Below are 471,519 nucleotides of genomic sequence, written 5' to 3' on the forward strand. Positions count from 1 at the left end.
TAAGTCTTAGCAACAAAGAGAAAATCCTGAAAGCAGCCCGGGAAAAGAAGTCTGTAACATACAAGGGTAAAAACATTAGATTGGTAGCGGACTTATCCACAGAGACCTGGCAGGCCAGAAAGAACTGGCATGATATTTTCAGAGCACTAAACGAGAAAAACATGCAACCAAGAATACTATATCCAGCTAGGCTATCACTGAAAATAGAAGGAGAGATAAAAAGCCCTCAGGACAAACAAAAACTGAAAGAATTTGCAAACACCAAACCAGCTCTACAGGAAATATTGAAAGGGGTCCTCTAAGCAAACAGAGACCCTAAAAGTAGTAGATCAGAAAGAAACAGAGACAATATACAGTAACAGTCACCTTATAAGCAATACAATGGCATTGAATTCATATCTCTCAATAGTTACCCTGAATGTTAATGGGCTAAATGCCCCAATCATAAGAACAGGGTATCAGAATGGATAAAAAAAACAAAACCCATCAATATACTGCCTACAAGAAACCCATTTTAGACCCAAATACACCTGCAGATTTAAAGTGAGGGGGTGGAAAACAATTTACCATGCAAATGGACAACAAAAGAAAGCTGGGGTGGCAATTCTTATATCAGATCAATTAGATTTTAAGCCAAAGACTATAATAAGAGATGAGGAAGGACACTATATCATACTCAAAGGGTCTGTCCAACAAGAAGACCTAACAATTTTAAATATCTATGCCCCTAACATGGGAGCAGCCAACTATATAAACCAATTAATAACAAAATCAGAGAAATACATTGACAATAATACAATAATAGTAGGGGACTTTAACACTTCCCTCATTGAAATGGAAAGATCATCTAAGCAAAAGATCAACAAGGAAATAAAGGCCTTAAATGACACACTGGACCAGATGGACATCACAGATATATTCAGAACATTCCAACCCAAAGCAACAGAATATACATTTTCTCTAGTGCACATGGAACATTCTCCAGAATAGACCACATCCTGGGTCATAAATCAGGTATCAAAAGATTGGGATCATTCCCTGCATGTTTTCAGACCACAGTACTCTGAAGCTAGAACTCAATCACAACAGGAAGTTTGGAAAGAACCCAAATACATGGAGACTAAACAGCATCCTTCTAAGAAATGAATGGGTCAACCAGGAAATTAAAGAAGAATTGAAAAAATTCATGGAAACAAATGATAATGAAAACACAACAGTTCCAAATTTGTGGGACACAACAAAGGCAGTCCTGAGAGGAAAATATATAGCAGTATAAACCTTTCTCAAGAAACAAGAAAGATCTCAAATACACAACCTAACCCTACACCTAAAGGAGCTGGAGAAAGAACAACAAAGAAAGCCTAAACCCAACAGGAGAAGAGAAATCATAAAGATCAGAGAAGAAATCAATGAAATAGAAACTAAAAAAACAAGAGAACAAATCAACAAAACTAGGGGCTGGTTCTTTGAAAGAATTAATAAGATTGACAAACCCCTGGACAGACTTATCAAAAAGAAAATAGAAAGGACTCAAATAAATAAAATCATGAATGAAAGGAGAGAGATCACAACCAACACCAAAGAAATACAAACAATTATAAGAACAAACTATGAGCAACTCTACACCAACAAATTTGACAATCTGGAAGTAATGGATACATTTCTAGAGACATATAAACTACCACAACTGAACCAGGAAGAAATAAAAAACCTGAACAGACCCAACCAGTAAGGAGATGGAAACAGTCATCAAAAATCTCCAAACAAACAAAAGTCCAGGGCCAGACACTTCCCAGGGGAATTCTACCAAACATTTAAAGCAGAATTAATTCCTATTCTCCCGAAACTGTTCCAAAAAATAGAAATGGAAGGAAAACTCATTTTATGAGGCCAGCATCACCTTGATCCCAAAGCCAGACAAGGATCCCATCAAAAAAGAGAATTACAGACCAATATCCTTGATGGACACAGATGCAAAAATTCTCACCAAAATACTGGCCAATAGGATCCAACAGCACAATAAAAGGATTATTCACCATGACCAAGTGGGATTTATTCCAGGGCTGCAAGGTTGGTTCAACATCCACAAATCAATCAATGTGATACAATACTTTAATAAAAGAAAGAACAAGAACCATATGATACTCTCAATAGATGCTGAAAAAGCATTTGACAAAGTGCAGCATCCCTTCTTGATTAAAACTCTTCAAGGTGTAGGGATAGAGGGCACATACCTCAATATCATCAAAGCCATCTATGAAAAACCCACTGCAAATATCATTCTCAATGGAGAAAAACTGAAAGCTTTTCTGCTAAGGTCAGGAACATGGCAAGGATGTCCGTTATCACCACTGCTGTTCAACATAGTACTAGAAGTCCTAGCCTCAGCAATCAGACAACAAAAAGAAATTAAAGACATCCAAATCAGTAAAGAAGAAGTCAAACTCTCACTCTTTGCAGATGATATGATACTTTACGTGGAAAATCCAAGCGACTCCACTCCAAATCTGCTAGAACTTGTACAGGAATTCAGTCAAGTGTCAGGATATAAAATCAATGCACAGAAATCAGCTTCATTTCTATACATACCAACAACAAGACAGAAGAAAGAGAAATTAAGGAATCAATCCCATTTACAACTACACCCCAAACCATAAGACACCTAGGAAAAACCTAACCAAACAGGCAAAGAATCTATACTCAGAAAACTATAAAGTACTCATGAAAGAAATTGAGGAAGACATGAAGAAATGGAAAAATGTTCCATGCTCATGAATTGGAAGAACAAATTTTGTGAAAATGTCTATGCTAGCTAAAGAAATCTACACCTTTAATGCAATCCCTATCAAAATCCCATCCATTCTTTTTCAAAGGAATAGAACAAACAATCCTAAAATTTATATGGAACCAGAAAAGACCTCGAATAGCCAAAGGAATATTGAAAAAGGAAGCCAAAGTTGGTGGCATCACAATTCCAGACTTCAAGCTCTATTACAAAGCTGACATCATCAAGACAGTATGGTACTGGCACAAAAACAGACACATAGACCAATGGAACAGAATAGAGAGCCCAGAAATAGACCCTCAACTCTATGGTCAACTAATTTTCGACAAAGCAGGAAGGAATGTCCAATGGAAAAAAGACAGTCTCTTCAACAAATGGTGCTAGGAAAATTGGACAGCCACATGCAGAAAAAGGAAATTGGACTATTTCCTTACACCACACACAAAAATAGACTCAAAATGGATGAAGGACCTCAATGTGAGAAAGTAATCCATCAATATCCTTGAAGAGAACACAGGCAGCAACCTCTTTTACCTCAACTGCAGCAACTTCTTCCTAGGAACATCGCCAAAGGCAAGGGAAGCAAGGGCAAAAATGAACTATTGGGATTTCATCAAGATCAAAAGCTTTTGCACAGCAAAGGAAACAGTGAACAAAACCAAAAGACAACTAACAGAATGGGAGAAGATATTTGCAAACAACATATCAGATAAAGGGGTAGTATCCAAAATCTATAAAGAGATTAGCAAACTCAACACCCAAAGAACAAATAATCCAATCAAGAAATGGGCAGAGGACATGAACAGACATTTCTGCAAAGAAGACATCCAGATGGCCAACAGACACATGAAAAAATGTTCCACATCACTTGGCATCAGGGAAATACAAATCAAAACCACAATGAGATACCACCTCACACCAGTCAGAATGGCTAAAATTAACAAGTCAGGAAATGACAGATGCTGGCGAGGATGCGGAGAAAGGGGAACCCTCCTACACTGTTGGTGGGAATGCAAGCTGGTGCAGCCACTCTGGAAAACAGCATGGAGGTTCCTCAAAATGTTGAAAATAGAACTGCTCTATGACCCAGCAATTGCACTACTGGGTATTTACCCTAAAGATACAAACGTAGTGATCCAAAGGGGCACGTGCACCCGAATGTTTATAGCAGCAATGTCCACAATAGCCATACTTGGAAAGAACCTAAATGTCCATCAACAGATGAATCGATAAAGAATATGTGGTATATATATACAATGGAATACTATGCAACTATCAAAAGAAATAAAATCTTGCCATTTGGGAGGATGTGGATGGAACTAGAGGGTATTATGCTTAGCAAAATAAGTCAGTCGGAGAAAGACAACTATCATATGATCTCCCTGATATGAGGAAGTGGAGATGCAATGTGGGGGGCTTGGGGGGTAGGAAAAGCAAAAATGAAAGAAGATGGGATTGGGAGGGAGACAAACCATAAAAGAATCAATCTCAAAAAATAGGCTGAGGGTTGCTGGGGGGAAGGGGGATGGGGGAGGGTGGTGAGGTTATGGACATTGGGGAGGGTATGTGCTATGATGAGTGCTGTGAAGTGTAAACCTGGCGATTCACAGACCTGTATCCCTGGGGATAAAAATATGTTATATGTTTATTAAAAATCAATTAACTAATTAATTAATTTTTAAAATGAAAGGGCACAGAGTAGCTAAACAGATAAAAACTGAAACAAACAAAAAAACAAGACCCAATTATATGCTCCCTACAAGAGACTCACTTCATTTTGAAGGGCACACATGGGCTCAAAGTGAAGGGATGGAAAAAGATATTCCATGCAAATGGAAACCAGAAGTGAACAGGGTTAGCTATACTCATGTCAAACAAAATACTTTTTATCTTTTTTTTTTAAAGATTTTATTTATTTATTTGACAGATCATAAGCAGGCAGAGAGACAGGCAGAGTGAGAGGAGGAAGCAGGCTTCCTGCTGAGCAGAGAGCCTGATGTGGGCCTTGATCCCAGGACCCTGAGATCATGACCTGAGCCGAAGGCAGAGGCTTTAACCCACTGAGCCACTCAGGCGCCTCAAGCAAATTACATTTTAAATCAAAAACTGTAAGGAGAGAAAAAGGAGGACACTATACCATAAAAAGCACCAATTTATTAAGAAGTGATAACAACTGTATATATATATATATATATATATATATATATATATATACATATACCCAACATACACCTAAATATTTTAAGCAATATATTAAGCATATACTAAAAGGTCTGAAGGGAGAAATAGACAGCAATGCAATTATAATGGGGAACTTCAATGCCCCACTTACAACTGTGGATGGGTGATCCAGACAGAAAATCAATAGGCACACATTGAACTTGAACTATACTTTGGATCAAATGGACCCAACAGACATATACAGAATATCCTATCCAACAAAAACAGAATATGCATTTTTCTTAAGTGTACATAGAACATCCTCCGGGATAGACAATATGCTTGAAATCCACACCATTTACCTTTTCTGACCACAATGATATGAAACTAGAAGTCAATTATAGGAGGAAACTGGAGCTATTCACTAATATGTGGAAACTGAATAACTCACATCTGATCAATGGAATAAAGAAGAAATCAAAAGGGAAATAAAAAGAAATAAGAAGCATCAACATGGGAAAGAAGTAAAATTTTATTTGCAAATGACATAATATTATATATAGAAAGGTCTAACAACTCCACCAAAAGTTATTAGAACTAACAAATTCTGTGAAGTTTTAAGATACAAAGGTGACATATGCAAATTAGTTGTGTTTCTATACACTAACAGTGCACTATCTAAAACAAAGAAAACAATCACTTTTACAACGGCATCAAAAACAAAACAAAACTACTTAGGAATAAGTGTAACCAGGGAACAAAAGATCTAAACCCAGAAAAGAAATTGATGATAAAACTGAAGAAGATATAAAATGTTCTATGTTCCTAGATCAGAAAAATTAATACGTTAAACTGTCCATATTACCCAAAGTGATCTACAAATTCAATACAATCCCTACCAGAATTGAAATTGCATTTTCACAATAATAAAAAGAAATCCTAAAGTTGTATGGAAGTACAAAAGACTCCAAATAGCCAGAGCAATCCTGAAAATGAACAAAGCCAGGGGTATCACACTTCAAGGTTTCAAACTATATTACAAAGCTACAGTGATCAAAACAGTGTGGTACTGGCATAAAAACAGACATATAGACAGACAAATGGGTTAGAACTGAGAGTCCAGAAACAAACCGACACATATATGTTGAACTAATATTTGAGAAGGGAGCCAATAATTTACTATGGGGAAATAATAATTGGGGAAATAATTGTGTTGGGAAACTGGATATTCACATATAAGAGTATAGAATTGAACCCCTATCTTATATCACACACAAAAATTGACATGACATAGATTAAGGACTTAAACATAAGACTTAAATAAAAAATTGACATGACATGGATTAAGGACTTAAACACAAGACTTAAATCAATGAGCTCCGTGGAGAAAACATAGGAGAAAAAACTCCTTGGCACTGCTTAGCAATGATTTTTTTTTTAATGTAACACCAAAAATACAAACAACAAAAGCAAATATCAAGAAGTGGGATTCTATCAAACTAGTCTCTACACAACAAAGGAAACAATCAATAAAAAGGAGAGGCAAACCTGTAATGTTTGCAAAGCATCTCTCTGATAAGGAGTTAATATACAAAATATATAAGCAATTCATTCAACTTAATAACAAAAATAAAATAATTTAATTAAAAAATAAGCAAGAGAAGGAACAATATTATTAAAATGTCCATACTTTCCAAAGCAATCTACAGATTTATTGCACTCTCTATCAAAATACCTACAGCACTTTTAATAGAACTAGAACAAACAATACTAAAATTTGTATGGAACCACTAAAGACCCCCAAAAGCCACAACAATCTTGAGAAAGTATGGCAAAGCTGGAGGTATCACAATCCCAGATTTCAAGCTATACTACAAAGCTGTGATAATCAAAGTGTTATGGTATTGGCACAAAAACAGACACATAGTATCAATGAAACAGCATAGGGAGCCCAGAAATAAATCCATTCCTATATGTTAAATTAATCTGTGACAAAGCAAGAACATATGATGGAGAAAAAATACTCTATTCAACAAATGGTGCTGGAAAAACTGGTCAGCTAGTAAAGAATGAAACTGGACCACTTTTTTTTTTTTTTTTTTTTACAGAATATAAATACAGAAATAAATACAGAAATAAACTTGAAATGGGTTAAAGACCTAAATGTGAGATCTGAAACTGTAAAACCCCTAGAAGTGAACATAAGCAATAATTTCTTTGACCTTGGTCTTAGCAGCACTTTTTTTTTTTTTTAAAGATGTATCTCTTCAGGCAAGTAAAACAAAAGCAAAAATAGACTATTAGGATTACACCAAAATAAAAAGTTTTTTCATAGCAAAGGAAGCCATCAACAAAATGAAAAGGCAACCTACTGAATGGGATAAGATGATTTCAAATGATATATCTGATAAAGGATTAATATCCAAAATATATTAAGAACCTATGCTACTCAAAACTAAAAGAATAAATAATCTGATTAAAATTGGGTAGAGGACCAGAATAGGCACTGCTCGAAAGAAAACACTACAGATGGCCAATGGACACATGACAAGATGCTCAAAATCACTAATTGTCAGGGAAAAGCAAATAAAAATCACAATGAGGTATCACCTTACACCTGTCAGAATAGCTAGAATAAAAAAGATAATTAAAAAAAAAACCAACAAGTGTTGGTGAAGATGAGGAGGAAAAGGAACCCTTGTGCATGCAAACTGGTGCAGCCGCTGTGGAAAATAGTATGGAGGTTACTAAAAAAATTGAAATAAGAATTATCTCATGACCCAGTAGCCACAGTACTGAGTATTTACCCAAAGAAAATAAAAATTAATTCAAAAAAATGTATTCACCCAATGTTTACAGCAGCATTGTTTACAAAAGCCAAGATATGGAAACAACTTAAGCATCTATCTATAGATAAGTGGACAAAGAAGATGTTGTGGCGCACATATACAATGAAATATTCCTTAGCCACAAAAAAAATAAGATTTGGCCATTTGAAACAACATGGATAAGTCTAAAAGGTACAAAGCTAAGTGAAATGAGTCAGAGTAAGGCAAATATGGCATGATCTTACATGTGGAATCTAAAAAACTGCACTCATAGAAACAAAGAGGAGAATGGTTGTTGCCAGAGGCTAGGGTTGGAAAATGATGAGATTTTGGTCAAAGGATACAAGCTTCTAGTTATAAGATGAATAATTTGCAGGGATTTAACACACAGTATGGTGAGACTATAGTTAGCATAGCTAACTATAAGACTATGATTAACAATATTGTATTGTATACTTTATAAAGTTGCTAAGAGACTAGCTCTTAAATGTCTCACTGTAACAGTTAGCAACAACAATAGCAATAAAATGGCAATTATGTGAAGTGAAAGATGTATTAACTAACCTTATTGTGGTGATCATTTTACAATACATATGTATATCAAATCATCACACTATACATCTTAAATTTATACAATGTTTTATGTCAATCATATCTTCATTAAGTTGGAAAGAAAATGAACTGGCACCATATCAATTTAAATGACTAAAGGAAGAAAGGTCACTAAAACTTATTGACACACAAAACTCTGTAGAAAACGTTAATGCAGGGTGCCTGGCTCAGTGGGTTTGGCAGCTGCTTTTGGCTCAGGTCATGATCCTGGAGTCCCAGGATAGAGTCTCCCATCAGGCTCTCTGCTCAGCAGGGAGTCTGCTTCTCCCTCTGACCTCCCTCTCATGTTCTCGCTCACTCTCTCTCACATAAATAAATAAAATCTTAAAAAAATAAATAAAACAATGCAGACCAGATGAAAAGTGAGGAAAAACATTCTGCCATGAATTTGAAAACAAAAGCTTAGTAAGTAAGGTAACCACTTCTTTAAAGGAAAACCAAAAAGCAGAAACAAAGTTAGGAAGGTACAAAGGTAAAGTTAGTTTTGAAGTTGTGGCTACAAGAACTTAGGAAAAAGTAGAAATAAAAAACAAAACCATCACAGAAATGTAAAGAACAAGAACAAGGGAAAACAGACATATGGTTTAGGGACATAAAAGTTAGAAATAACAAAAGTGATCTAAAGGATTAGAGAAGATGGTAAATATTGAAATGAGGCAGAAAAAAATTAGAGTCCCTGAAGGATAAAGGTATGACTCAAGAAAATCTTGGTGAAGTAAAATATTTGAATCTATATAATGAAAGGAAACACCATGACCCAGAGGAAATTAACCTAGAATGGTCAATACTGAAATAATCATTTTATGAAAGTATGGGACTTACTGATAAAGAATGAATCCTTCAGACATCTAATCAAAATGGTTCAGTTATATATATATATATACAATGTTTTATGTCAATCATGTCACTCCTGCTGGACTTCTCCCTCTGAGGGAGGTGCCTCCCCCCACCCACCTGTGAGCCTCCTGAGGGAGTGACTGTCCTCAGCCTCCAGTATCTGCATTCTCAGCACTGAGCACAGGCCTGGCACACAGTAGGTGCTCACAGACTGTGTGCTGGAAGGATGTTAAATAACAACAAGGTCCGGCAAGGCGCTAAATCTCTCTAGAGACTAAGTTTCCTCATCCAGGAAGTGGAAGTAACTATGCCTTCTGCTTAAGGTTGTTGTGAGGAGGACACACAGTCATGGCGATAAAGAGCAGTGACAACAACAAAGGAAATATATATATATATATATATATATATATATATATATATTTCTCAAGTAAATTTAACTTTACTCAGATTTCTCAAGTAGATTTAACTTTAGAAGATAGTGGAACAAACCTTACAAGATCCTCAAATAATGTGTGACCCAATAATTTTCTAACTAGCCAAACTGTTCTTTAAGATTAAAGGCTAGAATGAACTGTTTTGAACATGAAAGAATTCACAGAATATTTTTCTATCTACTCTCCTCCAGGTAACTATTAGTGAATGCATAAAAACATCATTTGAAGATAATATGATTGTATAAAAAATACTATCAATTGAAAGCCTATCACATAAAAGAACATTCAGTAAAGTAGTGGAAAATAGAATTAATATAGAGAAAGCAGCAATTTTTATTATATAAGAAACAATTATGAAAAAATAGAACAAATGATTCCAGGTATTATTTTAATACCTAAGGATAACACATCAAGAAATATAAAACTTAGATTTAGAAAACTTCAGAAGGATATAAAAGAACTGAAGTATTGGGAAGACATACCAAGGTTTTGATAGAAAAATTAAAAAATCAAAAAGTTATCAATTCTTCATAAATTATAAAGTAATCCAATGTAAATTTCTTCAAATCTTCATGATATAAATTTAAAGTGATCCAATAAGAGTCATCTGGGTGGCTCAGTGGGTTAAGCCTCTGCCTTCAGCTCAGGTCATGATCTCAGGGTCCTGGGATTGAGCCCTGCATCCTGCTCTGCTCAGCAGGGAGCCTGCTTTCCTCTCTCTCTCTCTGCCTGCCTCTCTGCCTACTTGTGATCCTTCTCTCTCTGTCAAATAAATAAATAAAATCTTTAATAAAAAATAAAGTGACCCAACAAGATTACCAAGTGTTTTCAAACTAGAAAAACTGATTATAATGTTTATGTAGAAAAAATATACAAACAGGAATATTCAGAAAAACTGACAAAAGGAGCAATACTGGTAGGGCTATATTTCCTGGTAGAAAAACACTTTATGTCTCAACAACTCAACAAAGAATGTGCTTATCACTAACCAAACAACTAGACATAAATGATACTAAAATCTAGTTATTACAAAGGGCTATCTCTAAACAGGAGAGTAAAAATGGATTACTTAACAAATGGTCCTAGAACAACAGGTTGCTTTCTGGAAAAAATAAAATTGGATCTATTTGTACATTATATACTATGATAAATCTTAAATGCATCAAGAGTTTACACATAAAAAAAGCCTTCAAATTCCAGATGAAAATTCTTTTTTCAATGGGAAGTCTTTTCTAAGTAGGAATCAAAATCCAGAATTTACAATAAAAAGAAGAGTAAATTTGGAAATACAAAAAGAAAAAAAATTCTTCATGACAAAACCCCACATGGTAAATCAAAAGACAAACTGCAAACTTGGAAAAATTCTGCTGTCCATATCACAAGCAAAGGGTTAATTTCACTATTATACAGAAAACTCCTAGAGCTCAACAAAAGACTGATAATCCAAAATAAAAGAAGGCAAAAAATATGAATATAGCTCATAATTAACAAAATACAAATAGTTTAAAAACATAAAAAAGTAGTGGGGCGCCTGGGTGGCTCAGTGGGTTAAGCTGCTGCCTTCGGCTCAGGTCATGATCTCAAGAGTCCTGGGATCGAGTTCCGCATCGGGCTCTCTGCTCAGCAGAGAGCCTGCTTCCCTCTCTCTCTCTCTGGCTGCCTCTCCGTCTACTTGTGATTTCTCTCTGTCAAATTAATAAATAAAAATTTAAAAAACCATAAAAAAGTAGTAACCTCTGAATATTAGAGACATGTATGTGAAAACTACACTGGTGTCATTTCTTCTGCCATACTGGCAAAGTTTTGTGTTTTATAACGTAATCTGTTAGCAACAGGAAACAAGCACTCTTATTCATTGCTCATAGGGATGTAAATAAAGGTAACTTCCCATGAAGGGCAATTTGACATTTGTCAAAATTACAAATGTACATTTCACTTTTGAACCAGTAACTTTATTTCTCATAGATAAATTCTTACACCTGTGAAATGATAGATGTACAAATCTATACATGATAGATGTACAATGTGAAATGATAGATAGATGTGAAATGATAGATGTACAAATCTATACAGGGTATATTTATTAAGTAACTTGTGGTGCATTAATACAATGGAATATTTTTCATTTGTTAAAAACAAGAAAGTGCTCTATATACTGACTTAGAATTTTTTTTTTAAAGATTTTATTTATTTATTTGACAGACAGAGATCACAAGTAGGCAGAAAGGCGGGTAGAAAGGGAGAGAGGAGGAAGCAGGCTCTCCGCAGAGCGGACAGCCTGATGCGGGGCTCGATCCCAGGACCCTGGGATCATGACCTGAGCCGAAGGCAGAGGCTTTAACCCACTGAGCCACCCAGGCGCCCCTGACTTAGAAAATTTTTAAAGACATAGTGTCAAATGAAAAAGTAAGGTACAGGAAATTATAATATGTTGCCATTTATGTAAATTGAGAATATGAATATATAAAATCATTATATAAAACAGTTGTTACTGGGAAGGAAACAGTTGGGACCTGGGAAGATGGAGATAATCTTCACTGAATATCTTTTTAAACTTTGTAATTTTTTGATCATGTGAATTATCTACCATATATTTAAAAGTCTGAATTAAAAAGCAGCATTGATATAAAATTCTTTTTAAAAAATCCACAGCATGGTTTTATTCAATCTGAAATCATTCAGAAATAGCAAAATTTTCACTAAAGTAGAAAGCAAAATCAAAGACCATAGCTTCATCTCTTGTGAAAACTTATCTCTGTCATGTCAACCCTCAACCCTCTTTCCCATACTAAACCATTCTTTCTTAGCTCTTTTACACCTAAGCTGAAAGCAGCCTCTTTGGCCAAACCATGGGAAGTACCAAGAATGCAGCTAGGATGGCACAAAGTCTCAACTGGAGCTAAGAATCAATGAGGAAATATTTAGTTGTCTAGAAATACACGTGCTGTGAATTTTCAATGAAAGGTTGGTACAAAAGGAGGATTGTTTAGTTGGTTTTGTTGGTTCCTCCCTTCCTTCCTTCTTATTGTATACATTTTACTTCCTTTTCTTGTCTTAATCCATTAGCTAGGAATTCCAGTACAATGTTGAGCAGGAGTAATGAGAGAGGACATCCATGGCTTGTTTCTGACCTTAGGGGGGAAACTTCTAGTTTCTCATAATTAAGTATGATGTTAGTTGAAAGTTTTTTGTAGATGTTCTTTATCAAGTTAATGAAGTTCCACTGTAGTTCCCACTGAATTTCTAGTTTGCTGAAGTTTGTGTGTGTGTGTGTGTATTTGTGTGTTAACCATGAATGGGTGTTGGATGTTGTAAAATGATTTTGTTCATCTATTAATATGGTCATACGATTTTTATTCTGATTGATACGATATGTTCATTAATTGATTTTTTTAAAGGTTTTATTTATTTATTTGACAGACAGATCACAAGTAGGCAGAGAGGCAGGCAGAGACGGGGCGGGGAAGCAGGCTCCCCGCTGAGCAGAGAGCCTGATGCAGGGCTCCATCCCAGAACCCTGAGATCATGACCTGAGCCAAAGGAAGCGGCTTAACCCACTGAGCCACCCAGGCATCCCTCATAAATTGATTTTTGAATGTTCACATGCCTTGCAGACCTGGGATAAATTCCACTTGGTCATGGTATGTAAGATAAACAATTCTAAAAAAAAAAAGGAATTTATTATTGATGAAATAAAAAGGTCTGTCTTTTTTTCATTCAAAATGTAGCTATATATCCCATTCTTTCCTCCCACAATCAGAGTTGAGAACACGTTTTCAAAATGAAGTGTATCTAATTGATTTATTCTTCTGAATTTTAAAATTCAGACTATGTTATTGACATCCTTTAAGTTGCATGGTGTTACTTATAATAATTGTAACTGCAGTTTATTTTCACATGGAGTGACATTTTATACTATCTTTTATTCTGCACCTGTTTTAAATATTTCTGGAACAGGTTCAAATCATTAAGATGAATGTGGTAATTAAGGGTCTACTAAAGATGAATCATCATCCATATATGCTACATGAATTTTGATCACTCTGATATGCCACTGCTGTTAAAAACAATTCATTCTCATTTCATCAAGTATTTTGTAGACTTTTATTTTCTTCTAGTCCTCATATTAGAAAGGTTTTTTTCCTCTAAATACCACAAGACATTATCCATGTGAGATGAGGTTTTTGCATGATAATAGTCACACCTGCAATCTTTAGTATCACAGAAAATGGTAACAGATCAGTTTCTTAGCTACAAAAATGACAGTTAAAAACCTCTTTCAGCAAAGCAGGACTCTTCTGTTACCACTTGATTTGTTTCAGTTGTTTGTGCTCCTCAGTCTACCCTGTTTTTCAGAATCATTTTCATTTTCTCCAATACTTATTATCTTAGTATTATGAACATACTGGAGATGGTCATAGTGCAACCTCTGTTTTTGATCTCTTCTGCAGAGAAATTCTCCTGAGAGAACTCTCTGGGATAACTGGATTTTTCTATGTCTGGCTCAAGCTTTATTGGAGTTATGTTGGTGTATAACATCAAACTATACCCAAGTAGAAGCTCTGTACCTTAATTTATCTTCCATTTATCTAACTTGCCAGTTAAAATGGTACTCTACATTCCTTCTACAAAATATAACAATGCCCAGAGCAAGCTGAATGTGGATAGCTGAAGATTGTCATGTTCTGCTCCTTCTTGGACAGTCGAATACTTATATTAATTCAGGGAGTTTGTCCCCATACTTTATTTATGTCCCCATACTTTATTTATTTATTTATGTGATTCAGATAATCACAAGAACATAATTTTAATTAATTATTCCTAAGTTGACAGGAGTGAAAACAAACTGATGTCTCCATGATAACTAAACTGAATACACACTGGAAAGACTTAGTTACAAAGACCAGTTAAAAATCTTGTCAGGGGGATACCTGGGTGGCTCAGTTGGTTAAGCAGCTGCCTTCGGCTCAGGTCATGATCCCAGCGTCCTGGGATGGAGTCCCACATCGGGCTCCTTGCTCAGCGGGGAGCGTGCTTCTCCCTCTGCCTCTGCCTGCCATTCTGCCTGCCTGCGCTCGCTGTCTCCCCCTCTCTCTCTGATAAATAAATAAAAAAATCTTAAAAAAAAAAAATCTTGTCAGGTTAAGTACTGTCAAGACAGGAGTAAAAACATTAGAAAATAATTAAAATGATTTCATATTCAGATTATTCTGAATTTCTGAGATTTCTCTTCATATCAAAAAATGGAAATTGGAAATCCTAGACTGCATTTGGAGTATGATTCATGCAGGACATCACACAAAACTCCAGTCATTGGAGTGCCAGGTGGTGGATTTAGAGTTACAGAAGTTTGGGCTCTACATGATAAAGCTGGAAAATAAATGTATATATATTTTAAATTCAGGCAAAATGTTTATAGTATGTACATAATGCTTTTTGATGATTCACTCTTAACACCAACTGGTTTTGATTAATTGACCAATTACAAATGTTGACATGACAGGTAAGATTTCCACTGGACTTGAACTTGAATGGTTGTCTTTTTAATCCTTCCAATCTGGGCCTAACTTTGTTGAAATATGTAAAACTGTGTTTTTGGAATCAATGTCTTGTTAAGATTCAGGCAAACTGATTAGAAAGATTTAAGAGATATATGCAATAAGGGGCAGTATGGCATAGGAGTGGGAGCAAATTGAGAAAACTGTGGGTGTAGAAGTCATGTTCTTCCTATTTCCTCTGGCGGAAATCCATGACTCAAGTCACAAGTTAACACCTCTCCTCTTTCCTCCATGGTTTCCTTTAATAAGGGACAAAGACTTTCATGTTAATATTAAGGATATTCCAAATGAAAGTACTTGACACAGCTCCAGGTGTTTTTATTTTACTATGAATGAAGTTTTAGGCTTTGTATAAATGACTGACAGTGGTGGGGTCCTGGAAGATAATGTGGGTAAGAAACAGGAAGAAAAGCACAAACACCAGGCGGGAACAGGGTGGGATAGAGTGTACCTTCTTAATCCAGTATTAGAGCAAAGAAAATTTCTTCGACTACGTGGATTATGCTATTATTTTCAAAACTGTCCATGTAATCAATTGCGTATTGTTGATCTGAGCAACTAATATCTCATTCATGCTGTAATATCTACCCATTTCATGCTGACCTGCTATCACACGGACATTTCAGTCTAACTATGTATGAGTTATTCATCATGCCATTTTATTTTAATTCATTTTGGTTATAGCAAATGGAGCCAACATGACATTCATCTTCATTTGTAACCTACCTAGCATGATTGGAAAGTAAGTCTGTGAGACTTAAATGGATACAGTATAACTGGAACACTACCAAGTTGCAGGGTTTGATTTTACCCTGATGTCACAAATCCTTTTCCTTCTTCTTCAGTTTCTGGGAAAAATATGCCTTTTATTTAATGAAGTAAGAAATTCTGAGAGCAACAAAGCAGTATAGGTGCCATATAGTAGTCATCATTTGAGACAGTCCTATATTATAAAATTGATCCTTTCACTTAAAATTGATGGGACCTATGTAAACCTGTGTGTTTCTAGGAGTAATACTCTTAATTAAGAAATTTTATTTATTTATTCGACAGAGAGAGTGAGAGAGCACAGTAGGCAGAGCGGCAGAGGGAGAGGGAAAAACAGGCTCCCCACTGAGCAGGAGGCCTGATGTGGGGCTGCATCCCAGGACCCTGGGATCATGACCTGAGCTGAAGGCAGTTGCTTACCCACCTGAGCCTCCCAGGCACCCAGAGCAATAATCTTTTAAAATGAAATTCGAATTGCTGTAAACGCTTCTTTTTTGTATTCCATTTGCTTTCAGTTATAGAGATACTTGAAAAGTTATCTCTTAACCTTGCAAAATGGGAAATTACTTATCAGTCTACAACCAAGTTGGGCAAAGGAGTTATGAAAGAAAGAAGGCATAATCATTCAAAGTAAAAGAATATTGCTTCTTGTGGTGTCTAACAGAGCTATCCTATTACTAGAGGAAGAAAGAAGGCCACTAGAGCAACAGGGGCCCAATTACAAATAAGGGAAATATAATTACATTGATCTTTAATTTAGTGTCAAATATTTAAGATGGAAGCTTTAAGCACGCAGTTATTCTTCTATTTACTCCAGCGAATGATAAATCTTACAAAGTTGATAGTAAAAATATCAGATTTTGTCTATTTGGCTTCTAGGATAAAAGTGGTCTTGTTAAAATATATTGGCAATTTAAAATTTTATTATCAGTGGTGGTAGAATTAAAGAAAGCTTACCGTGTTTTTGTTTGACTTTAAATCTGATGAAATATTTGTCTGGGAAAAAATATACCTGATTTTGTGTGTGTGTGTGTGTGTGTGTGTGTGTCCATGCATTTATGTGTTATTATCTCAAAGGCTTTCTTCCTTTTCCATTCATCTCTTCACAACCCAAACTAACCTTCTCTCACAGTTTATATACCACAGTCTGGCAAGGAATACAACCCTCTGAAAGTTGTTTACAGTTAGCATAAAAAGAAAAAAAGAAAGCAACAACTATAATTTAGTATCAGTGTATCTGATTCCACTGATTTGACAGATAATGTGTCCTACTTATGGGAATTACAAAAGCAAATGGTAATTACTGTCATTTCCCTTGCATTCTATGTCTTTTTAAAGATTTATTTATTTACCTACCTATAATTTGTAGGTATTTGTTACCTACAAAAACAAAATTTTCTGAGCTTATGACGTCTATGTTCTAGCGAGTCCCTGGATCCTAAGAGAGTCAAAAGGAGAGAACTGGTGCTGGACTCATCCTCATGTAGAAAACTACAGATTTGTATGGTAGAACATAACATGAATAAAGGGCTGGAATACATTTTTGGATGAAAAGAACTAATAACATTAAAATGTGAACCTTCTAAATGTTAATATAAAAATGAAAGTCATTTTTTAAATTAGAATTCCCAACAATTTTTTTAATCTGATGAAGTGTTTTAAACTTTTTCTGAAGGAATAAATGCCTAAGATAAGGTAAGATATTTTCAAAAAGAGGACTAGAGAAGGAGAACTTGCCTTACTAGATGAGAACATGCTGTAATTCACTGTATTTATATCAATATGGCATTGGCATCAGAACAGACCAGTGGAAAAGAATAAAAAATGTGAAAATAAATCCTGGTGAGGAGGATAATTTAACATATGGCTGAGGTGGTATTTTAACTTATTGGGAAAATTATGGGTTTTGCACCATATGGTGCTACTGCAACTGGTTACCCATCACGAAATAAATAAGATTGTACCAGTACCTCACACCATATAAACAAATTTTAACATGGTCAACTAGACAAATTTTGGATGGATTAGAAATTAAATTTGACAAAAACATAATAAGAAACTCTAGAAGAACATGGGTATAAACTGGGGTGGGGAGGAGGAGAGAGCTTTTATTTTTAAAAAATTGAATAGCAAAAACAGTATATTTGGAAAATATATTAGCATGCAGTACACAGAAGACTAATATCTATAGTACACGAAGAGTTCTTACAAATGTATGATAAGCTAATCCAAGAGAATATGCAAAAGCTAAAACTAGGAAAATATAGAAAACCAAATAACAGATTTGAACCCCTCATAGGCAGGCAAAAGTAAATTAAATTTACACCTGGGTATCCCTTAGACTAGCCAAAATTAAAAAGAAAGAAAACACCACTATCTGCCCAGGAATGGGGAGATGAGTGTATTTTCAGATTTTACTAACAAAAATGGAAATTGCATCCTTTTTGGAAAGCAATGTAGTACTGTCTGTTAAAAGAAACAAATGCATAGTTGACTTTGATCTAGCAGTCTCTCTTTTAGGAATCTAGCCAGTAGAAATAATAGCACCCATGAAGATTGTATACAGAATATTGGTTGTAACATAATTCATAGTGGCAAAGAACTGGAAACAAAGCGAATGCCCATGATAGCACATTTATACCATGGACTAGTTTGTAGCCATTAAAAAGACTGTATAGAACCATACTAGGAAACTTGGAAGGCCTTCCATGAGGTATTGTTGAGTGAGAAAAGCAAGGTGCTGATGATGTTGCACAATATCTAAGTTTTGAAATATAAGTAAGATTCCCCACACTATAAATATACATGTATTTTATGAATAGTTACAATTTTATAATCTAAGAGTCTCTCACCTGGGTTACCTAGGTGGTGATGGTGGCAGTGATGCTGTGGGTAGGCAGAGGAAAAAAAAAAAAAAAAAGAAAGGTATTATATTAGTTTTTTTGTTGTTGTGTAACAAGTTAACAAAAATTTAGAAGCTTAAAACAATAATACACCTATTTTCTCATAGTTTTTAATGGTGTAGGAGTCAGACCTGCTCAGCTGAAACCTCTGCTAAACATCTACTAAGGTGCTATTAAGGCGTTTAATAGGATGGTATTCCCTTTTGAAGCTCGTGATGCATTTCCAAGCTCACACTGCTACTGTTGGTGGTATTCACTTCCTTGGGACTCTACAGCTGAGGGCCTGATCTTCTCACAGGTTGTTGGCTCCAGGCCACTCTAATGTCCTAGAGCCCACCTGCAATTTCTTGTCACATGTCTCTTTCCATAGGTTGTTCACAACATGGCTGCTTGTTTCAGCAGGATAGTCTTTTGATAAATCAGCTAAGTGGAGTCTTACAAAAAGGAATGTAACTAGAAGAGTGACTTCCCATCCCATCACCTTTTCTATACTCTGTTGATTAGGAGAAAGGTTCCCACCCACACCTGAGGGCAGGAGATGAATAAAAGGATAGGGATCACCAGAGGGGGTCAAAATTAGAGCCGAACAATGAAAAGAAGTAGTATTTTAAAAAGACCCAAAGCTAATAGAAAACAGAAACTATTAATATGCCCTATAAAATTATACATGTGTATTAAATAATTTTGAAAAATAAAGACATTAAAAAAAGTTAATGACTGCCATGTCTCAGATCATTAGTATTATGCATTCCCTTGGGTTCTTCACAGAACATTAATATGATATGTGGTACCATATTACTTCTTTGGGTTCTTCATGAAGAATGTGCCCAGTTGTTTTCCTCCACGTTTCATCCATTCTAACATGCCCTCAATATTCAGCAGCCCACTATTTTGTGTTCCACAATGAAAGAAAATAGAATGCTGGTTAAACTAGGCTTTCCTAGCACCATCAATTAGGAATGTATGCCAATTTAAAAGATTTGACTATCTTAGGTTTGATGAAAATTCCTTGGAGGCATTTTGTCCTTGGGAAAGCTCTCTTTAGCTTCATGCTGGAGGCCCTTAGAGCTCAATGGATTACCTTTGACTTTGCTTGTCGATAGCCACACTGCTTGTCTCACATCCTTCTATTTTATTGAAATGTAAATTAGGAATAATTGAATAATTAGATTTAGGCCAGGCAAGGATCAGTAAGATACTGTGTAAGTGCAAATTCCTCTGAAGTCATTCAATGATTCTAGGCCACTAGGATTCTATTTCTAGGCAACTATTGCAAACTCTCTATATTATTCTTTCTTTTCTTTTTTCTTTCTTTCTTTCTTTCTTTTTTTTTGTAGGAAGAAGTACTGTTAAGGTGAAAATAGTATAAGAAAAAAATTGAATTAATTTTTAATCATCAACTGCAAATGTCTGGAAAATCTTTTAGCTTAGCATGGCAAATTGATGTAATTATAGTATTGTGTATGAACAATGTTTTTCCTTAGATAAAATGAATGCTAATCAAACTTGAAAAGTAACTTAAATGAACTATCTCTTAAAGCAATTTCAAATACACTGAGAGTACCTTGATTTGCCAGAAAGAGATTATAATTTTTACAATGAAGGCAATTTGCTCTTCAGCCATTTCTTTATTCCAAGTCTCCTGTATATTAGAAAACATTTTTCTTATGGGATCTACAGGTTGCTGCTAAATTTGTACCTGATATCTATAGCATCCTCCAAAATGACTTCTCTCTTGCTTTTTCCATATCAGTACAAGGATTAACATAACAAGCTCTAAAATTAGTTTAATATATTTAAGAAGTCTTTGAAATGATTAGAATTTTCAAAAGGAACAGCCTAAATTGCTACCTTTAAAAAAATTACAGAGTATTATATTTATATTCTTAGGCTTTAAAAAACTTCAAGTGTCCTTTGCTTCCATTAAATATTTTGTAGATCTCAAAGCTTTCTTTAACCTTCTTCTGAAGTTGAATGTCATAGTTCTTTTCTAGTTTTCATCAATAAAGAGCTTTAGCTAGAATGCAAGGAATTTATTTACATTTCCTTTTTCATAGTGACCTGAAGCTATCTGCTGTTGAAGTTCCCTTTTTGCTTCCAAAATCAGTGACAGCATATCAAATACAGCTTCAAGCTGGAGTCTAATTTTCAGACACCTTACATATCTCCCATATGCAGATACCCTACAGATTTCAAAGGCAATGGTGAGCAGGAGGTGAGCAGGATGAGCTCCCCCATTCCTGCTTTATCTGTATTACCACCTGCCATTGTAAGAGGTAACTTTTCTTTCTTTCTGCCTTTATCTCTGATCTCAGTCATTGCTTGAATTTTATCCTTGTAAGTCTTCCTAATTCCCAGTCTCCCCTTTTGTTTTTCTCACTCGTAAGTCACATTAGATGCCAACATTACAGCACATGTTACTATACATGAGGAAGGATATGTTTATTAGTAAAATAAATGCTTGGGTTTCTTTAGTGCGAGAAATATGTGATGGCTTGACTTTCTAGCCCTGGGCCCTTCAAAAATATATTCTGGGTTTATGATATGGTGGTATGATATGAGGTATTAACAAGTTAAAAGCAAAGTAAACTGGTTTTACATTTTCATGTTTTTCTGTTATTCAGTGTTCCCACATGAAAACTGCAAGGCTTAGACTCTCCAAGAACTGGTGACATGGCCCTGTATCCAGCTAGCCAGCCAACTATTATCCAAACCAGCGTAAATTGGGGTCATCTAAATTCCCCCTAAATCTAAATTCTTCCTAAAACAAAGAGATCTCTTTTTATGGTTGTGGTCCTGCATTTAGGCAGGTGCCTCAAACACAATCTCACCCATTAAAAGTCCAGAAGGAGATAACAGATATTTGGAAGATATAGTAGAAGAGAGTCAAGCTAGCTACCTAATTCCCCAATCTCTGTACTTGTATCAAGTCAGAACACCAGAACATGTAGCCCCAAAGACCTACTTCAACTTGCCTTCATTCCATAGTATTTCTAAGGCTTTGTCTTAGCTCCAGTTGCAATAATACCATAGTCTGAATGGCTTAAACAACAAAAGTTTATTTTTCACAGTATGATTGGGTTCTGGGGAGGACCCTCTTCTTGTCTAGCTGATAGGTGCCTTCCGCGGTGGAGAGAGGAAGCTCTGATACCTCTTCTCTTAAGTGCACTAATTCCATCATGGAGGTTCTACCCTCAGGACCTCATGTAAAGCTAATTACCTCCCAGAGACCCCATCTCCTAATACCATCACATTGAGGGTTAGTGCTTCAACATATGAATTTGGGGGAAACTTAAACATTCAGTCCATAAGACTTAAAGGGTTTTTGTTTTTTTGTTTTTTTAACTTCCAAACAGAACATGCTGACACTGGATAGATACCGTAGGTGAAAGTTACCACCCTTTGTTACTTACTGCCCCAAATGAGATAAAGTTGTCACACAGGGCTGTATTCAAGGACAGGGTAATAGCAAGCTGGAACTGTAGGAGGCAAGTTAAGATGACAAGAGGGGTGAGATGAGCTAGGTTTTGTAGACTCCCTATGGATTGACTAATATGAATAATTTGCAGGCTCTGGAATAGGGAGTCTGCCCGTAGACATTTGGTACCCAGCCCTGATGCAATTATGGCTAACGCACAGTGGCCCAGAGTGTGAGAGTGAAGGAGCAGGAGGCTGGCTGAGGACAAAGCAAAAGCTGGCGCCGTGCACCCGCCCCCCTTCACCTGCTCCCCTTCATATGTGTAGCATTCCTCAGGCACCCCTGACTGCCATAAAACCATAAATAGTTAACTTGCAGAGATCACAGTCCTGCAAGGTAGGAGTCTCCCTTGGTTTGCAAATGTCCTTGAGATTTACAACAAAGAAGTTACCTTATCAATAGCCCTAAGGTCACCCTCCCCTCCATGAAAAACCGAAGGAGGCAGAGGTAGAAGGAAAAGTAAATAAAGTTAAATTTCTTCTAAACCTAAATCTCATTAACAAGGATGCTTGATAGCAGGAATGTAACATTCCACCAGGAGACTCCCAATTGTCTTTACTTGATAGTAACCAGGCCTTCAATATCCTGATAGTGCTTTTTTCACATGCGTGGGCTAACCGGCCAGTTCTGCTTCTGTAAGATTGCTTTGTCTGCTTTCGCGCGCGGGGTGTGTGTGTGTGTGTGTGTGTGTGTGCGCGCGCGTGTGTCCCCTGACCCAATCCACTGACGCCACGTATGCCTGTTCAAACTGTCAATCAGCTCAGCCCCACCCGAAACTTGTTTGTATCTGTCTATAAAAATCCTGCACCGACCCAGCTCCGGACCTCTCGGCGCAGAGGTCCAGGTTCGAACCTGCAATAAACGACCCTTGCTGATTGGCTTTGACTCACGTCTCTGGTGGTCTTTTAAGGTGGGGGTAATACTCTATTGGCATTTCAAGAGTCTGATGAGGGAAGTAGCTGTGCATATGGACTCAATCAGCTGTTGAAGAAAGGGAACTGACCAGCATCTAGATAGGGCCTTAAAACTGGTCAAGACAGCATAAAAAATTATATTATGCATAATTGCCAGGAGCATAATTTCATATTATTCTCTCAGTTTTCACGAGTAGTTGGTATGAGAGCTAGTTATAAAAGAAAGGTTTCATTATCTTTCAAGTATTATTGAAAATAATATTCATTGGTATCCATGATACCAATAGGACTCATCTCATAAATTCCTCTTAGCATTTAGTGTTATTGACAGACATTTCCCAATGCATTGGTATGTGAGCATCTCATTATTAGGTAACAAATTCTGTGGTTTCTGTTTCTTCTTTTGAATACAGACTTTTTCAGTAAAGAGCTATAGTTCTGAACAAAGGCTTTACTTATGCCTTGAGCATGCCCTGTGGCATTGCTCTGTGGGTGATATTTAGCAGGTATTTATCTTTTGAATTTCAATGTTAAATGGGAATAAAACTTGTCTTTTCATCTATTGGTTTTCTGTAAAGTTAAAGTGAGATGACTTGATAGAAGGAGTTTGCAACAATGTTTTATTAAGTAATCATGTAATTCAAATAACCCTTGCTGAAGCCTGTAGGCATAAATGAAGTTGTTTGCTTTTAACATCCAAATAGAGGGCTTTTTAGCCTGCTCAGGCAAGACCCACCCTTAACCCCCAAGACTCTTCATATGTATTAACTTACCTTCTGAAGATATCTCACAGGTATTCAGGGACCCCTGTGTTCTCTCACTAATATTTTTTCTATGCCCTAGAAGTCAGGTTGCTAGCGACAACCCTGAGCCCCAGGGCTTAACTCTAGTTCGTGGAAGAACAGGTAAAATGCAGTTTTTGATTTAATTTGGTGTTGTTTTATATCTGTCTCCTAGACCTGAAACAAGACTCCTTGAGATTTCTTGTGCTTGGATTCCCACATCGGCTTTCCTAGAGAAGTTCACTAGGTTTGTCTACTCCCAAACTTGTCTTTCCATATGATGTCTATACCAGTCCATTAGGTCAGGCAGAAAGATGGTCACTCTGCTGTGACCTCCATCTTTAATTCTTTCTCTTACTAGATTCCCTGCTCAGGGCATGCACATGCCTACATATTCATATCTTCACCTCCTTCTTCTTCCCAGACCCCAGAAATTTTGATGGATGGCAATTCATAGATAATACCAGAGTTGTAGTCCAATATCTGCAAACAGCAGGTCAGTGTGGATTCAAGAACATCTTGGTATAATAATAATGATTTTGTTGAGTACCATTCCGTATAAATTAAGTCACATCCTTTCTGGTGGTCATTTTCTAACTGTGCTCTACACCCACAGACTCTCTGTTGTTCCTAAAATACTTTCTTCCACTGACTTGCTGTTTGGGAGTCCATTTCTGAATATATCTTTGGATTTGTCTATACTCTATTGTTTCTGGTCCAAGTTTTCTTATCATTTTGGACCCATCCTTACATCTAGGCTTCCAGAGTTCTTAATTTCTGGGCTAGCCTTGCTTCTATCAAATCTAGCTCAGTCTTTTAAGATCCCTACCCCACCTCCCCAGGTCGATCAATGACTTTGCTTTCTACTCATCAGGGCATGGAAAATGGGTGGCTTGGATGTATGATAGTATGAATTGATTTCTAAAAATAATATCTAGTTATTCCTATCATTTCTGTGTAGTCCCTATTTAAAGAGCATTTATTTATTCTTACATTGTGGATTACTGCTAGTCTTGTAAGGACTAGATACAGGATAGTTTAATTTTATTCATTTGGGAAACTATCTCTGTATACTTTTCCTTCTTGTGTTTAGCTGCTCTCTGACCTAATGAGATAGAACAGTGGTACTCAGTCTTGGCTACATGTTTTAAATCATCTTGAAAAAAAAAAATTTTTTTTAAGATTTTATTTATTTATTTGACAGAGAGAGAGAGAGAGAGATCACAAGCAAGGGAAAGAGAGGAAGGGAGGCAGGCTCCCTGCTGAGCAGAGAGCCTGATGTGGGGCTCAGTCCCAGGACCCTGGGATCATGACCTGAGCCGAAGGCAGAGGCTTTAACCCACTAAGCAACCCAGGTGCCCCTTGAATTTTTTTTCAATGCCTCATTTGAGACCAATTAAATCAGAATCACTACAGATGGACCTAAAACACAGGTGTTTTAAAAAAATTCTCTCTATGCTGTGAAGTGTGTAAACCTGGTGATTCACAGACCTGTACCCCTGGGGCTAATAATACATTATATGTTTATACAAAAATAAAAATAAAATCTTTCTAAGGTGTTTCTAATATTCAGTTAGGATTGGGAACCAAGACGAGTAGAAGAAGATTTCAATGCAATCACTTGCTTTCTAATTTTAAAGAGCAGTTCTATCTCATACTGAGTATTTTCTTTCCCACCCTTCATCAATTCTCTTTTTAAAAGTATTTAAAACATACTCACCCCTCAATTCTTGTCTAAGATAGAACTTTTACATATCTGGGAATGGGTTAACCATTATATCATATTTAATAGTTTATAAATTGAACCACTAGATTTTCAAATATCATCCTCCGAAGTCTTGAAAATATACAATTCTTTCCTGAGGCTATTTCCATTATTCAGTGCATGCATTACAAATTAGCAAACCAAAAGAACATGCATGAACTGTAATTCACATCTTGTAAATTTCAGACTAAATCACAAACCTCATTTTTCTTCAGAATGTACTGCTATACTTTTCTTGTCTACCATCTTGAACTTATTTAAGTAGAATTAAATACTTTCAAATCCTGTAGAATATTACAAATATTGGAAAAACCTACAAATATTTTTGTTGTATTTACATTAAATCAAAATTTTAAAATTCTTATTGGAGATCTAAAAGCACCAGAACATACTGAAAGGGAGGGAAAAATAATGGATTTTCTTTTTTGGAAAGATTTTACTTATTTATTTGATATAGAGAGAATGAAAACATAAATAGGAAGGAGAAGCAGGCTCCCTGCTGAGCAGCAAGAACAACACAGGGCTCGATCCCAGGACCTGAGATCATGACCTGAGCCAAAGGCAGCTGCTTAACTGACTGAGCCACCTAGGTACCCAACAATGGATTATCTGTAAAATGATAATCAAATATTGAAAGAAAAATTATATTAAATGGTTGGAAATACTTGATGGGTTTAGAAAATAACAATATAATTTTATTTTATTTATTTTTTAAAAAGATTTTTATTTATTTATAAGAAAGAGAGAGCATAAGCAGGGAAGAGTGGCAGGCAAAGGGAGAATTTCCCTGCAGAGCAAGGAGACTGATGTGGGACTTGACCTCAAGACCCTGAGTTGATGACCTGAGCTGAAGGCAGACACTTAACTGAGTGAGCCACCCATGTGTCCCCAAAATAACATTATCATTTAAAAAAAAAAAATGGATGTTTCCTCCTGATATTTCCCCTTAGGAGTAAGTGTTTGTAGGTTGGTAAGTAAAAAAAAAAAAAAGATTGGAGTCTGTGGCTTTTGTGTTTCCAAAAGAGTACACTGTGGAGATTACATTAGGTGCTCTCTGAAGCAAAAACATCTGATAAAGAGAGATGGTTCTTTTACTCTCGAAACAAGATTAAGGGTGGAAGTTTCCAGTGGAGAGAGCCAAATGTTTTCCCAGACCTGAAGGAGCTGGCGGTTTTGGGTCACAGAGAGGGGGATTTATACTCCTGCTCCTGAGACAGAATCTTCAATTAATTTTCAGACCTAAGAGTTTTGGGATGTGGCAAAACTTCAGAGAGGGAATGACTGCTTGATGCATCCAGGCGGAAAGAACAGAGAGAGCCTTGGTAGAGATGATTCCTGGCCCCTAAGTGCTACAGACTGAATGTTTCTACTCTGCCTCTTCTCAATTCACTGTTGATACTTAATCCACAAAACCAGATGGGAAGGTGGGGCCTTTGAGCACTACTTAAATCATAAGGGTGGAACCCTTATGAATGGGGCTAGTGCCTTCATAAAAGAGCCCCAGAGATACCCCCTGTATGTGGTCCTCTCCAACTTATGGGGACCCAGTGAAAGGTCAGCAACCTACAATCTGGAAGGGGATCTTTACAGAACTTGACCATCCTGGAACTCTGATCTCAGACTTTCAGGTTCCAGAGCTGTGAGAAATAATTTTCTGTACTTTATAAGCCACCCAGTCTAGGATATTTTTGTTATAGCAGCCCTGAAGTACAAAACCACTAAGGTTAATATGGAAGCAGTGGAGAGAACTGCTGTACCTGTACCCAAGCAGGAATGAAGATTGCCTAAGAGCGTCATGTATGGGCTGATGATTGGATGAGATGATGGACGTCCTAGGAAACTTCTACAGAATCCTATCAGTTGAGGTCCAAATATGTTCTGCCCTAAGCTCAGGCAGTGTGTAAACACCCAGGATTTAGAGCCCCAGGAAAATAAATATTGGGTGCTCAAATTAGCTAAGATTAACATTTCTCATCCTGATGAGATAGATGTTCAAAATAGAAATTGAGTTTCAGGCAAGTAAAAAAGTTATAGTTTTGTATGTATGTCTGTGAAATTGAATTTTTCAGGAATGTGAAAAAGGTGAGTGTTTATTACCATTTACATTCTTTTAATTTTAATTATTAAAAATGAATTTACATTCATTTTTAAATCCTTGGTCTATGTATTCTGCTATCGGGGATAACAATGGAAGATAACTTTGCCACAAGAGAAGGGTACAATCTTACAATATTCTTGACAGAGTAATCCCCTACGTATAGCTTAATAAATTTATGGATGCTGTGATCAAAATAAAAAAATGTTGTGAAAAAATTGATTTCAATTAGAATTTTAAAACAATAAACAAGGACTGAATAACTATTTGAAAAATCATAAAAATAAAATAATTAAAATTAATGTTAATACAAAAATGCATTAATAGTTATATTTCCAGAGATTCAAATAGACTCACTTAATTACTATTACTATTGAATAAAGAAATACATTAAAAAATTACATTTTATGGGACCCTGCACTTGTCTTAATTGCTACTCAAAATACTAACAAATCTTCTCTGAGGGCTCAGTGACATGAAACTCTCCTCATGTGTGATAACTCTAATACATTCTGAACGAAAATTTGATAAAAGGAGCAAAAGTATTTCTCTCAAGTTTATTTATAGTGATGTAAAATCATAATATCAATGTTCCACAAAAGATATTTCCCAATGTCAAAATCTTCTCTGAAGATTTTTTTTCATGCACGATCCCGTAGCCACTCGGTGTGTGGCTCTGACAAAGTCTGCAGCATTTCCCTCTGTTGCTATGGTTTGCTCATGACTCTGCCTCTCTGGTCACTGGGGAGCATAACTAGCTCCACATTTCTCTGCTTGTTTGGGTCACACAGTGTCTTCTCAGAGCTTATTCTTTTTTTTTTTTTTTTTAAGCTTCTATTTATTTATTTGACAGAGAGAGAGAGAGAGAGGAAGAGAGAGTGAGCACACATAAGCAAGGGGAGTGGCAGGCAGAGGGAGCAGCAGACTCCAGGGTGAGAGCAAGGAGCCGATGTGGGACTAGGTGGGATCACAACCTCAGCAGAAGGCAGAAGCTTAATCAACTGAGCCACCCAGGTGTCCCTTCTCAGAGCTTATTTATTCTCATTTTCTGAAGCATCTATAATACTTTCTGAACATGCTGAGACTTTTGAACTTCACATATCAGCGGTATTTCCCCTCAATTTTTGAGAATTATCAGAGTGCTGTGATTTTTCTACTTGGCCAAGTAATTATGTTAATAAAGTGAACCAATTACTACCCATTTTTATTATAGTGGATAAAAATGTTTTTAGAAGGCAAATAGGGAAAACACAATGGCAGAAATTATGAATGTGGAAATTAGTTTAGCTTTAGGTTAAACCTATTATAGTATCTTTTTTTTCCCCCAGAGAAATCAATGGCAACTTAATCACTGACTGGTGCTGGACCAAGGCATGGAGGAATGTGGGAGTCCTTGCCTTAAATAATTCCCCCTTGTTATGGATAATTTCAGTGGCACCCATAATTTTAACATGGTGTCAGAACAGGGGTTTTCTTTCTCTAAGGTTTATCTTCTCTTTGTAGGGCATTCATTTATTTAACAAACACAGTCCAGGCCTGTGCTTTGTGCCAGGGACACAGAGAGAAAAGTCCCTCCTACTGAAACTCACAGTCTGTTAGTAGATATTTTTTTAGTTGCATCCTGTTAATGAGTCACGTTCCTGGAAATAGCCATGTTTACTGAAAATACACGAAAGAGAAATATAATACATACCATCTTTTAAAGTAGTAAACCTATTGCCAATAGGTTTAGCTTTCAATTCAATTGAATTGAAAAAGCTTTCAATTCTTTCTATCCTTATTAAATTCTCATTTACATCTACTCATTTTTTAAATAAATGATCATTTTATTATGATTCTTACTGTAAATTCTTTGGCCCCATCACTTTTTGACTACCATTGTATTATTTTCCTAATTCATCAAACTTTTTCACCACCTCTACTTTCATTTCGAACTAGTAAGATATTTCACTCTTCATTTTTTTCTTTTCTAATTCCTTCTCTTGGTTACACTTGTTTTTGTTTTTCCAGAATGTCTCACAAATAAAAAGGTTAAGTATAATAACACAATATCCATGACTTTAAGACATTGAGCAGAGAGCACCAAAGAAATGAGAAATTGGGTAAGATGGATAGGAAATACTGAAGTTCCTCTGATGTTAAAATTGGAGCTCGGTTAAGGTTCTATCAAGGATATATAAACCTGGTTGAAAAGAAAAATGCCAAACTTCAGACATGTGTATTAAAATTTGATAAGTGTATGCTAGATGTGAGTACAAGGTCCTATGAGCACATGAAGGGGTAACATGTAATCCAGATGGGTTGTGGAGGTTTCTGGAAGCAAGTGACCCTTGAGACAATTTATGACAAACGAAGAGGAGTAAATAGGTGATGAAGATGAATAAAACCATTCTCACAAAGGGAAAAGCTGACAAAAGGTATGTATGAAATGGGAGTGGGTGGGTGGCTCAGTGGGTTAAGCCTCTGCCTTTGGCTTGGGTCAAGATCCCAGGGTCCTGGGATCCAACCTTGCCTCAGGCTCTCTGCTCAGTGAGGGGCCTGCTTCCCCCTCCCCCTCTGCCTGCTTCTCTGCCCATTTGTGATCTCTCTCTTTTGTCAAATAAATAAATTAAAAAAAATTTTTTAAAGGTATGAAATATGAAAGGATCCTGCTGCCACTCAAAGGGAGAATTACACAGTATGGGTTGTTGGGGTCTCCACAGAGATCATCTGAGCTGGGTAAACTGAATAGGCCACACACTGAGTATAGGAAATTCCCAAAACTACTCTCTTTTCTGATGTCACCTGCAACTTTGAGAGTCCCCAAGACTATCCTCAGGTTCCATAAGTCACTAGGAGGACTCACAGAACTCAGCAAAACCATTATACTCATAGTGATAGTTCATTACAGCACAGGTTATAGGTGAAAATGAAACAAGGGGAGACGTGCAGAGGGGAGGATCCAGAAGGGTTCTAGGCAGACACTCGCAGATATTCCCTTCCCATGGGAATTTTAGGGACAGCACTAACTTTTCCCAGCAACAATGTGTGACAACACTTACAGAGTATTGTCAAGAAGGAAAGTTTATTTGGTGCCCAGAGTTTTTACTTGGTCACATAAATAGGTTTGATCACCGAAACGGCTGATCTCCGTCTCTAGCTCCTCCAGAGGTCAAACTGACACCCTGTGGCTCAAGGCTCCTCAACCGTAAGTGACAAGCACAAACTCTCTGACATGGTCCATTGTTCCCAAGAAAACACAGAAATACTCTTATTAAGCAAGCATTCCAAAGGCATGACCTGAGAAGTTAGCTGTCAGGACCTGAGGGCAAAGGCTAATTTCTCTTTGGGCAAGGTTAATACTTTGTTTTATTATTTTTTAAAGATTTTATATATTTGTTTGAGAGAGAGTGAGAGAGAGTGTGCATATGTGCCTGGGTGTGTGGGCTAAGGGCAGAGGGAAAGGGAGAGGGGCAAGCCAACTCTGCATGCTGGGCAGGGAGCTGGACGTGGGGCTCGATCTCATGACCCTGAGATCATGACCTGAGCTGAAACCACGAGTCAGCTGCTTAACTGACTGAGCCACCCAGGCACCGCATGGGGCAAGGTTAATACTTTACTGCACATCAGAAAAATCTGAAATTCCAGCCATATTTCCTTCAGAAGATGTCATATATCAGATATCACTCAATGGACCATGGGTCAGCTCCTGACTCAAAAGCATTCATTGAGGTCCAGCGGATTTCAGCCTTGGCTGCACATTGGGCTTGCTTAGGGGCACTTAATATTGCTGACTTCAGTCTACATCCCCCGGCCCCAGAGATTCTGATTCACTTTGTCTGGGCCAGAGCCAGGATTGCTATGTTTTTAAAGTTCTCCTGGTAATTCTAATTTATGGGAACCACTATATGAAATAACTGAAAGAATTCTGCCTATAAGATACTCACAAGCATGATGCTTTCTAGCATAACTGGCAGTGGATGTACACAAAGATGCAGCTTCGGGAGAAGAAGCATAAGTAGAGAAGCTGAGTCAAGAGAATGGTTTTCAACTGGAATTGCTGAGGTACCCAGAGAGACAGGCCAGTTCTCATGAGGACTTACTCTACTACTGCTAAGTTCGTTTCTTCTATGTAACTTATCCTTGGAGTGGACACCTATCATCAGAGGTAACTTGTCTTTGTGCTGTGCAATCAGAATGAATTTACTTAATACTCTGGCTGCTGCCTCTCATCTTTTGGGCAGGTTAGTAATCTTTTGAGTCCCAGCTACCTCACCGATAAAAAGGAGATAATAGTAGGTACCCCGTAAGTTGTCCTAGGATTAAATGATGAAAACCTCATCCTAGCCACAGTGCCAAATTGTTTAGTTTAACACATAACTTAATACATAAATGAACTCATTTAATTTTTATAACATCCCTGTGAAACAAGTGACATTATAATTTTCATTTGATGGCTGATAAATTAGAATTTATTAAAGTTAAATAATGTGTTCGTGGCTTTTTCATTAATAATGCTACTGGCTCATACTTTTTTGCATCCCTTACTGCTCTTGGAGCACAAGGGGAATTGATCCTGTCATTTTAGAGCGAACAGAATTGATACCCAGGGATGTCAAATGATTTGAAGTTAATCATTAAAAAGGGAGTAGAACCTCAGTCTATTGGCTTTTCTTCAGGAGGCTTTCATTGGACCTTATGTCTACAGAAACGGAAAAAGAAATTTAAAAATTTCACACAGCTTCAAATTTTTTGTTACAGCCACCTCATTATAGGAAATAGTGAAAATGACATGAATCTGAACTCAATTACAAGTAAATTTTTCAGGAAAATAGAGTATTCTAGTTAATCAAATGTTCTGGTTAACCAAGCCTTTCTATACATACCATATAGGATTTATCTATTTCAAAAACCCCCTCAATATTAAAACTCTACAGGACATACTCTACTTTATGTTTGCTAATTCATGAAACAGGTTATTGCTACGGTCTGGAATCAGAATACCGTCTCCTCAGGTATAACTGCATAGATAAACTAGATTATTTTAAATATTATGTATTAAAGTAGTACTTTCATAAAGTTTTCACATAATAATATTGCAAAAATGAAAAATTCAGTTAATCATTCAGGAAACTGGAGAATGAATATTTGTAGTTTCTAGGGTTGTTCCTTTAGATACTTTTACATAAATTATGTACTCTTTCACAAATGAAATTGGTTTTATATTCATTTTACAGATAAAGAAAATACACCTCAGACGAATGAAGTCAGAGGTTCCTAAACTTTTTCAGTTTACAGTATGCTTTGTGTCTTAGTAAGTTTTCATGACATTACTCTGCCAAAAGACACACCTTTATTAAGTTGTTGGTCCAAACTTAGGTTCTAACAGCTTAGTTCCCATTTGAAAATAAAATATACATAAATCAAAACCAAAATTAATATTTTTACTTCATTCTTAAATACCCATAAATACTAGCAGGATGTGTGTGCCTGATGGGCCCTGAACAACTTTCCAAACTGCACAGATTGCCCATTACCACTTTCATTTCCTGTTTTATGTTGACTTTCAAGTGATACTTGCTTTTTATTACACCATTTGCTGAAAACCCAGCTTTGCAAAGATACGACATCATTGAAAGAAACGTAGCATGATCCAATGTTGATAATGTAAGCTAGCTTGAGCTAGTAGTTTGCACTCTGTTGAAAAGATGTCAAGTATCATTATGTCTCCCTTGAAAAGGTAAACTATCCTATGGTGCCTTGGGAATTGTCTCATCACACTAGACTTCAGTAATTTCTGAAGTGTTGAAATTAGAACTTGAACCTATGGCATGTTTATACATTCAAAATATCTCAGTAACTGATAATATTTGATCTTTTATTGACCAAGGCTGTAGTTTAAGGCCAGGGAATAAAATTACATAATTTTCAGAGTCTACAAGCTTTATGGTTCTGGAGTCCACTGCTATTTCAAGCAAAATGGAAAATGAATTGAAATTTAAGTTTGCTGACTGTTGGTACTGATTGAAAAGACTAGACTGATGAAAAGTATAACAAAGGAATACTGTGCCTTGGGATTACTTTCTTTATGTCAAATCTTTCTTTTGGCATACATATTTGAGACACATTTTGGGGGGGAAGGTGTTTCTTCTCTTTGATGTCACTTCAATCTAGTGCTATTTTGAAGCTTATTTTTCCTAGTTTCTGCCCACTTCTCAACTCTCTCCCCCACACCCGCATTGTAAGTGGTGAATAGTTTGGAATTCTGAGTAGCTTAGGTGTTGGGCAATTCTGTGTTATATAGCACCTCAAAATGGCAGTACATGGAATTGGCAGTGGCTGACTCATTTACTTGTGCACTTCAAGGACAGAGGTCAGGAAATTGGAGGTCCAGGGAAAGACAAAGGAAACTGGGCATTATAAGGGTAGAGCCACATTTACTGCTTAAATGTTATATGTGCCCTGGATGGAAGAGTGAGGAAAAGAGGGACAGAAGCAGCAAAGATCATCTCTAAAGGCTCTGATAATCTCACCTTTTTGTTTCTAGTCAAGAGACTTTACTTGGAAATCTTTGCAAAGAGATTTATATCTTCAGATGACAAGTAAGGGGTCAAAAAACCAAAACTCTTGACATTATCTGCACTGAGCTTGCATTTTCTTTCCTTACCTCTTATATCTAAAATACTTTAAAACAAGTTTTATATATTTTATTCTCTTAGTGTTTGTAGTATTAATAGCTTAGACTGTTAAATAAGAGTGTAAGTTTGGCTTCTATCATCTTGTTTTTAAGATACTTCGTTTTACTTTCACTTTTTAATTTCTTTTTCCTCTTTTTTTAAGTAAGAATTTTATGACTTTCTTATAATTTAGTTTTATCTTACAATATTGAATTTTTGAGCTATTGGTTTTGTCTTAACATTTTTTAACATGAGGACAATTTTTAAAAGTGGTTTGAAGTTCACAGGAAAATTCCTGTACAGAAGACAGGCAGACAGCCCAGGGGCAGAAGGCATGATCTGAGGATCTCCTGGGATGCATTGGAGAGACCTTTTACCTTCTAGAAGCACATCTGAGAGAAGTGGCATTGCCTCTCAGGGGACAAAGGAGTGGATGGGTGCCATTCCCTCCTCTAGCCCTCAGTATGGGCATATAGACACCTGCTGACGGTTCCTAAGCTGGACACTGGCTCGTTACTGTGCTTTACACCATGCGTCCAGTTTGGTGCAACTGCTCTTCTGGGTCAAGCCTGCATCAATCACAGTGCCAAAAGTATCTCTCCCAGAAGACAGGCACAGGTCCCTGTCCCACAAGGTCACTAAAATTTGGAGTTTTAAGACTCAGCCAGCCTGACTGGTATAGAGCCCAAAGTGCACTGCTTTGTTCCAGGCAGGCAAGCAACCTGGACACTGTGTGAAGGCAGTGATCTAAAGGATGCCTGGGATGAGGGGAACTGTTCGCTCTTCTGGGAGGGTTTCCCTGACAGCAGCCAGGATAAACTCCCCTCTCTGGGGATGAAGGGGAGGACTGGTCCAATTTCCCTTCCCTGCCCCTCAGCATCAACTAACTTCAGTAAAGAGCAAGTGCCACCACTGGTGGCCTATACTGCTTATACCAAGCCCTGCCACCCTGCACTCTGCTGGTATTGCTTTTCTTGAACAAGTGTGCCTGAGAACCAGAGCCGCAGGCCCTCCTCACAAAAGATCAGTGTAAAGCTCCACTTGCACCACATCTACTGACCATAAAGTTCTGCAAAGTTTCAGCTCTAGTGGAAACAGCATCGCATCTCTTTTAACATGTAGGCCAGAGCACACCTAACTCTGGCCAAGGCCCAAACATCCCCCACTGCAGGCAAGGAGAAACTCTGCAGAGGACTGACCTGAGGGATAGAGCAGCCAGAACACAGTAGAGTATATGCAGCATACACCAGAGATATTTCCTGAAGCCCTGAGGGTATATGACATTTACCTCATATAGCTATTACTCTCAGGAGCAGGGAACATAACCCACTTTCCTAACACACAGAAGAAGAGACAGACAAAAAGCCAAGATGGAGGAATTCATTTCAAAAGACAGAACAAGAAAAGGTCATGGCCAGGGATCTAATTGAAACAGATAAAAGTAATATGCCTGACCCACATCATATATCATCAGAAAATGCGAATTAAAATGACACACCATTACACACCTATTAGAATGTCCAGAATCCAGAACACTGACAACAACAAACTCTGCTGACGATGTGGAAAAACAGGAGCTCTCATATATTGCTTTTGAGAAGGCAAAATGGTACAGACACTTTGGAAGACAGTTTGGTGGTTTCTTACAAAATTAAACATACTTTTACCATATGATCCAGCAATCCCACTCTTTGGTACTTATCCAAGGGTGTTGAAAAATTATGTTCACACAAAAACTATACATGGATGTTTATAACAACTTTATTCATAATTGCTAAAACTTGGAAGCAACTAAGATGTCCTGCAGTAAGTGAATTGGTTGAATAACTATGATACGTACAGACACTGGGATTTTGTTCAGTTCTCCAAAAACTGAGCTATAACGCCATGAAAACACATGGAACACAACCTTACATGCACGTTACTAAGTGCAGGAAACCAGTCTGAAAAGTTTGCGTGCTATATGAATGCAACTATATAATAGTCTAGAAAAAGCAAAACTGTGGAGATAATAAAAAGATCAGTGGTTGCCAGGTGTTGAGCGAGTGAAAAGGTAGAGCACGGAGGATTTCTAGGACAGTGAAAATAGTATGATTCTCTAATGTTGGATGCATGTCGTTATACATTTGTCAAATCTACAGAATGTACAGCACTATGAGCAAATCCTAATGTAAATTAGGGGCTCTCGGTGATAATGATATTCAGTGTAGATCAAATGTAACAAACATACCACTCTGGTAGGGGTTGTAGATAAAAGGGAAGGCTATCCATGTGTGGGAGCAAGTGCTATATAGGAAATTTCTGTATCTTCCCCGCAAGTCTGCTGTGAATATAAAGCTGCTCTAAAAAAAGTTAAAAAAAACTTGGTTTTTGAAAACCTACAATTTCTCCCATTGATTCTTTTTTCCTTAACGTCCCCCTGTGCTCTCCATATTCTTGAGTTGAGCAAATGATTACTACTGTCATTTTAAGTGGTTCTTCATAGGAAATGCTTTTTTTTTCTTTTCTCTGAATATAACTGTCTTCTTTGATAATTATAATAACTGACAGCATGTTTAAAATAAAAATCATTCAGTTAGTATTCTGGGAAATTTTCAGGAATTAGCAAATTTCCTCTTGAAATTTCTTGGGTAATATCTCAAATTTGCTATTGCTAGTTTAGTAATGGCTTGAAAAGCTGATAACACTGAAATAATGACACTAGTTATCCAAACACCGCTACACGTGAGATACCTATTTTAATGCATTGGCACCAGAGGTTAACCAAAAGTATTCCGAATTTAAAAATTAAGATAAAATTTGCTTATATTTTATGATATTCAAATATGAATTTTACATTTTTATTCTGTAGTATTCTTTTAAGTTCTCCTCCAGAATTTATAGGCACTTTATGTGTAGTTCTGGTCAAGTATTCATTAGGAAAAATGTATAAAATACTTTATTTATGAAAACCGTATTTTTAGGAAAAATATGTAAATTTATTTTAGAAAATAAAATTTATAAAACTATTTATAAAACTGGTTTACCCTTCTTTATCCTTTTTTTTTTTTTTTTAGAAACTGTTTATTTTCCATCAACCTTATTTCCATTTTGTTTGCATTTGTGGAAGAGCAGCATAAGACCGCTCAGTGGTTATTCTTACCCATTCAGTGGGCTGAGCAGTGGGAGCTGCAGACCTGTCTTCAGTGACCAGTTGGGCCCTCCACTTCCCTTCCTCAGTACAGAACTGCTGAGTAGGCACAGAGGGCGTCTGCACACCTTCAGACTAGTCTGCAACTTCAGGTGGAGTAGCAGTGAACTCAGGAGTAGAATTCAACTCAGTCGGTTCACCCTGAAATTCCTCCTTGGTCACAGCCTTCTCATTAGAGGCCTGCCCTTTCTTTTCAATCTCTTTAGGATCTCTGTAGAGCTAGAGATCAGGGATGACCTCCCATGGGTGATCACGGGAAATGGTGCCACACGTGGGCAGAAATTCCCTGGCCAGCGTCCACCACATCAGGCCCACTGACTGACCCCCTTCTTGTTGCGAGGGATGGCAATGTCCACATAGTGCAGAGCAGAGTCTGCATTACACAGAGCGATGGTAGGCAGGTTAATATAAGATGCCTCTGTAAGAGCCTGGTGGTCAGCCCTGGGATCAGTAACCACCAAAGTCTCAGCGTTCAGACGGCTGCCTGGATCTGGTTAGTGAAGTTTCCAAGAGTGAAGTGGCTGGCAATCAAGTTGTTGAAGTAGCAGCAGCAAACTTCAGCACAGCTTGCTGGCCCGTATTCTTGGCTGATATGACACTGACATTAGCTGGGTTTTCAATGGCAACAATGGTACAAGCTGCCAGCGGAAGCTTCTCCTGGTTCTCTTCAGATTTATGATGTAGATGCCATCACTCTTCCTTTTGTAGATGTACTGTTCAATTTGGAAGTCAAGGTTGGTGCCACCTAAGTGGGTTCCTGCTGCAAGGAATCAGAGGACATCTTCTTCCTTTATTTGCAGGACATACGGGGCTCCAGACATTGTGAAAGTTTTCCTTTAAATTACAATGGAAATGCGAAACAACACCTTATGGACCCTTCCCTGGGTAACATGGAAAGGGAAAACTGGTTTACTTTCAACTCAATGAATATTAGTGTTTTCAAATATTTCGGAATGACATGGGGATGTAGATATCACTCTATAAAATTATAGAGATTTAAATTTCTGCAGTTTTACTTTTTAATTAATAATTATTTTTTTTTTTTTTAAATTTTTTTTTTTAAGATTTTATTTATTAATTTGACAGAGAGAAATCACAAGTAGACGGAGAGGCAGCCAGAGAGAGAGAGAGGGAAGCAGGCTCCCCGCTGAGCAGAGAGCCCGATGCGGGACTCGATCCCAGGACCCTGAGATCATGACCTGAGCCGAAGGCAGTGGCTTAACCCACTGAGCCACCCAGGCGCCCATTAATAATTATTTTTTAAAAAAGACTTTACTTATTTATTTGACAGAGAGAGACACAGCAAGAGAGGGAACACAAGCAAGGGGAGTGGGAGAAGGAGAAGCAGGCTTCCTGCTGAGCAGGAAGCCTGATGCACGGCTTGATCCCTGGATCCTGGGATGATAACCTGAGCCAAAGGCAGATGCTTTTTAACAACTGAGCCACCCAGGCACCCTGAATTTTTAAATTTATTTTTTATTTTTTAAAGAGATTTTATTTATTTACTTGAGAGAGACAGAGAGAGCGATCACATGGGAGCAGGGAGAGGAGCAGAGGGAGAAGTAGACAGCTGCCCTGAGCAAGGAGCCCCCTGTGGGCCTTAATTCCAAGATTTGGAGATCTTGACCTGAGCCAAAGGCAGATGCTTAACCAATTGAGCCACCCAGGTGCCTCTAAATTATTGCAATTTAAAATATTAATGTTCTGTCTCTTTCTTGGTATAGAATTTACATTTTTGGATAATGTTTTCTGTTAATCTGAGTTTTGTCTTTAAAAATGGATTTAGCTGAAGGCTGCATCTTGTTGAACAAAATAAACCTTCAACGACTTGCTTAATACAGAAAAAAATTAAGCTTATATTTTGATACTCTTGCAGTCTGCATTTTACTTGAGTACCTTACCTGTAACTGTTCACAAACTTCAACTCACCCCTCTTATTCTACCTTTATCTAGTTACCAGTGTGGTCATAGCTAATAAATTTTCATGGAATGAATATCAGCCAACTCAATCATAAATTCTTAAACAAATACTGACAGGAAAGATAAAAGAACTTCTAGAAGCAAGAAATGAAGCTTCAGCTCTCAGCTTACAGCTATGGATGTGGTTAATCTTAAGTCCCATCCAAGCTGCCTTTCAAATTAATATCAAAGACAAGTAGACAGTATATTTTAGCTTCCCCATCATGTTCTCTGTCAATCTCTCCCTATCTCTTTTTCTTTTTAGTATAACACCATGTCAACATCCTGGATGCTCAATAGGGCTTTTGGGTTATCTTATATTCTTTACCAATTTCTTGATGAAATTGGCTCCAACTTCTAATCCAGTGTTCTTTTTCATGACTTCAGTTTTATGAAATGAGTTACTACTGGCTAGAGTTCTAGATGTTATTTTATCCTCTTTGTCTATTATACTACTTGTCTTCTGCCTCTATTAATTCTTTTCCTATACCATGTTGTCCAAATATTCCATCTCTCAATTACCACCATTGCCCAATTTTATTCTGCTTCCAAATCATCATCAACATGGTCTTTAGAACATTTTTATTGCATATATAGGACAAAAAAGAGTTTCTATCACAGGACAGCATACCATTTAAAATAAGATTGTAGATATTTTTATCTGTTAGATTTTCCTCCATGACAAATCACCTCAAAACTTTAAGGTAACATCATTTTATGATTGCTCCTGAGTCTGTGGGTTGGCCATGTAGTTCTACAACCATCTGTGGGTTGGGTGTTCTAGAATGGCCTTTCCCATCTATTGGGCAGTTGATGTTGGCTCTTGGCTATGGTAACGGGGATGATTAGACCAGGCATCTTTTATCATCCAGCAGACTAGCCTTGGCTTTTAACATGAGAGCAGCAACAGAATTCTGAAGAGTAACAAGAGATAAGCCTTTAATAAACAAGCACTTTTCAAATTTCTGCTTGTGTCAGGTTTGCCATTGACCAAAGCAACACACATGACCAAGCCCAGAATCAGTGTGGAAGGGGAATACTCAAGTGCAAAGAGACAGGAAGAAGATTTTTTTTTTTTAATATTTTATTTATTTGACAGACAGAGATCACAAGTAGGTGGAGAGGCAGGCAGAGAGAGAGGAGGAAGCAGGCTCCCTGCCGAGCAGAGAGCCCGATGCGGGACTCGATCCCAGGACCCTGAGATCATGACCTGGGCCGAAGGCAGAGGCTTAACCCACTGAGCCACCCAGGCACCCAGGAAGAAGATTATTAAGCCAATTTCTAAACAACCTATGGAATATTGTTTAACTTCTGTATCTTCTTTCAATTAGTCAACTTTCTTCATAGGGCACATGTATCCCATTGAATTGCTGGGCTAACCTCTCTTCCTGTGACCTCTTCTCTTTCCACCCTGTCTCAGTAATGGTCTCTTAGTTATGACTGTAACGCCCAGCCATTAAGAAACGCCTGCTGAAATGCTGATGTTGTAGAACAGAGATAAGCCACTGCCACTGTGTGGTATCTGAATTCTTTACTTTCATAGTCCTAGACCATAATGAAGTGGTTGATTTAAGCTGCTAAGTTTTGGTTTTTCTTTTTTTTATTGTTATGTAGTAATAGTAAGTATAATACACATGTTAAGAGCAGAGTGAATGTTTAACACAATCTGTGCTATGGGAGTTTAGAGGAGGAAGCAGTCACCAAAAGTTTGGGTAGGGTGGTACTCCCCTTCCTGGTCCCTCTCCCCCACGTTAAAGACAGAGTTTGACAGGCAATACAGGACATGGACAATGAAAAAGGAAGAGCATGAAAACAAAGTTAGTGGCAAAGATCATTGTTCTTTTTTCTTTAAAATTCTTTTCTTAGAATAATCACAATTAAAAATAAACCAGCTTACAAAGCACTAGAAAAAAGAATGAAAGCTGAATGGAAAAGAAATAAACTAAACTCCCATCTTAATTTCTGGGCTACACTTCTGGGCATTTAAAGATGAAGCTATTGTGGTTGTTTGTGCATAGTACTTAATGGTCTTTAGGGAGACCAATAAACTGAGAAACAGACTGTAATAATTTTGAATCAGTGATCCACCAGGATAACTTAGTTACTTAAATTTCATATTTCTTTAAAATTCTGAAACAAGGGCATTCCAAAATGTTCTCTTAAAAGAACATGAAAGTTTCATGGGAGAGCAAAGCAATTTGGTGAAAAGAGACTTATCTTTATGCCTTAACATTTTTGGAAAACTCTCCAAACTGCTATAACAACCAAAGATAAAAGCAAAAGAGAATATCTGGCCTTTATTTTGTGATAGGATTTTTTGAGAGGCACCACGTGTGGACATCGTAGGGAAAGATATTGATGGTTGAGTCTTCTTCCTTGAGGTCCTTACAATGTCAGGAGATGATTATACTGTAAGGGACGTTTGTACATTACTCGAAATAAGCTAAAACCCAGAGTATCTATTTACATATACAGGACTATATTCTTTATTTTAGAAGGGGTTGCTGAAACAGCTTCCGTCCTCTCCTTCCTGTATTTTTTCGTCTCTTCTCTTCCCTTGCACCTCTCTGGACCTTCCCAGGACCCTTCAGTTCTCACACTGTGTCTGGGCTGATCAGTTCCTCTCTTCCCCTGCCATGTCTATCAGCACTGGTTTCTCTGAGTTTCCTTCAAGCTATCCATTGAACCTACTGATGGCTCCTTCACATGCGTCCAAACCTACGTTTCCTTAGTGAGGCATGGTGACCACATAGGTGTAATTTTCCAAGATAGTAGTATACAAACAATTTCATTATCTTCATGTATGCAAATTTTTCACAAATCTCAAGATTCTGATATTCAGTTACATCTCTCAGAACTTATGTAATTCTAAGAGGGACACCAAATCTCCTAGATCATGTATTTAGATTCCTTGTATGAAAAATTCTTATCCTCCATCCCTCATTTGCCTATTCTTCTCCTCCTCCTCCTTGTTGTTGTTATTTAATTAGCTTTCTGGTTATTCTGCAGCTTTCATTGAGGCCTTGGCATTTGCTTTACTTTCTTTGTTTTTGCTCCAAATCTGGCATTTTCTCATCCATCCATCCATCCATCCATCCATCCATCCATCCTGTTTATTATTTATGTGAATAGCTCATAGTATATGATAGCCTCATAGTTACTTGTGGTTCTCAAATTTGATACCTTTATTTCTTTTCAATTTAGTTACCTGGCATGTAGTGTACATTATGCTAAAGAAATAACAAAACTTAAAATTCAAATCAACTGTTAAAAAGTATCACTAGACTTTGGTAACAGATGAAATTATCTATTATTAATAGTTCAAATGTCACTGTCCCTTGCTCTCCCATTACCTTTAGGACCTTACAAGCATTCATCAGGTTAAGATTTCCGCCTTCTGAAGATGGTGGGGTGGTGTCTCATATGTACCGCAGAAAAATATGGTCAGGGTTTTGTCAACCCTGGTTTTTTTCTGTCACTCTGTGAGCTTCTCAATCCCCTTTGCCTGAAGGGCTGTCAGTGCTCTACTGGCAGGTACCTTCAGTGAAAACACCCATGTCCAAGCCAAGTCTTCACTTTCTTTGAACTTCCATAGCTGCCAAATCCAAAGTGGAAAAGAATGCAGCTGACTTGATTAGACTTTTGTCTTAGAGACTTAAGTAACATTCCTTACGTGTTGTCAGTAAGAAGATTAAATGTTTAAGAAGGTGAATGTTTAGCAAGATATGCATTCTTATACATAACTATACAAGAAGTGATTCTATTAAAAAAAAAACCCTTTTTAAAAAGAAATTAATTTTGGAAATCTGTTTGGGGTCCACTTAATATCTGGTTTAATTATGACTAAAAAAAAGTCATGCCATATAGAAACCAAATCTTAGATTTGTTAAAATGAATTTGAGGAATGCCTTAATAGAACTTTAGTTTGCAACTAGGATTGTTCTTAAAATATATTGAAAGAAGGAAGCCAGCTGCTAACACAAAGGAATACTACTCAGTAGTCACTGTGTAGGAGTTGTTATGAGGGCTAGAAAGGAGACAGTACAGATATTCAACAATTGCTTAAATCTTTACCAAGAAAAACTTTGGGGAAATATGCCATACTTAAACTCTATCTAGAGATGATTCACATTTTAGTTTTAGAGAGTTATAAGCTGACGGTATTCTCTGCATAATTTGGTAACCTAGGAATGAATAAATTATTTGGGTCAGATTTAATGTGCATAAGTATTGAAAGTAAATGAAAAATTAATTTAAGACCAGGTTGTTTAAGAAATATAAGCTCACTTTGGAAACAAATCATAGCATAACCTTTGAAAAGAGTAACCCCACCTTACTGTTTTCACAGATATTTTTATTTGTAAGCTGAGAAGACTCTATGGTTACACTATACTTATAGATTCAAAGTTGCTTTGATACTTTTTCTTAAAGATTTTATTGATTTATTTATTTAGAGGGCACACACATGCAGAGGATGGAACAGAAGGAGAGAGAGGGAGAGACTCTCAAGCAGACTCTGCATTGAGAATGGCACCTGATACAAAGCTCCACCTTACAATCCTGAAATCATGACCTGAGCCAAAATCAAGAGTTGGATGTTTAACTGACTAAGCCACCCAGGCGTCCCAAGTTTAATTTTTAATAAACATAAAAATGAACAACAGAAGGGACAGGAGAAGGGTAGTTTGGGGTAGAGAAAGCAGTTCTCATGCAGTTTTAAGGTAGTTTCATTTGAAGTTACACGAACACCTGGGAGCATTCAGGGAAATACTCAAATCTGCAGATGCCACTAGATTTTCTGAGTGAAGACTCACCTACCTATTCAGTTCTCAAAAAACTATTGGATACTTAACATGTTGTAAGCATTGTATTAGATAACAGAGATGAAAGGATGAAGGAGATGCAGCCCCTGTCTCAAAGGGCACAATCCAAATGGTGGAGACAAATTAGGTAAATATATAACCCCATCTAATAGACCATCTAAGAGATGTACAAAAATGAATTAGTCAGTCTATATAATTATATATCTTTTTAGTATAAGATGCTGCTTGGCAGAAACTCTAAAGGAGTTTTCAAACCCAATACAGATTCTCTCCCACGAGTCTGACTCATCAGGAGGGATTATTCTGTCCTGTGTTAAGTGAAACCACATCATGCTATCTTGGAGCCCAAATTCCTTGAGTACATAGTTGGTAAAACAGTACAGCAATGGGCATTGTGTTTGATCTCTGCCAACCCCTCCCATTTTCCTGGTCTGGCTATACTGCTCCTCTGTTCACATTCCTGAGATAAGTCTGTCTACCTTCTGATCTTTTACTAATGAAAGGAACTTTAACTATAATAGGATTCAAGTGCACACTTGTCCAGTTTAATCCCTAGGTTTGATCCCAAGTTCCACCAGCAGGTGGTAGGGAAGTCAAACAGAGTTAACCTGTTTATAATTGTTTTGGACAGAGACAGCAAAGCACAGTAATCATTGTGATAATTCTGGGTAAATAACAATTTCTATGTTTATAACACCTGTAGATATTGATCTCACTTACTTTACTTGACTTGTTAAATCTGTGTGTTTTTTGAACCACATTTTTAATTTCCTAGAATTTTAAGCATCAGCATTATTATTATTGTTAAAAAACTGTTTGTCAATGTGTACATGATTTGCTTTATTTAAAGCTTATCAAAACTAAATATGGTCTTTATATCCAAGAAGACTATAACTTAAAGGATTGAAAGCATAATTCATATGTGCTAATATTAATATCCAGGAAGATTTTCTTTCTAGAATAAAAAAATCTGAGAATATTAGTTATCCATTTTCTATTTCATTTCTTATTCTGCAAATGAACTAAAAGGGACAGAGATTTATTGACTATTGTAATCTCCACATCTTTGGAGACATTCAATTGCTTTTGGCATCCATCACCCCTGGATCCCTGAGGTCCTTTAGCAACCTCTGTGACACGGAATCGAATGAACAAACATCAAACACCTATTTTTTTTTCCTGCTCTTTTTCCAAATAATTTTAAACAAGTCCCTGCATGTACAAGTTTAAAAGTGAAGAAAACAAAGGTTAATTAGAAGTAGAACATCAAGCTAATTTTCCTTAACTGGGAAACTTTCTGCATGTGTATGGGCCTGTAACTACATTTTTTATTTTATTTTTTAAAGATTTATTATTATTATTATTTATTTGTCAGAGAGAGAGAGTACACACAAACAGGCAGAGGCAGGGAGAGAAGCAGGCTCCCTGCCAAGCAAGAAGCCCAATGCGGGACTTCATCCCAGGACCCCGGGATCATGACCTGAGCCAAAGGCAGCGGCTTAACCAACTGAGCCACCCAGGCGTCCCATGTAACTACATTTTTTTAAAAAAGATTTATTTATTTATTTGAGAGAGAGCCAGTGAAAGAGAGCACGAGTGGGGGTATTGTGGGGAGGTAGGGTTGAGGGGAGAGACATTGGGTTCCCTGTTCTGCTTCTCCCTCGCCCTCTGTCTTTGCGCCTACTTGGGCTTGCTCTCTGTCTAATAAATAAATTAAATTAAAAAAATAAAATTTAATGTTAGGAAATAAAGTTAGCTTATCTTTACCTATTTCAATCAATATATTTGATAGAATATTTGGCATTAGGCACGTAGTGTTAACTTGAAATCTGAAAAAATATTTCCTTTCTGAACTCTGATGATGTGTCATCATAAATTATGTTGTTAAAAAATCATTTGATGGAAGATAGAGATGGCTTTTGTATCTTCTCAAATCCCCACATAGGAATAACCTGGCAACTAGAGAGCAAAACAAAAGTGTTCATGGACAATATTCATAATAAAATTAGGTGGCATGATGGTCTCTTGAATTCCAAAAGTACAAGTAGGTGTAAACCACCAAGAGTAACAACACAAAGATACTGTCTTATGTTCAGGAGAAAGCAGAGGGAAACAATGGTGAGTCTGAAGGACCTGAGAACAGGAGATCTTAAAATAACCAACTAATATCCACTTGAAAATATGGTGGGGGCAATCTGAGAACCGCAGCTGATAATGGGAATTGGTTTTATCCATTGTCAGAAGTGCTGGGGGGACACCTGGGTGGCTCAGTCAGTTACCTGTTTGCCTTCAGCTTAGGTCATGATTCTAGGGTCCTGAGATCAAATCCTACATCTGGTCTTTGCTTGGTGGGGAGCCTACTTCTCCCTCTGCCTGCCACTCCCCTCTGTCTCTTTGACAAATAAATAAATAAAATCTTAAAAAAAAAAAAAAAAAGAGAGAGAGAGAGAGAGAGAGTGTGCTGGGACCCTCACAGTAAGGCTCAAAAGTGTTCGAGAAGTCTAGGGCCTTTGAACTCTTAAAATTGACTGTCTAGAATTTCCTTTCAGCACAAGATCCCACACCAAGGAGAAACTGTTTAGAGTGGATTAAAAACTGGCATACAGAGAGGAGACCAAAGGGCAATGTTTAGACAAGACTGAGCGAGGAGAAAGAGTCAGGAAATCTCAGCAAGTTGCCTTATTATTTAACAGTATACAGACAACATTACATAGAGCTCTAAAATTAAAAGAAAAGCTGAATTATAAAAATTTATGAAAATCAATTTTACATAAACTATCCAGAAACTATTGAGGTTAAGTCCCCAAAAGTTGTTATAGAAATAAAAAAGAATAAAAGGAATATCATTTTTACAGATAATATAAGCCTGCTAAGAAGACATGTCCTTAAAGGAGGTGGAAGTCATAACCTACTAATTAAAAATAAGTTAATATACATTAAGAAAATGATATAAGTTATGAAAAACAATATAAATAAGACTTAGAATTCTAAGAAAGTGGTAGAATGTAAGAAAGAATTGGAAATTGAAGAAAAATCATTTTAGAAATGACGATTAAATTGAAGGACTACAAGACTAAATAAACATAACAAATAGTGCTATAAAAGAACTATAAGACAAAAAGAGAAAAATTGTTTAAATCAAAATAAATTTAAAATGAAAAATTTGAGAGAAAGTGAGAGATATTGAAGATAGAAAAAGAAAGTCTAATATAGGAATAATAGCAGTCTGTTAAGAAGAAAAATAAAAGCAAGAGAAGAATAAATAACAGAAAATGAAATTTAAGAAAAGTTTCCTAAAATTACAAAATATATATCTGAAAGTAAATTTTAAAAAGAGCTTAACAGTATGTGAGAATATTGATCCAAATGACTGCCACTAAGACATACTCTAGCGAAATTACTAAAAAAAGAGGAAATCCTATATTTTCTAACTAATTGAGCATTAGAGGCCTAGAAATTATGTATTTTTGTTTGATTGATAAAACTTACATTTGATTAAATAGAAGTATGTAAAAGTGTGAATGTGACAGACTTGTTCCTGAAATTGAATCCAAAAAAGGAATATTTCATTTATCTATTGCACAACAAAACTTAGTGGCTAAAATCATCAACTACATCTATTTTGCTCAAGGATCTGCAATTTGGGCCTTCATTGGGTTGGCTCACTTTTATTCTACTTAGTCTCATGTGATACAGCTCAAAGGCAAAGGAGTTGGAATCACTGAAGATTTACTTATTCAATCATATGTCTGGCAGTTGATGCTGGCTGATTGCTCAAACAAATATAAATTTTTTCATGTGGACTGGACTTCCTTACAACACGGTAGCTGGGTTCCAAGAGTAGCATTCCAAAAGGGAGAGATCCAGGTGGAAGCCCATTGCCATTATGATCTAGTCTTGGGTGTCATTTAGCATCATTTCTACTACATTTCTATTTACAGAGGCACTCACAAAGGGAGTTCACCCAAGTTCAGAGGAGGAACTAACTTTCCATCTTTCGATGGGGGAATATCAAAGTGCTGGATACTTTTGTGTTCCTAACAAATATTGTTGAGCTTTGTTTTAGAATGCAGTAAAGTTACTTGAAAACAGTTTAATTCTGTCAAATCTTACTTTTAAGATATGTTGAGTTCTCAGTCTAAGGCTATTCATTCTCCAATAATGAGGGAAGATCTTTTTGTAACCTCTACCTAATGTCCTGTGAAGCATGAAGTCTTCCATTCTGGCTGGTGGGAGCCAGCGATATTTCTGGTCCTGTGTGAATTCTGGGCAGAGGCACAGCTAATCCTCTTGGTAATTCTTTTCTTGCCCTCACCTAGTTTCCTTACATTAATGGTTGGTTAGTACTCAGTAAATGCTTGACAGGGACCCTCTGCTGTTTTCTGGAGTTGTTTCTCTGCACAACTCTATGGAGTTCTGCCCTTCAAGCTGCCTTGGTTACCTAGGAGTCTGAGTTCTGTCTTCTCAAGTCAGGGAGTCAACTGGGCTTTTCCTGGATCCCCCTCTTATGCTGCAGCCTGGGAACCCTCTCAAAGCAGTAAGCTGGAGCAACAGTGTAGGGAATACCTCATTTGTTCCCCAACTCTTGTCATCCGTACCCTGAGCCCTCATTGCCTAACATTCTGTGCCCTGAAGACCAGTATTTCAGATGTTTTGCCCATTTTTTGGATATTTTAGGCAAAGGGGTAAGTTATATTCCTGTCTCCATCTTGACTGGAAATGGAAGTTCTGCTTGGCTGCCTTTGAGTTATGCCTTAGTTTATCTGTGCCTCCTGCAAAGACTTTTACATCCATAAATATTTAGAGAATGTTCTCAAAGCACAGTAAATACCTGTGTGCCTACTTAATGTTTCCCTGATATTAAACCATTCATGCTTTGAGTGTTTTTCACTGATCTTGTCAAATCACTAAATTGACCCTCTCATTTTTTATTTCTGTCCCAATCTTTAAAGAATGTTATATTATTTTTCTACTGCTTCTGTAATAAATTATCACAAACTTTGCAGCTTGAAACAACCCAAATTTATTCTCTTGCAGTCTGTAGGCCAAAGGTCTGGTCCCAGAGAGGCTTGGCTGTTTCCTTTGCTTCAAGTTGCACAAGGCTGAAATTAAAGTCAGCAGGCCTGTGTTCCCACCTGGAGGCTCTGGGGTTGGAATCTGTTCCCAGGCTTATTTGCATTGTTGGTAGAATTCAGTTCCACGCTGTGGTAGGACTGAGGTCCCTATTTCCTTCTGATTGTCGGCTGAAAGCTGGCCTCATCTGGAGGCCTCCTTCTAGTCCTTGCTCATAGCCCCTGCATCTCAGAACAAGTGATGATGCCTTGAATTCTTCTCGTGCTGTGATGATTCTGTTCTGTCTTTTCCTGCCACAATTTTCTGACACGGTCTTTTGCCTTCCTATTCTAATTTTAAGGTTTGGGCCAATTTGGACATTCTAGGAAAATCTCCCTATTTTAAGGTTCATAATCTTAATAATATCTTCAAAGTTCCCTTTGCCATGTAACACAATATATTCATACGTTCTAGGGAGTAAGGTGTGGATATCTTAGAGGATGGACACTATTCTGCTACCACAGAAATAAGTTGTAATTGTTTTTATTATAGGTTCTATTTCTCTGACGTTTTTGAAAGAAGTCACTGCATATTTTTGGATCTTTATTTCCCTTGGGGGCCTTTTTGCTTTCTGAGGACTTGGGTCTTTTCCTTTGCCAGATTCTTAAGCTTCATTCACGCTTTCTAATCAGGCGATAACTAAACATCTTCTCCTTTACACATCCTCTCTTTAAGAGCAACTAGACCGGAGTCCATCTCCTTTTTCCATTTATATACTTTCAGTCTGATCTCCAAAATCTCATCCTTTTCTCCTAGGTCAATCTCTTGCTTGCTTCTTGCCTTTCTTCATTGTTCTTTTATTATTATCCTTCTGTATAAACATATTTTTTTTGTACAGCTAATTCAATCTATTCTTTTTTGAGCAAGTAAGATCTCTAGAGACAGATTGTTCTAGGAACAACGGTTCTTTTAAGTTGCCTACATAGCTGTTGTATTTCCAATAATTTTGCTGATATATATATATATATATACACACATATATTTTTTCAACTGAAGAAGATGGCATATTTCCTATATAATGTCTCATAGTTATGGATTATAAAGTTAATAAATTAGATCCCATTTAAAACTATTATTGTGTGTGTGTGTGTGTGTGTGTTGACTTCTAGTCTGTTGACAACCTCAATGAACAAGAGAATTTAGCCTGGGTAGCTTGGTTGGTTAAGCATCTGCCTTCAGGTCAGGTCATGATCCCAGGGTCCTAGGATTGAGCACCATGTCCAGCTCTCTGCTCAGTGGAGAGCCTGCTTCTGCCTCTGCCTGCTGCTCCTCCTGTTTCTGAGCACACACACACACACACTCTCTCTCTCTCTCTCAATCTTTCTCTGACAAATAAATAAGTAAAATATTTTTTTTTAAAAAAAGGATATAGCCTTTCACCTGTGGGTAAAGCTACTATAAGCTGCTGGGACATTACAGTGTCAGAATCCCACTTAACTCTTTCTAAACTCTTAAACTTTAGAGCCACCTAACCTGGTCACACCAGAAACCTCAACATTGAAGTGCTATTTTGGTCTTCCTATGATAGTCCATCCTTGTTCCTATTTCTCAAGGTTTCTTGTGTTTTATTCTATTGATGAATTAGCAAATATTTATTATTGTATTATCTTTCTGAATCCAGAGCTAACTGAGGCATAGACTAGGGAGCAGACAGAAGTGAAGATATCAGCTTCATAACAGGTGAAAACTGGATTGAAGATTGTAGTGTAGATGTACTGTCATAATGAGTTTCTTAACACATCACTCCTGACTTAACCATTCAGGAAGTGATGGATCTAGACAACAGTAACTTAGCACGATGGGTTTCCTATAGGGCTGAGAGCATCCCAGCGTGTTTTCTCTCTATTGAGAATTGGTAGAATTGGTAGAGATTTGGTAGAATTCTTATTGGTCGGAAGGTTTAAAGGAGGAAAACTGAACATGCTAAGTCAAGCAAACTCATTTCTTTCCCCAGATGCATTAATTAGTTACATCATTCCTCTTTTTATGGGGAGAAGGAGTGAGTGATGAGGGAGTTGAGAGACTCAGGAAAATATTAGATGAGAGGAATAAGGTTTCCCCCTCTCCTCACCAATTTATAGGGGTGTGTTTATCATATTCCACCCCCCAACCATATAAGTCAGTGAAAGTTGATATAATGTCTTGTGTAGTTAACTATTAGGTTGAATTTGCTCCTGTTTGTCTAAAGATGTCCCACTGGATCTCTTCGCAGGTGAGTGCTGTCCTTTGCGTTTATAGACTATTATGTTCTTAGAGACAAGGCCTCTGGGTTCAGAGATGGAGAACAATGTGTGTGAAAGGGGTAATGTGCCTTAACAAATGTTAAGGAACAAATGTTCCTTCTCTGACTCATTTTCTGATTCCCTCTTTCTTTTTCTCATTGGGTCAGGCATAAAATCTCTACTACCCTGCCCAGGGGCATAATTTATCTAAAATACCTCCATTGGGCTGTGATTATTTAATTGGACTCACTTGATTTGGCCTGTTCTATTTTTGCCTGTATTTTGCACAAAGAAAAGTGGGAACTACCTGACTTTTGTCAGCATCATCATCATTTCATAACAAAAACCAAAACTGAAATAATCTAAAACTACAGTACCTCTCAATTTTGACTCATGGAACCTGATGGTTTCAATTTTGACACATGGAACCTGATGGTGTAAAGAAAAGCATCGTATATACAGATATCCCTCACTATTCAGATCTCATTATCCAAACATCTGCTCTATATTCCTGCAAAATTGTACCCATACTTCATTCTTTGAGCTGAAAGCCTGCTATGATGAATATATTTGTGCACCAGCAAAATCATTTTAATTGGACAGGACTCAGGGAGAGAAGATGTAAAACATGCTACATCTATCTAGCTGTTCTCCCAACAAGATCTTAACATGTGAACTTGTGTTGTCCCACGCGTTTGCACTATTGCTAGTAACTTTATTACTTTTTCCCCTGTGAGTTCAGCCTTTACAGTCATTGCTGCTGTAAAGTGCCTGTAAGTACAACTAACGTGGGGTTTAAATTAGATACCAAGTGTTAATTTTATTTGAAGTCAGATGGATGGTTCGTTAGCATTTGAAATACTCCAATCAGTGGTACACTCAGACAAGCAGTTAGTTAGCATTTGAAAGAATCTAATTAGGAGACCATTTTCCTGAGACACCTGCTTCTAGGACTCTCGCTATCTAGATCTTGATCACTACGAGTAGGTGTCCTAATTATAACTTATGCAACATTGAGATGAGTTTTCATTGGTGAAATGAGAATGTTTAAGATATATGGGCTGGTTTAAAATATTGCATAGGTACCTGTGACTTACATCAAGAGAGACAGAATTTCCCAATCCCATCTTGTTTCATTTATTCTCAGAATTTCCCATGAACCAGGCAGCCTAGACTAGTGGTTCTTGATTAGGGGGCAAGTTTGCGATTTGGCAATGTCAACATTTTTGGTCTTCTCAACTGGGAAAAGGGGCTGCTACTGACATCTAGTGGGTAGATGCCAGGGATGTTGCTGAAAATTCCACAATGCACAGAAACTTCCCACCCCTTACCTCCTCCCCCTCAACAAAGAATTATTGGCCCAAAATATTAGTAATGTCAACATTAGAAATCATAGCTTACATTCTTCAGAGTGCTGCCCTAGGTCTATCTATTTCTTTCTTTGGGTATCTATTAACTGAGGAGTCTGTCTTTTGCTTCTAGCTAGAAATTTAGTTGACACCTGCTACTAAAATATTGATGCAATTCCCTCCAGTAAACATTTCATGGAAGGTGCTAGTTGGAGTTCCTGTGAGGTCAGAGAACTGGAACTTAACTATTTCTGTGCCTGCTTGGTAATATGTGTTTGATTGTGTTGTAGGATTTAGTCTGAGACTTACTCTCATTGTAATAGAACACCTGATGTGTTAAGAGATCCTCAGAACATAGACCTGCAGTTTTTACCTCCCTCTCAGCATTAATACTAATTATATTTATCAAAATAGCCTAATAATTGTGCATACCTAATTTTGCTTAGGTTAGTTCCCAAAGGACAAGATATCGCTTCAACCTTCTGTGACCTTTACTACCCAGGATCTTGAGGAGCCTTTTTTTTTTTTTTTTAAGTTAACATGTAATGTATTATTTGCCCCAGGGATACAGGTCTGTGAATCATCAGGCTTACACACTTCACAACTTTGAGGAGATTTTAACATGCTTAAATATTTGTGCATACACTGAGTAGTTCCTATTGAGCTTCTTTTTTGTACCAGACATTGTTATAGTTCCTATGGATGTAATGGTAAGCAAAATAGACATAGTAATTGCTTTCCTGTGGATTATATTAGAAATATGTCTGAGTTCCAATTGGGAACATAGTGAAATTAGCCTTTTGCTAATAGGCAAGTTATTTCCAAAGCAAAATGGAAGAGTGAGGATCCCATGCTATTGTCAATTTTTCCAACATAAATTCTACTCCCAGAACAAAGTTTTCCCTAAATTTTGGTGAAAACCTTTGGTTATAAAATATCTGAGTGGGAGACAAGCCATGAGAGATTCTGGACTCTGGGAACCAAACTGAGGGTGACAGAAGAGAGGGAGGTGAAGGAATACGGTAACTGGGTAAAGAGTATTAAGGAGGGCACATGTGATTGTGAGCACTGTTTGTCTTATGCAACTAATGAATCATTGAACACTACATCAAAAACTAATGATGTGCTATATGCTGGCTAATTGAACATAATAATAAAAAAATTTAAAAATATCTGAGCTAATGACTCATAAGTTAGAGAATCTATAGGTAAAAGAGCTGGAAATCATTGGTACATGAGATAGAAAATGCAACAAAATATTTAATAAAGTCTCTTGATTCTCCTCTTGCTTCAATTTCACTTCTACAAACCACCATTATAGTGTTTTCAAAGTCCATCACATTAATGCGCACTTCTGTCTCCCCCCCTATATTTTGAACTGTTTCAAGGTGGGAATGGCCCACTTCCAGTACTTAGAGGGAGTTATGTTTAAAAGGTGAATGAATAAACTGATATCATCACTTATTCCTACATCCAGAAAAGGTACATATCATTTGTACTTATGATTTCTACAGATTGTCTAACATTCAGAAGAAATGGATGAGTGTTAGTTGTAGAAATTTCAAATGGAGAAAACAAATAGGCAATATAATGGTTGACCTTGAGAAAGACTAGCTGATTGTTGGGCAAGAGGACTTGCAGGTGTCATTTATTATCTTGATAAGTATGTAATCCTAAATCTGGTATAGTTAACTCTGAGAGTGGATGTGCTAGCCACTGCTGCGATGAATTTCCATTAACCAGACTCATGAGACTAGTGTATTGCATACATAGTTAATAGTTATAGCATACAATATTGTTAGTGTAACAATATTCACAAAAGTATTGGCATGATCAGAGTATTGACCATAGGCACATCCATTTGGAATCAGAATCAGAGGAGTGAAAGTTAGATGCAAATTTTTTTTAGTCTGATGTATCCATCTTCCTTAAAGGGAGTCATGGGACTGTAGTACTATAAATGTAATTGGTTAGAATGCTTTCTTCCTTGGATGAAGCTTGGCTGGGCACCCCAGTTTCTGCTCTTCCAATTTTCGTTTTTAAGAATTTCATTTCAGAACACTCCTGCTTTTCCATATTCTCTACCAATTTATGATGGAAACTTTCTTTGTTTAAGGATTATTATATTCACTCAGATTGAATTTTATCTTTTTTGCCAGGAATCTCTGCATTCATGCATTATTTATTGACTCTAAATCTCAGTGGAGATTGTCACACTGTAGCTTCTATGAATTATGACATAAACCATAATATCCTCCCTTTTTCTCTCCCTTCTTCATGTCTGCCTTCCTTCATCACCTCCTCCCTCCTCCCTTCCTTCTTTTCTTCATTTCCCTCCTCTTTCTCTTATTTTTGTATTTTTCTTCATGTTTCTCTTCTTATTTATTTATTTATTTTAAAGATTTTATTTATTTATTTGACAGAGATCACAAGTGGGCAGAGGCAGGCAGAGAGAGTGGAGGAAGCAGGCTCCCTGCCGAGCAGAGAGCTGGATGCGGGGCTCGATCTTAGGACCCTGAGATCAAGACCTGAGCCGAAGGCAGAGGCTTAACTGACTGAGCCACCCAGGTGCCCCCATTTTTCTCTTTTTAAAAATAAAGTCTAATCTTGCTAAATTAAAAAAAATTATAATTGTGACTGAAGATCATTTAAATTTACTATATTAAATTGTAACTTAACTTTCGATGAATACTGTTGAAAATTTAAATAATGTTATGAACAAAGAATTAAGTTCTAATCTTCCTCTGGTAGGTTTTATAATCTTTACTAGATATTTAGATATAACCACTTAGAAAGGATGCAATCCTTTCTAAAACCTAGACAACAGATAATATCATAAAAGGATCCCATGGTTGTTCATTTTTAGGGACTCTGCTGTGATATTTAAATTCATTTCATAAAAGAAAACTAGACAGAAATAAGTGTTTCGGGGAAGGTCAGGTTTCTAGCACTTGAAAGGCTTTCTAAACATTTAGAATGAAAAAAGTAAGAGAAAGAATTTATGGGAAATTAAAACTCCAGGAAGATTTTTTACCTGTGAGAGAAAAATCAATAGACAAGAATTGATTTGAAGTGTGGTACAGTTCAAAGGTAGAGGTCACTGACCCACTTCTCTAGAAGTAAAGGTGGTTCCTTAAAGAACTGGGTGAAATGTTCATCCCTGCTATATTTTTCTCAGAGCTTTCTTTCCCTTGTTTTATGCTGTAGTAAACACAGGATAAGGAAGAAATGAATTCAAACTTACTTACTTGCAAATAAACATATTCTACAAAGCCTTGCGTAAGAATACTAAATAGCAAAGCAACCCTACCATTTTTCATCCTTCAAATTTCAAACTAATTCTACCAAAACCAGATTCTGTTAAAACACAGTCACTGTTTGGTAAAAAATAAAAATAAATAAATAAAATAAATTCTTTCACTATGCTTAGCATTCATTTGACTTTATGTGACTCAGATATTATTCTAAGTCACATCAAGATGTTTTCTCATGCTAAATGTCTTTTTTAGTTGTGTGGTGTATTGAATAAACACCACTTGCCTATTTAATGTTTTTAATTCACACAAAGAACCAAATCTAGTGCTTATGTAATAAATATATTAGACATTCAATTTAAAAAAGTCTTTATGATTTGGAAATTCCCAACTGAATTCTAGACAAATTTAAAGCCTCAAGCCATGGAGAGGGGCAAGTCAGAAGGCTTTGTCTAAACCTGACATGCCATTTATTTGCTTTTTCCTTAGTTTTGTATATAGATGGCAAGTTAACTATGCACTTGCCTTATCTTCTTAAAATTTCTTTTTGAGCATTAATTTAGTACACAGAAAAGTTGATACTCTGATTACAATCACATGCAGTATCTTTAGAATTTAGAGTTATTTGGGGTTCTTGGGTTGTTATTTGGTACAGTCAATTGAGTGTCTTTGCTCAGGTCATGATCTGAGGGTCCTGAATAGAGCCCCATGTCGGGCTCCCTGCAGGGAACCTTCTTCTCCCTCTCCCCCATGCTCATGTTCTCTCTCTTGCTATCTTGCTCTCTCTCAAATAAATAAAATCTATTAAAAAAAAGGAATTTAGGGGCACCTGAGTGGCTCAGTGGGTTAAGCCTCTGCCTTCGGCTTGGGTTATGATCTCAAGGTCCTGGGATCCAGCCCCGCATCAGGCTCTCTCTGTTCAGTGTGGAGCCTGCTTCCCTCCTCTCTCTGTCTCTGCCTCTCTGCCTACTTGTGATCTCTCTCTCTCTGTCAGATAAGTGGATGAAATCTTTAAAAAAAAAAAAAGGAATTTAGAGTTATTTTTATAATAGTGAAAAATTTAGGATAGCTTTAGCTTAAATTACAGAGATAATTTCACATTTTTAAAAAGATTTTATTTATTTATTTGACAGAGAGAGATCACAAGTAGGCAGAGAGGCAGGTAGAGAGAGAGGGGGAAGCAGGCTCCCCATTGAGCGGAGAGCCTGAATGTGGAGCACGATCCCAGGCCCCTGAGACCATGACCTGAGCTGAAGGCAGAGGCTTAACCCTCTGGGCCACCCAGGTGCTCCAATTTCACATTTTTTAATAGATAGACTGGGAAGATAGATGGTTTGTTTTGTTCCTGATAAAAGAGTAAAGGACTTGGAGCAGTTTTGCGCTGGTGTACATATACTCAAGACTGATTTAAATTGGAAGGACATTTATCTGAAGTTACAAAAGTCAGCCAGTCAGAGTCACTGCCCTGAAGAGCAAGAGCATAGCTCACCCCGTCCTTAGGATAAGGTCAAAACTCCTTTAAATGAAATATAAGACCTCATATGACTTGGTCCTTGCTTACAGTTCTCAATACCTCAGTAATGCTGACCTGCTTTCTCAACTACATGCTTTCACATCATTGTTCTCTTCACCTAGAACACTCTGTCTTTTTAAAATTTTCACTGAACTAATTTCCATGTATCAGCTTAAGTACCTCTTTCTTTGTGAAAAGCTGGACTCCCCCAACCTTCATCCTGGCCAACTTGGTCAGGTGCCTTAGTAATATTTTCTTTTCTTTTCTTTTTTCTTTTCCTCCCTCCCTCCCTTTGTCTGTCTGCCTTCCTTCCTTCCTTCCTTCCTTCCTTCCTTCCTTCCTTTCTTTCTTTCTTTTTGGCTGGGTACAGTATACTTTACTGATGGGACATGACAACGTAGGACTCCCGAAGACCCTCCCATTTTTCAGGAGGTCTGGGGTGGAAATGGTGGAGGTTAGGAGATTCTGTGTTTTGGGGATAAGTTGGAGCAGGCACTCCCCAGCAGCTGAGGGCTTCTCTCTTCCTCTTGCTCTCACTGGGATTGGTGGTCTAAGGGGCTCTTACTCCTTGGAGGCCATGTGGACCATTAGGCCCACCATCCAGTTGCTGTAGCCAAATTCATTGTCATACAAGGAAATGAGCTTGACAAAGTGGTCACTGAGAGCAATGCCAGACCTGGCATTGAAGGTGGGAGAGTGGGTGTCACTGTTAACATTGCAGGAGACAACTTGGTCCTCAGTATACCCCAGGATGTATTTGAGGGGGTCCTTTTTGTCTGCTTCACCACCTTCTTCATGTCATTGTATTTGGAAGCTTTGTACAGGTCAGATCCTGTGTGTGTGGCAGGTCAGATCCATTACAGACATGTTGCAGGTGGAGACATGGAAGGCGATGCCAGTGAGCTTCCCATTCAGCTCAGGGATGACCTTGCCTACAGCCTTGGCAGTGCCAAGAAGAAGTAGGGATAATGTTCTGGGCAGCTCCTTGACTGTCATGCCACAGCTTCCCACAACTCTGTCCATGTTCTTCTGGGTGGCAGTGATGGCATGGACAGGGGTTCTGAGTCCTTCCATGATGCCAAAGTTGTCATGGATGACCATGGCCAGAGGATCCAAGCAGTTGGTGGTACAGGAGGAATTGCTGACAGTCTTGAGGGAGCTGTCATACTTCTCATGGTTTATATGTATCAGGAACATGGGGGCATCAGCAGAAGGAGCAGAGATGATGACCCTCTTGGCCCCAACCTTCAGATGAGCCCCAGCCTTCTCCATGGTGGTGAAGACTTCAGTGGACTCTATAACATATTCAGCACCAGCATTATCCCCCGTTTGATGTTCATGGGATCTTGCTCCTAGAAGACGGAGATGAACTTTCCATTGTTGACAAGTTTCCTGTTCTCATCCTTGACTATTCTATGGAATTTGCCATGGGTGGAATCATACAGGACCATGTAGCTGAGGTCAATGAAAGGGTCATTGATGGTGACAAGATCTACTTTGCCAGAGTTAAAAGCAGTCCTGGTAACCAGGTGACCAATATGGCCAAACCTATTCACTCTGACCTTCCCATTGTGTCTTGGGGATGCAGCTGTCACAGCACCAGAAGATGCAGCTGTCTGTCGAAAGGGAGGAGCAGAGAAGCAATATTTTGTTCTTTATGCTCCAGTAGCACTTTGTTCCTACCTCTGTGATAATATTTTATTTTATTTTTTAAGGTTTTATTTATTTATTTATTTATTTATTTATTTGACAGACAGAGATCACAGGTAGGCTGACAGTCAGGCAGAGAGAGAGAGGGAAGCAGGCTCCCTGCTGAGCAGAGAGCCCAATACAGGGCTCAATCTCAGGACCCTGGGATCATGACTTGACCTGAAGGCAGAGGCTTTAACCCACTGAGCCACCCAGGCGCCCCGTGTGATAATATTTTATATACTAAATTGTAATTGACAGTTTACTTGTTCATACTTATAACTAGACTCAGGATAGGAGAGGGCAAATACTACATCCGTCTTAACAGTTGTAGTTCAATACTTGACACAAAGCATGCATCTGATAGACTTTTATTGAATGGATCAATGCATAAATAAGTAAATGTTAATGTGAACCAGTGGTTTTCAAATAGGGATGATTGACTTTGCCTACCAGTGAATATCTGGCAGTATCTGGAGACATTTTGATTGATAAGATTTGGGATGAGTGGTGTTAGGAGACCTAGTGGGTATAAGCCAGAGATGCTGCTAAAAATTGTATAGTGCAGGAGGGTTGGTGCCCCCATAACCAAGGGTTATGTGATTCAAAATATCAATAGTGTCAAGACTGAGAAACTCTGGTGTAAATAACACTGTATTTATTTGTAACAGATTATACTTTCCCCTAAATTATCTTTAGGGGAAAGTAGTGGGAAAAAATGAGTAGCAAAATGTAAATAACTGGGATATTTGGAAGCAGTTCAAAGTGAGGTCCAAGGATAGTGGTTCAGAGCCAAGGTCATGGAGAGCAACGGAAGCCAGTCTTCTGGTGTTACTGGTGTGTAGTGTGTGGTGGATGAGTAAAGGAGGTCAAAATGCTCACGTTTAGATGTGCTCCCCAGTGTATGTATAATTCTCTTCTTATTCCCTCCAGTTATTGCTCTTTTGTGTTACCTTAAGTTCTTTCTACTTTCCATAAAATAACTGCCACTCAGTTGTGGAGTTTATAAAATATATATTGTCTTTAAACATTCTAGATTTTTATACTGAGGAGGAAAACTGAAAGTGAATAGATCATAATTTGTGGGAGAAAGATGCACAGAGAACCTGAAGTGATTTCAACAGAGGGCTAAAGAAAACATTGTCTTTCTGCCTGTCTTCTTAGAAACAGGGACACATTATTTCATACAATCTGTATAGCATCTTTCTTTGATCATGTTTTATTTATTGTTAAGCATAGTTAGACCATTGTTTCTATATATATCTGAAATATATTTAAATTTAAATCAAACTGGCCTTCAAAATCATATACAGTATAAAAAATGGAACCAATTAAGAAATAAGAAAATGTTTGGAGTATTAGGTAAGGACAAATGATATTTAACTGGATCTGTAATTTATGGTCTATCATTCTGATTAATAACCAGATGTACTGTATCTATGGAAACAAAGAGAAAAATGATTTCTGCTTCCAACAAGTGTACAAAGATGAGAAATATTGTGCTTCTTTGAATAATCAGCACAGATGTTGCTCTCCTTGTTAACCTTGTGTTATTATCTATTTTACCATGACAAAAGCTAAGTCATGTGGGTGGAAATCAAAAGGTGTAAGATTAAGAAAATGGATGAATGTTGCCTTAAAGAAAGTTATATGTTATCAACTAATATGGAATTCTGAATTGCTTTTTGAATTAGGAAATAAAAATGTTCAAACTTAAATGGTTTCTAAGTGAATTCTGCAATTTGACTCATGTATATGACCACTATATCTAAGCTTTATAGGCAAATTTTAATGGAAAATTTCTAAGATTAAGAACATTGAAAAATAAAAATTAACCAGGGGCACCTAGGTGGCTCAGTTGGTTAAGCATCTGACTCTTGATTTTGGCTCAAGTCATGATAGTCATGATCATAGGGTCGTGAGATCAAGTCCTGTGTTGGGCTCTGTGCTTGGTGTAGAGCCTACTTAAGATTCTCTTTCTGTCTCTTTCTCTGCCTCTCCTCCTCCCCCTTTGCTCTCTTGCCCTCTCCCTCTCTCTTAAAAAAAAAAAAGAATAAAAGTTAACCCAACAGGGAAGAGACTCCTAAACCACATTTCATAAACATAACACACGATTAATTTTTTTAAATTAAATTAAAAAATTTTTTTTACATTTCTTTTCAGTGTAACAGAATTCATTGTTTATGCACCACACCCAGTGCTCCATGCAATATGTGCCCTCCATAAAACCCACCACCAGGCTCCCCAACCTCCCACCCCTCCTCCCTTTCAAAACCCTCAGATTGTTTTTCAGAGTCCATAGTCTCTCACGGTTCATCTCCCCCTCCAATTTCCCTCAACTCCCTTCTCTCCATCTCCCCATGTTATTCGTTATGTTCCACAAATAAGTGAAACCATATGATAATTGACTCTCTCTGCCTGATTTATTTCACTCAGCATAATCTCTTCCAGTCCCATCCATGTTGATACAAAAGTTGGGTATTCATCCTTTCTGATGGAGGCAAAATACTCCAAAGTGTATATGGACCACATCTTCCTTATCCATTCGTCTGTTGAAGGGCATCTTGGTTCTTTCCACTTTTGGTGACTGTGGCCATTGCTGCTATGAGCATTGGGGTACATATGGCTCTTCTTTTCACTACGTCTGTATCTTTGGGGTAAATACCCCGTAATGCAATTGCAGGGTCATAGTGAAGCTCTACTTTTAATTTCTTAAGGAATCTCCACACTGTTCTCCAAATTGGCTGTACCAACTTGCATTTTCACCAACAGTGTAAGAAGGCTCCCCTTTCTCCACATCCTCTCCAACACATGTTGTTTCCTGTCTTGCTAATTTTGGCCATTCTAACTGGTGTAAAGTGGTATCTCAATGTGGTTTTAATTTGAATCTCCCTGATGGCTAGTGATGATGAACACTTTTTCATGTGTCTGATAGCCATTTGTATGTCTTCATTGGAGAAGTGTCTGTTCATGACTTCTGCCCATTTTTTGACATGGTTATCTTTTTTGTGTGTGTTGAGTTTAAGAAGTTCTTTATAGATTCTGGATATCAACCTTTTGTCTGTACTGTCATTTGCAAATATCTTCTCCCATTCCGTGGGTTGCCTCTTTGTTTTCTTGACTATTTCCTTTGCTGTGCAGAAGCTTTTGATCTTGATGAAGTCCCAAAAGTTCATTTTCACTTTTGTTTCCTTTGCCTTTGGAGACATATCTTGAAAGAAGTTGCTGTGGCTCATAGAGAAGAGGTTACTGCCTATGTTCTCGGCTATGAATCTGATGGATTGCTGTCTCACATTGAGGTCTTTTATCCATTTTGAGTTTATCTTTGTGTACGGTGTAAGAGAATGGTTGTGTTTCTTTCTTCTATGTATAGCTGCCCAATTTTCCCAGCACCATTTATTGAAGAGACTGTCTTTTTTCCACTGTATATTTTTGCCTGCTTTGTCGAAGATTATTTGACTAGAGTTGAGGGTCCGTATCTGGGCTCTCTACTCTGTTCCACTACACCATTAATTTTAAATGGGATGTCCTATTGGCCATGTTGATATGAATCTGGTTTTCATCAGGATAACTTATTGCTATGTAGCTTGACGAGATTTCTTGGAAGATATCATTACTTCCCAGGTGATTTTCACCAGATATTAAGGATTAAATGGGTTATATATAAGAGTTAGATCTGAAATGCAATTCCTATCACCGTCATATCCACCTCTTAAGTTAAAAGATTGTTGTATTATCTGTTTAAGTTTAAAAGTTTAGAATTTATTTTCTATAGTTTTTCAAAAAATTAAGTTGAATAGACCTCCCATCTATTTGATTTTGTTTTAAGTATTTTGTATTTTTATAGAACTAACTAAAAGGGCAAAGCCTTTCTCATTTCACCATTCCAAGTAGATTGAATCTGTTCTGTTTGTATAGTTAATGATTGGGCTAAGCTCTCCTCCTTGGCTCAAGAGGGTTTAAGAAACGTGTTCTCCTGGGTGAAAAGAGATGAGAACCAATACTTGGTGCAGCTAGACAGGTGGCTCAACCGGCTCCCTGCTAAAAGGTGGGCTGATACTACAACCACCAACAGGATACTGGCACAAGACTCCCATCCCTCTAGCTGGGCAGGGAGGTGCTGAGGGATGAGTTCACTCTGGAGAAGTCTGACTCCACCCTGGCACACCCTATTGATGTCCTTTTAGATGGTAAGCACTGCATAGCCACCTAACACATCAGTGGCTTAAGAAGAGTAAAAGCTACCGTTTTCCTCTCTAATACACATTTTTTTCACACACAACTCACAATATCCCAGCTAAGAGAGTATTCTTAATTTCTTTTTAAAGACAAGGAAGCAATTTGCCCAAAGTCAAACAGATCATCAGTGGTGAAGCTACAATTCAAATGAAGTCTCTCCAAATCTAACACTGCTGTATTCTCTTTGGCAACTCCTTCTGGCTCCTTGCAAGTTCTCTGAAGTTGCCTTTCTAACTAAAAGAGAAAGTAGCAACAATCAACTTTCCATTCTGGATCACTTAACATCTTTGTTTTCTAATCAGGCAATCACATGTTAAAGGATTTAATGGTACTCAAGAATCTCTTACTTGGAATCTTAATCCAATTCTATTGTTAACGTTGAATCCTAAGCTTTAGATAATTTCAATTTTGGCTTTTTCTGTAGACAAAAATCATCACCATAATCTGTTATCTTATATACGCATTTTGTGGAACACTTCATGGGTGATTTTTAAATGCCTGCTCTGAAACATTGCATGATGAAGGCAAATACCACCACTGATTGGGAACATAGCAGAGCAGGAATACATTACTAGTTTTTGATGTCATTAATGTCAAATTAAAATTGCAAGTTAAATAGGCAAAGAAGACTTTTCCTCAAGACTATGGTAATAAGGAAAAGAGTTTGAATTCAACTTCAATGAAACAGAAGGCTTGAGAATTTGTAAGAACTGGGATGGGGGCAGAAATCATATACCCACTGTATCTGTTAACTGGCCTAATCCAACGAAAAAGTAAACTTTCTCATATCTTCAAGACAGGAGGAAGTTTTACAACTTGGAGCAAGGCATCCCTTAAAGTTAGTTTCCAATTTTTCCACAGAGACTGGGAGACAGGAATGCTATCTTCCCTGACGAACACATCTGCATTATTACAAGCTATTCCTCTGCCAAGATGGCATCCTCTCATTTCTTTTGTCCATGTATTCAACTCATTCTTGATCATTCCTCAGTGTTCCAGACCCCTGCAAACTTTCCTATTTCTGTAGTACTTTCAATGTTATTTGAAAATTTCACTTTTACTATGTTATTATTTGGTGCTGCATCTGTCCCCTTTGTTAGACATGAGTTCTTTGGAGGCAGGAACTATATATTAATGACCAACTATATCTTACGTGGTAAAAAGCATGTAGCAGGCACTCAGTAGCTTTTCTCTAAATGATATAGACTAATTTTCATATCATTTTTAAGAGAATACTCACATTTTCATGCCAACTGACATAACTTTGAAGATTCCTGCCTAGTTCTTTGTTTTATATTTTTGATTTTTAAAAAGTCCATCTAACTAGACAATTGGATCCTTGCCACTAGGAAAGCCTGCAGATTAAAATCTTGGGGTGTGAACTTTGGGTTTGAGTGGTAGGAACAATCGGGTAATTTGCTTTATTTACTATTAGGCTAAACAACTTAAAACTATTACATAAAAAACCTATTTGCTTTGATACATCATTCAATATTTCCTCATTGTCATTTCTGGTTTTACCTGGAGCAATTGAAGAGCTTGCTTTAAAATTATAGTTAGAAAATTTTAAGTACTGAGGGTTAGGATGTCAACATACATTTTTGAGTAACACAATTTAATCCATGAGGGATTTGGGGAGATATAGTGAAGCAATAAAATCATATTGCTTATAGTCAGCCATTAATGAAATAAAGTGCTGATGGCATCAGTAGGAATAAAAAGGTTTGCCAGACATTTCCTCATTACTTGCTCTTCTCATGGAATTAATGCCCAAAGTCATCTTTTTTTATCTTAATTATACATTTATATCAATTTATTATAAAAATTTATATGAAAGTAATTAAAAACTCTTTCCAAATTTTAAAAAATTTCATTTGAATTCCACAGAGTTAACATTACAGTGTTATATTACTTTCAGGTATACAATATAGTGATTCAACAATTCTATGTATTACTCAGGGATTGTCATGAAAAGTGTATTCATAATCCCCTTTATCTTTTCCACCCATCCCCCAACCACCCTCCCTCTGGTAACCACTGGTTTGTTCTTTATAGTTAAGCATCTGTTTTTTTGTTTGCTTCTTTATCTTGGTTCATTTGTTTTGTTTTTTAAATTCCACATGAGTGAAATCATATCATATTTGTCTTTCTCTATTTCACTTAGCTTGATACCCTTTAAATTTATCCATGTTGCTGTAAACAGCAAGATTTTTTTTTTTTTATGGCTGAGCAATAGTCCAATGAATATATACCACTTCTTTTCATCTATTGATAGAAATCTGGATTACTCCCATAAGTTGGCTGTTGTAAATAATGTTGCTATAGCTATAAGAGTACATATATCTTTTCGAATTAATGTTTCATATTCTTCGGTAAGTACTTAGTAGTGTGACTACTGGATCATGTGGAAATTCTATTTTTAAATTTTGAGGAACCTCCCTATTTTCCACAATGTCTGTACCAGTTTGCATTCCCACCAACAGAGCATGAGGATTCCTTTCTCTCCACATCCTCACCAACACTTGTTTCTTGTGTTTTTTACTTTAGCCATTCTGACTGATGTGAGGTGATATCTCATCATGGTTTTGATTTGCATTTCTTTGATGATGAGTGATTTTTTTAATTGCTGATGTAATTGAAATGTTCAAGTCCCCTACTATTAGTGTATTACTATCAGTTACTTCTGTTGTGTTGCTAATAGCTCCTTCATATATTTGGATGCAGGTTAAGTGTCTAAATATTTACAACTGTTATATATTCTTGTTGGATTGTTCTCTCTCTCTCTCTTTTTCTTAAGATTTTATTTATTTATTTGGCAGACAGAGATCACAAGTAGGTAGAGAGGCAGGCAGAGAGAGAAGGGAAAGCAGGCTCCCTGCTGAGCAGAGAGCCCAATGCAGGACTCGATCCCAGGACCCCGGGATCATGACCTGAGCTGAAGGCAGAGGCCTCAACCCACGGAGCCACCCAGGCACCCCTGGATTGTTCTCTTTATGACTATGTAGTATGCTTCTTTGTCTCATTATAGTCTTTGTTTTAAAGTTTATTTCGTCTGATATAAGTATTTCTATTCCAGCTTTCTTTTCACTTCTGTTTACATTATAAATGTTTTTCCATCCTTTCACTTTCAGTCTGCATGTGTCATTAGGTTGGAATCTTTTAGAGACAGTATATAGATAGGTCTTGTTTTTTTATTTTTATGTCATCCCATGTCTTTTGGTTGGAGCATTTAGTCCAATTACATTCAAAGTAATTATTGATAGGTATGTATTTATTGCCATTTTGTTACTTATCTTGTGATTGTTTTTGAGTTCTTCTTTATTCCTTGCTTCTCTTGCTCTCATCCCTCATAGTTTGCTGGCTTTCTTTAGTGATATACTTGGATTCCTTTTGTTTATTTTTTGCATCTCAATTACCTGTTTTCTGATTTGTGGTTACCACTGGTTTACATACAACATCTTGTGCATACAACAGTCTATATTAATTGATGGTTAGGGCTAAAGTTTGCATCCATTACTTATTCCTCTCCCCATATTTTACATCCTTTTGTAAATACCTTGACTGATTTTTGTAGATATACTTAATGTTACTGTTTTTGTGCTTTTTACTTTTTTTACTCCCAATTATGGTCTTTCCTTTCCACTCAGAGTCCCTTTTAACATTTCTTATAGGGCTGGTTTAGTGGTCATGAATTTCTGTAACTTTTGTTTGTTTGGGGACACTCTATTTCACTTTTTATTCTGAATGATAGTTTTACTGGATAGAGTATTCTTGGTTGCAGGTTATTTTTCTTTCAGCACTTTGAATATATCATGCCAGTGCATTCTGGTTTCTGCTAAAAAATCAGCTAATAGCCTTATGGGGTTTCCCTTGTATGTATTTTCTCTTACTGCTTTTACAATTCTCAATCACTACTTCTTGCCATTTGAATTACTATTTGTCTTGGTATGGACCTCCTTGGGTTGATTTTATTGGGTGCTCTCTGTGCCTTCTAGATCTAGATTTCCGTGTACATCCCAAGATTCAGGAGATTTTCAGCTATTTTTTTTTCAATAAATGTTCTGCCCACTTTTCTCTCTCCTCCACTTCTGGGATCCTTATAATGCAAATGTAAGTATGCTTGATGGTGTTGCTGAAGTTCCCTTGTTCCTTTAATCTATTTTCATTTATTGTTTTTTTTCTCTCTCCTGTTCAGCTTGATTATTTTCCATTATTTTCTCTTCCAGGTTGCTAATCCATTCTTCTGCTTCTTTTAGTCTATAATTTATTTCCTCTGTGTATTACTAACTTCAGTTATTGAGTTATTCAGCTTGATTAATTATTTTTTATATTTTATGTCTCTTTGTTAAGGGTCTCAGTGAAGTCTTTCATAGTTCTCTTGCTGTGATTTTGTCCTGTTATTTCAGTTGGGACATATTCCTCTACCTCCTCATTTTGTCTCTCTGTGAATGTTTATATAAGTTAAGAAACTCAGGTATGTCTCCTTCTCTTAAAAGCTCTGGCCTTATGAGGAAGAAGTTCTGTAGTGCCCTGCACAGTGCAATGTTACCTGTTCACCAGAGATTGGTGTTTCATGAGTATGTCCTATATGTGTTGTATGTGCCCTACTGTTGTGGTTCAGGTGTTTTTGCCTTCAGACCAGTTGTCTGAAATGGCTCTCTTTGTTTCTTGTGGGCAGGGTTTTGTCCCTGTGCTGTTACTGGGCCAGTATGGTACTGCCTTGGGCTTGAGTTGAGTCAGACCAGGCATTTGCCATAGATGCAGTAGCACCAAACTTCAGGTGCTTTCCTGGTGTTGTCCTTTGAGAAGCTTTCATTGGTGGGCAAGACCCACAGTCAGACTAGATGTCTGTCCCAACCCACTGCTGGGTCTGCAATCAGACTGGAATGTGTGGTTATCTTCCCTTCTCCCTGGGTCAAGAGTCACTTTGGAGTGATGTTGGCCCCTGTTGACACTGCCAGGCTTGTGGCACTGTTTTGGAAGAGCTTCAGCCAAGGACATATCAAGGGGGCTGTAGGAGTCTGTAGGAAACACACAGCAAGACATATTGTGCCAGCAAGGTTCACAGGAGGGGACCTGCAGCCACCTGAGAAAATCCTAGGTGAGGGCTGCTGGATTGGAGGGAGTAGGTCCCTAGAAGAATGTATGGTTGGAGGCACACAATTAGGAAGCTAAGTAGAGAGTGTAGGTACTGCACTGGTTTCTGCAGGTGTCTGGGTATGTTGGCTGGGAAGCAGAGACAAGAAATAGCACCTGACATCTCTTTTGTTCTTGGAGAAATCTCCCAAGTAATTCTGTCCCTCCAGCACATGCTCTGAGATTAGTAAATACATCTCCTTCCCATATACCCCAAATATTTTTCAAATTGCTGCTTCTATGCTTTATCTCAGTAGGGCTATTTGTTATGCTGCCTCCTTAAGGGCAGGGACTTGATTTTCTCTCACTCTCCTAGCTGTCCCAGAACTGAGTCTGCTGATTTGTTAAAGTTTTAGGTGTTAATACCCACTGATTACAAAAACTAACCAACTTAGGCCTTTCTGGTTTTTAAAGCCAAATGTTATGGGGATTCATCTTCCCCATGCCTAGGATACCTGGTTTAGGGGGTTGTTTCTTTCTTTTCTTTGTGCCCACCATGTCCTTCCTTTCTGTAGATAGTTGTATGTGTCAGTTTGGCTTTAGATGATGTCTCCGCCCTTCCTACCCTCTCCAGTGTGGCTCTTCTCTACATTTAGCTGTGGAGAGTTTGTTCTGCCTGTTTTGGAGTCATTTTTCCTAGATTGTTTACACTGATGTGGAGATTATCTAGTGGTAACAGTGGGACAAGGTGAGCTTAGGATCTTTCTACTCTGTCATCTTCCCAAGAAGTCTCTCATCTCAACTTTTTTGAATATACCATATGCTTGTATCCAGGTATGAAAGGAAACAGTCATCCTTTTCTTCTCACATTTGCTCTCCTTTCAGACTTAGGCCAGAATGACATTCTAAGTAACTATCTACACTGACAGTCCTTACCTGACCTCCATGCTACTACTAACTATGTCACTTAAGGGACAATTAAAAATGTTTGTGATCCTTTGCAGAGGCATTTTCATTAGCTAAGTTACTGACTAATTTTTAGAAGTTTGTCTCCTTACTTCACTAAGATTTTTTTTTTTTTTCACTAAGCTCTCCTGGAGGGCAGTAACTCAATCCTATAGCAATGTGCCTAACTCATTTACTGAAAATTCACTAGGTGTCTGGCACTATTCTAAGGGAATTCTATCTCATTTTACAGATGAGCCAATGAAAAAGCATTTATTAAATCCATAGTAGGATGCTTATTTTAATATACATTAGGTTCCCTGTTTCCCCCTTATATGCCAATCAAGTTAGGATTAAGTGTCCATGATCTCACAAAACAGTTTTCAGGTTATTTAGTTCATTCAAAGTAAACAAACAAATAAATAAAAATATTAAAATTAAAAAATTCCCTTTTTGTGATTAACTTTTAGGAAAAGGAAAGTGAATTAATTCCATTGCCTAGAATTTGATCTTAGTAATTGTACTTTGAGGTCTGAACAGAATTTTATGTTTCATTTTGTTTTTTATTATATACAACATTACAAAGTAGTACTTTGTTGATGCAAAAAATGGTAATAGGAGAGTTAAAGACACTGATCATATTTCCTTCAACTCTTCCTCCAGTCCTAAAATAACCCATGTTAACATGCCACTGTCTACACTTCCTTTCTGAGCTCACAATAAAAATAAATACAAATATATAATGTATAATATATATACAAATATATAATGTATATATTGTATTTGTATATATAATGTAAAATATATACAAATATATAATGTATATATAAAAATATATACATTTGCATAATTTGCTGTTTTCCCTGAAAAGAAATATCATTTCTTTAATTATATACATAAAGATCTAATTTATTTTTAAAATTGCAGCATAATTTCTATTGTATAAATGCACAGATCAAGTGTTCCTTTATTGATGAGCATTAAGATTGTTTACAACCCCCCTGGTTTCTTTGTTGTAAATAATAAGCTTATGAAAAGTAAGCCTGCTGGTCAAAGTTCATGTATATTTTAAAATAGATCTTGTCAGATTCCAATATGCAAACTACACTCATTTAAACCTGTAAATGTAGACTTTTCTTTTTGAAATCAGACAGTATTGTCTTTTTGATATGTTGGAAGTGTTTAAGTCTCCTATAATCAGAATAAAATCATAAGAAGCTCAGATAAGCTTGACAGATATACAGACTATAAAAGAGGATCCTTAAACTTGCTTTCTCTTTTATTCCAAAGAACGGGCAGGGGTTCAGAAGAAAATCGATCCAGGTTATGCTTTGTTATGAGGTATTCATGACTTAGGTTAGCTTATGACCTTAGGCTCCTTCTAGATGGTTCAGAAAATTAGGCAAAAAAAAAAAAAAAAAGTTTTTTTCTTTTTTATGGTCTCTGTGCAAGATACTTTTATTTTAATTAAATTATTCCTCATTCTTATTTACTGAGAAGGTGAACATCAAACTCTCTAGCAATTCTGTAGATTGTTGAGTGTAATTTTGAGACTATCTTACACAATGGACCTGTTGTCATATTCAGACAATCCCTATCATAACGTTTGACCCCTTCAAGTCTTGTCTTAGTTATTCCACAAAATGACAGTACGCCAGACAATATGACTATTTATCTTTTACTGATTCTAAGTACTTCCATGTCAAAGATAATACATGAGACATTTGGCTGTCCAAGCTCTACATTTGGGGAAGAGAGTCTCTTAATTTAACCAGACTCTATGTTAACTGACAAATCTGCACATTCAGGATGGGACAGAAAGTTTATTTTAATTAATTCTTAATTTTGTAACAACATAAATAACAGAACTCTTATTGCAGAATGGTGACACACAGAACTGAAGCTGAAACTCAGCTTCACCTTGTAGGAGTTGGTAGACTTGGCCAAGTTATTTGTTTCCCCCAAGATTTAGTTTATTCATGTATAAAATTTGGCTATAATACCAATCTTTCAGAGTGATATGAAAAATAAATCAGGTTGCAAAAAAAAGAAAAGATAAACTATATCAAAATTAAAAACTTTAAACTTCATAGTCTATAGTGGGACAAAATAACCCATGGATGGGAGAAAATGTTGCAAATAATATACCTGATAGAAGATTAATAACCAGAATATATACAGAACACTTACAACACAACAATAAGACAGAAAACTCAATTAAAAATGAGAAAAGTACTTGAATAGAGAATTTTTCAAAGATATACAAATTACCAATAGACAGATGAAAAGATGCTCAACAGCACTAATCACTACTGAAATTCAAACCCAAACCACAAAACAACTGATGTCGTCTCATACTCATTAGGATGGCTAGTATAAGAAAAAAAATCCATAGAATAAAAGATGTTGGTAAGAATATGGAAAAATTGGAATCCTTGTGTCTGATTGTGGGAATGTAAAATAGTGTATCTGTTATGAAAAAAAAAGTATGATAGTTCCTCAAAAAATGTAAATTAGAACTCTCATTGGATTCAGTAATTACACTGCTGTGTATATATCCAAAAGCAGGATCCTGAAGAGATAATTTGTACACTCATACTTATAGTAGCATTATTTGTAGTTGCCAAAAGGCAAAAATAAGTATCCATCAATGGATGAATAGATAAATAAATAAAATTTGGGACACACACACACATACACACACACACACACAGGAATATTATTCAGCTTTAAAAAAGAAGGAAATTTTGACCCGTGCTACAATGTGGATGAATCTTAAGGATATTTCACTGAGTGAAATTAGTTGGTCACAAAAAGACAAATACTCTTATCATTCCACTTTATGAGTTATCTAGAGTAGTCAAATTCATACAAAAAGTAGAAAGGTGACTGTCAAGGGCTTGGGGAAAGGGAAAGGAAGAAGTTCTTGTTTAATAGGTATAGAGATTCAGTTTTGTTAAATGAAAAGAATTCTGTAGATGGATGGTGGTAATGGCAGCTTAGGAACATGAATGTACTTAATGCCACTGAACTGTACACATAACAATATTTAAGATAGCAAATTTTATATTATGTACATTTTACCACAATTTAAGAAAAGACTTTGTAAAAAGTATTTTACCACAATTTTTAAAAAATGAATAATGTATGTTCAGAAACTGGTATGGTTTCTAGTTACAGTAGGTGATCAGTAAATAGCTATTACTAACAACAGTGTTTATCTCACTGGGTTTCTACTTTTTTCTGGCTTCTTTTATCTGTAATTTATAAAAGACTTTCAAACATACAGAAAAGGTGAAATAGCATAATAGGCACCTGTATATCCTTAACCAGGATTCAATGAAGTTAAATGGGAATGTGTTCCACTTACTTAAATAATACTATGCTAAGTCTGTTTTACGAGAAACTTTTTTGAAACACATTTTTAAAAAATTTTATTTATTTATCTGGCAGAGAGGTTGGGGGGAAGGGAACTCAAGCAAGGGGAGTGGAAGAAGGAGAGGGAGAAGCAGGTTTCCTGCTGACACAGAGCCCAATGTGGCTTGACCCCAGGACCCTGGGATCATGACCTGAGCCAAAGGCATAGGCTTAACAACTAAGCCACCCAGATGCTCCTAGAAACATCTCATAAGAAGTGTTCTTAAGTAGTTCAGTGTAAGTATTACAGAATTGGTGTGTCTTTCACTAAACGAAATTAACATTGTGCTGAATGCAAATTTCAATTATCTTATTAGAATCATCTCATAAGATGTGTTCTTAAGCACTTCATTATATGTTTTACAGATGTATATATCTTCTCCTCACTCTAATAATACTATGTATGCATATTTGTATATATGTTTTTGTATCTATTTGATTTATATATTATTAGAATTTATATATAAAAATACTTTTATATATTTTATATAATTTTATACATATTTATACACATTACATATATAATTTTTATATAACTTTATATGCAAAATATATTTTTACTGAACCATTAAAATAACTTGCAGAAATCATCACACTTAACTAAATATTCTAGCATGCATTTCTTAAAAATAAGAACAAACTTCCACATAATTACAATACCATTATAACTAAGAAAATAAATAACTATACCCTAATATCATATATTATTTACTTATATACAAATATCTTTTTTTTTTAAGATTTTATTTGCTTATTTGACAGAGAGAGAGAGATCACAAGTAGGCAGAGAAGCAGACAGAGAGAGAGGGGGAAGCAGGCTCCCTGCTGAGCAGAGAGCCCGATGCGGAGCTTGATCCCAGGACCCTGAGATCGTGACCTGAGCCAAAGAGCAGAGGCTTAACCCACTGAGCCACCCAGGTGCCCTGACTTATATACAAATATCTTAAGGGGTCTCCAAAGTATCTTTCATAGATGATTTTCAAACCAGGATATACTTAAGACTGAAGGACTGTGTTTGGTTGTTATGTCTCTAGAGTCTATTCCTAGTTTAGTCACAACTCTCCATGTTTGTTTTTCCCCAAGACATTGGTTTTTTGAAGAGAAAGCACTGCTTTGAGAAATATCATATATTTTGGATTTAAAAGTAAAGAAGACTTCCTTATGACACAATTCAGTAAGTTTTCCTATGTCCTCTATTTCTATAAAGCTGGAAGTTAGGTCTAAAGTCTTGAGGAGATTCAGATGAGATTTTTTAAAAATAACTTTATTGGGATATCTTTGACATATATAGATTTTATATTTAAGGTGTACAGTTTTATGTTTTGGTATATGTATACACTGTGGAAAGATCATCACAATCAAACTAAACAATATTCATCACCTCTACATAGTTACTATTGTGTGTGTATATGTGTGTGTGTTGAGAAAATTTAAGATCTACCCTCTTAGTAAATTTCAAGTATAGATGAAGCATTTTTGGCAGGAATACCTCACCAGTGTTGACTTTATATTAGTTCCCACAAGGCACATAAGACAGGTTGCCCTTCCAAGAGTTTGCTTAGGAAGCCCTGTGTTGTAAAGGCTGTCATGTAATTGCCAAGCAAACTACGGAATAATGGGTGGGCTGAGCCTGCTCCTGACCAGCCTTACCCCAGGAGGCTTTAACATTTTTTGATCTTTGATTAAATCAGTATTTCATTGAGAATTTAAAAATGGCCATGAGTTAGACTTCCTCCAAAAAGGCAAGTTAGATATTTAAAATCTTTTTTTTTTTTTTTTAATTATCAGTTTTCAGAGTGAAGACTGGATGTAGTTGTCTCCTCCAGTGGTGACATATAAGATTTGTTATTCACTTCTAAAATACCATATGGACTGTATCAATGTTTAGCAATGATTTTATAATGAAGTAAACAATTTCTTAGCAGGTCCTGGGCTAGTATTTTGCTATATTTATCTAAATAATTATCATATGGTTTCACTTATTTGTGGAGCATAACAAAAAGCATAGAGGACATGGGGAGTTAGAGAGAATGGGGTTGGGGTAAATTGGAAGGGGAGGTGAATCATGAGAGACTATGGACTCTGAAAAACAATCTGAGGGGTTTGAAGTGGCGGGGGTGGGTGGGAGGTCGGGGTACCAGGTGGTGAGTATTATAGAGGGCACAGATTGCATGGAGCACTGGGTGTGGTGAAAAAATAATTATACTGTTATGCTGAAAATAAATAAATGAAAAAAAAATTGGGTTACAGTCATTAGGCTTTAAGGTAACAAACCTTCAACGCTGATGAGAAGGAGGCCGGCTGTTTAAATTAAAAGAGGTTTAAACAACCTTCTTCTCTCACCTTTCTCCCTTACCAGATCCCTCCAGAGCTGCATTACTCAAGTGTTCTCTTTGGCCAAGAGAAGAGGAAAGATTATTGGGTGAATCTCTCTCTCACTCTCTTTAGGGGAAGCTCTTTCTTCCCATTTCTTCCATCTTACCTGTTTGTACAAAAAGGCCTTCTTAAAAGCACCTAAATACGCCCGGGAAGACATCTTGCAGACTTACATTCTTTCAACAATAAAGAGTTACCGAGCAGTTGCTGAAAGTCAGGCACAGTGTCAGTTCCTGAATCCATGGACAGATAAAAATAATTGTCTCTGCCTTTTAGGAGCTTATGGTGCATTCTGTAATTATCTTTCCGATAGAAGTCAGATCATGCCTCAGGTATAAGAGAAATGGTGATCTGTGAATGATCATGAGGTCTTACAAAGATGACAATTAGCTTTTCTTAGGAAGTGAACATAGAAAAAGGTCAATTTTAAAAAGGACATTTTCTGGATAATGAGATAAGGTTGAGCTGTTGCTAGGTTGTGGATTTAGATTCCGCTGGCATAAGGGAACTGATTTTCTTCCCAATAATTTGCTTTTACACTGGAGACCTGCAAATTGCTCAAGCTTTGTTGCTACTCTCAGAAATCAATTTTACTGCTGGAATTTAAAACATTTTCTATGATAATATTATTTTAAAAAATATATATTTAAGATATATATTGCATATATGTATTTTTAAAATATTAGTTTTTAAATGTAAGTTTATTGTATAACTCAGTAGTTAGCACATTCTCTTGCTGTAATGTAATACAGAAGTATCACTGCATATTACCTTTGATCCACTAATAAGCAGTTCTCACATTTTACTAGGATTTTCATTTTAACAATGACATAGAGAGAGATTATCCTTCTTATAACTCATGACATTTTCCTTCACAATTCCACATTCACTTTAGATGAAGAAATTGAAATAATAAAAGGCTAAATGAGTCTCCAATATCCCAAAGTTCATAGATGATTATATACCATTTTCTTGAGCTTTTCTTTGTCTCGTTATATCATCTCTTCTACAATTTGATTTGTTGTATAATAATAGTGATATTTGCACTTTTGTTTTCCATTCTCTCCCACTTGGTAAGACTTCCATGGTTTAAATTTTAAAGAAAGACACACAAAATACATGATCCTAAAATTGTGAATTACAAAGTAAAAGTTTCATCCATATTTTTAGCTCTTGCCATTTTCTTTGTAATCAGGAAGAACTGAATGAATGACTTGTGGGCAGCCATTAAATAAAATCCCTGGTCCACTGTCTCAATTTTTATGTAAGTATTTCAACATTACTATTTACTTAAAATGAATAAGTGATCACTTTTATAGCAATTAACACGTGCCAGCTCTCGTTCTAACAATCTTATTAGTACTAGTGTTATAATGTTCTCATCAACTCATTGATGTGAGTATTCTCATTTTATAGATAAATGAAAGCAAAGAGAACTTAAGTAACTTACCCAGTGTTCTACAGTCAGTAAGAGGCTGAGCCTGTGTGCTTTTATCTTTTGCTATTTCCCCACACAGCTTCACATGTCTAATACATGGCTGTCTACACCCTTAAACTCTCCACCATCTGGCCTAACTCAGAAATGAACTTAATAGAGAGTTATGTACTAATGACAGTTTGAAAGATATGCATTGTTCTAATTATTTTATTGCTCTGATTATTATTTTTATTCTTATCATATTCCAAACAATAAGAAAATTAATATTGAATCTTGACTCTCTTTAAAATGACCTTCATTACTGTGTTTGATAACATGGCCCTTACCGATGGGTGCTATAAGAAACAGCCTCATAAACCCATTACTGTATTTAGCATACAAATGCTACTAGAGACATTCTCTACTATATTTCTTAGTCCTGCATTGAAAATCTGCAGTGAATAATTTCTTTTAAAATTTAGCGAAAGGAAATGGACTTGCTTCCACTGAAAAATTATCCCCCTTTCAATGGTAATTTACAATTGTCCATATTTCCCTTTTCATTCACTTTGGTTACCTGGAATAGCATATGTATCTTAGTCAAGGATGTATCGTAGAGTCAAATACTAGCTCAATATTAAAAATTTTAAAACAAATTCTTACAATCTCCTTTTTCCTATTTTGTATTTTGTACATCTCTCCTCTCCTATTTCAGTTCATACTTTCTGTGCTCCAAATTTTATTGACATTTTATCAACGTTTTATGTAAGCAAGTTCAAATCTCTCATGGAATAAGACAGATATAATCTTCTATCCTCCAAGCCCCAAGGATACAAAGATATAAAGGGCATGATCTCTGATCTCATGAAGCTCAAAAACAGTTGGGAATGTAGCACATACACAGAAACAGATTAGTAATGAGATTGAATTCACTGTAAGTTCCAAGTAGGTAGTATAGATCTAAAATATAATACTATCTGAGTTTTGAATGAGCTCTGGGGAAGCTGGGAAAAGCAGGAAGAAATAGAAACAACGTCGGCCATTGAAGAAGGCCTAGAACTTCAATAAGAGTAGTATGGGAAGGGAATAAGACTTTTTTAGGAAAGGCAAGTTTCCTGAAACAAGATATAGAAAGGGGGGGCGCCTGGGTGGCTCAGTGGGTTAAAGCCTCTGCCTTTGGCTCAGGTCATGATCTCACGGTCGGAGATGGAGCCCCACATTGGGCTCTCTGCTCAGCGGGGAGCCTGCTTCCCCCCTCTCTCTCTGCCTGCCTCTGTGCCTACTTGTGATCTCTGACTGTCAAATGAATAAATAAAATCTTAAAAAAAAAAGATATAGAAAGGGAAATCTGGTTTATTCAAATGACGATGAACATATAAACATGGCAGAAGATTGTTAGCTGCCTGCTCCAAACTCATTCTCCTACTCCATCTCAATTGATGACCCTTAATTTTATACCAGAGCAACTATATAACCAGATAAAAACTCTTTTCTATCTCCACTTTGAAACCTGTTTCATCTAAGTAATAAGTTGTTGGCAGTGAAATGCAAGCAGATGTGTTGTGTCACTGCATAGGACTTTTGGAAAGTCTCAAAGAGAGGGAGTATGCCTTTCCTACTGCCTGGAAGGTCAAAGGACAGTTGGAGCTCAAGCGAGAATCTTAGACCCTGAGGATTAAGACCACATTCAGGAGTAGAGAGCTGGAAGTAGCCTGGGTCCCTGATGCCTTCCTGCAGCTGCCAGAAAGCCCGAGACTGACCATCCCCAGATTCTTTTATCTGAGACACTAAAGCCTGGTGAGTTTAAAGAGTTATTTTCCAGGTTCCTCTGACTTACAGCTAAAAGCAGTTCCTCTTGAATGAAACTGTCTGGCCCAAGTAGAGAATTCATATAAAGCATAGTGAAAAACCATGGGTCAGAGCTGATGTCCAGCAAACAAATATAGGCTCAATTTTATTATTAAATGAAATAAATTTGATTGTATATGAACTCTCAAGCAAAAGTTTCTAAGCTGTAATATTTAGTTAACTTGTATGAACTAATTTTCCGAGTGAAATTACATTTTATACCAGTGACAAATATGGAAATATATACCTAGTCTGTGTTTACTGTTACTATTAAAACACTTTCTGAAAGTACAGAAGGCACACTTAGAATAATCGCCAAATGTATTCAGTTTTGGGCACCTGGGTGGCTCAGTGAGTTTGGTGGTCTACTGTTGATTTTGGCTCAGGTCATGATTTCAGGGTCCTGGGATTGAGGTCTGTGTCAGGCTCTGAGCTCAGTGGGGAGTCGGCTTGAGGATTCTCTCCTCCCTCTCCTTTACCCCTCCACCTGCTTGTGTGAGTGCTCTCTCTCTCTCTCTTTCTCTCAAATAAATAAATACATCTTTTTAAAGAAATATATTCAGTATTAGTATCAGCTAAAGAAATCAGTAATATGAGTTCAATAAAAAACATTTTCTTTAAGTTAATAAATATAACTTCAGTTTAGTAACTCACTATTAAATGATAGAGTAAAAATAGTATTAAATCCTGGGACACCTGGGTGGCTCAGTTGGTTAAACATCTGACTTGGGCTCAGGTCATGATACCAGGGTCTTAGGACTGAGCCCTGAGTTGGGCTCCCTGCTCAACAGGGAGTCTACTTCTCCCTCTCCCACTGCCCCTTGACCCTGCTTGTGTTTTTTCTCTCTCAAATAAATAAATAAAATCTTTTAAAAAATAGCATTACATCTTAAATTGAAAATCTAACTAAAAATAATTATATACTGCTGTACTCAAAGTTGTTTACAAAAGATAAGCATTACAAAAATTTGTTATATATAAGGTACTGAAAATTAATAAGAAAAATTAAGTTTTCTTTCAAACCAAGAATGTAAACCACACTTAGATAAATATTATTTTTTTCATTTTCCAACTTTGCAAGCTGAGATTTATAATTAGTGTCTTAAAACATTTTTTTCTGGTTTCTGCATGCTTCAAACTGGTGTAAATTAAAGAATCGTTCTATTTGCTTAAGAATTCTATTAAAACAATTTTTACTGTGAAATGCAGAAGATGAGAAAATACACGCTTTTGAAATCTCCCAATTTGGTGTGTCCCATGTTTAAATGAGTAAAGATTTTATTTTTCACAACTATTTGACCCTCACTTTGAAAGGCAAGTGTGTCACCTTCCAGGTTTCTTATGTAGGCACCACAGAAGTATATGGATAGTACTCCTGCTGTAAAATTCCTTCCCCTTCTGGAAAATTACCGTAGAGCATCAGATCACCAGCTGGCAGAGATAACAGGAGCAAATACGTATTAGGTGCCAAGAAAATGATATTTCTTAATCATCTGATTGGATGATACCAATTGGAAAACCAAATCTTTTGTAGTAACCAAGTAAATTTCTTACTGATTTCCTTATTTATTTATTTATTTAGAGAGGGAGAGAGCAAGTGCGCTTGTGCTAATAAGCAGAGGAGGGCCAGGGGGCGAGGGAGAGAGAAAATCTCAAGCACTGCAAAGCTGGAACTCAGGCACAGTCACACTATCCTGAGATCATGACCTGAGCCAAAATCAAGAGTTACATGCTTACCCAATTGAACCATTCAGGCACCCTCTCATTTCCTAACCCTTGACTTCTCATGGTAATGTTGCAGCAAATTATTATGAAATGGCATCAGTGAGAGTGATTCAGAATATCATGTAGCTAAATTTGGTTATGGCAGAAAAGAATGTTTCTGCATTTAAGAGAATAACTAATTACTAATTAATTAATAATGCTAGACTCTTCTGGGGCTTCTAGCACTTCAAATTATTCATTCCAAACTATGATTATGTAAGAAGCAGAATTTATAAGGTTATTACGGATTATCTCTAAATTACAAAGCAAAAATAAATGCTGAGTCAAATCTAGGTAATCACAAAAATAAATACAAAAATTTGATTGCTTGAACTTGTTATGCAAAGGTCAAGTTTATAAAATATATTTACATAGCAGTGTTGCTATTTAGAAAAGATGAAAAGCAAAGTCTTAACTGGTAGCTGATCTCAGATTGTTAGAAAGGAAAGATCTGGCACATGTACTACAAATCACTAATATCAGTTTCCCAGATTCATAAACGTTTCTGTTCAGATATAAACTTCAGAACTAAAACTGAAGCAAACTTGAACATAAAAGCATAAAGTTGAACAAAAAGACTATGGACTCTGAAAAACAGTCTGAGGGGTTTGAAGTGGCGGGGGGGTGGGAGGTTGGGGTACCAGGTGGTGGGTATTAGAGAGGGCACAAATTGCATGGAGCACTGGGTGTGGTGAAAAAATAATGAATACTGTTATGCTGAAAATAAATAAATTTAATTAAAAAAAATCAAAATGGCTGCACGAATGCTTGAGGGAAGCTTGATTTTAAAGTAACTTTTTTCTCTCTTCTGCAAACTTCCCCTCATCCCTTCTTAACCTTTTGTTTCAGGAACCTGGGACACCCTAAGGAAATGAGGATAGAGGTTGGCAGCACATACTCAATTCCTGACAAAACTGGCTAGATCCTGTATTTCCCTGTAACTTCCTTCCCACCCCCAGCCCCTTCCTTATGAGCTTACAATTTTTGAAGACCATAGCGATCCTGGATATTATATGTAAACAATGAATCATGGAACATTACATCAAAAACTAATGATGCATCATATGGTGACTAACATAACATAATAAAAAAAAATACCTATTTTCAGGATAAAGCCTTAACACTTATTCAGTTCCATACTAGAACTCATGTTTTATCCAGTTCCATACTAGAAATCATATCTTGAGGAACTGGAAAGAAATATTTAAAATTTAAGGCCCACAATTAACCTCTTCTTTCTTATATCGTAGCATTTACACATAGCATATGACATATATATAGTACATAGCATATATTATGATACAAAATAATATACACTTAGAAGTAAAATGAAATCTTTTCTGTTCTTTCTCCCTCCCTTATTTCTTATCTTGCTTCCTTTTCTTTCTTTTTAGTCTTAAGGTGCTTAGAAATATGATGACTAGGAAGTTTCCCATTTTACATGAAATGTAACTTCAAAAATTATATTATTAGTAGGTGTAGGAACAAAGCTGTGGCAGACATATCACTGTGGGAAGTGGATTGATTTAAAACAGGAAAAATTTAACAAAAAGTTCTGACCAAGATTTGTCATGGTTCAATAAAGGGAAAATAGAAGAGTAGAATATGAAGGAAAGCTTGGGGCTGGGAGACAAAGAACGACTTGTCTGAAAACGTTAAACTTAGCAGACACTATAAAATATTTTTCCAAAGTGCTCACATTCACCTTACATTCTCCCCAGCAGTGTCTGAGAATTCTAGTTGCTTCATATCTTTGCCAACATTTTCCATTATCAGTAGTTGTAATTTTAACTAAGCTGGTTGTTTTATGGTTTTGAAAACCGTAATAAGATTACATCTCTTCCTTCTTTTATTTTTTGATAATTTTTTATATTTTATAAACATATATTTTTATCCCCAGGGGTACAGGTCTATGAATCACCAGGTTTACACACTTCACAGCACTCACCAAAGCACATACCCTCCCCAATGTCCATAATCCCACCCCCTTCTCCCAAACCCCCTCCCCCCAGCAACCCTCAGTTTGTTTTGTGAGATTAAGAGTCACTTATGGCTTGTCTCCCTCCCAATCCCACATCTCTTCCTTCTTAAAGATCCCCCCAAAGACTTCTAGTATCATCTGAAGTAAAATCCATGGCCGACAGACCACTGCATGGTCTAGCTCAGCCTATCTCTGATTTCATTTTATATCACAATCTTCCCTATTCTCTAGGTTCTAACTCTGTAGTCGTTGTTTCTGTCTTTTGAAAATTACACACTTTCTCACTTTAGAAATTTTTTACTAGTTTTTTATCTCAGATCTTTACTTATTCACTTAATTGAGATTTCAATTCTAACAATGTTTTTGTAAAACGGTGATAATTTAGGTAGAAATAAGGAGACCAGACATAATTTGAAAGCTCACCTTGATTGGGGCTAAGTACCAAAGTTTGGGAACAGTGAGACTTTTAAAATCACTATTTTGTTTTCCCTCTGGATTTAGGCTTAGGCTTTGCTGTCAGCAAAAATCACTAAGAATGTGTTGCCTAAGCAAGGAGGAGAGAAAACTCTCTTCGATAGCCTTTCAGAGTCACTGGGGTCAAAGAAGTGTTGATATTGACTCAAGTCCAATTTCTGATCTGCAGAAATTTCTTTTCCAAATCAGACTTAGGAGGAAGAGTGCCTTTTTCTTTGTGGAAGATGCCCAGTTTGAGCACTAACAGTTTAAATACTGTACATTGTGATTTACTGAGAAATGAAAAGCACATTTATCATTTTTGGGAATCCTTTCACTTAAACATAGTTTTTATAAATCATTCTTGTCATGCACTATCAAGAAAAAATTGGCTGTTTTACTATTTATTTTGTAGTATTATAACATTCTAATTGATTATACATTTGTTGACAGGAAAAGATGAACATATCTGGTACTTTTTATTTCTTATAACAATTATGGTTTTGCATGGATTTAAGACATTTATGACTGCAGTATTGTTTCTCATGTTAGAAGTATAATAATTAATGATGATTACAAAAGCTTTAACGTTTGTTATTTTGTATTCTTATGAATTAGTAAAGAGTTAAATAGAAAAATAGGGTGGCAGTCCAGATAAACATCAAATAGCATATTAGGTAGAAAAATTTGAAAAGATCAATATATTCTTTTTGAGGCAACAAATATTAATAAAATCTAAATAATAAAACAATAATATATATTAGATTATATCATAATTATAATATTTTTAGATTCATTTGATGAACTTGTTTTATGAAAAAAAAGTTGTTAAACTGTTCCATGTTTCTTTGAACATTCTTCACATCTGGAGAGAATAGATTAATAGAAAGATGCCCACATTGTCCTTTTGAAATTTACAAGGAAGAAAAATCCTACAAAATTGTATAAACACCTATGATAAATGATTTTCAACTCAAACATAAAAAAGAACATAAAAATATAATGAAGAGTGTTACAGAAAAATAAGGTATCCAAGGCACATTTTATACTCACTAATCAAACTTCAAAACAACAGATTTTTTAACACCAATTCTAAAAAGAAAAGCTCCTAATGTTTTGTGGCTATGGCAGTTTAGAGTTTCAATCGAAATCTTGGTGAAGTCATTTCTACAGACTGCTAGGCATTTTCAGTACTTGTTAATGAGGACTTTTTAAGATTAGTTTAAGCTATGGATATTAGTATAAAATTCTCAGTAGGAAAGGTGCCACCAGAAAACTGTTTCCAGAATTATATTCTTCAATGCACTGAAGAGTTTAGCCTTTTATTAAGTGAACCAGTTAAAGTAAGAATTTATGTCTAGTGACTGCAGAATAATCTAGAGATGACAGTGCTACGAAATTATTATTCTCAGACAATACTACAAAACTTAGAAAGATAATGACTAGAATTTTTAATAATCTGAAGTAATCAATGTTTTTGATAAAATTTTGTTTATTATTATACACCAGATGTTCTTTCCATGATGGTGATATGTGGCTTTGAGTGAATACTAATTCTAATGCTCAACTCAGTGAAAATGCATATTTACTGTACCACCAGTATCTATTTATTCATTAGTATATGCATGTACTATTAATCCCAGAAGTTTAAATACAAGGCTAAGTATATTAAGTACCTAGTAAATTAAGTATATTACAAAATGAACAGAGAAATGGAGATTGAAAAAGGCTGAGGTAAAGATGGTATAAATAATATTTTTAAATGTCAGCTTGCTAATTATCATCATTTCCTGAAATCATTAGACAATACTTTAAGAAATAAAATTAGGGCAATGCATTCATCATAAATGAGAGTTAATATAAATCCATTTTATAAATAGTCTTTATAATCTTAAATTTTTCAAAGACCTAATTAGATTGTCATTGTCTTTCTAGCTGTGATACTGAAGAGCACTTTCTGATGGGAGAAGTGTCAGCTTCCTCTATTTCTTGCTGTTTGCTTGTGCTTATATTATTATTACATCGTCTTTAATCTTTATTACAGGAAGGCTTTTAAGCTACTTGTGCATTTTCTGAGGATAAATTTAATTAACACTCTGTAGAATAATCTACAAATCAATTTAACTACTTGCAAGTTAACTGAGAAGAGTCACAATACCCTGGCTGCTTGAGGCTCTTTTTTCTCTTAACATTGAACAGCCAAAATTACCTTTCAGACCTCAGCCCAGAACACTGCCATGTTTTCTTTTGGCTGAGATCTTTGGTGGGAAATTTAATATGGTTTAAATAGATATTTCTTCTCAAGGTTCTTCTTGGCTTCATATTTGTAGCTATAATCTCAACTAATTTTAATGCAGTGAGTTCTGATTTCTTTTATTTAACAGGAATAACAACTTTATAGTTGGAAAGGATTTTAGAGCTCATGTATATCAATCCTCTTATTTTTATTGTTACTTTCCTTCCAATAAGTTAACTTCCCCCCTCTTCAACTTATTAATGCTTCTGTCTTCCATTTGTAGACGGCTTTATTTTTAAGTCAAAACAATGCTATAGTCAAAGAATACTAACTTAAAAAGATTCCTGGTAACTAATAATGACATACCAAACATTTTCTGAGAATATATTTTGGCAAAGATTTTCTCAGTGCAAAATATATGCATCCTCAAAACAGGTTCTTAAATGATGAAGAAAGGGTTAAATGACTTTTAAGACAATTTTTTCCCCCCATGACACTATAACATAGAAGACATGATTTTAAAGAACTGGATAATTGTCATGAAAAAAGTTCATTCACATATATCAGAATTTACTAGTTATGTCAAGTACCATCCCCTAAAATAAATTAGAAATAATTTATTTTATTGTAGTTCTTGAAATTTTGATTCTATTATCTTACTTTGATTTTCAAACACTCCAAACATCTTGACAAAAACATTCAACAGCAATATGTTTGAATGATGTAAGGAACTCAGGTAGCATGAAGATTTGTTTTCTGTGAATTTAAGAGAAGCTTCACAGAAAACTTCCTTCAGGAAGGTTCTGTTGATTGTCTGGGGTACCTTACGTCAACTGAAAGCTCTGAAGTCAGGGAAATGATTACTGTGAGTGGTACTGAAATTAAATTTGCCATATGAGTCACTGCCCAGTTGTGATGTCAGGTAACAGATTATTCTTGTCCACATCTCTTCACTTTACATGAGTGTTATGAACCAGATAGCATTGACAAGGCTTTAAAAATTTAATACTTCAAGTGTTTCTCTTTTTATACTATTGAAAAGATATCTTGAAATCTTAACAGGGTATTATGAGATTATGCATGTATTTTACAAGGAGTGTCTTTCAAACTTTGTGATGAATTATGGCTAATGCAATACTGACTTTATTTCACCAAATTATATTCTGAAAAAAACAGATGTTTCATGGGCCTCAAAGGAGCACAAAGAAGAAAATTCTAATGTAGCTATCCAACATTAAAAGATGATGCCTTGGAAAGTAATAATAATAATGGCATAATAGAAATAATTATAGTATCAAAAATTTTTGAGAGCTTATTATCTGTTGGGTATTGTGCAGAGTGAAGCCCATGTATTGTTCCCCTGGTATACCTCTGAGTTGAGTTAGGTAGTAATATTACCCCTATCGTACCGAGGAAGATTCTGAAACTCTGCGGATAGTTAACTTGACACAGTTCACATGAGTGGAAGTGATGGAATAGGAATTCATATCTAGGTCCATTGATTCTAGAGCCCACGCTCTTAACCACCTTACTAGATACATGATCCATGGAGACGTTCAAACCTAGTTCAGAAGATGATTTGGCAAGAATATGCAAGAAAGGCTTCCAAAATCAGCTGGATGGTTGAACCAAGTGAATTAAAACTTTCAAACCCCGAGAATCTGTGATTCTATGTTTATATCAGTAAGAGATGTATTTTTATGCACCTTTAGACTTCAGAAGGAGAATCGTGACTAGAGTTTCATCAAAGATGGATTTAAAATCAGTTTTAATTTAAAACACTAAAAAGGAATATGAAATAGTTTAGAAAATTTGGTTCCAAAACAAATGTTCTCTTCATATTGTGGGTTAAATTTAGTCAAAGAAAATGGTGCAGCCTCTTTGAGAGATGCCTTGCTTCAGGCCCTTGTATCTCATCTAAATATCGAAATCCCTCCTCCACTGATCTGCCTGCCTGAGACTTGTTTCAATCTGCCGTCTATCCCTGTTCTTGCCAGTCATCACACAAAGCCCCAGATTTCCTGGCAACTGCATCTTCAATGAAATCCCAATATCCTTGACCGCTGGAATGGTCCCTTTATCTTCCTGCTCTTATGGAAACTGGCCTCCCGCATGAGGTCATTCCTTCCCTGCAGCCTTCTCAGGTCGTGGCTGCTTTTTATTCCATAGCTTTTTTACAGCTAGACGTAAAGATGCAGGCAGATATTCTCTTGTCCCTCACTGCTGCTTTTGGATAATTCATTTTCTATCCTCTCCTCAACCCCGAATTCCTTGCCAAATTTCCCACTACTTCTCGTTATTGCTATTATCAACTAAATCAGGGACATCCTCAACCCCCATTTCTCTATGATTGTAGCTCCTGGCTCACCATCACTTTCTCTAACATTGTGCTAGTATTTGTAAAGATGAAGCCTTTCAATAATCGGCCTCCAATTATTCTCTTCCACAATGATCTATCTTCCACTCTACCTCAGTCTCCCACAGCCGTTGGCAAAGACACTTCTTCCTCTTACTTTGCTCTGCAATTTCTTTCCCTTTCCCCACCATCTCCAGCTACAACTGTTACTTATCAATTATAATAGACTGTATAATTTATAATATTATATTTGTTTTATTTTTATTTTTTTAAGATTTTATTTATCTATTTGACATACAGAGATCACAAGTAGGCAGAGAGGCAGACAGAGAGAGGGGGTAGCAGGTTCCCTGCCCAGTGAAAAGCCCGATGTGGGGCTTGATCCCAGGACCCTGGGATCATGACCTGAGCTGAAGGCAAAGGCCTTAACTCACTGAGCCACCCAGGTGCCTCTTATGTCTGTTTTTAAATTGTTTGTTTCCCCCAGGTAGAATATACATTCCTCAAGGTCAGAGATCTTTTTTTCCTATTTGTTTATTTGTTATAGAAGGTATCAGTTAGTTACTTTTCAAAACTGTTTCATTCTTCTGCGAGCACAGAGATGTCCTATATTTCCCAGCTACCCTTGCTGTTTGGTGTATCCTCGTGACTTCTTTCTGCCAGTGGAATGTGCATGAAGTGAAGTGCACCATTTTGAGGCCTGGCCTCCATGACCTCTCTCTTCCCCCTTCTGCTGTATGGTCACCGAGGATACAACAATTGGCTTATGCTCTTTGTAGGATAATGGAGCCACAAGACAGAAACAACCTGGGTTCCTGAATCAACTCCTGAGAGCTGCTTACCAAACATACTCATTAATCTCTTACCTGACACAGAAGTAGAATTCTGTTGTGTTACGCCTTTAAAATTGCTTAGCAAGATCTTAAATCATATAAAGATGTATCTTAAGCCCTTGAATTGTGGCTGGAACATGATACCTGCTCATTAACAGATATATTTTTCCTTTTTTTCTTCAATATGATATAACTAAAGACTTCAAAATCACTAGCACCTGCTTAACCAGTATTTCAGACTAGTAATAGATTAAGGCTAACAGAAAATATGTCCTGGTTTGAATTTCCCTGAATTCTTATGATCTATGCCAAAAAAAAGTAGTTGCTCAGAGCATGTTTTCTCTGGAGAACAGGGTCCTACTGTAGCTATAAAAACAGAATAGAAAGGCCAAAGAAATACTCTGTGAATTGATCTATTCCAGATTTAAAATTGCAAATTAGTTTGTTATTTATTTCCTGATGTTTAAAACCTTTGTTTACAACTCAGGAGATGTGGGACAAACTGAACTGGATATTTATCATTCCCACATTTCTTTATTTATAGAAAGAGTTCTATAGTAGGCTGGACGAGTAAAGTCCTTATTTTAATATTTTTAATATTTTAATACTTATCACTATTTTGGATATTTGAGGTCACAAATATACTTTTTTCTTGAAATCTTTCAACATTTACCAAACATTTATCAAAAATGTTTATATTTCGGGGCAGCTGAGTGGCTCAGGGGGGTAAGCATCTGTCTTCAGCTCAGGTCATGCATATAGGGGCCTGGGATCAAGCCCCCCATCAAAGCAAACAGTCTGCTTCCTCTTCCTTTGACATTTCCCCCACTTGAGCTTTCTGACTTTCTATCAAATAAATAAACAAAATCTTTAAAAAAATGTTTGCTTTTTTTCATAGATGGATTAAGAAAGTCTGATGACTTTGAATGATTATGAATGTATGTACAAATGAAAAATTCCCCTGGAAAAGCTAAGTAAAATATAAAGATAATACCTAAATTCAGAACAATTAGGCTTTCTGCTTGATTTCATGTGTATATCAATTTTCCTTAACCAAATGTTACTATTTGCACAAATGAAATTATGTAACACAGACAGCTCAAACTACTTAATGATTCTGTATATAGGTAGCATGAACACACATACAAACATGACAAGAAACACTCACTATCTCACTGAAAGAACCCTAATAACTTGGTAAAGGAAGGGAAATACTATATGCTAGGAATACTATTGTTTCTTCTCTTTTCTGTATTGTATGTCTGTTTAAATTGGAACAGAATTCTTCAGTTTTGCCCTGAGTGATTTGCTGCAATAATAAAATCTAGACTAAAAAAGGTATTTGTTTTTCAATTTACGTAGACAATTTGATCACATTTAGAGACATTTGCCAGAGATCTGCAAATTATATTTTGATTTCCTAATTCACTCTTTTATTCTGCCACATACTATACATTTTACATGTTGTGATTATATTACCATTATAACATGGTATTGTAATTATATTACTATTAATTCCTGATTTATGTGTAACCCATGACTTTTCAATATCCTTTTCAATGTTTCAAAGTTAACTTTGTGTCTTTTTGGATTTTTAGTAATATTTGTAATTCTGAAGAGGCAAAAACTGAACTAACAGAGACATAGTTCTGGCTTACAAATTAAAGTACAAGATTATCCTTTGAAAAGCTTCAATAAGAATTGATTGTGTCTGGTGTTTGTTATATTTTTTTAAAGACTTTTTTGAAAAGGCTATTCAAATATACTTCTAACACTTATTGAAATACTTTTTCCATAAGAATAGCTTTTTCAAAGTATTCTGAAACCTTGATGATTTAAAGATTCAATGCTTCTATAATCCAAAGCATACTATATCTGAGAACTTCAAAGTAGTTTATAAATATTAATTTCTTTTGTAATGTACTCTAGAATACAGGTATCTTCACCCATATTATAAGCTGTAAAATTGAGTTAAAATCTTAAACACATCTCTTCTTCCTGTTAGCCCTGTAAATTGTGATTTTAGGATATGTTTAGTTGGATATCCACATGGAACATTCTTCCAGGAGTGGTCTGCAAACACTTAGAGAATGTGTACTGGTCAGTTTTTCCATCATAGAGTTGCTGTTTGACCTTAGTGTGACCTGACGGAACCCAGAACCACAAATGAAATCTGGTCCCAAGTGGGGAAAATATATTAGTGTTGCATGATCAAGGGAAATACCGAAAAGGTCTAACCTACCCCAGATGGATGTTTAGTCACTGGGAGAAAGAACATCATCCACATAAGAAGGTGGAAATTCTTAATTTCAGGGAAATAATCTAGCACCCTTATTAAAAAATATTCCCTAAAAGTTCAAGAAGCAGCAGCATCTGCCTCCTTGGTCTGTATGTGTGTTTGAATAAACTTCCAAGTGTATCTTTGACCTCAGCAGTTTATTGAGAGCAGTTGGCAGGCACAGATTTGGGCCCACATTCCCCTAATCTGCCTTCCAAATTTCCTTTGCATTTTGCTTAGTTGTATCCTGTGTTTCCACTTGGTATTTCAGCATTTGTCACTGATCCTATTTTAAAAATCAAGCTTGCCGTTGTTTTGGCTCAGGTAGTTTAAAAACAAAAGTTAAAAAGCAAAGAACTATTCAGGAGGTCTTGGGAAAGAAGGCAATGCCAGCTGTTTCCTGTTAATAAGAGTTGAATTTGGAATATAGGCTTCTCCAGCTCTGGTCTTGACCTCTGTCCACTACTCCTCTCCTGGTGTTTGAGCAAATATACATCAACTGACTTAAGATGAGAATAAAAGCAAATTCTCTTTCTAAATTTCAGGGAAGTTCTTTGGGAAAAACACAAAGGAAAGAAAGATGTTTATTTTACTTCAACTTGTGATAGTAACAAAATGGTACAGCAGCTTGGTCCTCGGAGAAACCATGGCAATTGTTTTAAAGCACACCATTCCCATTTCTACATTCCTCTCCTAGTTCCTACTTCCCTGACTCTCAGTGCTGCAATAAACACTGTCATTTAACTTTCTTGAAGATCCCTCTTCTTCAAATCTTACTTGTCCTATGTACTAACCTCTCAGAGAACTAGAACTAGTCATGTGAAGGTGTTGAAGAATAACTAACGAGTGTATTCGCTTTTAAATTTAATTGTCATTTAAATGCCTTTATCCCAATTACAGAAATTTCTGGTTTTGTGACAGGACATTTCTGAAGGTTTTTTGGGTCTGACTGGGCCTTCTGGTAGCTGCCAAAGCACATTACATAGGCAAGAGTTTAATCTATTTACATGCTAATCAATGTAGGCTTTTATCCCCCTCTCCTCCCCCACAATGTTTCTCTCTGTAATTTCCCATGTAATCTGACTAGGATGTCAAATGTCAGTATGGTATGGATTATGCATTTTAATTAGCATTTACTGGGTACTGTTGGTTAAATAGGCCTGATGGATAAAAAACAGTTTACGTGAAAAAATTCTGATGTTCTTAATTAGTTCTTGTCTGGAGTCCTTTCAGTAAGCAGATGTCCTATGCTTATCATTAAAGGCAGGAAGGCATAAGATCTAGGGTTAAATCATATCAACTTCAGTCAGTTTCCTGCAGCTTTACTTTTCTCCTCTTTTTTTAGAGAGACTAATTTGCTTTTGTTGTTGTTGTCACAACAACAAAATAAATAGAGAACCAACAATAAACATCTTTCCTTCCTTTGTGTTTTTCCCAAAGAACTTCCCTGAAATTTGGAAAGAGAATTTGCTTTCATTCTCATCTTGTCAGTTGATGTATATTTGCTCAAACACCAGGAGAGGAGTAGTGGACAGAGATCAAGACCAGAGCTGAAGAAGCCTATATTCCAAATTCAAGTCTTACTACATGTGAGTTCATCTACAGAAGAAGCCCCAGATACTGTTAGTTGAAGTCAGTTATCTGGTAAGGATAGAATCATAAAAATCATTTGAAAGTAACTGTATTGGTGAAATTTCATCTTGTGGGTAAAAGCATGAAATGGATAAAATATTCAATACTTCTACTACTCCTTCAGTAGCAGTTCTGTGAAATTACCCATCTTTCCTGCTCAGTAGTGGGCTTCCTTAATAACATTATCAATTAAATTACATAGTATTTCCTCATTTATAGTTAAGAAAACTTTTCATTTTGGTCATGGACACTCCTTTCTTCTCCACACTTGTTCCTGTGGTATTGGTTTGGCAAGGAGGGAAAGGAAAAAGATTTTTCCTGCTCCTTCTCTATACTCCAGCTGTATCAGGGGTTTTGCTTTCCAGGTGCTCAACACTTTGAGATAAGAGAGGACTATTAGTTCTTGCTTTAGCAGCAAGGGGTGACAGTTTGGACACTGCTTTCTTGTTGGAAGGATGGAGCCAAAGGACCAGTTCAAATGCTTTTCCTCAGCCACAGGAAGGACGAGGGGAGGAATGGCTGTTTTCTACCAACTGGGTAGTGCTCCAGAATATCACTCCCTATTTGCTTCCAGTTCTCTTATATTTCTCTATAGTTAAAGTCACCAAACCAATTTAACCTCTGGTACTCACTAATTACTTTATGTAATGACACGAACAATGGTCATAAACGGGTCTTGGAACAAAAAGAGAACCAACTCCTGGTAAGAACATATACCAGAGTGTAGGGAGAGAAGTAGAGACTCCTGGAAGGAGGACTGCCAGCTGTGAGCTGTCACTGTGACATGGACGTTAGTATGTTTTACAAAGGAATAGAGAGTTCTTATGAATCTGACAAGTCTATTATTGGAAGTGAGTTACAGAGTTTTCACGGTAAACTATGATATTTGAGCTATAAAACAATTTTATGAACCTAAGGTTGAAAGACCTGACCCAAACTTTCCAGCTAATTAGTCATACTTAGGACATGCAATCCTGTCTGATTTCATTTGTAGGGATCTTCCGACTATACTATTTGTATCCAAATATTGTATTTCAGTCACGAAAATAGAAACTATACTACATGTTTCAAGGGGAATGGATATATTAGAGAGAACTAGTTACATTAGTCATGGACGAGTCCCCACAGCGTACAGGAAAGAGTGAAACCACTCAGAAGATACCAGCTGCAGGAAGCTGCTGCCACTCCCGGGGCTCAGTGTGTTACTGGAGCCCATGAGGTAAGGGCTGATCCCAGAGCAGGGACTGCTCGGCAGACATTGTGGCTGCAGAGGGTGGGGTTTTCTGGTAACAGGAAGAAATATCTGTTCTCTCACTTCAATCTGTGCCTCTGTTTTCCCCCCATGAACTTATATATATCTTACAATTCGAAATTTGTACCCTTTGGTACGTTCTTCTACCCGTGCCTTTCCTCTCTTTCTAATTCTTGCTTTTGAGGAATAGATATGGAGTCATCCTAATAGTACTATTTAAGGAATTATGTAGCTATGGACTAGGAAAAAACATAGCATGCCTAATAACTTAGCTCAAAAGGAGCATATTTGAAGAGTAAAAAGAAGCATCTCCTAGTAAGATGGGTACTTAATTATTATAAAAATAATAAACATTACATTATCCACAATAGCCAAGACATGGAAACAATTTAATTCTCAATGGATGAATGGATAATGTGTGCCTGTGTGTGTGTGTATAAATATATAAATATATATTCACAATGTGTGTGTATGAATGGATAATGTGGTGTATAAGCCTACATATACATACATAAGCACATACATATATATGGTATATATAAATATACATGTATTTATACACACACACATACAATGGAGTGTTATGCAACTTTAAAAGGAAGAAAATCCCTCCATTTGTGGCAACATGGATGGACCCTGAAGTTACTATACTAAGTGAAGTAAGTCAGACAGAGAAAGACAAATATGATATGGTATCACTTATATGTGGAATCTAAAAGAGCCGAAGAGACTAGAGTAGTGGTTGACAGGGGTTGAGGAGTGAGGGAAATAATGAGATGTTTGCTGAAGGTTATGAACTTCCAGCTGTAAAATATATATGAGTTCTGGTGGAAAAACCAATATGACACAAATAGCAAATGATAAAATTAAACATAGCCATTATATCACTTATTCCTATCTTCATCATACCTTTCACTGTAGTGACACCTCTTTATCCTTTCCCATGACAGTAAAAGAAGAGAGACAAGAAGAGCCATAAAGAGGAGAAGAGGGGGTGGGGATCATCAGAGATACAAAATGTGGAAAGAATCAGAAGAATCAATAACGGCAATTATAAATCAAAATGTTGAGACAATTGCTATGTATTCAGGATTTTAATGGACATTCTCCCCATTTAAGTAAAGGGAAGGAGGAGGGATTAGGAAGGTAAATAGGAAAGATTATATCAAATTCTCTTCCTACTGCATTATTTTCCCTTAGGCTGATTTTGATTTCTCGCCACCAGAACAGGTACCACAGATGTTTAATCCTCTGAGTTGGTTGTATGTCCCTAATCTCATATTTTTATTATTATTATTAACTTTTTCCTTATGACTTAAGTGGATCTAGACACGAGGGTTTAAATGTAGACAGCAGAAGGAAGCATAAACAAAAAAGAGAATCATCTGTTTTCTTATAGACGAGAATATACCTAAAACTTGCCCCTAAACAGGGGAGAGAAACCAGACAACTGTGTAACTGTGTTTTGCTTCAATTCTCTTTCTCTCTCTCACACTTTTTTTTTTTTTTTTCCTACCAGTACCTGTCAGGGCTAGGTGCTGCTCTGAGTAATTTACTGTGATTTAATTTTGTCAATGTCTATTCATCCCCTAGCCCTGGTCTCTAATTGTGGTCAGATAATTGTTTGTCACCTTTTACCCCATTTGGAAAAGTTTATACATTGAAAGCAGTGACTGATTTTTAATAAAGTTAGGGTTCTTTTTATTTTCTGCTTTTCATGGTTAAAAGACATTCATTGAGAATCACAGAAAGTACCATGTAAGTAATTTATATCAAAGGCACCCAATGTCATGACAGAATCCAGGATGTGCTGGGAGACTGGCAGGTTGGGAAGGAAAGACAGAGAGGAAGAGTTGGCAGGACCCATGTGTATCATCCTCTCAGTTTAGAAGCACATATGGTGCTTCATAATGCTCTGCTCAATTGCTATATAGTTTTAGTCTATATCCTATTAAAAATAAACTCTATTAAGAAGAGCGTTTTGGAAAAGTCATGAATCTCATATTATAATTCACAGAATTTTTCAGGAGTGTTTTGAGTTTAATATAGCTGACCCTGAAAGATAAATCGAGACATCTACTTTTTTAATGAAAAAATTAACTTACTTCTAAAAGGTGTTTCTACTCTTTAAAAATTACTAATGAAAAGTTACAAATTACATGTGTTTGATTGAAGTAAAATTTCTTTTTAATATTGGGAACAATAGAAAACAAAACAAAATATAACAAATATCCCCCACCCTGGTCCAACCCTCTTGGGTTGGTATCATCTGTAATGTGGTCATGCCCTCTTCCGCTTGCAGCTTGATGTATAAAGGTGTAAGTTCTAATTCTAAATCTTGAGGAGAAAGCACAGGCCCTGACCTTCAGAATCTTGTAATCTGACTTCTATGGTGAGATATATCTACAAGAGCAAGTTATAGTGATTCACTACAATGTTTAGTGATACATCAGGGACTAATCTTACAGTTAGTGTGACATTGGGAATGAATCATAAAAATTCTATTTAGATTTCAGGATGATTTTTGGAAAAGGTAGACAAATTAAAGGGCTCTAGACTTCATTTCCTATAATCTCATCAATATATTAATACCTGAGCTATGTACACTCTCAACATTTTATATATAGTTTTGCTACAAAACATGATTGAAATGGCCTGCAAAATTTACACCATCAGTAAAAGGGGGCCACCCTGTCTCCTGATGTCTATCCTCCCTAATACCCACTGCTTCTTGCATCTTAACTTAAGAGAAAGAGAGCGGCTGCCTTGAACAGACTCACTCAGAGCACACTCACAGAAACAGACTCCTACGAAGGGCAAAGGGAAAAAGAGATATGGAAGCAATGCATATCAGTGATAATTCTCTCAAATGTACTCACCCTCTGATTTCTTTTATCATTGTAAGTTCTGGCTTCTGGATCTGGAGACACATGCTTATTTTCATTAACATGATTTCCCCTAAAAGATAAATATATGACTTTGGCAGAGAATTCAAAACAAATGTGAAAATTGAGAAACATCCAAGTTATTATCTTGACAATTGGCTTTTATACATTAGTTAGACATCCTCAAGAACCAACGACTTATCATCCATTGACGTAAATCCATGGTGTGGAAAGTCTAAAGATAATGCCATGAAACCAAGAGGTTTCTATTCCCAAAATAGGTATTAGTATTATATCGCCTAGTAGAATGATGTAACATGCTACATAGAATAAAATTAAGATTCACAAAAATTTTAAATACTAAAAATTCAAATAACAAAATAGTTAATCAAGACATTTAGAATTTATGTGTAATTTAGTTCATTCTGTTTGAGCAAAATGACAGAATAAAACTCTGACAAATCAAATATTCTAGTTAATAGATAGTAACAATGTACACATTATCTTAGCAGTCTTTTGATGATGTCATCACCATAAGCAAACAAGTTACAAAATTAGAAAAAACTGGAATATAATAAATAAACTACTTTTAGTTCTTCTTTTCTAACTCCAGAGTTGTGTCAATGTTATTATTTGGAACATAAATTAGTTTCATTCAGCAACTAACTAGCATGGCCCTTGGTAAACATGTATTAAAGAACAAATATGTGGAAACACATGCTAATATGATTGTGGCTGACAAAGTAAATGGCTAACATTTCATAATACACATAACATTTATATTGACCTTACAAAAAAGTTTAATTCATACAGAATGTTGGATATTTTCATACATTTCCAATGCTTTTTTTCCCCCTTAACCCCAAATTTACTTGGTAAATCTACTTGGTTCAGAAGATTTGGTATTTTCTTTAGTGTTACACACAAAGATATATCTGTCAAATAAAAGACCAAAAGGTACCTATTTTTTGGTTAAATAGAGCATAGTTTTTTTTTTTTTAATCACAGAATAGATGTTAACATATTTTGAAATATTTAAGGTTGGGTTTTTACTTAAACTACATCTTTTTCCTGAAATTACAGTGGTTTAGATGTTATAAGATGATAAACCAATTTTTTTCTTTTTTATAAAGATATAATGTAGTATTAGCCCTAGAGGTACAGGTCTGTGAATCGCCAGGTTTACACACTTCACAGCATATCACATATCACATATCACCATATCACATATCCTCCCCAATGTCCATAACCCCACCACCCTCTCCCTAACTCCCTTCCCCACGGTCACCCACAGTTTGTTTTGTGACAGTAAGAGTCTCTTATGGTTTGTCTCCCTCCTGATCCCATCTTGTTTCATTTATTCTTTTCCTATGCCCCAAACCCCCAAGTTGCATCTCCACTTCCTCATATCAGGGAGAATGATAAGCTAATTTTAAAAAGCACGCTCAATTTAAAAATAATTGACTAAAAGCAATATATTTTATAATTACATAAAATTAAACTAAGTTATTTTTAGCAAATGTTTCTAAATTCCTAACATAAAACTCTCAAATTGATTTTAATTTTTTTGGTGTCTGGTCTTGTAATTGATAGATTTATTAGTTGGAAAAGGAATTTTAATATCTAGACATAGCCTTAAGCCAGTCATTTCCTGCTCTAGTCACATAAAGATTCATTTCCAATTGCGATGTGGGATTCTAAAACTCAATTAATATTTCCTTTTCTAACATATGCAGGTAATTAAATCAGAAGCAGATTTGCCTATCAATATTCATGATGAAGTAAAAAAAAAAACACACTGCAATTTTCTTCTGTGTTCATTGCATTAATACTACATTATCAGTTAAATTAATTAAATAGGTACAAATGTAGATCTGACAGTGAGCCTGGAACAGTTTTAAAAAGAATTTATATGTGTAATAGTTTTTCATAAACATTCACAGGAACAGTGTAGGTTGGAAGGGCCGCTTTTCTTATACTTTTTCAACAGTGTAATGATCACCCCCATTTATCAAATGTGTCTTTCAGCCAAGGACCCTGGTGACTAAGTTTCATGCATTATCTCTCTGGAACTTCATGACAACCCAGTGAAGTAAGTTCTATGATTAGTGATACTTTATGGCTGAGGAATCTAGAAATATTAAGTAGCTTCCCCAAGGTGACTGAGTTGTTAAGTGGTGAGGCTGGGCATAGATCCAGGCTTATCTTTACCTCTTTTGTCTTCTTATGTTCAGAAGAAGACACTGAAATAGAGAAAGCTCATGTTTAAATCACTAGCAAGGAGTAGAGCCAGAATCTGAACCAGTTACTGTGAATACAAACCTAGCACTCATTCTACTGTACCACCATGCTCTGCCAATTTCGTGTTGTCTTTATAAAACCAGTTTGTCCATTGAAATCTTGGGACGTTAGCAATGATTTCAGGAGGTCTAGATTAGAGGCTGTTATATACATTTTGAACTGTATTTATCCTCTTAGATATAAATATATCTTATTTCTGTGACTTCTACAATCATAGTCAATTGGCCTTCTTTCTGTGCTCCTTCCTTTTTCTTTTTATCAATTAGATGATTGCTATAATTTTATCAGGGGTTTTGGGTAATGGTAATAAGGAAAACAACTGAATTTTCTTGCATGGACTAAGCATAAATATATAATTAGGTAATGAATATTCAGTATTTTATGAAGCTTATGGGAGGAAAGAGGTCTTATGCATATATATTAATATAATATTCCAAGTATGTAGTCATGTATTTTTTGTTGATGTGAATTGATATATATATGCACATTCATTGTATGTATTGAAATTATTAAATGGTAAAGAATCCTATACTTGGACAAAATCTGTGCACATGTAAAAATATGTGAAACTGCAAAATGACATTCCATTATTTTTGAATATGAAGAATATGATCTTTTTAATTTTAAAAATATACCTATTAAATTTTAAAAATAGAGAATGTAGTTAACTGAAAGACTCTTTTTAAAAAAATTATGCATTAGTGTGGCCAACTTGATAATTTGGCAAGGTTTTGAAGTAAGAGAAATTAGTCCTTTGTAAAATAAACTTCCTTTTCTGAATCCTTCATCTCCTTCATGTACCAAAGCCCTCATGCTCTCTTCTCTTTGGCTTTTTAAGAAACGATTTGATGTCAGTGATTTATGTCTTTGTGGAACTTTAGGTCAAGGTCTTACTTCTCCAAGAGTTATTTGCATGTTAATATTCTAAAGTAATGCCACAATAAAAGCTTTCTTCTCAACATAACTTTAAGGATCATCTAGAATGTGGGGTGACATATTTGGAGGAAAGGACATGACTTATTGAACACAGTCAAGGGACCTTCCACTCCACATCTACATAAAATTGATGATGAAACCAAGAGATCATTTGACAGATGTTTTCACATGTGTTTATTAAAAATGCATCTTATTGTCACTAAATGTCCATTGTATTGAAACTATAGTTACGCTATTCATGTTACACTATGATAAACTTGACACTTTAGGTCAGTGTATTCAATAATGTGTGTATAATGTGTTTGATAATGGAGAAACATAATGTTTTTATTTTTCCTAGCTAATAAATAATGAATTAAATATTCTCATAGATAGCCTTATGTTAAGTGGAAAAATTGTTTTTATTTTATTGCTTTGAAAGCTAGCAGAATTATGCCAAAAAATGCTTCTTTTGGGGTAGAACCTCTCAGAACTTTGTCATGAAACTCTTGGAGTGCTCCCCTAAACTCACTGTTCTGGGGACTCAAAATAAAACCAACACAAGCCTATTGTTTAGTCTAACAGTTTGCAGGGGGAGAGAGAAAAATCTTGAAAACTCCCAAATAACTGTGATGGTTCTGGAGCTTCTTCTGCTTGTGTTCTGTTATGAGATGTATTTTATACATTTTAAATTTGATCCAGATAACTCAGTAATTCACCATGAGTAAAACAGACTGCTTTTGTGGGACCTACCTCTGTTCAGTGATCTTGCCAATGAGATCCTATAAAAAGGGTGAGGATACTCTGGCCTTTTCTAATACTGTAGATGATTTCAACATTACCTTAAGTATAGGATTAGAGTAGAGATGACTGGAGATATGAATGTTGGGTCTAGCCATGACTCACTATTATTGTAGGCTTAAATCTTAGCTTATATAATGTTGATGTTTGATTTTACTGAATTACTTTTTACTAGTTAAAAGTAGTTTTATAAAATTCAATCCCAAATAAACTTGATTCATCCAGCTTTAACAAACTTTGTAGAGCAGAGCAGAGAACTATTAGGCCTAAAATACTCTTGGAGGATATTTAGATTATAAAATTTCTATTCACACTTTTTGAAATTTATCTCTTATTTGGATCATTATTAGAGTAATTTTGAATTAAAAGCAAAACACTTTGGGGTGTCTGGGTGATTCAGTTTATTGAATGTCCGACTTGATTTCAGCTCAGATCATGATCTCAAGGTTATGTGATCCGCCTAGATCATGCTCTGCACTCAGTGGGGAGTCTGCTTGAGACTCTCTCTCCCTCCGCCCCCAATGGCTCATGTGCTCTCTATCTAAAATAAATAAATAAATATTTTTAAAAAGCTAAAAAATAAAAGCAAAACGTCTCAAAGGACCAAAATATCTGAAGATATTTTCATTTTATTGCATGAAGTAAGTGAGAATAGTGATGTTGTTTAGTTAAAAAGGTGAAAAATACTGGGAAAGGAAAAAATTAATGATTAACTGATTAATCATTAATGATTCATGAAATTAATGATTCATGAAAAACAAACTGAATGCCAGTATCTTTTCACACATTGTATCTCTTATTCTTCACAATATCTATAGGAGATGTGGTTATTCACACACTTATTTAACAAATTTGGTGGACCACTTATTTTATTCCAAGCACTATTCTAGGTGCTGTGGATATATCAGTAAGCAGGAGAGACATGGTCCCTGTTTTCATGGGGTTTACATTTGGGAAGGAGCAACATACCATATACAGATAAGTACAGGGTGATATGATTAGAAGTGTCACTTTAATTAGACTGGTGTTTTCGGTTGGATGGACAGACCAAGGATCCTGGCAGCAGCACACATTGAAGATATGAAGAGAAGGTGCTGGAGGAGGGAATAGGAATCTCAAATGTCCTAAGACAGGAAAGAACTTTGTATGTTTAAGGAATAAATAAAAGCATATTGTGGCTGGAACAAAATCAGTGACAGAGTATGTCAGGGGAACAGTATTCCAGAGGGCACTTTTAATATATAAATCAGAGCCCATTATTCTTGTTCAAAATCCTCCAAGAGCTTCTCGTTACACACAGAATAAAATCCCCAAACTTGTCAGGGGGTTTCCGAGTATCTGCACAGATATGACTCCTGCCATCTATAATAATCTATAGCAATCCTCTGGTTTACTTCCCACCAGTAACACATCTCCTTGGTTATTGGCCAGTATGCTAAGCAGCTCCAACCTCCGGATGCTTTTATTTGCTGTTTCCAGTGCTTGGAACTCTCTTTCTATAGATATGTGCATTGCTTCTCCATTTTTTAAAAATTCATTTTATTTTCATTCTCTGTGCAAATGTTACAATTTTAGAGAAGCCTTCTTGGAATATCGATGTCAAATCTGATCTCCTCCTGTCCTTTTCTTTTCCTTTAACCTGTGTTCTTCTAGTTGCTATGGCTGCATTAAAAATTATACCAAAACATATTTCCTAAAACAAAAGACATTCATTATCTCTCATCATTTCTGTGGGTCAGGAATTTGAGAGTGGTTCAGTTGGGCATTTCTGGCTTGGGGTCTTTTATGAAGTTGCAGTCAGACAGTGGGCTGTGATAGGGCTCATCTCTCAGCCTTCATTCACATATCTGGCACCTGGTCTGCAAAGACTCAAACAGTTGGGGACTAGAAAAACTAGGATTCCTCAATCACCATTTTCTTTCTCTATAGGGTCTCTCCAGCATGACCTCTTCCTGGTAGTAAGAATTCTTACATGTGGCTCAAGGATCCAAAGGCAAATGTCTTAAGAGAGACAGAGTCAGGCAGAAGCCATCTCACTATTTATGATCTAGCCTTGGAAAGTCAGGTAATGTTACTTCTGCTTCATTCTACTGGGATTGAGGCAGTTGCAAAAGTTTACATAGCTTCAAGGGAGAAGGGGAGATATAGGCATTGCCTCTTGAAGGAGAAATGCTGATATAACATTATAAGAACATGTAGGATGGTACATATATCAATAATATAAATATTATCCAATGTTAGGAAAATAACATTTTTCACATTGCTTGATTTTTTCTCCAGAGCAGTTTCTACTCTGATTATTGCCTATCTCCCTCACTAGAATATAAGCCCTATAAAGGTAGTATGCTTGTTTGTCTTCTTTGCTGCTGGTCAATCTTCTCTACTATCCAAATCAAAGATTAGCATAGAGTAAGCACTCAACATTTTCTGTTCTTACATGAATAAACATTTCCTGAATCAATCATATATAAAGCAATGGAAGTATAATGAAATCCAGCATTTTAGAGATCGAAGAAAATTTTATAATATTCTATAAATGGTCCCAGAAATGTAATAGGGTAATAGAACAGACTAAAATTATCTTATAAGTGAGTTAGTTTTCACAATGTGTGTCTAAATAGAAAAAGAAAAAAATGCTTCTGTTATAATATTTTGGGAAAACTATGACTCTTTTTATGATATTATATTTACTAAGTTCTCAGTGGTACAAATTATACCTGATGAGGAGTAGCAAGTTTAGGTTGTAATCTGTTCTCATGTACAGATTATGACTTTGCAGATAACATATCAATCTTCTAGTCACAGCTACACAAATGCAGTCATTTAGCTCTTAATAATATTAATGAAAATGAGCTATATGGTAGAGGTAACATCGCTGCCTGTTTTTGACAGCTTACTTCACCATTTTCAATGGGCCCAGAGTTCTGATTTTTTAAAGAGGGATTTTGGACACAGAGAAGGAAACTACTGCTTGGATATTTACTGAAGCCAAGAAATATTCATTTGAAATTCATTCTCCATAACACTAAGTGTCATGGTTTGTGACACAAACATGGGAATGAGCCTTAAAGTTGTCCTCCTAATAATAGGCCTCAAGGAGGGGTCATTGCATCAACAGACAAAATGGGTGATTTTTCATGTGAATTGAAAACAACCTAAATGCTCACAAAGAACTGTTGAGAAATTAATTACATATCACCAGCTGATATACAAGCCTTTAAAAAGATGCTGCAAGAGAAAAAAACACAATTTTTTATAGCTAACAGGAATACTTTACTACAACTCCAAGATAACTAACAAAAAAAGTAGAATGTAAAATTTAACAAGTCATCTAGATAAAACATATTATAAAAATGCCAATAGTTTTCCTATAAACAGTTATGATTAGAAGACCCGATGGTAAAATATGGAAGCATAATACCAAAAAATACAAAATACATAGGACTGGTGACAAGATATGAAGGAGGGACTAAATTGAACAACAATGCAGTAAAGAATTTAAGGAGCATGGCCCAAACCAGCTGCTGCAACATCTAGGCACATCCACAGAATGGGTCTGCAAATTTTAAGTAACAAACTTGTTACTGGTGACAAAAGTACAGAAAACCGTGACTTCTGTTTTCACCACTAGAACTCACCAGAGGATCATCTGTTCTTCGTCTGTCACAGAAAAAAAAGTGTGTCACCCAAGGACAGAGCCAAAGCTGTGAAGGCAAATTTTTCCGTCACTTCTGTGGGAATCCGTGGAAGGACAGGATTTTAAGTCCTAGCAAGAACAGCAAACTTGAGGCTGTTTTGCTCTGGGTAACACCCTTGGCTTAGAAAACTCTCCCCAGATCTGGATCCAGGAAGACAAGTACCAAGGTACTGAACACCAAGGTACTGGACTGGACTCACCAAGGTACTGGACACCAAATGACCCCTGGAATTCTCCAGAAACAAGCAGTGACTGATGCCAACCCCCTCTCCAGGGGATCTGAAATCGGCCTTTGAAGAGAGGTGTTCCAGTGAGACTGGCTAGGCTTCCTTGGTTGGCCTGGGTTCCTCAAGCTCTCTTGAGACCGTGGGAAGATTTGATAACCAAAGGGCATCTCTGGGACCAGTGTCTGGTTGGTATTCCTTAGATCTTCCTTAAATAAAGTTGTTACATTCACCTCTGAAATCCTGGAAGACACTTCAGGGATGGCCTCCCAAGACAGGGAGGAGCCTCAGAGGCCACAGTTAGGAAAAGATTCCTCCCAGACTTCTGGCTGGCCTTGGCCTGCCCTGTGCACCTGGGTGTCACCGGCTCCCTCCCCCAGTCACCCTTTTATGGTTCTGGGAACACTGCCCGGGGCAGCCAGCCCTTGAAGGTTGCAAAGACCACATCCCAAAGTCCTCAGAAGTTGAGGCCAATGGCCAAATAGGGATAGAATTTAATTTCTCTGACGATGCCAATTGCAAAAGGCTACCCCTACTAAGGAAGCTGGGAGACCTGGCCTCCAACCTTCTTTGCAGAGACCAGAGACGAAGCAGGAAAATGCCCCCGAGGAGGTGCACGAGGGTCCTTTTTCCTCTCCCCGGAGGTCTTACAACCTGGGAGACCCAAAGTTTCACCCATTTGTAGGTGGTGGAGAGGTTCGGCCCCAGAACGCCCCTGGAACTGTGCGGGCCCGCTGCGGCCGAGGCCGCACCTGCTTTCAGACTCTGACTGACACACCTGTGGTGCGGACTGTGGTGCTGGTGCCGGCGGGGGACGGCACCGTGATCTGTTCTGCCGCAGGGGTTCCCACCAGCAGTCCGACGGAGAGTCCATGACCTCGCCCGCTGACCCAGTGCCTTCGTCTCTGAGGCTGGGACCAGAGTCGACCTTGGACCACAGGGAAGAGCACAGACACTGCTACTGCTTAAGTACCAGAGCAGAGGTTGATTATCTGAAGCAGTTTGGAACTTTACGGGGTTTGGAATTTACGGAGATGGCCTTGGGGAATTTGTCCTTATACCTTAAGTTCTACCTGCTGCTAAGAGGGAGAAGTGCCCCCGGCGGCTGACACCGGCGGTGCACACAACGCAGACATCACTTCCTTCGGGAGCCCACCCGCGGCCAAAAGCTTGATTCCTCCTCTCAAATGGCAGGGTCATAGGGAAGTTCTATTTTTAATTTCTTTCTTTTTTTTGGGGGGGGGAGGTGAACCGTGAGAGACTGTGGACTCTGAAAAACAATCTGAGGGTTTTGAAGGGGCGGGGAATGGGAGGTTGGGGTACCAGGTGGTTGGTATTATAGAGGGCACGGATTGCATGGAGCACTAGGTGTGGTTCAAAAATAATGAATACTGTTATGGTGAAAATAAAAAATAAAAAAAAAAAAAAAAAAAAAAAAAAAAAAAGCTTGATTCCTTTGGAGCTCCGGGTGTTCCAGTGCTAGGTTACTCCCTGTGTCCTCAAGCCAGGAGGTCTGTGGTGACCGTGGTGCCCATCATGACGTGCTGCAGCGCAACGGGAAGGACCTGGACACAGCAGCGGGAGCATACAAAAGGAGACGCTGTTGGTGAAGGACAGCAGCGAGGAGCTCTACGCAAAGCACCTGGAGATGGGGAAGATCATGAGTGGGTTTGAGGGGATGGTGTACCAGGGCATGGTGGAGGCTCAGAAGCAGAACTTGTCGAAGCCTGAATCCAGAAGGTTCTGAAAGAAAAAGGCCAACTTGTTGCAGACCTTAACTACATGGAAAAATGTTTTTCTGACCTCTTCAAGTGGTCAATAAAAAAAAAAAAACAAAACAAAATCATTGAAGGCTACATGAATGAAGAACAGCTGAAGTATGTTGAGGATAACACAAGTAAGAATTGAAAAGCAAGGCTGGAGAACCTAGTGCTGAAGGCCCACGTGGAAGACAAACTCAAGCCGCCAAATGAGGAGATCACCTAGGTCAGGACAAGGCCCCGCCAGAGGCTATGGCCATCCACATGAGCTTGAGGAAGGAACAGATGTACATCCAGTTGCTGGAGAAGACCACTGAGCAGAAGACTGAAGTAAATGATGAACTCATCAGAATCCGTGATCTTATTTCCCAGATGGAAAAGATCTGACATGGAAATTCTGACCAATGTCTGTCTCCCTTGTCTATCGAAAGATCTCATGTTCTTTCTTGACTCAGATCTCATGTTCTTTCTTGACTCTTCAACTTGTTTTTAAACTCGATTGCTTTTAAAAAGAAGACTGAATAGTTTTCCTTTAGTCAATGAAGAGGAGGGGAGGAGAAGGGAGAGGGAGAGAATAATTGTTTAAGAGTAGAGGCTTTGGAATTACACAAATCTAGGTTTAAATCCTGATGCTGTCATGTACTAGCTGGTAGGCTTAAACTCTTTGAGTTCTATTTCCTTATCTATAAAATGGTTACAATGATTGAAATATTGATGTGAGATTGACAGACAACAGATGCCTGAAAAAAAGCACTTGAAAATAATATCTATTAAATGTAATTTAAAATGCATCAAAATATTATTAGTAAAACCGTGGGACTTACATAATAGACAGATGGAGCAATAAGATGGCACAGATGGTTCAGGGACAAACACTAGTATATATAAAAATATATTGTTTGATAAAAGCCACAATGCAAATCAATGAGGGCAGAAGAAAACTTCAATAAATGGTTCTAAGTTGTGAGTGAAATCTTTGGAAAGAATAGCTGAATGTGTACTTTTCACATAAATAAGTAAATTCCATGAAGTTAGAGCACTAAATAAACAAAATGAAACTGTATCAGTTAGAATAAAATCAAAGTCAGTAAGTATTGGATATGTCTTGATATAGGGAAAAAACTTCAAAGGCAAAAGAGCAATAGCAGAACCACGAAGAGATGGACTGATCTGACTACATGGAAAATTAGGTCTGGGGTGCCTGGGTGGCTCAGTTGATGGAGCATCCAACTCTTGATCTTGGGGCTGTGAGTTTGAGTCCTATGGTGGGTGTAGGGAGTACTTAAAAAAAATTTTTTTTTAATCTTAAAAAAATAGTTAAGCCTAAATGACACCAAAAATGGTAATTAAAAATTTGTATCATTTATGATAGGACAAAGATTAGTATAAATATCTAAAGAACATTTACAAATCAATAATAAAAATTGTAAACCCTATTAGAGAAAAACGAACAAAAGGTGGAGCAAGTTATTTATTAAGTGTTACAAAGACCCCCCCCCCAAATTAATACAAGAAATATCAACAACAAACTTTTTGCTTATCATTTTGGTAAATAATTTTAAAGAGAAACCTATAATATACATTATTAGCTAGTGTCCCCTGAGATTGGAACACTTACATATTGAAGAAAGGGCATACACTGGAGTAAATGTTAAGAAAATTATACTAGATTTATAATCCTTGACACAATAGTTCTCCTATACAAATTTATTTATAAGAACTGGAAATGCAGGCAATCATTACTGTGCAAAAATATATTTATTAGAGGATTATTCATCATAAAGGAAAATTGGAAAAAATTACAGATGGATAAATGATGGTAAAATCAAATGATAGTATACTATGAGTAGTTCGATGAACAGTTTTGAAAAAAGTTAAGGGAATGGGAAAATGTTCATAGTAAAATTTTAAAGGGATAAAGGAGTATGCAATTTTGTAAACCTCTATATGATAATCTAATCTTTAGTGGTTGTTTTTTCTCGGGGGTTATGGGTAACTTCCACTTTTTACTGTGCATTGTTCAGTATTATTTCAAATTCTTTACGATAACTATATGTATTTTAATATTCAGGAAATGTGCCAAGTGCTGTTCCTCAGATTATATTAAGGAACTAAAACTATAAAATGTATATGCAGATTGTCTCAACTACATAAGTAAAAGTATTTATTTTTAAATCATTTAAAATTTTTCTTAAAAATTTTCAAGATTTTATTGATTTGACATAGAGAGAGATGGAGAGGGAACCAAGCAAGGTGAGAGGGAGAGGGAGAAGCAGGCTCCCCACTGAGCAGAGAGCCCAATGTGGGGCTCTATCCCAGGACCCTGGGATCATGACCTGAGCCAAAAGCAGATGCTTAACAACTGAGCCACCCAGGCACCCCATTTTAAAAATCTTTTTAAAAAGCCTGAAAAGAAGGAGTTTTATGTCTACTTGGCAAGCAGTGGACCCTGAGAAAGTTCATGGGCAGGGCACTGTGTGATCACAGCAGCAGTTAAGATGAATCCCCTAGGAGGGTGGTAACAGCTGGTGGGGAAAGGTAACTCAGATCAGGCTGTGGTAGATACAAGGACAAGAAGGGGTTGATCCTGAGTTATTATTAGGAGCAGAACTGAAAGTACTTGGAGACTCAGAGTGGAACATGAAGGACAAGTAGGAGCCAAGAACTTAAAAAATATCTTGAATTTAAAAAATACAATTATTGTAAAAAAATTGAAATAATAAAGGAAAATACACAAAGTAAAATAAAAATAAAAGTGCCAGTTTACAGAAACATGGAAATTTGGAGGAAAAGCTGGTTTGAAATAGTTAAGTTAATTTTTAAGCCTATGTGGAGTTTGTGGCTAGTAAGAAGATATTAAAGATGTATTTAAATATCTCCCTTAGTTTTTATTATGTAATATATAAACAGTAAAATAAAAAACCAAACAGGAGAGAAAGGTACACATTAATACCAAATCTCCTGCTGAATTTCCTACAACTACTCGAAGTCTTACTCTTTACTAGTAACCATTTTCAATTATTTTCATTTTTATTTCCTCTGGTGATCAATTCCATATCTGCCCAAACCTCAATATCTTAATTTATCCACATCAAACATAACTTGATCAATGTCTCCACACTCTGAAAGATGAGGAAATTGTTCCCTGGTCCTAATTTTGTTAAGTTAAATTATTATTTTGGGTTTCTTTTGGTAACAATAGTAACAAATTACACTCTTGTAAGAAATTTATACTTAAACTTTTATATCTTGATCGATCAACTTCAAACAGTATCACTAAATTACCCACAATATAAATGGAGAATATCAGTGATTATAAACTTCCTTCTACCTCTCATCCTCCTGTTTTTCTCTCAATAAGTGGCAGCTATACAATCATTTTTATTAAAGTTCAGAATATTTGTATTTTTTTCTGTAACTGTAATAAAATAACTAATATTTTGTCTAGTGGTTGAATTCTAAAAACTGAAAACTGATACACAACACCTGACAATGTAATTATGTAAATACTATTGACATAGAGCATACTGCATATTTGGGGACCTGCTTGAGAAAGAAATCCAATTATTTTTTTCTTTGCTTTTTAAACACCTTTATTGAGGTATAATTTATACACCATACAATTCATCCCTTTTAAGCATACAATTCCAAGATTTTTAGCTAATTTAACGAGTGGTACAATCTTCACCATAATCCAGCTGTAGAACATTTCATCACTCCAATAAAATACCTCATGTCCATTTACAGTTAATTCCCTTTCCTACCCGTCTGCGGCCCCGGGGTAGCCACTAATCTACTTTCTGACTCTACAAAATTGCCTCTTCTGGTTTCTTCCACTTAGAAAAACGGTTTGAATATTCATATGTTGAAGCATTTGTCAGTATTTCATTCCTTGATAGGGTTCCATTGTTTTGATTTACATCCTGTTAGTCATTCATTGGTTGATAGGCATTTGGATTGTTTCTACTTCTTGGCTATTATAAATAATTCTGATATGGCCATTTGTGTGCAGATTTTTGTGTGGATTTGTGTTTTTTTATTTCTCTTGGGTAGATACCTAGGAAATTTAATTCTATATTTTCCTAACCAGTCTACTCAAAGAAAAATGTTCCAGTTATCAGGAACATCTGGAGTTTATTTTTCTTACATGTCATCCATTACTTTAAACCATTCCATATTTTAGTTTGTTTACAATCTAACCATGGCTTTTATGTTCATTTTTTCCCCTCTAGAGATTTAAAACAATTTTTAAATTAAATATTTCATAAATATTAAAAGGTATAAAGGTATTACCTTTTTATTTATACCCTTTTAAAGAAATAAAACACTTTTAGGGTCCCTGGGTGGCTCAGTCAGTTAGGCATCTGCCTTCAGCTCAGGTCAGGTCAATTAAGCATCTGCCTTCCGCTCAGGTCATGATCTCAGGGTTCTGGGATTGGGCCCCAGAATTGGGCCCCCTGCTCAGTGGAGAGTTTGCATTTCCCTCTTCCTCTGCCCCTTCCTGCCCCCACTTGAGCTCTCAGTCTCAAATAGATAAATAAAAAATCTTAAAAAAAAAAAAAAAGAAAGAAACAAAACAGCTGAAGAAGCTTATGGATTTCACTTCAAAGCATCCTCCTCTCTCTTTCTAGAGATTACCGTTATCTAGAGTTTAGTGTTTATTATTTCTATGCATTTCTTTAAACATTTATTAACTACATATGGTTTTTCCTAATTAACAAAAAATATATACACTGCCTAAATTCTTACTGGATTTGGTTTTTGTTCTCAACATTATTTTCATGAGATTTATACCTGTGTATATAGTTTTTTACTCCAAGATTACATTTTCACAACCATATTATATTCCATTTTGTGACTATGCCAACATTTATACATTTTTTCAGTTAATGGAAACTTAACTGGTTAAAAAAATATTTTTTCTGGTACTATAAACATTCTTGTGTATATCTCCTGCAATGAATTGATGTTGAGTCCCCAAAACTTCATTTGTTGAAACCTAATCCCCCATGTAATGGTACTAGGAAGTGTAGATTTAAGGGTGTATTTAGGTCATGATGGTTGAGCCCTCCTGAATGGGATCAATGCTTTTATAAAAGAGGCTCTATAGAGTTCCCACACCCTTTCTGCTGCAGAGGACACAGCTAAGTAAGTAGATGGTTGTCAACAAACCAGGAAGCCGTTCTCAGCAGACACCGAATGTTCAAGCACCTTGATCTTGGGCTTCCCAGTTTCCACAATAGTGAAATTAATTTCTGTTGTTTCTAAGCTACCCAATCTCTGCTATTTTGTTCTAGTACCCTGAATGGGCTAAACTGTCTCCTTTATACAGGTAGGAAAGTATTTTAGAGTACATACATCTTCATCTTTTCTAGATATTAGCAAATTGCTTTCCAAAATGATTTTGCCAATACTTAACGCCAACAGAAAATGAAGTTCCTGCTGCTCCACATCCTTTCTAGTGTCTGGTGTTGTCAAATATTTTCCCCCAAAATTATTGAGTGTGCAAAGTTATGTCTAAGCAGCCACCTCTATTTCAGTGAATATGGTCATTTCTAACACCTTTTATTATACTTTCTGTCCATTTATGTTTCTGCTTCAGTGATTTTCTTGCTGCTATTTTTATATATTTTTATACTAATTTTTTTGTGTTTATCTTTATGGATTTTCAGAAACTATGTATGTTCGGTATGAAATTTTTGTTGGTTGTGTTATATGCATCATAAATAATTTCTAAATCTTCTTTTGGAAATTTTAGTACTCTCTCTGGAGTAAATGACAGGTAAGTTTACTGTCCAGTTTAAAAAATATAATAATGTTTCCTTCCAGGGAAACGGTATGACAGGCTTACTGCCCATTGTAAGAGATCCAAACTCTCTAAGTTCAAAGTTCTTCTCTGACAATGCACGACACTGTGTGCAGGTATCAGCTGGCTGTCTTCATGTCACCCTGTGAGAATCAGAGCTCAGAGAACCTGTACCAAAATGCCAATACTGTGGCTACTGCTTTTGGTGTGAAGAGTAAATACAATTTTTTTTGTTGTTGTTGTTCCTGACCCAAGGTTAGGCTGGTAGGCCGATCTGATAGATTGTATGAATGGTAAAATCTCAGAAACTTCCCAGTTCTTGGCATCTTTTTCTATCTATTAATAAAATAAGGCATATCAATTTTACTGATCTTTTCAAAGAGCTAATTTTTTATTTTATTGGTTATTGTTTTATTGAGTTTTATTTCATTGATTTCTGCTCTGATATTTATTTGTTTTTACCTATTTTGCCTAGCCTTTTGAGATTCTTAGTGTAAGGGCACTGGGTGGCTCAGCTGGTTAAGCATCTCACTCTTGATGATGGCTCAAGTCATGATCTCTGGGTCATGGGATTGAGTCTGCTTGTCCTTCTTCCTCTGCTCCTTCCCCCATTCTCTCTCTCACACACAGTCTTAAATAAATAAATAAATAAAATCTTAAAAAAAAAGATTCTTAGAGTATATCCTAAGGTCTTTGATATGAGATCTTTTTTCATTTCTAATATAGCTATATAGTGCTATAAATTTCTCCCTAGTTACTGCTTCAGCTGTATCTCATGGATTTTGATATGTTTGTATTTCATCCTTTTTTCAGTTCAGAATGGTTTCTAATTTCTTGTTTAGCTTATGAATTACTTAAAAGTGTACTATTTAGTTTTCAAGTATTGGGAATTTTCCAGAGATATTTCCATTACTGATTTCTAATTTAATTCCCCTGGGGTCAGAGAATATATTTTGTATTATTTGACTCCTTTTAAATTTATTGAGACTCATTTTTTTCACCTAGGATGTGATTTCTTGTGGTAAATATTCAAGGTGTGTACTTTAAAGTAATGTATATTTTGCTGTTGTTGAGTGGAGTGTACTATGAATGTCCATTAGTTCAAGTCTACTGATAGTGCTGTCCAGATCCCTTATATACTTACTGGGGTTCTCTCTACTTATTTTACCAATTTTTAAAGTGATGAGTATAAAATATCTGACAATATTACTATAATTATGAGTGTGTCTACTTCTCCTTAGAGTTGTATTATTTTTGCTTTCATGTATTTTGAATCTCTGTTATTGCATCTTCATTTTGGCACCTTCACTTTTTAGAAGCCCATCTGTGCATTCAAAAGTGAATTTAATATAATAATTTCTCTAATATTTGAAATGCTTTTTGGCCTAGAAATTTTTAAGAATAACTAGTCTGCTATACTGTTAAGACTTCACGCATTTTCTGTTTTTTTTTTTCTTATCAGTTAAGAAATACTGTGCTGTCACTTAGCCTACAAAATGATCTTTCAGTTTGTTGAGATTCTTTTAAAATCCATTTTTTTTCTTGAAGCCACATTTTTGGAATCCCCTTGGTTTCCTGTTCTAATCTGAACTTATTTCTTCCTAACCCTTCTTCACAGAAGTAAGTCAGGGATTTTGTTTGTAATCTCCATGGCTAGTTATGTACATGTCTCTGATTTGGTCACTAACTACTTTTTTGTTTTTCAGGTATACTCATGTAATTATTATTATTATTATTATTTATTTATTATTTTTATTCATTTATTTTAAATTTATTTTCCATGTAATTATTTTAGAAGAGTATTTGAGTGGTATGCTTTCTGAATTTGGTGCCTCTGAATATGTTTTCATTTATCTTTGCTATTTGTTGGGTGTGGACTCGTAAGTTTAAAACTATTTGCCTGTCAATTACATGGTGCTAGTATAACCTTAATATGAAAAACAATAAAGTTAGTGTCACAAATATTTCAAACATTACAGTCATGAATAAGGATGTTAAGTTTCTAAAAAAAATGAACACTAGCAATGCGTAAAACAACAATGTTCTATAACAAATTATTTGGAAAATAGTTCATGATCAGTAAACCTACTGAAATAAATGATTACAGTGCAATCTAAAGGAGAAAAGTCATGCCGTAGCATCAATAATGATAAATGTTAACAATTTAATAGAGCAGTTACTATATGCTTGATACTGTTTTAAGGCTTTATGTATATTAGCTCATTTAATTCTTACATCAACTGTGTGAGAAAGATGATATTATTATGTTCCTTTATACACGAGGAAACAGATACATAATAGTAACTTGCAAAAGATCATATAATTCCTTAAATGAAAGAACAGGGATTCAAACTCAAGTAGTCTGGATCCAGTCTATGTTGTACTTTATCTTGGCATCAACAGATACTGAAAAATCATTCTATAAATTTTTGTCAACATGCCAATAAAATATATGAAGTAATAAGAATGAGGGAACTACTTATTATAATAAAGATAATTTGTCTGAACATAGAATTAAAACAAAAGAGAACATGTGAGAAATAAGAGATAAATTAGATAATTTTTTATGCTATATTTAGGATTATTTTCTCAACTTCTCCCCAGAGCTCATATAGAATGTTTTGTTTTGGCAAGCAAGCATATTTTAGTTTCTTAGAATACTTTCTTGTTATCTTATTTCTCTGTCTCCTGTCAGAATTTTTTTAGTTTAGTTTAATTTTGTGAATGCAACATCTCAAATTCTTCTCAACAGATTAATTAGGAAAAAAAGTTGAGTGTTATTCCTTGAATTCTATTCTTTTCTATCCAATGTGATTTGCTTTATTTTAGTCCTATTAATACAACTTGTAGATGTTAGTTATAAACCAGAAAAGAAAAATGCTTTGAATTCTCTACTTTAACAGAAATAACTTTGATGCTGCCTGAGGCTGAATATTATATTGGTCAAGGATTTAAATAACTAGCTGTTCTGCATAGCTTATTGTTCAATTTAATTTTATGAAACATTTAATGCAGTAATTAAGTATTTTAGGGTATTAAGTGTGTAATTAGTATACTATGAGTTCTTAAATATCAATACATGACAGAAGTGAGATAGTGAGAAAAAGGGCAAATAAGTTTTTATTACAAAATTCACCCACACTTAAGAATAGTCCTCATTTTTTACATTGCAATATTATTGGTAAGCTAGCCTAGGTGTGATGGCTTGAAATATCTTGGCATAATTAGGAAATCATCTGTGACTTGAAACCCAAGAATATAACCTCAAGGACTATGGTGTTTGGCTCATAAAGTAGTAATGGTGGAGTGCTTGCATTTTATAGAGATCTTTTCACGTGCTTCGTCTTTGAGAGCAGAATTCAGATGTCGACTATCTTATTAAAGAAAAATCCAGTGTTTATTAAGTAAATTATCTAGAATTGTAAATGAAGGTTCAGAGACGTAAGATCAGTGCTTTCAGAGCAATGACTAACTTACCTCTGACTATTCTGGTAAATGCTCACAGGGGTGAGGTTGTGATTACTTAAACCTGTCTACTAGCTAAAGACATTACATTCGAATGGAGTTCAGGAAAATAGCTTGTCAAAGAAAGGAAACTGAAGCTTCAGTTGATTTAACCTCTTCTTTTTAGAAACCTTATTTTCTGCCAAACTTATTGGCATTATTTCCATTTTCTGTTCTTGAGTGTGCAGGAGCGCCTGCAACCTCTTGATGGGGGTTCCTACCCACTGGATGGCCGCAGCAGCGGGGGCTGCAGCCTTGGGTGGGGGTCCTCGCGCTCGGGCTCCAGGCGGGAACCTCTGAGCAAGCGCAGAGGGCACCTGCAATTTCCGCCTGGCTGCGGCGGGCTGCGGGCTCCCGCTGAATAGCGGCAAGTCTGAGATGGAGCAGCCGGTTCACCCAAAGTTCCTCCTTGCTCACAGCCTCTTCAGCAGTGGCCTGCTCTTCTTTTTCAGTCTCTTCAGGATCTCTGCGAAGTAGAGCCCAGGGCTGACATTCTCCCGCAGCAGAGGGAGATGGTGCCACCAACTGGCGCCCCTCCCCCCGCAGTGGACCCATTGAGAGCTCCCTTGTTGCTGGAGGTGGCAGTGGCCATGTGGAACAGACCCAGGGTCCGGTTAAAGTACGACGCCTCTGTGAGAGGCTGGCGGTCGCCCCAGGATCAGTAACCGGGGAAGCTGGGCTCTCAGAAGGTTGCCTCCGTCTGACTAGAGAAGGTTCTGGGACCAAGCGGCCAGCAATAGGGGTGGTTCTGGTGGCAGCAGCAAACTTCAGCACTGCTCGTTGGCCACTGTTCCCGAGGGCATGATACTGAGTGCAGCTGGCTTTTTAGTGGAAACAATGGCAAGAGCTGCCAGCAGAAGCCTCTCCCAGGTCCTCGTGAGATTTACGAGGTAATGACATCACTTTTCCTTTTCTAGGTGATGGTTTCAGTTGGAAGTCCAGGTTGGAGCCAACTAAGTGAGTTCCTGCTACAAGGAATTTGAGGGCATCCTGCTTCTTTCTTTGCAGGACATCAAGGGCTCTGACACTGTGAGAGTTTCCTGTTATTATGGGAACCCAGAAAAACACCTGTGTGGACTGTGCCCCAACAGTGCAGAAAAGCTCACCTCTTCTAATTTGTAAATCAGAAGGCACTTTCTACCAAATTCTGCAAAGATGCTTCATATATATATATGTATATATATATATACATATATATATATATATAAAATCATTTTGACTGCTGATGCATTCTGTGTTTAGACACACATAGTAACTTTATATTGGGAGACTGTCAGCAAAATCGTAGTGCCCATTTTTAAAGACTGGCTTTAGGGGTGCTTGGGTGGGTCGGTAGTTTGAGCCTCTGACTCTTGATTTGTGTTCAGGTGCTAATCTGATAGTCTTGGAATCAAGCCCTGCATCAGGCTCCCCCATCAGTGGGGAGTCTGCTTGAGATTCTCTCTCTTCCTCTTCCTCTGCCCCCTATGTCCCACACATTCTCTCTCTCTCTCTCTCTCTCTAATAAATCTTTAAAACAAATAAACAAATAAAAATGAAGGACCGACATTAAATCTGGGAAATATCTGTTTCTCAGTTTCTTCAACTGTCAAATGGGAATGTTACTTACTGCATGGGTTCTTTGTAAGAATTTTTAAAAAGTAAACTGTATAAACTCTACGTACCTGCAACAGTGTCTAACACATGGTGAGTACTCAATAAATACAAGATATTATCATTTCTCTACTACCTACTTTACCTACCTACCTACATTTCTCTACTATCTACTTTAAACTTCAAGGTAACAAGCAAGGTTTCTTGCAGGGAGGAACAAAACTACATGTGGGTTTCCAAACAAGCAAGAAGAGATATTGCTTTTAAGTGTATTTTTCTTAGCAGCTTGCAGATAGCAATAGCTGTTATGGAGCTCATACTCAAGGTCTGTGCTTGTTTCAAAGAAAGCTCACCATGTGTTGGGAGCTTGGCAGATGACTCAGTTCTGATTCCTTTTATGTTCACTTTCTCTCATTTTTCTTCTAAAATGCACAAGCAGCACAGCATCAATTTCTCTCTCTCTCTCTCCCTTTCTTCTTCCCCCCACCTTCACACACTCCCTTTCCTTCAACAAACACACACACACACACACACACACACGCACGCACGCACACAAGCATCCACATTAGTTTCATTTTATTTATCTTTTAATCCCCAAAGGATTCACGGAGCAGGCTGTGTGCAGCTGCTGTGTTTTCTTCTGGTTAAATTGGCGGTTACCTACTGTGTGGAGTTGCTAGGAGAAGGTGAATAAGCATGATTACAGCATCATTGATGTACATAGTCTTTCAGTAACAACCTGTGGAGCTCTGTGGTCTGTCTTCTGTATGGCTCTATGTGTTATTTCCTCATTGTTGTCGTTAATATTTGTTGCCTTTATTGTTAGAACATGATAATATCTTTAACTGTTGGTTCCAGATCAATTAAGAGACAAAAACCTTGGCATTTAAAACAGGCACTTTTTTCTCAGGGTGGTGCTGCTGACACTGGTTCCTACCATCTGCTTTCTTATTACATCCTGCCCTCCTTCCATTGGTAGAGACGAATTCAGCTTCTTCTGGTGCGCTAAAGTCATTCACGTTTCTCTTGTGCATAATAGATCTTGTAAACTGTAGGAATTCTGATGTGCTTCAGTGCACCGAACGGTAACAGATGAACTGCTTTTGGGGAGAGCTGGAGCGCTCAGTCGGTCAGTAGTACAGTAGCAGGCTCACATGTGCGGATTGTTCCTGTGAGGTCGGAGGATCTGTTTATATTGCTGTCTGCTTGGGGGGTGGGGGGAGGGCGGGAGATGAGAGCAGTGGATATGCCTGTCAAAGTCAATAGCAATTCTGGCAGAAGCTGCCCTCAGCTTTGTAAATCTGTAACATTTTGATAGATGAGAGATGCTACTATATAACTGTTTGAGATCTGTAGTGGGCTGAGGAATGCTTGTTCTAGCTGCTGAAACTGACTGTAACTACACTGCCCTAGGAGTATCATCATGGGGTCAACTGCTACAGAAATTGAAGAATTGGAAAACACCACTTTTAAGTATCTCGTAGGAGAACACACGGAAAAAATGTGGCAACGCCTGAAAGGAATGTGAGTAAGCTCTTTGCTTGGTTCTGTTTTTATTTCCCACACCCCACCCAGAATTTGACTATTAACATGACTAATTGTTCTTACTATCTGAATTTGTGGACTGGTGTTTCCTTTAGAAAGATTTTCTCTTAGAAAATAAAATGTGTTAGTCTCAGCTAATAACTTGCTTGAAGGATGACTGATAATCTTTCTTGCACCTGTATGTTTAATATAAATTAAGGTAACTCCCTGAGAATTCATTTCACTCTTATTATAACACATGGCTTCTTTTATACATTCTGTTTGTATTCTTTAGATATGTGATTTAGATATGCAGAAATGTAACTAGGAAAGCTAATTGCCAGGTTACCTGCAGAAAAAAAAATTTCCTTTGGAAAAATAGAAATATTACTACTGGTAGTTATTTCTCTGTGATTATATTTTGAAAAAGCAAGAGCAGGATTAATTTGGTACTAAATATTTATATTGCATTGTGCTTAGTCTTTGTCTTGATATTTCTTTAAGAAAAAATGTGGTAAAAACACTAGTAGCATTCCAAACTTACTGGAGAGTTTTAGATTTAAATTAACCAATTCACTTCTTCTGAGAATACAGAATAGCTCATGGTATAAAACTGAGATGGGTCAAGAGATGTGCTTATGTCAAACATGAAATGTAAGTACCTGAGTTAAACTTTATTTGCATTGCTACTCACCTTGCTATTTAAACAGCATTTAAGTTTTTTGTTGTATATGCTACTAAGTTCTGTTTAGTTCTCCAGAACCCTATGTTTACATGCTTTATTTTAGTTATGCCATAATTTAAAAATCAACTTTGGGGTGCCTGGGTGGCTCAGTCGTTAATCATCTGCCTTAGGCTCAGGTCATGATCACAGGATCCTGGGATGGAGCCCCATATGGGGCTCCCTGCTCGGCGGGAAGCCTGCTTCTCCCTCTCCCAATCCCTCTGCTTGTCTTCCCTCTTTCACTGTGTCTCTGTCAAATAAATAAATAAAATATCTTAAAAAAAGAAATATCAACTTTAACATTTCAATAAAAATGTGCAAAATGAATATTTACAGGCCATTGCAATTGCTTAATGTATTTGCAGATCTCAAATGAAAATATATTTGCTTTTCTGTGATAATAGCTGAAAGAATCTTTTAATATGCAAAATATAGGTTTTCTTAGGATTCATAGTTCTATGCTTTGTTTACATACTATTATATACAGTGCAACATCTGAGTAAATTCAATGTTGCTGTTTTGATATAAGATTTTTTAAAAGAAAAATTATGTCAAACTTTGCTTAGAGGAAAAACTCCTACTTTCTTCCATTTGAATGCATTTAGTGATGTTTAGCTATTTAAAGAGCATTCTCTGGATTTTTTTTTTTTCACTTAAAGTAAATCATGGCATTACACTATACTAAGATAAGAGCACACTAATAATGCAAACAACATTTAATAGAGAATAACTTAAAAAGGGAAGCCATCTTACATCATTTGAATGAATTAGAGAAATTAGAGAAATAAGAACCATTGAAGATTTAAAATTACAGTTTTTTTGGTGGGTTTGTTCTCTAGGGAAACAAATAATCCTGTAAGAGCAAATAAAAACTTACAAAGTTAGTTAGCATAGATGAAAATTAAACATTGGCAGTCATCAGATGATTTGTGTCCTAACCTAATTAGTAGATGAACATCTGTACCGGAAAAATTATAGATCATATTATAACCCATTTTAGATTTTCTTCCCTCTATCAGGACAGGATTTTTTTGCTTGTCTGTTTTGTTTGCATTTGTTTTATTTTCCTATAGTTACTTAAATGTACGAATATATGTAGTTACTTAAATGTATGTATGTAAGATAGTGAATTTGTGCCTAGGTCTTTAAGAAATTTGAAAAGTTACTTTGTGTTTATTTAACATTTTAAAGCAAAATTATCTGACTTTCACTTTATCGAATGATCTCAAAGATTGATCTCATTTTGTTTCAGTAGAGAGTGACAGCCATTCAACTGTAGACCTTCAACACTTGATAGTCAATGTTGATGTAGGATAAAATATACATGTATACTAAGGAAATTTGGTGTGTATCCACATAAAGACACTGAATGACCACTTAGGGAAAAAATTACTGAAACTAGTTTTTTAAAAACATAATCATTATTACTGAACTTGATTGAAATGACTGATTGCCTCTGTATCATCGAAGGAAGGAATTTGCATTTTGGTACTATAGTTTAACTTGTACTTTGACTTAAGACATTTCCAGTATTCTAGGTTTAGAGCCATCAAAACAAGAAGCTCTAAATCTAAAACCTGCATGACTAATGACAGCTAAATCTTTAATTATGGTCTTTTGTGTAGTCTGCATTCACAGCAGTGATATGAGGGTCTCCTTATACCATTGCTGGAATTGTCTTGTTTATTAAAAATGTAATATTGACTCAAACAGAGTTTTTAGCTTATCAAAATCTCTGCTCCTTGAATTTTACTTTTTAAGTGTTGGCAATTAAAATTATGCTACTCATGATAGCTATCAAACAGTTTTGCAGTAATATTCTTGGTTTATTAAAGAAGACCCAATGAAGACCTTTATATATTTGGAAAGTAATTTTTTTTCTCTCTTAATCATATCTAACTTCACAAATACATTGATTTGTCTCAACAAGACATTCTGTTTTTAAGTAGGTTTGTAATGCATACATTTTTGAAGTTAAATAAAAATAAAGACAAAGGTTAAAATAAAGCTTATTCAACTATACTTTAAATATGGAAGCATGAGCTACTTATTTACAGAAAATATAAGGAATATCATGTAACATAACATTTTTTTAAAGATTTTATTTATTTATTTGACAGAGAGAAAGAGATCACAAGTAGGCAGAGAAAGGGGGAAGCAGGCTCCCTGCTGAGCAAAGACCTATGTGGGGCTTGATCCCAAGACCCTGGGATCATGACCTGAGCCGAAGAGCAGATGCTTAACCCACTGAGCCACCCAGGCACCCCATAACATAACATCTTAAATCACTTTTCTGAGTCCATGGAAATCGTTTTTAAATTTTGTAACAAATGTGAAAACATCAGTAAACTAAATTAAAGTATCAGTTATTCTTTACCATTTTCTTGATTTTTTTCATTGAGTTTCTTTTAAATCTTCTTCATGTAACATTTAATTGAGACACCATATTCAGTGATGTGCCAAGAAATCTATTATTCCTTTGTGGAAACAAGAGTGAAACACTTTCTTCTTCTGATTCCTGATGTATACTTGTATGCTTGATTCTGTTAATTTTATTTTACAATTATGGCTTTTTTCTTTAGCTTTCTTGAATCCATATTCTACCATTAATTTGTCTCTCAACATGACAATTTAGATTTTACACTATGACTCATCATCCATTATGATGGAAATGTTAGCAAATGACTATGGCATCAAACCCTTTACAAACAACATTTAAAAAGAATCATATACTTGTTTAATAAATGATCAATTGTTTAGGACAAGAAAATACTTCCTATTTCTTCTGCCATCTCAATACCTAATGAAATTTTTGGTTCAGAAGTTTTCTGTAGCTCTGGGACCTTTACTACTTCCTACATACTAAGGAAATTTTTCTAACTCTAATCTTTGCAAAGATTGTTAAGTTTATTCATTCCCATGAGGAAAAGTTGTATGTGTTTTCATTTATGCAGGGTTTTTTTTTCCCCAGTTTTAGAAATAATTCTTTTTTTCTGTGTCATGGTACTGTTTTTTTTTTTTTTTCTTTTTTAAAGGTAAAAATTGCTCTACAGCTGTGGATAAAATAAAAAAAAAACCCATATTTTGAAACATTGGTGGTGCTCTTTCCAGTTGATGCTATTGTTCTAAGAGTTCGATCTAAGGGGGACAACATTTCCAGAAAACTGTGGTCAAGTAGAAATTCCAGTGAACATGGCACCAGAGCAAAAACTAAATCAGAATGTTATCTTATTCAGTTTTTCAACAGAATGGAGGAAAATTTAAACTTTCAAAACTGTAACCCAAGACAAAAATATGAGACTCACTACTTCATAGTACTTATTGTCAATTCTTTCAGTTTTTATAAATGTAGGACTAGGACCTATGAAAATTTTACCGTTGGAAACTAATTTAATATATGAGAATTAGTTTTTCACATCTAGATGCTTACCTTCCTATCTTTCCATATTTAGACAGATATCCAGATATTAAGATCTAGAACTGTGAACACAACAGTTGAAAGACTCTGGCTTCTTTTATTTCTTTCTTCCTCTGATGGGTGGTGAACATGATGATCATGGAATGTAATGAAAGAATAAAACATAGAGAAGCAGAAAGTGAAGGAGAAAGGAAGAAATGTATAATAACTTTATGACAAATTTAAAGTAACTGTTATTGAAGAGAGCAGTGTGCTGAGCAGCTCTCAGAAACAGTTGCCTGAACCCTTATCACCAAGAACATGTAGCAGAAATACATACTTAGAATAAAAATTGGCAAAATCAGGTAAAATGACAGGAGCTATTAGCACCATATTCCCCAACTGGAATCATGCTTAGGGTGAAGCAGCATTGTAGAAGAGGAAATCTGATTCTTTTACTGTCCTGCTTTCTAGAATCCTCTCTTCAAAGTTCCACATCATTCACATGGTGTCCTTGTACCTGCTCGACATTTGGAGCCTTCTGTCATGCCTCTTCCTCTGTGGCCCCCTCCCAATCAGGCTCAAGGTTGCCCCCCAAAAATGCTTTTCCTGCCTATCTGCCTTTGCTCAGGTTGTTCTCTCTTCTCGAAGGAATCACTCCTTTCTCCTCTCTCAGCCAGGGCCGCTCTTGTTCCCTGTGATACTTTTAGAGATGTGTGGGGATGTTTCTGGTTATTGTAGTGCCTGTGGGTATTTCTATACTTGGTGGACCACATGGTCCAGGCATGATAAATGCCCTCTAGAGCTTGGGAAATTCCTTTGTCAAGAAGGAATATCCGACTCATAATCCTAATAGGGATGCTATTAAGTAATGCTCAAAGTTCTCTTATTAAATTTCACTTGCAAAGGAAATCCATCCTGACCCTCCATACTGGGTTAGTTTCCTATATTTGGCTCATGAAGAACATACACTTCCCTTTTCATTACAAAATCTACCTTCACTATTTGGCCACAAGTTCCTCAGGGCAAGAATCATGTTCATTGTGTCTGCTTTTGGATTCCCAGCATCTAGTACAGTGCCTGGCACATAGGAGATCATGCAATAAATCATTTTCAGTGAATGAATAAAAATTGGAATATTATAGTGGTTCTAACTTCAAAATTAGAGAATCAGTCAGACTGTCAAAATAGGGCCTAAAGCCAGGTTGAAGGAGTAGAGATAGATTCACAGATAGAATGAGGATGAAGAAGTGGGAAGAAGTAATATGTGCTTATCATCTACTGGTTTTAAGAACTTCCCAAATATAACATGATTTCACAAAAAATAAGTACCCTAAGTTTTGAAACAACTTGTATCTGGTGAAGCTTGCATTTAAATACAAATCTGCCTAATTCTAAAGCTCTTAAAGAAAAAAGATTTTATTCATTTATTTGAGAGAAAGAGAGAGAGCATTCAAGTGGGATGGGGGCCAGAGTGGAGAAAGGGACAGAAGGCAGAGGGTGAAGCAGATTCCCTGCTGAGTGGGAAGCTCTTCCCAGGGCTCAATCCTAGGACCCTGAGATCAGGACCTGAGCCAAAGGCAGGCATTAATTGACTGAGCCACCCAGGTGCCCCTCTAAGGCTCTTATTCACCTTACTTTAAAAACAGAAAAGAAGACATTCTCAGAATGGTTACCTAGAAGTATCACAGAAAAGGATGCAGATCCTTAATACGCAGTCAATGGGCTTTGGGGTAGACAGAGTCATTGCCTCCAAGACCTGGCCATGTCCTAATCCCTAGAATCTGTTAAAATGTTACTTTACAATGTCATAGAGGAATTAAGGTAGCTAATCGGTTGACCTTGAAATATGGAGATTAGCCTGAATTATCCAAGTGGGCCCAACGTAATCACAAAGGTTCTTAAAAGTGAAAGAGTGGGGCAGAAGAAGCTATCAGAGTGCTCTGATTTGAGAAAGACTCAACTTGCCATCGTCAATTTTGAAGATGGAGGAAACAGGCTAGGAGGCAAGGTATGTGGGCAACCTTTAGAAGCTTGCAAAGGCAAGAGGCAGTTTCTTCTCTAAAGCCTCCAAAAAGAATGCAGCTCTGCCAAAACCTTAATTTTAGCTCAGTGAAACATGCAGCGAATTTTTGACCTATGGAACTGGAGCTAATTCATTTATGTTGTTGAAGCTACTAAGTTTGTGGTAGCTTTGATGCAGCAAAGTAAGAAATTAAGTACATTCCTTCCATAGCAGAATACCAGAGTGCTTAATCAACATGACCATTTTTTTTTAAATTTTATTTATTTATTTGACAGAGAGAGATCACAAGCAGGCAGAGAGGCAGGCAGAGAGAGAGAGAAGGAAGCAGGCTCCCTGCTGAGCAGAGAGCCCGATGCAGGGCTCGATCCCAGGACCCTGCGATCATGACCCGAGCCGAAGGCAGCGGCTTAACCCACTGAGCCACCCAGGCACCCCGACATGACCATTTTTATATTCTTACCTTCTCCACCACCATTGCCTCCAACACACACAGTCTTGTATAGACGAATGCCCAGAGGTGGAGTTAGTCTCTGCTGCTCTGTGGAGAAGTGGAGTAGATACTCTTTATCTTTAGCCATTAAATAACTCGCTGTCTTCCATCTAACCCTGGTTTATATGCCCAGACCATCAATCTTCTTACCAAGCTCTGATATTGAGAGCTTATAGTGGCTTCATTTCAAATACCATGGAAAAATGTTTATGTTCTTTTTTGTAAATTGTTGATAAATCTCAGTCTTTAGTTTCACTTTGGTTTGATGGCTTTGGTTGATAGCTTTGATGGATTAATCAGAAAAATAAGTTTAAAAATTTTCCTTAGTCATAAAACTAAAGAAAACCATCTCACAAAATCTATTCTGGTATATAAATATAATCTTAATATAGGCTTCAGTCCTTACATAATATTACATTTATAGAATAGATATGGTTGAGGTAAAATACCTTAGAGATTAAAAATCTGAACTCTGGAATCAGTCAGCTGTTTTCTAATAATTCTGTCCTTTAGCTCTGTGATCCTGGAAAATCTCTTAACTTTTCTAAATTTCACTTTCTTTGTTTGTAAAGTCCAATTATTTTATTCATCATCCATTCACTCATTTAATAAATACCCACTAGTTGTATGCCGTATCAGGCACAAGCTTAGGCACAGAAACTTACATTTTAGTAGAGCAAACAAATATCAAAATCAATAAACAAATAAGTTAATAGAGAGTAAGAAGTGACCTGAAGAAAATGTACAAGGTGATGTGACCAGGAGTTACTTGGGAAGGCACTTTGGGTAGGAATGATTTATCTTAGAACATGACTTTTCAACTGAGAAATAGACAAAAATTGATACCTATCTCATGAGATCGCGGGGTAGGGTGGAGCTAAGGAATGATATCTCTAATCCAAGTTCAAGATTAAGTAAGGGATAGATTTAGGAGTCCAGCTGACAGAGATCAAAATGTTAGCCTCTTTGCAGACTGAATGTCTGTTGAAGGATAAGATTTTGCAGTTAAATAAGCCAGAACACCCTTGAATTCAATTTATCTACCCAAACTGCAGACCTCCTCAGCATGGGCAAAATCTCTCCTATATGTGCTTCATGGCCTCTAACAGATGAGACTGTGCTCTCTACATGAAGAATATGCCTTTCTCACCCCCTGAAAAGGATAATTTACACCTGGAGGTGTAATTATTATTTTTTTTTTAAGATTTTTTATTTATTTGACAGACAGAGATCACAAGTAGGGAGAGAGGCAGGCAGAGAGAGAGGAGGAAGCAGGCTCCCTGTTCAGCAGAGAGCCCGATTCAAGGCTGGATCCCAGGACTATGGGATCATGACCTGAGCCGAAGGCAGAGGCTTTAACCCACTGAGCCACCCGGGATCCCCCCAACCCCACCCCACCCCATAAGTGTAATTCTTTATCGCAATTCCCCAACCAAATGTTCCTCCTCCTCCTTTGGGAAAGAATGTGAAAAGTAGCAAAGGGCAGCCTAGAAGGCTTTTGCAGTTGAAGGTCCTTCCACTTAAAAGGGAAGGATTAGGATCAGGGAATCTGGATATTGCCCAAATAAAGGTAGTGAAAAGAAATATAGCACAGCAGCTGGCATACAGTAATCTCTTCAAAATATTGTAATTATTGATATTTCCATAACTTTATCTATTCTTATATGCATATCAGCTCTATTTAACAGCTTTATGATTTTCTCCAAGTTCTTGCTTTTTCAATACCTTAGTTTTTGTACCTGTAAACTGGGAATGATATCATTATTTGTCTCCTAGATATTGAAAAGATTAAATGAATAAATCTCATGAACTTCTTAGGTCAGTGTCCAGAATTCAAGAAATTCTAGCTGTTATCATTATTATTGCTAATGTTACATGCAAATGCAGAATTCTAGTTTTTCAAGTAATTTTCTTAGTGGAATCAGTGGAGAGAGTTGGGTTGTCAGGATGAGAAAGGAAGGCCTTCTCTTGGGTCAGCAGAAGTGCCCTCACCAAGATTCCTGGGTTTTTATACTCAAGGATTTACATTTCCTTGGCGTAGGAGTGATGGGTATGTCAGGAGAGAATGCTGAGGAAGAGAAGTGACCTTTGAGTTTCACTGATAGAAAAATTGCCTGGACGGATTCAGCATCCTTAATTCAGCATCTTGTGGTAGTCTTAGGATGGATTTTAGGGCTCTATTATCATGTATAATGCAGAACTAGTATGATTTCCTGAGTCACTGTGGCTTGAATATCATTCTTTAGGTCTTTCCCAGTTTAGGTCTGGTTCACAAAGGAGTTGACTTCCAAGTAATTATTGTCATGTCCCACAGTCCTTCCTTTGCTGATTCATTTTAGAAAATACCAAATTACCATTATATTATTAGATTTTGTCCCTTATTCTAACATATTTCAATCAGCTAATCAAATGCAAATATTTGAGCAAGTCTGATTCCCATCCAAAAGGTCTGTGCTGTAAGCCTTTTGGATATGAAAGGAGCTGTTCACTAACATCATTGAACAGATGATAATGTTAAAGGCTCATGAGAATCCCATATTCCAAATATCCGGTCTGAGCAAGTATTAGGCATGAATAACTATTTATTGTTAAGGAAGTTTATAAAAGTGGTAATAGGTTATGTGAGGCATATAAATAAAACATTTTCTAGTTTCTCCTTTTAAACTAACTTCTTGAAATTGTTTAGAGAGACTGTATTTTATTTTATATTCTATAAAATATTTTTAAAACACACATTTTATTAAATAGGCCCAGAAAATGCTCAGTGTAGGTAATTTCTGCTAGATAAAATTTTGATATTTATAGCTCCTCAAACTCGTTGATAATTAGATGTGAAAAAATAGCACAGTCCTAAGTACAGTGTCCACAGGGCAAGAAAACAGAGGTCAACCTTAATTCATCTCTGCATAAGAGAGGAAGGTCAAAGGATTCTTGAAATTTTGTACATAAACAAGGTACTCGATGATTTAGAAGAAAATGAAAATAGACTTCTTATTAGAAAAGTAATAGTATGCAGGGATGCCTGGGGGGCTTGGTCAGTTAAATGTCTGCCTTCAGCTCAGGACATGATCCCAGAGTCTGGCATCAAACCCCTCTCTGGCAGCCTCCCTGCTCAGTGGGGAGTCTTCTTCTCCCTCTCCCTCCCCTAGCTCCTGCTCTCTCTCCCTTTCTCTCTCACTCAGTCTCTCGCTCAAAAATAAATAAATGAAGTATTTTTTTAAAAAAAGTATTACTATGCTGATTCTGGTCTGCTTAAATGTGGACATTCTAAGATGTGTTTCAAATGACATTTGGAGCAAGATAAAACACTGAACAACTTATACATCAATCGTATTTTTAGTTAGCTTAAACTCATAATTGAATCATAGTAGTAATGGTATTTTATAATTTTTGTGCTTTATAATTTCTAAAAGGTTTTTCTTTTGGTCTATGTGACTCAGCACAATTCTCCCATTTCTTCTGATGTGAAAACTGAGCCTCAAAGACACTAAATGACTTGACAAATGTTTCCTGGGTAGTAGGGGTAAGGCCAGATTCCTGAGCCCATATCTTTCTTTTCCAATCAACCCTGGCTTATATAATTTCATTTAATACTCACTATAAAACCTGACATTTTAGGAATTAAAAACTATTCTCTTGTTTTGATTTCGCCACAATCCTGCCATCTGTTTGCCTAGTTTTACATACTCCAAAGGGAGTTATCACTTGGCATATGCTTTAGATGTCAGAAACTCCCCGGTTCTATTTCTCTCCTTCTCCTAGGCATGTACTACTATTACTCCTTTAATCAAATTATTTTAAAAATGATGCTAGCTAGTATTTTCAAAGGAATGTGCTTTTTCTAATCTCTCTTGCCTCTTTGGAGCTTGGATACTTACAAAATTATTTTAATTTAGTTGGCCTTTGGTGTCCCAAACAACAGAAGAAAAAAAACCCCCAAACCCTGCACAGTAGAGACATCTGGGTGTCTGTCCCCGAAGATTTTATTTACCAGTAAGAGTAAAGCCAGGGGTCCAATTGATTAAAACTAGGTATTTTATTCCTGCTGTGTTGCTTCTTCTTGTTCTAAGAGATTTTGTGCATATAATAAGTGAATAGAACTTTTTCTCCTTTTATTTTAGAAAAATCATCTAAATGGAGTTTATTCTGCTTTATTTCTGACAGAGAACATACATAAAGTATGTAAAGGCACACAGCATTTTTCTCACCGATTTTCTGACTGCATTTGGAGATGGTTATTAGATAGACTAGGAGCTCCTCTTGAACTTTTAGAGCTCTCAAAATTTTCAGTACCAACTGAAAAAGTATCTTTGTAAGTGTGACCCTTCGATATTTCACCCTCCAGCAAATTTCTGCCTTGATATCTCAGGTTTTCCAAAGAGCTCTCTGTTTGCCAGAAATTCTTTCGTGTTATTATTCACTGTTGTAATGTGGCCCAATTTGTGACTTCCAATATTCATTCACTCTTGTAATCCCTCCCATACTGGCTCTGAGCTTGGCCATGCAGCTTGCTTTGGCCAACGGGATCTTAGCAAATGTGACACATGTGAAGGTTTGGAAAGGGCTTATGCATTGGAGTTTATTCTCTTTTGCTGCTCTTTGGAACTCTCCTACCAGCATGGGAAGAAATCTGGTCAAACCTCCTGGAGGACAAGTCTGTGAAGCAGATATAAACCATTCCAGCTGAGTTCCCCTTACACCAGCCAAACCATTAACCACCAGATATGTAAGTGAAGTCATCTGGGACGATCTGACTTCCTCAAAGTCATAAGGAAATAAGAAATGTTTGTTGTTTTTGGCCACTAGTTGCAAGATGGTTTGTTGCACAAAAAAAGTCAACTGATAAACACCAAGAAGCTCTTAGCTTCTACATTATTCAGATAATTCTCTTCTGGCTTTCAGAATTTTTTTTCCTACTACCACTCTGCTTTTCTTTCTTTCTTTTTTTTTTTTTTTAACCTCCCATCATCTCCTTTCATTTACTTCTTTGATCCAATCAAAAGATTATGAAAATAAAAAGCGATTTTCAGAAAATCAGTTCAATATAATTCTCTTCCACTTATTTCCAACAGCAACAATATCAACTGCATGCCCCTACTTACAATATTTCTTCCAATACATGATTTCTCAATAAGCTCTCTGCTGAAGTGTGTTGCTCTTAGGTTTCGTGAGCAAATATAATTTCCTACCAAACATAGAATAAGGCAGGGAAACTGCTTGGTTGTCTAAGGAAAGATGGTTCATATCCTGTTACCCTGGCAACAGGCACTGGGAAGACCAGGGCTCCCCACACATCTTGTTGCCCTGACAACAGGTCATACAGGGCATGGGAAGGCCCAGTTTCCACTCTTCTAGGCCTCTTCTTTGCAACCACAAAGAAAAAGGAGAATGTGATTTTCCATCTTGTTCCTCCTTACCTACATATTTCTTCTATTATCTGAATCATTCCAGTATAAGTTTATCTCTTCAGATGCAGGAAAGGGTATGGAAAAACGTGACCTTGATTTTATATTCATGAACTCTGAAACATTTGCTAATTTTTGATTGGGTCAAAGGAGTAAGTGATAGGGAAAAAAAAAAAAGAGAGAGGGAGGGAATCAAAGCAACAGGGGGAATGAACTGTGGAAACCAGGTAAGTACTATGTGAATAATGTAGAGCCAAGAATTAATTTGGGGTATGTGTCACTTAGTTACGTTGGCTAGACTTAGGTAAGTTTTAGGGTGTTCATCGGAGAAAGTCACATATATGAAATGATCATTTATTTTGTTACTTCTATTTTGTGAGCAGACAATGTATAGCCAAATACCATATGATAATATGTTATAAAATTTTTATAAACTTAATTCTCAATTTTGCATAAATTTTCCCTTTTTTATTTTTATTCAGCTTTTCTTTTCTTTCATTACTTATCCTTTCTTACCAGATAGAGTTCATAAGGAAACAGTCTGATTCAATTCTTCTTTTCCTTCCTTCTCTCTTTGTTCCTTAAGCAATGGTTTTGGTTGTATTAAAGAAATACACTTTACATTTATTTTTGGAGCTCTATATTGTTTTGTCATCACAATTTATGGTTTATATAAAATAGTTGCCCATTCAAAAGTGACATATACCATTAGTTCTGCTATTACCAATCTCTATCAATTTTTCTGTTTTAAAATAAAATTTTAGCTGACTCCTTTGTTTTTAAAGATAGAATAACAGCTTTAAATTCTGTAAAACAGAAGTCTTTAACTTTTGTAAGCCAGAAGTCTTATTGGTGAAGAGAAAATATCTGGCAAAATCTTCTCTTAAAAAACTGGACAAAGGGATTTGTGGAGAAAAGATGTTCAATTTAAATGGAGTGAAAAAGGAAGTATAGGCTGGCGGAAAAGCAGTATCCTTGTGAAACTGTAAGCAGATTGAAGTGGAATTTCTGAAAGACCAGGTGGGAAAGTTGGAGCCTAATCATAATATCGTTAAAGTCAGAGAAAAACCACTCATGATTATCTGAGACTAAATTAGGTGACCCTTCTAGATACTCTAATTGCACTTCATGCATTATTATTACTGTCTGCTAAATTGTTCTGCATTTTATGTAGCCCTTCTGTTCCTTTTCTGGGAGTAACAAGAGCAAAGAGGTGGAATCCATCTAATTATTCCTGTTTCCTCAGTGCCCACCATAGTACACTGCAAGAACTGAAAACTTAAAACTATTCTGATATATATTAAAAAAACCCACAGTAGGCAATATTCAACAACCTTACATTTGAAAGGTATAGCTAGTAAAGCTATTGTTGCTCTGCAGCAACATCAATTTAATCTGGAAGGTCAAGAAACTTCTTTGGAGGGTACTTTATCTGCTTCTGGAGAAAGGAAGAGAATGAGGTATCAGAGCCTGCCCAGCAGAAGTTGTTGGGGATACAACTATGTCACGGACAAAAACAAAAAGAACAAAAGACAAACCTTATAATGTGAAACTTAGAATCTTAGGACTGTTGTGAAGGATAAAAATAATGCTAAGTGCTCAGACCCAGTGTCTGGCATACGAGGAGCATCTACAAATGGTAACTGTTACTGCAAATTACTTTCAGGGTTCAACTATGTGTAAGATTGCCTGTTTGTTTTTGCCTATTCCTCTGCCAGGTATGAGATTAAAGTTGACTCTGGGTAACTCTAGGATGGGTAGGTGGCAGAGGAGATTCGAACATGGACTGAATGACTACGCCAGGGCTGTGATTTCCTAAGAGCTATACCACTTATATCCGAGCAAAACTCAAATTTTTGTTTCATTATGTAATTGAATAGCTAGGATTATGTTGAGAATATCTTTTAGTCATCAGTGAATATTCTGGCCTTCCGAGATCTTGCAGCCCAGGGAATTCATGGTGAGTGAAGACGGCTGTGTATTCTGTGAAGGTTATTGCCAAATTGCAGTGAGTTAGGCAGAAGGAGATAAGCTGACCAACTTGGGGGCCATCAGGCTAAATACTTTAGCTTCCAGGCTCCAGTTACTTGCCTTCTACTGAGTTGAAGATTAACTAATCCCCCCTTTGCACAGTCCTTACAGAGAAAGTTACAAAGAAAGATAGTCTTGAAATTTCACAATGTGATTGTACAATTTTAATGGTTCTTGAGTTTTATTTTAACCTATCAAGTCCAAGGTGTGTGATAAAGCTTGTATTAAAGTCATAATTTTCAAACTGTCATTTACTATTTTTTGTTCTGACTTCATCCTATGATGTGAATCATATTTCCAATTAGAGATAAATATTTGCAAAATGTGTATCAAAAGATGCCTGTAAAGAGAACCCATCTATCCACAAAGGACTCATGGGTTAAGAAGAGATTATGTATCTTTATTGACTGAGAATGTTCCAAATTTAATTCACTTGAATTGAACATAATAATAAAAAATAAATAAATAAAGATAAATAAGATAGCTAGAGCACCTGGAAAACAAGGAACATGATGGAATGACTTTAGAGCACTTTGAAATTAGAAACATGTTACCACGTAATTTTAAATTCCCCAGAAAGGGGAAGTGTTTAAGTTAAAAAATAAGGAACTTCGATAAATTCATATTGTTTTGCTAAGTATATGTCTTATGAGTATAAAAGTAAACACTAATTTACACAGTGTGAGTCAAACCTTAGCCACTGATTAAAAAAACTATCTTATAAATGAGATGAATGAGAGTCTTTAGTAAAGTTGTAACTTAAGTTCATTGGCACAATACTGACACTTGGAAAAACACTGAGGTGCTTTGGAAAGTGGGACTAATGTTATTTGATTAACCCACTGAAGTCAACTTACTAATACAATATAATTTATTTGTTCATTCAATGAATATTCATCACTGGGTACTTAGGGAACTCCAGCATTATTCTGGACACCACAGATATGATGATAAGTGGTACCGTCATGACCCTATCTTCACAGAGTTACATTTTGATGGTGAAGATGGATAATAAACAAATAAATATGCAATATAGTTTTAATAAGCAAAAAGGGTAAGGTGACAAAGTGGGAGTCTCAGAGGTGGCTATTTTAGAAGATTTGTCAGGGAAGGGCTTTATGTGCTAGCAATTGGTAGAGAAGGACATTAATGAACTGAGGACTAAGCTATGGGAAGGCCTGAAGCAATGACATCCCAGACAGGGGAGGCAGGAGCACAGTCCCGTGTGGCAGGGTACATGTGACATATTTGAGGAGAAACAAGACCAGGAGGGCTGGAGCACAGTGGGTGAAGGAAAGAGTGAAAGAATCGAGAATGGAAAGAAAGGAAAAAGTCACATCATCTAAAACCCAACAGGCTCTGATAAGAAATTAGGATTTTATTTTCAGCCTGGGAGGAAGCCTTTGCAACTTTAGAGCAGCAGATTGGGATCTGATTTATGTTTTAACAACATAATATCTCTCAACAAAAAGTAGAATGGAGGTTACCAGGGCTTGAGGGGTGGGGGAAATGTGGAGATATTGGTCAAAGGTATAAACTTCCAGTTAGAAGAGTAACAAGTTTTGGGATCTAGTGTACAGTATTATAGCTAATAATACTGTATCATATACTTGAATACTGTTAAGAGAGCAGATCTTAAATGTTGGCACTACAAAAATGAAATGGTAACTATGTGAAGAGATGGAGGTGGTAGTTAATACTATGGTGGTAATTATTGATTTAAAAATAATTAAAATGTATAATTAAAAATGCATTTTACAAATGTATCAAATCAACAGGTTGTACACTTTAAACTTGGGGGTCGGGAAAGGCCTCCCTGCTTGTTTTGTGGAAGCTAACCCTGACAAGGGGGTGGGGGGAAGTAGTGAAGGATAAGATTGGAAATAGGAGGCTGTATTAGGAGGCTAAGGCAGTTGTCCATGAAAACATTGGTACTTACAGACATGGTAAGTCCACAATTTATAGTCCAGATTTAGGACACATTTAAAATTAAAGCTGTAGAACTAACTCATGAATTGGGAGTGTGAGGATTGAAATGAGACATAAAGACTTATTTTACTGTCTGTGTGTGTGTGTGTGTGTGAGAGAGAGAGAGAGAGGTCCTGAACAAATGGGTCATTTATGGTCCCTTATCTGAAGTCTTTGGGTTAAAATGTGACCCAAATTCATGAATTTCAGATTTCAGAAAGGTCACAAGGTGCCTACTTCAAAAATTACTAAATATTCCCAGTGGGGTGTGGGGTAGCTCCCAATGGGTATTCCTGCAACAAAACATAATATAGACAGTAAATGGCCTCTACCAGTTCAAGTCAGGTTTTGCTGCCAAATAAGTTCAGGTTAGATCAGATTTTACTGCAAAATGAAGATGTTTGCTGTTTAGAGCTTTCAGATTTTCATAGCTGTGGATAAGGGATTATTAACTTTTACCATTTCCTGAAATGAGGAAGGTAGGGGTAAAAACAAAACACTCTTTTAGAACCATGAATTTTGAGAAGCCTATCAGGCATTCAAGTGGCCTTACAAATAAAGAGACAGCTGGACTGATGGGAGGTCAAGGCAGCAAAAACAAATTTGTGAGCCATCAATGAGTGCTGTGAAGTGTGTAAACCTGGTGATTCACAGACCTGTACCCCTGGGGATAAAAATATATGTTTATAAAAAATAAAAAATTATATTTATAAAAAATATATATACAAATATATTTAAAATCATGGAACTAGATGAGGTCATCTAGGGAGTTAACAAGGGTACAAATGAGAAGAGACTCAGGGCTGAGCCCTCAAGTACCCCAACATTTAGAGCTTGGGAGGAGAAGTTAGGGAAGAAAGAGAAGGAGTGGCCAGTGTGCTGTGGCCTCCTGGAAGTCAAAGATGACTGCTTTTCAAGAACTTCAAATATCAAGTGTCAGATGTTGTGGAGACGGTATATACATGGACTGTGCATTGACCATTGGCTTTTGCATTATGGAGGTCTTTAGTAATCTTGGCCAAATAGTCCCATAGAAGTACTGAGACAAAAATCCTCATGGAAGTGGGTAGAAGAGAAGACTGGAAGTGAAGAAGTGGGAGCAGTATGTACAGCTAACTCTTTAAATACTTTTCTATAAAGGAGATCATAGAGATATGGTGACAGCTCCTTTACACTTGGAGTGTAAAGCAGTTTGTTAAATGTGGGGATATTATTGGAGAATTCTGATGGGAATGATGATACAAATGATTCTGTAGGGAGGAAAAAAAAAAACTGCAGAGAGAGAGAGAGAGGGGAAGGAAGATCTCCATTCCCTTAAACAGGTGAGAGGTAAGGGCTGCTTAAGTGCAGAGACTGGATCTAGCAGCAGGACGCTCATCCATGGTAACAGAAGGGAAGCAGACTATTTGGGAACATTTGCAAGTAGGCAGGTGAAAACTTGGTGATGGTCCCCTCTGGTTACTTTTATTTTCTCAGGGAAATAAGAGGCTATTTGTAGAGAGTGAAGAGGGGAGAGAGGGAGCAGAGATTTGAGGAGAAAGTGTGAAACAGTCAGCTCCGCAAGGAGTGTGACTAAGGAAATGCAGCGGAGCTGGTGGGCAGTGCTGAGATTCCATCTCGATCACATATTTCAAGTGTGATCGGTTTGCATCCCTATGTGCTTTTCTTCCCCCACCCCCACCCGTTACATTCAGTTCAGCTGAATGCAGGCTCGGAGCAGATGCAGAACTGGGTTTGCAGAGTTCATATATTGCCAGAAAAAACCCAGTGCCGTGCATGAAGAAGGGCTGAGGGCTTCTTTAAGGTTTAAGGTAAGGGGAGAGGTGAGAATATGAGGGAATAATGGACAGCAAAAAAGTAGAGAAAGTCAACAGCTTAGAGATAGAGAAGGAGATAATGAACTTCTGGAATGAGATATCAGGGTCAGTGACCTTTTGTTCTTCTCAAAGGCATGGAATGATAAAATTACACAAAAGATAATTTGTGTAAACAATAAATGGTAGGTAATTTTATTCTCCTCCTTTATAGAAGCCCCTCTGTGAAGGTACTTTCATTACCTTTCATTACTAGGGTTTCTCTTCAAAAAGGAAGTGGTTATTAGGAGTGTGCCTTCCTACAAAGAAAACAAGGCGGGCAGGTCTAATGTTATGGTGCTTTTCCTTAACAGCAGCCTTTTAAATATTACCTCTTCAATAATAAAAATGGGCTTCAGAAAATAATGACACTGTGTTTGGTTAAGGAAATTCAGTCACCTTTTACACTTGAACCTTACAAGGTGCCATGAGAACACATAATAGGGCTTTTCCTTCACCTTTCATCAGTGAGTAAAGTTTTACTGTTTGTAGTATTTATGGCAAATTTCAGTGCATTTCATCAGTAGCAACAGGCCAAGCGTGTAACAGGGACTGCTGTGAAATATGGTTTTAATCACAAGGATATGTAAAGTATTTTACTACATAAGAGTTGTTCCCCGTTTACATTAATAGTAGTTTGAGTTGACCTAAATAATTCAGACTTTAACTTCTTTCCTAGGAGCCAAACCATCTTCTGAGTCTGCACACACTAAGCAAGCAATTATCCCTTTCTTTGACAATGAATTTAATGCCAGGAGGGAACTTTGCCTTGGTTGAAATTTTGTAAAACTGTCTCACACTCACACACACACACACACACACACACACACACAATAATGATACTTAGTCATGCATTTTGGTATAAGAACAACTGCCATTCAGTAACTACGTATAATATTGTGCTGATCAGACATAAAGAGAAGTAAAAGTCATTTCCTTTGACTTTTATCACAGTGTCATTATACATAGAATTTTGTGGGTCATAATATTAAAGAATTATAAAACTTCAATGTAAAGGTCACTGGTAGATAGTTATTACATCTACTTTTTCCAGGAAATTAAACCTTCTGTTTTTGTGTAATAAACTAATTTGAGGATAGTTATATATGAGTTATGTGACTATTTAAAAACAACTCTTCTGAAATGTTTGTTGAATTTCTTATTTAGCATTGCATGGTTGATCTCATTTGAGATTTGGTACTAGGTTGCTTACACCAAATAATCTTTGCATCTTTAGGGCCTTGGTCGGATGTTCCCAAGGTAATGCTATGCATTTTATTGGTGGTAAATTGAATTTCCTTCTTAATTCCTAGCATTCTCTCTTGATTTCCCTCCCTTTGAGAATTGGCTGGAATATGATCTGAGACTGCATAACTCCTGTTTATCCTGCCATCAAAGATGTGCTTGACTGTCTGAAACTGCCAGTCATATGCTTTGACTGGGTCTTTAAAGAAATAGAAACTTGACTTCCTTGGTACTAATCCTATACATTGCATAACACTTTTACTTTCAAAAATTATTTTTTACTTTTATTAAAGTAATAAAACAGTACTATAAGACAATGACAACAGTTCTACCCTTCTCCCCTCCTTGGCACTACCTAGGTTTGCTTCATGAGACATCAGTTTTCATCTTTTAATTCTTTCTTCCTGTAAATTATCTGTATTTCAAAATAATGCTTTTGTGTAGTTGTTTCTTGATTTATCTATTTTAAGCATATCTACTGCCTTCCTGTAACAGTAACTGAAAACAGCACTTAGACCAAGCTCTAACCATGGCCCTTTTGGGTTACCCTCCCCCATTCTCCCAGTATAGTTCTTTTACCTTTCCCATGAATCAATATTTGGTGTTTAGAGTCTTGTGACTGAATTGTCTTCACTTCTGAGTCAGGAAAAGAAATGTGAATGTTTCCTGTAGAGTACAATGCCCTTGTTTTTACTGGAATTAATAAATATCTCGTTTTAATTGTTGGCTTTGATTACTGCAGACCTATCACTAATTCTTCCCAAATTCAGAAAAAGAATTGTAAAACACCCTTTAATATTTTTCTCATATTTCCAAGCACATCTTTTCCTTGGAGACATTATCTTTCCAGCCTTTGTCCCCATCTCCATCTGGGTTCACCAAGCCTGAGGCACAGCTGAACCTAGGATTGCACTTTGCCTTCATTCTGGGAAATCCCTTCAACACCCTCATGAATTGGGCCTTTTGTTTCCTGGATCCTGTGCTTTCTTGGTTTACTCTCATTTAGGGCATAAGCTTCTCTAATAGTTCCTGAAATAGGACACTTAAGAAGTACATTCATTTATATATTCTATTTTGATATAGCTTGTCAGGCTCTGAAATCATAAGTTAAAATGTGTTTTCTTCAGAACTTTAAAAATATTGCTTTATTGTCTTTTAACTTTAATACTGCTATCAAGAGGTTTGGTTCTGTTAGCCCTGATCTTTTTATGTGATGTTCTTCCCAACCCTCATGAGTCAGGAACTTCTCCTTATTCCTTTTTCCTCTGAAATTTCATAATAACATTGGTATGAGAATTTTGTACTGGTATTTCGTGGGTCCTTTTAATCTGGAAATGCATGCCATGCATTTTTTTGGAAAACCTCTACATTTGTTAGTTTGATCATTTTCTTCCTTCCATTTTCTTCATCTATTCTTTCTGGATTAAGCATCAAATCTTATTGTATTTCTACTTCTCTCATCTATTTTTGTTTTCTTAAAAAAATTAAAACCTTGAACATCTATTTATCAACCACTCCAAAACTTTTCAAGATCTGACCTCAAGATCTGATTCTTCTTTGCAGCACTCTGTTCTCTTGTAGTACATGCAACACGTTTTATAGCTCTGAAGTCCATTTTTGTTGACTAACAATTTTTCTTGTACTTGAATAGGCTCTTTGTACTGGGTTACTGTTTTCTGTGTGTTTGTTTCAGTTTGTCTTTCCTGTTAAAGACTTTCCTGAAGGGGGAAGTCACTTTTAAAAAAGAGACACTAAAAATCTGATTGATGCTCAGTGTGAGTGGATAGTGTTTGTTGGCTTGTGGGCTTCTTAGGAGGGTGGGAGGTACTCAGCCATCTAATTAGGTGCAAAGTGCCTGTAGCTGAAAGTCTTTTCTCTGGAAATATTTCTTTTCTACTGGAAAATAATCTAACCTCTAGCTTAGGATATTAAAACCTTGTTGTCCCCTTCTAGAACTGCGTGAGGAAAGGAGTTGGGGTCATACCAATTATTATGTAGTTTTTTACTTAGTTTAATTTGCTAAAATACAGCAATTCATATTTCTCACCTCTGTGGCTTAATTCCACCAGAAAATAAATATCTAGTTTTCCATAGTGGTGTGGGGGCAGTACTCGCCTCGTACTTCTCTGTACACGGACTTTCAAATAAACCTTACTTTGAGTCTAACTTTGATTTTCTGAATTCTACAACACTGGGTGCCTTTAATTTCTGGATGTTTTCACGGTTCTTCAGGGTGAAACTTCTGTTTCTAGCTGGTGGTTCTTCACTAAGATTTCCACTCTTCCATCTATTTTTCAAACTTCTAAAATATGATTATTCTCTTGTGTCGTGTTATCTTTTTTCCAATTCAGTTTGTTCTTCTGGAGGATTTAAAACATTTTTATGTCTTCACTGTCATGCTGGAGGAGTTTTAGAAGATAACAACAATGAGTGCATGTTCAATTAACCATGGTTAAAAAATGATGCACTTAAGTTTTCCAATACTCTAAAAAATTAATTCAAATTTTATTTTGCACTTTAATTTTCTTGAAAACCCTGAGGTAAGACCATGTACTAATTCCATTTATTATATAAGGAAACAAAAGATGATTTTCTTTTTTTCCCCCTAAGATTTATTTATTTATTTTAGTGAGAGAGAAAGAGAGAGTGAGTGAGCAATGCAAGTGGGGGGAGGAGCAGAGGGAGAGAGAATTCCCACAAAAACTCCCCTCTGAGCATGGAGCCCATTGCGAGGCTCAATCCCAGGATCCTGAGATCATGACCTGAGCCTAAATCGAGAGTCAATCGACTGAGCCACCCAGGTGCCCCCAAAAGGAATTTCTTTTTTTTTTGGTTTTTTTTTTTTTTTAATTTTTTATTTTTTATAAACATATATTTTTATCCCCAGGGGTACAGGTCTGTGAATCACCAGGTTTACACACTTCACAGCACTCACCAAAGCACATACCCTCCCCAATGTCCATAATCCCACCCCCTTCTCCCAAACCCCCTCCCCCCGGCAACCCTCAGTTTGTTTTGTGAGATTAAGAGTCAAAAGGAATTTCTTAAAGCATCGTATTTCAGAACTCAACACAGGGGACAGGAAACAGGCTGCTATTTGAAACAGAGAGGGATTCAGTATGGACTCAATAGATGTTTATAAAATCATAGGAATGTTGGTAGGAGCTGGAAGTCAGGGGCTACCACTAAACTAGCAGGTTAAAAGATCAACACCACAGCTGTGATTCAGAGGCAGGAGGCAACTGGGCCACCACCACTAGTGCTACTACCCCACTGCATATAGATATCCATTGGAGGCAGGGCTGGATATGCAAAGGGGGAATTTAGCCAATACAACTGTCCTGTGGCCCTGTCTGTCAGCCAAAATCAGTAGTAGGAAGATGGCTTCTCCTAACTTTGCCTTCCAAATATTCCAAATACTTTGAGACTGCTTTTTTTTTTTTTTTTAAGATTTTATTTATTTATTTGACAGACAGAGATCACAAGCAGGCAGAGAGTCAGGCAGAGAAAGAGAGGAAGAGAAGCAGGCCTTCTGCTGAGCAGAGAGCCCGATTCGGGGCTCGATCCGAGGAGCCTGGGATCATGACCTGAGCTGAAAGCAGAGGCTTTAACCCACTGAGCCACCCAGGAGCCCTGAGACTGCTTTTCATTGGTGTCACCTAATTCATATCTAGAACCTTAGTAAAATGGTCTGGTTATAGATTTTAGCTTTCACCTCTCTCGAAATAGAATGTCTCCGTATGAAGCATCTACTATAGTAATATACCTGGTTTGTGACAGAGTTAAAATTGGACCCCAGTTTTTGTGATTTTCAGCATTTTCCTTTTTACTGTTTCATTCTAAAAATACAAACTAATAGAAAATAATATAATATTAGTATTTAAATATTAAAGAATATAAAAATCACATTAAAATGTATTATCCAAATGGGATAATTAACTAAAATACACTAATGATATAATTGACATGTTCTTCTTTAGAGGCTTTAGAGGACTCAACAGTATTTGACAGTATCTAAATATACAGAATAATATTTGATTCCCATTGCACAGAGTGTATGGATCTATGTTACATGCTTAATGTCGTACGAGACTGCTTGAGGGATAAGGAAATAAAAGTCTTTCCTTTAACTGGATAGATAAAACTAACTCCTATTATTGATGGTAACAATAAAATATGAAATATATATTATTTCTTTATGGGTTAGAAAAATACTTACATCTGTTGTTTGTCAAGAACTTTGTATTTGTTATCTCCTTACATTTCCACATAAACCTAATAAGTTAATATTGCCAGCCTCACTTTAGAGAGTAGTAGTAAACACACAGGAAAGTTAGATAACTCCCCAAATTATGCTGTCATTGGACTCTCGAGTGGGATTTAAATATTGTGTTTTTCCTTTTATACTAAGATACCTCATGAAGAAATATGGAATGAACCTTGATAAAGGGTAGGATTTGGGTGGGGAGACGGGTAGTACAGGTGTCTCAGACTCAGATTCCGTCAGAGGCCATGACTGATGGTGGTGGATTGGATGGGGATTATGGTAGCACATAGTATTCATGTTACCTCTTAGGACAGCAGCTCTTAGTTTAGCCTTTTTTTCTTTGTTGGGTTATCAGCATGCATGGTCAGGTCTGATTTCAGAGGAAAGTCAAAATCCATATTTTTATTTATAGTTTGTTGACTTTAAAATATTAACAAATAACCAAGCTTTAAAAATCAGTGGGTCAACACTGTTGAGACCAAGGTACACCCTTTGATGTACCTTGAAGGCCACCCAGAAGGCCAAGGACAATGTAGAAGGTGCCAGCCAAAGTCATATTACATGCTGGACCATCCATACAGGAAAATAGTGCAAAAATTAAGTATCTGGCATTAGAAACAATCATCCCTTAATCCATATTGAATGAGATATTGAAAGGGAGGACTTCAGGACTTATTTGGAGGGAGAGCTATCAATGTGCTGCTATTCTCATCACCTCCAAGGGAGAATGTAGAGGTGAGAGACTGGCTGGAGCTCCCTTGTATGTCAGCAAGGAAGAGTGTCCACTGGGCTTTGCCAGCAACATCAGGGTAAGGAGGAGTCTATCTTCCTGCAGGCCAAGTGAACCATTAGAAAGAAGTCATCCTGGTTCATTTCAAAGCAGATCCTGCCTAAGATGATTATCTGGTAATATAGAGCAGCCCTAACAGAGAAAACGTGTAGGATGTCCAGTGAAGCTAGGAATGAGGAAGGAAGTCCTTGGTCAAGTAGAGGACTAGCATGACCTGCCTTAGGAATTGTAGTTTGAGGACCACAGAGAGAAGACCTCCAAAAATTCTATGTTTATGTGGATCCCACTAGAGAAAAAGTCAACATCTGGAAGAAACTAACACAGGAGAGCAATTGTATCTGTATAAAACTGTATAAAACTGCACCCTTCCCCCTAATTCCCTTTCTTCTTTGGCCTCATAAATTACAGAGTTGGGAAGGAAGGACACTCTAACCCAAAGCAGGTCTGAGCTGGGGTTGGAAGGGCAAAGCTAGAAAATTCTTCATTTTGAAAGAATATGGAGTGCTAATTATTACATTGCATGTTGGCATTTCGACTTCTGAAATGAAACTCAGGACTGAAAGGGACCAGAAAATCTGTGGTACTTGGATTTCATCTGGTAGTAGAAACAAAGAAATCCAGAGGGTGGGTATAGAAGAACAATGAGGGAAGAAAAATAAAAGACTTCTTCTTGACTGTAATATGTTTCTTAAACAAGACAAGTGTCTGTAAGCCAAAACCATGTGTTCTCTATTTGCAGTCTCTGGGATAGAGAAAGATGGTTGGGGGTGGGGTGCTAGTATGGGTGAGCACTGGGTGGAGAAAGCATGATCAGTAGTACTAAGTAATAAAATATATAAAACTTTTACTATAAATAGTCTGCATTCTGTTTTGTCTTTTCATTTGTTTTTATTGTAGAAACCAAATGACCTTGCGAGGCCCTTAGTACACATTTAGATAAGTTAACGAAACTAACTGTGCTAATGCTTTTAGACATGTAGATGGTAAAGGTTACCTTGGCTTAGGAAGTAGCCCCATAAAGACCATTAAACTTTCTTCAAATGATAATATATGACATGTAGATGACTCAGTAAATGATTTTGTATGCTCCTCTGAAGCCCACTGCAATTGATTTTTTAAAACGTACATTTCTCAAGGATTTAACAAAATCACCAAATTAAGGAACGTTATCATTCTCTGATTACATAACTACTAAAGTGCCATCATCTGGAATTTGGAATTTTGCTCACATACTGGTAGCAAAGGTATTGCAAGGGGTGCCTGGGTGGCTCAGTTGGTTAAGCATCTGCTCAGGTCATGATCCCAGGATCCCGGGATGGAGTCCCAAATCTGGCTCCCTCCTCAGTGGGGAGCCTGCTTCTCCCTCTTCCTCTGCCCCTATCCCTGCTTGTGCTCTCTCTCTCCCTCTCAAATAAATAAATAAGATCTTTAAAAAAAAAAAAAAAAGCACTGAAGAAAAGATAGTCCAGAAAATTCTCTGGGTGTGTAAGTTAAGGGAGAATTTTTGTAATATATGACAAGAAATACTTTGACTAATTGTTAAGGCTTTGACTAATTGTTAAGGTTTATGTTCTCTGAGTTCCTGTTAGTGTTCTGTTGTTTGGGGCTCTTGTAGCTGCTGCATGATGAGGATGAGGTTAACACAGAGTAGATGTTTTACACAATAAAATAAGTGTGGTTGCAAAGATTGATGGTCCTCTGTCCAGTTGCTATCACCCGAATAGAACACATGGTCATTGCACTGTCTGACACTCATTCTGAACCTGGAAATTGTTTGTATAATTCCCACACAGTTAAGTTTGTGAGTAACAGAGGCAGCACTAATGACTTTTTGGCATGTGGATATCTCTTGTCACAGAATCTCTTTGAGGATCAGACTTCATTTAAAAATGTTGCACTACATAAAAAATAAAATACATTTAGCATTGTTCTGAAGTATAACAATAAACAATAGTTTGTAGCTCACAAACTAAAGGATAGGAAAATGGATTTTCCTTAAGTGAAACTAATTCACAAGGTTAATAGTTTTCTCTTGATCCATGGTTGATTTTACCATTATATAGACAAAGTTTCTAATCTATGTGATGGTTTTGTAACCTTAAACCATTTACATGAATAGGTTAGACAGTTAAACTCAGAATTCTAGGAAGTTTGATAGAATCTTGCAATTAGAAATTTTATGTGAGGTTTACATATGAAAGTCAAAGAGTAGACCCAGATCTTCATTTATCCATTTATCATTTCTCCATCCATTCACTAACAAAGTCACTCACTCAATAAAATGTATTGAAATTCTACCATATGTAGAGGTTGATGCTTGCTTTTTTAGGTGGATAAAAAGAATAGTTGTAAACCTTAAGAAGTGGGACACTTAAAAGCTAATGAGAGACTTACACGCAAGTAATTACATAAATAATTAGATATATTTATAAATTTGAGTGTATGTTACATATACATATGTAAATACATAAATACATATATGTGTATATATGCCCACACCATAATCATTATGCCCACACTCATAATCCTTGTGTGCATATGACTTGGTGTCTGACTTCTTTGTTTGTTTATTACATTTTATTAATTTTGAGTGACCAACTTTCTAATCACTTTGTTTTTATTTTAGAATCTACTCCTAGCAGCTCACCTCCAGGACTTTTTCTAACTTACTGGAACCTCCAATATATTATCCCTTTACACTGTCTCTCTCATTTCCCTTTGTTCCCCTCAGGTGCTCATAATCTCCCAACAAGCTTCAGATATAATGGTCTATTACTATACCTCTTGCTTATATGCTTATGAACTCCCTTGTTTCTGTCCAATATATACTTCCAGGAAAATCCTACTCCTGGTTGAAGCATACTCTCGGATCATTTCATGGCTATACTCATGCAGCTGACTGTGTCTGGAGAAAACCACGTGCTTCTTATTGCCTTCACTACTGACTGCTTTTACTTTTTTTTTAAATTTTTATTTATTTTTAAAATTTCTTTTCAGAAGAATCTATTGTTTTTTGCACCACACCCAGTGCTCCATGCAATATGTACCCTCCACAATACCCACCACCAGGTACACCCAACCTCTCACCCCCCTTCCCTCCCAAACCCTCAGTTAGTTCCTCAGAGTCCACAGTCTCTTATGGTTCATCTCCCCCTCCAATTTCCCCCAACTCACTTTTCTTCCCCATCTCCCTGTGTCCTCCATGTTATTCCTTACGCTCCACAAATGAGCGAAACCATATGATAATTGACTCTTTGCTTGACTTATTTCACTCAGCATAATCTCGTCCAGTCCCTTCTGATGGAGGCATAATAATACTCCATAGCATATAGGGACCACATCTTCTTTATCCATGCATTCATTGAAGGGTCTTTTGATTCTTTCCACATGCATGACTAGGAACCTCAGTCGAACCCTATTGTCCACAAACCCAATGCATTCCCTATAACCATGAATGACTATTCTAGGCCTTCTCCTGTCTCCTCATGCCTTAGATGCTTCCTTTCCCCTTGCCTCCTACTTCACTGAGCAGAGGGAGCAAAATCCATCCCCATCCGCCTCTCAGCCCCACAGGTTTCTCCATACCCATACTTTTCCTTCCCCTCTGCTCCAGTGAATGAATGGTCATTGTTTCTAAGGCCACCTCCCTACCTGTGTACTACAGTGTGCCACGGAAGGATATCTCTCCTACAATTATGCCTGCTCTAGCCTGCGTTTAACTTGTTCCTACTGTATTATTCTGATCAGCATATAAGCATATCATCATATTTCCAAGTTAGAAGAATTTAAAAAATTTTTAACTATTGTCATTTTCCTCCACGTTAAGTAAAATTTCCTCTTACAGTAAAACTCCTCAAAAGAGTTGTCTACACATACTGTTTCTACTTGCTCTCCTTCCATTTCTTCTTGAATCCAATAATAATTTTTTAAAAAGATTTTATTTATTTATTTAACAGAGAGAGGGAGATCGAGGGAGAGAGAGATCACAAGTAGGCAGAGAGGCAGGCAGAGAAGGAAGCAGACTCCCTGCTGAGCAGAAAGCCCGATATGGGGCTCCATCCCAGGACCCTGAGATCGTGACCGGAGCCAAAGGCAGAGGCTTAACTCACTGAGCCACTCAGGGGCCCCCCAATAATAATTTTTTATATTTCCCTTTTCCATTGAAACTGCTCTTGTTAAAAATCATCAGTGACCTCTCTACCACCAGATCAACTGTTCACTTCTCAGTCTTGGGACCTCTTCATCCATTAACAATACGTTACCATTCGGTTGAATGTTCCTATTTGAAACACTTTCCTCACCCCTCCCAGAAAAATACTCTTTGATACTTTGTCTACTTCACTGACTACTTCTCAGTTTTCTTTGCTGATTTCTCCTTATTTTGCAAAAGTTGAATTTTGGAGTACCCTGGGAATCATTTCTCAGGTTAGTTGTGTTCTCTGTGTTCTCATTCCATTGATAAAATCCAGTGTCATGGTAGAATACTTTATTACCGATTAATGCCAAATGTATGCCCCCAAACCTGACCTCATCAGACTTTAAAGTCCATATTCTAGCCAATATCTCTTGTTTTTTAAACCTAACATTTCCAAAAGCAAATTTGGTTCCCTATTTGTATCTCTCTATAAAACTGTCTCTTCCTATAGACTTAATAATTTAAGTCAGTGGCAAGTCCATTCTGTCATTTTCTCAGGCTGGAAGCTTTAAGTCATCCTTGACTTTTTTTGCTCACAACCACATCTGATTCATGAGACAATCCTGTAGCATATAACCTCAGAATAGTATCTCAAGTGCAACCATCGCTCACCACCTCTAATTAAAGCTTCCTAGTCTGAGCCGCTGTCATCTTGCCCTAGGAATACTCTCACTGCCTCCTTACTGCCAGTAATGCACCTCTCCTATTCTTCACGGTGTTGTAGTCTTCCTTTAGAAAGGGAAGCCAGGTCATGTCCCTTCTCTGTTTAAGAACTTTCACTGGCTTTTTTTTTTTTTTTAGAATTAACAATTTTTAAAATTTATTTTTTATTTATTTTCAGCATAACAGTATTCATTATTTTTGCACCACACCCAGTGCTCCATGCAATCTGTGCCCTCTATAATACCCACCACCTGGTACCCCAACCTCTCCCACCCCCCGCCACTTCAAACCCCTCAGATTGTTTTTCAGAGTCCATAATCTCTCATGGTTCACCTCCCCTTCCAATTTCCCCCAACTCCCTTCTCCTCTCTAACTCCCCATGTCCTCCATGCTATTTGTTATGCTCCACAAATAAGTGAAACCATATGATAATTGACTCTCTCTGCTTGACTTATTTCACTCTTTATCTCGGAGTGAAATCCAATGTCCTTATCCTTTATGATTTGCCTCCTCCTCTATCTTTAACTTCATGTCCTACTATTCTTTTTTCTTTTCTCATCCAGCTCCATCTACACTGGCTTCCTTGCATCTCCTAAACTTGAAGCATGCTCATACCTTAGTGCCCTCATATCTGTCCTTTGTTCTAATTGGTACACTATAGACGCAGGCACATACATGGTATACTCTCTCACTTCCTTTAGGGCTCTACTCAAATGTTACCTTCTCACATAGGCTTTCTTACAACAGTACCCCTATTATCACTCTCTAACATTATGCTGTATTTTAGTTTTACTTGTAACACTTACCATTAAGCATATTATTTATTTGCTTGATTGTCTACCCCCCAATAGAACACAAAATTCATGAAAATAGACACTTTTATTTATTTTTTTTAATTTTTTAAAATTATTTTCAGCATAACAGTATTCATTATTTTTTTCACCACACCCAGTGCTCCATGCAATCCGTGCCCTCTATAATATCCTCCACCTGGTACCCCAACCTCTGCCACTTTTATTTGAATTTTAATCATGCTCTTTTCCAGGGCCCAGATCATGCTGGCAACCTTGCTGATATCTACCATATTTTGCTGGCTGGATGAATGAATAACATTTGTACATTCAAATTGTTGAATCATATCAAATTGTGTATTATATAATTTCTGTGAGGGCTAGTTTCATTGTGCACAAGCATTGCATATTATTTTAAATTTTTGGTCATTTAGCGAGAAAAATACAATTAGATGTTTTTGATTACTTATATACTCTACCTTTCATATTCACATCTTATGTATTGATAATTTTCAGGCTTGATTTGACATGTTACAGTAGACATGAATTTATCGATATTTTATGTAATAGTATAAAGCTAATATATAAATTATATGGATTACCACAGTACAATATCTAAATGGAAACAAAGCAAAAAACAAGACACCTTTTGGAATATCTAATCTGCCAAATAAGGTGGTTATTTGGACCTCTATTATATTATTTCTTTTTCATGCATTGCGTCTTTGATATCATAATCTGGTTATTTGTGATCAGTTATTTGGTTTTCCCTTGAGTTTGCATATCCAAAAAGGTGCAGTTGTGAAGAAACTACTGTAGTGGATTAAATTTTGGTAGATTGACTTTTGACATAGGAAAAGATGGAGATATACTCCAATGCTGTAGTCATTATAACTGAACCATAAGATTCATCATATTTTGATACTGACAGATTGTGAATGGTGAATTGCACCTTAGTTATAACTTTCTGATTTATTAAAACCAATAAATGTGATGGAACTGGCTTTTTAGCAATTTGCAGGAAAAAAATAAGGGCTGATAATAACAAACTACATACATTACTTAAATGCAAAATTGTGTGTGTTCTACTTAACTTCAACTTTATTTGCTTAATACTGTAAGCCAATCTGATAAGATTTACTTATGAAAATGATAAACACAAATCATGGTATATTCAGATCTTGACATGTAAATTGAAAAATTGATATTTTTTCTGACATTAATTTAGGGAAACTCCTTTGAGCATATTATTCACAAGCCTTTCTCATACAGAATCTATTCATTAGAAACTTTTTTAGGAAGCCAGCTTCAAATACATTTTTTGATTTAATAATGACAGCTTTTAATAGCCTTATATAGGTATAATTTACATATCTTAAATTCATCCACTTTATCTATACAGCTTAATGATTTCTGAAGCAAGTTCATAGGGTTATCCAGCCCTCACCATGATCCAGTTCTAAAACATTTCCATTGCTTCAAAAAATTTCCTTGATTCAGTTTGGAGTCACTCTCCACTCCCACCCACTTCCAGCCCCAGGCAAAGGTTGATTTGTTTTCTCTCTATAGATTTATCCCCCCCCCCCTTTTTTTAAATGCCATGTAAATGGAATCATGTAATATGTAGTCTTTAATATTTTTGTAGTGGATATCAAAAGGTCATTCCTTTTTATTGCTGAATAGCATCTGATGTTATGGATATGCCACATTTTGTTTATTCATTTACTTGTTGATGGACCAGTTGGTTACTACAAATAATGCTGCTGTAACAACCATGTACAAGACTTTGTGTGAACATGAGTGCGATTTTGCTTCTTTTGCAACTGTTGGATCTAATGTTAAGTCTATGTTCAATCCTTTAATAAGCTGCTAAACTTCCAAAGTGGCTATAGGATTTTGCATTCCCACCAGCAGTGTGTAAGAGTTACAACTTCTCTACATTTTCACTAGCACCTGGTATGGCAGTCTTTTTGACTAGCAACATTCTGGTGGGAGTGTAATTGGATCTCATTGTGGTATTAATTTGCATTTCTCTAATGACTGATGATGGTGAGTATCTTTTCATGTGCTTATTAGTCATTTGTGTAGTTTCTTTGATAGAATGACTATTCAAGTCTTTTTCCTATTTTTAAAATGGTTTGTTTAACTTCTTATTTTAAATTTTAAGAGTTCTTTATATATTCTGGTTATAAGTCTTTTACCTGATATATGACCTACAGATATTTCTTTTCTCCGTTTAGAGCTTATCTTTCATTTTCTTAATGGTGTCTTTTGAAGAGCAAGTTTCTAATTTTATGTAAATCAAATTTATCATTTTAGTGTCATATCTAAGAAATATTTACCTGATATAAGGTCATAGAATATTCCCATTTTCTACTAAAAGTTTTTGTAGTTTTAATCTTCACATTTAAGTCTACTATCCTATTTAAGTAAATTTCTGTATGTGGGTTGAAATAAGGGTCTAAGTTCATGTTTTTGCATATGGATAACCAAATGACCTGGCAACATTTATTGAAAAGTCCATCTGTTTCCAACGGTATCTTTATTAAAAATAAATTGAGGGGTTCCTGGGTGGCTCAGTGGGTTAAGCCTCTGCCTTCGGCTCAGGTCATGATCTCAGGGCTCAGGGATTGAGCCCCCCATTCGGCTGTCTGCTCAGGAGGGAACCTGCTTCCCCCTCTCTCTCTGCCTGCCTATCTGCTTACTTGTGATCTCTCTCTCTGTCAAATAAATAAAATCTTTAATAAATAAATAAACAAATAAATTGATAAAAATATAAGGATTTATTTCTGGCCTCTCAGTTCTGTTCTCTTTATGTCAATTTATGCTAATATTAACTATCTTGATTACTGTAGCTTTAAAGTAAGTTCTAAATCACGTAGTGTAAATCTTACAACTTTGACCTTTTTTTAAAACAATTATTTTGGTTATTCTATATTCTTTGTAATTCGATATCAATTTTAGAAATAGCTTTCCAATCGTGACCAAAAAAGCCTGGTGGGACTTTGATAGGCATATTATTGAATCTATAGGTCTATCCAAGGAATTACCATGTTAACAATAAATACCAAGTTATCAGCCCATGAACATGGAAAGTCCATTAATTTTTATCTTCTTTAATTTCCCCTAGTAGTATTTTTATAATTATCATTGAATAAGTCTTATACACTTTTTATTAAATTTATTCCTGTGTATTTTGTTCTTTGTGATGATATATTTTTTTAATTTTTTATTTTTTATAAACATATATTTTTATCCCCAGGGGTACAGGTCTGTGAATCACCAGGTTTACACACTTCGCAGCACTCACCAAAGCTTTGTGATGATATTTTGAATAGAAGTTGCTTTATATTTTATTTCAAATTGTTAGTTGCTATTACAAAGAAATACAATTGAATGCCAACTAAATTTATGGTGTAATCATTTCACAATACATGTAGGTCAAGGCATTATGCTGTACACCTTAAACTTACACGGTATGTCAGTTACATATCAATACAACTGGGAAAAAAGAATTTATAATATATAAGGTAGAACAATTAGAAATGGAAAACTATGATAAAAATAAATAAAACTTAAAAAAAGAAATACAATTGAATTTTTTATATTGATCATATATCCCCCAAACTGACTAAACTTATTACTTCTGGCAGGTTTTTCTCTTAACAGATATTTTTAGAATTTTATACATACATGCGTAGGCTGTCCACAAAGGCAGTTTTACTTCCTTTCTGATTTATATGCCTATACTTGCTAGATCCTCCATTATGATGATGAATAGGAATGATATGTAGATGTCCTTGCCTAGTTTTATTTTAAGTAGAGAGCCTTCACTGTTTTTCTTAGATGCCCTTTAAGTTAATGAAGTTCCTTTTTATTTTTTGTTGAATTTTTTTGTCATCAATATATATTAGGTTTTGTGAAAATTTTTTTATATCTATTGGGAATGATGATAAGCTTTTGTGTTTTATTTTATTCTGATATATTGTATTAATTAATTTCATATTTTAAACCGATCTTGCTTTCCTAGGATAACCCCAACTTGGACATTATGTATAATCCTTTTATATATTGTTTGATTTGGTTTGTTTCTCTTTTGTTAAGGTTTTTTATTTTGAAAAAACTCAAAAACAAACTCAACTGTCTGATTTGACAAGGAGACCCCTGTTAAGCAGGTGCACTATGGGCCCTTGGACCTCAAAACCAACAACTGAGCTCTGTGCTCAAGCAACTAGGAATGTTGCTAGCAGTCTTACAATGGAAACTTGAACCAGTAGACCAAAAATATCAAACAATATAATGAAGGATATTGTTTTGTAATTTTCTTTTCTTGTGATGGTTTCCTGAGTTTGACTTTATGAAATGAGTTGGGAAAGGTTTCTCTGGCCTCTATTGGGTGAAAGAGTTTGTATAGATTTAGTATTATTTTTTTTTACCAAAAAAAATTTACAGAATTTACCAAGGAAGCCATCTGGGCCTGAGTTTTTCTTTATGGGAAGATTTTTTTTTTTTAATATAACTCATGTAATTTCTTTACTTGTTATAGATCTATTCAGAATTTTTATTTCTTCATTAGTCAGTTCTGGTTATTAATACCTTCCTATGAATTTGCCCATATTATCCAAGTTGTCTAATTTTTTTAGCATAGAGTTGTTAAAAATATTCCTCTATAGTCTTTTAATTTCTGAAGTGTTGACAGTGATGTCCATGCCTTTATTATTTTATTGTTATATTTTCAGAGTGAATTTTTAATTTCATTGACATTCTCTCTTATTTTATGTTATCTGTATCCCTGACTTCTGAATCTTTTCTATTTTTTTCCTTTCCTTGCTGAGGATTTAGGTTGCTTTTTCTTTTTTGCACTTAGAGTTGAGGAGGGATGAAAAGAGTTTTAAATTGAACATAAGGGGGGTGCCTGGGTGGCTCAGTGGGTTAAGCCTTTGCCTTCGGCTCAGGTCATGATCTCAGGGTCCTGGGATTGAGCCCTGCATGGAGCCCGCATCGGGCTCTCTGCTCTGCAGGGAGTCTGCCCCCCCCCCCCACTTGCCTCTCTGCCTACTTGCGACTTCTGTCTGTCAAATAAATAAGTAAAATCTTCAGTTGCAGTTAGACAACATGGAGTGTTGTATTATTTTCATGTGTACAGTATAGTGATTCAGCATTTCCATATAGCACCAGTCCTATCACGAATGCATTCCTTAATCCCCACCATCTATTTAACCTATCCCTCAATCCACTCCCCCATCTAGTAACCATCAGTTTGTTCTCTATAGTTAAGAGTTTGTTTTTTGGTTTGACTCTTTCTCTCTCTCTCTTTTTTTTCCTTTTGCTGTTTGGTTCTGTTTCTTAAAATCCATATATAAGTGAAGTCATATGGATTTTTGTCTTCTTCTGTTTTATTTCTCTTAGCCCTATTCTCTAGCTCCATTCATTTTGTTGTAGATGGCAAAATTTCATTCCTTTTTATGGCTGAGTAATATTCATATATATTAATATTCATATATATGATAATATTCATATATATATATATCACCTCTTCTTTATTCATCAGCTGATGGAGACTTGGGCTGCTTCAATATCTTGAATGTTGTAAATAATGCTGCTATAAATATAAGGGTGCATATGTCCCTTTAAGTTAGTGTTTTTGTAGTTTTTTGGGTAAATATCCAGTAGTGTGATTGCTGGGTTGTAGGGTAGTTCTATTTTTAACTTTTTGAGGGAACTCCATAGTGTTTTCCCTAGTGGTGGCACCATGTGAAGAATATTTTTAATTTTTTTATTCCTACATTGTCAGAAGTCCCTAACATTTTGGATTTGATGAAACACTTTGATGAAACATTTGAGTTTTCTTTTTTTCAACAAATGAAAATGGTAACTTCAAAATCCTCTATTTATACTCTTTTTTTCGTACACTTAGATTAGATTGGTAAAATTGAGATCATGTTCTTTGGAACTAAAAGCTTTCCTCAATACTGATCTATTGTTTGATACTACAGCATTCTAAAGAGCAGATAATGACCTAAAGTTATATAAATTTATAAAGTCTAAGATTTGTTCTTTAAATCCATACTTTTTGCTATCTACAGTTATTAGAAGAGTGACTTTATTTCATACTTAATTTGTTGGTTTTGTCAGACTGTAAGTTGTAGTTAAAGGTTTAGAATGTTAATAAGAAAATGTAGTCACTGTGTGTAAATTCTACTTTTCCTGTGAATAGGTAGTAAAGGCAGATTAGGTAGATTTTAGGGGTCCTCAGGATAGAAAGATCTGACGTTTCCAGTTCTGTAGCTGAGATAGGAATGCCTAAATGAACATCTCTGTCATCCAACTTTTGCTTAAATACCTCCATTCATGAAGAGCTCACTAGCATGCTAATGGAGTCCATTTTGTTTTGATAGTTCTACTATTTGACTCTCAAATCTAAAATGAACTAGATAAGAAAGAAAGCTTCTAAATGCTGAGTAGGCAAAAATGAAAGAAAAATGCCTTCTGAATGCTGAAAATATTTCATTCTAACTATAGAAAAAGAAAGGGATTTCCACTAACTTAAAATGTTTAAAAGCTGATTTGATCGTCATGGAGAAACAGGAATTTATGGTATGGAAATTTTCATCCTTCCAAAGGGCCTGACTCAAAGCAAGCACCACAGATTGTGGGAATAGCTAGTGACTGAGGGGCATCCTGGAATGCAGGGGGTGTGAGTATGTGGGAGAAGTCACAGAAAAGCACTCACATTGCTTATTAGTCCAATTCCTTCTCTATTCTTTTAGATCTTGCCCCTGCAGAACAGGTAGCACATGGACCCAGTGTGTGCTCTGGTAAGTGAGAGTGGATCAGAATGAAAAAGTCTCATAGTACTGATCGGAGGCAACCATTTGGTGGGTAAGAGGATTGACTTTAGGATCAGATTGACCTAGGTGTGAATCACGCTACCTTTTGGTAGAGCTGAGTGACCAAGAAAAGATAGTTTATCCCGGTCTTAGTTTCCTCACCTATTTAGCAAGGCTAATAATAGTGGTTTTTACAAGCAATAAATAAAACAGCATATGGCAAGCACTAAGAACACTATTTTGACAGTTACTGAACATATGATAAATAGTGGTTATACTTATTTATCAAGTTAATTCAATAGATATTTTCTGAGTACCTACTACATGCCAGATCCTTCACTAGATGCTGAGAATATAAACAGTAACACACACAAAAAATCCTTTTAAAGTAGTAAACAAACAAATTTTGGCTTTCATGGATCTGATATTCTATTGGAAACAGTGTAGATGGGATGGATATACATATATGTATAAACACATGAGATCCATAATATTATTATTTATTTATTATTATAATTGTAGTAATAAAGGGGTATGCGTTTCTTGAGGTCTAAACAAACAATTTTTGTTCTATTATTGTCTCTGATGATATTATTAAATACCTCTTTTCATATAAGGTAGTGGCCCCTTCAAAAAATATTTAAAATATTTCATTTCAAAACTTTTCATTTTGGTGATTAAATTAATATTTTTATTATTTTTTAAGATGTGATCTGTGTATTTAAAATTATCAGGCTATGTTCAATTTTTTAAAAAGATTTTATTTATTTAGACAGACAGAGATCACAAGTAGGCAGAGAGGCAGACAGAGAGAGAGGGGGAAGCAGGCTCCTTGCTGAGCAGAGAGCCCAATGCGGGGCTTGATCCCAGGACCCTGAGATCATGACCTGAGCCGAAGGCAAAGGCTTAACCCACTGAGCCACCCAGGCACCCCCCTTATGTTCAATTTAAAACTCTTTTCATCCCTCCTCAACTCTAAGTGCAAAAGTCAGAAGAAATGACTTTCTGTATTTAAGCAACTGCTCACCCTATCTTCTTTCCTGGCATCAGATGCTCTGATGTTGAATTTTCTGGAAAGGACAGGACAAGCAAAGTCTCCCCAAGTTACTGCAAAGTACAGTTGATGGCTGTAGCAAGGAAGGAGAGGAAGTCATACCTCTCCATGAATACTTCCCTAAAAAGTGACCTCCTTCTCCCATCAGCCATCTTTTTATATTAGAGATATGTGCAGGCATGAATATTTCTGGTTCTCCTCACTGACTCTTTTTCAGGAAGTCCAGTGTGAAAGTGGCCATCTCTAATAGGTCTTTTGCTTTTGCTCATGGCTGTGAACTTGAATCACCATGTGCAGTTTTTAGCACCTGGTACCATTCTGTCTTATGTGTTAAATAGAATGTGTATTGTGTGACCACACACATAATAGTAGATTTTTGCCTTTGTTGGGGTGGGTATGATATTCTCTTTGGTGGAAAGTTAGTAGTGTTTTGATAAACTTTTCTTTACCTTAGCTGTCAAGGATACAAAATATTAAAAAAACTGAAATGCAACATATATTTGTCTTTTGTTTGTGCTCTTTTTAGTCTTTAGTGTTGCGCCAGTATGAACATTAACACTTTTATTCTTTGAGGCTAGGTCCAAATCAATCATATGTCTGAAGTTGGCCTGTCTACCTCCCTACCTTCCTTCCTTCCTTCCGTCCTTCTTTTCCTGTTGTTCCTTTTTTGAAGAAAGGGGTAAAAATACATCTGCAAACTTGACACTTATGATTGTATCAATTAGAGGTTGAATTAGAGCTTTCACATTTCAATATAACTTGTAAAGCCCAAATTTATCTAAGAATTGTTATGATTGCTAGAGCGGTAAGCTGTCAACATAACTATCTTTTGGATGAACATTCAAATGGGAGTAAATGTAAAGACAGAAATTTTGCTTTCATGTATCCTTAAGATTGCCTACAATTGCTGATTTTTATAAAAATGAAGTTCACTTTTCATTCTTTGAGTTTGTCTAAGAAAATTCTAACACTCCTATATAGACTATCACATAAATATGATCTGAAAAGATTATCCTTTACTATAATTAACATTGACATCTTTTTAAGTTTACAATATTTAAGGTTTTCATTTTTTATCCTCATTTCTAACTAAAAGGGATCGGTAGGAAGTAATATATATGTGTGGATTCAGTAATTTCAAGTTAAAGGAAGTATCACCAATCAAGTCCATTGGGTTTTAGAATAAGCTAGAACATGTTTGTTAGAATATAATACAATAGGACAGGAGTCATTTATTAGATATTGTGACATTGTAACTTTAATTTGAACAAGAAAATGTTGTAGTCAAGACATGAGAAGTTAAATAGGAAAAGGCCAACTTTTCCAAAACAAGAAAAGGCCAAGGAATTGTACAAATTTTTCCAAGCAGTGGGACAAATGCACTAGCAATTATGTCCAGACACAATAAGGCCAGGTATCGGACCTGTGTTGTGATTTTCCCATTTTAACTTGGTTTTGACAGAAAGGAATTTGCAGAGATAAATGACTTTGGGGAATAACAGGACACATAAAGAATGTCCCTGAAATGGGAGTTGTATACTGTGGCACACAACATAAACTTTCTCTCTCTCATCACATACCAGATATTATTAATCTGTCATAGCACCCTTTCCCACTGAGACTGGACATGAGCCACACAGTGCTCCAGGCATCCACTGCCAATCCGTTATAATTAGAAAAAACTTATTTTGGGGGGAAATAGGAGTCATTAACCCAGTGCTTCACTTGTAGTAGTACCCAGTGGATATTTGTTTCATAAATGAATTGAGCAAGATTACCAGAATTTATAAAATTCCATTGGTGTTTTGTGAATTGTAGCAAGTACAGATCAACAAAGAAATTTCTCTTCAGCGTTGTTTATTTTCATACTTCTAGTCCAAAGAAACAGAAATTTAGTGATAGATCATTTTTATGCTTCAACTTAGATTGGTTTAAACAGCTTCTTTTTGAGATTAATTTCAACCCTGCCTACAGACATTCTTGAGATCTCCTCCATGTTGAAGGGAAGCTGTCCTTTGTCATGAAAGAATATAAGTCAGGCTTTATGGCTTCTGCAATAAAACCTCATCTTTTCCTTCTGTGCACCTATTATTTAGAAAGGAGAGACCCTCCAGTTCTCCACAGAGGATACATACATTGCCCAAATGATATTTTTGTGACTGGAGTTTGAACTATGCCATACAACTTATGTCAAAAGCACGGGAGGGCTTTGGATTTCCAAGTCTCGAATAGCTTTACTCAGTTTACAGTAAATATGCAAGCTTGGGCTTTATTTGGCTTTGATTCTCTTATCTGTAAAATGGACATTACTATAATAGTGCTCTCTATTTCTAGAAGTAGTTTTGTGAAATGAAACTACATAAGTGAAAATGCTTAAAAAGTTTTAAATAAGTTTCTGTTAATGTTCAGCCCCGTGCACTGTCTTCTAGAACACGGCAATTACCAAATGGGAGACAGGATGATGTGGGGGTTGAAAGAATTGTCTTTGAAATGAAAAACATCGGGGTTCATATCTCAATTTCACTATTTACTGTGACTCAAAGAACATCTCTTGACCCCTCTGAGTCTCATTTTCTTCAGCTATCTGGAGGAAAATGGATTTTATGAGAATTAAATTGTCACATTTTTAAAGCAGCTGACACTGTCACTGGTGCCCAGTAGTCAATTAATGACAGGTAATATAATCAATAAATAGTAGTTGACATAATAAAAATTATAATCAGAGAAATGCTAACCACTCTACATTTTTTATCCTCAATCCTCAGCATGTGTCAGATTGTCAGAAAGCTACACATAGAATTATTTTGAAGTATCCTGCAGTGCAATTACTACTACAGAACCTCAACATTCTATGATTGGCTCTTTATTGATGTTCTTTTAAAGTGATGGGAATAGATGCATGCCTTTGAATTATTATGCTGTTTATTTTGCTCTTTGCTGTCCTTATATAATAACCCATGTGACAAGTTCCTAACAGAATTCAAATATATATTCCTTTTATGAGGTGAAATGAGTTATGTGTAATGCATAATATCTCCCTCTTTACCTCAGCTGGAAGCTTAGAGCTGTTTTGTTCACAAAGCTTTAGCCAAATTAAGAATTGAAATTTCTCTATGTAATTACTACCTCTTGATTGCTTTTATTATTGACATTTTCATTTTCATGTTAAAATACTCTGGTTCTATATCTTCATTCTTTTGGCAAATTGGCCCAAGTCTCTTTTGAAATAATTAGATGACTGAAAATTAGAAAAATATAAGCTATTTAGTTCTGATGTTTGATTTCACCTTTGCTCTCTTGCACTATTCTGAATTAATTTTTATTAAATCAGAGTTAATTTTGAAACTCATTTAAATAAGATGCCCCAGGCAGCATAGCAATGTGCTGTATATTAATAAAAATAATGTGTGCCTCATGAATTCAGCCTTAAAATGGGTAACACTAATTTGTAACAATTTATGCTAATTAATAGTTCTTCAAACTATGGGTATAGAACTTACACATTTATTGTCCAATATTTTGCCTTTAAAAGAAAATTTGTGGGAGACCTGGGTGGCTCAGTCAGTTAAGCATCTGTCTTTGGCTCAGGTTGTGATCCCATGGTCTCAAGATCAAATCTGGCATCCAGCTCTTTGCCAAGTGCGGAGTCTGCTTCTCCTTCTGCCTGCTGCTTCCCTGCTTGTGCTCTTTCTCTCCCTGAAAAATAAATAAATAAAATCTTTAAAAAAAAAAAGAAAATACAGTATCAGTATTAGAATAACCCTTTCAATATTAGTTTCTTTTAAGCTCATAGATGAAATTTAACTTTTGCTGTGTTCTTTTGATGACAAAATAAGGAAGTTGGTTCTTTTCTCCTGAAACTTTAAATGCACAAAGAAGTAGAGCATCCTACCTCTTGTTACCTTATGATACCTCTTGATACCTCATGTTATCTGAAGGGTAATACTGAATTAACAGAAATATTATTATATAACATTTTAGGAAGCAAACATTTTAAGGATAAAAAAAAAAAGCCCTACTTCCTTTCATAATGCTCTTTTCTAAATATATAGTCTGAGGAAGCTCATAAAACACTTTTAGCAAGTTAAGTAAAATGGAATTGTACCTTAACTTCATTAAATGGAGTTGAGAAAAAGATCTAGTGTGTTTGAAAAGCATTTTGTGGTACTCGTATAATGATGAAAGAAAGACTGAATAGCCGGTATTTTTTTTTTCTAAATGATGTAAAATAATTTCAGTCACAAAAAATGTAACTTTAACTCTCCTACGATGTGTTGGTAATACAAAATACCAAAGTAATAATGGAAATGATAAGACAATATAGTCTGACCCCAATTTCCAACCCTTTGGGGTTGCTTGGATTACAAATCTTATCTCAGTTTATACATTCATTCTCTTCAGTGAGATACTCTTCATAAAACATCAGGTATGTTTGGGGGTGGGATAGGGCAGAAGGGTGAAGAATCATTTAGTGTTAGTTGACTTCTCCTATCCAATCTTGTCTTGATCAGTGGTGCTAATCAATGCTCTGCCCACTCATGGCATCCATCTGCCTTTTTTGCTGCTGACCTTGATCTTTTTTTCTGGGGTCTCATCTTGACATTGCTGATGTCTAAGTCATCCCATTCCTGGAAACTATTGTTGTCATGCATATGGAAGTAGGAGAAAGTTCAGTCTTTTCATTTGGCTTTATTTTTTTTTTTTTAAGTTTTCATTTTTAAGTAATCTCTACACCCAATGTAGAATTTGAACTCACAACCCCAAGATCAAGAGTCTCATATTCTTCTGACTGAACCAGCCAGGCACCCCTCTTTTGGCTTCTTAAAGAGTCTAAACTTTCAGTTTCCTTTTTAAGAAGCTGTAGACAAATCTTTGAGGTTGGAGAAGAAGCCATCCAAAGGCAATCACAAAGAACTACCTCTTAAAGTGTTGTTCCAATACCCCAGAATGATTCCAGGAATAATGATGTTTTTTCTATCAGAGATTGTCCGTTTCCAGTTGTACATAGGAGAAATTGCAGAGGGAGTCTTTCTTTCTGATTGCCTGAACCCAATTGTCCACATCACTGTCTTTTATTTTTCTCTTGGAATTCCATGTTGTCTTCATGTAAACAAGAGATGATAGCATCACTTTAGGAAATTCCTGTCCCCTTCTTCCATTTTTTGTAAACAACAAGAAAACTTAAGTTTTCTTATTAGGGCATATATATATATATATGTACTTATCCTTATATTCTATAATTTCCTTTTTCTATCTTATTGAGGAAAAGTGCTAGCTTTATGTGTCCTTTCTATGTCATCAAGAAAACTCACCTAACTAAGCAACTACTTTGAGCTTCGTAATAATCTCATTGAATTTTCACAAGATCCTTGAAAAGAGGGATGCACATTTTCCAGGTAAAAAGGTCAGGATTCATAGTTAAGTTGCTTGCTTAAGATCTTAAGATTATACGGCTAATTATGAATGAAATCAAAATTCAAATTTAGTGCATTTTGTTGGGCCCCAAAGTCCATGCTCTACCACATCTAGGGCAACATTTAGCTTCTTCAGCAAATTTACTCCTAAGTCCTTTAGAGAATTGAATAGCTTATGTTGCTGTGTACATTATGTGAAACACTCCTATTGGTCCTTTCCTTTTATAGAAAAATTTACAAAGACATTTTTCCCCATTCAGAAAAAAGCCTATCCTAACAAAAGTGAAAAAATAAGATTTTCATGATAGTAAATACCTAGACCCAAGTAAATATATGTCTATATGCTTATTTATCACTTTACACAAAATAGGTTCACAATATAAATGCATTAATCAATTGCTTGCATTGAGGAAGCTTATAGATCTGGATACTAAAGGTAGGTTTTTATATTAAAGAAGTCTTTTTCAGTTCTTAAATAGATTTTAAGAAAAGGAAGTTTGGGAAGAAGAGTGTCTCATGAAACTCTTTTTTGTAATCACATTCCTGAGCCATTGACTTTCTTATTGATATTCACTGAAGAGTTGGAACACTGAACAGTGTGATAATTTCTTTCCTGTTAAAAAAAAAATCTCAACAAAAAAAAGTGTTCTTAAAAAAGAAGCAAATGGCAACCTAAAAATTTCTTTTCTCAGAGTACAGTACAACCTAGTAGTGAGCGGTACATAACATCTTAATATGTATGAAGAATTAGGTTGACATATCTTGGGGAAAAAACAGTTTGACGACTTTCACTTTACTTTCCATCCTATACTCAAAGGCTGGTCTCATTTTAGCCCAGATTTGAAGAGTCACGATTCAGATTAAAAGGAGCTTTTTGTTTTATTTTATTTCAATTGGACTTCCTGTGATAACAGCCAGTAATTGTACTGTGGAATTATAAGAGTTCTGGGGATTTCTAATGGTTGTGGGACTAGATGAGGTCATTTCTGTAGGCTTTGGGAAAATTTCTTGCTCTTGTTTTTCATCTGCCTGAAAGTATTACCTTTGTAGCATGTTATCTCTTTTATTCAATGAATAATTATTGAAACGTACTTTATTATAATTTTTATAATTGTTCTAAACCACATGGCTATGGATTACAGCTGTTGGTGTTAGAGAATATTTTTGCTCTGAATCTAAATGTATTGGTCTGTAAAGCAAATTGATTTCCATGAAACCACTTTGAAAATTCAGTTCACTAAATTGTGAAGATTGTCATTTGCCTACTTTCTGTTTTTTAGATAAGTGTATATAATTTTAACTGAAATGTTATTCCACCTACATGCAGCACTCAAGAACAAAAATCACTTAGAAATCAGACAAGGTAATTCATGAAAAACAAATTGCTGTATCAAAATAGTCATAGTATCTCTATAAAAATGTGAAGTCAAATGTCATCTCCCACCAGATCGAGCCTAATGTGCCATGTACAAAACCTTTTATTCTAAGTGCTTTATAACACAATAGAGACTCTCTTCACTCCGTGAATATATCCCTTTATATTTCCTACTTGCACCTCCGTGGACGGTGTGTACTGTCTCTTGCAGCTACGCTCCCTTCACCAAGCTGACTCCTCATCCTTCAGGTCTCACTTAACATGAATCCAACTCTAAAGGCTTTCTGGACCGCAAAGCTGGGTTCAGAACACCTCCATTGTGTCTTCTACAGCCTCGTGTATTTACCAAGATCACAGCACTTATCACGTCTTTATTAAAATTTCTTATTTTTGCCTTTCACTAAACTCTAAAGTTCCCCCAAAGCAGGACTGTCTTCTTGTTAATTGTTAAATAGCTATTCCTATAATAATCTCTGATAGAGAGTAACTATTCAATTCCTATTTGGAGAATTGAGTTGAACTGAACATTGAAAATTTCACTTTGAGAAAATTATTACCATGACACTGTCCTCAGATCCAGAATCTTTGAAAAAAAAATATATATGTATAAGTGGGTGAGGTCTGGGAAGGGTCTTGCAAGAGCCATTTAAATTGTGTAGAGAATGGAGGGGGTTACCTAAATTTTTATTCCTGGAATGTATAAATGGCACTTCTTTGTGGAGAAGAGAGGCCATGATTAGGACCTGTGATACAATATAGAGATGTTTGCCTTAGTATAGACTTTTTCCTTTCTTGCTTTGTTTACCTATAATAAAACCCATCAATGCTAAGCATATAGTTTGTTGTAATTATCTTATTTAAAAAAAAAGATTTTATTTATTTATTTGACACAGAGAGAGATCACAAGTGGGCAGAAAGGCAGGCAGAGGTGGGGGGAGCAGACTCCCCCCTGAGCAGAGAGCCAGATGCGGGGCTCCATCTCAGGACCCTGAGGTCATGACCTGAGCTGAAGGTAGAGGCTTAACCCACTGAGCCACCCAGGAGCCCCTGTAATTGTTTTCAATTGTGAAATCACCATGACATTAAGATGTATAATGGTTCTCTCAACTTAAAAAACTTCCTCCTGTCTGGTTATCCTTGAATAAGGCCAGCAGATCTGTTCTCTCTCCACCCCCAGCCAGAGGCAAAATCAGATCTGCTTTCTGTCCTTATAGTTTTGCATTTCCTAGAACCTTATGAAAATGAAATTATGCATACATAGTCTCCCAATTTGACTTATTGTACTTAGCAAATGTTTTTAAATTCATCCATAATGTTGTGTGTATTCATATTTGATTCTTTTTTATTGGTGTGTTGTATGTCATATAGTAAACTTTTCTTATCCATCCATAAGTTGATAGACATTGGATTTCTTCACCTTTTTAAATATTATGAATAATAGCTAAACTTCTATCACATTTACATATAGCTTGTATGTGGACACATCTTTGTTTTCCTTGAGTATAAACCCAGGAGAAAATTTACCAGCAATATATGAGACTTCCACTTGCTTCAGATTTTTATTATACTTGTTAATTTTAATCTTTTTAATTTTAACTGTTCTGGTGGGTATGTAGTAGTATCACATTGTGGTTTTAATTTATGCTTTCTTAATGACTAGTGATCATTCTGAATCTTTTCATATGCTTATTAGCCATTCATATGTTTTCTTTTGTGAAGTGCCTGTTTAAATATTTTGTCCAATTTTGATTTTTTAAAAATTATTACTGAATTGTAAGAATTCATTATATAGTCTGGACAGAAGCTCTTAGTTGGATATGTGGACTGCAGAACAAAATTTTTTACAGTTGTGACTAGATTTTTGTTTTATTAACTGTCTTTTAAAGATTTTATTTATTTATTTGACACAGAGAGAGGTCACAAGTAGGCAGACAGGCAGGCAGAGGGGGAGCAGGAAGTAGGCTCCCTGCTGAGCAGAGAGTCCGATGGATGAGGGGCTCAATCCCAGGACCCTGAGATCATTACCTAAGATGAAGGCAGAGGCTTAACCTGCTGAGCCACGCAGACACCCCATTAACCATCTTTTATTTATTTATTTATTTATTTTAAAAGGATATATATTTTTTTAATTTTTATTTATTTATTTGACAGAGAGAGATCACAAGTAGGCAGAGAGGCAGGCAGAGAGAGAGAGAGGAGGAAGTAGGCTCCCTGCTGAGCAGAGAGCCCGATGCAGGACTTGATCCCAGGACCCTGAGATCATGACCTGAGCCAAAGGCAGCAGCTTAACCCACTGAGCCACCCAGGCGCCCAACCATCTTTTAAAGAACAGAAGTTTTTGATCTTGATGAAATCTATTCTACCAATTGTTTTCTTTTACAGTTTATGTTTTGGTACTCACCCAATATCACGAAAATTTTCTCTTATTTTTTAAATAGAGTTGTAATACTTTTAGCTCTTATGTTTAGGAACAAATACCCTGAGCTGACTTTATTGTGTGTTATGTGAGGTAATGGTTAGTACTAATTTTTACCCCACATAGTCAGTTTTTCCATCACCTTTTCTTGAAAAGACTGTCATTTCCTATTAAATTATCTTAGTAACTTTGCCAAAATCAATTGAAGTGTGTTTGTCTCTGAAGTTTCTATTGTGTTTCATTGACCTATATATCTATCCTTATGCCAATATCTCACTGTCCTGATTGTTGCAGCTTTATATTAAAATTTGAAAACAGTCTAAATACTACAATTTTATTCTCTTTTTTCCAAGATTGCTTTATCTATTCTAGTCATTCAATTTTTGATATAAATTTTTAATTTATATTGTTGGTTTACTTCAGAAATTCCAGTAAAGTTTATGATTATGACTGCATTAAGTCTAGAGATTAATTTGGAGAGAATTGACATTTTAATAGCTTAAAGAAGAATGGTATATCTCCCCATTTATTTCAGTCTAGTTTAATTTTTTTCAGTAGTATTTTGTAATTTTTAGTGTAAAATCTTACAATTCTTTTCATTAAAATTTTTTCCTATATATTTTTATGCTTTTGTGAATGCAGCTTTTTCTAAATTTCTTTTCATATTTTTATTCCTAAAAAATTAAAATGTGCTTGTTTTTTTAATAGTGACCTTAGTTATTGCAAACTGCCTGAATTCAGTTATTAGTTTTCATAGATTTCTTATGGATTTCTTGCAATTTTCTATATACACTATCACGTTGTCTATAATAAAAATATTTTTACTTCTTAATATTTTAAATTTTTTTTCTTAGTTTATTGCATTGGTTTGGATTTAAAGTACAAAGTTAAATAAATTAGTGAGAGCACAAATCCTTTTCCCTGATCTTATCTAGGAGCATTTAGCTTTTTATTACTGAGTTTGATGCTAGCCAGAGTTTTTCATAGGAGCTCTTAATTGGGTTAAGGACATTCCTTTTTAGTTCTAGTCTTCTGTGAGCTTTTAATCATGAAATGGTGGTCAATTTTGTTAAATGCTTTCACTGTATGTGTTAAAATAACTTTATGCTTTTTTCCCTTTATTAAATTAAATGATAAATTATGTTGACTGGTTTTCAGATATTAAATCAACCTTGGATTCCTGGGATAAACACCTCTTGGTTATTATATATTACCTTTTTTACATAATGTTATTTTTACTTGATAATAGTTGAAAATAACTTTTGTGTGTATGTTTATCAGAGATATTAGTCTACAGTTGTCTTTTATTATCTTTGCCTGGTTTTGGAATCAAGGTAATTTTGGCTTAATAAAATAAATTGGGAAGATTTTTCTCTGAAATAGTTTGTGAAGGATAGCTATTATTTTTCCCTCAAGTCTTTGATAGAATTCACATTAAAGTCATCAGGATCTAGAGTTATCTTTTGGGGCAGATTTTTATTTATAAATGCAGTTTATTAATTAATATTGGCTGTGCAATTTTTAAACAATGTTTGTTTCTTTTTTCTTTGTTTTTAGAGGAATTTCTCTCTTTCATTTAGGTTGTCAAATTTGTGGGCACACAGTTTGTTCACAATATCCCTTTTATTATTTTGCAATTCCCCTACTATCTTTTTAATATTTGTAGAGTCTGTAGTGAGATCCTCTTTTTTCATCCTTGATGGGTAACTTTCCTTCTATCCCTCTCCATCCTTTACTTTTCCTTCCTCCGTTTATTTTTCTTCACCTCCATCCCTTCAGATACAGGAAGTATGCAAGTGGTTTAATCTCTAGCTGCCCTTTTAGCCTGGTGAGTCTAACAGCTCAATAGACAAATCCCGAGAACTCTTCTTTTGTCCCTTCTGGCCAGCACAGAGTTAGGTTGTTTTAAGGGTTCTAGTCATCAAAACCATGGTTCAAGAATAAGGATTCCCATGAGCAGAAAGAAGTAACTAGTTAGGAGGAAAGAGAAAGCTATAAAACCCGAAGGACCTACCACATGGAAATTAGTGGCAAGATCAACTTCTTGATTCTAAAGAATTTTGCACATCCATGGCAGGGCTGCTGAGACCTGTGCATAGGAGACCCTATGTGAAAACTTCCATTTTGAAGTTAGATTTCAACTCTGAGTAAATAATAAATAAATCATGGTACATAAATTGATTATCTAACAAATTTAAATTTAAAAGTTAATTGATTTACAACTCAATGACTTGATTTACAACCCTGACCAAAAATTTTTACCTCCTGTACCATGAACCCATTGTGTGTACTTTTCAGATGCTTTATTCAAGATCCCATTCCTGAAAATAGAGTGATGAATATGAATAATACTTACCTCTTCCTCAAAAATATTCAATGACTTCCCACTGTTTTATAAAATGAAGTACATAACTCTCTAACATTTTAAGTCTTCTTTTTTCTCATTTTTCCAAGTTTCCAACTTCCCATTTTGTCTTATTTTAATCCTCACTTCTCATATCAATCCAGATGGTTCACTGATTATTTTACCAACACACCTGTTAGATTTCTACTTTTGTGCTTTAACTGACATAGGGTTGAGCTGCTTCTTAATTTCTGAAGTCTAGAGAAGTGGCATAAATTCATCAATGTCAAAAACTTTATGTAGGAGAAAATAGAAATAAGAACTCAGATCTAGAATTTTTCTGTCTTAGTCTGAAGGTTTTGAGTTTTATCTGGTAAGAAATAGGGAAACTTTTAGGTTCCTAGGAAGATAACTTTTTTTAAAAAAGATTATTTACTTATTTATTTATTTGAGAGAGAGAGAGAGAGCGTGAGAGGGGAGAGGGTCAGAGGGACAGGTAGACTCCCTGCTGAACAGGGAGCCTGATACAGGACTCAGTCCTCGGACTCCAGGATCATGACCTGAGATGAAGGCACTTGCTTAACCAACTGAGACACCCAGGTGCACCTGGAAGATAACTCTTGAGAAGAAAATGTGGTCTAAGGAAGATAAACCTGACATCTTTAAGTAGAAGGGAGGAAGATGAAATTGTGACAGGTATAAAAATTAAGAGGCTGAGGTATCCCTGAGGAGACAGGTCAGGTCAAAGGTTGTGGAACAAACAGAAAGGTACTGATTTAAAGCTACTATGAAGTGACAACACATTTCAAGATCATGGAGAGAAGGAATTGGCAGGATAGAAAAGAAATAAGGTTTGGGCAACACCTCAAAATTCTTTCTCTAGATAACCATAAACCTTATCATATTATGATTAGTACAACAGATATTTATGTTACTTTTATTTACTTATGAAAATTATTTGTCATATACTTTTTCTAGGCATTGTTCTAGACACTAGAGACACAAGAATGAACCATTTATTTAATGAATGAATATGATTCACTATCAAAATGCATATGCCAAGATTTTATTAGGGCCATTGAAAAAATTTTGATTCCGCAAATTTATTTATTTAATTATTTTGAAGTGTTTGCTTATTTGTTTATTTATTTATTTTTTAGAGAGTGTGTGTGAGAGACAGGGTGGGGAGTGACAGAGGAGGAGGAAGAAGGAAAAAAATCTCAAGCAGACACACTGAGCACAGAGACTGGGACGGCTCTCTCACAATCCTGAGGTATTGACCTGAACCAAAATTAAGAATACTGTGCTAAACTGATTGAGCCACCCAGGTGCCCCTGCAAATTTATTTTTTTAAAAGAGTGTAATAATCTTGATTTTGGGAATAGTTAGGAATAGCTTCTGTGTTTGTCTGTGGATAACACCATTCAACAAACATGAAACCAGAATATATGTACTTGTTTAATGAGGTAAAAAATTATTGCTTTAAATTGCATAAAACTGGCTTTAAGGTTAATGTTCATGAAGTAATATAGATGACGCTATTCCCAACCATCATACTGACAAAAGAGAGAATAAAGGATATGCTTTCTAAACTGAAGAGGATCTATTTTTCAACTTTAAAAAAATACTAGTAATTCCTGTGATTTGTTAGGAATTATGTATGAATTTTACAGCTTCTCAATGGATCATATAAGCTATTAAAAGTTTTCGAAAACACTACTTTAAATTCTTTAATCAAAATATACTTTAGTTACTTGAATTCCAATTCTATAGCATGTATATTTGCAAGGGAAAGATGCAAGCATTCTTAGATATAGACATTTACAGTATATTTGGCTAAATGCAAAACTGGTTACTCCGCTAGGATTTCATAAATAAAACTTAGGCTAAATTTGAAATATCTGATGAGGCCAGATTCCTAATAAGTTATTATTAGTGGAATCTTTATGAACCAAACATATCCCTTCCTGTAGCTTTCACCATGATTCTTTATCATTGTCTTAAATTAATCCAAATAAACAAATAAACTGAGGTCATGCTAAATTAAGCAACCCAAGATAATTCTCTAAGAAAAATGAAACAAAAAGAAGAGATAGAAAAAATGTACACACATTTATTACTTTTGTTTGCTAATCTTTCAGTCTTACTCTTTAATTAAACATTTAATTTAATTCAACATTTTTTTTGGGTGCTCTCCGTGTATCAGTCTTTATGGTTAGCAGGAGGAATACACAGATGAAGGCAAAAGGGTCTATGCAAAATAGTGCCTTCTTTCTGGGTGGTGAAAACAAGTATTAAAGAGCTAGAAAAATAAGTATGCAAGATAATTCCATGAAATGGTAAGTGACTTAAAGGAAATAAAGAATGGAATAGGAAATAAGCTGGTGGGTCTGCTTTACATAAAGTGGCCAAAAGCCTTTTTGGGAGACATTTCTTTTTTTTTTTTTAAGATTTTTTTTTTAAAGATAAAATCTTTTTAAAAGATTTTATTTATTTGTATGACAGACAGAGATCACAAGCAGGCAGAGAGGCAGATAGAGAGAGGGGGGGAGGCAGGCTCCCCGCTGAGCATAGAGCCGATGCAGGACTCAATCCCCGTACCCTGGGACCACAACCTGAGCTGAAGGCAGACGCCCAACCCACTGAGCCACCCAGGTGCCCCTGGGAGATATTTCTTGAGGGTTTTTTGTTTTGTTTTGTTTTTTAAGATTGTATTTATTTGATAGAGAGAAAGAGCACATGCAGGGGGTGTGGCAAGCAGAGGGAGAGGGAGAAGCAGATTCCCTGCAGAGCAGGGGGAGCCAAAGTGGGACTCAAACCCAGGACCCTGGGATCATGACCTGAGCTGAAGGCAATTGCTTAACCAACTGAGCCATCCAGGCACCCACTTGAGGTGTTGAAGACTTAGAATTTAACTGATTCACAAAATTGGGTGCAGGAGAATGGACTTAGCCTTATAGCTTCCACAAAATGACCTTTTATAAAAGGTTAGGATGTGAAAGCAGATAGTTTTTCCTTTACGTCCAGGATGCCAGTTCAGTTCTTGATACTTCCTCTACCTGTATGAAGATTCAAAAGACAATAACAAACTAGAAAAATTGAGATAAGTTTGATATTTTTATAGATAATAATGAAGTTTGGTCTTTAGATTATTTTCTTTTTAAGTATCATTTTTACAATGTTTTAAAAACTTGTTATACTCTGAATGTGAAGGGTAATTCTGAATGTGGTATTTCTGGATCATTAAACTTTTTTGAAGTTTGGCTTTAAAAATAATTGGCTCCTTTTGCTTCACATGCTACCTAGTTGTTCTGAACATTGTGCATCTTTTGAACTGAGAGGAAATTTGTTATTTCTTTAATAACTGACTATTACTAGAAAGGAAGTCATATCAGTGGAAAATAAGAGTACTCACTTTTATAAGAATTTTTGTTATTTGATTAAAAGTGAAGTTGAACACCCTCAAGAAGTATCCTGAAGTATTTAATAGATTTACAAGCTCAAGTGACTTTATAATAAATAAATGATTTGTCACAACTCTCTCCCTACTCCCAAATCTCTTTCTCCAAAATTTCTTAGATACTTTCCGTTCAAAGAAACCCCTCTAAGTCTTCTATTAAGTATGATCTTCAGGCTTAGAACTTTTCTTAAACTTTTGCCAGTAGAGGCTCATCCTCTTCAGTTTTTTCTTTTAAATCACTGTAAAAAAAAGAAATGTTAAATTCTCTAACAGAGCCTTTCTAACATGAGAGCCTTTGTCTGTAAAATTGAATATAAAATTTAGTTTTATAACTTTAGTTTTGGAATGACCTCTCAAAGTTCAGAGAGATGAGAATTTCTTCTGGTCTCCATGATGCCAAAGGCCTTAAGAAAATTTAGCAAGTCTTGAGAGTTCTAGATTGTTGGTGTTGTGTGGTGCAGGCAGACAGATCAGGAGGGAGAAGAGAGCTTTGGTAGCACCAGCTGAGCCATCAGCATGGCTCTGAACTCCTATTCACATACCAAACAGAGAAAGTGAGAGGTTGGGCTGGCATAGAAGCAGTTCTTTCCTCGTCATCACTAGCTTGGTGTCCTTGCCAAGGGCTTCCTTGCCAGGAGATAGCTCAGTTACCATGAGCTCTCTGAAGTGTTCCTTGGCAGTCCTGAGTGAATCTGAAGTGTGATTTCATGCCTTTGCTTTTCTTGCTTTTCCTCAGCTTGTGCTTGTCTGTGATTTTGAAAATTAACTATGAATTTTTAATAGATTGTTCATATTTTGCATATTATTTGAACTCTACAGGGACTAGGACATTATCTTTTACATATTAACAAAGCAAACTTTTTTCCTTATGAAATGTACTTTTTCTTCCTTATATAGAGCAGTATGTGAGTGGGAAGATTCTTGAATTGTTCCTGCTTCTCCTTGCCAGAAGGAAATAAAAGTATGTCTTCTACAACCTCTTTCTTATGATAACCAGTGTTATTTGAGGCTATCAGAATAGCAGCAGGTGACTTCTTTTCTCATTGAATACAATGCAACCTAAATATCCTCTTCTTTCACATAAAGGAGTTCAATCAGAGTAGATTTGCTTCCTATATCTAAAGGTTAAAGGCCCAGGGATAAAATGTGCATAGTAGTGTGTGGATGTGTACGTGTGTGTGTGTGTGTGTGTGTGTGTGTGTGTGCTGTGACTGCTGTAGGATTCATAGAAAGGAGATATAGGTTAGTTTTATAATAATTTGGATTTTTTAATGAATATTTTTAGAGATACTAAGATTCTTATGTTTTAGGTTATTGTATTCATAAGATCCAGAAAATTACTTACATATTATGATGAGTGATGTGAAATGTGTAAACCTGGCGATTCACAGACCTGTACTCCTGGGGATAGAAATACATTATATGTTTCTTTAAAAAAAAATAATTAAAAAAAAAAGAAACCATCAGAAAATTATTTACATAAACAATATATTTAACAACTTATTTGAAGCTCCTAAATATTAAATTTATTGTGGAACATTCCCTGAATGGGTAAATAAACTGTGGTACATCTAGATAATGAAGTATTTATTATTCACCCCTAAAAAGATATGAGCTATCAAGCCATGAAAAGACATGGAGGAATTTCATATGCATATTACTAAATGAAATAAACCCATCTGAAGGGCTATATACTATATGATTCCAATTATGTGGCATTCTAGAAAAGGTAAAACTATGGAAACAGTAAAAAGATCAGTGGTTATTAGGGGTTGAGAGGGAGGGATGAGTAGGCAAAGAACAGAGGATTTGGGGGCAGTGAAAATACTCTCTCTGAGACCTTAATGATGGATAAACATTATACATTTGTCCAAACCCATAGAATGGGCAACACCAAGAGTGAATCCTAATGTAAACTATGGTTCATCAATTATAAGAAAATACCCACTCTGGTGGGGGATATGATAATGGAGAAAGCTGTGTATGTGCAGGGAATATTGAGAAATCCCTGAGCCGCCTTCTAAATTTTACTTAAATTAAAAATTGAATTTTAAATTGTTCCAAAAATTAAAGTCTTTTTTTTTTTAAAGATTGTATTTATTTATTTGACAGACAGAGATTACAAGTAGACAGAGAGGCAGGCAGAGAGGAAGAAGCAGGCTCCCTGCTGAGCAGAGAGCCTGATGCAGTGCTCGATCCCAGGACACTGGGATCATGACCTGAGCAGAAGGCAGAGGCTTTAACCCACTGAGCCACCCAGGCGCCCCATCCAAAAATTAAAGTCTTAAAGAAAAACACAATAATCTGTTCTTTCTACTTTAAAATTCAACAAATAAAGAAAAACTATTTCAAAGTGCTGATATTTTAATTTTTAATTTAGACAAAATCAGAGAAAAGTAGTCCAAAAATTTTGTGCTAGGGTGGGGAAATGTTTATCCCACTCTCCACTCCACTACTACCTGTGCAACTCCCTGCCTATCTCTTTTCCCTTTTCCTCCCCTCAAAGATTAGTTAGTGTCTGGGAAAACCTGTTAGAAGTACTAACCCTAAGAGGAGGGAGCTATGCCCTGCTCTCCTTCTTTGTCTTCCTCATGCACAGATTGATTAGATTAAGTCTAGTTGAGGGCACTTCCTGTCTACCATCACTCATCAAGCCTAAGCCTAAAATAATGATAAACCCCAAGACTTTAGGTTTGAGGTTGCCAATAAGAACCCAGTGTCTTTCTTTTAATAACAGAGCCAAATTTCTATTGAAAGCCAGCTCTCCTCCATTATCACTGGTTGATGGAATTGATCTTATGCCCAACATTGGACAGGCAGTGGAGTTACGGGAACCCCTGTTGGCTTAATCCAATAAACATAGTCCACCTTCCCAGTCATGAGGCCAGTTCACAGATGGGCATGTGACCCAGTCAGAACCATAAGATACAAGAGACCATTTTTGGAACTTTTAGGTAAACTTAACTGGGTCTTCCTTCTGCTGAATATGGGAGTAGGAAAACAAAGGTTAGAGCCATGTAGCCTTTTTGCTAACAAAAAGAGATCCACCATGAAGAAGCAGCTTACTCACAGAGGAAAGCACAGCTGAGACACACAAAAAACAAATCTAGATGACATTGTTTCAAACTGCATCAAATCACAGCTGAAAGAAGCACTAGTACTGCATCATCATTTTCTGGGCCTACGTATTTCCTATTTTTCTTTAAGTCAGTTGAGCTCAGTTTTGTTACCTGTAACACACAGGGTGCCTATGGCTCATGGAAACCTCACAGCTACTAAGAGAATCTCTGGTATATACAATGCCCTCTGCTACCTCCGATGAACATTATGCTTGCTAAGAATCTGCTGTGATTCTTCACAAACTTGTTTAAGGCAGTTGTAATTCTATATAGTAATTATACAAGTTAATTAAATATTAAATAAACGAATAAAATATGAGTATGAAAAGAAAGTTATTGTATATACAAAAACTAAGTTTAATATTTTCGAAAGCCTCTTAAAAAGTAAGTCATATAAAAAAGGTATCTAATTTATTTATTTATTTACTTATTTATGATTTTATTTAGTTTTTTGATAGAGAGAGATCACAAGTAGATGGAGAGGCAGGCAGAGAGAGAGAGAGGGAAGCAGGCTCCCTGCTGAGCAGAGAGCCTGATGCGGGACTCGATCCCAGGACCCTGAGATCATGACCTGAGCCGAAGGCAGTGCCTTAACCCACTGAGCCACCCAGGTGCCCAAAAGGTAACTAATTTAAAATGAACAAGATGAGAACAAGAGTTTGGAAGAAAACTAGACAAAACCAGTAAGACTTTGGGCTTAGTTTGCTTTGCAGAGGTCTTAAATTATCATTCCACTTTAAAGAAACTAAAACAAAATCACAGAGAGGCATTTTGGGTGTGGTTAATTCTAGAAAGGTGAATTGAAGCTCCTCCAATCAACAGATTCTTATGCAAAGGAAAAAAACCTTGGTCCTTACATCAATTGAATAGCCAATGAATGCATTTTCATAAACTTTAAGTTAAGCTATAAAGTTGTTAATTATTGTTTAATGCTTTCATGCTTTAACCAGTATTTTTGGCTAATTGACTACCACAGGTTTCAAAATTCTGTGAGATCAGAGGGCTGTTACTGTTCTTGAATGGAAGATGGGGCTGGATGGGGATGGGAAAGTGACTGAAGCTTAAACTGTCTCAGGAAATGAGTGTGCACCTGTCACAGGAAAGGGTGTGGGAAGGAAGAGCTGTGAATTAAAACACGAAGGTGTGATATCCTCTTGTGCTTTCAACACAGGCAATCCTTCTATGGTAGTCAATAGCTATTTATGATGGATTTTAAGCAGATTTTTATTTTAGGAAGATCACTCTGGTGGTAGGTGGGAAGATGGATTAGAATGAGTAGGAAAATTGTTAAAGGAAGATAGTGTCAATGGATGGGGTCACCTACTAAATAATAAGAGGAAGAAGTACAGATAATAGATGACTTGGTGTTTGTCACTGAATAGAGAACGAGGTGATTTAGAAATAAGTTCTTTGACCTTAAAGAGTTTAAAGTTGAATAGTGTGCTGAGACCAAATATTTATTGAGCATGTTTTGTACCAGATAAGGTGCTAGGAACAATGAGGAAGATTATTGTTCTCTAGACGCTCAGAGTTTTGGGAGGAAAAAATATATGTTACAGTAGGTATTGGCTAGGATTTAAAAAGTTTTTATTTTTCTGCTTATATCCAACTGTTTTTGTAGAATATCCCATAGAATGTTGGTAAAAGAGATGTATCTCCCATTATGGAAGCCAAAGGTAGCTAGACATTCCCTCTCCCTTGTCCCCGAAACCTGTCATTTCTCTCGGGACCCAGAATGATCCAAATGGATGTTCTTGACCAAGCTTAAAATTGAAGTTTTTGGTAAGGTGCCAGGTAGTTAGAAATAAGTTGTAGAGTGAGTCCAGCTACCTAGTATCTTTCCAGTAAATTCCTTTTCTGATCAAGTTTGACCAGACAGGTGTAAACACAGGCAATACAAGACAAAACACAAAATGCGATTTGATAGAACAGGAAGGGGAGCGACGTTGAAAGCATATCATCAGTACTGAAGGAAATTTTCTTGATCTGTCTTCCTTCTAACGAAGGAAATTTTCATAGTCTGTCTTCCTTCTAATGTGCACTGGGGAGAGCCTTCTGGGAGCTTAGTTTACAGAGGATCTTTGAATTCTTTTTTTTTTTTTTTAAGATTTTATTTATTTGACAGGGATTACAAGTAGGCAGAGAGGCAGGCAGAGAGAGAGGAAGGGAAACAGGCTCCCCACTGAGCAGAGAGCCTGGGGCTCAATCCCAGGACCCTGGGATCATGACCTGAGCTGAAGACAGAGGCTTTAACCCACTGAGCCACCCAGGAGCCCCTGAATTCTTTTCTTAAGAGGTTAAGGATTTAGTAATGTTTTAGGACTTCTGTCCTTGGTTTTGTGGTATCAAACTTATTAACTATATATTGAGAATTTACATAAGGAACCTGTCTGTTGGGGTTAATTTAATAGCAAATATAAGTGAAATAAGCCAAATAGCAAAAGACAAATACTGCATGGTATCACTTATTTGTAAATATTTTTTAAAAATCAAACTCCTAGAAATAGAGTATAAAAATGGTTTCCAGGACCTGGGGTGTGGAGGAAGGAGAGAAAAATAAGGAGATGTTGGTCAAAGGATATAAATTTTCAGTTATATGGTGAATAAGGTCTGGGGATCTAATGCATAACACGGTGACTATAGCAAATAACACTGTATAGTATAATTGAAATTTTCTGAGAAGAGAACTTAAATGTTTTTACCATCCCCCCCACCACCAAAAGGTAAACATCTGAGGTGATAGATATGTTAATTGACTTAATAGAGGAATGTTTTCATAATATATGCTTATATCAAATCATTGCAATGCAAACTTCAAATTTCTTATAATTTTACTTGTCAACTATACCTCAATAAGGCTGGGGAAAATAATTTAATAGCAAATAATAGGTATATGTATTGTTCATTTTAGGGATGAATATAAATTGTGAAAAACCAAATGTATTAACAACAAAGACTTCCTGAGTTCAGGGAACAGATTGCAAATGTATTTATGTTTATATAAAGTGCTTTTTTACTAAGTTCTGTAAAGACAGAAAAAGGGAAGATAGCAAGCTTTAAGAGTGATCTTTAGAATATGATAGCTCAGACGTTGGACCATTACTGAATAGAAAAGTGGGCTGGCACATTTGTCTGTGCAATGAGAACACTTAGCATCATTTTAATTACTGCAAATTTATGATGTTGCTTTTGCTTTCTAGATTTTTTGAAAAGTGCTTGCCTACACATCAGTTTCTGGCTTCCCAGACATTTTGCTTTATTTAAAAAAAGCTCTTCAGGGACGCCTGGGTGGCTCAGTTGGTTAAGCAGCTGCCTTCGGCTCAGGTCATGATCCCAGCGTCCTGGGATCAAGTCCCACATCAGGCTCCTTGCTCAGCAGGGAGCCTGCTTCTCCCTCTGCCTCTAGCCTGCCACTCTGTCTGCCTGTGCTTGCGCTCTAACAAATAAAATCTTAAAAAAAAAAAACAAAACAGGTTTCAAAAAAAAAAAAAAAAAAGCTCTTCAAACAAGTATGATTTCTCAGGATCAGAGTTTGATGGGTAATAAAATGAGTACAAGACTGAGTTGGGAAATCTAAGACTTAGTCCTGGATCTGTTACTTCCTGTTATCCTCTCTGAGGCTTAGTTTCTCATTTTAATGTAAGACTTAAAAGAACTTTCTTCATTTGCTTCAGACTGTAATTCTGAATATTAAATTAGTACCAGATATAAAACACCATCCCATCACTCTATCCCCTCATACTGCCTCTTTATTCTTACAATTCTTATTTTATACCTGTTTTATAATACTCAAGGTAGGCACTGAATACAATTTGGTTGACTAAACAAGTGAATAAAAATATTTCTATTTTTACCTGTTGAAAGCCTTTCTTGGAAAGTTTGTCTGTGACAGGGGATTAGGCCCAAAGTCTTTGATTCAAAGAAGCCTTTTTGCACTTGATTAATGATCTTGTCTGTCTCCCATTATACCAGAATTACTCCACATTACCTCAAGATAAGATCGACAGCATCCTCCTGAAGTTTTATTTGTTGTAACTACTTAAAAAAAAAAATATATATATATATATATCTCAAAATCGTGTGTTCCTAGGTTGTGTTTATTTGCTATTCTTGGCGCTTTATAGATGGGTGTTTCCTTTATCAATAAGGAAATGTGTGAGCATTTTGGTTGAACCCAAGAGAGCCTAAATTTCACTTTGCCCAACACAAATCATAAATAAATTTTTAAATAGAAGTGATCACATTTTTAGAATCACACTTGCTGGAAATTAAACTGGAGAATTATTTAAAAAAAATAACAACTCCAAGAATATATGCAAAGGAGTCAGAATTTAATCTTTGTTAGGGCTGAATGTGTCTGTATTGTTTCCAGCTGTGTAATTTGTGCCCAGCAGAGGTTCTAGTTCATAGTTGGCACTGAGTGTTGAGTGAGAGAAAAATACTTGCTGGGAAGCAGTACAGAGTACAAATAGTAAGGAAGGCAGAAACAATGAAGAGGTCAGGAGAGAGTAAATACCTTGCGTGTGGTAAAAAAAGAGGTAGTTTTGAGGGAGCAGTGGAGACAGCAGCATACAACTCTGAGCATACTTAGGTTATCCTTGATCTTTTTCTGTGTTCTTTGTGCCATCAAAAGTTTAAGCAACCAGATAGGCTGTACATTGAGTTCACATTGACAGGTGACCTCAGTCCCTGATCATGCCTTGAAAGAAGAGCAAAATCCCCACTGATTGATGATTCCTTTTGTAAGGTGCAGGAATGCATAATACATTTCAGAATGATTTTTTTTTAAGATGGTTAAATATCTTTCAAAGTTTTAAGCAATCATGCCATAGTAACTTAAACAAATAAGGTACAGTATTCTCTGATGGCGCCAGTTCATAACAAAAATATACTTGGGAATAGTGTGTATTTATGCCTTTGCATGTATATATTTCTATCTATATGCTAATATATTTCTATATGTTTCTATATTTAAAATATTTTTTAAAAGGGAAAAATATCTTTCAAGCACATATTTCTATAACATTGGTCACTTGAATGTGATTAGGGACCCAACCTTTAATAACTTCAGTTGGAATTACAGAATACAGGCATAAGTTATATGTAAATTAAACTTTTCAGAGCAAAAGAACACACATATGGTAATTCGTAGACTTTTGACATTCTCTATTGTCTTCAGAAACTGGGACCTGAAACAGTGCCAGCTACAGATATCTATTTTCCCCCTTTTATAGTTAAGATGCATATGTTTTTACAGATGTAAGTAATTTTTATTTTTTGTGCTTTGCATTTCTTAATTCACAGTGAAAAGCTATAGGTTTGCATACTGTAATGTTATTGTAATATCTCTATGATGAATAAATTATAATTTCCAAAACAAGCTGCTTCAAAATTTGAAAAAAACAAAACAATAGCATTAAAAGGAAAGAGGCTGAGCTGATCTTTACCAGTTCTTGATTTAATTAAACTGTAGGGGATTTTCATCTCCCTAGATCCCCCTAGTACCATGCTGTTTATTTTATTTAACAAAATTTTTGAGAGCTAACCTCATTCGTATATTGTTTCCTGCCATGAGCCAATAAATTCACTTGCGTGGGTAAATGCTCTGTTTTTGGCTCTGCATAGAGGCACAGGAACTAAGGTAGAGTATAAATTGGCCAGTCCTGAATTCCACTCAAGGAAGATTTCCTAGCTTGTTTCTCCAACTGGAAACTTTCTGATTCAGTTTGGCACTATATATACCCATTTCTGCTATTTTTTTCCCCTTTGTTCATTCCATCATTTTCTCTAGTTACTACATTTTTGTGAGTGCCATGGTCTTTTGAAGATACGATGTTTGCTTGAGGATGCTCTTCTGTCCTTTGATGTGGGGAGAAAAATAGAAGGCAGTTGGCAGTAGGAATAATTAAAAGTAATGCTAATGCTAGTGATGAGGTTGCTATGAAAAAGATGGATTTTATTGAGGTCTTATTATGTGCCAGGTACTGTGTGCAGAAATTTACATATTTATGTTATCTTATTTCATCTTGACAACAGCCATGTGAGGTAAAAATAACTTTAGCTAAGGTGCTTTATTTGGGAATTAGTAATTAGTATTATAAATGCTTTACATGGAGTATCTTAATTTACTTTAGTGTGATTTAGTGGCTGAAGTGCAAACATTTTTTAAAAACTTAAATGCTACATATACTGTAGAGATGTCAATATATAATATGATTCCATTTATTAGGACAATCCTCTAAAGGAGTTATTATTCTCAAGTTTGTTTTATACATATGGAAACTATAGCATAGAGATAAGGACATTATCTAAGATCAAATGGCTAGTAAGTGGCCAAACCAGTATTGAAATCCAGGTCTTTCTCACATCAGATTTTATGAATATTTGTGCTTTATGTTTCTGCTTAGTAATAGAGTAAAGATGAAGATTTCAAAGAGTGAGTGTTGAGTGCCCCTAAGCAAATGTGGAAAACAAACCTGGACGGAATAAAAATGGAACAGGCACACTTTTTTTTTAACTTGAATTGTTGTTGGCAATATTTAAACCTTGAAGACCCTCCTTTGCTGAAGGAATCGAGTAGAGGTAATGAGAGGAGGAAGGTTTTGTGTTTTGTTTTTTTTTCCTTCCTATTGTCTCCAATATTAATGGTATTGAGTGCATTTTTCATCAAGGTTTCACTATGTGTATGTGGGGGCGGTAAAGCTAAGTTGATCTTTCACTTGCTTTTTTTTTTATTATTATTTTTTATTGGAGGGGGTCTATAATTTTCCTGGCTCAGCCTACGTTTTCATCAGGGACATGTCCACATTTGGGTATGTTGTCACTGAGTGATACTTTTTATTCACAGGCTTATAAGGTCTGACAATGCTAGTATCCTAAGATCTTGAAGAATTCATGGCACACATGTACGTGTGTGTGTGTGTGTGTGTGTGTGTTGTGTTCCTGTAGATAGTACAATCTGTCAACTTCTAATAATTATTTTAAATTTTAAAATATACTTAAAAATACAGAGAAAAATTAACTTCAGATTTTTGGACGAGAGGGAAAGGATACTGCTTTATTCTGTTTTGTGGCCTCAGTTTCCCCAGAGGAAAATACAGGGTCTGACCTAGATGATTTCTAAAATAACTTACTACACCACCACCATAATTCATGTTTGTACCAGCCATTAAATGGAAGCAGAGTAGATTATGATAACTCTGTAGTGCACACTGCCTCCAAGTAAAAGTCATTTGACTTCAGCCATTAAGCCACACTAAATTAGACTTAGAACTCTGTTGAAAGGAACTGTAAGTGAATACATTTGTGGTAGATGAAAATTGGCTGGCATGCAGAGTCATTAGCAGTGGGTGATAGTTTTTTTGGACGTTATGTGAAAAGAACAGAGAGCTGTTTTGGAATGCCTTTGAAGTTTTTTCTTTCAGTTCTAAATATCTGAGATTCTTTACAATTTTCACAGCAGAATGGTCCATAATTTTTGCTGGGTCTTAAAAAGTCACATGTGCTTAACAATTGTGGTGTTTTGGGGTACCCATAAATCAGATTTCAATAAGGGAAACTCCTAAGTTGAAAAGAATAATTCAGAGTAACTCTAAATTTTCTCTTTGAGAAATAAAAACAATATAAGTGATAGAATTAAGGAAATCATGTAGTTTTAAAATTTTTATTTGAAACATATGTTCCAACATGGTTCAAATGGTTTAAAATAAGAAAGGAAGGAAGAAAATCAAAAGTCACTGGGCATACCCAATGTGCCAAGCATGAGTGTTAGAGGAGCTTGAAATGTTAGGAAAGCAAAGGATTTGCATAATTAGAAGATTCACTGAGTTCTTACTATAATGCTAAAATGTTAAAATGCAATTTCAGGTCATATGGTATTCCTGGGATCTTGAAACACAGCAGTGACATCCAGGGCTGTGGAACAAGAGATTCACAGACAAGGAGATAAAGCCAGAGCTCCAAGACAAGCTTGTATTGTAGCCCCCGTAATATCAAAAATTGTCCAGAGTCAATGCTCATTAGCAAATATCTTTGTAATAGAACATGAACAAAGGTGTGAGACACAAGGTTGTCTAAGCAGTTTAGACATGATTCAAAGGTTGATTGTTGATATTCACTCATTTATTCACCCATCCATTCATCAATCACTTATTATCTATAATCTACAAAAGCCTCATAGGGAAGATATCATGACCATAAGAACCATAGTACATAGTAGATAGTGAGTCATGCCATACAAAAGTATAGGTAAGATCTGTGGTTTTTCAAAGAGAGTATGGGACACCGGGGAAAACATCATTGAACAGATGGCCTTTGAGTTGAACCTTACAGGGTAGGTTTGGGTGCCTCATGGAATTGATTTCTTTAGTCTTCAAGCCTGCACAAGTTAGTATCCTTTGTGAAGGATGAGGACATTTATGTAGTGGTGGTCTTCAGCTTGTATTTTCTCTTCCTTTGCTTGGGGTATACACTTCCATTAGCAAAGAGAACCTTTTGTGAACTGAACTGGGATAGGAATAGTTGGTGAGAGTTGTTGGAATTTGATGGGAACAGGAAGAAGCCTGGGGTTGGTGGGGAGGGGAGGAGGGCAGGTGTATGTCTGCAGTCTGTAAAAGGTCCTGGCTGATTTTGATATAGTCTCCTGAGATGGCTATGTCTCTCTTTCATCCACTTGGAAATTATTACTCATAGATAACATGAGATATTAGAACATCAAAACTAAGTGCAACATTGTTTAGGAATATTTGGTAATGAGGAATACTAAAATTTAGGAGGGGTAGGTACCTTGTAATAAAAAATAATACATAGGGGCAGCTTGGTGGCTCAGGGGGTTAAAGCCTCTGCCTTAGGCTCAGGTCATGATCCTAGGGTCCAGGGATCGAGCCACACATCGGGCTCTCTGCTCAGCAGGGAGCCTGCTTTCTCCTCTCTCTCTCTGCCTGCTTGTGATCTCCAACTGTCAAATAAATACAATCTTTAAAAATAATAATAATGTATAAAATATGAACAAAACATATGCATGTATATGTACTATAGGGGCAGAAAGATACCTCTATCTTCCTAGGTTCCAGAGCTAGGTCTCTGAAACAAACTGACAACAAGCAGATTAACAGGAGAAAAGGTTTATAACTTTATTAATTTTTATTAATAAAAATTAATGTGTGTGGAGGAAGAAAGTACCCCCAAAAGCAGTAGATTTGAGAGCTTTCTACCCTCTTAAGAGGGGCAGTGTATGCACACATGCACAGGTATGCCTATGAACATCGTGACTCATTCAGCATTTAGAAACTGTGATGTAATGAAAAATCCTCATTAATAAGCATTTTCCATAGGTTGTCCTAAACCTAACCAATTTTAAGTGTAATTCTAAAGATTAATGTATAGATTAAAATTAAAACATTTTGTGCAGATTTACCATATATCAGACATTTGTCTGACTATTCTATGTATAGGACCCCATTTAAAAAACACAAAATCCCGGGGCACCTGGGTGGCTCAGTGGGTTAAGCCGCTGCCTTTGGCTCAGGTCATGATACCAGGGTCCTGGGATCGAGTTCTGCATCGGGCTCTCTGCTGAGCAGAGAGCCTGCTTTCCTCTCTCTCTCTCTCTCTCTCTGCCTGCCTCTCTGCCTACTTGTGATCTCTCTCTGTCAAATAATTAAATAAAATCTTTAAAAAAATAAAAAATAAAAAATAAAAAAAAATAAACAACACAAAATCCCATGAACTGGTCATAACTATTAGCTCTTCCTCACAGATGAGGAAATCAAAGCTTAAGTATTTTAAACAACTTTTCAAAGATCACACATCTTCTTAGAAGAGGAGCTGGCATTCTGACCATATTTGGCCATTTCAGAGATTTCATGTGCTTTACATTATGCCAAAGAAGGTGTGATTTAAGGACACATGAAAGTAATATTTAATTATTTGAACTAAACATTTTGCAAGCATTTTGTAGGCCAGTTAATAATCAGACAACAAAATCAGTGAACTCAAAAATTCTTTTTCTCCCTACTTTTCCATTTGCAAAGCAAATTGTCAGTCTGATAATTACTCTATGCATTGCAGCAAATGGACATCTGTTGTCAGTTCTTTAATCTGACGTTTCAGATAGAGAATTACTAGTCTCAGTTGAAGTGTGTGGTGGTTACCACACCTGACCCAAACAGGAAACTGTACTTAATTTCATAAATGCTTAATGGGAATAACATTTCCCTCCATCCTTTGACCTGATTTCATTTGTGCTAAACAACATTCCTTAGTGTGATCAATCCATGGCTCAGATAAATTGATCTTTGTCCTATGTGAGTTGAAATCTTGTTAAATTTTCACTTCACTGGTATGCTGTTTAACCAGGCAGGATGGACTTCTTCTCCAGAGGGTTAGTCACTGCATATGCCTTTTACTTGGTAAGCATGTTAAGATAGCCTAAAATATTTTTGAGAAATCATTGTTAACTATTTTACTTTTTAAACAATTTATTCTGGCTATCATATTTAAGATATTTATATAATAATAAAACCTGAGATGATGTAAACTTGAGGCCATAAATACCATTTAAATGGAAATGATTTGAAAAACATACTCATACTTTTATCTTGCATATTAGCATTTTAAATAGTGATGAATGTTGAATATTCATGTCCCAGCATGATATCATTTCTATCATAACTAATTGGTTAATGAGGTTCCATGAAATTTTGTTTTGATGCTAAAGGCCCTTGACCATACTGAATTTTAAAATACTAACTCATGATTGAGGGTTAAAGAAAATACTTTTTAAAGGCATGTGCAGTTTTATGCCAACACACTAATCTTTAAAACAGCTCAAGTATTTTTGAGCTGCAATAATGGAAAAAACAACAATACAGCAAGACAGGAATGAAACAGGAAATGTTTAAATTGTTATTGCCCTAGGCAGAAACTGATCTAAGTAATGGTATTAAAACCTATACAATAATTAGGGTCTTAATATTGCCTGCAGGGTTGAACTCTATGCCTGAGCTATAGATTTCCCTCTTTTGTATAGCTTTCATATGGAAGCTAATTTGATTCTTATTGGCATAAAATATTTTCCTTTAAACTCCCAGATCAGCTTCCTAAAACAATATTTATAGGTTTCATCTGAAGGGAATCACCAACATTCATAGATCCTAGAAAAAATAATCCTGTTTAGAAGCAAAACAATGTCATTTGATTCTTTGTCAGATGGGAAATGGAATGTTTGTTTTGAGGAGATAGCTCAAGGCATAAACTATTTACTCTAAGTGATTTGTTTTACTGTTGTTTTTATATCAATAAAAAGCTGACTTCCCATTCTATGAACCCTGTTGAGATCTTAATATTTATATTTAGAAGTAAGTTTCTTTATATTTTCTCAGTGTCTTTTTCAAATATCTATATCTTCCATATCTTCAGTAAATGGTCTTAAACTCTATTGTTATTTTTCTGCATTAGCCTTAAGCCCTGAAAAAAATACAGTCACTTTCCAGCACGCATAGTCATTTACTCTCACTGAAGCTTAACCATCACATTATGCATTTCCAAACACAATTATAGTATGGCCCAACATAGTCTAAAATTCCATTTTCCACAGCCAATAAAAACAGTTTTTTGGGCCAGATCCAAAGTATGCCAACTTTAACTTGTGTATCTCAGGACTGTTTTAGCATACTAAACCCCAAAGGGTTAGGTATCTTTTCCACTCTTTTTTCCTTGTTTTATTCAAGAAAGAGACTAAGAGTGTTAAATTAAGTAGTGGAAACATTCTCTAGGAAAAAACTAGTTATGTAATTACATTCGCATGCACAGATAAATGATAGATTAGATAAATTCCTTTTAGTACAGAATGGTAGATAGAAGCTAAAATCTTGGTGCTAGGTATGCCCATTTCAACTGAACAGTCATTGCTTGCAGACTTCTTCAGTGGACAGGAGAAGGAAATAGATTCTCCCCAAACTCAAAATCCATAGGTAGCATTTTGCAAAAGTACCATATAGATATGCATTTAATCATTACCAACCTACTTTATGCATGGTAGCATTAAAGAAATATATGGAGTACAAGGATGAGTTATTTCCTCAACACAAAATAGCCCCCAAAAAGTTACAATTAATGGTGGACCAAAAGAAGTACAAGAATTATTACAATTATGCTGTAGATGCCTTAGCAGTGGAAGTAAGAAAGTTCAACAGTTACACGAGACATCTATTTCAGACTTGGTTTTCAACGAAGTCTTCCAGAGGCAAGACATACCCACTCTAAGGACTGAAGAATACGCAGGAAATAGGTGGGGGAAGAATATTTTGTAGGCAGAAGCACTTAGAAACTACAAATTTCTGCAGAAAGAAAATAATAATCTAAGTGAACTGAAAATAATCAAATATAGCTGAAGCCTGGAATGTATGTACTTCTAGGTCGATGAGTGAGTAGGGGAATTTTGAAAGATATAGCTAGAATATATAATATATATGATATATGAAATTTAATATGATCTTATATGTCATTTTTATAATATAATTTTAAAGAGTTTAACCTTCTTGAGGACATCTGGGAACCATTGAAAGATTTTAAGTAAAGGAAGACTCTACCTTTAAAGAGTTTTATTTAGTCCATTGTCAGAAATAATTTATGTATAAATAATTATTATCCAGAACAGGATAATATGTTCCATGAAAATTACAGGAACAATGGTATGTGAGTGAAGAGTTGGAAGATTACTTCTACTTGAATAGCTGAGAGAAACCGCTGTGAAGGGAAAACATTATGGTTGGGCTTAAAACTCTTTCAGGATTGTAGATTATACATTTTATTTATTACCGATTATTTTGTCTTTAAATCACTGTGATCATAATATACAGTTGTTGTCCTCTGAAAGTTCCTACCTTCTTTCTGAAAAACTATATCATGAAGTTTGGGTATAGCAAATTTTATTGTAAAATTTATTGTAAGATATAAAATTTAAAGGTAATACAGATTGTGTATTATAATTAAAAGTCAATTATACATTGATTTTTCAGTGTTTAAGATTTCAATACAATTTAAAAGTTATAGTCTTAACTATAATTTTTTAAAAATCATATTATATAATTTGAAAGTTACAGTAATAGTGCAAGGAACTCCAGGAATAATTATTGATTTTGTTTCATTTATTGTTCTCTCTCTCATTATATATATATATATATAAAGTTTTATTATGTAGGTACAATAAAGTTAAATTATATATAGTATATTATATAATGCACAGACTTTTTAATCAATAGTTTAAACATTTACAGTACTATTATTAAAATCAAGAAATTTAACACTGATAAAATACTATCTACTCCCTAGTTCATATTCAATTTTCGTCCTTGTTCTAATAATATCTTTGATAGCAATGTTATTAGGAATAACAGGATCAAATCTAAAATGATAAACTGAGCACCTGGGTGGCTCAGTTGGTTCAGCAATTGCCTTCAGCTCAGGTCATGATCCCAGGGTCCTAAAATGGAAGCCTGCTTTTGCTCCCTGCTCAGCGGGGAGCTTGCTTCTCCCTCTCCCTTGGTTATTCACCCTGCTTTTGTGCTCCTGTTCTCTCTCTGTCAAATAAGTAAATAAATAACATATTTAAAAATAAAATAAAATAAGATGAAATAAAATAAAATGACATATTGCATCTAGTGGCCATGTGTCCTTAGTCTTTTAATCTGAAACAGGTTTTCAACCTTTCCAAGTGTTTTTATGACCTTGACATTTTTAGAGCACAGGCCAATTATTTTGTAGATCCTCCCTCGGTTTGGTTATGCTCAATATTTCCTCATGGGTAGATTCATACAGGAATAGGACAGAAATAGTGTTATATCTGGAGAAACATGCTGCTGGTTTGTCTTAATGGATGAAATAACAGTAAAGTGCTTAGCTTTTATGTTTAAATTAATAAGTGATTTGTAGAAAGATACTTGAGACTATATAAATATCACCCTTTTTTAAAAAGATTTCTTCATTTATTTGACAAAAAGAGAGAGAGAGTACAAGTAAGCAGAGCAGCAGGCAGAGGGAGAGAGAGAAGCAGGCTCTCTGCTGAGCAGGGAGCCTGATATGGGGCTCGATCCCAGGACCCTGGAATCATGACCTGAGCCGAAGGCAGCCGCTTAACCAATAAAGCCACCCAGGTGCCCCACTTTTCTTCTTAAAAAAAAAAAAGAGTTTATGAGGTGTAACTTATATGCAAGAAATGCACATATTTAATGTATAAAATTTGATGAATTTGGACATATGCATACATCCATGAGACCATCATCCCAATAAGGTAATAAATGTATCTATCACCTTCACAAATTTCTTCCTGTCCCTTTCTGTGCGTGTGTATTGATAAGAATATTTAATATGAGATCCATTCTCTTAACCAAAATCTTGAGTTCACAATACAGTATTGTTAACTATAATTATAATATTGTGTAGCATTCATTTTGCAAAACTAAAACTTATTTAACTTGCAAAACTGAAACTTTATACTCACTGAAAACTACTTCCCATTACCCTCTCCCTCCAGTCCCTGACAACCACCATTATACTTTCTGATTCTATGAGTTTGACTATTTTAGACACCTCATGTAAGTGGAATCACACAGTATTTGCCCTATGACGGGCTTATTTCATTTAGCATAACATGCTCCAGGTTTATCCATGTTGTTACATATGGCAGAATTTCTTTCTGAACAATATTCCATTGTATATTTACCACATTTTTTCATCCATTCACCCATTGGTGGACATTTAGGGTGTTTCCATGTCTTGGCTATTATGAATAATGCTGCCATGAACATAGGAATGCAGATTCTGATTTCAGTTATTTTGGATATGTGCCCAGAAGTGAGACTATTGGATCATGGTGTGGGTCTAGTTTTAATTTTCAGAGCCTCCATACAGTTTTCCATAGTGGCTGAACCATTCTATATTATTCCTACCAATAATGCACAAGGAATCCAGTTTCTTTACATCCTTGCCACTACTTGTTATCTTCTGTTTTTTTGATGATAGCCATCCTTACAGGTATGAGGTAACATCTTATTGTGGATTTGATTTACATTTCCCTAATGATTAGTACTGTTGAGTGCCCTTTTATATACCTATTGGCTATTTTATTTGTCTTTGGAGAAATGTCTGTTGTTGTTGTTGTTGTTTTTGTTTTGTTTTGTTTTTTTGAGTGGGTCCATGCCCTGTGTGGAGCCTAATGGGGGGCTTAAACTCACGACCCTGAGAACAACAACTATGTCGAGATCAAGAGTTGGACACTCAACTGACTGAACACTCCCCAACCCATGCCCCTGCTCATTTTTTTAATTGGGCTACTTGCTTTTTGCTATTGAGTTAAAAGAATTTATATATGGTAGAGATTAACCCCTTACCAGATAATGGTTTGCAAATATTTTTTCTCATTTTTTAGGTTAGCTTTTCATTTTGTTCATTGTTTCCTTTGTGGTGAAAAAGCTTTTTAGATTGATGTAATAACTATTGTTTATTTATTTATTTTGACTGCCTCTACTTTTGGTGTCATATCCAATAAATCATTGCAAAGAATGGTGTCAAAGAATTTTTTCCCTATATTTTCTTCCAGGAGTTTTATAGTTTTCGGTCTTTCATGGTCAGTTAAGTCTTTAACCCGCTTTAAATTGATTTTTCTGTATAATGTGAGATGAGGATGCATTTTAATTCTTTTGCATATAGATATTCAGCTTTCCCCAACACTATTTGTTGAAGACTATCCTTTTCCCATTGTGATTCTTGGCACCCCTGTCAAAGAATGTTGACTGTGTATGTGTGGACTTATATTTGGACTTTCTATTTTGTTCCATTGATCTGCATATATGTATTTATGTCAGTACCATATTGTTTTAATTACTGTACTTTGTAAGATATTCTGTAATCAATAAGTGTAATACCCCCAGCTTTGTCCTCCTTTCTCAAAATTGCTTTGGCTATTTGAGGTCTTTTTTGGTTAAGCATAGATTTTTAGGATTGTTTTTTCTATTTCTGTGAAAAATGTCATGGGTATTCTTAAAACCTCAAACCACTGATGTAAGAAATTACATCAGCCACAAATCAATAGAATGATATCCTATGTTTAAAGACAGGACGACTCAATATTTTTAGAATGTCCGTACTACCTAAAGTCATCTGGATTCAATGCAATCCCTATAAGTATCCTGTCTCTTTTTCATTATACTTGTAGTTTTAATATTTATTGATTTTATAACTCCATCATTACTTTTGTATTTATTAGTTGGTATTTTTCTCTAAGGAAAAGTTTTCTTTCAAATTTATTCAATCATTTTTTTGTGTCAATAATGTTTCGGTGATTTTTATTTTATTCAATGGGTAACAAAACATTATCATCCTTATTTAATTTGATGCTCAAATTGTCCCACATTTGACCAATGGAACCTCTTCTGGCTGTGTTTTTTTGATACATCCCCATAATTCTTTGAATGCTTCCTTACTTTCTGTGGTAAGAGTATAGGTTCATCTTATGCTCACCCTCCTCAACCCTGGATTCAGTCTATTTTATAAGGAATTCTGATTTTTTTCTTTTTTAGTTCTGAATGGCATACATAAACCAAAATTTGGGTGCTTGATGTCCTAATTACTATTAGTGTCTCATTGTTTCTCAGTCTTCTCAATGGACACAGCTGGAGCTGCGTGTAGCTTATATCAGCACCTCTAACTCCTTTGCAACACCAAAGGTTATATTCTAGCCTTATCCTTTTCCATAAGTGGGATTCCCTTTTCCAATTGTGAGAAATCTGGCTCCTGTTATCCCTAATAATTCCTTGCTCAAGACCATAGGACTTTTTACATTTGACAAAATGATTGTGAAAAAAATAAATTTTTGCAAAAGAATAAATATGCATTAGTATTGAAAAAAAATTATTGGGAAGAGAAGAAACTGAAGGAAGACTGTTTAAACATTACCCAATGTTTTAGTATACCAAAAGGTACAATAACTAAACCAGTGTGGTATTTGACAGAAAAATCAACAGAATAGAAAAGTGGCATTTTACTAAATAAAAACAAAAGGATATTTTTAATAAATAATGTTGGGATAATGGGTAATTTGAGAAATTTGGAAAAATCAAATTATGTCATATTAAGAGTAAATCTTAAATTTTAGATATTAATAATATTAATTCATTTCCAAGAACATAATTTTTATTTGAATTATTTTTTAAATGATACAGAAAATAGGTAAAGCATTTATTATTTATTTCACATAAATGAAGACACAAATAGGCATTTACTAGAATTGAATTTGAATATATGCCTGCATATAATTAGGTAGAAAAGATAGCTGAGTGGTATGATTTTAAAAGGGACCAATAACTAAATAGCATCTAATCAATCTAATTACTTAACTTTAGAGTTCTTGAAAATCATGTTCTGAAATGTGATAGCAGGTTTTTATCAACTGCTAATACATCAACAGATACAGTTTTTGTTGTTGTTGTTGTTGGGTCATCTGGCTCACATTTGAGGGAACAAAACACAGGAACACAGTTAAGTTTTCATAGAAATCAAGATGAGAAGATACGTAGAACATTGATTCTGGGTTATTGGAGTTCAGGACTTGAACATCCAGAATAAGGAACACTAGGATCCTGGGAGTGAATCTGAAAGATAAAGAGACATAAGAGACAGACTGTGGCTTCTTAAATAATATGCCAACAACCAGCAGTGCCACTCTTTCTATAAAATAACCACACACACAGAGAGAGAGAGAGATTATCCAAGCAAATGTCAAGCTGAAGACACAGGGCAACTTTGTCCTGATCTTTTCTTGGATTCATATCTCTTTTTGAATTACTATACACATCCTCCCAAAAGAAAACATTCCCTGGAAATTTTAAATCAATGCATTGAAGTAGGAAAAAAAAAGAAACCTAAAAACACTTTCTTGAATCATACTGTTGTTGTGTAAACAGATTGTTATAATTTTTTTTCTTAATGCCAAATATTTGTAAAGTTAGCTCCTATCTTTTTTTCATATTTATTTCCATAGGCAGCATTAATTGAAGTAAGTTTGGTATACCTAGTTAAAAAAATGCCCCAGCTTTCATGATTTTCTTGGTTTTAGAACTTCTGTCTTACTGAATTTATGATTGTTCTAACACAGATATTGTATCGTGAAAGCCACAAGTGGCTTCCTTATTGACCACTGTAATGAAAACTTTTGTGTTCTCTTCTTAATTGCTATGGCTCTCTCATACCAGTAACACCTTTCTTCTACTTGACACTCCTTCCACTTTTATTGTAGGAAGAACTTTCCCTCCTGACTTTCCAGTCTTTCTGACATCACCTGTATACTCTTCCCTGTCCATCCCTTCAGTTACCAGGGTTTTATTCTTGGGCCTTTGCTCCTCTAAACTACATATTCTCTCTGAGCAATACCATACACGTTCACTATTTTATATTTGTGTAGCAATACCTCCACCTCCCACACTGACACATTTTATCTCTGTAACTGTCTCCTTACCTCCTTCCATAATTTCAATATCTAGTTGCCCCTGAAACATCTCCACTTGGGCCATCCTTTGGTGTTGCAACTCCCTGTGTCCCATTAATAAACTTGGACCATACTTCTTTCTTTTTATTTCATCATTATTGTTTTTATGACCTGAGTCTTCTTACTCCATCTACCCAAATAACAAACCAGAAATGAAAGTACTGCCTTAGAATCTTTTACTTTCTCATTCAGTACACCCAATTATTCACTAAGCACTATGTTTATACCCTGTTAACATCTCGAATGGAGTCTCTCTTTTCCAATTAATGCCTTTGCCTTACTTCATACCACTACCATCTTTCACCAGGACTTTAATAGACTATTTACTGATATCTCTGCACTGATACTTGTTCTTTTCAAAAATACTTCCAATGTTTTAATCAGTGAGATATTCAAAAACTGCAAAAAGAAGGTGCTATTTTCCTTGACTGTAGCCAATCAGTGGCTACTCACTGCCTATTGGATATAGTCTAATCTCCCCACATGGCACATATGATTTGGCCTCTGTCTCATTTTCCAACTTTATCTCCTGCCACTTCCCCTCATACTTTTACTTTCATTAATACCAAGATAACTACCAGGTCCTGAATATAATGATATTTCACGCTTCTCTGTTAGTTTCCACCTTCCTTTTACTTGGCTTTCTCCATTTCATCTTTCTAGTAAACATTTCTGACCTGGCAAATTTCTAATCACTGGCTAACCCTTGCTAAAACAAAATAATTTCTTCTTTGAGTCTTCCTTTCTCTCCCTTCTGAGCTGCTTTTGTCTCTTTTATTTATTTTATGACTCCACTCACTGAATTGTTTTGGAATTACCTTTACAAAGGTGATTGCTTTTTTCCTTTTAAACTTGAGCTCCTTGATGACAATACCTGTGTTTTAGTAATCATCATTCTCCAAACACCGGGCAAACTTTTATCACATTGGCCAGTGAATTTAAGCCATGTTATTTATTACTATTATTATTATTTTAGATTTTTGTTTATTTATTTGAGAGAGAGAGAGCAAGCACACACAAATTGGGGGAGGGAGGATTAGCATACCACCCGCTGAGCAGGGATCCCCATGTGGGGTTTGATCTCAGGACCCTGGGATCATGACCGGAGTGGAAGGCAGACACTTCACCAACTGAGCTACCCAGGCTCTGCTATGCTATGTTATTTTTAAAGGTGGGATTTAAAGCAAAAATTGACCTAAAATAAAAATTTACCCTTTCAACTGCTACTTTGGAAACCAAATACTACTTGGTAAGCCCAACCCTGCTAGTTTTCCCTTCATTACTGGAACAGATGGTTATTTCTTTGTATACAAGATAAAGAAGTTAGTATGAGAAAAGACTCTATCTTTAAATATGTTACATTACACAAGATGAAATTCTTATGTGATAAAAAGTTCTTGGGAATGGGGATCCAGGAAATAGTGTATTCACTTCCTCTACCTCAGGGGTACTTGGGAGTAAGTCCTCTCTGAAAGGAAAAGCAAGAGAAATTCTGAGTCATTGGGAGGATGAATAATTTGACCTTGAAGTTCCTTTTAGATTCTAGAAGCCTACCCTTCTATTTATAACAAATAACTCAACTCAAAGTCAAAAAAATTAGTGTCCATGGGCTTTTATACTGAAACAATGTGTACATTCGAAACAGCAGCGATGTTGTGTATTTGCAGAACAATCGAGAAAAGTAAGTAAAGAATTCACACAAATTTAGGAAAGTTAGAATCAATAATGGTACTTGAAACTCATCATTGGAAAAGACAATTGTTAATTTAACAGGAGCAGAAGAAAAGAGTGAAGATAAAATACAAAATGGCTGTGAAGAACACAGAAAGGGAATCAAAGCAAAATCATATTAGATGGCCCTATTCAGGAGAGGCACCAATAGGTAATGCGTGAACTAGGGAGGAAAGCAGTCTTGGGCTCGAATCCTTGCTTTGCCAGTCCCATTTGTACAATATTATCTCTGAAATAGGGATACTAATTCCTATCCTAGGAAAACTCAATGTAATAGGGTTTGTAGAGCACTCAACAGTGCTTGGTACATAATATATGTTTAATAAATGGCAGCAGGGATTCGTATTATCATTGTAGTACAATATGGGTCTCAGTAATCTCATAGGCAACTCTGAGCTTTACAAGTATACAAATGGGGCCCATTCAGCTTTTTTTTTTTTAAATGAAGGTGAAGTATCTAATTGTGATTTTTGAAAGACGGTAGAGAATTTTAACTAATGAATTAATTTTTTATGATATAAGATCAGTTGCTAAGAGCATGATTTTAGAGAGAACTTCATTACACATCTCAGTATTGGAGAGCTCTTCTGTATGCTGGGGATAAAAGCACAACTTCATTTATGTATTTACTCTGACTTGCTTTTTTTCTGGGCTTTCTCAGTGATGTTTTGACTCAACATTTTGTTTATTCATTTCTGTGAATAAACAATTCAATTTTGTTCAGTGAAGATTATACATCAAAGAAATGCTAAACTTTAAACTTTAAAATTTAAACTCCGTATTTAGTCTTCTGGGTTTTGTTCTTTTGTTTTCGTTTTTTATTTTGGTACACTGATGCCTGCATATGTGAGGTTTATGTTGGGAATAGGACCCAAACCAAAATAATGTGTCTTTGAAATCAAATCTGATTTGTTGTTAGGGTTCAGCCTCATTAAAATGATTAAAGAATTATATTTTTAAGATATGGTCAGCCAAGATGCCTTTTTCCTTAAGGCTACTATTAAAACGAAGAATATGATTGTTGAGAGACAGGGTTAGTAAGAACAAAGATGCTGGCATCAGATAGAACTGGATTCAAATCTTATTACTGTAACATATAAGATGTACAACATTTGGCAAATTATATAACCTTTTTTTTTTAACTCTAGTTTCCTCTAAGAGAATCTATCTTCTAGGTATGTTATGTAGAATTAACTGAAATAGTGTATCGAAAAGTATTGTGCCTAACACGTATTAAATGACTGTCATGTAAATTCACATACTCCTATTCTTTCCTTTGGGTCAGGTGGTGAAAAGAGCAGATGAGGGAAGATTGCCATTTTGAGGGACCATATAACAAAATGAAGGTTCATAATTTTTAAAAAAAAATATGCAGAATTTCTAAAATAGACTTGATTTCCAATATTCTGGCAGGTATTGGGTTTTGATAACACATCTAGTGTCAGGCTTGGGAGAATGTTGACTGCCTCATTTAAACCCTGTATGGAATTTAAATTTAGAAATTAATAAAATGAATATGCAAATATGTCACAGAACGATTGATAGCAATAATATATTGACATGAGAAATAAGAGAGCAATTCAAGAGATGAGATTTGCTGGGAAGGATCATCCCAATGAATATAATGTGGGGAAAAATGAGTGGAAGTGGAGCAAAAAGCTAAAGCTGGAATGAGTTTTTTGAGGAGTGAATGGATGTGAGGGTACAAATATATGTGGTCTGTATATTTTCTCTCTGAGAACTCATTTTTGTTTTAGAAAGGTAATGGGGCAGTGACCTATTTCTATACATTTGAGTTATATTTACAGAACCCACCACATATACCATTAAGATCTTGGCAAATTGAGTGGCTGTTTCTTTCCAAAGTCAGTGTGAGTCACGATTATCTCTATTGCTGTCTAACTCTAAAAGCTTGGAGAGTCAATAGGTTAGCATTTAGGAATTTTCCATTTACTGACACTGATTCAGTTCTGGGTGGTAGTTCTGCATATTTATTCATAGGCATTACTGGAAGCTTATGACAGACTAAAACAAAACAAAACAAAACAAAAAACCCAACAAACTACTAATTGAATCTAAAGTCATGTTGAAACTAAACTTAAAATATGGAGAAAAGCTGGTAATGATGACTCACTACTGAAGCAGAGTTAATGATTTAGTTAGTGATGGGTTTCAGAGCAGCAGAGAAACTGAACATGTCTCAGCCTGCAAGTACCTTTGGACAGCTTTCCACTGCCCGAAGAACTGTAGATAAGAACATTTTTGGCATGTTTGGGGAGTAATGGAAACTTCAGAATCACATGCTGTTAAACGGGGATGTCACATCGATTATTTTCCTCGTAACAACTCCCCTCCTATGGGATAGTGTAAGCCTCTTGCATTCTGCAGGCTAGCATGGTAGGAACCACAGCACCGTGCTTCGCCACACTGTGCCCTCCAAACCAACCGTTGTTGCCTAGTGCTTAGGGCTGATGAAATACTTCACTTGCCCTTCATCTTAGCCTGCTTACTGAATATCTGTTCATCATTCAAGCCCCAGTTCGACCATCTCTTTCTTAGTCCTCTGACTCAAAGAGAATTTTATATTAAGGAGGTCTCTTTTTGTAATGTTCATTTAACTACCCACTATGCAAAAGTCATTTCCTTTTACAGTGAATTTATTTGTTGCTTGATTACACAGGGAGCTGTGGGTGGGTGTTTGGCAATGAGATTCTGCTTTAAATGATTTCCTTTGTTGTTGTTGATGTTTTCACAGAATGTCACACTCATTTAAAAGAAGGTGTCCGAATGCCAACTCTTAAGGCTCTCAGAACTGGTAGGAGTGCTAATTGGAGCCAATCAAACTTTAGTTGACCTGCTTCCACACTTACACGACAAAGAGGAAGTTCTCCTACTTTGTGAAGTAGAAAGGCTCAGCTCTGATACCTGGCCAAAGAGTCAGCCAAATCAGGGAACTGTTTTTGCTTGCCTCTTGAAGCTATGTGCTTGGTCTTCCTTACTAATTCACTGAAGAAAAAAACAATTCTGATGTATCTTACTATTGAATAAGTGGCCAATAAACAAATTCTGACTGAAAGTCAGGAGAATCTAGTTTGAAACTATTAATAGTCTATCAAATAGTCTATCAAATAGACTATCAAATAGTCTGCTTTTTGCCCGTAAAGTAGAAGACATTTTTGGTCAAACTGAGAACCATTTCCAAGGTGATGAATCAGTTGCATTGTTAATTTTAATATTCAATACATTTATTCTCAGATATGTAGAGCTCCTCATTTAAAGAAGTGTAAAGACAAATATTTCAAGATAAAACACATATGTAAGTGTTAGAGGATGTTTCGAAGCCCTGCAAGAGATCAGTAAAAGTATACTTGTAGGTTCTTACAGATGTAGAGGTGGAAAAGTTTTCTTGTCTTCTAGGTTCTTTGGCTGGTCTAATAATTAAATTGACATAAGACAGATTATCAGCAGAAAAGTAAACAAAATTTAGTAACATGGATACATAGGAGAGACCCAGAAAAACTGAGTAACTCCCAAATGGTCAAAGCCGGCAAGTTAAATACCATTTTCAGCTAAAGAGAGATGTGGGGGGTGGGAAGTCAGGTATGGGAGGCTTCCTGGAAAAGCACAGTAAACAAAAGTGAGCTTCACCAGGGTCTTCTGTTTCTTAAAAATAATCAACTTATGGTAATAAATATGCCAAAGAGATATATTTTGGAGTGGTGTATTTTGCTCCCCTTCACAGACATTTATTTTATTTTTGTGGAACTTGACTAGGCTTATGTTTAAGGTAGATGGGAACACTCAGATGTTCGGATGTTTCCCTCAGTTACTGCATCCTGAAGAGTGGGTTTATTCATCACTACATAGATGAATCTGTGAATAAATCATTAACACGACACAAGGATAATGAAGCTTGCTAATAGGGGACCAAGGACAGTATTGTAGGTATATGAATTCAGGTGGGGTTGTCAAAAGAGACGCCTCTCAGAGATGAAACTGCAGCTTAAATCTGAGCAATGGGCAGAAGGAATAGCATTTTAGACCTTGGAAACAGTATATGCAAAAGAGTCTGAAAGAGTGTGGAGTGTTCAAGGAATAAAACATCAGCGTGGCTAGTGAGGAATGAAACGGTCTTGTTTGCAAAGAGCAAATGGGATAGGGGATACACGGGTGTGGCAGTGTTAAGACAGTGGTATAATTTACTCACTATGCACCAACTAAAATGAGTAAGAAAGCTGCATAAAATGATGGGAATAATGTGCTTATATCTCTTCCACTTAATAAATATGATCTTATCTTCTCTGAATTAGCCTGAGGCACCATGCAGTGTGGGGAGTGGGATTATTATTATCACAGATGAAAGTAAAAAACAAGAAAACAGACTTCAATATAGGCATGTAATATGTTTGGAGATATTTTGGGTTCTGTTCCACAATACTGCAATAAAGTGAATATTGCATTAAAGCGAGTCAAATGTATTTTTTGGTTTACCAGTGCATTATCAAGTTATATTTAGGGGCACCTGGGTGGCTCAGTTGGTTAAGCGTCTGCCTTTGGCTCAGCTCATGATCCCAGGATACTGGGAGCCTGCTGCTCCCTCTGCTTGTGCTCTCTGTCTTTGTCAAATAAGTAAATAAAATTCTTTTTAAAAATAGAAAAAATTAAAATACTTTATTGCTAAAAAAATGCTATCATCTAAGCTTTCAACAAGTTGTTAAGAAACAAAATTTAACTGAGTAAACTTGAGGATCCAATTGGCTTTATTAAGAGATTCATGAATGGGGCAGCATCCCATCAAGCGAGTAAGAGCGGAGCTCCAAGGAGTTGTATAAAATGGAAGGTTTTTTGGGTGTTGAGTTTGGTAAGTTCTTTATCAATTTTGGGATGACTGGGTGATGGGCATTAGGGAGGACATTTGATATACTGAGCACTGGGTGTTATATACAACTGATGAATCCCTGAATTCTACCTCAGAAATTCATTATTTTTTTTTTAAAAAAAAGGGAGTTTCTTCTAGGACAGAGGGTGGGGCAAAGAAGTTATTAGCAAAAAAAAAAAAAAAAAAAAGAAAGGATTGTTTCAGGTAAGGTCACTTTCCCCTAGGGGGAAAAGCAGGGTTCTTATCCTGCAGATTACTCATTTTTCTTTGGGGCACGGAGAAGGCCCAGGTGACAGATTACCTCCTTTGTGCTGATAAAACAGTTTCTGACTAACCTGTTGAGACTATGTTTCTGGGGGAATTTGAAGCTGTAATGAAGTTTCAGGTATTAAACCCTGTTTTGATGACTTGGTCTAGAAGAAGTAACTCCATCCCGGGCCTGTGGCTTTCTTAACAGAGTAATAATAGCTTTGTTGGTGGAGGGTCTTGTATCTCAGTATTGGTGCCTTCTGACTGATTACATGGTGGTGGTAGTTTAGCTTAAGTTTGCGGTAGCTATGGCAATTTCGTAAAATAGGATGACAATGAAGTTTGCTCCATGGATTGTTTCTTCCTTTTGCAAGCGCTTTCTCTGTAGCATGCTATACTGTTTGATAGCATTTTATACACAGTAGAACTTCTTTCAAAATTGGAGTCCATCTTCTCAAACTCTATCATTGCTTTATCATCTACATTTCCCTAATATTTAAAGCCCTTTGTTGTCAGTTCAACAATCTGCACAGCATCTTCACCAGGAATAAGTAGACATAACTCAAGAAGCTGCTTTCTTTACTCATCTGTAAGAAGCAACTGCTCATTCTTGAAAGTTTCGTCATGAGATTAGGACAATTCAGTCACATATTTAGGCTCCACTTCTTCTTTTTTTAAAAAATATTTTTTATTTAAATCCAATGGATAATACATTATTAGCTTAAGTTTGCGGTAGCTATGGCAATTTCGTAAAATAGGATGACAAAGCTAATAATGTATTATTGGTTTCTGAGGGATAAGCCTGTGATTCATCAGTCTTGTATCAGACTGCACTGCTAATTCTTGTTCTCAGGAAATACGGAGGCCTAAGGAGAGGGACAGGGTAAGGGGAATGGCCAGTCAGTGGAGCAGTCAGAACACACACAGCATTTATTGATTAAGCTTACAGTGGGGAACATCAAAGCTTAGAGTGAAAGCTTACAGCAAAAGATTTCCCCAATGACTTAGTGAATTCAGCTACAACAGAATAAAAATGGTGGTATGGCATGTCCAGTCCCAAGCCAGATGAGATCCAGGTGAAGGATGTAATGTGTACTTGAGGATCCTGCACCACCAGTGAAGGCTGAGATTGAGCTTAAGGAGGAAAGGATGACCGTAGTTCCTAGATTGAGCCTACTGAACAAAACAGCCATAGATTTCAGCAGTAGATATCTTCAGGGAGCCAAGTGAGCAGACAGACAAGAAACATGGTTGCAGAGACCAGAGAAAACAAAGGACTATAGGAACTTGAAGGTTTGGGTGGGAGGCCACCTTTTTTGGACCCTACAGGACCATAGAAACCCACCTCCCTATAGGGTCAGACGCCTCCTTGAAGGAAAACAGTGGGTTGAAGGGAATATGAAAGTCTGAACATTTACCAGCTATGACTAGGTTTTTAGAAAAAGAATATGCAGAAAGATGATGAGATAGCACTGGTAGGCACTTTGTGTGTTCATTCATTCAATAAATAGCCATTGACTGTCTCTTATATACCGCGCCCTAGGATTCAACAGACCCTAATCCTTGTCTTCCTGTAGTTTACATTCCAGTAATGGTAGTTCCAAAGTGAAGCTATAGGAAAAGAAGAAAACAGCTTAATTAGAAAAACTAGAGATACTACAATTTATTTTCACATTTGAATAGCAGTGTGTTATATTTTTAAACCCACAACAGTGGGGATGAAGAGTGTTCTGGTGGTATGCACAGCCTCATTGTGGTTAAGAAAAGCTAAAAATAACTACAGAGCTTATTCTTGTTTGGACACCAAGTTTAAATAACTTGACATGTTATCACAGGGTCAGTAATAGAGTCATAAAAATTTGGAGCTGGAAAGGATCTTCAAGGTCATGAGGTTGACTTCTTTTTAATATATATATAATTTTTGAAAAAAAAATGTCTATTTATTTTACAGAGAGTGAGAGAGCACAACCAGGGGGAGCAGCAGAGGGAGAGGGAGAAATTGGCTCCCTGCTGGAGCAGGGAGCCTCATGTGAGGGCTTGATCCCAGGACTCTGGGGATCATGACCTGAGCCAGCTATAGGCAGACACTTAACCAGCTGAGCCAGCCAGGCACCCCATGAGGCTCAGCTTCTTAATTTGATTGCTAAGGGAACACGTGCAGGGAGTTGAGAAAATTGCCGCTAGAGCTGGATGTAAATACATGTGCCTTGACATTAGTCCAGGGCTCCTTATAATTCAACACTGCTTCCATCTGAATCTTAAGAGAACATATTCATTGATTATTCCACCTTGATATCAATAGGTCCTCTCTAGGGTTGGCTGTTGTAAGTACTGGCAACACAATGGGCAATGCAATGATAGATCAGTAGGATTAAGAGGTTCAGAGAATTAAGAGAGTAGATACTCATTAGAGTGATGAGTTGCTCCTTTTCTTTCTCCACAGAATGTGAAATATGGCTCAGAAAGAACCCAGAAAACCTGAGTGACAGAGTCCCCACCAAGGTGACATCCTATTCAGTAGTCATAAAAGCTTGGGTTCAAGAATGAGTCATCTGAATTCAAATCCCAGCTCTACCACCTATGAACTAGCTTTGTAATTAGTTGTGAAACAGGTAGCAGGAAATTTGTTTTGGTAGTGGGTATTAGGGAGGGCACATATTGCATGGAGCACTGGGTGTGGTGCATAAACAATGACTTCTGTTACACTGAAAAGAAATAAATTTTAAAAATTAATTAATTAAAAAAATGTGGATGAAATGTTGAAGGTTACAAATGACTTACCTTGAAAGGATACATTAAATTTAGAGTTAGCTCTATGTGATGCCATTCTTGTGCACTTATACAAAGTAGTTTTTTTGCCTAGTGGTAAAGGGGCAGAGTTATGGTTGGTTCATTAGGAATAGTTTACACCCTTCTATTTATCTCATGGTAGAATTGGCCAAGTGGTATTCTGCTTACTTGTGATCTCTCTATCAGATAGATAAATAAAATCTTAAAAAAATACATAACTTGTGACATTTTGTTTAATTAAACTGGGTGAAAAAAAAAAGCATACACTTCTCTCAGGCTGACATTTGCTAGACTTAAGTGGTAAAATGATTACCAATAGATAATTCGTAATCAGTTCTTGGGTTGTCATTAATGTTACATGATTTTTCTACCATTGCATGCTTTTTGGCACTTACATATAACAAATAGAGCCATACAATGGAGTAATAAAATGGGGGGCGGGGAGAAAGAAGAAAAAAACAAGAGAAAGTAAAGCTTACCAATTTCCTAAGATGCTTAAAACAAAATAACATGATACACTTAGTTTTCACTTGATTGGGAAAGTCATGGAGCTGATCTATGTTTTTGTCACACACCACGAGTTATGTTGGCTACACTGATGTGTTTCAACTGAGCCTTTGTACAAATTAAGGAATATTTATTAAGCACCTGTTTTGACAGTCTCTAGCAGTGTGAGTGGGGGAGGGGTGTGTATGTGTATGTGTGTGTGTGTGTGAGAGAGAGAGAGAGATGTGTAACCACATGGGAGAGCAGGGAATGCTCCTGAAACTGTTAGGCAAGGTCATACTGAAAGAGAGTTTACTATAACAGGAAAAATTTAAACACCATTTCTGATCCCTACTCCCAGGAAAAAAACTATTCATAATAAATTGTATTCAGTTTATTTTATAGGAGAGTTGGCCTGGTTATTTATACAATTAATTTTAGTACTTTACACAGTACAATTGTGTTAATTTAAGGAATATATTTTTGTAATTTAAGCAACAATAGTGGAGTCCTTTTACTGAATACTACATTAAATTTGAATAAGTTAATAAAGCAAACTTTTCTTCCCAATGTTAAATTTAAATGCTCTTTGGTAAAAAGTTTACAAAAACATTTAAGAAGTACATATTTTTCTTTGTGCCAGGTGAATATTTAACTTCCTGGTATTTTCTTATGTCTTTTTAGGTTCTAAGATTGGGTTTAAATATGGTGCTTGATATAAATGGGAAGTTAAGCTTTCTACCTTAACCGCTAAAGAGCAAAAGGAAAATAAACTTAACGCAAGGCAAAAATATTATTTTCCTATAATTACTTTGACAACTTTCAGATTCTGCAGTTGATAATCAAGCCTTTGAGCCTCCAGTTAGATTTTATACTTGGCTTGTCATTTGACCTGTACCTTGGCTAGATGTTTACTAGTATTTGTGTTGCGTTCCTTCCACCCTGTAAGTGAAGAAATCCTCTCATCTTTCTAATTCAAAAGTCAATAAAATTTTAATTTTGTTATTAACAAAAAATTTTGTTAATAACAAAAAGTGAATTTTTAAAAAGTTGTTGAGCTTATTATTCTCTTGGGTTGTGCCTTAGGAGAATTTACGTTAAATTAATAGTAATATAGATACAGAAATCAACTGCCACCCATAAATGCAAAAATACTTCCAGAAGACCTCTGCAGCATGTTATTTCCTACGTGCTTTCCTGTACAAAGAAAGCCAAAGCATATGGTTATAATAATGCATTTATTCCAAAGGTCTGTATATCATTTTGCATATAGATGGTCTCCAGATTTAACTGCAGTATTGCACACATGTCAATTTATGGTTGGATGCTTATTGATGGTGAAGAGAACACTGATTTAGATGTCATTAAGTGAATATATAATATATATTCATTATATGTCATTAAGTGAATATAATATGTAATATGTCTCAGAGATATATATAATATAAAATCATCTTTTTATTTATGACTTCTTTGTTTATAACTTTACATAATAAATGTGTATTTTTAGAGTATTGGGCCTCATGACTTCTACGCTGCTTCCTTAGCAAGAAGCAAACTAATCATATTTAGAAATAGCATGGCGGTACCATTAAAGCTGGGAAAAAACATAGAATTCAATGAATTATAACCTCATTTTATAAATACAAAAATTGGGGCTCAGATAGGTCAAGAATTTTTCCAACAATGGCCCAGCATTTGCATGTTAAAACTAGGATTAGAACCCACTTATTATTTTTAGTTCAATCCCGTCTCAGAATGATGTCATTAGAAAAATGAAAAGAAAAAAAAGGTATGGATTAGAACTGTGCTCAATATAATCAGTGATTTCTTTGTAATTCTCTTCTTCTTTGTCTTTCCTCTGAAAGGAAGGAAAATAAAAATGTGTTCTTGCTCCTGTGGAGATATTTGGAGAATGCTAAGAACTACACATTGCAACCATATATAGGTCATATCCTCCTCTGTGTTATACGACCCTTATTTGATCATTCAGCTAAAGGCGTGAGTGTTTCTCAATTTCCCCTGCCTTTACCACACATATATTTTAAAAACATTTTAATCATGCTTTGAGATGGTTTACTTTATTATATACTAAACTTCTGGCCTGGAACCTCATGATACTATTGACTGAGTAGGAATTTTGTTAGTGATTCAGATATAGGAATGTCTCCAAAATAGGTTATATTAAAATGTGAGGGTTCATCTTATCTGTAACTAGAACTAGAGTTCCTGCAGTGTGAGCCTAAGTCTTTCAAGTAAAACAGTTTTTAATGTCATTTATTTTCAGCTGTTTAAAACTTACCTCTACTACCTACATTTCTTTCTTTTTATTCTTGAAATTCAAATTTGATCATATCGTATAAAAACCTTGTGTTCCAAGGGAGTTTGGGGGACTTAACAAAAAAAAAAGTGTGTGTCTGTGTGTGTTTTCATATCTTTTTTGTGGTGTCTCCTTGGAAAGTCACTCTGGATACAGACATCTGGGCAAAATGTCATTGATAGAATTGAGCAATTTTTGTTTTTCTAACTTTTGTAGCTCTGGCCAGCTTTACATCGGCTTCTATCAGTTGAAATGATATCTTTGACTTTAGCAAAGTGTAGGCTATTAGGTCATGAGTGCCAAAAATCAGGAGTGGTCTCCACACTACACCCAGTATGGATAAAAACAATATTATAAAATAATTATAATCTTTTGAAACAGAGCCAGCCACACAGCCTGAGCCCATCTTCCTTCGTTAATTTGTATACAGTTCCTATTTTAACAGAAGAAACTTTCAGAGGGTACTCACATGGGACTGCTGAACCAGCTGTACAACTTTTATTTTGAAGAAAAAAGTTGAGCCTCAGAACAGGCTGCTTTAAAGACAGGGAGGGACTTAGCTTTTCCAAGCTTGACCAGCATGTGGAAGGAGTGCTCTCATGGCTGTAAGAACTCAGGGAGCTCCTACCTGGGTGCCACTAGGGTAGGAAGTTTTCTGTTTGTTTTGTTCTGCTTCCGAGGGTCCTGTGCACTTCTCTTTCCTGTATCACCGTGACTGTTGGTGGATTTTGCACACCCTGCTCTGTGGGGGAGTGCCCCAACGTGCCTGTCTTATGTGGCCTCTATGGACACACTGCTCAGCTGGCAGAGAGCAGGGAAGTTTTCTCCCAGCACCCAAAAAGAGAAAGAGGAAACTACTTTTTCCTTCTGGGCTTCTTGCAGCACAATAGACCAGGATAAGCTTCCACATTCTCTCCCTGGATTTCTGGAGTTGGTTTCCAGGAAGAAGTTCAACTTTTACCTTTAAATGGATGACCATGTCACAATCAGGAAGAAACATCTCCAAAGACCCATCTTTAGGTAAGTAATACTACATCCCAGTTGGTTCCAGGGCTATCAGGAAAAATAATTTCTTTCCCTTATCCTTGACTTGGGAATTCTGGCACTAAGCTACAGCAAAGCAATAGAGTGTATCTAAAGTTTAACTTCATGCATACCTACGGAGTCCTTTTATTTTCTATTTTCTGAAACTGTGCACAAGCTCTTATCAAATCCTCAAAATATATTTTAAAAGCAAATTAGCTATTCAGGCACATGGATGACATAGCACTGGAAAAACTTCTAAAGCATTATGCAATCCCATGCTGTTTCCAATGGTTGCACAGCCCTCTAAATTGGAAATACTGTGCTTGGTTATTTCAGCTGATTACACTCAGAGATAATGTTTCAGTGTTGCAAATGCTATACCTTTTTGCAGTAATATGTGGGAAGATAAATGCGAATTTGATGGCTGTATACTAAAGAATATATATTTACATCTAGTTCAGGAGTGTCTTTATGCAGTTTAGGAAACAAAAGGGTGACAGGAAAAATTTTACCTTGTGGTGAAATCTGTGGCCAGAAAAAGTGTAGATACAATATAATAGATTGAGTTAAGGTTTTCTTTGTGGGGGGTGGTGGCTCACTCTTTCTCCTGAGAACAGCAGTTTCTTCATTGACTCTTTAAACCTCGATATTTTAGTTACTTACATACTTTAGAATTCAGAATTAGGAATTTAGAATTTTAAAGAGGCTAGAAAATCAACACAGTTTCTGCCTTTTAAGACAGAAGATCTTAAAAAAAAAAAAATCTAGTTATATATCAATTTTGTGGTTCCCCCCAAATAATATCCTAAACAAAGCGGAGATACGACATGTCAGCAAAACTAGACATTAAAGTCAAGTTGCAGTCACTGGTTGTTGATCTAGAATTAAATAGTGGGTAATAGAAGTTTATGGATGGAATTCCTGGCAATCTGCGGTTGTCACATAATGAATAAGAGTGGGCCTCAAGGCATGTTTCATGTATTGATTAAGCATTGTTACAGTATTATTAATAGCAATAATATACTTTAGTAAAGCTTAAAACAAAATGCTGGCTCAACCTGTTTTCCTTGTAAAAATAAATGGGCTCCTGGGTGGATCAGTCAGTTAAAGATCTGCCTTCGGCTCAGGTCGTGATCCCAGGGTCCTTGGATTGAGCCCTGTGATGGTGGCCATGGTGCTGGTTTCCTGCTTAGCAGGGAACCTGCTTGTCCCTCTCCTTCTGCCCAACCCCACCAATACTCCACTTGTGCTTCCTCTCTCTCTCTCAAATAAATAAATCTTTAAAAAAATCATATTTATATATATGGATCTAATATCATAATCTATGTTTACATTTTATGCAGTGACAGTAATAAATAGCCAGAAATCCAGAATGACCCCCAAATGTGTATTCACCTGCCATATTGCCCATGTAATTAATTTCTATTTTCTTCCAAGTGCATTGTTTGACTTCAAAAAGATATGACAGTAGCACAGATGATTCCAAACTCAACCCTACTGAGGCACCATTAAAAGAGGGCACCCGTGGAAACTGAAGAAGAGAAGATTGTGTTGGATAAAGTCAGATCCACTTAGCCAGTATCTTTAGTATGTTACCCCGCTGAGAAACTGTCAGCAATTGAAGCAGGTGGTCCTTCTCCACTGGTTTATGGCGAATCCATATTCCCTACTGATGAACTGTATGCTAAGGTGCCGCTCACAGGGAAGCTGCTGCTCCTCCATGCTTCTGTTCTTTTTCATATAAAGTAACTGGGATTCTTTGCCCAAATAATTAGAATACAGTTTGGTAAATTCAAATAATTACTTCATGATCCTGGTGATGTAGAAGAGAGAACAGAGCTGCCGAGGAGCACATACTTTCACTCAGGCAAGTCTTTCGAGCAAGCGTACAAGTGGTCCCTGACTAAAAACAGGTTAAGGCCAGATGTGGAGTTGGGATTGATTGGTCATTTGGCAGATTGATAGATGGCTTTGCTTTTATCGGGATATTGATTTTCTTGGGGGAAAAGGGAAGTAGAGAGTATCCTAATAAAGCATTCCAATGACTAGACATAATTCCTCAGAGAAAGTGTTGGGCTATTTTTTGGTAAAACACAGCATTGACTTTCTGATGGCTAGTTGTACTTTTGGGCAAGTTGGGAAGTGGTTGAAGGTTGCTTTTGGCATCGTATGGCCTTATCCGATGCCCTGCTTCTTTTTTTTTTTTTTTTGGTCTCCTTTCTCTAGTCCCTTGTCTTCTTGGGCTGTTACTGGATTGTCCTCCTTTCACATTGAGACAAAACATTCTCAAGCCTGCCTTTCTGGTCAGAGGCCCAGGTACCAGACATTTCCTTCTCAATATGTACTTGTTCACACCCTATTTCCTAAGGGATTTGCATACTAGTTCTCAGTCGACTTGGTAAAAAATTAGTGCTGGACTGTTTTGTATGTGTTAGTCACAGTTTAACAGAAATTTTGTGAAAATAATATTTTGACTGTTTATAAATAATTCACTTAAAATTTTAATCATTAAGAGAGGATAAATCTGGGATTTTGGGGGGGAAATATCTGACATACTGACATGATTCAGGTTTTTATATACAGACAACTTTCTTCTGCAGCTTAACCAACAGCTTTAATTCAACTCAACCTGGCCTTCTCTGATTGATTAAAAGTGTCCAGAATTTGGACTACTGCACTTGGGGAGGTCTGACCTGATAAAGAAAAACAAACTGTATCTGCCTTCACCTAACATATCATCTAGTATGTACCTAGATAACTATGGCACAGGCAGATGATGGGTGCCAAAAAAGAGGTGATAATGTCCTGGAAGATTATAATGAGACAGATTTCCATGATGACTAATTCTGACACCTAAGTGAACTGAGAGAGATAAGCAAGATTTTTTTTTAAAAATCTGAAACTGAATAGATATCAATTTTTAATTATTTTAAATTAAATTTTAAATTAAATTAAATTTAAATTTTTAATTTAATTGCCTAAATTTCAGACAAGAAAAGTCATCCATCAAGTATAAAAAAGTTAGTGGAGAGGCTTTAGAGTAGACAGTGGATATTGAAATTCCAGGGCTGCATATGATATCAGAAGACTTGAGAAATCTTACATATTCTTTAAATTCTGCATCTAAAAATGTCAGTGTCTCCTACAATGGTGATTCCTGAATCATCTCACATAGGTTAGTCAATCTATTTTAAAGTCTTTTGTAGAAATTTTAGGTATATATTTTCACACCAGGTCTGTGAGGAAAGGAAAAGGCAAAGTTTTTGTTTGTTTGTTTTTTGTTGTTGTTTTTATATGGCCAAAATGGAATTTTATATGATCTCTATTATGCATGTCATGTGGAACTTGGGATCAGTGAGACTGACCATTCAGCTCCAAGAATATATAAATGGTGCATCTCAAACACAATTTGCGGTTTTGCCTGTAGACATTCCATATAAAAATGATGATTCTCCCATTACTCAAGAGAAATTCTTTAGGTTTTATAATTTTACAGGAAGGAAACACTATCACAAAAAGTATATTAATGTGTTTTAAATCAACAACACTAAGTTTGTTCCTCAGCACATAAAAAATAAAATTACATAGAACTTTAAAGTCCAAGATGTGAATAAACATTGTCATTAAAGACTTCCCAAAGAAAAAGAAACAGTCTTTTAGACTTTTTAAAACCTCTTTTTCTGTGTTACCACAGAGTTTTATCTCTGGTAATCATAATTGATCTCTTTATATAAATAGATTCATCAGTTTATAATCCATTTAAATGAATTACCTTTATATAACTTCAGTAAGACTGTTGCTGAAGGCACTTCCATCTTATTACATATTCATATTGCTTAGCAAACTTTCTTTATTCCGATGGGATAAATAAACATTTAGCTTTGATATGAAGAAAAATCTGTTTCTCCTAATAAAAGTGCATCAGTGGGAATATTTCTTATCTGAATTTCATTGCCATGAAGTTGAAGTCTGGGTTTCTGTTATTATCAGCTCCTCCTATTTGATTTAATATTTTATCAAATTCTATTATATGTGCATTGTTTTCCATTTGTTGCTTCAAATTCTTTCTAGGAGTAGGTAAGGAAAAAATGAATTAAAAAAATAAATTGGAACTTTTCTCACATGTTAAGCCTTATTTAGTATTCTTTGATGCCAGCAGCCTATTGAACCTCTTCTGTGTTCAAAGTGGATAAGTTATTTTTGTGGTGGCTTTCCATTAGAAAGAGCACTAAAAAGTCATAAAAGAAATCATGCAAATAGTTGTTCATCAGCCCTAGATTTGAGAACTGGTCTATGCATCCAGGATCTGAGACGTTAAAGTGCGAGTCAGATTGCTGCCAGGCCCTCAGACTAATGAAAATCATGTTGAGTTCTTCACAGCATTTAGAACATGCTGTTTCTTCCCTTTATGCCTTTTCAAAAGTCTTATTTTTACAAGTATCTGTTAGCAGAGGAATTCTGAGTGTGCTTTTGGCAGGCATAGTCTCTTCACATGGAGATGGAGAAAGCAGGAGGATGAAATAAGAAAGCATAGGAAAGACAGATCCTAGTTTTCTTTGCTGTGAAAGCTAGCAAACTCTATTGCTGTGCCTGGTTTCTAATTTCAAGGGTGTGATGTATGCTTTATGGAAGAATAGCATACAATATATGTTACATGTTTAAAATTGTACACCTTTTGGAGTGTCGTTCTTTTTATATATTTCCACATTCAAGTTCAGTGTATGAACATCAGTGTTACAGCTAAACCGTAAATTCTTAGTAGTAGGGACAGCACAGCATTTCAGAATTTTTTTTTTTTTTGATTTACCAACATGGTTATATTTTTTCTTACCAAATATTTATTTATTTATTTATTTATTTTCAGAGTTCCAAGATTCATTGTTTATGTACCACACCCGGTGCTCCATGCAATATGTGCCCTCTATAATACCCACCACCAGGCTGACCCATCTCCCACCCTCCTCCCCTCTAAAACCCTCAGTTTGTTTCAGATTTTTACCTGTTCATACAGGTGGGACACCTGACTGAGTGCTGCTTTATGGTAGTTTTCTAGGTAAAATGTCTGGATAGTATTCAATTATTCAGATATTTCAAACCCATTTCTTTTGGTGTTTTGGGAATAACAAAAATCCTGAACACATATAAAATATAAAGTCACTTCAAAATTTAAAGGAATTATAATACATGGTTGGATATAGATATTTTTATCTCATAAATGTTTAAGTATATATGATATTCTGTGATTTAATACTCTTTTTAACACCTCCCTGTAACCACAAACACATATTTTAGACAGGAATGTATTTAGCCCAAGTCATCAGAGTGAAACGTAATTATGGAGAAAAAAATTAAGTGTGATCTGATGAAATAGAATATTTTAAATACCTTTTTTATGCAATGAATTTCCTTATAGGATAAAGGTCCACCCAAAATATAATAAAATTCTATATTTATGAAAATGTTTTAACAGTTTTTGGCCCTAAGACAAAAGTGATCATGAATTTTTAGAAAAAGAGAAAAAGGGGCACCTGGGTGGCTCAGTGGATTAAGCCTCTGCCTTCGGCGCAGGTCATGATTTCAGGGCCCTGGGATCCAGCCCAGAGTTGGGTTCTCTGCTCAGCAGGGAGCCTGCTTCCCCCTCTCTCTGCCTACTTGTGATCTCTCTCTCTGTCAAATAAATAAAATCTTTTAAAAAATTTAAAAAATTTTTTAAAAAGAGAGGAGAAAAAAAGGAATTTTCTTGCAATGGTTACATAGTTACATACATACTGGAAATTTTGTTTCATAGTTTATTTGTTTTTTAATAAATGAGACAGTTAATTTTTATGTGACAGTTAATTGATAGAATAAAACAATTAAGTTTAAGTTATTCTCCCCTTGCTATGAAAGTGAAAAATACTTCTGGAAAGTAGACACAGTGAAATGAATTTAACACTTATGATGCTGTCAGGCACAATGTTAATTAATAGACGAACAACTATATTTTATAAGAGAGATGTTTATTAAAAATTAGTCTTTCATTGTTTAGTTTTTCATTGTTACTGGTCAAAGTCATTGTATGAATTATAAGGCAAGGAACAAACTCAAGGAACAAACTCATATTGCTCTTTAAAATGAACTAAAAAGGGACGCTTGGATGGCTCAGTCAGTTAAGCATCTGCCTTCAGTTAGGTAATGGTCCTGGGGTCCTGGGATGGAGTCCTGCAATGGACTCCTTGCTCAGCTGGGAGCCTGCTTCTCCCTCTGCCTGCTGCTCCCCTTGGTTGTTTCTCTCTCACTCTCTTTCTCTGACAAATAAATAAAATCTTAAAAGATAAAATGGACTACAAAGATCAAAGCAAAACAACAAACACCTATGAATGTAAGACATCGGGTAATGTTTGTCATGCGAAAGTTATCAGAACTGTGCCTTTTTTTTTCCAGCTGTGATAAAAGTAGCTCTAAATTTTAAGTGGTCATCGCAAATAGATAAGCTGTAATTGTCATACACTTTAAACTCAGGCAGCAAGTAATTTACTCCTGCTGGTATTATTTCATCTATTTAAGCTATTTCCAGTAAACTTACCATCACCAGCAGCAGTAGTAGCAGTAGTTATTAATGTTAATATTAAGAACTGTTGTTTATTGAAATATTAGTGTATATTTAATCATTTATAGGCATATAATTCCTTTAAAAAGTAGTAAATACATAATTAATAATTTGGGGTATGGATCCAAGAATAGAGAATAGATTAAAACACAGAAAAATGTTTCTCAGGAGCTACGCAAATCTTGTTTTTTAAGCTAGAGATGCTTGATGATAATTGTGTTTATCTTGGACATTGGCATGATTAAGAAAAGACTTTTGTGGTGTTTGAAATGAGGAAAATCAAGATTGTGCAGGTAAAATGATCTACTGGATAATTTAATGGTTTTATGCCATCTGGAAATTTTTATATTTGGAATAATCAGTCTATTGCATAGAGTGTTTAGATTAAAAGCAATGGAAAAGAATAAGATTAATAAGGTGACTTATGGGTTTGTAGAGATTGAATAAGTTTAAAGAGGTCTGCAGTATTTATAAACTGTATCTCTTCAGTTTTGTGACTGGACAAATAATTTTGATAGTTAGTTCTCATGGGAAAGCTTCCGTTTATTTATGTATTTGATTAAGGCCACTTGGACATGAGCTCTAATTGAGGAAAATCCAGCATTTCCTGAATTGGAACTGCTAGAAGTGAATGGGGTAGTCACAGTGCATTTGAAGAACAGAAGAGAAAACTTTCAGATTTGTTATCTTCATAACATCCCAAGCCTGTACCATTAAAACCATGTGTGTTTTTGTTTTTTGTTTTTTTTGTTATGGAGAAATACTAATTCTGAGTCAAATTGGTGACCAATTTTAGTGTTTTGGTCACTCCAGCCTTTAGCATCTTAGGATGTTATTTTTAGAGGAGTTGTTTGTTAAAACAGGTAATTAAATATTAATTATATATTTATTAACCATTTGTTTATAGGCACTGAATGTCAAGGGCCTTTATTATGAAAAATCACCACTTCAGCTTTAAAAATATTAATATTTAATTTGACATTTTTGAAGATCAAAGAGCTTGGAACAAATTGGAGACCAAAGTAATGAAAAACAGCATGTTTGTATCTTTAACATACAAACATGACAGTTTTTGAGTCCTAATTGAGGAAGAAAAGGAAAATCCCACTAGGTCAAAGTCAGTTTTAAATTATACCATTACATTAAAATTTGGATGAAAGTCGGGACATGTGATAATCTGGGACCACCACCTGTTTGTTAGATATCTCTTCTAATGAAGATTCTAAATGCTTATTGCTATTCCAGTGGTAAAGTCTTTGCGGAACAACATGAAATAGAAAAAAGAGACTCTTGCAAATTTCTGTGCCAACTAATTAAGCATGTGCTACTCAGTTCAGCTGCATCTTATTTTTTCTAACTCTGAGATCCCATGTCATTTTATCTGGATTTCTTTTACTGCATGTATCACTTCATTCTATTATAATTACATAAGTAAGAGGATCAACTCTCCTAAAAACATTTTAAGATTTCTGAAGCTAGACCCAATATTGAATTCATCTTTGTATTTCCCATAACTTTTGGTGGAATGTGTGCCACAAGTAAGCACTTACATAGTCTTCAAAAAGAGACTAATTCATTATTATGAATGTGTGAAATAAAAGGTGTTGGGAACTATGGTGGACGGGAAATGAAACCATTTACTTTTACATTTTTAAAAACAGTGAAAGACTGGGGCACCTGGGTGGCTCAGTTGGTTGGCATCCGACTCTTGGTTTTAGGTCAGGTTGTGATCTCTTGGGTCATGGGATGGAGCCCAAGAGCCCCAAAACGGCCAGCGGGGAGTCTGCTTGAAATATTTTGTCCCTCTGCCCCTCCCCCTGCCCGTGCATGCATGTGCTTGTGCTCTCTTTCTCAAATAAATAAATAAATCTTTATTGAAAAAAACAGTGAAAGACTAAACAAAATCCAGCTATAGACTGCTAGCTGGTGACCCTTGAAATGAATGAATGATAGGGTGAATAATTTGTTTAGTTAGGTCTACATAATGTTAATCCATTTGCTGGGTGAATGATGGCCAGTAAGTCTTGGCTAAAAATTCTGGCAGCCATATCACAGAGGATTGCTAGAAGGATGGGTATTTGGTTTTTGTTTCCACTACTAGTTATGAGTGAGAAAACCAAACTCTACAATGCACTTTTACTGGTGATCTTGTATATAATTTTATAGCAATAAAGGAAAAAATGAAGAAACATATATTTGTTGAATGAATAAAATGCATTCCTCTTAGCCCCAACTTGAACTATTCCAGCATCAGTGAATTCAATGCTTATAGCCCATTACCCCTTTGAACAATCATGACTTGTTAGAAATTACTTTCTTAAATGGAAATCTCTCTTTCAATCAATAAAAACATTTTTTTCTCTCTTAGCAGAACTAGAGTGAGAATATTCCAAACTCTCTTTCACAGGACAGCCTTTCAGTTATTGCTGTTTATAAATCTCCCTAAAACATAGTGGCTTAAAACAACATGAGTCTGTAGATCAGCTGACTGCTTCTGTGATCCCAATGGGCTTTCTCATGCATCTGTGGCCAGATCATAGGTTTGCTGTGAACTGGCTGGCTTAGGAGGACCTTGGATACATGACTTGAGTTTCTTCCATGTGTCTCTCATATCCCTCCAGCAGGCTAGCCTGGATATTTTCTCATGGTAGAAGCAGGAATCCACTGAGGAAGCAGAAACTCACAAACAGTTTTTTCAAGGCTCTCAGTCTGAATTGAGGCAAGTTGCTTCTGTTCCATTGGAAAAATCAAAAAGTCACATGGCCAAACGCAGAGATTGTATGGGAGAATATCACTAAAGGGAAGCACATAAAATTGAGTCAATTAATGCAATTAATGCTCTTTTAAAAACTCTTGTGCTTTTTCTGATTCTTCTTTCCTTAATTCCATCTATAGTCCATCTTCATTCAGCCAATTGAAAAGATAGCATATAATATGAATTTTTACTTCATGTTGTTGAAGTTATCTGAGAAACAAGTGAGAATAGAAAAAAATACATATACATCAACAAAATAGTGAAGTCCTCTTGACTCTTATTTGATTGATGAGTCAAATATTGCTCACTTGACTCAAGAGTTATAGTGTGAGAGTCTTGGTTAAAAAAAAAGTTTAAAAAAATTAAACATTGAAGAAGTTTCCCTAATTTCATAGAATATGAGCTATTAAGCCCATAATGATGGCCTACATTTTCTTAGTTTCTTTTGGAGAGTTGATTTTTACCAAGTGTCCTGCTAACAGTCTTTTTTTTTTTTAATTTTATTTATTAATTTATTTGACAGAGAGTGACAGTGAGAGAGAGAGAGAGAGAGAGAGAGCACGCGCATAAGCACAAGCAGGGGGACCAGGAGAGGGAGAAGCAGGCTCTCCACTGAGGAGGGAGCCCAATGTGGGGCTTGATCCCAGGACCCTGGGGTCATCACCTGAGCTGAAGGCAGCTGCTTAACAACTGAGTCACCCAGGTGCCCCTCCTGCTAACAGTCTTGAGACAATTCATTATTTTAATACAAACTGAACATAATTAATTTTGGACATTTCAATTCCAATTCCACTAAAACCATGAAATGGAAATGAGGATTTTTATTTTACTGAAATAAAATAATGCTTCCTTATGCATTTGAACCATACGTGAACTTCATTCATAATGTCTAGTCTCTAGGGATTTATGGTTGTGATGTTTTAAAAATTATTTATTTTTTTTTAAGATTTCATTTATTTATTTGACAGACAAAGGTCACAAGTAAGCAGAGAGGTAGGCAGATAGAGAGAAGCAGGCTCCCCGCTGAGCAGAGAGCCCAATGCAAGGCTCGATCCTAGGACCCTGGGATCATGACCTGAGCTGAAGGCAGAGGCTTTAACCCACTGAGCCACCCAGGCAACCCCCACCCAAACTTATTTATTCTTTAGTATAGATTTATGATGTTATTTTCTATTACTGAACGCTTCCAAACACAAAGAATATATTTACAAGGTGTATTTGATGTTTTGCAGCATAGCTTAAGTTTTTTTTTTTCAAAGATTTTATTTATTTATTTGACAAACAGAAATCACAAGTAGGCAGAGAGGCAAGCAGAGAGAGGAGGAAGCAGGCTCCCCGCTGAGCAGAGAGTCGACTTGTGGCTGGATTCCAGAACCCTGGGATCATGACCTGAGCCGAAGGCAGAGGCTTTAACCCACTGAGCCACCCAGGCGCCCCAGCTTAAGTTTCTTTACTCCAATATTTCCCCCAATATATTCTATTGCTATCTAATGGTTATTAATAACTCCAGAAATTAGTGTTCCAAGGTACACATTTCTGTTTTTCTATATTTTCCCAAAATATACCTCCTTCATTTTTCTGAGATTTTCTTTACTTCAGGTAGTCTTTTTTCTTCCTTTACTTCTTCTCCTACTTATGTTTTCTGGAAGATAGTCTGACCCCAAGAAATTTCTCCAGAGTTAATATTTTCCATCCACTCTTAGAGAATCAACACAAAGTTGCCTAGTTGAGAGAATAGTTAATGTGCTGTTACATAACAGCAATGGTGTGCATTTTAAAAAAAAAAAAAGGAAGAAGAAATATTTTGAAAAGATTGAGAAATGATGAACAATATCACATTATTGAAACAGCTGAGGGTAAATTAAGAAATAACAGATGGGAATTATCTGTGGATTATCACACCCAGGTATCATGTACACACAAATTTGGCAGCATTTTACCTAGGTCTTTTTTTTTTTTTTTAAGCATTGCTTTTAAATTCACCCTTAGCAAAATGCAGATGATACAAAATCTGCAAATAATACCATTTTGAATAATGATGGTTCATGCTTGTGTAGAATTCCATAAGAAAAGTTTTGAAAAACATTTTTTAGTATCTTTTATACTATTTGTTCATATAATATCCTTTTGAGGTAGAAAGGAAACTATGTAGATTTCCATTTTATTGGTGAAAAACTGAGGCTCAAGGGGTTACAACCAGCTACATGGGGAAAGCTTAAAGAGTACTGATATTAAGAATAAACAGACTGAGTGTGGCTTGCCATTACAGATTGTATCACCATAACGGATAGTGTTGGGGGACCTTAATTGTGTATGCTAGCCTAGCCATATAGTCTTTCCTTGAGGTATAACCCATTCTCATTAGCCAAGGAAATGACTGTAGAAATCACCTTCAAAAATTACTTTGAGCTACTTAATTATTTAATAGTCATTATATTCATGAGAATTTTCTGTTCCAGAGCTAGGGCAAGAAAAAAACAATGAGCAAGAGTACATTATCATGTGTTCTCTGGTCATATGATTTACGGTGATGAGCATACAAGCACAAGTATAGATTTGACACATCACATATGAGACACTAGGAATTTTAGGACATGAAATACTGTCTCCAGAAGGAGTAAAGAGAGAGGAGGGAAAAGAAAGATAAAGTTCAGGCATTTGCTTTGAAAGTGTTTCTATACAGAAGAGATTTGTTGCTACCATAGTATAAACAACATTTTGTAAGCAGTAGAAAGACTCTTTTAGGTACTAAAGGAAGTGGCTTCTAGGTTGTTCAAGACTAGAACTAGATTTCATTATGACTTCATTATGATTTCATTAAAAGACATGAATAAAATATAATTTGACTGTAGCCATCCTATCAATCTTTCTTTCTTAGGCTTCGCTTTCTGTAAATTTCCTCATACTCAAAATGCTTGAAATTTACTGTTCAGATGGTATTTTATTTTAACCTACCTTAGACGATTCTACAGTGCCATAAACCTTTCTTGTTTTATTTTAAAATATTTTACTTTATTGTAATTTTTTTCCTGAAATATCATACTAAGAATCTATCTTCTAAAGGGAAAGTAAATCCTATGTATTGTTAGACGGAACAATACAATAACCTTAATAAGGCTATTTTCTCTCTTTTTTCAAGAATCAAATATTTAAAAATTCATATACACACACATTTGTGGCACAGGGTGGCAAAGACAATTTATTTAAAATATATTCTATTTCTAAAGTAGACCCATTATTTCTTGATCTTATTTAAAAAATGGAAAATACTTTCTGACTACATTCTGAGGAGCCAAACAGCTGTACCAAATGACCATTGATCTAAATTTTATATAAAAATTCTTATTAATTCTGTACACCAGCTTTTAGACAAACCATGTGGAAATTGAGCCACTAAAGTTGAATAATTTTGATCAGTATGTATAATCTGGATCATCTGTTCTGCTTTATCCTTGTTTTTACCTAACACATTGTTTCCCCCTCTCTTATTAGTCCAGTTGGCAATGTAGCCTCATTTAGCTATTTAGTGGAGGCTATGTCAACATTGTGCTGGTGAAGGATCCTAGCTTGCATCTAGTTTTTTTAGTTTAAATTTCTTATAGATATCTAGATAAAAATATGATTGTTACTGTTTCCCACTCCCTACTCTTTTCTTTCTCGCTCCTTTCCTGAAGGACACCAGAGTACTTAGCATTGCCTGTGTGAGAATAACTGAAGATATTCTCAGAAAATGAATGGATATGCCAATTAGTGTGTTGGAGTTCTGCCTACAACTGTAAACATTAGAACATTCAAGGTCACCTAGAGCTGAGTTCAAATCTGAATGGCCACTGGTATTAGGACTTTCAGGCTTTTAGGTTTTTGGATTTTCTCTTAAAGATTGGGATGCCGAGGGAATGGTCTAGAATTCCACATTTAGGACTTAGATTAGAATGCTTAGGTGATGTCTCTCTCTAGAGTTTGTTAACTTGGAGATGCTCATTCTAAAATAATTTTCCCTTAGGTTTTCTATTCTTTCAAGTTACACTTAAATCCCTCTCTTCCACTTATTAGACCCTAAAATGTAGACTGTCTATAGCTTCCACATCCTCTCATTAACTTTTCTTGTTCCTTGCAAAACTACCTCTTCTCATAGTCTCATCGACTTCTGTGTTAGGTGACTTCTACATTTATACTTGCAGACCTCAGCTCTATTCTGAGTGACAATTGATATCTCTTCTTGTCTCTTAAGACATGTCTACCTGAATGACTTCCTGATACCTGATGTTGATTCATTCCAAAGAGATTTATTATAACATCTGCTTCCTCTGTAAGAGTAAGTTCAGGGAAATATGTATGCTTGGCTCTCTGAACTTTGTCCCTGGTAGCACTAGTGTCCTATGAGATTTAATAGTTTTACACATGTGCGCGTGCACACACACACACACACACACACACACACTACATAATTTCCTGGAACTTTATTATACTTATGTTAAATGTAAATATTTAAGAGGGAGATAAGATATTTAGTGTGTCCTAAATTGACAGTGAAACTCTCCTTATATTGAATATTTATAAACATATCAAAGTCTCCAGTAAACTGTTTGAGGAATCTTGCTTAGACTAACAGCCTAGGCTGTTTGTTGATAGCTACTAAAGAAAACATAAAATGCTTCCTTGTACTTTTGCTCCCCTTGTCATTTCAGCTTGAAATCTATTATTTTTGATGCTTCTTTAACTTACTATTTTCCACAACAAAATGAATATAAAATTCTTTGTGTTCTGTTTTTTAAAAAATTACTTATTTCTCTCCTCTTTGTGCCTTTTCACTTCAAAACCTTTACTCCTTTCAATCTAAAATTTTACATTTCTCAGATTAAATTTCTAATCTCCAGCCCTCCTTTCACAGTTCCTTGTTTCTAGAAGTGTTTGAAAGTGTTTCTATACAGAAGAGTCATCAGATTCATCTTTAGAACTTTGTCATGGGTATGTCACTCCTTCCATAATTTGCAGTGACACTTCATTTTCAACTATGAAATATTGACTCTTTATAAAACACTTTATACCTACTTTCTGTTTACCTCACCTCCTTCCTCCTATCTCAAATCCTATGTTACGCTCGTTCTGGATGCTTACTGTCCTCTAGGACCTGTCGCATGCGTCCCTTCCTGAATGTATGTCCATTCTGCTTTCTTTGCTTCAGTGCTTCCCCTCCATCTGCTGTTTCAACTTCCTGTCTTTGTTCATGCTTTAAGTCCTAATTCAAAAAGCTACTACTGTCTTCGTGATGTGTTCCCTGATTCATTCAGGGAAAATAAGCTTCTCTTCTCTTCAACTTTAGAGGTAAAAAATTTTTTGGTTTTGTTGTTGTTTATATATTTGTTTATTTGATGTAGCTCTGTATTCCTGTATTTACCAGAAATTGGCATGATCGTTTATTATTTAGTGGATTTCCTATTTACTCTTCTTAGTATGAACTTATTGATGATTGTCAAGTAAATAAATGTAGAGGATGATTAGTAGTTGATGAGTGTACACTTAATTTTTAAATTCTCTGTGTTTACCAAATATCTTGCAAGTTTTATTATTCTACATTGCTGCCGAGAGTAATTATACTACTCTTATGAAATAGAGTTTGAGAAAGGAAATGCTTTACACAGAATGACACAGGCTATGTGAGCCCAGTTGTGTTACTTTATTGTATAGCCATATATTCATTGTATTAAATCCTCATTTATTCATTAGGAGTATTCCCTATTCCCACACTGATATTTACATTGTTAATCATTATTGTTATAGTTGGAAACAATTCATATCAAGATATAGGCTTTCTTTGGGGCATGCGGGTGGCTCAGTCAGTTGAGCATCTGACTCTTGATTTTGGCTCAGTTCTTAATCTCAGCATTGTGAGATCAAGTCCTGCATTGGGTCCCAAGCTCAGGATGGAACCTACTTAAAATTCACTCTCTCCCTTTCCTTGGCCCCTCCCCACTTGAGCTCTCTTTCTCTATTAAAAAATAAAAAGATACAGATTTCTCTGAAGTAAATATACTCTAATAAAAGTTTATTCACAGTTTCAGACTGTGGGGACCTTTTAAAATAGTAAATTATTTCATTGTTCATTGTAAAATATTGATTTTTTTCACAAATTTATTCTTATAAAGTATAAATTTAGAACCATTCATTAGGAGATATCTTATGGACTATCTGCTCTGAAAATGGAAGAAAACAGAAAAACATATTTGTTATTTTGAACACTTTATAATGAAAATTACTATTCTTATTATTGATTGTGTTTTGGCTATTTAATGATCGATTTAAAAGTATCATGAAGAGACACCGTATTTAATTTACATTAATATTTTTACTGGCAGGCCATATGGCATATATAATTTTAGTAATTGACTACTGCAGTTAAATGAGTTCAGGAAGTCTGGACGTTCATCATTATAAAGAGATCTTGACTTCCTCTATCCATATGGTATACTCAGTGATCCTCCCATTAATTCTATTGTCACAAACGGAGGGACAAAAAGATGCTCCATAGACCTATCAAGAAATGAGAACTTGGTTATTTCCCCTCTAACTTCCATTTGAAATGTTCATCACAGTTTGTAGTTATACACTTATATTTCTTATTTGATTTGTGTCTGTCTCTTCCACTGGAAAGAGATAGAGACCCAGACACAGACTCTAGAGACCCTTCTCTGGAGCAGAGCCAGGAAGTAAAGGAAAGCACTGGAAAGGCTCAGGTTTTGCACTGGGGGATCCTGGAAAATTTAAGGTTGGCATCTGTCCTCGGGCTTGGACTCTATTCCAGGTGTCCCAGCATGTCTGGTGCAAGTCTGCTGCATGTGAGCTCAGGATCCCTTCCCTGTGAGGACCTGTCTCCTGCTTCTGGATGGCATAGTGAAGGCCAACACTTCAGCCATCTTGGACACAATGGGATTGTAGTTCATGCAGGCCATGGCAGTCATCTCATTGCCTTTGGCATAAAAAGCCATGAATTTCAGTTCCTCCAGATATTCCAGGATGATGATATCATCAAAGCCTTTTTCAAACCCTGTGGGCCTGGCAGGTGGGCAGCACCATGTGAGCTGGCAGAATGGATGTAGTTTCATGGGGTTCAAGCCCTGTGGCATCCTAACTATGCCCTGGACTTACCACCCTGGAATGTAGGCTCTGGTCTACAGAATTGGGATTGAGTTTGCACATGTCACATCTCTAGTGCCAGTGTCTCCTACATAAAGGGTGCAAGATTAGTATTTGCCCAATGAATGAATAATGTCATAAATTTTTTTTAAGAGACTCTGGGCTTATCTTACTGATAATCTAATTAAGCTCGAACCCAATATGAGATCAGTCATTGAAGTCATAACTCCATCCCACTGGAAATTTCTAGCAAATTTTTCATAATTGAGGAGTGAACCTGGAGCCAGGTTTAGGAGATACTTTAAGGAAGATGCTAGTTTTGTTGTTGTTATTGTTTTAAATATTTTATTTATTTTAGAGAGAGAGGAAGCATGAGCAGGAGGGAAAGGTAGAGGGAAAAACAGACTACTCACTGAGCAGGCAGCCTAATGGGGGACTCAATCCCAAGGTCCTGGGATCATGACCTGAGTGAAAGCTGACACTCAACTGACTGAGCCAAGGTGCCCAATAAATGTGCTAGTTGAAGGAGGAGAAAAAGGTTAGATTTCAAGAAAGAGAAGGTACAAAGATCAGGGGCTAAAGATAAAGGTATAAAGTTAAGAGGGCTAAAGAAAGAAATGGGAGAAAAGGCCCATGTTGGGGGAGAGAGGAGAATTAGGGAAGAATGAAGGAAGTCAACACAGAGTTGCAGAATGACAACTGGCCAGTATCCAAGATGGAGCTAGTAAGTAGCAGAGCCGAGATTCAAGCTCACATCTGCCAAAGTACAAAATCCATGCAAAGTTTAAAGACAATGTATTGTCTCAAATAGCTGGGAATAATAGTATGGGGAATAAAAGATGGGGGAAGGATTTGGGTAGCTACAGTTTTTTTATTGACAAGTGCTTTTTTAAAATTTTTTAAATTTATTTATTTTCAGAAAGACAGTATTCATTATTTTTTCACCACACAAGTACTTTTAAAAACACTGGTTCTTTTTATGTAAATTGGTTGACCAAATTCCGGTGGGTCAAACCAGTGGCGATGCCAAGTTTGTGGCAATGCGGTTGCTCTCTCTGGGTGCAGGCAGTATAGTCCAACATTTTCTACAGAGAATTAAAAAGCAGTAATAACCAATTAAAAGTCAATCTGCTTTTTATTATCACCACGTGCCAACAATTCTAAATAGTATCACCGATAAAATACTTCTCAGGTACCCTAGGCTGGCTTAACTTCTGTTATATTGTGTTACTGTATATATACAATATTGTGTATATAAATACAAATATATTATTTTATATATAAATACAGTATGTATAGTATGCATCTGTGTGTATACATATATATTATATATACATATAGATTACTTATTCTTTAATAAATGTTGTGTTCTATAAGAAAGACACTTTGGGGGAATCTCCAGTTATCTAGTAGTCTCCTGGCACATGCAGACTCAGCTACTTACATTTATTTCAAGAGTAAGCTGTTGGCCAAGAGGTCAAGTTTTGTTTTTTGGTCACTATGGTATCATTTTTTTTTCAAATATTCTGTTTAAAATGTATTGGAAAAAAATGTATTGAAGAAAACAAAAACTGCATTCAAATCAGACACAAGTGATCCTGAATAATTATAAACTTTAGAAAAGTTTACCAAGTATAGTTTGAACTTATGCTGACTCTTCTAGTGAAGACATTTTAGTGGCAATTTTTCAACTGCAGTTGCATTTGGAAGTTATTAGAATCAACCCAAAGAAACAATGACATGAATAGCACTTCATTGTGAAATAAGGATTCCATAAGTCTCTGCCAAACTTACCTTTGATATTTTTTTCTGTGTATTTTTCTATCTGTTGCTTCATGTGAAGGCAAAGTTTTCAAAGTACCCTTTGAGTTACTCTTTGTGAAGCCAGATGAACAAATCTGGCTATTGAAGATCAATTTTGGCAGCATCATTGAAAAATATGCAGACCTTAAGGCTCAACACAGAAAATTTAATCTTATTGATTACTTCAACAGAACACCATGTACATATACTTTTATTTCTTTATACAAACAAAATACATTAATTAAAAGTTAATCCATTGCTTTTTCAGTTTTCAGAAATATCTCTAATGCTTATTATATTATTTATATTTTTATACGGTCATACTAGCCCAAGTTCAGCTAGAGAAAATGTTTACTATCTAATTTCTTTTCTAGCCACTATTATTATTTGTCTCATTGAATGATCATATGTGAGAGAAGTGTTGAAAAACGATCCACTCTGTGTGTCCAACATGCTGGGTAGGCCACTGGCTAAAACTCAGAGTTATTTTAAAAATTCTTCTTGGATGATTGTGGGAAACAGCTTTTTATTTCTTAGTCTCCACCAGAGTTCTGAGCATAGCAGTTGATAATACATACTTATTGAATGAAAAGGCACATGATAAATGAATAATAAACAATTGCTTAAAATAAGCCATGTTTGGTCTGCAAGCATTACTGGAAATCTACGTTTTTACTGTGAGTCTAAGAACCTAAAAATAATTTGACTAGGAATCAAAACTACTCCTTTAGGTTTTGGCTGAAAGATGAAAACTACTAAATAAATGCAGAGAACTTCAGGATGTTTAAAGCCTAATCCCCTAAAAATACTCTGTAAAAGATTTTTGGAATTTCAGGCCCAGTTTGACTTTTTATTTTTTCATATAAAATGGGGATAATTATAGTAGTACCATACAGGGTTGAAGTGACAAAAAAATGAGATAACATATAGAAAGTACTCAACAGTGCTGAAAGAAGTCTAAACATTTGATAAATGATACTATTGTGATCATATAGAAATTTAATTTTTTGAATAAAATTACATTGACCTCATATGGGTCCATAAATCTTCCCATTTGAGGAGTACATATTTGTGGCTAATGTTTTTTGTTTTTGTTTGGTTGGTTAATTTTAGGACAAAAAGATTTGGTGACTGTCACTTTTGTGTAGTGAAAGCCAGAAAATGATGAAAATGGAGTAACAAACATAGTGGGTGAAAGGAATCAAATCTCTAAAAGGCAATTTTTGATTTCTTACAAGCGAAACCTATGTCAGGACCACTTGACAAAATCGTATCTAGAACTTAGGCTCATGGTATCACTGATCCTAGTGGCATCAGGCAGGGTCAAGCAGCAAATAGGTTCCCTTTCAATATCAGCTGTGTATTCTTTTTCTCCTTATGTAAATGATATTGGAGCAGTAGAAGAGTAACAGTTGATTTACATATTTCACTTCATGTGTACTCCTCATTTTATCCTGGGGAAGGCTGTACGAGTGAATTTTATCTATCTAATATATATATATTAAGATTATATAAGATTATATATATATATATAATCTTTTTTAAAAATCTATTTTCCTAGTCATGTTGGTGCCATCACCCAAGATGGCTATGATGTACCTTGACTATGACCAAGTGTACACCAGTTTTGTGTGATTCAGTCTGTTGTCATTTGAACATTGCTGACCCATAGTAGATTCTATTGCCTGCTTATTTGGTGAAAATAATATCCCCTCTCACATTTTTAGTTTGGGCTTCTACAGAAATAATAAACCTAAGTACCTAGGATGTTTCTATATATTCTTCCTCTATTGTTTTAAATTTAAATCTGACACAAGTCCCGAGGAAGGGGCAGCATTTATTATTATTCCTACACATAATGCAAAAGAGAGAGTTATGTAAGTGCAGAGTCGTAGGGTTACATGGTAAGTGGTGAAGTCTGACCTCTGCATTCTGTCTAGAGCATTTTCTACTTTATGATAAAAGTTTGAGGTGAAAAGCCTGTCCATAACTAAAAACCATTGGATTGAGAGAAGTTGGTTTATACAATTGATGAAAGTTAACTAGGAATTTGGATTTTATTTTGAAAGTAAGCCTAGATTGCTGTATTTGCCTTTTTAAAATTGCCGTTGAACAAATAATCAAGTTAAGGGAGTGGTTTTATTGTTATTTGGATTGTGGTTCCAAAAGTGGTTAGTAAGCAACTCTGAGAGAACAGTTTTGTGGTATACATTTTTCTACTGTTATACACTTAGGATTTTGGGGATAGGGGATTGATTGGCCAGTAAAGCAGCAACTTCTGCCCAGTAGTGACTTCTGCCTCTAACTAGAACTTGACAACCAGTCTTCTGTTATTTCCATTAATAAACATTGTGAGACTAAGCAATTGACTTGTCTGTCCCTGCCTACTCACCTAAACTTCTTACAACCCCTCTTTATTATGTGATGAATGAAATTCAAACTTCTCCACTGCTTGATACTGATGGGACTTCATTTATTTTCTTAAAAAGAGCTAGAAGTAGTGGTGTGCTGGTATACTGCCACTATGAAAAGAAATTAAAAAGCCCTAATTTGTAGGATTGACCAATTTCCCTGGTATAAATATTTCCACTATGGACTTGGAGTTGGAAAGCCATGAGCAAAATGACTTCTTAAGACCTGGCAGGGGCTGGCTTCAGCTTAGTACTCGGGTGGGAGATATGGCCGGAGGGGATCCAAGTTCACCACACTGTGATCTCTAGAGTCACAAAGGAGAAAAGTAAGGTCAAATCAAAAGCAAATGCATTTTCAAAAGCAAGTACATTTTCTAGCTTTTTCTCTATTATGGGTACTTGATTTAGTACTTTACCATTTACTACCCAAGGGGTGAGCAATTTATCTAAAAGTGGAGGTAGTATACAAGCAGAGGGCAGAATGTTACTATAAAGTATCTATGGAAGATAAGATAAAGTGAACATGTACTGATATTCAGAAGCCCAAACAGATGAACAACAGGAGAATATTATTCTTGCCTCCACATATTACGCTATAACCAAAACAGATTAGAGAGACAATTTAAAAATCATTGTGCACTGGGCTGGAAGAGATATCTATAGCTCCCAGGAATCTGTTACAATTCAAGTTTTTATTTTCCTATCTTACTAAAAAGAAAAGTCACAGGTTAACTTCCTAGTGGAACTAGATGCTGATCCAGAAGTTTCTAGTCCAGAAATTCACCTTTCTAGAAGTAAACGTAATGTATGAAGGACAGTGTCTTCCAGGATTAACCAGTAAAAAGTAATCTAATTACCAGATCACTTTTTCTTCATTTTCTCACTTTCTTTTCAAATTCAACCATGTAATTTATATGCTCCGTTAATTGTAGTAATTACATTTTCTGAATTTGAGTTAAACACCAGTCATCAATTTTTATTCCCTAATTTTAAATTTCCCAAATTAATTAGATTTCATTATAAAGTGCTAATGTCAAATTTTTGCCTGTGGAGAAATAGTCATGAAATGGAAAGTGCAAATGGTATTGTAATTTTATGTCTAAAAATAAGAATGAGTGGTTGAGTAACTGAAAAGTATTTGAAATTGTGGAATATAGTCAAATTTATTATATGTTAGACTTAAAAAACATATTAGATGTTCAATACCATTCAATCCCTTAATTATATTACTCTTAATTGGCACTTCTGGTGGGAGTGATTCAAATAGAATCTAAAAGAAGAATTTAAAGCTAATGGGACACAGCATTGTTTTGTACAATGTTCCAATACCTGTTAGCCAGCTTCAATTCATTAAGTAAATGGTGTTGATTTGTGGTAGTAAAAGACTATGTGGTCAACTCTTATAATACCAAGAATAATAAAGCTTTAATTTTTCTCAAGATACAGTAGATACTAGATTAAGATAAGTTAGAGAAGTTTTTAAGTTTGTACATGTTTCTAGCTACAAATCAGTTACACACACACAATGTTAAAAAAAACCCTTGAATTTATAAACTGAAACAGGTATTTTTTTGTATTGATTGTACTTCATGTTTTAGTTAAGCTGTTGGGCTGTGAACTATGCACAATTTCGTATATTTTAATGAACACCTTAATTGCATTTACAGACAGTTTACAGGCTTCAGTAAGGCTTTAGTTCTAGTATATTAGTCTCATGAATGAATTGCATAGAATCCACACACTATATAAAGAAACCATTCTCAAGCAGCATGAATATGCTGTCTCCTAAATTTAGTCTAAAACCTATTTAAATCCTCAATAATAATACAAGATAATCAAAATGGGAAGCATCCCCAATTAGTAGGTAACTCTTTACCAATAAAGGATACTGCAAGAATACTGTGGATTTACTGAGGGATACATGACTGAGTGGAAGTCAAGGAAGGCTTCGTGAAAGAGGTAGAAAATACTTCAGGGTACCCTGGAGGAAAATAGGAGCAAGGTGGGTGAAGAGAAGGGAAGTTGGGCTTTTTAGTGGCAACAAAAGCATGAGGATTTACTTCGAGACTAGGCTCAGCATACTGGATTTCTTTTGGGATGGTGAGCTGGCCATTCTGGCTGAAGTTAAAGATCGTTTCATTGGGCTGTATTATAGTGTTTCTCAGATTGTCATTTGCATACAGTTCACCTGGTGATGCTCTTCAAATGCAGACTCTGAACCAGTATGTCTGGGATGAGACGCAAGGTACCTACCATTCTACCAAGGAGCCTTGAAGTGCTCCTGTTGCTGCTCCTCCTCCTGGGCCATACTGAAATTGTGGCATGTTAGATTTTATCTTCATCTCTAAGCCTTCACTCGGGAGAAGTTCCTTAGAACTTACGCAGAGATGAGAGTTCATGGATTTCATCTATTTCTACCTGTAATTACTGGGCTGAAATGACTTGGAAGCAATTCATATTCTTTTTTTTTTTTTAATTAACAGATAACATATTATTTGTTTCAGGGGTACAGGTCTGTGAATCATCAGTCTTAACTCACAGCGCTCACCATAGCACGTACCCTCCCCAGTGTCCACCACCCACCCACCCTCCTCCTTCGTCCTCTCCAGCAACCTGAGTTTGTTTCCTGAGATTAAGAGTCTCTTATGGTTTGTCCCTCTTTCTGGTTTCGTCTTGCTTCCTTTTTCCCTCCCTTTCCCTATGATCCTCTGACTTGTTTCATATCTTTATAAAAGTTTTCCTGGTTTCAAAATATTGCAGTCCTAGTTTCTGTGGGCTTGCCTCTTTAATGCAGTTTCTGACATTGGTCAGGCTTGATTTTATTATCTCATGCCCTGTTTCTTTCTCATTACTTTTTTTGGAATCACTTTTACTTGAGGAGTCTTTGCTGCCAATAGAATTGCCCACCTTTCATTGCTCTCATTTTGTCTTCCCGATACCTTCCAGGAATATATAGCTGTTACCTTTCAGTCAGCACCTCCTCTTGAATCTCCTCATCACCACTCCACCTCAGGTCTTCCTCATCCACCATGTCCATGTTCTGGGTCTGAAACTGCCAGACTAAAGGTCAAAAGATAAGGCACTAGGGGCACCTGGGTGGCTCAGATGGTTAAGTGTCTGCTTTCGGCTCAGGTCATGATCCCAGGGTCCTGGGATCAAGTCCCACATCGGGTTCCCTGCTGGGGGAGAGGCCTGCTTCTCCCTCTCCCTCTGCCTCTCTGTTGCTCCCCCTGCTTGTGCTCTCTTGCTCTGTCAAATAAATAAATAAAATTAAAAAAAAAGATAAGGCACTAACTTTTTTGTCTAATACATGGCTCGACCAGTTATTAATTTAATTCTGTTAGTGATTGATATTTAATTTAAGACCCTCTCAAAAGGCTAATGATTTTAAGTCACACAACAGCAATCAAAAGTGATGTGTGTTCCATCTCATACTTGAATTCTTTTTCTGGATATGGGGATCTCTAAAAATTCACTATAAAGTGAACGATTAGAAAAAAAATTGCAGTTGTCAGGTGAGAGAAGAAGTTAACTTCTTTTTGATCTAGAAGGATTTTCTAGGGATATCCTTTTGTGAGCCAAAGAATGAGTCATATCTCTTGAAACTTGGTCTATGGAATATAAAAAATTTCATTCACTTCTCATAGTGATTTCCCTTCTGCTTTTCTCCTGGGCCATTAGGCAAAAGTTCTCCAAGATAGAAAAAGGTGGAGCTATCAGATTTGGGGCTTGGATAAACTTCTAGTCCATCTGCAGCATGAAACTGCTTTTGGATTATTTTATATTTACCAAGGCCATTTTCAAAGCATACTGTTACTCTTATTGAAAATGGATTTTTAAAAAAATGTTGTTATTATTGACATATGACACCCAGAATTAAAACTGTCCTTCGTCTCACTCTGTGAACAAAGGTCTTGAAGGATATACAGGATTTTAGTCTTCATTTTTATTTCATTTTTAATTTTAATTCTAATATAGTTAACACACAGAGTCATGTTAGTTTCAAGTATACAAAATAGAAAGTGATTCAACAATTCCATATATCACCTAGTGCTCATCACAAGGCACTCCTTAATCCCCATCACCTGTCACCTATTTCACCCATTACCCCCATCCGTCTCCCTTCTTTTTTCTTTTTTCTTTTTTTTAAAAGATTTTATTTATTTACTTGACACTGAGAGATCACAAGTAGGCACAGAGGCAGGCAGAGAGAGAGGAGGAAGCAGGCTCCCCGCTGAGCAGAGAACGCTGTTGTGGGGCTCTATCCCAGGACCCTTGGGATCATGACTGGAGCCAAAGGCAGAGCCACTCAGGCGCCCCACCCACCTCCCTTCTGTTAACCATCAGTTTGTTCTCTATAGTTAAGAGTCCATTTCTTGATTTCTCTCTCTCTCTCTTTTTTCCCCCATTGAATTAATGTTTTTATATTTGGGGGCAGACACCCAGTAGCACAATTACTGGATCATAGGGTAGTTCTATTTTTAATCTTTTGAGGAACTTTCATACTGTTTTCCTCAGTTTGCATTCCCACTAACAGCATATGAGAGTTCCTTTTTCCTCACAGCTTCTAAAATACTTGTTGTTTCTTGAGTTGTTGATTTTAGCCATTCTGACAGGTGTAAAGTAGTACCTTATTGTGGTTTTGATTTGCATTTCCTTGATGATGTGTGATGTTAAGCATCTTTTCATGTGTGTGTTGGCTATCTGGATATCTTTTTTGGAGAAATTTCTGTTCATATTGCCTGCCTGTTTTTAATTCTATTATGTGTTTTTTGGGTGTTGAGTTGTATAAGCTCTTTAAATATTTTGGATACTAATCCTTTACCAGAGATACCATTTGCAAATATCTTTTCCACCTCAGTAGGTTGCCTTTGAGTTTTGCTGATTATTTGCCTCATTGTGCAGAAGCTTTATATTTTGATGTAGTCCCAATAATTTCTTTTTGCTTTTATTTCCCTTCCCTCAGGAGACATATCTAGAAAAATGTTACCACGGTCAATGTCAGAGACATTACTGCTTTTGCAGGATTTTTATGGTTTCATGTGTCATATTTATGTCTTTAACCCATTTTGAATTTATTTTTATGCAGTTTTTAAAAATGTACATTTATGATTCATAAGTAGGAACTTACAGCAAAAGTGAACACTGATGGAATAATAAAAACTCCCCTCTGGCAGAAGTTATTAATGTTTTGCCCTGGAGTGGAAGGGCACAGATGCGCGGACATTTTTGGTAAAGGTGGTATTGTCTACTAAGCTTTTTGAAAAAACAGAGGAGAGAAAAAAAGAATTTTGTGACAGGTTTAGAGCAAGTCAACTACTATAGTGCCCACCGTTATTCACCCCACCAAGTGGTCCTTCTCTTACTTGCTGTTTTGACCTCAATTTCCTAAACTTTTCCCTAACCTATCCTTTCCTCCATTGTATTAAACTCAAAATATAATTTCACTTTCTTCTCTTGCCATAAGAGAATGACTCTTTTGAATAAAGACTTTGCTATACTTAGTCCTTTAGGGGCTTAATTGGAAAAGTGCCCTCAGTGTTGCCCTTGAGAGTCATCTGGAAGGCTAATTAGGGCTACAGCATCTAAGGAGACATTGAGAGACTCCTGTGAACAAAGCTATAAATAGGAGGAGATAACAAACATATTTATGAGCTGAAAGCTCTTTTTGCTGCCATAAACAAAGGCACATCATCTTGGAGCATTATTCCTAAAGGGTTTGTGTAGAAACTATTGTAATATAAATGGGGCAAGTATTTCTCACTTTGTAGAAGTATATTCTAAAATGTGCAAATCTATTGCCGGCATGTTAGAGAGGTTGCTAACTTGAGACAATGCTTGGGAAAGAAAAAAGAAAAAAAATTAATTTAGTTTGCTCAGTATCTGCTGTATGTCAAGAACACAATCTTCATTTGGTCATGGGAAAAGCACAATTAGCCTGATACAAAGGTGTTCAATGACAAAGAATTAAAGGTAAAAATCAATTATTACTAATTACTTTGCATTGTATGATCGAGCTATGGAATAGTCAAGAACTATTAAAAAGAATGAAATAGATTTCTATATAAATCTGAAAGTATTCCCCAAATTTATTAATATTAAAAAAAGTAAGCTGTAAAACCTACGTTAGAATGGTTTCAGTAAAAAGAAAAAGGAATATGGCTTCAGAAGTTTAAATATATGTAAAAGTACTTTTAAAACTGAGTATTGAGAAAGTTGCAGACTGATCTATATCATAGTTTTAATGCTGATTAACTTAAAGATATGAAATTAATAAGAATGGGAGCATACTAACTTTTAAATGTATATACTAATGTATGTATGTATTTAATCCTTTAGAATAAGTGTGTATTAATTTCATTATTAAAAGTTTATAAAGTTGATCAGAGTGCCTGGGAAGCTCAGTGGGTTAACCCTCTGTCTTCAGCTCAGGTCATTCTCTCAGGTCCTAAGATCAAGCCCCATGTCCAGCTCTCTGCTCAGCAGGGAGCCTGCTCCCCCACCCTCACTTGCCTCTGCCTACTTGTGATCTCTCTGTCAAATAAATAAATAAAATCTTTTTTACAATTTTATAAAGTTGAGAGCATATCTGTAGTTTCTGGTGATTAGGAGTTGGGGGAAAGTTTTACTTAAAAGGGCAACGTAAGGGAATAGTTTTGGCTCATGGAACACTTCTGTATTCTGAGTGTGATGGTGAGTGATGATACATAAATTTACACATATGCCAACCAAAAAGACACACTTAATTGAATGTGAGTTTGTAAGAAACTGTAAAAGTCAGTGAAGAAGAGACAATGATTAAAAAAAATAATGAAAATTAGGTAATAAAAAATAGTCCTTCAAAATCTACCAATTATAGACTAGCTGAAAGACCAAATTTTTTCCAAGAGAAAACTATGCCATAAAAGCTTTAGGGTTATTTTCCAATTTCAGACCACATAGTCACTGTTGGTCAAGAGAATAAGTCAATAATTCAATAGGATAGGTTAATAGGTATTATTCACCCTGTTTTATAAATAGGTAAACTAAAGCTTAGGACAGCTTAATAATTTATCCACAATTACATAGTTAATAGGACTTTATGTTGAAATCCAAACTTTGAAAAAAAAAAGAGGTCAAGAATTTCTTTTTTTTTTTTTCTGTTTTTTTGAGGTCAAGATTTCTATGTGTACAGAACATACAGGATACAAAGTATTTTTATGAATTACTATAATAAGTATGCAAAACTAGCGAGATTTGAGGTAACAGTATATTCCTTTTCACTAAAAGTAATAAGATAAACCTTAGACATAAGTAGTTACTTGTAGCCCACATCTATTTAGGCATTTCTGAAGGCTCAGTGGATAGTGATCACAAATTACTGTAATCATCTTAGTGTAAAATTTCAGTTCAGGATGCTGAAAATAAAGGAATATACTATTTTTGTAAAGAATCTTAATGCAACTCTGCTAAATAACTTGACCTCCATACTTGTAAAAGTGCTCTTAATGAAATAGTAGGCAGCAAAGAGTCAATGTTAATGATTTAACATGGGACCACTGTAGTATTAAAAAAGTATAATAAATCTGAAGCCAGTTTGGTAGTGCTATATTCACATCTAGTCACGATGCTGAACTCCGTTTTTTTGTTTTTTGTTTTTTTTTTGGTATCAATAGGAATTCAATGACAAAAGAGATCAGAGTTGTATAGCTGTGGTTGACCATTTACATTATAATTCATGAATATGTCCATCTTCAGTAATAGCAGTGAATATTAAACATCTTTTTTCCTTTTAAGTGGCCATAATTCAAAACAGCACATTTTAAATATAAACTGTTTTACAAGAGTAGTATAGGCATTTCCTTACTGACTTCATCCAATTTAAGTTTTAATTTTTTTTATGGTTCCATTTTTCTTCCTTATTTTTTCAGTGTCAGATTTTTATTTCATTTTTCAGTTATGCCTAATCTATTTAAACCATTTCCATCCTTTCAGAGCTCAGTTGAAATTCTGTTTTTCATGTAAACCTCTTCAGAAATAATGTTTTTTATTTTCTGAAATCTTACTATACTTAGAATTTTAAACTTTGGTCCTATGCAAGTTGGTTTTTTCTCCAAACAAACTGTAAGTGCAGAGTCTATATCATGCTCCTTTGGCATTTTCTGTAGCATCCATTCATTCAATCAAGTGGGTACTAGTGACCTTTTCTGTTTAAGGCACCATGCTATCTGGGGAAGGAAATAGAAAGATGACCTAAAACTCATCCCTGATTTCAAAGAATTTATAATCAAGTAAAAGACATAATAGGACTTGTACACGTGAGTCCAATACTAGACATTATAATATATGAAGTGATGAAAAAAAAAGACTAAAAAATCATTGGACTGCTGGTACAGGGGTAAAGGTTATTTTTTCCTGCTGATTTTTTAAAAATATACATATTTTAAATATTTTATTTATTCATTTGACAGAGAGAGAGAGAGCATAAGCAGGGGAGGTGGCAGACAGAGGGAGAGGGAGAAGCAGGCTCCCCACTGAGCAGGGAGCCCAATGTGGGGCTCAATTCCAGGACCCTGGGACCATGACCTGAGCTGAAGGCAGACACTTAACAAACTGGGCCACCCAGGTGCCCCTGCCATTGATTTTTTTTTTTTTTTTTAAATTTATTTATCAGAGAGAGAGAGGGGGAGAGAGCGAGCACAGGCAGACAGAGTGGCAGGCAGAGGCAGAGGGAGAAGCAGGCTCCCTGCTGAGCAAGGAGCCCGATGTGGGACTCGATCCCAGGACGCTGGGATCATGACCTGAGCCGAAGGCAGCTGCTTTAACCAACTGAGCCACCCAGGTGTCCCCCTGCCATTGATTTTTGAAATAGCTTGTGATACAGTTTTCCTAATCTGATTTTTTTTTAATCTTTTAAATTAAATTAACATTTTTTCATCATGGTAGGTGTACTCTTTAATCCCCATCACCTGTTTCACCCATCCCCTGCCCATCTCCCCTCTGGTTACCATCAGTTTGTTCTCTATAGTTAAGAGTCTGTTTCTTGGTTTCTTTCTCTTTCTCTTTTTTCCCCTTTGCTCATTTGTTTCGTATCTTAAATTACATGTATGAGTGAAATCATACTGTATTTGTCTTTCTCTGACTGATTAATTTTGCTTAGCATTATACTCTCTGCTCTATTCATGCTGTTGCAAATGGTGAAATCCTATCTGGTTTCTTATCCCAGAAATTTTCTCTTAAGTCTTACTAACACTAATAATTCTTAAAATTATATTTAACATTTTTATCTAGGAAAGAATGCATTGAAAAATGCATTTTTTTTTCCTGATTCATGCACCCCCCCCCATATTGCAATGTCCCTGAAATTAGACTTTGTTTTTTAAGTGGGGTCTTACAATGCCTTGGGGAGATGGCAATCATGACATACTAAGTTAAACAATATGAAATTACTGTTAAAATTACTATATATGAATAATGTTTACCTAAAAAACCTAGCAATTTTATTTGACATAATTGCCAGCCCATTTATAAATTTTTCCACTTCTGTTCATTTTATCATTATCTCAGTTGTGTTAGGGGAATTACTCTTACTACACATGTTGAGTTTGCTGCTCCTCAAAATGTCCTAAAAATATCATACTAGAGATGACATCAAAATGAAAAGTAACTGTGCATGCAAAAAGGCACAGAAGCAGTGGGGCCTATATTTGACATTGGAGCAAACATTTATTATGGAATAAGTGACCTTGGTATCTGTTTTCTTACAAAGCAGTAATAAAATGTGTAGAGATCTCAACAGGGGTATATTCACAAGTAGATAAAGCTGTGTTATGCTGTCCTTGGACATATAAACAAACATTATTTCTCATTCCCCAGGCAATACAACTAGAGAAGAGTAGTTGCCAAATCACCTGGACTGATAAAATAAATGCCAAAGTGATGAGAAGCATTTTGTTATAGGTTAAATGGCAATTTTTGTTTCTTTTTAGTGGTATAAAAATAAAAGTGTGTCTTACACTGATGTTATTTTAGATTCAGTGCAATGAAATAATCTAGATATTTACTCTTTCTTGAAAAACTTTTTTTTAATGTTTCATTTTATTTTAATATATTAAAAAAGTAAAATATATTTAATATATTTATATTAATATTTAATATCAATATCTTTTTTATGTTTATTTTTTTAATATAATTTTTTATTTTTTATAAACATACATTTTTATCCCCAGGGGTACAGGTCTGTGAATCACCAGGTTTACACACTTCACAGCACTCACCAAAGCACATACCCTCCCCAATGTCCATAGTCCCACCCTCTTCTCCCAAACCCCCTCCCCCCAGCAACCCTCAGTTTGTTTTGTGAGATTAAGAGTCACTTATGGTTTGTCTCCCTCCCAATCCCATCTTCTTTCATTTATTCTTCTCGTACCCACTTAAGCCCCCATGTGGCAACACCACTTCTTCATATCAGGGAGATCATATGATAGTTGTCTTTCTCTGCTTGACTTATTTCGCTAAGCATGATACGCTCTAGTTCCATCCATGTTGTTGCAAATGGCAAGATTTCATTTCTTTTGATGGCTGCATAGTATTCCATTGTGTATATATACCACATCTTCTTGATCCATTCATCTGTTGATGGACATCTAGGTTCTTTCCATAGTTTGGCTATTGTGGATATTGCTGCTATAAACATTCGAGTACACGTGCCCCTTTGGATCACTACGTTTGTATCTTTAGGGTAAATACCCAATAGTGCAATTGCTGGGTCATAGGGCAGTTCTATTTTCAACATTTTGAGGAACCTCCATGCTGTTTTCCAGAGAGGTTGCACCAGCTTGCATTCCCACCAACAGTGTAGGAGGGTTCCCCTTTCTCCGCATCCTCGCCAGCATCTGTCATTTCCTGACTTGTTGATTTTAGCCATTCTGACTGGTGTGAGATGATATCGCATTGTGGTTTTGATTCGTATTTCCCTGATGCCGAGTGATATGGAGCACTTTTTCATATGTCTGTTGGCCATCTGGATGTCTTCTTTGCAGAAATGTCTGTTCATGTCCTCTGCCCATTTCTTGATTGGATTATTTGTTCTTTGGGTGTTGAGTTTGCTGAGTTCTTTATAGATTCTGGACACTAGTCCTTTATCTGATATGTCATTTGCAAATATCTTCTCCCATTCTGTCAGTTGTCTTTTGATTTTGTTAACTGTTTCCTTTGCTGTGCAAAAGCTTTTGATCTTGATGAAATCCCAAGAGTTCATTTTTGCCCTTGCTTCCCTTGCCTTTGGCGTTGTTCCTAGGAAGATGTTGCTGCGGCTGAGGTCGAAGAGGTTGCTGCCTGTGTTCTCCTCAAGGATTTTGATAGATTCCTTTCGCACATTGAGGTCCTTCATCCATTTTGAGTCTATTTTCATGTGTGGTGTAAGGAAATGGTCCAATTTCATTTTTCTGCATGTGGCTGTCCAATTTTCCCAGCACCATTTATTGAAGAGGCTGTCTTTTTTCCATTGGACATTCTTTCCTGCTTTGTCGGACAAAATGACAAGATGGAAAAATTCAACACAAAAAAAAGAACAAGAGGCAGTACCGAAGGCTAGGGACCTAATCAATACAGACATTGGTAATATGTCAGATCTAGAGTTCAGAATGACAATTCTCAAGGTTCTAGCCGGGCTCGAAAAAGGCATGGAAGATATGAGAGAAACCCTCTCAAGAGATATAAAAGCCCTCTCTGGAGAAATAAAAGAACTAAAATCTAACCAAGTTGAAATCAAAAAAGCTATTAATGAGGTGCAATCAAAAATGGAGGCTCTAACTGCTAGGATAAATGAGGCAGAAGAAAGAATTAGTGATATAGAAGACCAAATGACAGAGAATAAAGAAGCTGAGCAAAAGAGGGACAAACAGCTACTGGACCACGAGGGGAGAATTCGAGAGATAAGTGACACCATAAGACGAAACAACATTAGAATAATTGGGATTCCAGAAGAAGAAAGAGAGAGGGGAGCAGAAGGTATACTAGAGAGAATTATTGGGGAGAATTTCCCCAATATGGCAAAGGGAAAGAGCATCAAAATTCAGGAGGTTCAGAGAACGCCCCTCAAAATCAATAAGAATAGGCCCACACCCCATCACCTAATAGTAAAATTTACAAGTCTCAGTGACAAAGAGAAAATCCTGAAAGCAGCCCGGGAAAAGAAGTCTGTAACATACAATGGTAAAAATATTAGATTGGCAGCTGACTTATCCACAGAGACCTGGCAGGCCAGAAAGAGCTGGCATGATATTTTCAGAGCACTAAATGAGAAAAACATGCAGCCCAGAATACTATATCCAGCTAGGCTATCATTGAAAATAGAAGGAGAGATTAAAAGCTTCCAGGACAAACAACAACTGAAAGAATTTGCAAACACCAAACCAGCTCTACAGGAAATCTTGAAAGGGGTCCTCTAAGCAAAGAGAGAGCCTACAAGTGGTAGATCAGAAAGGAACAGAGACCATATACAGTAACAGTCACCTTACAGGCAAAACAATGGCACTAAATTCATATCTCTCAATAGTTACCCTGAATGTTAATGGGCTAAATGCCCCTGTCAAAAGACACAGGGTATCAGAATGGATAAAAAAACAAAACCCATCTATATGTTGCCTCCAAGAAACTCATTTTAAGCTCGAAGCCACCTCCAGATTTAAAGTGAGGGGGTGGAAAAGAATTTACCATGCTAATGGACATCAGAAGAAAGCAGGAGTGGCAATCCTTATAGCAGATCAATTAGATTTTAAGCCAAAGTCTATAATAAGAGATGAGGAAGGACACTATATCATACTCAAAGGGTCTGTCCAACAAGAAGATTTAACAATTTTAAATATCTATGCCCCCAACGTGGGAGCAGCCAACTATATAAACCAATTAATAACAAAATCAAAGAAACACATCAACAATAATACAATAATAGTAGGGGACTTTAACACTCCCCTCATTGAAAAACTTTTATAAAGTTGTTCACGTAACTTATGCTATAAAGAAACACAGACTCTTTAAATGATATAAACTTTTGGAGAACACTTCATCAGCCTATTTTCTTTTCTTGCTGTCATAGCTAAAATGTGATTTCATTTACTTTTCCTTTGTGTTTTATTAGACATGAGTTCTAATTATTTTTTAAAGTTTCTTTATATTTGTAAAAAATTCAAATTTTTTTATATTTGTAGAAAAATTCAAATTTAAATACTAATCATTTCCTATTTTTATGATATAATCTCTGCCCTCACTGAGTCTACAGTCCATACAGAGAGATATGAGTTAAGTAACAGTTCAAGATGGCATTTGAGATGATAGAAATAAATATAATGGCAAGATAACTGGCACAGACAAGAAGTACTAAGGAATTGAGAAAAGGAAGAGATCTTGAGGGCAGGAGAAGAATATCAGGAAGGACTTCATGTCTCAAAAGACAGGTGAAAAAAAAATTTTTTGGGGGGTGAAAAAAATTTTATTCAGGTCCTTTGTCCATTTGTAAATAGAAATACTTGCTTTTTTTGCTTTTGTGTTCTTTATATATTTTGGTTATTAGTTCTTTTGCATATTAATCAGTTAGATATGTGATTTGCAAATATTTTCTCCCATTTCTTAGGCTGTCTTCATTTTGTTGGTTGTTTTCTTTGTTCTGAAGAAGTTTTTAGTTTGATATACTCCCAATTTTTATATTTTTTTCTTTTGTTCCCTCTATTTTGTGTATCATATCCAAGAAGTCATTGCCAAGATCAATGTCAAAGAGTTTTTCCTCTGTATTTTCTTCCAGGAGTTTTATAACATTAGGTCTTACATTTAAGTCTTTAATCCCTTTGAGTCAATTTTTGTATATAGTATAAGGATCCAATTTTATTCTCCTGCATGTAGATATTGAGTTTTCCCAATACCATTTTTTTAAAATTTTTATTTATTTTTATTTATTTTTAAAGATTTTATTTATTTATTTGACAGAGAGAAATCACAAGTAGACGGAGAGGCAGGCAGAGAGAGGGAAGCAGGCTCCCTGCCAAGCAGAGAGCCCAATGCGGGACTCGATCCCAGGACCCTGAGATCATGACCTGAGCCGAAGGCAGCGGCTTAACCCACTGAGCCACCCAGGCGCCCTTCCCAATACCATTTTTTGAAAAGACTATTATTTTTTTTATCGTATATTCTTGGCACTCTTGTCAAAGATCAGTTGACTATGTTTATTTCTGGACCTTTTATTCAGTTCCACTGGTCTATATACCTGTTTTTATGTCCTTGCCATATGTTTCGATTTCTGTAACTTTGTAAATAGTTTGAAATCAGGAAATGTGATGCTTCCAGTTTTGCTCTTTTTTTCCAAGATTACTTTGGCTATCCAGGATCTTTTGTGGTTCCATGCAATGACCAATAGGTACATGAAAATGTGCTTAACATCACCAGTCATCAGGGAAATGCAAATCAAAACCACAATATGATATCACCTCTTGCCTGTTAGGATATCTAGTATTAAAAAGGCAAGAAATAACAAACGTCAGAAAGGATGTGAAGGAAAGGGAATGCTCACTCTTGATGGGAATGTAAATTGGTATAGCCGTTATGGAAAATAACATGGTGGTTTCTCAAAATACTAAAAATAGAACTACCAATACTAAAAATAGAACTACCATCCTACTCCTGGATGTATCTGAAGGAAATGAAATAAATACCTTGAAGGGATAATTGCACTCCCATGTTTATTGCAGCATTATTCACAACATCCAAGATATGGAAATAACCTAAATGGCTGAATGGATACATACATAGTAAGGTGTCCAAAGGGCATAAACATTCAGTTATTAGAAGAATAACTTCTGAGGATCTAATGTACAACATGGCGGCATTAGTTAATAATATGGTATAATGTACTTGAAAGTTGCTGAGAGTAGGTCTTAAACACTCATCACACACACACACACACACACACACACAAACACACACAAATGTTAGTTATGTAAGATCTGGTAGTGTTAATTATCCTGATCTCAGTAATCATTGGACAATGTATATGTATGTCAAATCATAATGGTCTATACTTTAAACATAAACAATTATATTTGTAAATCAGTCATTAATAAAGTTGAAAAAAAAAAGATGTGTGGAAATTAGATAGGAAGAGAGGAAGAAAAGGGAGCCAGGTATCAATGAAAGGAATATTAGACCAGGTGAGAAAACCACGAAGAGAAAACCAAAGAGATTTTCAGAGTATGATGAGGATCTAAGAAGAGGATTAATTATAAATGAGGTGGGGGAAAGATTTGGGGCCAGAATGAAGGGTCTGGATAGAGATTCTGGATTTTATCATGTTGGTGGTGAGGAGTAGTTAATGATTATTTTGATTATGAGTTATAGTAATTAATCTGTGGAAACTTTTAATTTATCACATATAATCTTTTATTAAAACTTTTTTCACAAATGTTTTTCACAAGATATTAATTTTCAGACTTTTAAGTATTAACTTGTGCAAGATGTTGTAGTTCATATTTTAGGAATTATCTGTTTAAATCTTTTAGGAATAACAGTATGAGTTCAAGAACAGAAAAGTTAGATGTTTAATGAATAGTAACATGTTTTTGAAATATTCTGTGCAAAAAAGAAGATAGCCCTAAAACTGAGCTCCTTTTTCTGGATAGTAAACCAAGCTTTTCTGTTTCATGGTTTTAGATGCTATATTAGTCTTCTTTTGTTAACTAACAAATTATCACAAACAATGGCTCAAAACAAGACCATTTATTAGCTCAGAAATTTGAGCACATGAGGCTGGGTTTTATACTCAGAGTATCACAAGAGTGCAATCAAGATGTCGGCCAGGAAGGGCTTTCACTTAGAGGCTCCAGGAAAGAATGTGCTCCCAAGTTTATTCCTAATATTGACAGAATTTTGTTATTTGCTATGAGACTACGGTTTCTGTTTCCTCGATAGCTTTAGCCAGGAGCTACACTTCAGCTTCTAGGTGCTGTTCCGGTCCTTGCACATGGCCCCTGTATTTTCAAATAATGAATCAAATCTTTCTCTTGCTTTGAATTTTTCTGACTTTCTCTTCTGCCTTTCTTATATGCCATCATCCAAGGAAAACCCTCTGCTTTTAAACGACTTGTGTGATTATATTTAGATACCTGGATTATCTCCCTATTTTAAGGTTAACTTTTCCATGTTACGTAGTCACAGCAGGAATCACAGATATGTCATCATACTCACAGGTTCTCCTCATACTCAAAGGAAGGAGGTTACAAAAGAATAATGATGACTAGAGATTATTCTTAGAATTCTGCCTATCACAGATACATGTTTGGTTATTTTTACAACTTACTTTTAATATTATCAAAGGTAGAAATGCTATAAATAATAATTGTTATGGAAATAAATAATGAGTGTGTACTAGTGAAAAAACAAAACAAAACAAAACATGTGGTCCAGAAACAATGATTATCTCTAAGCAAGAATAAAATAAATTAAAAAGTAAAAATACATAAACATTATTCTTTGGTAGCAAAATTGAACAAAGTTAATACAGGTCTTATGAGCAATCCCTACTTTATGTATAACACATGCCTTTATGCTGACACAGTCAGTTAAGGATCTTTAAGAAAGCAGTTGCCCCCATTCCGAGAACCATATAAAGGGACTCTTCACCGACCTCTCTGGCAACCATTCAAAATCACATTTTGAGCTGATAAGATGCCCTAGTAACAAATTCAGAAGTTTTGTGTCTAAGCTGGAAAGGGCCTGACCATAGAGTGGGAGGTGAAGAAAATACCCTTTTCTTCCAATTACTAGATGAAAAACAATCTCTTGAGTGTCTAAAATCTATCAGAACTCCATCAATTCTATTTCTTCTGAGAAATGTAACAAAACAAAACCCAGTGCCCACAAAACTACACATGATTAATGAAGAAAATCTATCACAGTCACATAAAAGTAATCATATAATCTGATTACCTACACACCTTTTATGATCACCTCCAGATCCTTAAATGCTCTGAGTACATTACTACGTCTTAATGCAATCATTGTTTTCGTTCAAATAACAACCATGACTCCGGGCTAGTAGTCTTGGCTATGAATTGATAGGCATTCTTCTCTAGTCTCACACCAGCATGCTCTGTGTCTGACTTTTCACTTCTGGGACACTGGTACATTTTGAGGTGATCTTCAGTGCACTTGAAACAACTGGTCATGGGTCTGCTGAGGTTTTACGCAGTGATATTATCACTGATTTATGCAATGACCATAATTCTTATTAGCTTGTGAGTTGGATTTTGTAAGTTCCTATCAATGACAAATATCCCAAAGATGAAGACATAATTTTCCCAATTAAAAAAAAATCTACAAATGGTTGTTAAAAACAGATAAGAAGAAAATAGATAAGGTTATTCAAATTTCTCAACAGACTGTTTAAATGATCCTGTTTAAGATAACTTTTAAATTAGGTATGAAACCTAGCATGAACAAGGAGTTGTATCTGAATGGGCAGAGGGAATGGTTTATTCTACCTGGACAGGAGATAGCAAACTTGGGAAGTTTAAAGAAGAGCTGAGTCTTTTAGGATGAATTGGTTTTGGGGAGGGGACCAGGGAGAACATGAGTAAAGGCAGAGAGGCATGGCAGAGCAAAGTACTAGTGGAGAGCATAAAGCAAGGGGTGTAGGAAGAGAAAACAAAAACAAAAAAGAATAAGATTTTGGTGGATCTTGTCTGCATTGCTTCAAAGTGGGTCATAATAATGGTGATCCAGAATCTAGAGGCTTGCTTATGAGATGCTGTGAAGTAAGGTGCTTATTCAAGCCTCTGGGTTATCATGGATGAATAGAAAAGATCTTCATCTTGACACAAACCATACCTGGTGTTTTCAACCAAGTAAGATGATTCTGACAAACATCCACTTTTGGAAAGAAAAGATATTTCATAAATATTACATGACCATCTTTATCTTGAAGTAAGAACAGCTCTGTTAACACTTTATGCTTAAATCCTTATTTTATGTTATGTTACTGTACATTTCTTTCCACTTAACCTTTACAGAATGATGCATTTTTATTTCCTCCATTTGTGAGATTATTTACTTTTACAAAATCCTTCTCTGTGAGCATTGCTTTATTCCTGTTTGTGCTGTTAAAGTTCAGCCAGATGGAACTCTTCCAAGCCCTTATTTCTGTCAGACATTTGAACAGCTGGGATTGTGTAGTTTCTGAGCTTGAAGGAAAGGATCTGTAGAGCTCATGTCAGCAAGGGCCAGGAGATCTCATGATCTCTTTCAGTAGCTTTATATTCACACAGTTTCACTTGGAAAAAAACTAAGATTTATAACTTGTGCCGAGATGGAAGAGAGAATGAAAATGAATCGCATCTAATATCTGACTTTTAACATTCCAGGATATTTGTAACTACTTTATTAAACCATTTTAGAAAATCGTGATTATGTCATTATTCTATCTTGTGAAGTCATTTGGCATGAAGCATGGATATAAGTAGTTCTAGAATGAATTTCTTTCTTTTTTTTTTTTTTGGTGGGGGGAAGAGTTGCAATTCACTGTATTCAACTTAGATTGCTAAACTGAAGATAATTAAGAAAAACTGGTGTTGATGTAGCATGTGAGATTTATCTTAAAGATTAATTAGGTTTTAAAAATCTTTCTTTATGTTACTTAAAAAAGTGGAGTTTGTTATTTAAATTTTGAGAGTCATCATAAATGGGATTTAAAACAATTTCTTCCTCGTTCTCATTTGTAATGGCTTAGTATTCAAAAAATGAAATTTAAAGGTTTTTGTCAAAAATAATTTTCAGTTTGTTGTATGTGCCTTTGTGAAACATGTTAAGTCTAAGCAAATTCTATGTTCAGATCAGAAACACTCAGTTTTGATGCAGATAAAGCTATGCTAAAAACAATGACCTTTAATACTATGAAAACACCAGATAATAAAATTTTATAGTAAAGAGTAGAAACAACAAAAAAGCAGGATTCTCATGGGAATGTAATTCTGAAGGTAAGTGGGAAAGTTTGAAGACTAAGAACCTCTAAATAATACAGTGAATGACATCTGAGTTACATATGGTAGCATTTTATTTGAACAGTTTATTAGTTGCAACTGGAAACTTGTTAAAGAGCTATATAATGTTAAACTTTAAAATAGGAACATGCAAATAGCTCTGAGTATTATGTATAGCTTTCCTTCAATAGCTATTTTTTCAGTAGTTATTTTTATTGAACTTAATACTTAGAAAGTTATTGCAATCTTGACAAAAATATTAGGATAGGAAGAGACTCCTAGAAGTCATTTGGTCCAATTTCAGTTATTTTTATTAATTGAGGCATAACTTATGTACAATAAAATACAGATTATAGGTATTTAGTACAGTGTAACTTAACAATTACAGATACATGTAACCATGACTCTGATTAAAATACTGAATATTTTGATCTCTCCAAAAACTTTTCACAGTCAATTTTTACACCCTCCCTATCCCCATCACCCAGAGGCTACCTCTGTCCTAATTTCCATTACCTTACTTTGGTTTTCCCTACTTTAGAACTTCATATAAGTGGAATCACTTGCTATGCACTCTTTTGAATCTGGTTATTTTAGCTCAATATAATACTTTCGAGGTTCATCATGTTGTTTTGTGTATCAGTACTTGATTATTTTTTAAAACTTAATTATTTTTCAGTGTTCCAAAATTCATTGTTTATGCACCACACCCAGTGCTCCATGCAATATGTGCCCTCCATAATACCACCACAAGGCTCACCCAACCCCTCACCCCCACTCCCCTCTAAAACTCAGTTTGTTTCTCAGAGTCCACAGTCTCATGGTTTTCCTCCCCCTCCGATTTCCCCAACTCACTTCTCTCCATTTCCTAATGTCTTCCATGTTATTCCTTATGCTCCACAAGTAAGTGAAACCATATAATAATTGACACTGTCTGCTTGACTTATTTCACTCAGCATAATCTCTTCCAGTCCCGTCCACATTGATACAAAAGTTGAGTAGTCATCCTTTCTGATGGAGGCATAATACTCCATTGTGTATATGGACCATATCTTCTTTATCCATTCATCTGTTGAAGGGCATCTTGTTTCTTTCCACAGTTTGGTGACTGTGACCATTGCTGTTATGAACATTAGGGTACAGATGGCCCTTCTTTTCACTATATCTGTATCTTTGGGGTAAATGCCCAGTAGTGCAATTGCAGGGTCATAGGGTAGCTCTATTATTAATTTCTTAAGGAATCTCCACACTGTTTTCCAACCTTTTAAATAAATCATTTCTAATTTTTATTATTTCATTGTGTTAAAATGCCACAATTTGTTCATCATCTTTTCTGTTGTGGATATGTGAGTTATTTCCATTTGGGAACATTATGAATAAAGGTACTGTGAACATTTTTGTACAAATCTTTTTGTGGACACATGTTTTCAATTCTCATAGATAAATACCAAGGAGTAGAATGGCTAAGTCATAAAGAGTTTGTATATTTAACTTTATTAAAACTATCATGTTAATTTCCAAAGTAGTAATAAAATTTTTCTTTCATCAGCAATGTAGGAGAATTCTACTTGCTTCACTTTTTCATCAACATTTGATAAGAAAATTTTATCCTGCTCTATCTAGTAAGTTCAAAGTGGTAACTTATTAGATTTAATTTGTATTTCCCTGATGACTATAGTTACTTTGAATATTATTTTTTTTACATTGAATATCTTTTTATGTGCTTATTGACCATTTGTGTATCTTCCTTTGTGAAACATTTCATATAATATTTGCCAATTTTCTATTGGGTTGTTTTCTGTTTATTATGGATTTGTAGAGCTCTTTATATATTCTGTATGTAAGTCTTTTGTTGATATATGTCTGATGAGTATTTTTCTCTAGCTTGTGACTTTTCTTATTAGTAAATAATTTTATTTATTTACTTAATGGAATTTTTAATGGTCTCTTTTGAAGAACAGAAGTTTAATTTTGATGAGATTAACTTTATCAATTTTTTCTCCAATGGTTACTGCTTTTGGTGTCCCAAGAACTTTTTGCCTACACTGAGTCATAAAAATACCTTTGCATTTTTTTAATAAGCTTTATAATCTTATAATTTATGTGTAGGTCTTTGATTCACCCTGAAGTTAATTTTTCTGTGTGATCTGAGGTAGAGGATACAGTTTGTCTTTTCTATATGGATATTCAAGTAGTTTTGTGGATATTCAAATCATATCAGTCTTTAAAAGTCATTTATTTTACTTTGATACATGAATAAATGCACATACAAGTTTTTAAACATCACATAGGAAAAAATAATAATAAGTATATGCTACAAAGAATTAGTCATTAATCTTTTATGTGGATTTGTCTACCTAACTAAATTTTAAATTTTTGAACACATTTATACTCTGGCTAATATTTCTTCTCCACCATTTCCCAAATACTTAGAAAATATTTACTGATTGAATGATTGGATGATTAAAGTGGAGGATCCATTAATGTTTATTATTTTCTGTTCTTTTTCATATTTATTTAATACCTTTAAGCAGTAGCACTTGATTTGGAACTCAATGCAGTCATTAAGTGAAAGCTTAATTTCTTTTCCTGTGCTACTAGTATTTTCTCTTGCTTTTTTATGTTTCTCCCCCAGACATCCCCTACATTTATAAACTCTATTTATAAACTTGTCTTTCTCTTAATGCCTTCTTCACTGCCTTCAAACAAGCTTAAGTGTGAAAAAAATCCAGTTTTCCATTTTGCTGTTCCCTAGGTACCCCTCTTTACCTTTCTTCATTCATTTACTTCTATGTTCCTCAGATGGAACACTGTCATATATTGCAAGAGTCTGTGGTTTTCACTTTAATGAAAATCTATGAAATAGCGTTCTCATTCTGGTTCATCCAAGAGACCATCTTACAACCAAGATCTTCCAGTTTTAGAACTGCCCATGGAATTTGTGTTTATAATTCCACCATGACCAAAAATGGTAACCTAATGTTGTTTCTTTGAGTTCTTAAACAAGGAGTGTGGCTTTACTAGCAAATTCTGGGAAGAAGTAATTTATACTGTTGTTCTCTTCTTCCCTCCTTCCTTTACCAACCCTTTGTCATTTGGATTTGCCTTCCATCACTTTGTTAACATTGGAGATTACTCTCTTGATAGTACTCATATCAGATTAGGCTACCCTCTGTCGCCCCAAAAGGCAGGTTGAATAGTAATTGCTCCCACTCCATTACTGCTACAATGCTGTACTTGATACTGAATGCTTAAATTCAGGATGTATGATCCAAGTAAATCAGCCAGGCTCCCATGACACTTTTTTCCTTCTAGTCTTCTTCACTGGCTACCACAAAAGTGAGACCTGCCATCTTGTGAGGTAATGAAGTTGCCAAGCCTCAACAATTCCTCCCTGTCATTACATAGTGTCTTACTCCACAGGATTTGGGCCTTTTTCTAAGTTTCCTTTCACTACTAATGAGATGACTGCTGGCCTGTACACTATTCCCTCTCCAAATCCCTGTCCTTAGCAAATCTCTGCTTCTGGGTTGACATGTCCAGCCTCTCTACTGTCCAGGAAATGGAGTCTTGACTTACACTTCAGGTTGGTGTTTAAACATTTTCTTCCTATGGGAATGCTTCCCAGGTGATAACCATTGGTTTGGTCTACCTTACTTTTGAGTATTCAGCACATTCTTGAATTTCTCTGAGCTCTGAACTACTATGCAGATTGGTTCTCCAGTATGAAGAGCTTCTGAATTTGGATCTTAAGTTTTGGCATTGCACTCTCTTAGGCATTGCACCTTGTCTCTTTCCATAGCCAGACCCTGGGGTGCAGGGTGTGCCTCCCACCTCTGTCCTGCCTGGCCCTGGATTCCTCAGTAATTCAGAAAGTTATATCTCCTTTATGCTTAAGGAATTTCTTGATACTGGCTTATAACAGTGTTATCTGTTTAGCTCTTTGTCATCACTATTTGAAACACTTCATGGTGTCTACTGAGATACAGTGGGGAGAATTTGTTCATATTTTTATTTGCAGCTGTGAATATCTTGTCTCTGTGTAGTCCTCTTCCTTTGTTCAGCTCCTTTTGAGCTGAACAAAGCTTAATGACAAGCTTTTGTCAGAGTAAGTTTTCATTTCAGGAGACCTGATGGCCATATTTAAAAATAACATTTCAAATAAAATATTGCTTAGAGAAGTTTCTTCTGGCTTTTTTCTCTTAACAAAACAAAATTTGTCAGGATCTTGACCTTAAATAGGAACTGATGCCTGTAGGTATTAAAAGAATAATTTAATATGGAAGAAATCTATATTTAAGAAATGTTTATAATGCACAGTTTATAACCACTTTTTTCATAATCTTTTTTTGGGAACTGCTGCTCTAATGTTTTTCAGTGATTCTGGAGTCAGGGGACATTAAGTTGTGATTCCATCCAGCTGCTACTTTGGATAGGCCAAAACTTTCTGCCTAGCCTGTACCCCTGGGAGGTTTTCCTCCTGTATTTCTTACACACGTAAATTCAACTTGTTTGGGTCATTTCCTCTCTCCTCTCCTTATCACGGGAAGCCTTAAAAGGCCTCTCTTTGCAGTTTTTCCCTTTCTTCTTTTCTTGGTCTTTATTGGAAGGTCTCTGAAAGCACATGAAATACTATAACTTTAGTATCCTCAATGATAATCCATTTAACAAACCCTAACCTCCCCTAATCCAATGACTACTATTTCAGCCACACACACCCAAGCTCCTTTTCTAAGATCTTAAATTTTGAAAGTGTCCTTTCTGACCACAATCTTTTTTTCGTCTTTCCATAGCCTTTTACCTCATCATAGTCCTTCTTAGATTGCTTCTCACTCGTGAACGTCTCTTCCTACCTGGGTTGGAGTTCTTCTTAAATCTCTTTGACAGCAGGTCTCACCAGTAGTGCAGTCTCATCACATTCTTTCGGTCTTGCCTTGTCTACTCTCAGCTCAATCATCAGCTTACTCCATGCTTGCTCCTCGTCCAAACAGTGCTAAAGAAAGAGTGCCTGACACTATTGCCATTCATCCTTAAAGATTTCCAGCTGCAACCAACCCTTCTTGATTCCTAATCCGTCTCATGCGCATTCACTCACCAGCTCCTGGAAATCTTAATAACTTTCCTCAAAAACTTAACTCAGCACTCAACCAACTGTCCTTAATTATATTTTCAAGAAATTAGAGTCCATCAGGCTTGGACCCATCTCCATCTCAAAGTTTATCTCATTAATGAGCCACTCTTTTTTCTTCTTTTCTGAAAGGGAAAGATGAACTTTGTTTCCAAGGCTGCCTTCATACCCATTTTCATGTCAAGTAACGAACCTATCTCTATCATTTGCTGCCAAATCTAATTTAAATTCATTGTTTCTAATTCATTCTTCGTGCCACTGCAGTTTTAACCTTGGTTCTTGTCCTATCAGTGGAAGTGCTCCACAGTCTTGAGGCATTACCTGATGGTCAGAGTTTGGTTTCTGAATCGCCTGCTCTCATTTTCTTTGATCATGCTCCAGGATTTATCCCTGCTGACTACTCCACTGAATGTTCTGCATCCTTCATTTTTATAACATACTAAAGACCTGAAATCTACTTTAGTTAATCTTGGAAAAGATGTGACAACCTCAAGGCATCCTTCCCTCTTTCCAATAAGTGCTTTATTAAACCGGAGAGGGATCACTTTAATTATTATTACTGTAGCTACATTTTAATCAATTAAACAATTCTATTTTAAATAAACTGAACTTAATTTTATGCCCTCTAAATATGAATAGATTTCAACAAAAAAGAAACAGTTACTAAACATGTGATGATAAGAATCTATTGTATAAAAACAGTGCATCAAGAAGATTAGCTTAGGGGTGCCTGGGTGGCTCAGTGGGTTAAAGCCTCTGCCTTCGGCTCAGGTCATGATCCCAGGGTCCTGGGATCGATCCCCACATCAGGCTCTCTGCTCCGCGGGGAGCCTGCTTCCTCCTCTCTCTCTCTCTCTCTCTGCCTACTTGTGATCTCTGTCTGTCAAATAAATAAAAAAAGATCTTTAAAAAAAAAAAAGAAGATTAGCTTAATAATCATGTACACTGTTCTGGGTTGTATAAAGAGAAAATGGTGTCACTGGGTTATGTACACTTGCTAGGTGACTTTTGCAGGTGTATCTTAAGGTAGAGACAGAATGCAGAGTTAAAGAGGAACTCTAATCCTATAAATTGGGCTTTTTACGATCTATCAGATCTGGGATAGAAAGATGGGAGAGAACTAAAGTGCTTAATTTGATATTCAAAAAGATTTAGTGACTATTAAACAATACCTCATCTAATTCTAACTCCTTATCATCAGGCCTATAGTGGAACCAAAATATGCCACTGTTTTTGCTCAAAACCAACTTGGTATTTTCCAAAGAAATGAAAAAATATAATTTGAAACCATAAGGTAAGAGCAGCTAGCATTTAATAAGCATTTTATGGGCAAGGAAGGAATTAATCATCCTCATTTTTCAGATGTGGGAAATGTGGTTCAGAGAATCTAGGTAATGTGCCTAAGGTCACTCAGCTACTAAGTGGAACTGGGCACCTAGTCCAGGTTGTCAATCTCCAAACTTCTCACTGGTTTTCTTTCCTACACTGTAAGACTGCAGATTCAACAGCAGAGAACCTGACTTCCAGTCCTATGCTTCTATTATCTCATCCTTTAACAGCAGATGAGTTATTGAATCTCTCTTAGCCCCAATATAGTCTTCTGTGAAAAAAGAGGTAATAAGAAGTGAGAAAATCAGCCAAATCTGAAATGGGGTATTTTATAGGATGAGTGACATGAATAAAAGGGAGTGGGGAACAGAAACTAAGACTTAATGGACATATTAAACAAATATGATGATGCCTGGTCTTCTTGGGGGTGGGTGCAGTGGCAGGGGCTGCTCTTGGTTTAAACAACAAACTGAAAAAAATATGTATAAGCAAATCACAAAATTCGAACATGAACTAAATATATGGTGATATTAAGGGATTCTTAGGAATATTGTAAAATATGAAATAGTATTTGTAATTGTTAGAGGAAAAAAGTGTTACCTGCTAATGATACATATCAAAAGGTAAACAAGTGAAGTGATATTCAGTGTGAGATTTGCTTTAAAATATTCTTGTAGGGGTGCCTGGGTGGCTCAGTGGGTAATGCCTCTGCTTTTGGCCCAGGTCATGATCTCAGTGTCCTGGGATTGAGCCCCGCATCAGGTTCTCTGCTCAGCGGGGAGCCTGCTTCCCCCTCTCTCTCTGCCTGCCTCTCTGTCTATTTGTGATCTCTCTCTCTGTGTCAAATAAATAAATAAAATCTTTAAAAAATATTCTTGTAAATATAAGTAAGGTGAAGATAGATGAGAAAGATTGACAAAATGTTAATAATCATCAAAGCTGAATCCTGTATGCATGAGAGCTCATTATATTGACTGCTCTACTTTTGAATGTGTTTTAAATTTTCCATAAAACAAAGTAAAAAAGGAAAAGACAGGGAAGAAATAAAAATAGTAAGACAGATATTTCCAAATTCACTTCCAGATTCAAGACCAAACTATGAAGATATCAGATATAACATTTTTATTAAGTATTATGACATTTGTGCATGGCAAAATATAGTTTTATTTTTTAATTAATTTTTAAATTGGATTTTTAAAAGCCTCCTGACTAACCCTTAAATGCTACTTATCTCCATCACATGCAGTTTCACACCTGAGTGGATTTGCTAAATTAATTTGTCAGGAATCTTTTTTTTTTTTTGGTCAGGAATCTTTTATCAAGAAGTTAAGTACCCAGGATTCAGGAATGTTCTTTAGTTCCACTTCATTGATTTTTCTGGGAAAATAGTATCTCACCACGAGAATTTAAAATTTATTAAAGTGTTCTTTCTAACATTTAGTACAGATTCTAAAATTTTAACACATATGAGAACTAGAAATACAGGGAGATTAAAAAGGTTACAGAAACCATGGGGAACAAATTTGCTAATTGTGTCATGTAATATGTGTATCAGTCACTTTGAAAAAAGGAGCAAATTATTTTACATTCAGTTTTATTCATAAGAGAAAAAATATTTAAAAGGATTAATAATAAATCAGTAAGAGATGGTTTTTATATTAATGATCCTTAATATTTACACTCAGCTGGCATATACTTTCTTTTTCATCCTTTCCTTGTGATTTCCGAATCAACAGAACCAGTGAAAGAGGATTGTGTATCTTTTCTAAATTTTATAAATTATTAAATATTTTGACCAAAAGAAGCAGGCTATTTTTTCTATAATGACCAGTGATAATTTGAAAAAAGATGCTCAATAAATACTTGAAACTCACTTCTATTGTTTGTGGCATTTTGTCAGCTTTATGGTTATCTTGTTAAGTAATAAGGCCCATGACGATTGAACATGAGCTTGTGACAATGATGCGTTCCTCTGTTTATTTCTGTTCTACTCTGATTGCTCAGGAGCTGCTTTCGTTGTCCCACACTGGCCACGACTGCCAAGTTTGCTAGTCAAAACAATTTCACAATTGAACATTAATGGACTCAAGAACATTAGCAGAAGCAAATATAAGCAGGATACCATAGTAACCCATGGAGTCTGAGGAAGTGGTGTTCTATTAAAGGGAAAGATAATGTCCCAAAATAAAGCTTGACATAAACAGATTGGCTTCTCATACTTAAAGTATCTCTTAATGTGAAATGAACTTTCAGTTTTATTGTGTGCCTATCTGCCGCTATCATCGTATTTTAAAAATTCTATTAATACTTAATATATTTTTTAAATAAGTACAATTGAGTATCAATGTAATGGGGGAAGGGAGATAAAATTATTTTAGATGGAGGTCTTTTAGGATTTTTAAGATTATGTGATAAATTTTGAGAGAGGCAATGGGCAAGTATGGGCTATAAATCAATATGATTTTAGATTCAGCACTAATTGAAATGTCATCTCACCCAGAAAGGAACATAGCAAACATACCCTTCATTCTCTTTTTTCTCATTTTTTTTAGGTTTTTTATTTATTTTTTTTTTGACAGAGATCACAAGTAGTTAGAGAGGCGGGCAGAGAGAGAGGGAGAGGGAAGCAGGCTCCCTGCTGAGCCGGAGCCTGAAGCAGGACTCAATCCCAGGACCCCGAGATCATGACCTGAGCCAAAGGCAGCGGCCTAACCCACCAAGCCACCCAGGTGCCCCTCTTTCTCATTTTTTTTTAACTTATATTAATCAACCAGCATTCTTCAAATAAATATTTATTACATTGGATCTTAAACTTTTTGTGTTTGAAGCAAGCTCTTTAGCACTCAAACTACTATTGAAAAGATTAATTGCACTAAATACAGAAAAAAACAATTAATTTTTTAAAGCTGCTCTAGTAGAAAAACTTCTCACAGTGTCTATTCCTATAGAAGTAATCATAATTTCAAAGAATTCACATCATCACCTTCCAATATTGTGTCACTTAATATAACCGTTTAGTGCCAGACGAACATCTCTTAGGATGTAGGAGTCAAATTCCTGCACATGGCAGGCACATTCACATCTTTCAGCATTTGGCTACATACCAAGGAAGAATATGGTAAATAGCAGAGGGGAGAACCACTGATTTATTGTCTACTGGGTACAAAGTCTTGTAATAAGTTCCATGCACTCTTTCCATCTCTCAGTTTGTTTTCAGTTACACAGAGGACAATACAGAATAAGAAATAGATGTCTATGCAAGAAGCTAGCAAGTGGACACTTCCATCTATATTCAATGAAAATGATTCTAGGACAGGTCAGCATGTTTCTAATGTTTGAGAAAAAAGGCAAGGCTAACTAATATTAATTCTGTCATTGCAGGCCCAAGATAATAACAAGAGAAAGGGAAAAATAAGGAGAAGAATGTAGGCTGAAGAGAAAAAAAGAAAGAGGGAACAAAGACAGAGGGACCAGGGATGTACAACCAAGACTTAATTTAGGGATGTGTATTAGTTCCCTAACTTATCTACTTAGTGTTCAGTTTAATTTGATTCCTCTTCCTTTGTAATATATATTTAATATATTTACACTAAACTAAGTTAAATGTAGAGGGTTCAAAGTCATGCCAGCAGAGGAATGATCTAAGGAGATGGAGTCATGTTTACTTTCATGAAAGTGAAAGTTAACAGCAATAGTAGAAATCATCAGTTATTTTAAAGGATAGCTTGTAAATGAGGAATCCTATATATTCATTGTGACTCATACATAGGATGGTTGTCCTTGTCTATGTGTCCAGCATTATCTCAAGTTACACCTGCTGTCCCTCCATAATTACTAAGAGTGTCCTATTTCAAAAGTGTTCTGGCTTGAATGATAGAGAATATAATACCTTGCTCATAAACTGAAGTTATAGTGATGCAGACTTTTACTCAAATTTAGGAAGAACTTTCCATAAGTTCAAATTATCTGAAATGAGAGAAATCATGTTACGAGCCAATAGAAACATTAGAAATTCTCAATCAGATGCCAAAAAATTATTTGGTGTTTCAGGGGGTCTAAACTACATGATGATTAGAAGAGTAGAATTATTAGTTTGAATTATAGAAAGGTACCAATATATGGCTGTTTTAGACTTACAAAAATGTCAATTTCATAAAGTTCAACCTAATGCCCATCAACACGCTAGGAGTCTATTTTATGTTTATTATGCTGTAAAGGCATATTATATACCCACAAAGAAACCTAAAAATTATTTTATTTTAAAATCTTGAAAGTTTTTCATGAGGAAGAATGAAAATTAAGATATCTTTGTATTGGATACATTAATAAAATGTCAAAGCACATAAGTCAGAGGAACAGTATTGAAAGCTGAGAGGAGGGTTGGATATATTTTGATGACAAACTGTAATGAAATGTCAGAGCTCTGTAGTAGCATTTCCTGTAAGGGATTAGATTCCTAGAAAAGAATTCAGAATACGTTTTTTTTTAAAATAAAGTGTTGTAATATAGTCTGGGAATGCTATAAAAGCCATGTTAAATTAAGTCATGATTGATAACAGTTAAGATTATTCACAGACCTGTACCCCTGGGGATAAAAATATATGTTTATAAAAAATTAAAAATTAAAAAAAAGATTTAAAAAAGGCTTACGAAAGTAGACTACTATTAATTGATGTGTAAGATTGCATTTTAACCATGTTTTCCAAATGGAAAGCAGTCCTATGGACCCCTTTCATATGGGATATGACATTGAGGCAATGGTAGCCTCCAAGCATATTAACCAACAGACATTACCAAGAATCAAGGGACAGAAAGACTCACAGACCCATACTAAGGTGCTTGATTCACATAGTTTATTGAACCAAATGAAAACGCACAGGAAGAAGCAAGAAGAAAGAGTTGCAGATGGGTTAACATATTTGTGATAGGGTACTAGAGGGGTGGAAGGAACATCCTCCTGGAATCCTGTGTTGCATAACATTATATGGTCCGCCTCTCTCTTTCGGTTACATTGGCCTTTATTACTGAATATGTGGTTATATTGAACAAGGAGGCTCAGTGAAGGAAGGCACCTGGAGTCAATGCATTCTTGTTCTACTGGAGGTGTTCAGGGGCAGAACCTGGTCAGTTGCTCTCACTTTCACTTATCTGGTGAATAGTCTTGCCTTTTCTTGGCACATGTAGGGTAGAACATACATGGGAGCAAAATGGAACCATGATGTGTGTCACACATGATGTGTGTGTGTAGCTGACTTAGTGATGATATACCTTTCCATCTGGAGGTGGCATGATTTGCTCCCACCATGAATTGCTCATGACTTGGGCTTTGTATCTGTTTCCATCTCTAAGTGATACTTCTGTTTATTCCATTTATTTTTTATCAGATATTTCATTTATTCTTTTTTTTAAGGCTTTTAATAAAATTTTTTATTTTTTATAAACATATATTTTTATCCCCAGGGGTACAGGTCTGTGAATCACCAGGTTTACACACTTCACAGCACTCACCAAAGCACATACCCTCTCCAATGTCCATAATTCCACCCCCTTCTTCCAACCCCCTCCCCCCAGCAACCCTCAGTTTGTTTTGTGAGATTAAGAGTCACTTATGGTTTCATTTATTCTATCTGTAAGAGATAAATATCCATATCTTTCAAGTTACTAATTTGCTTTCTATTTATACTTTTTGTCTAATTGTACTTAACACTTATGAATATTACCTGTTTTAGAAGCCAGTTGAATTGCTCATCATCTATACTTAATACATCCTGAGAGTTTCATCTGCCACATTTTGTTTTCTGGTTTTTTACTTAGCAGAATTGGCTATTTTTCAATAATTCAGCATGTACACAATGCGGACCCACAGGAGGAAAATAGGAGAGGAAAATAAGAGTAAAGGCTTAGTATCCTCAATTCAGTTTTAATCTGACTATGGTTTCCACTTTTACTATTTCGCATGTTCTGTATGTGATCTTGCATGACAAAATCTTGCAGTGCTACAAATAAAATAAACTGGAAGCCAGTGATGTATTGAGTTACTTTATTATTTAATATTTAGGTTTGATTAATAATTCCATAATTATAAATTAAATTTTAAAATACATAATTGCCACATCATTAGGGGTTGAAAAAGAAAATTGCTATAGGAATTGCAGATAATATATGAGCCTATTATTTCAAACCCTGTAATATATGCATTTACCCCTGATGCAAATGCTAATGGCAGAAATCTGCTGAAAATCAAATTTCATGTTTGAAGTGAATGATAGCAACATTAAAATATCTTCATAGATGAAAAACTATGGTTTAAATAGATTAAGTTACCCAAAATGATAGTCCTTATTTTATTCATTCATCAAACTATTCATTCTTCCATCTTTTTAACAAGCATCACTTAATATCAGACACTGTTCTGAGAGCTAGTGATAGAAAGATGAATAAGTCTCTGCTCCTATACTCAAATAATTCAGCCTGGTGGAGAAGACAGAGAAAGCATCTGTTAAAATCCATTGTGATAACTCTTTTAAAGGGTCTACTTTGGAGACACAGAGGAGGAGAAGGGAGGGGAGGTTCTATAAAAGAAAGCTTCATAAAGGAGTTGAATACTGAGCAATAACTAATGGAAGTGAGGAAACAATTGGAATGAGGGGAGAAGAAACACACGAGTTGAAGAGAGAAGAAATAACATTATTAGGGGCACAAAAGGGAAAACAGATGTAGATTCCACCTGGAGAATTATCAGGAAATGAAACCTTGACAGATCTGGTCATGAATGACTTTTATGCTACAAAATGAAGAGAGTAGAATTTATTCTGAAGTTGAAGAAAAGTGCCTTAAGAATTATAAGAAAGAGGATGGCATGATTGCATCATCATGTTTGCAACTGGAAGGATAATTTTGGAAGAGGTGTGGAGAGGATCAAAAGTAGATTCATCAATAGTCTGTCATCTGTGACAGCTGTCCAGTTGTAAGAGGGTGGTGTAGGAAGTGGAGGAGGGGCCTCTCAAGTCATTAGAGAGCTACTGAGGATTGGATCACATCTTCCCACATCAGAATAGTCCAGTAGTATTTCCAGCTCTTCACACCACCATGATCACAGACCAGATGCTGGCTAATACCATGTGTATCTGCAAAATATCTTTTGGCTTACACTGTAATTCTGGAAGGTATGTGTTGACTTTGTAGTCACTCCACCTGTTACATCAGAAATGTTTTCCTCAAGCTTGGCTCCCTGTTATGAAATTCAAGACTGAGGAAATTCACACATGTTTGTGAAATGGAGTTAGTTTTTTTTATTCATATTAATGTAATTAATATTACTGTTGCCTCTCATTAAGATACAAAGCGAATAGAAAATGACATTATTAATGTTATATAGAATATTTTCCAAAGCAATTTGTTGATTTTTAAACATAAAAGGTACTGACTCTATCTTTCCCCAATCTGTAAAACTCATGAGATGTATCATATAATTACTGCACATGTTCATCAGGGCTCTAAGCCTTCAGACCTTATTTCTGTAGTTTGTGGTAAACATCTTTTACTGGGACTATTGCTTTGTTAGTCTCTAGAGGTATTAGTTTCTAATTCCTCCTGATAAAACTGTTTTGTGGTTAATATTATTTTAATGTCTTTAGCAGTCCAACTTTGCCTACTCTACCTCACATGATGTGGCTAGACAGGCTTGGAGATTCTGAATTTTCTGTTAGGCTTTGTCTCTTACTACCCTGCTTTCAACCCACAGTAGACTTTTCCTTCACTCCTCTTCAAATTCATAAAGCTTGCTCTCTACTTAGAGTCCTCATACGTGTTGTTCCTTCCGCCAGGAACACACTTCTCCCCAATAATGCATGTGGCTCACTCTTTTTTACCTCCCTTAAGTCTATGTTCAACTGCCACCTTCTTAGTGAGGCTCTTCCCTGGCCATCCTACTAAAAAAAGTTGCTGCCTTGAATCAATTCTCCTTCTCTATTCTATTGTTTTTTTCAATAACACTTAGAATTTTGTAACATTTTTTTGTGTTTATTTTCTATCTCTCTTCCCACATTAGAATGTCTTTGAGGTAAGGATTTGTATCTTGTTTTCTTCTCTCTGTGTTCATGTATTTGTATGGTTATTAAATACCAACAACCACATTCTCAGCAGGCAAATTTGAAAATAAAAGGAAGAAGGAAATGTACATTGAAAATTTAAAGAAAAACAATGTCTTTGTATCTTTTTTAATAATATCTTTTAAAAAGTTTTTTTTTTTTTTAATTTACTTGAGATAGAGAGAGAGTGAAAGAGAGAGAGAAAGTGCACAAGCTGGAGAAAGAGGCAGAGGGAGATGAAGAAGCAGACTCCTCTTAAGCAGGGAACCCAATGCAGGGCTCTATCCCAGGACACTGAGATCATGACCTGAGCTGAAGGCAGCCACGTAACAAACTGAGCCATGCAGGTGCCCCACATCTTTGCATCTTATTCAGGTTTTCCTGGGTCATTCTCAGTTTTACTACTGAAAATCCTATGTCTTGGGAGCCCTCTCAACCCTGTGCAACCCAGAGAGTTGGTTAATTTTCATTCTTGTACTTATTTGTCATTGTTTAATGATTTTATCTCCTATTTCTGTCTTGGTGGGAGGTGACTAATTACACCACGTGTCCAGTAATTCTAAGCAAGATTGCTCATGTTCACCCCACACAAAGGCATTGGGGGCTTTCCCCATTTACTAATAAGTCTCAAATGTCATCTCCTTGGTCTTCTGGTTTGATTAGCAGAATGAATGTTTCTCCCACTAATACTTCTCATATTATTATGAGTTAAGTGCTAGACTAGCAAACAGATTCTGCCACAAATCTACTCAAACCATCTCACCAACCTGGCTTTGGTCTTTTTCTTTCATAAAACGAGGAGACAACAGATGTTAAACCATATCCTTTTCACTACTAACATTCTAGGGTTCTATTCTGTGGTATTTCTTTTGACCTGTAATGGGCACATCTCTTGTGCCCAAGAGATAACTTAGCCCCTACTGCCTTAGAGAATTCGGCTCTTGGGGAAAAGCATGGGCCTTCTCAAACCATAAAAGGTGGAAGAACTCTAGATCCCTTATCTTCTCTGAGTTAGAGCCTTACTTGCCTTTTCACCCTAATAAGATTTCCACATGGAGAAAAGTGTGGTCTACATTTTGCTTCTAAAGTGTGTGTGTTTCCTACTGAAGGAAGTTGTTTTTTAAAGACTCTCATTGTGTTTTGAACAATTTAAAATTTAATTTGAATTTAATAATTGGCCAGCAATTTCCTTATAATATATACCTGTGTATGGCTAAAATAATACATAGTATACACACACATACATATCAGACTAGGTTTACATTACCATTTCATGAGTTAGAATAAAACCTAGATGATAAACAAGTAGTTTGATCTACATGTACCTCTCATACGGAAATCAAAAAACACCTTGGGGAAAGATGTTGGCAAAAGCAAGTGCCATCATTTGCAATTAACTACTTTACATTTAAATGATGCTTAGGTGTTTAGAAATCATTTCCTTTGTCTACTGATCTTCACAGTGACTCTGGAAAGGAAAAACAGGTGTTCAAATCAGATTGGATTCAGATTTTGTTCTACTATTAACTAACTGTGACTACTTAGAGAATCAGGTCAGCCTTTGAGCCTCAGCTTAGGCAGGTGTATAATGGTTATTCTAGTGCCTGCTTCATTTAGTTCCACCGTTTTCCAAGGCATGCTAGCACTAAATGAGTTAATACTTGAAACTAGGACAGTGCCAAGTACATAAGCTGCTAATATTATTATTACTGTTTATAGATAAAGAAACTGAGGGTAGAGGAGGTTAAGTGATTTGTCCACTTGACAAAACTCATAACTTGTGCACCCGGGACTTATTAGTCTAGGGCTCTTTCTCTGAGAACCACAGTCAGATGTTAAAGCCTGTCAAGAATCCACTCAGCATAAAGATCAACTAAGATCAAGGCTGCATTATGACTTCTTGGGCCATGAGCACTTTTGCTTTCTTGGGCTCCTTTCACCAAAGTAAAAAATAAGCCTAGGTTGGACTCATTAAGATATATGCATTACTCTTCACTTTTTCTTCATATTTTAAAAGAAATTAAAATTAGAAAATTTCCTTGTGTCTCTAAATATAGCATGGGCCCTAGGCACTGCGCCCACTGTGCCTAATAGTTAAATCAACCTTAAGTTAGAAAAAAACTGCTTCATCCTCAGACAAACAATAAAAATAAGGGATCTTCTATGCCTACGTTTGGTCTTGCAATTGAGAGAATGTTCTAGTGAGATCTTTCAGCTGCCCCCACAGTGCCTCACAAAGTGTACTATAGTTAGCTTCTAAACCAAGTTAAATAAAACTGGGACACCTGCCAGATCCTATTGCCTCACTCTTCGTGAATGATGGATGGGATTATACAAATTTAAAAGTTGATGATAAAGAAGTTAATATTTTAAGACATGTAAAATATGATTCTTTCATGTTAGATAATGAAATCTGAGATTAATCACAAACAAATTTGTACTAGGACATGTTGTGGTAATTCATCATGTCTTCTCCAGAAGTGGTATCTATGTTGAATGTTCCCAAACAATGTCTAAGTCCGTGTCTGGAGTAGATGTAATCAGGAACAAGAAAGAGCCCCGAGTCGTGCATTTAAAATGTGTAGGCTATATATGATGATCACTGTGAGGAAGAGGAATGGTACATTGAAACTTTTGTAGCACTTCTTTCATGGTATTTGGGTTCCATTTTGAAAAAATTGGTAGAACTTAGGAATTCAAGCTTGAATTGTATAAAATCTTTGGACTATCTTCAAGAAATAAAGCTAAATAAATATGTCATTGCTTGGCAATCTTAGGATAAGCCTACCCTTCTTCTCTGGGTAATTTTTAGTGTGCGTGACCATCTGAGTTTCCTCAGACAGGAAGGTTTATGAATGCAGGGAATAAAAGCTCATGGGAAAATGCCTTCTGTAACCTTTTCCCTGTTACTTTTCTTGACTGCTGGGAGCTTTATTCTCAGCAGCATAAAGTGTGTGTATGTGTATGACGTACAATCCTGTACAGATTTTAACTACTCAATTATTATACTGACATGGACATCAAACAAACAAAAAATACTTAATTAAAGTGACACCAGTTATCTTTCTGATGCATAAAAATGATGTTTCAAACTGAGGGAAATGTATTAGTAGAGATGTAAACTTTGGTATCTGAATCTTTAGACCTAGAAACAGATTTCAAGCTGAAAAAGTCATATACATTAATCATTGATATGTCAGCGGAAAGCTTATAAATTTGTCATCTCTAAAAGCAGTTTTACGTTATAAAGTCACTCAATAAAACCCTTTAAATGTAGGACGGAGGGGTTTATTGCCATTATTTATTACATGTTTTAACATTTTAACATGATTATTTTGTTTTGCCTTTTTAAAAAAGAATCAATGAAATGAATCAGTGTACTCTGAAAAAGTACACTTAAATTTTGCTTCAAATGGATTCTGGTTATCATCAGTTTCAAACTAAGGAAGCAGAACTGTTTATGTATAATTTAACTTAGATTTATTAAGCTTTTTAAGAGAGTATTTGGGAAGACACTGTGCCTACCTTTTCCTAGGACTTGTTCATATATATTCAAACAAAGTTAATTAATTTACTCAAGAAACATATACAGCTACATGTTAGAATAATAGACATTGAAAAGGTAGACAGGCGGGCAGGAAGAAAAAAGAAAGAAAAAGGAAGGAAGGAGGGAAGGAAGGAAGGAAGGAAGGAAAAAGGCAGTGTAAGGAATTGATTAGGAGCAAGAGTTGCAGAGTCAGAGGGCCTGAGTATGAATACAGTCTCTTTCAGTAACAAGAAACAAAACCTTGGAGAAATTACTTCTCTCTGCTTTAGAATACACCTTATTTTTAACACCAGGATAATAGTCCAACCTTCTAGGGTTCTTACGATGATCGAATGGGTTTATGCATGTTAAGTGCTTCAAAACATGCCTTGCATTTAGTAAGCCCTTAATAAATGTTAGCTATTAACTGAATAACCCTGCTGCCAAGAAACTCAGTGTACGAGGAAAATGAAAAAATACAGACGCAGATATACTATAATACAACGCACTGAATACTGTCATAAAATATCTGAATGAAATGCTAGAGAAAGCACAGATATGATACTAGATGAAAAAAAAATCATAGTGATTAGGAAATGGAGATGATGGGGGGTAAAAAACAAATCACTGCAGGGTGACACAAAAGAGGAGAGTAATTCTGATTAGGTGAGTCAGACCAAACTTCCAACAGGATTTTATGTGGAAGGCTGTTAAGATTTTAGGAAGCATGAAGATGAAAGCACTTGAGGAAAATATTGGGGGCATGAAAATACAGATTTAAGAAATGGTGATCAGTTAAGTGTCCTGAAGGGAGGGAGTGTCAGAGTTGACGGAGATGAGTCTGGAAAAGCAGGTTGGGATCAGGCATATGATCAGATCATAAGAAGCCATTTAAGGGTTTACATGAAAAGGTGACACCATTGTCTTGAAAAGATAGCTCTGAATGTGAAAGATTGGAATCTTGTACCCAAAACAGAGAACTGAGAAATTCGTGCAGTTGTCAGAGAATGGAAAGGTGGCTAAGAAATGGTTGAGAGGGAATCAATAAATGTCCACCTGCTAGAAGTAAGAACTGCAACAGTGCTCATCACAGGTAAAGGGGTACCACTACTTGACCCACCTCCATCTCCCTTAACCTATAGTTCTAGAGTTCAGGCCTCAGTGGGCCCAAATGCTGCCTTGGGACAAACCTCTTGGATATCTAATCCTGTATTTTCATGATCTACTGGAAACAGTCAAGTTATTAATTTTTTTGATGCATGTGCTTAGCTCAGTGGAGGTGTCTTAGAAATGCATAATGCAGCAATTTAAAATCAAGTCTGAAATCTAGCATTATTTAGAGAAAGCAGAGTTATAAAGCTAGATTCTTCCAGATTCCATCCAAAGCAATTTAGCAACTAAGATACAAAAAGGGCACTGTAGTAATGTATTCTTCTACTTAGAGATTATATACTTTTGTTTAGATTTTGAGTGATGCGTTATGAGGCTCTATTGAAAAGAGTGACCTCTGAGGTCTTCTTAAGTATTTATCATCTTTTCAAATGCCAAGTGTTTTGAAAATTTCACAGGTAGTACAGAAACTTGTTGAAACTTCCTGCAGCTTTTCTTTGGAGTAAGTGTCTTGAGTGGTAGTTGAGTGTTTAGTACGAATTTGAAAGTAATATTATTTTGTACTTTTGTCTTTTTCATTTGAATTATTTCAGTTTCAGAAAACACTAAGAGGTATTTTGTACAAACATCCAAATTTCTCATAAGTCTTTCACCAGGGTGTTATTAATGTTAATTATTTTATTAATTTGATATGGGGAGTAGTGGTATCTTATTTGAATCATAATGATCCTAACAGCCAAAGAAATAAACAAACTTTGTGCAACTTTCCAAAGACTGTTCACAATATAATTCAATATAGCTTAGTCTTTTAATATTGTAGGTTGACTTCTTATTCTAAAGAAAGGCTAGTGAACTTGTGATAATTTACGTAATATTGTTTTTTAAGCCTTTCCTCTATACATCTCATGATGATTTGAAACAATGAACTGATTTCAGGGATGATAGAAAGTACTGATGTCCCCTAAGTGTTTAGACTTACTTTCTTCACCTCTCTGGTGTTCTTCTTGATTTTCCTTCTTTCTTTCTTTCTTTCTTTCTTTTTTTCTTTCTTTCTTTCTTTCTTTTTTTTTCTTTTACTTTCCTCCTTGCTTTCTTTCCCCTCTCTCAATAGCTCAGTAGCTCATTGAACTATAATTTCATAAGAACTATTTATCAGAAAATGATTACATCATAGGAAATTAATGAGGTTTCTATTTTATTATTAATAAATTAATGATTTTTAAGTAGTATTAATAAGAGTTCTCAATATATATTTTTCCATTTCAAACAAATACAAAAAGGTATTCAAGAAAGTATATGTCCCCAAGACATGTAATCTATTGTTTTGTTTTTTAATCTGTAGCTTATTGTGCTACCAAACCATTCTTTAATCACTATTGAAGCCTTTTATCTCTGGGATTCTGGCAATTTTGTAAAATATCTTCTTATTTTCGCATGGCTTAACAGTGTATTTATACCAACACTTGGCAGGGTATTTTAAAAGTCTTGTTAAATTGTGCAACTCTTATATGTTAGATATTACCTGACTCAGACTTTGTTATCCAAGAATATAACTGTTATAAAATTGAGAGTAAACTCAGTTTCTTTCAAAATCTCTTTAACTCAAAGCAACTTGAAAATGTTGCAAACATTTTAGTTTTAAAGGAAGAGTTTTTTTAAATCAAAAGACAAAAATTTCATTAAATGTGTCCCCAATTAGAATTGTTCACTTTGAATCCTACATTGAAGGAACTATGCTGAAATACTGAGTTGTCATAGAAACTGCATTGCTGCCAGACTCGACCTTAATTAAAACCTTTTTAAAAAAAATTTACCATGAAATGAGTTTTCTTTTTCATCTTTAGCAGCAGATTATCTTTAATATTGATTATATTTCTTTTTTTTTAATTTTTTATTTTTTTATAAACATTTATTTTTATCCCCAGGGGTACAGGTCTGTGAATCGCCAGGTTTACACACTTCACAGCACTCACCAAAGCACATACCCTCCCCAATGAGTTTTAAGAAATAAATGGCCTGGGCAATTTGAATTTGATAGCAGTGATTTTAGTATTAATGGATACATGTAAAATTCAGATGATGGTATACGCTTGTAAAAGAAGCCATGTATACATGAAATCCAGACATTCAGAAATGATTGAAATATTTTTTGATCTGTTTCTTTGTTTTACAATTTTATTTTCAAAGCTAGATTAATTTTGAAAGAACAAGAAATATTAGAATAAAATTTACTTTTTAAAATGACAATCATTTTGGGCTGAAGTTTTATAATATACATATGTACTAGGGATGCCGGGGTGACTCACTCAGTTAAGCATCTGACTCTTGATGCTTAATCTCAGAGTCTTGAGTTCAAGCCCTGTGTTGGGCTCCATGCTGAGCATGGAGCCTACTTCAAAACAAAACAAAAACCAAAGTGGTTTTACAATATACATAGATACTTAAACTTATCTTCCCTGTAGTATGAGTACCAAGACAAATTCAAAAATTAATTCATTTTAAGCTGTTGATGAGGATAAACTGCTAAGTTTTAAAGATCAGAATATCCATATTTATTTAAGTGTATTTATTTATTTATCCATATTTATTTAATTCAGCTAGTGATATAACTGGCAAAAGAGTATTAACATACATATATTCATTTGCGTTTTATTATGTTGCTTGTGTATGACAGAGATTGGCTCATACTAAATATTCATGTGAGTTAAAATACAAGGCCTCTAGTTGTTACCCTTGTTTTCTGTGTTTGGTTTGTATATATATATATATTTTTTAACCAAGTGCATTACAAGTTTGTCAACTGTATTTTTTATTTATACTTCAGTACAGAAAGGCAAGCATTAGAACATATATGTTCAGATGAAGAGTAATCAGAAATAAGCCTATGTTGGCATTCCATAAGTATATTTGATTTTCATAATATGCATTTCACACCAAAGGATTCTGGATTTAACAAATGCAGTTAAGCTGCTACCATTGATGAATGCTGGCAGTTTAAATAATTAACTGGATAATTTTTAGAAAACATGAAATCAAAGCATACTTGAGTTCAAAGTGCATGTCTACTCTGACCATTAGTGCTTGTTTTTCAGCTTTCAACTATAAAATACATATGACTTTTCCATATGTATTTGAGGTAGCAGTTGTCAAGGTACATTTTTGTCTATTTAGATGTTCATTTATAACTATTACTACTTTATAGTTACCTATTGGAATGCAGCACAAGTGAAATGTACTATTCAAGCATTGAATTTTTGATTCACGTGTGCCTCCCATATTTGAAATGTACTCAGTTAAATGGCTGATTTTTTTAAAAAATGATTTTAAAGTTCTCACTCTGGAAGCATGTTGGCTAATGGTTTCCTTGACTCCAGATGAAATGTACTCACTGCTTAACACATTGTCACAGCTGTGTTTTGTTTACAAAATTTTATCTAAAATAAATGCTTTCTGTCATTTATCAAGTCATCTCTTACAAGCAACTCCTTTAGGTCCAGCTGGCAATTGGGAAGAACACCCACACAATTCAGCATTGTTTTCAGGGGAGGAACATTACTTAATAGCCAGTTGAGTATTCTTGCCTTGCTGTCTATAAAATAGTTTTGTTCCTTTCTTCTTTGGTTTATTTCCTTCTTTCCATTTTCCTTAGAAATGAAACTTAAAGTTAAACTATTTGGATATTCCATTTTAACTGTGTTTTAGCATTTTATATTTGAGTCCTTTAGTCTTAGAATAAATTTAACCTCTTAAAAGCTAATAAATTAGCCTATTACTGCCTCATAGATGCTGCCAGAAGATGTGAGGTTCCTGGGTCAGAAGCAAGATGCTTTATTCCTCAGGGCCCTGTAATAAGCAGTATGAATATCCATACCTGCATCTACTAGCCCTCCTCCCATATTCCACAGGGGCAACACAAAATGGGCTCAGGCACATTGACTGCATCACACTTGAGGAACATGGAGCTTGGGGAATCCACATTTTTATAGCTAGCAGTAGTCAAGCTTGCTTTTTGTCCCAAAGGGAGATATTACATTAACTGTGAAGGTTGCTTACTGGAAATACAATTGGAGAGGTGGCCTGGGGGAGAAGCAGTCATGGTCCTGCAGTCTTGCAGGAATGCTAGAGATCCACAGATGATTCTATCATATAACACTGTCACCATTTTGACATGCATAACCCTATTTTAGGTAGGTTTGGATGCACATTTCTTGTATATATATATATATATTTTTTTGCAAATGACTCTCTGAATATGTATATGGCAAACTATGTACTTACCAGTTCAGTTTCTTTTTAAAAAGTTTTTTTAATTTAAATTCAACTTGATTATCATATAGTGTATTATTAGTTTCAGAGGTAGAATTTAGTGGTTCATCAGTTGCGCATAACACCCAGTGCTCATTACATCAAGTGCCCTTCTTAATGCCCATCACCAAGCTACCCTATCCCCCACCCACCTCTCCTCCAGGGACCTTCAGTTTGTTTCCTATACTTAAGAGTCTTTTATGGTTTGTCTCCCTCTCTGATTTCATCTCATTTTATTTTTCTTTCTCTTTCCCTATGTTTATCTGTTTTGTTTCTTAAAATCCACATATGAGTGAAATCATATGATATTTATCTTTCTCTGACTGACTTATTTTGCTTAGCATAACACCTTCTAGCTCCATCCATGTCATTGCAAATGGCAAGATTTCATTCTTTTTGATGGCTGAGTAACATTCCATTGTTTATATATGCCACATCTTCTTTATCCATTTGTCTGCCAATGGGCATCTGGGCTCTTTCCATAGTTTGGCTATTGTGGACATTTGCTATTATAAACATTGGGGTTCATTTGCCCCTTCAAATCACTATGTTTGTATCCTTTGGGCAAATACCTGGTAGTTCAGTTGTTGGGTCATAGGGTAGTTCTATTTTTAACTTTTGGAGGAACCTCCACACTATTTTCCACAGTGGCTGCATTAGTTCACCTTCTTAATCCACACTATTTCCCAGATAATCAGCATCAAGTAAATTATTAATATTAGCTAATATGGTTCAGATTTATTGCCTTCGATAAGTTAACATGTGCACAATACAACAGGGACGATTTTACCTTCAGAAGCTAGAATAAAAAAAAAAAGAAGCTAGAATAGACTACTTTGAATGATGATACAGTGTCAGTGTAAGGTGCCAATACTGACTCTTGGCACAACTTGAATGAAAAGATTTGTTCGTGACATGCATAGAAAAGCATTCCAGACTTCTGAAGTAAAATGATTTATTCTCTGATATCACCTTGTCAGATATTTTCATCTCACACCCACTATTTTCTTTAGTTTTTATACTCTAAACTGCTATTTCCCTCACTTGATAATCAGGTCCTAAAAGATATCCTCCAAATTTGGCCAATCACCCAACAGCCTTCAAAGTTATTCTCTAGGAAATTGGCTTTCTTCATTTTTGACACATTTAGAGAAAAACAAGCATCTAGAAACTACCTCTCATTACGGCCATTATTAATGTGTTAGAAGACTTAAGTACTTCTCTGAATCTACAGCTATTGAAAAAATGGAAATTTTGATGATTACTTTGAAAAACAGCAGGTTAAATTGTAGAAGCCAGTGAACTAAGAGGGCAAAAATCATCTGGAGTACTCAAGTGGTGCTAGAAGATGTCTGAGATCAATGAAATCATTTCTAGAGTTCCTAGAAGACAGTCTTCTATTTCAAATGCATTTTTTCCTTCATATTATCACAAGAAGAATATGTTCTGTGTTTTTTTTTAAGAAGAATATGTTCTATTGGTCAGTGGCTTTTTGTTAATATTGCTGAACCAAGGAAAAGCAAAATGGCCATCTTTCACTATAAGCTAACCTTGAATTTGCCATAATTCATAAAGATAAAAAGAAGCTATATAACTTACAGAGTTATAACAACTAGAGTCATTCCTTGGGTTGAGGAAAATCAAGGATCAGAATATTATAAGGCAGGGAGTAAAGACTGATGGGTGAGGCAGCTGGTGAGAGTCATTTTGGTGGTAGTGGGGGTGGGTGGTCGGTACTGTCCTAGCTGAGTACTGAAGGTCTCTACTCTGGTCCCTTTGGCTCTCCTCTGGCCATGCCCACCTCACAAACTGAGGAGTCCACAGAGACAGCTGGAAATGTTCTCAGTGTCTGTGTGTTTCTTTCTTCTTGACCACATTTGAAAAAACATGAAATGTCGGAATTCTATGCCCAAGTGGATTAGAATCTGCTTTCTAGGTCTGCATGTCTTTCTGAGGGTGGACTGGCCTGTTGGTAATAATAGCTACCATTGATTTCCTCTGCCATGGTATGTTTTTTCTTCACAAATATTTTACTTCAGTTGATATATATTCTCAGATATTCTCCCTTAGGCCCACCCCTAGGTGAGACTTGGTATGTAGTGGATGCAGATTTCACACAAATGTCTTAAAACTTGATAGCTATAGTGAACATCCTTGGGTCTAACTTCACCTACCTGCAGTCATCAAGCATTATAAATAGCCATATTGCAAGTGGCCTCCACTGAGAACTCACCAGTCTTACTTTCGGGTATTTCTTTTAGCTGAATCTCTGACTTCTGGAACTTTAGTTCATAAATATGTGTGTGTGTTTTCTTTCTAAGCACATGTTTGACTTATAAGCACTCTGGAACTTTTCTGCTCCATCTTACCTTAGCTGATCTCCTTGAACCTGACACCTTGTTTGCTTGCTTTTGTTATTTTTCACCTCTTTAGAGAGGTTCCTGTCCTGGTCTCTTTTTGGTCAAGCCATGATACTTTCTCTTTCTTTTCCCTATTATTCCATTTTCTCTAGATAAGTTTTACAACATCTCATCAAAGATGCTTTTTTTTTTTTTTTTAATTTTTTATTTTTTATAAACATATATTTTTATCCCCAGGGGTACAGGTCTGTGAATCACCAGGTTTACACACTTCACAGCACTCACCAAATCACATACCCTCCCCAATGTCCATAATCCCACCCCCTTCTCCCAAACCCCGCTTTTGTTTTTGATATATAATAATTCAAATAATTCAAATATAACTACAGATGTTGCTGAAAAATATAAGAAGATATAAGGGATCTAGCATAAGGGATCTACCACTTTCTTTTATAGGAGTCCCCTTGTGGTCAGTGGCCGTTTTTTTGGTTTCTCAGGATGGCTCCATGGATGTGTGATTTCTGTGTGTGACTAGACAAGGTGCTGGGCTCAGAAGGGCCTCACATTTTTTTTTTTTTTTTTTTTTTTTAATTTTTTTATTTTTATAAACATATATTTTTATCCCCAGGGGTACAGGTCTGTGAATCACCAGGTTTACACACTTCACAGCACTCACCAAATCACATACCCTCCCCAATGTCCATAATCCCACCCCCTTCTCCCAAACCCCCTCCCCCCGGCAACCCTCAGTTTGTTTTGTGAGATTAAGAGTCACTTATGGTTTGTCTCCCTCCCAATCCCATCTTGTTTCATTTATTCTTCTACCCACTCACATTTGATTTAAAGCCATATTGATGCCGTTTTAACGGCCTTACAAAATGTATTTTTCAACTCCTCTTTTGTATGGAAGCCCCATGGGACAATGGTTTATGTGCTAGGAATTTGGAGCCTAGGTTCATTCACGATGACACCTAGCACTGCCCTCCTAGTTACCACTCTTTTTTTTTCCCCTAAGTCCAGGCCTTGCCTGACCTTCCCTTTCTGTCTCCCTGCCCTGTCCCATGACATTGCTGCCTTCTGGAGGGTAGAGGTAGACAACCCATTGCATCCACTGAGTGTGATTAAAAGAAAAGAGAGATCCAAATTCAATTCACTGCCTCTTACACTGACAGAAATCTGGACAGGAGCATAGACTTGAGGAGGATCGGGGTCTGGCACTGGGGAAGTTTCAGGAAACAATTGGTAGCAATTGCCCCCACTATGGTATGGAACCAATATTGCCCATTTTTTAAAGAAACTTGGGAGTTACCTGTACACTGTAGGTTGGGGCAGTGGGCTAGTGGAAAGGTGAGATACCTGCTTCCCTTTCCCCAGAGCCCATCCATAGGTGGGCCTTGTGTATTGCCCCAGTAGCTGGTGGAAAAAAGAACCTGTCTTTCATCAGACCTGAGCATGCACCTGACCCATCCATGAGGTGACCTCCTGGTTGCTTGGAAAGGCCAGAAGGCAACACTGAGAATACTGTGCTCCAGATAGACTTGTTGGCCAGCTCTGTACCTTGAGGGGGCTCTATCTTCCTTCTGCCAACCTTCTTGAGTCTGACTTGTGCTTGTTCTGGCCAGCTCAAAGTTCCCTCTGAAAAAAGAATTATGCCGTTTTGGTGATTCTTCATATAAATTAAATGCTCTTATGATTGCATTTAATGCTGCCATTGTATATCATAGATGTAAAGGGTAAAATCCATGCTAATAATTTCAATTAATTTTTTACTTATAATATTTTTTTTAAATTTCTTTTCAGCGTAACAGAATTCATTGTTTTTACACCATACCCAGTGCTCCATGCAATACGTGCCCTCCTTAATACCAACCACCTGGTTCCCCCAACCTCCCACCTCCTTTTACTCATAATCTAATTATATACCAAGTTAATAGAAATATGAAAGAAAAGAGGGAAAAAATACTTATACCTCTAACTATACTTCTTGCTTTAAAAATTAAAAAAAAAAAAAAAGAGCCCTGTATTTTTAGTTTGGACTATGACCTGCAAATTATTAGCCAGCCCTATATTAGTCATTTTTTTGGAGAAGACATTTTTCCTTATTCTCAGATAAATATACAACAGGTAGCCCATTAAAGCTGGACATAAACATTGTTTATAACCCAGCAACTCAACTCCTAGGGAAATACCAAATAAAAATGCATGAGAATAGTCATTTAAAGACATGAACAAGAATATTTGTAGAAGCATTACCTGAGTAGCCCTAAGCTGAAAACTACCCAAATGCCCCAAATTGTGGAAGCAGATTATATCTATAAGATACTATGTAAATCTCACAAAGATAATGCTGAATGAAAGAAGCCAGATATCCAAAAGTACATAGAATATAATTCCATTTACATCAATTCAAAAAAGAGGCAAGACTAACCTATGGTATTAGAAATCAAGATAATGGTTACTTTTTGTCAGAGGGGTTGGGTAAGTTCTGAAAGAAGGCATAAGTGGAACTTCTGAGGTCTTGATTATGTTCTATTTGTCCTTCTTGGTCTTGGTGCCAATGATATATTCATTTGTGAAAGTTTATCAAGCTGCAACTTAACATTTGTGCACTTTTCTAAATGTTATACCTCAACAAAAATTTTTTTTAAAAAAATAGACTAAGCATAAAAATTTCTCTATTCTTTTAATCACTGCTACTGTAAAGTATGGCCTGATTCAGTTAATGTGGACTTTGGTGGAAGAAATGATGTAACCAAAGAAATTTATTTTCTTTTTTATGTTAGAGTTATGAACTATGTGGATGAAAAAGAAAAAAAAATCATTGTTTTTTTACCAAAACTTTAAAAAAGTAAAGATTAATGAGAGGCAAAATATATTACTACTAGAAAGTTCTCCCTAGACAGGCACTGGCAATGGATTAAGAGGGGTGACATTTTTTTTTAATCTGCTTTTATTTTATTTTATTTTTAAATTTTTAATTTGTTTATAAACATGTATTTTTATCCCCAGGGGTACAAGTCTGTGAATCGCCAGGTTTACACACTTCACAGCACTCACCAAAGCACATACCCTCCCCAATGTCCATAACCCCACCGCCCCCTTCTCCCAAACCCCTTCCCCCAGCAACCCTCAGTTTGTTTTGTAAGATTAAGAGTCACTTATGGTTTGAGGAGGGGTGACATTTTAAGAGCTGTTCTATGGGGTGTAGTTCAGGAGTTAGAATCAAACTTGATGAGGTTAAAGCAATGTATTTTCATAATTAAGCAAAAAATGGGAGTGTAGGAGGAATGTACTCCTGTTGATTTAGTCTGGTTGATTTTTTTTCCTTTTTTTTTTTTTTTCTTAGTTGTCACTATTGACGTGGGGGCAGTTTTAAATACCCTCAAGTATTCTGTCCTCATAGGAGCAGGGAAAATTGTATAAACTTTAAACTGGAGAGGAGCAGCCAAGTGCAATTTCCTAAAAAATGTAAGAATTGTAGAATATTTTAAGTAACTGATATTCTCTGAATTTGCATTATTTGTCAAATAGTTTCAGATCCATGAAGGATGGAAAATAATAGAAAAATATACGTCCAATGATCAGAAAATTTAGTGAATTTATTATCTGCCCCTATAATATCAGCAGATTTCTATATGGCTTTTCTGTCAATAGTCTCTTTGGATTAGTTCACCTTCCTTTCTATCACAAGTTAATTTCTTGAAAATCAAATAAGATAATATTAAATCTATGCTTATAAGTTTCAGCTAACTATTATCTATTGAATAAGATCCAGTTTACTTAATTTGTTCTATAATGCCACGGTTTGCTTGCAACCTGATTCCTCTCACCTTGTCTTCTACCATTTCTTTCCATCTTTCCTTAGCTCTGTAATCCTGAACTTAGTGTGGTTTCAGGATTATGTCATGACCTCTCATATGCCTGCTACGGTACTTTGCTTAGAAAGATTTTACTTCTCCATGTCTGCTGTGCCCATCCAGAGGTAATACTCCCCATCTTGGTCATTTCATGTAATCTTGTTCATATTGCTGTAATAGTTCTTAGCTCAAAATATATTTGTGTATCTGATTGAAGGTCACTAAACATGAGAAAGTGAAGTGAATTTAATTCTCATATTCTAAGGGATTAGGTTAGTGCCTGGCTCATAGTGTTCACTATGTTGCTTAAATAACTGATTATTTAAAAATTGGAAACCAGGGGTGCCTGGCTGGCTCAGTGGGTTAAGCATCTACCTTTGGCTCATGTCATGATCCTGGGGGTCCAGGACTGAGCCCCACATCAGGGCTCAGGAGGAAGTCTGCTTCTCTCTTTGCCCCTCCCTGCCCATTCTCTCTCTCTTAAAAAAAAATCTTTAAAAAATAATAAAAATTCTACAAAATAAATAAAAATTGGAAACTAGATGGAACCCAGTGAACTAAAACTGTCAAAAGGAATTTCTACTATAACTTGATTTTAGAAAAAGGATTTTTTTATTCTCATAGAAAGTTTCAGTTATGCAAGATAAATAGGTTCTAGAGATCTACTGTAAAGCATAGTGCCTACATTATATACTCAAAAATTTATTGAGAGACAGATCTTGTGTTAAGTGTTCTTATCACAAAAATAATAATAGTAAATAACAGATAGAGGAGACAGAGGAAACTTTTAGAGGTGAGGGTATGTTTTATGGCATAAGCAGCAGTGATGGTTTCACAGAAATATACTTATCTCCAAACTCATCAAGTTGTATGCAGTAAATACACACAACTTTTCATATGTCTACCATACCTCTATAAAATGGTTAAAAAATATTTTGTGTTAGCCATGAACATTAGTTTGAGCATTCTCTCAGCATTTTAGATAGTTGAGGCAGTTGTAGGATGAGGCAATTAACTGTCTGAAATTCCAATCTGCTGTCATTACATAATCTTAACATGACAAAATATTCCCCTAGTGTTGCCCTCCAGAGACTTTAAATATCTTTTCTTCTGAAATGTCTATGTGTGCATATTTGTGCTTGTGTTTTAATTCTCAGATTAAGTACCATGCCTAGAAGTCTATGGCTTTGGAAAGGAAGGCAGTTTGATAAATCTTAATCTTCCTAGCCAGATCCGTGGTTTACAGAAATTTAGAATACCTTTCAATGTCATAAACACTACTAAAAATTCTACCATCCAAGTCTCTGACCAAGAACAATAAAAAAATGACAGAAATGTAAGCATATATGCTTATAACTGAAAAACTTTCCATTCAACTTGTTGTTGTTCTTAAGATCCCATGGACTCAATGACCACATTACTTTACTGACTTGTACTGGCTCAGTTGGAGGCCAGTATGGGATTTTGGCAAAGAGAAATGGAAAGTGTGTCTTTTTCAGACATATTCTATGTTTATCCTGTTTACTTGTGATATTTTAAAAAATTAAATTGTTCACACACAGAGGCTACCCTTTTCCTCAGTGAGCTCCATTTTGTAATCTGAACTTCAGTATATTGAAATACTACTCCTAGCCTCCACAGCAACAAGCTTTCTGACTAAATAAACTTCACAGTCAAAGGTCTGGTCTGTACACTCACTTGGGTTATTTTCAATTCTCCTGAGACTGAAATCACCATAGCAATGACATTTTATTCTACCTACCGCCTTATTGGAGATGCCTATTAATATACCATTTATCAGAACAGATTAGTTTATTTTGGTGTTATAATAACACTTTTTACAGGCATTTAAACTATCCTACCTCCTTTGCACAGCCTTTTCTATCTTGAATTCTTTCCTCTATTCACAGGCAGAATCATTGAGCTCAATCTGTTTTAGTAGGGAAACGTATAGAAAAATTTAAACTTAAAATTTAGAGTAAGATTTAATAACGATACCAGGCATGTAGTGACCCAGAGCTCTGGCACAAGGTAAGATTTTGAGGTCCAGGACAACAATTGAGAGTATAGATAGGCATAAAGCTAAGGGGAACTAAGCTCTGCTTTTTAGATTAAAAAAAAAAATGGAATAGAATGGAATGGACAGAATAATGTGGAGTCCAAAGAGTCAATTGGATAAATGTGATCTACACACCTCAGTAAAATGAGCCAACGAGAGGAAAAGATAGCCAATCCTGGTGAGAAGAATGAGGAGAAATCCTGCCTGAGCCATGCGAAAACATAGGAAGAACCCTTTTCTATGGAACCTGTGATCTTACTGTTAAGTGGTCTGAGACAACTCATATGAGTGATGCATACTTTCAAAGCCAGAGACCACAAAATACTGACCTGTCCTATAATGTTTATTAGCCTCATTCATCTTTCCTGTCTACACCTTTTCTCTTTGATCCTTCTTACTAGAAGAGTCTAGCAACCTGCCTGAATTCATAAGGATTTCTACCAACATTAATAGAATGGAGAAATGATCTCCTCCTGCTTTTGCCCATACTGGCATCTTTAAGTCTATTAATATAAAGGCAATCTTTGGGGTGCCTGGGTGGCTCAGTGGGTTAAAGCCTCTGCCGTCGGCTCAGGTCATGATCCCAGGGTCCTGGGATTGAGCCCTGCATCGGGCTCTCTGCTCAGCGGGAAGCCTGCTTCCTCCTCTCTCTCTCTCTGCCTGCCTCTCTGCCTAATTGTGACCTCTGTCTGCCAAATAAAAAAATAAAATCTTTTAAAAAAATAAATAAAGGCAATCTTTAATTCAAGAGGTACATTATTTTTTGTAAAGATCTGGATTTACAGCTAAGTAGTAGATCCCAACGTAAAATCAAACGACAGACATACTGGTTGGCTTTACATCAGCATAATATGAGGTAGTTTGAATTCAATAATGTCTTCAAACATCCAGTCGTACTAAGCAACCTAAATGTATCATTTTATCTGTGACTGGCATGAATGGTCTTTTCCCCATAAAAGTGCTTTTGCTTCCTTTGAAGATGACCATGTACCATAGATAGGAACTCTATGCCTTTTACTTATGCTTTTCCCCTCATCTGGCATAAACATCTTTTAATTTTCAGCTTTCTGGACTCTCCTTCATGCAGTTATTTCTGAATGTCTCTGTTAAAATCGGTACTCCCTCCTTTGTGCTCCCACTGTGCTTTGTTGTATCTCTTTGTAATGGCTTCGCATTATAACTATTTAGGTGCATCCCTGTCTTTCCCACTAAACTGTAATCTCTTTGAGAATAGAGAACATGCCCTATTTGTTCTTACCGTACTGTATTCTAACATGACACCTGTCTTAAATTAGACACCAGTATGTATTGGGAAATTTCACTACATGATGAATTTCACTACATGATGAATAAAAAACAATTTTCCGGGGGTTGAATGCACGCTGCAGTTAGTAAAATTTTCAATCTGTGATTGTACCAGAAGCAAAGGAATTAATAAGTTATTAATGGAAATCATGAGGGAGATATAATTTTAACAAAATGAAATATATATCAAGTATGCTAATATTGAAACTGAATATATGAGTTAAACAGAAGCATAGCACAAATTAGCCATTAGGCTGCAGGCTCCAAAGGTTTTAGTATTAGTTTCTGAGTTTACAACTTTAAATTAGGTTAATAGCCAAAATGAAGGAAACTGCTTTTTTTGTAGTGGTATCTGTTCATCCTCTCTTCCCCCTGGATTATTAACATGAGATCGGGCCAATTATTTATCAAAGGGATATCGGATATTAAACAAAAATAAATTTAAAAAATTCTTTATCAAGATTTAAATCAAGCATTGATTTTTAATGACATTTACATTTAAGCTGAAGGGAAAAGCAAACTCAATTTCTTGCTACCTTCTATTTTTTTTTCTGACATTGATGAAGATGTCACTATTAATAGTCAGATCTGCCTTTACAAACCATTATCTCAGACTTTGCTTCAGAAAATTTCCCAGAAAAGAACAGAGGGTCTTAATAATTTACTTATTAGGTAGTTGCCCAATGAAGAAAAACTGTTTCTATGGAGGACAAGTCAATTTTCTCACAGGTTCTTGGGGTGAAATCCTTGAGATTTTTCTTGGTGTGGGCTTTAAGGTCAAATAGACAAGCTTAGATGCAGGCTTTACTGTTTATTCTCTGAGTGATCATGGGATGGCCATTTAAATACTCTCAGTTGATTTTCTCATTTTTAGAGCAGGGATGAACTATTGTGTAAAGATATATCACTAAGCATACATTTTTATGTCCATTGATCACCTCTAAAAGGTTGTAGAAGAAATGGTTATAACCTTTCCCTCCAGGTGGAGGAACTGGGTGCCTTCCAGTTATCACAGATGGGAGAGAGACTTTTTACGGTATACCACTTGCCACCTTCAGAACATTGTACTATTACGTGTAGTTCCCTTTCAAAAGTAAAATGTTTGATTTAAAAATTGAAACATAATAAAGTATGAAATTTCCAAAACAATTGCTGACATGATATTCAATAAATATTGTTCTCTCCACCTTCTCTATTTCATTCCCCAATTTACCCTCTTTGATCTGGTATCCATAAGAAAATATACTCACCCTTTCATAGAAGTTTTACTTCTACCGTATTTTAGAAAGTTGTCTTTTAGATTAGTAACAACTAAAAGGAATAAATGCAAAAGATATTGATGCTTTAAGAAAATTCCAACTTTGATGACTTAGCCTGTTATCCTTTTGTAAAAGACATATAGATCTAAAAACCTGATAATAGCACATTCATTCCTCTAAGAGATATTTTCATTTTCTGCTGCAGGCTTGTCAGACACTATTCTAGACTCTTGAACGAGGCAGAAAAATATCCTTCTCCTTTCAGAGGGTTAGCTTACAGGAGACAGTGATCAAGAGTAACCCTGATGCATAAATAAATAAATTTAGTACATTAGAAGATGGAGCACTCCATGGAAATAACATAAAGAAGATGGAGATCAGGAGAAAAGAGAGAGCTGGGATGGTGGTGACTAGCCGTGGTCAGTGTGGTCGTATTGAGAGAGGCTTGAGCTGAGACTTCAGATGGGGATAAAGCCACACAGATATGTGGGGGAGAGCATTCCAGGCAGAGAGAATAACCATTTTAGGGTCTAAACAGAAGCATGCCTGTGTGTCCAAGGAGTAGCAGGGGGTGGCTAGAGTAGGTGTGATTCAGAGAAGGTGTGGCCGAAGAGGAAGATCTGGGAGGAAATCGGTTAGAGCCTGTAAGCCACATTAAAGAGGTCGGCTTTTATTTGTAGTGAGATAGGGAGACATGGAGGGGTTTTGGCAGAGGAATGACAAGCCCTGACTTCTTTTTGAAAAAGGATCATTCTGGTAGCCTTGTCCATAATAAACTTATGGTAAGGGAAGAAGGAAAGCAAGAGATAGTATTTATCAGTGTAATATAAGCAAGAAATTGTGTTCAGAGTGGTGGTACTAGGTTTGGCTAGGGTTGCAAGTGAAAGATGAGGTCAAAGATACTTAAAGCTATGTGGCCTGAGCATCTGGAAGAAGGACATCTCTATTAACGGAGGTGGGGACAACTGAGAAAGGATCAGAAAGGGGAAATATTGGCAGGTCATTTTTTGAACAAATTTAAGTGTGAGATGCCTATTAAATATCTGGGTGGAGATGGTGATGAAGCAGAGAGGTCTAGGCTGAAGATATGAATGTGTTAGTCATGAGCCTAAATACAGTAGTCCTCTCTTTGCCCATATTTTTGCTTTTCACAGTTTTAGTCACTTGTGGTCAACCATACCCTGGAGGCAAATGATCCTCCTTCTGATGTATTGTCAGCAGGTCAAAAACAGCCTGAGGTTACAACACAGTACCTACATCATTCACCTCACTTCGTCTCATCATGTAGGAATTTTATCATCTCATATCATCACAAGAAGAGGGTTAAGTGAGTACAGTACAGGAAGATATTTTTGAGAAAGGCCATAATTATTTAACTTTTATTACAGTATATTGTTATAATTATTCTATTATTGTTGTTAATCTCTTACTGTGCCTATTTTATAAATTAAACTTTATCATAAGTATGTATGCATAGGGAAAAAAGCATATATACAGTTTGGTGCTTTTCATGGTTTCAGGCTCCGACGGGGGGGTCTTGGAAATATTCCTTTCAGATAAGGGCTACTGTAATGAATCTTTGAAAGCGGTCACTTCTTTCCAGCTCCAAAACCATGCTCAGGGATCTATCAGCATTTAAAGGATATCCTGGTTGACCCCATGAGCAGAGAATGCAGTCTTAAGAGAAAGCCAAGGGAAAAAGGCAGGTATCACCAAATTCAGATGTAAAGCAGGTAGAGTGTTTTCTATGAGTACCTCAGAATGAGGTACTCATTTCTGTATTCTGTGTTTGCAACAAGCTGGGTTTTTTTTTTTTTGCAGAGGCTCTGGATAACATACTTATTCTTCTGAGATTTAAAATCTTGTGAGTGTGTATGTGCGTGTGTGTGTGTGTGTGTGTGTGTGAGAGAGAGAGAGAGAGAGAGAGAAGAAATGGAAAAAAAAAAAAAGCAAAGAAAACCCTACATGCAATTACAAAGACTATTACTTTAGAGATACAAGTAGTGTTTTGTTTTGCAAAGGTGAAGATGTGATTATATCTTTGGTGCCAAATTCTTCTTTGTTCAGAGAAAAATCACAAAATTGATGATGACATCATTGTAAAGTAGAGGCCATAGCAGGAAGTAGAGGGGTTTAAGAAGTAGAGGCAGCAATAGGCTGCTTTGAATGATTGTATATACAATGGTATGGATTTGAGGATGCTTTTATCACTATATAGACCACTTCCTTTATGAAGTAGATGGTTTCAAATTACTAATTTGTTTCAGTTCCTTTTTCATCTTTAGCAGAGGTTGATTTAATATTAAATCCTGAACTCAGTTATGTTGTAGGATTTATTAGAGAAAGAATCTTGTCCACATTTTGGCCACTGAGGCCATTATATGAGAAGAACAGGCATCCAGGTGAGTGTCAAGAGCCCAGAACAACAGCAGGTGAGCTGTAGTGGGGTCCCTGCTTATCAGAATTGGGAAGATCATATATTTACAGCTTCCAGACATACTGATGAAGGAAATTCCCAAAGGAAGCTCAGGATGCTCTAGGTAGCTCCTTAGGTGAAGGCCAAACCTATAGAATGCTGGCATACATATGACTGTGATTTCATTTATATACCCAGGGTGGTGCAGTCTGGAGACAAATTACGTCTAATTAAGTTACAATTACTAAGAAGATTGAAGCCAGTTTTCAGTCTTTGTCAAGCATTGTACAAGTCAGCATGCAGTGTGTTTGCATATGCTGAGCTTGTTTTGTTTAAGCTTTGTCCCTTTTTTTCTTTGTAAATATTTTATTGCATATTTGAAAACTTTGTATGCATATTTTTCATAGCATGATGTAAGGTATAATTAATGGTTTTCATTAAATTTCAATGATAGTATCGAAAACATTGATTAAATGACTATTATGTCTCACGTGTTATAATATAATTCAGGAGGACTTAATATAGTTTTTAGGTATTTATGTCAAAGATGACATTTAACTAGAGCGTATCATGCTTAGCGAAATAAGTCAGGCAGAGAAAGACAACTATCATATGATCTCCCTGATATGAGGAAGTGGTGTTGCAACATGGGGGCTTAAGTGGGTATGAGAAGAATAAATGAAACAAGATGGGATTGGGAGGGAGACAAACCATAAGTGACTCTTAATCTCACAAAACAAACTGAGGGTTGCTGGGGGGAGGGGGTTTGGGAGAAGGGGGTGGGATTATGGACATTGGGGAGGGTATGTTCTTTGGTGAGTGCTGTGAAGTGTGTAAACCTGATGATTCACAGACCTGTACCCCTGGGGATAAAAATATATGTTTATAAAAAATAAAAAATTATATTAAAAAAAAGATGACATTTAATATTTTAATTCCTAAAAATGAGAAGTCATAATTGGTAATATACTAATTCTCCCACTCTGATACTCAATTTAATCATGATGATTTTGATAAGTATGTTACAAAAACACTTCAACAGTCTGAAGGTGTAAATCTGTATAAAATGCCAACTTGTCAATTAGGCTGAAAAATCTTTAAGAGTAAGAATTTTTAAAGGTTGGGACAATTGTAATGACATATTTCCTAGTTTTCTGTCTTAGAAGAAACATGCTGCACTAGTTTCTGAAAGGATAAAATTCAAAAAATCATGTAAATGAGTCTACTACCTTTTTTGTTATTATGCTGAACACCTTCAAAACCCTTTCATATTTTAAAAAATATATAGATATTTGGTGAGTGCTGTGAAGTGTGTAAACCTGGTGATTCACAGACCTGTACCCCTGGGGATAAAAATATATGTTTATAAAAAATAAAAAATTTAAAAAATATATATATAGATATACCATAAAGTGATTGATTGATATAGTGTTATGTTTCCATCCAATGAAAGAACTTACCAAATGAATACCAACCATAAGCTTGTACAACAGGCACTAAATAGATTAATTTATAATCTAGGGTATATTTTCTAATTTTGTTTCTTATACTATGAAAGATGTTTAATATGTTAAATATGTTTAATATGTTAAATATGTTTAATATGTTTTAATATGTTTAATATGTTAAAAATCTCACTTTCAAACCGTAAGCCATATGAGAAAAACAATAACTACTTTGTTGTTTTCTTTCTAATTTCTTAAAATGAGTATTTACCTGTTTAAGTGTTAATCTTTCTTCATTCCTAATACTTACATTTCATGCTATGCATTTTCCTCTATTTTGTTTTATCTGAATCTAGTGTTTTGATATGTTGTATTTCATTTATCAATCAGCTCAAAAATATCTTTTATGGTACCTTCTTTGATCCATGGATTAATAACAAATGTATTTTTAATTTCCAAGCATATGGAGGATTTTCTAGTTGATTTTTGTCATAATTACATTGTGAACGGAGAACACATTCTGTTTTAAAGTCTTTGAATTTCTTTGAGATTTGCTTTATGATTCAGTATTTTGTCAACTTCATGAATGCTTCCCCATAAACTTGAAAAGAATACATGTTCCATAGTTTTTATGTACAGTGTTAGATGCAATTTAGTGCAGGGTCAAATTTGTTAAAAGATTTGTTTAAGTCTTCAATGAATTTACTTTTATTTCCTACCATTTCTCAATTACTGAGAGAGGTCTAACTAACCCACTATGGTTGTAGATTTGTCGATGTCTGTTTGTAGTTCTATCACTTTATTTTATATATATTAAGGTTAAGAAGACAAATTTAAAAACAAATCTGAATTGAATTTTCTGCATTTATGTAGTGATTATCCATATCTCTAGCAGTAATTTTTGCTTTTAAATTCATTTTGTCTGATATTAATATAATGAACCAGTTTTTTCTTGGTTAGTATTTGCATGATAGTTCTCTTTCCATTATTTTGTTTTTAATCTTTCTGTTGACTTACATTTTATATGTATATCTTTTAAGAGAATTTAATTTTTAGTCTACTTGGCCTATTTACATTTAGTAGAATTATTAATATATTTTCAATCTAAATCAGCCAACCTACAATTTGCCTTTTTTTTGTTTTACCTATTATGTTTCCTTTATTTCATCTTTAATAATCATGTCTTTTTTTTTTAAAGATTTTATTTATTTATTTGACAGAAAGAGATCACAAGTAGGCAGAGAGGCAGGTAGAGAGAGGAAGGGAAGCAGGCTGCCTGCTGTGCAGAGAACCTGATGCGGGGCTGGATCCCAGGACCCTGGGATCATGACCTGAGCCGAAGGCAGAGGCTTTAACCCACTGAGCCACCCAGGTGCCCCCCTTTATTTCATCTTTAACACAGTATTATTTATCATTTTATTTTTTTATCCTTGTATTAGTCTGAAAGATATCCATTCCCTTTCCAGTCTTTTTAGTGATTCCCTGCAAATTATAACATTCATGCTTGACTTATTAAAATCTGATGTTAATTTATACTTTTAGCCTTCTGAGAAATGCGAGGCATTAGACTTCTTGAACTCCATTTATTCCCTTTTTAATTTGTTTTTAAAATATATTTTAATTCTACATGCTATAAATCATACAAGATGTTATTATTACTATTTATACAGTTAGCATTCATTTGGGTTTATCCATATATTTACTACATGATACTCCTCATTCTTCCTGAATCTTTGAATCTCTTTAATTCTCTAAATCATGACATAATCTCCCCAGATATAATTTTTAACCCCATTCTCTTTCTTCCTTTTTCTCTTTCTTGGGCTCTAAACATAATATGTTAAGATACACTGTGCTCTCTATGTCTCTTCTCTTTTGTCTCTTTTTGTCTCCACTTCATTCTGGAAAGTCTTTTGATTTAACTTCTAACTTACTCATTCCCTCTTTGATAGCATCCATTCTGCTGTTAAACCAACCTACTGATTTCTTAATTAAAAATATTGTATTTTTCCACTTCTGGGATTTCCACTTATTAATTTAAAAAACTGAGATGTCACATATTATAGCTTCCTGATGTTATTTTCAATTTAGTATTTATCTACTTGGCTGTTTTGTAGTGTGTGTTTCCTAATTGCAGTGTCTGGAGTCTCTATGGTTCTGTTTTTGTTGTTTGTGCTAGTTTTCACTCATGGGGCTCTTATCTCCTTGTGTATTGGTTTAACCATCTGCTAAACACAGAATTTGAGATTTTAATTTGGAAATAACTGAGACTTAGGCTTATTTTATTTTCCTCCAAAAAGTACTTTAAATCGTGTTTGTCAAGCTTCTGAATTTCTAGTGATTGACTTATATAAGTTTATAGTTTAAGTTTATCTAGGCCACCTAGATAATTCAAAGCTGGGTACAATTCAGATATTATTCTTCTAGAATGAAGCCCTTTCAGAATCCAAATAGAAATTTGGTGAAGATGGTCAAAGTGACTCACCAGGACCTCAGCCATAATAGATCCTAAATTCAAACTTTTGTATCCTTACTAGTGTGGAGTTCAACTTCTTAGCTACCATTTTTTCTTAGCTAGAGTTAAAGTGGTATTTTATTTTATTTTATTATTTTAGAGAGAGAGAAAGAGAGTATGCAAGCAGGGGAGGGGCAGGGGAAAGGGAGAGAGAGTATCTTAAGCTGGCTTCACACTCAGCATGGAGCCTGATGTGGGGCTCTGTCTCACAACTCTGAGATCACAACCTGAGCCAAAATCAAGAGTCAAACACTTAACTGATTGAGACACAGGCACACCAAAAAGAGGTATTTTATTAAAATGAACCCACATTTCTAGATTTCCATCCTCTCCCAGATTTCAATTTTATGTATGTATATATATATATAGTTTTAAAATTCTCTTCAGAAGCAGTATTTTCAATTTACCTAGTCCTCCATTATATAAAGAAGTAGTGATGAACAGCCATTATTATATTCACAGTTGTAACTCTATTTACGAACATACTAAAGAGAATGTTTTAAGTATATAGAGAACTTTACTCCCTATTGTAATGTTTATATTCTATTTATTGTATACAGCAAAATGTCAGGTCCAGGAGAGATTTCTGTCCTGCTCTCAGTCCTCCATCAGCAGTTTCATAGCCCATTTCTGAATTTCTTCCCCTACTGTCTTCCATTCACTCAACATGTGATCATGCATTCAAAAATTTAGTGTCTTTAATGGGTAGGACATTCTAATAGTTGCTATGGAAAATAGAAAGTCAAATGTTTCAGTCCTGGTCCCTGAGGCTTAAGGTCTACTTGGTAATTCAAAATCAAAATACACTTGCAAACTATTATTGAAATATAAAGAAAATATCAAAACACTAAGTATTCATTGGCTACATGAGAGTTCAATACCAATCTGGTATTGGTATTGAGCAATTAAGAGAGCAGGGTTGGCTGTAATGATTGGTTTGGTTTGACTACAAGGCTGAGAATTAAGACTGAGAGAAATTACAATTTAAGTAAATCGTTTGTATCAGTCAGGATTGGAAATTGGTCAGGAATAAACTCTAATTCATAATGGTTGGGAAGAAAATTAGAGCTACCACTTTATCATTAAACAACCACTAAACTGCCAAAATAAAACAGTTTGAGCTGTGACTATACCTGTGACTGTATTCTTGCAGGCAATGACATTGTAAATTGATTTATGCACACTCTAAGTAGATGAATTGATTCAAACAGAACATTCAGGTGATCAACTAAACCATTTGTGTGTAAAACAGTGCGTCAGTCCCATAGTCTAATTATAAAAAGAAATGGTTGTATTCACTCATAATGTGACATTTGAATGTGTATGTACATAAACATATGCATACACATACATATAATATATACTCACCTTATCCTGTGTAAGATTCTAAAGAATAGGGAAAGTATCTTATTTTCCTCTCAATGCTTCCTCAATACAATACACTGGAGCCTCTAGATATAAGTACTACAGAGTCTATTGATTTTATACTAACACAAGTTGTGTTCTACACTAAATCATTTCATTATCATTCCATTTCAGTGATGATTATCATATATTTTAAAGGGAAAATTCAGCATAATTCTACTTAATATTTAAGTGGTATTTTTCACTTCTGAATCTTTGAAAAAAGTTCTTGATTAGGCTACCAAGTTTGGTCCAGGTGTAATAAAAAAGAAGTGAAATGTTCTCAGCCAAATCATAAAAGCTTATTTAATGGCTGTAAAGCAAACATTAAATACCAAATTCTCATCAACAAATGTAAGTAATTTGCAGCACCAACTGTGAGCAAATTCTTTTAATATATAGCAGAAAACTAAAGAAAAGAATATACCAAATTTGGAGTTTCTTCAAAGAAAATGTCCCATATAAACACAATAAAACACTAAAATAAGAACAACTTTGTTCTTATTAGTTGTTCATTCAGTGATTGTAAAGGAAATTTTATAAGTAAGGAGTTTGCTATGTTCACATAATGGCTAAGATAAAACTGCATCTCATACTCAGATATAGAAATATCTGACTAGGTCAGGATGGAGTTTCTGGAGCTGCTGAATCTCCAGGGAGGGGAACTAGAAGGTAGACTGTAAGAGTTCACACATGAGTGCACACTGATAAAGAGAAATGAGAGCATCTACAAAAATGTCATTAAAAGATAGATAAAGATAGATATATGCAAGCCAGGAATATTTATCTACCTTTTATAGCTAGAAATTTCACTTAGATTACATAAAATAGGGGTAGAATTTCATCAGAAAATATATCTGTTTGTATTTCAAAAATGTAATATTTGTATAGCAGGGCGTATGAGATGAGCCGGCTCTTATTGAAGAGTGAGTTACTGATCTCATTTTGGATGCTTGTTAACATTTTATAGTAACATTTGGTATACATTTAAGAGGTATTTTAGGGTGTTAGGTGACAGAAAATTTATCTTTTAAGATTTATTTATTTATATGAGAGAGAAAGAGAGCCCACAAGTGAGGAGAGAAAGAGGGAGAGAGAGAATCCTCAATCAGACTCCTTATTGAGTGCAGAGCACAAGTCAGGGTTCGATCCCAGGACCCTGAAATCATGACCTAAGCCAAATTCAAGAGTTGACTGTCTAACTGACTAAGCCACACAGGCATGCTGAGAACATTTATCTTTAGAAAACCTTATTTAAAAATTTATTTTCTTTTGTGATTCTTGAAAAAAAAAAAACCACAAAAAACTCCCCAAAACCAAAACAAAACCAAAACAAAACAAAACAAAAAACTACCCCCCAAGCCCCGTGGACACACATGAACACATGAACATGTTTATGCCCTTTTTCTTAAAGGGAAGTCCACTTTCCAGTATGTGTTATCCCTGCTTCAAGGAAATATAATCTTTGTGTTATTCCAAAAGATATTTAAAATAGAAGTAAACAAACAATTTTTCTTCAGGTAATCCACTTGACATGCGAAAATATTCATCATCAGTAAGTTATTTCCAGGACCTAGATTTTAGTTAATTTCCACCTGTTTTAATATCAGGGCCATAGAAAAGTTAGCTATTGTCCCTGACAATGTAGCTATTTAATGATATATAATATAACCATACAATTTTCAGGGTAAACTTCCTTAACCACTTTCCCTGCTTGAACATTAAAATGCTAGATCCAGTTAAGGAGTTGCTTGTTTTCTTTGTTTCTTTCTTTTACTTTTCTTGTATTCTATTTCTAATTTCAAAGTTTCCATTTTCTTCTGTTTTATAAGAGGTAATTTTATGAAGTAAGTTTTATAAGACAAGGTGCTTAGATTAATGGTCCAAAGAAAAATGGGGAGTGGAGGACAAAAATAGGTTTCAGAAATTTTGTTCATCAGAATTCATTCCACTTGGATCCTCTCTAAACCTGTTTTGTTTTGTTTTGTTTTGTTTTCTAAACGTTTTGACAGCAAGCTAGTCTTCATTGTTGAGAGCAGACATTAGCCATGCAGAAATAATGCTGGGATAATTTATTGGACAAACTTTCTGAAAAATAACATTTAAATTTGATATAATTTACCTGAAAGCAAATGGAAACACAAGTTGCATATTTTACAAATGGCCCTAAGAGCTTCCATTTGTTTATTTTGAAACCTTTTTGACCATTCTGGAAATCCTACAGACTGTGTATATTTCATTTTGCTACTTACCTTGGCCTTGTTTAATTCAACAACTCCCATAAATCATTCTTCAATAAAAGTTGCATTTTATAGCATAATCTCAGTGATCTATGCCCAAACTAAAACTAGGAGCTTGCTTTATATGGGTCACTTGGTGGTAGGTTTATATATCTACGATGAGGTAGGATGATGAATATATGGGTATCACTCTCTCTACCTCAAGTAAATTCAGTTTAGGACTTTAGAAAATGAAGCACCTTTCCTTCTTTCATAAAAGATAAACATAATTGCATTGCGAAGTGTTTTATGAAACCCACACATTGTAAACCAGCTCAGTCAAAATCTCATAGAGCATTAATATTTTTAAAAAGTTCTGCAAGTGATTATGATTCAACTGTTTCTGTGAAACTTTGTCACAGATAGGAGTAGAATATTTATTTTTCCCTGAAAAAGGGATCAGCCTTTGCCTTATAATTTCTGATTGTTCAGAATTTGGAAATGCACAAGATTCTCCTAGGCCAAACAGAGCTTGTAGAACTGAGGGTATTTTTTTCTTTTTATGATTTTTTAAAAATTTCTTTTCACTGTAACAGAATTCATTGTTTATGCACCACACCTAGTGCCCCATGCAATACGTGCCCTCTCCAATACCCACCACCTGGTTCCCCCAACCTCCCACCCCCCACCCCTTCAAAACCTTCAGATTGTTTTGCAGAGTCCATAGTCTCTCATGGTTCACCTCCCCTTCCAATTTCCCTCAACTCCCTTCTCCTCTCCATCTCCCCATGTCCTCCGTGTTATTTGTTATGCTCCACAAATAAGCGAAACCATATGATAATTTACTCTCTCTGCTTAACTCATTTCACTCAGCATAATCTCTTCCAGTCTTGTCCATGTTGATAAAAAAAGTTGGATATTGGGCGCATGGGTGGCTCAGTGGGTTAAAGCCTCTACCTTCGGCTCAGGTCATGATCACAGGTTCCTGGGAGCGAGTTCCACATTGGGCTCTCTGCTCAGCGGGGAGCCTGCTTCCCTTCCTCTCTCTCTCTGCCTGCCTCTCTGCCTACTTGTGATCTCTGTCTGTCAAATAAATAAATAAAAATCTTTAAAAAAAAAAAAGTTGTGTATTGATCCTTTCTGATGGAGGCATAATACTCCGTAGTGTATATGGACCACATCTTCCTTATCCATTTGTCCACTGAAGAGCATCTTGGTTCTTTCCACAGTTTGACGACTATGGTCATTGCTGCTATGAACATTGGGGTACAGATGGCCCTTCTTTTCACTACATCTGTTCTTTGGAGTATACCCAGTAGTGCAATTGCAGGGTTATAGGGTAGCTCTATTTTTAATTTCTTAAGGAATCTTCACACTGTTCTCCAAATTGGTAACTGAGGATATGTTTATGTGAGCATTTTGACCCAGAAAATTGGATTGAGTCACTTTTCAAAATAATTACATCCTAATGATTATTCATGATTACATATTATTAATAAAAACATCTTATTCAAATTAAACATGCTTAATTTTAATGAATCTAGGTTGTGTTTGAATTTGATCACTCTTTTAAGATTGTTTTTTAGAAGAATTAGATTTCTTTTACTGCCATGTTTTCATTTATAAAATGGAAACTCAAGGATATTTTATGGATAAAAACATCTAGTTTATACAAAATATTTCCTCGGGTGACTTAGATAAAAAGGCAATATGAAACAGAGCATGGTAAGATAAGTGCTTCTTTGAGAAATACAAAGTACACTGAAAAATTTCACAATCCATTAGGCAAGAGGGAAAAGCTGTTTCTTGTGTCTCCTTTAGTTTTACCAAAGAAGGCCTCATTTCTACACCCTTTAAAGATTTCTTTTGTCTAATGATTTAAAGAAAAGGAAACATGCCTTTGAGGTTAAAGCAAAGTTATTCTTTCATAGACATATGGAGAATAATAATGTCTTTAGTGCAAATCCATGAGGAAGACTTTAATCAAAATTTATATTCTTCAGCCGGACACTAAGAAACATTAAATAAAAACAAAGTTAAGACTTTCAAACAGTGCATTAAAGGCAGTCTGGCTACCACTGAAATGTTGTTTACTGTCTTTGGTGCAATCATGCAAGAAAAAGCAGATGACTCACCTACCTGTCATCTCAGATCCTTGCCTCCTGGCAACAAAGAAACCCAGGCACTAGGCAGAAAGGTAGGATTGTGACAGGGACTGCTGGGATGAGCAAGGTGCTTTTGATTGCATAGGTTCTTATGGTAGTTATCGTTCTAAATGGTAAGCCACCAAGAAAGGTGCTCTCTCGGATTAGCTCAAGTGAACTAACATTGATTAAGAGCATTTTTCATGCTCATTTCCTTAATTCCTTATAATGTAAGCTGAGTAGTATTTTCCCTATTTTACAGGTGAAGGAAATGACACCTTGGTAGGCCCACATCACCCTCATTAAACGCGGGTGGTAGAGTCAGAGTTCAAAAGCAGGTTTTTCTGGTTCCCGTAGCCTCACTACTACCCTTGCCCCATTCAAGGCCGAAAGAGAGTGATCTCAGTAGCTCCAGATATCATATCTTCGGGAAGGACTGTCTCCTGTCTGCACGCTTGCTCTAAAATGATGGTATTAGAACACTTCAGTCAGTTCAGACTGTGCTGACGTTGTGTAGATACTGTTGAAGGACATAACAAAATGCAGGATCCAGAAGGACAGGTGTTATTACTGAGACTCAAATATGATAGAGAAAAATGCTCTAGCAATTCAAACGACAGATAACTCTGAGGAGCAAAATTGATGAGAGAGGTTTTGAGAAGTGTCTGATATTTTACCATAGGTATTGCTTATGATAATAAGTCATCACACTTAATTTTCTTCAAGGAAAAGAAGCTGTATGTACCTTTAGCACATTGAAACGGATCATCCTGCTTTTTGTCTAAAGGGCAGCAACACTGCATTTAGTTTGACAAAACTCTATCCTGTAATAATTATTTGAACAGGTGGCCTGTTAAGATTAGGAATAAAAACATATTGTCCATGTTTGGGGAAAGGAAATCAGGAGCTCCTTTTGATGACCCTCTGTTTGCTTTTGTTTCTTGGCTCTTCCAGCATCTCTCTCTCCCATACTCTGCTTTTCATTCATCAGTACCCAGGTTGGAATGGTTCTAAATGGTAAGCCACCAGGGCCTTTCACCTGCCCCATAGGGTCCTGCCATTGGTTATCTCACTCAAATTGTGCTCTTTCTGGAGGTCCCATTTACTCTCAGAGCCTCATGGGTGTGGTATGTGGCAGGTCTCCAGACTCTGTGCTCTACTTCACCTCTTAAATTCAGAGGAAGTTCTACCAGCAAAAACAGATTGGTTGTGGCAAAGTCACTTTCTCTTAAGGGCTCGTGGACATCTATGAGGCTCCTTTATGAGGGCTGATCAGGTGATTCCTGATTAACTGGTTTAAGATTCCATTTCTGGGAGAAGCAGAAACCATAATTAAGTATCAGTTTCGTAATGTGGGGTTTAGCATACAGGACTCTCTTTTGAGCCTGTTGTCTTATTTTAAAAAGTGGAAACACTGGTGAAAACTAATGTCTAGACTCCAAAAGCTAATTTTTGTAGTTGAGATAAAATGACATGTTATTTACCAAAAGCCTCGAGTTATTAATAATTTTATGACTTTGAAAATGACAGAATTATTCATTATTCTTTCAGAGATTCCAGGTACACTCTTCCATTTAGATGGTAAATTTAATGCAACTCAGTATTATGATGTGATGAACTAAATGTATTTCAGATATTGTTTAAGTGAAATTAACTGTGAAAATCTTAACATGGTAGCTTTTGTCTCTTTCCATAGAGTGTATCTACTGTATATTTTCTTTCAAATTTTTTTTTTCATGTAGAAGTTCACAATCTTTCTGTCTTTCCCGGCTTTGGAGGTCTTGCTCCTTGCACTATAGCATATAATGCAAAGGGGACAGATTCAGGCCCCAGGTAAGGAAAATAACACCTAACATACACTTACTTTTTACTGTGTACTCTTCTAAGTACTTTACACTTTTCTTTCATTTTTTTTTTCCTGTTTCTCAATTTTTTTTTTTTTCAGGTAGTAAGCATTTCACCCTACTGTCCCATTTACAAGAGACCTATTTTTTTTATAAACATATATTTTTATCCCCAGGGGTACAGGTCTGTGAATCACCAGGTTTACACACTTCACAGAATTCACCAAAGCACATACCCTCCCCAATGTCCATAATCCCACCCCCTACTCCCAAACCCCCTCCCCCCAGCAACCCTCAGTTTGTTTTGTGAGATTAAGAGTCACTTATGGTTTGTTTCCCTCCCATCTTGTTTCATTGATTCTTCTCCTACCCACTTAAGCCCCCATGTTGCATCACCACTTCCTCATATCAGGGAGATCATATGATAGTTGTCTTTCTCTGCTTGACTTATTTCGCTAAGCATGATACGCTCTAGTTCCATCCATGTTGTCGCAAATGGCAAGATTTCATTTCTTTTGATGGCTGCATAGTATTCCATTATGTATATATACCACATCTTCTTGATCCATTCATCTGTTGATGGACATCTAGGTTCTTTCCATAGTTTGGCTATTGTGGACATTGCTGCTATAAACATTCGGGTGCACGTGCCCCTTTGGATCACTATGCTTGTATCTTTAGGGTAAATACCCAATAGTGCAATTGCTGGGGCCCGACTTATCAAAAAGAAAAGAGAAAGGACCCAAATAAATAAAATCATGAATGAAAGAGGAGAGATCACAACTAACACCAAAGAAATACAAACTATTATAAGAACATACTATGAGCAACTCTACGCCAATACATTTGACAATCTCGAAGAAATGGATGCATTCCTAGAAACATATAAACTACCACAATTGAACCAGGAAGAAATAGAAAGCCTGAACAGACCCATAACCAGTAAGGAGATTGAAACAGTCATTAAAAATCTCCAAACAAACAAAAGCCCAGGGCCAGACGGCTTCCCGGGGGAATTCTACCAAACATTTTCTTTCATTTTAATTCTCACAGCCAACTTGTGACAAAGGGACTATTTTTTTTTTTAATTCTCCTTTTGTAAATGAGAGAATAAGGCACAGAACACTAAGTAATTTACCCAGTCCCAAGATTCAAATCCTGAGCTGTGATGCCTCTGATCAGTTGCTCCATAACCATATGATCTCAGCTAAGTTCCTAAGCCTCTCTCTGCTTCCATCTGCTTGTCTGTAAAAGGAGGGCAGTGAGGATACAAAATAAATAGGTAAGCTACAAAGAAGTCACAGTCTTCTTAGTACCAATGTTAACTGACCAGGTAAAAAGGTGACGAATTCAAGAGGCAAAGTAGAACAGAAGTCTGGAGACCAGCCACATAGAGCACCCAGGGAAGCCCTGGGAGTAAGTGGGACCTCCAAGAGGAGCACACACTGAGTGCGATGACCAGCTGTGGGACCCCATGCAGCCACGGAAGGGGCCATCTGACTTGGATCCTGAGGGATGAAAAGGACAGTGTTAAATCAGTTGGGGCAACGAGAGTGAGGCTAGAGGAGCCAAGAAACTGGCTGACAAGCCCAAACTTAACTTTTTTATATTTTGGGGACTAGCCATGTCATTTTGTTTAGCGATGAAGTCATCAGTGACCTTTCGAGGGACTTCTTCCTAGAGCTGTTGTGGTGGAAGTGGGGTTGCAGCAGATTTTGAGGTGGGAGGGCAGGAGGGGGAGGTGTGTAGAGAGTCCGTGTCCTCCCAGTTCGGTGTGAAGGGGTGAAGCCCGAGAGAAGGCAGTGCTGAGAGACGGGCTTGTGGAGAGCGGACATCTAAGTGTGTTTCTCCTTAACATTTAAGGATCAGAGGAAGAGCAGGGAGAGATAGAGAAGGGGAAGGGTGATAAAAATAAAACTTGGGAAAGATATGGGCTGAGAGTCCTTCTAAAATCACTTGCTTTTTAATAATTTCTCCAGTGCTGTTACTCAAGAGGTAACGGGTGCTGATTTGAGGCTCTCAAAAATTCGTATTTCTTACGTGGTTACTATATGTCAAATACCATTTTAAGTGCTAGGAATACAACAACAGTTGCTCCTAAATAAGACAGGCAGAATTTCTGTTCATATGGCACTTGCCCTGGGGACTATGTCTAAAATAATAAACATGCAAATGAATGGATACAAAACATGGCTGGTGGAGATAAATGGTATGAAGAAAACCGAATTGGAGTAACAAGGTAGGGGTGGCTCCTAGAAGGGTGGTGGTACTATTGTGGCTGTTGTGGCTGGGGTATAGGAAGCCCTAATTATAATGAGATATTTTAGGGGAAATCTGAAGCAATAAAAGGCTGGATTTTATGAATTTATGGTGATAAAATGCTTTAGACAGATGAACAGTGAGTACAACAGCCTACAAAGATTAGGGAGCTCCCTGTCCCTGAAGAGTTTATCATCTGGCTGTCCCTGTAATCATATTTCATAGTGATTCCACAAAGAATTTTGGAATCTCAGTTCTTTGATCCATTTCTATTCTCCCCACTCCCTCAACCACCCGTTGCTGTGGTCATAGTCAAGGCTTAAGAATAATACCCCTTCCACAATCTCAGTTCCTAGCACTTTAATCTAACTACTGTATCCTCTCTACCCAGTTTATTCCCTCTAGTGTCCCAACTCCAGAAATTCTTTATCTGACTGGAACCTACTATCCATGAGTCCTACTACCTTTTTATTGCACTCTGGCCCCTGAATTTGTCCCTCCATCACGCATTAGTGACCTTCTTTACCTGCTCCATGTCCTTGTGTCCATTACATTCCTCTGGCAAAATCCCAACATTGTTCGAGTCAACTCTCAAATTATTTGCGCCACCACTTGGGCAATGTGACTGAATAAAAACACGGTGATGCTAAATATTCTGTGTAAATTCTTGACCACAAACCTCGTATAACCCCTTAATATGCTGCTTTCAACCGTACTGCTTCCTTACTGCTTTAGACTCAAATGCATCCCTAAAAACAATTTCACGCCTGGTCTCTCCTCTCATATCACCTGTCCCCTCACTCTCAGATGGAGTCTTTATGACTTTGTTTTCTATTTCACTGAGAAAATAAAAGAAATCGGAAGAAATGTACGTTTGTGGCGTATTTACCCTCCTAACTGCACCCACATTTACATATTCTGCTTTCCTGCCTGAAACTCTAGAGGACCCCACCTGTTACACCCATCACCTCTACCTGTGCACTAAATTACATCCTTTCTTACCTTCCTAAAGACGAGCCATTGCTTTCTTTCTCCATCACATCAATTTGTCAACTGGATCAGTGCTTTCAGCATAAAAACATGCTTTTATATTTTTCATTTAGACAAAAGCGATCCTCAACCCACATTTCTCTTAAGTGTTCTCATTCTTTTTATCATTTAGAGCAAAATCCTAATGTGTTTTCTGTATGTGCTTTCTCTACTTACTTCCTCTTCTTACACATTTCTTAGTTTCATCTAAATCAGGCTTTTCACTCCCCATCTCCAGTACAAGAGTTCTTGTCAACCTTCAGTGACCTCATGTTGCTATACCTAATGGTCATGCCTCAGTCTGTTTATGGGAACTATCAGCAGCATTTGAGATAACTGATTCCTCCTCCTCCTCCTCCTCCTCTGCCTCCTCCTTCTTCTTTTTAGGATTTTATTTACTTATTTGAGAAAGAAAGAAAGAGCACGAATGAGCAAGAGGGAGATGCAGAGGGAGAGGAAGAAGCAGCCCCCCTGCTGAGCAGGGAGCCTGATACAGGACTCAGTTCCAGGACCCTGGGATCCTGACCTGAGCCAAAGGCAGATGCTTAAATGACTGATCAACCCAGATGCCCATGATCTCTCCATCTTGAGGTAATTTCTTCACTTGGTTCTGCTCCATCTCATTGAACACTGCATCTCAGTGACCTTTGATAATTTCTCGTCTCCCTACCTTTAAAATTTGGAGTATTTAAAAAACCAAACAAAAACATCCACCACAAAAGAGAAAACCTTTGCTCCATTTATACTGACCTCCAGGGCGCCTGGGTGGCTCAGTGGGTTAAGCCGCTGCCTTCGGCTCAGGTCATGATCTCAGGGTCCTGGGATCGAGGCCCGCATCGGGCTCTCTGCTCAGCAGGGAGCCTGCTTCCGTCTCTCTCTCTCTACCTGCCTCTCCGACTACTTGTGATTTCTCTCTGTCAAATAAATAAATAAAATCTTTTAAAAAAATTATTTCTATACTGACCTCCATACTCTTTCTTGAACATCCAAGAATATCCTTATCTCAGAGTTTCTGCAATTCAATTTTCCTCTCCCTGGAATGCTTCTCCTGTATAAATCCACATTGTTTGCTTATTCTTTCATTCAGTTCTCTGCTGCAATATCACTCTCTCATTCTTTTTTCCAAAAGGTCACAGACCATTTTTTAAAATATCCCTCATTTTGCTACAAACAACCCAGTCACTCCACCTACCCCATACACTGCTTTCCCCCGCCCCCAGAATTGATCACCATTCAACATTACATATTTTCTCATTAGTTTATTTTCTATCTCCCCTCGTAGCAATATCAGCTGTATTACAGGAACCTTAATACACTGCAGTGTCCTCCAACCCTATACTAATTCCTGGCATGTGCTAGACATTCAATAATTTGTTGAATGAATGAGAGATGGCAAACTGATTTGCCATCACAGGTCTGTGTATGACATAATGTTTATTCAAAATAGTCTGTAAACTTTTTGTGCGAAGGAAACCATGACTTTCTTATCTTATAAATAAGTGGGTGGAAACCTTAACATGCTTTTCAATGTTGAATAAATGGAAAAAAACTGCATTGTCAATTTTCAGAGAAAGGTATGTTGTGTGCCTTCCTTTAATGTCGGATCTCAATCTACACTACATGTATTTTTTTTTTAAAGGACTGCTTATTCACCTTTCTTATGTAACTACAGGGATATTATTATTTCTAAAATTGTGGTATAACACACATAACATAAACTTTCCCATTTTAACCATTTACCATGGACAGTTTCGTGGCATTAATGAAATTCACATTGTTATGTAACCATCACCACTATTCCATTTCCAGAAATTTTTTATCATTTCAAACTAAAGCCCTGTACCCATAGAGCAACAACTACTTATTCCCAGGTAACTATTATTCTACTTTCTGTTTCTATGAATTTGACTATTGTAGGTATGTCATATAAGTGGAATCAGACACTACTTGTCTTTTTCATTTAGTATATGTCACTTAGCGTAATATTTTCAAGCTTCATTCATGCTGTATTATATACAGGAATTTCTCTTTTAAAGCTGATAGTATTCCATTGTATGCATGTGTCACATTTTTTTAACCATTCATTCACCAATGGACATTTGGATTGCTCCTACCTTTCAGCTATTGTGAGTGATGATTCTATAAATAGTGGTGTAAAAATATTTGTTTGAATTCCTGCTTTCAATCCTTTTGGGTATTTACCAAGATGTAGAATTGCTGGGTCATATAGTAATTCTATGTTTAATTTTTTTGAGGCATTGACATGCTGTCTTCCCTAGTGACAGCACTATTTTACATTCCCATCAGCAGAGCACAGGGTTCCAACTTCTGCATACCTTTGCTAACATGTATTTTTTGTTTCTTTTTTTAAATATGAATCATCTTAAAGGGTGTCTATTAATATCTCGTGGTTTTGATTAGCATTTTCCTAATGATTAGTAATGTTGAGTATCTTTTAATATGTTATTGGCTATTTGTTTATCTTCTTTGGAGATCTTTGTCTGTTTTATAATGGGGTTGTTTGGAGGTTTTATTGCTGTTGTGGAGTTGTAGAAGTTCTTTATATATTCTGGATATTAATCCATAATCAGATATAAGACTTGCAATTATTTCTCCCATTTCTCCTAACTCCCATGAGTTGCCTTTTCACTGCTGATAGTGTCCTTCAGTGTACAAAATTTTTAATTTTGACAAAGTCAAATTTTCCTATATTTTCTTTTGTTGCCTATACTTTGGTATCATATCTAAGAAATTATTGCCAAATCCAATGTCATGGAACTCTTATTTATGTTTTCTTCTAAGAGATTCATAGTGTTAGCTCTTCCATTGGATCTTTGATCTATTTGGAGTTAGTTTGTGTATATAATGTAAGGGCATACATATACTTTTCAGTCACATTTCATGCTATAGGTGAGCATAAAAATCTATGTATCACTAAATTAAGTACTAACTGAAGAGTCTAGATTTGGCGGTTACTATCATACTCAAGGTTTATATTTTCTAATTTCTAATTGTGACCTTAATTTATTATACTTTTTGCTCCTGTTGGCTTATCAAATGTTCATTCATACCCTAAGATTTTAGCCAGGATGTGTTTTTGGTATAGGAAAAAGAGAAATGAATTCAAAATCCAAAGCTTGGGTTGAATCCCAGCAATAACTAGATCCATGACCTTGAGCAAGTCCTTAAAACTTTCAGAGTTGCAGGAGTAATAGTACTTACCTCAGTTTGTTGTGATAACCTCAGTGAAAGCAACTGGCACATAAACCCTTAAATGTTTGCTGAATCTACTGCCCAAGACAACACTGATTTTTTCTGAGTGACTAATCAGCTGACTTGGTCTTGCATCAAGGGCAGTCAACCATACAGTACCTAGAGGGTGGAGAGGGCAAATCACCCATGCTGGGAGGAAAAAAAAAAAAGGACAGGAACCAAGAGATATCACAAAACCGTGTAGGTGTGGAGTAAGCACACCTGCTGCAACAGGTACCCACAGAGCAATTATTTTGTTTCCTTGTAGATTTGGGGTAAAACATAGAATTTAAGCAAAAAGTAATGGCAATAACAAACTGATCTCTAAAATAGAATATGTTTGGCATTAGATAGAAAGTCTAAAATGCATGGAAATTGGGTAGAAAGTCTAAATTTTTTTTAAAGCAGTTGTTAGTCTTTTGTTTTGTTTTGTTTTGTTTTAAAGATTTTATTTATTTATTTGACAGAGAGAGAGATCACAAGTAGGCAGAGAGGCAGGCAGAGAGCGAGGGGTAAGCAGGCTCCCTGCTGAGCAGAGAACCCGATGCAAGGTTTGATCCCAGGACCCTAGGATCATGACCTGAGCCGAAGGCAGAGGCTTTAACCCACTGAGTCACCCAGGCACCCCAAAAGTCTAAATTCTTAAGATTACATAGGAACCCCACTGATTTCCATCTATTTTTAATTTTCTCACATACATGTAATTATAACAAGAAAGCTGTTATATATTGAAATCCTCTAAATTTAGGCATTAAAATTATTTTATGCATATCATAAGATTTAGGATGATTAACTTGAAAATGTGACATTGAGTATCTCATACACATGATCTCAAAATTGGAATTTTAGCAGTTTAATGTGAAGATGTCAAGATTATGGTGAAAAACTTTTGATTTGAAAAATTCTGTTCCCTCTCCCTTAATCACTGAGACATAGAACTTTTAGTGTTATTTCCTTCTCAATAAAACTGAAATATTTCTTATCCTATCTCCTCCAGAGTGATGCCATGAGGTTCAAATGAAATGAAACATATAATATTTAAATGAATAATTTTTCCAGGAACAAGCCTAGAAAATAGACAGTAAAAATCAATAGCACCACTAATCTTTATGGCTCTGCCTTCTACTTTCCTACAATGTCTCAAAACAGGGATGTCTTCTCTCCTGGCTATGGTGAGTCTCTGATTGACTCTTTGTCCCCCCAAGAAAATCTATGCGGCACCTGAAAAAATTGTTTGCTGCTCAAGAAATCTGCAGAGCATCTTCAACGCCAGGCCCTCTAGCTTGCATAGGATGGTGGGACTACACATTGGCCTAATCCATTAGGATAGAGAAGCCCCTGGAAATTGGTATAGCCTCTCACTTCTGGAAGAAATAGAGTACTTCAGATGGTTGCTCCAGGAGCTTTTGAGTTGCTACACTTGCAATACCATACTCCTTGTGGTCCCTGAGGTTTTCCTGGCCCTGTTCATTAATGACAACTGGACCTATCTCCCAGGCAAGTACTCTACAAGCAGCACGTACATTGGAAACATGTTTTTCTTGTGCTGCTCTGACAAGCACTTAAATCTTCCAAAGAATTCTCTTTTCCCTTCCATAGAGCTGGAAGAGATTTTTAGCTCCAACTACCAGACATTAGAACAGGGGTAAAAATATTTTCAGAAAAATTTTTTTCTTTTTTGGCTTTGCTCCAGCGTGCATTCAAATTCCTAATTGTCCCTCTCTTCCTTCTTAGAAAATGCCCTTTATTTTAGTTACTGCTTCCCTAGTAGAGAACTTCTTTTTATAACTTTTGTGACTGAATCTTTACCAAACAGAGAAATAGCCAATTTCTTATTTGGGGAAAAAAAATAGGATTTCTTTTTTCTACATAGAATTGTAAGATATATTAACCAGCATTGACAATAAATGAGTATATTTAACTGGCCACAAAAAAGAGAGAAGCTAGGCATGTTTTCCTATCCTTTCCTTATATATAACTTCTTGGAATGTCCTTGTTTTCCACTGCTTTAACTTGTTTGCAGATCTGAAGGCTTTCACAAAACTGTTTATTCTAGATTTGTTTGTTAAAACTCATCAGGTTTAAATAATATTTGCTTGATTTTATAATAAATCAGGAAAGATTCTCAACTGTTTGTGGGCCTTACAAAATGCCACAATAACTGTGTCATACACAAAACTCAGAATATTGAGAACTCTTTGACATTCAACTAGAATTCATTTTGTAGAATCTAAATATAAAATTTTATTGACTCATGTAGTTATGATATTGTTTTCATGGAATGTTGTCTTTGACTTGATTTCTGGGTCTAAAGCTGGTTATTTATTGATTTCTGAGAGGCCATTTATCTACTTTATTATTTCTTTTCTAAAATAAAAAGAATAATTTAAAAATAATACATTTTCACCTATCTGTTTCACTTAACTGTTCTAAAAATGTTTCCACTCAGCTTTAAAAAGTATTGAGTGTCTGAATGGAAAATTTCATTGATATGAAAATGAAAACAATTGGTGAATCACATAACTTCTTACTTGTGTAGCAGAGATCCTGCATCATGAGCAATGAATTCAGCTTCTCCCATCCAGGAAACTATGGACTCTGGGACTGATTCTGTGACTTACAGAATATGTGTCCCCAATACCAAATGAAGAAATTTTCAAACAATAATAAATTGTACCCTAATGATGTAGATTCTACTCTTACCTCCTTTTATAAAAGAGAAGACTGACTTTTATGAACAAACTTGTCCAAGATCACACAGCTGATAAGTGGAAGGAAGGATCCAAAGTGCAATGTGATTTGGTAGGTTTTATTAACAATGATCAGTCAATTGTTCCATACATAAATATTTTTATATATAGGAGCATACATGGATTAGTATGCACACATATATTACATTGTTTTTTTACCTTAGGTGGCTTAGAAGTATAAGAACTGAGTAAAAATGAGCATACCTCGTGCCCAAATCTTGGTTACTAATATCATTGTTCAATTAAAGAACCAGAAGTCCTTGGGGGTGGGGGGAAACAGTGATTAGTGACAGATCAATACACTTCTAAACATAATTACTTCAAAATTTTAAAACCAGAATAAAACATTTGAGTGATGAAACTGCAAGAAAACCTAAAAGACTATCTAGACTAGTGACTTTCTAATTGGTTCTTGGCCTTGAAACTCCCTTCAAATAAAAATTTAACTGGCAGCTCAAATAGATAAACCATACAGTTTAGAAAGCTCTATGAAAGAAATCAGGGGCAGAGGATAGCCTTGTGCAGTTCTTAGTTGAGGTGCTTTTTGAGGGAGCACCAAAGAATGGTCCCAGAATCAGGTCCTAGGGGAGTAATTTGTAAAATGACTTTAAATCCCAAATCTTCACTTCTTAATGAAGAAAACAGATTTTCAATAATATAGTTAAAATGAAAAAAACACTATCAAAGTCATAAAGACTCTCTTCTTTATGCTTTTTCCTCTCATTGTAGATCTAGACAGTTGGACACTGACCAAAATTTTTTTCTTCTTCTTTTAAACACCACGGCCTAGTTATTAGCACAGTGCTTGGTATCTAATAAGAACTCAACATTTTTTGTGCGAATGAATCAAATAATTGATGCATTTGCTAACTTTCTTAAAAGTGCGTGCGTGTGTGTGCGTGTGTGTGTGTGTGTCTATGTGAGCATGTGTGAATGCTTGCACATTAAGATTTGGAAAGAAAAAGTAATTTTTATAGCCGCATGTTGATACGTAACTAAAGTCCTCAGGCTCACTCCGGTATACTGCCTTTGGGAGACCTAGTGAACTATTAAAAATGGGACACCATGTCCTTTCGGCAAAAAGTGGAGAAATGTGCCAACTGGAACTACAAGAGAGCTTGGCAATTCTGGCTGTGATCTCATGAACTGGAATCCAGTCAGAGGGTAGCAGTAAATGATTTTACTGGAAAAGGCCATTATTGCTGTTTTTAATGGCCATCTTGATTTTATATCCAATTCAACATGCAAAACATCTATCTGCTTTAGATTAATAGTCATACAGAAGTCATTAACAGTCACTTGCTCTAAATACTATATATTGCTTCTCATTGAAACTAGATTAATTTTTGTCAAGGTACTTTACTACAACCTATTGCAAGAGATTGAATGTGTAAACATTAAGATAAATTGGTAATTATTACAGATTGTATAACTGCTAGTGATTATAAAAACAAAAATATTTGCAGATATGTAATCATTTATACATGTGCGATATTTTTGGTTTAGGGTAGTACCTTAGAGATCGGATTCCATGGAAACAAAGAAGCTACAAAATCAGTAATAGTGAATCTGCTATTATAAACTGTCAAGATACTCTATGAAATGGTATGTGTAACTGTATATTTAACACAGTCTTCTGTCATAGGTAGCCCATTTACAAATTTTTCAACTGAAGTTAGCTAAGAACATAGGAAAGGTGATTTGATACTAAAAAATAAGTTAATCTTTAAAAAGCTAGTTTTATGGAGTCCCCAAAAAAGTAAATTCAAAGCAAATTCCTGCTTATGGTTAGCATCTACTTACTGAGGTAACAAAAATAAATATAAATTTTAAAAACGATTGCTCCAATTCCAGAAAATAGTATTCTTATTGGATTTATAGTAACAGTTTTAAGATATAATTATTATTTTCTTAAAGATTTTACTTATTTATTTGACAGAGAGAAAGACAGTGAGGGAGGGAACACAAGCAGGGGGAGTGCAAGAGCAAGAAGCAGGCTCTCCACTGAGCAGGGAGCCTGATGCGGGCCTCAATCCCAGGACCCTGGGATCATGACTTGAGCCGAAGGCAGACATTTAAGGACTAAGCCGCCCAGGCACTCCTAGAATATAATAATATAATATAATATAATATAATATAATATAATATAATATAATATAATATAATATATTTACCAGGCAAGGTTGTATGTTTCTCTCAAGTTTCTTTCTCCCACATTCCTCTTAGTCAATGTGACATTCATGAAGATAGAAACCTTTACAGTAGGCATCCCCTGCATGAGTATATCCATGCTGTGGTCTCCACACCGTACCCACATTGACAGTCGACTAAATCAGCCTCGCATGTTCCTGGTTTTCGATATAACGACAAAGAAAGTGGACAGGAGGCTTCCGTGTTGAACTTATGCTGTCACTAACTCAGTGTTATACAAAGCCTTATTTGTGACCAAATATTTATTAATTAAACAATTTACTATGTTTGTCCAGTCCTTACTACGATCCCAGAAAACTTGTGCATTTTCCAGCTGGCCCTTATTTTACAGGTCTTGGTGAATAAAAGACACTGTGTAGCCAATACTGAGTCTAACAGTTGTTCAGTCTACCAAGAGAATGCAGACCACTAGCATCATATATATTCTTCTATAGAAGAAAAAAAAATTGAAAGTTGAAAGCTGCTTTTTGATTTGACATAGCCTCAGAATCCAGTAGAGACTAAATATATGTTCATAATCCTAAGAGCTAACACTAAAGAAAATAACCCCCCTTGCAGGCCAGTGAAACAATGTGCATTATGTCATGCCAATTTTTGGAGGAACTATGTCACTGTGTGTTCCTTGGTGGGTTGCTATGCTTGTCAACAGGACCTGAAGTCATTCTGTAGATTCTAATGAACAGCTGTAGAGATGGATGGCTCAGCAAAGAGAAGAAAGAAGAGGGCTTAAGCATACCTTCCACATTTTCCTTTTGAGCCATTAGAAAATCTCCTTGGGGAAAATTATCCCTTCATTTGGTTGCCATGGGAGTAAATGAGGTCTATATAATATCACCGTTTTAATGCATTTTAAGGTAATTGTTTAGGCAAAGCAGCTTTGGTTTAGAAGTATAGGAGTAAGTAAAGATATAATTACCACTAAATATGAGTAGACTTCAGATGCAAAATTAAGGGCAGGACCATAGTGAGCAGTTTTAAATTTGTTGGTTAACTTAAGGTCAGAAAAGAAGGATTAAACAAGGATTTAGGATTAATTTATTGTAGGACCCTTTTAAATAATTTCCTTTGATGATTAAGACTTTTATCATCGATGTCATAAATAGTGTTTATTTAATAATATCAATAAAGATCTCATAGAATATGTTTAAGTTATATAAAGGTTAGGTGTTATCAGTTTTTCTCCTAAATCCATATAATTCTACTGAGATCTTAAACCAGCAAATCCCCTTACAGAAATCAAAAAGAATCATTTTGTCCTGGAGTAAGAGACACATTTCAAGGCTTTTTTATTTTTTATTTTTTTTGACAAAACCAAAAATTACCAAAGCAAGAAAATCAATACATCATGAGGAATAACCTTGCTCTTTCAGGTCATAAAATCAGAAAGGGCAAAATGAAAGAGGGGGTAATAGAGTGAAAAGAAACCATAAGTGACTCTTAATCTCACAAAACAAACTGAGGGTTGCTGGGGGGAGGGGGTTTGGGAGAAGGGGGTGGGATTATGGACATTGGGGAGGGTATGTGCTTTGGTGAGTGCTGTGAAATGTGTAAACCTGGTGATTCACAGACCTGTACCCCTGGGGATAAAAATATATGTTTATAAAAAATAAAAAATTTAAAAAATAAATAAATAAGTAAATAAATAATAAAAAAAATAAAAAATAAGAAAAAAATTCATTCTTAAAGGCAGTTCTTAACATACTTGTATATATATGGGAGGAATGACTAAGAAAATATGATAATTAGTAATTCATACTGAACGTGCTAGGACATACCGAAGTAACATGGGCTGAAGAGAGCCTTCTTAAAGATTATAAAAATTAAGGGACAGAGAAAAGCTTGTATCATACAGAAGGAATTGGTGGCTTCAGAGAAAATTAGGACTGTTAGTGTTCTACAAAATTTTAGAAACCACAGAGAATCATCATGTTGCTACAGAGATATTATTTTTCCCCTGGAATCTCTATGACATTGAAGCAAGAATAAGATGGCAGCCTGGGTCCTATATGTGAAGTTCTTTTCATTCACATAATTTCCGTAAGGGCATTAAGATGAGAGCACCAGGGAGAGTGTGAAAGAAGCATGCTATTACTGTAGCATTTGGTTATCTGGGAAAGAGCCTCCTTACGTCTGATCAAGGATTTCTGTTAAAAAAAAAAAAGTTTCTTGATTATGTAGACTTATGTATAGAATATTGTCAGTCTTTCAACGTAGAGAATACTAAAAGTGACAAATGGCAGAAATAATTTCTCTGTAGAAAGCAACATCAGGACAGGTAAGGCTAGGAGAGAGCTTGAAGTAGTGTAGAGGTTTTCAGGAAGGGACTCTTGAGGTAGGGCATATGTGTGTAGATTGAAAAAGACATAGTTGACAGTAATTTTATATTGGGAAATAAAAAAATATAATTGGAGGGAGGGGCGCCTGGGTGGCTCAGTGGGTTAAGCCTCTGGCTTTGGCTCAGATCATGATCTCAGGGTCCTGGGATCGAGTCCTGCATTGAGCTCTCTGCTCAGCAAGGAGCCTGCTTCCTCCTCTCTGTTTCTTCCTGCCTCTTGCCTAATTGTGATCTGTCAAATAAATAAATAAATAAATAAAATCTTTAAGAAATATATATAATTTGATCTACATTACAAATACAGGGATTAAAATTCTTGGCTAGTGAAAGTATCCAGATTATACTGATTTATACTGAAGGGACATATTAGATCAGTGGGAGTGTGGAGGTGAGATTTTCATGTTTGTCAAAAAGGCAGAAGGAGATTTTCAAAGTTTGGGAAACTTGGTATAATTAAAAGAAAACGTGAATTGTTGTTGGAAAATCTTGGATTTGTATTCTAGCCCTGTTTGTCGTGTAGCCTAGAGTCTCTAATTAATACTCTTCCAGTCTTACTTCGTAGATCCATAAATTGAGGATAATTATATCCACTCAAAGAGTTATACAATTATATATATTCATTAAGTTAAAAAAAATTTTTTTGGTATTTAAGGTGTCTGCAATGTTAATTCAATATATCCACCTCTCCAACTGTTTTTTTGTTGTTGTTGTTAATCCCTGTCCCTCTTGTTATTATTTTTTCTAGCTTCCTCAATCTCTCCACCCACCCAACATTTAAACATATTCAAAAATTGATTAAAAACTTACAAGAGAACCTTTATTGTTCTTAGGTCTCTACCTTGCTACCACACTGGCTCTCTTCTTCCCTTCACAATAAAAATTCTTGGTGTACATTCTGCCTTGACCTTCCTTTTGTCCAGTCTTTTCCTCCACCCTTTGCAACTGGTTTTCATCTCCATCTGTTCACTGTATCTGGTCTCACTATGGTTCTCAATTCCAGTCACCAAATTTAATCAGTAATTTTCAGGATTTTTCTTTTCAGACCTAGTCTTCAGAAATACTGCTCTCATAATTATTCTAATGCATCTTTTCTTGATGTTTTCTCCCTCAGCTTCCTTACTGCTTGTTCTTTTCCTTACATTCATTTTTTCCTTCCCCATTCTTTAACTCTGTCATTTTCATGGTTCCATCTTTAATATCCTTTTCTTCTCTCTTCATAAATTCGTCTGGAGATGTTTAGCATCAACTACTTTTTATTATTATGTATGTGGTCTCTGAACAACTTGCTTTGGAATCAAAAACACTTAACAGAGTGAGGATTTGGAGCTGGACTCCAGATTCTCTTCTGCCCTACACTTTGATGAACTCCAAGTATGTGTTACTATCATTGAACTGAATCTGTTATTTCTCTCAGCCCAACTTGTGCCTCCCCTTCCCATGGCCACTAGCCTAGGGGTGCTCACAAGTCTTCCCCAGTTTCCCAAGCCCACACATCTCCCTCTCTTTTACCATGGCATGCCAACCATTATTAAGCTCCTCCTTTCCATCCTTACTGCCTCCTCATGTTTCTTACTTGGGTAACAAAATAGAGTCGGCTTCTCTGCCATCATCTCACCCCTTTTAGATTTATCCTCCACCCTACTGCCATCCTGCAGGAGTGGTATTCCCTACTTTAGATGGGTTGCTGACTCCTGCACAAGCGTCTGAATATATTCCAAACTTCTCAATGTACAAATGGCCCCTGCCTCCTTTCTAGGATCCTCAGCAGAAGCCCCAAGATCCCTTTTCTCTAATGGTTTATCACAGTTTATTGCAAGCTTCCCCAATTTGCCTGCCTCCAAGCCTTTGTCTATGTTGTTCTTTATGCCTGGGATTCCATTCACCACTTTACTCCTCTGTAGTTTTAGTTATTTCAAGGATAATCCCCTTTGGAAACTCTCTATCTTATTTGGATTGAAAGATCTACTTTCTTTTTCCTTAATAGCATTCTGTGATTTCCTTTATCACAGCATTAATCATCCCATATGGTGATCATCAGAGCATTTGTCTGTCTGCACTTCTAGTCTGTGAGAATGAGAACAGCAGCTTCCATTTTACAATCTATGACACCATGCACAATACAGAGCACATAGTAGGTATTCAATATATGTTTGTTAACATATTGTCATGTGAACTAATGGTCCTTTCTTGTGGTTGATGTTGGCCTTGTGAGTGGAGAGAAAGAGACTATTCAGAATGCCTTAGCTCAGTGAATTATTGTTTTATCTTATAATACCCTTACTTTGAAAAAAGCTCATTAGAAATGTTCAAAAAGGATTTTTTTGGTAAAAAATTAGGCATAATTATTTAAAATTTAACTTTGGAGCCACACATCACTATCATTGTCGTAAGGCTTAAATGCATGAGAGTGTTAACATCTGGTTAGACTGGAAATATGTTTAAGTGTGGGTATTAAAATGCATTGCATAACTAAACTCGTTTAAACTCCAAACCAGAAATTTATTATTTGGAAGCAAGATAAAACCAAAACACAAGCCTTTTAAACCTAAACATAGGCTGGTCAGAGGAAGAAAAATGAAAACATGTCCATCCTTAATGTCTTGCAAAAGGATATAAGTAATTTTTCACTTTTTAAAATGAGTGTTGCAATCCAACAGCAATTTGGCAGATCTTCCTCACTTAATATTAAGCTAAGATGTATCAGAAATGAGGGAAGTGACCATGTTTTTACTTCTGATTTTAAACAATAATACCCAACTCAGATAACTTTGAAATGCCCAGATAACTTTAAAATGTTCTTAGAGTATGAAGTCTACAAAATACCTATTGAAAGTAAAGGTACAATATATAATAATCTATTGTAATACAGTTTTAAAAAGTATACACAACTAATGGATCGAACATACATCAAAAACTAATAATGTACTGTATTTTGGCTAATTGAACATAATTAAACAATAAGTAAGTAAAAATTAAAAATAAACTCTGTATTCCTGATTCTTCAAATATGTTCCTTTCAATTCCCAACCAAAAGTGAAGACTCCAAAAATCTTGTCACAGATATTGTTAGCTGTTAATAAAATTGGCATTGCAAATCCATTCTTAATGAGATGAGCTTAGTAGAATGGAAAGAACTTTAGACTTCAAAAGACAAAATTTTGTCTGGGCCACTTACCAAATGTATGGTCTTCAGCAAATTACTCATCCCCTTTGAATCTCAGCTACACCTTTGTAGAATAGAAATAATAATTCCTGTTTGCTTACTTGTCATTTATGTAATCAAAGGACAAAAATATGTGATTTCTATTTGCATAATTTTAAATACATGTAAACTAATACATCAATATAAATAATGAATTTCAACTTTATAAAACATTATATTTTCTGCAAAGTTTGACCACATACATTGTTTTTATATGAGGGTCTTCTGTTACCCTATTTTTCATGAGGATGAATTAGGATAATCTCATGTTGCATTTTATTTCTTGATAACATGGATATTATGTTGTGGACTCTTAGATGTATTTCCCTACTATAGGTCGTGCAGCTTACATTCAGAGACCGAACACCAGGATGTCTCCTCTGAGCTTACAACATTCTATTTTTTAGTCCCTAACAGCTGGGTCAATTTTTACTTTTTGTGAAGTCACTTGGAGACAAAGCTTTGCCAGGCCTCTATTGCCAGTGTCCCCAGTAGAAATAGTGCCATATTTGCTGGGAGGTGCTCTCTCTTGGTGCTACCAACACTGTATTTCCCAGAACCCTCTCTGCTTAAGCCACATGATAGAGCCCTTGAAACTGTGGGATGAATAGTTAATTGTCTGGCCCTACAGTGTCCTGCACATGCTCTCAAAATTGTCCTACATATACAGCACAATCTCAATAGTAATTCTAGCAGCCCTTGTTTTGTAGAACATAAAAAGTTCATTCTAAAATTCATACAGAAATGTGAAGGACTGATAATAGCCAAAAATACTTTTCAAAAGAATAGATATAGAGTATTAGTACTACCTGAATATAGGGCTTATTATTAAAAGCTACACTAATCAAGACAATGTAGTATTGGGGGCGCCTGGGTGGCTCAGTGGGTTAAGCCGCTGCCTTCAGCTCAGGTCATGATCTCAGGGTCCTGGGATCGAGGCCCGCATCGGGCTCTCTGCTCAGCAGGGAGCCTGCTTCCTCCTCTCTCTCTCTCTCTCTCTGCCTGCCTCTCTGCCTACTTGTGATCTCTCTCTGTCAAATAAATAAATAAAATCTTTAAAAAAAAAAAAGACAATGTAGTATTGGTATTAAGTAGAAAAATAGAAAATGGGTTAGAAAAGAGTCCATAAATTGACTACACATAAATTATGACAAATTGACTTTTATCACAAACGTACAAATTCAGTGGAGAAATAATAGCCTTTACAACAAGTGATATTCCGCAAAATTGGATATTTATATATAAAAATAAACTCTTAGCAATAACTCATATCATATGTAGAAAAATAATTCAAAATAAACCATAGATCTAAATCCAAAACCTAAAACCATAAAATGTCTTAGAAGAAATCATAGCAGAAAAGCTTAGTGATCTTGAATTAGGCAAACAATTTTTAGATATGATAGAAAACATAAAACCCACAAAACAAAAAAATTGATAAATTGGACATCATCAAATCTTAAAATATTTTTAAAAAAACACTAAAAGTGTTCTTTGAAAGACACTATTAGAAAATGAAAAGATGCCATGAACAGAGAGAAAATAGTTGCAAATTATTTATGTGAAAAATGACATGTCTGGAATATATAAAGAACTCTCAATCCTCTATTTAAAAAAAGAAAAAAACAACTCAATGAAAATCAAAGAAGACTGATTTTCATCAAAGAAGATCTATGAATGACAAAAGAGGCACATGAAAAAATACTCGTGTCATTAGAAACATTAATCACTAACAAAATGTAAATTAAAACCACAATGAGATATCACTACACAACTATTGAAGTGGCTGAAATTAAAGGAAATGAATATATTAAGTGTTGGTGATGTTATTGAGGTGCCAGAACTCATACACTAATGTTTGGAATACAAAATGGTACAACCACTTTGAAAAAAAAAAGTTTAGTAGTTTCTTAAAAATTTAAACTTACACCTATATGTAATCTAACTATTCCAACCATAGGCATTCATATAAGAAAAGTGAAATCATTCAACCGTACATCAACTTGTAAGTGAATGTTCCTTGGCTGAGGAATGAATAAATAAATTGTGGTTCATCCATACAAGGGAGTATTATCTAACGTAGGTCTTCAACTCAACCCTGAGATCAAGAGTTGCATGCTCCACTGACTGAGCCAGCCAGTACCCCAGTTTATATGACATTTTAGAAAAGCAAAACTATAGGGACCAAAAAAATATCAGTGGTTGCCAAGGACTAGTTGTAGGGAGGGAAATGATAGAAAAGGGCAATGATGCAACTCTTAGGGGTACTGAAAATAGTTTAGATCTTTATTGTAGTTGTTGTTACGTGACCATTACATTTATTAAAATCAGTGATCTGAACTGCTGAGATTATTTTAGTTATGTAAGTTATATTTCAATAAACCTGATTTTTAAAAATGAAGTTACACACACTGAACAATAAACAGAACTGGTGAATTATAGGGAAAATCAGGAAGCACTGAAGGAATTGGTCAGAAAGTTTTCCTGGAGCAGGTTAACTTGAACTTGGTTGATAAATAGAGTTTCCATCTGAATAGGTAAACAGACAAGTAAAATTTAATATTAGAGCAGACTTACTGCTATAACAGTAACCCCAAATATTAGTGGCTTAACACAGTAATGGTGTATTTCATGTTCAGATGGTAGTATATTTCAATATTCAGGAGGCACTCTTCCAAGGGGTGACGCAAAAACCCAGGTGCCAGAAAGTCTGTGTCCTTGGAATCCTCTACGATGTTCTCTTATCAGGGAACAGAAAACGAGGAAATAGAGCACTTGTGTGGCAGATTGAGTAGGAGATTTTAAAAAACAGGCACGAAAGTTGTATATATGGTCACATGGCCTCATTTATCAGCAAAAACTCTGGGCTCTCAGGAGGAAAAGGGAATGAGTTTGGTGAGTACATAGTAGTGTCTTTGCCACAGTTATGGATGTGGAAAAGTGAGATATACAGTCGTAGAGTGTGGAGGAGTCCTTTTGGATGTGGTAAGCTGGTAAATGTTGTAAGGTGATGTGGGAGGAACTAGAAGAGGACACTGACAAGATTAAGGAGTTTATATGGTCTTTAGGGCAACAAATGGCCAAAGACATCTTTGAAAAATAGGATGATACTTGCCAACCATGCAAAGGTATGCTGAAGATGGAAGGAGATAATACACTGAAACTGTCTTTCGAAGTTTGCAAAGCACTAACTAATGATGTGTTATATTCCATATTAATTAGAAGGTTTTACAATTGCAAAACAATTTGTTTTCCCACTCAGTGTGTTTTCCTGGAAAGTTCAAAGTTTTTCCATGACTTCGGAACCTTATTAATTATTCCCTCCATACCCCCAGAAGGAATAGTTATTTCCTTTGCCTGTCTTTTTCCTCTCTGAGAAGAAGATATTAGTAAGTTATTAACTATAAAGGAACAGAAACCACAGGACTTCTTAGAACACTTCTCTTCTTTGCAATCCTGCTGTGTCCTAGTTAAGGATCTAGTATTACCATCTGTGCTAATAAAACTAACAATAATGTGCACAAATAATGTTGAAATGTAGAATGATAAAAGTATTATTCCAAAGAAACTAAATTAACTCTTGGTTTGTTTCTTTTGGCAGATTTTTATTTTGCCTTATCCATATTTTTCTTTTATCATTAATATGTTCACTGTGTCTTGCCTTGATGATGCTGATAACTCTGCTTCCCTCCTTAGGGCTGTCTGTTCACTGATCACTTCTAAAACCAATTTCCTTCATTGCATTGGCATTCTCTCCTTCTTTTCTTTTTAAATTACCTCCTCACTGCCTTTGAATCTAATTTTACCTATTTTATTGAGTCACAGAAAAATTTTCCCACCATTCTTGAGCTATTCACATCCATCACATGTAGATTTTTCACCCCTCTAGATCTTTATGTGAGCAGCACCCTTAAAACCATCCCTTTGTTATTTTTCCCAACTGTATTTCCTTGCATATTTTTACCTCACTGCATATTCTGCAAAATAAGTTTTTCTTCATAAATTCACTCTTCTCAACTTTCAAACAACTGCTCATTTTTCCAATGAGATTTTTACTGAAGTGTGGATTTGATATTCAAATTAAATAAAATTATCCTTTCTCATCTTTGATATTTTTGACCAGACTCCATCAAACATGATTCACAGACCTGTACCCCTGGGGATAAAAATATATGTTTATAAAAAAATAAAAAAAAAAAAAAAAAAAAAAAAAAAAAAAAAAAAAAACATGGATGCAGCAAATGCTTCATAATCTTTGAGAATACCTGCACTTTCATTGTCAGACACATGGCCCTTTGTCTTTCTCCTATCACTTTGGCTACATATTTGTATTTTTACTTTTTAGACTCCACATTTCATTACTAGAAATGGAAATGTTTTAAGTTTTGACTTGGTGGAAGAGCAATAAATAGTTTTTCATTGTGATTACCCATAATTTTTGAATTAAAATAATGGTATTAAGTCCAATGTTATTCTCTACACAACAAATCTCAATATAAACATAGAATACTGATTTTTCTCTGCCTAATTTTACAACATCTGAAGTGAAAACATGGTCGTAGAAAAGTAGTTCATTAGTCTCGTCTTTTTTCAGAATTAATAGCAAATGGATTCTCTTAAATAAATATAAAAACATATCCAGCTTTTTACATTGAGGGGAAAACATGAAGCTTTACTGATTAATTTGCAAACCTTCTGTTCTCGCCCCATGTGAACCTCTCGATCACTTTTTTTTTTTAAAATAAAATTAATGCCTACTTTATAAACTTACTAAAAGATGTTTATCTGACATATACGATAAATTGTAGAAGTGAGGATAAAGGGAACACTTTCAATTTAAAATGGAAGAACAAAAATGACAACTTCCACAGCATGTATATATGTTTTGTGGATAAATTGTAGCACTGAGTTGAATTTCAATAAATTCTATAGAGTTTTATGGGACACACACTAATTTATAACTATAGACAAAAATAATACACTGTGCATACAAATGAATATTAGAAATTACTTGGGATGTTTCATATACTTTTAATTCTTTATGATGTAATCTATCCTATATATGGAAGAAAAGGATGCATAAGCACACAATTGGATGAAAGTGAAAATTTTCTGTTGAACAACTTCAAGTTCTAAAAACAGCACTTGAGCTAATTTAACTTTTTATTATAATTATTTTTGTTCCACAGCTATGTCTGTTAATTTCTAGATTGCTTTATTATATTTCATCCTTTTAAGTAGTCTGCCTGGATAAAAATTAAAGGGGAGGGAAATTGATACACATAGGGATTTTTATTAATTTACAGTTGCTTATTATGGAGAGATTTGCTTTTTAAAATTCTCAGTGCCTTGGGGCACCTGGGTGGCTTACTTGTTAAGCATCTGCCTTCAGCTTAGGTCATGATCCCAGGGTCCTGGTATTGAGCCCTGTTGTCTGCTCTGCAGGAATCCTGCTTGTTCCTCTCCCACTCCACCTGCTTGTGTTCCCTTTCTCTCGCTGTCTCTCTCTCTCTCTGTCAAATAAATTGATAAAATCTTTAATAAATAAATAAATTAAATAAAATTCTCAGTGCCTTGAACATACATTTCATCTTCTTTATTAAAGATTTATGGCAATGTATTTTATTTGACACTTCAATATTTAATTTATTTTTAGCAATTTAAAAGTAATGATTTGCATAAACCACATCTATCTTTCTTGGAATCAAGCAATGTCTCCTACATTACTTACATAATTGATTTAATTATAATATCAGGCTTTAAACAACAACATTTTCATGTTTCTAACTTATTATACGTGTTACATGTAGTATTTCTTCTGACCACTCTAAGCTGGAAGTGATTTCATTTTGATTCAGGGAGTAATTACTAAGCTGTCAGTAAGTCCTGCCGTTTGAAAAAAGAATGATTTCCCCAGGGAATATTACTTTTCAAATTGTGTTTTCAACATAATTGTCAATGCCTTAATACTACATGTTCAAAAATAATTATTTTCACTACTAAAGATAGTCTAAATTATTATAAATGCATTGTTTTCACCTTTAGAGACCTAAGTTTGAAATACAAAGTCTTCACAGTAATTTTAGATTATGTATGCTCTTTATAAACTTTCTAATCTCCTTATAGAAATACTGCTAATCTCTGTGACTTAAAGGATTTTCCAAAATGTTTCCTGAATATAGAGGAATACAATACAGAATCTTTGATCGTTAAGGATACTTAGGAACAATTTCACACAGGGATTGGAAAACTACAGCCCATGGGCTAAATCTGGCCAGCAGTTTGTTTTTAGCAAATAAAATTTATTATGACACAGTCACCGTCTTATAAAAGCATCCCCTCATCCTGCATTCTGGGAATCAGTAGCTCTTATACAGCAAAGTTGAAAGTTGAGTATGGAAAGCACAAATCACCCAAGTGGGCCACTAGGAGAGATAATAAAAGGGCTACTTCTAGATCTACAGAGTCATGTATTCTCGCTATTAGAAAAACAGCTTCATATAATAGCCACTGATATTTAAAAGATAGGATCCCAGTAGCACAGAGAATGTCATCTACAAATCTGTGGTTTATTTGTGCCTTTATGAGATGAATCCAACATTCATCAGGCCATCAGATTTGGAGTCATGCAATATATTATAAAATAAGTGATATCTCTTAGTCATGCACTTTTAGTCACCTTTCCTTTGCTGTAATATGGGTCCTTTCATTCAAGAATATGTTATACAGGATTCCATGATGATATGTCTTCCATTCTCTGAGGCTTGGATATTGCTGAATAAAAAACTAAGGCAGGGGCGCCTGGGTGGCTCAGTGGTTTGGGCTGCTGCCTTCGGCTCGGGTCATGATCTCAGGGTCCTGGGATCGAGCCCCGCATCGGGCTCCCTGCTCCACAGGAGACCTGCTTCCCTCTCTCTCTCTCTCTCTCTCTCTCTCTCTGCCTGCCTCTCTGCCTACTTGTGATCTCTGTCTGTCGAATAAATAAATAAAATCTTTAAAAAAAAAAAAAAAACTAAGGCAGAAAAGGCAAACCCAGCCCCACAATGTTTATCAGTCCTAGCGATGACAAATTACTACCCTTTCTGGGACAAAAGAGTCAGATATTACCAACTCGCAGCCAAATGACCAGTTGGGTCATTTACTTAAAGGATTGTTTCATAGCAAGTGATCACTATTGGATTATGACAAATCAGTCAGTTAACAGAGGCAGTAGTTGGATCAGCCTCATAAGAGAAAACCCATGCATATCCTACATCTGTACTACAATAACTGTTACTTTCATGGACCAGTGGGAAAAATAAACTTTATCCATTAGACAAGAAATTTTACCCATTTGGTAGTTAAGTCTCTTTACCACAGAGGACATTTATGTAAGAAACAAAGATCTCCATACTTCGTGTCTACTGCTGTAATTCCTTCCACTAGTTCTTCTCTAGACACTATTATTTGGAGTCTTCCAATCCTGTTCTTACTAAAGCTCCTAACCAGAGAGCCAAGTCATTTGGCACTGCTTAGAAGTCCATGTATATCTTTACCTCAGACCAACTCTCTCTTCACAGGGTTGATAGTCAGATGCAATGCTCAAAGCCCTGCCCACTGGAAGGATTTCCCCATACTATCAACTTCCAGAGCAATCATTGAGAATGTAGTGTGGCATTTTCAGATCCCAACATTTTATTGAAATGGTGTATCAATGAACCATGCCCAGATTTTTCTTCAGCTCCACCATACAGAAATCCCTATGATGCCATAAGTGTGAGCTGGGAGAGATGTGTCAGTGCAACATGGAAGTCTAGTTTACCTATTCCCAAAACTAGACTTAATTCCAAATATAACATTTCTGAATGTGGTATGAACAAAATGTCTTCAAAATCAAAAGAGGCTATTAAATTCTGTTTTTTTTTTCTTAGTGTTTGAAGTGCAAAATAAAATGACTTTTTCTTTACCTTGGAGCATATATTCTTACATGTGCCAGGCAACTGGACTCCTACAAACTTCACCAATGTGGCATACCCTTGAATTATCATAAAATTTTTCTCCCACTCCCTGTCAGACATGTCACAGTATGGATTTCCTTATCATTTGCTGCTGTTCAAGCTTGAGTAGCATGCTGTCACATCAATATAGTGGATCGGTGTAATGCTCTGTGTAATGTCCAAATGATCAAGGTCCCTCCACATTTTATTGTATTAGAAAGCAGAAGAACTAACAGTCCTAGGGCATGATCGTGAACAGATGCTACTGCCCAACCACATGAATCTGAACTGCTGATCCTGCTTTCTGATGGGTGTTGAAATGAAAACATTTGGCAGTTCAATAGTTACATACCATGTATTAGAGGCTTTGTTAATCTACTATAGAAAAAAATGCCACATTTAGCACAGCAAATGTAAATGGGAACATTACTCACTTAAGTTTGTGGTCAGTTGGCTGTCATCTGCCATGATCTAGCCTATTTTTGCAAAACCAGAATGATGAGTTAGTTGAGGATATGATAGAGATGATCGTCTCTGAACCATTAAGTTTTTGATGGTAGCACTAATCTCTACTATTCCACCTAGGATGCCATATTACATGTGATTTGCATTCTTGGCCAAGGAGAATGAAGCAGTTTTAAGGACTTGTACTTGGTCTTCTCTACCATAATGGTTCTTATTATAAGAGTTTAGAAATCAATTCAAGGTTCTGCTTTTTGCTAGGTATATCTGTCTAGATTCTATATTCAAGGACTTGGGAAATAATCACAGGATGGATCCATAAACATAATGGATCCACTATGAGATAGGGTTGGGCCAGGATTCTGCTTATTAACTGGCATCTGTATATCCTAAGAAAGTCAGTGTATGATGGTATTTTAGCTCTGCTGATATCCAACACACCTCAAAAGATGTGAATATTTTTTCCCATTTTACCGATACCCTGGTATATTTGAGGGACATTTGGGGGAATTGCTACTTACAGTATTTGCTATGTATAGCGGGGTCATTCTACAAGTGGACTCAATTTTCTTAATTGATGGTCATGGGTCTTGAACTGGTTCTGCTCTGAAAATTGGCTGAGAGCTTTTAAATTTCCTTCATAGCAGTAACTATCAGCTTCCAGCTTACCTGATCTTGATCTTTTTATGAGTGTGTGTGTGTGTGTGTGTGTGTGTGGTGTGTGTGTGTGTATCCAACCTTATTTTCTACTCCTTATATTTCAGTAGCCCCAAGACTGATTCTTGGGCATGTTGTCCCAGTTTTTGCTTGTATAAAATATCAAGCTCCTGCAGATCTTTTTGTGAATAATCTCTTTTATAAAAAGGATGATACTTCTCTAACCAAGTCATACTGAGACTTGATCCTATTATTAGAAGTAGTAGACACCTCTGTTAGGATTCAAATGAATTTAGGAGCTCAGTGTTACCGGTACATTCCACATGCATTTCTCCACCACATATCCCATGATCACATTTTTTTTCTTAACAGGGCCTTACTTTAGCATAAATGACTTCCCAGTCTGTGTTTTAGTTTTTTTTTTTTTAACAATAAGGCTTAATTTATAGCATATTCTTCTAGTTATAGGAGATACATGTCTACTTAATACTACATGAAGAATTTCTGGCCTTCACACCCTCTCCTGAGTTGACAGTAGGCTCAAGTGACACCGTCATTCTTTCTTTAAGCTATGCAATGGCCTAACAATAACCATTCAACTCCAAAAGTTTTATAATTACCATTGTCCTATTTGACTGTCAAATAGGGTACATAAATACCTTCTTCTATCTATATTTTATCCCAGATCTGTGCAAGTAAGTTAGCAGTTGTGCTCGGGCACACCAAGGATTATCACCACTGCAGTTAAAACTAGCACTGGGGTTCTTCTTGCCATCTGGTTGAGCTGTTATATAATTCCACTGGCTTGTATATTTGTTTTCTAATGTAGCAAAAGACTGTCTTTGCTTATGCTCTCCCAACAGCAGGCCAGCTGATCTCTGGAAACATTAATAAGGAAATGGGAAAGTAATACATGGAAGAATGTGTTTTCAAGCAAATTACCAGGGTGGGAAACTGGATCTTACTGAGAAACTCCAGGAAACAGTGTGGAACACATGCCTCAGAGTGTGTGTGCCATGCAAGGGATGAAAAAGATAAGGCGTTATCATAGTGACCACTACTGTTGTCAGGTACTGCTTGAGGCAGCTCTCAGTCAGGTGTGACACAGAGTGGGCACTGGCATCCAGAGAAAGTCTCAGGTAAAGAGATGTAGGTGCTGGATGTTGGAATTGGGAGAGGCATGGACTAAAGTGGTAGACCCACTGATAATACTGATAGCATCAGCTATAAGTGACTGACCTAACATCCAGGTCTATACACAAGATTGGAGTCACGGCCATGGGCTTTCTGATTCCCATTTGTGACCTTGTCCTAAGCTGTTTCACATTTGTCCTCCAAGAATCTTGTCTAGTTTATACTTAAAGGTGGCATATATATTTAAAAAAAAAAAAGGTGGAATATATAGAAATGACTTCCAATCCAACTTAATGAGCAAATCTCTTTGTTTTTGCCTAAGGATAAAAGAAAAATAGCTCTCATCTTTTCTCCTTTGAGCTCAGGAAATAGAGTTTACTGAGCAAAGACAATGCTATTATGTGAGTAGGCGAAGGAGAGAGGAAGGAGGATAAGTAGGATTTTTTTTTTCCCCACTGATGGAAAAGATCAAAATAAACAAACAAAAAAGGATAGTGGAAGCTTTGTGCAATAGTAATAGTGTTTGTAACCCCCAGGACAGCCAGAAGTTACTTTACAGTTAGCCAAGGCTATGGCAGAATATAAATCTTAGCACACCCCTGGCTTGCAGGTTACAGTTGAGAGCCTCCCCAGGCAGTTATGCCAGATAATCTTTACTTGAAGATGAGTGTCCTCTTTGCTCTTTGGCCTCATTTCTTTTAGGCAAGAGGTCGTGGGCCACACATAATTATGACCTTAGGGAAAGGGCAGAGAGCTATAAGAAGGTTTACCCAGGAGCAGCCATGCACACACGGACATATCAATGTGCTCGCAACACCAAAGGTGCTTTCTTGCTTCAGTGTACCCTCACTGATAAGCAGGCACGTGTGGGTTTTGACCTCACTCTCAGTTCCTTATGTGTATGACTGTGGGGAGGGGATAGTAGTAACTCTAAGAGAAAGAGTGAACATTTACATGGTGGGGTTGGGCACAGCAGCCCAGAGAGCTTGTGCGTACATTTCAAAACAATCCCAAAGCTCAAGTGAAGGCAGTTTACTTTGAGTTAGTGGTTTTTGACCTAATTCCATGGACTCGAATGCATCACATATATTTTTATTTTAGCTCGCCATGGACATATTTTTAGTTTCTGTATTCTGACTGGTACTGAAAACATTACCCTGATTGAAGTATTCAGCTAGTCGTGAACTGAGAGTTTTAAGTCTCATCTGATCTCCCAAGTTAACTAACTAGTGAGACAAATTTGTGTGACTAGACTCAGTGGGTTTCTTGCTAATGCCCAGCACATTGCATAAATGTGACCAGAAAATTATAATTTCTTTTCCTTATAAGGAATCATTAGTTAGCAGCAGACAAGATTCTACATTTTTATAATACTTGTTCAATAATATTAAATCACACATTTTCGTCTCTCTTTTCATAAATATGTCATTCAGAAATAGCTTTTAGCTAATTTTAAAAGGAGGTAAATTTGAAAATTTAAGTTCCCTTAAAAGTAGTCATTTTGATCCTCAATCTAAATGGCCATAACAAAACTATTGGGAAACTTACTGAAAATTCTGAAACCAAGCCGTAGTCATATATTCAGTAGTTCCTGGCAGCTCCTGGAAATCTGCATACTGAAAAAACTCTCTGGATGATTCTGAGGACCCTCTAGATTTAAGAAATACTGGTGAAACTTTAACTTCACCAACTTAACCTAAATAGACACTTTATTTAGCTTTAAAAGATTCGGGCTCCACTACCAACTGAAACACTTAATGACCACATCATAATAGATATGTGATTTCAAATACAAAGTGAGGATAAATTTACCTGTTATTTTGATTGGTCTCCTTTAGTTCCAATAAACACTTAAATAACAAAAAGTTGGGCTATGTACATAGATATTTGTACATATGAACATTTGTTATGACCATGGGGAAAAATTTAGAATGAGAAACATCAAGCTTCTAATTGAAAGAGACAGAGTTTTACATCTTTATATTCTTCTAAAATATGTAGTGAGAGTATGTGTGGTTTCTACTTACTTTATTTGTCTTTCTTGCATTGAAAATGATTAAAAATAAATGCCACATTTTTATTATTATTCAATAATAAAGAGCTGTAGTTGGGAAGATACTCTATACTAGGATGAGAATATATTATGAATATTGAGTATTCTTATTGCTGTGAAATATGTATTTTAAAAAGAAATCACTATAAAATTTTATGGCACAGATAACCTAAACAGAAATTAGAGCTAAAAATGTAAAAATTTTAAAGATTGTATCTATTTATTTATTTGTCAGAGAGAGAGCAAGCGAGAGCGAGCACAGGCAGACAGAATGGCAGGCAGAGTCAGAGGGAGAAGCAGGCTCCCTGCGGAGCAAGGATCCCGATGTGGGACTCAGTCCCATGATGCTGGGATGATGACCTGAGCTGAAGGCGGCTGCTTAACCAACTGAGCCACCCAAGCATCCCCAAAATGTAAAAATTTTAATGAAAAATTAATGAAAATATGAAAACTTGGGGAAAAGTAAAAAGCTAGTAAAATAATTCTTTGTAAATGTCACAGAAAACTATTAGATCTGCATACACTAGGTTTTCAGATGGTATACTGTTGAAAATTTAGGCATAAAAAATCAGACCAATACACAAAACAAAGGAAAAAGCTCTCCAAAATATCTTCAATCTTATTTGATAATAACAATTTTAGAGAAAGAGCTTCTGGTAGGTTTTTTTTTTTTTGGAAGTAGATACAGATAACATTTATAAAGCTACTTAATATACAAAAACGTATCCAATAACTTGAGAATGTTTAAAAAGAGAGAATACCTCCTCCTTTTATTGTAGAGATATTTATTTCCAAATTACTGATACTTTTTCATAGATCATACTGTGCTATTAGTCTTGTTTTTTTAAATCCAAGAAATATGTCCTTTTTGAAACCACAAGTAACACAGTCCATCTTCCTGAGCATCTGCTTTGCACAGCAGTGATTCAAAAGAGTATTTGGGGAAGGGAGAACACAGTGAGTATATTTGCCCTTCAAACTGAATACAAAAAAGTGATTAAAGAGATTTTTAAAAATCTTCTGAATGTCAGAATTTAAATTCTATGACAAGACAAATAATCATTTCCTTAAAAATTTAGCAGTGCCCTTTCTACAGACCCCCAGCACTGTATTTATGATTCGGTCATTTCTTCTGTGCTTGTACCATCGCAACCAGTTTCCTACTTATTTCCCTGTCACCATTTTCTACCCTTTCCAACTTATTTTCTACATTAGTGTTGGGTCATATTCCAAATTAGTATTCCCAGATAAATTAATATATTTTTGTGCTGAACAGCTATGTTCGGTCTCCTCAAAGATAAAAAGCCACAATCCAAGGCCTCAAAGAGCTTAAAATCTAGAGGCAGTACATTCATGTAAACAAACAACCATACTGAAGTGTGGTAAATATAAAAACAGAGATATGTAGTACAGCAAGAATGCTACTGGTTTACTCTTCTTCATTACGTTGAGAATCTCACGAAAAAGAAAACATTTGATCTAATTCTTGAAGGTTGACTAGTAATTTGTCAGAGTCTTCCATACGCTAAGGAATTTTCTTTCTGAATTTCTGAAAGCTACAGGGATCCTGAAGAGTTTTACCTTGTTTAAATGTGTGGCTTATTGAGGTCACCTCAATAGTATTGTATAAGAAAGATTGCCTAGGCAATCTTTCCTTAGCGTCTTTCCTTTTCCTTAGCATCTTCCATACGCTAAGGAATATCCTTTCTGAATTTCTGAAAGCTACAGGGATCCTGAAGAGTTTTACCTTGCTTAAACATGTGGCTGATTGAGGTCACCTTGATAGTATTGTATATGAAAGACTGCCTAGGCAATCACTCCCACAAGAGTGAGGGAGGACCTGAAGATAGGCACAGGAGTAGATAGACTGAACTGACGGTCAAGCAAGAGAAGATCAGTGTCTGAACTAAAGTCATGGCTGTATTAAAGAAGAGAGGTTAAATATATGAGATATGATGGAGAATCAGGGCCATTTAATGGCTGCTTATAGGACTGGTTGAGTGGTGGTCACATTATCAAAATACTGTGTACAGAGGAAAGAACAGGTTTGGGCAAGGTTAGTGAGCTCTCATTTAGGGTTTTGAAGGTTGAAGTATATGGGGACCTCTAAATAGAGAACACAGTAGAAAGTGCTGTAGATTGGTTGGAATCTTGAGGAGGAGCAGAAAATGTGGATTTATGCAATCAACATAGGTGGCAATAGAACTTGGGGGCATGTGGACTACAATGAGAAGAGAAGGAAGATTAGAACCATGGGCAATGCTAACATTTAAGAAGCAAGATGAGAAAGGAAATAGTAAAACGCGGTAAGGAGGGACCAAAATAAAGCAAAATGAGAAGTCAGTGAGTGTTATAGAAGCCATAGGAATACAGAATCTCAAAGTGGAGAACATGGTAAGGATCCTCAAGGCAGGTAGGGGAGTCTAGACTGTTTGCTCTTTATTCATAGGGTAGAGACTCATCTGGAATAGTTTTTTTTTTTCATGTTTTAAGATTAAATTACAGTTACTACCAACTTTACCTTATTCTTTTCATTTTATCCTTAGTTCGTGTTGCTATCTAGCAATAGTCTTAAGCTTTGGGGAAATGAGTAAACATCCAGCTGAACACTTTTAATTGTGGACTATAAGTTAAACTAATCTTTCCACCAAGAGTTTTGGAGATCATTAAACATTTTATTTTGTTTTGGGTGTTGAATATGCTAGACACTAAACTTTTTTTTTTTTAAGATACCAACTGAAGCTTTTTTTTTTTTTTTTTTTTTTTTTTGCATAACAGTATTCATTATTTTTTCACCACACCCAGTGCTCCATGTAATCTGTGCCCTCTATAATACCCACCACCTGGTACCCTGACCTCCCACCCCCCACCCCTTCAAAACCCTCAGATTGTTTCTAAGAGTCCATATTCTCTCATGGTTCACCTCCCCTTCCAATTTCCCCCAACTCCCTTCTCCTCTCCAACTCCCCATGTCCTCCATGCTATTTGTTATGCTCCACAAATAAGTAAAACCATACGATAATTGACTCTCTCTGCTTGACTTATTTCACTCAGCATAATCTCTTCCAGTCCCGTCCATGTTGCTACAAAAGTTGGCTATTCATCCGTTCTGATGGAGGCATAATACTCCATAGTGTATATGGACCACATCTTCCTTATCCATTCGTCCATTGAAGGGCATCTTGGTTCTTGCCACAGTTTGGCGACTGTGGCCATTGCTGCTGTAAACATTGGGGTGCAGATGGCCCTTCTTTTCACGACATCTATATCTTTGGGGTAAATACCCAGTAGTGCAATGGCAGGGTCATAGGGAAGTTCTATTTTTAATTTCTTGAGGAATCTCCACACTGTTCTCCAAAGAGGCTGCACCAACTTGCATTCCCACCAACAGTGTAAGAGGGTTCCCCTTTCTCCACATCCCCTCCAACACATGTTGTTTCCTGTCTTGCTAATTTTGGCCATTCTAACTGGTGTAAGGTGATATCTCAATGTGGTTTTAATTTGAATCTCCCTGATGGCTAGTGATGATGAACATTTTTTCATGTGTCTGATAGCCATTTGTATGTCTTCATTGGAGAAGTGTCTGTCCATATCTTCTGCTTATTTTCTGATATGAATGTCTGTTTTGTGTGTGATGAGCTTGAGGAGTTCATTATAGATCCTGGATATCAACCTTTTGTCTGTACTGTCATTTGCAAATATCTTCTCCCATTTTGTGGGTTGCCTTTTTGGTTTTTTTGACTATTTCCTTTGCTGTGCAGAAATAAAAGGTATCCAAATTGGTAATGAAGAAGTCAAACTCTCTCTCTTTGCAGATGACATGATCCTTTATATGGAAAACCCAAAAGACTCCACCCTCAAACTACTAGCACTCATACAACAATTCAGCAATGTGGCAGGATACAAAGTCAATGTACAGAAATCAGTGGCTTTCTTATACACTAATAATGAAAATACAGAAAGGGAAATTAGAGAATCGATTCCATTTACTATAGCACCAAGAGCCATAAGGTACCTGGGAATAAACCTAACCAAAGAGGTAAAGGATCTGTACTCGAGGAACTACAGAGCACTCATGAAAGAAATTGAAGAAGACACAAAAATATGGAAGACCATACCATGCTCTTGGATCGGAAGAATAAACATTGTTAAAATGTCTATACTGCCTAGAGAAATCTATACTTTTAATGCTATTCTGATCAAAATTCTACCGGTATTCTTCAAAAAGCTGAAGCAAATAATCCTAAAATTTGTATGGAATCAGAGAGACCCCGAATCGCTAAGGAAATGTTGAAAAACAAAAATAAAACAGGGGGCATCACGTTACCTGATTTCAAGCTTTACTACAAAGCTGTGATTACCAAGACAGCATGGTAGTGGCATAAAAACAGACACATACATCAGTGGAACAGAGTAGAGAGCCCAGATATGGACCCTCAACTCTATGGGCAAATAATCTTCGACAAAACAGGAAAAAATACACAGTGGAAAAAAGACAGTCTCTTCAATAAATGGTGCTGGGAAAACTGGGCAGCTATATGTAGAAGAATGAAACTTGGCCATTCTCTTACACCGTACACAAAGATAAACTCAAAATGGATAAAAGACCTCTATGTGAGACAGGAATCCATCAGAATCCTTGAGGAGAACATAGGCAGTAATCTCTTTTATATCCAAAGGCAAAGGAAATTCTCCAAAGGCAAAGGAAACAAAAGTGAAGATGAACTTTTGGGACTTTATCGTCCTTATTCTTAATGCTCTTTCTGTTTGCTTAGATATTATAAAAGTAGAAAAATAAATCCTAATGCACATATTAATGAAGGCCAAAACCTGAAATACTTCTTTCTCTTTATTACCAAAAAATTTGTTTAAAAACATGCCTTCTGAAATCTCCAATGATTGGGATTTGGGGGAATACAGAAGAACAAAAGGAAAGGTATTTGGGGCAGTAATATTTCAGTCCTTCAAATCACTTGAGGCACAGAGTTAGCTACATATAGAAGGACACAGAGGCAAAGAAGCAGTGATAATGTAACAGCCAGAACAAGCTAAATAAACATGTGAATAAATATTTAAACTAAAGGTAGACATCACTCCCTGTGTTTTAGTATTTATGTCTCTTCTCTAATCACAAATTATTCCTTGTTTAGTTTTCTCTTCTGGTTTCAAGAGAAAGCATATTTCAAGAGGAGACATTTTAACATTTAACAATAAGGACATTTTCTACAGTTACTTTTTAAATTTTAACCGTTTAACTTTCTTTTTTCTTTTTTTTTTTTTTCCAGATTTCCAGATCCGAAATTTATTATTGCCTTATGTCTGGTAAAGGCAAATGTACTTAATTCTAAAATTCTTATGTTCATTTTGATTCTATCATTATTTTTAACATACATTAATACCAAAATTTGAGGAAAAAACGTATATAGAATATATATGTACTAGTGTATTGGTGAACAATCTGTAGTAAGTGTTGTTGTTTTTTTTTAAATAAGTTGAGTGTCTAGCATGGTACTGGCATAAAAACAGACACATAGACCAGTGGAACAGAGTAGAGAGCCCAGATATGGACCCTCAACTCTATGGGCAAATAATCTTCGACAAAACAGGAAAAAATACACAGTGGAAAAAAGACAGTCTCTTCAATAAATGGTGCTGGGAAAACTGGGCAGCTATATGTAGAAGAATGAAACTCGACCATTCTCTTACACTGTACACAAAGATAAACTCAAAATGGATAAAAGACCTCAACATGAGACAGGAATCCATCAGAATCATAGAGGAAAACCTAGGCAGTAATCTCTTCAATATCAGCCACAGCAACTTCTTTCAAGATATGTCTCCAGGGACGCCTGGGTGGCTCAGTTGGTTAAGCAGCTGCCTTCGGCTCAGGTCATGATCCCAGCGTCCTGGGATCAAGTCCCACTTTGGGCTCCTTGCTCGGCAGGGAGCCTGCTTCTCCCTCTGCCTCTGCCTGCCATTCTGTCTGCCTGTGCTTGCTCTCTCCCCCTCTTTCTCTCTGATAAATAAATAAAATCTTAAAAAAAAAAAGAAAGAAAGATATGTCTCCAAAGGCAAAGGAAACAAAAGCAAAAATAAACTTTTGGGACTTCATCAAAATCAAAAGCTTCTGCACAGCAAAGGAAACAATCAAAAAAACAAAAAGGCAACCCACAGAATGGGAGAAGATATTTGCAAATGACAGTACAGACAAAAGGTTGATATCCAGGATCTATAATGAACTCCTCAAGCTCATCACACACAAAACAGACATTCATATCAGAAAATAAGCAGAAGATATGGACAGACACTTCTCCAATGAAGACATACAAATGGCTATCAGACACATGAAAAAATGTTCATCATCACTAGCCATCAGGGAGATTCAAATTAAAACCACATTGAGATATCACCTTACACCAGTTAGAATGGCCAAAATTAGCAAGACAGGAAACAACATGTGTTGGAGGGGATGTGGAGAAAGGGGAACCCTCTTACACTGTTGGTGGGAATGCAAGTTGGTGCAGCCTCTTTGGAGAACAGTGTGGAGATTCCTCAAGAAATTAAAAATAGAACTTCCCTATGACCCTGCCATTGCACTACTGGGTATTACCCCCAAAGATATAGATGTCGTGAAAAGAAGGGCCATCTGCACCCCAATGTTTACAGCAGCAATGGCCACAGTCGCCAAACTGTGGCAAGAACCAAGATGCCCTTCAATGGACGAATGGATAAGGAAGATGTGGTCCATATACACTATGGAGTATTATGCCTCCATCAGAACGGATGAATAGCCAACTTTTGTAGCAACATGGACGGGACTGGAAGAGATTATGCTGAGTGAAATAAGTCAAGCAGAGAGAGTCAATTATCGTATGGTTTTACTTATTTGTGGAGCATAACAAATAGCATGGAGGACATGGGGAGTTGGAGAGGAGAAGGGAGTTGGGGGAAATTGGAAGGGGAGGTGAACCATGAGAGAATATGGACTCTTAGAAACAATCTGAGGGTTTTGAAGGGGTGGGGGGTGGGAGGTCAGGGTACCAGGTGGTGGGTATTATAGAGGGCACAGATTACATGGAGCACTGGGTGTGGTGAAAAAATAATGAATACTGTTATGCTGAAAATAAAAAATAAATTTAAAAAAAAAAGAATAAGGACAATAGGTCAGGTAAATATTAGTGTTTTAAAGGATGAGAGGAGAATACTAAAGCAACAAAATCAGAGAAGGAAGCATCGTAATCTTTGGGAACTACTTAGAGAAATAATACCTTTTGGAATTACCTATGTCCAAGTAATCCATAGAAGCTACCGATAACCAAAATTAGTTGTAGGAGGGAGTGTAGTAGGACATAAAGACCATGAATCCAAGAGCAGAGGCTGGAACTCTAGTCTTATCAGTCTCAAATGGCAAACTTCTCTGAACAGTTCTGATCCATTGACTAAAGAAAGATCTTAAGCCAGATTACTGTAGAAAAAAATAATCCTTCAAAATTTGGAAATATGAAACTTGATGATTTTTCTAAGTTCCAATGTATAGAATCCAATATTCTACTATATTTAAGCAGGAATGGTGTTGAGAGGATGATGAAGTAGCAAAGTGAGAAAGGATAGTCACCATAGTAGTCAAAGCATAGACTTGCCAGAAGCAAAATTTAATAGTTCTATATAGATAACAGGTCTGGCAGTGATACTACATCATTGCTGTCTGTTATAGATGTGAAGTTTCTTGAAAGCCAACTATATTTATCCTCTCTGGGTAGTTTCATTCTGAGACTAACACAATAGATAGCTCTTGGGACATGTGTTGATGTGCTAGCCAGGAAAGTAATTCCTGAAAGATTTGTCAGAATCTACTATCCTGTCCATATAGGATGTACTGCATGATAGTTATAGAGCAAACATAGAAGAATTTCTTAGTAAAATATTAATATTCAAAATTGAGATAGCATGACTGTTAGCTGACAGAGTACACTGGCTGCAGGTTTTCAGTAGCCCAGGACATAGCCATTACATTGTGATTTGTAAAGTATATTTGTACTATGTATAGTGGTTACACTTGATAGCTTTCTGATTTCAGGAAAGTAGCTTAAACTCATTAGGCCTTAGTTTCCTAAGCTCATTCTTATAAAGTATATATATACACTGGCATAATGAAAGTTCTCAGCAACTATTAATTGCTATGATTTTATTGCTCTGTATCGCTGCAAGCATCCTGTTGGAGAGGAAACAAAATTAAGTCTCCATTCTTCATTTGGTTAACTAAACTAAATTATATTATTACAATTTTCTAAATATTAAAAGAAGTTCCATATTGTTTTAAGTAGCAAGTATTTGGCTTTCTTTGTACCACCGTGCTTTTTAACTTTTAAATATCACATTATGAGTTTGTTCTATTTTTGTGCTGAGATTTCCTTATACAAACAGGCGGAGTAATTTAATTGATTAAATCAAAGAAGATATTTTGTTTCAGACTTAAAAATTTAGTGGTTTCATTGCATGTAAAAACAAAATGTGTTTGGAAAAAGAAATCCTGACTAAGTACAGAAAAACATATGTTTCCTACTCCTAGACATTCCTTTTAGATTTTTAGGCTCACTGGAAAGAGACAAGGTTACAATTAAACTGGTCAACTAAGTGGTTCTTTAGGCATAATCTGATCAGTTGGTTTCTTGGAAAATCTGGTTTTTAGCCACATGTGCCTTTTATAATGTTAATGTGAGAAACAAACTTGTTTTGTCTTTTTCAGCTCAGTAGAATGTTGGAGTCCTAGCTCAGTGCATAGAAAGTTTAACACACTTCATAATTAGTCACACTTGTGTCAAATAGTGCTAACGTTCTAGGTTGTAGAGGTCAGTAGTGAATAAAATATCTAAGGCTTTCTACCTACTCACATTACTGTAAGAAGGATAGGGAGGTGAAGAGATAGACAAACTCAACACACACAAAACAGATAATCATGTCAACAAATGGGCAGAAGACATGAACCAACACTTCTCCAATGAAGAACTCTAGTCTTCATTATATGAAGACATATAAATGGCTAACAGAGACATGAAAAAATGTTCATCATCACTAGCCATCAGGGAGATTCAAATCAAAACCACATTGAGATACCACCTTACGCCAGTTAGAATGGCCAAAATTAACAAGACAGTAAACAACCTGTGTTGGAGAGGATATGGAAAAGGGGAACCCTCTTACACTGTTGGTGGGCATGCAAGTTGGTGCAGCCACGTTGGAAAACAGTGTAGAGATTCCTTAAGAAATTAAAAATAGAGCTTCCCTATGACCCTGAAATTGCACTACTGGGTATTTACCCCAAAGATACAGACATAGTGAAAAGAAGGGCCAATGTTCATAGCAACAATGGCCACAGTCACCAAACCAAGATGCCCTTCAAAGGACGAATGGATAAGGAAGACGTGGTTCATATATACTATGGAGTATTATGCCTCCATCAGAAAGGATGAATACCCAACTTCTGTATCAGCATGGACGGGACTGGAAGAGATTATGCTGAGTGAAATAAGTCAAGCAGAGACTTATCATATAAGTCAAGCAGAGAGTCAATTATCATATGGTTTCGCTTATTTGTGGAGCATAAGGAATAACCTGGAGGACATGGGGAGATGGAGAGGAGAAGGGAATTGGGGGAAATTGGAGGAGGAGATCAACCATGAGAGACTATGGACTCTGAAAAACATTCTGAGGGTTTTGGAGGGGCAGAGGGTGGGAAGTTGGGTGAGCCTGGTGGTGGGTATTATGGAGGGCACGTATTGCAAGGAGCACTGGGTGTGGTGCATAAACAATGGATTCTGGAGCACTGAAAAGAAATTTTAAAAATAAATAAAAGTTTTTTAAAAATAGAGATAGACAAAATAAGCAGACACCTGACAAAAAGAAACATATCACATTGTTATAAGTTCTATATAGAACATTAAAATACATTGATGTGCTAGAGAGTGACTGGTAACTATTTTAGATTGAGTTATCAAGGATAGCTTCTCTGAAAAGGTGTGCTTAAGTTGGTCCTAGTGGGAGGTAGGTACTAAACTTGTAAAGATTATAGAGAAGTTTCTAGGAGAAGAGAAGAGCTGGTACAAAGACTAGAAAGAAATGTATTTGAATGGTCTAGGAACAAAAATAAATTAATTTGAGTAGACCATAGTACCTGATAAAGAGATTGATATGAGACAAGCTCAGAAAGGTAAAACAAGAGCAAGATTACAAAGAACTCTGTAAGACAAGGAAGGAGTTTGGGTTTTAGTCAAAGTACTACTGGAAGACATTGGAGAATTTCAGCATAGGAGTGAGATGATCCATTTATGTTTAACAAAAATACCCCTCTGGTTATTGCCAGGAATTGGATTGTAGGAGAACCAGTACTGGAAACCAAAAACAGTAAGGGAACTGGAAGATTGCATGGCTAGCTGCTCATTATACACATTACCTCTCGCTTCTTGGCACACAGTTGGATTGCCTCTCCCAGCCTTCCTTAAAGTAAGATGTGACCATATCACTGATTTCTTCTCAATGTAAGATGAGTGAAATTATGAGCCACTTCCATCCTCAACCAAAAAGGCTTCTAAATGCAACAATCTATGTTCTTTTCTACTTCAGATTACTCCACTAATACGAGTGAGTCCGGTGATCATGACAGCCATGTACTGAAAATGATATCCTATGAAGGAAGGAATTTAAACCCTAATTCATTTACCAACCAGGAACTCACAACTTGGCTTTTTTATGAGTTAAAAATAAACTTCGATTGTGTTAAGCTATTGGGTTTAGAATTTCATCTCCTGTAGTGGTTAGGAGAGCCTTAACTAAAGTAGGGGCTGGTATGGTAAAATAAGGGAATTAAGGTGATAGTAAGGAAGAAGTCAAAGAGGAGCTCTAGGTTGCTTGTTTATGAGCTATGTGAAATGTCTTGCCATTTTGAATGTTCAGTACACAGAAAGAGGAAATATAATGAGTTCATTATTGTACCATTTGATTTTAAGGTTTTTCAGTGACATCCCTGAGCAGCTTCCTTGTAGCATATTTGAGCCTGGAGATGAGAAGAATATTCTTTGGTGGAATAACAACAACAATCATTAATTGGATTTTATGTCAGTCATTGTGCTAAGAACATATATTGTTCTTATATGACATATAGTATATGTCAGTCATTGTGCTAAGAACTTCACTTACATTATTTCATGGGCTTTATTTTCTCAATGACCCAAGCAAAGCAGACACTGTTATTTTTCCAATTTTATAGATGAGAACACAAGATTTATGTATGTTAACTTATTTGCCCCTTGCCACAGTCGCATAAGTAGTAGAACTGAAATTTTAACTTCCCAGTGGTTTGTAACATTGGTTTTAAATATTCGATTTCACATTCATAGTTTTGCAAGTGTGCTGTTTTTCTGCTGAACTCATCTTGCATCAGCTCATCAATACTATAGGTTATAGGTTAATATCCTCATTGTCCTTAGCAAGCTACTTCTTGGGGTGTGTTCTTTTCCTTGTGGATCACAGGAACCCAAGAGACCAAGCCAAAAATATGAAAATACATTCAAGACCACTACTTGTTTCAGACCCACATTCCATGGGCCAAAGCAACTCACATGGTCAAGGTCAACATTAATGTGGCGAATGTTTAAAAGGGGAGAGTTATACTCTATTGTACTACAAGGACACTTAAATATAAAGAAAATTCAGAGGAAAAACAACATCTTTGGCACACCGAACAAAGATAAGATGATGCTAGAGAAAACAAGAAAGGAGAACATTCCAAAGTGTTCAGAAGTGAAACATGCTACAGAGAGTTTGAGAGGCGTAAGGACCAAAGAGTATTCTTAGATGCAGCCATGAAAAAGTCATAATGGCATAGATAAGTATGGTCTGGCCATAGTAGAGGCCATATGGCCATAATAGAGGTGGAAGGCAGATCTTAAGGAGTGAATCAGAAGGAAGAATGGGGCTATTTTGGGAGATAGTTTGGTAATAAAGGGAAGGCAAAAGAATACAAGAAGAGTAGCTAGGAGGGAGTGAGGATAGGATAGTAATTATAATAGTTAAAACTGCATGTCCACCTGAAAACTAATTAGTAGTTGTGTGACCTTGGGCAAGCTACTTAACCTTCTGGTATCTCAGATTCTTCATTTTAAAACCAAGACAAATATAAATTACTTTATAGTATTGATTCAAGATCAAATGAGATTATATATATATATATATATATATATATATATAAAGCATGTGAAACAACTTCTGACACAATGTAAATAGTTAATAAGTGTTAGCAATTATTTTGTAGCCAGGATGGGAAAATATGCAACATGTTGATATATTGATGACAAGAAATTTCTACAAAAGAATGATTAGAAAGTTAGGAAAGAGCAGATTTTATGTCTTTATTTAAAAAATCACTACTCACTTCACAGCACTCACCAAAACACATACCCTCCCCAATGTCCATAATACCACCCCCTTCTCCCAAACCCCCTCCCCCCAACAATCCTCAGTTTGTTTTGTGAGATTAAGAGTCACTTATGGTTTGTCTCCCTCCCAATCCCATCTTCTTTCATTTATTCTTCTCGTACCCACTTAAGCCCCCATGTTGCATCACCACTTCCTCATATCAGGGAGATCATATGATAGTTGGTGATTCACAGACCTGTACCCCTGGGGATAAAAATATATGTTTATAAAAAATAAAAAAATTATATTAAAAAAAATCACTACTCATCTATATTTTCTGTAGACTTAGGTAGATGAGAGAAATCCAATTCTTTCTTTTCTTCTGATTAATTTTAGCTAACATGCCCCTTCCAAGCAACATCATTTTGTTGTATATCTGATTATTAATAATATAATGAAATTCCATTTATAATCATATCCCTTCAAAATATATTTTATATACATTGTACCAAAGATAGTAAGAAGGACAGATTAGTGAATGATTCTTTAAATTTGTGATTTTGTTCAATTTGATTTTATGTTCTCATTTTGTGTCATAGTTCTCAGTTATCTAATTAAACTCTTGGTCAGTAAAATCCTCTAATGCAGCTATTTACTTATAAGTATAAATATTTGGATTTAAGATTCACTCTGGCTAAGAATTAAGCTAAATAAACCCACAAAAAACTGCTTTCATCATGACCATTTCCTAAAATCCCTCACGTAGTATAAGACCCAGACTCCTCAAAATGGAATTTAAAATCATAGACAATGGGGCTTCCAAGGGGCTTCAGTTCCTCTTTGCCAGTAGTTACATCCCTATTTTCTTCCACAAGTCATCTTACCTTACAGTCCTTTGAAGTCTCAAGTTTGTATGCTTTCCTGCAATAGGACAGGTTAGGGCTCCCAGGTCATTTTGCTTGAAAGCTGGGACTTAATTCAGCTGCACCAGGGAGAAAAAGAGGGCAGAATTGATAATAGGAATTTTTACTATTACAAGACCACCTCTTTGAGCTTTTAATGCCCCAGTAATCCTAAGTGACATTAAGGCTCAGATATCATTGACATTTTGCATCATTCTTAGAACAAGATGTTAAGATGGGGTTTGATAATGTACAATCTTTAAAGAACCATGATGCTTTCACAAGTGTGGGTGTGTTGCCATGGAATTCTAGCTAACCACTAATTTCTCCCTTGTCTGACTTTCACTTTATAATCTTTAGATTTTTGCCAAAGGAAAAAAGAGCCAAGTAATAGTAATGTTCCTTTGTATGTTTTGTTTTGCGGTCAAGACTTCAGTTCCCAAAAATGATTTCTTTTCTCCTGGATGGATGTGTCTTTTGTTTCCTTCCAGAAAAACTTCAGTCTTTGTCTTTCCTTGTTAAACCAATGATCATTCATTATTTGTTCCGAGTTAACAGTTGAAAATATCTTTTTAAGTCCAGAAATAAGTAATATCAGAAGCCCAAACAGAGCCTTCTATTGTTTTATCATTTTTTCAAACCTAAGAGTTTTTACTGTATATCATTTAATGAAGGCTGTTACTGAGTTATAAAGTGTGTGTGTGTGTGTGTGTGTGTGTGTGTGTAAAACTTCATACTAAAATGATGTTCTCATATTGATAAAGGAGACTCCTCAAAGGATAACAGTTTAAGCAATGTATTGTATTATCTTAGAAATATTTGCTGATTGACTAATTCCATCAGAATCACTGTACTCATACCATATAGAGGACCATTTGCTACTAAAGATAGGACTTACATGGCTGTACATATGTGGACACAGAACAGATGTCTGGTATTTCCTACTTTTCTGTTAGATTTGCTAATCCTTAGGAATGATTACATCAAAAGTTGACAGTTTAAACTTCAAGGATTTAAGAGGAAAATAATCCCTCCCTATTGTATATTGACATTGATCAATATTTAAACATAACTTCAGTCTTATTACTAGTTTGCCATAGAAGGGAAAAGAATGGATTTCTGAGAAATAAAGACTTGGTATAGATATACCTCTTCTACTATTCCACTGTATAGATGTGGACAGATTAGTTAAAACTCTAAGCCTCAGTGTACTCATTTTTAAGGTTGAAAATATTTCATTAAGGGTTTTGTTTGGATTACATAAGATTTATGACTTTCAGATATATCTTAAATAGTATATCAAATGAATGTAACTGTCAAGGGAAATTTAGGTCTAAGAGATTATGCCAAAAGATACACATGTAAGCTGTATATTCATATATTGAATTAGTCATTTGTAAAGTACAACAAATCCAATTCAATACTTGTTATGTGTGGGGAAATAATGCTGATTTTTGGAATTTTGTGTCCACCAATACATGTACACACACATACATGCATACACACACATTACACAAACTTCAGCACTTGAATATGTTAGGATATGAGATATGATATGAATGTAAGAAGACATCAATGTTAGGATCCTTGGGTGTGTTGTGTACAGTGGAACTGAGAGTTGAAATTTGGTGAGAATGGATCCTTTTGTGCTGAGGTTTTGTAATCTTGAGTTAAGGTTGCTGTAAGCTGATTATAACAGTAACAAGGACCTATGAACTTAATTAGTTGAAAGCAGTGAATTACATCCAAAAGAAAGTTTTTCTTAGGAAAGAAGATTGATAGCTAAAGTCAGGGCATATTTTATACCTAAAATTTGCTTAAAGAGTAGATCTTAAAATAGCTCCCCATATACATGGTAACTATGTAAAGGTGATGGATGTTATTTAGTTCAATTATGGTGATATTTCACTATATATATATACATATATATGTATATATATACACATATATACATACACACATATATATACACACACACATATATATCAAAACATTCGGCTGTACACTTTAGATATATACCATTTTTATGTCAAAGATGTCTCAATAAAGTTGTTTAAAAAAAAAAAGAGTGCAGTGACTTCTCCCTACAGTGACCATACCCTTCCAGAGGAGAGGAACAGCCAAGACTGAGCTGAGTTAGGTAATGAAGGAAGGCTCAGAGAGCAAGCATGGAGTGATCAGAGGAGAGGACTCAGGAGCAAGAAGGGGATGAGGATGCTTGATGGCAGAGGTGGCAGAAAGGTTAAGATCATGGCTAAAAATCTTTGGTGGTGGAGGTGAGTGAATTGAGTCACCAGAGTTAACTGGACAGGCTTACTCTCATTTTATTATTGAACTAACTGCTATTAACATCTGTCTGCAAAAACTACATCACTGCCTTGAACGTAACACTGTTTGGATGACAGAAAGTCACAGGTACCAGGGGAATAATTTAGGTGTTCAATAATAAACAAACAAAATTAGATCATAATGCAGTGGTTTCTTCTCTTTTACATTTTAATCTAAGGCTTAGTTCTCTAAATTCTATCAACTACATTTAATATTAAACTCAAAAGCATTTGGCTATAGTATTAGAAGCTGAATTGACCATTTGCTTATTCACTGCATGAAAGAAAAAACCATTTTGCCTTTTCAGTCAGTATTCACTTGCTGAATCAGATTGAGTGCACAACAGTCTAAGGGAGCCACCAAGAGAGATAGCTCAAAAAATTAACATTTTCACAACTTCATCTTTTGCATATACTGACATTTGCCGCACTCCACTGATTTCTTCAGCTCTCTGGCTGTGAAAGCACAAGGTGAATCTAATGTGCATTGGGGATACATCGTCATTTTCCCTTTCTTAGCATCAGCGCTAGCATCTGCCCAGATGGCTCCTTCAGGGGGACACTTGATTATTAGAATTCAGGTTGTGCCTTCTAGTCCATGTGGTTAGCATTCAGATGGTTTCTTGACATTATTTAACTACCTTATCCATATCATTTTAAGATTGCATGCCCATTTGTTCCAAGGCTTGTTTTAAGTAGTTTCTTTAAGAAGGAAATTGTGGTAGGAAAACCAGCCTCACACAGGTGAGAGACTATCACACCTTCAAAAAAAAAAAAAAATGCTGAAGGAACTGATGAAGACAGAAAATTAATGGTAAAATTATCAAATGAAAATGACTCATACATTTTGGAGTACACAGATTCCCTTAGAGTATGTCTCCTTGAACCTTTACAGTTTTAGAGGGAGTAATGAAGTGGAAAAAGTATAGAACTGCATAGAAATGAAGAGACTGAGTTTCTGATTTCTAGATTAAACTCCATTATCTCTGCTATCTCTATCTCTACAATTTATTCCTAGTTTCCCCTGTCACTTTTTTTCCATCCCAGAAAAAGATAATCTTTTATTTGTGAAAAATACCTTGGGATTTTTCTCAATACCAATTAGATAATACTATACTAGCCCTGTAATTTTTCTGCTCAATTATTGTTATTTTGTTCAGTTATTTATGATCTTCATCAAAAAGAAGTTTTCATCTTAGCTACACTTCATTATCTTCTTTTTGCTAATTTAGTTAGGCAGTAAGAACATTCTTACTTTTGGATTAAGATGGTGGATTGTCACATGCATTTATTTCCTTCCAAATTGAGACCTTCCCTAAAATGATAGTAGAAGAGTAAAAATGTATAAACCTACAATGTCAAAGAGAAAAAAAGAGAAGGCATTAGAAAATAGAATATTTCAAAGAAATTTTGAGAAGGAGAAGTAGGAGTCACTGTCAGAAGAGAACAGAGTGACCAAACACATGTCTCTCCTTGGCAGAAGAAGTAAAGGCAAGTTTTCAAATTTTGAGAGAAAATGTTTCTCAATCTAGAATATGCTGTCATAGTATAAATCAAATGGGAAGAAAGAACAAAGATTTTTAGAGGGCATTCAAAGATTCAAAGATTTATGTCACATGCTTACTTTCTTAGAAACTACTGGAGAATAGGGTCTTTCCAGTAAAACCAGGGAGAATTCAGAAGAGAGGATTTCACTGAATCCAAAAACAGGGGATCCATACCATAGGGGTGGAGCCAAGCCAGGTCTTAGGATGATAGCTATGTTTCAGATTTGGAGAGCAGCTCATCCAGTTTTGAGCTAGAATAAAAGGAGTTATAAGACACAAGTCTCCAGAATAAAAGGGTAAAATTGCTGATTGATATTTGGCAGATGTAAATGGTATTTGGGGGAAAATTTTAGCACAGACATAGAGAAAATAATGGTAGTCAAAATGGCGTACTTAATAATTTCAGGAGATTTTTTAAAATCCAGGAATGGAAATGTAACCTTTATATACTTTTTGGCCATGTAATGAGCATTGTGTACATGATCATAAAAATGTAAATATTGATTATTAAGTTAAGAGTAGTATAGAATAGTGTTGGGAATTTAGGGTAATGTAAAACAGTCAGTCTGAAATATAAAAGACCTAAGTACTCATCTATCATGACAGGAAGCCAATAGATAATATCTGATATTGATAAGTCAAAAAAATCAAAGAATAAATATCCCATTTAAAAATATGGAGAAAAATCCCAGAAGAAACAACCAAAATATTTTTTTTAAGATTTTATTTATTTATTTGGCAGAGAGAGATCACAAGTAGGCAGAGAGGCAGGCAGAGAGAGAGAGGAGGAAGCAGGCTCCCTGCTGAGCAGAGAGCCCGATGTGGGGCTCTATCCCAGGACCCTGAGATCATGACCCGAGCCGAAGGCAGTGGCTTAACACACTGAGCCACCCAGGGGCCCCAACAACCAAAATATTTTAAAGTAGATGTCTCTGGTGAAAAGAACACAGAGTTCAATTGAGAGAGTGAAAAAAAAAACTGTTAATTTTTATGAAAGGAATATATATCTGTGTATGATTTACTTTGACAAAAATGTTTTAAAAGTAAAGGCCAAAGAATAAGAAAGAAAAAAAATTAAAACCTTCACATCTTAGATCTTGGAAAAATCTTCTTAAAATAGATGCTATAAATCTGAAGTCCAAAAGGATAGAGGTAGGAAACCAGGACTGATACTCTTAGAAGTGCATTCACTCTGGGAGCAAGTGAGCAGCTCTGCTGGTTGAACTTGGGCTCAGGTCATGAACTTAGGGTGGGGATATCAAGCTCTGCATTGGACTCTGTGCTCAGTGGGGTGTCTGCTTGAGATTCACTCTCTCTCTCTCTTTCTCTGCCCCTCCCCACCTGTGTGCTCATATTCACTCTCTCTCAAATAAATAAGTTAACCTTTTTAAAAAATGAATTCACCAGAAGGGATCAGGAGGGAGACAAACTGCAAGAGACTTCATCTCACAAAACAAACAGAGGGTTGCTGGTAAGGATAGGGTGGCTGGGTTATGGACATTGGGGAGGGTATGTGCTATGGTGAGTGCTGTGAAATGTGTAAGTCTGATGACTCACAGACCTGTACCCCTGGGGCAAATAATACATTACATGTTAATAAAAAAAAATAAGTTTAAAAAATGAATTCGCTGTGGGAGGAAAGGGAGAGCAAGTTTTTTAAAAAGTCGGGTTCGTAAATGTATAGTCTACCAGGAAGGTTTCTCTTCCAAGTAACCAGAACTTCTCTGTTTTGATTGATCATTGCCTCCCCAGGGAACCAACCCTAAAGAAGACGGGGAGAAAATGGGTCTTTGGTCTTTGATATCTAGCTATTTCTTTCTAATTCTGGGAACATAAAAGGCAGATGAAATTTCTGTACTGTGAGATTATTCTGAAAAGCAAGCATAGTCATTAAACCCAAAGGGGCATGGACCTTAAGTAAATAAGCAAAGAGAGAATAACCTTTCTACCTTATTATATAAGTTAGAGAGCCCTTAGTTCTATGGTGGTGGCACGCTTTGTGAGTTCCTGTCTAGCACAATGATTAAGGTTTTACCGGCTAAGAATTATAGGATGATATTTTTTTCTCCTGCTATAGACTGTTGAAAATCTGCTCATCCTCTGCCTATTTAGTGAACATTCAATTCCCTTTTCATAATATAAATAATAAATATAATTTATACAATAAAAACCACATTAAAAATGAAAATCTACTTTTTAAGGATTCTGGTTACCTACTTTATTTTCATTATACCCTAGTAATTATTTAATAGTTTACTTATGGGGTGTCTCTAAGAAACTGTAAAAGCCTCTATTATTTGACAGTATAAGGGGTTTGGGCTGGAAAAAGAAAAAAAAGAAATGAGTTCAACCTTGGAATTTCAACTTTAAGCTTTTACATCAATTCTTGAGTTTTTACCATTCTGTACAAACCTATTTAAACTGTGTTTGCCCTACTTTAAAAAAATTTTTAAGTACTTCAGACCTTCTTGGGTTATTCAATTCTACCAAATTTCTCTCTACCCCTCCCCCAAATTAATACTGTTGAACTACTATAGAGAACAGGATGGAATTTACCATGGTAGGGACCCTTTCTGTAATATCAAGCAGGTGTTGACTTCTAAGCCTGTTCTACCATTTGGTCCTGCATAAATTACTGCTTTCATTTTGATTTTCACATTTACAAGTATCTTGGTGATCTTGAAGTGTTGTCCATAAAACATAAAAAATGTCTTCACTACCTTGAGTGCCAGATCAACCTATGTTTAACTGCTAAAGAAACAAAGTAGTTCATAAGTCTTTCTGACATGATAGAAATGTCAATTTTACTGATCACTGCTTTTTTAAAAACAAAATATTGTATTTATTTATTTGAGAGACAGAGGGAGAAGGAAGGTTGGGGGGGCAAGGGGCAGGTGGAAAGGAACAAGCACACCCCAAGCTGAGCACAGAGCCCAGTGTTGAGCTGATCCCACAACCCTGAGATCAGGACCTGGGCAGAAATCGAGAGTCAGACAACCAAGTGAGCCACCCAGGCATTCCCTCCCCTGACCACTGTTTCTTTGGAAACTCAGTTCTAAAACTAAATCTTCTCTCTATTTAAGGCTACCTAAATACAGAATCGAAATCTTTAGTTCAGCATTTGTGCTTAAAGATCTGGAAAAACATTGTCAAAAGTTGATGTCCTAGGTTATCTGCCCAAGCAAATTGTTGAGTGGTTATGCCATAACCACTGGAAACTTTGAAATGAGAATGCTTGATCTGAGTCAATTGTTTAAGCATGTTAAAACACATTTTCAAGTGTGCCCACTTCTAGATTAGTCCTTATTTTGATAGGAGTTGGAATCTTTGTAGGGATAAAGGAAAGGGATATGAATTAAAGATTTCCCAAGAAACTGTCCTGTTTAATCATCGTATCAAAGATATTTTATAAAGAAATCTTGATCTTCCAAAAAGAAGTCATCATATTCTCCTGGCCAGATCACATATGGTTATAGTTAATATGCCATAGGCCTGATTTCTGTCTAGTGCTGTGGACTGATTGACTTTGAATAGACAGTGACTGAGGCTGATACTTGCCAGGCACTCACTGTAACCAACTCATGGCCGGGACTCAAGAAAGTTGGACAAGGACCCTAATAGATTTTGTGAACTATTTCACATGAAGAAATCCCTGTTGGTGTTTCTTTCCACATTATTGTCTTATGGAGCAGTTGAGTTCCTGTAGAAAACTAGCAGTGCATCTCAATACAGATGGGATTGCATTTACCTCAGTCAAATTAGAGGAATTTGCAGGAAAGCACCTTATATGAGGTTTCATTCTAGCATCAACAACTCTGTAGGAAGAAAACCCAGACCACTGAGGATTCCCTGAAAACAAGTCATGAGAAAAATTGGCTGAGGGCAGTTTTCTTACTGTTTAGCATGTTATTCCATCTTTAAAAATCAGAAATCCATCTTTCTGAATTACTTACCTTGTTTGGCTCAATTAGGAGTAGATAAGGACTTGTAAGAGAAGCAAAAATAGGTCAAAAACTTTTCTGTGATTGTGCAGTGATACTGAGATGCACTTCTGGGACAGACTCAGTACTTGATCTGTATTTTCGATCATTAAAAAAATGAGAATCACTATATTGTGTACTAAAACTAATATGGCACTGTGTGTTGAAAAAGATAAAAAAGAAAAATCAAGTGAGTGAGCATAGCACTACTGCTGTGTGGATCTGGAGGGAAAGAGCTCTTTCCCAAACAAGTTGCTATTTTTAGGGCCAATTTTTGTTGATTTTTATATCTACATTCTAGGAACTCATGAGAGCCATGTCTTTATTAGTTCTGAAAGAAAGGGAAAAAAGAAATAGAAAGGAAGGGAAGGAAGAAAAGAAGTGAGGAAATATTTTCCGGTCATTATTTTTGTATCTGTTATATTCTTCTTCTCTGGAGTTAATGGCATTACTTATTATGCTTGATGAGCTGGGATAAATTGTACAGACACTTGTACTTTTCTTAAAATATACTTTTAAAAAAGTAAAATCATGACATGTAAATACAAACTGAACAGGTACCAAGTTTTTCTTTCAGTCGCTAATAATGAAGGAGTAAATAAGAAGTTATAACTAGTTGGGGCGCCTGGGTGGCTCAGTGGGTTGAGCCTCTGCCTTCGGCTCAGGTCATGATCTCAGGGTCCTGGGATCAAACCTGCATCAGGCTCTCTGCTCAGCAGGGAACCTTCTTCCCCCTCTCTTTCTGCCTGCCACTCTGCCTATTTGTGATCTCTCTCTCTCTCTGTCAAATAAATTAAAAAAATCTTTTAAAAAGGGAAGTTATAACTAGTTAAAAATGCATTTAAGAAAGTAGGTGTATATAGACGATGCACAATAAGATTGCTGGGTTAGATGCACAACTAGCTAATGTCTAACAAGGTCTTAAACCTGTAAAGCTGTCTATTCTACCAGATATTTTTTTTTTCATTTGTACCAGACAAAAATCTCCAAGTACACCGAACAAGTACCTTCAAGACATCTGAATTCTTTAATCAATAGTAAAAAGTGAAGAGAACTAAATACATTCCTCCAGATAATTCTTGGTTAGCTTTGCCCTAACATGACAGAAAAGTCATGCCACCTACCTTTCTGCCTTATTTCCTACTCTCAGAAAAAATTTCTGATCCTTTCTGGGACCATGTCTTGTGTTTTAGGACCTGTTTGACCTTAGATCTATTCCTTGCCTTATTCCTGCTCTACTCCATATCATCCCAGCTGAATTTCCCAGGTGCCTTTGTAAACTGGCACCTGGGTAGATTTGGCTAGTGGCAGATACTGTCAGGAGGTTGCATGATAGGTGAGGAGGATGAGAAAAGCCAGGAGAGTTCCTTCTCCCTCTTTTTTTCTCGGAAGCCTTCCATGTCAGCTGTATCTGTGGTTCCAGATGCTTGTGGAGCAGACCTGTACTTTCTTTTCATTGTTTGTTTTTTTTAAATGCAGAGCTCTTTAGAAGTATGTTTTAATATGATCAATTTTCCTTCTCTGCTAGTTTGTATTTTTGAAGTCTGTTGTTACATGGTACTCTACTAAGAGAAAATGTCCTGAACCCACTTTTAAACGTGCCTTTGTTATTTTTTATGGAAATGGTGCTGAGGTTGTTTTGCTCAGCTGTTAGAATACATGACTTGGCTGACTTTCAGTTGCTTCTTTCTTCAGGAACACCTCAGTTTCATGGTGCTCGTGGCATGTGCAACCTCTTTGTTCTCTCTCAACCACATTCTAATTATGAGACTTCTGTAGCACTACTCAACATATCTTTCTCTGATTTTTCAAAAACTATGTAATATGTAATAAATTGCATACTTATTACATAAATATGCAATAAAATATGTAATAAATTCATCCATCATAGTTCAAACTGCTCTCAATCTTTATGCTATTTCCTCATAGCTCTCCATCTCTTTTTCACATAATATATGTATATTTCCCTTTGGGTGTCTACCTCACATCTAAAACATTGTGCCTTTTTTCTGTTAGTTTAATTCAGGAGCATGGAACATGCGATGAATGGGTGTATATTCATCATGCGTAATTCTGTCTCCCTTAGCTTCACTATGTGTCTTAAAGACTAGAACAACTAGAATTCATCATTAACCATCAGCTCATGTTTGGGATACTTTGTACCCTTTCAGTCTTTCTTTGTTTTTAACTCAAGTGAATTTTGACATCTTGTTATTTTTCAGTCATTTAAATTTTTCATGGTCAGTGATTCCAAAACTACCAAGTAAAGGGCCTGACTTAGGTTGTCACTTGTGTTGTTGGCAGGATATTGAATATTCTACTTTAATAGGGGATTATGTCATTAAAATTATTTTTATTATTATCAAAATCAGCAGGGAATTTTCCAGAAGTAAAAATTTCAGTAGTTTAGCTCTTTTTATTTCTTCCTACTTCAGCATATTTCCAAGTCATGTCAACTTCAGATTTATCAATGGATAGCCATGTTAATAACAGAGGAAGTAGGTCTCATACATTCATTTAGCCAACTTCTTTACTCTCTTTTCAAGAGTGATATTGTACCTTATTTCGTTTTTAAGTCACTTGTGTTTGTAAGCAGTGTGATTTCTAAATATTATTCACTTGCCAATCAAAATGTCAATCAAATGTCTTTCCTATCTCATATAACTTTCTTCTTTCTCCTTCATTTCATGATTATTGTATTTTTCATATATATTTTATAATTTTATGAATGCTCAACTGATCTGTCAAAACAAACTTCCAAATACCCTGTCGGTTCTATTGTTTGTCAGTTCCATTGCTTCCCCTAGAGACTTCTTTTCCTCTGCATTCCTACTTCATCTAGACTAGTTAATTTTTAGGATGGTCACATATCTCTTATTCAGAGACTTTCCTTCTTCACCTATCTGCACTAGACTCATGTTTGGTCAAATGCATCTCAGTGGCTTCCTGAAAGAGAGAGAGTGCATGGAAAGTCAAATTCTTATGGGAGTCATTGAATATCTGAAAAAGCCTTTATTCTTTCTTCAAATTTGAGAGCTAGTTTGGAGATTCTAGCAGGGGAGTGCAGCTACTCGTATACCCTTGACCGAAGAACAGTCCTCTCCTCTATCGGGGAGGTCGTCCTCTTCAACCGAGCGTGCAGCTTCAGGAGGGACGCACATGGAGCGGTGAGGGAGGAAGGGGACACCCGCCTAGCCAGCCAGATCAGTCAAATCAGCCCTGGCGATCAATGGGGTGACAGATGTCGCAGCCAGATCGCCCTCACATCCTCTTTCTTCAAATTTGAAAGTTTGGTTGCATATAGAATTCTAGGTTGACCTCATACCAGCTACATAACATACAGTGCCTGGTGCAAAATGAAGTTGTGGGGCTTCTTGTTAAAAAATTATTAAGAATTTCAGGGTAGTGACAGCAGAGCACTATACAATGAGTGCTTCTAAGCACAAGGTCCTATATGACTACCTGGTCACATGCCCACAAAACTGACCCTGGTGGGCCCTTTCAAAATGGAGAATCTTAGTTCTGGGTAATTGACTTTTTCTTTGATCATTTTCTCTAACCCTGATGTCTAGAAAGTTAGTACACTGGATATTAGATCTCCTGAACTGGCCCTCTAATTTTCTTAACTTTGTAAGATAAGATAACCTCTTGCTGTCTTTTTGTCCTCTGTAGGATATTAGTCTTCCTTCTCTACTCCTTTTTTGACATTTTTATGTAAATCTTTAGGATTTACTTCTAAGAGTTTCTTCCATACCATTTTTTTCCATTTTTAAAAAGTAGCATTACATTCTTGTTTCCTGGATGAATCTCTTATTTGCCCAAAGGAATCTCTTACTTTCTCATTTTTTAAAAGTTTTTTTTTTGGTCTTTGTGTTGTTTCTGTTTTCCCCAAGTTTTTAAAATTTTATTTATATTTGTCTATGTCTTCCGTGTTGGAGGTTTTCCCCTCTATGCTTGCTCACTGTTGACAGGCCTTTAATATTAAGAGTGTGGCTCTGAAAAATGATTAAAATCTCTCTGTGCATAGGTAGTGCTTGTCACCTGCTTAGCATCACTGAAAGGCGAACAAGCTGTAAACTGTTTCCAAAATTTATATATATGTGTGTGTGCTTGTGTGTGTGTAATGTATATATATATATATAGAAAGAGAGAGAGAGAGCATATTTATGTTTTTCTCAACACCTTTATATATATTTAAATCTGTAATATATTTATAGATTTAAATGTGTTTAAATTTATTTGTATTTATATATATAAATACAAATAAATATAAATACAATATAAATAAATAATAGATATAAATAAAAATAATAAATATAAATACATATATATGTGTGTCTGTATATATGTATATATATATATTTACTTAAATATATAACCTTTAAAGAAAATCCTGGAAAATCCACACAGTTCGTAGTATTCCAGAGAATTAAAATATCTAGGCACAAATGATTGGTTCCCTCTGTAGAGTCGATATGATCTTACTGTTCTTTTGCCTACAAATAGGAAAAAATTGATCTTGAAAGCATTTCAAACTATTTGAGAGTTTGTATCTCTGTACTTAGAAGGAATTCTTCTACATGCTGGGACTTATGCATGCCCATTTCTATAATAAAAAGTTTACGTGAGGGGCACCTGGGTGGCTCGGTTGGTTGAGCATCTGACTTTGGCTTGGTTGTGATCTCAGGGTTCTGGGATTGAGCCCCATGTTAGGCTACCTGCTGAGCAGGGAGTCTGTTTCTCTCTGTGTTTCTGCTCCTCCCTCTGCTCATGCTCTCTCTTTGTCTCGAAGAAATGAATAAAATCTTTAAAAAAAAAATTTACTTGAAGTAAAGTGATAAACACTTTACCTAAATTGTGATTTTGGGAGACGAGAGAGAATAATTATATATTCCTTTGTACTTAAAAAAAATACTTTTCCAAAAGAATACTTGTCCTCATATATTCTCCACCTCATTTGGATATTTTGTTCCTTTAAATGTAGAATGTAAACTTATCTTAAAGGTTAATAATATTTGTCATACAATTGTTCCCATTGTTTTTTTGTTTTGTTTTGTTTATAATTTTTTATTTTTTATAAACATATATTTTTATCCCCAGGGGTACAGGTCTGTGAATCACCAGGTTTACACACTTCACAGCACTCACCAAAGCACATACCCTCCCCAATGTCCATAATCCCACCCCCTTCTCCCAAACCCCCTCCCCCCAGCAACCCTCAGTTTGTTTTGTGAGATTAAGAGTCTCTTATGGTTTGTCTCCCTCCCAATCCCATCTTGTTTCATTTATTCTTCTCCTACCTACTTAAGCCCCCATGTTGCATCACCACTTCCTCATATCAGGGAGATCATATGATAGTTGTCTTTCTCTGCTTGACTTATTTCACTAAGCATGATACGCTCTAGTTCCATCCATGTTGTCGCAAATGGCAAGATTTCATTTCTTTTGATGGCTGCATAGTATTCCATTGTGTATATATACCACATCTTCTTGATCCATTCATCTGTTGATGGACATCTAGGTTCTTTCATTGTTTGGCTATTGTGGACATTGCTGCTATAAACATTCGGGTGCACGTGCCCCTTTGGATCACTACGTTTGTATCTTTAGGGTAAATACCCAATAGTGCAATTGCTGGGTCATAGGGCAGTTCTATTTTCAACATTTTGAGGAACCTCCATGCTGTTTTCCAGAGTGGCTGCACCAGCTTGCATTCCCACCAACAGTGTAGGAGGGTTCCCCTTTCTCCGCATCCTCGCCAGCATCTGTCATTTCCTGACTTGTTGATTTTAGCCATTCTGACTGGTGTGAGGTGATATCTCATTGTGGTTTTGATTTGTATTTCCCTGATGCCGAGTGATATGGAGCACTTTTTCATGTGTCTGTTGGCCATCTGGATGTCTTCTTTGCAGAAATGTCTGTTCATGTCCTCTGCCCATTTCTTGATTGGATTATTTGTTCTTTGGGTGTTGAGTTTGCTAAGTTCTTTATAGATTCTGGACACTAGTCCTTTATCTAATATGTCGTTTGCAAATATCTTCTCCCATTCTGTCAGTTGTCTTTTGATTTTGTTAACTGTTTCCTTTGCTGTGCAAAAGCTTTTGATCTTGATGAAATCCCAATAGTTCATTTTTGCCCTTGCTTCCCTTGCCTTTGGCATTGTTCCTAGGAAGATGTTGCTGCGGCTGAGGTCGAAGAGGTTGCTGCCTGTGTTCTCCTCAAGGATTGTGATGGATTCCTTTCACACTTTGAGGTCCTTCATCCATTTTGAGTCTATTTTTGTGTGTGGTATAAGGAAATGGTCCAATTTCATTTTTCTGCATGTGGCTGTCCAATTTTCCCAGCACCATTTATTGAAGAGGCTGTCTTTTTTCCATTGGACATTCTTTCCTGCTTTGTCGAAGATGAGTTGACCGTAGAGTTGAGGGTCTATTTCTGGGCTCTCTATTCTGTTCCATTGATCTATGTGTCTGTTTTTGTGCCAGTACCATGCTGTCTTGATGATGACAGCTTTGTAATAGAACTTGAAGTCGGGAATTGTGATGCCACCAACGTTGGCTTTCTTTTTCAATATCCCTTTGGCTATTCAAGGTCTTTTCTGGTTCCATATAAATTTCAGAATTATTTGTTCCATTTCTTTGAAAAAGATGGATGGTACTTTGATAGGAATTGCATTAAATGTGTAGATTGCTTTAGGTAGCATAGACATTTTCACAATATTTATTCTTCCAATCCAGGAGCATGGAACATTTTTCCATTTCTTTGTGTCTTCCTCAATTTCTTTCATGAGTACTTTATAGTTTTCTGAGTATAGATTCTGTGCCTCTTTGGTTAGGTTTATTCCTAGGTATCTTATGGTTTTGTGTGCAATTGTAAATGGGATTGACTCCTTAATTTTTCTTTCTTCTGTCTTGCTGTTGGTGTAGAGAAATGCAACTGATTTCTGTGCATTGATTTTATATCCTGACACTTTACTGAATTCCTGTATAAGTTCTAGCAGTTTTGGAGTGGAGTCTTTTGGGTTTTCCACATATAGTATCATATCATCTGCGAAGAGTGATAATTTGACTTCTTCTTTGCCAATTTGGATGCACTTAGTTTCCTTTTGTTGTCTGATTGCTGAGGCTAGGACCTCTAGTACTATGTTGAATAGCAGTGGTGATAATGGACATCCCTGCCATGTTCCTGACCTTAGCGGCAAAGCTTTCAGTTTTTCTCCAGAATGATATTTGCGGTGGGTTTTTCATAGATGGCTTTGATGATATTGAGGTATGTGCCCTCTATCCCTACACTTTGAAGAGTTTTGATCAGGAAGGGATGCTGTACTTTGTCAAATGCTTTTTCAGCATCTATGGAGAGTATCATATGGTTCTTGTTCTTTTTTTTTATTGATGTGTTGTATTACATTGACTGATTTGCGGATGTTGAACCAACCTTGCAGCCCTGGAATAAATCCCACTTGGTCGTAGTGAATAATCCTTTTAATGTACTGTTGAATCCTATTGGCTAGTATTTTGTTGAGTATTTTCGCATCTGTGTTCATCAAGGATATTGGTCTATAGCTCTCTTTTTTGATGGGATCCTTGTCTGGTTTGGGGATCAAGGTGATGCTGGCCTCATAAAATGAGTTTGGAAGTTTTCCTTCCATTTCTATTTTTTGGAACAGTTTCAGGAGAATAGGAATTAGTTCTTCTTTAAATGTTTGGTAGAATTCCCCTGGGAAGCTGTCTGGCCCTGGGCTTTTGTTTGTTTGGAGATTTTTAATGACTGTTTCAATCTCCTTACTGGTTATGGGTCTGTTCAGGCTTTCTATTTCTTCCTGGTTCAGTTGTGGTAGTTTATATGTTTCTAGGAATGCATCCATTTCTTCCAGATTGTCAAATTTATTGCCGTAGAGTTGTTCATAGTATGTTCTTATAATAGTTTGTATTTCTTTGGTGTTAGTTGTGATCTCTCCTCTTTCATTCATGATTTTATTTATTTGGGTCCTTTCTCTTTTCTTTTTGATAAGTCAGGCCAGGGGTTTATCAATTTTATTAATTCTTTCAAAGAACCAGCTCCTGGTTTCGTTGATTTGTTCTATTGTTTTTTTGGTTTCTATTTCATTGATTTCTGCTCTGATCTTTATGATTTCTCTTCTCCTGCTGGGCTTAGGGTTTCTTTCTTGTTCTTTCTCCAGCTCCTTTAGGGGTAGGGTTAGGTTGTGTACCTGAGACCTTTCTTGTTTCTTGAGAAAGGCTTGTACCGCTATATATTTTCCTCTCAGGACTGCCTTTGTTGTGTCCCACATATTTTGAACCATTGTATTTCCATTATCATTTGTTTCCATGATTTTTTTCAATTCTTCTTTAATTTCCCAGTGGACCCATTCATTCTTTAGAAGGATGCTGTTTAGTCTCCATGTATTTGGGTTCTTTCCAAACTTCCTTTTGTGGTTGAGTTCTAGCTTTAGAGCATTGTGGTCTGAAAATATGCAGGGAATGATCCCAATCTTTTGATACCGGTTGAGTCCTGATTTAGGACCGAGGATATAATCTATTCTGGAGAATGTTCCATGTGCACTAGAGAAGAATGTGTATTTTGTTGCTTTGGGATGAAATGTTCTGAGTATATCTGTGATGTCCATCTGGTCCAGTGTGTCGTTTAAGGCCTTTATTTCCTTGCTGATCTTTTGCTTGGATGATCTGTCCATTTCAGTGAGGGGAGTGTTAAAGTCCCCTACTATTATTGTATTATTGTTGATGTGTTTCTTTGATTTTGTTATTAATTGGTTTATATAGTTGGCTGCTCCCACGTTGGGGGCATAGATATTTAAAATTGTTAAATCTTCTTGTTGGACAGACCCTTTGAGTATGATATAGTGTCCTTCCTCATCTCTTATTATAGTCTTTGGCTTAAAATCTAATTGATCTGATATAAGGATAGCCACTCCTGCTTTCTTCTGATGTCCATTAGCATGGTAAATTCTTTTCCACCCCCTCACTTTAAATCTGGAGGTGTCTTCGAGCTTAAAATGAGTTTCTTGGAGGCAACATATAGATGGGTTTTGTTTTTTTATCCATTCTGATACCCTGTGTCTTTTGACAGGGGCTTTAGCCCATTAACATTCAGGGTAACTATTGAGAGATATGAATTTAGTGCCATTGTATTGCCTGTAAGGTGACTGTTACTGTATATGGTCTATGTTCCTTTCTGATCTACCACTTGTAGGCTCTCTCTTTGCTTAGAGGACCCCTTTCAATATTTCCTGTAGAGCTGGTTTGGTGTTTGCAAATTCTTTCAGTTTTTGTTTGTCCTGGAAGCTTTTAATCTCTCCTTCTATTTTCAATGATAGCCTAGCTGGATATAGTATTCTTGGCTGCATGTTTTTCTCGTTTAGTGCTCTGAAAATATCATGCCAGCTCTTTCTGGCCTGCCAGGTCTCTGTGGATAAGTCAGCTGCCAATCTAATATTTTTACCATTGTATGTTACAGACTTCTTTTCCCGGGCTGCTTTTAGGATTTTCTCTTTGTCACTGAGACTTGTAAATTTTACTATTAGGTGATGGGGTGTGGGCCTATTCTTATTGATTTTGAGGGGCGTTCTCTGAACCTCCTGAATTTTGATGCTCGTTCCCTTTGCCATATTGGGGAAATTCTCCCCAATAATTCTCTCCAGTATACATTCTGCTCCCCTTTCTCTTTCTTCTTCTTCTGGAATCCCAATTATTCTAATGTTGTTGCGTCTTATGGTGTCACTTATCTCTCGAATTCTCCCCTCGTGGTCCAGTAGCTGTTTGTCCCTCTTTTGCTCAGCTTCTTTATTCTCTGTCATTTGGTCTTCTATATCACTAATTCTTTTCTTCTGCCTCATTTATCCTAGCAGTGAGAGCCTCCATTTTTTATTGCACCTCATTAATAGCTTTTTTGCTTTCAACTTGGTTAGATTTTAGTTCTTTTATTTCTCCAGAAAGGGCTTTTATATCTCTCGAGAGGGTTTCTCTCATATCTTCCATGCCTTTTTCGAGCCTGGCTAGAACCTTGAGAATTGTCATTCTGAACTCTAGATCTGACATATTACCAATGTCTGTATTGATTAGGTCCCTAGCCTTCGGTACTGCCTCTTGTTCTTTTTTTTGTGTTGAATTTTTCCGTCTTGTCATTTTGTCCAGATAAGAGTATATGAAGGAGCAAGGAAAATACTAAAAGGGTGGCAACAACCCCAGGAAAATATGCTTTAACCAAATTAGAAGAGATCCCAAATCGTGAGGGGGGAGAAAGGGGATAAAAAGAGGTTCAAAAAGGAAGAAAGAAAAAAAAAAGAAAAAAGAAAAGAAAAGAATTAAAAAAAATAAAACAAATAAGAAATATATAAAAAAGAAAAAATATATATATTAGATAAACTAGTTAAAAACGTTAAAAAAGAAAAAGGTAAAAGTTAAAAAAAAATTTTTACCAGAAGGCGAGAAAAAAAAACAAAAATGAAAAAGAAAAAAATCAAATTAACTGCAAGACTAAAAAAAAATCACAGGGAAAAAGCCATGAGTTCCGTGCTTTGCTTTCTCCTCCTCTGGAATTCTGCTGCTCTCCTTGGTATTGAAACCGCACTCCTTGGTATGTGAACTTGGTCTCCCCTGGATTTCTTGTTGATCTTCTGGGGGAGGGGCCTGTTGTAGTGATTCTCAAGTGTCTTTGCCCCAGGCGGAATTGCACCGCCCTTAACAGGGGCCGGGGTGAGTAATCCGCTTGGGTTTGCTTTCAGGAGCTTTTGGTCCCTGAGTGCTTTCCGTAGAGTTCTGGAGGACGGGAATACAAATGGCGGCCTCCTGGTCTCCGGCCCGGAGGACCCGAGAGCCCAGGGCCCCACTCCTCAGTGCGCCCTCAGAGAACAGCGCCCAGTTAGTCCCGTCTGCCTGACCTCCGGCCGCGCTCCAAGCTCACCGAGCCTGCGACCGGTTCAAGGTAACACCGAGCTGTGAGCTTACTGTCGGCTCTGTCTCTGTAGCCGGCTTTCCCGTTCCAATACCCGCAATCTGTGCGACACTCAGACACCCCCGATCCTTCTGTGACCCTGCAGGACCTGAGGCCACGCTGACCCCGCGTGGGCTTCACCCCGATTTAGCCTCTGGAGCGATGTCCCTCAGCGGAACAGACTTTTAAAAGTCCTGATTTTGTGCGCGGTTGCTCCGCCGCTTGCCGGGAGCCGGCCCCTCCCCCTGGGGTCTATCTTCCTGGCGCTTTGGATTCACTTCTCCGCCGGTCCTACCTTTCAGAAAGTGGTAGTTTTTCTGTTTCCAGAATTGCTGTTCTTCTTCTCTTCGATCTGCCGATGGATTTTCAGGTGTTTGCAATCTTTAGATAAGCTATCTAGCTGATCTCCGGCTAGCTGAAGTAGTCTCAGCCTGCTACTTCTCCGCCCGTTCCCATTGTTTTTAATGATACCAATTGTTTTAGGAGTCATTTATCTCATAAAATAAAGGTAACAGGAGTTTTACATAATATTACATAGTATTTACATAGTATTACATAGTATTTACATAAATGAAATAAAAATGTCTTAAAAATACTTTAAATCTGTATGCCTTGCTTCTTAGACTGAGGTTAGGATTTAGTTTCCTAAGCACTTAGCTGCAGAGTAGATAAGAGAATTTCAAAATTTAATGGCTTCTTACTATCATTTTTTATAATACTGGAATCAGAGGCAACAGAACTTACTGAAAACTACATAGTAGCTTCTTTGTTGACAGTCCATATTTGTGGGTTTTTGTTGTACTCCTGTGTAAGGCCATCTTTTAGTGTTAATGTTAATACCTGCTAGAGATAATCTTGTACTTTATCTTTTATGCTTCTCAGTATGGTGTTACTAGAACTACATCTTTCTCACTTTTGTATTTCAATAAGGTCACCAGTGGGGATGTTAATAGGGATTTAACAATTAGCAATTCTCTTTTAAATTGATTTTATTAATTTATTTATTAAGCAGGCTCTATAGAATTAAGGATGTCCTGGATAGTTTATATCCTCGAATTAATAACAACTTGCATAGATAGAGAATATTTTTCATATCTTAGTTATTCAGGTGGTCCCTCTGCAAGATGGGGTCATGTAGCAGTAACTTAACAGTATTTGAAGTACTTGATTAAGAAAACGACACCAGTTTATGCTCATATTTTTTCATTTGAAAAGTTGCAGCTCTATATTTGAATAAGAAAAATATTCAGTCATTTCAACAGCTAAGTATTCATTGTTTAAAGATAGAAATTGTTTCTAGTCTGTAACTATTTATTGAATCACAGAGCCAGTCAGTAATTTTCAAAAATAGTGTTTCTATTTTCATTTCTGTCTTCCTTTAAGTATTCTGATCATTTGAAGGTAAGGAAGTCCCTCCAAAAAGCTAAGATCATAATCTGTTCATAATATTTAACCTGATATTAATAGTCTCAAAAATTATCAAAGACTGGTGTCATTCCCATTGGGAGAAGATTAGGAGTGTAATGCTGGTTCATATTTTTTTCATGTCTCCAATGTGTATGTTAGAATTTTAGTATTTAATTAAATTGATGAAAAATGAAGATACGTAAGAAGCATCTATTTTGTATATGCCCTTTTTCTATCTCAAATTACTGATTACGTATTTTAAGTTATAATTGGTAAAAATTGACTTATGCAAACACTGATGAAATAGTGTATGAAACTTATGAAATCATGACCACAATTAAGAAAATTAACATTTCTCTTAGTTTCAAAAGCTTCCTTGAGCTCCTTTGTAATACTTTCTTCCCTTTCCTTCCCAGTCCTCACCTCCTCCATTCCCAGGCAACCACTGATCTGCTTCCTGTCACTATAAGAATCCTTCGCATTTTCTACAATTTTGTATAAATGGAATCACGCAGTATGCACATATCTTATTTCATCAGCATAACTATTTGGCATTTACTCATGTCAGTAGTTCATTCCTTTTTTGCTGCATAGAACTTCTTTGGTTGGATATGTCTTAGTTTGTCTTTTTACTCTTGATGAATATTTGGATTGTTTCCAGTTTAGGGCTATTACAAATAAAGCTTCTATGAACATTTGTGTACAAGTCTTTGAAAGGACATATATTTCTTTTTCTCTTCACCGAAAAATAAAATGGCTAATTCATATGGTACATGCATGTTTAACTTTTTAAGAAACTGTTTTCGAAATGATTGTACCTATTTACATTCCCAACAATAGCATATGGTAATTTTAGTTGCTGAACATCTTTGCCAATATTTCATATAACCAGTTACTTTATTTTTGACTATTCTAATAGGCGATTGGTTGCATCTCATTATTACTGTTTTAATTTGATTTTTTTCTAATGATTAGTAATTTTGAGCCTCTTCTCAAAGATGTTCAAATTATTTGCTGTGAATATATCTTTTTTAGTGAAGAGTATGTTCAAATCATTTGCAAATTTTGTATTGGGTTGCTTGTCTTGTTATGATAGGGTTTTGCAAGATCTTTATGTTTTGGATAGGAATTCTTTATCAGATATATGATTTGCATGGGCACCTGGGTGGCTCAGTCGGTTGGGCATCTGCCTTTGGCTCAGGTCGTGATCCTGGAATCCTGGGATCGAGTCCCACATCAGGCTCCTTGCTAGGTGGGGAAACTGCCTCTCCCTTTCGTTCTGCTGCTCCCCCTGCTTGTGCTCTTGTATGCTCTCTCTCAAATAATAAATAAAATCTTTTTAAAAAAGATATATGATTTGCAAATATTTTCTTCCAGTCTATGGCTTTTCTTTTCATTCTTTGAAATGTCTCTGAAGAACAGAAGCTCTTAACATTGATGAAGTTCAACATTATTTTTTCATAGGTAGTGCTTTAAGTGCTGTATATAAGACATCTTTGGCTGAGTCAAGATGACAAAATTTTTCCTATGTTTTCTCCTAGGTTTATAGTTCTAGGATATACATTTAGATCTGTGATACATGTATGGATCAAAGTTCCTTTCACACATAGATATTTCTATTTATCCAGCACCATTTATTGTGAAGGCTATCCTTTTTCCACTAAATTATTTTTACACCATTTTCCAAAATCTATTGTATATATTGATAAATATCTTTCTAGACTATATTCTGTTCCATTGATCTATCAACCTACACTGCTGCTAGTAATGTACCATATTATGTTATTTTTACCATACTATTACTGTAGCTTTTTTCTTTTAATTTGTTTTTTCATTGTTCCAAGATTCATTGTTTAAGCACCACACCCAGTGCTCCATGCAATATGTGCCCTCCTTAATACCCACCACCAGGCTCACCCAACCCCACCCTTTTCCCCTCCAAAACTTTCAGTTTGAGTATTTAGTGAGATGATCTTATGGCTTTTCTTATTTAGTATCTTAATATAATGTTATATTGATTAACTTTTCAATTTTATTACAACCTTGCATTCCTGGGATAAATCTTTTATATGATATACTATTCTTTTATATATTGGTGGGCTTGATTTCCTTAAATATTCAGGATTATTTACATTTAAGTTCACGAGGCATATTTATTGATATGTTGCTTCTCTTCCTCCTCCTCTTCTTCCTTCTTCTTCTTCTGTTTTCATCTGGTTTGAGTAATTTTGACCTCTCAGAATGACATAGGATTAGGATTAGGACATAGGATTTTTCTGGAAATGTTTGCAAAGAATATGTTATTACTTTCTTAAATTTTTGACATAATTGACCAATGAAGTCATCTGGGTCTGAAGCTTTCTTTATTTTAACATTTTTAACTTCAAATTTAGTTTACCCATTTCTTTCTGAGATTGGGTAGCTTTTGTCTTTTAAGGAAATTGCTCATTCTATGAGTTGTTGAATTTATTGGCATAATGTTATATATATTATTGTGTTTTAATAATGACTTTTAACAACCTTGCTTTCTATCATCTTTGCTGTATTTGGGTCAAGTTTGGCTGGATGATTTTTGTTCTCATTATGGATCAATTTTCTTGCTTCTTTGCTTACCTCATAATTTTTTGATTGGATAAAAAACCAATTGGGAAAACATCATGTACCCAAAATTGAAATTATAAGGAAGCCAGAGAAATTTCAATTTTGTTAGTGAGGAGTAAATTTAGTATGGTTTTTTTTCTAAGTTGGGAGAGAGCACAAGGGATGGTAATCTTCAAAGAGCTCATGATATAGGCAGCAGCCCAGATATGCCTAGTTACTAAACATGGTTCAGACAGTTAAAGATGGGATATGGAGATAGATATTTCAGTAAGAGATAAAAATTTCAACCTAGGATGATGAGAGAATGTTTGAGGAACAATGACTAAATGAGTTTTCTTGGAAATTAGGTTTGTGTGAAAAAAGTAATGAGAAATGTATGCATTTCAACATTTGACCATATTATGTGCATATGTCAGGCCATCCCCAGAGATTGCAAATACCTTGAAAACAGGTACTGTGGTGTACACACAGGTGCCCATGCATTATATGTGTGTGTATCCTTAAATATTGCATTCACTTATATTCTTACATGTATTCATATGTATAAATATATATTTATATCTATCTATATATATCTCTCACATCCCTGTATATAGTAGTAAATGCTAAATATTTGTTTAACTGACTTGGATTTTTAAGACTTTTTTGGCACCATCATCTACTTATAAATAGGTGATCTATGTTGTTTGGTACAACAGCTGTTAAATTGTTCTGCTACCCAGCAGAGTACCCAGTGGACTCCCCAACCCAGCAATCTGTGGAACCTGCACAGATTAGAACATCTAACACATATACTTAACCTAAGTTTCAGAGACAAGAAGAACATACCTAGACCTTGCATTAAGAACACTGTTTTTCACTATGCTTCCCTACTCTGATGAAAGAAACCAAATCACAAGGCACCTTAATGGCTGAGTCAATTGAGTGACCAACTCTTGACTTCAGTTCAGGTCAGGAGGATCTCATGGTCATTAGATTGATCTCCACATCAGTCTCCATGCTGTGCATGGAATCTGCTTAAGATTCTCTCCTTCTGGTGAACCACAAGAGACTATGGACTCTGAAAAACAACCTGAGGGTTTTGAAGGCACAGGGGGTGGGAGGTTGGGGGAGCCAGGTGGTAGGTATTAAGGAGAGCACGTATTGCATGGAGCACTGGTGTGGTGCAAAACCAAAGAATACAGTTACACTGAAAAGAAAAAAAAAAAGAATGTATGGCAAATAATTTTTGTTCAGAGATTAAAGGGGAATATGCAGATAACTTTGTGGTCTTTGAAGCTATTCAATCAACATCAGATGAATTATTTCACCATATTCCCATTATTCAGAATTTCATAGATCTTAATTGTGTCCTTTCTTCTCTGCCTATTGTGAATGATTCTGTAATACAGTATCTTTTAGCAAGAATAATAATAAGATCATTATTCTTGAGGTTTCCTCCCCTTGATTTTAGAAATTTGTGGCTCTGATGACTACCTTAAGCTTTATAATGTATCTCAAGCTAGTGTTAAATTCATTTATACTAAAGATTAAAGACAAAATTAAAAAAAAAAAAGATTCTCTCCTTCTTCTCCTGTCCCTCCCCTCCTTAAAACAAATAAATAAATAAATAGATAGATAGATAGATAAATAATTATTAAAAAGATGTTTTACTAGATTAGGAGAACCTGGTTTTTTATGCAAATGACTGTGATTTCTTTTTTAGTTCTGAGAATTGGCCCATAGGATGGCTTAGGAATTAGATAAATATAATTATCTTTTTTAAAAAATTAAAAATTTGTATACATACATAAAGTAAAGCCTTAATACATTAGAACCCACTAATTTAGAAATTATAATCATGTGAAAATGATTCAGAAAGATAATTGACCTTGTATTATCTATAAATGGAGTGAAATCATAGTCTAAATAAGATTGTTGGGGATTATTATATGTATAAATTGACTACAAAAGCAAGTTCACAATTGGAATCATCATGATATAAATTATCCCATTAACCTGCACTTCCAATTATAAATAATCTCTTTACAATACAACAGTTTTCCTTTTCTGTAAATAGAATGTTGTACTTGCTAGAGGAAATTTGGTGCATATAGGCAAAGGAGATAAAAGAGAAAGAAGTCCTAGTAACCCCCAAATCTATATTTCCTTCCAGTCTTTTTGGGTTGGCATAGTGAGTTTTGGAGTGTGTTTGTGTGTATATAGGACATAGGGGTGGTTATGATTTTGAAGTTATAACCTTATCTAACTCGATTTTCTGATGAGGTGGTAAAACCTTTCTGGAGTATTTTTTCAGAGCAATTTCTTGTGCCAGATTATAGGCTTATACCCCTAGTACAATATAAAAGTTCATAACCTTTATTGTTTTTAAACCACATAAAGATGTCTCTTTGAAACAGCATGTTCCTTGTCACAGATTTCATTAGATCTGATCTGCTGATGGGATGATACCCCATCATTTAGGAAGTGCACCTGTGGCTAGATTCTCAGGGACATCCCCTATTCATTTTCCATGATGATTTTGCCATTCTTGAGTTCTTCATTTTGAGTCATTTCCTATTTGACTTGTCAGTTAGGACTGACATAAAAGTCTCAAAAGATTAGTAGCTTAAATACGACTTTTTTTGTTTGTTTTCTCATATGAAATAACTTCAGAGGTGGGTGACTTCATTTGGGTAGATTCACAGTATGGGACTCAGGCCACTGGCATCTTCCTTCTCTGCCATTCTTAATGGTTAACTTCCTATTGCCAGGATGACTCAGGATCTTAAAAGGCTGCTGGACGATTCCACTACATTTGGGCAGCAAGGCACTAGCAAGGATAAGAGAGAATCCCTTCTAGCTGAGTTACCCTCTTCAAAGTCATTGTTCTGAAAGTCTTACTCAGCAACCTCCTATCACTCTCCTTGGCCAGAAAGCAGTTGAATGACTCTACCTAGATTCAAAAGAGTTTAAGGATCAACGAAGCCATGTCTGGATTCCTGAAAAATGTAGATTTTTTAGTGGAGGAAATTGTTAACTCAAATAAAAAGATTTTATTTATTCCAAAGAAGAGAAGCCAATCATCTGAAGTATTTAGTGCTTTTAAAAGTACATCATACGACCACCAAATACAACCACATTGTACCAAGTAATTTTCACAAGAAGGATACATGAATGGTATATGTTTAAGTCATTGCAGAGCTGTGACTCTTTTGTTCTGACACACAAAAGGCAGTTTCCCTAAATATAATGTGTTTGGGTCATAAGCATTACAAAAATCTCAGAACACTCTATGTGTTACTCCATTATCATCCTATTTAGACAGGATTAGTTGTTCCTACCTCAGTAACCTGTTTTAGTTATCTTTGTTTTGTTTTATTTTGCTGATTGTATGAATAAGACTTTTTTTTTATTAACACATAGATTTTATTTTGCAAGGTTATTATCTGTTAATATTTTATCATACAAAAATGTATGCCACAAAAAATAATTGTTTGTAGATTCCTGAATAAGAAGTTTTAGTCTAGGCTATGGCTTTTTTCCCATGGAGAAATAAAGTACTTCTCAAAACTCTTGCTGAAATTTTTAACTTATCTTTATACCCTTAGCCTTGGTATTAAAAAATAATCCAAAATAAATTTTCAGAAAATCTGCTACACTATCTCTAAAATGGTGCCTGAAAGTAGATGTACTCCATTCTCTCTAAAATACCTTTGCTCAGGAATGGAATTAAATTCCATCTGCTGACTTAGGAAAATGGATTAATTGCCCTCACATTGTTTATCTATATTTTGTAGAGAGTAAAGAATATGTTTTCCTTTTTTGCCTAGTATAGTATAATATCTTCAGAAACACTTGGTTTATAATTAATGCACAAAAGTTTCTGAAAATGTTAGGAACTTATAGAAGTATTCATATTCATATTATACCACTACATGAGCTATCTATTACTACATAAAAAATTAATCCTCAAATTTAATGTCTTCAAACAATAACATTAATTATCTCACAGTTTCTATGAGTCAGGAATCCAGACATGGCTTCGTTGATCCTTATGCTTTAAAATTCCTCAGGAAGTTGGGACACATTGTATATGCAAAAACAAGAGAACATATTGTATAGATTTGCCTCAGGTGAAAAATCCTTTCAGTAAAAACACTAAGCATACATACATATATTTTTTCTCATCATAATTGTGTTTTTTCAGATCTTTTGCCTTTCTTTTTGTTTTGATTGCTATATACAGTGAATAATGCTACTGTAGTGATATAAATAGTACCCTTTGAATAATTTTTAGTACCAAATCTGAAGAAGGAGAACAGGCATAGAATAAATTCTAGTGTTAGGAATATATATATATATATATATATATACACACACACATACTTTTTTTTATAGATGTATTTATTTGACAGACAGATCACAGGTAGGCAGGGAGGCAGGCAGAGAGAGAGGAAGGGAAGCAGGCTCCCTGCTTAGCAGAGATCCGGATGTGGGGCTCCATCCCAGGATGCTGGGATCATGACCTGAGCTGAAAGCAGAGGCTTTAACCCACTGAGCCACCCAGGCACCCCTGGAATATACTTTTATGGAAATATTTCTGTTGTTTTGAATTTCCAGAAAGACTGTCCTTGAAATATAGTATCTAAAATAATAGTCTACCACCCTAATATTACTGGGAGGTGAATATAATTTTCAAGAGTTGTGTAAGTGACAAAAACCGAACTTAATTATATCAAAAAAATTCCTGAAAATATTTCTATTTGATGGTCTAGAAAGATACATTACTAGTTTAACTTGATTTGTGTATTTAATACTGGACTATTTTCCACATAATTATAATAAATCTCTTCTTATTTCTCCTTCTTGACTACTTTTATGAAACAGACTAAGATGCTTAGTCAAGCAGCTGGAAAAAGGTGATGTTAACGTCGTAGACTTAAAGAAGAATATTGAATATGCAGCATCTGTGTTGGAAGCCGTTTACATTGATGAAACAAGGTATGTTTTAGCCTATCTTCCCTTCTGTCTTCTTTGCCTCTCTTCCCTTTTTCCTCCTGGTCTTCATTTATCTCAAACATGAATTTAGCATATCTTAGTCATGAAACTGAAATTAAAATCTTATTAAAATTTAAAAGGTTTTTCTTCCTGTAGCTATTTAACTGGACTATGATCCATTCTTTAAAAATACACATTTTAATCCAAATAGTGAATATAAAAAAATAGTCAAACAATTAAGTCACAAAATGAACAAACTGAAGAGTCCTCTTCCCCACCCTCATTGCCTTTAGGCAAAGATTTATAAACTCAGAGACATGGGTAGGCTTATTTCGATTGTCACCAATATAAGGATTTTCCTATTATCTCAAGATTCCAGAGTTCCTGCTGAGAAGATGGGTGTCACATGTCCACACATTCTCATAAGATGTACCTATCAGATTCTCTTGCGGGGGTTTGCTAAGGGATAGTCTCCAAAGCATATTCAGTCATCGCTCACACCTTAATCACTTAACTTCATACTTAGCAGAGTGGTAAGGAGATTAAAAAATGGGGATTTATTTGAAGAGCATTCTTAGCCTGGTGTTGTGGCTTTGACCAGGTGATTTGCCTTCCAGGGGCCATTTGGCAATATTTGGAGACATTTTTGGTCTGGTTAATGGGAGTGTGTTACTGTTATGTGATGGGTAGAGGCTGGAGATGCTGTTACAAATCCTGCAATGCACAGGAAATTCCCCACAACAAAGAGTTACCACCCCTAAGTGTCATTCCTATGGAGATTAAGAAACTTTGGCCTTAAGAGAGAACTGCTCTTTTTTTCCTTTTTTCCCTAAGAGGAGGCTTAGCCCAGAACCTTAACAGGGCATCCTGTGGGTCCTAATGCTGATAGAAGACTCTGAAGTATGATATGATAGTTTGTAAGAGATTTGACCACTATCTCTTAGAGTTTGGAGGGTACTGAGACTGGTTCCTGATTCTCATCTCAACAGAGATAAAGGTGGCAGACTAGTTCAGACTACCTTGAATTCACAAGTAAAAGGGACACTGTGGAGGAAGAGACGTGTCCCTCCTGAGTTTAGCACAGAAAATGCACTAAGTTTTTCAAAGTCATAAGGCAAGTGGAGTAAAGTCTTTAGAAAACTGACTTCAGTATTGAAAGAAAACTGACTTCAGAAGATGAACAAGAGGCTGGCTACATGAGGTGATTGTTGAATGAACCAGGGAGAAATCATAAAGATGCAGCCCAAATATCAGCGAACATATAACACCCCAGAGGGTGTAGCAAGTTCTCTGAAGGATACACAAAAGATCCCCAGAAGAGAAAAATAACCAGGATTTGGGCATCTGTCCCATACATGACAACAAACACACCCATCTTGTAACAACCTTTGACTCCTATAATTTCCAGTGATATCCACCACATCATTGAACGATAAGAAAGAGCAGAGTGAGTGGGACAGATGATGGGACAGGGACATCCATCATGCCCCTTCATTTCTGCAAGTATCCACGCATGAGTCAGGCCTGAGCTTGGTGGAGAATAGAACTGCTAAACCAGATATGAGATTGATGTTCTTACATATCCATGTGTCCTGGGCTTAAACACACACACACACACACACACACATACACCCTACACTGTTGTTTCACAGGTAAAAATTCACATGATTTAAAAAACAAGATAATGTAAAAAGGAACCTCGTGGAAGTCTTGCCTCCACCCTATCCCATCCCAATCTGCTCATAAATTTCTTATGTATATTTTCAATAGTGTATTACAAATTTTTATTTCATATTTTTCTGTTCTCCTTTTATGGAAGGTGGCACACTATGTACATAGTGTTTCATGTTGCTTTCTTTCCCCTTACTAAGGAAACTTGGAGACCTTTTTAATAGGAGACCATGAGGATTTTCACTAATAACAGGAAAGGGCATGGTGCAGGCTATGTTGCACAGGTGATTTTTTTTCTTTGTCCCCAGAACAGAATTCTTCTGTGAAAACATGATTTAGAGTCATAAATTAGTGGTAGGGGGAATCATAGCCACCCTTTTAGATTATAAATTTTATGCATAATCGTTTTCCTGGTTAACTTTCACTGAAGGTATATAATGTATATTATTCTTCTAAGCGAACAGAGACTCAAAGTGTAAATAGAAAAAAAATCTGATGTTCCTGTAATTTCTTTGCTCCTTCATTTTTATGTATGCTCTTCATTGTCTACAAATTGAGTGAATGTAATATATTCAAGATTTCTTTAATCTGTCCCTGACATTTTATTTTTTGTATTTATTTATAAAATGAAAGCAATTTTATCTTAAAGAATTATTTGGAGATTTACATTATTCATCCTATGATGGCATAATGCTACCTATCTGGTTCCCCTAAGTATATCTTGTCTTTCAATTGGTAGATTATTACATGCTATATTTATTAGGTTTCCCAGAAAATTACGATTCTATGGATATTTTGTTAACTTAGTTCTCCATGATCTCTAACTCATTTACACATATGTTACATTTCTAAGTATAGTTCCTTTTCATTTGAAAATTACTTTTTTAGAAAGTTGCTTTTTGCAGAAAGAAAAAAATGCTTAACTGCTTCATGGTAGAACTGGAGTGTGTGTGTGTGTGTACTCTTTAAGAAAAAAAAAACCCAGCTCTTAATACTACGTTATTCCCAATTTTTACTCAAATGACACACACCTTTTCACTATTTTATTTTAACGCTTCTATGCCTCCATGGCATCTTAATTTTTAAATTGGATTAATGATACTACCCCACATTTGGACCATTCAAGGGCTCATATTAGTCTCCCCACAATCCTATGCAGCTGGCAGAAGTGAAGTTACTTTCTTCACTTTATTAATGAGAGAACCAAGGTCTTAGAAATAAACAGGTTTGACAATGGTCACAGATGTAGGCTTTGGCAAAGCTAGGGACAGAAACTAAGGCATGGCTTCTCTTCTCTCTCTTAGTGCTCTTCTCTCTATAACTGGTATCCTCTCGGGATGGTGTTTAATGACCTCCAAAAGATGACAATGTGTAAAACATTCTGACAGTTGGAATCGTCGATCCTAGAAAAACGATACTTAACATTTATTACTAAAAGCCTCTTATTATAGCCTGCTATATGCCAAGTACTCTTTTAAGCATTTTAATGTACTGTTTCATTTAACTGTCATAGTAATCCCATGAGCTAGAAACTTTATTATTATCATTTTACATACCTCATACATATGAGGAAATACATTGACAAAAAGGTTACATAGCTTACCCGAGACTCATCTGCATCCCTTTGGTAACATCTGACTTTGGCGACTTTGGAGACTTCCTGGAAGTTTTGATGAAAGCTCACGTGCTGTCAGGGTTGTCAGACCCAGTGGTGTGTGGATTGTGTTTGCATCACTTCCAACTCTGCCTTCAGTGATGCCACATTGGTAGCTTGAAATTGGCTACAGTGGGAGTATTTATTTACACCATGGAAACTGGGAAATGTAACAAATCGGGATTTGTTTTTTTCTGGAAAGCCTGTGGTTAAACATTTACCATCATGCCACTGGTTAGACCTAAGATTATCTCATGTATCTTCCTAAGGCTGTGATTTAAGTTCAAAATACCAGCTAGAAATTTTTGAGCAATAATCCTTGATGTGATATGATTTCCAGTGGACTTAGTAAGATGGCAGTCAACTGAGAATGTTTTTGTTGAGATGCATATACAATTATTAGAGTTTGCCTTTGGAATATTAGTAAAACAGATGATTTAGGAAGAGAGGTGGAGAAGCATTTAGTTGCTTTTAAACTTCATATAAAAAACCTACTTTTTTTTTTTAATTTTTTATTTTTTATAAACATATATTTTTATCCCCAGGGGTACAGGTCTGTGAATCACTAGGTTTACACACTTCACAGCACTCACCAAAGCACATACCCTCCCCAATGTCCATAATCCCACCCCCTTCTCCCAAACCCCCTTCCCCCAGCAACCCTCAGTTTGTTTTGTGGGATTAAGAGTCACTTATGGTTTGTCTCCCTCCCAATCCTCGAGGCTTTTTTTTCTTTCTTTCTTTTTTTTTTTTAATTTGGGCTGGACTTCAAAAAAAGGTCAACACATAATAAAACAGGAAAAAATAAATTGTTAATTGGTTTAAAACACAGACACACACATACACACACCCCTTTTCCTGCTAAGCTTTAGTGACTGCAGGGTTTCAGTTAAAAAAACAAATTTAAAAAAAATCTCTCTTGATGGATGATTTAAGTGAGAAAAATAAAAAGTTTCTGACAGAATTTGAATTCTGACCTTCTTTGAAGGATTATAGCAAAATTTCCTAATGAATACAACTCTTTGTTGGTTTTTCAACAAGACATTTTCAAATATAAATGCCAATATTTTATGAGTCCTGCTTTTGAAAGTGCCCCTAGAGGCTATTGTTTTTCAAAGCTGCACAGTTGTAAGTCAGAAACATGCGGCCTTGAAGGAAAACAAAAACAAAAACGAAACAAAACAAAAAACCTGTCCAACTGTCCTTATTTAGATTGAGAAATTGCCAGGCGAAGTAGCATCCTCAACCTCATGAGCTGCTATGCATGAAGGGAGACAGCTGACTGGGAGGTATACTTTCGGAGATGGATATTGTGTTTACTAACACTACCTAATGACACAATTTATATCTCCATCTTGTTAATGTGAACCAATCCAAGTTTTGAGATTACCATAGTTAGAGCACAGACTTGATTCAGAAAGAATGTGTTGTTCAAAGCCCCGGATCTTCCAGTCAATACTTCCTTTCTTTAAGCAAATTACTTAACTTCTCTATTTCCTAGCTTTATTATCTGTAAAATAAGAATAATGACAATGCCTGCCTCATAAGGCTGATCTGAGGATTAAATGACAGAGTAAAAGTTGAATAATAACCACTATTTTTATCTTACTAATAAAAATGCAGATACCTCTAGGATACATATCATATTAAAATATATGATTTATACTCCCAAGTTAATCAAATAATTTCCTAAAAGTAGTTTTTGATCCTGAAAAAATCAACGAAGGCAGATGGAAATGAAAGCAAAGTCCAAACTGATGGAAAGGAATCTTAATAGGATACACATCTGGATAAAAACATTCTCAGTTGACTTCTGTGTTTTAATAAGTCTAAGGGTCCTTCATTTTATGATAGATTAATTTCAGCAAGAATGTGGTTATATCAATCAGGACTTTCGGAAGTTATTCTGGTGGAAATTGAGTGAAGTTTGGAACACCTTAGAGTCTAAGCCCCTTGAAATCATCAAGTACAGGAATTTACATGAAACAAATCGTTACTGAGCACCTGAAGTGCATACCAATGACACTGGTCAGCAGAATCAGTACAGTTTTGCCCACAGCTGGTGTCTAGAACTGGCTCTAGAGCTATGAAGACAAACCTAGGCATGAAAGCAAATGTTGTTGTTACAAGCAATAAGCCGGAAGGTTCTGAGTTAGAAAAACCAAAGCACACTGGCAGATCACAGGAGGAAACACTAAAGAGCTCCACTCAGTCATTATGAGCGGGAGTAATAACAGGGAATAAGAACTGTACATAGTTAAGATTCCAAACTAGGTTGGATTGGACGACAGGTATTCCTTAAGGTTAATGAGTTTTACTCTCTGGCAAAGCTCCCCATGCACATTCTTAAATGAATGGCTTCTTCTTCTTTTCTTTTTTACAGATTTTAAAAAATATTTATTTATTTGACAGAGAGAGAGAGAGAGGAAGCACAAGCAGAGGGCCTGATGCAGGACTTGATCCCAGGACCCTGGGATCATGACCTGAGCTGAAGGCAGACGCTTAGGGAATGAGCCACCCAGACACTCCTTAAATGGATGGCTTCTAACAAAAGGACTTAATTTTTTTTTTTTTTTAATGTCTGGAACATGCTAGATATGTGACCATTGGAGTTCAGAAATACAGTGTCTGAGATGTGAATTTGGGGATTGTAACACAGGGGTCTCAGACTTTTTTATGCTTTATTTTTATTTCAATAATTGGAATTCCTTTGCTATTTCAACTTGTTACCCAACCTAAAGTTTTTGAGAATGCGCAGCAAGTGTTTACTTATTTTACATCCTTCCTGGCTGTCACTTTCTTCTCCAGCCAGCTCTCTGGCTTCACACTGTTGAATTATTTCTCTGTAGGTCACCTAGTTTCCTCAAATCCAGCATTCCAAAGGTGAGTACTACTCCAAAGCATGAGCTCAGTGCCTTTGTCCAGTTCCCCAGACTGATGCTAGACTCAGCTATAAGTGCTGTGAGACCTTCTTAATGCATGCTCTAAGAACCCACAATGTGACCGCTTCCACAGAGGTCCCCTCCCAGGCATTTCTCTGCATCCTCTAAAGTCTAAGCCCATCTTCCAGAGGCCAGCTGATCATCACCTATGGGCGGGCCTTTCAAGGTATTTTCCTACCCTGAGTTCAGGACCTCAAGCTGCAAGACCAAGAGAAAGGAAGGAGGCTATCAAAATTAATGTCAAGTTGTGCATTCATCTCAAGGATCAACAAGTTCAAAGACTATGCAGTCTAAATTTTTATTTAGACACTGAATTTGCAGCGCGCTCTTCTCCCAGTGAGGACAACTATGTACCTCACTGTTCAGAGATGGATCGCCTCTTGCAGGCACGCTGTCCCAGTCTTCTAGGTGCCAGAGTAGGGCCTTCACCTTACTTTCGTGTAGTTCATGAGTCTATTCAAAATATTTTTCCTAGAACAAAAGAGCAGTCTTTTTCTGAAGATAAAATAAAGCCTCAGTAGAAAAAAAAAGCAAGTTATTTTTTTGACTTTTCAAATGTGCATTTTTCTCTCTTCTAACCATTAAGCTTTCAAACACTCTTGGAGTTCCATCACAGTATGGATCACCAGGTAACCCTCTTAACCAAAGTCAGGGGGCAAGGTGAAATGTCGGACAGAGGTGTGGAGTGGAAGGGTAGACAAGGACAGATATGAGAAAGGAAAACACTGAAAGTTGGGGATGGTGTTACCAGAGAAGAGACATAGGAAGATATAGAAGCAGGAGGCATATCTGAAGATAGGAAGCACCAGAAGCCAGTGGAGAGCTGGGTTACTGAAAATGGTAAATCGAATCCCACAGGGAGAACCATTGAGTGGAGTTTCAGTAGAAAAGCTGGCCAGATTATGGTAGTGTGAAGAATTAATGTAGAACAGCTCAAGAAGAAATTAGATTATTTTTTAAGAATTTGCTAGTGTAGGAAAAAGCCAAAATAGAACAATCTATTAGTAGGGACATTTACTTGTTTGTTTCATACTTTTTATAGAATGGAAGGCTTCCATTAGCCTGGAGACAAAGAGCGGAAGAGATATGTGGGTTAAAGAAAAATAATATTTATAGAAAGATTAGGTGAGAAGTTATCCTTAGGAAGTTACCTAGGAAAAAAGTAAAACAGCCAAGCATAAGTGGAATATATAGATAAAGAGGGAGAAAATAATGCACAGCTAAGCCCTTCAAATAAGCAAAATTTAAGTAGCACTGCAAAATCAGAAAGATTAATTACTATTTATTTTTTAAAAGATGTCATTTATTTATTTATTTGTTTGTTTGTTTGAAAGACAGAGAGCGAGAGCATATGCGCACAAGCAGGGGAGCAACAGAGGGAGAGGGAGAAGCAGGCTGTCTGCTGAGCAGGGAACCTGGTGTGGGGCTTAGTCCCAAGACCCTGGGATGACAGGCCCAGCTGAAGGCAGATGCTTAACTGACTGAGCCTCTGAGGCCCCCAGTTACTATTTATTTTAAACTCAGTTGTTCAGCATGGTTAAGAGTACTGTGACAATTATGGCCAAACTATAGACCATGGGCTATAACACGATGGGTTTAATGTGACCATGGAGAACAATCCCTTCGTGGTCAGTCACTAAGACTTGCTCAAGATGATGGCACTGACTCATGTGTGCTCCAGCACAGGCAAGAAGGGAACAGGAAGAGAAGGACTAATGAACACTTTTCGTGACTATTTTAATTATAAGTGACAGGAAGCCCAAACAAACCACCTTCAAGAAACTCTCACTGCCAAAACATGGATGGCTAGTGCTGACTATAAGCATAGGTGACTCTGGGCAAAAATGATGTCAAGGGACCGACCTCCATGTTTCATTCGTTCTGTAATAGCCTCCTTTTGATCATTTGAGTGGTAGCAAGATGACGATGTATTTTCAAGCTTTATAGCCTCACACCCTCAAATCCAGTAGGAATGAAAAAGGGTTTCTTATCCAGAGGCTCCAACAAACATAACCTTTATGTTTCATTGATTCTGGTCAGGTAATATATGTATCCCTCAAATAATATGCCCGGGGGAGTTGGATATTTAAGTGGCATCTCATGAGGCAGGTAAGAGATCAATTTTATTTAAATCACTTGCCAAAGAATTGAAAATGGAGGAGAGAACTTTGCTAAACAACAACAACTTTGTCCTCCCTGGAGTAAAAATGAACATGTTTATGTTAGTACCACATGCAGGGGACCTGGATCAGGATTTGTGTGGAATGTTGAAAACTCCTATCCAGGCTTTGCTCCTACTAATAACAAGCCTCCAGACAAGAGTCTTTGATTTCCTTTTTCCCTAGTCATTGGTTTTTTAACATGGAAGATGAAGTCTCCAGCCCATTTCTGTCCTGGAATTCTGTGGTTTTTATCCATGGTTGCAAAGTCCCTTTGTTGTAAAGACCTACTCATGTTGTTGTAAAGGTTGTAAAGACCTACTCATGCCTAACCGACTCTGGTCACCAGCAGGGTGACAGGAGGGAGCTGCTTATCATTGGCTAATGAGGGATCATTTATAGATATGGGCTCTTGTATATTTTAGGTCACTTTTATTTGGAGGAGTCCCGGAGGAAATCAATTTAAAGGGTATGTGCTAAGACACTGCTGGAGTTCAGTGAATCACTAAAAAGCAAATTCTGATTTTTATGAACTCCATTTTTATGGTGTGAGTTGTAGGGAGGGGTGCTTGTTTGGAGTGCTGTGTTTGTAGGCTGTTCTCACCCTGTGGATGGAGTGTGAAAACCAGGCTTAGAAAAAGTGGCAGTACATTTCGGTTGATTTTCATATTTTCCGTCCATCTGTGGTATGTTACTTTCTACAAACTTTCAAAAACAGCCTCAATAGTGAAAAGGGAAAAAAAAAAAAATCTGACCAGATCTTTTGAGAGATGACTAACAAGAAAAAGCTTCATGTATTATATAAGATCTTACTGTTTGTGAAATTTGGCGTTAGAAAAATATAAATGAATATTTACTAGATTTGGCAGAGATATAAATTTAGGAGCACCTGGGTGGCTCAGTTGGTTAAATGTCTGCCTTCAGCTCAGGTCATATTGTGAGGGTCCTGGGATCCAGCCCCTCGTGGGCTCCCTGCTCAGTGAAGAGTCTGCTTCTCCCTCTCCCTCTGCCCCTCTAACCCCACTTGTGCTCGTACCCTCTCTCAAATAAGTAAATGATAGCATTTTAAAAAGAAAAATATAAATTTAAATATTATTCTTTCCTAACAATGATATTAATAACAACTGAGGTGGTTTGACAACTAACTATAGCCAAGGCAACATATTACGCATCTTCCATTTTTGATTGTACATAATTCTCAAAAAATCTTATGAATTAGATGTTTATATTATTTCCACTATAAAGTTAAGAAACTTGAGGCATGAAGAAAGTAAATGGACTTGCTCAGGGTCATATGATTATTAAGTGTCAGAGACAAGTTCAAACTTAAATCCAACCCTAACTCTTGTCTTCTTCCTTGCCAACAAACCCCCCCTTTTTTTTGTATTCTTTAGTGTTTTATTTTTTGTTTTTCTTTTTTAACTTTTTATTATTTTTGATGTTTATTTTTACATATAAGTTATGTACGTGTATATCTTTTTCCATTCCTTTTCATTAAATTGTTTTATATTTATAAGATTTTCTTTCTTTCTTTTTTTTTCCTTTTCTCTTTATTTTGGCATCTAGTTTCTTTTAATGGACAGTCCAAAACATGTACTGGATCTAGTTACTGCTTTCCTCTTTCCTCTTTCCTCTCCATAAAATGGGAGTCCTGTGCATCTGGGTTTTGCTGTATCTGAGTGTGATGCTTAAAACTGATACAACCATCTTGCCATAAGCATAAAGCTAAATGTAACACTGAAGGTGAGAGTATAGAGATGGAAGAACCTAAGTCCCTGATGTTATCGACCTGCTGATTTTTAAAAAGGCCTTCATGGAGTCCACATACCTTTAGTTTTCTTCTTAAGGAAAACAGTAAATCTCCCTATTATTTAAGCTGCTTGAGGTGGGGGTTGATGTCATGTGCTGTTGAGAGTATCCTAACAGCCACATAGGTCTGCCTTGTTTCAAAGCTCAAATTCTTAATCTCTGATCCATCCAAGGAGTGGTCTTACCCTAATAAGAAGTCCTAACACAAAAGTTTGCTTTCTGAGTTAGCTACTTAGAATTCACATTCTGTTTTCCTGTAAAACAAGGTAATAGCTTGATTCCGTTTCCGAGGTAGCCCACAAAACCCCTTGATTCCATGAGACAGCTAAACAACAATAGGTGATCCTTGGGCAAGTATCAAGTACTAGAAAGTCAGATACTTAAGATTTTTCTCATTAAATACAAGATTTCCTCATTCTTTACCATATTTTATCAGCAAGCCTACCTCCAAAGTATATATGCCTCATCTACTGTCCCTCACTTTTCTCTCGCCTCTATCTCTGTCAAGTGTGCTCTGAGTCACCATCATCTACACCAACCAGCTGTGCCCTGGGATCTTGCTGTCCTCCCATTCCACTCAGAAGCAGGGGCCCAGGGTAGGGTGGGGCATCCAGCTCTCTTCTATTCCAGGATCCTGGGAGTTTATCTGGGGGCATGTTGTCACTCCCCTCAGGGTTTTCCTTAGTTTGGAAAGTCAGGCAGGATTCAGTGTTCCTTCTCAAGATCACTTCTGTCTTCCTTTCTTCCTTCCCAACTCCTCTTGTTTAACCAAGGGCATCTGTGCACAGTCCTGGGAATGGAAACTCTGCTCTGACTTGTGTATTCTTCCATTGTCTTTACCTGGGCCTTTCTGCCTTTCATGGGAACAGGAATTGGAAAAGTTAAGTCCAGGAACAGGAGTTTTCTCCCTTTAAGTAATTGTGTTTCACATAGAACTTGAGTCAGTGAATGAAATCTTGGTTTACTGTATGGACAAAGGGCCACAGGGTAACAGCAAATATTTAAAAAAAAAACATTTTGGGATATCATCTTTTCACACATGGTGCAGGTCCTGATTGAAAATGTTAACATACATAGCATGCATCAAAACAAACAAAAAATGACTTTGTTGAACAACCATTAAGACTAGAGATTCTCTGCCTATGTTTTTATACATCACTTGTTCAACAAATATTTATGATGGACAATCTATATATACAATAATAATTATTTTTCTATTCTGTTTGGGTATTGTTCACTCCCTCTTGTCATTCTGGTTGTATTTTTGGCCTCCTAGGTTTAGAAAGAAATCTATTCTTTGTCTTCTCTTACACTCCTGTCTTCCAGATTCACTGCAGTTTTTCTAAGTACCATGTTCCATCCCAACTCAGCTGAGAAACCAACTTTTCTATTTTGCAATTAAGTAACATACAGATATTCTCATTCGTAACATCAATATAAGATATTCATTAATGAAGATACCTTTATGGCGATTGTCCTGCCGGTACTTTTCTCAATAGTTCCCCAACATTCTTCATCTCAGAGAGTGAAATAATGGGCCTATGGAAATAAGCAGTGCTGCTAATGCCGTGTAACAGAATATAGCTGAATCTCATTTTCTTGGCAGAGTTATTTGGGTAATTGGCAAGCTGTGAATGGATGAGAGCATTTCTCAAACTTTAGCACTCCTGAGAGTCACCTGGAGGGCTTGTTCAGAGTGACGGGCTCCACCCCCCAAAGATTCTCCTTTAATTGTTTGGAGCAGAGTCTTGAAGCTCCCAGGTGTTGCTGATCCTGCTGGTCCACGAACCACACTTTAAGAACCGCTGAGCTGGAAGATGTCAAAATGAGGCTACAAAAAAGAGACACGAATGTTAGAAATGTAATGGTTAGAATTCTAACCATTCTAAATATTATCCCATGTGACACATGAGATGGTCTTGTGCCAAAATGCCTCCTTCAACCAGGAAATTCCATCATCAGACAGGAGCAGTAAGAGGTGCTGAACCGGAGATGAGCTGTGCCTCAGAGCAGCAGGGCTTGGGCACAGGGGAGGCAGGCCCGTCCTTCGATTTGCAGTATGATCACTTCTCCCAGATCTGTGAAACTAAAGACCCTTAGGCTTCATCTGTAGCCTGCCAGCCACCCTTTCCTCCACCCTAGCACTCTTGGCAGTCTTCGGAATGATGCACAGTTAGATGAAGAACAGAATGCCCTTCTCTTATGTCTCACTTCTCTGATTGGAAAAGGCGACATATCTACTCCCTAGAAAACAGGGCAGGAGACCAATACTAGGTAGATACTGTTGTGTTGTGATAAAATGTAAATAACATAAAAGGTACCATTTTAACCGCTTTAAAGGTACAATTCAGTGGAATCAAGTACATTTGCAATGTTGTGCTACCATTTCCATTCTCTACTTCCAGCACTTTTTCATCATCCCCAGGTAGACTCTATACCCATCAAACAATAGCTGCACTATCCTCCTCTCAGCCCCTGGAAAACTCTGTTCTATTTTTTGTCTCTATGAATTTGCCTATTTTACTAGGTAAATTTTTGAAGTAAGCAAAATTTTATTTTTGGAGATTCCTCCCACTATTTCTTTATGACCCATAGAACCTTTACATTGTTCTTGGCTCTCCAAAGTCACTTCAACCAACTTCTTCCCATAAAATGTCTCAAACACTTCCATCCCCATGGAAGGACACTCTCTTTTTCCTTCATGTCAGACGTAGAAATCTGCTGAGACTAACTCATGCAGATGTGTAAGTACCTGGAGTTCTTTGAGGACTTTGTGACAGACATTTTTCTAACTGCTTTCTGTGCATTTAGCCATTCTATCCTCACAACCCCATCCCTAGGGATACATTATTATCATTTCTCTTTTACTGACAAAGAAACCGAGACTCGGGTAGGATGAAGCACATTTCCCAAGACCACATAGCAAACAGGCGATGAAGCCAGGAGTTTGACTCCAGAGGCAGTTTTCCTAACCACAGAAGATGCTTGTTAATCAAAAAATGTAGTAATTAATGGAATATGAAGCTTTGTGACTAATGGCATGTTTTCAAAGCTGTTTTTGAGCTAAGAGCACTTTCTGGTGGGAAGCCAAGAGTCACCAGGCAGACCTAGAGTAGTTTTTTGCTTTACCCATTAACTCCATTCCACCTCCCAACTGACTCCAAAAGGACAAGCTGAATCGTACCTGTCCAAGGAACTTGATTCCTTCTCAGACTCCTCCTGCAACATTCTCCTAGCCCCTTCTGCCTGTCCTAGAGGACGGAACCTCCTCTGCCTAGGCCTCTGCTTCTGGGTGGGTACAGAGGAGGCATAGAGCCCTTCTTAGGCCTTAACTTGAAAAAAAAAAAAAAATGACATCAAACCTTAACATTTTACTTAGCTAGTCTTGTTTTAGCCAAGATTTGCCTCTTGGGACTTAAGCTAAGGTCAGCATGACTAACTTGTCTCCCCAAACTTGTCCCCAGCAAATGTGCAGTCTTAATAGTCACTCGAATGTAATGGTCATCTTTTCACAGTTCACAAAAAAAAGGAAAAAAGGACTAATAAAAACAAATGAACAAAGTTATCACGTAGAGAGAAAAGGGAAAGAAAACTGCCAAAACAACAATAGTAACAATAAAAATTATTGAAATAAATTTACGAGCCTGCCATCTTAAATCCTTTTTGGAACAAGATAAGGAATAAATATAAAGGAACAAATGAATGAATGAATGAAGAATGTGCTTGGGTGGTAGCCTGGAAGAATTAATTCAAGTGTATTTCACACTCAGTAAGCAGGTTACTGACAAGTCACAATGGCATTTTGAATGTATCACCTTTTCTCACTCTGACATCTATTTAATTTATTGTAATTCAAAGTACCCTGAAATTCTACTAACATCCAGATATATTTCTCTATCGGAGAATGATTCAACATACCAGTCCTGAAAAATAAATTTAAGCTTCCTCCAACCAAATATTCCCTGGTAGGCCAAATTCCCTTAAGATTTTATTTTTTTTAAGATCAATTATTTTTAACCCTAAATTTCGTGGTAGAAATGGGAGAGAAAATAATTATTACTCATATTACTATCTCCTGAATATGAAAGTAGTCTGGGTTCCTAATAAGAACACATGCATTTGAGGTAAAGGATAGGTGAGCAGCTAAAAACTCGAACTCTGAGATCAGACTTGAGTTCAAACATGGCGTGGTCCCTCCTGGTTGTATGACTTGGAGCAAATCCCAAAAGTATCTGTAGCAGTAGAATAAGGGTACAGATAATAATTGGATTTTCCTCATGGTGGTATTGTGAGGATTAAAAGAGATAAAGCTCCTGGCCTGATTCACAGTAGGTAAAGAAGTTAGCAGCGTTAACATCTCTATCTATCCTAAGATAACCTCAGTTAGTGAAGCTTTAGTATTGCTCTTAGGGTTTTGGTGTGGTTTGACTTGGTTTGATTTTAGTTGTTTTTGTTTGTTTGTTTGTTTGTTTTGTTTTTTGGTGGAGGACCGCAGTCAGCTCAGATCACAGATATGTGCTCATCAAAGAAATAACAGGAATGGATTTGCCTATGTGGGAACCACTTGCCCTCAAAAATATCCACACTGCAAAATGAGCAACTTCTCTTAATTCCCCCAGCCATCCCTGGAGGGCTCGCTTGGAAGATATTTACTATGTCTAAGTTCAGTACCATCCCTAGCCCCGGCCCAGTATAACTGCTTCCCTGGACACTGCCCCTCATTTTAGAGTACTCGACAATGGCTCATTTTTGTTGTGACCCTCCCCATGGGGTGAGAAGTCTTCAAGCCAAGAACAACTTAAAACCCATGCCCTACTCCCTCTATGGACTATGCAATTCCCCACCCTCCCCTTTGTGCTCCTCTCCCATATCCTGGACACTGGGATCTCAGAATTCTCTGCCTAAAGGTCCCCTCGTCTGTCACCTAAATCCTAATAGGTTTCTTCCCCAAGTCTTTCTTTCTGTGGGGGCCGGAACACTACTGATATGTGTACCCCAACACCTCTAAAAAATGGCCAAGAAGCAGCCGCTTTCAAAGCTGGGCAAGTTGATGAGCGTGATGAGGGAGGCTGCAGGGGTCCACTACTTACAGAGCAAGGCCTGGGCAGGAGGTTATGTGGGTGCAGAGGGACAGCCACACCAGCTGGCCCAGCCTTGTCATGCAAGGAGCTGAGAACTCTCAAGTCAAACTCAATTTTCCAGGCTTTCATGAAAGTTATTAAAAGGTAGGAGGGCAGAACACATTTAATAATTCATTCATTTAATATATAACTTTAAAATATTTAATTATATAGTATTTGGGAGAGATGTGCCCCTTCCTGGGCCCAGCAAATATTAGGGGCAGAGTGAATGACTTAGTGGCTTATTGAAATGTATCCTTTATAGGAAGAGTAAAGCAGGAAAAAGAAAATTTCAAACCTAAGAAGCCAGTTTCTAATTGCAACCGGCACTTGAATCTTAACACTCAGTAGGTGTAAATGTGGGCACCAGTTGCCTGGAAATAACTGTGGTGGGTACACTGGTATAACCATTTTCTAAGAGTCTACTGTGGACAGAAATATTTTCACTGTTATAATTGTAAAAGTCAAAATCTCATGACCTCTCCTTCCGTGGCCGCCTCCTTCTTTATTCCCTTCCCCTAAAAATTTTCTAGTTCAAAATATAAGCCCTTTGGGAGTTGTGTCATCTCATTTCAAGAGAAAATTTGGGGTATAAATAGCTTCCAAGAATCAGTTGAGCACTGAATGGACGGGGGGTCAGTTTTCACAGCTCCCCGGCCCCCCATCTACCCTTAGCTCATGTTTAGAGACACTTAACTTTCAGCTTTATTGACCCTCTTAGGACTAGAAAGAAAGAAAGAAAGAAAGAAAACATTATATCAGAGGAAGGATTTCTCAGAGGTCAACAGTGATAACATTTTACACATACACTCCTTATCATTTACTTTCTATACAGTGCATTTTAAGAATTCCTAAGGAAGATGCACCGGTGACTATATTTCATGTTCTAAGATTCTTAAAGACAAAGTTTTGATTTTTCAAGAGCACTCATGATATAAGCAATTATGCTTACTCTGCCATCTAACATTAGTATGAAGAGTAATTGAGCTATTGGATATTTTGAAAGTAAAATTAATTACAGTATTTGAGATCCTATTTTATCAAACCTACTTGCACAAATTTATTTCAAAAATGAAATGAGGGGACAACATAGTCTTACATGTTTTCCCTGTGACATAATCTTCTGTAAATATTCAGATATTTTCACATGTCTCAAATAGATGTATAGGAAAACTGTTTATAATTCTCTAGCAAAAGTCGGGATTATTATTCCATATTATATTATAGTTCTGCTTCTGCCCTATGTAGCATGATCCAATGAAATCCGAAGAGTCCTTGTAGTACTCAGAGGCAGGAAGACAGAGAGTATAAGGCAGGTGCCAGGGAAAGGGAGAATAAAAGGGAGAAGAGAGAGACATAGAGAAGTCGGGAAAAATATGTGCCATTAGGTGTGTTGGTTTTTTAAAAATTTGTTTATATTTAGGTTTTTACTCACATGTCTTTCAAGTTTCTTTTCTCCAAACTGGAAAATAATTATCTTAGTAAATCTGCTACAACTATTTATAGCTTCCTTAGGAATGTCCTACTAACTCTACTAGAGAACTGAGTCTAAAAGAGTTAGTATTTAACAGAAATACTGACTTCCTGGGCTAAAGGCATGCAAACGATGTGTACAATCTTTAAAATTTCTTTCTACTGTGCCTACAATTAAATATTCCATAAAAAATGTTTAATGTCTTTTCCACACCAGATGTTCATGTTGCCCTGCAATTTACTTCAAAGAATTGTAAAGGGGTTATTCAAAGGCAAATTATCCTAAAGGCAATGAAGGGAATGATTGACAATAGTGAATTCACTCCCAGGTTACTGCTGCTTATTATCAGTCAAATAATATAGGACTCTAAAGTCTCTTCCATCATCCCCATCCTAACTCTACTCCTCAAAAGTAATCACTTGCAAGTTTAGTGTAAATACCTCTAGATCTTTCCTAGACATATAGTAGATACATGTTCATCTCCTGCTCTGTGCCATGCACTGTTGTGGGTGCTGGTGATACAACAATACTCAAAAAGAGACCAACTCTCTGCTCCCAAAGTCTTTATGGTTTAGTGGATGAAACATAGAACCAGGAAACATACTACATGATATCAAGTAATGGTAAGTGCTAAGAAGTCGGTAGTAGGACTAAAAGACAGAATAGAGATGTCTGCTGGTTGAGTTGGTGTGAGGGAACAGGGAAGCCTTCTTTCCCTGAATACAGTGAGAAAATACCTCCCCCCCACCCCCACCCCCCGCCAAATAGGGTAAGAGAGTCTAAGCAAAGCCAACAGCAAGTGCAGAGACCCTGGAGCAGAAGCAAGCCCGGGAGCATTGAGCACAGCAAGGAGGTCAGCACTGCTGGAACAAAATATATAAGGGGAAACGAGTTAAGAGATGAAAGTAGAGATGGGGCTTGTGATGAGCTACATAGGACTTAATGAATTAGGCATTGACAAGGTCTGACTCATACTTTAAAAGAGGCAATCTGGCTGCAGAAGGAAGAGACTGAAGGGGTTCAGGACAAGAACTGGGAGACCGGTAGAAGGCTACTGCAGGCCAGGAGAGAGATGATGGTGGCTTGGCCTCTCTCTCATTCATTGGTGGTAGAAGTGCAAAATGGTACAGCCACCTTGGGAGACAGTTTGGAAGTTTCTTTAAAAAACAAAACATACTGGAGCACCTGGGTGGCTCAGTGGGTTAAGCCTCTGGCTTTGGCTCAGGTCATGATCCCAGAGTCCTGGGATCAAGCCCCACATCGGGCTCTCTGCTCCTCAGAGAGCCTGCTTCCCTCTCCCTCTTCCTACCTCTCTTCCTCCTTGTGATCTCTCTCTCTCTCTCTGTGTGTCAAATTTAAAAAAAAAAAAATCTTAAAAAAAAAAACATACTCTTACTATGCAATCCAACCATTGTGGTCCTTGGCATTTACACAAATGAAAGTCTGAAAAAGTCTGCATACAACTATTTGTAACAGCCTTTTTGTAATTGTCAAAACTTAGAAGCAAATAAGATGACCATGGCTGAGTGTATAAGCAAACTGGATATCCACACAATAAATTATGATTCAGCAATTTTTAAAAAAGAGCTATTAATACATGAAATGATAGTTTGGTATTATATCCATAATTGCTAAAAAGACATTTTAGTGCCCTGCAAATGCTTTTTATATTTCACAACCAAAAGGATAAGTGATGTGCTCTATTAAGTGAAAATTAATATAATGCAGAGTTGTGCCTTTGTCATCTATCAGATTTATAATCCAAGTTGATAGTTACCACATAATGTTCATGAATGATAGAAATATTCTTCCTTAGTCTTTATGTATATATATTACATATATAGCATATATCTCTATATATCTATATTTATATATCTATATCTGTATCTATCTACATCTATTTCTATATATCTATATCTATATATCCTTAGCCTTTATATTATTAGAAAGAGGAGGATGAGAGGGGAGAGAGAGAGAGATTGAAATTAATTTCAAGGAATTCGTTCATGTGATTATGGGGACTAGGAAGATGGAAATCTTCAGAACAGGCTGCCTCTGGCTGGAAATTCTGGCAGGAGTAAATATTAACAATCTTTAGTCTGAAAGCAGTCTGAAGGTAGACTTCCTTCCTCTTAAGGGAATCTCTGTTTTATCTCTTAAGGCCTTTAATTAATAGGATGAGGCCCACTCACCTTATGGAAGGTAATGTGCATTAAGTCTCATATCTGTATTTGACAGATCATTTCCATATGCTTATTTTGTTGATGATATGTCTTAGATGACTTATGAATTTAGAACATACAGCCTTAAAGATATCAACATTAATTGACCACCAACACAATGTATGCCTGTCATTCTACTTGGAGTAGCTGATAAAACAAGGCAGCAGGAGAATTCTTGGAGCTCCGTGACATCCCAGGATTATACCACATTGGTTCCCATTCCACCTGTCCTGTTCTGTGTTTTTATTTGATCACTAGAAGAAGTAATAGAAAGGGCATAAGCCCTGTATTTTCAGACCATATAGTGTAGTGTCTTGATGCAGTGGGCTAAACAATCCGATTTAATATGGACAAAATGCTAAAAACATATTTTGCCTTGCGTTCCAATGTCAGTGTATTAAGCATAAATCAAAACCACCCAAACGTAAGTTCCGAAAGAAAGTTAAAAAAGATACAAAGAAAGTATTAATCAGTATTAACTTACAATTATGCAAGGCTCTTGTATCTTTATATGTATACTTGTAGTTTTGTAACTCCAGCACTGAAGTTGTATATATTGTGTCATAAGGCATTTCATAACACATTTGTAAATATCGGCAATTGGCTGTGCTCTAAATGTTTCTAGAAAAGAGCCCCACATAGAGGTCATCATATAATGTTTTGAGACTGTTCTTGGTAGTATTGGGTGCTGTGGATGGGCTTTCTACCTTTTTTGCCCTTTTCTTGGTCCCTGCCCACTCAAGATGGTGTGACTTGTTCTGGAGGCTTTAGCATGCAGTATCATTCTGTCTTCCTTCCATCAGCTTATGATCCTTGGGATTCACCCTACACAAAGAGATTTACTTGGGGCAAATGGAACCCCAAAGCCAAAACCAAAGCGTGCTAAAATTAGCTCTGAATTATTAAACTGGTGCACTAACATGGAATTAACAAAGTCAAGTGACAGACAGAAGTGGCCTGTGCTCTTCCTGGAGGCAAAGCTCAATTGCTCTGTGGAATGTTTTTGTCGTTTGTGGGGAGGCTTTCACACGGTCTTCCCAGTTCAGACCTTTAGGAAGTTCTGGATCACTGGAGCTGACCAGCCTCAACATAGGTACTACACCCACCCGTCCGGGCAGTGTGGTCTATCTGGAGCTTCTAGAAGATAGGACAGTGCAGTTGTTTCACTTCCTGTTCACTTCCCCACTGATGTATTTCATTTCCTTGGCCAACTGATGTCCACCCTCAAGACAGCATCTGCCCTTAACTTGGGCAAATTGCCCTTAACTCTTCCACTTCCACTGGCCCTGTTATCTAAAATGAGTTTTTGAAATAATCTGTTTATCTTTTTTTCTTCTCTTTTTAATCTATGATCTTGATCTCATAATGAATGTTAGAGTACTTGATGTCTTATTTTCCTACAATTTAGAGATAGCATTCAAATGAAATAACACATGTGAATGACCTGTAGACTCCAAGGCCGTATGCAAGCAGCCTGTGCTAGCTGCATTGTATACATGCATGACTAGCAAATATAAGACGACTTTGATAACTTCTACTCCTTGTTTTCTTTCCAGTCCAGTTGCCTCGTTTAATAACAGACATCTTTTTATGAACTCTCTTCTCTATTTTAGTTCTCTTCATGACTAGAATAGTATATGAATTGGTGTCTCCAGACGGGTATGACAGTATCTCATTTGGAAAGCTGCAAATGCTCAACTCCATTAGTGTTGGCCTTCAGAAGATGATCAATTTGAGAAATTCAGAGCTTTTCAAATGTTAATCCAATTATTATTTTTTTTAAGTAGCTCATACTAAGGGATGATCAGAGAGTGATTTGCTATATTTTCAATCCCATTGCAATGTTTGTTTATTGTTAGGTTTTTCTTCACTTTTTCCTAAAGTTTAATCGGTATAAATTTTTGTAGAAGACTGCTGGATACTGAAGATGAACTCAGTGACATTCAGACAGATTCGGTCCCATCAGAAGTACGGGACTGGCTGGCATCCACCTTCACACGGAAAATGGGGATGATGAAAAAGAAATCTGAGGAAAAGCCAAAATTTCGAAGCATTGTGCATGCTGTTCAAGCTGGAATTTTTGTGGAGAGGTAAGTAAAATTGTTAGTATTTCAAGATAATAAAATTTGGAAGGTAGGAGATATACTTATCATCACAAAGTTATATGAGCCAAACATTTTACTTATTGAGGAACACTGCAATTGTAAGTATACCCAGAATGAGCAAATTTAGAACTTCATTATGAATTTGCCTTAACAAAACTGTTTTGTCCTGGGTTTATTACTTTAATTCCTTTTAAATTGACATAAAGACTGGGGTGCCTGGGTGGTTCAGTCAGTTAAGTGTCTGCTTTCAGCTCAGGTCATGATCCTGGGGTCCTGGGATCGAGCCCCATGTCGGGCTCCCTGCTTAGTAGGCAGTTTGCTTCTCCCTCTCCCTCTCCTCTTCCCCCTGCTTGTGTGCTCTCTCTCTCTTACAAATAAATAAATTAAATATTTTTTAAAAAGAAAAGACTAAAAGCAGACTTTTGAATGTCTAGTGTACCTCAAATGTAGCTTTGCGAGTAACTTTATTAATTTATTAAATTATACCACATTCATACATTGTTTGTATATATTTGTATAAATTATACCACACCTATTATTTATTAAATTATACCACATTCATGCATCACATTCATACATTACACAACTAATTTTACTGGAATAAAATGTAACTTTTCATAAAACAAATTCTATACTTCATAATAAAATCAAATAAGACTTTCTCTGCATTAAGTCAAAAAGACCATCCTCTGCATCATGGGAGAAAAGCTCCTTATGTAGCTTTTGTAGAGTTCTTTGACATTTCTGTCACTAAAGCAAGGAATACTTGATGGCCCCTAGAAGCACCAAATCAAATCACTGTAGTTTCTCATGTGAAATTCATGCTAATGTGGCCTAATTTTGTATTTGTCTAGCCCTTAAGAGTATAGTCTATTTTTCTGTCTAGGAAACAAGATGTTCCAGAATTAAAGCTAAAGAAATTACTTGAAATAAAGATGACATCTGACAATTCTGAAAACTAGTTATTAGAAATCCCTTAGATTAAAAAACAATTACTTTTTATTAAGTTATATATATAAAAAGATGAAACATTTTTAAACTAATAAAATTGAAGAGAGAATTTTTTGGTCAATATACTTAAATTTTAGAGAGACCACATCATTTTTCATCTTCTGACATCTCTAGTTATTATTTCTAATGAACATTATACACTTTAATTTTCCTGTTAAAAGAAAAATAGGAAACACATTTGGGTTCCCAAAATGTAAATGAGAATGTATAATAAGAAGTATTCGATGCCATTTAAAAATATAACTACAACACATAAAGCTTGAAGTTCTTGCTTTGTGCCTCTATTATCCACAATAACCACCACTTGGTGATTATTTAAATTATTTTGAGTATTTTATTAGCCATATTTAATTGGCTTTGAAAAAAGAATCCTCATAAGAAACAATTTTATTAGTGTGGTAAAGTGATAACCACACCCCCTTATAAGGTATATAAAATGGTCCCAACTCTGCCAGGTGGGACCAGAAATCTGCAACAGGGAAGCAGGGCTGGAGAGAAAGATTATCTATAATGGTATAACCATAACTTTAAAACAATTTAGGAAAATGTATGACATTTACTGATTTTCATTAACACCAAATCAAAAATATCTCAATAATAGTTCAGAAAGTCAGTGAGAGAATCACAGGTAAAAGGGAATATTTGTGATTTGCTGAAAGAATATATATTTTGTCTTTTTCAAGAAAATATTGTAGAACTTGGCAAACTGAAAAGAAGGCAAACTTTGGGAGTAAATTTCTATTTCTATCCTGTGAAAGATTAAGATTTCCGTAAAAATTTATTGGTATGCTAAGTGTTCATTTTTTTCATATGCTACATAAAACATTTTACTTAATGACCTATAGAAATATCAAATATACTTAACTGTCAAACAGTCTTGAAGAAATCAGTATGTTACAAACATACGGAAATGAAATCCCCATTAGTTGGTGCATAAAATAGGAACCTATGTTTATCTTGAATTTTCAAAGATAATTGTCATCCATTTTGAAAATTAGAAAGCCTTCCTGAGTATTCTCTCAAGTCTCCCCTCCCAAGACTCCATGCCTCCACAGGTCCTTGCAATTCCATTACCCAGTTGCACTTTCCCATCTGCTCACTTCGCCATCTCCCCTCCTGAAACCCTAGTCCCCAGCTCTGTCATCTGCCATCAGAAACAGGACCGTAGCTTTCCAGTTGGGTCCTCACTTCCTCAACTGCCCTCTCCAAACAAGTCATTCTACAGGGACATTTTAAAATATAAATTAGTCCCTGTCACTCCTAAGCTTAAAATCTCTTGATGGTTTTCCATTTCACTTGGTATTAAGGGTGATTTCTGTATCATGGTTTTGCAGGGTTCAGCACTTTTTAACTTTCTTGTCTCATCAAGTGCTACCTTCATTTTTGACTGAATTTCTATATTGCTCTAATTTCAACGCACATCCCTAACCCTTTCTTCCCTTGGAACCATAATCCTGTTATTCCCTCTACCAAAAATGATTTTCCCTGCCCCTGCTCCTGGCTGGCCCTTCCTGTCTTTCCAGACGCCTTCCCTGATCGCTGTGCACACCGTTCATCACTTTGTCTGCCCTGACCAGTGGTTTACCTCACAGCACAGAGTGCTGCTTGTAATCATGTGTTTTTTTATTTATTGCCCCCTTCACTGCTCAGTAAGCCTCATAAAAGCAGTGCCTGTCTTTTTCTTGTTCGCTCTGAGCTCTTACCTAACACAACATCTGACATAAGACAGTTTTTAGTTTTCGTGGAGTTTTTTTGAGTTCTTGAATTACACATTGCAACTGTAGTAAAAGCTTCCAAAAATAATCTACCGTATTTCCAGCTGGACTTTCAACACCTGCAGGCGTCCAGGAAATTCATTGTTCTTTTTCAGCAACTTGTAATATGTCAGTTATTTACTCAAGTGTGAGGCAGCGGTATTACGGTCTGCCACAAACAGATTCTGATTCCAGTCATCCTTATTTTTTTGTCCTAATACTTTATTTCCAATTATAGGATTAAGAAAGATAATGGGGAAGTTCCTCCATTTCCTCAGAAGGATAATCTTCTTGGTCTTGCTTTATATTCCATGTAATGAGAATGCACCCTGACATTCACTCCTTAAGCCTATTCCAGTTCTAAGAGATCAGCACCAGAGCTCTGACAGAGCCCTGGGAGCCCCGAACCTAAGAATTGCAGGCAACAGCATGGGCTGCAGAGTAGTGAGAACAGTAACATCAATGATACTAATGGCTCTCTTGTATTGAGCACTTATTATATTATGCTAGACATTTATTTCATTTACTCATCACAAAAAACTTATAATTATCCTCATTTTACAGATGAGTGACATTATATAGCTTTCCAAAGGTCACATAGCTAGTGAGAGGCTAGTCTGTTACTTAAAGCATGTCTTCTTTTTGCTGTATCCTACTGCCTTTTGGTGACGTGAAATCACAAGGATTGAAAGTTACTTAATTTTTTTAAATTTCTTACTCCTTATTATTATATTGACCTTATTTTCCTAATCCATCATCCTTTATTTCCCATCTCTCTATTTTTTAGTAGTAAAGACTAGAAGAATAGATAGAAAAGACTGTTGTCTCCCCCCCCAAAAAAAATCCCACAAAACAACTAAATATCATTATTGACAATAATTATTTTCTGGATCTGTTATAGTACAATTACTATTTTCCTTGCCTGCAAAACTACCATAATTATACCTATCTCAATGTAGTAATTAATATAAGTATTTTTATTTATAAAATGCTCTGAAATCTTCTGAGAGATAGAGAATAAGGATGATTTTTTATTATAACCAATTACCCACATTCAAAAATTATTGGGTCATTTAAAATAAACATTAAATGGAAATAGTGAAATAAAGTAATAAGGTCTCTGTGATAAAATGGGGAAATACTTTATTAAGGAAGGTAGGCTAGAGGTATACATAAATGCAATATTTTAATTCTGAGCTTTTAAGAAGTCAAAAGAGGAACATGAGAGACACCTAGATGGCTCAGTTATTTAAATGACCGTCTCTTAGCCTCAGTTCAGGTCATGATCTCAGGGTCCTGGGATAGAGCCCCACTTCAGGCTTCCTGTTCATTGGGGAGCCTGCTTATCTCCTTCTCCCTCCACCCCTACCCTCACTGGCATTCTCTCTTTCTCAAATAAACAAATCTTTTAAAAAGAGAGAGAGAGATCAAGCAGAGACAGAGAAAGACAACTATCATATGATCTCCCTGAAATGAGGAAGTGGTGATGCAACATGGGGGCTTAAGTGGGTAGGAGAAGAATCAATGAAACAAGACGGGATTGGGAGGGAGACAAACCATAAGTGACTCTTAATCTCACAAAACAAACTGAGGGTTGCTGGGAGGAGGGGGGTTGGGAAAAGGGGGGTGGGGTTATGGACATTGGGGAGGGTATGTGTTTTGGTGAGTGCTGTGAAGTGTGTAAACCTGGCGATTCACAGACCTGTACCCCTGGGGATAAAAATATATGTTTATAAAAAATAAAAAATTTTAAAAATAAATAAAATTAAAAATTTAAAAAAAAGAGAGAGAGAGACATGAATTATTGGCATTTATTATCTTTAAAAGAGAGGTTTTACATAGAAACTAAGAAATATATTTTGTGGCTTTTAAATCCATAAGGTACCTTGAATCAAAAATCTTAGTATCTAGGGGCACCTGGGGGCTCAGTCAGTTAAGTGTCTGACTCTTGGCTTTGGCTCAGGTCATGATCTAAGTGTTGTGAGAGCAAGTCCTACATCAGGCTCAGCACTCCATGTGGAGTCAGCTTGAAATTCTCTCTCCCTCTCCTTCTCTGCCTTCATGCTTGTACTCTCTCTCTCCCTAAAATAAATAAATTTTAAAAATCTTAAAAAAAAAAAAAAGTTAGTGTCTTCTGTAGTAGTCTTATAAAATAGCAAAATATTTTCCAAGTGGCTATTTCTTATATTAATCTCCCTCACATAAATTAATGATATAATCATTAAATTTTTACTTTGTTCAGGCATTTTGGGAAAAGTTACAACAGTATAGTCTAGGAATGTAGCTTGCCAATGGACTGACAATATGAAAATGAAGGGACATGATTCATAGTTACATGTTTCTTCCCAGGATGTTGGGGATGAACCTTGTACTTGCCCATTCTGAATAGAAGTCTATGCTATTCCTACACATTGGGGTATCACATTGATTTTCTTGTCACTTGAACTAATGGAAGAGTTTCATGGATTTGGTTTATGTCATTTTGGTTACCTATCAGAAAATATAGCAAGTTACTGATGGATAAAAATATTTTTATTGGTGCTATTATAAAAATGGGAATAACTTTGTTCTACATAATGTTTCTTAATTTTTATTACATGACAATTTGAACAAACTTCAACAGTTTTTGTCAATGTGCTCTGCCCTAAAATTTCTAACTTTAAAAAAAGGAAGCTATGTAAATTCTGATGATACTACATTTTCTGTCTTGTAATTTCCATTTTATAAGAAAAATAGAAGAAAGAAAGAAATCCATAAAGGAAATATTTTAGTGATATTCAGCTTCCTGATCTAAAATTTTGGCACATAAATGGATGCAAAACAAGAATATTCTTCTCTCATCCGTATGGGCATGCCAGAAAGTTTGTTGCACATACGAAGGACAGTCTCTTTTAATAAGATGAAGCAAAGAAAAAGATGTCAGTCATATTGACTTAGTAGGGTGTTTGTGTGTAGACAAATTCGTATTAACCCATGTCACATTGTAGGTTCTCAATAAGTGGTGATCATAGTAATCATTATTACCACAAAGAGAGCCAGTAACTAATGATAAAAGGTGAACATGTCAAAAGTAATCTTTTCCCTTACATTTTAAAAAAATATTCAAAATCTTTGAATAAATGAGTCTTACATATACACTTGTTTTTCTTTTTCAGGATGTACAGAAAGTCTTATCACATGGTTGGTTTGGTATATCCAGAAGCTGTCATAGTAACATTAAAGGTGAAATAATTTCAATTATTTAAAATTTTCAAATAGTCATTTTTTCAAATCTTCTTACAATGGCTGGGAGAAAATGAGAATAGGTCTTTGCTACATCTTATGTATTGGTACATGAAAAATACTGTAGCCATTCACATGTCATGTGTTCCAAATCATGGCTCATTGTAGACTTAAATGAGGACTGATTTACATTAAGTCAATGCATGTGTGTGCACACAGATATGTGATTTTTTTCCTTCTTCATGCTTTGTTTAGATGGATCTTGAATTCAATTTTGAGATGGCACCAGGACTTGTCAGAATATATGTATTTTGTTATGTATATTGTGGGAAAGTTTCGTGCATTGAATAAAAGGTGTTCCAGGACAAAACTTACATGAAAAAAATTTGTTTAGAATATTACTTCTGAGAACACATAAAAAGATAAAATTAAGGAAGAAAAATCATGAGAGACTATGGACTCTGAAAAACAATCTGAGGGGTTTGAAGTGGGGGGGGTGTGGGAGGTTGGGGTACCAGGTGGTGGGTATTATAGAGGGCACGGATTGCATGGAGCACTGGGTGTGGTGAAAAAATAATGAATACTGTTTTTCTGAAAATAAATAAATTGAAAAAATTTTTTTAAAAGAAAATAACAAAAAAATTCAACTCTCTTATCTCTGCTTTTCCTATGGCTGATGCCCAAATGCAGTATTAAATATGTTAGAAATAATTGGAGCCAAAACTCTGAAGTAGTGAAAGTTTTTGGTTCACTTGTTTCTACTGTGTGTGTATACAAAAGCATTGTTCCTATTTCTGTTCCTATTCTAAGCTCATCACTTAACATCTCTTATTTCTTTCTATTATTTCATTTCGGTAGAGAAATTCAACTTTGTCTCCTCTAACAATTTCATGGTGGTTTTCCTGTATCACCAAGAATTTAAAAGACATGGGCAACAGAATATCCTGAGTTGCTTTATTTCTGATACTTTAAACTCCTTTCTAGTTTAAATTTATATTGCTATTTATATTATATCTTTTGTTGATTTTCTTTTACACATCCCCTTTACAGTTTTTTCTTTGCTGCATAGTAGACTTTAATCTTATTAATTTAAAGAGATAGTTTTTCCTGAACACTTTTTTATATTTATGTTTCTAAAGCTATAAAAAAAGACTGGTATGTAAGTGAAATGTCACATTATAGGATATTAATTACTCCTTAGATCATGTGAGATTTTTGTTTCATCAACTGTGAACAAGAATATTACTTACTTTTATTTTTTTATTTTGATAACATTTACTTAGAAACCAACACAATATTTTAGTATGAGAGAAAGTAAACACTCTTCTAAAATGTAGTTGAGAAAAATGTATCAACTAATAGGTTGAGGGAGGAAATATCACTAGTAAAGAATATTTTTAGTTAAATAGTTCTTACTTCCTGAGATACCTTCTGGTCTTATTTATCCTCAAGTGAGCATTTGCAGTACTTTATAAGTGTAAATCATCATTGTTGACAAAAATCCCCAAAGTGGAGAACTAACCTTTTACTCAGTGTGAAACCAGAACAGGACCTATAAATAGCAGCCTCCTAACAATCTGAACTAATTCTTGTGTTAGCTTTGGAATTTGATAAGAGATTTGTTGGCCTCATTTGAGCTTTATTGATGTTAAAATGCCTGCTCACACAACCTTCAGAGATTTTAAATTTATGAAGTGTTTGTAAAGCAAGTGTTTGGGGATCAAATCAGGACCAAGTACAAGGAATTTAACAAAGACGTACAAGCAAATCAAAAACCATCTCACTGGTGTTTTCAAGTGATTAAAAATACCATTTGAAGCTGTTATTACTCTTTTCAAAAGAAGTATTTTAATTTGTTTTTTATTAATTATTTTTATTAACATATAATGTATTATTTGCCCCAGGGGTACAGGTCTATGAGTCGTCAGGCTTACACAAAAGCAGTATTTTTAAGAGATTGTTTGAATACTATTTATCAGATTCTCAGTTTAGTTTCAGCATTTTATAGTACAGATTGTTAGCCTCTCTAAAAATGTATTAAATGAAGTTATAAATAATCCCAGCCCATATTCAAAATTAAGGCACAGTTTTAAGGTTGCCCTATTCAATACTAAACTTGCTGTGTGTATGTAAGCACACACTTTGCTAGGAAGTTCTAATAATCGTTAGAACTGACTGTTGTATTTCTTTAAATTTTCAAAATTTCATTGCTATATTTAGCATTGAAGCTCCCACTCTACATGAAAACCTCTTTAGTGTATAGGACTGATATCACCTGTTACAAGTCCCTTTTTGTGAACCCTTCTGCAAGTTTTCAACCTGCAATTACTTAAATCAAAAATCATGAGGTAGGGACGCCTGGGTGGCTCAGTTGGTTAAGCAGCTGCCTTCGGCTCAGGTCATGATCCCAGCGTCCTGGGATCGAGTCCCACATTGGGCTCCTTGCTTGGCGGGGAGCCTGCTTCTCCCTCCGCCTCTGCCTGCCATTCTGTCTGCCTGTGCTCACTCTCTCCCCGTCTCTCTCTGATAAATTAAAAAAAAGAAAAAAAATCTAAAAAAAAAAAAATCAAGGTAGCTGGAATGGTTTGGCATAGCTCTCGTAGCCTTCTCTCCCACTGTTAGTGGATTTTTTCCATGGGTATGTATGTATCTCCCTATAGGCCTGACCACTTCCCTTGGGAATCGCCTGAAATGCTATAATTACTTTCCTCCTCCTTCTCCTCTATCAAAAGACTCACTTCCTTTTCCTTCCCATCTGTCCCTGGAGGCAAGTGTAAATGAATCAACCAAGGTTAGAGTGAGTAATAAGGTAGTATATACTCTATCTTTCTAAGTTATTTGAAGCTTAAAAGAAGACATAAAATATCAAAGCTTTAAATCAAAGCATTGACTCTTGCGGTGGAATTTCAAGCCGGGTAGAATGTAGTGGGTGGGAAAGAGAAATTGGGGTTATTTTCCCCTATTCCTCCATTGACACCACCCACATAACCACATAACCTGACACCACCCACGTACCTTAAAATGAAACCTCCTCTGGACAAGTGATTTATAGCATGAATTTGAAGAGAGACTGAGAATAAGATCATTATTATAGTGTTATCAGGTTTATTACATCAAGCTTGATAACTTTGGGATTAAGGGGAAGATTTTAACACTTATATTACCCATTATGGCCTCATTTTTGTGAACCCATAGATACTAAGTGGCTCTGTCATACCAGACACTGGAAAAAAATATAGTCTGATGTTCTAAATAGAAATGTGACCTACTAAATCTACAATGCCTGATCTCTCCAAGAATTTTTCACAGAAAGAAACAACTAAATGATATTGTCATCTAAAGCATTTACTCCTTTTTTCATTTTTTACAGGACGTTGATAAATGGTCTTTTGATGTATTTGCCTTAAATGAAGCAAGTGGAGAACACAGTCTGAAGTTTATGATTTATGAACTGTTTACCAGATATGATCTTATCAATCGTTTCAAGGTCAGAAACATGGAACAAAAATGAAGTGCTCTTAGAATTCGTTATCTGAATAAGAATGAAAATGCAGAACATCGAGTCATTAATCAATGCATTTTATAACATTTCTAGTGGAACAAGTTCACCACATGATGCAGCCATTATCCACGACTCACAGACATACATCCACACGGACATTGTGAGCCACTGTAGCCTCATTCCAACAAGACACCAACATCCCCCTGAATTACCCAGAGATCAAATCATGTCGTGATTACGAGCTATGTTTTTAACAAATATCATCTTCTGTGTTCCTAAAACATAGAATGAACCTTTCCTGGCAGCTTTTCTTAACCCGAGATGAAAGGGCTTCTAACTAATTTCATTTTAGAGCCATTTAAGCAGCAGATTTGATCCAGATTTCTGAGCACTCTGCAACCTATACCTTTCATCATTACCACTGGAATCATGGAATCTTAGATAGAAGGTACTGGGAGGTCATTTGTTTTAATCCCTTGTATTACAGATAGAAAAACTAGACATCACCAATTGTAATTGGGAATTTTACTCTTTTAAGAACTAGTCTTCTGTCTTGACTCTGGGAGATATAAACATTTAAAGGCAACAGTATGGGTAAGATTGTTATTTCATCTACCTTAGTTAAGTACCTGGGGGTTACAATCTTTCTTAGGATTGAAAGCTAGCAGGTTAATGAAATAGTTTTTCAAAACAGCCTACATGTAACCTCAAAAAACTACTGCCCACATCTGGCTCACGATTGTGTCCCATCCCAAACATTGTTGTGCTCATGTTGATTTAGTGCTACTGTTTTGGCCAAAATATAATCATGATTATTACTTTTTGCAGATTCCTGTTTCTTGCCTAATTTCCTTTGCAGAAGGTTTAGAAGTTGGTTACAGCAAATACAAAAATCCTTATCACAATTTGATTCATGCAGCTGATGTCACTCAAACTGTGCATTACATAATGCTTCATACAGGTATCATGGTAAGAAAGTTTTTATAACTGAAGTTTGTTAATTTGGAACACCAAATTCCTTCCTCCTACATTGCCATTGTCCCTTCAATACCCACAGGAATATGATGTGATGATCTTTCGGATTTTTGAGGGTTAATGAATTACTCATAATATACATTTTCCAAAAAATATTTTAACTCCATGAAAAAATATACCCAGAGGCAAATGTAAATATATTGCAAATTTTCTGAAATTTGGACTCCCGGACATTTTTTGTTTATAATTTTTCCCTATAGGAATCAACCAAAAAGCAAAAACAAAAAGCGACCTACACAAAGTCTTGGGATTAAAGTTAATTACCGTGCTCTTCCCTCATGTTCTCCCAAACTGACTTCTGTGGATTTTTCTCTTTTACTTGCACTAATAATCACAATCAAATCCTAATAGGGACTTTGGAAATGATTTATGTAAATTTTTCCAAATTCTCCTTCCTCTTCTTTGCATCTAAATGAATCAATGAATAAATAAATAAGTGATTCAGCAATGCAATCCAGGACAACAACGAGTAGATGTTAGGAATTCTGACTCTGCCTGGAATTTCTGTAATGTCTCAGAGTTTGTAGTGACTCCCAGAAAGTGAAAAGAAAGAAGCAACTCTTTCTTCTAAAAATTCCACACTGAGGTGGATTCAAAGGGAGACAGACCATAGGAGATGCCCAAATCTTGGTACCTTCTTGATTCCTGATGTGTCAGCCTCTGCTGAAGCAATGCCATAAATTGCATGTAAGTAGAATATTCCATCAAATCCCATAATATACATTGCCTATCTATTTTGACTTCAGAAGTCACATACCCATTCTATTGGGTCATTGACACTCAGGTCTATGTAACTAATACTCTTTGGGGCCCAGAGATCCTCAGTATCTCATCTGTCCACACCAGAGATTATTCCTAATCTGGTTCCATGCAAAGTCCCTAGAGCCACATTGTTGTCCCGAAGAACCTGAAAACTTAGAACAGTTACATGATTCTTCAACTTTATTATATATAGAAATTTTTCATATTAATTTTATTTTTCCCCAAGAAACTGTAGTGTGTTTTTCTCTACACAATCTATTCACTATGGTTCATCCAATACTGTCTCATATGATGATTGAAGAAATTGTTTGCTCCTCTTCTTCATCTTTCTTTGCTTCCAAAAATGTTGCACATCCATCAATGCCTTGGGCTCAGATCCCACTCCTAACCCATGTTTTGATTATCTGTTGCTCCAAAACAAACTGCTCCAAAACTTACTAGTTTAAAACAACAACTTATCAGTAGCTCTCCAAGGTCTTTAGTTAGGAGCGTCCCAACTAGCAGGTTCTCAGTTGTGGTGAATGATGGGCTTAAAATCAGCTAGCAACCATAGCTGAGGACATCATTGAACAAGATACCCATGGTGGTTCACTCACATAGCTGGAAGTTGGTAATGGCTAATGGCTGGGAGCTCAACTTCTAATAAAGGCTTCTATTTAATAAAGAATTTTCTTGGAATCTGACTGCCAATTCAACAGAAATCTGCATTCTACCACAAAATTACAACATAACCTGCTTTGGAGTTAAGTCCTATTTGGGGGAGGCAGAAATCTCAAAAACTTTTAATTGAGGAAGTAGCATGACCTCCTTGTGACCTTGTAGAAGGCTGAACTGTATGTGTTGTCAACATCAGACCCTGTGTTTTCCTGTAGTAGTTCATATATGTGGACATCACAGACTTATGGTATAAATGTACCCAGTGGCTGAGATCAAATGCAGTCATGGCTAAACTTCTTGGTCCTAGGTTGAAGCTTACTCACTCTTCTTTCCAGGAGTCTGATTTGACATGTAGAAAGAGGAAGTGGAAGGTAACAATAATCAGTAGAAAATCAAGCATGCAAAGACATGGCTTTAAGATATTATAAGCTTTTAGGAAGTAGTATAAGTAACCTTCCTTGTAATTGTTTCTAGCATGTGCACACACACACAGAGAAATTCTTTTAAAGTTCCTTTGCTTTAATAAGACTTCACTGTCACAGCTGTTTCTTGAGCTCTTTGCCTCCTGACAGCAGCAAATGCTGTTATCCTTGAAAAAGTCACTTCAGCATCTTCCTGGTTGGAGCTTCTTGCTGTTTGTTCTCTAAGGCCTTGGTCTTGAATCTGATAGTGAGATGGTTTTCATTTTAAGTGTGGCATGTCCTCTTTCCTGAGTTCTGTGGATTTGAAAAAAAAAATTAGCTGAAAAAATGAAATATTTAAATGATTCTCTGAAATGGAAACTGAAGTGATTAAGTTTCTTCAGAACAAGATGGAATGGAAAAGTAATGCCTACTTCAGTATAATCAAATATCTACTTTAATTATTAAATTCATTGAGAAGATGTATACCATATTATGCTGGGAAGTAACCAAAATTTCATCATTTAAAAATATATTTCTGCTTAAGTAAATTTTTTTTTCTATCAGTATAAAGGGAGCCAAATAAAAGTCTCTGATTTCAGCTTTAGAACCTCTCTTCTGAAGGTGACATTGAAGAGATGAAGGATGACGTAAATACAGAAATTCAAATCCACGGTGTGACTTTTCCCTTAGACTTGTGAGGAGGACCTGTTCCTGGATATAATAAGCCATTCCAACTTCTTTGGAAGATGGGAAATCTGGCCTAGCCTGGCATGACTCCTAGAAATTTGACATTAGTAAAGATCACGTAGTTCTTAACTTACCAATCATAAACAGAACTTCGATCTACTTTAGCAGGTTTCATTGGAGAAATTGTTTCTGATTAATTTATCCTTCAGCTACAATGTGTCAGTGGGCTCTTTACTCATCCATTAGTTTGGCCATTACAAAAATAGTCTAGTGGAAGACTGTCACTGTTATCTGAGATGCGGAAAATACATTTCAACTACAGGAAGTAATGAGAAACTTTATAATAGACGGTAAGAGGGAAGGCAAAATGAATTACGGATTTATTGCCTGCCTATGTTGTGAAAACTAGGTTTCACAGCCAGCTTGATAGCTTTAGGGGAGTTATTTTAACAAGCTTTTCTTCAGATGAAAAAAGTAGCGGTAGGCGAGTATTAATTTTCACACAGATGAATATGTTGGTTCTTTGAAACAACAAAAATGTATTATAGAAATATTGATTTAGCTGAAACTCCTCGGATTTGATGTGGGGAAGACTGGGTCACTGGCTTTAGTTTTAGTTGATGCCCTGCCATTTCAGGATGGTCTTATCTGTGTAACATTTCTGGAGCACTCTGGGCAGCCCCAAACTGTCAGGTGACTAGCGCAGCCTGCCACCTGCAAAATGGTCTGAGGACTAGTTACTGAAGGGGTCTTGATGAAGCTATTGTCCTTCAGTTTGTTACTGTCACACAGGATACCCTCAGCCTGGGAGGAGACCCTGCAGAAGAGAGCTGATGCTAGTACACCCTCTGTCTGTCCCTCTCTGTCCTTTGGCAGTTAACTTGTAGCCCTGTGCCAAGGCAGCGGTTGTGTGTGGTAGCTCATTCCATTGGCTGAAGAGAAAATTGCTTCACCAAATGCCACCTCCAAGTGTCTCTCTGAATTTGAAATCTTCCAAGGGCCTTTGTAAGGGAACACTTGTGTCTAAGGGCTCCTGATCCTGTGTTCTAATATTAAGAGTAGAAGAAGGAACGATGCTATGAGGTCTGTTTGCTTTGGAAGTTGTAGTCCCCTGACCACACCCAGAAATAGCCTCCCATACTCTGGATTGACTCAGTTTTTCTCCCGTCTTTCTACAAAAAATATGCCACTATGTCTCTATTCTACCAACTATGTGGAAATACTATTCTTTTAAGTGGCTTCCCAGACAACAATGTTTGGAAGAGTAGAAAGTGTGTAGGCTTTCAAGGCAACCAGACGTAGGTTTGAAACCTTGCTCTACCATGACCTAGATCACTCACCCACTTGGTTTTCTTGTCATTAATATGTGGCTAATAATACCACCATGTAGGATGACAATGAAGAGGCACAGATACCATATATGTAAAGCACCTAACCCAGTTCCTGAAACATAATAGTATTAACACACATCCTAATATCAATAATGTCAATTTATTTTTATTATGTATTGTATTATTTTGTGTGTATTATGTATTAATATTATTATGACACTTTTTACTACTGGATAAGTTATAGCAAACTATGTCATCCTATTCAAAGTTAGAGAAAAAGGTGTCCAACCCTTTAATTTAGCTAAGAAAGTTGTTAATTATGCTGTTTTAGACACAACAGGAACTAATAGGTCAGTGTGATTTTCTGACCCAAAATCCTCCCAGCCTTAATATGCACATACACTTTCACTTTCTCTCTCTCACACATAAACATACACACACTGAATAATTCAGATGTGAAAACTTACATCACAAGTATTAAAGCTCTATTTAGAGCTTCTTTCTACCCATCAATATACCCAGTTAAACTCTTTAGAAATTCTTTTTTTTTTTTTTTTTTTTTTTTAATTTTTTATTTTTTATAAACATATATTTTTATCCCCAGGGGTACAGGTCTGTGAATCACCAGGTTTACACACTTCACAGCACTCACCAAATCACATACCCTCCCCAATGTCCATAATCCCACCCCCTTCTCCAAAACCCCCTCCCCCCAGCAACCCTCAGTTTGTTGTGAGATTAAGAGTCACTTATGGTTTGTCTCCCTCCCAATCCCATCTTGTTTCATTTATTCTTCTACCCACTTAAGCCTCCATGTTGCATCACCACTTCCTCATATCAGGGAGATCATATGATAGTTGTCTTTCTCTGCTTGACTTATTTCGCTAAGCATGATACGCTCTAGTTCCATCCATGTTGTTGCAAATTCTGCCTCTAAAACCTGGGAAAAATGTATTCTGCGTATTGCCTCCTTCAAGTAATGAATGCTATAGTCATCCATAAAAGGAATATTGTGATCTCTGAAAGGAACAGAAACTTTGGAATCATATTTTGGGTTGAATTCCTGCTCTGCCATTTGATAGCTATGCAACCTTTGGCAGGTTGACTCAATTCTTTAAGATCCAGCTTTGTCACGTGCCAAGTAAAGATAAAAATATTTACCTCCTAAGTGGAAAGTAGGATGGTTATACAAAAGAGACCATCTAGCTAAAATGTCCAACCAATGTTAATTCCTTTTCCTTTCTTTCTGATATCATTATAATAACTATTGATGGCAGTCAGTATCTCCCTATGATATAATTTGGGGACTGCTCATTTTAGAGTTAGTCTACCTGGGCATTTCTCTAGGCAAAATGCAAACTGTGGTTTAGATGAAACACAGTGTCTACACTGCTCACGACCCATCATTTTAACCCTTTATATCTGCCCATGAGAAACCAAAAGCACGTAGGTTATGTATTGACCACTGTGCTAGTTGGGAAGAGTGACGGGACTCAGCCTCATTCTCTGGCATATTCTCATGAATCACTTACAAAATCAATGAATATAAGCATTCACTTTCTGTGTTGGAATTCTCATTTGGCACCAATGTAAAATGAATGAACAACTAAGGAACTAAAAATCCACCCAAAATTCTACTTTCACTAATACAAAATAGGTGTGCTTTTAAATTAAGTGAGAGGGTTCAATATTTTATCATTTAAACTTAATTATTAGGGCCATAGTGTGGCAATAAATAAAAGGGATTCGTGGAGGAAGTACTATTTATGGGAAGCAGAGAATAATGAGACTAAAAACAGGAAATAAGTATAATCAATTTTAACGGCTAGGAAGATAATTTTAAATGCTTATGAGATAATCTATAATTAAAACCCATCTCTGCTGCCTTAATTTAATGTTTTTTATAATTGCAGCTTCATTTTCTATATTATTGTAGGTATTAAATATCACTTTTTTTAAATGACAGTTAAATCTGTTGATCAATAGGAAATACATAAGGGGCACCTGGGTGGCACAGTCTGTTAAATGTCCGACTCATGGTTTTGGCTCAGGTTGTGACCTCAGGGTCCTGGGATCAAGCCCTACATTGGGCTCCACACTCAGTGAGGAGTCTGTTTAAGATTCTCTTCTCCTTCTGCCCCTCTACCCATAAATAAAAAAAGATCTTTAGAAAAATTAGGATATGGTTAAGAAAATTGGTGACCCGTTTCTTGGATCAATTTTTTTTAATTTAATTGTTTTTTGTTTTTTGGTTTTTTTTTTTTGGAGGAACGGAGATTTATTTAACACTGTGGGCTCAGACAGGGTTATTCTCCAAAGGTCTGAGCCGCGAGCACAAGCAGGGAGGGGGATTAACAGAGAGTTTCTGGGGGTACAAAGCCTGGTTTAACTTCAATTGCTTTCCATTTCATGGTGTTTAATTCCACAGTCTCACTGGGGACATTGGAGGCTCAGTCCCACTTCAGGCTATAATAGAGGCCATTCTTCCTTTTAATGACTCACAATTAAATGCACCCATAAACACAAAATAGCTAGTTATATCAACTCCCATTGGTCTGAAAATCATTTCTGCTTCAGTCATCCAGCTGTGAGACATTTATTCTTGAATTGCAATCACTAAAGATATGTTAGCTCACAATTATTTTCCAGACTCAATGCCTTCTACAGTGCTTTTAAGGTAGTAAGTTCAGCAAAATGACGTTTTTTCTGTATTTTACTATTATACAAGATTTGCAAAAGACACAGTGAATACATTAACTTAAAAACTTCTCTTACAATTCCACAGGGAATGATCATTAATTCTATTTTCATGGGAACTGTGGCTGAGAGGGTAAATAACTAATTTGCCTCATGGCCAACAAAGATTTAAAACCAGGATCGTCTGATTATCCATATTCTCTTTCCACAACTCCTTACTGCCTCCTCCGAATGCAAAACTCATGAAATTCAAGTCAGCAGACAAATATTAAGTTCCTACTATGTGCCAATTACCAGACTGGTAATTGGTAGATTATGTGAAGAGGAGCAAAAATTTATAAGATCATGTCTTTGTCAATTATGAAATCCAATAGTTGTCACATCTCGTTTTGGACTCATGGATCTACAGTGGCTCCCTCCTACATCTTATACAAAATCCAGATTCATCGGCTCTAATCAAAGTACTCTATCAACTCTTCCCATAATCTGCACTCTCTTTCCATTCTCATTCCACTTGACTCTCCAACACAACTGTACTATGGGCAATTCGATTTCCATATCAGTCTCGACAGTATCATTCTGCATCTGCTCTTTCTATTTAGAATCTCTCTGTTTCTCCCATGGCATTAGGTGCAAAACTTTGTGCATCCTTCTTCCAAGATCACTGCCACCAGATAGACATTCTATCGGCCCTTCGATTGTATCTTTTTCTGTGACTGTTTATCAAGTATGCATGTAGTTTCTATTTTTCTGTTTTTTTGTACAATGTAATTGTTTCAAGTGTGTGGAATGAGACTACTAACGAATAAGCTCCTTGTCATGGGGATCCTTCATTCCCAGAATCAAGTTCCATCTACTTGCACCATTATCTAACAGAACTTTCTGTGATGATGGAAACACTGCATCGGCACTGTTCCATATGGTAACTACTTGCCACATGTGATTCCTGAGAAGTTGAAGTATGGCTTCTGTCCCCGGGGAAAGTGAACTTAATTTTACTTAATTTTATTTATTTTCAATTTAAGTAGTGGCCCATAGTTGTCATAATAGAGAGTGTAGTAAAACTGTTATGCAAAATTTCAGTGATGAATAAACTACCAAATTACCTAGTAAACTTGTAATAGCAGAGAAATTTTGTTAAGCCATCCACCTGATAACAGAAAGATCAATGTATATGAAGTGGGTGGTCTGGATTTTAAATGAAAACACTTGCTCTATCTTTTATTATTAGGTTTAATTGCACAGTCAGAATATATGTGTTATGCAGAGCAAATTTGGTAAATTCTTAAAACTCTTATGAATCTTAATGTGAACTATATAAGCAAAGTTCAGTTTAATGAGCAAAGTGAACATTTTCAACTCTTAGGTGAAAAATTTTCTCATAGTAGGGTCTTCTACAAAAGTTGAGCTAAAGATATTTTAATGGTGTATGGGCCCTAATGTCAAAAATTACTAAACTAGGAGTACCTGGGTGGCTCAGTGTGCTAAAGCCTCTGCCTTCGGCTCAGGTCATGATCCCAGGGTCCTGGGATCAAGCCCAGCATTGGTCTCTGTGCTCTGCAGGGAGCCTGCTTCCTCCTTTCTCTCTGCCTGCCTCTCTGCCTACTTGTGATCTCTGTCAAATAAATAAATAAAATCTTTTGAAAAAATGACTAAACTAAAAGAATTATTAAACTGTAACCGATTTCATGAGGGCCCAGATTCATAAATCTGTGAATTCAAAAATCCACACAGGGTTTACCTTTTAAATGATGGAAAAGTACTCCTTTTCTGATTGGCAAGGAACATTATAATGTCTGTATTTTGAACCTACAAGCCATGAAACAATCATTGACCTCATGAACCATCCATAATGCACAATCAACGCATGTGAGAAAGGAAGGAAAAATCGATTTAAAATCAATAAAAATAATTTAATGTATTTGTATGATTACTTATACTGACTGCACTGAAAATCTCTTTTGTAGAAATACAGCATGGCCTCTGCTTTGTAAATATGATAGTATCTTTTTTTAATTTACCAGCACTGGCTCACTGAACTGGAAATTTTAGCAATGGTCTTTGCTGCTGCCATTCATGATTACGAGCATACAGGAACCACAAACAACTTTCATATTCAGACAAGGTAAGTTACATAAAGCATGAACTTTTCTAACTTAAAACTTTATTTTTCTTCATATCTCTTATTTTTTAAGTTTTTTATTTTTTATAAACATATAATATATTTTTATCCCCAGGGGTAAAGGTCTGTGAATTGCCAGGTTTACACACTTCACAGCACTCACCAAAACACATACCCTCCCCGATGTCCATAACCCCACCCTTTCTCCCAACCCTCCTCCCCCCAGCAACCCTCAGTTTGTTTTGTGAGATTAAGAGTCACTTATGGTTTGTCTCCCTCCCAATCCCATCTTGTTTCATTTATTCTTCTCCTACCCCCTTAACCCCCCATGTTGCATCTCCACTTCCTCATATCAGGGAGATCATATGATAGTTGTCTTTCTCTGCTTGACTTATTTCACTAAGAATGATACCCTCTAGTTCCATCCACGTCATCGCAAATGGCAAGATACCATATCTCTTATTTTTAATAAAATTTTTAAAAAACAGTGAAGATGTCTAGTAAGTAGTTTTAATGGATTTTAGCAAAATTCCTTAAGTTACAAACACTTTCTCAATTATTTATCAAGAAAACTGTATAAATATTTACTAACATATTTAGCAATTTAAATAATGTAAAAATGTGTCAGATAATTTCTCTCTGCCCAGAATTAATACTTTGAAGTATCACACAATTCAGACATCTGACTGACATGAATCTTGCAACATGTTATTTAAGGCATTAGCTTAGTATCATTATGTATGTGAAAGTAATAAAATTGTGCTTTTGAAAAAAATCAAAAAAACCTTATTTCCAGGTTAGTGTGAAGTGCTAAATTTAAAATAATTAGAAAATGAGGTTTTTAATGGTGCTAATAAATGACAGTTATTAGAATCAAATTTCCAGAGTGGAGATATACCTGTCTGCTAGGGCTATTATCACAAAATCACAGATTGGGTGGTTTAAATAACAGAATTTTTCTCACAGTTCTGAGGTCTAGAAATCCAAGAAGTGTCAGCAGGTTTGGTTTCTGCAAAGGCCTCTCTGCTTGGTTTAAATGGCCACCTTCTCACTGTCTTCACATGACCCTTTCTGTGTGGGTACAAATTCCTGGTATCTCTTCTTCTTCTTATAAGAACATCAGCCATATTGGATTAAGGCACACACTTATAACCTTATTTAACTTTAATTACCTATTTAAAAGCCTTTTCTCCAAATACAGTCACATTCTAAGGTACAAGGGACTTCAACATGTGAATTTTAGGGAGACATAATTCATTTCATAAAAGAAAGGTTCTCTCTGTTCTTTTTGGTTGCAGAGATCTCAGTGCCTGAGAGGCAAAATGTGTCTAGGACCCATTGTGATCCAACTTTCTATACATAGGTCCCTGACATCTCTCTAAGTCTTTCACTAGTCAGAGTTGCTTGAGATGGAGATGGAAGTTGAGAGACTGATATTGCTCTAGAATTACTGTAGAACCCTCCAGTCTTATTAAGGGAAAATTAATTTTTTTCTTTTTTTTTAATTAATAGACTTTATTTCTTAGAGAAGTTTTAGATTTATAGAAAAACTGAACAGAAAGTACATATTTCCCATAAACTCTCTTTCCCCACCCCCACAGCAGTTTCCCCTGTTGCTAACATCTTGCATCAGTATGGTACATTTGTTATAATGAACCACTACTGATACATTATTATTAACTGAAGCCCATAATACATATTAGAGTTTAGTTTTTGTGTTACACATTGTATGGATTTTGCAAATGTATAATGCCATGTATCCACCATTATGGTATCATACACAATAGTTTCACTACCCTAAAACCTCCTGTGCATCATCTATTCCTCCCTTCCTTCCACCCTCTTTCCCTCCCTCCCTTCCTTTCTCTGCCTTTACACCTGGTAACCACTGGTCTTGTTAATATCTTGTGGTTTTGACTTTTCTAAAATGTCATATAGTTGAAATACTGTGATATAAAGCCTTCTCAGACTGGTTTCTTTCACTTAATAATATGTATTTAATGTTCCTCAGTGTCTCTTCATGGCTTGATAGCTCTTTCAATTTCATTGGTGAACAATATTCCATATGCATGTGACACAGGAAGGCATTCTGTCTATTCCCAGAGCTTTTGAGATTGACAGACCATGAAGGGAAAAGGCAGACCTGGAGGTCTGTTCATGTGGAAGAGGATATTAATTACCTACACATTTGTAGAGTAGAGGCAGCTCTTCCATTTTTGTGTCAAACATCAAAGTGAAGGTAGACCATGCACATCATTTTTGTTTGTCAAAGACCCTTCTACATCCACTGAATCCACAATGAGTGAGATTTTAGTTAAACACAGCTCATTACTGAGCTGGGCCCCACAGTTTTAGCAATTGGAGAAGGAAGCAAGGGATTGGTTATCCATGAACACCTCTTGCTTTTTCTACTCTGAAAAGTGAAGGCCAAGGGCTAGCCTTCTCCAGCAGTGGTGTCGGGCCATCACTTCCAGCTTTCTCCTTACCGTCCGTTTACAACTGATGAAGGGTCCTAACTTACTTATGCTCTGGACTGCAGAAAAGGTGAAGGAAATGGAGAAAAAGGGAAGAGGTGGAAGAGGAGAAGGTAGAGTAAAGAAAGAGGAGAGGGAGAAAGAAGAATTCATTTTTCCCCCAATTTTACATTAAGAAACTGTAAATAAAGGGGAGAAAATGTCTGGTATTTTGTTTATTTTCTTGTAAATCGCCTACTGGGATCAATTTAAAGGATTAATTATGCAAGAATTTGAGAATTCTCTAAATGAACATGTTGTGGTGACCACAAACACAACAATATAATGTGCTTTTAAAACTCTAACACCTTTCCATTTTGTCCAAAAAAAAATAAGATCTTATGTTAAAAGTATCAATAATTCTATTGTATTTTATATCATTCATTGTTACTTAGATTTAGAATGCTTTTCTAATATAGAAAACTATATACTGGATAATGCAAAATAAAAAATAATTTAGAACATAGTGCAATGCTAGATTTGAGTTCAATACAGACATTATAATTCATGAAATCCTTGAAAGTGTAAATAAATGGAGATAATTTCTTTTTTGTAAAAATACTGAGCTACATGTTACCATGGATACTGAATGTTGCTTAGAGTTTTGTTCTTTTCTTAGCAGTCAAAGACCATCTCAAACATTAAGATGGTGCTGTATTATCAGAATCTTATTGGATTTATGAGACAAAAGCATAGTAATTTGCTACAATTAAATCCAGTTCAAAGATATAGCTTTGCTTGCTGCTGAAAGTAAAGGACAGTGATACTTGGAGCCATGTCATGTAGTTACACTGCCCTGGCTAGATTTGAGGCCACCTGATACAAATGACATGTGATTTACATGTCAGTTTTTCCCATGATCTGCGTGAACTTCTGGAGATACTTGGGCAAGATATACTCAGTTCTCTCTTGAACAAGGTTTGCAGGTGTACTTTTCTGTATATTGAGTTATGATTATTGGTTAGAGAATTTTTAGGCCATCATTGGGATTAAAAGAAAACCTACTGTGGAATTATGTACCATTAGCTAACTACATATGTTTTTCTACTTTTATGATAGTTCTAGAAATAAAAGATGAAGTAATTGTTCTACCTCATAGGTCATTTTCCCTATGTTGGATTATAAAGCTTAGTTTATTTAGTAGATTATTAGATACAGATGTCAAATAGGTTCCTTGCAACCAAAACCAGGTTTCTTTAATTCTTTATTTTATTTATCCTTCCCTATTCTTTGGTAAACATTCAGTGGTAATGTCAGTTCTGTAACCAGTACTACTGACTGAGAAGCCTAAAACAGTAAGTCTTAATGAGGCAGTTTTAGTGCTGATGAAGTATATGTCTGCCACAAGGAATGAAAAACGAAGAGTCTGGGCACAGCAGCAAGTGGAAACTAAGTTGCACAGGTTTTAACTTGACTTCCCTTTTGCTATTTTTGCTGCCTCCAATTTGGCAACGTACATGGGTGGATGTGTCATTTTAATACATTAAACATAGCGGTCCCGCTTCCATTCCACACTTGCAAAATGATCTGGCAATCTAAGAGGACAGAGGAAGAAGCCAGGGCTCCATGATACAGATCTGAGAATGCTTGAAATATTTCATACTTTATGCTAGACCACTATGTTCTACAATGCTGCTTGAAGTAGTTTGTTTGCTTAAATAATGTGAAAATATGGACAGGTGAAAAGCAAAAAAATTTCCTTGATGAGTTCATCACTCTAAAATATAATGTTTGTTATAAATTGGTGGTAAAACACACATTTCAGATTTTGGGTTTTTTTAAGGTTTTTTCAGTTAATTTAATGCTGTAGGATCTAAATATTCAAGTTTAATCACAACATTATGAGGGAGAAAAAACTAAAATCATAATAGATCAAATTATTTTCATCATTCCCTCTACCCTCCATCCAAACCAATTTTAGTCTAAGGACATAGAAAATAGTTGGTAATCAACTATCTGGAATGGGTTGATTCATCAGCAGAGGGTTCGATTCATTCAATGTTTGAATGAGGATACCAGGTAATTTTTTTTCTCTGGCATATCTAGATTATTTTACAAGTGTCTGAATTACAAATTGTAAGGAAAAGACATAAGTATATTCAAACTACGATAATTAAAAGGAAACTAAGATAATTAAAAGCAAACTATGACCAAACTGGTGAATTAAGGAAATCATCATATCATCATGCTAAAGAAGAAAAACATGAAATTATATCAAAATAGAGAAAAGGCATTTGACAAAATCCAACACCATTCATGATAAAAATGCTCAGCAAACTAGGAATAAAAGAGACCTTTCTCAACTTGATAAAGGAGATCTACAAAAAACCTGATGACTAACCTCACACTTAACAGTGAGAAACTTGAAGCTTTCCCAGTAAGGTCAGGAACAAGGCATGGATATTTCTCTCACTGCCTTTTTAAAACTATGGTCATAGTGGAAGTCCTAGTTAATGCAGTAAGGCAAGGACAGGAGACAGAAAGCATAAAGATTGGGAAAGAAAGCATAAAACTGTCTTTGTTCACAAGTTACATTATAGTCTAAATAGAAAATTCAAAGGAATTGACCCCAAAGCTCCTAGAACTGATAAACAATTATAGCAAGTTTGCAGAATATAAGGTTAACATGCAAAATTTGGCCACTTTCCTACATACCAGTAGTGAAAAGTGGAATTTTAAATTAAAATCACAGTATCACTTACAATAGCATAAAAAATTAAAATACTCAGGTATAAATCTAACAAATATGTATAAGATGTATATCAGGAAAACTACAAAAATTTGATGACAGATTCAAAGAACTAAATCAATGGAGGGATATTCCATGTTCATGGTAGGAAGACTCAGTATTGTCAAGATGTCAGTCCTTCTCAACTTGGTGTATAGATTCAAAGCAATCCCAATGAAACTCGAGCAAAGTAGTTTGTGAATGTTGACAAGCAAATTTAAAGTTTATATGGAAAGGCAAAAGACCCAGAATAGCCAACACATTACTGAAAGAGAAGAACAGAGTTGGAGAATTGATACTATCTAACTTCAAGACTTGCTGTAAAGCTATAGTAGTCAAGATGGTGTGGTATTGGTCAAAGAATAAACAAATAGATCAATGGAACAGAAGAAAGATCCAAGAAATAGACACACATAAAAAGTAGTTTTACCTTTTACCTGATCTTTGATGAAGGAGCAAAGGCAATGCAATAGGCCAAACACAGTCTAGCCTCTTTAGCAAATGGATCTGAAACTAATGAACATGCAAAAAAATAAATCTAGGCATAGACCTTATTCTCCTCACAAAAACTAACTCAAAATGGATAGACCTAAATGTAAAAATGCAAAACTATGAAACTCCTAGAAGTCAACATAAGAAAAAACCTAGATGATCTTGAATGGGACAATGCCTTTTTAGATACAACACTAAATCAAAATTCACAAGAACTAATTGGTAAGCTGGACTTCATTAAAGTTAGAAACTTATACTCTGTAAAAGACAATATCAAGGTAATTAGACCATCCACAAGGTGGGGAGAAATATTTGCAAAAGATCTATCTGATAAGGGATGTTGTGCAAAATACACAAAAAAACTCTTTAAACTCTACAATAATAAATGGCCCAACTTAAAACTGTGTTTCAACAGACACCTCACCAAAGAAGAGATACAGATGGAAAATCATATGAAAAGGTGTTCCACATTATATGTCATAAGGGAAATGAAAATTTAAACAATGAGATATCACTACACCTCTATTATAATGGCTAAAATCTAGAAGACTGACGACACCAGCTATTGGTGAGGATATGTGGCCACTGGACTTCTCATGCACTATAGTGGGAAAGCAAAATGGTACAGCCACTTAGGAAGCCATTTCTGGCAGTTTGTTAGAAAATGAAACATATTCTTACCATACAGTCCAGCAATCACACTCCTTAGTATTTACTGAAAGGAGCTGAAAAATTATGTCTATACAAAAACCTGAACATGGATATTTGTAGCAGCTTTATTAATAAGGAAGCAATTGAGAAATCCTTAGGTAAGTGAAAGGTTAACTTGTGATAGACCTAGACAATGGACTATTACTTGGTGTTCAAAAGAGTTTAGTTATCAAGCCATGAAAAGACATGGAGGAATCTTACATGCATATTACTAAGTATAAGAAGCCAGTCTGAAAGGGTTACATACTATATGATTTTAAATATATGATATTCTTCAGCAGCCAAAACTATGGAGAAAAGTAAAAAGATCAGTGGCTACCAGGGGTTATGGGCTTGGGAAGGATGAACAGACTAAGCACAGAGGATTTCTATGGCAGTGAAACTACTCAGAGCAATGTCATAATGGTGGATGCATGTCATTGTACATTTGTCCAAAGACCCAGGGTGTACAACACCAAGAGTGAATCCTAATGTAAACTGTGGATTTGGGGTGACAATGACGTTCAATGTAGACCTATAAATTATAACCAGTGTACTACTCTGGTGTGGGAAATTGATAATGAGGAGGTGGTTTTACATATCTACGGTGAGGGGGTATATGGCAAAGCTCTATACCTTCTGCTCAATTTTGCTGTGAACCTACAACTGCTCTAAAAAAAAAAGTCTATTTTTTTAAAGCTATCGCATGGTTTAAAAAAAGAAACTAAGTACTTCCATAAATATAGGTGTTTGATTATAGAATTCTTATTGATGAGATATCTTGTGACTTGAGTATATTTAGCAAATGCTCATGAAATCTAAAATAAATCCTCTTCTGGACATTTTGTTTTTAATTCTTAGGTCAGATGTTGCCCTTTTGTATAATGATCGCTCTGTCCTTGAGAATCACCATGTGAGTGCAGCTTATCGACTTATGCAAGAAGAAGAAATGAATGTTTTGATAAATTTGTCCAAAGATGACTGGAGGTGAGTTTCAAAGGAAGCCCAGATGAAATTTAATTTCAAGAAAAACTTAAATTATGCAATTTAAAATGACGAAATTCATATTACAAAAGTTCCCCTTGACTGGATGACTGTGAAAAGGACTAGAACCTACAAGATGTTGTTCAGGAGCTAGGCTCTGCTGATTGGAGTTGAGCTATTTTCCAGGGTAATTCCACATCTGTATACATCATGGCCAGTCCACAACACTGCATACCACACAACAGGTAGTTTAGGATACATAATGATGTACTTTCTGTAATGAAGCTCCATTTAATTATACCAATATGTGGTCCTAAATAAATTCAAAATCTTAATGTAATATGGATTTCTTCATATATTACTTTTCTATATATGGAGTTTAGCTTTATATATATATTTTTAAGATTTTATTTATTTATTTGACAGAGATCACAAGCAGGCAGAGAGAGGAGGAAGCAGGCTCCCTGCTGAGCAGAGAGCCCAATGCGGGGCTGGATCCCAGGACCCTGGGAGTATGAATTTCTGATTAACATAGAAATTATTAGTGCAAATATGTCTGCATATGCCTACTAGTCAATGAGACCTACTTATACTTTCTTAAAAAAAAAAAAAAAAGCCTTTAACAAAGGCTTTAACAAAGATTTTGTTGAAAGTTAGTTGATGGGCCAAAAAGCTTCCCACTCAAATATCAGAGGGGTAAAATGGTGACTAACATAACACATTAAGGGGCGCCTGGGTGGCTCAGTGGGTTAAGCCGCTGCCTTCGGCTCGGGTCATGATCTCGGGGTCCTGGGATCGAGCCCCGCATCGGGCTCTCTGCTCAGCAGGGAGCCTGCTTCCTCCTCTCTCTCTCTTCCTGCCTCTCTGCCTACTTGTGATCTCTCTGTGTCAAATAAATAAATAAAATCTTAAAAAAAAAAAAAACATAACACATTAAAAATAAATAAATAAATAAAGGTTAAAAAAATGAAGTGCCTTGGGATCAAGAACTGCCTCAAAATATGGGGCGCCTGGGTGGCTCAGTCGGTTAAGCGCTGCCTGTGGCTCAGGTCATCATCCCAGGCTCCTGGGATTGAGCCCGCATCGGGCTCCCTGCTCAGTGGAGAGCCTATGCTTCTCCCTCTCCCTCTGCTGCTCTGCCTACTTGTGTTCTCTCTCTCTCTCTCTGTGTCAAATAAATCTTTAAAAAAAAAAAAAAAAAAAAAAAAAAAAAAAAAAAAGAACTGCCTCAAAATAAATGAGTGGATAAATGAATAAAGCTTAATTCAGGATTTAAAACAAGCCCGAATTTCTGATAGGTACTTTTCCAAATACTCAAGCTTTCTGGTTTTTCAAAGACATTTTGAAGCTGTGTAAAAAATACAGGCTCACAGGGGCACATGAGTGGCTCAGTGGGTTAAAAATACGGGCTCAACATGGGGGCTTAAGTGGGTACGAGAAGAATAAATGAAAGAAGATGGGATTGGGAGGGAGACAAACCATAAGTGACTCTTAATCTCACAAAACAAACTGAGGGTTGTTGAGGGGAGGGGGTTTGGGAGAAGGGGGTGGGATTATGGACATTGGGGAGGGTATGTGCTTTGGTGAGTGCTGTGAAGTGTGTAAACCTGGTGATTCACAGACCTGTACCCCTGGGGATAAAAATATATGTTTATAAAAAATAAAAAATTATATTAAAAAAAAAAACTCTATCGTAAAAAAAAAAAAATACGGGCTCAGTTCTGCAACTATAAAAGCAGATCTCATGTGGGTGGTGGGAGGCACTTTGTTTTGGGAAACTGGATCAGGCCTTTCATTTTATTCTGCCAGAAACAATAGCCCAGAGTCCAATAACTGAGGGTTTTGCAGGGGAGGGGAATGGGGAGGTTCACCAGGATGAGCCTGGTGGTGGGTATTAAGGAGGGCACGTATTGCATGGAGCACTGGGTGTGGTGCGTAAACAATGAATTCTGGAACACTGAAAAAATAAAATTAAATTAAAAAAAAAAAAAGAAAGAAACAAGAGCCCAATTGGGTTTCCAGCTAAGAAGGCCAGCATCTAATTGTAAAAAGATTTTAAAGTTACCACTGCCTGTGTTATGTGGAGAATAGAAGAGCAAAGGTAGGCTAGGGAGATAAGTTTGGAGGTATTTCCTGTGGTCCAAGACATGATTATTTACATTTAGAGTATTTAATTTTTTGTCAGTGATCGTTATTCCCAGAGATATCATTTAATATTATTAATTTTTATTGTTATTCCTTTGAATTCAACATTTTCCTTCTCAAAGTTGATTCTGTTGCTATTTCGATGTGATTTTTTTCTACTATTTTTTTTCTTTAACATCTTTATTATTCTAATAATTTATTCGTTTAATATTTTATAAATTTCTGTACAATAACTACTCAGAATCATCATAATTGAATGTTTTTATAGAAATGTTTTAACAAATGCTATAGTATCATATGGATTGTAGAATTTAACAGATCCAACATTGTTTCTAAAAAGCTACAAAGGATACATTTGGTAGTAGAAAGTTGACAAGTTACCATAAATTAAAATATGAATAGATTTTTAGAGATTTGTAGGCTTTCTGTTTGCATACCTATTTATTTCTTAAAGTAACTTTAGTTACCATAAATGCAATAATTTTAAAATTTTGGTAAGGAAGATTCATAAATAAATAATTTCCCTTATGCACTATTTTGCCTAGCTTATTAATACATTATTAGTTGATTATTGATAATATCTAGCATCTCATATGCAAAGTACAATATGCTAAATTTTATAGATTTCATAAAACTTTCATCTCATTTTTCCTGGTTAAAATGAATATTTTGGTTCAGTTGCTATTGTAATATGGGTCTCTTCATAATTTCAGAGAAAAAAATGTAATTGAGAATAGCTTAGGGGTGCCTGGGTGGCTCAGTTGGCTGTGTCTCCTGCCACTCAGGTCATGTTCCTGGAGTTCTAGAATAGATGGAGACCCCCATCAGGTTCCCTGCTCAGTGGGAAGTCTGTTTCTCCCTCTGCCCCTCACCCCACTCATGCTCTCTTGCATGCATGCTCTCTCTTCTCTCTCAAGTAAATAAATGAAATCTTTTTAAAAGACACAATTTTATTAACTATTTTTAGCTTCTATTCCTTTAATATTTGGGTAAAAGTGTTCTAAGCAAGCTATCTAATATCGTCAATAGTAATTAAAATATGGATTTCTCACAGTGCCCATCTAAAAATCCAGTTGAATTTCAGCAAGCTCCTCTAATATGTGGCTGTTTTAAAAACAAATTACTCAATCACAGAAACTTTAGGTTAAATATCTTTGACACAAGATTATAATTCAACTTTACCCCACACATTTTACTTATTTTACTTAGCTTATTCTATTGGCCATGCCATAGAATGAAAGTAAAATATGATTTCCAGTGTAAGTGACCTTTTTCTCTATCTGTACTGAGCAAGCTATGACCTATAGAGCATGCAAGCCTTTCCTGCTTAGTGTGCAAATATTCATGCATGTCACTGAATAGCTCAGATTAAAATGTGATTAAAATTTCAATAGTACCAATAGCTCTGTCTACAATGCATTGTAGAGTCAGGGTTTCAAAAGCTGAAATGAAGAATCCCCACCTACTTCGGCATCTCGTTTTCTCTGGGGTTCTTATTACAGAAGTTTGGCACAGTGAAGTGGTCCTTGTGTCAGCTGTAGGAGTGGGAGCTCTTGGGGTTGAATCTTTTCTCTTCCATCTACCAGTTACCTGTGTGACTGGGTAAAACTCAGTCTCCTCTGGTGTGAAATAATAATACCTCCTCATATAAAAGAACCTACCACACTGCTTGGACTGAATAAATCCTGAATACATATTGGTGATTTTAATAATAGCAAATACTGCATTTAAAATTATTTTTTTAAGTTGATCAGGTTCCTTTCAGATAGACAGTAATTAGGAATTATGAGTAGTAGACAGTTGTGGTTGTGCATGGGGGAATATCCAGTTCTTGAAGGGGAGATGTTAAACAGCATCATTCACAGAGCACTCTCCCGGCAACTTCCAAAAGCTGCGAGAGTTAAAGGATGAAATAATGTCAACGTTTGTGAGCTCTTTTACATTTAAAAAGTAGCATATTTTGTGCTTATATCCATAAAGAAAAATAAAATTTAGTCAGTAATATTAAGGAAATGTTTTACTTGAGAATCATCAAGAGCCAAATGAACCTTTCTTCTTTTGATGACTCCACAGGGATCTTCGGAACCTGGTGATTGAAATGGTTTTGTCTACAGACATGTCAGGTCACTTCCAGCAAATTAAAAATATAAGAAACAGTTTGCAGCAACCTGAAGGGTAGGTTATTTTTTTCCATCATGTTAAAGTTCCATAGGCTTAGACTCAGAAAAGACTGTAATTGGTGACTTTTTCTGATAATTTAAATATGTCCTTGGTTTGACAGGATTGACAAAGCCAAAACTATGTCCCTGATTCTCCATGCAGCAGACATCAGCCACCCAGCCAAATCCTGGCAGCTGCACCACCGCTGGACCATGGCCCTGATGGAGGAGTTTTTCCTACAGGTGCTTCTATGACAATATGTGCAAATATGGAAATAGTGTCTAGACGTATTGACATGCATCTTTGTAAATGCAGAATCCAGGACTTGTGACTATTATCAACTGGCCACAACACATTCTTCGGGTCTCAAGCAGAATTTATTAGTCTTTCAGATAAATATAATTCATAATCCTATGTAGTATAATATATGTTCTAAAGATAGGCAAGTCTTGGATCTCTGATGCTACTCCTAGGAAAAAAAGAAACAAATTAGCATCATTATCTGCTGTTCAAAGATAAAATATTAGAGTTGGGATAGCAAATATCTTTCATCATAAAATGGGAAAGGGGAGGTTGTATAGCACTGCTGTATACATCTTGTTGTTTAAAATTTAGTCATATATGCACAGTTGCAAGGGAGGCTGAGAAATGTAGTTTTTTTGTTTGGTTGACATGTGCCTAAGTTAAAACTAGATTGTTATATGAAAAAGCAAGGTTGGACATGGGGAATGGACGTGGTCTCTACCTCAAGGATACTTTAAAAAAAAAATAGTGTCCCTGTTTTTTTCCATTCCCACCTAAGGTACCACAATACAATTATGATGCTGATCACCCAGAGTTAGCAGCAGTTCCCAAAGTTAAAGACTCAGTCTTCCATTAGAATGGCTTCACTTCAAGATGCCAACCTCAGGTAGGGCCCTAGGACACCAGCCCTTCTGACCACTGGTTATAAATTCAGGGGTACCCATGACCCTTCTCAGGTTTGACAGTTTGTTATAGTAACTCAAAGAACTCAAGAAAGCACTATTCTTATGATTATGGTTTAATTATAAAAAATACTATAAGTAATAGCCAACTGACATTATACCTATTCTAAGACATATGACGACTGAATATATTACTATATTTGGAGGACTCTGCTTTCTGTCTCCCATTGTCAATGATTATGATATATGGTTTCACTTTAAAATAGCATTGTATAGTCCTAGAGAAACTTACTGAGTAGCATCTTCCAAATTTAAGTATTTTCACACTAGAAATAGTTTAAATATATTTTAATACATTTTGCGATTAAAAAAAAAAACCCACAAATGCTAAAACCTATCCAGTTCTACAGGCAACTGTGTGCTATAGTCAAATAAAAATTATAATTTCATGCACTCAACCAAATATTAACCAGAAAATGGTAAATCTAAAGAGAACTTACAGATCTTTAAGAATGACCTTCTCATATTAGATACAAAAAAAACCCCAGAAGTATGAAGAGATATAAATGACTTTGCTCGGGTTTAAAAAATGTTTAATTATTTTAAATGATCATGAAAACACAATTGAAATTTTGTCAGATGCAGCTAAATCAATGCTTAGAGGAATCTTTATTTATTTTAATGCTTATATTAGAAAAAAACAAAAGTATATATCAGTCATCTGTGCTTCCACCTAAATAAGCTAGAATTAGGAAAATTAAACCTAGTTAATCAAAGGAAGTAACAAATATAAGGTTGATCAAAGGAAGTAACAAATATAAAAGCAGAAATCAATTAAATAGAAATAAGACAATAGCAAAAATTGACAAAGAAAACAGTTGGTACTTTGAAAAAATAATAAAATTATCAGCAAATTTAAAAAGAGTATAAAAAAAAGTTATAAGTAAAAGAGATGTTATCATTATAGACCCTACATATAGCAAATCATAAGAAATATTATCCACAATTTATGCCAATACATTTGACAACTTAGAAGAAATTGTCAAATTCTTTGAAAGATATAAATTACCAAAATAAACACACACAAAAATTATAATTTGTATATCCATGTACCTATTTTTAAACACTGAACTTGTAATTTAAACTCTTTCTATGAAAAAAAATTCAGACTTAGATGGTTTCAATTTTTCTCTTTCAGTTCTCAATTCAGTTGAGAGATGGTAAGTTCTCTCAAGCTTTTCAGAAAAAAATAATTCCAGTTTTAACACAGAGAAAGAGGGAAAATTATCAGTATAACCCTGACAAAACCTGACAAAGATTTTGCAAGTAAAGAAAATTACACACCCATATCTGTCATGAACCTAGGTGGAAAATTCCTTTAAATGTTAGCAAATCCAATCCAGCGATATAACAAAAGAGTACATATTATAACTTGAGTTGATTTAATATTAAAAAATCATTTAAAGTAATTTACTGTACTAAAAGAAAAAAGAGTCCTACTGTCATATCAATAGATGCATAAAAGGCATTTGACAAAATTCAAAAGACATTAATTACAAAAACTTTCTGCAAACTAGAAATAAGGGACCTCTTTCAACATGGTAAAAAGTGTCTATAGCTTTCATAATATTTCCTGGTGAAATACTGAACACGTTCATACTAAGTTCAAGATATCTCCTCTTACCAATCCTTTCAACATGGCATTTGAATTTCTAGCCATTAAAATACATAGAAGAAAATTAAGTATAGATTGGATAGAAATAAAAAGAACTGTCTTTATTTGCAGAAACATAAGCTTCTACAAAGAAAATTTTAAGGAATCTTTAAAAAGCTACTGGAACTGATAAATAATTTCAACAAATTTGTAGGATCAATTGTAGTTCTGTATGCTGACATCAAACAACTTGGAAATAAAAATTTCAATACAATATGATTTATAATATCATAAAAATATAATATACTTGGGAATATATTTAATTAAATACATATAAAATCTAAACACTGAGAACCACAGGAGATTGTTGAAAGAAGACTTTTAAAGACCTATCTATGGGGGCGCCTGGGTGGCTCGGTTGGTTGGGCCTCTGCCTTCGGCTCGGGTCATGGTCTCAGGGTCCTGGGATCGAGCCCTGCATCGGGCTCTCCACTCAGTGGGGAGCCTGCTTCCCTCTCTCTCTCTGCCTACTTGTGATCTCTCTCTCTGTCAAGTAAATAAATAAAATCTTTAAAAAATAAAAAGACCTATCTATGTAGATTGGAAGGTATACCACATTAATGGATTAACATGTTAAGATGTCAATTCTTCCAAAATTGATTAATATACTTAGGATAATTTTTATAAAAAATTGTAACAGAGGGAATGTGCTATGGTGAGTGCTGTGAAGAGTGTAAACCTGGCTATTCACAGAACTGTACCCCTGGGGCCAATAATACATTATATGTTAATAAAAAATTCAAAATTAAAAAATAATTGTAACAGACTTCTTTGTAGCAGTTGAAAGAAAGCCGATCCTGAAATCAACATGGAAATGTAGGAATCTAAAAATGGCCAAAACAACTTTGAAAAAGACAGAAAATTGGAATATTTATTCCTCCTTATCACATGACTTAGTAGAAAGCTAGAGTCATCAAAGTAGTGTGTTATTAACATGTAAACAGGCAAATAGATCAATAAAACAGAATAGTGATCCCATACTTATATGGTTGTTTGATTTTCTATAAAAACAACAAAACAGTTAAATGGAGAAAGGAAAGTTTGTAAATAACAATGAAATGATACTTACTAAATATATGGGAAAAAAGGAATCTTGTCCCTTATACAAATATTAATTCAAGTTTGACCCCAGCCTTATATAAAATCTGACTCTAAATGTTCTAGAGGAAAACTTAGAATATCTCTAACCTTGGGAGTAGTCAAATATTTCTTAGAGAGGACACAAGAAGTACTGCCTATAAAAGAAAAAAAAATTGGTAAAGTGGACAAGAGCGAATTTTAAAGCGTTTTCTCTTCCTAAAATACCATTAAGGCAAGCCATAGAGTGAGAAAAATATTTGTACTACAAATATCTGTCCAAGAGCTTGTTCACAGATTATATAAGGAACTCCTACAAATCTTACAAATTTTTTTAATAAAAAAGTAAAATTTTTAAAAATTTAGTCTAATTTGATCAGACACCTCATAAAAGAAAATACACAAATGAGTGATAAACACATACAAGTACTCTCGTTATCATTGGTTATCAAAGAATTGCATATTAAAGCATAATGAGATACCTCTACATCCCCATCATAATAGCTAGAATTAAAAGGACTGAAAATACTAAGCATTATTGAGGATGTGGAACAACTGGACCCCAGTTGGAAGTCCAGGAATTGCTGGTGGAAGTATAATCAGTGTCAGGCATTGCTAGCAGAAGTATAAATCATTACAACTCATCTGAAGATTACAATTCACTAAATTGAAACTTAATCTCCCCTCTGATGCAGCATGTCCACCCACAGATGTATAACTCAGAAAAATTGGTTCTTATGCCCACCAGATGTGGAGTAGTCATAATAATACTACTTATTACTTGTGATGGCACAATATTAGAAACAGTTCAATTTAACATCAGAAATAGAAATGGAATAGTCATACAGTGGAATACCATGCAACAATTAAAAATGAACTAATGATACAAACCAGGATAAATTTCAAAAAATAAATACTGTATGATTCCATTTATATGAAGTTCAAAATTAACAAATTTAATCTCTGGTGACTGAAATTTGAATAATGGGTGTCTATAGGAGGTGAGATTCACTGGAAAAAGCTAAGGGAACTTCTGGAGGTGATGGAAATGTTTTATATACTAATTGTTAATTATACAAATATGTTCATAATTTATGCTTTTAAGATTTGTGCATTAAGTTTTTCCTTGACTTAAAAAAGAATATGTCAGAATAAAGGTGCTTCATCAATAACTTGAGCTTTAAAAAAAGAACAGTGTTAAGAAAAGTCTCTAATAAACTCCAGAGACTTTTGAAGATTACTGATATCTAAATAGTATCATGACTTTTATTATCGCTGTCTTTTATTGATTTCAAACAAGACAAAGAATACCTTACAGAACCATGAGATTAATGAATTTAAGGAAATCAAGTCCAGGTGTTTTTGAAGTTCAATATATTCTTGATTTTTCTAGAAAGGTTACTAGTATTAATAATGAAGCTTCCAGCATGCACTGATTTTTGATATCTGAAATCCAGGTAGAGGGAAACTGTTTCATATGGCTATTGAGCAATTCTGTCATTCTCAGCACCTGATAAACAGTGACTCAGACATCTAAGTAGAGATTAAAATGCACACAACACAAAAGGTCAAGTCTTAGAATAGGTATAGCATCATGATATTTGGAATGTTTTTATGATCTGCATTTTTCAGACTGTGTTAGAATAAGAAAGGGTCAGGTTTGTGGGGGGTTTGTTTGTTTGTTTGTTTTTACAATATTCTTAATGGGCAATGATAGGCATTTTTATCATCCCAGAATGTTCAGAAATGACTTTTTTCAGTCTTTGCTTGAGTGACCTGAATGTAAAACACTTACAGCTCAAAGGAAAGTAAAGCATATATGTTAATATGGGCTATTATAAAATCAAATTGTCTCTACTAGCATTCCCCTCTTCCCTTCAACTCTGAAATTCCTTTCAGATCATAATAAGTTGATTTAGGACTTAAGCTTTTAATAATAGAATCTTATATTTCTCATCTCTGGACTTCTAAAAGTAAGTGACTTTCAAATCCCCTTCAGAAAGAAATATAGCAAAACAGACAAAGGTCAAAACAAGTGAGTTTGTACTACCAACAAACATGTTCACAAGCAAAACAAGCTTATCTTTATGAGACTTATGTTAACATATGACATTGCTGCGAATAGCTAAAATGTTTCGATACATTCAATTAACTAAATGAATCTCACAGGACTCTTGTTCGTTGTCATATCCCATACTGTAGCCCTTTGGAGGTGTGTGGATCTGTGTGTACACATGTAAATATACACATATACATATATACATGTAGGTACATGTACATACATATATACACATGTGTGATTTACTGTTTCAGAGAAATGCAGAGGAATTTTGGGATGTGTTGACTTCTAAGTCACTTTCTTATTAATTTGTCCACTAAGTTTATTTTATCTAACAAAAGGGCTTAAATCAATATTAAGAATTTTTAAAACACAATGTATTTCTGGAAGACAAACTAAGGTAGACCAAACTATCTCTACCATCCTTTAAAATTCATCAATGTCACCCCAACTCTTGACATAGCTACTTTTTTTTTTTTTAGAATTCTCAAATGTTTTTTAATAAGGTAATATGAAAGTCTTAGAGTCATTATAGCTTATAGCATTTTCCAAACTTCTTTGGCATGGAATTTTTTTTTTTAGGTTTCTTTTTTTTTTTTAATTTTTTCAATTTATTTATTTTCAGAAAAACAGTATTCATTATTTTTTCACCACACCCAGTGCTCCATGCAATCTGTGCCCTCTATAATACCCACCACCTGCATAGCTACTTTTAAGTGTACCTTCTAAATCCATAAGAAACTGTAGCCTGAGACAATCAGAATTGTATCTAGATTTTGCAGCCATGAGAAACCTATTTCCATCTTCAGTAAGCAACTGACGACAAAGCAGGTCCTCATCTCCAAAGCATGTTTCACAGCATGATTGTGATATTCGTCAATAGAGCTAATGTCCTCTCCTCAAGTGCTGATACAGATCAACACGGGTGCCTCTGCCCTCTGACTGTAATGTGTGAATTCGGGAGATGCTCCTTTCATTTCAAGTATGACTGATGTGACAGAGATCAGAGGTAGAGGGACTGGCCCAGGAAAAAGCATTAGTACAGGAAAACAGGTTTTTGCTTTTTATTCTCTCCTTAAACAAACATATTAGTTTGGCAAGATAATAAGGAATTACTACAAATAAAGTTAGAAGAACTACTTCCTGCCATTAAAATTTGCTCATGCGTCATACTATATGAACCCAATAACTAAGTGAATTTTCTCTTTTTCAACTGGTTGTTTTGTGACACATTTTAAAAAATGATATTTATGTAAAATCTCCATTTACCAATAAGTATTACCTTGTCAAACAAATGACTGGGAATGCAATTTTTTGGAGAGGGAAGGAAAAATAATTATTTTATTTATTTTAAATCGTATATCGTCAGGCCCCTTATGTTCTTCAGCATTGCTGAAGTGTGTCATTTCAAAATAGATTGTATTTCCCACAGTAATAAAAATGTACTTAGTTAGTGCATTCTCAGCCAAGGATCTTGGGATCAAAAATTCAGACACAACCAAAAAAAATTCTTCACTATAAAGAACACTTGCTATGAGCCAGGATAATAACTTGAAATGTAAAAATCAAATCTCATAGTTTTAAGAGACATGCAAGTATTATACGAGAGGTACTAATGTTCTACAAAATATAACTCACAAAATACATTTATACCATATCATAAATTTTGTTGAAAGTAAATATGTTAGCTGTAATAATTATTAAATTTTTATTAAATTTATTAAATTTTTAGACAGCTTTGGTGGCTTTCTAGAATTTAGAAGGATCATTTTTAGAAGGAAAGAAGATAATTAGGTGGCTTAAATCCCTTAAGTAAGTTGTCCCAAGAGGGCTAAACTATTGCTTCTTCTCCTCTCCTCTATTAAATTCCCCTATAGAATTAGTGATCCCTAGAATTCACCCTTGACCTTAGAGTGGACCCCAGGTCTACGGTCAGGAGCTTCCTGTATGTTTATTGGTGGTATGGCTTCTGTGATTAAAATTTAGGTTTCAATGCAAAAGGTTTCTCAGGATTTCTATACTTTACCCTTTTCTATCTCCTTCAATTCTGGAAAGCTATAGAAATTGCCTTGGCTTCAGATAAAATGCAGAAAAGAAAAAAAGGTGCCAGTAAGTCATGGAGTTGACATCCTATTGACAGTGATCAGAGCATTTCACACTGTTAGGAAAGCATAAAAATAATTATTGGTCTTTGTTGCGGCCTTTCAGAGAAGAAATCTCAACAACCTCCAAGGGAATTGCCAAGACAGGCAGGAGCCCAAGCACTGCAGGCTGCCTGGGGTTTCCATGTTGCTGGGGTCACTTTCTCTCCTTCCCTAACTGCAGACTCATCCCCAAGAAGAGATGCAGGGATCCAGGAGCAGCATCGAGTGGCCTTGATTAATTTATTGTTTGGTGTCCTTAGGACCCTATATTTTTTCTCCAATCACTGTAAAAGTCAATGTACCAAAATCTATTATATGCAGTATTTTACTTATTTTTTTGAAAGTACATTTTTGGCCTCCTGAAGGCAATGCCCTCAAATGAAAGTACATCTTCCAGGAAAAACTAGTTGACTTTTGCAGTGCCTATTGCCTTGACCCCAGATTTCATCTTGATGGAAAGTAAATGTTCCCTATTCAGGGATACAAAGAGGAAAATTACAAAGTTTGTCAAATTTATACTCAGGGAATCCAACTTTCTCTTTACATATCTTTCCCTCTCCTTTACATATCTTACCCCCCTCCTTGTCCTATTTTGTTTATGGTGCCTTCTGAGTCTGGCTATAAGGCCCCCTACTAATCCTGCACTCATGGCCTTTAATTCACCCTACAGAATAACATTTTAAATATTTATAAATAAATTAAATAATTAATGTGCTTTAGCATTCAGTGTGCTTTAGCAGTGGAAATTTAATATCCCGATTCCATTGTGGAATATAAGAAGCAAATAGAATATAAAATTTTCACTCCAAATATAGGAAGGTGAATCCTACATATATCTGTCAAATGCCTAAGTCCTATATGAGAATGTTGCCATCTAGCCTTCTATAAAATTTAGCTCATGGAAGGTGATTCATCACAATGTCTTCTTCAGGCCCAAATTATCATTTTTAGAACAAAGGACCTCTGTCATATAGTATAAAAATATAGCTATTAAATACAAAACAGCAGCCCCCTGATCAGTAAAGCCAATCAGTTGTACCCACATAGATCACATAAGTATCTCCAGTATCACATTTCGCACCAAGTCCATGAGGAGATTTATTTCTATTTTAACACTAAAATATTTATATTTTAACATAAACAGCGATGTTATTCTTGTACCTTATTCTCAATATGCTAAAAATCAAATCCATAATAGTTTTCAAATCCAGCCCTCATTCATATTGTCTCACTTCTCTTTGTGGCACCAAAGACTCCTATTCGTTCAGGTGTGAAGCCAAGAGTCATCTTCGATTCACTTCTCATCATCCCCCACACTGCTGACAAATCAATCTTCCAAAGCAGAATTCCTGTCAGGTCCATTCCCTGCTAGAAAACGGAGGGTGGGGGGTGGCAGGAAATGCCTCTCTGCCACATGCTCGATTCAACCAATCCTTTTTCCTGAGGTTTAACACCATCCATTAGACATCATAAATACCTCACAGCTCTGTATCTTTGCTATGATGAAGTATGGTTCTTTTTTTAAAATTTTGGTCCCGGTAGATTTAACATACAATGTTATATTATCTTCAGGTGTACAATATAGTGATTCAACAATTCTGTGCAGTACTCACTCCTCATCATGGGTAGTGTACTCTCAATCCACTTTACCTATATGAAGTATGGTTCTTATATGCTAATATTTGATGACTATTTTCCAAGTATTAGGCTTCACATAACTTAGATAACTGGACGATAATCCTACTAGACAGATACTAGGATATCTTCATTCCTGATAGGAGTTAACCACAATTACCAAGTGAGGTAACATATGAGGAGAATTCATTTTCGCAAGGGTTGTGATACATCTGAAGTAACAGAGAGAAACCGTCGGACAGCAGGGACTCAAATGTATATCTTGTAGTTCCAATGCTGATGGCACTAATAATTCCTTGTCCTCTTTCCCTTAAGCTGGATGTTAATATTAATTCCAAATGGAATGGGTGTTGTTATCCTCTAAGGAAGGAGCACAGCTGCTGAAGGAGGTCATGGAAATTCTACTCCCTATTTTCTCTAAGTCATGCCATAATAAAATATAGCCATTTGCAACTACTTTGCCTACTTCTCTGCTGACCATATCTAGATTTTCCTCCAAACAATTCTGATTTCAAACTTTCTGCTCCTTATAATCAGAGGAATGGTTTAGAGGAAGTGCACCAGACAACATTGTCAATGAAAAACTGTAAAACCCATAAAACATACTGACGCGATGTTGTAAAGATCATGAGGAAAGTGGTTCAAGGACACAGAGCGAGTGGGAACTTGGAATTCCTCAGACTAGCACGCCATTGTTATGTGGGCTCCACAGCAAAGCAAAAGTGAAGGCCCCTCCCTTTTGTCTTCTGATTTCAGAACCTGACCGTGTGTCCTAAATTGTGATCTTACACAAAGCCAGTGGAGTCCATGAAGATATACAGCCAATAGCTTAGGAGAAAATAGAGTCTGAGGCATTCTTTCAAATACCAGAAAATTGATGTGAAGAGAAACAAGTGGAAGTAGCTTTCTTTTGTAAGCACATACCCTTGAATGCTTAGGAAAGAACCTATGTTTGATGTTTGATAAATCTTGTGAAGAGAACGTTTTGCCCAGAGCAGCCACCTTTATTTTAGGAGATGAAAACTGAATCAGTTCTTGTGATGTTGAACCCACACATAAATGGAACTCTTTAATATATGTGCTCAATTAACCTACCATAGGTAAGATCAAATAATAAAAATCATTGACATTTCAATTTTCTGAGAATATAATAAAATAAAATGACGCACACGGAATGTAAGAATGTTGAAGATACTCTTCACTATTTGCTGTGGAAGATTCAATTAAAATTGGTTAATTAATAGAAAGACGTTTCAAAATGTTTATATACTTTTAATTTCAAAAAGCGGTACAATCATGAAGTCTTTATATTGAAGATCTGTGATGTACTTGGCCTGGGGGGAGAAAAAAAGCATGAAAATCCACGAGCTTGATTGTTAATTAAATGCCAAATAACACACAGAGATGACTATTTTCTGGCAAGTGCGGTAATTTCCAAAGAGCAAAGGTTTGTCTCTTCACAGTAACAGGGTTGTGATGCCAAAGCAGCGTCTCCATGTGCTGAAAATGCCCATTTTTTCCCCTTCAGCAACATATTATGTGCTCAAAAGGAGACTGAGTAAAATTACATCAACTTGCACTATCCCTTTGCTTTTATAAAAATTAAATAAAAACACAGTGCCAATTACAATAAAGCTATGGCTTTTTTTAGACTTTTTATCTAGACTGCTCATTATCTAAGCATCTCCAACCCAAGTCTGTACTAATGAGCTTTTCTTTGACAGGGAGATAAAGAAGCTGAATTAGGACTTCCATTTTCCCCACTTTGTGATCGGAAATCAACGATGGTGGCCCAGTCACAAATAGGTACTGCTTAAGAATAATGGTTATGGAGGGTGGGTGTGTGCGAGCCAGTTTTCAAATGATAAACCATGTTGTCAAAAGGGCAACAACCATGAAAACCTCACTTCTTATTCATAATAAAGTTGATCTTTAGACGGATCTGTATGGTGCTAAATGATAAGACTTCTGAAAAAGGTCTCACAAAACGAATTCAGTCAAGGAATATTAGTAAATGTAATTGTTACTTGATTTGTAACCCTTTTACAAATAATGGACTTTCTTCTTGTGTAAGAGACAACATTTTTTGTGTTTTGTTTCTGACGATTGTAATCTGTAATTTAATCCTTTGTGTGTAGGACAATTCAATGAAAATATCAGTATATCTGTTGTTATCACTAAGTTTGCAACATATATTTAAAATAGTAGCTTATATTCCTTCAGGAAAAAAAAAAAATTCTTTTGATATAAGTAGATTACCCAGCAAGTTCAGCCCATTCTTAAAACTATGTAGCTATGATGCCTGGTCCAAATATTTGTAATAGTTATTCCCAGAGTCAGCATCTTCATCACTGAACTGTAAGATTAATAAACATAAGGATTGCCTCCTAACCTCTCTAGCTGCTTCAGCACCAAGTCCTACAGAGCCCCTGTCAACTGTCAGAAACCTTCTTGCTCTGACCTTTGCCCCTTCCCATCCAAATTCCAAAAGCTATTTTTCTAGCTTAACACAGGTGCCTACCATTGTTTAGCAGGTGTGAGGGTGGCAGGCTAAGCCCCTCCTCGCAAGCTGGAAAGAAAGGAGGTTTCTGAGGCTTGTTGCTAGAATATAAATTGCTACCCTGTTAGTGGAGGTGATAGATCATTTGCAAGTCTCCATATCCCAGGCATTTAAAACCACAGACAGAACTGGAAGTAGCACACTGGTGGCCAATTAACATTGCTTTGAGTCGAAGGCATCAATCAAAACATAAAACTATTGAAGTTTTCTTGAGTTAAAAATGCACCTTAGCGGTGCCTGGGGGGCTTGGTTTTGGCTGCGGCCATGATTTCAGGGTTGTGAGACTGAGCCCCTGTGGACTCCAGCCCGGTGGAGCCTGCTTGGGATTCTGTTTCTCCCTCTGCCCCTCCCCCACCTTCTCTCCCTCTTAAAAAAAAAGGCACCCTAATACATAATATTACTAATCCAATTACTTGAAATGTGAATTATTGGTATCTGATGGGTAGATATTTCTGGGCACAGTATCACTTAAAAAGCCTCCCTCCAGTTTCCTCTTATATTCAGATGACCATCCATAGCTCGCAGGTGTGTGTGAGGCCACAAGCTCGATTTCCAGTGGCCCACCTCTCCAGGGACGCGTAATGAGTATGTGTATACAGAGTGTACAATAGGTTGTCTCCTCCTCCATCTAAACACTAGGGGGGTAGGGCTCCCTGGAGGACAGTGCCCCCTTCTCTCTGTATGTCATGTTCTATCTTGATGAGTACTTTAAATTTAAAGTCTTTATTCATCCTGACAACTCAAGGTGGTGGGAATAATGCTGTCTTCCAGAGATGTTACTGTTCTCTTCACTGATTTGACAGAACACGCCCACATGCTGTGAACTAACACTTTACATCCAGAGAATAACAAACAGCAATCTGAAATATTAACACACTGGCAGAAAGCTCTGACTGATACAGTAAGAGGGGAAAAAGCAGTTGCCTTCCTGTGGCCTGAGAAAAAAACTTCAATTATTTTGTTTATTTGGAGCTTAGGTATTATTTTTTTGTTGATGAATAATAAATTCAACAAGCAAGTGGAGATCTTTCAGAAAAGTAATGATCCCTCTCACTGAGAGGAAATTATATTCACTCTGGTTAGAATTGAATTCTTAACAAGAGTATAAAACTGAGTATTAAATAGGAAAGCCGATATACACGAGTTATCAGGCTTAAAACTATCACTTCCACTATTGGGAGATTATTTTTTTAGAGCTATAGAACTATTATACTATCTCTACCAGGTGCGTCAGACTCTTCATTATTACAGATTTTAGAATTCAAGATATGTAATATTTCAAACTATCTTTTGTTTGTTTGTTTTTATAGGTTTCATTGATTTCATAGTAGAGCCAACATTTTCTCTTCTGACAGACTCAACAGAGAAAATTATTACTCCTCTTATAGAGGAAGCCTCAAAAACAGACACTTCTTCCTATGGGGCAAGCAGGTTTGATATTTTCTCCTTTATTGCATCTTTTTTTTTTTTTTTAATCTTTGTGCTGTTTAATAACCTTTCACTTAAGATTATCCTACTATGTTTTACAGAAGGGCAGGCCATCTTTAAAGAATTGTTAGGTAGTATTGCCACCTAGTGGCTAGATATGATATTGCATCTGCCTTTGAAATTACTTGATGTCCGCTACAAAATACATAAAACTACTAAGGAATATTAGAGTATTCAATACGCAGGAGAATGAAAATATCTCAATTTTCATGCAAATGTATGTATTATGCCTTGAATATTAACATATATAGTAGTGTCAGTTTGCTTACAAGCAAATCCGTTACAACCCACTTGTGCATCTGGGGAGATGCCTATACCGAAAGAAGGCTTATAGCTGATGTGGGTACAACAGCTGCGTCTAACATGTAACAGTAACATCCATTATATATACAATCACTTACAGGATTTCAAGGTGAGCATTTTTCATAGATAAATTTGTTAAGGCATATTATTTAAAGCTTCCAGTTGCAAACTAATCATGCTAAATTCTTACCCATCTGAGCATGCAACTTTGCTAATGGCACATCAGCAGGTTCCCTACATGTTGCCCCAGTGAGGGCACTGAGGAAATGTTCTACCTGAGAAAGATTCAGATTAATCCCCCTCAGGGCTCCAGAATCGTGCCCCTTTAAGTAATGTTGACCAGTGGACTCTCCACTGAGTCAGCTCACCTCAAGTTTCCACTATTCTAACCAGGGCCTCACCACCCCATGCTGCTCTGGGGGTCCTTGACCCACCCAGGGACTTCCAGCCAGAGTCCCGGCCCTCTCCATGAGAGGAAAAAGGAGGGACGTGAGCATCTCTGATGCATGCTCCACACTGGGCCTGAACACCTGCCATTCTGTGTCTGCAGTTGTTTTTGTAAAGTGTTCCAGGCTTTGCTCCCTCATTTCTTATCTTGATCTTGGTGTTTTCTGGGCTTTTTATTTATTTTTTTTCTGGTTGTAATTATTAGCCTCAGCATCTTTATTTTGTTCACAGCGTTGATTTGTTTAGACGATCAAATATGAAAGGCACCATGAACGATGGAACCTATTCCCCAGACTACTCCCTTACAAGCGTGGACCTACAGAGCTTCAAAAACAACCTGGTGGACATCATCCAGCAGAACAAAGAACGGTGGAAAGAGTTAGCTGCCCAAGGTAGAATTGTTTTTCTTAACTTATCCTCTGGGGTTTTGGCTTTTTTTTCCTCTCCCTAGATTTCTTCTTTGATGAAACATGCAAGCCATCAGTGGTATGTGGAATTTGGCTAGCTTTTGATTATTGATAACGAATTTGGTTTATCTGGTAAAGAGATTGTGCTCTGTTTATGTCTCATGGGCTGCAGAAGTATGTGTCCGTGATGGCAGTGACCTGAATGTGAAGGAGGGGACAATAAAATGGTGACAAAACTTCATGTTCATTCCTAGAAGTGCATTGGAGCCTGTTTTAGGCTTTGCAGGTGGCTTTTGTGTTGCATTAGAAATGTAACACTCTGTGTCAGAGATTTGGGTGTGGTTTTTTTCAGTGTTACTAAGTTATTTCTTTTGGTGACTGTTCCACTCATGCATTGGAAAAAATCATTTGCAATCAGCCCTTAAAGGAAAACAGATGGGAAGCCAGCTAGCTTTAGCTGTTTCTGATATGTTTTCTGATTCAAATAAATGAGTCTATTTGGTTTACAAGGTATGTGAATTGGTATCAGTCATTATCTTTTGTGTAGGAAATTAGCTTTCTAATTCCAAATCTGGCCCCTTCCCCCCGCCCCCACGCTCCCTTCCATAGCCCTGTGTCTCTCCTGTGCACTACACCCTGCACAGTGGCCTCTGGCTGGTTCTTGAAATACCCCAGAGCATTTCCAATTATTATTTCTTCAGTCAGGGATTCTCCTCATAGCTCTCTGCAAGAATGATTCCTCCTAGGCTGGAAAATCCATTATTTATCTTTAACATGAAAAACAGCACCTAATTCACTTAATTTAATTTTCACATGACCTTATAAGGTTTATACTATTGCTATTCTCATTTTACATAAGGATGCTGAATCAGAAGACAGTTACATGATGTTGCCCCAAATCCCATAACTAGTAAGTGAAGAAGCTAGAATTCGCTCTTTCTCTCCAAATGCAGTGCTCAAAAGCCTTACGTTAGGTAACACCACAAAGAGGCCCTCCTTGACCACTACAAGTAATGTCCTCTGTCTTTTCTTTCCCAATAAGGGCCCAGTCTAGTGGCTTCAATGTGATCTAAAAAGTCCATAATCAATGATATTTATTTATTCCTTTTTAAAATTTATTATCTGTTTTCCACGTGGGTAGTGTATGGTCCACAATAGTGCATGGTCTGTTGTGTTTTCCAGTATATCCTCAGCTCCTATCACAGTATTGGGCATATAAGAGGCACTCGGTAAATATTTATAAAATGAAACAACTCCTTAATGGTGTTACATCGTTTCTTCCATCTCTGTTATTAGAAATAAAAGCAATACCATTCTTAGTCTTCATCTGACTCTGTAACTCACATTTTCCCATTAGTTTGATCTTAGTTGAAGAGAAGCAGTGTGGGTCTATACAACCACAAGGAGGGCCAGGTCCTGTAGTTAGACAGCCCCACCCCCTCAGCATGACCCTGTGCTTAATTAAATCCTCAACTATCATCATCTCAAAAATCTTTAAATTTTTTGAGCCAGGGGCCTCATTTTTTATTTTGCATGAGGTCCTGCGATTCTGTAGCTAGTCCTGGCCATTCCAGAGGGTCTCCGTAATACATTATTGTCAGTAGGTAAAGAACATAACACAATACAAGACCAGATGGCCATACTGAAATATTGTCAAACCCATCTAAGTGGAGACTTCAAAGGACTGGAATTGCCCTTCTCTAGGGACAGATTATACCTGACATACTGACCCTGAAGCACTGTAAGATATAAGCTCTTGGAAAACAGAAACGTTATCTATCTCATTGTCATCATTTTCTCATAGAGAGCGTGTCCCTGGCATAGTGTAGGTGCTTTAAAATTATTTAGTCTTGAATGAATGAATAAATGAATATGTAAACTGCACTTTGAATGTATTTATTCAGAAAAGAAAACAAATAGATATTATATTTCCAGTGATGGAAGGAAGAGAGGAGGGAAGCAAAACTTCTGAAATCCCTCCTGTGTGCCAGGCATTTTACATGGATTATCAAATTTCCTCCTGAAACAACCTTCCTAACTAGAAATGATTACCCTCATTTTATACTCATGGAAATTAAGGATCGCACAGCTTCTGAGCGCTAGAGTCAAAATTGTTCTGATTTTTTACCCAATGCTTTTCCCACTGCACACTAGCACTTCCTATTAGACCCTTTCAAAAAATTCTGAAAAAATTGACTGGAAGTATTCATCTTCAGTGAACCCAAGAATCCAACTGACCAAAACACATTCTATTCCAAAAATATTTTAACTAAAATAAATAACAAAAACCCCGAACATCAGCCTATCACCTAGAACCTATTTGTCATAAACCAGTGAAGGAAAACTGCCAGAATTGGCTTAGAGACTGTGATTCCTCCCGTCCTAATGAACTTTCTGGCACTGTGCTTTTTGAAGATTTTGTTGCCCAGGGACAATAAACTTTCGATGTTTGTAAATTTCTCAATGTACGTTTCTAGAATTGAGGAATAATATCTGAGTCCTATCATTAGAAGAGGTAGAACCAAGATTTGAACACAGGCAGCCTGGCTTTAACAAATTAAAACCATAGATCATTTTGATAATATAATTTCCAAGGGGTGGTTGTGTAGAGTACACACATTTTGAATAAACAACTACTGCCAAATTTATTTTATTTATAACATTGTATGTTTGGTTTCTATTTCCAATGCAATGGTGAACTAGATAAACTTAGAGAAATATCTCATGGTAAAAACAACTAAAAGTGCAGGGCAAAATATCGCCTTTAAGAAACTGACAGAGATACTGCTTCTAGAACTATCTCCCTCTCTCCTTGCTTGTAACAAATGATAAAAAGTATATTGCTTTCAACAAAAAAAGGAAAGAAGGAAGGAAGGGGGGGTAGGGAGGGAGGGTGGAAAGCTGATTTGTTCAGAACATGTCCAAATAAAGATCAAACAAATTCAGAGAGATTAAGAAACTTTGGAGCTAGAATTTCTCTGGAAGGCATCTGTTTACCTTTGCTGGAGTCCTGGGTTTGCAGACTAAATTGGCCACCACACTGGGTTTACAGCAGAAATGCAAATTTGATTCTACATTTAAAAATTATGTTAATGCAACTTACCATATTAAGGATCAAAGGATAAAAACCTAAGCTCACAAAAGATACAGAAAGAATATTCAAGAAAATTCAGTATCTATTCATGATAAAAAATTATTAAAATTAAAGGAACCTTCTTAATCTACTATTTCCATTTTCCTACTTTTCTTGCCTTCATTTTTACTGCTTGAGATGTTTCTTTTTTCCATTGCAATTCATTCCCTTGATGGTTTGAAATATTTACTCTTTACTCCTTTCATTTTTATGATTAATTAGAAAACTTTATATGCATAATCAATAGTAGATAATAGTGAATTTCACCCTTCCATGAAATAATACAAAACCTTAAAAAATTTTGTGTCTGATATTTTAAAAATCTTCTAAAATACAGACTTTATCGTTAATAATTAAAATTTAATATGTCCTTGAAATCCAAGAATATGAGGATAACTACATTTTTTTTTAAGATTTTCTTTATTTATTTGACAAAGAGAGAGCAAACATGGGCCGGGGGAAAGGAGAGGGAGAAGCAGACTCCCTGCTGAGCAAGGAGCCCAATGGGGGACCCGATACCAGGACCCTGGGTTCACCTGAGCTGAAGGCAGCCACTTAATGACTGAGCCACCCAGGTGCCTCAAGGACAACTGCTTTTTGACATCACTTTCAAAAATCAAGCTAGTCTAGGAAGACTTCACCAAGGTCTCCTCCAGTCCTGCATAGCTCCTAGTCAGCCAGAGATATGTAGAGTGGTATCTCAGACCTTCCACAGCTCTCCAGTTGCTGGGATTTTTCTGTGAAATGCTGCTTATCTACCAGTTACCAAAACTTGGACTGCAGGCTCAGGCTTGCAAAGCTGTGAGTCCCCCCCCCCCTTTTTTCTAAATTAAACCCACCTCTTTATATTGTAGAAACCAGAGGGTTTTGCCCTCTGCTCCTATAGCACTCTGAGCCTACCGCCTCTGGCAGCCAAACTGGTTTCTGCTGCCCTTCTCAGGTTGGGGTTGGTAGGGAGGTTGGGAGTAGCTCTGGTCGAAAAGGTCACAGCTTCCTGGGGCATCTGGGTGGCTCAGTTGGTTGAGCACCCAGCTCTCGGTTTCTGTCAGGTCATGATCTCAGGGTGCTTGCATCGAGCCCCACGTCAAGCTCCAAGCTCAGTTCAGCAGGGAGCCTGCTTCAGGATTCTCCCTCTCCTCAACCCACCCCCTGCTTGTACACTTTCTCTCTCTTTAAAATAAATAGATTTCTAAGAAAAAAATAAATAAAATAAAATAAATCACAGATTCCTGCTGTTGGTACCTTTTGCTCATATTAATCAGAAGACATGAGCAAAACATTCACTCTAGCACTGTTCTTGAAAACAACAGTAAAAATGGATGCATAAGCTGTAGTGTAATTATATTATGGAAAAGCATACAACTGTTAAGATAAATGAACTTTAGGTGTGAGTCCCAACAGGAAGAGAAGACACAAATAATATTGAGCAAAATACACAAGCTGCTTCAGTATAGCAAGATGCCATTTATAAAGATGATTTTTAAAAACCTATAAGATAACAAATAGAATATACTTAGCTTCATAGGTAGAACTGTTAAGAAGCATGTCTGTTTATAGCGAGCCCCCAAATGGCAAATACCAATATTGTTCCTCCCACAAGGCAAAAGTGTTACTTTGGTAACCACTTGATGGTTTGGTTTGTGTTTAGACACAAATATTACAAACTGAACTAGATCCACAGAGTCCACCTTGATCAGAACAAAACCACAAATCAATCCCAGATCTGCTTTCTTTCCCATCTTCTCAAAGAAGATGTGTATTTGAGAAAAACAAGTTATGTCCCAAAATAGAATCCGGGTGTTGGGGATGGGTGGTCAGACTGAAATGGAATGCAGTATGTTTCTCATTGTACTGGGTATCTTTCTGATTTGTTTGACATTGATTCAAACCCCAGAATACTAGGGCTCAAAGGCAAGTAACAGGTGTGGAAAGAAGGCAGCATGGGATCCAAGGCACCATCAGATTTGCCCATTGTGCACAGTTGCAGCTGTGTAGAACCAGAAGGAAACCTAGTGCTAGCTTAAGGCAAGCTTGACATTTTAAAATATGCATTAAAATTGTCAAACACGTAAGTGTTTTCTAGTCTTTGGGGGGGGCTTATCTCCTACATAATTGGTCTAGAATCATAGGATACATGCAGTATGATATCTCTCATTTGAACTTTTTAAGACCTGCTTTGTCTTTAGTAGCTTGTAAGGCCCAGCAAAAAGGGAAACAAATTAGGGTTTTGGTTAGAACTACTTTGATATCAATTTGGAGAGAATTATCTTTAGGATTTCAAGTCTTCTTATTCATGTATATCTTATATATCTTCTTTCATGTTTCTCAGAAAGTTTGCTTTTACTTCATAGTACTATAGTACATAGTACTATAATTGTGATGGAAAATACTTGTTATTATTAGATGCCTGGCATCACGTTAAGCACGTTTAACCATGTAAACAATATTTATCCTTAATAATAATTTATTTCAAAATGTTAAATATATCTTGTTGGATTTTCCATCACTGTTTTATATTTTTTTGTTATTTTTGCAAACGGCTGTCTTTCACTGGTGTATAGAAATACAATTTTCTTTTGAATACTGATCTGCAAATAATGATAGTTTTTTATTTTCCCAAATTTATGCCTTTAATGATTGTTCTTCTTGAATCAACTGCATTAGCAAGTTTATCCATATTTGTCTGAATGGAAGTGGTGAGAGCATTTGGCTTGTCTCTAAATTTAAAAGGAAGGTGTTTCATGTTTTATCATTAAGTATGATATTTCTTAATTTTGTTTGATCTGCTCTTTATGAGGTTACATTTCCACCAATAATTTGTTAATAAAATGTATATTTTATGTTTTTAATCTCAAATTAGTTAACATGTAGTATAGTATTGGTTTCAGAGAAAATGTATTTTACATGGAACATTTAGTTTTATTAGATGTCTTTTCTGTGGCTTTTAAAATAGTTCAGATAATATTTTTTGATTGGTTCATATAATGAATTATATTAATGGCTTATCTAATGTTGAATGACATTATATTCCTTTTTTAGACCCAACTAATTGTGATGTATTAACTTTTTAAAATTTATGTGTTACTTTTGCCGACTTAAAAAAATCTATATTAATGCACGAGATTAGCCTGCAGTTTTCCTTTCTCATACTTGTAGTTCTTGTGTTAAGGTTACACTAGCCTCAGAAAATGAGTTGGAGTTTTTAAGTTGTTGTTTTTTAAAGATTTTTTAAAAATTCATTTGAGAGAGAGAGCATAAGCAGTGGGGAACAGCAGACAGAGGGAGGGGGAGAAGCAGGTGCCTCGCTGAGCAGGGAGCCTGATGTGGGGCTCGATCCCAGGACCCTGGAATCCTGACCTGAGCTGAATGTACACTTAAGCATCTGAGCCACCCAGGTGCCCCAGAGTTTTTGAATCCTTGAGAGTTTGTGAGCCTTAAGTTGGCATTGAATGTTTGGCAGAATTTATTTTTAAAAAACCATGCGAGCCTACTGTTTTCTCTGTGGGATAATTTTCATCTGTGATTCAAGTTTTTTGATAGGTACAGAGAACTTATTAAGTTGTTTACCTTTTAGGTTTTTTAAAAAATATGTTGTGAAATATACCACAAAAGAACATCCAAAAACATATATATACTATTTGTAGGTAAATAATACAGTATTCATAATGGACAATCCTTGCAGTGGCCTACAAGCAATAACATGCTGGCAAGGTAACAACTGGCTCAAAAAAACTGTATACCACACATATACACAGGATTCTCATGCTTTTTACTGATAGAAAGGGTGTGTAGCACATAATTTAAAAGTAATAAAATATATCGTATTCGTTGTGGCTTATGTATAGGTAATTGGTCCTCACAGAATGCTTTCACTGATTTTTGCTGAACCCTGTGTCTTTGGTCCACTTATGATTGCAACTGACAAATGGAAGTTGTGCACATATGAACACTGATATTTTCATTTACATCAAGGAATAAGATGAAAATATAAAAAACATAGGTCATAACTTAGAAAACATAGGAGGCATATGTCAACTTCACTTGTTTATCAAAAGTGCAAATGACTTCTTAGTTGTTTGATTGGATAATGGTTTTTAAATACTGGGGAAAATTTTTCCTCAAATTTCTGTGCTATTTACAATGTAACAGTTATAGACTTGGCACACTTTTAAATTTAATCTCTATTTTTTTTTATCATTATCTCTACCACTCCACAGCAGTGAAACAATAAATGAAGCCCTGATTCATAAAGTTTATTAACATCCATGGTGCAAATATTCCCACCAGGTCTTGTTTCAGTCTATCAGTATGAAATCTCTGTCCATGGGAGCTGGGAAGAGATGTGTATATAAGATATTTGCATCAAACAGATTTGGTATATCTTATTAACCTCAAGACCTAGATAATGAAAAAGGACTGAAAATAATTAGGAAATGATTTTTAAATATTTATCACCTTTTTTTTAAATAAAATTTTTAATTGGCATTTTCTATAATTTTATTTTTAAGAATGACTAGATTTAACAATTCCATAATTATTTCTCTTTCTTTTTTTTGTTTCTTAGCTGTTACTCCTATTTGTGTAACTGTAAACAATACAGTTTAGTTTTGCATGCTTTTGTGTAAATGATACCACGCAGGACACATTCTTTAATGAATTTCTTTCCACTCAATGCCATGTTTTCTGAGCTTTATCCATGTTGAGGCAAATCGCTATTATCTGTCTCAGCAGGGGATTTTTGGATCTTGATAAAAAACACAAGACAGAAAAATGTATCTGTATCTGTTGTACAGATTTTTTTTAATATTAAGCAGTTAGGTCTTTTAAATAATATATTTATAATATATATCCATTTCTTAACCCATAAATCAGGTGCACAAGTAACGTAAGTTCTATTATTTTTCTGTGACAAAACATAGTGTCTAGCTGAAGGCCCCATGCTACATGCTTGAAGAAAACAGAAGCTTGTCATTCACATGTTTTAACTGAAGCCGAGGAAACCTATTCCACTTAGGGTTCTTGACCTCCTTTTTTCTTCTTTTTTAGATGCCACTGAAGTTCCTAATGGGATAACATCTTGCTTGACTTGTGTTCTTTCTCTCTCGTCTCTCTAGATATACCTTGTCCCATCTGCTTCTCACTCTTCCCACCCCTGCCTGCCTCTGACAGTTGGCCCCTGTTTCAGCAAACCTTTGCCATCCCCCTTTGGCTTGGTCTCTTATTCTCCTTTTCTCCTAATACTTCTGAGACCCGATTGTTAAGCATCACACCCAAACGAGCGACGTAGCAGGACTTGCCCTCTCAAATGCCTACATCACTATGTGGTTTCTCTTTGCACTTTTTTTGTTTAAGATCTTATTTATTTATCTGACAGACAGAGATCATAAGCAGGCAGAGAGGCAGGCAGAGACGGAGAGAGGGGGAAGCAGGCTCCCCGCTGAGCAGAGAGCCTGACACGGGGCTCCATCCCAGGATCCCGAGATCATGACCTGAGCCAAAGGTGGAGACTTTAACCCACTGAGCCACCCAGGTGCCCCTCTCTTTGCACTTTTATCCTGTAGATCTGTATTAGAGTTCTGGACTCACTTTTTTTTTTTTTTTGCCAGGAATCCCTATCAGTCCCTAACAATGCTCCTAACAATTCTACATCTGCTGTTTAGGGAAAATAAAAATAAATTGGTTTTAGACAACAAAAACATGTCCATATTATTTTGTAATGAATTACTTTAAAAGACAATGTTTTTTATTAATTATTTTTATTAACATATAATGTATTATTTGCCCCAGGGGTACAGTCTGTGAATCGTCAGGCTTACACACTTCACAGCACTCACCATAGCACATACCCTCCCCAATGTCCATCACCCAACCACCCTCTCCCTACCCCCACCAGTTTGTTTTGTAAGATTAAGAATCTCTTATGGTTTGTCTCCCTCCTGATCCCATTTTGTTTTTTTCCCTCCCTAACCCCCCCACCCTCTCTCAAATTCCTCATATCAGAGACATCATATGATAATTGTCTTTTTCTGATTGACTTATTTTGTTCAGCATAATATCCACTAGTTCCTTCCACATTATTGCAAATGGCAAGATTTCATTTCTTTTTATGGCTGCATAGTATTCCATTGTATATATATACCACCTCTTCTTTATCCATTTATCTGTTGATGGACGTATAGGTTCTTTCCATAGTTTGGCTATTGTGGACATTGCTGCTATAAACATTCAGGTGCACTTGTCCCTTCGGATCACCACATTTGTATCTTTAGGGTAAATACCCAGTAGTGTGATTGCTGGGTCATAGGGTAGCTTGATTTTCAACTTTTTGAGGAAGCTCCATGCTGTTTCCCAGAGTGGCTGTACCAGCTTGCATTCCCACCAACAGTGTAGGAGGGTTTCCCTTTCTCCATATCTCCACATCCTCACCAGCATCTGTTGTTTCTCGACTTGTTAATTTTAGCCATTCTGACTGGTGTGAGGAAAGGCAGTGTTTTTAAATATTTATTTGTAAAATGTTTGTTATTCCTTTTCACTACTTTTTTAATGAATCAAAACTCACCATGTCAACAAAATTGTAACTTTAAAAAAATTTTTTTTATTATGTTGTTAGTCACCATACAGTAAATAATTAGTTTTTGATATAGTGTTTCAAGATTCATTGCTTATGTACCACACCCAGTGCTCCATGCAATACATGCCTTCCTTACTACCCAGCACCAGGCCTCACCCATCCCTCCACACCCCTCTCTTCTAAAACCCTCAGCCAAAGACACAGATCTAGTGAAAAGAAGGGCCATATGCACCCCAGTGTTCATCACAGCAATGTCCACAATAGCCAAATGATGGAAAAAGCCAAGATGTCTTTCAGCAGACAAATGGATTAAGAAGGTATGACCCATATATACAATGGAATATTACTCACCCATCAAAATTATAACTTTTAAACTTCCATGACTAAATGTTAAGCAGCATCTTTTTGAGAAAATATATACATACTGTTTAGATTTCAGAAGGGACAATCAATCAAACAGAGGGAAGCAAAGTCTTTCAGATAAAACTAGAGCTAGGACTGGGGGGCAGGGGGGCTCAGTTGATTAAGTGTCTTCCTTTGCCCCAGGTCATGATCTTGGGATTCTGGGATGAGCCCTGCTTCACATGTGCAATGGGAAGCCTGCTTGTCCCTCTTCTTCTCCCTCTGTCCCTTACCATCCTTGTGATCTCTCTCTCCCAAATAAATTCCTAAAAAAAAAAAACAAAAACTTATTTTCTCTCTACTCATAGTTCAAAAATGCGACTAACATTTTATATGAGATCTTACAAGTAATTTTAAGTTGTATATTTCAAATTATTAGTAAATTATATACTCTGCATTTAGTTTATTCCTATTTCCAATTTAATTTTTTTAGCTGATATTTTATATTATATTATTTTATATTATCAGTACAGTAGAGCATGATAGATAGAATGGAACATTTGGGAGATCAGAATTATGAAGTTTTAAGAGGTGGTATTCAACAAAGTCACTTTAACCCCAGGAGAACACACATCCAGTTTGAACCATGTGTATGTGCTTATTCATTCATTCATTCATTCATTATAAAGGCAGAACTCAACCCTTACAGCATATTAGCATCCTCTGGGCTATTTTGTGAACTTTTAAAAGTTCACTATAGCTTGTCTCCAGTTTACAAAGGTAGGTAAAAATGGAACACTTTTGTGCATTTAAGTGAATGCAGAAGACATGGAGGAGGAGAGCAGGAAATTAATCCGTTTATGGTCTAGACAAACCCAGTGCAGATTACAACCACAGCCAACTTCACCCCGGCAAGCTGTACTCAGGAAACAATAGCATGTACCTTGGTAACGATAGCCTTTAAAATATCTGTGTCTTGGGTCACACATCTCCTCTGGAACATTTGCCTTCTACTCCTAAGAAAGTCAGTGGACTTATTCTCTGCCTTAATCCTTGTTCTTTCTTCCACATGGAATGTACTTCTCGGGCCCCTTCCTCTACTTCGCTTCTTAAAATCCTGTCATCCAGAACTCTGTTAAACTACTCTCTCCAAGAAGCCCATCCCTTAGTCATGTAAGCGTAGCTGTCTTATTCATACTCCAGTTGCGATATCGATCACATTCTGACCTGCATTCTCAAAATGGGAAGAGAAAAATGCATTCAAAAGGGGCCTACCAAAAGCAGTGTTGGAATAAGAGTGGAAGTGGATAGGAGAGTCAGGATATGTTTCCCAATTGCAGTGCAATTCCCAATTTCCTCTTATTCTCATGGAGATCCCAACACTCCCCTTTGGAGGTGTGCACCATCTCTCCACCCAGTGAGGACCATTGTGAATCATGAGATACAGTGACTGGAGTGTGTTGTTGGTAGTTAGAGCTGCAGAGCCTAACAGAAAGTTGAGAACTAATAATGAGGTTATTACAGAGCTATTTACAGAGGCCTACTCTGTGTACAACAAAAGCCGATAGGATTTTTGAAGAACAGAACTCATGGACTATTCCCCTTTAGCTCTCCAGTGGTTCCAGCTCAAGGCCAGATAAGAACTTGGTCAGTATCAGGTAGAGGAGAATTGACTCCATTTTATGAAGGTCTGGTTTTAATGGTGAGACCCTAAAACTGAAATGATATTACCCACTCTGTTGTACCATATAGTTTTTGTTAAAGATCTAAAAAGAGAAAATAAAAAGCTGATAAATGAAAAAAGGGAAAACTAAATGGGGGATGTTCCCCCAAATCCTCTTCTCTTGCACAGTATCTCTACTTGCTATGTTTTCAGATACCCAAAATATTTTTGCTCACTTTAATTTTACTTTGTGCAAATATGAGCCATCACTGCAAGAGTTCACAGGAGTTGTATAGCCTCTGAAAATTCTGGGGTGAACAGTGCGATGATGGAAATTTGGAGGGTAGAGAAAATGATGGTGGGGAAGAAAGTCGTAGGTTGGATGTTGCACTGTTGAGCAGAGGTGATGGGGGCTAAGATCAAAGCTATGGGCAGAAAATAGGACCAGCTCTCCAAGACAATTCTCTCTTTCTGGTGCTACCCTTCCTTGGCAAGTGTAACCAGAATTTGTAACCAGAACTTCTGGGTGACACACTGCTAACACCAGCCTAGTTTCAAGACTTTGTTATAGTTCCCCAATAATTCCAGTTCCAAGATCATTGAAAACTTTGTTGTCTTAACAACATACCTCTAAGCAAAAGGTAAATCTCTTTGTCACCACTCACTTTTATTTTTTCTCCAAAACATTTTAGTCTCATATTCCTCTTGATTCAGGCCCTCAACTTCTCTTTTTCCCCTCTTGGCCATGAAAATCCCCTCATTGGTACAGAACAATTTAGCTCTGGCCTCAAATAACCCATTCAGTAAAACAAAAGCCTGATATTTTCAACTTCATTAGAATCCCTACAAAAAGCTTTGTTTCTTATCACTGTCAGTACATTTTTTTAAAAATGTGATCACGGGCGCCTGGGCGGCTCAGTGGGTTAAGCCTTCGGCTCAGGTCATGATCTCAGGGTCCTGGGATCGAGGCCCGCATCGGGCTTTCAGCTCAGCAGGGAGCCTGCTTCCCTCTCCTTCTCTCTCTGCCTGCCTCTCTGCCTACTTGTGATGTCTGTCAAATAAATAAATAAAACCTTTTAAAAATAAATAAATAAATAAATGAATAAAATAAAAAATAAAAATGTGATCACTATACCTATGACCTATCTTTATAATCAGAAAATCATCATATGAGTTACTAAGGTAGATAATTTCTTATTTTTTCACATTTTATAATTTATTTGAAACATATTGAATATATAATAATATTTTAGTCAGATTTATTTAAAATCACATTTTGCTAGAAAACCTCATAGATTTCCTCAAAAAGAAACAAAGTTTTTAAAAATAAGTCTTGAATCATTGCTTGAAAAATTAAAACACAAAACTAAAAGATTTATTAAGGAAATATTTAAAACTGATGGGAAAGTATTAAAATTTTTAAAACATCAAAATTACATTATGATTAATGTGACATTTAGTAGACTGTGATAGGTTCACTAGTTAAGCCTTATGTATTGTTATTTGTATTTAAAATATCTTAAATGTAGTATTATATATTACAGTATGTATAAACGTGATTTTTGTAATCATGTTGGTGTTAATGCTAAATAGAATGAGGAATCCCTTTTGATTAACTACTCATCTACTTGCTTGTCAATAGACCACGTTCTGTCATGGTCTCTATCCTACTTAATCAGCCAACAGCCCTATGATTTAGGTACTATCTCCATTTTACCAATGTGAAAACTGAGGTCTGCGGGGGTGAGTTAGTTACCCAAATCACAGGTTTGCACACATATTACAACTGAATCTTCCTCATTCCTTTTCACAGTTTAATATAATACACAGAAAATAGCATCCTGGTAGTAGTAAATCCAGACAAAGAAAACAACTTTTTCTGAAAATTTACCTCAGAGAACAACATAATTGTTTTATCAAATCTACTTCTGTTTGATCTCAACACAACTGATCCCATGAGCTTTCAAATGTGTGTGTTATATCCCATAAACATTTTTATTTTAAAAAGCTGAAGATTATGTATTTGGGAGTGACATTTTACATCGTTTATATATCTTCTCATGGATCATTTACACAAATATTTATTACAGCAGCCTCACAAGGTTATCCATGTAAATACAAGTGGGGAGTTCACTCACTCAAACAGTATCACTTAAAATGCCCTAAATTATTTTTTTTAAGACTTTATTTATTTCAAGAGTGAGAGAGAAAGAGAGAGAGAGCAATCAGGGTGAGGAGCAGAGGGGGTAGGGAGAGGGACAAGCAGATTCCGCACTGAGTGGGTGTACAGTAAATTGATCTTGACTTTCCTATCACCTTTCCATTCTTAATTAGCCCACCAAAATTACCTGTAGAGTATCTCTTCAAAGTATCTCTCAAATTCATCCAGTTTTCTGCAGGAGTGAGTGGAGGAGTGGAAGAGGCTTATTCCGAATGGCGGATATAGCTGCCCAGTTTGTAGAGCTGAAAATGAACAACCTTTATCTAAATAGTTTTTGTTGAAGATTCTGCCCCTTAAGATACTTGCCTTAATTTTTCCTTGGCATAGAACCCTTTCGGAAAACTACAACAACAAGAAATTTTAAAAACCATATTCTACAGACCAAAGTACTCTCAAAAAGAAAAGATTTTAGCTAAGCCAGCAAACTTAGTTTGTGATAATTCACTTATTTTCCAAAAGAATATTTTACCATCTTAGTTTTTATCCCTTAAAGCATGCCTAAATTTAGACCAAATACAGTCCAAACTCTGTAGTTCTGACTTTATTCCTTCTGGGACCTCTGTCCATGCTTTTTCTAATATAATGTTCCCCTGTTAACAATAGGAATGTAGGAAATTATCAGAAATTATAGAAAAAAGACATAGCTGAAAGCTTTGACCTTTCTTTCTTATGTTTAATTTCTATGACAAAATTTTTTAAAAAGTAAGGTAAATAAAAATGATCCAAGGGATCTCTTCAGATAGGATTTAATACATAAACCTTCAAGAAGAAAAGGTGAAAATCTTCAAAGAATCTAAGGTTCTTGAACTTCATTTCCATAACCTCTTTGAAGCCCAACATAGGCTCATTCTTTGAAAGACAACTGGTAGTGAGTGATATTGAAAGTCTTGACTAATTTTGATTTGTATCAGGACACTTTTGTAGAAGTAAAGAGGTATTCAGCACAAAGACCAACTCAATAATATTAACTCGTCACTCTAAAAGTGGGATTCATTCAAAAGGGTCCTGTGTTCCCATATCACCCTTCTGTCTTGGGCTAGGCTTCTTTGAAATATGCTGAGCAAGTCTGCTGATTAAAGAAAATCCAGAGGCTGCTAAGAAATAGAAATCTCATCAGATAAGAAGTTAAACATGAATAACGTAATAGTTTCAATGTAGTAATATAGAAATAATAGAGCACCCATGATTTATTTTAAACAAATTTGCCTCTACCATGAGAGTAATCCTGTTATATGAATCTTGATAGATTAGAGATCCCATCACTCCCCACAATCCTGGCTGAATCTTATAGATCAATAAAGTGCTGTGTGACTAACTGCTTAAAGTGCTTTTATTTTAAAGCATGGATTTACAATTTATAAGTGTACTGTAATAGGAACAACTTGCATTATGACCAAGAGAGGCAATTTATTTCACTACAGATTTTAAAAACCCAAGTAGATGAGGTACTTCTTCAAATAGCCTCTCCTTACAGCCAGCATAAGTTAGATAGGAGGTTGTAGATAGGAGAGGGAAAAATTAGCATGGAAGGCATTTTTAAAGAACATTATTTCTTCTCCACTCAGGTTAAAAGGTAGCTGGGTATATGAAACTTCTATTTTGGCTGATTTTTGAACCTTAATAAAAATAACTACCAACTAAGTCCTCTGAGATTTGTGACTTAAAGCTAAATAAGATGGAAGAAACAATTAGCTGTTTGGGATTTCGTTTTCCCCAATTCAACCAGTCTACAAATTTGTCAAACGGTATTTATAGCCTATTATTAGGAACACCTAAAGACTCCTAGAATTTTAGATTCTGCATACCACCAATATTTGCCAAATCAGCCTTCTGTAGCAAGTAGGTAACTACTTGCTAAAAATTATGTATTCAGCTTAATGATGATTGTAAGTAGTTTTTGTCTCCATGGGAAAAATGAAGAATGAAATCAAAGGGCACATACTCTCCTGACTCTTTCTTCTGTAGATGGAAACTCATACAAAAAAAGTCTCTCCACTGAAGAATTTGATTATAAACACTAAAACTTAGGAAACTTGCAATGTTTGGAGTTTCTAGGGTAGAAACAATTCATTGCTCTTGTTGTGGATGAATATGCAAGGAAAACAGTGCCATTTGAAATCCCTCATGTCTACACTGGATGGTTGGTTGTGGTGTTGCAAGGTGGAAAGTCAGAAATCTTTGACACAAAAATGATAACAGGGTTTTCACTAATTTACAGCTTTTGATTTCTTAAGTATAGATACTCACCCCAGTCACATATTTATGCTGACTCTTAAGTTAATGAGTATACTCCTGGAGTCACAAATCTCTATTATTTCTCCTCCGTGGTATTGGCAAGAAAGCCTTTGATTCCTTCTTATAGCCTTTTGCTTTGAAATCCCCCTGAGTGTAGGATGTGTGTGACCTTGGTATCAGTCCTTAGCCAGTCTCCTACCGCCGGTTTTACTACACAGAGTGGCAGTAAAAAGAGTTTTATCTCTTAGGAAATGCTTCTCACAGATTTTACTATCAAACTATTCATTCTTTTCTGAAGAACTGAATTTGGAATCATAGTAGCTTGTCAGAGCAGGAAGATGAAAAATGACATGTTTACTCTACACTTCTCAACTTGAAATTTTGCAATTGTATCTCTGCAAGCAACAAGGAATGCTTTCACTCTTTCAAATCCAATGGAAACTTATACTTTTGGCTCAGGGAGTTAGCACTGTGTATGACCAAGTTCTTTGGTTTAGTTTGAAGTACATGGCTCGGGGCTTGAGGGTCCAGCGATGCTCCTTAGAAGATATGTGACCTTGGGCAATAAAAATTTTGGGGGGGGAATTAAATGATAAAACATTTGAAGCACTTAGCATAGTGTAAATAACTTTTCTCTTAATGTTCACTGTTTTTCTTTTTGCTGCTAATATTATTGTTATTAATTAATAATTTTTTCATTCTTTGCATTAATATTCTTTTTTGCTCAAATCACTCATTACTCATTACTGATTTAATAAACCGATACATAACAATATATTTGTGTTAGAATACAAATAGACTAATTTTAACCAGAATTTTAAATTGTAATTGCTGTATTATTAGCACTTGTGATTTCGTTCCTCACCCGCTCTTCTTATTGGTGAGTTCTTTATCCTTAGTGTTCTTGCCCATTGTAAAAGTTTCTCTCAAAAAATTTAAGAACCAGGGCATTACTTATATTCCTCCTTTAGCTCAGCCTATTCTTTCACTCCGTTCCATTATAATCTAGCCCTAAGTAACAGAATACTAGATCAAAAGATTAAGCCAAGAGTCTAAGATGTCAGAAATAAATCCTGTGAGACAGGAATTTCAGAGAGGATTAAAGGCCAATTATGGGATGCTTATGATCCTTACCCAACTCAAACAAAGGAAAGGGTCAGGTTGTTAATGGTTGAAAAAGGATTTGTGAGAAGATTTTCTTTAATGAGCGATCTGCTGTTGGGAAAGGTGTAGAAATGCTTCCCTCTTTACCTCAAATTAAGAGAAAAGAACTGTACCAGGACCCTCAGGGATATTGGGAATGGAGTCTAATGCTTACGTGAGATGTAACAGATTAGCTGGTGACTGATGAGCCACAAGAGAGGAGGCTACGTAGGTTTCAGTCTTTCCTCAAGTAATTTATGGGAACAACTGCCTCATGAGTGTTTTGTGTGAACCAAATGTGGCCCACCCATATTTGGAAGAATGAAAGGACCTCACCAGACAGAAGCTAACGATGTAATAATAAAATCCCTGGGGGTTGTGAACACTGTAAAGGAACACTGTAAAGGAGTTTCATGTGCACATAGCAAGGAGGTAAGACATGTCCAGCCATGGCCTCTGGCAAGAAGTCCCTGAAGAGCCTGCGAATGTGTTCACGGGAGAATTAGCTTCCAGCACCTACCAGGTCTAGTGAGTATGAAGTCCTCCCACAGTGCTGGTCAAGTAGGAACTTGGCTTCTCCTCTCAGACCTTTCTCTGTCTTGCTCCAGCTCAGGAGTCAAGGTAGCCAGTTGGGGGAGAGTGAAACAGAAACATCAACCATCCCCCACCATACACCACTTCTGGGCTCTGCCACAAACTCAAGGTTGGAAAGGAATTTTCTATGATCTTTGTTTTAAGATTGATGTGTAATATATGTAACCAGACTATCTAATATCAGAATTGAGACTTTGACCACTTAACGGGATCACACAATGTTTTTATTATCTAAGGTTGATTGCAAAAGTGATGATACCACCAGAAAATTTCATAGATAGGTAACTTTCTTTTTTGAATATAGCTTTTTTAAAAAATATTTTATTTATTTGACAGAGAGATCACAAGTAGGCAGAGAGGCAGGCAGAGAGAGAGGAGGAAGCAGGATCCCCGAGGAGCAGAGAGCCTGATGCGGGGCTCGATCCCAGGACCCTGAGATCATGACCTGAGCTGAAGGCAGAGGCTTTAACCCACTGAGCCACCCAGGCACCCCTTTTTTTAATATATCTTAAAGAGAAAACAGGAAACAAAATAATGTTGCTTTGTAATAACACCCCGTAGGCTTTGTACATTAATTTTGTAACCTCAATAAAAAAATCTGTTGTACCTAAGACAACACAGTCTTACAATCTATGCTAAAGGAATTATCTCAAAGATAACTGGTATAAAGCTTAACTATTAATTTACATATATATACATGTATATGTATATTTCTCTTTCTTTTTTTTTTTTTTTGAATGAGAGAGAAATAAAGAAAGAGTGCATGAGCCGGGGCGGGAGGTGCAGAGGGAGACAGAATTTTAAGCAGACTCCTTGTTGAGTGCAGAGTCCCACTTGGGGCTCAATCTCACAGCCCTGAGATCACGACCTGAGCAGAAACAAAGAGTAAGATGCTTAACTGACTGCAACACTAAGATGCTTGCTCCTTAACTGTTAGGATATTTTTTATAAAAGTTCAAACAGAAAAAGCATGTCATCATATATGACTATTTCCTGAAATAGTAAAGTATTTTTGACTCAAAAATTAATTTCTGCTAATTTTGTTTGCTTTCTTTTTCACGTAAGACTCTTTTATCTATACATTTTGCTTCATATTTATTTTTGATAGATTCTCTGCGACTTCTCTAGAACTGTTGGCACATTTTCCATGTTAATTTTTTTTCTTCAAGGTTTATATAGAAGATGAGTGATTCTTGGATTATAAATTCCATTAGTGTATTTTGGCAGATTATGTCTTATCTTAAAAATTACTATGTTCTTACAGTCATTTGTTTAAATTCATAGTCATTTGTTTAAATTCATAGCAACTAGGGAGTGTGTGTTAAAAGACACTGATCATTAGAGCATTTGTTTAAAACCATCTGCTTTAAAAAATTCAAGAAAAGGTGCCTGGATGGCTCAGCGGGTTAAGCATCCTCTTTTAATTTCAGCTTGGGTTATGGTCTCAGGGTCATGAAGCCCTGCCTCGAGCTTGAGATAGGCCCGGAGCCTGCTTAAGATTCTCTATTTCTCCCTCTCCTGCTGATTTCTCCCCAAGAAAAGCATGCATAATTTTTATGTTTGATTTAATAGATGTTTAAACATGTCTCATTTAGTTTGGTTCTGTATTACCAAATTAAATTGCAACTGCACAATGTTGTACAACTGCCAGAAGACTCGTTGTACTCTATAAATCCACAGTCTGAAAAGAAAGTATTTGGTATCTTTGGAGAAATGTGCCGTAAAATCCATTGTGAAACTGAGTCTTCAGCATGTGACTGCATTGTTTCAGATTCCTGACTTTATTAGGTTTTTTCCACAGGCTTATTTTGTTCTTGTTTATTTGTTTGCTTGTGTTGTAGGTGAACCTGATCTTCGTAAGAACTCAGAAGATCTAGTAAACACTGAAGAAAAACGTGCTGATGCACATTCATAGGTTTGAAATACCTTAAAGGCTTCTGTCAGTTTAAACATGAGAGGTAACTTTATTTTTTAGACAAGAAACCTAATTCCTGGAATGAATGGTTTGTTGAATGTCGTAGAGACAAAGTTATCTCATTTCAATGTCCTCCTGGAATCTTTTTTTTTTTTTTTTAAGACTTTATTTATTGATTTGACAGAGAGAGACACAGCGAGAGAGGGAACACAAGCAAGGGGAGTGGGAGAGGGAGAAGCAGGCCTCCTGCTGAGCAAGGAGCCTGATTCAGGGCTCAGTCCCAGGACCCTGGATCGTGACCTAAGCCAAAGGCAGACACTTAATTACTGAACCACCCAGGTGCCCATCTCCTGGAATCTTTTAAAAAAGTCTCTCTGATTTTCTGAAGCAAAATCTTAAATATTTACTTTTTCAAAGAGTTTAATTTGCTCATCAATAAAAAATATACTTAGCAAGATTTCTTAGACCTTTAAAAATAATAATCTGTAAACTGTGGACAAGTTTAATACTGCTCTCTCTTTCTACTTCATATAGGAAGTATGAATGTTTACACTGGGTGATAACAACAAAGTAAGGACGTATTATGAAACAAACATCAGTGTTTGCTCAAACCTAGAGACATTTGTTTGCCTCCATAGTTCTCTTTTTAAAAATTCAGCTTCTAGGGCTTGCTCTCCATCTACCAAATTATTGACTCTGGGAATGAGGCCTTGGAAACCTAAATTTTTAATAATCCTGTCTGTGGTGTTTCTGTACACCATAGTGGAGAACCGTTGTCTTGGGCCTGCTGGGGAAGTGCAAGCTGCTAGAAGGGAAGGTTTATATGTAAGATTTATTTATAGAGGAGATGTCTTAGTGTCTCCTTAAAAAGTAAGAAATAATAATTCACATGTTATAATGAATCCTGCTTTTGAGGTGATGGTTGGGGGCAAGAGAAAATGCTTAGGAGGGGGATATACCAAGTCTTTGAGTTTCTCTTGGTAGCTCCTCACATATTGCTTTAGATACAAAAGAGCTAAACTGTGATTAGCTTGTAAGATGATACATCTCTAAGTGTTCCCGAGTTGGTTGTAAGACTGTGTTTTATTGATAACAGTAGCTTCATTCATGGCTACTATCTAGAGTCAGACCCTGTGATGAGCATCTTACATGTGTTCATCTCCCTTAGTCCTCTCAACAATTTCAGAGCTGGTGATTGTGATTCCTGTTTTACATATGAAGCTTAGGTAGAAATCAAGCCAACAGAGTGGCTGTTCAATTAAAACCCATGTATGTCTATATGTAATAATTTTAATATATTTCCCATATTAGCTATAGCAATTCCTCTTCATACCCTCCATCCAGACTATAAATTTATTGCCTTTGGAGCTCATGGCTGTTTCAGAGCAGTTCTTAGGTTCTGATGATATATGATGGAGGCTCCAAGTATGTTTTAGGGAAAACTAAATTCAGTGGCGTATTTATGGGTGTTTTAAGTACAAAAAGTTTTTGTTTTGTTTAGTTTTTGTTTTTGTTTTGTCAAATAAATAGCATCAGAACATGGAGTTAAACAAAATTAAGCGAGTCTTTCCTATTGATGTCATCAATCTAATGCACACTATGTAGCTTACAAAGGAAAAAAGTCTACAATCGGCATTTCTTATACATTCGTGATATGGAACTGGAATACTTATGAACATTTTCCAAAAATTCTGTGCAGGGAACACAGGTCACCAGTCCAATCTATGAAGATGTCTAAGGCAAAAAAGTATATAGATCTGTAAAATTCTGGCATCTCATCAGTAAAAGATTTCAGGGAGATTCAAATGGCAGTTAATGAGGTCTCTTTTTTTCTCTTTTTCAACTACAGAGACCCCAAAGCTGGAAGGATTTGAGACCTACTCAAAGAGTAGGGTTCAAACTCAAGCAGGCTGTTAGACAATTTTTTTCCCATCAGCACTAACCAAACCTTGTAGTTTTTGTCTCAGTTTGAGAAAGCTCTGCCTTTAGTGCACAGTCAGTATTCCAGAAATCACGGCCTTTCATAGGTGAAATTTATATGTCTTTAAGAAATAGGCAGGTCTCTTAAGTAAAGGAAGTAGAAAACCAACAGGAGTGGTGACAGTTGGTAACTGTGACTCAGGCCCAGTGTTTGGGAGACAAGAGCAGTGGTCAGCCTTGGAAACAGAAAGAACACAGAGCACCTGACCTGAAGGCAGCAGACACCCAGTCTTTGCCTCCAACATATTTTCACCATGTACAAATTAAGGACCCATGTTTCCAGGTGTTTCCGTTGGCTAAGAGATTTTTTTTTTTAATTTTTTTTTTTTTAAATTTATTTAGTCAGAGAGAGAGAGAGCGAGAGCAAGCACAGGCAGAGTCAGAGGGAGAAGCAGGCTCCCCGTGGAGCAAGGAGCCCGATGTGGGACTCGATCCCAGGACGCCGGGATCATGACCTGAGCCGAAGGCAGCTGCTTAACCAACTGGGCCACCCAGGCGTCCCGGCTAAGAGATTTTTTTACGTAAAATCTTTCCATTTTTAATGTGGGCTCAAAGTTTTTTGAAATACCATGTAGACCAAATAAAATATATGTGGTCAGATTTTGCCTACAATCTCCCAGATGTCAACCATACCTTCTTGTGACCTCTAGCTAACTCTTTCTCTGGTCTCCATCATGAAAAGTATAGATTTTACGGCAGCCTGGCCATAGCTCTGAGGGCCACTGCCTGCTTCATTCTCAGTGTTATGGGCCCCAGTATGGGATATTTTCTCAGGAAACATTGAAGTCTAGTTCAAGATGCACCATGATGAAACCTCATCAATCAATGTGCAACACTACACTTAGGGCAAGAAATAAGCCTTTGAAATCTGTTTTTCACATTGCTGTATAACTTCACATTGCTGTGTAACGTCACACTTCTGAGAGATTTCTGTCCACAGAACTATTTGGTTTTGCCTACTTTTTCAAAATGTTTCTGTTAATTAGAATGAATGAGATTGGAATTGGATGTACAATGCCATGCTGCTTTACTATTTAAAAAGAGGCTGGAATATAATTTATTATATTGTCATCCTGGAAGGGTAGGCTTTTGGTGCCCCCAAAGCAAACCAATATCAGACCCGGTACTCCCTGGGAGGAGAAGCGTTCCCCATTCCTTCCAATCCTGCTTTTTAGTGATGCGTGTACATCCAAGAAGAAGTCAAAGCCTAATGGATTGTGGGCTGGAGTGAGTCTGTGCATTTGCTTGGTTGATGTCTACACTGACTTAAGATCCGTTTTGAATATCTTCAAGCAGGACTTGTGCTCTTGAGTTCACGACAGTCCTGGTGACTCCACTGGTTTTACACATACACAGGCCCACTTACCCCATTTATACTGCCTTCTAGGCTTGTAGAGTCCTTGAGTTTGTGATCTCTAATCTGAACAATCCACATTTTACTGTAATTAAAATATGGAAACATACACACACATGCATATACACACAAAGAGGAATTCTAAGAAGATAGACAATGAATATCTATTATATACTGATTAAATCCCTTATTCCTGACAAGGTGTATAAAGTCCCATGTGATATTACCACACAGTTACTGATGCATATGTATGACTAAAATTTGATCTTCGTTTTCATTTGGATTTTATTTCAGGATAATGAGAACAGGACTAAAACATCCTAAGTCCTCAACTTTCCACAACGTCATGTTCTCCCTTTTCAACACACACCTGGATCAGGCCATTTTAAAGGACTCTTAGAAGGAATTTACAGTAGGAAGAACATAAATCCTGAACTAGTAATTCTGACCAAACAAATACATTCAAAATCACCATAAGAGTTTTTGGCCAGTGCTTCTGCCATTGTCTTTCCTCCAGAAAAGTCTTAATGGAAATGTTTTGATTGTTTTGATCTAGCTTTTTCAGGCAAGTTGAAGAAATTTTAAGACAAAAGTTGGATAGTTTAAAATTTTCATCACTCTGAATCCAGTTATAGCACAGGTGACCTTGCAACACATGTGCAAAATATGAGGCATTTTTAAAATTTGCGTATTGTTTTATACAGAGTTCTATAGTTATCGGTATTTCAAGGTTTTAAGTAAAAGGAAAGAAAAGCAGAATTCTGGAAAACAATTTTTTTGTAGCCCTGAAGAACAAGCTAGTTAGATTGTCCTTATTTTAAATACACGGAAGCGACACGAGAGGCGGGGCTGCTGAGAAGCTGTGGTTGAAGGCCTGTGACGACAGGGGAGCTTTAGCCTGGCTCTGCCACCTGACGACCACTGCATTGTAACTCTCACGTTGGGAAACCACAGTGAAACCCATCCCTGAAACCAGCGGACCAATTCTCATCCATCCCTGTGGTTTCAGAGCACGAATATGTCAACCACGTCATCACGATGCAAGTCACACGTTAGCTACACTCCGGGACAAGAACCCTCAGCCATTGTTGGAGACAGACGTCAGAACTAAGAATGGAATTCGTTCCCTGGGGTGTTGATCCCATTAGGACATAACAAAATATATTACAAGCCCAGGGATAAATGACAAGAAGTGCGTGCGTGTGTGTGTGTGTGTGTGTGTGTGTGTGTGTTGAAAAATACCTATGAAAATGGAAACCCACGCTTTTCTGTACAGATCATTTTATTTGGCGTGACTTTATAATTTTACTACACAGAAACAGACTGCAACTCTTGGAGACTCCGCTTGCTTCTCATGTTTTGCCTGAGCATGTGCAGAGCCTGTCCTTTGCTCCAAACTGAAGAACAACTTTTGTTTGTTATTAGCTGACAAGAAAGGTCGCACAATTAGGGGCTGCAACTTTTCACTGTGCAAACACTTCAATGATTCTGAGATGAATCTATCTTTGTAAAAGGCAAAAACTGGATGGAAAAAAATCAAAAGTAGCCATCAATTAAAGAATAAAGTGAAGGAGGGTCCATATCGATTTTCTGTTGCACCTGCTCTTTTCTTGGTTCCCACAAGGCTAAGCAATATTTTAGAAATTGATATAATCAGAAGCTTTTAAGTCTGAGTGGTGGGATTTTACAACCCACAACTTAGATCTCCTTTAATGTGTAAGCCATATCCTATATGCATATTAGGTATGCATTGTTCTAATTTAAGATACATGTGTGCATAGACTATGTATAAAATGCTTTTAAATGTTCTGTGAATAAGGTCCTTAGTTTTTGGTTCACCTGAATCTTCTGTAGAACTCAGCTAAATAATTGATTTGTATCATAGACATTATAATGCAATTGATATTTTAAATGTAAGCAGTACAAACTCATCTATGATGGCATAGTGGGGGGAGATTTATAGATATGTACATCACGGTGACTTTTTGTCTTTTAACAATGGACTTTTTATTTCTATTTATGAAGAAATTATAACTACTGCTTTCAATGTCTTTTTAAAAGTAGCTATTTACCAGCTAGAAAATATTGTGCATTGAAAATAGAATCTGAGTATCTGGGAAGTGTAATTACTTTTGTTCTTATTTGAGCCAGTTGTCTTTCCATAAAACAAGAGAATCTCTCCAGGGAGAAGTACATTCAATCATTGCTTCTCAAGAGTCATAGGAAACTTGTCTGCTTGGTTTCTATTGATACTTTAGGACCTATAGACTTTGTTACTAAAAAAAGAGAGAGAGAGAGCACGCGCAATATAATGAATTCATCAGCTTCTGTATATGGCCTCTTCCTTAATTTTCCAGGTTATTTAACTTATACAGCATCATGACTGAACTTCCAAAGGGGGTGGAGAAAACACACTCCACTTCTTCAGAATTGTCACCCTGTTGATGTGCTTTTTCTCTTATTCATCTCCCTTCCTCTCTCCGTTCCCTTCTTCCTCCCCTTTCTACTTCTCTCCTTTTCATTTCCCTTCTTCTTACTTTCCTTCTCTCTCCCCAAGACAGCTACTAGTTAGTGAGAAACTGGCGGGAGTCCGCGTGGAGGGCACCAGTGCCTGTCCTTTCCGCAAACACCCATGTGGTGCTAGTCCGTCCTGAAGAAAGGGAGGGTGAGTAGGGCTGCTAAGTCTGGGATGTCCTGCTTTGCATTTTTATCCTCAGCTACACAACATATATCTAACAATCTCATATGTCTTTTTATTCAACCAGTAGCTCTTTTATTTGATTTTTAACATGACAAGCTACAATTCTTGTGTTTTTACTCTGCTGTAATTCTCTGCATTTCCTATTACATATGATTGTTAAATAAATCATACTTGAGGGAAAATATTGTGAAACATTTGGTGTCTTTGGTGTCTGATATAATTTAATTTGGTGGGGCATTGAAAAGTTGGGGAAATCAGGGAAAATCAGGGAGATATCAGTTTTGATATGAGCGCTGTCAGAAAATGGTTTTTGCTCTATTAAAGAAATATTCATTGAATATTTATTATTGTGGCTATTATTCGCAAGCTCCTGGCTAAATGCATGTTGCAGAGAGGAATGTGGAGTCCTGAATCTTATCTCTATAAGTTTCATCTTTTATAGGGGAGATAATTCATACACAAATAATGCCACATATAAAATACACAAAATGCCACATATAAAAGTAACCAGATGCAAGTAAAATGCACCCCTGGGTATTTAGGAAGGTAAAAATTGTTTTGACCTTCCAGACTTCTAAGAAGACTTCCTCGAGACGACTGCCCACGAGTCAATACTTCCTTTACAAATAATAATGAAGCTCATACTTGGTGCCTATTTTCTATGTACAGCCTTCATGAAGACACTTAACATGTATTATCTGTAATCCACGATAATCCAGCCAAGTGGGTATCGATATGAGCAAGGAAACCAAGTCTCAGAGAAAGAGCGCAAGGCCAGGTCTCAGGTGATGGGCTCCAGACTGGATTTGCTTCTGGGTCTCTTTGGCACCGAAGACTCCTTTTGCTTTCTACCTCATCTGTTAGGATGGAGCAGAAGCACAGCAGAAAGGAAAGCGTGGCGGAGAACAAGGTGAGTAAGGTGACAGCTGAGAATAATAAAGAAGCAAAGAGCGTCAAATGAAGGTGAAGACCTGGAGAGTTTCAACTAATTGAATTAAGAGTAATTGGCAAAAAAAAAAAAAAAGAGAGAGAGAGAGAGAGTAATTGGCACGATATGCATCACGTTTCAGACTGACCCCATGGTGCCAAAGCACTCCGTTCAAATACAAAAATGTATGTACTCGTCAGAGCATGACATTTAGCTGAGCTTTTTCCTTCAAGTGTGATTCCATGGTAAATTTCCACATAATAGCAAAAAGCTTTCAAAGGCCATATTTTAATTCTGAAGTATAATTTAGATATAAAACATATTTCCTTTGGAAGCTATATCAAGCCTTCTGCCCTCAAATTGCTTTTCTAAGTATTACAAAGCCTATCCACCATCTAGTACAAGCCTTAAACAAAGACAGTATATATTTTAGAGTTAAAAAACAAACAACTGCTAATGTCCCACATTACATATCTATGATTTCTTTGGAGGGAATCCCAAATCCTTAAACTATAAATCCTTATGGGCCAGCATGTATACTTAAAGCTCTATATGGGGCCATATGTTCTTTAGTAACATTAATAAATGTTTGGGTTATTTGCTTTAGATTTCTGATGTTTAGAGAGCTTCCTTTTCATCTCAGGCTAATACTTTTTTTTTTTTTTAATCTCTCATAACTAAAGATACCATTATGTAGTGTTTCTTATAGTATATTCTCACTATGGCATTAAAAGTATTTTCTGACATTGTCTCTTTTACTCCTTATAAGTACTCTCTGAGGAATCTTATCCCCATCTATGGATGAGGAGTCACGGCAGAGGGTGAAATAATGTGTGTTAGGCCACACAGCTCCTCAGGGGAGGAGCCGGGATTTGAAGTCTAAGAGAATGTGATTCCCGAACCGTGAAGCTGGACTGCCTCTGGTCACTGTGGGAGGTTGTGTCATGTCTTCTCCATCCACCATATCCATCACCTTCCTTTTCTCTCCTTCTTCCATATGCAGACACTTGTCTTTAAAAACTGCCACTGGAGGGAGCAGAATTGCCAGTGACCACCAGGAGGGGCTGGTGCACTTCGGTGAACCCTTGAATCATGTTTTACAGTAGAGAAGGATGCCTTTGATTTCTGTGGACAGGAGAATTATTTTGCATGCTTAATATGTGACCTTAAAAATCTGGTGGTTTTTTTTTTTTTTTTTTTTTTTTTTTTTTTTCAGATAACCTACTGGGGTTCAGTCTAGGCTTTGCTACTTAGAGTGTGTCCCCTCCCCTAGGACTTCTTAGAAGTGAACACTTTCAGGCCCCATCCAGACCAACTAAACTAGAATCAGCATTTCAGAAGATAACTGGGTGATTCTGAGCCTATCCCTGTTTGAGATAATAATTAAATATTAGAGAGATAAATCTAGACACCCACTAAGCACTCAAACATGAGGTTGTTTTTCTCCACACGAGGCAACAGGCTCCAGAGTTCATGCTTTCCACATGGCACTGCTCTCAAAATGACTTCAAACCAAACCCCAGGAGATTGCTGAGTGGGACAGACCTTGTGAGTTCTTACATTGTTGAAGACCTTACTCCAGCCTGGTGCTTGGGTCAACTGCATATTAAATCCTATTACTCCTTCTTCTTCTTCCTCCTCCTCTTCTTCTTCTTCTTCTTTTTCTTCTTCTTCTTCTTCCTTTCTTCTTCTCCCTCTTTAATTAACATAAATTATTATTTGCTTCAGGGGTACAAGTCTGTGATTCATCAGTCTTACACAATTCACAGCACTCACCGTAGCACATATCCTCCCCAATGTCCATCACCCAGCCACCTCCTCCCCCCCAACACCCTCCCCTCCAGGAACCCTCAGTGTGTTTCCTGAGATTAAGAGTCTCTTATGGTATGTCTCCCTCCCTAGTCCCATCTTCTTTCATTTTTCCCTCCCTTCCCCTACAGGCCCCGCCCTGCCTCGCAAATTCCTCATATCAGAGAGATCATACGATATACATCCTATTACTTCTAGAAGTGCTGTAGACCAACTTCGTTCTCTTCGAAGAACGCTGGGTTGTTGAGATCTTGACCTTCTTACTTGTGCTCCATCTTTGGCTCCGCCTTCAACCCTATTTTCACTTTTTCTTTTCTGTACACCATTTGTAAGTTAGATCTCCTCAAGGCATTCTTGGGACCTTTTGCTGCTTCTCCACAAAAACAGTTTTTCCTCATCTACACCAGGGGTCAGCAAACGTTTTGTGTAGAGGATTTCTGTAGCAGATCGGGCAGCAACTACTTGGGCTGTGCAGGCCACATTCCAACACAGTGTTTCTCCATTTGGTGCCCCCTTTCCTCCTCCTCTTCCTTCCTCATGATTTTTTTCTTTTCCTCCTCTTCCCTTTCTTCTTTTGTAACCCTTTAAAAATGGAAAAGTTAGTCTCTGCTTAGGAGGGCAGGAGTGTCCCACGTGGCAGATTCGGCGCAGGGGTCTCTGGGGCTTTCCACAGCGCTGCTTTTCCCGATGCAAGGAGCTGGGGACCCCAGGGTAGGAGAACGAGTATGCTGGCAGCAACAGCGGTCACTCCCCTGGGCAGCAGCTTCCACCAGACCTGCTGCCCTTCTGAGGACTGGCGCGAGAAGTGTTATCTGGACTCGACACACACAGCAGTCCTGGGGGGCTGGCACAGCACTGGTCCCAAGCCCTCGGGCGGCCTCCGAACTCCAGATTGCTGGGGCCAGCCACAGGGGTGCAGATTCAGGAGGTGTGAGGCGGGGCCCAGGGTGATGCCCCTGCTGCTGGACTGGAGAGCTCCTGCTGAGAACCACAGGCTTACAGGTAAACTTCACACCCCTTGCCATCACACTCAAAGCCCCCACAGTCTAACCCCAAACTGTCTTTGGGCCACAGCTTGCATTCACTTCCCCATTCCCTTTTCTTGGATTTCTGCTCTGCCCTCGCATTGAGGCCTCCTGTGCAAGGGTCTTTGCCATCTTTACCTGTCAAACTCTCCCCCTCGGCCTCCGAGGGGGTCTGCACATTTGCCAGCTCTCCCAGAAAGCCTCTTATCTCTCTGGTGAGGCGCCTCAGACCCTCCTCTAGAGGAACACTGACCATTTCCCCCTCCAAACTCTTGCTCTAATACGGTAGCCCGCCATGCCATACCCTTGCTCCCAGATTATAAGGCAAGGAAGCACTGCGCCTTAAGCAAAGTAGGTGTTCAGAAAATATTTACGGAATGAATAAATACAAATGAATGAAGGCAGGCAGGAAAAGTTTATATTTGTTTGTCTTAAGTGTTTGATATATGACATATGACTGAGTTAATTCTTTTCCGATAACATCTCTAGTTAATTCAATCAAAATGAGACTCACTTTTCAAGCACTTTAGATCTAAGTAATTCCAAAAAGCCATTTGTGTTTTTTCTCAGAGCAGACACATGGGGAGTGCATTAATTCTTAATTAATACTTAATAGCTGCTAAAAGCAAACCTGAATTCTATGAGAGAAACATTAAGATCTCCCCATCTGTCTCTTGTCAACCCTTGGGGAGATGGGTCTGCTGGTGCGGAGGTATATTAATTGTCGCTAATCTTACCAAATTTGCTAAGCAGAAAAACTCACATTTCCTGGGTGATTTTTTATAGCTTCAATGACTACTAGTGGGAACCATACACGCTTTGGAGCAGAAATGATCTCAATTCACAGTATGTTTTTGGTGGTTCGTAGCTGTTGGCCTTAATGTTTCCTAACCTCTCACCATGGAGACTTTGATAGAGTGGCGAAATAATAGTGAAGAGTATTTAAAGAATCTGGATAGTATCTGACACACTGTTGGTTCTCAATTAACATAAATTAAGGTTGTTATTTTATATTAATCCAGATACCATTATTTCTTGTTGCGTTTTATGTTGCAAGACCTGAGGCAAGAAATACCTTATCCAAGGACTGAATTTCACCCTCAATTCAATTTCAGACTTTCTCATGGTCTGTGATCTTGGACAAGCCTCAATTTTCTTCTCTACCAAATGGAGATGTAAGAGTCCCCCCTATTTTACAGAATTACTGTAATGACAAAATGAAATGATCTACGTAAGATGCTGAGAATGACTGATACAGTTTTTTCTAAACTGAATAGTAAGTGTGAGCTGTAAAAATAAGAATCTACCGAGATTCTCCTTTAAAAGAAACATCCTCTTCTTATAAAATTAATTTGTGATTATAGTTGCAAGAACATAGCACAGCTTTCACTTCAGTAGCAATATCCTAAAAGTCCACAGGATGGGGAGATTTCTCCACGTAAGAGCAGGCTGGCCTTCCTAGAGTAGAGAGTTTATTATCATCAACCCCACTATTTATGTCCCTGCTGGAGGAGAGGAAAGGCAGAATTACATACATGCTAGAGAGATAGAGATGGAGATAGAGTAGATTGAGATAGATAAATTAGTGCATGTATTTATAGACAGATACTTCTTGATATATATGTCGATATGTGCCATGTAGATGTTCAATTCTAGGGAAAACTGTTTAATGTAAATATTAAGAAGAAAAATATCAGCTTAAAGATAAAATAATAACCTTTAGACTTCCAAGATGGCTTGCTAAACAAAACACAGTATTTGACATCCAGGTGCACTTAGAAGCAACAACAGCAGTTTGTCAAAAGGAAAAAACTACAGGCACACACCCAGCGAACTCTGCGGGTTTCACAGAACCTTCATTAGCAAAACAAAAAGGTCTTTCTTTGGAGGAAACAAAAAAGGAGAGGACCTTTCGTAATGAGGAAATTGCCCATAAACAGACGCGTCCACTAAATGTGGTAAATCAGATGCGATCTAGAAGCCAAGTGGGTCAACACTGAAACCAGCATCTTTAAACCCACCACGAAGAAAGGGGCTGCTAGAAATAGCCAGCATGCAAAAGACGAATTCAGATGGAGATGACTTGGCAGCCTGGGCAGGAACCCACTAAAGCGAGATGTGTGGCCAGGCAAGCTCGCCTTGCCTCTCCCTCAGGCTCTCAGGCTCTCTGGCTGCCTTTCTCTTTCCACCTCCCGCCTGGCTGCAGCCTGCTCTTCTTCGCCTTCTGTGGGAGGTCCTCACATTCTTCCTTTCATCTACATTCTTCCGCATGTCTTCCTTCATTCTCACCTAGCCTTTCCTTAGCAGAAGATAATGTGGAAGTGATAATGGAGGGGAGCATTTATTGCATAGGGTTTCCAGTCTCTGAGCTTACTTTAATGGCAAATGGGTTAAATTTTTTTTCTCTTTAAAAAAAGCTTCCCTTCTTATTTCAGCACAGTTACATTATATATATGCATTTGTACACATATATTTTTGTATACACGTATGTGTACATATACATGCAGACACACATGTATAAACTCTGCACACACATTTGTGTGTGTATATATATATATATTCCTCAATAGAAAAAATTTTAACTCCAAATTCACAATGAAAGAAAAAAGATTTGTAGAAATTAATACACTAATAGGAAAAAAAAAGCATACAAATTTAGTTATGCTTTAAATCAAAATTTGTTGATTTTTGGATTATATTTTCCCAAAATATTGTATTAGATTATTTTATACCAATACAGCTTTGGGTAGTTCATGATGACAGTGCCTAATTTTTAATACTTCTCTGTCCATACTCTAAGAATTAAGAATTAAGAATTAAAAAATCTCATTTAGCTATCAGTCGCTTCCAAAGAAATAACTTCTTCCAGTGAACTGCTTCCTAGAAAACACTGTACTGACCGTGAAAATAGGTAGCTCAAGCCTGGTATCCTAAGAAAAGTCCAGGATAACTGCACTAGTACGGTAAGGTTAATTGAAGTATAATTAATAGTATAATTCCTATCTCAGTTATCACTGGTCTTCATGTCAACTTTAATTTTTAGACTACTGAGTGTTTTCAAAAGCAAATAAAGGACTCATATAGTATTTAAAACACTTGACAAATATAACAAATGAGTGACAATTTCAAAATAGGAAATCTATGTCCCATTAAGACAAAAGAAGAAAGATGAGAACAGCATCTGGTAATGTAATTATTCTGATTAGAGAAACACATCCATAGAATTTATGCTTTGGGGAAATGTCATGTAACCCACCCATCTACTGCAGTGTCTTCACAAATGCCAGTCTCTTTAAAAAATAAAGAAGAAAGAGAAGATATTCTCCTGTAATTATTAAGGAGATGATCAAGCTTTTCTTTTTTTTTTTTTTAATTTTTATCATCCCATTGTTTTGATTCACATAAAGCCACTTTATACCTTGGTCCTATAGGGGAGGAAAAGGGTTTCTGGCCAGGTCCGAAAGTTCAGCTGGCAAAGACAGACTATTAGGAAAAAAGCATACAGATTTATTTAATATAAGTTTTACATGACATGGGAGTCTTCTTAAGGAAATGAAGATCCAAAGAAACAGATCTGAGTATTGTCATGCTAGGACTGAGGAAGAATGGGGTCCTGGAAGACTAGGATAAGTTAAGGAGAATGAGGTAAGTATAGGAAACTGGGGGGAACTTAGCAGTGCTTGTTTGTTTGGATTCCTCTTTGAGTCCCTTTGTCTTCAGAGACAAGGGGACTCCTTTCTTCTAGATATAAGGCACTCCTCACATGAGGGTTTTATGGCCTGTCTCAGGGAGAAGGGCAGAGGGAAGGTGACCTGCCGGCATCTGCCATTTTCTCAGACTCCTTCAGCTTACACCACTCAGAGTGCCAGCTGCCATGTTTTGCAGCAGTGGGTCCTGAACCCCATCATTACCCTTGAGGAAAAAAAGTTATTTTGAAACATCAATAAATTGATTCCTTAATTAGCTTGAGGACAGCAGCAGTTCCAGTGTTCTCTTAGGTTCTTCATTATGTAGCATATTGTTTTTTAATGCCATGATAACTATAGTCTATTCCACAATTGTGCATTTAGGTCTATGGTAATTATCCTTTTTTATATTGTTTTTACTTTTGAGGCAATACAGATCTGGGAGTGGTAAGTAAAAATTAGCATTCTTCAAATCCTGGGGACTGGGGTGCAGAGAAAGGGAAAGGCCATAACAAAAAGAAAATTGTGAAATGATATTTCAGTTTATTAGAAATCAAGGAAAAGAAACTTAAAAAGATTGATGCCTTTTTCTTTAAGAAAAGATTATGCCCACCATTGTCATAAGCTCAGCAATTCTTTCCTTTTAGGAATTAAAGATTGTTTTTTAAAAGCACAGATTTAAACATAAAAAATATTTTTAAATGAGTCACATAGTTTAAAAGGAGTTTCAAATTTGCTGCTTATGTTGGTTAAAAGTCATTTCAGTTTGAGATCAATATCAAAGAATTAAAGTAGAACTCAGGGCTTCTTTCCATTCCAGGATCATTAACAAAATCATCCCCCAATGCTTTAAGTCTGAAATGTAGAAAATTTAGTCTCAGTGCAATCTACAAGAAAATGCAAAAGCCTCTGGTTTCTAAGATGGGCTTTCCCATCCTAAAAACCATCACAATTTCTTAAATCTTAAGAGCATCAACTAATAGAAGCGTTTGTTGAATTATTAGTTCATTTAGGACCATTTATTTTCTTTGGGCGCTAGTTTCCTGATCTATAAAGTGAATCCTACCTGTCATACATATTTAATGTGATTATTAACCAAGAAACATAGGTGAGGCCACTTTATTAACTGTAAAGAACTGAACCAATATTAACAGGCAGGAGGGCATCAACAATAATAGCCTTTTTATTTTATAACTAATATTTAAATAAATAGTCGTTGTGCCATACTAAACTGAATCAAGACCAGTGGATTTGAAAAAGAAACAGAAGAATTAATAAATATGATGGGATTTGAAAAGAAAAAGGAAACATATTTGAAAGCTTTTCTATTGTAAAAGAAGGCTCGGATTCCAGAATTAGAAAAACTAAAAACGAATCGCTTAAAAATTACCCAAATTCAAGATCTCCCTTCCAGTAGTAGAGAAAAATAAATTAAAACCAAAAAGAATGTGGCAAATAGCATAGCATAAATAATTAGAAAGAACATAAAATGAAGGAACACTATCTGAAAAACATGTCAATATTTATGTATCAAATATCTAAAGTGCTTCAGAAGGTAACCCAAGAGGAAGCAAATGAGACACAATGTTGCAGGTGGAGGTGGTGGTGGTGGTGGTGGTGGTGGTGGTGGTGGTGGTGGTGGTAGTTTTGTGTGGGTAGTTTTCCAAGCTCCCACAGGAGCACAGCACTGACAAGTCCGCTTCTGGTTGTTATCAACTCATTTTGCACCTGGTGGAGAAAAAGAAAATAACAAACTATTCCAGAACACCCTGGAAATGTTCCAGAGTATTTCATACCATGTCACATAAATCTCTGTAAAGGGAAAAATCTGGTATGCAACTTAATAGGAACAAAGCCTGTATGCTGTGATAGAGTAAATTACCCAATTAGTGATTTGTAGGAGGAAATTTTTCTTGGAAGGATTTTAAATCTTAGGGAAAAAAGCTACCACAACAAACCAAAAGAAAGAAAATTTAGATCATCTTATAAGGAGAAGTTTTAAAAGAATAATTGGTTACAATGCTAATGCTATTAAATACATACGTACATACATACATACATATGGTGCATATTTCTAAGTAAAACAATTTTGTTCTGTCAACTGTCATATAAGCATACAAAGATACCCTTTTTCTCTTCTGATTCCATTCGCTCTTAGTGCTGCTGCTTTCTGTTTATTCCTGTCTCTTCTTTTCTCCTTTGCTGCTCGTCTGCAGTTTCTGAAAGAGAATCAGAGGGGAGAAACAGAGCTTAGTGTTGGAAGGAGCCTCACAGGAACATTTGATCCACCCCCTCATATCATTCTCTACATTTTACTGCTCAGAAAACTGGGTCCCAGTGTTATTATTAAAGGGCTTCCCCAATGTCACACAGCTATAATCAAAGAGGAGATGCCACCCTGTGCCACATCACCTCATTCTTTTTTTTTTTTTTAAAGATTTTATTTATTTTGTGAGAGAGAGAATGGGTGCACAAGCATGAGGGGTGAGGGAAGAGCAGAGGCAGAGTGAGAGAGAGAGTCTCAAGCAGATTCCACACTGAGCACAGAGCCCTGACACAGGGCTGGATCTCATGACCCTGACACCATGATATGAGCCGAAATCAAGTCACCTGCCTAACCGACAGAGCCACCCAGGACCCTGCCACATCACCTCATCCTATTTCCTTCTTGTAATTTATCACTATCTGACATGATTTCATTTATTTATTATTATTAATAATCTATGTATTAATTCACATGTATATTGATAGTCTTCAAACACTAGAATATATATCCATGGATTTAAGGACTTTAACTACCTTATTAATAATACCTGTATCCTCAGGACTCATGCATGCACATTCATTGAATAATAAACTAGAATAATGGTCTTTTGCTTCTAAAGTATACTTTTATAAATGATACCAAATTTTCCTACAAAAAAATACTACAGAATAATTAAGGCTATCTGAATTGTTCTATCTAGCTACAGGCCTATGATAAACATTAACCTAATTTATGCATTTAAGTAGCAAAAACATCTAGTGAGTGTTAATGTCAACCTTTGACATAAATTGAATAGTCTGTGCTTCCTTTAGATACCTCAGGGAAGAAGAACTTCCCTGAATTCTGTTTGTTTGGGAAGCAGATACTGCTCATTGCTCAGCTGATACCCTTGGTCACTTAGAAAGAGAACCTTGACTAAGTTGGAAGGTGGCAATGTTCCTGGTTTAAAATATTTACTTTTGGGGTACCTGGGTGCTCAGTCGGTTAAGCATCCAACTCTTTTTTTTGGCTCAGGTCATGATCTCAGGGTGGGGAGACTGAGCCCCCCATCAGTCTCCACGCTCAGCAGGCAATCTGCTTGAGATTGTCTCCCTCTCCCACTGCCCCTCCCCTCTGCATGCATGCTCTCTCTCTCTCTAAAAATAAATGAATCTTTTAAAAAATATTTACTTTCTCCAGCTCCTTTGCATCGAGGGGTAGTCTTATGGCACAGCTCTGGTCCGTAAGGATAGCTTTGCTTCTCTGCTAGATTCTTTCCCTTTCTCTTCCAACTGTTCTTTTTGCTTGGAACAGACTGGAAGCCTGGAGCAGCAGCTCTCTTGGGACCCTGAAGTTACAACTTGGAGAATATTAAGAAAAATGACAAGTGTCTGGATACCCATTAGAGTCTTGAGCCACAGTTCTAGTCCTGGACATTTTACTGTATGACATAATTCAGCCTGTATTTTACTGTTTGTTGGGGTTTCTATTATTCACTGTCAAGTGCTTGTTCTGAATGATAATGAAGAATCATTTGCCAATCGTTCTGCTACTTCTAGGATTCTAATCCTAGCGACATATACTCCTGGGGTTCACTGTGTTCATTCCTTCAAATTAGGCTCATTATTACTAAAAGTAAGAGAAAACAGGAAAAAGGCAAGGTCACATGTATAGAGTGAGAAACAAAAAATGAAGATAAATCCAATCCATTTTAATACCATTTAATACCATTTTTTACCTCAAGTTTCTAGGCTTCTTTGAGTTCCCTCCTTTGCCTACTTCTCTCTCTACTCTCATGTTCATCTGCCTTCTACACACCAAGTCTCTTTATCTGCATCAGCTAAGTTTTAAATGCAATGAGGAAAGTGACTGAGCCAATGTCTGTCCACAGAATGAAGAGGATTCACAATATAAATGTCAAGAAAAGTACCACAGTTGAATGGTAGCCTCTTTACAAAATGCCTTCAGACACCTATGCATTCATGTAAATTACTTAATTCATACAACATTGCAAAATAGAAACCTTCACCCCCATTGCTGTATGAATCACATGGAGTGTTTGTAAACTTTAGCACCTTAACTACTTACAATGTCACTTAAAGCCAAAGATGCCCTCCATCATTTTCCTAAAACTCTTCTTCCTCTGATATTTAGTTTTTCAGAATATTATGATATTTGAAATCTAATAATTTAATTTCTTTAAACAGATTTCACATTTTGCAATATAGACATTTTTAATAATTAATATATCTGCTGAAGCTTTGAAAATTGGTTTTTAGAATCAGGGTCTTAGAAAAGTAAGAGCAAAAAATTTTAAAAAAAGAAAAGTAAGAGCATATCTTCCTTCTTCATTTTCAGAGAAAGCAAATATTCAAAATCACTTTGAGCATAAACACTTTGATATAATTAGACATGATTTTTCTCATTATTGAGTTTGCACTTATACAACTGCTAGATGTGGGCAAAGAAACAATTTTTAAATTAATGTAATGTAAGTGGTTTATTTATAGAGTCACAAATCCATATTGCAATTAAATGAACTCTATAGTCCTTACACTTATTTGCTATGACCACACCCAAGACCAGTGTTTCTAAACTTCATTCAATTGTGTATTGTTTGGTGATTTTGAGGTACCATCTCTACTATTTCTCTTTAATATTTTCTAATATTTTCTTTAAATTGATTAAAAATATATTCACACATTAAGGTTGTCTTATCCTAAGCAACAATAGCAGTAAAATCATGATTACATATATTTTCTAATATGTATTATGACAGTATTTATAAATATAAAAATAAAAGTAATTTGTCTCTTGCCAACCTAAAATAATCTGTTTCCACAATGTAGAAAACATTGCATAATTGAATTAAAATTTAAAATGGATGGTGAAAACTTTTTTAAGAACAGAAAAAGTCCAAGCATTTTGTTTTTTATAAAGACCTTATCCTGGCCAACTCTGGGAAGAGAAACAACTTACAATATTATTGCCTAATAGAAAGAATCCTGACCTAGAATTCTGCTCTTCCCTGCTTCTGTCTATGCTTCAGTTTCTCATGTTTAGGGAGATTAGGGAAAAAAACTGAGTGTATCTCCCTGTCTTAACCTTTCTTAGATTCAGTACACACAATTAAAGAGGATCCAACAGCAAGTGGCCTGGATGATGAGAAAAGTTGGAAGGACCTAGTGGTGTTTTATCAGAGATGAGGCCATTTAGGAGAAGACATCACAGTGCTGAATGAATGTGATCAAGGAGGTAAAATACAGAAGAAAGAGTTTCATGCAGAGAAGAACAGTTAGAGCTCTTTGGTTGGGCTTGGGGTTCAGCTGGAGTTATTCAAGAAGGAAGAGGATCAGTCACTGGTCTATGATACTGAAGAGGATTATGTGTAGGGTAAGGTTTGGATAGATGGCATCGGGTCCTTTCCCACCTTGATAATAACAATAGGCACCAAATACTAATTCCTCCCTAAGCTGGACTAAGCATTTTAATGTGTCTTATCTCATTTAATTTCCACGATAATCCATAGGGGTGGGTATGATGGTACCCATTTTATAAACAGAGTAACAGTCTAAAATTTGATAGGGGTTGAATTTGAACCCAAGCCAGAGTGACTCAAAGCTCATCTACTAGCCATTATATCATACTATAAATGTGGTCTGGGAAAGATAAAGTTTTTGTTTTGTTTTGTTCAGAAAGTTTCTTTAACCATTCAGCCAAACTGAAGCCAAGTTGTCTTCTTGAAAAAAATTTGTTGTAAACTATAACTGTGTGAAAAGGAAACTGAAAAGCCATTATCTCAGCTGGCTTCCTTCAGATTTCTGAGAAAGCCAACATATTTCCCAAGGAAAACTTGTGCTTTTAATTGCAAGCTCTGTTTTGAGAGTAGAGAACAGAATGGAAGAAACCAACATTTCCTAAGGAAAACTTATGCTTTTAATTTTTATATCTTTGTGTTTTTAATAAGAAGAGAAGAATCCAGAAGCCATGCTACTTATTTACCCAAATGATGTTTAAAAATCAGCAAAAGCTTTGATTTATTTTTTCTGAA

The 471,519-nt window shown here is 36.1% G+C and overlaps 1 protein-coding gene and 2 pseudogenes across 5 annotated transcripts; 1 reads left to right on the forward strand and 2 right to left on the reverse strand.

Moving 5' to 3' along the window:
* Nucleotides 1–37,654: 37,654 nt before the first annotated feature.
* Nucleotides 37,655–38,586, reverse strand: LOC106007459 (annotated as a pseudogene).
* A 19,972-nt stretch (nucleotides 38,587–58,558) lies between these two features.
* On the reverse strand, nucleotides 58,559–75,899 carry LOC101694570 (annotated as a pseudogene).
* Nucleotides 75,900–117,785: 41,886 nt separating this feature from the next.
* Nucleotides 117,786–457,967, forward strand: PDE1A (phosphodiesterase 1A). Of its 5 annotated transcripts, none has more exons than XM_045066781.1 (16): nucleotides 117,786–117,961; nucleotides 118,689–118,799; nucleotides 365,001–365,114; nucleotides 386,070–386,252; nucleotides 392,188–392,254; nucleotides 395,625–395,741; nucleotides 396,585–396,725; nucleotides 405,354–405,454; nucleotides 412,736–412,861; nucleotides 417,077–417,178; nucleotides 417,285–417,405; nucleotides 428,443–428,524; nucleotides 430,589–430,709; nucleotides 431,748–431,908; nucleotides 451,667–451,783; nucleotides 455,369–457,967. In XM_045066781.1, the coding sequence occupies exons 2-15, from the start codon at nucleotides 118,699–118,701 to the stop codon at nucleotides 451,738–451,740; spliced, it is 1,611 nt and encodes a 536-aa protein (XP_044922716.1). In that variant the 5' UTR covers nucleotides 117,786–117,961; nucleotides 118,689–118,698; the 3' UTR covers nucleotides 451,741–451,783; nucleotides 455,369–457,967. The 5 variants fall into 5 exon arrangements, with proteins under 5 accessions (XP_044922716.1, XP_044922717.1, XP_044922713.1 ...); XM_045066782.1 differs by lacking the exon at nucleotides 117,786–117,961 and adding an exon at nucleotides 118,172–118,275; XM_045066778.1 differs by lacking the exon at nucleotides 117,786–117,961 and adding an exon at nucleotides 118,282–118,451.
* The last annotated feature ends 13,552 nt before the right edge of the window (nucleotides 457,968–471,519 follow it).

The sequence above is a fragment of the Mustela putorius genome, unplaced genomic scaffold (genome assembly GCF_011764305.1).
Source record: "Mustela putorius furo isolate JIRA1106 unplaced genomic scaffold, ASM1176430v1.1 tig00003869_pilon_pilon_pilon, whole genome shotgun sequence".
In the NCBI taxonomy this organism is placed as follows: Eukaryota; Metazoa; Chordata; class Mammalia; order Carnivora; family Mustelidae; genus Mustela; species Mustela putorius.

Excerpts from the sequence above, each read along its gene's own strand:
- PDE1A (XM_045066781.1), top strand. The coding sequence starts at position 118,699 with ATGGGGTCAACTGCTACAGAAATTGAAGAATTGGAAAACACCACTTTT. Across the intron at positions 395,742-396,584 it reads ATCTTATCAATCGTTTCAAG|ATTCCTGTTTCTTGCCTAAT; the intron begins GTCAGAAACATG and ends TACTTTTTGCAG. Across the intron at positions 396,726-405,353 it reads TGCTTCATACAGGTATCATG|CACTGGCTCACTGAACTGGA; the intron begins GTAAGAAAGTTT and ends TTAATTTACCAG.